This window comes from Mus musculus, chromosome X (genome assembly GCF_000001635.26).
Source record: "Mus musculus strain C57BL/6J chromosome X, GRCm38.p6 C57BL/6J".
Lineage (NCBI taxonomy): Eukaryota > Metazoa > Chordata > Mammalia > Rodentia > Muridae > Mus > Mus musculus.
Genome location: NC_000086.7, coordinates 58,233,031 through 58,809,746, shown reverse-complemented (window position 1 = coordinate 58,809,746; position 576,716 = coordinate 58,233,031). Strand labels below are relative to the sequence as shown.

General features: G+C 39.6%; 1 non-coding gene and 1 pseudogene across 1 annotated transcript; both read left to right on the top strand.

The window, feature by feature from the left end:
* Window positions 176,880-179,810, top strand: Gm16436 (predicted gene 16436; annotated as a pseudogene).
* Window positions 451,689-451,795, top strand: Gm25851. The gene has a single exon (XR_003953136.1). It is a non-coding gene; the product is annotated as a U6 spliceosomal RNA (small nuclear RNA).
* Window positions 451,796-576,716: the final 124,921 nt, after the last annotated feature.

Below are 576,716 nucleotides of genomic sequence, written 5' to 3'. Positions count from 1 at the left end.
CCAATTAAGAAGAAAAACAAACTTTGGTATATGGTTACATTTTTCATTGGATATATATTCACATTGTATATGGTACTGTGTTATTTAATGACATTGTCATGTGAGTGTATGCTGCAAGTTGAGCATATGACTCCCACTCCACCTCCCCTTCTTTTTCTCTTTCTTTCCTTCCCTGCTAATCCTCTTCTTTCAACTAAGCAGTGCCACTTCTACTTTCATGTCTTATATACATACATAATTTCATATGTCTCTATGAAATCTAGAAAACACAAATAAAAGAAAATGAGTGATAGAGTTATAGCTTTATTCATAAGCTTAAATGCATAATTTGGTTGAGGTTTAATTTATTTAATATGGTTATCTTCAGTTGTATCCTTTTTTCTTTTTTTAATTAGGTATTTTCTTCATTTACATTTCCAATGCTATCCCAAAAGTCCCCCATACCCTCTCCCCCCCACTCCCCTACCCATCCACTCCCACTTCTTGGCCCTGGCGTTCCTCTGTACTGAGGCATACAAAGTTTGGAAGACTATTGGGCCTCTCTTGACACTGATGGCCTACTAGGCCATCTTCTGATACATATGCAGCTAGAGATATGAGCTCCGGGAGGTACTGGTTAGTTTATATTGTTGTTCCACCTATAGGGTTGCAGGCCCCTTCAGCTCCTTGAGTACTTTCTCTAGCTCCTCCATTAGGAGCCCTGTGATCCATCCAATAGCTGACTGTGAGCATCCACTTCTGTGTTTGCTAGGCCCCGGCATAGCCTCACAAGAGACAGCTGTATCAGGGTCCTTTCAGCAAAATCTTCCTAGTGCATGCAATGGTGTCAGCATTTGGAGGCTGATTATGGGATGGATCCCCGGGTATGGCAGTCTCTAGATGGTCCATCCTTTCGTCTCAGCTCCAAACTTTGTCTCTGTATCCTTTTTTCTACAAGCAACGTAACTGCATTCTTTTTAGATGATTTTAAACTTGGAAGTTGAGTCTTACCAATTAGGAGAAGCTTAGAACAGTGTGTATTTTTGGTAGTACTTGCTTACCAGCACATAATCCAAAGAAGCCACAAGATAACAGGTGAAAAATTAAAACTAAATAGTTTCCAAATATAACAAAATGTAATGTGATTAAAATGTGGCAGCCAAAAACTAAGTTAGTGAGCATACAGAGAAATAAGAAAATGTGGTAAATAGTCAAAGGTTAAAAAAGTCAATAAAAATTGATTTACTGATGACTCATAGATGGATGCAGCAGATAGAGATTAAATCAACTTGTATAAAAATAGAAGAGGCTACTGAAAAAGTAAAGAAATTGGAAAGTGACGATGAAAATTTCCCCAAAATGATACAAGCTTCAATTTTCTAAAAAAAAAAAAAAAAAAAAAAAAAAAAAAAAGAAAGAAAGAAAGAAAGAAAGAAAGAAAGAAAACTCAAGTATACAACTGAAAATAAGCTAAACCAGGTCACATTTGCATCAAATTATGGGAATGAAAATAAAGATAGAATATTGAAGACAAGCATACTACCAAACAAAATGACACTCATGAACCAAACCTTACGAACAGATACTAGCTTTACAGAAGACTACTGTATTTTAATGAAAAGAAAAGGAAGCTTGCCAGTCCGTATCTATCCAACAAAACTGCTTTTCTTTTCTTTTTTCTTACTAACGCATATTTTTTATTAGGTATTTTCATTATATTTCAAATGTTATCCCTTTTCCTAGTTTCCCCTCCGAAAATCCCCTATCCCATCTCCCCTCCCCCTGGTCACCAACCCACCCACTCCTGCTTCCTGGCCCTGAAATTCTCCTGTACTGGGGCATAGAACCTTCACAGAAACAATGGACTCTCCTCCTATTGAGGACCAACTAGGCCATCCTCTGCTACATATGCAGCTAGAGACACAAGTCCCTCAGTGTGTTTTCTTTGATTAATGGTTTAGTCCCAGTGAGCTGTGGGGGTGCTGGTTAGTTCATATTGTTTTTCCTCCTATGGGGCTGTAAACACCTTCAGCACCTTGGATCCTTTCTCTAGCTCCTTCATTGGGGACCCTGTGCTCAGTCAAATGGAAGACTGTGAGCATCCACTTCTGTATTTGTCAGGCTCTGGCAGGTCCTCTCAGGAGACAGCTTTATCTGGCTCCTGTCAAGCTCTTGTTGGCATCTACAATAGGGTCTGGATTTGATTGTTGTTAATGGGATGGATTCCCAGTTGGGACAGTTACTGGATGGTCATGCCTTCAGTCTCTGCTCCAAACTTTGTCTCTGTAACATGGGTATTTTGTTCCCACTTCTAAGAAGGATCAAAGTATCCACACTTTGGTCCTCCTTCTTGAGTTTGCTGTGTTTTGCAAATTGTATCTTGGGTATTCCGAGCTTCTGATCTAATATCTGCTTATCAGTGAGTGCATATCATGTGTGTTCTTTTGTGATTGGGTTACCTCACTCAGTATGATATCCTCCAGATATATCCATTTGCCTAAAATTTCATAAATTCATTGTTTTTAATTGCTGCATAGGACTCATTGTGTAAATGTACCACATTTTCTGTATCCATTTCTCTGTTGAGGGACATCTGGGTTCTTTCCAGCTTCTGGCTATTATAAATAAGGCTGCTATGAACATAGTGGAACATGTGTCCTTATTACAAGTTGGAACATCTTCTGGATATATGCCCAGGAGAGGTATTGCGGAATCCTTAGGTAGTACTATGTCCAATTTTCTGAGGAACCACCAAACTGATTTCCAGAGTGGTTGTACAAGCTTGCAATCCCACCAGCAATGGAAGACTATTCCTCTTTCTCCACATCCTTGCCAGCATCTGCTATCACCTGAGTTTTTGATCTTAGCCATTCTGACTGGTGTGTGGTGGAATCTCAGGGTTGTTTTGATTTGCATTCCCTGATGACTAAGGATGTTGAACATTTTTTTTTTACGTGCTTTTCAGCCATTGGGTATTCCTCAGTTGAGAATTCTTTGTCTAGCTCTCTCTTCCATTTTTAATAGGGTTATTTGATTTTCTTAAGTTCTTTGTATATATTGTGTATTACCCCTCTATCGGATTTAGGATTGGTAAAGATCTTTCTCCAATCTGTTGGTTGCGTTTTTGTCTTACTAACAGTGTCCTTTGCCTTACCATTTGCTTTGCGATTTTTTGAGGTTCCATTTGTCAATTCTTGATCTTATAGCACAAGCCATTGCTTTTCTGTTCAGGAATTTTTTCCCCATGCCCATATCTTCAAGGCTCTTCCCCACTTTCTCCTTTATAAGTTTCAGTGTATCTGGTTTTATGTGGAGTTCCTTCATCCACTTAGACTTGAGCTTTATACAAGGAGATAAGAATGGATCAATTCGAATTCTTCTACATGATAACTGCCATTGATCCAGCACCACTTGTTGAAAATGCTGTCTTTTTTCCTCTGGATGGTTTTAGCTCCTTTGTCAAAGATCAAGTGACCATAGGTGTGTGGGTTCATTTCTGGGTCTTCAATTCTATTCCACTGATCTACCTGTCTGTCTCTATACCAGTACCATGCAGTTTTTTATCACATTTGCTCTGTAGTACAGCTTGAGACCAGGCATGGTGATTCTACCAGGTTTTTTTTTTTTTTTTTTTTTTTACTGTTGAGAATAGTTTTTGCTATCCTAGGTATTTTGTTATTCCAGATGAATTTGCAAATTGCCCTTCCTAATTTCTCTGTGAAGAGTTGAGTTGGAATTTTGATGGGGATTGCATTGAGTCTGTAGATTGCTTTCAGCAAAATAGTCATTTTTACTGTATTATTCCTGCCAATCCATGAGCATGGGAGGTCTTTCCATATTCAGAGAACTTCTCAATTTCTTTCTTCAGAGACTTAAAGTTCTTATGAAACAGTTCTTTCACTTGCTTAGTTACAGTCACACCAAGGTATTTTATATTATTTGTGGCTCTTGTGAAGGGTGTTGTCTCCCTAATTTCTTTCTCAGCCTGTTTATCTATTTTATAGAGAAATGCCACTGATTTCTTTGAGTTAATTTTATATCCAGCTACTTCAATGAAGTTGTTTATCAGGTTTAGGAGTTTTCTGGTGGAATTTTTGAGGTCACTTATGTATACTATCATATTATCTGCAAATAGTGATATTTTGACTTCTTCCTTTCCAATTTGTATCCCTTTGATCACCTTTTGTTGTCTAATTACTCTGGCTAGAACTTCAAGGACTATATTGAATAGGTTTTGCTGGGTATAGTAGCCTGGGCTAGCATTTGTGTTTTCTTAGGGTCTGTATAACATCTATCTAGAATCTTCTAGTTTTCATAGTCTCTGGTGAGAAGTCTGGTGAATTCTGATAGGCCTGCCTTTATATGTTACTTGACCTTTTCCCTAACTGCTTTTAGTGTTCTATATTTAGTGCATTTGTTGCTCTGATTATTGTGTGTCAGGAGGACTTTCTTTTCTGGTTCAGTCTATTTGCATTTCTGTAGGCTTCTTGTATGTTCATGAGCATCTCTTTCTTTAGGTTAGGGAAGTTTTCTTCTATAATTTTGTTGAAGATATTTACTGGCCCTTTAAGTTGAAAATCTTCATTCTTACCTACTTCTATTATCCATAGGTTTGGTCTTCTTATTGTGTCCTGGATTTCCTGGATGTTTTGAGTTAGGATCTTTTTGCATTTTGCATTTTCTTTGATTGTTGTGTCTATGTTCTCTATGGAATCTTCCACACCTGAGATTCTCTCTTCCATCTCTTATATTCTGTTGGTGATCATGCTTGAATCTATGGCTCGGCTCCTGATTTCTTTCCTAGGGATTCTATCTCCAGCGTTGCCTCCCTTTGTGATTTCTTTATTGTTTCTACTTCCATTTTTAGATCCTGGATTGTTGTGTTCAATTCCTTCACCTTTTTGTTGTGTTTCCCTGTAATTCTTTAAGGTATTTTTGTGTTTCTTCTTTAAGGACTTCTACCTGTTTACCTATGTTCATCTGCAATTCTTTAGGGATTTTTTGTGTTTCTTCTTTTAGGGCTTCTATCTGTTTAGCTGTGTTCTTCTCTATTTCTTTAAGGGAATTATTAATATCCTTCTTAAAGTCTCCTACCAGAATCATGAGATATGATTTTAAATGTGAATCTTACTTTTCTAGTGTGTTGTGGTATCAGGACTCACTGTGGTGGGAATACTGGGTTCTGATAATGCCAAGTAGTCTTGGTTTCTGTTGATAAGATTCTTGCATTTACTTTCACCATCTGGTAATCTCTGATGTTAGATGTTCTTGCTGTCTCTGGCTGGAGTTTCTTCCTCCTGTGAGTCTGTAAGCCTGTGTCAGCAATCCTGGGAGACCAGCTCCTTCCTGGCAAGACCAGTGCACAGAGGGTTGAGGAACAGCCCCACCTCCTGGCTACAGATGTAGGTCCATAGTACCTTGTCCCAGCTGCTCTGCTGTTTCTGCAACCTGTGCTCTCCTTAGTTGAGCAGTCTTAGAGAGACAACAGATAGAAAATGGCCATCTCCCTGAGTCCTGGTGTCAGAGCACTCCCTGGAGACAAGCTCTCCTTTGGCAGGGAAGGTGCACAGAGGATTGAGGATCCGCTCCACCTCCAGTTTGCAGATGTAGGCCAGTAGGACCCTGTCCCAGCTACTTCACTGCTTCTGTGGCCTGTGCTCTCCTGAGTGAACCCACCTTATAGAGTCAACAGAGAGAAAATGGAAATCTCATCTGTGTCTCGGGGTCAGAGCACTCCCTCCAAAACTGCTTTTCAAGATAAATGGCAAAATGTATTTCCAGATAAGTAAAGCTGACAGTTTTCCATTGACAGACTTGAAATAAAATAAATGCTAATGTAATAGAAGGAAATTTTGCTATGTGGGGAACAAGATCTACAAAAAAATTTTTAAAAAGTGGATAACTATAAGATACTATGTTTTAGATTCATGAAATAAAAGATAATTTAATAAAAATAACATTGTAGCAGAGATCTTACAATGTGTATGGAAGATATAAATATTCCAACAATAACATAAATGGGAAGAGGTGAATAGATGGAGTTAAACGTCTACTTATCATAAGAATCCAGCAATGTGAAGCTGAAAGTAAGGTTTATCATGTACTAAATGGGAAATATGAAGCAGCAGTATTAAGTGGCAGAGATGGAGAAATACAATGTTGATTGGAAATGAGCTTTCATAAGTTAAGGATGCAGAAAAGTAAAAATTAACTTGTCTTCAAAAAATAAAAAATATGCTTCTCAAAAAACCCAACTTAAAACAAAAATGAGTACTGTGTCCAAAAGTTTATCCTTTATTAATTGGATTGCTTGAGTCTTCTGGATGAAGTTTATCACCAGATATATACAATTTCATTTTTTCTAATATATATTTGAACACACGCTTTATTGAGGGCAAATAAACTGTTAAAAAATTCTAAGCATTACATGTCGTGTGGAAGAAGCAAATCAAGAATATATGCCTTTGGAATGCCAATACTTACCCAATAAATTGCCCAAGTGGAAAATATTAGCAATGGCACATGTTGTGATGTATCAAACATATACACTGCATGGTAAAATCAGGGGCAGTTTGTTATGATCATATTAATTTAAACAATTTCAATAGTTTATTCATAAGAATTAGGTAAAGAAGTAAAATATACATCCACTTTTGCATGAATGTTCAGAGCAGCTTTATACTTGAAAATTCTGTCCTTATCAATGATTGAGTGAATGAATTGCATACTTTTATGGACAGAACATTATTTGGTGATAATAATCAACATAATCTCAAAATTAAGTGAAATAAGCACATATAGATTAGTTTGTATTGATATTTTGATCTTTAAAACTCAGACACCTAATGTGCATCTGATATAAATTAGTGTGTAGTTACAATATCTTCAATCTCAGCACTCAGGAGGCAGAGGCAGGCAGACCTCTGAGTTAGAGGCCAGACTGGTCTATATAGTGACTTCTAGGCCAGCCAAAGCTACGTAAAGAAAAACTGTCTCAACAAACCAAAGGCAGGGAAGGAAGGAAGGAAGGAAGGAAGGAAGGGAGGGAGGGAGGGAGGGAGGGAGGGAGGGAGGGAGGAGGAAGGGAGGGAGGGGGGAGGGAGGGAGGGGGAGGGAGGGAGGGAGGGAGGGAAGAAGGAAAGAAAGAAGGAAGGAAGGAAGGAAGGAAGGAAGGAAGGAAGGATGGATGGATGGATAAGAAACTGGAAGCTGGGTACATTAAAAGATCTGGGTACTGACAGTAAAGTATATAAGGGAACTTTCTGAATAATGAACATGCTCTCTAACTCAGCTTCTGTGTTCTATGTGGCAGGACAGTTGTCTAGACTTACCAAACCACACATTTATAATTACACATGAATTCTATATCAACGTCTTTAACAGAAGTGTTTCTGATCCAAGTGACAGATGACCGTGGAGGAAAAAATGAAATAGAAAGAAAGGGAAGAAACCTTGGTAAATATTGTTGTGGCAAAAGCAGGAACATTGGAGACATAGAGAATGACAAAAGACTCTCTTCTAAAAATAAATCCTTGAAGGAATTCACCATATAGGTGAGAGGAATAGCAGTCTTTACACACAGATATAATTACTCCAAAAATGGCACACTCACAGGAGGGAATTGTTGGATTATCTCCCATAGCTAAGTACCAATTGAAAGAAAGGAGGAGCAACCAGAGAGGGGGGAGGTGCAAAAGGAGGGGGAGGGGGAGGGAAAGAGCCATTATGACCAGTAAAAAGAAAGGTAGGGTAAGCGGCAGGGAGTGATTGGCATTGGGGAAGATTCTCTTTGTTCTGTTTTACATCCTCATTTTTACTTTAGTTTTGGCTTTGAAATGACAGTGAGGGTCTCTGGCAAAGTGATATCTCAAGCAAGTTCTGGCAGCACAGTTACTGATTGAAGCAAATGCTATCTTTGCTTTTCTTGACCTTTCTGTGTTTCAGGTACTGATTTATTCTCCAACTTGTCACTGGTATAGACCCATCTTTGAGTCTTCAAACAAATCTTTCTACACAGCCTACTGATGGTTCTCTCCTTACTTATTCACATCAGCATTGCTGAATTTCTCTTGCTTGGACTATGACAGTAGCTTTATATTGAGGGCCATTTCTCAATCCCACCAACCTTCTGTCTTAACCTTCCAAGATGTTACTATAAGAACCAACTTCGGCAGATAACCGGCCACCATCCGGACCAGAGGACAGGTGTCCGCCTGGCTTGGGAGGCGACCTCAGCCTCAGCAGCAGCGGTCGCCATCTTGGTTCCGGGACTCAGCAGAACTTAGGAAATTAGTCTGAACAGGTTAGAGGGTGCGCCAGAGAACCGGACAGCTTCTGGGACGGGCAGAAGCACAGAGCCGCTGAGGCAGCAGCCTGGGCGGGCCGCAGATAACCGGCCACCATCCGGACCAGAGGACAGGTGTCCGCCTGGCTCGGGAGACGGCCTTGGCCTCAGGAGCAGCGGTCACCATCTTGGTTCCAGGACTCCCTGGAACTTAGGATTTTAGTCTGCACAGGTGAGAGTCTGCACCACAGAAGCTGACAGCTTCTGGGAACTGCCAAAGCAACACAGGTTCTGAGAGAGGCCCTGTTTTGGGCCTTCTTCTTCGACCAGGAGGAGGTCCAAAAACAAGATATCTGCGCACCTTCCCTGTAAGAGAGCTTGCCAGCAGAGAGTGCTCTGAGCACTGAAACTCAGAGGAGAGAATCTGTCTCCCAGGTCTGCTGAGAGACGGTAACAGAATCACCAGAAGAACAATCTCTAAACAGAGTCAACTATAACTACTAACTCCAGAGATTACCAGATGGCGAAAGGTAAACGTAGGAATCCTACTAACAGGAACCAAGACCACTCACCATCATCAGAACCCAGTACTCCCACTTCGCCCAGTCCAGGGCACCCCAACACACCCGAAAACCTAGACCTAGATTTAAAAGCATATCTCATGATGATGGTAGAGGACATCAAGAAGGACTTTAATAAATCACTTAAAGAAATACAGGAGAACACTGCCAAAGAGTTACAAGTCCTTAAAGAAAAACAGGAAAACACAATCAAACAGGTAGAAGTCCTTACAGAAAAAGAGGAAAAAACATACAAACAGGTGATGGAAATGAACAAAACCATACTAGACCTAAAAAGGGAAGTAGAAACAATAAAGAAAACTCAAAGTGAGGCAACACTGGAGATAGAAACCCTAGGAAAGAAATCTGGAACCATAGATTTGAGCATCAGCAACAGAATACAAGAGATGGAAGAGAGAATCTCAGGTGCAGAAGATTCCATAGAGAACATCGGCACAACAATCAAAGAAAATGGAAAATGCAAAAAGATCCTAACTCAAAATATCCAGGAAATCCAGGACACAATGAGAAGACCAAACCTACGGATAATAGGAGTGGATGAGAATGAAGATTTTCAACTCAAAGGACCAGCAAACATCTTCAACAAAATTATTGAAGAAAACTTCCCAAATATAAAGAAAGAGATACCTATGAACATACAAGAAGCCTACAGAACTCCAAATAGACTGGACCAGAAAAGAAATTCCTCCCGACACATAATAATCAGAACAACAAATGCACTAAATAAAGATAGAATACTAAAAGCGGTAAGGGAAAAAGGTCAAGTAACATACAAAGGCAAGCCTATCAGAATTACACCAGATTTTTCACCAGAGACTATGAAAGCCAGAAGAGCCTGGACAGATGTTATACAGACACTAAAAGAACACAAATTCCAGCCCAGGCTACTATACCCAGCCAAACTCTCAATTACCATAGATGGAGAAACCAAAGTATTCCACGACAAAACCAAATTCTCACATTATCTCTCCACGAATCCAGCCCTTCAAAGGGTAATAACAGAAAAAAACCAATACAAGAACGGGAACAATGCCCTAGAAAAAACAAGAAGGTAAAACCTCAACAAACCTAAAAGAAGACAGCCACAAGAACAGAATGCCAACTTTAACAACAAAAATAACAGGAAGCAACAATTACTTTTCCTTAATATCTCTTAACATCAATGGTCTCAACTCCCCAATAAAAAGACATAGACTAACAAACTGGCTACACAAACAAGACCCAACATTTTGCTGTTTACAGGAGACACATCTCAGAGAAAAATATAGACACTACCTCAGAATAAAAGGCTGGAAAACAATTTTCCAAGCAAATGGACTGAAGAAACAAGCTGGAGTAGCCATCCTAATATCTGATAAGATTGACTTCCAACCCAAAGTCATCAAAAAAGACAAGGAGGGGCACTTTGTTCTCATCAAAGGTAAAATCCTCCAAGAGGAACTCTCAATTCTGAATATCTATGCGCCAAATACAAGGGCAGCCACATTCATTAAAGAAACTTTAATAAAGCTCAAAGCACACATTGCACCTCACACAATAATAGTGGGAGACTTCAACACACCACTTTCACCAATGGACAGATCATGGAAACAGAAACTAAACAGGGACACACTGAAACTAACAGAAGTGATGAAACAAATGGATCTGACAGATATCTACAGAACATTTTATCCTAAAACAAAAGGATATACCTTCTTCTCAGCACCTCATGGTACCTTCTCCAAAATTGACCACATAATAGGTCACAAAACAGGCCTCAACAGATTCAAAAATATTGAAATTGTCCCATGTATCCTATCAGATCACCATGCACTAAGGCTGATCTTCAATAACAAAAAAAATAACAGAAAGCCAACACTCACGTGGAAACTGAACAACACTCTTCTCAATGATACCTTGGTCAAGGAAGGAATAAAGAAAGAAATTAAAGACTTTTTAGAGTTTAATGAAAATGAAGCCACAACGTACCCAAACCTTTGGGACACAATGAAAGCATTTCTAAGAGGGAAACTCATAGCTCTGAGTGCCTCCATGAAGAAACGGGAGAGAGCACATACTAGCAGCTTGACAACACATCTAAAAGCTCTAGAAAAAAAGGAAGCAAATTCACCCAAGAGGAGTAGACGGCAGGAAATAATCAAACTCAGGGGTGAAATCAACCAAGTGGAAACAAGAAGAACTATTCAAAGAATTAACCAAACCAGGAGTTGGTTCTTTGAGAAAATCAACAAGATAGATAAACCCTTAGCTAGACTCACTAGAGGGCACAGAGACAAAATCCTAATTAACAAAATCAGAACTGAAAAGGGAGACATAACAACAGATCCTGAAGAAATCCAAAACACCATCAGATCCTTCTACAAAAGGCTATACTCAACAAAACTGGAAAACCTGGACGAAATGGACAAATTTCTGGACAGATACCAGGTACCAAAGTTGAATCAGGATCAAGTTGACCTTCTAAACAGTCCCATATCCCCTAAAGAAATAGAAGCAGTTATAAATAGTCTCCCAGCCAAAAAAAGCCCAGGACCAGACGGGTTTAGTGCAGAGTTCTATCAGACCTTCAAAGAAGATCTAATTCCAGTTCTGCACAAACTTTTTCACAAGATAGAAGTAGAAAGTACTCTACCCAACTCATTTTATGAAGCCACTATTACTCTGATACCTAAACCACAGAAAGATCCAACAAAGATAGAGAACTTCAGACCAATTTCTCTTATGAATATCGATGCAAAAATCCTCAATAAAATTCTCGCTAACCGAATCCAAGAACACATTAAAGCAATCATCCATCCTGACCAAGTAGGTTTTATTCCAGGAATGCAGGGATGGTTTAATATACGAAAATCCATCAATGTAATCCACTATATAAACAAACTCAAAGACAAAAACCACATGATCATCTCGTTGGATGCAGAAAAAGCATTTGACAAGATCCAACACCCATTCATGATAAAAGTTCTGGAAAGATCAGGAATTCAAGGCCCATACCTAAACATGATAAAAGCAATCTACAGCAAACCAGTAGCCAACATCAAAGTAAATGGAGAGAAGCTGGAAGCAATCCCACTAAAATCAGGGACTAGACAAGGCTGCCCACTTTCTCCCTACCTTTTCAACATAGTACTTGAAGTATTAGCCAGAGCAATTCGACAACAAAAGGAGATCAAGGGGATACAAATTGGAAAGGAGGAAGTCAAAATACCACTTTTTGCAGATGATATGATAGTATATATAAGTGACCCTAAAAATTCCACCAGAGAACTCCTAAACCTGATAAACAGCTTCGGTGAAGTAGCTGGATATAAAATTAACTCAAACAAGTCAATGGCCTTTCTCTACACAAAGAATAAACAGGCTGAGAAAGAAATTAGGGAAACAACACCCTTCTCAATAGTCACAAATAATATAAAATATCTCGGCGTGACTCTAACTAAGGAAGTGAAAGATCTGTATGATAAAAACTTCAAGTCACTGAAGAAAGAAATTAAAGAAGATCTCAGAAGATGGAAAGATCTCCCATGCTCATGGATTGGCAGGATCAATATTGTAAAAATGGCTATCTTGCCAAAAGCAATCTACAGATTCAATGCAATCCCCATCAAAATTCCAACTCAATTCTTCAACGAATTAGAAGGAGCAATTTGCAAATTCATCTGGAATAACAAAAAACCTAGGATAGCAAAAACTCTTCTCAAGGATAAAAGAACCTCTGGTGGAATCACCATGCCGGACCTAAAGCTTTACTACAGAGCAATTGTGGTAAAAACTGCATGGTACTGGTATAGAGACAGACAAGTAGACCAATGGAATAGAATTGAAGACCCAGAAATGAACCCACACACCTATGGTCACTTGATCTTCGACAAGGGAGCTAAAACCATCCAGTGGAAGAAAGACAGCATTTTCAACAAATGGTGCTGGCACAACTGGTTGTTATCATGTAGAAGAATGCGAATCGATCCATACTTATCTCCTTGTACTAAGGTCAAATCTAAATGGATCAAAGAACTTCACATAAAACCAGAGACACTGAAACTTATAGAGGAGAAAGTGGGGAAAAGCCTTGAAGATATGGGCACAGGGGAAAAATTCCTGAACAGAACAGCAATGGCTTGTGCTGTGAGATCGAGAATTGACAAATGGGACCTAATGAAACTCCAAAGTTTCTGCAAGGCAAAAGACACCGTCAATAAGACAAAGAGACCACCAACAGATTGGGAAAGGATCTTTACCTATCCTAAATCAGATAGGGGACTAATATCCAACATATATAAAGAACTCAAGAAGGTGGACTTCAGAAAATCAAATAACCCCATTAAAAAATGGGGCTCAGAACTGAACAAAGAATTCTCACCTGAGGAATACCGAATGGCAGAGAAGCACCGGAAAAAATGTTCAACATCCTTCATCATCAGGGAAATGCAAATCAAAACAACCCTGATATTCCACTTCACACCAGTCAGAATGTCTAAGATCAAAAATTCAGGTGACAGCAGATGCTGGCGAGGATGTGGAGAAAGAGGAACACTCCTCCATTGTTGGTGGGATTGCAGGCTTGTACAACCACTCTGGAAATCCGTCTGGCGGTTCCTCAGAAAATTGGACATAGTACTACCGGAGGATCCAGCAATACCTCTCCTGGGCATATATCCAGAAGATGCCCCAACTGGTAAGAAGGACACATGCTCCACTATGTTCATAGCAGCCTTATTTATAATAGCCAGAAGCTGGAAAGAACCCAGATGCCCCTCATCAGAGGAATGGATACAGAAAATGTGGTACATCTACACAATGGAGTACTACTCAGCTATTAAAAAGAATGAATTTATGAAATTCCTAGCCAAATGGATGGACCTGGAGGGCATCATCCTGAGTGAAGTAACACATTCACAAAGGAACTCACACAATATGTACTCACTGATAAGTGGATATTAGCCCAAAACCTAGGATAGCCAAGATATAAGTTACAATTTCCTAAAGACATGAAACTCAAGAAAAATGAAGACTGAAGTGTGGACACTATGCCCCTCCTTAGAAGTGGGAACAAATCACCCTTGGAAGGAGTTACAGAGACAAAGTTTGGAGCTGAGATTAAAGGGTGGACCATGTAGAGACTGCCTTATCCAGGGATCCACCCCATAATCAGCATCCAAACGCTGACACCATTGCATACACTAGCAAGATTTTATCGAAAGGACCCAGATGTAGCTGTCTCTTGTGAGACTATGCCGGGGCCTAGCAAACACAGAAGTGGATGCCCACAGTCAGCTAATGGATGGATCACAGGGCTCCCAATGGAGGAGCTAGAGAAAGTACCCAAGGAGCTAAAGGGATCTGCAACCCTATAGGTGGATCAACATTATGAACTAACCAGTACCCCGGAGCTCTTGACTCTAGCTGCATATGTATCAAAAGATGGCCTAGTCGGCCATCACTGGAAAGAGAGGCCCATTGGACACACAAACTTTATATGCCCCAGAACAGGGGAACGCCAGGGCCAAAAAGGGGGAGTGGGCAGGTAGGGGAGTGGGGGTGGGTGGGTATGGGGGACTTTTGGTATAGCATTGGAAATGTAAATGAGCTAAATACCTAATAAAAAATGGAAAAAAAAATAAACTTTAAATGTGAGTATAACACCTTAAAGCTACAATATTTGAGTAGAACTTTGAATTATGTTTTAAAATAGAAAATGTATATTTCTAACACACATGTATTTTGTAAATTTTACTAGCAAATAGAAAAAAAAAAAAAAAAAAAAAAAAGAACCAACTTCACAATCATGTGATTGGTACAGTTGCAAAAGATCACAATCTCGGAAAGGCTTGGTATTTCAGTCTTGGGATGTGACTCTAATTTTGACTTTAAAACTGTGACTCTGACAAGCCCCTTCCGTTCCACTCAAGCCCCGGGCTACCTTGCCAGCAGAGTCTCACCCAACACCCGCAAGGGCCCACACAGGATTCCCCACGGGATCCTAAGACCTCTAGTGAGTGGAACAGAGCGCCTGCCCCAATCCAATCGCGTGGAACCTGATACTGCAGTACATAGGGAAGCAAACTACCCGGGCCTGATCTGGGGCACAAGCCCCTTCTGCTCCACTCGAGCCCCGGGCTACCTTGCCAGCAGAGTCTCACCCAACACCCGCAAGGGCCCACACAGGATTCCCCACAGGATCCTAAGACCTCTGGTGAGTGGAACACAGCACCGGCCCCAATCCAATCGCACGGAACCTGAGACTGCAGTACATAGGGAAGCAGGGTACCCGGGCCTGATCTGGGGCACAAGCCCCTCCCGCTCCACTCGAGCCCCGGGCTACCTTGCCAGCAGAGTCTTGCCCAACACCCACAAGGGCCCACACAGGACTCCCCACGGGATCCTAAGACCTCTGGTAAGTGGAACACAGCGCCTGCCCCAATCCAATCGCGCAGAACCTGAGACTGCCGTACATAGGGAAGCAGGCTACCCGGGCCTGATCTGGGGCACAAGCCCCTTCCGCTCCACTCGAGCCCCGGGCTACCTTGCCAGCGAAGTCGCCTGACACCCGCAAGGGCCCACACAGGATTCCACACGGGATCCTAAGACCTCTAGTGAGTGGAACACAACTTCTGCCAGGAGTCTGGTTCGAACACCAGATATCTGGGTACCTTCCCTGCAAGAAGAGAGCTTGCCTGCAGAGAATACTCTGCCCACTGAAACTAAGGAGAGTGCTACCCTCCAGGTCTGCTTATAGAGGCTAACAGAGTCACCTGAAGAACAAGCTCTTAACAGTGACAACTAAAACAGCTAGCTTCAGAGATTACCAGATGGCGAAAGGCAAACGTAAGAATCCTACTAACAGAAATCAAGACCACTCACCATCATCAGAACGTAGCACTCCCACCCCACCTACTCCTGGGCACCCCAACACAACCGAAAATCTAGACACAGATTTAAAAACATTTCTCATGATGATGATAGAGGACATCAAAAAGGACTTTCATAAGTCACTTAAAGAATTACAGGAGAGCACTGCTAAAGAGTTACAGGCCCTTAAAGAAAAGCAGGAAAACACAGCCAAACAGGTAGAAATCATTAAAGAAAAACAGGAAAACACATCCAAACAGGTAATGGAAATGAACAAAACCATACTAGAACTAAAAAAGGAAGTAGACACAATAAAGAAAACCCAAAGCGAGGCAACGCTGGAGAAAGAAACCCTAGGAAAGAGATCTGGAACCATAGATGCGAGCATCAGCAACAGAATACAAGAAATGGAAGAGAGAATCTCAGGTGCAGAAGATTCCATAGAGAACATCAACACAACAGTCAAAGAAAATACAAAATGCAAAAGGATCCTAACTCAAAACATCCAGGAAATCCAGGACACAATGAGAAGACCAAACCTACGGATAATAGGAATTGATGAGAATGAAGATTTTCAACTTAAAGGGCCAGCTAATATCTTCAACAAAATAATAGAAGAAAACTTCCCAAACATAAAGAAAGAGATGCCCATGATCATACAAGAAGCCTACAGAACTCCAAATAGACTGGACCAGAAAAGAAATTCCTCCCGACACATAATAATCAGAACAACAAATGCACTAAATAAAGATAGAATATTAAAAGCAGTAAGGGAGAAAGGTCAAGTAACATATAAAGGAAGGCCTATCAGAATTACACCAGACTTTTCACCAGAGACTATGAAAGCCAGAAGAGCCTGGACAGATGTTATACAGACACTAAGAGAACACAAATGCCAGCCCAGGCTACTATACCTGGCCAAACTCTCAATTACCATAGATGGAGAAACCAAAGTATTCCACGACAAAACCAAATTCACACAATATCTTTCCACGAATCCAGCCCTTCAAAGGATAATAACAGAAAAGAAGCAATACAAGGACGGAAATCACGCCCTAGAACAAGCAAGAAAGTAATCCCTCAACAAACCAAAAAGAAGACAGCCACAAGAACAGAATGCCAACTCTAACAACAAAAATAAAAGGAAGCAACAATTACTTTTCCTTAATATCTCTTAATATCAATGGACTCAATTCCCCAATAAAAAGACATAGACTAACAGACTGGCTACACAAACAGGACCCAACATTCTGCTGCTTACAGGAAACCCATCTCAGGGAAAAAGACAGACACTACCTCAGAGTGAAAGGCTGGAAAACAATTTTCCAAGCAAATAGACTGAAGAAACAAGCTGGAGTAGCCATTTTAATATCGGATAAAATCGACTTCCAACCCAAAGTTATCAAAAAAGACAAGGAGGGACACTTCATACTCATCAAAGGTAAAATCCTCCAAGAGGAATTCTCAATTCTGAACATCTACGCACCAAATGCAAGGGCAGCCACATTCATTAAAGACACTTTAGTAAAGCTCAAAGCACACATTTCACCTCACACAATAATAGTGGGAGACTTCAACACACCACTTTCTTCAATGGACAGATCGTGGAAACAGAAACTAAACAGGGACACAGTGAAACTAACAGAAGTTATGAAACAAATGGACCTGACAGTTATCTACAGAACATTTTATCCTAAAACAAAAGGATATACCTTCTTCTCAGCACCTCACGGGACCTTCTCCAAAATTGACCATATAATTGGTCACAAAACAGGCCTCAACAGATACAAAAATATTGAAATTGTCCCATGTATCCTATCAGACCACCATGGCCTAAGACTGATCTTCAATAACAACATAAATAATGGAAAGCCAACATTCACGTGGAAACTGAATAACACTCTTCTCAATGATACCTTGGTTAAGGAAGGAATAAAGAAAGAAATGAAAGACTTTTTAGAGTTTAATGAAAATGAAGCCACAACGTACCCAAACCTATGGGACACAATGAAAGCATTTCTAAGAGGGAAACTCATAGCTCTGAGTGCCTCCAAGAAGAAACGGGAGAGAGCACATACTAGCAGCTTGACAACACATCTAAAAGCCCTAGAAAAAAAGGAAGCAAATTCACCCAAGAGGAGTAGACGGCAGGAAATAATCAAACTCAGGGGTGAAATCAACCAAGTGGAAACAAGAAGAACTATTCAAAGAATTAACCAAACGAGGAGTTGGTTCTTTGAGAAAATCAACAAGATAGATCAACCCTTAGCTAGACTCACTAAAGGGCACAGGGACAAAATCCTAATTAACAAAATCAGAAATGAAAAGGGAGACATAACAACAGATCCTGAAGAAATCCAAAACACCATCAGATCCTTCTACAAAAGGCTATACTCAACAAAACTGGAAAACCTGGACGAAATGGACAAATTTCTGGACAGATACCAGGTACCAAAGTTGAATCAGGATCAAGTTGACCATCTAAACAGTCCCATATCCCCTAAAGAAATAGAAGCAGTTATTAATAGTCTCCCAGCCAAAAAAGCCCAGGACCAGACGGGTTTAGTGCAGAGTTCTATCAGACCTTCAAAGAAGATCTAATTCCAGTTCTGCACAAACTATTTCACAAAATAGAAGTAGAAGGAACTCTACCCAACTCATTTTATGAAGCCACTATTACTCTGATACCTAGACCACAGAAAAACCCAACAAAGATAGAGAACTTCAGACCAATTTCTCTTATGAATATCGATGCAAAAATCCTCAATAAAATTCTCGCTAACCGAATCCAAGAACACATTAAAGCAATCATCCATCCTGACCAAGTAGGTTTTATTCCAGGGATGCAGGGATGGTTTAATATACGAAAATCCATCAATGTAATCCATTATATAAACAAACTCAAAGACAAAAACCACATGATCATCTCGTTAGATGCAGAAAAAGCATTTGACAAGATCCAACACCCATTCATGATAAAAGTCTTGGAAAGATCAGGAATTCAAGGCCCATACCTAAACATGATAAAAGCAATATACAGCAAACCAGTAGCCAACATCAAAGTAAATGGAGAGAAGCTGGGAGCAATCCCATTAAATTCAGGGACTAGACAAGGCTACCCACTTTCTCCCTACCTTTTCAACATAGTACTTGAAGTATTAGCCAGAGCAATTCGACAACAAAAGGAGATCAAGGGGATACAAATTGGAAAAGAGGAAGTCAAAATATCACTTTTTGCAGATGATATGATAGTATATATAAGTGACCCTAAAAATTCTACCAGAGAACTCCTAAACCTGATAAACAGCTTTGGTGAAGTAGCTGGATATAAAATAAACTCAAACAAGTCAATGGCCTTTCTCTATTCAAAGAATAAACAGGCTGAGAAAGAAATTAGGGAAACAACACCCTTCTCAATAGTCACAAATAATATAAAATATCTTGGCGTGACTCTAACTAAGGAAGTGAAAGATCTGTATGATAAAAACTTCAAATCTCTGAAGAAAGAAATTAAAGAAGATCTCAGAAGATGGAAAGATCTCCCATGCTCATGGATTGGCAGGATCAACATTGTAAAAATGGCTATCTTGCCAAAAGCAATCTACAGATTCAATGCAATCCCCATCAAAATTCCAAGTCAGTTCTTCAACGAATTGGAAGGAGCAATTTGCAAATTCGTCTGGAATAACAAAAAACCTAGGATAGCAAAAAGTCTTCTCAAGGATAAAAGAACTTCTGGTGGAATCACCATGCCAGACCTAAAGCTGTAATACAGAGCAATTGTGATAAAAACTGCATGGTACTGGTATAGAGACAGATAAGTAGACCAATGGAATAGAATTGAAGACCCAGAAATGAACCCACACACCTATGGTCACTTGATCTTCGACAAGGGAGCTAAAACCATCCAGTGGAAGAAAGACAGCATTTTCAACAATTGGTGCTGGCACAACTGGTTGTTATCATGTAGAAGAATTCGAATCGATCCATACTTATCTCCTTGTACTAAGGTCAAATCTAAGTGGATCAAGGAACTTCACATAAAACCAGAGACACTGAAACTTATAGAGGAGAAAGTGGGGAAAAGCCTTGAAGATATGGGCACAGGGGGAAAATTCCTGAACAGAACAGCAATGGCTTGTGCTGTAAGATCAAGAATTGACAAATGGGACCTAATGAAACTCCAAAGTTTCTGCAAGGCAAAAGACACTGTCAATAAGACAAAAAGACCACCAACAGATTGGGAAAGGATCTTTACCTATCCTAAATCAGATAGGGGACTAATATCCAACATATATAAAGAACTCAAGAAGGTGGACTTCAGAAAATCAAATAACCCCATTAAAAAATGGGGCTCAGAACTGAACAAAGAATTCTCACCTGAGGAATACCGAATGGCAGAGAAGCACCGGAAAAAATGTTCAACATCCTTCATCATCAGGGAAATGCAAATCAAAACAACCCTGATATTCCACTTCACACCAGTCAGAATGGCTAAGATCAAAAATTCAGGTGACAGCAGATGCTGGCGTGGATGTGGAGAAAGAGGAACACTCCTCCATTGTTGGTGGGATTGCAGGCTTGTACAACCACTCTGGAAATCAGTCTGGCGGTTCCTCAGAAAATTGGACATAGTACTACCAGAGGATCCAGCAATACCTCTCCTGGGCATATACCCAGAAGATGCCCCAAGTGGTAAGAAGGACACATGTTCCACTATGTTCATAGCAGCCTTATTTATAATAGCCAGAAGCTGGAAAGAACCCAGATGCCCCTCAACAGAGGAATGGATACAGAACATGTGGTACATCTACACAATGGAGTACTACTGAGCTATTAAAAAGAATGAATTTATGAAATTCCTAGGCAAATGGATGGACCTGGAGGGCATCATCTTGAGTGAGGTAACACATTCACAAAGGAACTCACACAATATGTACTCACTGATAAGTGGATATTAGCCCCAAACCTAGGATACCCAAGATACAAGATACAATTTGATAAACACATGAAACTCAAGAAGAATGAAGACTGAAGTGTGGACACTATGCCCCTCCTTAGAAGTGGGAACAAAACACCCATGGAAGGAGTTACAAAGACAAAGTTTGGAGCTAAGATGAAAGGATGGACCATGTAGAGACTACCATATCCAGGGATCCACCCCATAATCAGCATCCAAACGCTGACACCATTGCATATACTAGCAAGATTTTATCGAAAGGACCCAGATGTAGCTGTCTCTTGTGAGACTATGCCGGGGCCTAGCAAACACTGAAGTGGATGCTCACAGTCAGCTAATGGATGGATCACAGGGCTCCCAATGGAGGAGCTAGAGAAAGTACCCAAGGAGCTAAAGGGATCTGCAATCCTATAGGTGGAACAACATTATGAACTATCCAGTACCCCGGATCTCTTGACTCTAGCTGCATATGTATCAAAAGATGGCCTAGTCGGCCATCACTGGAAAGAGAGGCCCATTGGACACGCAAACTTTATATGCCCCAGTACAGGGGAACACAGGGCCAAAAGGGGGGAGTGGGTGGGTAGGAGAGTGGGGGTGGGTGGGTATGGGGGACTTTTGGTATAGCATTGGAAATGTAAATGAGCTAAATACCTAATAAAAAATGGAAAAAAAAACTGTGACTCTTTTAAAGTCAGAGGGACATGTGGCATGCACTGGAGTCTGTTGAGTGTTACCTCCTATGCAGTTTTACATCCTAGGACATTGCCAGGAGAACATTAATTCTCTTATCTACTAACACCCTGCCTTTGCTAGTTTTCTCCCCTAGCATTAATGCTCTGCCCCAGGTAAGAGCCAAGCTAACCATGTGGAGAGCTGAAAGTTGGGAAAATAACATTGACCTCTCAAGGTAGGGCATGGCAGCACTCATTCACACAACAAATTATAATGAATAGTAATCCTGGACCAACATCGTGGTAAGACAAATGCTCTTGTTTACTCAATCTGAGTACCACACACATGTCAGTTTAGGGGATTTTAAATCTTTAGGAGTAACTTGCATGTCTTGGTTGTAAGTTGCTTAGCTGATTGTTTTTTTAGTTGATTTTATATAGTGCCACTTTGCTGAAGGTGTTTATTAGCTGTAGGAGTTCTCTGGTAGAATTTTTAGGATCATTTATGTATACTCTCATATTATCTAAGAATAGTGGTAAGTCTTCCTTTCCAGTTTGTGTTCCCTTGATCTCTTTCTGCTGTCTTTTTGCTCTAGTTGAGAACTTCAAGTACTATATTGAATAGAGAGAGTCGACAGCCTTGTTCTGTCCCTGATTTTACTGGAATTGCTTTAAGTTTCTCTCCATTTAATTTAATTTAACCCATAAAGCACAGGATAAACATGCTACAATTTACAGACTGCCACACACTCTGGTTGAGTCAGCTTGACAGGCTGTGAAGCCTAAAAGCCACTCACCAGGCAGAGAGTTTCAAGGAAGCTCACCTCCTGGAGTTTATCCATATACTCATACTCTATTCCTGCGTTAGTCTGGTGTATGGATCTACGAGCTCTCTTTTAATATTTTATTATAAATGCTTTTTAAGGTTAAATTCTGTTATAGTTAGTCTCCCCAGTGTTCTAAGATCCCAGAAGCCACTGAGCTTAAAATCCTGTGAGAAGGCAGTAAGGAAGTTAACCTATTCAATAACTAATTAAGCATTACAATAGACAGAGCCAGTGGCTCAACTGGTCTGCAGAAAGAGATAGAAATCTTCAGTATAGGCTACATTGCATATTAAAAGCAAGTTGGTATATTCTCCTGACAAATGGAGATTCTCCAGATACTTAAAAGTTACACTCATATAAGAATTTAGCAAGGCCTAGGAAATTAGGGGGGTTGTGATATTGCATTATTCTTGAGGCCTGCCTAGAGCAGAACCCCCTGGTGCTGGCCATCACAAGGTTCAAAGGTATAGCACTAGAGTGTGAAATCCTTGTCTGTCACTAAACTGATCCTAGGCAGGACTGCTTTATCTTTACTGTAAACATTTACCTGGTTACTGTAAATCCTTTTGAAGTCATTCCTTTGTTTTGTACCTGGTAACTTCAATGTACCTTGCCTGCTGTGACTTCTGACCCTTGTATTTTCTGTACTATAAAAAGTTTGATGCTCGACCTGACAAACACATTCAGATTCTACACAACCTCTCCTGTGTGCATCTGTCTGTCATCTCATCCAACACTTTGCCCACTGGCGACTAGAGACCTGTTCCATGCAGACATAGGGACCCAGAGGGTCCGCGGCAACATACCCAAAGATATTAAGTACCAAGGAGGATTCAAGGGAAGAAGCATGACTTTCACTTAGAAGGGTAAATAAAATAGACATCAGAAGTTGATAGAGGGAGGGAACTGTGAGGGAGAGGGGTGAGGAGGGGCTTGGGAATGGCAATCTGATGTGGTGAGGGCGTAGGAGTGTGCTGGGAGAATGCAAATGGGTGGAGGGCATCTCTGGGACTAGCTGAAGACCTGGAATGGGGGAGGCTAGGAGGAGTCTATGGTGGTGATCCCAGCAGATTCCCAGAGATTCCTAGTAGTGGGATATATGCAGACTCAAGTTGCCACCTCCTGTAATCATTCAGGACTCTCTCTTGAAAACTTCATCCTGCAATAGATGGCAACAGGCAGAGACACACAAAGGTACAAGTGTTTTGAAGTTTATTTTCTTCCTGGAATTTTCACCATTTGAATGAACCTCATCACAATGTAGGATGCCAAAGAAATGTGCTCCTGCCAGTCCAGCCACTCAAGTTAACAGCATGTCAAATACCACAGATGGGGATGAAACTCCTTAGGACATTTGACCTTTGTCTAATTGCATAATATATTGTAAAGACAAGAGTGAAGTCAGGAGAGACATGCTACATTGATGTAGATCAAAAATACTTCTCAACCAATCCATATAGTTATTAAATTAATGTTTTCTATTTAGGTTATGAAATCAAGAGGTGGCTAATCACACAGCAAAATCTTTCTGATAATGTAAAGCTAACTAACTGATACAATTGATAAAATAATACCTTAACAGGGAGATGCCTGAGTAAATAGTGACCCATTATGGGAAATTGTGAAAGTTTGAAGAAAAATGAGTCAGATATATTTCTGATCAGCCTTATTTCTCCTCTAGTAAGGTAGGGTTATTTTTAAATTATTTATTTATTCACTTTATATCTTAGTATCAGCAACCCCTCCTCCCACTGTCCCCTCACGCAGATCCTTCCCCCATTCTTCCCTCCCCTTCTCCTCCCCACTCTGGGCATTGTACTCCCACCCTACCCACACACTTATTGGGCTATTAAAGAGCATAAATACGGGCTCTTACCTACCCTTTGTTGATTTCTCTCCCACTGCACAGGGTGTACAAGTATCTGCTTATAAATTTAACTTCTTCTCTAATGAACAACTAAATGTGAAATGAGTAACCTATAATGGGAAGAACTATTTTTTTTTAAATTGGGAGGGTGCCAAATATGTACCATATAAAGAAACTAACTCAGTATATTTGCAAATTAAATCTACAAGAACCTGAATTTTTTTATTTGATCCATTAGAGATATATTCTCTCTCTTCCCCTTTCCTTCCTTACTCCCCCCTCTGTGTGCGCGCGTGTGTGTGTATATGTGTGTGTGTTCATACTGTCAATATAATCACATAGAAACTTAACAGTAAAAAGAACACAAGGACTCCATACTTTGGGAGTTCAGGCTCTGTTTTATAAATTGTGTTGGAAGTCTTAATTTATTCTTGAACTTGTGTCTGAATTAGAGTGTTAGTAGTGAAGATAGGATAATGAGGTATGAGGTAGGCAGGGACTTGGTGTCCTTCACTGATGTATTGATACTAATACTTCATTGTGTTTGAAAGAGATTTTACTCATGTGACACAGTCTTAATTATGCAGGTAGCTATAAATAAACCCCATAAGAAATATACTAAATGAGGAATATATATTGTTTCAATACTGAAAAGTCATGTCATTGTGTTATAGTATTCTTGATTTTCTTTTTGTGACAAACTGAAGAAATTAGCAAGTATGGTACAAATAACCTTAAAAGTATAACAAAATGCTTCATAGATTTAATAATTCCTATTACCTGTTTTTCTTTCTCTCTAAATACTATTTTTACTTTTTAATATTCTTGATTGTTGGTGAATTATTTTACTAGTTTTTCTTCTTTCTATTAAATTTTCCTTTTCTTTTGATTTTGTTATCTTGTTTTTACTATTAACATCAAAATTTTGAGATATATCTATCTATCTATATATATAGATATATAGATATATATACAACTCAGTACCTTATGAATAAGATCAGTTCTAAACATTGCAGAAACAAAACTATGCATTTTCTGAAAAGAATTTAAAGCTCTGTACCTTCAATTGAACATTAATTTCTAGGCTAATTTATTTAAAACTTCCAGCTTAACTCAAAATATGAAAACCTATTTTTTCATGCTAACCAACTGCCACTAAGATCCACTCTGCTTAGACCTCTTACAGCCTTCAGACTAGGTCTTATTATCTTGCTGTTTCTCAGAATTCTATTCTATTGTTTGATCACTGCTAGGTAGAAATGTGGTCCTGGATGTTAGAGGAACACAGAGAGCTATGATTGCCTCAAACAAGAATAAGCATTAACAAGCAGCCCAGAAAATGTCATACATGCCTGTTTCTCAACCTGATGTATGGTATAGGCCAATAGGCAAAAACATAGGACACTATTTTCAAGGAAACTTGAATTTTTTTTTAAGACAGGTATTGTTCTGTAGTCTAGGATGACCAAGAAATAAGTAGCTCAGGCTGGCCTCAAACTCCTGAGTGCTATTCCTGCACCACTCTCCTGTGATTGTATTACAGAGTAACCTACCACACTCATCATTAAGTGTACCTGGCTTTAGTATTCTTTTTCATATGACTAGATGAGTTAACTGTTGGCAGTCACTTGAAAATTCCCAAAATTTGTGAAACAGATATCAAAGAAGTACCTTTTACATACAGCTATTCAAATATAAATCTATAGATGTATGTATATATATATATATATGAACATTTGTACACATGTATGTGTGTGCTAGGGATCAAACAAGGAACTTCCACGCGTGCGGAATGTGCTTCACACTCAGCTACAGCCCAAATGTAGGAATTTTGAGTTTTAAATAAATGGAGTTACTTTCTCTGGAAAATTTCTCTAACACATAATAAACTTTAAGTGCTCATATTTTTCCTCAGTGCATAATATTTTCTTTCAGAGTTCTTAGCTCAATGACTACATACATTATTCATATATTTATTAATTTGCTTAATATTTGTATATCCTTACTAGAATGTTAGATTGATACAGACAGGGGCTACATGTTTAGGCCTGTATGGGGAAGTATATATTAAAATTAATAAACATAAGTTTCAAAACATATGTACAATTACTTACATCTGTGTGTGTGCATACTATGTATTTCAAGTAACAGCATACCTAATTCCAGAATCAATTTCTTTTTTGTTTTGGTTTGGGTTTTTGTTTATTTGTTTGGTTGCTTGGTTGGTTGTTTTTTCTTGTTTTTTTCAAGAAGGGATTTTTCTGTGTTGCTCTGGAAGTCCTGGAACTCATTCTGTAGACCAGGGTGGCCTCAAACTCAGAGATCCATCTGGTTCTCTGTCTGAATGTTGGGATTAAAGGCATGCATCACTCTGCCCAGCTTCAAGAACCAGTTTCAATACAAGTAAGGAATGTTAATATTTTTCTAATTTACCTGACCTAAGTTGACTTTGACACCTCCCCGGGCAGATTCTGGGTCAATTTAAGCACTTTCTCAGAAGGCCTCAGTGTTGGGTTTACTACATTTCACTACTCATACATTATAAAATGTCTTTTAATCATTGGTAGAAGCTTAGTGTCTGGAGATAGTTTCTCCTATGAAGGAAGACTAGCTCTTGAATGAGCCCATTAGTAGTCTATTTGGTGGCCATTTTGTTTTGTGCTGAAGGGCTGTCTTTCTGACAACGTTTCTGTAAGATATGCTACTTAGGGTTTGGGGGGAAAGTCCACATTGCAACATGTTCAACCCACCTTAGCTATATACATCAAGTCAGACAGAATACTCATGTCTTATTTTTACCACATCTTATTAACATACCTAATACAAATGTTAGTGTAGCAAAGGGTGCCAAGTTCAGGATCCGGTTTACATACTTTAAGCTGGTTTAGGTGTGATCAAATACTTATATAAGAACACTGGCCAGAAATTATAACTAATGGCCTAGAACTCTTTATTTTTAGACCTGTGTTTAATTAAATTAATTAAATTTAATTAATGTCTTGGACAGGGCAGGGTCTCAGTATGTAGTTCAATTTTGCCTAGGATGTGCTGTGTATACCATGATATCTTCAAACTTACAAACCCTGTTGGCACCGGGTGGTGGTGGCACACCCCTTTAATCCTAGCACTTGGGAGGCAGAGGCAGGCAGATTTCTGAGTTCAAGGCCGGCCTGGTCTATAAAGTGAGTTCCAGGACAGCCAGGGCTATACAGAGAAATCCTGTCTGGAAAAACAAAAACAAAACCAAAAAACAATACAAAACAAGAAAAAACCCTGTTGGCACAATCTTGAGTGATGGAATTACAGATCTGTGTCACCACAATTATGTTGAAAACATCTTTTTATATTGTTAATAGTACTTGTGGCATTAATCGATGTCTCATTTATATTTGTTTAGTCCTAATAACTCAGTGTCAAATTAGTATCAGTACCTTCTTCATGCTTTGCAAGTCAGCTATCTCATTTCTCTATGAAGAAAATAAATCAATGAAAATGACTCTAAATTTCCCTCCACATCCTTGACATTTCCCTTATGTTCTCTTTGCACCTTATCATTTATCTGAATCAGAGTAGGCTCTGAACACCCTAATTCACCATGTTGTCTATGGCTAATGCTCTAGTTTATAAGACCTTCTAAAAGAAAATGGATGGAGCTGCTGGTATAGCTATTATTCACAGCAAGTCTACACTCACTAACGTGATCTGTTATATAGTATGTACTCAAACTTCTAACATTTTATTTTCTCTATTTCTCACATATAAAATTTCACTTATTCCTATCATGGGAAATGGAATTTGACAAGGAGTTCTGCATAGAAATCTCAGTGTCTTCCTGTAGTCTCACTTTTTTCATGGCCCTTTGCAAGTGACAGGACAGTGACTGAATTATGCGGCAGACAACCATACCACTATTTTTCCACTTATTTTTCAAACTTCTCTGCAAGCACATCTTTGTTTGGTACACACTTTCAGGTCCATTCTTTTTTCTGGCTCTCAGCTATAAAATAAATTCCCAGGCTCAGAATAATGACAAGCAGTGTGGCTTGCCACATAACATCACTTTTGAAAGTATGATCTGTACATGACAATATGGAGATCCTTCCTGGATGCCTGAAAGTTATGTTTTAAAGATTTTCAAGGTGAAAGTAATGTTCTGTAGGAAGTTGGAACTGCAAAGACGGACAAGCACCTGGAAATATTCTCAAATAGGACATGCGTTCAAGTTTTACTTTAATATTTCTAAGCTGGCCCTGGCCACAGTACCACTGCATAGGTAGACTGGATCATGATAACTGCTAAGCAGGTACAATTGACTTTATCCTGTCACCAGTATGTCTTTTTCTTAATTATGGTGTTGTTTCCCTTATTTATTTAATAGAAAAAATTTCCAAATTAATATTAGTTGACATTTGTTAGAATTTGGGCCTTGATATACTTAATATCCTACTACACATCCTCATGGAAATGCTAGATGTTGGTGCTGAATTCACAATGCAAAGATTACAGGTGTGCAACAACACATCCAATTTACTCTGTGTTAGGGACTGAAACCAAGTGGTTTTTTTTTTGTTGTTGTTGTTTTTTTTTTTTTTTTTTTTTAATGTTGAGTGTTGTTTAAATGTGAACTCCCACAAGGTCATGTATCTGAATACTTGTTTTCTAGATAAAGATACTGTTGTAGAACCTACAGGATGTAGAAAGTTGCTGGAAGGAGTATATCACTGGAGATAAGCCTAGGACTTTTACAAGCTTGCCTCATTTCTTGTTACTCTGTTTCCTGGGAATGTATCCCTGCTTCTGTCAACATACTTTTCTTAGTTGTCATGTTGTCCCCAAGATGATATACTCTTGAAAGTATAAGCCTATACAAACCCTTACTTGCTTAAGTCCTTTTGTCATGATATTTCATCACAGCACAGGAAAAATAACTAAGAATCTAATGAACAGTGATCTTGTTCTGATGTCCATCAGATAATATCCATTTATGTCATTCATGTCCTTCAATGGTCTCCCATTTCACTTATATATAATCATATCACATCTGATATGTCATATTCTGCAAGTTTTCATAAGTGCTTTCCTGCTGCTCCTTTTCTAATTGGGATCATTTTGTAATTCCTATTTTAATTTTGATTTTATCTTAGAGTATGTCTTAATCATCAAACCTACAAATTGACTCTTCTGCTCTCTAAATGCATCTACCATGAGAATAGAACTTTTTCTTTTGTGTCAGGTATTATTTGTCCAGGACCTAACAACTAGTAGGCATTTCCTAAATATTTGTCTAAGTAATAAACTGGCAATCATGCCATGTAAATCAAGTCAGATTCAAAAATAGAATTATCACCTATCTTCTTTCTTCTGTGTATCTTAGCTGTTATAGAAAGACATAAAATCAAGTATGCCCACATGACATGAAAGCACAAGCAAAACTGGGAGAACATGGTCAAAGAACAGAATATACCTTTATGTCCTTATTAAACCCAAGACTATGTATATATTTTGTATATATGTAACTATGTAACTAAGTAACTATGTATATGTAACTATGTATATATTCTAGCAAAAAAGAAAACAAGATTACTAATAATATTAACAGTGACAATAACAAGTACTTCAGATGGTCCTACTACATTCAGCTTCCATTGCATCCACTTTGATTTTGAATTTTGTTTAAATGGTTCCTTTTTAGCTTACCATATAAGTATGTACCTTTACACAATATAACATATAGCTTTGTTTTAACTCTAATGATAAATAAAATATTTTGCTGTTTTATAAAAATGTAACTGAATTGTTAATTTAGTAGGTGTTAATATTAGTAGTGTGCCTTATACAAAGAATCATATAAATGAATTAAAATTAAAATACATTTCAAACTCATAAAAGTTGTTATCACTTATAAAAAGCAGACTGCATGCCAAACTGAACTTTGTACCGGCACATCCTCAAAAGTATTTGTAAAGTCTTTTCAAAAGAAATACATGAAGTTTGTGGAGATATTGGGGCAACTTGTGCAACTAGTAACACGTCCAGAGGGAATTTGGCTTTAGTGGATCACATTTCAAAAGTTTTCTCTCCTAAAATCAAGATCTCTTTGTGAACACGTTTCTGTTGCATTGACAATGATGACCTTGAACAACTAATCCTCTTGCTTCCACCTCTCAAATGTTGGGGATTACAGGCATGCTCTGCTACATCTTGTTTATTATGCAGTGCTGGAGGATAAAGCTGTTTCAGATGAACTGTATCTCCAGACTCTGATTTGGTAATTTTTTTATTATTAGATATTTTCTTCATTTACATTTCAATTGCTAATCCTGAAAGTCCCCTCTACTCTCCCCCCCCCCCACCCTGTTCCCCAACCCACCTACTCCCACTTCCTGGCCTTGGCATTCCCCTGTATTGGGGCATATGATCTTCCACGACCAAGGGCCCCTCCTCCCATTAATGGCCGCCTAGGCCATCTTCTGCTACATATGCAACTAGAGACACAGTTCGTGGGGTGGGGGATACTGGTTAGTTCATACTGTTGTTCCTCCTATAGGGTTGCAGACCCCTTTAGCTCCTTGGGTACTTTCTCTAGCTCCTCCATTGGGGGCCCTGTGATCCATCCTATAGCTGACTGTGAGCATCCACTTCTGTGTTTGCCAGGCACTGGCATAGCCCCACAAGAGATAGCTATATTGGGGTCCTATCAGGAAAATCTTTCTGGCATATGTAATAGTGTCTGAGTTTGGTGACTGTTTATGGGATGGATTCCCAGGTGGGGCACTTTTTCAAAGAAGATGCATAAGTAGTTAGATTTCTTTCATGGAAACTTTAAGAGGGAGGCTTATGAACTTGGGAGTTATGGATTTAGGTGTGACTGTTATTAGAGTCTACTATGAATCTGCCCTTAGGTTTAGGTATCATCATAATGCCAGTCATTTATTAAATGACTTAAAATGGCATAAGTTCATTCTAGTTTGAGACCAGATAAAACTCTATTTACATTTTTTACCGTATTTTCCTTATCCACACATCTATTCATGGCATCCACAGTTGTTCCATATTTTGAAAAGGTCAGCTATAAACATGAATAGGTAAGGATGTTTGTTGATGAAGTATGGTATATCTGGATCATATGGCAATTCTAATTCTATTTTCAGCTTGTTTAGGAACTCCATACTGATTTTAATAGTGGCTGAGCTGGTATATATTCTTACCAGCAGTGTTCTATTAGCATATCCTCAAAAGTATTTGTAATCATTTGTTTTAATGGAAGTCATTCTAACCAGGGTAGGATGAAATCTCAAAACACTTAATTTGTATTTCTCTGATGACTAAAGATGTTTAAACATATTTTTGGCCATTTGTATTTCTTTGAAACTTATCTGTTCAATTCTTTTGTTCATTTATTGAATGTGTGTTTTGGTGAACTGAGGCCTAATATTTTAAATTCTTTGCATATTCTAGCTATTAATCCCTCTTAAGGTGACAGTATAACTGGTAATTTTCCAAGTTTTCTGTTTGTCACTCTGCTTATTGTTTCTTTTGTCATGCAGAAATCTTTAATTTCAAGCAAGTCTATTTGTTCATTTTGGGAATTATTTCTTGTGCTTTTAGTCTTTTAAAAAAAAATCCTTGCCTATGCCTACATCTTGGAAAGCTTTTCCTGTTTTCTACTACCAGTTTCAGTGTTTCATGTCTTATATTAAGTTCTTTCATCTACCTTGAATTGAATTTTGTATAGGGTAGGGAGATGTGAATCAAGTTCCCATTTTTCTATTTGTGGATGGGCTTCACAGTACTGTTTTCTGAAGTGGCTGTATTTTCTGATGTAGTTTTTTGATACCTTTGTCAAAGATTAGATATCTGTAGTTGTATGGGTTTACTTCTGTGTCTTTTATTCTCTTTCATTGGTCTATTTGCTAGACTGCAGGTTTATAGGATACCTTTGTAACCTACTTTTCACAAACTGGCTTGAATTGATTTCTCTGATGTCTAAGATTCAATTTTCATATCTCATTATATTCTCCAAGGTAAGCTGGTTATAAGGCTATATAACACACAGATTCAAAATGTTAATACAACCATGCTCCTATAAATAACCTTAATCTCATTGATTCACAAAAAAAAATCAAATTTTAAAATTAAAAGAGTAGTGACTTCAAAAATCAGATTTCTTTCTCAGTTGTATTCTGGGTATTCTGTAGACTTTGAACATTCATTTCACTCTGGCATTGTGCCTTAGACCTTGCAGGTTACACTGACTTAGGGAAAGTAATACAGCAAGCATAGATTGGCTCTAAAGCTTTCACTGAGAAACGGACACATCTGCTCATATTTTTATGAACCAAAACAAGTCTTATGACAACAGCTAACTCTCAATGCCAGGAAAGAACATTTCTTTTTGTATTACACAGAGGCAGAATTTAACCATTTGAGATCAGGTTTAATGACTACCATGGTCAATTACCACAATAGGAACGTAAGGAATATTAAAAGAGGCAATGAATAACAACAGATCTTAATAACTTGGAAAGTAGCATCAGGATGTTTATAGGAACATTTTATACGATATGTCTACAATAAATTATAACATGCCTAGAGTTTATTATAACTAGTAAACTTCAAAAATAATTTTGAGACAGTGATAGAGAAGTAATCAGATACATAATTTTTCTCTGCTCCTGATTTTCTTCTCAAGGGGGGAAAAACTGCCTAAAGGAGAACATGTAAAGATGTTGCTTAGTTTTGGTTTGGTTTGGTTTTTGCTTTGGTTTGGTTTTTGCTTTGTGTTTATTTTTGCTTTTTTGATTTTCATACTAGTGCTGAGTGAAATTTGGGAGAGCAATTTGAGGGTACCAGTGGGCTGTTACTGTCTCAATAAAAGTCTGCTTGATTTCCTTTTTTGGTTGTCCTCACTTCCTATTCTTTGTAATTATAAGACAACAAAATCAGAAGTCATTGGCTTGGGATGACTTTAGATGATATATTGACTTTTAAGAACTGAGTCCTCTTAGTTAATAAGTTCAAGAGTCATGAAAGATTCCTCTGTCACACTGAAAGTCTACTACAACATTACCATTACTATCACATTATTATTTAATATGGCATTATCAAAAAAATGAAGAAAGGCAAAGTCTTAGACTGATGGTATACAGCACTCTCTCTCCTTTAAAGGGAACACAAAAAATTAGAGTTTTGTTGTTGCCATTATTTTTTAACAAAGGGATGTGAAGATGGCATGGTGGATAACGTGCCTGTCATAAGAGCACAGGGACTTGAGCTTTGATCACCAGCACTCAGATAAAAGCTGGGTATGAAGCACACACAATTATTTATTCCATCTTAAGTGTTTGCCCTTCTACCCACAGATAAGTGGAGTCCTCACTCCTCATCAAACTTCTCTTTGTAAAAACACCACAGTGAATAAACACAGTGGTTAAGATAATTGGCTGCTCTTCCAGAGGACAAGAGTTCTATACCCAGGGGAAATATGTAGATTCACAACTATCTATAACTCCAGTTCCAAGTTCTTTATGTATTTTTTTAGATATTAACCTTCTTCCCACTGGATGAGTGATAAAGATTTTTTTCCCCATTTTGTAGGTTGCCTCTTCCCAAGATTAATGTTTTCCTTTTCTCTACAGAAGCTTTTAAAATTCATGTAATCTCATTTGTCACTATTGGCTTATTTCCTGCATGTTAAGAGTCCCTTTTAAAAAGGTTTTTGCCTGTGCCCATTACCTTGAAACTTCTTACTCTGTGTTTCCTAGAGCACTTTCAAAGTTTCAGGTCTTTTATAAAGGTATTTGGTCCACGTTGACTTCATTTTATGCACAGGGTGAGAAATATGGTTCTAACATCATTGTTTTATATGTGGATATCCAATTTACCTAGGACCAATTTTGAAGACAGTATCCTTTTCTCCAATGTGTGTTTTTGACACTGTTTTTTTTTGTTTTGTTTTGTTTTTTGGTTTTTTGTTTTGTTTTGTTTGTTTGTTGTTTTTTTTTTTTTGTACTAAGTTCAGTGACTACAGCCATGACCGTTTATTTCTAGATCTTCTATTCTCACAAGCAGAGGTCTGCTGAACTTCAAAATTCAATGTACAGAGACATTCTCCAACTCACAACATTTCTGCTTCTATCTCTTGAACACTAAGAACATAGGTATCTGTCAAAGTGCAAAGTAGTCACATTCATTTGAATGTTCTATCCCCCCTGGAATCTTAGAAAATTGGAAACAATGTTGAGCATCATGGGAATGCTAATTCTAAGGACTTGGCCTCATTGATGACAAGAGACCTTGCTACTTGTAAACATTACTTTAAATGAAATAATGTAGATGGACTGTTGCTGTGATTTTTCTCAACTGGTTACTTAAGCTTCAGGTCTCTAAAAATTGAGGGATGAGGTAGGGGGTTAGATAGAAGGAGAGCGTACTGGTAGAGACAACTAGATTGGGAGAAGGGCATCTCTGGAATGAGCTAAAACCTGTGACAATGGAAAATTCCAAGAATCTATGAGGGTGACACTAGCTAAGAATTCTAGCAATGGGGAATTTGAAGCCCGAATCAGCCATCTCCTATAACCAGGTAAAAGTTTCAAGAGAGGGATTGGGACACTAATATAGTCATAAAACCTTAATCACACAATATGTCCTGCCTACAAGATGTGCAGGGGTAAACTTGGAGTAGAATTTGAGGGAAAGGCCAATCAATGACTGTCTCAGCTTGAGACCCATGCCATGAGAAGGAGCCCACCCCTGACACTATTAATGATACTCTGCTATACTTGCAGGCAGGAGCCTAGTGTAACTGTCATCAGAGAGGATTCACCCAGGAACTGATGGAAAACTGATGCAGATGCTCACAGCCAAACATAAGGGAACCCTGTGAGAAAGGTGGGGGAGGCTTGAAGCAGCCAGAGAGGTCAAGCAATCCACAAGAAAACCCCCAGAATCAACTAATCTGATTCCACGGGGACTCACAGAGATGAACCAGAGAGCATGCATGGGACTGACCTGGGCCCTCAGCACACATTTAACAGTCTTCATGTGGGACTGATAACAGCAGGAGCAGGAGCTGTCTCTGACTACATTGCCTGCCTTTGGATCCTTTTCCTTGTGGAGCCTCAATAAGAAAAGATGCAAATGTTCTTGGTTTTACTGCAACTTGATATGCCAAAGTTGGTTGATATCCATGAGATGGCTCCCATTTTCTGAGAAGGGGAAAAGGGGTGGCTGTGAGGAGGAGCGGAGGGAGGGGAAGGTGTAATAGGAATGTAAAATAAATAGCTTAATTGAAGACAAAAACAGACAATTAAAAAAAAAACTAATGTGGCATATCAGGTCCAGGGAGATGATGGGTCAGAGGTTAAGAGGACTGGCTGCTCTTGTTAGGAGCAGGTGTGGCGGCAGTCCTAAAGGCGCCAGGGACTGTAGCTAAGTTGTATGACTTGCACCTGACTTCCTCATATAAGCCACAAACATCTTGAGAGCTGCGCAGGTGCACCAGGATACCGGTGAATCCAGTTTGATGGAGATATGCCCCTGCTGCCCTGATTAGCTGAAGCTTCGTGCCTGGTGAGGTGGCGTGGCCTGCGGTGCGTGGATGAGAGAGAGTATAAAAGGAGTGAGAGGCCCAGGGTTCGGTGGAGATATAAACAAGGGAGATATAAACAAGGGAGATATATGGAGAAAGAAGAAACAGGACTGAATAAATGTGTGCAGAAGGATCCTGTAGCAGCGTCGTTCTTCCTGGCCAGTTGGGGGCGCGCTCGAGAGTTGGTGCTGAGACCCGGGACGGTACGAGAAGACCCGGAACGAGAAACCCGGGACAAGAAACATCTTCAGGCATGAGCGAAGACCCCCTGCTACAGGGAGGATTCAGAACTGCATAACGGGGAAGAAGGGGTTAATAAAGGTTCCCGTAAAACAGACTGTTGAGAAGGATCTGGCGTGGATTCAGAACTCTTCAGCTGGGGAACGGTACTGATGAAGAGAAAGAAGAAAGATGAAGACTGAATAAACTGCTGTTAGAAGGACTGGTGGTCGCGTCGTTCTTGCTGGTTGAGAGTGGGCGCGACAATTGGTGGCCCGTACGGGGAACCGACTCCCCCACCGAGTTCAGAACTTTCAGCAGTCAGTGGTTGCTGGCAGGGTAAGTTCACGGTGAGTGAAACTTGCGACCCCAGGAGTTTGGGAAGGACCTCGGATAAAATAGAGGTGAGCATAAAGTTGCCAGGAAGTAGGCACAAATTAACCCAGGAGTTTGGGAAGGACCTCCGATAAAATAGAGGCGAATATAACGTTGCCAGGAAGCAGGTACAAGGTAACTAAAGGTTCACGGCTTTGGGACAAGTTAAGGTTCCCGGTTTGGGGACAAGTTAAGGAACTATGATAACCTCAGTGTAGTGATCAATAGATCCTCGCTGTGTAGTTATGCTTTTTTCTCCTATTGACCCTTTGTGGGTAGGTCTGATAGTTTTGGTCTTGTTTGTTCTGATATATGGACTCTGTTACTGTTTGAATGGAGAGGCAGTCAAGACAGGTCAGAAAATCCTTATAGAGCAACAAGAAAATATGTCGGAAGAGGAGAAGGGCTTAAAAAGAAAAAGGAAAAAGAAAGGAGACACAGTGTTATCAGGTGGACAGAAAGGACAAAATAAAAGAGCTGAGGCGGAGGAGGAAGGCGAATTAGCTTCTGCGTCCTCTCCCTATGCCTCCTCAGCAGCCACCTGTAGGTGGACCTTCTGTCTGGAGATTTGGAGAGGATCGACAGGATCAGGTGTTGATGTGGGCGAGAGGGTCTGTTTGTGTGTTTCCACAGGACCAGATGGAACCTCTTTGGGTGCCGGAGAGATTGATGAGACGCTGCAAGAATGAGGCTCCTGATCCAGTTGCCCCTGTGGATGTGGTGGATGGTCCCACAAACACAAACGATGGAGCAGAGATGGGAGATCCTTTCAGTGTTCCAGAAGCCGATACCAGCTCGACATGACATTCAAATTTTTCCATGCCTTTTTGATCCCTGAATTCCCCTTAAAGAGATAGCCCCTCTGGCTATCTATCCCATGCTTCAGGGAAGATGAGCGGGGATGAGAGCCCTGGGATGTATGCTTGTTATAGTGTGTGTGTGTTTTGTGTTTGGCACATGTGTTAGGTGCAGAGTGTGCGGGCCCGCACTTTCGCCATGGTAGCGTAGGCTTTTGCTGCAGTGGAGGCGGGACAATCTCCTCAGATTCGGTTTGCCGCTCTAAAAGAAATTATGCTGCGTTATGCCGTGGGGTGCGAGGCTAAGCACTGCACAGAGGATAGCTTGCTGTTGGCATCCTGTGGAAGGCACGTCTGATTGCATGAAGGTTCAGTGTCCTAGTTTCCTTCCCCCAGGAAAAACGACACGGGAGCTGGCCAAGACCTCTCTGGGTGATGAGCCTAAGGGATGGTTTTGTGTAGGGCCCCTATGCTTGCACACTGGGGATCAGACCTCTACCTTCACCCATGAGGCTTGCTTGCAGCAATTAAGATCTGGCCATAGATTAATCAACATCCTGGCCTTTTGATGCACCTGCCGCAAGCAAAACACAATCTCCCCAGGAGTGGCTTGGCATGATTGAGAGGTAGTCAGTGATAAGACTCCCTGGGCATGTCACCAACCTAAGACAGGGATCAAACCAATGCTGTTTGTCACCCAAGGACGGGTAAGGGGCATGGCTGCGGGGGGCTATCTACAGACATTCTCTCTGCCAGAAAAGAAAAAAGGGGGAGATGTTAGGAGCAGGTGTGGCGGCAGTCCTAAAGGCGCCAGGGACTGTAGCTAAGTTGTATGACTTGCACCTGACTTCCTCATATAAGCCACAAACATCTTGAGAGCTGCGCAGGTGCACCAGGATACCGGTGAATCCAGTTTGATGGAGATATGCCCCTGCTGCCCTGATTAGCTGAAGCTTCGTGCCTGGTGAGGTGGCGTGGCCTGCGGTGCGTGGATGAGAGAGAGTATAAAAGGAGTGAGAGGCCCAGGGTTCGGTGGAGATATAAACAAGGGAGATATAAACAAGGGAGATATAAACAAGGGAGATATATGGAGAAAGAAGAAACAGGACTGAATAAATGTGTGCAGAAGGATCCTGTAGCAGCGTCGTTCTTCCTGGCCAGTTGAGCGCGCGCAAGATGCTCTTACAGAGGACCGAGGGTCAATTATCAGTACCTACATGACAGCTCAGAACTGTCTGTAAGTCCAGTCCAGGGGATCTAATGCACTCATCTGGCCACAGGTGCACAGGAAAAACACCTGTACACATAAAATAAAATTACCCAATGTTGTATATTAAACAAAGAAAATATTCACTGTGGTTGCAGTAGGCTTGCTCTTATTGCAAACAGGGCAATTACCTATTCATCATCTATTTTCTACTCTCTTCTCACAGAACTCATTATGCATTTGAGTTGGGAATTTGTTAAGCTACACATAATATTAAACCACTTTCCTAAGCTTTCTTGTAGTTAGATGTTGCTATGTGAACTGGTTCTGGGCTACAAAATTTAAGTAAAACCCATAACTATTCATTTCAGATGGATAAAGATTTTCAGCCAACTAACAAGTAGAAACTAGCCAAGAATTTGTTTTTTATGGCTTAATAGATTCCTGAACCTACCATACAGGCCTTTCTTTTCTACCAGATGTTTAGCTGACATATTTTACATTTTGGGTCCTTAGCCTCCAATATGAAAACCAGTCCCATAAACATAGTACAGTGTCATATATCTTTAGTCCCAGTACTCAGGTGGCAGAGGCAGCTGGATCTCTGTGTGTTTGAGGCCAGCCTGGTCTACAGAGTGAGTTCTGGGCCAGTGAAGGCTACATAGTAAAGCCATGTCTAAAAAGAAAAGGTAAATAAATGAAAAGAAAAGCAAAGAAGGAAGAAAGGAAAATAAAGGAAGGAAAGAAGGAAGAAAGGAAGAAGGGAGAGGAGGAGGAATGGAGGTACCAGCTTCTGTTGTGAGTAGTTGGCCTCTTGTTCCTATCACCATTCCATGCCTGCCATGTTTGCTGCACCATGCTTGACTGTATCATTTAGGAACTGCAAGGCAAAATAAGTCCTTTCTTCCTTAAATTGTTTTTGTCAGAGTAGTTTATCACAGCAAATGAAAAGTAACTAAGACACCAACATGTCTCCATTTAATTAATGATCTAGTCCCTGAAGAAATTGAATTAGATGGTGTTTAGCTTAATACCCAGTGATGGGGCGAAATAGCACAAATTTGTTTTAAGGAAAATAATATGGTCACAAAAATGTGACCATGATTTGACAACTCTTTATTTTCTATTATAATAAAAGTGAATTAAAACAGCTTTCAAGGATGAATAACATACAATATAGAAGTTATTTATCTGTGTCTATGTGAAATTTCTCACCCTTTGTTATAAAGCAGTCTGAAAAGATATGAATGGTCTACACATTTTATAGAATATCATATTGTCAAGTCTGATGCTTTAAATCAATGACTTCATGCTCACTGGGCCACATGAGTAACAGAAAGTTAGCATGCCAGACAACCAGGTAAGAGGTGGAAGATAAATTCTAAAAGAGTCACTGTTTTCCAAATAAGCATAATTTTTTTTGTCCAGATATCAAAAGTGTGCTAGGACCATTTCACTGATGAAAAGACAAATTATTATGGTTTCTTCTCTGCACAATGAAGGAGGAACTCTTCTGGAAGGTCCTTTTAGAATCAGCAAGGAGAATATTTTATGTGTTGGAATATTGTTCCTGTCCACATGCAAGGTTCTGTGGGTTTGTTTCTATTGCTGTGATAAATACCTTAACCAAAAGCAACATTAAAGAGGAAATTATTTGTTTGGCTTAAATTTCCTGGTTATAGTCCATCAGTGCTGTGAAATCAGGGAGGAAGGAATTTAAAATAGCTGGCTATCATATCCAAAGTTAGTGACAAAAAGAAATAATGGTACTTCCTTGTTCACATTTCAATTTCTCTGGTCCTATACTGTTTGGGGACCAGGTTATAGAATAATGCTACCCCATTCATGGTGAGTCTACCATCTCACGTCAATTAAAACAATCAAGAAAACACCTCACAGATATGCCAACAGGCCAGCCTACTCTATGGTGTTTCTCAATTGAGACTCTCTTCTCAGTTGATTATAGGCTTCAGGGGGTTGGCTTTTAAAACCATCACACAAACTGAAAATGTATAGCTATGAGGCTGAAGGAGAAATAGAGGTGAAAAGATCTCTGTCACAATTAAAGTGGATGAAGTCTTGATGCTTGAGCCATTTAACTACAGACCCTATGGGTTTGGAACTGTCAGCAAAAGAAGAAATTGGGAACTTGTGAGTGTATATATAAACTTTGAGAATCATTGATCTAGGATTGGCCGCCAAGAAGGGAAAAATGGGGTTGTTAAAGTTGGAAGGAAATAAGGCAACTCTATGTCAGAACAATTAAACTCTGGGGAGGATTCAGTTGAGAGATGATTCGAGCACCAGAGAGCCAGACTTGACAATCAAATCAGGTAATCCTTTATCACGATTGCCAGTTTCCACAGTTCCAATAACTCTTACTGACTCCAGCCTCATTTTCTGACTAGCTTCTCTTGTTAAGTTTTTCATGAAGTATAATAGCTACCACTGAATAAAACACACAGCAGACTTTATCCTCCTTCCCTACTATCTTCAAAGAGCTCTAAGATGACATCTACAATCTGCTTTCATCACCTATGAGTCCTTGCAAAACTTTGTTTATACCACTTTACCCTTATATAGGATACTGTCTCTGCTTGGAGGCTAGGTTAATCAGCCCAAGCTGCCAAAACAAAAATACCATAAGCTGGACAGCTCTACAATGGATACTTATGTTCTAACAGTTTTGGAGAATAGAAGTCCAAGGTCTCAGTACCAGCATGATTGGGCTTCTAGCTTTGTTAGATGGTTATTTTCGCCCTGTGTATTAACTCCAGGTATAGAAACGCTGACCCTTACTCATCCTCTTAAAGAGTTACCAGTTCTGGATGACAGCTCTATGCTTATGAGTTCTTTTCATTTAACCATTTACTCGATAGGCTCTGTGTGTTAATTTAAGTAAACAGTGATTTGGGCTACAACACACGTTGGGAAAAAGATGAAACACAATTCAGCTCAGAGATGTTATTTCTCTACTTGTCAAATTGGCACCTTTCTATTCTCCCTTTCAGAATTCAGATTTCCTATCTCTTCTCATTTGGTACTGTACCTTGACACCATACCCTTGAGAGTAGGAAAGAATTAGACCTCAGCTCTGTGGGAAGTGTTGCTAATGAGAACAATTATTTCCCTAAGGTGTTGATGTGTAAACAAACCTATGGCATGACAAAGTTCATTATCAAGACCTTTCCTGAGTATTAAACAATTAATTATTTTAAAAAGTGTGGACACTTTGCCCCTTTTTAGAATTGGGAACAAAACACCCATGGAAGGAGTTACAGAGACAAAGTGTGGAGCTGAGACAAAAGGATGGACCATCTACAGACTGCCATACCTGGGGATCCATCCCAGAATCAGACTCCAAACGCTGACACCATTGCACACACTAGCAAGATTTTGCTGAAAGGACCCTGATATAGCTGTCTCTTGTGAGGCTATGCCAGGGCCTAGCAAACACAGAAGTGGATGCTCACAGTCAGCTATTGGATGGATCACAGGTTCCCTAATGGAGGAGCTAGAGAAAGTACCCAAGGAGCTAAAGGGGTCTGCAACCCTATAGGTGGAACAACAATACGAACTAACCAGTACCCCCGGAGCTCGTGTCTCTAGCTGCATATGTATCATAAGATGGCCTAGTAGGCCATCTTTGGAAAGAGAGGCCCATTGGTCTTGCAAACTTTATATGCCTCAGTACAGGGGAACGCCAGGGCCAAGAAGTGGGAGTGGGTGTGTAGGGGAGTGGGGAAGTATGGGGGACTTTTGGGATAGCATTGGAAATGTAAATGAAGAAAATACCTAATTAAAATAAAATAAAATAATTTTAAAATAGAAAAAAATAGTATATATCTTTAATTTTAAAATATAATCCTAACAGAGCTTAGAATTTGGCATTGAGCTTTATTCCAGTGTAAATTTAACTTCTTCTAAGAAGTGGACCCAATATTAACTATGGATTTAGGGTGACAATTGTCAGCATGAGCTTACTGATTATAATAAATATACCACTGTGGTGAAGGATATTGTCAGCGGGGGAGTTGTGGGTGTATATCCTGTGAAGACAGCTTGTGTGGGAACCCCAAACACCTCACTTATTCTTTTCCTGGACATAGAATTTCTTTTGTAAAGTAGTTTGTTGAAGATTTGAAAAAAATAGCCCATGCAGGTGTGCTGAAACAAACAAAATTGTTAAGGGGTTATAGGCAATTTGTACCTTTCAAAGAACAGAGGTCTGAGAAGTGATTCAACAGTTGATATTCTACTAAACTACTTTATTTAGAAAGATGAAGGTAGCTTGGGCACACAAACATAGCAGGAAACTCCTTAAGTGGTTGTTGCAATATACTAGATGAGAAATGTGAGGATCCTTTTAGGGCAGAAGGACAATGATAATGCCTAAAATTGAGTCCCATGCAGGGGTTTTGGAGCCCAGCAAGAATTGATTCCTCAGAATACTTGCCATTACTGAATCCCAGAAGAGAACCTCAAGAAAGATTTAAGGGACTGTGCTCTATATATTAAAATGGGTATTTGTGTGTGGCATGGCTTGGCATAATCTGCTCTGAACTATTTTCACATAAAAATGTGTAGGGTACTACAGTCCTGTTGTCCACTTCCATAAGCTATGCTTATTTTGTTTCTATGGTGACAGCACCTCTGCAGGTGCTGCTATTTCAGAGTAATGGATTGAGACACGGAATTTGCAATTGCAAAGTGTCAGAAACCTGTTCTCTACTTGTTTTCTAAGGTGATTGCTGCTCCTTTAGCATTCATTGTGTCTATCCTAGAATAACATTTCCTTAACAAAATTGAAGCAATGTACTTAGTTTCTGAGAAGAAAGTGGTCTGAAGTGCTTCAGGGCTTGTCTGTCAATTGACTGATTATCCTCAAATTGTAGCCTAAATGTAAATATTTAAACTTCATTTTCAGTACCAGTTTCTTGCTGGATTGAGTCCTGCTCAGAATGTTATCTTTTTGTACTGACTTTACTGCTCTCATGGATTACTTTTGAATCAAGCTGATAAAAGGTTCAAAAATGAGACTTTTTATACTATCGGCCACTTTTTACACTGTGTAATGTTCATTAAACAGCAAAAACACAAATAAAAAAGAAGTCCAGGATTATAAGAAGCACTACCTTGACTTTATTATTATACGTGGTCTAGGATAAGAAGTTTGAAAAATCCAATGAATAAAATCATAAATATTGGCGAGAAAACTACACAGAGACTATTACAGTGGGGTATACGTGGCACTAGACGTCAATACATAGTATGAGTGCCTCCTTTGTCCACCATCAGCTCCTTGTATCACTGAGGACAGCATGCTTTACTCCCCAGAGTCTATTCCTCCATTGCTAAACACGAGGATGCAAATATAGTGTTTACCTCAGGAGGAGATCACCATCTCCTGCGTTGCAGAAAGTATTTGCAGTTGAAGAGCATTTTTACAATCCTTACCCCATACACTCATATGTGCCTGGATTTCTAATAGGTTCTGGGGATGCAGAAGGGCTTTCCATCACAAAACTGTGACTCATGCTTAAGAAATCAAACATTTAAAGCATGATGTAGTGAACGCTGTGGATGTCTCAAGTGCAAGATACTATGAAATCTTTACAAAGTCTCAATGAGACAGGCAGACAAGCAGTGACCATCTCAATGTCATAATAAGGAAAATAAAGTTCAACGCACAAAGTGACTTTTCCAAGGTCCCACAGACAGTTGATGATAGCTTGAGAACTTAAAACAAAATTCCCCTGTTGTCTTGGTTTAATATTCTTTCCAATTCAGAATCCCATCTCAAGGGCTCTCCAAGGCAACCAAAATGAATAATATATGGTAGCAATATGTTTCCAATGTCAAGCACAGTCTAAACAGTCAATAATTCTAGAACTGGTAAAATTGGAAGCCCTGGGAGAAAGCTGTGCATATATTGGAATAAATAGCAGAATCCCATAATAAAATAACACATTTGATAGAGATTTGGTTGTCTTGGGATACATGACTGGCTTAAAAAGAATTAAGAATGCTCAGTGATGTTCAAGGATAAACATAACAACCAAGGTGGTTCCTGTTTCAAGGAACTTAGATAAAAGCCTGAGGTTAGTGACCCAGGCAAAGGCACATACTTTTGACATGACATATTTTACATGCAGGTTTATCTAGGAAACAATAAACAAAAGAAAGTAGTAGGGGAAAAGAGAAAGCGCTTGAGGAATGGATACACCATGATTTCTTCCACAATTACAAACTCTTGCTTGCAAAAGCTGGGTGGTGTTTTAAAGTGGAAAAAAAAAAAAAGAGCATTTGGCAAAGAGAGGAAAGTTCTTATGTTCAGATGGAAAGACTGACCCTGAAGTGACTGATGGTTTTGCATGAGAAATCACCAGTAATTGTGTTTGGGAGTATAGTGCCAGGCATAAAAGATAGCATTCTACTTATCTTTAGACCAAGAACAGAGACCCAGTTACAGTCACACCTAACAGGAAAATATACTGCAATTTTTCATTTTTTGAACAGCCAATGCTCATCCACATTTTTCTCATTGTAACCATCATCATCAATGCTGTCATCAATATCAACATCATCAAACCATTATTTGAGGGTCTATGTAATTTACATAGCACCTCACAATGAGTTTTCTTAGATAACACAGTCAATGGATCAGATGGGTATAAACCTCTTCTGTGCTGCAGATAAAATATTTAAGTCCCATAAAGGTCAAGCAATTTCAAAGACATTTAGCAAGTTAGTGTGGGACTCCAGCTCTTATAATGCCCAATCTAATGAACAATTCTGAGATTGCAGCAGGTCCTAAATACATGGCATTTTGATTGACATCTTCTTGGAGAAAGTTTCAGAACTCACTTTTATTTCATTAGCAACACATTTGCAGTCATCTCTTAGGGCTGGCTGCTTCTGAAAAGATTTCCACAGATGGCTAACCCCATCTATTTCATTTTCAATTCGTATCCCAATCAGAATGACACTGCCTGTCCTTGTCCCCTGGCTTTTGAGACTTATCCTGTAAGGAAGCTGGTAGCCTTCTATTCCTAACTAACTTGCCAACAAATATTAGGTAGTGAAATTATTTTAATGATGAGGCCTGGAGAGTGACCCCATTTTACCTTTCTGTCACATGCTGCTTTCCTTTACAATAGAGCCTCCTGGTGCTTTGAAAAGCACACTTTAAGCTCTCTAATCTTTTTCCTGCCCCAGTGACCACAATGCATTTTTTTCAGCTCTTTCTTTTATGGTTTCTCTTCAAATATTCACAAACAAATATCTTGTCCACTTACCAACTGTCTTCTCAGCAGCACAGTTCAAATCAAAGTCCTGGTGGCGTTAGGAGACTGGTTTCCTAGAAGTGGTCAATTAGTTCTCATTATAGAGCCTCTGTTTTGCTCTGCATGAGGTCAGGCCATATAACTTGGATAGATCGTCTTGATATGTTCTGGTTATGTGTTGTCAGCTTATAGGCTATTCTGCCACAGTCTGACCTAAAGGCTTATGCTCAGATTTATTTCTGTCAGCCAGAGCAGGCTGGATGCAGGCAAAGCTGGGCAGCTCCTAGAGCTCTGTGCTTTTAGATTGCTGCTACCCAGAAGTCAAGGGACAGCCAGAACTAATCACTGCATTTCAGTCAGAACTTTAGGTGATGATCAATTCCCATGTGCGAAGCCTTCTCCTTATTGGGATTCTGCCTGATGAGAAATAAAGTTTTCCTCACCTTCCTCACCTTTTATTAACAATAACAAAAACAACAACTTGTGTCACTGCATCAGAAAGCAGGATAACTGTCCAGGAATAAAAAGCAAGAGACTCCATCCCACTTTACTGGAGTGTGCTATGGGAACATGATGCGATGCTTTGTCAAGAAAGCCACAGGATGGCTTCAAGGGAAGGAAGAGAATTCAAGAAGGAAGTTGATTTGGTTGGTCTTCTACAGATGGTCACACATTCAAACTTTTTTCATTCATTTGGAGCTTAGCTATAAACACACACACACACACACACACACACACACACAGAGGGAGAAAAAGTTGCAAGCCACAGGACATAGAGGTTGTATGAAAGGAGACCATGAATTACTTTAACATATCAGATAGAGTAGGGCTATATCAAGTGGTGGCAGCAGACAAGACATGAACTTGCAACCACAAGGAGAGAAAGCTGAGTATGGAATGTGTGTGTTGGGAACCTTTGGAACAAGTGTCATTCTTGAACAGCTGCTGTAGACAAGGTACCACATTAGGGGCATGATGATTATCAAGATTTTATCAAGACCACCTATTTGGTTGCCACATTGATCACCGTTTCATTGCAAAAACTGAAGCTGGGTTGAGGCTAAGCAATTTATTCCTGCAACATGGAGTCCAGCTTAAGTCTGATGAGCTGCACAGCCTCCTATGTTACATGTTCAGAGAACTTGCACACTGCAACAATGATGATGGATTCTTTTTCCCTTCCTGACATCCTAAGACAAACCCATTTGAAGTACACTGTTTTTTCTAATTGTTTAATAATTGGGCATAGACACCTCCACCAAAACGGCTCCAAGCTGCATATGCTTTGCCTTCAGGGCCTTTAATCTTTCTATCCAGAAACTGGCATTGATGGTCCTTACAAAAAAAAACAATGGGTGAGACTTAGAGATATTCTAAAATGTTGGTCTTTTCCTCTCAAAATGGTGCCAAACAGAATGAAAATACACATCAGAAACACTGAGATAAGGAAAAGTCTTCCTTAAAGCATTAAATGACTTGTCCAAACATTCTCACTGGCTGAATAGCCCAACTCTAGTTTCTGCTACTATTCTGATCCTTACCAGGGTACAGCTGCATAGGTTAACATTGCGAATTTCCATCCCAAAGGAGACCCTCCGGACTTTGTGTTCCAGGAAGGTGCATCTGATCCTCTCAGGTGTTCTTGAAATATGATTTCAACCAGCAAGGCCATGCTTCCGGGGACCAAGGCCATGCTCTGGGGATACACCAGCAGAGATGCTTTGGCTCCACTTGTCCACAAAGTCAACAACACTATTCCTTAGTCTTACCATCTCTGCTCATAAATTGGACTGAAACTGCTTTAGCTTATAACCCCAGTGAAAATGGTGAAAACAGTCAACTGGATCCAAGTTCCTATGGCTTCACATAGGCTTGGCTGGGCTTACTAGGTAGGCTCTTCTTTTGCTACTGACATTAATTGTCCATCTCCATCTCTCTGTTCATCTAATTGCTCACCAGGCAATAATCTAGAACCTAGTATGTGTTTGTGTTTGGCACTACATTCAACACTGGGGACATATATGAGACACATATATGAGACACCATTCTTTCTTCAAGAAGCATTTTTTTTCATTTTCACATGAGTGTGCATGTATGTTTGTATGTGTGTGAATGCATGTGTGCTTATGGGTGTCCATACACATGGGTGCACATGCTTGTGAAGGCCCAATGATGATACTAGAAATCACTTTCAGCTCTATTCATTGAGGCAGGGTATCTCAGTGAGACTCAGAGCTAATTGATATGGCTAGTTTTGCTAGGCCTCCCTGTTCTGGGGATCCTCTGTCTCTGCTCTCCAAGACTGTAATTACAGGAAGGACACCATATGCACCTGCCATTTACATGGGGTCTGGGGAACACAAACTCTGGTCCTCACAAGTCTTGCACAGGCAAGCACATTAACCATTGAGCTATCTCCCCAGCCAAAGGACTGACAATTTAATAAAACAAGATGGGCCCATGCCCAAGAATCTAGTAAAATTTCACACATGATATCAAAAAGAAACAGTAGCCAAACTTAAATATCTGCCTATGTTTAACGCTTGAAAATGAAGATGAGAAAACAAATTGAAACAATATTGACATATAATTCACAGTACAAAGTAAGTACCTGTGAGCCTACAATGATAATAAGCAAGTAAGTAAATAAATGGAGAGAAAACACAAATTATGATAATTAGAAGCATGGAATCCATGAGAGGAAATAAAAAAATCATTAAAGTGATAAAGGCTACACATAAGTTTTTAAGGTAGATTTGGATGTAGCTTAAGTATTCACTCAGACATTTATTAGTTTATTAGTTCAACAAACATCTGGAAATTTATGATTATTTTTCATCTAGGAAGTAGAATATTATTCTTTTCTTCAGTGTGTGTTAGATATAATAACTCCTGACAAATAGGATATTGAAAAGAAAAAGAACAATATTTTTATATAAAAGTATAGCATTTTAAGAAATACCTGACCAGTATTTCACAAAAACATCAAAGTTATAAGACTAAGGGAAAACTAGAAACTAATGCAAATTGGAGGAGATAGTACAGCTAAATGGGATGATGGACTGTCCTGGGGTTAGGATCAAGAACAAAAGAGGATTTCCATGGAAAAAGCTTATGTTACAAGATTCAATGTTTTGCTAACATCCTCATCTTCAGGAGCATACCATGATTTTAATATACTATATGATGGACCATAATACCATAATACCATGCTGCAAAATGTATTTTTTACTGCTTTTGCAACTCTTTTGTGAATGAAAATGTACTGTATAATAAAAATATGTTTAGATTTGCAACCCTATAGGTGGAACAACAATATGAACTAACCAATACTCTCATAGCTCGTGTCTCTGGCTGTATATGTAGCAGAAGATGGCCTAGTTGGCCATCATTTTTAAGAGAGGCCCCTTGGTCTTGCAAACTTTCTATGACCTAGTACAGGGGAACACCAGAGCCAAGAAGTGAGAGTGGGTGGGTAGGGGAGTAGGGAAGGGTTATGGGGGAACTTTTGGGATAGCATTGGAAATGTAAATGAAGAAAATACCTAATAAAAAAATGGGAAAAAAAAGTAAAATAAAAACATGTTTAAAGATGTCTAGGACAGAGCTACAGATAGCCAAGTCTGGAAGTACCAGAATTCTCTGTAATTCGCAGAACCCATGGAAAAGCCACGCATGGTGCTACATTTCTGTACTTACAATACTGGGGAGCTGCAGTCAGGGAGACACCTTAGACAGACTCGCCATCCAGTTTTGCCTCCTCCACAACTCCAGTGCCATGTGAGGGTTCCCCTTTCACAAACAATGTGGAAAAATTTCTGAGGAACACCAGAGGCTGACTCCTCGTCTATACATACACACACATGTAGGTAGATGTCCACCTACTTACACATGAACATATGTGCACATTGACAAACACCCAAAAACAAATGAATCAATAAGTATTTTTAAATATTTAATTTTAAATTGCCCAGAATATGGTCCCATCCAGCAGTACTGGCATTTATAAAGGCCTAACCTCATATTCCCAGTGACACAAATGAAAAAGCTTTTTAAAATGTTATAGACTTGTGGGAAATCAAAATAGTCTTTGACTGTTACTAGAGAGCTCTTGAAAAAAAGGTAGACATGCATGCAGTCTTGAAAACAAAGATTGACTAGGTAGTTGGAGAGGGAAGCCACCTTATAGAAGACCCTTCCTATACAGTGAACCCCTTGAGAAAACTGTAGGGGTAGAGAATAGCTAAACAGTGGGAAGCCAACAAACTATGTGTAAGATTTGACACTTCTGTCTGCTGGATGTCTTGTCCTGGACTTTCAATACTGATTGTGCCTTTCAAAGTTCAATTCATCCACAAGGAGGTTATTCAGCATTTCTCATCTAGTTCCTATTTCTCTGAGGGGTATTTTCCTTTCTACCTGTGTTTGCTCATGGATTGTGAGCATTCTGGCAAGCAAAATAGTATACATGTGTGGTGAATTAAAATGGAAAGAGCTAATGAGGAAGCTTGAGTTACAATTTGAATAGTCTTTTGGGTATCGTAGGCAAGTTATTAAGCTTAACTCCTAAAGTCTTCAATTATAACAGTGTGTATGTTAGACTGACAGTTCTGGGGCAACTGTGGGATTAGAGATATGGTGGATACAGATTCCATAGAAAGAATGAATCCTGAAGAAAATACCGTGTCCTAGGATCTCTTGTCCCTTTGGCTTTCACCCTTCAGTTTTCCACCCTTGCCTAGATCTTTCTCTGCCATGGATGCATAATGAGCATGGAATATAAACATCAGGTAAAGAAAACAATCCTATTCTCTAGGAGTTGAGGATAGAACATTTACCTCCAAAGAGTCAAATAGGAAATATAACAGTCTTCTGAGATGGAGAGCTGAGATGGTGCCTTTTCCATTCAACCCTGAAATGGCTTCTAAGCCAGAACACCATTCACCAGTCTGGAGAATTTCATCCTCTCTCTAAAGAATAGCCATTTCCCTCCTCTCTTTAGAAGAGTTGCAAATGAACAGCAACATGATCATCACAGTGAGAGAAGAGACACAATAACTTTAGGCCTTGAGGGGAAAGAATGTAGACCAGATACTGTGTATAGGCTTGAGCCTACCATGTGTGCTAATAATTTCTACCTCTCAGGGCTAAATCAGGGCTCCTTTATTCTGATAAGTGGAAGAGAAAATTTGCACTCAGGAGCATAATTTGAGGCATAATATTTCAACAGGAGAAATGATGGCCAAAAAGGTGTCAATATAGAAGCATTTGAAAAAGCCAATAACATTGAATATGGGTAGGGGATTTTGGCAGGACTAGGCTACATCTGCCTCTGAAGAAAGATGATGTTGTCTTTCATTTACTGTTCAATCCCATACCTATCAATCCACAGTGCATTAGATTTGAAGATACCCTAATACTTTTCTAACCATGGATACAATACAAAATGACACAAAATTGGATAAGTAATAGTGGGTGTATTTTCCCTCACTCTCACCATGCCAAAAAAAAGTCATAATTTCCTTTAAATCTTCCCCTTCCTCTATTTTCCCCAAACTCAATGAATGGAATCTGTACCTATTTTTCCAGCAATGTTTGGGTAGTTTGGTATGCACACATACAGATGATGGAATGTGTGCCAGAAAAGAAAGGCAATTTTAATTTAGTTACCTTCACTAGCCTAAGAGCAGTCAGTGTTCTCTCTGGTTGAATCAACTGTTTTTGACTTGCAACCACTTATGCTCAATATCATGTTTACATAGTGATTAATAAAGAGTAAGAGAGATCTTTCAGTTACAGTGTCTCTACAACCTGTTAGTAGTGAGACTCTATTAGGCAAGCTCCTCACAGAGGCCAAGAGATAAAAAACAGTGATCTCTGTCCTGGAAAGCTGGGAATCCAGAATCTCACCTTCTGTCTATGTCTGGAGACAAGGCAAGGTCCTTATCTTTTCTATTCTCAGCTCTCTTAACTTATGAGGGGGAAAATGGGGACTTTCATTTTCCTTTCTGAATAGGTTTGTGTGAAAATGAGAAAAAAATAAGGAATTAAAGGCCATGAGCATGAAGGCCCTAGGAATTTCTCTTTTCTATCTTTCAAATCTCATTTCAACCCATGGTCGTAGTATGCCACAAGTGATATAGGAAATGTTCAAAAGAGAAACTGTTGCTAACTACTGTGGGTTTTCTTTAAGCAAATTATTTTAATTTTTATACACTTCAGTCTTGCGCGCGCTCAACTGGCCAGGAAGAACGACCTGCAACAGGATCCTTCTGCACACGTTTATTCAGTCCTGTTTCTTCTTGTTTATATCTCCCTTGTTTATATCTCCCTTGTTTATATCTCCCTTGTTTATATCTCCCTTGTTTATATCTCCCTTGTTTATATCTCCCTTGTTTATATCTCTCCCTTGTTTATATCTCTCCCTTGTTTATATCTCCCTCGAACCCTGGGCCTCTCACTCTTTAATACTCTCAGTTCCCATCCACACACAGCAGGCCACACCACCTCACCAGGCACGCAGCTTCAGCTAATCAGGGCAGCAGGGGCATATCTCCATCAAAATGGATTCACCAGTATCCTGGTACACCTGCGCAGCTCTCAAGATGTTTGTGGCTTATATGAGGAAGTCAGGTGCAAATTATACGACTTAACTGCAGTCCCTGGCGCCTTTGAGACTGCCGCCACACCTGCTCCTCACACTTCAGAGTTATGCCCATGAAAATTCAGTAAGATGACAAATTAGTGGCACACTTAGATATTTTTTATATTTTTCTTTCTTTTAATTGAAAATAGATTCTTCTCTCATAAAATACATGCTGATCATAGTTTCTCCTCCATCACCTCCAGCCGGTCCAAGTCCTCTCTTCCCAAGATCCACACCCCTCCATTTCCTTTCAGAAAGGTGCAGTCTTCCAAGAGACAACAACCAAATACAACAAAACAAGATACAGTAAGACAAGGTAAAAGCCATCAATCACATCAAGGCTGAACAAAGCAAACCAATAGGAGGAAAAGAGTCCCAGGAGCAGGCAAAAGAGTCAGAGACACACCCACTCCAACCATTAAGAGTCTCACAAAAACACTGGACTAACATCTATAACCTATACATAGAGAACCAAGTGCAGAGACACAATTCTTCAACACAAGGTATTTTTAAAATCTTTTCTGTATCTTTCTTAAATATTTCTCAATTCATATCTAGTCACTATCTTTTGGACCAGTACCTACCAGCCCAGTAAACTCCTTATATGACTTATGGCCAGTGTTTCTTCGAGGAGGGAAATAACTCTTATTACTACACAGAACAGTTGGACCAAGGAGTGGATTTTAATTTCCATTTGACCTTTCAGGTATGTAATGCTTGACCACTTGCATCCATGATCATTTCTGATTTAAGCCTGTGGAATCAAAAATAGCTCAAATCCACATATTTTCTGCATATTAACTCATCTAACCTTCACTTGTATTCTCCTTCAACCCACCCTCCATTCTTCGGCTATAATACAAATGTAACCATCCTGCTGTCCGATCTAAAATCCTATCCCAGATCCCATAGGCTAACACAAGAGGGCCCCAGTGAGCTCAACCCTATCTTTTTGCTTAATATAAATCTCTGGATTATTCTGCTTCAAACTAAATGCAGTAGATTAAGTATTGTGCTTCATAGGCTTCCTGTTGTAACCTTTTCTCTTGCTGAATCTTCTATGTGACCTCTTCTCTCCTTTATCGTTATCCTCTTCATTCCAATTTTCACTTTGTCATTATTTGCTTTTTGACTCTCATTCCTGATATACATACAATGCATCATGTGATATTTCAATAAGATATGTTATAAATATGATATACATTAGTAAATAAAAATAATTAATGTATATACCCCCCATTAAAATTTGATGAAAATGGAGGCTGCTCTTATTTAACATTGCATTTGCAGTACTAGCAGTGTATCTGACATAGACTATGGAATCAAGACACCATTAATGAATAAATGAATGAGTAGAATAAATAGATGGAAAATCAGAGTAGTGGTGCTAAAATATACTTAATAAAACTATCTTATTAAAATATAAAGAAAATTTGGGCCCAAACAGAATAAATAACCAGTGAAAGTAACATATTAATTAAAAATTAATTCAGGTTTAACAGCATGATTTATTTCTCTCTTTAGATTTACTGTTTCCTTACACTAGTCTTGGACTTATTATCTCTTAAATATCCAATCATACAGACAGGTACTTCTCTTGAGAGAATTTCTCTTTCTAAATTTCTATTCAAATGCCTTTCTTCTCTGCTTTCTGGCAAGTGCCATCTGTCAACTGGTATTTTATGTGAATGGAATAACAGAAGGTTTGTGCTCTTCGGAAAGTGTTAGAAGTTAATACTTCCCGCTGCGATCCATATTTACTTGCTGAAAAAAAAAGAATCTTTTCAGCATGAATAAGGGAGGGGGAATCAAAGTTGGAGCTTAACTAATTTACTTACAAACTATGGGTTAGTTCAAGGTTCAGACATGTAACAAGAGTTTCCAAAATATCTCTAGTCCTCCAAAGATTACATAATAAGAGGCTGAATGAATTTTTAGTTTGGACTCATTTCAAGAATTTAAAGGGGGAAAATAGATGAAGCAAACCCCATAAAAATGAAATCTCTGTCGGCACACAAAAATACACAAAACCTTAACACATGAAAAATAACAACAAATATATCAAAGACTTAATGACAATAAATGTATCAAAGATTTAATACCAATAAATTATAAAATATTTAAATAGAGAAATAAAGAAAATATGATATATATATATATATCATGTTGTGTGTTTGTGTGTGTGTGTGTGTGTGTGTGTGTGTAATGGGATTTTAGTCATCTATGAAGAATAAAACTATATTACATGCAAGAAAATGTATACAACTCCAGATTACCATACTAAATGAATTAAGTCAGATTCAAAAGGACAAACTTTACATGATTCCTCTCATTTGTGGTTCCCATGTTTTACATGTATACATAAAATCATAAATAGATATGTAAGTAAATGATCTAGGTACAAAGGAGACTGACAGAATGCGGAGCAGATAGAAAGGAAAAGGTTAGCCATTAAAGGAGCACTGTCAAGCGCATTGCTTATCTGTGTGAGAGCCATTAGATGTATAACAACTATATGCCAATAAAAAGAAAAGCAATAGAACCCATATTAGTGAGAAAATATTACCATATTCAATAGATATGTAGTAATGAAGACTGACAATTTTTAAAAGGAAATGCTGAAGCTTGGTAGATGGCTCAGTGGCTAGAGCTGCTCGTCTGACAGCATGTGGAGCTAAGTCTGAATTGCCAGTTCCACATGCCTGGAGGTGAAGTGAAGGACAGAAACATGTAGATGCTGAAAGCTTGCTAGTCAGCCAGCCAAGCCAAAATGCTGAGCTCCTGGTTCAGTAAGAGACCCTGTTTCAAGGCAATAAGATGGAAAGTGACTGAGGAGTACACCCAATATTCTAATCTAACCTCAACATAACCATGCATAAAGGCCCACACATGTACCATGCATAAGAACATCACAGACAGACAGACAGACAGACAGAGAAACACATATACATCTATACACACACACACACACACACACACACACGCAGGGGGGGCGGGGGAATACAATTAGTAAATAAGCATATGTAAAATATTTAAAGTAATAAAAGAAATAAAAAGAGAACATAAATGAGATGACTTTTATAGACATTACAGCCAAAATCTTATTAAGGACAATGTTTACAAAGTTGTAGTATATTGGCACATGTCCCTTATTACTCATGGCAGGGGAAACATTTACATTTAGGTATATGGCAATCTTTGACATAGTAATCCTACTTTTAAGAATTCATTCTCTGGAAATATTACAGAAGAATAGGAAAATAGACTATAGTCATTGCAAACACCATTTAAATATTGTGTAGAGTAGAAAACTAAACTACCTAAATATTTAATAAAGGGAAATTAGCTTAGTAAAGTGGCAATGATTTAATGATGGAGTATTATATAGTCATTATAATTTGACTATGGTAGATAAAGTAAATGAGATAGAAAATATTTATAACACAGAGTGAGAATGCATAGACTAAGAATGGCAAGATGCTGTAATTCTGGCCTTGAGAAATAAATTTTTCAGTAGAGTGCATTCCATTTCTCTGTCCTCATTTCCCAGGAGAGAGATCCTGCTTCATTCCCAGGAGGAAGTGGTATCAGAAGGACATTGAAAGGCCTGGCTTTATTTCTCACTCTTCCTCTCCTAGGGAAGAAACATGACTTGCCTGATTTAAGGTGCAGAAGGCTATCGCCGGGTACATGTATATACCTTTTTCTTGCTTTCTCCAGTTTTGAGGACATTTCTCTCTACCCTTGCTTTCCTGCAAGGTTTTGACAGGAGCGTTGGGCCCTATAACCCTCAATCTTAAGGCATTCCATGTGCTTAACTAAGTAACCACCTAGTCTATAGACCCACCTTTCTCCAAATGTAGCTCTCCTGATGTAGACTTAATCCAATCTATCTTTATGAATTATAAACAATACTAACTTAACCTGACTTCTGTGTTCATTTCTCAATTGCTTTTAGAAAATGAATGCAAAGTAGGAATAATGATCATTCCAAATACAGGTGTATGTAATCTTATAATACAGTCTGGCAAAAGGAAGCACATGGGTTTATTCGAAAAAAACACTCCACATGTGGCTACTAATCAGCTATCTTTCTTGTATTTTGTACTGTATTTATCTTGTTTACATATGAACAGTTCCACACCCAGGTAGACAATAACTACATCTCCCGAATGCAGTCCAAGACACACTGTATAGCTGCTAAACACCTAGAAACCACTTCACTAGAACATAGACAAGCTTCACATGGGCATAGGTATTAATATTTAACATTTAAGGGTCATCCATTGCTCTAAATGGGAGAGCCTGATTTAAAGCGAAACAGTAATCCCTTGACCCTAGCATTTGAAAAAAAAAATTCTTGGAGGACAAAATTGACAGATTCCTGGAGACAGACTGCAATGAGAGACTGTGTTCAAAAAGTAGAATAATCCTTTACTTTTGTCATTGTCAGCCACCAGTATACTCCTTTTCATTTAGCAATGTGAACCAATAGATTTTTGTTTTATAATAGCCAGCTGGAGTTGGGAGATACCCAGAGGTCTGGCTACTGCAAGCCACACATTATCTGTGAAACGTTATTCCATCAAGAAATGAGCACAGAGGGCTAGAGAGATGGTTCAATAGTTAACATCACTGGTTGCTAAGTTTAATGCCCAGCACCCACATGGAAGCTCACCACCTCATGAAACTTCAGTTCCAGGGATCAGATGCCTTCTTCTGGCCTCCATGGATGCTAAACACATACATGTTACACATACAAACATGCAACAAAACACCTGTCCACATAAAATAAAAATAAGTATTTTTAAGAGAAATGAGCATAGAAGGTATATTTTAGTCCATGTAGGTTTCTATAACACTAACATAGACTGCATAACTTAAACAACATACATTTATTTATTCTGCCTCTTTTGTCTGGTAAGAGTTTACTTTCCAGCTTAAAGATTCTAGTCTGATTTTGTATCTTTAGATGCTGAGAGGCAGAAAGAGATCTTTGGGGTCTGAGGGCTCCATCCTCATGAACTAATCCTCTTCCAAAGATATCATCTTGAAATCCTCTCATATTGGGAATTAAGGACTCAACTGGTAGTGAGTGTTCTTTGACTATAATGAGACTTCTGTGATTCTCATTTGAAGTTTGAACCAAAGTATACCCTTAAATTTAAATCTCTGTAAAAGGGTAAATCTTCTGAAGACATACCACACAAAGAAGCCACATTTTAAACAATTTTGGTGTCAAGTATTTTTAAGAAGATTAAATCAAAATTGTTCCAAATCACTCACTGTTGCATTTCATCCTTTCTGATAGAATCACAGCAGGTGTGAATGAGTAGAAGATTCACGAATTTTGCATTAGTTAATATGTTTTCCCCAAGCCTGGCTGTTTGCTTTAGTTTTTTTCTTCTGGTGGAGCTATCAGGGAATAGTGATATTAGATAAGTTGTGCATCTTGATGATACACGAAAGAATCATTTACATGTGTGTAATTATATAATATCACAGGGTTGTTATTTCTCTACCCATCAGCTCTTATTATGGCAAACGTTTGGAAAAATTAATACAATCAGCTCTGGGAATAAATATGGCAAAAAACAAAGTTTATATGTCTATGGATTATATTTTCTATGAACAAGTTCTTGCACAGTTAGTATTTAGCTATTTAATGGTACAGTGGGGGGGTTGTGGGTGTGGGTATGGGTGTACATGTATAAACATATGTAAGGCTGCAATATATACTGTAAGTGCTTGCATTTTTTTTTTAACTTAGCAGCTCCATTTTCAGCTCTAAGAAACTAGGGATGGTGATTATAGGAGTTCTTCCTTGAGACAGTCATCTTTCTGTCTTGGCCACACTGAGAATTCTTTACTTTTATCAAGATTGTCAAGTAAACCTTAGATGGCATTTGGCATTGGCTTTCCTTTAAGTCAAAATCTGTTTTGTTTTTGCTATATCATACGTGAATACAGAGAAGAGTGGTAATCGCCAGAAGCTCTACAGCTGGCAAATGCTGGAAGTCAATGTTAACATAAACTCTTCCACCAACATTTATCTTTGAATGAATAGGGTTGAGTCACAAAAATATATATGTCAGACACCCAGGAGTGAGAAAAAATGACAATTGCATATCAATGCCTCAATGCTTGTTTGATAGTTATATTTCAAGGCAACTTTGATTTCCCTCTGCTTCCAGGACTACCCCATTAAACACAAAACAAAAAATCAGTATGTTTTGCCCTCTAATCTACAGCACTTCTTAACTAGGAAGTTTATCTCCAGGTACTTCTCTAAAATGTTGACTCATCCTGTTTATATTCTGGCCAGGTCTTAGTGTTCTATTGAAGACTTGAGGCAAAGTATTATCCCTCTGGGTTTCTATATGTGTCATGAAATGTAGGTTGAGAGAAAATGCAATCTCTTTGATTCTGATTGTTAGTGGGGATAAAATAGTATGGACAATGCCAAAAAACTTGTGGCAAAATCCTTGTGTTTCATATGAGTGTGGTCCCATTTGATTTAAAATTGGTATGGGCTTAAAGCACAACTAAAAAGTACTCAACAAAAATTATTAATGGGCTTTATGTACTGTGAATTATACAGGAAAGCATAAAGTGGATTTACCAGCTTTGGGAAATAGAAAAGCATTAGTTTTTATAACAATCTTAATTGTTTGCATATAAACCTAATAATTTTTAAATTGCTTTCATTAAATTCCTCAGCATTCATATATCCAGTAACCTCAGCATTGATATTACATAATTTCTCATTTCCTGACTATGGTAAAGTCTTAGAGCTGCTTACCTATATTCATAGTCTCTCCTTTCCTGCTTTCTGTTGTCTGCTTAAAGAAGCTTTTTCAACAACCATTCTCCACTCCTTCCTCAGAAATTTCTATGTTTCTACTTCAGTTATCTAATTCTCCAGTTTCGTATAGCTTCTGAGCTCCCAAATTCCAACTTAGAACACTTCTTTAACAAACATAATCATGTTCTGTTGTTTTTCCTTCTATGTCCTCTACACTAATTATTCTTTCTTGTAACACATAAGTCTGTCTAACATTCTAGTCATATGTTATTCAGGTTCAATATTTGTTCATCTCTTTATCTATACTTATCCCTTTAAATTTTGATGTTTTCTATCTCTATAGCTTAAAAATTATCTCTCCACAGAAAATTCCCAAATTTATCTTTTCATAGTTCACCATATTTTATGTAAGTTCTCAGTATATATTTCGAACTGCTGTGTCAACATTTTTACTTAAATCCATAATGTGAACATCAACCTTTCCATGCCTAGAAGAACTCACAATCCTCGCAGTCTGGGATACACACACCTGTAACTATAGAAGTCTAGAGGCAGAAGATAGGGGAACCATAAATTTGAAGCCAACATGGTTGGCTATATTTGTGAGTTCCAGGGTACCTTGGAATATACTGGTAGATCTTGTCTTAAAAATCCTAAACAACTACCCCCCATTTTTCCCTTCCCCTCCTCTCTTCCTCTACTTCTTTGAAAATAGGTGTGTAACAGTGGGGGAGGGGAAACTGAGGGTAGCCACTAGAAAGTCCCAGATGCCAGGGACCCAAGAGGTTTCTGAGACCCAACAGGGAGGACTTTAGCCAAAATACCCAAGAAAGGGGTGATAGAACCTGTAGAGACCATATCCAGTGGATAGGCATGGCCCCCTAGTTGAGGGATGGGGCTACTTACCTACCTCAAAAATATTAATCCAGAATTCCTCCTGTCAAAAGGAAATGTAGGGACAAAGAATGGAGCAGAAACTAAAAGAAAAGCCATCCAGAGACTTCCCCACTTAGGAATCCATTCCATCTGCTGTCACCAAACCCAGACACTATTGCTGATGCCAAGAAGTGCTTGCTGACAGGAGCCAGGTATAGTTGTCCTGAGATGCTCTGCCAGAGCTTGACAAATACAGATGTGGACATACACAGCCAAACATTAGCTTTATCATGAGGACCCCAATGGGAAAGTTAGGGGAAGGACTGAAGGAGCTGAAGGGGTTTGCAACCTCATAGGAAGAACAACAATATCCACCAACCAGATCAGCCAAAGCTCCTAGGGACTAAACCACCAACCAAAGAGTACACAATGGAGGGACCCATGGCTACAGCTGGATATGTAGCAGAGGATGGTCTTATCTGGCATCACTGTGATGGGAGCCCCTTAGTCCTGTGGAAGCTTGATGACTAAGGATAGAGGAATGCTGGAGTCCTAAGGCAAGAGTGGGTGAGGGGGTGGGGGAGAACCCACATAGAGGCAGGGGAGGCAGGAGGGGTTAGGGGGCTTGTGGAGAGGAAACTGGGAAGGGGGATGACATTTGAAATGTAAATAAATAAAATAACCAATAAAAATGAAAAAAATCCTAAACAATAACAAATAATAATAATGGTGATGATGATGATAAGAAAAAAGGAACTTAAGAGTTCATCTAAACTGTGCTCTCATAGTATCCCCTGTCTGACCTAGTGTCACTTCAAGCATTATACTGCCTCAGTTGAAAAAAAAAAAAAAAAACATGATCCCTGACAACCCCCACCAACACACAGTGTACCCAATTCATCCAGGAACCACATAAGCTTTAACTTTGTATACCAAATCAGAGCACTTCTTACTGTCATTCTGATAGCAATCACTGTCTAAGCTAACAGCCTTTCATGCCAGGATCCATGGAAATGCTTCCTAACTGTTGTCTGTCTCTACAAATCCTCACAATACTATTAGTTTTCCATACAACAGTTAGCTGCATTTTAGAAATTTAAGCCTTTTGCCACCTTGCTTAAACTATCAACACTTGTTTTCCAAATTTGATTTTGATTGTTGTGATAAAGACCATAACAAAAGACAACTGGAACAAGGAAAGGATTTCTTTGGCTTATACATCTCAAGCATAGCCCATCATTGAGGTAAGTCAGGCCAGGAACTGAAGCTGAGTCTGTGGAGGAATGATCTTTCCTGGCTTGCACTTCCAGGGTTGCTTGGCATACTATCTTTCTTTTCTGTTTTTTTCCCTAACTTTTTATTGGTTCTTTGTGAATTTACCATCATGCACCCTAAACTGACTCAACTCTCCCTCCCCTCATACCAACCCTCCACTGTTTCAACCTTTTCTTCAAGAGAGAAAAAAAAAAATCTTGCTGTGGAAGCTGTAGTGTGTCACAGTGTGTCCCACAGTATACACTTTTGTTTACACTTCTTTGCTTGCACAAGTTCATTGCAATGACTCTTGGTCTGGTACAAGGCCCCTGGCTTCTGCTACTCTATCAATACTGGAACCTCAATGGGACTCCTCTTGTATATCCTGTTGCTGCCCGGAGTCATGGAGATTTTGTAGTTTTGGATCTGTAGAACCAGCCCCTTCATGCACTCCAACTGTTCATAGATTGGATAGTTGTTGGGGTGGACCAATTCACAACCCTTGATCTGGCCCTGAGAGCTATCTGAGCTGGCCAGCCTGCCTGCTTTCACATGCTCACACCCTCAGGATCAGCTCATTAGTTACTCCTGCAAACATGATCGACTCTATCCTGCTGCCCGGGTGAGGTATAGGGTCTGCTCTGCAGAGTGTTTTAGCTCATGACAGACATGGTCATTTTTCCCACTTTCATGACCCCTGTGCCAGCTCTACAATCTGCCATACACAGTGAGGGACAAAAGAGGGAAAGAGGGCACCTCTCCCTCACCTGTAAAACTGCCTTGTAGACAAAAGGCAGGGTCAGTTCTCTCACACTCACACCCTAGGATCTGGCTCATATGCTATCAGCTCTACTGTCTTTCACAGATTGAGGTTCAGGGCCTCCTTTCTAAGTACTCTAGCAGGTCAGGTTCAGGATTAGGTCTCAGGCTCTCATGATCTCTGGTTGGTCTGCTTTCTTAAACAACCGAGGACCATCTTCCCAGAGAGGTGTCACCGACAATGGCCTGGACACTCTCATGTAAATAATTAATAAGTAAAATATTCCTCAGACTTAGCTACAGGACAATCTGATGGAGACATTATCCAAAATGAAGGTAATTTCCAGATAATCCTGACTAGGTTGTGTCAAGTTGTCACAAAACTAACCAGAACACTTTCACACTGTATTTAAAATAAAACCGAATGTTATCCTGGCTTTCTAAGTCTTTATTGTACCTCTAATTGCCTTGGATTTTCTCCATTTCTCCTCCTCACTCCTCACTCTACCTACAACAGATTAGGCTTGTTTACTTTTGACTGCATTTTCTGTCTCCTCCTGCCTAGAATGTTCTTCCACTGAATCCTTTTCTCTGTGTGTGTCTATTCAGAAATCCTCCTCAAGGATGTCTTTGCAGTACATTTTAACAAAACTCTAAATGTCCATGCCATCTCTATTTTTACATTTGTTCATAAAATATGGACTTCTGAAATTATAGTTATCTGACTAGAAATCTCTGAGATAAAAGCACCAATCTTTTTATATTATTGTATCCACTAGGACTATATAGCATAAGGCAAAGCCTAGCAGACCATCTTGCAATAAATTTCTAATGTATTGCTGATAGATGAGATAATATTTAGCTTTCCAAAGAAAACCTAATGCTGATCTAAAACTTGAACTGATAATGATGGGCTTTCTCCTTAGACGTGCCCTTTTCTGTTTACAGATGGCTTGTTTGTAACTCATCTCTTCAGATTGCTCATTACTTAACAAAGAAGAGAAACGAAGCTGTCATCCTTGGTGCTGCTTTCTACAGATTAAAATGAGGCTCAGACATCCAGGGTAGCACATTAACATGACTTTTTAAAAATAGGGACTGACAAAGTTAATAATTCAAGACATAGAAGTCTTCATCGTTGCACATGGGTCTTTCAGTCTTTGGAGACTAGGTTATAAATCATATCTTTGGTATAAAGTAAAAATGAGTTTGCTTTAATTGTCATCTTTCATAGATGGCTCTGCCTCATAGCACCCAATCTTTCCTTTCCAAGGGGAAGAATGCTCTGTAGTCCTGGGTCTACAGGATAGTCCATGGAATGAAAAATGTTTGCAAAAAATATCTTTATCTCTCTATTTCTATAGATTGCTACTGTTTTTGATTCTTTTATCTTCTATCTTAGTCTTTAATGATTTGTTCCTTTGTGCACAGATACATAAATCAGGATTTTCTGCTCCTAAAACCATTATCACTCTTTAAAGTCTCCCTGAAACCTATTGACATCATTGCATCTGGAGTACTCTAGCACTGTGAATGGTAGCAAGACTCACACAAACATACATGCACACACACACACAAACACACACACACACACACGCACACGCACGTGCACACGCACGCACACTAAGGAACTAGATAGACAAAATCTTTAATTTTCTTGGTAAAAGAAGTTACTTAATAAATTTCTAAATCAGGTTGATGTTTGTCTATTTCTTCCTGGATTAGCCACTATTCATAATACAGATCTAAATTCTTTACTGAATAAAGAAGAAACATTGTGGAGTCTTAATGTTTATTTTTTTAAGGGAAGCATAAACTCCTATTTTACATATTTCGAATACTACAGATTTATATAGCAAGTATGCTTCCACATATCAAGTCATCCTTGGAACTCATTTGCATTTTATCTTTTATTTTAATGCAGAACAAGTAAGAAATTTAGAGTAAAAAAAGACTTTGTATCAGTCAAACAAATTCTATTCTTGTAGTAAAATACCTCAAGTGATCAATTTTCAAAGATGAAAGGTTTACTGTGAAACATCATTTTAGAAGTCTACATCCTTTGGGTCCCAGATCTCTCAGAGACTAGTCTGTGCAGGTGAGAGTGCAGACAACAGAAGTGACACAGCTTCTGGGACAGACTCCATTTCAGTCTCCAGACATCCGGGTATATTCCCTGCCAGAGGAGAGGTGTCTTCCCGGTAGGGCTCTGACCACCAGAGCAGGTGAGAGAACCATCTTGTGTCCTGTGTCCATCAGAGACCAGTCTGTGCAGGTGAGTGTGCAAACTGCAGAGGCAACACATCTTCTGGGTCAGGCCCTGTTCCGGCTCCTTCATCTTCAGCCAGGAGGCAGGTCTGAAAGCCAGATATATGTGTGTCTCGTCCGCTCTCGACCAGCAAGAACGACACGACCACCAGTCCTTCTAACAGCAATTTATTCAGTTCTGTTTCTTCTTGTTTATATCTCCCCCGAACCCTGGGCCTCTCACTCTTTTATACTCTCAGTTCCCATCCACGCACAGCAGGCCATGCCACCCTACCAGGCATGCAGCTTCAGCTAATCAGGGCAGCAGGGGCATATCTCCATCAAAATGGATTCACCGGTATCCTGGTACACCTGTGAAGCTCTCAAGATGTTTGTGGCTTATATGAGGAAGTCAGGTGCAAGTCATACGACTTAGCTGCAGTTCCTGGCGCCTTTGGGACTGCTGCCACACCCGCTCCTCACATATGTGCACCTTCCCTGCAAGAGGAGAGATTGCCTGCAGAGAGTACTATAACCATTGAGACTCAGGAGAGAGCTAGAATCCCAGTTCTGCTGACAGAGGCTAACAGAATCACAGGAGGAACAAGCTCCAACCAGAGACAACTATAACAACTGACTCCAGAGATTACCAGATGGTGAAAGGCAAACATAAGAATCTTACTAACAGAAACCAAGACCACTCACCATCATCAGAACCCAGCACTCCCACCTCAGCCAGTCCTGGATACCCCAACACACCCAAAAAGCAAGACTCAGATTTAAAATCATATCTCATGATGCTGGTAGAGGACATCAAGAAGGGCTTTAAAAACTCACTTAAAAAAATACAGGAGAATACTGCTAAATTCTTAAAGAATTGCAGGAAAACACAACCAAAGAGGTGATGGACTTGAACAAAACCATCTAAGACCTAAAAAGGGAAGTAGAAACAATAAAGAAAACCCAAAGAGAGACAATGCTGTAGATAGAAACCCTAGGAAATAAATCTGGAACAATAGATGAGAGCATCAGCAACAGAATACAATAGATGGAAGAGAGAATCTCAGGTACAGAAGATTCCATAGAGAACACAGGCACAACAATCAAAGAAAATGAAAAATGCAAAAAGATCCTAACTCAAAAAACAATCCAGGAAATCCAGGACACAATGAGAAGACCAAACCTATGGATAATAGGAGTAGATGAGAATGAAGATTTTCAACTTAAATGGCCAGCAAATATCTTCAACAAAATTATAGAAGAAAACTTCCCAAGCCTAAAGAAAGAGATGCCCATGAACATACAAGAAGCCTACAGAACTCCAAATAGACTGGACCAGAAAGGAAATGCCTCCTGACACATAATAATCAGAAGAACAAATGCACTAAATAAAGATATTATATTAAACACAGTAAGGGGAAAAGGTCAAGTAACATATAAAGGCAGGCCTATTAGAATTATACCAGATTTTAACCAGAGACTATGAAAGCCAGAAGATCCTGGACAGATGTTATGCAGACCCTAAGAGAACACAAATGCCAGCCCAGGCTACTATACCCAGCAAAACTCTCAATTACCATAGATGGAGAAACCAAAGTATCCCATGATAAAACCAAATTCACACACTATATTTCCAGGAATCCAGCCCTTCAAAGGATAATAAAGGGAAAACACCAACACAAGGACAGAAACTACACCCTAGAAAAAGCAAGAAAGTAATCCTTCAACAAACTGAAAAGACAGCCGCAAGAACAGAATCTCAACTTTAATAACAAAAATGAAAGGAAGCAACAATTAACTTTCTTTAATATCTCTTAACATCAATGGACTCAATTCCCCAATAAAAAGACATAGACTAATAGATTGGCTACACATATAGGACCTAACATTTTGTTCCTTACAGGATCTGTAATAGATGGATCTTGGGAGGCATTTGACATTCAACCTATAACAGACCTAAATTTAAATCCCAGGTCATGAACTACATGTTGTTAGACAGATATCTCTTAATGTTTTGTGTGAGGTAACTCAACCCCCAAAGGATATGAATTGTATGTAGTAATTTATAAGTGGATATTAGCCATAAAATACAGGATACCCATACTACACTCCACAGACCCAAAGAAGCTAAGCAAGAAAGAAGGCACAAGAGAGGAAACTTGAATCTCATCTAGAAATGGGGAATAAAATAGTTACAAGAGGCAGATGGAGAGAGGGAACTGGGTGGGAGAGGGGCTAAGGAGGGGAATGAGAGATTCAGGATCAGGTATGCGGAAGGATAAGAGAGATGGCTAAATGGCCATGAAAATTAATGGAAATCTCCAACTGATTGGGGTGAGGACATTGGGGGCATTCCCAGGAAGAGAAGTGGCCTGGGACAAGGGAGGTATCCAAGAATCAGTGGGGGTAATCTTAGCTGTTATTCACTACACTGGGGATATGGAACATGAACAGGCCACTTCCTGTAGCCAGGCAGGAACCCCAGTGGAGCTATAGAGATAAAATTTTCAATCCAAAATGTATCCTGTATACAAGAATTGCAGGCATGGGGGATGGAGCAAAGACTAAAGAAATGACCAAGCAATAACCAGCTCAACTAGAGATCCATACCATGGGCAAGCACCAATCCATAACACTGTTAATGATACTCTCTTATGCTTGCAGACATGAGATCATTGTGCTCTGAGAAGCTCTACCCAACAGCTGACTGAGACAGATACAGACACCCACAGTCAAACAGTGTATGGAGCTTGAGGATTCTTAAGGACAAATAGGAGGAAGGATTATGGGTCCCAAAGGGGATAGGAACTCCACAAGAAGATCAAAAGAGGCAACTTACCTAGACCCTTGGGGCTCTCAGAGTCTGAACCACTAACCAAAGAACATACACAGGTAGCACCTAGGCGTCCCTGCAGGTATGTAGCAGATGTGTAGCTTGACCTTCTTGTAGGTACTGAATAACTGGAGCTGCGGTATCCCAAATGCTCTTGGCTATATATGGCATATATTCTACTAGCTGGGCTACCTTCTCTGGTCTCAGTGGGAGAGGAAGTGCCTAGCCTTGCAGAAACTTGAAGTGAAAGGGGAGGGGAGGATACCCAGAGCTCCCCACTCTCTCAAAGAAAAAAAAAAAAGGGAAGGGTGAGGGTGAAGAATTGTGGAAAGGGTGAATGGGAGGGGTCAATGAGCAGGATGTAAAGTGAATAAGTAAAAAACAAAGTCATTAAATTAAAAAAAAATTCTGTTACAATACACATCCCTGACTGCTCTCATGCATTCAAGGTATTGATTTGATACTAAGAGTAGTTATACGGGACATGGGTAATCCAACACATCCAATTTTTAACTGCCTTTTGTTCTACTGTCATATTTTATATCCAAGATTGGTTATAGACAGAAAACTAAAAATTAAAAAAAGGAGATTCGAGTAGCTTAGATAAACTATAATTGGAGTATATCTCAACTCATAGATTATATGCTATAGCTACCAAATGATCAAAAACATTTTGGAAGGTAACCAAAAGACCATGATTTAAAATAATTATGTTTAACAGCATTAAGCAGTTAGTGCATTAATTGATGTGATTAATTGATTGAAACATCTCTGATGTTTTCTAAATTCTGATAATCTAGAAATAAAATTGCTCATTGAAGTTACAAAAGAGAAGAACTTCAACTGCATTAAGCATCTACACAACCAATTGCCTGATTAAGATTTCCATGATTATGAAGAATTGGAATGTTTCAGGTTCCAAGCCAAATTAGCTTGTACTGTCTTCCCTATATAACCATTTTTGCCTACTTCTGTGTATGATCTACATCCTTCCAATTATTAGCGAAACAGTTTTATAATGTGCATGCATGCAATCTCTCTCTCTCTCTCTCTCTCTCTCTCTCTCTCACACACACACACACACACAGAGAGAGAGAGAGAGAGAGAGAAAGAGAGAGAGAGACTCTTAGTTTTCACCAACCCAAAGGCTTAAAGTGTCATCAAATAGCATGTAAATCCTGTTGTTTGTTGATGCTGCACCAAAACATTTGAAAAATATCTTGATTGATGACATTCTTTGTTCTGTTACTACTTAAAAAAATACTCCATGAAACTCTTGCTACATTAGAGCTTAGTATTGGTGTTCCTCTATCTGTGTTCCCTCTAGCTGTGTCACTGAAATTTGGCTTCAGAATAAATTATTTCGTATTCCTTTTGAGGTGAGAGTTGTGGGTTATTTTTGTTTGTTTGTTGTTGGTTCGGCAGGGGGTTGTTTCTTTGTTTTTGTTTTGCATTAACAAATTGTCTTCCTTCAGGACATCTAGTAAATTTAGAACTGATGTTCACATATTTGGAAAGGACGTGAACGATTTGCCAAAAGGTAAGTGGTAAACACCTTAGATGTTGGTAAATTCTGGTACTTGTAATAAACTCAAGAGTAGTAATAAATCCTAACTCTTAGCTTGGAAGGATGATTGTCTTTTACAAGGAAACATCATAATTTAATTAATTGTTTTGGATAGCTATCACTGTTGTAGCAATTTTGAAGAAAGAGAAATATATTCTACATATTTTATTTACAGTTTTCATTTTTATTGTTATGTGATACATGGCATAGTGAATATATAATGGATGTAATACTGCCACCTCTTGGTTATGTAAATTAGAGGCTCTCAGGTCATAAATCTCTGTATTCAAATTAGAAAATGCAAGTGCTTACAAATCTACTAAGCCTTTTCTATTTGGGTTATCAAAAACACTTGTAAATAAATATGCAAGTGCTTTAAAACCCTCTAAAAAGCACGTTATCTATGCATTACAAAATATCTATGCTTATAAAACAGAAGTGACAGTGATAACTTCATGCCCAGGCATCCTAGAAAAACACAGTTTAGACTTTGAATACATTTACAATTGTTTAGAGTGTCCTTTATTCAATCAAGATCAAAGTAATTTGATCTTTGCTGAAGGATAATCTAAAACCTACAAATCCAATCATTTTCCTCTTTCTTTCATTTTAAAGCATTGCTTCTTCATTTTAATCAATTTTAATCATTTTAGCAAAGCATTAGGTAACCAGATTACAAGTTAAAAAATGACTGCTGTTTTTAAAAAGAAAAGTCTAAAATGTAATGAAACCAAATTAAGTGTTCCTGGACTAAAAGGCTAGATAGCTTCTTTTTTTTTTTTTTTCCTTTTAGGCAGGGAAGAGATTATAAATACAGTAAGCTGGGTAATCTTCCTATGGTTACATGAGTGCTATGATCAATTGCCTATTTCAAGAAAAATCGCAACCATCAAACAGTGCTTTATCAGGACTGCTGACTGGATGAATGGTTTGCTATTTGAGCAGCTGCTTGTATTTCTATAGTCCTTTCTATTTTACATAGCCCTCTATACTTATGAGCTCATGAGATCACAGTGTTTGCTTTAGAGTGGGAGCATACAATGCAGCCACAAAGAATACATGTCTGTTTGTTTTTATTTTCTGATTGTTAATGGTGCTCATATTCAAATGGAAAGATAATATGAATCTCCTATCATCTAGACAGAAAGGTGAGCCTTCTAACAATAATACGCTCTGAGTGACTCCTTGGAGCAGAGAAGATTGCCATATAATTCTATTCATCTGTTTCCTCCAGTAACCAAACCCTGGCTTAAGACTGAAGAGTATGTGACTCTACTGAGTTACATTGTTTGTGAAACCCTTATGGAGAACAACAAAATACCCAAACTAGAAGACCTTAGGAGACACTTAGTCAAACTTTCTCTTTTAAAAGAGAGTAAATGATCCTGAGAAAGGATATGATTTGGTTAACTGGATAGTGGGTAAGCCAAGCAAATCTGAAAAGCAGGTTCTCCAATTGCAAGGTCATTTACCCTGCCCCGCTATACTTCACCATCTTGTCTTAGGGATCTAAGTAATAGCTTCAGCCTTCAGATGTCTTCATCTATAGAAGAAAGTGAGATCTGATTTCATGGGGGTTTCTTTCTCCCTAATCATTGTCCTGATCTATGCAATCCTCGTGGGTTTAGGAACAGATTCTTCCCATGTCAAGGGTGACTTTCAGAGCCCGAACATAACATACTGTTATTTTAGAAGTGGGTATACAGTAAATGATTATCCCAGCTACTCCACCAAAGAAAACATTCAAAAGCACTCTATCACTGTACATCTCTAATGAAAATTGAGGCTCAGACAAGAGAGGTGAATTGACTCACATGAGGTTTCACAATAGGATTTTAGGCAAGTAAGAGGTAGTCTAAGAAGGAAGAGTTTTCACAATGTGAAGGAAAAGTCAAGAGTAGAAGATACTAAATAAAAGCTCAACAACTCTGAAAGTATGACCATGGTATAAACTGACAACTGGAAATGGAGAGATGGTACTCATTTTCTTCAACTGAATTTTCATTGAGTAATAGCCCTTACTGCTTTCTCAGCCAATGGCCTGAGACCTGAATCAATTCTACAGAGGATTAGGATATTCAGATAAGTTTGAGCTCTTATTCTCATTTCCTGTACAGAGAATCAGTAGCCAGACTCAAACTATGACGGAAAAAATTCTGTTTGTTAGAACAAGTCACGTTCTACCCAGGCACCAAAAGGAGCTGAAAACCTCAGGCACATGAGTTCAGTTCACTCATGTTGCATGCTGGAATAGTACATTGACCTCTGAGGCAGCAATTATTGTAGTGTCTGTGGTGCAGGAAGGAACTCTTTCTGTGATGTGGCACCCATACAGAGTGGAAAGTGAAGGGCTTTGAACTCCAGGTAATGAATGTCTCAGTCAGTAGGTTAAAGCCGGCCATTTTCATTTGCTTGGCCACTTGCAGGAGAGGGTAATGCAAGGCCATACAGAGCACACTATTTCTATTGGGAGAGATAAGACACACAGAAATGTAGAAAAGGTGGCCTATTTGGGAACAAAATGAACCTGAGATGCTATGCTAAACCTATATGTTGTCAATGACATTATTGTATTTAGTGGTCCTGGAACAAGCATGAGAAAGAGTGTTTGTGTACCTGTGGGGGGTGATGATGGAGGGTGCACTTTGAATGATGTAGAGGCATGTTATGTATAGACCTGCTTGTGCTATGCAGCTGTGGCTATGCTTTGTGGTTTTGGTAAAGTGCCATAAAGAAAGATAGGAGCTGCAGAGGGTGTGAGGTATGTGGTGAGGAACAAGGAGGGGATATTGCATTCAGCAACAATTCAGCCAGATGAAAAGGATTCATTGCTCAGTAGTGGGATGGTTAAGAAACTAGTAATACTTGGGGTTTTCTGTGGCTCCAAGACTGACTACTACTCTAATCACTGACTCTGGACTTTTTCTCACTTATGTACCGTAATATGAATAGTAACGGACTAATTGAGCTTTTCTAGTGTGACATCCCCTTTACTAATTTTGTTGTTGTTGTGTGAGCTCTTTTTTTTTTTTTAACAATGCTCTGAAGTTGGTACTAATACTGGTCCATTTCCATGAATGTGAAAATGTGAAAATATTTTAGTAACTTTTTCAAGGTCAACCAACCAATAAATTTAAGTCCAAATTTCAGGCCAGGATATCTGGTTCTGTAGCTTGTACACTGCTGTGTCCGGTGCTGTGTCTACCTTCCCCTCTGCAAACCTACTTTTGGTGAAAAACTCAACTCTCTCTCTCTCTCTCTCTCTCTCTCTCTCTCTCTCTCTCTCTCTCTCTCTCTCTCTCCCTCTCCAAATGACACAATAGAAACTTGCCTTCTCACCAATTTGTCATTGGTTGATCCTCACATTCAGACATGCCCTGCTCTTAGAGAGCCATCCCCTTAAGAAGCTTCTGTGTCGTGAGCCTGTGCAGACTTCTGGTCTTGTCAGCAGCCGCCTTCATTTCAGCACCTGAAGAACAGCTAGGCAAGAGCAGAGTAGCTAGAAAATAAATGGAATCATTCTGGTTTGTTTCCTCTTTGTCACTAATGCTGTAATGGGGCATATTTGGCTGCATGCTGAGCACATATGTACTTTTTAGAGTGCTTCAATCTATCAGCCTTAGAGCACCTGGACAAATCAGCCTTAGAGCAGTTTGACAAATCTAGTGAAACAGCTCTGAGGACATTAATCCAGGAGGACTATTGCCTTTAAGAAATAGCCAAACTGCTAAGGCTAAGGATCTGTGATAAGACCAGAGGCTAAGCCATAGGGATATGAAGATGCATTTGTGAATGTCTTTTGATGATATGACAAAATGGAATGAAATGTAGGGAACTGCAAATTGACTTCTTTCTGCTTTAAATTTTACACTCCATAAGCATGTGCATGTGACAAAGGAAATACAACCATACATGGCTGTTCACTGTTTCAGAGCATCTTAATGGTCAAACTGCATAGATCTGGTTCAATGCTGGGATCATTCATGTGGGAATTAAGCTAAGCTTCTTACCTCCAAATGGGGCCTCATGGATATGAGATAGCTCTAGCAAGTTTTGGATAAATTTTCTATCCCTAAACTTGTGATACATGGTCCCTCTAGATATTTATTAAAATAGATACATGATATTTCCTATAAGAAGCAATTTCTAGAATTGAAAGAAATAGAGACAAATTCAAGATTGTATGTCAGGAATGCATATTGTGCATTTTGCTCTGGAATTAAGACATGCAAGCATCAAATTGAAGCCATTATATAGATCAATTTTCCTGCACACTGTCAGAACAGCCACAGAAGATAAAAGGAAGCTTATATAAGAATATGACCTATAAAAATGGCTAAGTTCCTCACCCCACACCAGCCAATATAGGAAACTAGCAGTTCTGGTGGGGTGCTGGCTTGTCTGTTCTTTTTTTTTCCAATAAAAGTGTTATCTACCTAGAAAGGGGGAGAAGAGTGGCAGATTGACAGAGACTTTTCACATACAGAAAAAAAAAATGCTAGTTCACGTACTTTTTCCTTAGAAACAAGATTTTTTTAAGCTGCCAACAAATAGGAGAAGAGAGAGATGAGTGCAAGGGATTTAGAACTTAGACATGTATCCATAGATTCCTTTCAAGTACCTCCACCTATTTTTAGACTTTGAGATGATGTACAATAAGGTAACATACTCAGAGCTGTGAATTGAGATCTTATGTGATCTTGATGTTATTTAAAACAGTGAGAAAAGAAATAAAACCTTAAAAGTACTATAGTTATAAATACCTTCTCTACAAGGTTTTGTACTCTTACATTGATTTGTTTTTATATTCACAATTGCTTATTCTATTAATTAGGAAAATGATCTAATATTCAGAGTCCTGGAACCTAAATAATTATACTTACCTCCCTAAATTGAATAGGATTTAAAGGTAGTAGATAGATTAGCTCATTGAATTCTCATAAATACCCTTTTAAATATGTAGGGTATACATTATTATCCCCATTTTATAGAGAGAAAACAGGTTTGAAGATATTAAAAGACTTATGAGTAACTATTAGAGCTAAACATATTTCACCTCTTTTGATTCTACCATTTTATGTCTTTAATGCTTCTAACAGCAGAATCATTTGCAAAATACAAAATAACTCCAGGGCTGCAATACTTGTCATGGGAGAAAAGAGCTCCTTAAAATACTTATCATCCTACTCTCCTTCATTTTCACATACTGTCAGGTTAGGGATCCAAAAGAGGGTAACAGTGATTATTTATGTGAGCACAGCCCCCTATTGCTTTAGTGATGCACAGACCCATCCATGTTCAGCCTTGTAATTTCTGAGGCCACGCGGCCAAGTACAAAATGGAAATATGGGTATTTTGTTCAACAATCATTAAGAATTTAAAGAGAGAAACTGAAGAACATCCAGCAAAACGAAAGACATATCCTAAAGTCAGGCTTTGTGTGTGACAGTTTATCCACCTCCATGTGCTACTCCCAGAGCTGTTATAGCACCAAAGGAAGAAAAACAAAGCACCATGGATTATGCAAATATTTTCCAAATACTAGAAGCCTGGGCTAAATTATCAGAAGGAGAGTAAGTATTTTTTTATTTTATAATTTTCTCCAAATGTTTGGCCACAGTAATTTCCTAGTGGACCTAATTCCCATAGGACTCAGACATTTAGTGTCAACTGTGGACATGTTTATTCCCCAACTGACTACCCCCATCAGGGATTTTGAAGTTCTGATACTGCTGTTAAAACAAAGTTAACATGGGAGTTGGAAGGAACCATAGTAAATTAGTAAGCAGAGTGTCACATTACAGTTCAGTCACAAGAATGAGGCTGATCAAAGTTCCAGACCCTACTCTGAAACTTTATGATCTTTTAAAAATTGATGATGTTTATTTTCTAAGTATGGATGTTTTGCTCTGTGTGTGTGTGTGTGTGTGTGTGTGTGTGTGTGTGTGTGTAGAGTGTGCCTGTCTGGTGCCCACAGAGGCCAAAATAGGGTATGGATCCCCAGGAACTGGGTTACCAGATACTTCCAAGATGACATGTAGTGCTGGGAATGAAACCCAGATCTTCCGGAAAAGCAGACAATGGTGTTAACTGGAGAGCCATCTCTCTGGCCCCAACTTTTTATGATCTTGAGTAATTAAGACAGTAATCTTTTTCAATAATTTTCTTCTTCTATGAAAATGATAAATATCCATATTTAATATGCTACAATGAATTAATGAAATATTTAATGCACGTAAATTGATTAGCATGGTACTTGATATTTAGTAATCATGAAATAAAAGCAAGAGCATTTAGGGTACAGATTTTAAAGCTCATTTTATCACTTATAAGAAGTACAATGATCCTAACAAGGTTAACAGTGTATAGACACAGGATATCAAATCTCAGCTTGTAATACATGAGGACCTAAAGACTTGCATGACTTCTGGTATAGGCTAAAGAAAGTTGGAGAAGTCAGAAAAAACTAGGGCAAATGGCTTCCTTTTCTTTCTTTCTTTCTTTTTTTTCTCATAGTGTAACTTTTTTTTCCCATGGTATAACTTTTTTTTATAATGACATAATAAAATTTTCAGGAAAATGGATGGAACTAGAAAAAACAAACAAGCAAACAAACAAAAGAACCCATCCCGAGCAGAGTAACCCAGACCTGAAATGATATGCATGCAAGGTATGTACTCACTTATAAGTGGATATTAGTCATAAAGTACAGGATAACCAACCATGCTACAATTTACAGACCCAAAGAAGTTAGGTAAGTTAAGCTTATGAGAGAACAAAAAGATCTCTCTGGGAAAGGGAAACAGATTTCATGGGTGGACTATGGGACTGCTGGTGGTGGGAACAGATGTGATCAGGTGGGACAGGGGGAGGGAGAGAGAAAATACTGGGAGAAATGGCTGGCACTGGGGACATTTCAGGAGTGAGGTGGAAACCCAGTGCAGTGGAAACTCCATGGAATCTATGAGAGGAACCCTAGCAAAGACTTCGAATAATGCAGGACACAGAGCCTAAACCTTCCATCTTTTGTAACCAGACAAGGGCTCAAGTGGAGGGATTGGGACACCAACTGAGCCACAAAACCTTTGACCTACGGTATGTCCTGCCTGCAGAGTGTGTTGAGGCTAATGTCTAGCAGAATCCTCAACAAAGAGACAAGAGAAACTTCATCTAGATGCAGAGTCCCATAGTCAAACATCAGGTGAAGCTCGGGAGGTCCTGCAGAGGCAGGGAGGAAGGATGAGAAGAACCAGAGAAGTCAAGAACACCAGAACGATAGAACCCACAGAATCAACTGATGAACTGAAGTGGTCTCTCAGAGATCAGAGAGCCTGCAGGTATCTGTGACCTAGGCCCTATGCATATGTTATGGCTGAGTAGCTTGGTGTTCTTATGGAAATCCTAACATGGGGATAACTCTTTTGCTATCCTCCTACTGGACTGCCTGGCCCAGCCTTGACATGATGGTATGTGTCTGATTGTATTGTAGCTTATTATTCTATGTTTGGTTGATGTCCCTGGAAGGCCTGCTCTTCTCTGTGAGAAGGAAGGGTGGATCTGGGGAAGGAGACTGGGAGAAGGAGAGAGAAGGGAAATTGCAACTGGGATAATATATGAGAGAATAATAAAAAGAAAAAAAAAGAAAAAAAAAGCAAGAGCCAGAGAGAATGGAGGATATCCATGGATCAAGGCCTTCTAAACACAGCAGGGTTGGCACACGTGACCTCACAGAGACTGTGGCAGCAGGCACAGGGCCTGCACTGGCCTGAAGCAGATAGGGTCCTAGAGCTGAAAGGAGAAGTGGACATATGCTACTATCCCTAACCCAGACACTATGTCCAACTGAAAAATCAAAATTAGTTTTCTCCACCATCATCTCACCGGGAAGACAAACTACCCTTAAGGGTACACAGCATGCCCAGCAGGAGATGCCAGTGACAACTAACCCAGCAGCATCTTTGCTGGTTCCTTGTCTCATACTGCTACATCAGAGTTTTGTCTTTTTGTTTTAAATCTTTATTTCTTGTTGTTGTTATTTTTGTTGATTTTTTCTCATTTTACCCTACAGGTTCTTTGTGTATATATAATGGTTTCTGTGTTTTTGTTTTTATTGGATTCCCGAGTGTGTGATCAAGTGGATTTCTGTGTCTTTATCTGATTTTTGTGCCTTTTCTTCAGTTCTTCTCCTTGTTTGCTTGTTTTGTCTTATTTCTATGTATTTGTTTTGTTCTATCTTACTCTATTTTATTTTATTATTATCCCTTAGAAGCATGTTTGTTTTCTAATGAGGGAGAGAAAAGGTATGGATCTGGATAGGAGGGGAGGGAAGAAAATTCTGGGGGAGTGATGGGAGGGTAAACGGCAATCAGGATATATTATGTGGAAAAAATCTATTTTCAATAAAAGGAAGAATAATTAAACAAATTCCACTCCTCTCCCTGTGCACTGGCCTAAGTGGGGATAGCCTGCTGAGCTATTCTGCTGATTCTCAGCCTGTGCTCCACAGCTCAGCCTCACTCTGGAGCCTTGTCTTATGCACTCCCACTTTTCCTATAGGTGACTTTGTTCTCCACGGGCTTCTTTCCCTCCCTAAAGCCCACTGTTTTCTGGTATAATCGCTCACAAGTTATCCATTCTTTCTCCTTTTTACAAACAACTCTCACACTGAACAACAAATGCCACACATAAGGTTTATTGGGAGGGGGAAACTCAGGAGACCCCCCTGGCTGCCTCTGCTTGGGAGAAAAAAAAATCAAAGAACTGTGCAGAGCACAGGGTTTATACAGGGTTTCTTGGGGGTTGAGGAGAAAAGCTTTCCAGAGTGGTCTGGGATTGGAGGGATTATGTGGTCTGACAATTACAGCCCTTAGAGAAATCTGGGGGATGTGTCCAGGTCACTTTCCTGCCTTGGTAATTACAGCTGTTTTAGCCTTTATGGCCTGGATGCTGGAGCTCTTCAGGCAGGGCCTGGCCACTTGCTTACATTGAATGTTTATAAAGCATATAAAGTTTACAACGAGAGTCCCGGTAAGCTTGAGGTGGCATGAACAGCCAACACATACCATGTAGAAAATGGCAGACATCCTAGAATTCTTTGTAACAGACACTCCGATTTTCAGATGGAGTTATCCGAGTAGTAAATCTTTTCATCCATTACAAGGGCAATGCAAACACCTACTGCAACAGTAAGGCATGTCAGTTTATATCACATGGGGATCAATTGCTCCTGAATGTGCTAAGTTTAGTTTTAATTACATGTCTCATCACCCACAACAGAAATGATCCAAGTACTCCTTTAAAACTCATCTATGGTTTTGTGGTTTCTCTGTTTTGGTACCAAGCGTTGTGTTAACTTTTCCTAGAGAGATGAAAAAATGTCTGTTTACCCCAGATAGAGCACCAATGACAGACAGAGAAATGATTCCAATAATGCCTAACTTACTGGACCAGTGAATTTAGTTGGTATTACTTATGGGGGGTATGGGCAACTTATGAGTGGCTATCTCAATTTAAAATATATATATGTCTCTCACTCTCTCCTAGCAACTGTTAACTGCCTACATATTTTCAGGGACAGGGGAGCTCATGAACCCCTCCCTCCAACAACTGTCAACTGTCTAGAACAATGTGATTCTCAACCTTCCTAATGCTGTGACTCTTTAATACAGTTCCTCCTATGGTGACCCCCCAACCATAAAATTATTTTGGTTGCTACTTCATACAATTTTCCCACTACTACAAATCATAATTTAGATGTCTGTGTTTTCCAGTGTCTTTTGGGGATCATGACTCACGGGCTGGGAACTGCAGGAATCTCCAGGAAAGCCTGGCGAGCCCCTCCTCCCAGCACCTGCTAATTGCCTATACATCTCTTGGGGTTGGGGCCTTGTGGACCTAGCCTCGCCTTTCATGATAGAACGCAAATGGGCCCAATCTTGTGCAGGTCCTGTGGTCAATCACATCTGTTGATAATTCAAGAAGGCAATGGTCATGCCATGCCCAGAGGACAGCATCCTCTAACAACTTCATGAACATACCCAAAGATTTACCTTATTACTGTGTTTGATTGTTCTTAATCAAATCAATGTGGCACTAAAAATTATCCATGACATTTTCTTTTCTGGAAGGTCCCTCAGCTTATTCTTCTTTTGATGGTGGCCTTGTCCCACTATCTCTGGAACATGTCTTTCTGGGAGGAGTTTCTGATCTGATACAAGCTGTTCAAGTAAAGCTTATTTTATGTTACTGCCTTCCACAGATCTGTCTCTTCCCTGATCCTCAAAATCTTACCACATAAACCAAATAAAGCAAAGATTTCTACTGTGCAATCTTTAATCTGCTTTATACTTTCAGTTGTGGTGTGTAACCTGAGTCCATGATCCATTCTCACTCTTTTATTTTCAAAGACTTAGTTTTATTTAAATTAAAAAAAATCATGTGCATGCATGAAGTGACTAAATTTGGGGAGCCAATGAACAGGAGAAGACTAAGGCTACAAACACAGACTTACATTAGAAGGTTTGAGAAAGAAATGTGTGCTGCTACTGTCTATCCTCCCAACAAAGAGCCATCTGAAACGGACCAGTTCATCTGCTTCCTCACAATAATTATCTTATTCTCTCCATGTGCTCCCATGTCATAATGTAGCCCTTAAATATACATACATACGTTATTTAACAAATAATGATGATGATGATAATAATATGTGTATGCATGTGTGTGAGTGAGGGTACACATGAGTGTATGTATCTATGAAGCCCGAACAGGGCGTTGAATCACCTGGAGCTAGAGTAATAGACAGCTGTGAGCCACTGTGGGAACTGTAAGAGTAGTATGTGCTCTTAACCTGAAACACTTCTCTAGTGCATTTTTGATATATCAAAAGTATGTATTGACATTTATAGTTTGCATATGGATACCCAGAAGCTAGAGACTCAGCAGATACCAAGTCTAATCTTTCTCTTGCAATATTCCTTTGTATCTTTTTCATAATCAGTTCTTCATATGTATGCTATTACATATGTTACATGTAGGTATATTTCAAGGCTTTACTGTATTGATACATTTCTATTATCTTATTTTCACACTCTCCTGATTACGGTGACTTTATAATATGCTTTGTAATTTCTTCAGCTTTGTCTGACTTTAAAAGTCATGTTCTTTTTGTGAACATTGTCTTCTGCAATTTCCTGTTTGTGTGTGTTTTATACTTCTGAGATTTTGATTAGGACTAAATTTGATTCATGTATGAGGAGAATGTGGGACTTTCCTGACAACTGAATGAGGCACAATTCATTGAGGCACAAGTCTCTTTTAATTTAGATCTTCATAAGTTCATTTTCACAATGTTTTGTAATCTATGATGCCCAGAGTTTCTAAGTATTTCATTAGGTTTTTCCCTGTGTTTGTTCACTGTAGACTTGAGATTAAGAATCATGAGAAAAGGTATTTCAATGCAAAGTTTTGTAGACCAAGTTGGCTTGTTAAAGTGACAATGATTGTCTTGATAAATTTAATTAAGGTGAGAAGAGATGCCCACTATGGGGTGTCATTTCCGGAGCTGGAGATTCTGGATGGTGTAAGAGTGAAGAAATCTAGTAGCGCAGGAGTGTGGCTACATGAATTGACTGCACTCCACTCTTGACTGTAGGTGCAATGTGAATAGCTGCTTCAAGTTTCTGCCACCTTGATTTCCCTACAATGATGGACTGTAACCTAGACCTATGACCCAAAGAAACCTTTTCCCTTTAGGTTGTTTTTATTAAGGTGTTTAATCATAGGAACAGGAAAAAAATTAAATTTTGGCCCTTTTGCTTTCAATTTCAGATTGTTTTATTACTGCTCTATAAAAGTAGAACTACTTATATATATTAATCTTTTGTGACTCTTATGGAGTTCAATTGTTAGCTTGAGATATATTCTTTGTTAGAGTCACATAGTTGTCTGCATGGACTATGGGAAGTTTGACTGCACTTTTTCTTTCCTTGTTTCATCTGCTACCAAGTACACTGTTAGTCAAACACCCCGTCCCAACAGTGTGAACCCAACAGTCTTTCTGTTGTAATTTCCTGCATGTAAACAGACAGCACAACTGGCACACAGATTTCTAGCTTGTCTCTTTTCCCTTGTGACTATAATACTACTCAAGCCTCAATGATGGGCTTACTGAGGTAAGCAAGCCCTTCAAATTGTAGTCTGGACTAGATTTTCCAAACTGTCAACTAAATTCAGCCAAGTCTGACACCTTAAAGGCCACGAATTCAGACTGGAAACAAGGGCAAGGGAACCTCAGTGAGTGAGGGGCAAAGGATTGGTATGAGAAAGTTCCCTACTGCTAAGTACGACGTGACATTATTAAGGTATGTGAGGAAAAAAAGGTTAAGGGAGAAGTAGAACAATTCACATCTCCACAGAGATTTATTTAACTATGGCCATTTCACCATGGATGATGCCCCCCCCCCCTGAGTAAGACTTCAAGGGAATAGTATGTATCACTTGCAATGGCCCACCATGAGAAGCATGGTGAGTGCTAGTTTGGAAGACTCTAAGAGTGCTAAGTAGATGTTCTAGTTCTCCAATAAGACTACACATCTTCCTTACCCACACAGGGTATTCAGGATGATATTCTGTGCCTTTAAGACCTCTCCCTCCTGGGCTTGCTGACCTAACAATGTAAGGGTGTGGTCACTGATTGTCTAGGGAGGGATATATATATGCCAGTTCAGGAAGGCTAAGGTCTGCTATGCGGTGCTAAGATGGGGAAGGGGGCATCTAAGATAACAACACCAAATTTGAAAATCGGACAGTGCAGCATATGTACTCAAGGGAGAATAAATAATAGGTACAAAAGGAAGATCAGCACGAAACCGAATGAGAAATCTAAGGTGAGCTGAGCTACACAAGTCTTCTCTGTTGTTGTCTTTGAATCCTACCATCAAATATTCAAATATTCTCTCTATCCCTCATCTGCTCAGCACACACACACACACACACACACACACACACACACACTGACCTCCTGACCCCTTCATTTCCTATTAAGTTCCTGCTTCTGTCTCTCCTCCATCTTATTCTTATTCTTCAAAACCTAAGTCTTTCTGTTTTCTCTCTGTGGCCTATCTAGGTATCTAGTTAGCCTAAGAAGAAAAAGAGAGGAAAAATGGCAAAATGTACATCAGAGAGGAAGCCTCCACCTAGATCTATAACAAGTGCATCTAAAGACAAGAGGGGAAGGCCACAAAAAATCCTGCCAACAACACTCGAAGAGAAATTAATCTTATACAACCAAGAGACAAAGGAAGATTCCACCGCCTCTGGGGGTGGGCTTTTTGCTAGTTGGGCTAGGTCAGACTCAAAAAAATCTGGTTAACTATGAAGTAAATTATTATACCAACTAATATTCAAATAAGGTAAAAATAAAATCAAGCCCACAAGTAAATGTTTGTGTCTGTGTTCTCTGATGGTGTGTGTTTTGGGGGAGGCACAAGTGTGCGGGAAAGGAGAGAGACATGGATGTGTGCAGCAGAGTGGTCAGAATGATTGTTCCAATTGAATCAGTCTACTCAGTTTGACAAGGGTCAGGTTAAGACATGGAGCTGATCTTGAACACCCCAGGAAAGATGGCCATGAGAATGAATGGAAATCTGCAACTGGCAGGATTGGGGAGTTGGGGGACATCTTGAAGTCATGCCAGAGACATGAGATAGGGAAGGTGCCTGAGAGTCAATGGGGGTGAACTTAGCTAGGACACACAGCATTGGGGATATGGAACCTGAAGAAGCCACTTCACGTAGCAAGGTAGGAACACCAGTTGACAGATAAGGACACCAACCTACTCACAAAACTTTTGACCCAAAATTTGTCATGTCTAATAGAAATGCAGGGATAGGGGATGGAACAGAGACTAAAAGAAAGGGCAACCAATAACTGGCTCAATGCAAAACTAATCCCATGGGCAAGCACCAATCCTTGACACCTCTTTATCTTCTGGCCCTTACATTATTTGTGCTCCATCCTTGCTATGCTTGCAGATAGTAGTCTAGAAAGCCTGTTCTCTAAGAGGCTCCAGACAGCAGCTGACTGAAATAGATACTGACACCCACAACCAAACAGTGGATAGAGCTTGGGGACTCTTATCGAAGAGTTGGGGGAAGGATCACGGGCCCTGAAGGGGATAGGAAGAACAACAGAATCACCTAATCTGGACCCTTGGGGCTGTCAAAGTCTGAACCACCAACTAAAGAGTGAACACAGGCTGGACCTAGACACACCCTCCCCTTGCACATATGTAGCAGATGCACAGCTTGGTCTTTATGTAGGTCTCAAACAACTGGAGCAGGGACTATCCCAAAATCTGTTGCCTGTTAGTGGGATATGTTCTTCTAGTTGTACTGCCTTTTCTGGCTTCAGTGGGAGAAGATGCTCCTAGGCTGGCAGAGACTTCATGTGCTTCGGTGGGGCATACTGAGGGGGCCCACCCTCTCAGAGGAGAAGGGAAGGGGGAATGAGGGAGGATTGTGGAAGGGGGTGACTGGGAAGTCGGATACTGATCAGGATGTTAAGTGAATGATGATGATGCCGATGATACCGATGATGAAGATTACCATGATGACATGAAACTGAAGACAAATGTCACCTGGAACATTGTGTTCCACAGGGGAAAGAGAGGATGCTATTTCTGTGCATTCATGATGGACCATGAAGCTCCCTGGGGTGGGAAGTTGTATATGCAGCAGTAGCCTTCCCCAAAGCAATACACCGGATAATGGCTTCTAAGACACTCATTTTGTATTTGTTGCATCCAGCACTACAATCATAGGCAATGAAAGCCTCTCAGAAGAATCATCATCTTATTATTATCATCACCAATAGCACAAAAATAATATTTGGATGTTCTATATCCAACACTCATTTGGCCACTTTCTTGGTAAGACAAATTGCAAAGGAGAAACTGGCTTCCAAGGATGTGGAAGTAGAAATGGTCAATTTTATCCTTGTTGCAGGCAGTGAGAGGAGTACACTTGCATATTCACATTAAGAAACAATATAAGCAATTACCATAGACAGAGAAACCAAGATATTCCATGATAAAAACAAATTTACACAATATCTTTCCACAAATCCAGCCCTACAAAGAATAATAGTTGGAAAGCACCAACACATGAAGGGAAACTACACCCTAGAAAAAGCAAGAAAGTAATCTTTCAACAAATCTAAAAGAAGATAGCCACACAAACCTAATTCTACCTCTAACAACAAAAATAACAGGAAGTAACATTCTCTTTTCCTTAATATCTCTTAACATCAATGGACAAAATTCCCCCAAATAGACATAGACTAACAGACTGGATACGTAAACAGGACCCAGCATTTTGCTGCATACAGGAAAACCCACCTCGGTGACAAAGACAGACATTACCTCAGAATAAAAGGTTGGAAAACAAATTTCCAAGCAAATGGTCCCACAAAACAAGCTGGAGCAGCCATTGTAATATCAAATAAAATCAACTTTCAATGAAAAGTTATCAAAAAAGATAAGGATGTACACTTCATACTTGTCAAAGTAAAAATCTACCAAGATGAACTCTTGGTTCTGAGCATCTATGCTCCAAATGCAAGGGCACCCACATTCATAAAAGAAACTTTACTATAAAGCTCAAAGCACATATTGCACCCCATGCAATAATAGTGGGAGACCTCAACACCCCACTCTCAGCAATGGACAGATCCTGGAAACAGAAATTAAACAGAGACATGGTAAGACTAACAGAAGTTACGAAACAAAGGTATTTAACAGATATCTTAGAACATTTCATCCAAAAGCAAAAGAATATACTTTCTTCTCAACACCTCATGGTACCTCCTCTAAAACTGACTGTATAATTGGTCACAAAACAGGACTCAACAGATACAAGAAGATTGAAATAATCTCATGCCCTCTATCAAATCATCCTGGACTAAGGCTGGTCTTCATTAAAAACAAAAACAATGAAAAGATCGCATACACACGGAAGCTGAACAATGCTCTACTCAATGGTAGCTTGTCAAGGAAGAAATTAAGAAATTAAAGACTTTTTAGAATTCAATGAAAGTAAAGGCACATGAAACCAAAAATTATGGGACACAAAGAAAGCAGTGCTAAGAGGCAAATCCATAGATCTAAGTGTCTCCAAAAAGAAACTGAAGAGAGCATACTGAAGAGCAACTGAAGAGAGCAGCTGGGCAACACTCTGGAAAGCTCTATAACAGAAATAAGCCAATACACCCAAGAGTAGTAGACAGCAGGAAATAATCAACCAAATAGAAACAAAAAGAACTATACAAAGAATCAACAAAATCAGGAACTGGTTCTTTGAGAAAATCAACAAGATAGATAAACCCTTAGCCAGACTAACTAGAGGGCACAGAGACAGTATCCTAATTAACAAAATCAGAAATGAAAAGGGAGACATAACAATGAAATATATCATAAAATAATTATTCTGTTTGTTGAATATTAACAGTTGAAAATATTAAAACCATGTTCTACAAACAAAAAAGAACCAACATAAGATCATTTATAAAATTTTCTATGCCTCTCACCAATGATAAACTGAAAGATTTGCAAAAATATTTAAAGTATTAGTCATGATACTGTCCTTCACACAAAGTAGAGAACATTTCTATCACCACATGGATTCTTCACACTGTCTTTTTTTAATTTTATTTTATTTTATTAGATATATACTTTATTTACATTTCAAATGCTATCCCGAAAGTTCCCTATACACTCCCCCTGCCCTGCTCCCCTACCCACCCACTCGCACTTCTTGGCCCTGGTGTTCCCCTGTACTGAGGCATATAAAGTTTGCAAGACCAAGGGGCCTCTCTTCCCAGTGATAGACAACTAGGCCATCTTCTGCTACAAATGCAGCTAGAGATACCAGCTCTGGGGGTACTGGTTAGTTCATATTGTTGTTCCACCTAAAGGGTTGCAGACTCCTTCAGATCCCTGGGTGCTTTCTCTAGCTCCTCCATTGGGGACCCTGTGTTCCATGCAATAACTGACTGTGAGCATCCACTTCTGTATTTGCCAGGCACTGGCATAGCCTCCTATGAGACAGCTAAATCAGGGTCCCTTCAGCAAAATCTTGCTGGCATACGCAATGGTGTCTGGGTTTGGTGGCTGATTATGGGATGGATCCCGGGGGGGGGGGCGGGTTGGAAGTCACTGGATGGTCCATCCTTTCGTCTTAGCTCCAAACTTTGTCTCTGTAACTCCGTTCATGGGTATTTTGTTCCCAATTCTCAGGAGGAATGAAGTGTCTGCACGTTGGTCTTCGTTCTTGATTTTCTTGTGTTTTGCAAATTGTATCTTGGGTATTCTTAGTTTCTGGGCTAATATCCACTTATCAGTGAGTGCCTATCTAGTGACTTCTTTTGTGATTGGGTTACCTCACTAAGGATGATGCCCTCCAGGTTCATCCATTTGCCTAAGAATTTCATAAATTCATTCCTTTTAATAGTTGAGTAGTACTCCATTGTGTAAATGTACCACATTTTCTGTATCCATTCCTCTGTTGAGGGACATCTGGGTTCTTTCCAGCTTCTGGTTATTATAAATAAGGCTGCTATGAACATAGTGGAGCATGTGTTCTTATTACCAGTTGGAACATCTTTTGGGTATATGCCCAGGAGAGGTATTGCTGGATCTTCCAGTAGTAATACGTCTAATTTTCTGAGGAACTGGGCATGCCCAGTGCATCTAACTACAGCTGCTGTGAGATTATATTTGTAACAGCTTTGTCATATTTTGAAGATGACATTTCCCATCTCTCCTATTTATCTTCTGGCCCTTACATTATTTGTGCTCCATCTTCTGCAATGTTTCCTGAATTTTGGAAGTGATGGTATGAATGTCCTGCCTAGAGCTGAGCAGTCATTCAACAGTAATATCTTCTAAGCATCTTTAACAGTGAGGTGTCTCTGTTTTCACCTTTGCTTTGAATTCTGGGAGTAATTTATTTTTATCGTAAGTGGTATTTATTAATAACCCACTTAGATTTTTAGACATGGATAAAGTGGTAGTTTGAATAAGAAAGGGTCCCATAGGCTCATATGTTTGAATGCTTTTGTATCAGGAAGTAGGACCGATTAGGAGGTGTGTCTTTGCTGGAGCAAATGTGCCACTGGGGGTGGAGGGTGCTTTGAGGTTTCAAAAGCACAAGTCAGGGCCAGTGGCTCTCTTTCTGCCTGCTGACTACATGTAGATCCTGATGTAGAACTCGCAGTTATTTCTTTCTCTAGCACCATGTCTGTTTGCATCCTGCCATGCTAATAAAGGACCCAACCTCTGAAACTGTAAACCATTCCCAGTAAAGTGTTTTCTTTTATGACATTTGCTGTGATCATGGTGTCTCTTCAGAGCAATAATATTCACTAAGACCACTACTTAAGCACTCTAGCTTTAAGCAACAACCTCAGCGTTTTTATTGGTTTATGGTTATTTATTTCTTTTAGAAAGCCTGCACTGACATATATGCTTGGGGCCAGGACATGACTGCTTCCTTGTAGGTGAGAGAGAAGACGAATGGAATCACAGTTCCAATATTCCCTTTCAAGTGGAATTTTCCTGTGGCCTAACTTCTTTCCATTAGGCCTGACTGTCTAAAGGTTCCTTCACTTCCCAGTACCAGTTCAGGTCACATTTTAGGTGTATGGCTCTTTAGGGGTCCTTGAAGACTCAAACTACAACACTAACCTTCATCAGGAGGGAGATGAACCAGTTAGACACAGCTGCTTTGTTCATCTCAATTAGTCACTCTTGTATCAAACCTCTACCCTCACCCTAAACTGAACTCTTTTTAGAAGAATCTAGCTCAGATCATAGCACACTCATTTACAAACGGTACCTTGGGTCCCCTCATGTTACAGTTTTATTAGAGGTGCCTAATCCTTGCCTTCATCTACTTCCTGCAGAGAGAAAGGAAGGTCACCCTGGGTTAGAAGGTGACCTAGGAGGGATTGGGTAGAAGATGACTAAGAAGAAGGCATAGGCTCTGCTCAGCTAGAAGTATTTTAATTTTTAACTGTATTTTCAACACTGCTATTTCTTAATGTGCCTCAGTTTTCTGTTAAAGCATATTTACTTCACACATAGGTTTAATGACAGTTGAATAAGCATATACAGCAGTGCACAATATGTTCTATACTTTATATGCCCCAGTACAGGGGAACGCCAGGGCCAAGAAGCAGGAGTGGGTGGATAGGGAAGCAGGGTGGAAGGAGGGTATAGGGAACTTTTGGGATAGCATTTGAAATGTATATAAAGAAAATATCTAACAAAAAATAAATTAAAAAAAGTATTCTATCTGGAAGGGAATATGAAAAATAACAAAGTTTTAGATCATTAGGAAGAGCAGTGTGCGCATGTATGCATATATGTATGTATGTATGTTAGTACGTATCCATCCATTTTGTTCTTGTTTACAAGTGAAAGATTTCCATTATATACGTCATGTACCACTTATTTCTTTATTGAAAATAGACTTTTTTGTACAATATATTTTGATTATTGTTTTCCCCCCTCCAACTTCTCCCACCTCCTTCCTTTTTCTCCAACTTATCCCACTTCCACTTCCCATTTGGACCCACAGCCTTTCTGTCTCTCCTTAGAAAACAGATGGACAACTAAGGGATAATAAAAAATTATAAAATAAAGTAAAATAAGATAAAACAAAAACAAAAAATAGGATTAGGACAAAACAACCAGAAGAAACAGAATGAACAAAAGAAAAAAAAGAAACACACTGAGATGCAGAGACACACATGTTTGCACACATAGGAATCTAAAGGCATACACAGGAAAACTAAATCCGTGTTAGAATTGTTAACTTGTAAAATTGTTCAATTGACAGTGAGTACCATTTAGGTTTGTTTATGTTTAAAGAGGGAAGGATAGTCACTGGCATATAGATGCTTTTACTCATGCATAATTAAAAGAAGGAATCAATACTCATCTTGTTCTTGTATTTCCTTTCATATGAGAAACTAGCCAAATACTTCAAATGTCTAAAGACTGATCTATTGATTGTATGTCAATAACACACTCTGGTCTTTGCTTTTAAAATGTAATGCATTGTTTTCCATAAATAACCAATCCACAAAGAAAATATTAACCAATTCTTCTCACCTCCCTAGACACTGGCTTTATCCACACATGCATATGATTATGTCTCTATGATCACAACTCTCAAAAATCCACACATGGAAGCTTGTGAATACTGCTAAAAATAAATACCTCCTATCAAGCTCATCCCTCTCCTTTGCTCTTTAGAAAGTCTCAGTGGCACCCAGGCAGCTGTAGGATGAAATACAAGCTCTTTATGCCATCTCTTGTTTTCTACAGGTAGCTTCCTTTTTCTTCAATGTTATTTCATATAGCCTCCTAGTAAACTGAAAGTCTTTTGCTATCGTTCCTGCAGTCTGACATACTTGCATTCTCTGGTTCTTAGTACAGTTATTTGTCATAGAACATGTTGAAGCTTTTCCTTTAGGCCTAGGAATTGCTTTCACCACTCCTTGTACATGCAAACTCACTTGAGTATTCTTGGTCCATTAATCTCCCACTGCCTGATGCACAGTCTCAATTGGCACCCTTACATGGGTACTTCCTCTTTTACCAGTCAGACAAGAAGGTACTCAACAGTGTCTCCTTCCCAGTAATAATGATGGAAGAACAAGCATAATAAAACAAATATTAGATCTAGCCTGTGAGGTGAGTCAGCCTGTAAAGGTACCTGTCACCAAGCCTGATGACCTGATTTTGATCCCCAAAAGGATAAAACAGAGTATGGCCAAGTTGTTATATACAAGCACACTGTGGCCTCTCCACATGTTCATGCATATAACCACACACACACACACACACACACACACACACACACACACACACACATACACACACAAATAAATAAATAAATCTGAAAATTAAAAGAAAATAAACATGGATAGCATTTAATAGAGGCAGAGGCTGTTAGCGAAATTCCTTAGATAACTCCTACCCTTGCGTTAGTTTCATTAAAAGTGGGACTTCAGTAGTCTTATACAAATACATTTCTTCTTAAAAGTTGTAATGTTTCTCCTTATGGGGTCGAGAGTTACATTTGGTGGAAAAGAGGTTTTCTGGGAGAGAAAGTATTACATTGGGAACAAAGCAGATCACAGCCAGAAATGCATTTGTTTGAGGAGAATTTACCAGAGAAAATAAGATTGAAGGTATTTTAGAAAACCTACATGTTAGTAAAGAAAGCCCTGGCCAAGGAATCAGAAACCATGCACAGGTACAGTGTCCCCTCAAACTCCTAGCCTTGGCTTTTTCATAGGCGAGATGGAAAGCTTGATCCTGCTAAGATCATAGAATATCAGAGCTTTCAGGTACCACATCAGACACTGTAAACACTCTCTCCACCATCCTCATTGATGGCCCATTAACCTCGAGCTTTTGTATCTCTTGTGAAGAGAACCTTGGCACCTGTCAAAGAGCCAATTGTCTTTTTATACAGTTCTACATCTTAAACTAGTTCATTTCCTTTTTTTTTTTTTTTCCATTTTTTATTAGGTATTTAGCTCATTTACATTTCCAATGCTATACCAAAAGTCCCCCATACCCACCCACCCCCTCATTTCCTTTTTTATTCAAGTCCTTTTTTCCCCCCTCAAACCTTTGCAATTGGGTGTCGTAGCCTACCATCCAGCTGTGAATGCAGTAGACAAGAACAAATCAACTTGGAAGATAGCAGCAGGTCATAAAAGTGAAGGAGAGAAACAAAGGCAATGAAGACAAGAACATGCGATACGACACAGAGACATTCAGAAAGGCAAGAGGAATGGAGGGAAGAAGCATGTTATTGAGAATCTGTGATGGTCCATCAGGTCACTCAGAAAATAGTACCCATTTTGATTACATAAGTTGGGTCATAAAGATCTTCAGAGGCAGCAACAACTACTTGTTTCCTGTTGAGCTTTCTCTAATTTACCAAAGTATTTAAATGTGGAAAAAGCTTGAATGGACCTAACAAATTCATCAAAGCCTCTGATCTCTTTAGCTGTACCTCTTCAGTTTGATCAATGGGCTCCGAGACATTAGTAAATTCTTCCTTCAGACTGCCCTTTTCTCTTGTGGTGATTTCCATCACCCCCTTGACATCATCCCTGAGTCACTTGCCATCTGAATGCGCACACCAGCTGTGTGGGAGGAAGTCTCTAGAGGTGCTGAGGGAAGACAGCCTGAAATGAAGTATTTGCTACAGCATTTTGAACCGGACTCCCTGGGAGGGATAGAGCTATGTGGATGCAGGAAAAAGCAAGGAGCTCCTTTGTTGAAAGCCTTTCTGCTGTGTGTCAGGCACAGTGGTAAAGGCCCTTACCTTGTTATTTGCTCTCTACACTTCTGCTTTAAGCAGAGTATGATAAATGTGACCGTGTTACATTCAGTTTTTCACCCATTCAGTTAACACATATCGTTGTATAGCCTCTCTGGTATGCAAGCTGAACCCAAAATATAGAAGGACTTCGTGGGGGAGGGCGCCTAGTGAAGGTAGTGCTCTCTCTGTCTTATTTGTCCTTTTCTCTGCTGAGAGGTGATTATCAAACTATCTCATTGAAGATAAGAAGGGTAAAAGCAGCTTTACTTCTTATCTCCTAAAATTGATAAGAAACCGTAGTAAGGCAAAATAAAACTAATAAATACAGGAAGAGCCTTCTCTTAAAATACTAAATAAAAAATTAAAGTAACTCAGAGTTTGTGGGCTTACCACTGCATTAGGTATTCCATTCCAAGTAGGGAAGACACATGTGTCTTCTAACATAGTATTTGCTTTGTGAAGCTACATGACATATGAAACTATTGTTTTAGCAAGTGTGGCTCTAAAGAATGTCTTCTACTCCCTCCATAAGCCATCTAGGTTGCCTTAAGAGGGGTGGGCTTATAGAAGCTTAATAGACTAGATTGGATTTTTTTTCATGTCTTTTGCTTACTGTAAATTTATGAAGATACAACCAAGGCATTTAGTGAAGTGAAGTGAGTATTTACCATCTCCTAGCTCTATCAAGGGAGAGCTTTTTAGTTGCTTATGCATAAAGAGACGATGAGTTGAAGCATAAAATCTGAGCAACTGCAGCACAAAAGTCGACTTTTGCCTTCAAAAGACTCTGCGAGGTTGTTGTAATCAACCAAGCTTAGAACAGTCGCTTAACCATAATCAACCTCATGAATCTTCGGGGTAAATAGAATAAAAACCAATGTCCTGTGTATTTTGTAGCTAGGTCTTGGCCATAGCCAGTTCTTGTGATGGTTGTCTTGGTTCACAAACTACACTACAGTGCCCCTCCACCACTCCCTAGCTCATCCTGAGCCAAGAGTCTGTGGATATGAGGAAAACTCAAGGCTTAACACAGTTGCCAAGATAGCAAAGGCAGTCCTGCCAATAAAAAGCATTCCAGAGGTTGATGGCATGAAGCATTGATGCTATGGTATGAGGGTGCTCACCAATTAGGAAAACAAGGCTACTCTCTGCTCCTCCAGACACTTGCAGGACTAAAAGAAGAGAGAAGAATGGGAAGAGAGAACCCTGTCAAGAGTTCCCTGATCAAGGACACGGAATAGCTTGTTACAGGACTACCAAGGAGTGAGTCAGTAGAAAGAAAAGATTTGGAATTCTGAAAGACCCTGGAGTGGGAGAGAGATTGCTTCACAGCTATAGAAACACCAACTATAGTTCAACATTTGTAAAGTGACCACTAGATTCTAGCCCAACATTAGAAATGTTTTTTTTTTCTTTTTGGACACATTCTTTAAATTCTTCTGTCAAGATTATGGGTGAACTTTTAGTATTCTTATTAATTTCAATTAGAAAAAAAATGAGTTCAGACATAAAATCACGAGTCGCAATGCTCACAGCTAGGAAATGAACACTACAGATTGTGTGTCTCCCTCCCCAGAATCACAACATTGAGGTGATGGTATTAGCAGAAGGAAGGATTATGACTTGGTTGGTTGTGTCACTAGGAAAGGACCTTGGTGAATGGAGTGGTATCCTTATTACTTTAGAATGTTGGAAGAATTTGGCTGATAACCATCTTCTCACTTTATGGTGGAATAAAAATTTCAAATAACAACACAAAAAGAGGCCAAGAGATGTTGTATTTGATAATGGAGGATCAGAAGTGAGGTTGCAACATCATAAGCACAGCCATTTTCTCATAGTTCCTGCTGCAGGAAGAAAGAGTTGTTCATGTCTCAAGTGCTGGTCTAATGAGAGCATGTACCAAGATGCAACAAAGGGTTCTCACATCAATAGTGTTTACTGGCACACCCCTACTTCATAAGCACTTTTCCAAGGTGGACATAAAATAAATGTGCAATGTAATATTTAAGAGTAACCTTTAGCTATTAAGCTGATTTTCCTACCAAGTGGTTGCCTTCACAGTAAAAGCTCACTAATTTATACTCCAATAAAATCCCAACAGGCAGGTACATTGTGCAACGTGCCCTACAAAGGCTGCCAAGGGATAGGTATTGAAAGTTTGCAGGTTCTTAAGAGAGATACCATAAAGAGCTTGAGTGTCTGACTTCCTCTTGACCTAATAAACAGCAGTTGAAAAGTCGGTAGCCTTTCTGAGTTTTTGCATTGATATTCTTGCCCATTATTCTAGATAAATATATTATATGACCCACTAGGCATTGTCACTGCACCCCTATGAATCTCTCCTAACAAGGGAAAAATCTTTCACATGCTTAATTAGCGTCTTCTAGACTTATGTCCAGAAATTGTCTAAAATCTCTGACATGGCACATTTAAAAAAATCGGTATTATTTTCTTTCTGTAGGCAGAGCTGACAATTTCTAAAAGCATCTTTAGACCTTCAGCTGGCTTAATGAGCAAAGTTCCTCAAAACAGCTTTCTAATTTCCATGCACATCTCCCCACAAAAACAAGCCAAAAAATTAAATGAACAACAGTTAAGAATCATTTTGTTGCCTGTGTTCTTCCACACCAATTATCTGTTGTTCTTCTGAACTTTTGTTAGTTAGCTTTTGAGACTGTAAGATAATTACATCATTTCTCACCTTCCCTTCTTCTCTTTTCTCCCTCCAACCCTTCCCATGTATGTACTTCCTGCTCTCAAATTCATGGCCTCTATTTTTAAATTGTTATCATATATACTTATATATGTGTATATAATATACAATATGATGTATTATAAATTATAAATAAAATAAAATGATTAAAATATATAATATATTATCAAGTGGATAAATTTTACCTGCTCAGTCTGTATAACACTACTTATATGTGTGTTTTCAAGGCTGATCATTTGCTACAGGTTCTTTTTCTAGAGCTGAGGCCTCAAAAGTTTGTTCCTTTCCACATTAACATGTCCACTGGCATTTAGGTTAGTCTTTATGGGTGTACCTTCTCCGGCACTTCTAGAACATGCAATCTGATAGTACATTTCCTGTTGTGCTGACTCTTACCATCTTTTTGCCCCCTTCCACAACAATCCTTCAGCCTCCTAAGTGCAGGAGTTGTGTTATAGATGCATCCTTTTCAGGGAGGAGTCTTTCAGGTAAGTTGCAGATGAGGGACCTCTGGGTCTTGTTTCTTAATTGCATCATGTCTTCAGCAATAGGAACTTACCTTCTACCTCTTGTATAACCAAAGGCATCAGCAATAGGATATATAGTTTTGGGAGTCATTAAAAAACCCTAATGTTGCAGGGTATTTGATCACACTGTGAACATCAAGATTGTGTTCTTTACTGGAAAAACCTGTTTCTAGTTGTGGTGTGGCTCACTCTTAGCACACACCTTCAACCTCTCTGGCTGGAATACAGACACGCCCTTAGTACACACTTTTAATCTCAAACAATGAAGGTAAAGCTAGTTTCTAAAAGGAAGCAGCCATGGTTGAAAGTGATGTCTAATTGAGGAGCAGACAAAGTGATGAATCACAGAAAGTTTTGACAGAATAGGATATGTCCAACTCTCATGGGAAGAGACAGGAAAGGGATGCTACTTAAGCAGCAGTGCAGAGAGAGGTAGGAGGCAGTTTTACTGGGAGAGTCTTAGACTTAGTCTAGTTGTAGAGAGAGAGAGAGAACAAGCTAGACACAATGAAGCAGAATGAGTCAGAGAATCAGAAGAACCCAGAAGATTAGAACATATTGCTAAATTAGTATGGGACTGAGCAGAGCAATTCAGAAGAGGCCAAGAGAAGCCAGATTGTGTCAGTAAGCTTGGAGATGCGTTTGTACCATAACAGCTGAGTTGAATCAGCCAGTCAGAGATCAGAAAGAACAAGAAAGGGTGAATTTATTCAGCAGTAATTCTCAGGCTGAAAACATTCTGGGACTAGATAAGACTGTGTGGAGGCTAGAAGCTTTCAGAACTAAGCCTAGGTTAGCAGACTGAGGCAGTTAGCCTCTGAGAAAACAGTTACTACTGCAAATAAATTTTACTATTACACCCTAACTGTTATGACAGTAATGAGCTTTTGACTTAGGCTCTTATGGGGAGGTTTGGCAACACAGATCTGAAATTATCGCTTAAAATATATATTTTACAAGTATTTTTACTGTTATTTTATCTGCTTCTCTCCTTTAGTATTTATTTTATTTCCTCTTCCCTAATTAACACCTCCCCACTTCCCATTTTTTTCTTCAGATCACTTGTACTCTCCTATTGCCAACCTTTTTGTTCATACCACTCTCTCAATGGAATGGTTCCCTTTTTTTCTTTCATGGTTTTTGCAGTAAATCCAGGTTACATACTCACATCTGAAGATTTGAACCTAGGAATCTTAGATGAGAGAGAACATGTGATACTTGTCATTCTGGTCTGGGTTCTGTCACTAAATATATTTTTCTACTTTCATCCATTTTCCTGCAACATTCATTATTCTATCTTTCTTTACAATTGAGTAGCATTTCATAGTACATATATACTAGATTTTAATTATCCATTTGTCAGTTAGGGACATTTAGGTTGCTTCTATTTTCTGCTTATTGTGAATAGACCATGGTTGAATAAGTGTGTGAAATAGTACATTGAGTGCTTTGGGCAGATGCCAAGGAGTGAGGTTGATGGTTCACATGGTAGATTTATTTTTAGCTTTCTGAGGCTCCTTCACACTGGTTGCCAGTATGGCCATGTCAGTTTGCAATCCCACCAACAGTTCATGAGTATTCCCTTGTCCCCCAAATGCCTTAAGCATTTCTTGTCTCTTGTTTTCTTGATTTTTGCCATTCTGATTGGGGTGAGATGAAATCTCAAAGTTGTTTTGATTTGCCTTCCCTAATTTCAAAAGACAATGAACATTTTCTTGGATATTTCTTTATTTTTGTTTCTTCCTTTGTATACTTTCTTTTCTGGTTCTAAGGCCACTTTGATACCCAAATTTCAAACATTATGGATATATAAATATACACATATATGTATTCATATATAAAAGATAACTTTCACTTGTAGGATACACAAAGGTTTAGGGAATAGGCTAGGGTAGTCTGTGGAATAATAATTATAGAGCATGTAATTTATTGAGCAGTTACTATGAACCAAAGTATTCCCTTACTAGTTTTGAATTTGATCTGCACATGACATTTTCATTACCTCTGTTGGTGAAGGAAATTGAGATTCAAGCTCATAAAATAAGTAGAAGAATTCGGCACACAGCCTACTGACATATTAACTACAATGCTTAGTCAATTATTTCACTTCTCCAAAAGGATAAAGCAAATCAACTTATAACTTGGAAGTATATCCAAGACCTCATTTTGGTGGCACAATGGAAAAATTCTTATAAACACAGGTCTAATGCAGTGATCAGAGAGCACTGTAGTAAAACATCCTTTTAAATGTCATCAAGTACAGATATCAATGTAGTTTATTATTGCACAATTATAATTATTTTCTATGCAAGCTATTGTGTTATATAAATTAGTTGGTCTCCTGCAGGGACATTTCTTAAAGAGAACTGAGCAAATTAATGGGGAAAAGGAATATTGTCTACTAAAGCCCTGTAACAATAACCAAGAACACAGAAGGGAAGAAAGTAATTGTTCAAGCAGATTATGTGTTTTAAATAGTTTCTTCCAGAGCAGGGCAGATTGAATTTGTTCAGGAGCTAGCCAGATGGCAGGGAAAAGGCATTGCTCGACTCATCCGTGTCTCAGGAGAGATGAAGAAACAGGTTTTGAATATATATAAAATAAAATTATTTAGATGCTCTCCTGAGGCTCCCTGGCTGTAGTAGAGAATCTGAAGTCAAACTAATTATTGATGTCTAACAACAATGAGTATGACAATCTATTCATTCACATACCAACACAAGATCTTAATGTAAGAGTGACTTGAACATTTTGCATTAACTTGACTCTTTGTGTGGTACTGACATAGGGGAAAACTTCCAATGGGATGGCTGGTGATGAGCTATTATCCCTTAGCACTGATCAGAACTCCTTGAATATATTGTCTTGGATCCTGTGAAAGTATACATTTTGATTGAGGTAGGCTGGGAAGGGATATGAAGAGACATATTTCTAATGTGTTTCTATGTTATACATGCCAAAAGGGACAGTTAGCATTCATAGACATACCTGGGCTGCTAGTTGAATAAAGGAAATGCCTATGCCAAGTGAATGGTTCTGCATATTAGGATTAAGTTCAAAATACTGCCTTTTTTTAAAGAAAAGTTCATAATGTAGGCTAAGCAAATTAAAATATTCTGTCCACTAATAAATACAAATAATAAAATCAATACCATTCAGAAAATGGTAAATTTCAAAAGGGAAGAGAATATTGGCAGTCATACATTTGACAAAAGACTTATACCTGAAATATGGAGAGTCTACATTTCAATAAATTATAAGTAAATAATCTAATACATATGGACAACAGACTTGATTGGACATTTAACCAAAGAAAATACATGAGTGGCCAAAAAACGCTTGAAAAGATACTCATCATCAATGATTAAAAAAAAAGACAAGCTATAAATACATTAATAATGAAAATATCACATGAATCATTGCAGGACATAGAGAAACCATACTCAAATCTTAGCATAGTCCCTTGGACCCTAAAACCCATGTCCTTTTCAAAGTTCAAAATGCAATCATCCTATTCCCAAATATTAACTAATTCCATCACTAACTCAAATTCCTAAATTGAAAGTCTCATCTGAAACCTGAGGCAAACTCCTTTCAGCTGTGAGCTCGAAACATCAAAATAGGTTTTCTCTTTTTAATATATAATGGTGTCACAAGCGCAGGGTATACACTTCCATTTCAATACAGAGAAATCAGCAAGTAGAAAGACTGAGGCATGTTTGAAGAAGAATAAGGCTTAATGCTTCAGTGGTATCATCCTGAGAATGCTAGCGATGCTGTTAATCCCTGAAGCTTCTCTTCTACAACTTTGTAATGTCCACCACATGCTTCAACTCTCAAGGCTTCAAGTCTCATGACTGTAATTTTCCCAAGCAGGAACTGCATGCTAGCCCTTTGATTTGTTTGAGTTATCTGTGGTGGTTATTTACCCGTGGTTTCAATAAGCCTTACTGTATTGGGCGTGCTCTCTGTTAGCTGCCCCTACCCCTACCCCAGACACATGCTTCTTCAGGACCTCCCAGGTTTCTCAATGGACACCTACAGGCTTCTCTGGGTGTTGCATTGCACATGTCTGCAGAAAGTTAATGTTGTGGATATCATTAAGTATCACTAAGTTTGTGATACATCAGATATAGTGTCCACTTGAAACATAGTCAAGTGGTGAAGATTGCTGTACCATAATACAGAGACTAGAGTCTTGAGGTGGTTCTGAGCAGTGAGTTTTTGGACACTGTCATGGGCATTTCCAAACCTCAAAAGTAATTCTACACTGCTAGAGTTTGGGTCTTCTGGTCAGAAGGATAATTTGACCTCAGGGATTCCTTTGTAGCCTTTTTCCATTTGTAGCCTTTTTCCATTGTCTTGATAATCCTTTCTATTCCAGCATTTTCTTTAGGAAATAACTGCCACCTCACAATGGGACTTAAATTTCAAGAGAAGAGCTCTTATGTAATATATCCAAACCATTTCTAGAACTATGGTAATGTCCTATAAGGACACTTTGTAGGCCTAATCAAATGAAGCTTCATTAACTAGTTTAAACGAGACCTGGTCTACTTTCTAGGCTAAATTAGATCATTGAAGACAAGTAAAAAAGATTGCTTCCATAGATTATTGAAAAAAGTCATAGAAATGGCAGCTTGTACAATGTTTGGAGACTAATATAATAATATATTATAGATTTATATAATAATATAATATATTAATTCATTAGATCCCAAATATACAGAATATCAAGAGCAACCAGCCTGGTGGAGATCTCCCTAATATAAGTCTTCCAGCTCAGCACTGTAAAGACAAATATCTCATTAAGCAGTTGCCATGGACTGAGTCATCTCATATCTCATAGGCATAGAGTATGGTATTTGTCCTGCATTCATTACCTGTACTGAACACAGAATGGATCATTACTATTGCTGGCTCAAATGATGTTAGCAGTAAGGCTGATTACATTCCAGCACAATAATGCCTCTCTGTGCTGTTCTGTACATGAACTGCTGGTCCTCATGCAAGTTCTATGTATCTTCCAGACAAGATGCCCATACTTTGTTTGCAATTTGCTATTTTTGAGACATTACGAGTTAAATCGGGACTTTATTCATGCTAGGTAAGAGTTCAGTCACTGAACTACATTACTAGGCTGGGTCTTTAAAAATTATTCAAATATCACGATTTCTTGAAACCCAATTCTTTCTTGTTAAGAACAGATGTCTAGCTAATTATTTTAAAATGCTAAAGTGATGTAGATGGACAGAGTTCTTAGATTTATTAGGGTGACCTAATATTCTCAAATCTTTAAGGAACAACAGTTTTGAACATTTGTTCCTTTGCTGAGCACTTTCATTAAAAGGCACTCTTTTTCTTCCTTACACTGTTAGGAACATTTGTGTAATGAGTTTCTCTTCTGAACTGAGAAGGAACATAAGGGGCTAGTTTCTGAAGCAGTCTGTCCATCAAGATGAAGAAGCAAACTCTGAATGAAGGGGACAAGGACGGTAGAAGGTACTGTTTTGGGGGTGAGGACAATTTAACTGACCTTAAAACCACATATTAGTGCTCACTTCAGCATCACAAATACTAAAACTGCATAATGAATGAATTATAACAGAATGTAACTTAGTTGCTAGATCTAGAATTTGTTAGTGAACACTTTAATATTCAACAATATCAGATTTTGGTGAAGAGATCAGATGAAATTTTACAGATAAAAATAGGTATGTGCTATGTATATATTTTAATAGCTAATGACAGAAATACATAGTCAATCCATTATAGAAAAAAAATGTTCGATTATATCAGCAACACATGTGAAACTCACTTTATCAGCTTTGTGAATTAATTGTTACATTTTAAAGAATTTTTGAAGCCAGATTTTAGTCACTCCTGTAACTTGAAAATTATTTGTGTATTAAAATAGAATACAGGTGGCCTTGGCACCCATCTTCCAGTAACTTGCCAAAATGACCAACAGAAAGGGAAGAGGGGTACTTCCTATGTGTTCTCTAGGACTTTTAGGAAACATGGAGTTGTTCCTTTGGCCACATACATGGGAATTTACAAGAAGGATGATATTGTAGACATGAAGGGGATGGGCACTATTCAAAAAGGAATGCCCCATAACTGTTACCTCAGAAAAAACAGGAAGAGTCTACAGTGTCACCCAGCATGTCATTGGCATCATTGCAAAAGAGCAACTTAAGGAGAGGATCAATGTGCAGGTTGAGCTCATCCAGCACTCAAAGATCAGAGACAGCTTCTTGAAGCAGGTGAAGGAGAAGAATCAGAAGAAAAAGGAAGCTGAAGAGAAGGGCTCCTGGATTCAGTGGAAGTGCCAGCCTGTGCCACCCAGAGAAGCACACGTTGTGAGGACTGATGGAAAGGAGCCTGAGCTGCTGGAAATCATTCCATATGAACTCATGGCCTACTTACATATACACTGTCAAATGCTACTCAATTGTAAAAAATATGAAATCATGAACTTTGTTGGTAAATGGATGAAACTAGAAAATGATTATAGTTAGTGACTGAACCCAGACTAGAAGGTCAAATATCATGTTTTCTCTCATCTGAAGTTCCTAAGTCCAAAGCGTCAGATATGATTATGTACCTAGAGAACTGTAGAAACCAAGAAAGTAAAAAGGGGCCATAGAGAGAGAATTGGGGGAGCAATAGAGAGGGAGATAGTAGGGTACAAGTGAAAATGAGAAATATGGCTTTAATTAGGGAAGATGATAGAAAACAGATACAGAAGAAAGGTATCAATAATAAGCCAATAATAAGCGTACCTTAAAAGATCCAAAGGAATCATATTACCATCCTTGTATATAAAAATATGTACGATTCATATAAGTCTGTGTATACATACATAATTTGAATGAAAATTTCTCATCTGAGAGGACAATGTTTTCTCCTCAAGAACCAGAATGGGGTTTTCTCTAAGAAAAGCTCCAATAATAACCATGACAAGTCCTCATTTAAGTTGTTGCTTAGGGTGGTCCAAGAGACAGGCCCTTAGATGTCTACCAAGGATAGAAAATAACTCCCAGTTCATGAAGACACCAAGTGTTTCAGATACGTGATCCATTGGACCCAACCTAGAAGTGACCTGAAAACTTTCTCCATGAGGACTCAGTTTCAAGGTACCAGAAGCCACTATGAAAGCTTTCAAATGTCCTATCCATATATGATGCCTATGATGTATTTAAAACACAACAACAACCAACACAGCACAAAAATGTTAAGGGTGCAGTAGTGGCACATATACTTTATCGGTAACCAAGAGCCCTATAGTAGGACTGAAGACCCACACAGTAAAAGTAAAATCATGTCTGGCACTGGAAACCCAGCCAAATACCCGGGGACAGTGAAATTGTGGATCTTGGGTGATATACTAAAGACACTCTTTTACTAAGCTACCAATGACTAACAACCATCTGTAAGCATTTGTCCTTAAACATAGGGACAAGTCTAGTCCTCACTCTGCATCAAGGAAACTTCTCTTTTCAGCACAGACCATTACAGAAAACTACTACCAATCAAAATAGGGAACTGTGGAGCCCAGTTCCAACTGATGCACCTTCAACACAACTCCCACAATCTAAGGCTCAGGGATCTTGGTGGAAGAGGGGACAGAAATTTCATAATAGCAAGAGGGTCAATGAGTCTGTCGCTCATTAAAAATAATGTCAATAAACTATAAGTTTCACCAACATGAATGCCTAAATATGAGCTGAACAAGGACAACACCAATAGAAGCGGGAGGAGCATGAGGGCTCAATCCTAATAGTCTTTTCCTTCCTCAGGGAAGAACACACCAAATTGTTGTCAAATATCAAATACTCATCCCTGAAAACATATACACACAAGTAACATTATACAAACAAAAACTGAGCAGGGTATAGGTAAAAATACATGTATAATATCTGTGTAACAACAAAAAGGGGGCTATAAATTTGAAAAAGTGATGCATGGAGGCTTTGCAGGAAGCAAATGGTAACTGGAAATGAAAGAATGCTATAATTATATGTTTATCTCAAACAACTAAACATATATTTAAAAAGAAATTAATCTTCAAATGCTTGTTTGCTTGTTTGTTTGTTTGTTTGTTTGTTTTTCTGGACTCACATCCACAATTCTGAGACAGTGATCCTTTATTTTTTTCATCTATAGATATTGTCCCACGGGTCATTAAAGTTCTTTTTGGTTATTTTCTTTCTGTATTTTTCTACTACCAGTTCCTCAAATTCAACAATCTTTTCTGGGGAATTGTTTAACACACTCCTAAGATTATCCTGTAAGTATTTCATGACAACTATTGTATTTTTCAGCTTTCGAAGTTTGATTTAGTTTTTATTGATTATATTTCCTCCATGAGACACATTACCCTTTAAACCCCTTGACATATTTACCATATCTGTTATAAAACCTTTGCATGCTAATTTCTTCTGTTATTTCCATGTCTATTTTTTTTATACTAAGTTGTTCCCTAGCTAGAGTTTGCATTTTCCTAATTGCTATTAATTCTTATGGATTGATGGACATCAATCACTACACTACTTTTGAATGTCCATGTTTTATTTTATAATTTTCTTCTTTAAACAAGGATTTCTTTTGCTGATCAAGTACTTGGGCCAGCTTGATCACTATATAGCCTTTTAAATGTTTTTCAATTTGTTACCACTTAATGTTTATTTATTTCTACTTATTCACCTTTAAATTAATAAGAATTCTATGTACTTATGAGATACTGTGTAATGTTGTAGTATCCATGTAATGTGTACTGTCAAATCAGCATAATTTCCTGATAAAGCAACAATTTTACAAAGTTATTTTTGTCTCCTTATGATGTATTTATGACTGAAGGTTTCACTGTTTTTAATTATAAAAACCAGAGACACTGAAACTTATAGAGGAGAAAGTAGGGAAAAGCCTCGAAGATATGGGTACAGGGGAAAAATTCCTGAATAGAACAGCAATGGCTTGTGCTGTAAGATCGAGAATTGACAAATGGGACCTAATGAAACTCCAAAGTTTCTGCAAGGAAAAAGACACCGTCAAGAAGACAAAAAGACCATGAACAGATTGGGAATTATCTTTACCTATCCCAAATCGGATAGGGGACTAATATCCAATATATATAAAGAACTCAAGAAGGTGGACTTCAGAAAATCAAATAACCCCATTTAAAAATGGTGCTCAGAACTGAACAAAGAATTCTCACCTGAGGAATACCGAATGGCAGAGAAGCACCTGAAAAAATGTTCAACATCCTTAATCATCAGGGAAATGGAAATCAAAACAACCCTGAGACTCCACCTCACACAAGTCAGAATGGCTAAGATCAAAAATTCAGGTGACAGCAGATGCTGGCAAGGATGTGGAGAAAGAGGAACACTCCTCCATTGTTGGTGGGATTGCAAGCTTGTACAACCACTCTGGAAATCAGTCTGGCGGTTCCTCAGAAAATTGGACATAGTACTAACGGAGGATCCAGCAACACCTCTCCTGGGCATATATCCAGAAGATGTCCCAACCGGTAAGAAGGACACATGCTCCACTATGTTCATAGCAGCCTTATTTATAATAGCCAGAAGCTGGAAAGAACCCAGATGCCCCTCAACAGAGGAATGGATACAGAACATGTGGTACATTTACACAATGGAGTACTACTCAGCTATTAAAAAGAATGAATTTATGAAATTCCTAGCCAAATGAATGGACCTGGAGGGCATCATCCTGAGTGAGGTAACCCAATCACAAAGGAACTCGCACAATATGTACTCACTGATAAGTGGATATTAGCCCAGAAACTTAGGATACAAGATATAAGATACAATTTTCTAAACGCATGAAACTCAAGAAGAACGAAGACCAAAGTGTGGACACTTTGCCCCTTCCTAGAAATGGGAAGAAAACACCCATGGAAGGAGTTACAGAGACAAAATTTGGGGCTGTGACGAAAGGATGGACCATCTAGTGATTGCCATATCCAGGGATCCATCCCATAATCAGCTTCCAAACTCTGACACCATTGCATACACTAGCAAGATTTTGCTGTAAGGACCCAGATATAGCTCTCTCTTGTGAGACCATGCCGGGGCCTAGCAAACACAGAAGTGGATGCTCACAGTCAGCTATTGGATGGGTCACACGGCCCCCAATGGAGGAGCTAGAGAAAGTACCCAAGGAGCTAAAGGGAACTGCAACCCTATATATGGAACAACAATATGAACTAACCAGTAGCCTGGAGCTCTTGTCTCTAGCTGCATATGTATCAAAAGATGGCCTAGTCAGCCATCACTGGAAAGAGAGGCCCTTTGGACTTGCAAACTTTATATGCCCCAGTACAGGGGAACGCCAGGGCCAAAAAGGGGGAGTGGGTGGGTAGGGGATTGGGGGGGGTGGGTATGGGGGACTTTTGGGATAGCATTGTAAATGTAAACGAGGAAAATACCTAATTAAAAAAAAAAGACTACATCAGTTTTGGTAGTAAGATATGATTTACCAACTAGCGTTGTTGGTTGTGCTTGCCTTTAATCCCAGCTTTCTGGAGGCAAAGGCAGGTGGAGCTCTGAGTTCAATGCCGCCCCAGTCTACAAAGTGAGTCCAGTACAGTAAGAGCTACACAGTGAAACCTGTCTCGGAGGAAGGAAGGAATTATTTACCTTAGAAGTGATGTCACCTTCCTAAAGTCAGACAGCCAAAAAATACAGAGTATTTTAAGTATTGAGTATATTTAAGAGCCTGTGTCCCATCCATTATGATCCTTATAGATAAAGCTGTAAAAAAACTTGATTGATAACATGGATACCAGTAGTTAAACCTGCAGTAGTTAGAGAAGAATTCACTGGCCATGAGGTGAATATCTAGAATTCACAGAGGCAAATAAGAAATCAAAGTAATTTCTATTCAGGAAGATTCTATGTGTAGAGCTGTAGACATGAAGATGTCGAAGGCAGGATTGTTCCAGTCACAGCAAATCATATAGCAGAGCCAGGTTGGGTAAGATTGAAGTAAGGCAAAAAAGTAGCAATGAAGGCAGACCAATTTCTAAAGGCTTCATCCTACATCAATGCATACCTGGATCCACCTAGTGGCTTTACAGGGGTTTACAAGCTTTACCACACAATCCTGAGCAAAGCACACCCATTATATTACCTGTACTGCAATCACATTCAAGAACTAATGGGAAACACAAAATGTACCATTTCTAGTCCAGCTTTTTGTGAAGCAATAAATTGCTTTGAAACTACAGTACTTATGCAAATGTGATATTACTATCAGATATCACATTTGCATACCATCTGTTAGGTTTTCAGAGCTGAGCTCAGAAATCTTTCCACTCAAAGATTTCAGATAACATCGTGCAATAACTATCAGGTAATATATCAACAACAGGTTTGGAATGGCTTGGAATCCCTCCTGTGGACAGTGGATCAAAAACCATATGGATATGAACATCTAATAATAGGTTTAAAATAGATTTGCAATTAATTAATGCAGCCTCTGGTTGAACTTTACACACAAATTCTATTCAGCCCTGTGCTGAATATACACCATCACAATGTAGGAATTCCCTCACAGCCTAACAAGAGGGAAACATAGACTCATTCATTTAACCAGTAATAAAGATGTACTTGCTAAGACTCTATTATTTGCTAGACATAGCTCTAGGAGCAGATAATGGAGTTGTGGGTAAGATCAATTAAATCGCTGTTTCCACAAATTCCAGCATGGGAAATATGAAAACAAACTGATCTAAGATAGAATACCTGGCTGTGACAGAAAAGCAAATAGAAGCATGAAAAAATGAGGCGGATGGGGGCCTTGTTCTAGATATACAAGGCATGGAAAGTCTTTCTGAAGTTAGGACATCTAAGCAGAAACTTGAAGTCAGGGAAAGAGTGACCTTCACATGGGTCAGGGAGATGGTAACCAAGCAACAGGAACATACATGCAACATGTGCAAGGTAGAAATTTGCTAGGCATTAAAAAAGAAAGAGAGCAGAGAAGGAAGTGTGTTTGCAGCATGGTTAGAAAGGTGGTAGGAGATTAAGTCAGTACGACAGACAACTTGCTTAACTGTGTACATCTGTGACACTTTTCTTTTCCTGTGAGAGAGGGAGAACAGTAAGGGGCTTGAAGAGTGAAATAAAATGTCAGTGCTTAGGAGGAAGGTATAATCTACTCTCTGTAACTAGCTCAATTAAATCACTTCCCTTCCTCCCTCCCTCCCCTCCCTATCAAACCTTACACACACACACACACACACACACACACACACACACACACACACACACACACGTTTCAAAGTCTCTTCAAAGTCTCTTCATACATATTCATATATTAGCCAAGTACTACAGGTGATTTCCTTGTTTGTAGCTGGTAAAGCATATGTTAAGAGAGAGCTCTAAGCAGCCCTACAACTGTCTGGAATTGAATAATGATTTTAGGTGGCTCCAAAATTGACCAAGAGCGTGAGTATATGGAATGCTGGAGCATACAAAATGAGCACCATCAAGTGATTTATTAAAGACCATTCTAGTAATAGACTCAAGAATTGTTAACATATAGTATACGACTGTCGTGATTAGAATATGTAGTAGTAAAAGTTCATTGAGATGTATAGACTTTGAATCTGGGCAAGAACTTATTTGAGTGCCTTCGTTAATCTAGCTGATATTTTTTGCGGGTTCTTTACTGTAAACTGATTATTTAAAAGATAGAAAAGTATTTTGCTGCCTGCTACTGATCTGCAGCAATAAAATTATGATTTATGAGTGGTTTCATGAAGCCCTGAGATTATTGCTAATGGCTACAAACACAGAGAAAAATTAATTTTCTGTACAAAAAAAGACAGAAGGATCACTGTGACATCTGCTTTAAAATAATGGTGGCTTTCTCTTCTAATGTTTTCTACTTTCTAGTGCAAACAATTACCTGTACAGGGTAGGCCAATTCATCTGCATGACACAGAGCACTAATGTGCCTCTGTCTTTGGAGGAGCAGGGGTTGCTTTACAGCAGACCCGGCTGCCATTAACAGGGGTGCATTTGGCTAGGCTCAGGAAGCTGGACAGCTTTGGTCTCTTTGTAGTCAAGGAAACTGAGCATATTGGGGAAGCATTTTCCCTTTGCAGCTCTTCTATGAAAATAATCTCTAAGCAAGCACTTGGCAAGCCTAAGTATGTGGTCGAGCCAACTGTAATCACTTTGTCTCGGGTTGTTTTCCATCTCTAGCCTCAAGATTCATTTTCATCAGACCCCAATGGCTCTGGAGACTCCAGAGGACCATTCTCCCTGTATAGGCAGTCTGTTGCAATACAGTTCAGGGTTGCTATCTCCCTCCCTCTCTCTTTCATACCCAAGCCAGTAGTTGATATGGACTTAAATGATACAAATGAATATAAATTCATGCAATATTGGCAGGAGCAAAATGAAGCTACGAAGAGGTAATTTCTAACTACTAGTACATTTATAGGCGCCACAGATGGATAGTAGGTCACTAATGGATATTCTAGAGTTGGATTAGCATACTGTCGGGTAGTATTATAGTCTAATTGAGCCTAGAGAATTATTTTTAAGATGTATAAGACAATGGTGCTCAGTACAGTAACAGTGACAGTACCAACAGTGATTATATTTCTGAGTCATGCCTTGGGAAGATTTTCAGCCCTGATCACATACCTGTATCCTAAGCAAAACACTCTGTTTCTCATGTTTTACAAACTACTGGAGGAAATGAAATTGCACATGTATATGTGCAAACTACATGAAGCATAAGCCAGAGAATGGGGGAGAATGTCAGAGGAGGTCCCAGAAAGAAGTGGAGTGGGAGGATAGGAAGATGAACTTTAGCAAGTTTTATGGAAGATGCAGCCTGAGCTCTGAAGGATGAATAATTGTTTCTGATCCTTTGAGGAAGATGAAGGATTAAAAATTCTAAATAGTGAATGAGATGGCTCTAATTTAGACGATATGCTATGCATTTTATAACGCATAGTATATGCCTAACACATATTAAGTTTTACATGTAGTATTTGTACAGTGAATAAAAACATGTTCTAGGGCTTTATGAGTAGAGGGAAGGGAAAGGTAAGATGTAAAGTGATACTTTGGGTAAGAAGAATGTTTAAAAAAAGACTCCCGTGCCCAAGGAATTCAGGCCTTTGAGGCTCCCCACTTTTCATAGTTCACCAAGTATCCCCTTCTCAGGCCTCATTCATTTCCCATGATGCCCAAGAACGCAGATGTTCAGAGGTAACAGTGGTGTGAGTAATGGTTATCAATGGCTTCCCCCATTACCTTTGTTTCTCAAAGATCCTGCACTTTTCCCCTGCAATGTTTCATAGGGTTCTGTGGTACATTCTGGTGTCAAAGTTATGCCTGTGTATATGAGATTTTCCCATTTAAAATGAAAATATCAAAATCCAAAACAACTGTATCTCTTTCCCTTATCAAATGCCAAAGCATGACATTTGCCTGACTGTTGGTTGATTCTCTTCTTGGAATTACAAGATTTTTAAAATGACCTTGAAATCATCATGCAATCAAACATTTCGTCTTCATTTTTTTAAAAGAAACAACCTGATTTTAGAATCTTGGGAAAAGATAGTTGTCCCAAATCACAGATCCAGTTGATGCACAACTGCCATCAGTACTGACACTCCCACCCCCTTCTCCCTTTCTTCTCATTCTGTTCAATTAATGTCACTAACAGCTGTTTTATTTTTGCATTAATTCATACTATTGCTCTAATGTATTTCTCACCTCTGCTGCTAGAATATCACTAGGAAATCCATCGACTCTAAAATAATTTGATATTATTTATTAGCTCTCCAATGTGAAAATAATAAAACCAAAGTTTGGCTACTACGAAAGTGGCTGATAGTTTGAGACCCTTTACCTGTCAAGAGGGAATGAGAATGTGATTCTTTGGAGATAGTAGATCTAGTGAACAACTTTGCACATACCTCTGTTCAAGTATGAACTCTGAAACTTAATCTGTAACCAATGATAGGCAAGAAAGTTAACCTCAACATGGGTCAGTTCCTTCATCTATAACATGGAGATAATAACAATGTACTTAGAGGATAATCGTGTGAATTAATAATATAACATTTAAAAAGATCAAGGGGTAGAGATTTTTTCTTCATTTATCTTATAAGATTTAGATGGTATGATCTGATGAAAAATTGATTTAGATGAACAGTGTCAATTGTTGCTATTACAAGATGAACCTCTTGGAAATATAGTTAGCTCTAAGGAAGAGCGCAAATAATTGGAAATCACAGGGCATACTGTAGTAGTAAAATCTTAAAATGGCCCCCAAAATTCTTACTTCAAACTATGCAGAGTTCCATGGTTGCAACTTTCACAAGTCATTTGTATGATTTCTACTTGATTTTTTGGTGAAGCAGCTGCTTTTGAGTCATTGCTGCTCCTAAAAGCAAGTCCTCACCCATACTTCTGCTAGAAACCTTAATAAAAGTCATTGACTCACCAATTTGTATGTTGGTGCAATCATTAGTTTGGTCTGTCATGGGCTACCTTCCTGGAGTTAGTAGAATGCACGTGTGTGGTGTCTCTTTAGGAAAAGTCTGTCAGCCAATGTCACTGAAATATTTTTGTAACAATATAAAGTAAAGGATTATTTAGAAAGTATATTATAGTTCCAGAAAAGAAAACTGAAAATAGAAATATGGGTATATTCACACATTTTATAGACAAAAAGACATTCTTTTTAAAATCTTTTCAGTCTTCCTAGTATTTTCATAAATGATCTGTCCCCATCTCTACTAGGGGGACATACACCTGCCCTAGGAACTCCCACTTCAGAGGCAGCACCTTCAACATGTTCTCCATTCATATCATTTCTGTCTCAGTTCAACTACCTATCTGTCTTATATCTCTGCTGTTGGCTTAATTTACTGCACCATAATGGAGCTTTCTTGGTTGAAGGAACCACAAACATCTTTCTCTGAGATACTTAATGACCTTACACCACCAAAGCCAATGTTATGTTTCCTCGCCCCATTCCACTTGATTCCCAGCCTGCGTAATTTCGAACTGTTCAACTGCCAGTGCTTCCTGGGAAAATTTCTTTCCCTGCATCTTGATCTCTTCTATTATCTTAAAAGATAATTCAAAGGATGTCCCCATTGTCAAGGGGGAGTGGTAGAAACAAGTGATTATATGATTCTCTTTATTTTTGTGCCTTTTTTGGCATCAGATTGTTTTTGTTATTTGTTTTTATATCCCAATACCTGCATCCCTCCAGGGCTCCCCCTGACAAATTCCCTCCCTTCATTCCCCCCTCCCCTTCTCCTCTGAGAGGGTGGGGATCCCATGGGTATCTCCACCCCCTGTCCCCTGGCACATCAAATTTCTGCAAGATTAGGCACATCCTCTCCCACTAAGGTCAAGCAGGGCAGCCCATTTAGGGGAATGGGATCCACAGACAGGCAACAGTTTAAGGGACAGCCCCAGATCAAGCTGTTGGAAGACCCAAACAGAGACTGAGCTGTACATCTGCTATATATGTGCAGGGAGGCCTAGGTCCAGCCTATATATGCTTTTTGTTAGTGGTTCGGTCTCCGAGAGTGCCCAGAGAGAGGTCCAGGTCAGTTGACTCTGTTGGTCTTCCTATGGAGTTCCTATCCCCTTCAGGCCCTCAATTTTTCCTCCGATTCTTCCATAAGAGTCCCCAGGCTCCATCCACTGCTTATCTGTGGGTATCTGCATCTGTCTGAGTCAGCTGCTGGGTGAAATCTCTCAGAGGACAGCCATGCTAGGCTCCTGTCTGCAAGCATAACAGAGTATCATTAATAGTGTCAGGGACTGATTCTTGTCAAAGGGCTGGGTCTCAACTTGTCCAGAGCTTGTTTTTGTCTGTTGAGTAGATACACTAAAGGAAAGAGGAATCAACCACCTACTTTCTCACAAACAAAACAGTAAATTCTGGTAATTACCTTCAGAGAAATAAGAAATGGCTACCCTTGCAGAGGCAGGTGGAATTCTGAGTTCGAGGCCAGCCTGGTCTACAAAGTGAGTTCCAGGACAGCCAGGGCTATACAGACAAACCCTGTCTCGGAAAAAAAAAAAGAGAGAGAGAGAGAGAGAGAGAGAAACAGTGAACATGTGGAATGAAAATTTGAAAGAATGATAGGAAAGAGAGCACATACAAACATGAAGTCTCTATTCAGAGAAGAAAAAGTCAAGACCATTTGTTTAGAGGGATTACGCTAGAGAAGAAGCTTTGGTTCACCTCAGTAGGCTAGCCATCTAGAAATCTCGGAAAATGTTAATAAAACATGAAACAACCATGAATATTCAATAAGAGGACTAGCAAAAGGACCACCACTCCTGGATGAGAAACAGTAACACATTATAAAAAATAGACATCGGGAGGATAAGAAAGCACTAGTATAGCTTTCCTGGCTAACGCAAACAGTCTAAAGAGTTTTGTTTATAAGATTATGGAAACAATGGTATGCAAGATATTAGAATTTCTCTATCTTGGAACCCTATGCTGGGAGAAGGAAAAGCCTGGTGCTAGCAAGAAGAGTAACTTTCCTTCAAAGAAGATGGCATGCAGTTCTGACACCTTGTCAGACTACCACCTAAGAGATGGGAGCTGAAACAATAATGTATCAACTGGTGGAACAAAATCCAAAGCAAAAGACACTGGCTTTTTCTCTCACACAGTAAACTAGTTTAGTCACTCCATTAAACTCTATCCTATAAAAAATGTAGACCTGTATCAACTAGAAATAAAAATTTAAAAACTAAAAATGTGCATTATCTGAATTCAAGCGTGAGTGATATTAAAAACTCAGCTATTGTACAAAACTGGGCTAGTAGAAAGATTTGTTCTCTTTTGCCATGTCTGACTTTTTACTTATTTAGGTATCTCAGAACTCTATAATATCACCCATTCATATAACCAATAAAAGGTCTTTGCCTCTTTTCTGCCACATTAAAAATAGGAAAATAGGGGTTGGAAGGATAGCTCAGCAGTTAGGAGCACTGACTATTCTTCCAGAGGCCCTGAGTTCAATTGTTAGCAACCACATTGTGGCTCAGAAACATCTGTATGAAATATTATGTCCTTTTCTGATGTGTCTGAAGACACCTACAATGTACTCAAAATAACAACAACAAACAAACAAAAACAACTAAAATACCATACAACAAAAATACCATAAATGTCTTTGGTATAGTGGGAATTCAAATAAATCTATTTACTTTTAAAAGAGGAAAAAAAATGGGCAGGAAGGACCACAACTTGACCAGGATTGATTAGTTATGTATAGCTCCTCTCTTAAATATGAACCTGACTTTTAAGTCTGGGCATGGAAAATGGATTTGAAGAGGAGACAATCACTGAACCTTTTTACATTTTCTTCTTCCCAGTGTGGTCTCATTGAAAAAATATTCTTTTCACTGTTTTTCACTATTGCCTGTCCCTTTAGTTGACCTCCTGTGGATAGACAAGAGAGGCAGACTGTCTGGGTTTTTAAGACTGCAAGGGCTGACCTACACCACTCTGATAACAGCAGGTCCTGATGTAGAGTAGAGGAAATAACAGTTTAGAATTTGTGTGCAAGGGGCTTCAGTGTAAGGGGGACTGGTTTTTCTTCCAATACACAGAGTAACTCTTAAAACTGCTAAAGGAATAAGCAAAAAGTATGCTTTAATGAAGCAGAAAGGCAAACATAAGAATCTTACTAACAGAAACAAAGACCACTCACCATCATCAGAACCCAGCACTCTCACCTCAGCCAGGGCTGGGCACACCAACACACCCAAAAAGCTAGACCCGATTTAGAAGCATATCTCATGATGATAGTAGAGGACATCAAGAAGGACATTAATAAACCACTTAAAGAAATACAGGAGAACACTGCTAAAGAGTTACAAGTCCTTAAAGAAAAACAGGAAAACACAACCAAACAGGTGATGGAAATGAACAAAACCATACTAGACCTAAAAAGGGAAGTATACACAATAAAGAAAACCCAAAGTCAGGCAACACTGAAGATGAAAACCCTAGGAAAGAAATCTGGAACCATAGATGTGAGCATCAGCAACAAAATACAAGAGATGGAAAAGAGTATCTCAGGTGCAGAAGATTCCATGGAGAACATCGGCACAACAATCAAAGAAAATGCAATATGCAAAAAGATCCTAACTCAAAACATCCAGGATATCCAGGACACAATGAGAAGACACAAAATTACAGATAATAGGAGTAGATGAGAATGAAGATTTTCAACTCAAAGAGCCAGCAAATATCTTCAACAAAATTATAGAAGAAAACTTCCCAAACCTAAAGAAAGAGATGTCCATGAACATACAAGGAGCCTACAGAACTCCAAATAGACTGGACCAGAAAGGAAATTCCTCCCGACACATAATAATCAGAACAACGAATGCACTAAATAAAGATAGAATATTAAAAGCAGTAAGGGAAAAAGGTCAACTAACATATAAAGGCAGGCCTATCAGAATTACACCAGATTTTAATAAGAGACTATGAAAGCCAGAATATCCTGGACAGATGTTATGCAGACCCTAAGAGAACACAAATGCCATCCCAGGCTACTATACCCAGCAAAACTCTCAATTACCATAGATGGAGAAACCAAAGTATTCCAGGACAAAACCAAATTCACACATTATCTTTCCATGAATCCAGCCCTTCAAAGGATAATAACAGAAAAAAAAAATACAAGGACAGAAACCACGCCCTAGAAAAAGCAAGAAAGTAATTCTTCAACAAACCTAAAAGAAGACAGCCACAAGAACAGAATGCCAACTCTAACAACAAAAATAATAGGAAGCAACAATTACTTTTCCTTAATATCTCTTAATATCAATGGAATCAATTCCCCCAATAAAAAGGCATAGACTAACAGACTGGCTACACAAACAGGACCCAACATTTTGCTGCTTACAGGAACCCAATCTCAGGGAAAAAGACAGACACTACCTCAGAATGAAAGACTGGAAAACAATTTTCCAAGCAAATGGTCTGAAGAAACAAGCTGGAGTAGCCATTCTAATATCTAATAAAATCGACTTCCAACCCAAAGTTATCAAAAAAGACAAGGAGGGGCACTTCATACTCATCAAAGGTAAAATCTTCCAAGAGGAAATCTCAATTCTGAATATCTATGCTCCAAATGCAAGGGCAGCCACATTCATTAAAGAAACTTTAGTAAAGCTTAAAGCATACATAGTACCTCACACAATAATAGTGGGAGAGTTCAACACACCACTTTCATCAATGGACAGATTGTGGAAAGAAAAACTAAACAAGGACACAGTGAAACTAACAGAAGTTATGAAATAAATGGATTTAACAGATATCTACAGAAGATTTTATCCTAAAACAAAAGGATATAACTTCTTCTCAACACCTCATGGTACCTTCTCCAAAATTGACCATAGAATTGGTCACAAAACAGGTCTCAACAGATACAAAGATATTGAAATTGTCCCATGAATCCTATCAGACCACCATGGACTAAGGCTGATCTTCAATAACAAAATAAATAATAGAAAGCCAACATTCACATGGAAACTGAACAACAATTTTCTCAATGATACCTTGGTCAAGGAAGGAATAAAGAAAGAAATTAAAGACTTTTTAGAGTTTAATTTAAATGAAGCCACAACATACCCAAACTTATGGGACACATTGAAAGCATTTCTAAGAGGAAAACTCAAAGCTATGAGTGCCTCCAAAAAGAATCTAGAGAGAGCACACACTAGCAGCTTGACAACACACCTGAAAGCTCTAGAACAAAAGAAAGCAAATTCACCCAAGAGGAGTAGACAGCAGGAAATAATGAAACTCAAGGGCAAAATCAACCAAGTGGAAACAAGAACGATTCAAAGAATCAAACAAACGAGGAGCTGGTTCTTTGAGAAAATCAACAAGATAGATAAACCCTTAACCAGACTCACTAGAGGGTACAGGGACAGCATCTTAATTAACAAAATCAGAAATGAAAAGGGAGACATAACAACAGTTCCTGAAGAAATCCAAAACACCATCAGATCCTTCTACAAAAGGCTATTCTCAACAAAACTGGAAAACCTGGATGAAATGGACAAATTTCTAGACAGATACCAGGTACCAAAGATAAATCAGGATCAGGTTAATGATCTAAACAGTCCTATATCCCCTAAAGAAATAGAAGCAGTCATTAATGGTCTCCCAACCAAAAAAAAGCCCAGGACCAGATGGGTTTAGTGCAGAGTTCTATCAGGCCTTCAAAGAAAATCTAATTCCTGTTCTTCACAAAGTATTCCACAAAAGAGAAGCAGAAGGTACTCTTCCCAATTCATTCTATGAAGCCACAATTACTCTGATACCTAAACCACAGAAAGACCCAACAAAGATAGAGAATTTCAGACGAATTTCCCTTATGAATATCGATTCAAAAATACTCAATAAGATTCTCGCTAACCAAATCTAAGAACACATCAAAACTATCATCCATACTGACCAAGTAGGTTTCATTCCAGGGATGCAGGGATGGTTTAATATATGGAAATCCATCAACGTAATCCACTATATAAACAAACCCAAAAACAAAAATCGCATGATCATCTCGTTAGATGCAATGGAGTACTACTCAGCTATTAAAATGAATGAATTTATGAAATTCCTAGGCAAATGGATGGACCTGGAGGGCATCATCCTGAGTGAGGTAACCCAATCACAAAAGAACTCACATGATATGTACTCACTGATAAGTGGATATTAGACCAGAAACTTAGAATACCCAAGATACAAGATACAATTTGCAAGACACATGAAACTCAAGAAGAATGAAGACCAAAGTGTGGACACTTTGCCCCTTCTTTGAATTGGGAACAAAATACCCATGGAGGGAGATACAGAGACAAAGTTTGGAGCTGAGACAAAAGGATGGACCATCTACAGACTGCCATACCCGGGGATCCATCCCATAATCAGCCTCCAAATACTGACACCATTGCACACACTAGCAAGATTTTGCTGAAAGGACCCTGATATAGCTCTCTCTTGTGAGGCTATGCCAGGGTCTAGCAAACACAGAAGTGGATGCTCACAGTCTTCTATTGGATGGATCACAGGGCCCCCAATGGTGGAGCTAGAGAAAGTACCCAAGGAGCTAAAGGGATCTGCAACCTTATAGGTGGAACAACAATATGAACTAACCAGTTCAACTAACCCTGGATCTCCTGTCTCTAGCTGCATATGTATCAGAAGATGGCCTAGTCGGCCATCATTGGAAAGAGAGGCCCATTGGTCTTGCAAACTTTATATGCCTCAGTACAGGGGAATGCCAGGGCCAAGAAGTGGGAGTGGGTGTGTAGGGGAGTTGAGGGGGGGTATGGCTGACATTTGGAATAACATTAGAAATGTAAATGAAGAAAATACTTAATAAAAATATGCTAAAAATATATATAAAGAACTCGGAAATAAACAATAAGTTAACAAATCAAGTAACAAATGACATAGAGAACCAGAGAGGGTTCTCAAAAGAAAAGATAAGAATGGCTAGGAAACATTTAAAAAGAGTTTGTTTGACATTCTTAGTTATCAGTGAAATGCAGATGAAAGTTAACATTAAGATTCCATCAACTCTCTTCTCAATGATTTCCAGATCAGAAAAGAAATAAAGAAATTGCAGACTTTCTAGAGTTCAAGGAAAATAAGGTGGAAAACACACCCAAATTTATGAGACACAATGAAAGCAGTGCTAAAAGGAAAGTTATAGCACTAAGTGCCTCCATAAAGACATTACGAAGTTCTCAAAAATGCAATTAAAAGTACACCTGAAACCTCTTTTTAAAGAAGAGGAAGGAGGGGGGAGGAGGAGGAGGAAGAAGAAGAGGAGGAGGAGAAGCAAATCCACCAAACACAAGAAAGACAGGTAGATGGCAGGAAATAATCAAAATCAGGGCTGTAATCAATCAAATAGAGACAAAGAAAGCAATACAAGGAATCAACTAAAACAAGAGCTGGTTCTTTGAGAAAATCAAAAAAAAAAAAATTGACAAACCCCTATCCATATTAACCAAAAGAAAGAGGTACAGTATCTAAATAAACAAAATTAGGAATGAAAAGAGAGACATAACAATAGACACTGAAGAAATTCAAAGAATCATTACATCTTACTTCAAAAGCCTATACCCCACAAAATTAGAAAATATTAATGAAATGGGTGATTTTCTAGGCATGTACCACTTACCAGAGTTAAATCAAGATCAGGTAAACTATCTAAACATATAAAGAACTGCCTGTATCCCCTAAAGAGATAGAAGCATTAAAAGTCCCCCAACCAAAAAAAAAAATCTCAGGGTCAGAATACTTTTAATGCAAAATTCTACCAGACTTTCTTTTTTTTTTTTTTTAAGGAAAGAAAGATTATATTTACCAACTGACGAAGACCAGTTTCGCGAACACCTTAAAGAGGCAGACGGACTACTGCTCTGTTGGCAAGTAGCAAACCTTTACTGATTTTTTCAGCTTATAAACATGGGGTATGACTTTGCAATTTTTGCTCAAAAAATAAAATTTTTACTTAGTTGCACCTGGCACACAATATTATCATTTTTGGAATAATTTTCTCATAACAAGTATATTCTTCAGAAGAAGGAACTGTTTATCAGCAGACCCAAGGACATCCACCTCTCTGGGTAAATATTAACTCTTGACTAGGAACAAGGAAAAGCTCTGGCCCACATGAAGTCATGTTAGGGCATCCCTCCCTTTCAGGAGGGATGGCCCCTGAACTTTCCCCCAGTTAACTGCTCTGACCCTTTCAGGCCAGAACCAAAGGGAAGCAATTGTTCTCCTCAACGAACTATTTCTCGTTTTTAAGTTCAGTAATTGGAATCTACCAGACTTTCAAAGAAGAGATAACACCAATACTCTTCATACTATTTCATAAAATGCAAACAGAAGGAACACTGTCAAATTCATTCTATAATGCTACAGTCACCCTGATACCTAAACCACACAAAGATTCAACAAAGAAAGAGGACTTTAGACTGATTTATCTTATGAACATTGATGCAAAATACACAATAAAATACTCACAAACCAAATCCAGGAACACATCAAAAATATCCCTCATTATGATCAAGGAAGTTTCATCTCAGTGATGCAGGGATGATTCAATATACAAAAATCCATTAACATAATCCACCATATAAACAAACTTAAAAAATTACATGATCATCACATTAGATGATGAAAAAGCCTTTGACAAAACCCAACACCCATTCATTTTAAAAGTATTAGAGATACCAGGGATACAAGGCACATACCTAAACATAATCAAAGAAATACACAGCAAGTCAATAGGCAAGATCAAGCTAAATGGAGCAAAACTGATATTGGTGGAGAATGATGGAAAGGGAATGTTGGTAACTATCATCTTAGGCAACAAGTGAGGGAATCAAAAGATTTGGGTTTTGTTAATGGATACGTAAGTAAAATAGTTCAATCATTTGTTTCAAGATGCAGGGGATATTAGAAAGGCCTGGCGTCTCGATGCTTCTGTCCTAGTCTTGCTGCAAGTGCCTAGAGGCATATAACTGGGCTCTAAATCCCTGTACTTCAGTCTTAAACATAGCAAAGTAAGGAAGAAGCACACCTAACTGGGGATTATGTGTGCGACCAGCTGAATCCAGAGCCCCAAGAAGTTTTGCCTCAGTTCCTGCCTGCTTCCTAGCCTAATTCTCTAGACTCTCCTCCCACCTCCAAGCCCACTGAGGCTTAGCCAAACCCATTGTTGCTGTTTTAAAACTACTTAGTTTGCTAGGCCCCGGCATAGTCTCACAAGAGACAGCTACATCTGGGTCCTGTTGATAAAATCTTGCTAGTGTATGCAATGGTGTCAGCGTTTGGAAGCTGATTATGGGGTGGATCCCTGGATATGGCAGTCTCTACATGGTCCATCCTTTCATCTCAGCTCCAAACTTTGTCTCTGTAACTCCTTCCATGGGTGTTTTGTTCCCAATTCTAAGGAGGGGCATAGTGTCCACACTTCAGTCTTCATTCTTCTTGAGTTTCATGTGTTTAGCAAATTGTATCTTATATCTTGGGTATCCTAGGTTTTGGGCTAATATCCACTTATCAGTGAGTACATATTGTGTGAGTTCCTTTGTGAATTTGTTACCTCACTCAGGATGATGCCCTCCAGGTCCATCCATTTGCCTAGGAATTTCATAAATTCATTCTTTTTAATAGCTGAGTAGTACTCCATTGTGTAAATGTACCACATGTTCTGTATCCATTCCTCTGTTGAGGGGCATCTGGGTTCTTTCCAGCTTCTGGCTATTATAAATAAGGCTGCTATGAACATAGTGGAGCATGTGTCCTTCTTACCGGTTGGGACATCTTCTGGATATATGCCCAGGAGAGGTATTGCTGGATCCTCCGGTAGTACTATGTCCAATTTTCTGAGGAACTGCCAGACTGATTTCCAGAGTGGTTGTACAAGCCTGCAATCCCACCAACAATGGAGGAGTGTTCCTCTTTCTCCACATCCTCACCAGCATCTGCTGTCACCTGAATTTTTGATCTTAGCCATTCTGACTGGTGTGAGGTGGAATCTCTATTGGATGGATCACAGGGCTCCCAATGGAGGAGATAAAGTACCCAAGGAGCTAAAGGGATCTGCAACCCTATAGGTGGAACAACATTATGAACTAACCAGTACCCCGGAGTTCTTGACTCTAGCTGCATATGTATCAAAAGATGGCCTAGTCGGCCATCACTGGAAAGAGAGGCCCATTGGACACCCAAACTGTATATGCCCCAGTACAGGGGAACGCCAGGGCCAAAAAAAATGGGAATGAGTGGGTAGGGAAGTGGGGGGAGGGTATGGGGGACTTTTGGGATAGCATTGGAAATGTAATTGAGGAAAATATGTAATAAAAAATAAATTAAAAAAAAACAAAAAACTACTTAGAAGTGGTGTGGTGGTTGGTGGGTGTATTCCTGCATATATATGTGTATGTGCACCTGTGTGTGTGTGTTTGTGTGTGTGTACTGTTGGTGGTATGTGGAGGTGGAGTAAAGCCTTCATAAAGTTCAAATCTAGTAGATTCCAGAGCAGGGAAGATTCAAAGTAGGAGAAAACAAAATAGGATTTTTTCAAGTCATATACTAAATCCTCTCCCAGATATGCCAGTTTAATAGATGAACTAAGGGAAGTAGACTAGAGAGATGTAGTGACTAGAAAAGGTTTGGGGCCACTGGCCTAGAGGGTGCTAAGGGCAATACCACTTCTGAGGTGATAGAAGTTTTGAGGAATCACCCATTTATAAATCATTTCCTTTCAGCCTACAAAGAGGCCTAAACTCCCCACAGATTGAGGCTTTGGAGTGCTGCCAGTCACTGACCCAAGCCATTCAGCCAACCCGCCAGAGCACACTGATGACAAGAGGATGCTAATTAGCAGAGATTTGTTTTCATATGGAACCTGAAACTCTCTCATTATCAGAGGATTTGCATCAGTTAAATTATACAGATTCTCAATGATGACAGAATGTGCTCATTTTGATCTGGTTGTACTAATACTGCATGGATGCCTAACCTCCTAATTGGCAGTAAACTGAAGACCCAAACGAGTAGTAAATACCCGAAGGAAGGTCAAGAGGAATTTTGGAATATTTTATTTACATTAAATGGATCAAGTAGAAAGGGAGTCTAGGTACAAACAGGAGTACAATCCCTTAGGAGAATTCCCCCTTCAGATCATCCTTAGTGAGCGTCTGCTATATATCAAATATCTAGTAAATACGAGCCCATTAGAGTCTCACCATCCATTCAATAGTAGAAAAGGATAATCAACCCAAGTATCAAGGCCAGGAAATTCAGGCTCACAAAGGGAAGTGACTTCCTTAGGTCAACAACAATGCAGTGGTAATGTTCAAAGCCCCAAACAGTGCCACTACTGATATACTATTTGTAAACATAGTAGATGATTAATACTACAAGCAAGTAAGAGGAGTTGCCTGGAAGAGGAGTGACAGTGTGGACTTTAGCTCCCCACCCCCCACCCCTGGCTGGTTTTCATCTTAGTCCCTGACTTGCTGACTGAGGACATGCTTTTCATACTCATTTTAATCTAAAATGTTTGACACATATTAGATGCTATGGAGGATAAAAAGCCAAGGAAGGCCCTTTGAAAAAACGTGGCTGTATTTTCTACTTAGTCAGAACCTCTCTGAACACCAGAATTGCATTTCAGGGAAGAGGATGGGAGAAAGCAAGTGCAGACTCTCTCTAAATTGTTCCCAGGTCTTTAAAATTCAGAGAAGATTGTTTGTTCTTGGGTTGGGCTAGGGAAGACGGATGGCTGTCTCTGCACCCTCTGGCTGCCTTACTTCCTGGCTGATGAGATTGCATGTCTGAATATAGTGTCTGTCTGTCTTCTTTTTCCCTCAATTACATGAAGCATTAGGCTTCATATAATGGAAAATACAGCAATCTTCCCAGTAGCAGGGCTATGTCCTTAAGTGAGGGACTAACTCAGAATCCAAAGGACTACCACAGCTCATTGATACAAAGAAAGAAAGATCAAGGAGAACTGAGTCTGGGTCCTTCTTCCTACCCTGGAAATTTTCTTACCGTTTTGTTTTGATTTTTATGTGGATAGGTGCTATGTTTATATTCATTTCTATGTATCCCATGCTTGCAGTGTCCATGGAAGCCAGAAGAGTCAGTCAAATAGCCTAACAGTCAAACAGGAATTACAGATGGTTTGTATCCCTGATGTCAGTGCTGGGAATCAAACCTGGGTCCTGTGCAAAAGCAGGAACTGCTTTTAACTGCTGAGCCATCTCTCTAGTTCCATCCCACCATCATAATTTTTCAGGCAGGTATAGTAAATCTGTAGACAGGGAGCCTTGTGAGGGCTGGGGCATAGAGAACATGGATTCATTCAGTATTCTGTGTCCAACACTTCCTATAAGACTGGTGACTAGTTATATGACTTCCTATAAGACTGGTAACTAGTGTTTCTCCCGTCTGTAAAATAATCCATTGTCAAATTTCTATCCAATCTAGGTTATGAGCTAATCTTGTTTTCATATTTCCCCTGCCTGGCACAGGATATATTCTAAATAAAAGTATGAAACAATTTCTGTCTGAAAATCTGAAACTAACCCAGGTCTAGGTTTAACCTGATGTGTTCCCCCTTTTTGCACTCCAAGATTCTGCTGTGGTGTTTAGTCTCCTGTGATGTCCTTTTAACTTAGCAATATAATCAGTTAAACCTAGAGGACTACCATTTCTTGACCAAGGTTTCATCACCGGAGGAAGTGGAGTTTCCTAGAGTCTTTCTTTCTATGCAGGGCAACCTTTCAGGTTGGAGGGATGCATACAGATAAGAAAAGAGCTTTTGTGTACTGAAGTCTAATCCCAATTTGATGGCTCTATTAGCAATCGGCACCTTGATATATGTGTCTATATTTCTATAGTTTGCCTTCTAAGGGTAAGACTGTGACCAGATGCTGATACAACCTGAAGCAGGAAGCACAGGTAACAATTCTAAACTACCAATAACATTTTGTTCTTTGCAGACTGGAAGTCTAAACAAGTATCTTGACTCGGCCTGAAGAAGGAGAAACACAAAATCTTATTTTGTGATTTTAGCCAAATTACAGAATCATTTTGTTCCTCACTGTATGTCTGTTAAATGTGGACAATATTTCAAATGTTCATAACTTTAAAAATCATTTAGTAAAGTATATAGCTGCATTGCTGTTCTCAGTGTGTGTGTGTGTGTGTGTGTGTGTGTGTGTGCATGTGTGTCTACTACCACACCATAGTGAACATACTGGGTCTTGTCTGATCTCACAGTATTCGTTTAATCTGTGTATCCTTAGGAAATGGGTGCTATTAATCCCATTTTGGAAATAAAGAAACCAAAGTTTATAGAAATTAGTAAAATATGCTCAAGTCATGTGCAATAGTAACTGCTTAAACTGCTTATGCACTTGGGATGGTATTGGATTCCAGAACCCTGCTCAAATTTATTCCATTATTCTGCATCTGTAAAGCAGGTAAGAAAATCCTATATTTTACTTATTTTTATTCAATTTACATCCCGATCACTGCCCTCCTCCCCTCACAAGTACTTCCCCACATTCACCCACCCCTTCTCTACTGAGAGGACAGTACACCCCCACCCACCCCTCTATTCCCTCACCCTGAAGGCCCGTATTTTCCACAGAGCTGGTCTGACTTGGTGCACCTGCTCTCTACTCTCCAGCACTCTGCTCAGCCATAACACTCACCATATGGGGCGCAATTTTCCCACCTATGGCTTCATTCACTTGCATCACTGAGAGTAGAAAAGCTGCTCTGTTCACTAAGGACTCTCAGGAATTCTGGATGAATGGTGGATAAATAAATAGATCCAGGCAAAACAGACGGTATGGCTGGAAGTGTCTGCCCTAAAAGATCCTCACATTTTCCAAGTGCTCCATAGCATTTTGATTTATACTTTACACTTGGAGGTCCAGACTGCACACCAGCCACACAGAGAGCTTAATGAATGCTGGCTCGTTTCTTGCCTGCATGTTATGAGTACTCTGCCATAACAAGCCCCCTTTCCATCCCAAAGCTCCTTTTTATTAGAGCAGAGTGTGTCTGAAGCAAGCCAAAGCCATTTTCCCCTTTATCAGCATGGTCTACCTCTAGCTCCCCTCTTACAATTGTTGTCTGCCCCTTGGAATTCATTTAAACAATTAGTCTCCATGCTCCTTGTTAGCAATTTGGTTTGGTATGCTGTCTTGATCCGGGTTCACTCCAAAATAACATTCCATATTGATTTTAAAATGTGGGGCCTGCATTTGTCACATTTATCAACTCTGTCAGGTACCAAAGTGTTTTCTTCCTGTCAGGGCAGATTAATACCCAGCAAGCTTTCTAACAGGTGTAATATGCCCCCTCCTTATTGACAGCACATTGTCTTCTGGCCTTTGTTTCGATCTTTTTAAAGTGCTCGATAAATTAATTACCAGTAATTAAATCTTCACATCAAACTGTTGGATCCTGGACATTTGCAGGCTTCAACGTTTATTCTCAGCAGAAACTGAGGCCTTCAGCCCCAAACTGCAAACATGACTTTATCATTAATTTCTTCTCTGCCAGATGAAGGCTAGGGAATTTTTATTTTAATTTTTTTAATCTTATAGGCATATTGATACTTTGAGTTTTATTTAGAAGTGCCTGTACTGCACTGGAGAAGAGCATACCATAACTGGGGAGATTAGCATATGCTCAGCAGTTGATTTCGTCCATTTATTCTCTCCAAGGCACTAGAGAGCCTACATTATTGCATTATTTAAAAAGGGTGATTACTGATGGTCTGTCTGCTGGAAGGTCATCTACAATGCCAGCTAATAAATCTCCAAAGCTTCCCTGGAACACACACTTGCATCTTTCCCACAAGAATAAAAGCAATCTGTTTGACACTTTATTTATTCATTTATTTCTAAGGCAAAGAAGCTACCTTCCTCTATCTAGCTACGGTGAATTTCAGTCTGCCTTTGGGGCTTTGAATATTGATAGATGCCTTCACCTTTTGGTTGGTGGGGAGAAAAGTGAAGAACTCTATGAGCTAACCCAGGGGAGCTATCAATTCTCTCTAGGTGTATTGCATACAGTATGTCACCTCTATCCGTTGTAGTAGAATGAAGAGGTGGATGCTGGAGTTGTACTGAGGACAGAGACTATGGAGGCAGAGCTAAGACTGAATAAAGTGGCTCTATCTTTAGCAGGAGTTGGAACATGAGGCCTGAGCTTGCAGCTTTATTATAGGCAGCTACTTGAGAAGGCATGTGCTTGGTAGGCCACTATGATAAGAACAGCCTGACTCCCTTAAATCACCAAAGTCGCCTTGACCTCTGAAAAAGTCACACTGCCACCTCTGAGACACTCTGGCTTCCCTACCACCAAACCCTCAGCAGATCCTGGCCCCTTGTCTGTACACAAGCCTGAGCAATCTGACCTAATGCCCTGCACAGGAGCCTTGAATGCAGTATCAGAAAAGTCCCATAGAGGGGCCCTCTATTATATTAATGCTGATTTAGTTCTGAAATGAAAGTGGAAACCATTTTCTTTATACTATGAAAGTGCTTGGTCAAGTATGGTTCACCCATTCTGGATATCTGAACTATGGTTTCTAATATTTTTCTCCAGAATCATTATAAGTATGTGGAGTCAGCTGTAAGCACCAATCCCAGTGGCCCATTTTCCTAGACTCTGACTTAGAAGATCTGTGACAGAGTTCAGAAACTGAGCCACCCACCCTTCTCAAAAATATTAACCCAGAACTTCTCCTGTCTAAAGGAAATGCAGGGACAAAGAGTGGAGCAGAGACTGAAAGAAAAGCCATCCAGAGACTATCCCACCTAGGGATCCATCCCACACACAGACACCAAACCTAGACACTATTTCAGATGCCAAGAAGTGCTTGCTGACAGGAGCCTGTAATGGCTGTCTCCTGAGAGGCCCTGCCAGAGCCTGACAAATACATATGTTGATGCTTGCACCCAACCATAGGACTGACCACAGGGACCCCAATGGGGAAATTAGGGGAAAGACTGAAGGAACTGAAGGGGTTTGCTACCTCATAGGAAGAACAACAATATCAACCAACCAGATCCCCCAGAGTTCTCAGGGACTAAACCACCAACCAAAGACACACATGAAGAGACCCATGGCTCCAGTTGCACATATAGCAAAGGATTGCCTTCTCTAGTATGAATGTGAGGGGAGGCCCCTGGTCCTGTGTAGCCTCTCTGCCCCAGTGTAGGGGAATAGAAGCACGGTGAGGTGGGGGGTGGGTGAGCACCCTTATAGAAGCAGGGGAGAGGGGGGATGGAATGGGGGGTTGTGAATGGGAAACCAGGAACAGGAATAACATTTTAGTGTAAATAAATAAAATAACCAATTTAAAGGAAGGAAAGAAACTGAAGTTCTTAATGATCTGCTGACCAGATACTCCAATTATCTAAAAGGATTGAACACAAAAATGTTGAATTGTGTTAGTTTCTGACACTCACTGAAGCTCTGCAACTTAACTGCATGTTCACCAACTCAGAAACTGAAGGCAATGACGTGGTTTATAAAACATTGTGCAAGGATGCAATGGCAGAGTTAGGGGCTGATCTAGGGTCTGTTGCCCTCCTTCCTGCCCTACTTCTTTATTGTTAGAAAAGGATGGGGCAAAATAAAGCACCAACCTCACATTTTTCTAAATGAACACAGCCAGGCATGGATCTGCCATGGCCCTTAGTGGATCGGTGTGGTCATTTTCCAAATACAGGACTCTTTAATGCATTGATGTTTTAGTATTAATTCCAGCAGGACCTTAAAGATTTTAACAGGTTAAAAGTTTTCTCACATTTCCAAAACCCCCCTGTATGTGGAGAAATCAGGATGGGATAAGGGACTAACTAGTGTTACCTCCAGTTTAGAACCATCCATAAAGAATCTATGGTTGATTGTTCCAAGGTGGACTGACTTTGAAATTTAATTTTGTCCTCAATATATTGGGGCCTGAAAAACTTCCCAGACCCAAGACCTAATGTGTCTCCATCAGATTTCTTGAGATCCCTTTTTTGGATTTTTCTAGAAAAGAGTATTCAGATCCTGAGACTCGTAGAGAAGCAGTACATAGACCACTCATGCCCTTATACACATTGGTTATAGTCATCACAAGCCATGAATAGCATTGTCAAAAAATAGATCCACTCTGAAAGAGAGCCAAAAATGAGGTGATTCTGGGGCATAAGCCCCACATCTGGAGTCCATCATCAGCCATTTTATATTTTCCCATTCAACTTAGATAGCTTTGCATTTGGCTGTGTTAGTTTGTGGCTCTTGATTGACCATGACAAAGATGCTTAGAGTGCAGAGATGAGGTGAAATCTTGCCACAATCCTAGTGGAGGCAATTACCTTCTACAATACCTAGCCACACTGCAGAGGCATTGCCTATGTCAGCTTCTTCTTTTATGAAACTGGAAAGGCTGTGCTTGCTGTTTGAGAAGTAGCCTCAATACTCAAATGCATTATGGGTACATTTCTCTCTATTTGCAGCAAATGGGAGAGATAATTTGATGTGATAATATGGGCTTCCACAGACCTCACTTAACTCCCTACACAGCAAGGCTCGATTACCTTTATTTTGGTCTACAGCTACTTTCTGGCTTTAGCAGAGTGCAGTAAGCCAGCACTTTTGGGCTAACCTAGGGCCAAATGGTTTTCTCTTAAAACTATCTGCATCTCAAAACTACAACTCTGTGTCTTAGGCCAGTACCTTTGGGGAGAAAAGCACTGGGCTAATTTCTAGGATAGGTACATGCTTGATGAAAAATAATCTGTTCTAATTACCCTTTTGTCTACTAGTTACTGCCTCCTCAAATTACCCCTTTGTCTACTGCCGCAGACCCTCTGGGCCCCTTTGTCTGCGTGGAACGGGTCTCTAGTCGCAGGTAGGCATAGCATTGGATGGAATGACAGACAGATGCACACAGGAGAGGTTGTGTAGAATCTGAATGTAATTTGTCAAGTTGAGCATCAAACTTTTTACACAGAAGAAAATAGGGAAGTTGGGTGACACACCAGCAAGGTACAAAGAGGTTACTGGATTCTTACACAAAACAGAGGAATACAAACACAGAAGGTCTAACAGGAACCACCTGGGATAGAATTCATTGTTAACAACTGGGATCAAAAAGAGCTCCACCACCTGTGACGAAAGGATGGACCATCTAGTGACTGCCATATGCAGGGATCCATCCCATAATCAGCTTCCAAATGCTGACACCATTGCATACACTAGCAAGATTTCGCTGAAAGGACCCAGTTATAGCTCTCTCTTATGAGACTATGCCGGGGCCTAGCAAACACAGAAGTGGATGATCACAGTCAGCTATTAGATGGGTCACACAGCCCCTAATGGAGGAGCTAGAGAAATTACCCAAGGAGCTATAGGGAACTGCAACCCTATAGGTGGAACAACAATATGAACTAACCAGTACCCGGGAGCTCTTGTCTTTAGCTGCATATGTATCAAAAGATGGCCTAGTCGGCCATCACTGCAAAGAGAGGCCCATTGGACTTGCAAACTTTATATGCCCCAGTACAGGGGAACGCCAGGGCCAAAAAGGGGGAGTGGGTGGGTAGGGGATTGGGGGGGTGGGTATGGGGGACCTTTGGGATAGCATTGAAAATGTAAATGAGGAAAATACCTAATAATAAAAAAAAAGAGCTCCACCTAAGATTCACTTAATCTTAGAAGCCAGGGTCAAGGGCTTCGTGCCCTTGCCATAGTTTCTATTTTAGTCTATTGTATAGTCCACTTTCCCCCTAGGCCATTGTAAATAAGTGTGTATGGGTGTAACTCAGCTATCTATAGTTCTAAGTACCTACTCTGGTTCCTCCGTACGTCTCAAACTCCCTTCTTCCTAGATGATGGTAAATTCCTGTGTAGGGCAGTGACTTAGCTTTTATTCAAAGTGATAGTGTAATACCATAGGCAATTCTGAATGTCACTGAATAGGCAACATTCTTACTGAATTCCAAGCCCATGGTCTGCTCAAGGACTTTCTAGGACGTTGGAACACTGGTGAAAGCTTAGCTATGTCAGAATTCAATCTTAAAAGGCACTTATAATAAGATAATACTAAAAGAGAGCACGTGGATACTAACTCGGGAATAGGGTATGAGTATATGAGTTAAAGAGAACGCCAGACTCCAGGAGGTGAGTTTCCGTGAAACTCTCTGCCTTGTGAGTGCCTTCCGGACCTCTCGGCCTGTCAAGCTGACTCGACTGGAGTGCATGGCAGTTTACTAGTTACTACCTCCTCAAAGAGCTCTGCTTCAGCACTGTTGACCAGACATTGTTTATTTCAGTCCATTTCAGAATAATTTGTTGTAGTTACCTGTGAGCAAGTTTTCCCTATGTGTATTTTTCTATAACTGTGGGGCTGAAAGAGATGGAACTAATATTACTTTAGCTCATCACTTTACAGCTAAGGGAATTGCCTACATTAGAGTCATCTGGCTACTAAACAATGAAGAGAAAAGTAAAATAGGTGTCTGCTGAATACCAGTCCAGTACTCCTTCTATATTGATTCCAGAATAATAAAGTCTCAAACTTACAGCCCTAAAGAAAGCATACACTAGCAAGATTTTGCTGAAAGGAACCAGATATGGCTGTCTCTTGTGAGACTATGCCGGAGCCTGGCAAACACAGACGTGGATGCTCACAGTCAGCTATTGGATGGATCACAAGGCTCCCAATGGAGGAGCTAGAGAAAGTACCCAAGGAGCTGAAGGGATCTGCAATCCTATAGGTGGAACAACAATATGAACTAACCAATTACCTCCCCCCCCCCGAGCTCGTGTCTCTAGCTGCATATGAATCAGAAGATGGCCTAGTCGGCCATCAGTGGAAAGAGAGGCTCATTGGTCGTGCAAACTTTATATGCCCCAGTACAGGGGAACGCCAGCGCCAAGAAGTGGGAGTGGGTGGGTGGGGGAGTGGGCGGGGGAGCGTGTGGGGGACTTTTGGGATAGCATTGGAAATGTAAATGAAATAAATACCCAATAAAAAATATGAAAACATAAAAAAAAAAGAAGATGGCCTAGTCGGCCATCATTGGAGAGAGAGGCCCATTGGTCTTGCAAACTTTAGATGCTTCAGTACAGGGGGAACGCCAGGGCCAAGAAGTGGGAGTGGGTGGGTAGGGGAGTGGGGGGGTATGGGGGACTTTTGGGATAGCATTGGAAATGTAAATGAAGAAAATACCTAATAAAAAAATTTAAAAAAAAAAAAGAAAGCATCAAGAAGAGATGCCAGAGAGTAGTACTTGTCACTTTACATCTTGCTGACTGATAAAATGTTTGGAGATGTGGCCTCATTCTGCCTGAACTTAATTGCCGTAATGGTGTTCAAAAAGATTCCTTAAGAGAATGACAATCTTAAAATTCCAAGTAGGCATGGATAAGGCAGAACTTTATAGATAAGGGCCAACATTTGTTGAAATATTCCCTCATCTGTTTTTTGTTTCTTTCATCATTTCAGAACCCTGAGGGTATTAGTCAGGCACTGGACTTCATACGGATGGAAAAACTAGCCTGTAATTAGCACACATAGATCTGACCTAACGCTCAGGATGTCAGACTATAGACCTTTCCCTAAAAAGGAATCAAGCTGTTTCCCCTTGGGATATGCGCGAAACAACCTACCTATTCAAGGGGGGGAAAGTTGAAAACAGAAGGATTAATGCTGCAAACACCTCAACTGGCTATTTCTAGAGATGCATACTGAGTTGTATCTTCCCAGCTCCAGCACCTACTCCATGTTTTTCCTGTTTAGTCAATATTCCTAGGTTGCCCCATTCTGAATGGCATTGCCATTCACTCACCTTCCCAATCAAGGTCTGAATGTCATCCCTTCCTCTTCCTTGTATTCTATCATCCAAGTTAAGATCTAGTGCCCCTCCTTATAACCCATCAACTTCTCATTCATATTTTCTCTTTATCACTTACTGTGAATCAGTGTTAGCCTTTGTCTAGCCTACAACAAAAATGTTTTGTCCTAGGTCACATTCTAAACTGGGTGAAGAGACTAAGACATTATCTTCAAACATGATTTAATTCTGCTCTAACACAGGTTCACAAGATCAGCCCAATTCGGTCTCAAATTTTCTGTTATAACAGGCTGGCTCCAAAATTTATGATCCTCCTGCCTCAGTCTCCACAGTGCTGGGATTGTGTACCACAGCTGACTGAAACATATCTTTAACTAGCCATTTATGCAAGTAGCATATTCACTGAGCTATGAAACTTGAAGAGTGGAGGCCATATTTAAAAATTATCTCTACGTCTACAGAATAGAAAAAAAAGTACCTGCTGCAAATTAGACACATTAGTAAAGAGATGTGCAGCATTCACAACTGTATGGTAGAGCCAGCATAGCTTTGCACCTCTATTGTGAATCAGCGCATTATCTCTAAACCTCATTTTCCCATTCGCTACAATTTATCCTAGCCACCAAGCCATTTGAACACTTCCATGCTATTGCATAAGTTTCCTTTACATCCTGTATTTTCTGGAATCCAGTCTTCTTTGCCTTTCTCAGGAGAAAGCCCTTCCAACTGTCTTTCATTTCTTTCCAGTCAAATTGGCTACAGGAAGTCTATCTTTCTAGACTTAGTCTATAGGCAGAGCCACTTTGGAATCAAGGCCTCTCATGAGGCTTCAAGGTTAGGTGGTCCTGGTTTAAAGACTGCCTCCTATAATCTACAGTCAAAACTATCTTCTACACACATTGTAAAAGTTTATGCTCACTACCATGGCAAAATTTGTTTTTAGGCAAACATTTTCTTAAGATCCAAGTGAAATGTAGACACTCCAAGAAATTGATCAGAAATATCAATTGAAAAAAAAATGGTACTGAAGCCCTTCTGCACTCTCCTAGAGATTAAAGAGAGAAATTGTGTGCATTCTGTGGAATAAAAGAAGTCAATGGCTAGAAACTTTGTGCACATTTTCCTCCCTATTCCTATCTTATTGCAACATCCTAGTGTTTCTTTGGGTTGATGAATGTTGGGCTCCACAGTAGGCCCTACTGGTTTATGAGCCAGGTCCCTAAGTTCCCATTTCATATAAAGAGGATGGAGGAGAATCTTTAGAGCACATCACATTAAATATTACTTTATTTTCTAGAGAAGACAAAATTCAAGAGTAAATAATCACCTTAACTAACATTACACAGCAGCTTATTGGCAGATCCTATACCCAAACCAGCCTTCATGCACAACCTCACTGCACCTACCACTGGACAAAACAGACCTCATACTCCAGGCTCAAAGCCAAACAAGATTTCCCTGTGAGATGTTATGAAGTCTGACCTCTTAGCCTGCACTCTGACTCTGTATGTTTTCATGTGTTTTTTTATTTTCAAAAGCACTGACATTTAGACTTTTCAATCAGAGAATTGTTCCTTTCTGTCACATCTGAGTTTCTCTCAGTAGCTACTTCTATTTGTTTTTAAAATAAAATTAAGCCTTTAAATTTCACAGCAGTTTTAACACAGAGAAATAAAGCCTATTGCAATGATACAATATATAACTATAGATAAATACATCACTTACTTTAGCGTCCAAGAATTTTGTCTGCTTGGTACTGACTTAATAGATCTAGGAGAAAATAAACAAGAGAATTCAATAATGAGCACCTGCTATTTCCAATAAACTTGCCAGGAAACAACTAAAAGAGAATCAATTTAAGTATAAATGACACAACAACCAGGCAGTCTAAAGGGAATGCTCGGAACTGCCCCAGCTTTGTCTGAAGTTCTCTGCCTTCTCTTGCCCTGCCTCTGCAACACTGTGAGGATTCTGTGTTCTGTATTAGTTGTGAGGTGTCTAGCTATGCAGAGAACATCTTTCTCTCTTTCCTGCCCTCCCTGGAAAAAGATTTGTAACAATAATAATGATCCCTTTCCATAAAGCTCAACTTAGCTTTAATTCGACCTTTTGCAAAATGACTTCACGTTTATCATTGTGATCTTTTTTTACTTTACTCTTGCGACGCTCACATAAAGTACGTATGGAAGGATTTCTCACACCAGAGAACTGAGATGACTGTGAGTGGGTGCTGAGCCTGTCAAGGACAGAGACAGGGATAAGTAGCAAGGATGCCAGACACAGTCTAGTCCTGTTCTTTCAACAGCATTTCATCATTGAAGGAGACACCCTGTGACAATCTCTTCTCTGTTCTTCATGATGAAATTTATCAGCTTATATGTTATAAGGGAAGCAATGAAAAGGTCACAGGTTGGCATTAATTTAATCCAGAGCTGGCAGTATGAAGCTCTGAAAAGAGATCATCAGACAGATTTATTCATTTCTCTTTTCTGTTTGATGATGCAGTGAGAAACCATGCAGACCCTAAGATGGAATTTCCCAGGAAATATCTGGACACCAAAGCTTTGAAATTAGGAATATGGTTTTGAAGGCCAGGGAGCCAAATACCAGCCCTTTCATGCTATCTATACAAGAAGTCTACAAATGATAGTCCATCAGATAAACTGGTGAAAATGTAATCAGGATATATTATATGAAAAATCCCATTTTCAATTTAATAAACAACTTTTCATTGAAATCACCATGGATGTCAGTTTGTGGCTAATGTATAGTCACTTTTTCACAACAATAGCACACATGAGTAGTTGTAACAGAAAATACAATATTTACTTCCTGGCCTAATATGGAAAAATGTTGGCCTTACTGTTAGATAATGCAAATACATCCCAATTTATCACACAAGGCTCATTTGTTTGTTATGTAGGAGTTATGTTCAGCATACAAATTGCTGTAACTTAAAAGAAGATTAAACATTGCTGAAAGTCCCCAGGTAAGTCTGTGGGGTTGTGGATAGGACCTGGGGTTTGAATACACATTGTTCTTGCCTTGTTACTTTTTTATGAACTTGTTCTTTAACTTTCATTATCTTTACAAGAAAAAAAACTTATTACCATGATTTGTAGCTATCTACAGTTCCTGGCAGGCTTCTGTCTTCATCACTCATAATATAATGTCACCCTTAGTGCCAAAGTGCTAAAGGATAATGAATTCAGTATCTTTTAGCAGATACTTCCGAGATTAGGAATGTGTCTTTACTGTAAATTTCCCATTTCCATCTTGTTTTTTCAATGAAAATCACCGACAGGTGATGTGGGATCTGGCTTGTGGGTCTTTTCTGAAGTGTGTCTATATACATATAGGATGGCTTGGGACCAGTGGTCTCTGCACAATGATTCAAGTAGTGGGTCTATTTGTCATAGTTAAGATGAAGATATAAGAGTCTACTGTCATCTTCTAGGAATTTGCTGGTGCCTGTATAACTGTTAGATCACTTCTATATTAATAATGAATGCCTAAAGACACATAATCAAAGGCAGACAGATACATGTAATACTACCTAGATCTATGAAGTGATTCATTTATTGAAGGCATTTTTAACATGGTTACTGATGCTGAGATGTCTCACAACCTGCTTTTTACAAAGTTGAGGTCCAAGAATGGTAATATAATTCATTCTGAATCCAATAGTTCAGGAATTTTGAGACAAGGTAAGGAAATATCATGGAATAAGTCCAGTTGTTGGTCTGAAAGACAGAAAGCTAGAATTTCTAATGACTAAATTTATGAGAGGCAAAATGTCAAATCACAAGCAAATTCTCCTTCTTCCACCTTGTTCTTTAAAGGACTCTCAATGGAATAAATAATGTCTCCCAGCATTGGCAATGAGCATCTCTTTCGCTGAGTTCACAGATTCAAATGTTATTCTATTCCAGAAGCACTCACACAGACCCATCCAGAAGTGATATTTTAATACATACCTGGGCATCTTCTGGCTTCTAGCCAAGGTGAGGAAGAATATTAAACATTACAATTGTCTGAAAGCAACAGTGTCTTCATGGGCATTGGATATAGGGAGAGGAAACTAGGATGAGATGTGAATATCACTATCTCCAAGGAGCTTAAATGTTTTGCTGTCCCCTATGGTAGTATTAGTTTCTCTGGTGCTTCAGTAACAAACTACTTCAAACTGGATGATTTAACTTGCAAACTTTATATGCCTCAGTACAGGGGAACACCAGGGCCAAGAAGTGGGAGTGGGTGGGTAGGGGAGTGGTGGGGGAGGGTATGGAGGACTTTTGGGATAGCATTGGAAATGTAAATGAAGAAAATACCTAATAAAATAATAATAATAATGATAATAATAATAACCTAAAAAAAACAACAGAGATGTATTTATTACCCGCTGCCTCTGGATGTTAAATATCAGAGATCAAAGCTGTAGCACTGTTAGGAGATTCTAAGAACCTACAAGGATAAATCTAATCCAGGCTTATCTCCAACATCCTAGCAGTTTAGTTGTTTTTATTGCAATTTTACATACTTCCTTGCATATCAATGCAAATTTATGCTGAAATCGGTCCTTATTTATGCTTCACTTTGGCCAAGCACAACCTTGCCTTCATTAGTCCTATCTGTTAAAAAGAAAAAAAAACTATTTATATAAAGCCAATTTCTAGGGTTAGGCTATGAAGACATGAATTTGAGGGAGGAGCATAATCCAATGTAGATCACCTTCCCATCTTTTATCTCTTCTATATTTTCCTTATCCCCACCTCTTCAAGGATGCACTTCTATACCTTAAATTCTATACATGTCCCAATACCAATACAAGTTGGCTTAAGATATAAGCAAAGCCACAGAACATTACATACAATGATTACTTACACACACACACACACACACACATATATATATATATATATATATATATACATATATGAAATTACAGTCTGTGGTATTTGATGGCTGCTTCAGTAAGACAAAAAGAATACTGTATTCAAAAGTACACAATAACTTTCATATGGTTGTTGCATGTACCACATTACACAACCTGATCTACAGGATGGACAATCAATAATAACCCTTATTATCATTTACTCATCAGAGCTTAAACACTGAGGTACCATTGGTCTTAAAGCAAAGAAGAAAGTTCAAGAGAGCACTGTGGAATTGTTACATTTCTTTGTCAGATGCTTAGCATCTGTAGATTTTATGCAGTCTTTGGGGAATGTTGCAGATTCAGATACTATGACAAAGCATTTACATTATGGAAAATAATTTGAGTTGTAGAGACTGAGCAGAAATAAAATTGGGACTCAAAAGGAAAACGAAGTTCAGTTCAAGTAGCAATAAGAACTTGGGGAGGTGGACATGAGTACAGAAATGAAATGGTTAGAGTAACTGTCTTCTAAGATACAATGCTGCAACTCAACTTCATGCTTTAGGAATATACATCATTATAAATTATCTCAGACACGAATTCTAATTTACCTCTTGCATATCTTGCATGTAGCTCTATGCCTCTTCATGTAAATACTATAGTACTGAATACTCAATTACGTGCTGCTCAGTACTCTGAATTGATATTTCTGTTGATTAAAAAAATGGCTTTGTGAATGCAAGATGATTATCTCATAGTTTTTTTTTAATGTTCTCACTGTTAGCATAATGTTAAAACAGGTAGCAACATCTCTGTAATGTCTGTAGATTTAAAAAGAAAGTGAGTTGCTCAAGCTTTTTTAGGAGATTATCCATCCTTACCCAAGAACTAGTAAATTTATTGTACTGCTGCTGAGTATGAAAGATAATTTCTATATAAATGGAGAAACATGGTATGAGAAGCTATCATGATCTGGATACCATTTCAAAAGGTACAGGATTCTACGTGGTATACTGAAATTTGTTCAATAATAGTACTCCGCATATTCTTTGTATTTACCATGTGCTAAGTGTTATGCTAAATATTTTACATACATAAGTTTATCTCATCTACCACCACCTATATATTAGGTGATACTATTCCCATTTTTATAGGCAAGGATATTGAGGCAAAAGAATTGAAGTAATTTTTCCATAATCTTAATAAGAGGTGACAGTTTGACCTGGAGTTAAAGATAGACTGGGGAATTTGGACCTATATCTAATTTAGTTGATAAGATGAAATGGCTTGGGAGACAGGAAAGTGGAGAATAACTTTATGTAGGAGTCACACTGATACATTTTTTCTATCTTATATCTCCAGCTCAAGTGATACATGACATCACAGAAGTAAATTTCTTTCTCCAACTCCCAGCTTCCTCTAAGATTAATTCTAAGATTAATAATGAAAATGCCAGCCACAAAATGAAATTTATGGAAATCAAATAAATACAGGTAAAGCACACACAACAGTACCTGGCATATAGTAAACAGACACAAATATATTATCATTTTGATGCTAAATGCATGTGCTACACAGACAATTTCCTGTGTGATATAATCGTTGGCTTGTTCAGGAACAATGCATGCTAAATACTAAGAATTAGCATACATCTTATTTGCCTGAGTTTTGTTTTTCTTTTTTCTTTTTCTTTTTTTAAGAGGGTGCTACCATTTAACAGTCAAGGATTCCCCTATTAAAAGCTAACAAATAAGAGGCCCAGCGTAAGGACTAGGCTGCCTCTTCTTGAGTTGTTGTCCAATGGGGTCCTATAAGCTGCCAGATATCACAGTTTTTTTTTCCCCATTGCTCTCCATTGCTCCAGAACTTGACAGTAAGACACTACTGCTGAAGACACAACATGCTTCCATCATAGAACATGATTAAATTAAGCTGGCATGGACTTGAAAGCTTCTACTCTATTAGCTAGCTAAAATGCTGACAGGTGCTCTGCAAGCTACCAGAGGTAATCACCATTCTTCCCGAGATGTGAACCTTGTGAGGTACAATACTGACCTGCTTGCACTGATAGCCACTGGTATAACAGTGGCCTGAACATCATGGGAATAACAACTACTTTCTGATGGGAGTTAAGTTCTACTCCACAAAATGAAACAAATAACTGGCACCATTATCTGGCCCCAAAAGAATCTACAACTCTTATTGTGCTAAATGGACAGAGAATTAAACCAACTACTAAGAAGTAATCATCATTCCCAATATTCAACTCATCTCTCAACCCTCATCGGAGAAGCTTCTTTTTGCAGTAGATGGATGGCTATTAACACAGCTACCTACAACTTATAAAAGTTCAGAGAATAAGAGTTTGGAGCGCTCAGCTTTTCCAGGCTCTGCAATCACTGTGTAACGGGGGGGGGGGGGGGGGGGCAGAAGGACCATAAGAGCCAGAGGAAGTAGATGAAAATGAAACACTGCTTTCCAAACATGAGGGCTGCTACATATATGACTCAGAATTTATGACAGATGCGTATAAGAACTGTGCACATTCAAGACAGAAAAAAATACCTTTATAGTCACAAAGTTTGACCCCTAGGTGAGGAGTTACTCATAATGGATGGTTGTTGGAAGAAGTAGAATGGCATCTTTTTATGTTTTATTTCTGGTATTTTTAATTAAGATAGAATATGTTCCACTGGAGAGCCTCATACCCAAGATCATATAACCAGTTCTAATTGGACTGGATGAATTTATTATTATTATTATTATTATTATTATTATTATTATTACAAATGACATCACAGAGTTGGGTGGTGTGGAATGAAGTATCCTAAGGAGTTATACATGGGGTTGATATGACCAAAATACAACATATAAATTTCTCAAAGAATTAATAAAACATGTATTAAAAATTGAAAAGATGCTGTCCCATTTGTGTTGTTAGGACATAGTAGTTAGTCTCTTATGAGGCTATGCCAGTGCCTAGCAAATACAGAAGTGGATGCTCACAGTCATCTATTGGATGGAACACGGGACCCTTGATGAAGGAGCTAGAGAAAATACCCAAGGAGCTAAAGGGGTCTGCAACCCTATAGGAGGAACAGCAATATGAACTAACCAGTACCACCCCCCCCAGAACTGTGTCTCTAGTTGCATATGTAGCAGAGGATGACCTAGTTGGCCATCAACTGGAGGAGAGGCCCTTGGTCTTGTGAATATGCCCCAATACAGGGGAATGGCAGGGCCAGGAAGCAGGAGTGGGTGGGTTGGAGAGCAGGGCAGGGGGAGGGTATAGGGGACTTTCAGGATAGCATTTGAAATGTAAATGAAGAAAATATCTAATAATAAATAAATAAATAAATAAACAAACAAACAGATATAGTAGTTATGCTAGTGTGAAGCATGACAGCAGCACAGTGATTGAACTGTGAGTTGGATTTGATATTCCTAAACTTTACTTTCATTATGACTTTGAAATATGAATAATTCATAACTTTACCAAAGGGGTAATTAATTTACTGAGACCTTAAAGCAGATGGCCCCTTCACATTTCAATGCTTGATAAGGAAGAGTAGTTCTCAACCTGTGGGTCAGGAATCCTTTAGCAAACCTCTATCTTCAGAAATATTTCATTATAATCCAAAACTGTCAGGAGTCATCTAGGATAAGCTAAGGCTAGCAGGTAGCCCTCCTGGAGGTGGTTTATGCATGGTCTGTGATGGGTGAGCTCTATGAGCCTAGGTCCCCAAGAGGCATCATCTCAGGACTGCTTGCTTACAGCTGCTATACCTTTCCTGTTATTATCAAATATACATAACAATCACTGGGCATTATCCCACCCTTTTGGGCAGATTTCTACAGTTCAACAAAGATGTGGTGTCTTGTAATGATGCTATGTAGACAAAGAGATGTAGAGAGCATATACTGATAAGATTTTCCCCCTTTTACTTTCCCTCAGAAATAAAGATTAGAATGAATTTTTAAAGAGTATCCTTTTTTTCTCTTCCTGCTACAACTCTCCCTAGCTGACAAGGAGGTAAATAAACTCCAGCCTTAGGGCCTGCATTGAGGACCTGTGGAGAAAAGAACAAAGGACCACTTTATTTAATCCCCTGCTGTTAATAGAGAGGTGTTATTTCAACCACAGGCCTGCAGCTTCTGGCTTCAGAGTAACTTAAAATCAAGATATACCTATCTCCTAATGTTCTTATTACATAAAAAAGCAACCCTAATTACTTGCAAGACCAAGTCTTGCCCCTGACAACACTTTTTTCCCTTTTTCTACCTTTAAGAACGAACCAGAGCTCCAGAGCTGGCCTCTGGCATAAAACATTAGCAAAACAGCAGTTATGAAGTAGCAACAAAAATCATTTTGTGGTTGTGGGGTTCACCAAAACATGAGGAACTATATTTAAGGATTACAGCATTGAGAAGATAGGAAACCATTGACCGCTTGTAGTAAAGAAAAGAAACAAGAGCAAATAGTTTCTGTATTCCCATAGGACTTAGCAAAACAGACAATAGAGTGGAAATAAATTTGTTACTATTTCTTACAAGCAGAGAGAGAGAATAGTTTTTAATTTGTAATTAATCCAGTAATTGATACTATAGTGTGCTTTTGTTTATCTCTACTCCTTACTTGTTACAGCAAGAAGGGAAAAGAGCAAAGCTTGTAACGCATAACTGAACCAGCAGAGCATTGTTTTATTATTTTATTTATTTACATTCCAGGTATTACCTCCCTCCTGGTCCTCTCTCCCACAGTTCCTCATCCCATTATTCCTCCCCCTTGCTCTGAGATGGTGCTCTCCCCGAATTGATAAATGGAACTGAAAAGCTTCATGTAAGGCAAAAGACATTGTCAATAAGACAAATAGGCAACCTACAGACTGGGAAATAACCCTTCACTATCCCTACATCTGATAGAGGGCTAATATCCAGCAGAATATTTTTTGATGTTGTTCCTTCCTTGTGTTTTAACCTCCCTGAAAGCAGAGCAAAGCTAGCTTTGGTGACTCAGGCCTATTCTATCACCACTTGAGAGAATGAGGCAGGAGGATCAGTGTTGTCTTGAGGCTCTCATGGGCTATAATACCCTGAGTTTGAGTTCTGGGACAATATGAATCACAAAGTGAGACTGTCTCAAAACAACAGTGATAACAACAATAACAACAACAACAACAACAATGACAATGACAACAAAAATACTACAACATCAAAATCATAGCAGCCTCTGGACTGAGCACTTGGAGCTTCATCCAGTACAGTGATGACTAAAAACATCGTGGCCTCCTCAGGAAACTGCAGCTGTCAGACAGTCAGACACTACATTTTTAAAAAGAGGACATTTATATATTATAGATAGATATAGATACACATACATATATATATATATATATATGTATATATATAATATTATATGTTCATATATGTGTATCATCTCAAATTTGGTCAAATGAAGATTTCAAATACAATCTAAGATTTTCACTGTTCTCTTGAATCATTGAGCATCAATAATCACTTTGATGCCTAAGTGTCCCCAGGACATTTCATTCTAACTAAAGTACTGCTCTATATAATTATGATAAAGCAACAGAATCAAGAAAATCACGCTGATATGTAACTGAATTCTAATATTTAGACACCATGCAAACTAGAGAAATTGTCTTAACAATGCCTTTTATAATAATGGGACCAGTTTAGAACTATGTGCTGTACTTACTTGATAGGTCTATCATTCTGAGCTTCACTTTGGCTTTCAAAATTTCAGCATTTTGAGCACTTCAAGCAAATATAGTCACTTTAGAGAATGCGCTTCAGTTTAGACAATGTTTTATCATTTTAAGATTTAGGTTATACATCTTTGGCAGAAATAGCACCAAAGTTAGGTTGTGTTCTCAGTGCATCCTATCTCTTGGTTTATAGATAAACAAATATTATGCCACATGTCACAACTTATGAATCAATTACATCACTAGTTATGAGAAATCTACCCCTAGCATATGACAAATGTCATATATAACATCTCACAATGGTATTGCTATGAGCAAAGTTATATTGAAAGAAACTTACTTATAGCCTTATTACACTAGAAGCCTGGTCCGGAGTCTGCCTTTACAGCTTTTGGACTAATGACCACTTTACCATACCAATGTGGCATTCCTCTAAATGTTCAAGAGTACTGTCCCACCTCTGAGCCTATCCCACATAACTGGCCTAGTGCCATATACCCATTCCACGCCTGCCCATCTCTCATGTCACAACCTGTCTTGTCTTTTAGTGGGAAATTCAAATGCTACATTCTCCATGAAGTTTTCCCCTAACCAACCATTCCTAACTTAGAAATATCTTTAGCATATACGCTTTGAACTTTAATAATAACATTACGTGTTATGCAAAATCCCAATGATACATTCTGAGGTCTTTGTATCTGCACAACATTATCCATCTCTATTTTCTCCCTACTTTATCCAAACTACTATCCATAGATACCACTTAATGTAATGCCATGTTAACCATAACATTCAATACTATGCACAGACTACATATTAGTCTACATTGTTTAAGTCATTTTAATTTGTATACTTGCAAGGTGAATTGTGTGTTCTTATTATGCTGCCCATTTTTATAGAAAGTAACTCAGATTGTAAATGAATATACTTTATTAATACAAAGAATCACCAAATAAACTCAGAAAATACTTGATAACGGTCCATTCAATCCTGATGCCTTCTAGCCCCAAAACTTGAGAGCAAGCATTGTTTTATATAGGAGGTACTATTTGAGTAGGCAAACCATAAGAAAATCATTAGAAGAAGCAAGTTAGAAACCAAGGAAGTTTGGTTGGAAATAGGAAAAACAAACAAACAAACAAACAAACAAACAAACAGCTGATTGTAGAAACCACAACACAAAGAAATAAATGGAGACAAACACCCAAGACTCAGTCAAATTCAAAGCATCTTAAAACTAGTTCAGGAAAGTGCCCTATGTTAACAAGGAAAATAAAAAAGATCTTTGGGGTCCTGTTCTGATTCATTTATCTTGCTATAATAAATTATCATGAAAAAATCCAACTTTAGGTATAAAGGGCTCTATATTCACATTTACAGCTCATTATTGTCAAGAAGTCAAGGCAGGAACCTCAGATGGCTAGATGCATCCATAGCCAAAAGCAGAAAAGTAGTTAATACTCACTTAATTATACTTAGCTTGATTTCCCTTACACAGTTCAGGATCTCCTGCCTAGAAAATGCTGCCACCTATTTTTAAGCTAGATCTTCCAACATCAACCAAATTAAGACAACCTTCCCACAGGCATGCTCACAGGTAATACAAAGAAGACAATCCCTCATTGAGACTAACTTCCCAGGTGATTCTGGATTGTATTGAGTTAAAAATTAAAGCTACCCATCACAGGTCACCTACAGTTAAGTTGTCTCCAGAGCAGGCTCTCCAAGGACCATAAGAAACACTGAAGTGTAGTGATCAACAGTCCGTATGTCCAACCTTGGATGAGTTGCTCTTTGCAGTATACTCAGGGTGTACAATCCAGAAAACTGGTAGCTGAGGCCTGAACATGCCACATGAAGTATTTTCTGCCAAATACCTAACCTCTGTTAGCTTCGGTTTTCTTATCTACAAAAATGTTACCTGTACTGCCTGTATAAGTACGCAAAATATATCTAGAAAAACATGTGCATGCAGTTGTTAACTGATGCTACATTGAGCTGTTGCCAACACTTACTTTTATCACATACAGAAACATAAATGCATATGATTCATTAAGTATGGTTCATAGCCTGGCAGTAGTGATGCATGCCTTTAATCCCAGCACGTGGAAGGCAGAGGTCAGCAGATCTCCATGAGTACAAGGCCAGTGTGGTCTATAGACCAAGTTACAGGATAGTCAGAGCTACCGAGAGATACTCTGTCTCAAAGAAAACTAAAACCAAACCAAAATAAGAACAACAAAAATCCCAACATGGCTCAAATGTAACAACATCAAGTACCAAGTTTGCTGATGTAAAATGTCATACCACAAACTGCACTAGTTTTAAGTACACAGTCTTTTGAGCTGATGTATGTAAACATCTCTGAAAATATCTTCATAATTCAATGTAGTGAATATATCCACTAATCTTTGTCATAAAATGATATTTGTTGGAATAATAAGAAGATACACAACTACTATACTGCTCTAAAGTATAAAAAACACCAAGGAAAAGGAATTATTATTGAAGCCTAGTGGGAAATCTTTGCTCTTTACCTAATCTTACCCGGCTTGAGAGGGCTAAAAGAAGGAGGCAGAAGTAACCTCATTCATGAGGGGTGGGGGCTGAGATCTCAAAGATAGTAAATGCCCTGCCTTCTTGGAGTCTTATATATGAGTATAGCTCCCCATCAAGCTACCTTGGTGCAGACTCAGAATGCCGTATAGTTTTGTTTCTCTAACTTCTTTGTAAAAGGCCCTTATTGATCAGGAAAGCATCTTAGTGCAGACTGGGAAATTTAAATCCCTTTCATTTATAGGATTTTCTTATTAATGTGTCTTGAGGAATAAACTTTGATAGAGATGGATGGGCAAAAAAGGCTAAAATGGAACTTAGGTATAATTTTTAGTGATTTCACAGTCAAGATGGGAGCTTTACTTATATTAATAACAGTATGCAGCACTGCAAACCTCCACAGGGCAGTAGGGCTACCTAATTAGCTGGGGAACTGGAGACTGTCCAGGCCTCATCTGTGTGAGACAAGACTAATAGCTCATCTCTGCCTCAAGTCCTAATTTCACCCTGAACTTTTGCTTTGCTTTATGCAGCGTAATAGAGTCCAAGGTTGAAACTCACTTGGGCTTTCCAAATGTACATTTTACCCATGCCCTTTCCAGATGAACTTGCTTTATTTTTTTAATTTTTTTTTTTTTTTTTTTTTTTTAGAATTCAAAACACCATGGAGAATGGAAAGCTCAGAATGCCTGTTGTGTATAAGAGCAAAAACAACATGGAGAATCTGAGCTCATATAAGTAACAAGATAATAAGATCTGTTATAAGAGGGCATGATGGAGACCTGCTTTTCATTATTCTCTTCTGATGAGTTTATAATACCTTGGTGACAGAATCTCTATGATTACTAAAAATTATCAAATGTTTACTGGCATTTGAATTTTAAGAAAAAACAAATATATGTAAGACTAATCATATATTTGAATTATAAAGGCCTGGCAAATGTGATTCATATTAGTGGTTCTATTTGTTACTTTTCTGATGCTATGATAAAACACTATGACCAAGGTAACTTACAGAAGAAAGAGTTTAGTTTGGTTAGCAGTTCCAAGGAGTTAGAATTCCAAGGAGTTAGACTCCACGGTGGGGACAGAGGAGCAGCAGGCTGGGAGCTCATGTCTTAATTCACAAACACTAGGCAGAGAGACCTAATTTGGAATTCTGTGAGATTTGAAAACCTCAAAGTTTACCTCCAGCAACACACTTCTTCCGGCAAGGCCTTACATCATAAATCTTCCTAAACAGCATTATCAACTGGGGACCAAGTGTTTAAGCACATGAGCATATTGGGGCAGGGCACTTCTCATTCAAACTACTTCAACAGTTACAATGGTGAATTTATTCACCTTTTTAACATCAATGATGAATTCATTCACCTTCACTTCAATGGTACTCATCGCTCATTGAAACTTCTCATTTATTTGTGTGTGAGGATATACCTTCACAAGAGTGCATGTGTGTGCATGTGGAAGCAGAAGTTAAAGTCTGGTGTCTTCATCAAGTCTTTTTCTCTACCTTACATTTTGAAACAAATGCATTCCACTGAGTCTAGAAAACAAAGAGTTGACTGGACTGCCTAGATAGTAAACCCCGAAGATCATCCTGTTTCTATCACTCCAGTCCTAGCTTTTTATGTGAGTTGATGGAGATCTAAACTTGGGTGCTGAGAATAAGCTCAGTTCCTCATGCTTACACAGAAACATTTACTGACTGAGCCATTTTTTCAGCCATCTACATTGATCATTTCTTTTCACCATTGACTTATTCTGTTGCATAGGGAAAAGTCTAGAGGCTGCAATTTAGAGTAGTTCTAAAGCCCAAATGGAACCGTGTAATAAAATATTTGCCTACTATTGAATACATTGAAAGTTCTTAATAACAGAGCATCTCACCCATTTCTCATACATCTGGACATGCCACATAGCAAATGACAAACTTATATAAAGGATAACTATATTTTGTCTGAAATTCTAAGACCAGAAATGTTTCAAAATTATTTCATTAGATTTTGACATTCTTACCTCTGTTTAATGCGGTCGGTTGCAGCTCAAGTCTAAATGTGGCACATATATATTGAAGGTGATTTTATACAAAATGCTACTGTACCTAGTTTGTGAACTTAACTCAACACATCAGGGCAAGTGCAGAATTTTCTATCATTTACAATACATGGATGTTTTTATGTTGAAGTATGTCAATTTTTGGCATGCCTAGTACTGTTATCTGTAAGACATTCTAAATGTACACATTGCTAAATTCATAGAAAGTAAATAATTGGAATGATATCCAAAACAGATAACACAACAGGGCCACTGCTTATAAAACAACCAAAACTAATCTGCTCCATCTCTACAAAACCATTAATCAGACATGGCATTAACATCAAGTGATTACCAAAATGTCAAGTCTCTTCATATGCCATCTGACTACATTGGCCTTTGAACAAAGCTTTGGATGTGTTTCTAGATCATTGGGATCTGATATAGGAAGTGAAAGGTAATCCCAGGAACCCTAAACTGTCCAATTTTACGTGTTTATTTGCATGTTTTATCACTTTAGCGAAGTATTCAGTGGGGCTGCCCGAGTGTCTCAGTGAGTATAGGTGCATGCCTCCAAAGCTGACAACCTACCTGATCGCAATGCTTAGGACTTACTCAGTGGAAGGAGACAACCAACTCTGCAAGACTGTCTTCTGACCAACACGTGGCTTAAAACATACAAACAAACTTACAGAAACATGGCTGTATAAATCAATCTAAAAAAAAATAAAAGAAGTATATTCAATGTAGCTCAGGAAACTCTCCAACAATCTCTCAGCACCCTAGTCATTCCCCAGTGAGAATAATAAATATATCATCACACTAGTTCAATGGAGCGTTCTCACTGCCTACTTCCACCAAAAAAGAAGTGTTTTTTTTTTTAAATAAAAACAAGATTTTAATTTTCACACTCATGCTGAGATTTGTAGGCAGTGTAAAGAGAGGCTTTGGCTTTCCTCTACAAAGCATCTTTTTGGAAAATTAATGTATTTTACATACCAATAAGGAACTCATTAGGCATGTCAGTATGTTTCTCCAGACCTGCCAATAAGCAATGATGATCTATCCCATCTCTTTCCAGTTAGGTCATGCTCAAGTGTTTTTTTTTCCATGTCAATACAAAATATAGCTTCAATCTGATGGGTGGAAGATGACCTTTTATTATTTATAAAGAAGTATCCATGGAGGCAAGTGAGCTCTAGGTGGAATTCAGGGAACCCGTGCAATTCTACATGCCAAACAATAGTTTTGTTGACAAAAATCAAGCATCAGAATGTGTAGGCTATGGTGCTTGAATAATGAGCTTTAAGTTTCTGGGATATTTTAGATTACAAAGGTAGGTTATGAAATGAATTTGGGGTCTTTTGACTTTGTTGATACCAGATATTAGGTAGATTGTCACAACTGATTGTTTTTTAAAGTTTCATCACATTGTATTTTCTCTTCAAGAACAAAATGATGAAAATAAAAGAATTCAACCATGATATTCATATTCTAAAATTTTGCAAGAATCTTAGAACATTAAAGATATCTTTCCTGACTCAATAGTTTTATACTATTATTTTACTTTATTATTTCTAGGTGCACATTTGTTTTTGTTTTTGTTTTTTTCCACTTTCTCCTGACTTTTTTTTTCATCTTTTTTTTGTTTTGTTTTGTTTTGTTTTGTTTTGTTTTGTTTTTTCTGTTTTTCTGTTTTTCAAGTCAGGGTTTCTCTGTATAGCCCTAGCTGTCCTGGAACTCACTCTGTAGACCAGGCTGGCCTCGAACTCAGAAATTCGCCTGCCTCTGCCTCCTGAGTGCTGGGATTACACCCGGCTTCTCCTGACTTTTTTATTAATCATGTTATTCTTTTACATTTCAAATGATGTCCCCCTTCCCGGTTACCCCTCCACAAACCCTCCATGCCATCCCCTCTCCTCCTTCCCCTTTGCCTCTATGAGGGTGCTTCTCCACTCACTCACTCACTCCTGCCTCACTGCCCTAGAATTCCCCTATGCTGGGGCATCAAGCCTCCACAGGACCAAGGGCCTCTCCTCCCATTGATCACAGATAAAGCCATCCTCTGCTACATATGTATCTGGAGCCATGGATCATGTCATGTATACTCTTTGGTTGGTGGTTTAGTCCCTGGGAGCTCTGGCTGGTCCAGTCATTTGATATTGTTCTTCCTGTGGTGTTGCAACCCCCTTCAGCTCCTTCAGTCCTTCCCCTAGCTCTTCCATTGGGGTGCCCTGGCTCAGTCCCATGATTGGCTGTGAGTATCTGCATCTGTATTGGTTAGGCTCTGGCAGAGCCTCTCAGGAGACAGTTCTATCAGGCTCCTGTCAGCAAGAGCTTCTTGGCATCAGCAACAGTATCTGGGTTTTGTGTCTGCAGATGGGATGGATCCCTAGGTAGAGCTGTCTCCTGATGGCCTCTGCTTCTGTCGTTGCTCCACTCTTTGTCCCTGTATTTCCTTTAGGCAGGAGAAATTCTGGGTTAATATTTTTGAGATGAGTGGGTGGCCCAGTTTCTAAGTCCTATCACAGATCGATCCCTTGGTGGGGCAGTCTCTGGATGGCCTTTCCTTCAGTTTCTGTTCCTTTTTTTTTAAACCTCTTTTCTTTGGAAAGGAATCTGGTAGTTCCTCAGAAAATTGAAAATAGTTCTATCTGAAGACCCAACTCTACCACTCCTGGGCATATATACCCAGAAGATGCTCTAACATCTAATAAGAACACATACTCCACTATGTTCATAGCTTCATTTATAATAGCCAGAAGTTTGAAACAATGCAGATGCCCCTCAACAGAGGAATGGATACAGAAAATGTAGTACATGTACAGAATGGAATACTACTCAGCTATTAAATACAATGACTTCATGAAATTCACAGGCTAATGGATGGAACTAGAAAATATCATCCTGAGTGAGGTAACCCAGGCACAATAGAACACACATGGTATGTATTCACTGATAAGTTGATATTAGCACAATTGACCTTTTAAATTTTATTTTTACTCTGTGTGTGTGTGTCTGTGTGTGTCTGCGTGTTTGTGTGTGTGTGTGTGTGTGTGTGTGTGTGTGTGTGTGTGTGTGCAGACACAGACATACACACAGACACACACAGACACACACACACTCGCACACAGCACCACATCCATCATGAGGAAGTCAGAGGCCAGCTTTCTGGAATTAGTTCTCTCCTTCCACCAAATGGGTCCTAGGACTTGAACTTGCCATCCGGTCTGGGAACAAGCACTTTAACCTGCTGATCTGCCTCCCCAAACCTCATAATTGACTTTCAATTTCTCCTTCCAGCCATACAACTTAAATTTTATACTATATTGTTCTGTAAAACCAATTGACAAGGAATTATTTCTGAAATCTATGAAAGTTCAGAATCAGATGTGACATTTTAATAACTGAACCAAATTGGGTTAAACTGTTGAACAGAAATGTAATTAAGAAATTGTATCAAACCCAAAACAAGAGACCTGAGAGGGTCTTTCAAAGTAAGTAAAAACAGTTTGAACTTTACAGTCCGAAGCTCTAGGGTTTCTTTGGTCCTCTAAGGCTGGAATAAGGTATCTGGAATTCTTTCATTGTGTAAGTCCTTAAATCTCGAAATAAAATGTCACAGAATGTAGAGAGCACCAAGTGTCTTGATTCTGTGCGGAAGTTTTATAAGCTTACTTGCTGCAGCTGATGTCTCACATGCGATGGAAGCTCTGACCAACACATTCCTCTGTAAACATTGAAACGCAAAAGGTGGAATTACAAAACGGCTGATTAGTAGGCTTGACATTACAAATCATGGAGTCTATAGTATAATAGGGTGAAGATGGGGATTTTTCTAAATTAACATGTTTTAAATGTACCAATTCCTTGGGCACAATATCATAACTTTTGATAGCTCTATAGAGTGGTATTTCGGAGGAACTGCTCATCTATATTGTCCAGGCTGCCTCAAATACCCAGACTTAAACAATCTACTTGCCTCACATCATTTTAAGTATCTCAGATTACAGTTATGTGTCACAGCTCCTGACCACAGTGACTTTTTTAGAGAGCAACATTGTGAGATGTGAGAGGTTACTTGACTTGCCCAAAGCCCCCGCTTTATGTATAATCAGTTCCATTTTTAACAATATTTTGTAAATGTACTCTATTTTCTTTTTTTTTAATTTTTTATTAGGTATTTAGCTCATTTACATTTCCAATGCTATACCAAAAGTCCCCCATACCCACCCACCCCGACTCCCCTACCCACACACTACCCCTTTTTGGCCCTGGCGTTCCCCTGTACTGGGGCATATAAAGTTTGCGTGTCCAATGGGCCTCTCTTGCCAGTGGTGGCCGACTAGGCCATCTTTTGATAGATATGCAGCTAGAGTCAAGAGCTCCGGGGTACTGGTTAGTTCATAATGTTGTTCCACCTATAGGGTTGCAGATCCCTTTAGCTCCTTGGCTACTTTCTCTAGCTCCTCCATTGGGAGCCCTGTGATCCATCCATTAGCTGACTGTGAGCATCCACTTCTGTGTTTGCTAGGCCCCGGCATAGTCTCACAAGAGACAGCTACATCTGGGTCCTTTCAATAAAATCTTGCTAGTGTATGAAATGGTGTCGGCGTTTGGATGCTGATTATGGGGTGGATCCCTGGATATGGCAGTCTCTACATGGTCCATCCTTTCATCTCAGCTCCAAACTTTGTCTCTGTAACTCCTTCCAAGGGTGTTTTGTTCCCACTTCTAAGGAGGGGCATAGTGTCCACACTTCAGTCTTCATTTTTCTTGAGTTTCATGTGTTTAGGAAATTGTATCTTATATCTTGGGTATCCTAGGTTTTGGGCTAATATCCACTTATCAGTGAGTACATATTGTGTGAGTTCCTTTGTGAATGTGTTACCTCACTCAGGATGATGCCCTCCAGGTCCATCCATTTGCCTAGGAATTTCATAAATTCATTCTTTTTAATAGCTGAGTAGTACTCCATTGTGTAAATGTACCACATGTTCTGTATCCACTCCTCTGTTGAGGGGCATCTGGGTTCTTTCCAGCTTCTGGCTATTATAAATAAGGCTGCTATGAACATAGTGGAGCATGTGTCCTTCTTACCACTTGGGGCATCTTCTGGATATATGCCCAGGAGAGGTATTGCTGGATCCTCCGGTAGTACTATGTCCAATTTTCTGAGGAACCGCCAGACTGATTTCCAGAGTGGTTGTACAAGCCTGCAATCCCACCAACAACGGAGGAGTGTTCCTCTTTCTCCACATCCACGCCAGCATCTGCTGTCACCTGAATTTTTGATCTTAGCCATTCTGACTGGTGTGAGGTGGAATCTCAGGGTTGTTTTGATTTGCATTTCCCTGATGATTAAGGATGTTGAACATTTTTTCAGGTGCTTCTCTGCCATTCGGTATTCCTCAGGTGAGAATTCTTTGTTCAGTTCTGAGCCCCATTTTTTAATGGGGTTATTTGATTTTCTGAAGTCCACCTTCTTGAGTTCTTTATATATGTTGGATATTTTCTTTATTCATCAGTTGATGAACATCTAGGCTGTTTCTATTTCCTGACTATTGTGAATAGAGCTTCAGTGAACATGAATAAACAGATGTCTCTGTGGTAGGATACAGAGTCTTAGGTATCTGACCAAGAGTCCTATAGCTGGATCATGGTGCAGATCTATTTTCATAAGGATATTTTGAAAAATATCTACACTGACTTCCACAGTGGCTGCAGAAGTTTTCATTCTACCAGTAGCAAATAAATACTGGTCTCTTCCCACATTCATGTCAGCATTTATTGTCCTTTGTTTTTATTGTTGTTTATCTTAGCCATTGTGTTTTTCTGAAAGCTAAGGATGCTGAACATTTAAAAGGCATTACTTAGCCATAGGCAACAATTTTTAATTGGATTGTTGTTTTCTAGGTGGTAAGAATTTGTTGTTGTTGTTGTTGTCTGTATATTCTAGACCATAGGTCTCAGATGAATAGCTAGTAAAGATTTTTCCCATTCAAAAGCTGGCTCTTTGTTCCAATGATGGTGTTCTTTGCTATACAGCATTTTAATTTCATGAATTTGTCAACTGTTTGTCATAATGCCTGTACTGTCAGAGTCCTATTGAGAAAATCATTTCCAGTGTCTGTGAGTTCAAGCATATCCATGCCTTTTTCTTCTATAGGATTTAGGAGATCAGGCTTGATGTTGAAGTGCTTGATCCATTGGACTTGGCTGGCATTTGTTCAGGAAGTGCAACAGGGAATCTATATGAATCTATCCAATTGGACCAGCACCATTTGTTGAAGATTCCATCTTTTGTCCAGCATGTATTAATGGCTTTTTTGTCCAAAATTAGGCACGTGGGCTGACACATGGGTACTCAATTCTACTCCATTGTTCAATGAATCACTTTTTATGGCAGCTTCATGTTGTTTTATTACTATATCTCTCTAGTATAACTTAAAATGGGATAGTGATGACCCTAAAACCACTTTGACTTTTTCTCCATGTAGGGTCATGTAGGCAGTAAGATTGATATATTTTAACTGTATTATGCGAGGTATATACCCCATTTCCCTAGATTTTCCAGGACTTTTATCACGAAGGGATGTTGATAACCTGGACCCAGAAAGATGAACATCACATGTTCTCTTTCATGTGTGGATGGTAGCTTTGAACCTTTATCTGTCTGTTTAAATTACAGTACCCATAGATATCAGGAAACCAGTAAGAGGGTATGGGAGGGTCTTTGAAAGGAGAAGAGACAGAATACAGGAAGGAAGGGTGTGGAATAGAGAAATAAGAAGAGTTACATGGGTTTGGCACAGGAAAGGCAGGGTAGTGGAGAGAATATGGAAACTTGATGATAAGATCCCATTGTGAAAGCATTGCATACTGTGTCCTAGAATGTGGAGCAATCGTGCTATCACAGACAGGAAGTTTCATCCTGACTGGGTAACTTTCATAGTGCTGGCAGATACTATGCATGTACCATGGGAGAAAATTTATGATCAGTCTTAGCTATGAACTCTGTGACCTATAATAACCACCCTCCAGGAAAGCTATACCTGTTGATGCAGGAGTAGCATAAATATTATGGGAGAAATAAACCACTTTCTGATTGGATTTAAGTCCTACCCCACAAGACAGAACTCATACTTGACATCATTAAAAGAATCACAATTCCAAGCTTAGGTAGATCATAGGCCTAGCTGGATATAAAATTAACATAATAAAAACCACTATCCTTCCTGTATACCAACAACAAACCTACTGAAGAAGAAATAAAAGAAACAACCCAATTCATAATAGTTTCAAAAATACAAACTACCTTGAAAAAATTAAAACCAAGGAATGAAAGACATATATAACAAAAACTTGAGAACAGTAAAGAAATTGTTAAGCTAAATTGACATAGTAGTAGACCAACACTTAAAGACTTAAACCCACAGTTTAGTGCTTCTTTCAATCCCCATCAGAAGAACTTCTCTTTCTTGCAGTAGATAGTGATCAGCATAGAGACCCAGAACTAGTCACTGTGGGCAGAGTAAGACTTTGTGCAGTGCTTATTTATAATATGGCAGCTATATTACCTCTCTCTTCCCAAGGTTCTGGGATCACTAAGGAAGAAATGACAGAGAGATTGTAAGATCCATAGGTAGTAGTTGACTATAGCAAACCAGTGTTTTCTAGACACAACAGGACAGTTGCACATATGCACTGACAATATCTATTACTTCATTCATAAGATCTTCATAAGATCAGTATAGACAAAATATCATCTCAGTGATGGGAGAAAAGTCAGGAAATCACACTCTTAGATGAGGAGCTCATAGGCAATTGATGACAGCTGAGAAAAGAAGAGTTATGTTTTGTTTCATGGATGTAGCCCATGAAGAACATCGATACTCATGTGCATGGCACTCCAGTTATGCACATACTAGCAGCCCTAAGTAGACTCCATTGGGGGAGGAGGGAGGGGGGAGGGAGAGGATGAATGAATTAGAAAGGAATAGTTGTAGTAGAGACTTGGAGGGGAAGGGGCAGAGTGTCTGAGCTTTATGAAAACATATGCATTTATGAAATTCTTAGTCAATACAAAAGGAGAACACAAGAGGTGGAGAGATGACTCAGCAGTTAAGAGCACTGACTGTGATTGCTCTTCCAGAGGTTCTGAAGTCAATACCCAGTAATCACATGGTGGCTCACAAACATCTGTAATGGGGTCCGATGCCCTCTTCTGGTGTGTGTGTGTGTGTGTGTGTGTGTGTGTGTGTGAGAGAGAGAGAGAGAGAGAGAGAGAGAGAGAGAGAGAGAGAGAGAAAGTACTCACATTAATTTAAAAGGAGAAAACAGAAGTAGATAATCAAACTGAGGCAGGAAACACTGTCTCTGGTAATTTGGTGTTCTCTCTCTCTCTCTCTCTCTCTCTCTCTCTCTCTCTGTGTGTGTGTGTGTACTTATATATTAATCAATAATGCCTATTTGTCTTGGCACTTACATTAATACAATATTAATATATGTCTTGACTCTCTAAAAATTCAACTTTTTACCTAAGCCTTCACTCTATTAGGGAGAAAACTTACCAAAGTATGTGCCACATGTCTTTAGTCACTATTCTTAAATTCTGTACTCTGATTTTATTTACATTTATTTGTTACTATCAACAATGTTGAATGGATTAATCAGTTTAGTTTAACTGTCAAATGATAATTTCTTTTTTCCCAATTCCAAAATAGGAATAGATCAGAAACTGTCTTTCTGCATGGACAGTCTTAGCAACTCCTAGGCTGAATGTACTATCCCAGGAATATGCATTTTATTGCCATTCCAGAAGAGAAAGTGTTCATCCCTCTAGAGCCCCTCTGCTGTCTAGCTAACATCTCTACTTTCTCCTCCTGTCCTGGGCCAGCATCCATAAGAAACAGATTTTGAGCTGGAACTGGCATACAGGTGTTTTCACGGGTAGTTCTTTAACAACACTGGAAAGGAATGAGGAATATGGGACTTGTCAGAGATAAATTATCCTGACATGCAGTTACTATATGCCTACCATATGTCAGATCTAAAGAGAAAAGTACAGGAACAAAGGTGAACTTCTTGAGATAGCATAAACAAAAAAGAAAGTATCTGTTTCATATACCACATTAGATATGGTTTGTCTCTGAAGGGCACATGTAACCTCATATAAAACAATTCCCTTTCTCTGATATTGATTCTGCAAAAGAACTCAGCTTAGAGCCAACACAATATAGCTGGTAGAATGAACATTGCACTTTCTAGTAATAATCTTAAGGCAAACTAACCACCAACTATACCTTTTTCACACCTTCTTTGTATATCTCCTCTATAAGCAATGTCTTCGCTGCATCCTTCCTATACAAACTAAAGGTGTCTTAAAAGTAGATCTAAAATTTTCTCCCTTCCACCCAAAACATCCTTATACCTGTTAGAACATTGAGGACAGACTGGCTACCTAGAGTCACTGTGAAATATATAGTTAATAGACACAGAAAATGAATAGTTCTTCTGTGTGTTTGAAGTTCCTTTTCATTGTTCAAGGGATATTCTTCTGTTATTCAATTATATAAAGATGAAAAAACAAAAAGGAGTCAACAAAAGAAATGAATCATTTGAATAGCACCATTGCCATTCTGCAGTGATCTGAACAATCCAATATCGCCACTTAAATCAGATTTTCAAATAAAGACGTGACCTTTACCAGTGTCCACCTAAGTAGAAGGCTAGACAAACCAAAAAAAAAAAGTCTCATCTCTTTCTGTTTTCATTTATCCTTTAGTCTCCCTTTGTTTCCATTGATTCTGGATCTAATATTACATTCACTGAGAATGGAATTATGATGCCATGTCTATGTGAAACCCAAAATAAGTATATAAAATTAAGAACTGCATTAATTCAGTTTGCTATAGTGGTGCATACTTTCTTCAGGATTGCAAAGAAAAGGAGTGTTTAGGCAGGCATGTGTTTAGAGTCAGCACCATTTAAGTTAGGCAGAAGTTTTGACAAACCAACTTTTGTCAATGTCTTTAAATGTGTGTTCACTTCTCAAGTTGCAGTTAATAGCTCATTAAACCAGCACAGCAAAGTTCAATTGTAACATGCTTGCTCTGCCTGTCTGTGTTGTAAGTACAGAGTATCACAGATACTTGTCTAAGCAGCGTGATTAGTGACAAGTCAGGAAATATCCTTCCGAATTTCCTGGTCCTCAGTCACCCAAAGGTTATGTTAACCATTTAGAAGAGAATATGTGCACGTTAAAGGATTAATTCATCACAGATTTAAATTATTGAGAGAGACCCCAAAGAAGACAAAGTTCACAGCTGGAATGTCAGGTCCCGAGCCATGATCCTAGCAAGGTAGTTCACTGGCACTTATCCAGTCAGCTCTCAGCAAAGCACTTTGTGAATCTTAAACTTGGGCCACGAGGCTACAGCTCTGTTCAAAGAGACGTGCTTACAATTTTATGCTCACAATATCAGTATTTTGCAAAGCAATCATCTGGAAAGCACCACCAAAAGACTGATGATTCATTGTGACTGAGGTGTGACTAAAAATAGTCATCTTCGGGACCTGTCAATACATTGTTTCCACATTTCAGCTTCCATGTATTTCAGGGAAAGTCTCCATATTTACTTCATTATGTAGTCCCGTTGAAGGATGAAGGAGAAGGAAAGGCAGAGTTGTGCTGTTCCAGGTCATGGTAACATTCTCCTTTGGCATCAGATGACAGCCCCTACTACACTCTGCAACTTCTCTCTCCCAGGATACAGAAACTCAGCCCAGCCTGTTTGTTCAGGAGGATCTTTTTGGCCTCTTTGCAGCATGGCTACCACCCATATGTGGTTTAAGTGCGGGGCAAGGCTTCTGAGCAATGCTGTCACCAAAGGAGAAAAGAGAATGACCCTGGAATTTCCTGGTGCGTTGGGGAAGATGAGTGACACATTCTGTAATGCACATGTGGAAAGGGAGTTCTGCTTCCTGTGACTCACCGGCTTGCTTTCATTTGATGGGTTCTTTTCACTCTGACAACCCCAAGCATCTTCTGAGCTTTCATCCCAAGCTTCTGATGAAGCTTTGCAATCCTCACTCATTTAGCCCATGGGTGCTCTCAAATAATGTGCCTCAGACTTCCCCTTTGCAAACCTGGACTATATCGTCATCTTAAGGACTGATATCTACTTTTAGTGCTCATGCCCTAGGGCATTCATCACTTACTATTTATAGCTCTCATTTTTCAATCATCTTCTTACATTTACAACTGAGACAGGGTAATGGTAGTACTTGCTTTATGGAGCACAGTACTCAGTAGATATTTGCTACAATCATTAAAATCTATACTTCTAGAATGCCCAACACAGAACTCCACATATAGAGAATTTTAGAATTCTGTGTATGCGAATTTTATAATTCTTACACATACATGTAAGTAAGCATATACTTAGTAAGAGGCTAAGGTCCTTCACATCTTCTCTCGACCAGTAATCAGCCTTCACTTACAACTCCCTGTGTTGCATGCCTTGCTCTCTGTGCATGATTTCTTTCATTTCCTTTATCAAGCAAGTTGGGTTTTGATGTCTTATACTCCTCTGAATTTGCTTTCTTCAGCTCACCTCTACCACCTAACAAACATCCAGCCCTCTCTCACTTCTCAATTTCTTTAACTCTTAACTTAGATATTGGTAGCACTAAAAAAGTTGTTTTTATTATCTCTCATATGCCAGTGTGATTCCTTTTCTAGACACTCTCATAGGACCCATCACTGTGCAGTGTCTAGTTGCTTGTATATGCTCTTTTAAATCTCCCACCAGATCACACATTTGCTGAGGCCAGGGACCCTTTCTACCTTATTTAGTATTTAATTTTATGGTCTCTCCCAGCATCTGATATATAGATTGCTTGAAAAGAAATGAATATTTTTCAGAATTGCTATACCACCACAAACATAATACACAGCTTCTTGTGTAAGATATCCTTGAAACTCACTAACCTGATTCAGTCACAGGAAAGTCCAATGTACAAGTATATACCAGTCTATACTTCTTTTGGAAAGGCATTTATTCATCCAAGGGAGATAGAAAAATAAAATGTGAAAGGTCCACATGCCTCTTGCCACACTGATTATTTGTAACTGTTACAAATATCTGCCTCTCAAATTGTTTGAATCAGTTCATGACAGTGCCAGCTCCAAACTATAGGACCATTCTCAGAGATAGAAATCAAAAAGGATTGACAAGTGAAAAATATAAAGGAATGAAGCCAAATCTTTTCATTTGTCAAAAAAATTCTCTGCAGCCAGGGTTGTTCAATAGCTTGGCACTTCACACAGCCTTGTATTCCCTGATACCTTGTTGGAGCATGAGCTAAATAATGACTAAGGGAAAAGTGCCAGGCACTAAATTGCCAAAAGACATACGTATCATAAAACATGGTTCTTTGGAGAAAGCAGATCCAATTCTTCACAATTCTATTATAGTTGTCATCTTGTTCTCTTTTTCCCCCCTACAAGTGTAACTTAATACTTATGTTGTTCTTCCAGTAGCTGAGTTATCTTGCCAAAGAATTGGCATCTACTTTTTTAAGATTTACTTTATTTATATGAATATATTGTAGCTGTCTTCAAACACACCAGAAGAGGGCATCCTATTACAGGTGGTTGTGAGCTACCATGTGGTTGCTGGGAACTGAACTCAGGACCTCTGGAAGAGCAGCCAGTGCTCTTAAATGCTGAGCCATCTCTTCAGCCCCAAGAACTGTCATTTTAAAGATAGAATTCCTGACTATTAAAAAAAAAATCTTTGGAAACTAAATGGGAATGCCAAACATGCCCACCAGCTTACTCCTAGAGTTTGGGATCTTAATAATCTCAGAAAGACTGATGTATTTTGTTGGACTTGGCACCAATAAAAACTTATATAACATATCTACATTGAAATCATATGCATACTAGATGCATAGCAATAAGTTGGCATAGATAAATGCTTGCTTGTATTTAAGTTCTCTTACCCTTTTAATTAGAGCTTAATTAACTTGACCTTTCATTTCTCTAACAGAGTCATCTGGACTGGGACTAGATCAGATTCCAAAGAGAACAAATGTTAAAAGATTATTTTTTCCCTCAGAAATCCTCGTATTCTTTATTTTTGTTTTCTCAGCTTGTTTTATTTGGATTTTGAGACAGGGTCTTTCTATGCTGCTCTAGATGACTTAGACCTTACTAAACAGACTTTTGTCTGCCTGCCTCTGCCTCCCCTTAGTGAAGCGATAAAAAGTATGTGCCACCAAGCCTGGATTTTTCTTTACCAAATACGGAAATATACTAAATTATATATCAATTGTACTCTCAGTGGGAAGGACAGAGGCAGTGAAATGACATTAGGAGTGCAAATGTTTGCTGCAAGTAATGTATAGGAAAGGTATAAAGACATGGGAGCAGAAATGGGTATGACAAACCTTTCAGTCTTGATGCCCGTGAAAGGAAAATGAAGAGTATAATATTGGTTAAGAGGAATATCATACTATGGTTCATATTTCAAGTCTCTCTGAACCCACTAGAGAGATATAGAGCAAATATGCTCCCATGGTAAAGTTTATTGATGATGGGAAATGCCTAGGTCAACTTATCATTGCCTGATATGTGTCCATAAAACAGTATGCTCAAAGTAGAAGCTGAAGGTACTACTAGGTGGGTAGTGTCAGATAATAGTACTCTATATACTGAAGGGTAGGTTCTCCCTTTAGGGAGCCAAGCAGCATGCCACAAAGAAAACAGTGCTATATTATATTATATTCTTCTTTGAAGTTACAACCCACTATTGCCAACAAACTATGCCTAATCTTATTTATATTACTTCCCAGAATGAAGCATCTATGAAATGAATGGGTACCTTAAAAAAATCTCATTGGACAAAAGAAACCAATGCTCATTGGACAAAAGAAACCATTGGCTTGAGGCTTCAGTTGAACAGTAAATTATTTCTTCAAAGAAAAATGAAGGAGTCACGTCTCTGGCTAAAGTTGATTATTAATGCTAGGTAGGTTTGCATAGGAATTTTTATTGAAAAATGTCTTAACTAATGCTCATTATATGTAGTGAACTATGTCTTCATTGTTTTAGATTGTTCTAATAAAAAACACCAAAGTGATCAAATCCTGCTCCTTTGTTAGGGTAATGAAAAACTGGCAGAATCTCACAGGAGTCCCACAACGTGGAGGAGGGGTATTACCCTGATTCTCTTGCCTGCCCATGGATCCTGTTCCCCTAACTGGGCAGCCTTATCTGGCCTCAATGGAAGAACATATGCCTAGTCCTGCAGCAGTAACTTGATGTGCCAGGGTGGGTTGGTACTCGGGGAGGGGGGGATCGTTCCCCTTCTGAGAGGGGAAGGGAATGGGGGAGGAGCTGTGTAAAGGGGTAACTGGGAGGAGAGGAGGGCTGTGGTTGGGTTATAAATTGAATAAGTAAATTAAAGGAAAAAAGATTATGAGATGCAGGTAAAAATAAAGTGCTTTTCAAACCCATGGGGGAAATCCATGTAGAATCAACTATTTGAGAACTCAGCTAACAGGGCTAGAGAGATGATTAAGAATACTGGCTGCTCTTTCAGTAGCCCCATATTCAATTCCCAGCACCCAAAGGGTGGCTCACAACCATCTGCAACTTTAGTTGGAGGGGATACAATGTCTTCTTCAGGTCTTTTCTGGCACTGGACACACTTGGTAATCAGACATACATGTAGGCAGAATATTCATATACATAAATTAAAAGGATAAAACAGAGATAAAGTAACTCAGAAAATACAAGGCTGAAAAGATGTCTCAGTAATTGCGAGCACTGGCTTCTCTGCCGATATCAGAGTTCCATTTCTAGCACCTGCAATAGGCTGCTCACAATTGCCTATAAACTCTAGCTCCAAGAGACCTGATCACCCCCTTTTGACCTCCTCAGCACCTGTGTATACTCAGGCCCCCACACATGCACATCAAAACCAAATACAATTAAAAAATAATAATTTTAAACACTAACCAAAAACTTTGTAGGAATTCCAAGAGCATTTGCTCAAGAAAAATCATTGAACCTCAGTAAGAATAAGGACACTTGTGGTATTTTATTGCTGCATTCCCTGCACCTCAGTATGTTTGTGAGACTAACAGCTGACATTCTTGATGCTATATTGAAAATTATTTGATTTCCAAAGCCTTGGAAAATTCTTGGAAATCAGGAACTTGATGCTTTCAGCTTTGATGTTTGTGTTTTCTGGGTGTATGTGAACTGTCACATTGTTCTATCATTGTTAGAAGTGCCATAGGTATTTATTAGGCACCAGATCTTGTGGTTGGAATACGAAAGTCTCCTAGAGTCTCATATATTTGAATGTATAATTACCACGGAGTGTAAATCCTTGAAAGAATTAGAAGGATTAGGGGGTGAGGCCTTGTTGGAGGAAGTGTGTCACAAACCTGTCTCTGTGTCTGCCTCCCCCTCCCTCTTGGCCTGCAGTTCAGTATGTAACTCTTAGTTACTGTTCCAGTGCTATGAGTGCCACCATACTCCCAACCGTGATGATTACTGACAGAACCTCCAAAACTATAATCAACCCTCAATTACATGCTTTCTTTTTAAGAGTTGTTGCCTCAGCCATAGTGTCTCTTCACAACAATAGAACAGTGACTAATACAGATCTGTAAATCAGTTTGAGCAATATGAACATTTTAATAACATTATCTTCCAATATATGAACATCAAATATGTTTTCAATTGTTTACATCTTCTTTTCTTTCTTTTTTAATGGTTTGTAGGTTTTGATATACAAGTCCTTCAAGATCATTATAATGATTTTGAGCTCTAGAATTGACATATATGTCGTCATTGCCACCACAACAGATCAAGGAATAACATGGAAGAGTGTATATAAAGAATATAAGACAGGACTACACAGAGAAACCCTGTCTCAAAAAACAAAATGAAAGAAAAAGAGAGAGAGAGAGAGAGAGAGAGAGAGAGAGAGAGAGAGGAAGAAAGAAAGAAAGAAAGAAAGAAAGAAAGAAAGAAAGAAAGAAGAAGGAAAGGAAAGGAAAGGAAAGGAAAGGAAAGGAAAGGAAAGGAAAGGAAAGGAAAGGAAAGGAAAGGAAAGGAAAGGAAAGGAAAGGAAAGGAAAGGAAAGGAAAGGAAAGGAAAGGAAAGACTATAAGAGTCCTTCCAGTCTGTGCCTGTTTAACTTGGGCATGAATTCTACAGCCAGTCTCACAGCACCCAGAGAAAGCTCAAATCCCAGATGCTCTAACACACCCAGAATCCCCGGATCCCAGGAGCTTGGTCACACCAGGATCTCAGTGTCTCAGAGGAAGATTGAGTCCCAGGAAGACTGACACACCAGAATCTCAGGATCCCAGGATCCTGGAATCACAGGATCACAGAGACAGCTGAACTCTGAGGAGTTCTGATACAACCAGGATTAAAGGAAGGACAGGCTCCAGTCAGATATAATGAAGGCAGGTAGCACTAGATATAATCAGATGGCAGGAGGCAAGCTTAAGAACATAAGTAACAGAAACCAAGGTTACTTGGCATCATCAGAACCCAATTTTCCTACCACAGCAAGTCCTGGATACAGCATCACACCATAAAAGCAAGACTCAGATCTAAAATCACTTCTCATGATGATGAGAGAGGACTTTGAGAAGGACATACATAGCTCCCTTAAAGAAATACAGGAGAACACAGGTAAACAAGTAGAAGACCTTAAAGAAGGAACACAAATTTCCCTTAAAGAATTATAAGAAAACACAACTAAACAGGTGAAGGAAAAGAACAAAACCATCCAAGATTTAAAAATGGAAAGAAAACAATAAGGGAATCACGACAGGAGAAAACCCTGGAGATAGAAAACCTAGAAAAGATATCAGTAGTCATAGCAAGCATCACCAACAGAATACAAGAGATAGAAGAGAGAATCTCAGGGGCAGGAGATACCATAGAAAACATTAACAAAACAGTTAAAGAAAATGCAAAAGGTTCCTAAACCAATACATCCAGAAAATCCAGGAATCAATGAGAAGACCAAACCTAAGGATAATAGGTATAAAAGAGAGCAAAGATTCACAACTTAAAGGGACATTAAGCCATTCTGGCTTGTCTTAGCCATCTTTAAAACAACCCTGAGATTCCACCTCACATCAGCCAGAATGGCTAAGATAAAAAACTCAGGTGACAGCAGATGCTGGCGAGGATGTGGAGAAAGAGGAACACTCCTCCATTGTTGGTGAAATTGCAAGCTTGTACAACCACTCTGGAAATCAGTCTGGCGGTTCCTCAGAAAATAGGACATAGTACTACAGGAGGATCCCTCAATACCTCTCCTGGGCATATATCCAGAAGATGCCCCAAGTGGTAAGAAGGACACATGCTCCACTATATTCATAGCAGCCTTATTTATAATAGCCAGAAGCTGGAAAGAACCCAGATGCCCCTCAACAGAGGAATGGATACAGAAAATGTGGTACATTTACACAATGGAGTATCACTCAGCTATTAAAAAGAATGAATTTATGAAATTCCTAGGCAAATGGATGGACCTGGAGGGTATCATCCTGAGTGAGGTAACCCAATCACAAAAGAACTCACATGATATGTACTCACTGATAAGTGGATATTAGCCCAGAAACTTAAAATATCCAAGATACAAGATACAATTTGCAAAACACATGAAACTCAAGAAGAATGAAGACCAAAGTGTGGACCCTTTGCTCCTTCTTAGAATTGGGAACAAAACACCCATGGAAGGAGTTACAGAGACAAAGTTTGGAGCTGAGACGAAAGGATGGACCATCTAGAGACTATCATACCCGGGGATCCATCCCATAATCAGCCCTCAAGTGCTGACACCATTGCACACACTAGCAAGATGTTGCTGAAAGGACCCTGATATAGCTGTCTCTTGCGAGGCTATACCGGGGCCTCGCAAAGACATAAGTGGATGCTCACAGTCAGCTATTTGATGGATCACAGGGCCCCCAATGGAGGAGCTAGAGAAAGTACCCAAGGAGCTAAAGGGGTCTGCAACCCTATAGGTGGAACAACAATATGAACTAACCAGTACCCCCCCGGAGCTCATGTTTCTAGCTGCATATGTATCAGAAGATGACCTAATTGGCCATCAGTGGAAAGAGAGGGCCATTGTTCTTGCAAACTTTATAAGCCTCAGTACAGGGGAACGGCAGGGCCAAGAAGTGGGAGTGGGGGAGGAGGGGAGTGGGGGAGAGGGTTTGGGGGACTTATGGGGTAACATTGGGAATGTAAATGAAGGAAATACCTAATTAGTAAAAGGGCAGTAAGTATCTTTAACAAAATTATAGAAGAAAACTTCCCTAACCTAAAGAAAGAGATGTCCATGAACATATAAGAAGCCTACAGAACTCCAAGTAGACTCAACCAGAAAAGAAACTCCTCCTGTCACATAATAATCCAAACACCAAATGCATTAAACAAAGGAAGAATATTAAAAGGAGTAAGGGGGAAAGGTCAAGTAACATATAAAGGCAGGCCTATCAGAATTACACCATACTTCTCATCAGAGACTATGAAAGCTAGAAGATCCTGGACAGATGTCATACAGACCCTAAGAGAACACAAATGCCAGCCCAGGCTACTATAGCCAGCAGAACTCTCACTTACCATAGAACAGAGAATACAAGATATTCCAAGAAAAAGCAAAATTTATACAATGTCTTTCTACAAATCCAACCATAAAAAGGATAATAGATGGAAAACACCAACACAAGGAGGGAAAATACACCCTAGAAAAAGCAAGAAATTAATCTTTCAACAAACCTAAAAGAAGATAGTCACAAAAACATAATTCCACTTCTAACAACAAAAATAACAGGAAGTACCAATTACTTTTCCTTAGCATCTGTTAACATCAACGAACTCAAATTCCCAATAAAAATACATAGACTAACAGACTGGCTACACAAACAGGACCCAACATTTTGCAGCATACAGGAAATGCACCTTGATGTCAAAGACAGACACTCCCTCAGAGTAAAAGGCTGGAAAACAGTTTTCCAAGCAAATGGTCCCAAGAAACAAGCTGGAGTAGCCTCTCTAATATCAAATAAAATCAACTTTCAACCAAAAGTTCTCAAAAAGGATTAGCCATTCTAATATCAAATAAAATCAACTTTCAACCAAAAGTTATCAAAAAGGATAAGGAAGGACACTTCATACTGGTCAAAGGAAAAATCTACCTAGATGAACTCTCTATGAAGAATATCTGAATATTGAATATCTGAATTCTGAATATCTATGCTCCTAATGCAAGGGAACCCACATTCATAAAAGAAACTTTACTGAAGCTCAAAGCACACATTGTACCCCAAACAATAATAGGGGGCACTTCAACACCCCACTCTCAGCAATGGGCAGATAATGGAAACAGAAACTAAACAGAGACACATTGAAACTAACAGAAGTTATGAACCAAATGGATCTAACAGATATTTATAGAAAATTTCATCGTAAAGCAAAAGAATATACCTTCCTCTCAGTACCTCATGGTACCTTCTCCAAAACTGACCATATAATTGGTCACAAAACAGATTTCAACAGATAAAAGAAGACTGAAATAATCTCATGTACCCTATCAGATCACCCTGGACTAAGGCTAGCCTTGAATTCCAACAAAAACAACAGAAAACACACATATATATGGAAGCTGAAAAATGCTCTACTCAATGGCAACTTGGTCAAGGAAGAAATAAAGAAAGAAATTAAAGACTTTTTGGAATTTAATGAAAATGAAGACACATCATTGAATGTAGTGTTAAAAGGAAAAATCGTAGCTCTAAGTGCCTCCAAAAACAAAATGGAGAGAGAGTCTCTGGATGGTTATTTCTTCAGTCTCTGCTCCACACTTTGCCTCTGTAACTCCTTTCAGGGGTATTTTATTCCCTCTTCTAAGAATGATTGAAGTATCCATACTTTGGTCTTCCTTCTTCTTGAGGTTTATGTGTTTTGCAAATTGTATCTTGGATATTCCAGGCTTCTAGGCTAATATTCACTTATCAGTGAGTGCATATCATGTGCGTTCTTTTGTGTTTGGGTTACCTCACTCAGGATAATATCCTCCAGATACATCCATTTGCCTAAGAATTTCATAAATTCATTGTTTTTAATAGCTGAGTAGTACTCCATTGTGTAAATGTACCACATTTTCTATACCCATTCCTCTGTTGAGGAACATCTGAGTTCTTTCTGACTTCTGGCTATTATAAATAAGGCTGCTATGAACATAGTGGAACATTCCTTATTACAAATTGGAACATCTTCTGGGTATAAGCCCAGGAGTGGTATTGCTGAGTCCTCAGGTAGTATTATGTCCAATTTTCTGAGGAACCACCAAACTGATTTCCAGAGTGGTTATACTAGCTTGCAATCCCATCATCAATGGACGAGTGTTCCACTTTCTCCACATCCTCACTACCATCTGCTGTCACCTGAGTTTTTGATTTTAGCAATTCTGACTGGTATGAGGTGGAATCTCAGGGTTGTTTTGATTTGCATTTCCCAGATGACTAAGGATGTTGAACATTTTTTCAGGTGCTTCTTGGCCATTCAGTATTCCTCATTTGAGAATTCTTTGTTTAAATCTGTACCCCATTTTTAATAGGTTTTCTTGTGTCTAACTTCTTGAGTTCTTTGTATATATTGGATATTATCCCTCTATCAGACTTAGGATTGGTAAATATCTTTTCCCAATCTGTTGGCTGCCCAACCTGGGGATCCATCCCATATATAACCACCAAACCCAGACTCTATTGTGGATGTCAACAAGATCTTGCTGACCGGAGCCTGATATAACTGTCTCCTGTGAGGCTCTGCTAGTGCCTGACAAATACAGAAGTGGATGCTCACAGCCATGCATTGGACAGAGCACAGGGTCCCCAATGAAGGAGCTAGAAGAAAGTACCCAAGATGCTGAAGGGGTTTTCAGCCCCCTAGGAGGAACAACAATATGAACTAGCCAGTAACACCAGAGCTCCCTGGGACTAAACCACCAATCAAAGAAAACACAGGGAGGAACTCCTGGCTCTAGCTGCATATGTAGCAGAAGATGGGATAGTCGGTCATCAATGGAGAAGAGGCCCTTGGACCTGTGAAGGTTCTATGCCCCAGTATAGTGAAATGCCAGGGCCAAGAAGCAGGAATGGGTGGATTGGTGATGAGGGGGAGGGGGAAAGGAATAGGGGGTTTTCAGAGGGGAAACCAGGGAAGAGGATAACATTTGAAATATAAATAAAGGATAAAACTAATACTAAAAAAAAAAAAAAAGAAACTGGGGAGAGCTTACCTAAGCAGGTTGACAGCACGCCTGAAAGGAGGAGGAGGAGGAGGAGAAGGAGGAGGAGGAGGAGGAGGAGGAGGAGGAGGAGGAGGAGGAGGAGAAGAAGAAGAAGAAGGAGAAGAAGGAGAAGAAGAAGAAGGAGAAGAAGAAGAAGAAGAAATTTCACCCCAAAGGAGTAGACAGCAGGAAATAATCAAACTTGTCACGTCCGCTCTCGACCAGCAAGAACGACACAACCACCAGTCCTTCTAACAGCTGTTTATTCAGTCCTGATTCTTCTTGTTTATATCTCCCCCGAACCCTGGGCCTCTCACTCCTTTTATACTCTCATCCACGCACAGCAGGCCACGCTGCCTCACCAGGCACGCAGCTTCAGCTAATCAGGGCAGCAGGAGCATATCTCCATCAAACTCGATTCACCGGTATCCTGGTGCACCTGCGCAGCTCTCAAGATGTTTGTGGCTTATATGAGGAAGTCAGGTGCAAGTCATACGACTTAGCTACAGTCCCTGGAGCCTTTGGGACTGCCCACACACCCGCTCCTAACACAAACTCAGGCCTGAAATCAAACAAGTAGAAACAAAAAGAAATATACAAAGGATCAACCAAATCAGGAGCTGGTTCTTTGAGAAACTCAACAAGATAAATAAACCCCTAGCCAGACTAACTAGAGGGCACAGTGATAGTATCCTAAATAACAAAATCAGAAATTAAAAAGGAGACATAACAACATAACCTGAGAAAATCCAAAAAAATCATCAGATCATATTACAAAAGGCTATACTCAAGAAAACTGGAAAACCTGGATGAAATGGATAACTTCCTAGACAGATACCAGGTACCAAAGTTAAATCAGGCTCATATTAATGATCTAAACAGTCCCATTTCACCTTAAGAAATAAAAGCAGTAATTAATAGCCTCCCAACCAAAAAAAAAAAAAAAAAAAAAAAAACAACCAGGACCACATGGGTTTAGTGCAGAATTTTATCAAACCTTCAAATAAGACCTAATTCCAACTATCCTCAAACTATTCCACAAAATAGAAACAGAAGGTATTCTACCCACTTCATTCTATGAAGCCACAATTACTCTGATGCCTAAACCACACAAAGATCCAATAAAGAAAGAGAACTTCAGACCAATTTCCCTTATAAATATCAATGCAAAAATACTCAATAAAATACTTGCAAACCAAATCCAAGAGCACATCAAAAAGATCATCCTTCATGACCAAGTAGGCTTCATCCCAGGGATGCAGGGATGGTTTAATATACAAAAATCCATCAACATAATCCACTATATAGACAAACTGAAAGACAAAACTCACATGATCATCTTGTTAGATGCTGGAAAAATCCAACACCCCTTCATAATAAAAGTCATTGCAAGATCAGGAATTCAAGGCCCATACCTAAACATAATAAAAGCAATATACAACAAACCAGTAGCCAACATGAAACTCAAAGGAGAGAAACTCGAAGGAATCCCACTAAAATCATGGAATAGACAAGGCTGCCCACTTTCCCCATACCCATTCAACATATCCTAGCCAGAGCAATTTGACAACAAAAGAACATCAAGGGGATACAAATTGGAAAGGAAGAAGTCAAAATATCACTATTTGGAGATGATATGATAGTATATATAATTGACCCTAAAAATTCCACCAGAGAACTCCTAAATCTGATAAACAGCTTCAGTGTAGAAGCTGGATATAAAACTAACTCAAACAAATCAGTGGTCCTTTTCTACACAAACGATAAACAGGATGAGAAATAAATTAGAGAAACAACACCCTTCACAATAATCACAAATAATATAAAATACCTTGGTGTGACTCTAACTAAGGAAGTGAAAGATCTGTATGATAAGATCTTCAAGTCTCTGAAGAAAAAAAAAATGAAGATCTCAGAAGATGGAAAGATCTCCCATGCTCATGGATTGGCAGGATTAATATAGTCAAAATGCCTACCCTGCCGAAAGCAATCTACAGATTTAATGCAATCCCCATCAAAATTCCAACTCAGTTCTTCACTGAGTTAGAAAGGGCAATTTGCAAATTCATCTGGAATAGCAAAATACCTAGGAAAGCAAACACTATTCTCAAAAATAAAAGAACCTCTGATGGAATCACCATGCCTGACCTCAAGCTGTACTACAGAGCAATTGTAAAAAAAAAAAAAAAAAACCCTGCATGATACTGGTACAGCAACATATAGGTAGATCAATAAAATAGAATTGAAGATTCAGAAATGAACCCACACACCTGTGGCCACTTGATCTTTGACAAGGGAGCTAAAACCATCCAGTGGAAAAAAGACAGCATTTTCAACAAATGGTGCTGGCACAATTGGCAGTTATCATGTAGAAGAATTCGAATTGATACATTTGTATCTCCTTGTACAAAGCTCAAATCTAAGTGGATCAAAGAACTCCACATAAAACCAGAGACACTTAAATTTATAGAGCAGAAAGTATGGAAAAGTCTTGAAGATATGGGCACAGGGGAAAAATTCCAAATCAGAACAGCAATGGCTTGTGCTGTAAGATCAAGAATCAACAAATGGGACCTCATAAAATTGCAAAGCTTCTGTAAGACAAAAGATACTGTCAATAAGACAAAAAGGCCACCAACAGATTGGGAAAGGGTTTTTACCAATCCTAAATCTAATAGGGGACTAATATCCAATATATACAAAGAGCTCAAGAAGCTGGACTCTAGAAATTCAAATAACCCCATTAAAAAATGGGGTACAGAGCTTACCAAGGAATTCTCAACTGAGGAATACCGAATGGCTAAGAAGCAAGACTAATACAGAGCATCTTACACATGATTTCCAGAGAAGCCTGACACTATCTGTTCCAGGCATATACTGAACCCTAGCTGCTGTTGGGTTGAGAAGGACTGTTTCAGATCCAACTTCCCAGCTTGACACCGGAGCATCCTCCAGCGTTGTGGCCTGCAACATTTTGGCACGTCTCACTGTCACTGCAACCAACCCAAATGGACCTGTATCCATGGGAAGGCCCCCAGAACCTGAGACTGGCCTAAAACCAAACCAAAATAATCAGTCAACCCATTGGGACCAAAACCAGACCTGAAACCAGACAAACCAAAAGCAAAACAGAATCAGAAGGTGGTCTAATGGAGGACACACAAGTGAACAAGACATACAGACACACAGACATACAGAAAGACAGGCAGGGAGGGATTCCACTTTACCTTCAATGTACAGTGTCTGTGCCCCATGATGAAAACCACAAACAAAAACAAGACAGCAACAGAGAAAAAGGACACCAGTATATCTAAGCACACTTGTTCATTCCCTTTCTGGCAGAAAAAGCACCTTATCTTCCTCACTCTGCCAGATCACAGTCAGGCCTTTCTGACTGTCCCTCACCCTGGGTACTTCAACCAGGGTCGCCCTTGGAATGTGTTCCAGGGTTGCAGCCTGCGGGGCCTTAGGACTTCTATCTCCCGCAGCCACTAGGTTCTCAAGGTCCACAGTGGCAGCTGCCAGAATACAGAATACCAGAACTGGAAACCCAGACAGGACTCAAACCCACCATCCCAGAACTGAAAAACCAAGACACAAGGAGGGACTCGAACCCACAATCCCAGAACTGAAAACCCAAGACACAAATTCAATGGTGCTACACTTAGACAACAGACAACATGCAAGACTCACACAAGCAAACGTACCTCTAAGGGGTCTTTTGGGGTTCCTGTGTGTCACACAGATCTTGGTGGGACCTCCAAATGATAGAACCTAGTAGAGAGACCCCCCACTCAATTCCCAATTCGGCGTGCACCTTAAGAATCACGAAAAGACCGCCTTGATGTAATTACACGAGGTAGTTTAATGACAAAGCTCCGGGCCAACATGTATCCCACACTGGATATAGTTTCTAAGAGATGTAATGTTTGGTTTTTAATGTAAAATATAAAATCCCCTGCTTGAGAGCTGCAGAATACACTCAGATTCAAACTGCCTCTGTGTTGGTTTCTGTTTGTTACCGCCGAATCCTTACCCACCTAGCTTAGAGGAACCTCAATCCAGGGACCCACATACCCGACTGGGGTGGTCCATGGCAGACGTTGAAAGATATTAATTGTGGCTGAGAAAGTTCATTGGACATTTCAAGAATAATCCTCTGGTTCTGGACTACATAAATAAAGTGTTTTGAGCACTAGGACTCATACATTTCTCACTGTTTTTTGGTTTTGTTGTTGTTGTTGTTGTTGTTGTTGTTTTTATTAATGGTAGATGTGATGTGATCACGTGCTTAAGATTCCTGCTGCTTTGACTCCCCAGTGTGATGGACTATAACCTTGAACTGTGAGCTTCAAGCTCTTTTTTCCTTCTATTGGATTTGTTAGAATATTTTATCAAAGTAACAGGAAATAAACTAAGAGAGACATGAAACAGAAATCATTTTTCATTTGAAACAGGGTCTTTCTACGTAGCACTGTCTGTCTTGGAACTCATTGATAGAGATGGCTATGAACCCATAGAAAAGTGCCTGCCTCTGCCTCTCTCCTGAGTGCTAGGATTAAACGCACCGGACACCAATGCCAACCTTGTGAAGAAAATATTTAATTAGATGATCCAATCAAGAGAACTACCAATTGAAACCTAAAGAATGATGAAAGGCCAATGAACTTCTAAGATTATATAGGTAGAACCATAGAGCTATTTGTCTGTACATATTGTATTCTTCAATAAAAAAGAAGAATGACTACGAAAAAGATTCAGAGACCATCAGTGTTTTTTTTTTTTTTTCAAAAGGTAGACTCTATTAATTACTGTCAGGAGGCATCTAGGAAAGGCTAAAGGCATCCAAGTAACTTTTCTGGAGATGGCCCATCAGTTTGCATGGCTTCAGTGGGTAAACTCTGAATTGCAGGGCCTTCAGATTTCTAATATCAGGATAGATTCTTAATGCTGATATGCCTTTTCCTATCACCATTACATAGCTTAATGATTTCTGGGCACCAGGCCAACCTAATGAGCAAATTTCCTGCAGATCAACATGAAGATGAACTTTAATAAATTAATGCTATTTAGATGAATCAATGACTTTATAGAAGTCCAGATATGATTAAAATAATGTTATAAAGAAAGTCTTTGGGAGATTGTTTTAGCTGTTTTGCCAGAAAGATATAATAAAGTCAGAATCCTTTGCCCACTCCTTATAGACTAGTAAGTAGAGGCTGCAAAATAGGGAATACAATGAGCTTTCAGAATTGCACTAAAAGAAAAATAGTCCTGGAATAAATTTGTGGTCAAGGAAAAACATTCATTCTAGGTCAGATCCAAGGATGAAGCCACAGGTAACTGATTTTTCAAAACCCACTTTTCATGATAATAGTTCTTAGATACTTTAACCACTCCTTTAGCCCACCATCTCCCAGAGGTAGTGGAAAAGAAAGGTTATTAGGATACAGGGTAAGTGGACCTGTTTAGAAATTGTTCTTTGGAGAAAATCCCATCTGTATTGTCAGGAAATCAGCAGTTCAGTTCACAGGTCAGTAGCAACAGCTCGATCCACTCATAGACAGTTCACAAATATACCAGCAGTCCAGTTCAGTAGTGTTGGGATAGCAAACATGAATCAGCAGTGTTGGCACAACCTAGTAGAGATGGCCAGGTCTCAGCAGATTCAGCATGAGTCAGCGGGAGGAATCAGGATCAACAGAGATACCAGGAAAAGTTCTTTGCCATGCCTTTCTCAAAGAAATGAAGACCAGCGACAATGTGAGACCATGAAGTGTTGCAACGCTAGCTATGTCAGCAAGCCTCTCTCATTGTCCATTTGGTCCTATTTATACTCCCTTCAAACATCATGTGTCCTCCACAGGTTTTGCCTCACCTTGTGTCTTGCCTCAGTATGTGAGTCTGTCTGTCTTGGTGAGACTCCATGTGAGTTGGTATCAGCTGACATCACTCTGTCAGTTGTCCTGAGTCCAGAAAGTAGCAAGAAGCCACCAGCACAGCACCAGACCTTTTTGGGTGCTTTTCTCTCTATGGAGTCACAACAAATGGAGCTCAACTATGCAATGTAAGGTGAACTAATACATGCATGTTGTTAGCAAAGAATCCTTCTCCACATGTCCTTTCATGTGCTTGCTTTAGCAAAACATCCTTTCACCTATGTCTGCTTCAGTGACACATTCCTTCATGAGTCTGCCTTAGTAAAACATCCTTTCACTTGTGTCCACATCAGTGAAATGTTCATTCATGTGTTTGCATCAGCAAAACTCCACCCAAAACAACTGACTTTCCAAAGAACCCTTGAGTTTCCACTTCAGGTGTGCACTACTATAAAGTAATACCATGTGAAACTGTGACTTTGAACTTATAATGAGCTTATAGAACAAACACTGCTTTGGATTTAACTAGCAACAACCCTCTGTGACTTCCCTTTTGTATAATATTTTCTCTATGAGATATTTTTCCAAAGAACTTTTATCTAAGAAGATATTTAAAAGGCCAGCCGGGTGTGGTGGCACACACCTTTAATCCCAGCACTCGGGAGGCAGAGGCAGGCAGATTTCTGAGTTCGAGTCCAGCCTGGTCTACAAAGTGAGTTCCAGGACAGCCAGGGCTATACAGAGAAACCCTGTCTCGAAAAACAAAAAAAAAAAAAAAAAGGGGGGGGGGAGGCCAAAGAAACAAATTAAACTTTAAATTTGGTGGCTTTGGGGCCGTGCCCCATCCACCCAAATGTCTATATGAGTATGTCTGTTTGTCTGTCTGTGTGTGTGTGTGTGTGTGTGTGTGTGTGTGTGTGTGTGTAGATAGGACACAGAGAGAACTTGATACATGAGCCAACCAGGAAGCAGGAATAGCTATAACATTCAAAGCTTGCTTCCCAGTGAGCCACTTTGCCAGGTATACTGTATTTCCTATAAGTGCTATAACTTCTCAAACCCCACTAGAACCTGGGAACCAAGTGTTCAACAAATTAGGACTGTAGGAGGACATTTCACATCTAAATAATAACCAAGGCCATCACCTTATTTTCAACAAGTCAGAAGATCCAGAGCAAAAGGTGTGAGGTGGGGCTTAGGAAATAAATAGTGAGTTGACTCCTTCACAGAAGGACCCTGTGAGTTATTCACCTGACACAGGTATAAAGGAGGGACTGCAATGCTGGTCGATCCTGTAGAGTATATCATAGAGTTATAAATTGAAGTTCTCTGAAGAAGCTTCATCAATATGAATTCTTCAGACTTCTCGAACTTGGTTGAGTAGAACCGTATGATGGTAGAGAGACATAATATTATAGATGAGAAGTCAAATTATTTGGGTTATCTTGAACCACTTATAAGAACCATTTACTATCATTCATATATACCTTGGAATGTAGTGCTAAGCTTAATAAAACTCTAGCTTCCACCAACTCTAAAACCACAATTGATGACTAGTCTTGGTTGTCAATTTGACTACATCTAGAATTAACTAAAATACAAGCAGCTGGAAAAACTTGTGATGGATTTGTTTTTCTTAATTAAGTCATTTGAAGTATGAAAACCCATTTCTAATCTGAATCTTTGGAGCTGGGAAGATCCACATTTAATCTGGATCACACCTTCTGCTAGCAGCCTATATAAAGGACATTTAAGAAGGAAGCTTGCTTTCTTTGCATGCTACATGCACACACACATTAATTTAATTTGCTCTTTGTTCCCCCTACTGTATCTCCCCTGAATTCCCCCACTTCTCACATATTCCCTTCTGCCCTTTCTGTTTTCATCTCATATATGTGTTATTATTTTCTCAAGTTCTATCTTCTCCCATACCTTTAGATCTCTTTCCCCATCTGAAACCTTTTCTTTTTCTAGTTTCATGTTCTACTATCTTAGTTATGGTTTCTATTGCTGTGATAAAACACCATGACCAAAATCAACATGGGGATGAACTGGTTTATTTAATCTTACATGACACAAGAAAGTTAGGGCCAGAACCCAAGGGAAGAACCTGGAAGCAGAAACTGAAGCAGAAGCCATAGAGGAGCACTGCTTAGTAGCTTATTGACCATGCCATGCTCACACTGCTTTCTCATAAAATCTAGGACCATCTGACTCGGGTGGTACCACCCACAATTAGCAAGGCCCTCCCACACCAATCATTAATCAAGAAAATACTACACAGATTTGCTACAGGCCAATCTTCTAGAGGTATATTCTCAAGATTCCCTGTTCCCAGATATATCTAGGCTTTTTATAAAGTTGACAAAAAACACTTAGCATACCAACATACACATAACACACATATAATTTAAGTTTATATTACATAGCTGAAGGAAAACATGCTTATATTTTATCCTTCTAACCATGTATTTCTTTCTTTTAAAAATGGATATTTTCTTTATTTACATTTCAAATGTTGTTCTTTTTCCTGGTTTCCTCCCCACTGCCTGGAAACCCACTATCCCATCCTCCCTCCCCCTGCTTCTATGAGGGTGCTCCCCACCCACTCACTCCCTCCTCCTACCCTCGAATTCCCCTACACTGGGGCATCTATTGAGCTTTCACAGGACCAAGGGCCTCTCCTCCCATTGATGCCCAACAAGGCCATCCTCTGCTTCATGTGCAGCTGTAGTCATGGGTCCCTCCATGTGTACTCTTTGATTGGTGGTTTAGTTCCTGGGAGTTCTGGGTGAGGGGATTGTCTGGTTAGTTGATATTGTTGTTCATCCTATGGGGTGGCAAACCCCTTCAGCTACTTCAGTCCTTTGTCTGACTCCTCCATTGGGGACCCCATTGGGGACCTCGTGCTCAGTCCAATGTTTGAGTGCATGTATCAACCTCTGTATTTGTCAGGCACTGGCAGAGTCTCTTAGGAGACAGCTATATCAGGCTCCTGTCAGCATGCAGTTCTCAACATACACAATAATGTCTGGATTTGGTGACTGTATATGGCATAAATTCTGAGGTGGGGTAGTCTATGGATGGCCTTTCCTTCAGTCTCTGCTCCACACCTTCTCTGTGTGTTTGCTGACATGAGTATTTTGTTCCCCTTTCTAAGAAGGACCGAAGCACCCACATTTTGGTTTTCTTTCTTCTTGAGCTTAATGTGATCTGTGAATTGTATCTTGGGTATTTGAAACTTCTAGGCTAATATCCACTTATCAGTGAGTGCATACCATGTGTGTTCTTTTGTGATTGGGTTACCTCACTCAGGATATTTTCTAGTTCCATTCATTTGCCTAAGAATTTCATGAATTTATTGTTTTTAATAGCTGAGTAGTACTCCACTGTGTAAATGTACCACATTTTCTGTATCCATTTCTCTGTTGAGGGACATCTGCATTGTTTCAACCTTCTGGCTATTATAAATATGGCTGCTATGAACATAGCGGAACATGTGTCCTTGCTATATATTTGAGCATATTTTGGGTATATGCCCAGGAGTGGTATAGCTGGGTCCTAAGGACCCAACATTTTGCTGCTTACAGGAAACTCACTTCAGGGAAAAAGACAGACACTACCTCAGAGTGAAATGCTGGAAAACAATTTTCCAAGCAAATGGTCTGAAGAAACAAGATGGAGTAGCCATTCTAATATCAAATAAAATTGACTTCCAACCCAAAGTTATCAAAAAAGACAAGGAGGGACACTTCATATGCATCAATGATAAAATCTACCAAGATGAACTCTCAATTCGGAATATCTATGCTCCAAATACAAGGGCAGCCACATTCATTAAAGAAACTTTAGGGCACAAAGTCTGAGGGCTGAAAGGTAGCAGACGTTTCCACAACCACCGACCCGCAACTTGAGTGCCCTGCACCCCCTTTCGTGGAAGTCTGAGCCGGCTGTACAGCTTTCCTCCTTGTTCCTGCAGCCATGTCCATGAATGAGAATGCTAATTTACCAGCTGCCTGACTTAACAGGTTTAAGAACAAGGGGAAGGACAGTACAGAAATGTGTCCCCACTGAGCAGAAGTTAATGTGGAACTCAGGAAAGCTAAAAAAGATGAGCAGATGCTGAAAAGGAGAAACATCAGCTCCTTTCCTGATGATGATACTTCTCTGCTACAGGAAAACCGGAACAACCAGGGGACTGTAAATTGGTCTGTTGAGGAAATTGCTAAAGGCATAAACAGTAACAATTTGGAAAGCCAGCTCCAAGCTACTCAAGCTGCTTGGAAATTGCTTTCTAGAGAGAAACAGCCTCCTATAGACAACATCATCCGGGCTGGTTTGATCCCAAAATTTCTGTCCTTCTTGGGCAAAACTGATTGTAGTCCTATTCAGTTTGAGTCTGCTTGGGCATTCACCAACATTGTTTCTGGAACATCTGAACAAACCAAAGCTGTGGTGGATGGAGGTGCTATCCCAGCATTTATTTCTCTCTTGGCATCTCCCTATGCTCACATCAGTGAGCAAGCTGTTTGGGCTCTTAGAAACATTGCAGGTGATGGTTCAGCTTTCTGAGACTTAGTTATCAAACACGGTGCGATTGACCCACTCTTGGCACTTCCTGCAGTTCCTGATCTGTCATCCTTGGCATGTGGTTACTTATGTAATCTTACCTGGACGCTTTCAAATCTTTGTCAAAACAAGAACCCTGCACTTCCCTTAGAGGATGTTGAGCAGATTCTTCCTACTTTAGTTCGACTCCTGCACCACAATGATCCAGAAGTACTAGCAGATTCCTGCTGGGCCATTTCCTACCTGACTGATGGTACAAATGAGTGCATTGAGATGGTTGTGAAGAAAGGAGTTTTTCCCCAACCTGTGAAGCTTCTAGGAGCTACTGAACTGCCCATTGTGACTCCCGCACTAAGAGCCATAGGGAATATTGTCACTGGAACAGATGAGCAGACTCAGAAAGTGATCGATGCAGGAGCACTTGCAGTCTTTCCCAGCCTGCTAACAAATCCCAAAACTAACATTCAGAAGGAGACCACATGGACAATGTCGAACATTACAGCTGGATGCCAGGACCAGATACAGCAAGTTGTGAATCATGGCCTAATCCCCTTTCTTGTTGGTTTCCTCTCTAAGGCAGACTTTAAGACACAGAAGGAGGCCGTGTGGGCTATAACTAACTGTACCAGTGGTGGGACTGTTGAGCAGATTGTGCATCTCGTTCATTGTGGGATAATAGAACCTTTGATGAACCTCCTGAGTGCAAAAGATACCAAGATTATTCAGGTTATTCTTGATGCCATTTCAAATATCGTTCAGGCTGCAGAGAAACTAGGTGGGACAGAAAAGCTCAGTATAATGATTGAAGAGTGTGGAGGCTTGGATAAAATTGAAGCACTACAGCTCTTTCCAGTCTTGCAAGATGGTGGGTGAAAAGGCACAAGATACAAAGGAGAAGAAACCTGTGGTCAAGAAGGCTGGCGGTGATGCTGCTGCCTCCCGTCCCTCGGCCACCAAAGCAGCCGAAAAGGTTTGCACTAAGGTTTAAAAGCCCAAAAAGGAGAAGCCCCATTGCAGCCGAAACCCTGTCCTGGTGAGAGGAATTGGCAGGTACTCCCGATCTGCTATGTACTCCAGGAAGGCCCTGTACAAAAGGAAATACTCAGCTGCCAAGACCAAGGTTGAGAAGAAGAAGAAAAAGGAGAAGGTCCTTGCTACTGTCACCAAAACAGTTGGTGGGGACAAGAACGGTGGCACCCAGGTAGTGAAGCTTCAAAAAAATGCCTAAGTATTATCCCACCGAAGAAGTGTCTCGGAAGCTGCTGAGCCATTGCAAGAAGCCCTTCAGCCAGCACATGAGAAGGCTATGCTCCAGCATCACTACCGGAACTGTCCTGATCATCCTCATTGGGCGCCACACGGGCAAGAGAATGGTTTTCCTGAAGCAGCTGGACAGTGGCTTGCTGCTTGTGACTGGACCTCTTGTCATCAACAGAGCTCCTCTGCGCAGAACACACCGGAAGTTTGTCATTGCTACCTCTACAAAAGTTGATATCAGCGATGTTAAAATTCCCAAACACCTGACTGACTCTTACTTCAAGAAGCAGCTGTGCAAGCCCAGGCATCAGGAGTGCGAGATCTTCAACACGAAGAAGGAGAAATACGAGACTACAGAGCAGCAAAAGGCTGATCAGAAAGCTGTGGACTCGCAGATTTTGCCAAAGATTAAAGCTGTTCCTCAGCTCCAGGGCTACCTGCGATCTCAGTTTTCCTTGACAAACGGGATGTATCCTCCCAAACTGGTCTTCTAAATTGTTAACCTAATTAAACAGATTCATATGTTCAAAAAAAATTGAAGCACTACAGAGCCATGAAAACGAGTCTGTATACAAGGCCTCATTGAACTTAATTGAGAAGTACTTCTCAGTGGAGGAAGAGGAAGATCAAAATGTGTGCCAGAAACTACTTTTGAAGGCTTTACCTTCCAAGTTCAGGATGGAGGTCCCGGGACCTTTAACTTCTAATGTCCAGCCAAGGCACAAAGTTGTTAGCTATGTGCTTTGCTATTCTGTGTTCTTGTAGATTTGTCTTACTGTTTCTCTACTAAGAACTCTTTTTAAATGTGGTTTGTTATTGTAGCACTTTTTACAAAAGAAACTATACTTGAACAGTTATAAACTGTACATACTCTATGAAACTGTCCTCTGAATTTATTTCTATGTGGAATTTCGTACCCTGTCATGTGCTGTAAATAAAGATTAAAGTTCCATTCTTAAAAAAAAAAAAAAAAAGAAAAAGAAAAAGAAAAACCTTCTTCTCAGCACCTCATGGTACCTTCTCCAAAAAAGACCATATAATCGGTCACAAAGCAAGCCTCAACAGATATAAAAATATTGAAATTATCCCATGCATCCTGTCAGATCACCACGGACTAAGGCTGATCTTCAATAACAACATAAATAATGGAAAGCCAACATTCACGTGGAAACTGAACAACACTCTTCTCAATGATACCTTGGTCAAGGAAGGAATAAAGAAAGAAATTAAAGACTTTTTAAAGTTTAATGAAAATGAAGCCACAACATACCCAAACATATGGGACACAATGAAAGCAGTCCTAAGAGGAAAACTCATAGCCCCGAGTGCCTCCAAAAAGAAACTAGAGAGAGCACACACTAGCAGCCTGACAGCACACCTAGAAGCTCTAGAACAAAAGGAAGCAAATTCACCCAAGAGCAGTAAACGGCAGGAAATAATCAAACTTAGGGCAAAAATCAACCAAGTGAAAACAATAAAAACTATGCAAAGAATCAACCAAACCAGGAGCTGGTTCTTTGAGAAAATCAACAAGATAAATAAACTCTTATCCAGACTAACCACAGAGACAGTATACAATTTCATACAATCATGAATAAAAAGGGAAACATAAGAATGGAAACCGTGGAAATCCAAGATCCTACTACAAAACTCTTTACTCAACTAAATTGGAAAATTTGGATGAAATGGACAATTTTCTAAACACAAACCAGGTGTGAAAGTTAAAACAGGATCAGATAAACCACCTAAACACTCCCATATCCCCTAAAGAAATAGAAGCAAGCAGTCATTAATAGTCTCCCAACCAAAAAAAAAAAAAAAAAAAAAGCCTAGGACCAGATGGGTTTAGTGGAGATTCTATCAGACCTTTAAAGAAGACCTAATACCAATACTCTCCATACAATTCCACAAAATAGAAACAGAAGGAACACTCCCCAATTCATTCTATGAAGCCATAATTACGCTTATAGCTAAAACACATAAAGACCAAACAAAGAAAGAGAACTTCAGATCAATATCCTGTATGAACATTGATGCAAGAATACTCAATAAAATTCTTGCCAACAGAATCTAAGAACACATCAAGACAATCATTCACCACAATCAAGTAGACGTCATCCCAGGGGTGCAAGGATGGTTCAATATATGGAAATCCATTAACATAAACCACTACATAAACACACTCAAATAAAAAAAAAAACCACATGATCATTTTATTAGATGTTGAGAAAGCATTTGACAAAATTCAGCATCCCTTCATGTCAAAAGTCTTAGAAAGATCAGGAATTCAAGGCACATACATAAATATAGTAAAAAGCAATATATAGCAAACCAGTAACCAACATCAAACTAAATGGAGAGAAACTTGAAACAGTCCCCCTAAAATCAGGGATTAGACAAGGCTGATCACTCTCTCTATATCTATTCAATATAGTACTTGAAGTTCTAGCTAGAGCAATTAGACAACAAAAGGAGATCAAAGGGATACAAACTGGAAAGGAAGAAGTCAAAATATCACTATTTGCAGATAATAAGATCATATACTTAAGTGAACCCAAATATTCCACCAGAGAAATCCTAAACCAGATAAACAACTTAAGCAAATTGGCTGGATATAAAATTAATTCAAATAAATCAGTAGCCTTCCTATACTCAAAGAATAAACAGGCTGAGAAAGAAATTAGGGAAATGATACCCTTCACAGTAGTCATAAATAATATTACATATCTTGGTGCTTGGTGTGACTCTAACCAAGCAAGTAAAAGATCTGTGTCTCAAGAACTTCAAATCTCTTAAAATAACCCAATCACAAAAGAACTCAAATGATATGTACTCACTGATAAGTGGATATTAGCCCAGAAACTTAGAATACCCAAGATACAAGATACAATTTACGAAACACATGAAACTCAAGAAGAACGAAGACCGAAGTGTGGACACTGTGCCCCTTCTTAGAATTGGGAACAAAACACCCATGGAAGGAGTTACAGAGACAAAGTTTGGAGCTGAGACAAAAGGATGGACCATCTAGAGACTGCCATATCCAGGAATCCATCCCATAACCAGCCTCCAAATGCTGACACCATTGCATACACTAGCAAGATTTTGCTGAAAGGACCCTGATATAGCTGTCTTTTGTGAGACTATGCCAGGGCCTAGCAAACACAGAAGTGGATGCTCACAGTCAGCTATTGGATGGATCACAGGACCCCCAATGGAGGAGCTAGAGAAAGTACCCAAGGAGCTAAAGGGATCTGCAACCCTATAGGTGGAACAACAATATGAACTAACTAGTACCCCAGAGCTCTTGTCTCTAGCTGGTTATGTATCAAAAGATGGCCTAGTAGGCCATCAGTGGAAAGAGAGACCCATTGGTTATGCAAACTTTATACAGGGGAACGCCAGGGCCAAAAAGTGGGAGTGGTTGGGTAAGGGAGTAGGGGGGTATGGGGGACTTTTGGGATAGCATTGGAAATGTAAATGAGGAAAATACCTAATAAAAATATTTTTTAAAAAAAGAAAAAAAAATTAAAGAAGCTCTCAGAAGATGGAAAGATTTCCCATGCTCATGGATTGGCAGGATTAATATAGTAAAAATGGCCATCTTGCCGAAAGAAATCTTCAGATTCAATGCAATCCCCATAAAAATTCCATATCAATTCTTCATAGAGTTAGAAGGAACAATTTGCAAATTCATTTGGAATAACAAAAACCCAGGATATCCAAAACTATGCTCAACAATAAAAGAACTTCTGGGGGAATCACCATCTCTGACCTCTAGCTGTATTACAGAACAATAGTGATAAAACCTACATGGTATTGGTACAGAGACAGGGAACAAGATGAATTTAATAGAACTGAAGACCCAGAAATGAATGCACAAACATAAGGAGCTAAAACCAGCCAGTGATAAAAAGACAGCATTTTAAACAAATGGTGCTCATTCAGCTGGCAATCACCATGTAGAAAAAATGCAAATCAACCCATTCTTATCCCATTGTACAAAGATCAAGTCCAAGTGGATCAAGGACCTCCACATAAAACCAGAGACACTGAATCTAATAGAAGAGAAAGTGGGGAAAAGCCTTGAACACATGGGCACAGGAGAAAAATTCTTGAACTGAACACCAGTGGATTATGCTCTAAGATCAAGAATTGACAAATGGGACCTCATAAAATTGCAAAGCTTCTGTAGGCAAAGGACACTCTTAATAGGAAAAAAAGGTAACCAGCAGATTGAGAAAAGATCTTTACCAATCCTACATCTGATAGAGGGCTAATGTCCAATATATACAAAGAACTCAATAAGTTAGACTCTAGAGAATCAAATAACCCTATCAAAAATGAGGTACAGAGCTAAACAAAGAATTTTCAACTGAGGAATATCAAATTGCAGAGAAGCATCTAAAGAAATGTTCAACATCCTTATTCATCAGGGAAATGCAAATCAAAACAGCCCTGAGATTCCACCTCACACCAGTCAGAATGGCTAAGATCAAAAATTCAGGTGATGTCAGATGCTGGCAAGGATGTGGAGAAAGAGGAATACTCCTCCATTGCTGGTGGGATTTCAAACTGGTACAACCACTCTGGAAATCAGTTCGGCGGTTCCTCAGAAAATTGGACATAGTACTTACTACCTGAGGATCCAGCTATACCATTCCTGGGCATATACCCAGAAGATGTTAAACATGTAATAAGGATACATGCTCCACTATGTTCACAGCAACCTTATTTATAATAGCCAGAAGCTAAAACAAACCCAGATGTCCCTCAACAGAAGAATGGATACAGAAAATGTGGTTCATTTATACAATGGAGTACTTCTCAGCTATTAAAAATGATGAATTCATGGAATTCTTAGGCAAATGGACAGAACTAGAAAATATAATCCTAGGTAAGGTAACCCAATCTCGAAAGAGCACACATGGTATGCACTCACTGATAAGTGGATATTAGCCCAAAAGCTCCAAATACCCAAGATACAATTCACAGACCACATGAACCCCAAGAAGAAAGAAGATCAAAGTTTGGGTTCTTTTGTCCTTCTTAGAAGGGGAACAAAATACTCACAAGAGCAAATATGGAGATAAAGTGTAGAGCAGAGACTGAGGAAAAGCCATCCAGAGACTGCCTCACCTGCGAATTCATCCCATATACAGTTATCAAACCCAGACACTATTATGGATGCCAAGAAGGAGCCTAATAAGGCTGTCTCCTGAGAGACCCTGCCAGAGCCTTATAAATACAGAGGCAGAGGCTTGCAGCCAACCACTGGACTGAGCACTGGGTCCCCAAAAGAGGAGTTAGAGAAAGGACCAAAGGTGTTGAAAGGGTTTGCAACCCCATAGGAAGAACAACAATATCAACCAACAAGATGACACCCCCCCCCCCAGAGCTCCCAGGGACTAAGTCACCAACAAAGAAGTACACATGGCTCCAGCTGCATGTGTAGCAGAGGATGTCTTTGTTATACATCAATGGGAGGAGAGGCCCTTGGTCTTGTAAAGGCTCAAAAGATGCCCCAGTGTAGGGAAATCGAGGGTGGGGAGGTGGGAGTTGGTGGGTGGGTGGAGGAACATCCTCTTAGAAGCAGGGGGAGGGAGGATGGGATAGGGGGTTTCCGGGAGGGAGGGAGGGAAATGGGGAAAGGGGATAATATTTGAAATGTAAATAAAGAAAATATTCCATAAAAAGTAAAAAAAAAAAAAAAGAATATAAGAAAATAAGAAATCCTGTCTTCTGGACATGACATAGAAATTGTACTTATTCATACACAGCAGCTATAGTGACCAGCACAAGATCAAGCCAGTCATGGGACTCTATACTTACTGAAGAGCTATGGGAAGACAATGGCAGCTGGGGAAGAGGGAGAGTCGGTTTATTCAGGGATGTGGTCCTGGTCAGTTGCCTAGGATTCAGCAAGTGGTTCCAGATTTATGCACATACTAAAATGCAAGAGGAAAAAGAGGACATCAAGTTGGACAGAGGACATGTTGGTGGTGCTCTGGCAGGCATTGGAGAAGCCAATGTGGTGATATGATGTGTGTGTGTGTGTGTGTGTGTGTGTGTGTGTGTGTGTGTGTAAAATTCTCAAAGAATGATTTTTTTCCAAAGTAAAACTCCTAAAGAATAATGATAGAATTGGGAGTGTTAAAAATCTGTCACAAATTCTAGACTATATTCTTGTTATAAAGGAACTTACATAGAGATAGCTGTGTGCACTCATTTGTATGCAAATACAACAAAACACAAATTATTTTTGAAAATACAACAATCATTCATTATCAAGAAAATTCAAATCAAAACTGTGAAATCTAAAGCTTCTCTTTAGGGTGCTGCTTCTTGATTTTAGTATGTCGGCAATAATAATAATAATAATAACCACCTCAGGAATGAATAGGGATTGAGGAGGATGTTCAGAAACTTAAACCCTCATACACTGCTAGTGAGAATGTCAAATGGCACAGCTCCTACTGTGGAAAATAGTTTGTCAGTCCTTCAAAAAGTGAAATGTACAGCTCTCATATGATGCAGCAATTCTAGTTCTCCCCATACCTAAAAAAAAATAGGCTTCTGTGTACCCACAAACATGTGCATGTATATGCATAACACTTTTAAATCCGAGACACTTTAAAAATTATTTGTTGTGTTTCCCCTCTTCAGGAACACAGCTTTTGTAAAGATCTCTCTGTCTATTTTCTTCAGTTTATTATTTCCTTTCAACACTAGGCAGCTTGATTCTTTTCAGGCACAGCGGCTCCATTTAATACGGAAGCTAAGGCAAATGTCAATTATCAGAGTCTCACAGTAGCGGTAAAGACACTGAGATTGGAATTCTCAAAAACAACTTCAGCTCTTGACCTTTGCTGTGATCATCTCTTCTGATGCCAGAAAAAAGGCAGGTCTGCCTTAGGGTTTTTTTTTTCCATCTGCACACACACATACTCAATGATGTTCCTTTCCTGCTGGGGATTTCACTGACACCACTTGTCTCCCTTGCCCTCTTCTCATTTATTCAAGAGGACACACTAAATATTCAGGCACTGAGGTTTTGAAATAAGGGCTTGTGCTTATGTCATTTCAGGTAAGACATGCGTAGGAACAGAAAATGGAAAAGCAATCTTAGAAAAACAGACCCAGAATAGAAATAAACAGCACTGAATGTACCATAATCAAAGATACTCCTTTGTCATGGTTCGAAGTTAAAATTGGGCTATCCAAAATAGAGAATTATGTGGTAGACATGAAATACAGCCTCCTAAGTGCTAACATGTGTGTGTGTGTGTGTGTGTGTGTGTGTGTGTGTGTGAGAGAGAGAGAGAGAGAGAGAGAGAGAGAGTTTCATGTATATGATACTCTGCATGATTTCAAACTTGGAACAAGAATGTCGACTTCTGCTTTTGATCAGTAGACAGAAAATAATCCCCACTCTTTCTGAAGTGCCCATTTTCTTGTTCTTTATTGTAAATGAGACAAGTGGATGCTCCTCCTCTTTTCATCCTTCAAATACCAAAGACCTCAAGGCACTTGGTGTTCCGCCTAAATCGTCCTCTCCATCTGACATACTCTATATGCGAGGTAAATTAAATGCTTTCATGGTACCTATATGTGAATGACTCCTGAAGTTATAGGTTTTAATCAGTATAGTATCTATGACTTAATAACGTACAATGTTATTTCTTTGGATTGAACTAGATGTTCCTTATATCTTCGATTTCTCGTTGGATATTTTAATAAGCATCTAATGTTTTTCATGAAAATATATGTGGGATTCCATCCTTACAAATCTTGCCTCTGCCACTATCTCTACTTTCCTGTTTTCCCATATCCCTTGTCTTATCTACCAGTCATTTCTATTGATTCTACCTATCAAACACAGATGGCGCTCTATTATAGTGTCTAGCTCCTGTTCCTTGCCTATTCTAAGCTGCTATCACCTCTCATTAAATCTAGCAATGAATCTTCTTCCTGCTACCTTCCACTCTTTACCCAATACCCTGAGTCAACCTTTTAAGACACCCATTAAATTATGTTTTCCTTTGCTCAGAAACCATCCAAAAATATCCTTTCAGACTTAGACTAAGTTCAAAATGCCTTGCTATACCCTACCACGTGAAGTTGCCACTACTGGTCTCTGTGATATTGCTGTAATGTAAATTTGAAACACTCCCTGCAGGTACTTGATTTGAGATTGTAGTTTTTATTTATTTGTTTGATTGTTTATTATTTTTGGTTATTTATTTATAGAGTACTTTGGTGGAAGGCTGAAGTGATGGAAGTAGTCATCGGAGGTAAACCCATTTTTTGGTGGTACTATCCTAAGTTCTCTTCTTGCTAATCATGGGCAGTAGGTCTGACATGTCTTTGAAACCATAAAGTAAAATAAATCCTTCCTTTCCTTAGTTGTTTCTTGGTCACGATGATGCAAAACTAACTGAAGGTGTTCCTGTTTGCTTATTCATTATTGTCTAGACATACTGGTCTTATTTCCCATAAAGTGCCAAGCCAAACCTTATATCAGGCTTTGAATTTTGCTCTTTGCTTTGCCTGGAGGACACTCCAGGTATGGATCTGTTTCTGTAAATAAGGTTTAATTATTTACAGTCATGGCCTTTTATTTGCTGCTGACTACAGCTACTTTCATTTTAAAATGGCAGAACTCAGTTGCTGAGATAGGTATCATATTACCCACCAGACTTTATGGGAAATGTTTCCCAAACCTGGCTAGATCTCTCCTGTGGTCATCTTCTTTTCCAGGTCTCTGGTCTAACACTTTACTCAGACATACTACCCCACCCTTAATTTCTTCACAACATTTCTCTGATATTACTTCCATGGTTAGTTATTGCCTGTTAGTTCTAGATTACCATATTCCCCAGTGCATTTCTACATGATCTGATACATCATAGTTCTTCAATAAGTATATGCTGGATAACATGATACATAGTCACTGCCTTTATCAAGGCTAAGAAAATCTCTTGGACTGAATAATTACAAATACAAATTTATCTCTCTTAGTTCTAAGGCTGAAAAGCTCAACCTGATTTTGGTGTCTGGTGAGAGCTCATTAGTTGTAGATTCTATGCAAACAAGCTCCTATGGACTGATTATTTTGTTTAATAAACACACTAATCCCCTTCACAGGAGTGGAGTTCTTATGACCTGATCAGATCCTGAAAGCTGAACAACTGAACAACTACTGCATCTGGATTCCATCTCAACACCACAGTCAGAGTATAGCAAACCCTGAGCTGCACAGAAAACAACAGATACTTAGACCCAGGATTTGTTTAAATCAAGCTCAGTGGGGAGAAAAGGACAGAAAAGCTTGTAAAATAAAAGCAAATGAGCTCCCAAATATGGATGAGAAATCATTGTATGATAAAGCCAACGTTAAATTAATTGATGATTGATTAATTAGATCATGTACAAGCAAATATTTAAAGAACATTTTAACATGATGATTATAAAAATCAAACAGAACATTTCCAAAATTGTCTTGCCTTTTCATTCATCTAGAAAAGAATGTTCATATTACCTTGCTGAATTCATTTTAATTAGCACATGGAATGAAGTAGGAGAAATAAATGTGTTGAAGAAAAAAAAATGACCCTTTTAAAAGATTTTCAAACTTGGCTAAATTTAACTCATCTCTGTAGTTTAAGAGTCAAATACTTTTTGATACTGCCTTTCTAGTAGTTTACATTTTTTATTAATCATTTTATTTGTATACATTTCAAATGATATCCCACTTCCCAGTTATCCTCCACAAACCCGGATCCTATTCCCCTCCCCGCTCCCCCTTGCCTCTATGAGTGTGCTCCTCCATCCACTTCTGCCTAACCCTAACCGCTCTAGCATCCCCCTACACTGGGGCATCAAGTCTCCACAGGACCAAGGGTTTCCCCTCACTCTGATGTCAGATAAAGCCATCCTTTGCTACATATGTAGCAGGAGCCACGGCTCCCTTGTGTGTACTTTTTGGTTGGTGATTTCATCCCTGGGAGCACTGTGTGATTTGGTTAGCTGATATTGTTCTTCCAATGGGCTTGCAATCACCTTCAGTCCTTCCTCCAGCTCTTCCATTATGATCCCCCGGCTCAGACAGATGGTTGGCTGTGAGTATCTGCATCTGTCTGCAGACATCAAACCCCAACACTATTGCTTGCCGACAGGAACCTGGTATGGCTGTTCCCTGAGGGGTTCTACCAGTACAGGAACAATATAGATCCAGCAGTTTACATTTTTGTCCAACTCTCTCCCTATCCACAGTCATTCTCCTATAGGGCTCTAACCTGGCATCTTGTCTTTGAGCTCCCTCTGCTGGCAGCAAAACAAGTTGCAGAATTAGTCAATAACAAAGATTGTACATTGGATGGAAATTTTAAAAACTCTTTCAACTTGAAAAATTAAAATGAGTGTTGATTTACATATTTTGGTAAAAATAGTGATTGTAGCTCTTATCATGCTGAATTTTAATGTAAGTCTATCAAAATTACCCTTAGCAAAACTTTTTTATATACTAGTGCCATATGGTCAATTTACTCTTTCTTTTGGAAATATTGTTTCTGCACAAACGTCCATGTAGCAGGTGCAGACACTCTTAATTTCTTGTTAACACATAGGTTTCGGTGTTTAAATGTTATTCCAAAGCAACTAATATGTCACATATGTGGCATATGTGTTATGTCTACTTCTTTCACTTCCTGTTAGACTATTTTTGTAAACATTAGACTTTTGACAACAGCCAAAGGTAGGTATTCTGAGGGAGAAACAGTCTCCACTATTGATTGAAGAGTTAATGAGTAAAGCCATTATATAAGTCATTACTGAGATGCCTCAAAAAATCTAAATACTAAACTTCTAGATGATCTAACTATGCCCCACCTGCATACATACTCAAAGAAATTCAAGTCAGGAGATCCATGTTTGGGGGACACTATGCACAACAGGCAAGTTATGCAATTAGTTTAGGTGTCTATCAGAGGATGGACAAAGAAAATATTCTATCTATACATATAACAGAGTTTGCTCTGCCATAAGGAAGAAGAAATAATGCCATTTTAAGAAATGTGTTATCACATCAAGTTGAATAAGTCAGATGCATAAAGATAAATATTGTTCCACTGTAATATGATATTTTAAAATCCCATTAAACTAGAGGGTGCTATTTTGGAAGATGATAGAAACTAACAAATGGGGAGAGGGATTTTAAAAAAAGCATAACAAGGGTATATGATGAAAAATTATGCAAGTATTATAATAAAAATCATTATTTGGTACAATAAATATACATTAGTTACAAACCTTAAATAAAACAGAAGACTAACTTCAAAAATAAGTCTGAACATGTTAGGAATTACTATGTTCCATACAACTTAGGGCATGTTTATCTCAAATGTTTTTCACTAGAAAATGTTTATCAAATATTGTATTTCCAGATACAGTTTGACAGCACTTATGTGAGGGGCGAGAAATAACCGCAGTTCCTGCACACAAGACCGAATTGCACTAAATATTGTCTCGATGGTCCTGATCTCCCACTGACCACACTGGGTTGCGTTTGCAAGGCAGTTTAATGATTATGGATTGATTTTATTGAGCAAAGAAGTAAGGATTTGTATGAGGTCAGCTCTGATTGGATAATTAGTTGTCAACTGACATTTAAAGCACTATGGTTTCCAGTAAAACTTGTCTAGTGAAAAATCACCAGGATAAAGAAGGGGACAAGAAGTGGGGAGGGTCTGTGGTTGGGGGTGCCTGGAAGAGTGAGAGGAACTGCGAGTGTGTTATGGATAGCCCTGGGGCTAATGATATTTGATGTTAATTCCATTCTCCTGGGAGGGGCTGCGAACAAGGAATGAGTCAGCACTCAGGTGATTTCCTGGAAACCTGCTTCCCACCTTAATTTGTAAAAGAAAGACGAGCTGTTGATTGGGCAGATAAAAGGGAAGGTAGAGCAGAATGTGGGAGAGGATGCAGAGGAGGAGGAAGACAAAGACGAAGAAAAGCAGAGCAGAAGCACATGGCTTAGAGAAACCGCAGTTCTAAGGGGTCTCATAAACTGTGGAAGATGGTAGTGTAGCGGTAGATCTGCCCAATCTAGACACACAGCATGTAATCATATTAACTGTGTTGTGTTATCATTGGGAGGGCATATCTGGGTTGGAGAGATTTACAGCAACAGAAGTGGATCTGATCATTCGCATATCTGAAATTGTCAAGGAATAAACAAAAGATAATCAATATTTTAAGATTTCCAATGAAATATTTGTTTTTTGATTTTGCATTTTATCACTTAGATATTTTCTGTGTTGCCATTAGAAAAAAAGATAGGAACAAGAACCTTTGTGGGTAGCTGTACGTTGTGAGAAATATAAGCCCTAGTCACATACACGTGGTGTGTGAACAGTCCCCACAAGGTTAGAAGTATCCAAAATCATTTGGAACCCTGGTAGGTATGAATGAATGCAGGTATTGAAACAACACAAAGGAACAAGATGAATTGTTATGCTTGATACTTGTGCCTTGAAAGGAACTGATGACTGCAGCCTTCCCTTCACTCCTGATAAGTAACATACTACTTAATCAGACTAAAGGGTCTTCCTAGGGACCAGAAAACCTTAACTACATTTTATAATTTCCAAGACTGGACTCATCTATTAGGTCTTAATTCTTAAATCTTAAAACCCTGATATACTTATCCAAAAAGAGATACTGGATTGGTTTCTGATGTGTTTTAGCTTGTTTCATGCATTTAAGTGAACAAAAAACTAGCAACAATGCCCTGATTCATCTAGCTTTTACTTAAATTAATCACTTTAGATGGCTTGCTGTAAATAGCATAAGCTCCAAGTAGGAATGGGAGATGGGGGCACAAGAAAACCAGTCAGGAGGCTTTGTAGACGTCCAGATGAGAGATGACAAAGGTTTTTCACAGTGTAGCCATATGCAGTTGTTGCACTTGGTCCTATTTTAAATGGTTTTGTTTGTTTGTTTTGTTTTGTAGAGTTTAATCATTTAGCTATTTGATAATACACTTTTATTTTTACAAAGATTGAGAGTCAAACTTGAAATCATTTTACAGAGTATGATGAAGATAACATAAAACAGAAGCATGGTCCAAATTCAGATGAGGAATTAGATGACTGTGTGTGTATATATATATATATATATATATATATATATACACACACACATGTATATAATTTATATATTTTGTTCTAAAGTTAGAATTTTTGAAGACATTTTTGAGTTCCTGGTGTGAAAACCTTTTAAATGTCTTGAAGGAATAACAAGCAGTCTGCTATAACAGAGGATTTGGGGAATGGAAGAAAAAGAGGAGATAAAGATTATTTCATGGTTTAGAATTCACTAATTGCAAAGGTGGAGGGTGATTTAGGAGACAGGGAAGTCTGAGGTAAGAACAAAGTTGGTGGCAGGGAAGTCTGAGGTAAGAACAAAGTTGGTGGCAAAGTAAGAGTTGATATTTGAACAGGGCAGTAGTATCCACTAGGTCACACTTTGGTGTGTTGAAGCCTATGTTTCAAAACACACACACACACACACACACACACACACACACACACACACACCTTTAAGCATCAAGGCCACCTTTGACTTTACACCTCCTCTTCTTTTTTTTGTTTTTTTTTGTTTTTTGGTTTTTTTGTTTGTTTGTTTGTTTTTTCAAGACAGGGTTTCTCTGTGTAGCCTGACTGTCCTGGAACTGGAACTCACTCTATAGACCAGGCTGGCCTTGAACTCAGAAATTCGCCTGCCTCTGCCTCCTGAGTGCTGGGATCAAAGGCATGCACCACCACCACCTGGCTACACCTCCTCTTCTATTGCAAGCCCACATCCTTACCATCTCTGACTGGGTTATCAGTACAATCGAATCTTTGAATCAGCCTCGTCCATGACCCGGAGGTGTTTTGAATTATCTTCTCGTAAGAGACATCAGATCTGCTCACCCTGTCTTGTAGCCCTTCAGTCGGGCCCGGTTACTCAGTTTGGAAGGTTCTGTGTCTAATGTGACTCCAGCTTAGCTGCCTGTGAGGCCTGTGCTAGCTACCTCCTCTATTGCATATTTAGAGTAATTCCCTCAGACTAAAATGAGTCTTGTATTTACCCAGACAAAGCAGGACAATGCAACCCAGGCTGTTTACACTGGCTACTCTTTCTATGGATAATGACCCATCTCTTCAAAATCACGGAGGAAGCCCTAGTCAAACTTTAATCTTCCGTCTTCAGTGCATGTAATATCTGACTGAAAAGTAGCCATGCTACACCTTGGTGTTGTGCTAACAAAGCCTTAACAGGCCCACAAGTTATTTGAAACCTATTATATCACAATTCACAGGACAGAAACATCATCTTTTCTCAGCCAGCATCACTTGAAATAAGTCATTAAAAACTCTAGATTCTGAGAAATGCCATCCATACTGGTTTAGACATAACTACTCAGGGCTATCTATCCATTGTAGAGTTAAAGCTTCCATGACTCTGTCTCTTTCTAACTGTGATTTCACATCAATTATAAAATAGAATTCTTATGCCAGCTATAGCAACACACACTTGCAACCATATCATTTAGAGGGCAGGAAAAAGGTGACTGTAAGTCCTAGGTCAGCTTGAGCTACACAGAGAGGTCCAGACCTATGGACTGCATAGAAATACTTTGTCGTTAAAAAAAAAGTCAAACATTTCACTCATAATTTAGAGAACTTACAAGGAGAACACAGGAAAAGACTTTGAAAAATAACAAGATAAGGTGTCATTATTGTTATTATGACCAGTACTGCCTTCAAATGAAAATGTTTATCAAAGGCAGAGTGTGAAAATTAATGATTGATTTTCTATTTGTTGTCAGGGTCAATTTGCAATAAACAGGATAGGCTGGGTGAGTCATGTCTCTGATTCCTGTGGGCTCGCAGCTTGAAGATCCTGTCTTTAAATGAAGCACTAAATGTGCTACATCTCATTTTCCCTTGGCCAGTACTCACTTGGTCGTGGATTGCTAAATGAGCACCACTCTTCCTTCCGGGAAGCCAATTACTCCGAGAAACAGCACTTAGGTGAAGTGTATCACAGTTAGATTTTTTTTTTTTATTCCTTTATAGTTGGGAAACTTTGGAAAGTTCAAGGCTTATCCTCCTGGGATCAAGAAAAACACCAAGACTATTGCTAGTTTTCGGATAATCCTAAGGATTGTCTATGAGTTTCTTTTGTGGTCTTCTTTAATGCTCAAAGGGTCCAGACTAATGATCTCATCCCAGTAAGGTATATGAGAAGCATCTGTGAGGATTATCATCCACAGCTTCTTATTGCTTCCTTCTCAAAAGAGAATTAAGAGTTGTTAAAGAAGTTGCCTAGCCCTCGCAAAACTCATATTCACATGTGCAGCAAATTATAAACCAACAGTGGTCGTACACAAGTAAAACCAGAACACTATGAAGACAGAGGCAAGAAGACCAGAAGTTCAAAGCCATCATCAACTGTACAGTGCTTTCTAGGACAGTATTGGATACATGAGATCCTGTTTCAAAAACATAAAACTGAAAAATACTTCCAAATAAATCATGCATTTCTCTCATTATATAGAGTAATGGCATTACTCTGTGTTCTTTAGGAAACACAATAAATGAAATTAAACTTCAGGGATGAGACCCAAAGCAGGCCTCAGAGCTCAGGAGATAACAGTCTGCAAAATGTTTTGCTGTGAAAGCATGACATTGGTTTTGTGCTTGGTGACCACATAAAGAGCCAACCATGATAATGTACACCTTTAACTCCAGTGATAGCAAAATGGAGGCAGGAGAATAGGAGGATTTCTGAAGCTTGATTACCAGGCTAGCCTTATCCATGAGTTCCAGGTTCAGACAGAGATTATCTAAAAAAAAAAAAAAAAAAAAAAAAAGGTCATTGATCTTTGGCATCCATTCAAACTAGCATGCACACACATTCCCCCTCCCCCTCACGTATACACTCACATATACCATATATACACAAAGTAGGCACCCGAATAATACTTGTTGCTTTGCTTCAGGAAATATTTGCATACAAGGTCTTCAGTATTTTAATAGGAATATAATGTTTCTATAGTATTCAAAAGGAAATGCAATAAAGCATTTCAGGGCCCACAAATATTTAAGTATTGTGTGTATTTTGCAGATCACAAACAGCAGACATGTGAGGACCCTGATTTTCTACCATGTAGCATAATCAAAATGTTTTCTTTTTTTTCTGTTTGGACAACACACGAACAAGTGAAAGAAACAGAAAGAAATCTGGCTGGTGCAAATGAAGCCTCTGCTAACTATTGGTGAGGATGCTGACTGTTGGTGAGGATGCTAACTGTTGGTGAGGATGTTAATTAGCTAATAAATGAAGACAACCTAAGTGTCCACTGACTAACGAATGGATAAAGAAAAATGCTACGCACACATAAGATACCACCCAATAATTAAAGACAAAATTAAATCCTGCCATGTACAGCAGCGTGAATAGAAGTCTAGGTCACTACATTAGCTTAAACAAACCAGGAAGAGAAAACAATTAGCTCAATGATCTCATGCATAGATAGTGTGCTCTTGTTTCTTTTCTGTTGCTGTGATTAAAACACTATGAACAAAAGCAAGGTGGGGAAGGAACGCATTCCTTTCAGCTTACAGCTACAGAGCATCATTGAGGGAAGTCAATGAGGGCACTCAAGCAGGGATTGAAACTGAAACCATGGAGAAGTAGTACTGCTGCTTGCTGACTCATTCTCCAGCTCTTGCTTTGCAAGCTCTCTTCTACAGCTCAGGACCACCTGCCCAAAGAACTGATGCCACACACAGTGGACTAGGTCCTTGTACTGGCTTGAGGAAATGCCTCCATGAGATCCAGCTCTAAGGCACTTTCTCAATTAGTGATCAAGGGTGGGAGGGCCCATTGTGGGTGGTGCCATTCCTAGGCTGGTAGTCTTGGGTTCTATAAGAAAACAAGCTGAGCAAGCCAGGGGAAGCAAGCCAGTAAGTAACATCCCTCCATGGCCTCTTCTGACCAGTACAAGTCCTGACTTCCTTGGTGATGAACAGCAATGTGGAAGTGTAAGCTGAATAAACCCTTTCCTTCTGAACTTGCTTCATGGTCATGATGTTTGTGCAGGAATAGAAACCCTGACTAAGACTTGACTAAGACAGTCCTCCTACATCGATTAACAATCAAGACTACCTGCTATTCCCCACCCCTCCACAGATATGCCCTCAGGACAATATGATTTGGGCAGTTCCTCAATTGAGACTCCTTCCTCAGGGGACCCTAGGTCTCGTCAAGCTAACAATAAAGATAACTGAGACACTATGCCTTGTCAACTTGACACAAAAGCATATCGCCTAAGCCATAACCATTTATTCTTTTACCCTCAAAGCATTGTTTTACTATCATAATATGAAACACATCCCGCAGGCCTTAAAAATCCCACAGTTTTAAAAGTTTATTGCCTCTTTGTAAGGAGAGAGTCTCTTGACAATGGGCTCTTATCTATAGAAAACAAGTTAAATACTTATTCTCAAAAGAGCCAAGGCACAGGAACAATCCGATCAGAGAACACCAAATGCCAGCAATGAAAATTCAAGTATCCCTCACCTCTAGAATTCACTCATTTTGGAGTCTTCTGCCCCCCAAAGACTTAGGCAGTCTCAGTTCTTCGGCTCTGCCACCTGCAGTCCACATAGCTTCTCTTGTACGCTTGAGCCAGCTCCACTCCACACATATTGCAGATGTCTGGCAAAGTCCAGTATTCTGGGATCTCCACTGCAATTAAGGCTTCTTCAATAGCCTCTCAGAATCTCTGCAAGTACTCCAACCCTGAACCAATGTGCCAAGGCTTAGCTGCTCTCCACAGGCGGACCAGTCATTCTTCCATTTCTCATATTGTAAGACTCCAAGGAGCCATAGCTTACAGGGGACCCCCTGAGTGAACCATGTGGAGTCAATGCAAAAAGCAAGAATTTATTGTTCCAGTCCACTGGGGTCGTACCAGACCCGAAGGAGAGGCAGCGACCCCCAGCACCAGTTCAGCAAGTTTTCATATGGTTTCCAGGGGCAGAACAGAGCATCAGCAACTAGGCAGAATATGATTGGTGGAACAGTGCACCTTTTAAACTGATTGGTCTTTAGGGAATGAGGTGACAAGAACTTCCCTTGTCTGAAGGTGAGCAATGGTCAGTCCTCCCCACCCGCAGATCAGTTCCTGCCTTGTGGGCTGAGAAATGCTAATTAACCTCTCCTTTTTGGAGGGGCGAGTGTTTCATGACTTTCTCAAAGTTCCTGAGCTGACCTTTTCAATATCCCCCAAAACCACAGGGACAACTCTTGGATTTCCAAGGTCAGTTTAAAGCTTGTGATGTAGTCTTGTCCCTCTTAGACTACAGCATTGACCACAAGGAAGTACTTTCTATTGTCCCAATGAAGCACACAAAAAAATCACTTCAGCAATTTCTTACTAGTCACAGCTTTTTAGTCAGCCCCAGTTGATTAGCACACAAAGATCCTTAACCAAAATAACATACAAATGGCTCCTGCCCCAGTTCTGCTGTTCTTTGCTTCTCTCTGAAACCTCACAAGCCAGGCCTCTATTGTCTACATTTCTCTTCAGCAATCTTACCATCCATGTTCCTACCAGGACTGCCCCATCAATCTCTGTTCAACACTTGACAGCTTCTTCTCCAGCCCCAAATTGTCAAGCTTTTCCATGTTCCTCCTCCCACAAAAACAATTCAAGACTTAAAAGACACATGGTCAGGTCCATCAGAGCAATGCCTTATTCTCTGGTACCAACTTCAGTTTTCTTTCTATTGCTGTGATAAAACATGCTGACCAAAAGCAACTTGGGGAGGAAAGTGTTTGTTTAAGGTTGTAGGTTATAATCCATAATTGATGGAAGTCAGGGCAGGAACTCAAGAAGGCTCTTGAGTATAGGTCTGCGTGCTATTCCAGGCAGCATTATCTGTAACCAGGCAATTTACAGTCAAGAATGTACAGAAAGAACATTACCTGTTGCTGTGCTCTATGGCCCATGCTTAACTATCTGACTTATCCAGTCCAGGACTACCTGTCCAGAATGAAACTACACATAGTGGACTAAGCACTCTTATAGTGATTCAGTAACCAAGACACAATCTTCTGCAGACATGCCTACAATCCAAACTGACTTGGGCAGTTTCTCAATTGAGAATCCCTTTTTACATGGTTCTAGGACAGTGGTCTCAACCTGTGGGTCACAGCCCCTTTGGGGGTTGAATATTAGATATCCTGCATAGCATATCAGATATACTGACTCATAAAATTAGCAAAAATACAGTTATGAAATATCAAAAGAATTTTATGGTTGGGGTCATCATAACAAGATGAAATGTATTTCAAATGTCACAGAATTAGGAAGGGTGAGACCCACTGCTCTAAGCAAAGAAAGTTGGCAACTAAAGCTAACTGACACACATGTAACCTAAAAATGCTGATTTCATAAAAGTAGAGAGAATACTGGAGATTACCAGAAGCTGGAGTTAAGCTGGTGGTAGGCAAGGAGAGGGACTTGTTGATCAATGTAAGAAGTTACAGTTATAGGGGAGGCCAATGTTCTATTGAGTAGCAAAACGATAATGATAATATATTATATATTTCAACACAGCTGAGGTTATTTTAAATGTTATCACCATAAATACATGAAAAATATTTGAGGTGATGGGAAAAGGAAATCAGAAGAAAGTAGTCCACATCTGTAGCTGCCAGCTATCTTCAATCAGTGTGCTTGAGGTTTTAAATAAATGGTTGTATTCAGACATTTTGAAAATAGCCAAGCAAGTAATTAACTGAATGCAACTGGTGGTTAGCAAATAAATAACCTTGGTATTTTGACAAAATTCAACTTTTTCTCTGTTCCTTCACATAGAATATTTAACTGAATTCAAGAAAATGTTTCTTCTTACCCTCCCTACTACCAGACTTACATACATACATACATACATACATACATACATACATACAGGGAGAGAGAGAGAGAGAGAGAGAGAGAGAGAGAGAGAGAGAGAGAGAGAGAGAGAGAGAGAGTTACTTGCACTGGGGTCTTAAATATAGCAAATATTTAAAATATAAAGCAGACTGATCAGCTAACCTAGTCTTTAGATAAACATCTATATCTAGTTGTGTTCTATGTTTATTCTATTTCTGATTTCAAAGTTATTCACTATTTTCATTAAGTTAAGATAATTATAATTAAGTTAATTGCTCCCTGCCAATTTTGGTTCCAAATTCTCAACTTCAAGTTGGACCAATGGATTATAAAATTAAAAGGTGTTGTGTATGATAATTGGGTCTTATCAGAAAACTTACTCTGTTGCTCCTACAATAAACATACAAGAAGGTATAATGAAGACTAAGTATTTTTGTGAAGTTAATTCATTAAAGATGGACTAAGAATAGAATTCAATTTCCCCCTCTATTCATGATGTATTAGGCATCAATAACATCCTTTCCATAACAAGAAAAGAGCATTACACTTTGCTTCATTCCTTACTAACACCCTGATGACTAAAAAAGATATTTCAGTATAGGACAAAGGTGTACATTTTTTTGTTAAAAAGACTCCTAGCATTATGCCAAGATGCTGTTACCTACAAAGCTCACAATCACAAACCCATACGTGAGTTACAAAAGACAATTGCAAAACAAATATGATGATAAGGACAAGAGAGATGTTTCCAGGACTAAGAGTGCGTATTCCCTTTGTAGAGTGCAAAAACTCTAAGTGCAGTGTCTCAAACTCACAACGGGCAGCTCACAACCACCTACAACTCCATATCTGGGAGGTTCTGCCTCCTTTTCTGGTTTACACACACAGAGGACAATACAGATAACACAGAGATTTAAGAATGTTCTTTCTCTTTCCTAAGTGTGATGCTAAAGTTGGTCAAAGTGTTTAAGTTCAATGATAGGAGGAATAATCTCAAGAGTTCTATGGACAGCATAGCCATTATTATTAGTAACAATATATATTTTGCTCCTGAAAAATTATGCATGGGCTTCAAATCATTTCACCATGATGTCCAAGTAAGATTGAAAATTAGATGCTGCCTATGTGGCCCAGTGAAAGAGAAGAATTGGGACAAACAATCCAACCAACAAACCAATAAACTCTATTTCTATGAGAGAAAGAGCTAAAGAAAAAAGCCCAGAAGAGATTTCCTCCATAAAGAGCCATTCAGAGCCATTAACCCAGCAATAGCACCCTGCTTGCGTAGAGTTGGAGCAGTGGCTGCTCACTAGAATCGTGCTCCACTCTTGAATAACAGTGCCATAAAAGCCAGTATCTGCAAAGAGACTGACTAAGCTACATACTCCATGGATGGCAAGACCTCTAGAGGAACACAGGCTGTTTAGATGATGGAAGAAAGGTGATTCAGGAGCCTGAAATCAAGTTTCTTCAGCAGCACCATAGAGACTATAGCCACCAAAGAACCATTCCCACCACTGTCCTGGTAGATGAGAACTGGAGACATGAATGTTCTCGGGTAGGAAAAACCACAACCAAACCAACAACAACAGTTTAAAGACCCAATAACTCATCATCCAAGGAGGTAACAAGTCTGGGCAGATTTTCCATAACCTCTTATATCCTCAGTCACAGAAAGCCCTGCTTGGAAAATGTGATCCCAAAACCAAGAGAAAATAAGTTGCAACTGACAGGTGGTAGTAATGGGGTCTCAAACTAAGAATATCTGGCAGAACTTAAGAGTCCCACAGAGGATCATCTCTCAGTTGCCAAAAGATAAGACATAAATTGCTGAAATTCCATAGACTAGCAAAACATCTCCATCTCATCCCCACTCATCTACCATCTGCATAAAAGATGACCAGTCAAGATGGTGGGGAAAGACTCCAGGGAAGCAAAAGTCTCCCAGGAGCCAATGGCAATGACTTAGCTGAAGTACCCATCAAAGGGGAGATAAAACTATAGAGATCACCTCCAGTACATAGGCATGGTCCTCAGTTGAGGTATAGGGCCACCCATCTCAAAATTTTTAACCCAGAATTGATCCTGTCCAAAGGAAAGACCTTGACAAAAAATGAAACAGAGACTGAAGGAAAGGCCATCCAGAGACTGCCCCAGCTAGGGATTCATCCTATCTGCAGACACTATTGCTGATGCCAAGAAGCCCTTGCTGACAGGCGCCTGGTATGGCTCTTTCCTGAGAGGCTCTGCCAGCACCTGACCAATACAGATGCAGATACTCACAGCCAACCATCCAACCCATGGACTGAGCCCAGGGACCCCAATGGAAGAGTTAGGGGAAGGACTGATGGAGCTGAAGAGAACTGCAACCCCATAAGAAGAACAATATCAACTAACTGGACCACCCAGAGCTCCCAGGAACTAAACTACCAACCAAAGTGTATATATACATGGAGGGAGCCAGGACGAAAGATACATATGTAGTAGAGCCTTATCTGACATCGAAGGAAGAAGAGGCCCTTGGTCCAGTGTCAGGGAAGGCTGGGCGGTGGAGGCATGAGTGGGTGGGTTGATGGGGGAGCACCCTCATTGAGGCAGGAGTAGGGGGATGTTATAGGGGGGTTGTGGAAGGGTAACCGGGATGGAGATATCATTTGAAAGATAAACGAATAAAATGATTAATCATTTTTTTTAAAAGGTGGTGGTAAAAGTGTAATTCATCTCAGTAGAAGTAATACTTGATGTTGTTATACTGTTTTCTATTTATTTTTTTTATTATTTACACTTTTGTACTTCACTTGTTGAATTTGAAGTATTATCTCATCTAAATAGGCATTTCTGAGTATCCTTTTCACTCTTGTCTCTCAGATGATCTTTATTTTTTCTCACAACTATAAAATACTTTCTCTCTCATTAATATTTTACTCCTTCTTTCTCCAATTCCCACTTATCTCTGATATTGCTTTTTCCCAGTTGTGCAGCCTAAGTTCACCACTGCTATTCTCAGGAACATAGTGACATACACATTGCCATCACACCATGTGTAGAGAACTCTGGCCATCTTCCCCACACCCCCAAAGAAAAGCAATGGAAATATAATTTGTGTAAAGGTGACTCAGCAGGAAGACTCGCATATAATAAAACATGTAAAAAGAATGGGGAAGAGAGAAACAGTAAAGCACAAAGTACAACAATGACATATAGGAAGATGTGAGACAAGAAGCCACTACACTCCCTCTGCATGCCTATATTTTGTTTACCCCACAAAAGAAAGTAATGCGATAACCCAAATATCAGTAAACAACTTTGGTATCAAGCTTTTTATTTGATTTTTGAGATTATATAACCACATTATTTTTCACTTCCTTTTCCTACCTCCAAACCCTCCCATATATTCTTCCATGATCTCTTTCAAATCTATGATCCCTTTTTCAAACATTTCTGTTAAATGCATACTTTTATGCATGTACATATATATTGCTAAATATGTCCTGCTCAGTCATTGCCCTTCTGTGGAACTATTTCTCCTACTTTCAGCATCCTCTACTAACAGGTAGTTCTTTGTGTAGGGTTGAGTACCAGGGCTTTCCCATGTCTACCCGTGATATCCCTGTTCAGCTAATATTTAGGCAGTCATGTTGGTGAAACTTTATGGGTGTGGCTTCTGGCATTAAGCTTAGAGTATTTTTCAAAGATCAAAGATGACATGAAGGACACAAAAGCAGAAGAGTGGAGTAAGTAAATATTCAGGACCTAGACAAGGCAGTCAGGAAAGTGGACTAAATGGTCAATAATTTGGATACAAATTTTAAAAATGTCAAAAAGAACATTTAGACTGTTTAAAAGGACCAAACAAAACTGCTAGAAATGAAAAGATAAATCAGTCAAACAAAAGGATAATGGCAAGCACTAGCAAAAGACAAGATCGATCAGAAGAAGGGGTTGGGGACAAGGTCAAGTCAGTAATACATTACATTTAGATATGGATACATTAAAAAAGTGATCATGGAAAAACTTCTAAGATTCTGGTATATGTTTGACAAATCAAACCAAGGAAGAAAGCAGTAGAAAATCAACTAGAATATAATCTAAAACTGTACAGTCCAGAAGCATTCAGACATAAGCAGATAGATGTAATCAGAAAATAATTTCTCTAGGATATATCACAGTCAAACTGTCAAAACTACAAAGAAAAAAACCCACTAATAAATTCTGGAAGGTAAAAATATATAAACTCTCTTATAAAGGCAACTACATCAGAAGAACATCAGATTTTTTTTTTAAATCAGTGATTAAAAACAAAAAAACAAGAAACTAAAACCATAAAATTTTATACTTCAAGAGGTGAAAGTAGCTGGGCAGTGGTGGTGCATGCCTTTAATCTCAGCGCTTGGGAGGCAGAGGCAGGCGGATTTCTGAGTTCGAGGCCAGCCTGGTCTACAAAGTGAGTTCCAGGACAACCAGGGCTACACGGAGAAACCCTGTCTCGAAACAAAACAAAACAAAACAAAAAAACAAAACAACAACAACAACAAAAGATGTGAAAGTAAATAATCCCCAACCAATATTGCAATAGACAGCAAATTTAATTTTTCAAGTTAATAAAGAAGTAGTAACACATCTTTTTCCTCTTTGGGCATCTAAAGGCAAGATGGGTCCCAATCCGCTCTACTGGAGTTCAGCCAGAGTTCTTGCTATTTCCACCTCTGTTCTAACCACCATGGTCTGATCCAGAAATACAGAATGAGCATGTGCTATCAGTGTTTCCATCAGTAAACAAAGGACATAGGCTTCATTCAGTTGGACTAAGTAACCTTGAATGGATTATTCAAGACTGTCTACCCAGTGAAACTGGTCATGCTAGTCTTTGTACAGAAAATAGAACATTTAAGCGCCCCCCCCACAAAAATGAATAATAACATTTCAACACAAACATAAAGTAAAGCAATTTTTAACAACCAAGCCAGCACTTTACAAAACATTTAAAAGAAGACTATACACAGAGGAAAAAGGAAGGACCACAAAGTCCCAAAACCACAGAAAAGAATACATGGCATTGGGAAAGATGAACAAATGAAAGCTGGGAATGAATCCATTTTTATTTACCACAGTATATCCGCAACTCTAATCCAATCAACCAGAACAACCATGACATCATTGGAATTGGAAACCTTTTTTAGTCATAACCTTGAATGCAAATAGTCTCGACTAATCATTTAAAAGACACAGATTCACTGGGATTTAAAATACATAGCAGCAATCAACTGTGATGGTACATGAATTCAACCCCAGCACTCAGAGACAGAAGCAGAAGATGTCTTTGAGTTCTAGCCTGGACAGGACTACAAAGTGAGACTCTGTCAAAGAAACAAGAGCAAAAGGATAGAAATCAGCCTACTAGGGAAATGGTAGCTGAAATTGAGCTGCATAGTCGGTATGTTATCTGATAAACTATACCTTAGGCCAAAATTAGCCAGAAAGTTTTTTAAATAGACTGCTACACACTAATAAAAGTAAGGGAGTACTTCACCAAGAAAATATAACATTTTAAAATACATGTGCACCAAATGTTGGTTTTTCCAGTTTTTTAAATATTTTTTATTACGTATTTTCCTCAATTACATTTCCAATGCTATCCCAAAAGTCCCCCATACCCTCCACCCCCACTTCCCTACCCACCCATTCCCATATTTTTGGCCCTGGCATTCCCCTGTACTGGGGCATATAAAGTTTGCGTGTCCAATGGGCCTCTCTTTCCAGTTATGGCCGACTAGGCCATATTTGATACATATGTAGCTAGAGTCAAGAGCTCCTGGGTACTGGTTTGTTCATAATGTTGTTTCACCTATAGGGTTGCAGATCCCTTTACCTCCTTGGGTACATTCTCTAGCTCCTCCATTGGGAGCCCTGGGATCCATCCAATAGCTGACTATGAGCATCCACTTCTGTGTTTGCTAGGCCCCAGCATAGTCTCACAAGAGACAGCTATATCTGGGTCCTTTCAGCAAAATCTTGCTAGTGTATGCAATGGTGTCAGCATTTGGAAGCTGATTCTTGGATGGTTCCCTGGATATGGGAGTCTCTAGATGGTCCATCCTATCGCCACATCTCCACACTTTGTCTCTGTAACTCCTTTCATGGGTGTTTTGTTCCCAGTTCTAAGAAGGGGCACAGTGTCCACACTTTGGTCTTCATTCTTCTTGAATTTCATGCGTTTAGCAAATTGTATCTTATATCTTGGGTATCCTAAGTTTTGGGCTAATATCCACTTATTGGTGAGTACATATTGTGTGTGTGTTCCTTTGTGATTGTGTTACCTCACACAGGATGATGCCTTCCAGGTCCATTCATTTGCCCAGAAATTTCATAAATTCATTCTTTTTAATAGCTAAGTAGTACTCCATTGTGTAAATGTACCACATTTTGTGTATCCATTCCTCTGTTGAGGGGCATCTGGGTTCTTTAGAGCTTCTGGCTATTATATATAAGGCTGCTATGAACATAGTGAAGCATATGTCCTTCTTACCTGTTGGGACATCTTCTGGATATATGCCCAGGAGAGGTATTGCTGGATACTCTGGTAGTACTATGTCCAATTTTCTAAGGAACCACCAGACTGATTTCCAGAGTGGTTGTACAAGCTTGCAATCCCACCAACAATGGAGGAGTGTTCCTCTTTCTCCACATCCTCGCCAGCATCTGCTGTCACCTAAATTTGTGATCTTAGCCATTCTGACTGGTGTGAGGTGGCATCTCAGGGTTGTTTTGATTTGCATTTCCCTGATGATTAAGGATGTTGAACATTTTTTCAGGTGCTTCTCTGCCATTCCGTATTCCTCAGGTGAGAATTCTTTGTTCAGTTCTGAGCCCCAGTTTTAATGGGGTTATTTGATTTTCTGGAGTTCACCTTCTTAAGTTCTTTATATATATATATATTGGATATTAGTCCCCTTTCTGATTTAGGATAGGTAAAGATCCTTTCCCAATCTGTTGGTGGTCTTTTTGTCTTATTGACAGTGTCTTTTGCCTTGCGGAAGCTTTGGAGTTTCATGAGGTCCCATTTGTCAATTCTCAATCTTACAGCACAAGCCATTGCTTTTCTATTCAGGAATTTTTCCCCTGTGCCCATATCCTCAAGGCTTTTCCCCACTTTCTCTTCTATAAGTTTCAGTGTCTCTGGTTTTATGTGAAGTTCCTTGATCCACTTAGATTTGACCTTAGTACAAGGAGATAGGAATGGATCGATTCGCATTCTTCTACATGATAACAACCAGTTGTGCCAGCACCATTTGTTGAAAATGCTATCTTTCTTCCACTGGATGGTTTTAGCTCCCTTGTCGACCATAGGTGTGTGGGTTCATTTCTGGATCTTTAATTCTATTCCATTGGTCTACTTGTCTGTCACTATACCAGTACCATGCAGTTTTTATCACAATGGCTCTGTAGTAAAGCTTTAGGTCAGGCATGGTGATTCCACCAGAGGTTCTTTTATCCTTGAGAAGAGTTTTTGCTATCCTAGGTTTTTTGTTATTCCAGATGAATTTGCAGATTGTCCTTTCTAATTCTTTGTAGAATTGAGTTGGAATTTTGATGGGGATTGCATTGAATCTGTAGATTGCTTTTGGCAAGATAGCCATTTTTACAATGTTGATCCTGCCAAGCCATGAGCATGAGAGATCTTCCATCTTATGAGATCTTCTTTAATTTCTTTCTTCAGAGACTTGAAGTTCTTATCATACAAATCTTTCACTTCCTTAGTTAGAGTCACTCCGAGATATTTTATATTATTTGTGACTATTGAGAAGGATGTTGTTTCCCTAATTTCTTTCTCAGCCTGTTTTTTCTTTGTGTAGAGAAAGGCCATTGACTTGTTCGAGTTAATTTTATATCCAGCTACTTCATTGAAGCTGTTTATCAGGCTTAGAAGTTCTCTGGTGGAATTTTTAGGGTCACTTGTATATACTATCATATCATCTACAAAAAGTGATATTTTGACTTCATATATTTCAATTTGTATCCCCTTGATCTCCTTTTGTTGTCAAATTACTCTGGCTAGGACTTCAAGTACTATGTTGAAAAGGTAGGGAGAAAGTGGGCAGCCTTATCTAGTCCCCGATTTTAGTGGGATTGCTTCAAGCTTCTCACCATTTACTTTGATGTTGGCTACTGGTTTGCTGTAGATTGCTTTTATCATGTTTAGGTATGGGCCCTGAAATCTTTTATCATGAATGGGTTTTGGATCTTGTCGAATGCTTTTTCTGCATCTTAATGAGATGATCATGTGGTTTTTGTCTTTGAGTTTGTTTATATAGTGGATTATGTTGATGGATTTCCGTATATTAAACCATCCCTGCATCCCTAGAATAAAACCTACTTGGTCAGGATGGATGATTACTTTAATGTCTTTTGGATTCGGTTAGCTAGAATGTTATTGAGTATTTTTGCATCAATATTCATAAGGGAAATTGGTCTGAAGTTCTCTATCTTTGTTGGGTCTTTCTGTGGTTTAGGTATCAGAGTAATTGTGGCTTAATAGAATGAGTTGGGTAGATACCTTCTGTTTCTATTTTGTGGAATAGTTTGTGCAGAACTGGAATTAGATCTTCTTTGAAGGTCTGGTAGAAATCTGCACTAAACCCATCTGGTCCTGGGCTTTTTTTGGCTGGGAGACTATTAATGACTGCTTCTATTTCTTTAGGGGATATGGGAGTGTTTAGATGGTTAACTTGATCCTGATTTAACTTTGGTACCTGGTACCTGTCTAGAAATTTGTCCATTTCTTCCAAGTTTTCCAGTTTTGTTGAGTATAGCCTTTTGTAGAAGGATCTGATGGTGTTTTGGATTTCTTCAGGATCTGCTGTTATGTCTTCCTTTTCATTTCTGATTTTGTTAACTAGTATGTTGTCCCTGTGCCCTCTAGTGAGTCTGGCTAAGGGTTTATCTATCTTGTTGATTTTCTCAAAGAACCAACTCCTTGTTTGGTTAATTCTTTGAATAGTTCTTCATGTTTCCACTTGGTTGATTTTACTCCTGAGTTTGATTATTTCCTTCCGTCTACTCCTCTTGGGTGAATTTTCTTCCTTTTTTTTCTAGAGCTTTTAGATGTGTTGTCAAGCTGCTAGTGTGTGCTCTCTCCCGTTTCTTCTTGGAGGCACTCAGAAGTATGAGTTTCCCTCTTAGAAATGCTTTCATTGTGTCTCATAGGTTTGGATATGTTGTGGCTTCATTTTCATTAAACTCTAAAAAGTCTTTAATTTCTTTCTTTTTCCTTCCTTGACCAAGGTATCATTGAGAAGAGTGTTGCTCAGTTTCCACGTGAATGTTGGCTTTCCATTATTTATGTTGTTATTGATGATCAGCCTTAGTCCATGGTGGTCTGATAGGATGCATGGGATGATTTCAATATTTTTGTATCTGTTGAGGCCTGTTTTGTGAGCAATTATATGGTCAATTTTGGAGAAGGTCCTGTGAGGTGCTGAGAAGAAGGCATATCCTTTTGTTTTAGGATAAAATGTTCTGTAGATATCTGTTAAGTCCATTTGTTTCATCACTCTGTTAGTTTCACTGTGTCCCTGTTTAGTTTCTGTTTCCACGATCTGTCCATTGATGAAAGTGGTGTGTTGAAGTCTCCCACTATCATTGTGTGAGGTGCAATGTGTGCTTTGAGCTTTACTAAAGTGTCTTTAATGAATGTGGCTGCCCTTGCATTTGGAGCGTAGATATTCAGAATTGAGAGTTCCTCTTGGAGGATTTTACCTTTGATGAGTATGAAGTGTCCCTCCTTGTCTTTTTTGATAACTTTCGGTTGGAAGTAGATTTTATTCGATATCAGAATGTCTACTCCAGCTTGTTTCTTCAGACCATTTGCTTGGAAAATTGTTTTCCAGCCTTTCACTCTGAGGTAGTGTCTGTCTTTTTTTCCCTGAGATGGGTTTCCTGTAAGAAGCGGAATGTTGGGTCCTGTTTGTGTAGCCAGTCTGTTAGTCTATGTCTTTTTATTGGGGAATTGAGTCCATTGATATTAAGAGATATTAAGAGATATTAAGGAAAAGTAATAGTTGCTTCCTATTATTTTTGTTGTTAGAGTTGGCCTTCTGTTCTTGTGTCTGTCTTCTTTTTGGTTTGTTGAGGGATTACTTTCTTGCTTTTTCTAGGTCATGACTTCAGTCCTTGTATTGTTTTTTTTTCTTTCTGTTATTATCTTTTGAAGGACTGGATTTGTGGAAAGATAATGTGTGAATTTGATATTGTCATGGAATACTTTGGTTTCTCCATCTATGGTAATTGAGAGTTTGGCCGGGTATAGTAGCCTGGGCATTTGTGTTCTTTTAGGGTCTGTATATCATCTGTCCAGGCTCTTCTGGCTTTCATAGTCTCTGGTGAAAAGTCTCGCCTAATTCTGATAGGCCTGCCTTTATATGTTACTTGACCTTTCTCCCTTACTGCTTTTAATATCCTCTTTTTATTTAGTGCATTTGTTCTGATTATTATGTGTCGGGAGAAATTTCTTTTCTGGTCCAGTCTATTTGGAGTTCTGTAGGCTTCTTGTATGTTCATGACCATCTCTTTCCTTAGGTTTGGGAAGTTCTCTTCTATAATTTTGTTGAAGATATTTGCTGGCCCTTTAAGTTGAAAATCTTTATTCTCATCAACTCCTATTATCCGTAGGTTTGGTCTTCTCATTGTGTCCTGGATTTCCTGGATGTTTTGAGTTAGGATCCTTTTGCGTTTTGTATTTTCTTTGATTGTTGTGCCGATGTTCTCTATGGAATCTTTTGCACCTGAGATTCTCTCTTCCATCTCTTGTAATCTGTTGCTGATGCTCGCATCTATGGTTCCAGATTTCTTTCCTAGGGTTTCTATCTCCAGCGTTGCCTCACTTTGGATTTTCTTTATTGTGTCTACTTCCCTTTTTAGGTCTAGTATGGTTTTGTTCATTTCCATCACCTGTTTGGATGTGTTTTCCTGTTTTTCTTTAAGGACTTCTACCTGTTTGGTTGTGTTTTCCTGTTTTTCTTTAAGGACTTGTAACTCTTTAGCAGTGTTCTCCTGTATTTCTTTAAGTGGGTTATTAAAGTCCTTCTTGATGTCCTCTACTATCATCATGAGATATGCTTTTAAATCCGGGTCTAGCTTTTCGATTGTGTTGGGGTGTCCAGGACTAGGTGGAGTGGGAATGCTGCGTTCTGATGATGGTGAGTGGTCTTGATTTCTGTTAGTAGGATTTTTACGTTTGCCTTTCACCATCTGGTAATCTCTGGAGCTAGTTGTTATAGTTTCTCTGGTTAGAGCTTGTTCCTCAGGTGATTATGTTAGTCTCTATCATCAGACCTGGGAGACTAGATCTCTCCTTAGTTTCAGTGGTCAGAGTACTCTCTGCAGGCATATCTCCTCTTGAAGGGAAGGTGCCCAGATATCTGGTGTTCGAACCTGCCTCCTGGCAGAAGTTGTGTTCCACTCACCAGAGGTCTTAAGATCCTGTGGAGGGTCCTGGGAGGACCTTGGCGGTGTCTGGGAACTCTGCACACAAGGAACCCTGATGCTGGAGTAGACCAGAAGGGACTTGTGCCCCTGATCAGGCCGGGTTATCTGCTTCCTTAATTAATGCAATCTCACGTCCCGTGCTATTGGATTGGAGCAGATGCTGTGTTCCACTCACCAGAGGTCTTAGGATCCTGTGGGGGATCCTGTGTGGGTCCTTGCGGGTGTCCAGAGACTCCCCAGGCCAGGAACTCCGGTGCTGCAGTGGACTGGAAGGGACTTGTGCCCCTGATCAGGCTGGGTTATCTGCTTCCCTGGTTAATGCAGTCTCAGGTCCCGCAAGATTGGATTGTTGCAGACGCTGTGTTCCACTCACCAGAGGTCTTAGGATCCCGTTGGGGATCCTGTGTGGGTCCTTGCGGGTGTCCAGAGACTCCCCGGGCCAGGAACTCTGGTGCTGCAGTCGGTTTTCCAGTCTTATTTAAAAAAAAAATCTAGAAAATATCAAAGGTCAGGTAAAGGCACTAATACTCCATTATCAAATTTATAAGTAACTCAACAAGGAAAATTCAGAGTTCAATTATACCATGGACAAATGAGATTTAACAGATATCTACAGAAAAGTCTATCTAACAAATATGGAATACATATTCTACACAACATCTCCTGGAACCCTGTCTAAACTGATCACATTATAGGCCACAAAGCAGGCCTTAACATGTACTCTTTCAAACAACTGGTTCTTTGAAAGTTCAAACAAACCTAAAAGTCCCCAGCCAAACTTACCAGAAAGAAGAGGAAATGCCAATGATATTAGATCTGATGGTAGAAATGTTAACAACATTCTAGTGAAATCCAGAGAAAATGGTTCAGGGATAGTCAAAAATTTATGTTTCAAAAAACAATGACATAATTCATAAAGTCTTAGACCTACAAAATGAAATTAATAACATATTAAGATATTAAATAAACTCAATAATGATACTGAAGATAAATCATGTGTCCTTACAAAGCAAATTTACTGCTGAAGAAAGAGATTGAAGAAGAACTAGAAGATGCAGAGATTTCCTATGTACATGGATTGGAAGAATTAAAATCATGAAAACGGATGTCTTACAAAATGAAATATATTGATTCAATGCAATCTCAATTAAAATTCCAATACCACTCTTCACCAAAAAAATACATCTTAGATTTAAAGTAAATTAAAGCACAAAAGACCCTTGTTAGCTAATGCTACCCTGGGCATAAATAATCATGTTTTAGATATTACAGTATCCAATTTCAGGTTACACTATAGAGTCATAGTAACAAAACCTGCATGTCACTAGCACACACATATCGGAAAAAAAACATATATAGACCTTTGTGATAAAATATAGGATCAAGGGGCTGGAGAGATGGCTCAGCAGCTAAGAGCACTGACTGGTCTTCCAGAGGTCCTGAGTTCAAATCCCAGCAACCACATGGTGGCTCACAACCGCCCGTAATGAAATCGGAGGCCCTCTTCTCGTGTGTCTGAAGTCAGCTACAGTGTACTTAAGATATAATAAATAAATATTTTAAAAAAATATATAGGATCAAGAAAAAACCATACAGCCTTAGTCATTTAATCTGACTAAGGTGGCAAGATCACTCATGGGTGAAATGACAGCATCTTCAACAAATGGAGCTGGACAAACTTGATCTCCACATACAGAAGAATGATACAGTCCTCATATCTGTCACTCTGATGAAAATCAGGTAAAAAAATAATAAAGTTCCTAATATAAAATTAAACTTAGAAAGTGCTATCAGAAAACACTACAAGATATATACTGTAGGCAAATCTTTTCTGGAAAAGACTCCCGTATTCTAGGAAATTGCCTCAAAAACTAACAAATTGATACATTAAATTATAAAATTATTTTGTGCAAAAGGAAGCAGTCACTAAAGTGAAGAAACAACTGAAAAAACAGGATAAGATAATTGCAACCTATGCTTCAGACAGTTAGTTGATATCCAGAACAAATAAATGAGGACAATCTCAAACACAAAATTTTGGTGCATAAAATAATGTAGTCACATTAAGGATTCTGGGCACATTTTTATAGAATTCCTTGGCCATTTGGTTTCCTTCTTTTTAGAACTGGCCATTCAGTCCATTAGCCTATGGATTAATTGGAAGAATTTTGTATATAGCTCCTGGATATATACCTGTGATGTTAGGATTGATTGTCAACTTGACAGTTTGCAAAGAAGCCTCCTGCACATCTATGAGAAAATATTTAAATCTTGTTGGCATCTGGACATACCTTCAAAGGACTATCTTCATGTTGATAGAGGTGGAGAAAGATATCCTTAATGTGGACTACTTTATTCTATGCACTCCTATTCTAGATTGCATATAAAAAGAAAAAGCTACCTGGGCACTAACATTCATTATTCCATTTTCCTGACTGCAGATGCAATGTACCTAGCTGCTTCACACTCCTGATGTCATGTCTTCTCTGCAGTTATTGCCAGTACTTTTTAACTGTGAGCCAAAATGAACCCTTTCCATAAATTGCTTTTGTCAACTTGTTTTATCATAGAAACATGAAATGTAGGGAACACAGTACTCAAAAGACTCTAACTCCCTCACAGAGATACCTGCACATCCATTTTTATGAATTTTTATTATTAATTCATAATAGGTAGAAAATGGAATCTTCCTACATGTACTTCAACAGATGAGTAGATAAAGAAAGCAGCAAATGTATTTACTGTACTTTTATTCAGCTATTAAAAAATGAGATCAAGATATCTGCAGGAAAATAAGTGGAATTGGAAACTATTATAAGTAAAATAAGGTAAATTTAGATACACAAGTACTAAATTTTCTTTTATATGTGAAAATTTGGCTTTGTGCACATATTGTGTGTGTGTGTGTGTGTCTGTGTGTCTGTGTGTGTCTGTGTGTCTGTAAGTATGTATGTATGTATGTATGTATGTATGTTTTCATAGACCATGACCATAAACCTGAGGAAGAAAGAGTAAAAATTGTCAAAAAGAGAGAGTGTGTGTCTCTGTTACTTTTGCTGTTCCTGTGTTAAAATACCTAAGGAACAAAGGATTCATTTTGGTTCACAATTGGAAGGTATAGTTCATCATGGTGGAAAATCACTGACAGCAAGAAATCAAGGCAGAGTCTGGAAGCAAAGATGATTCACTGTACACTTTATGTGCATGCCAGGATCCTAGTCTTTCCACCACAACTAATGTAATCAAGATAATCCCCCAAAGACATGTTCAGAGGCCCATATACCAAGTGATTTTGTATCCTATGTGGTTGACAATTGAGATTAGTTATCACCTAATGGAAAGCAAAAGAGGGACTAGTGTGAACAAGGAAAGGTGCTAGAAAGAAAATGACAAAAATCATATAAGAAACAAGGGAGGGAAATGAGTAAGTATTAAAATGCCAGAATGTGACACATGATTAACAAATAATGTAATAAACAATAAAAGTAGTTCTCACAACAAAAGCTAAAACTAAGCTCATATATGTTAATTATCATGTTCTCTAGTGTGTGCATATATATTTCAAAACATATTTTATGTAATCAATCTGTATAATTGTATTTGTTGAATTAAAGATAGAAGAATGAATAAAAATGAGAAATAGATAAAAATACAATGAGTCAGGATACAATGGACGGCTAGACTCATACTTTATTCAATCAATCCCCTTTCCACTCAGCTATATTTCATTAATTTCAATCAAGTACCGTTTGTGTTGATAAATTCTATGGCAGTTTTTTGACTGGGGACTAAATAACAAGTGGTATTTGTCCTCTCTACACAAATAGTTTCCCTAAGTCAGTTGATAATGACTGCAAAAGCACTAATCCTAGGTTTATGTTCAAGCTTCAGGGAAACTGGCTTCCTTGGCAACAGATAATGTTCTGAAATCCTGTGAACCAGAGAGACTACTTGCCATGAGCTAGAATCCTCGCTCACTAGCTTTTTACACTCCATTGGGAATCATATTGAAATGCAAATATGAAAAGAATTTTAAAGATAAACATCAGCTCTTTTTGGAAAACGTCCATGATTCTCTCAAAAGAATTATATGTGAGATTTTATTTCTTTCTATTCTAACTAAAGCAAACCTTTACCCACACTGACATGCTCGCTCTAGGAAAATGTCCATCCCATCAGTGACGCTACCTGTCCTTTTTTGTGAGAACTCCTGAGAAGTTACATTACAATGTGCAAAACAGGTGTATTCTTTAGATAAATGTATTCCATTCCTGCATCATTCTTTTTGAAATTTAATTTTATTTGTAATTCATTTTTTACACTCCATATTCCATTTCCTGCCCTTCTCCATCCACCATCCAACTGTTCTATACCCCACAACTCCTCCCAGCCCCACCCCATCTCCACGTGGATGCCCCCAATCCCCACCCCTTCTGGGCCCTGGGGCCTCCAGTCTCTTGAGGGTTAGGTGCTTCATCTCTGAACACAGACCTGACAGTCCTCTACTGTATGTGTGTTGGGGGCCTCATATCAGCTGGTGTATGCTGCCTGTTTGGTGATCCAGTGTTTGAGAGATCTCGGGGGTCCAGATTAATTGAGACTGATTTTGGGGGTCCAGATTAATTGAGACTGCTGGTCTTCCTACAGGATTGCCCTCCTCCTCAGCTTCTTTCAGCCTTCCCTAATTCAGCAACAGGAGTCAATTGCTTCTGTCCACTGGTTGGGTACAAATAACTGCATCTGACTATTTCAGTTGTATGTTGGGTCTTTTGGAGGGCAGTCATGATAGACCCTTTTTGTGAGTACTCCATAGCCTCAGTAATAGTGTCAGGCCTTGGGACCTTCCCTTGAGCTGGGTCCCATTTTGGTCCTGTCGCTGGGCCTTCTTTTTCTCAGGTTCCTCTCCATTTCCATCCCTGTAATTCTTTCAGACAGAAACAATTATGGGTCAGAGTTGTGACAGTGGGATGGTAACCCCATCCCTCACTTGATGTACTGTCTTCCTGCTGGAGGTGGGATTTATAAGTTCCCTCTCCTTACTGTCAGGCATTTCATCTAAGATCACTCCCTTTGAGTTCTGAGAGCCTCTCACCTTCCAGGTCTCTAGTGCATTCTTGGGGGGGGGTCCCCCAACCTCCTATTTCCAGAGGTTGCCAGTTTCCATTCTTTCTGCTGGCCCTCATGTCTTCAGTCCTTTTCTCTCACCCAATACCATATCAGGTCTCCCTCTACCCCCCACTACCCCCTACCACATCCACATTCCTGCATCATTCTTGCTTCAGATATTCAGAAGGTAGCATCACAAGGAAAATGAGGAACGTTTCATTTTGGATGGCATTCAGCAGTTGGCTTGGTATTTTATATTGAAATAAAAATCTGAGAAATATATTCTCAAAACAAATAGCAAAGATGACAACAGAGGTGTCCCCTATGATGGATTTCATGTCTGTGCAGTTTTTGGGAAATGACTGGTTGTGAGAAGGTCTTTAAAATTGGGGCAAATAAAGTTATATTTAACACATATCTAAATTAACCAACTAATCTGAGTCAAAACGGGTATGCTAAATATGTTTTCTCCTTACTCTTACCCAGGTCAACATGGTTACATGGAAAAGGAAATAAGGACCAAACAATGATGTCCTTTTCCAGATCTTGGCTGTGTACAAGCAAGCAACTTAACTTCTTATTCTCTGCTATGCTAAAACCATTGAACTCTTGTGACAAGCAAATTAAATACTGAATCCAAAGCATAAGGGCTTTGTAAACTGTGGAGAGCTACATACACAGAGTAACAACTAAGAGTCTTATAAACTGTAAAATGGTGTGTACACAATAATTTCATATTTTGTACATTTCTCATCATGTTATCTTCTGAATAACTGATGTAAGAAAGATGCAGAAATCAAAATCATTTATCTAAAGAATGTACCTGTTTTTTATATTTTTATGTAACTTCTCAAGAGTCTTTATTAAACAAAAAATAAAAGGCACCTTTACCAGTGGGATGGATGTTTTCCTAGAGTGATCGAGAAATCACATTCTGGTATTCCTTAATATCACTGATCAATTCCTTAATGGAAAGTAAAGGAACAGTTCTTTATTTCTGTTTCCATTTTGAAACTACTTATATTAAATAAGAAGCATATTTATAAACCTTATAACACATAACATTCATGAATATATTATCCATGGTATTTTTCTCAAAGTCTGTGTTTAAGGCTATTTTTGAGTTTCAGACATTTGCCCAATGACTATTGTCATCCTATATAGAAATAGGCATTGCCTCTCAGCTATTTTGTAGATGTCCTTTTCCACTGCCTTTATACTAATTGCCTTCTTGTCTCAGGGTTTAGAATAAAAGACATGAAAATCAGATTAAAAACTTTGTTGAGGAAGCCCAGTTGAGAAGATGAAAGAAAATGATGTGCATAATTTTGATTCAATTTCAGAATAGTGTCAAATTTGAAGAAACAAAGGTTAGCAACTGAACCACATCTGTATACTTCAAAATGTGGTGACGTCATACCTCATTTAGTTACTTCTTCCCTGTGCCGAACTCACTGTGCTTCCGGTTCTAGGGATGTGAGATAAAATGTAAGGTATAGAGCAAAGCAGCCACTTCTGATAGTACATGTATATCATGTTTAATACTTTGGACAAATGAAAACAGAAATATTATTTGTCGTTAACCTGAAATTCTAATCTAACTGAGCACCTGTGCTTTAATTTGCTAATCTGCCAAATGTAATATCTGTACCCCAGACTAACTGCCAGCACTGTATTCTTACCTTCTGGTTTATCTCTGCTGACAGGTGCACAAACCAGGAAACATAAAGGCTCCATGTTACCTGGTTTGCTTTTATCTCAGAAGAAGTAAACATATAAATCCCTTCTGCCTCTGCCTTGCTCTCTTTCCCCTTCTCCTTTAAAACCTATTTTTAGAGCAATTCATATTTGCAAGCCAACTTTAGTGGGAAATGAGCCTGCATTGCTACATCATTAACACCTAAAACTCACAATTTATATGACCTTTCCTTCTTATTACTTTATTACAAAATCTATGGGCCTGGACTTCCTAATGTACCACCATCATATTCTTATATACAGTTATCCTACTTCCTAAAACATTTAGTGCCCCACTCTCACTGTTGACTATAGAGGGGATAAATTTTGTTTAGCTTGGTAATTTTTTTGTAGCACAGATTCCACACATAAAAGTTCTGGTGAATGAAATTCTGTACCTCAATTGACATCATTGGAGCTGAAATCATACAAGGTAGAAAAAAACCTCTAAAGCTATATGCAAGGGAACAGAAGTTGAAAAAACTCCACAACAAAGAAACATCTCTGCAATAAACTGAGACTATAACAGAAAAACACAACTGATTAAATTGCAGAGAACAAGGTACCCTGTGGTATCCATCCCCAAATGGGGCATTTATAACCTAATTCCTTCACCACAGGTATGGAAAACAAACCAGAAGAGGTGGTAGAAAGATTGTAAGAGCCAGAGGAACAGGATGCATCTTGTAAGCATGTACCTGGTAGAAATGTCAGGGAAGATACACCCATGAAGTGTCAATAACATGGTGGCCTAAACAAGACCCAGACAAGGGTGAATTCAACCGATGTGCTACTATTGCAGGGTGAAATCTGAAGAGACCTCAACACTAAAGAACTACAGGCACCTAAGGAACACTGAGAACAGGAGAAATAATTTCCCCCAAGAAATTGTCCCCAAATTCATCATTCAAAAGCAAATGATCAGCCCTGAAATTATATACATAAAGATTATATGGACTGACCAGGTTCTATTTATATACCTGTATTACAGTGCTTAAAGTAATGGAAGCCAGCAACCATGGATTTTAGAGAGAGCAAGGTGAGAGGGCATACATGGAAGGAGTAGGAGTGAGGAAAGAAATGGAGGAAACTATATAACTTTATTATATCTTACATTTCAAAAATGATAACAGTTAGGAATCTAATTCAGCCAAACATGAATATCACAAAGTTACTTAGTCACACAAAAATTTTCATTACTCTTTTAAGTATGTTGATGGCACTTTGATTATGCTCTATGAAAGGTACTCTTATTTTTAAGAGCACAAAGATCTAGCTATAGATAAAATAGTTTAGGGTTCGGGGTTTTAATTAAAATATGTTCGTTAGAATATGATGCTATAAACAGTCAAATTTCACTCTAATGCAAAGGAGAGATGGGGCCAGCTGCAGGAAAGCCAGAGAAGAGAGACGTCTCTACATCTCATCAGCACTTCAATCCACATCTCCATTTCGCAATTCCTGTTGAAGAGGCATCTCTAATTTATTTGACATATAAATCTTCAGATTGACTTTGCAATAGCCAACCTGAGGCTTGTAGAAAGAAACCTCTTTGCAATGCTTGCCTGTAGAAGCAAGATTAGATGAAATGTTTAGTGGGTAGAACTTGCTAGAGCCAGAGCCCTGGGCCCCACTCTATTTCTCCCAAAGTGTCTGGATAGTGCTGGGTAGAAACAGTTTCTCATCAAAAGTGCGATTGCGCTGGAATTCTAAATCACATTGCTGCCACCTTGGGCCTCTATTTTTAGGAAGGAAAATCTTTTCTCCGTGTTGAGCATCCAGCAGAAAAGCCAAGTCCTGACAGCCTCAGAGACAGCTGTTGTCCTGAATTAAATGTACCCTTTGTGAGCTGCATATGGAAAACTTTCCTTTTTTTTTTTTTTTTTTTTTTTGGTTTTTTGAGACAGGGTTTCTCTCTATAGCCCTGGGTGTCCTGGAACTCACTTTGTAGACCAGGCTGGCCTCGAACTCAGAAAACAGCCTGCCTCTGCCTCCTGAGTGCTGGGATTAAAGGCGTGCGCCACCACGCTCGGCCTGAAAATTTTATTTAACAGCCTTAAATGGTGTGTCATGCAAAAACTGCCTTTTTTTATGGCTGTACACTGTTAAAATTGCTGGATGAAATATAAAATGCTGACATATTTGATTCTTGGGTTCACCAAGCAGATACTCCATCTGTAAGGCCGGCACTGTGGAAATCATAAAGCAGTCATTGTGATTCAACATATCTGCATTCCCTTCCTCCCAACTCACTAGATGTTTGGCCTCACACAAAGTCACTTAACCTCGAATGGATACTAGTCCCCACAAGGACAATCTTGCCAGTATTGTGAGATTGTTGAGGGAATCAAGTTCATTTACAAATGCCTTCCTAACTGCTGCTTCTTTTTTAGAATATCTTTGAAACCCTAGCAAACAACCATATACTTCTTTTTCATTTTAAGACTAAATACTTTTACTTCAAAAGTCAAAATTTCTCTGAGATTCCAGTCTGTCAATATGAGAATTCTCACCTCTCTCCTTCAGGGTCATTTCTACTGGAATAGTCCTGATTTTCATTGCTGGAGGTTCCTAACCATCGTCTTAATTTGAAACTTTGTGTGTCTTCTTGACAATGGAGAACATTGCCACTACACCAGAAGTTCCTTGCTTTGAGACAGACAAAGTTAGCTAACCAGAATGCCATAGGCCTCTGAAACTACAAAGTTGCTCACAGGAACATACCTCCAATCCTTCCCAAACAGATCCACCAACTAATGACCAAGTAGTTAAATATGTGAGCCTTTGGGGACATTCTTATTCAAAGCACCACATGAAGTAACAACAGAAATTGATTCCAGTTTCCTACTGTATTGTTCAGTTAACAGTTTCTTCTGTTAGATGAGAATCAGACTCAAATGCCAAAACTGGATCACATCTATATTCTACATCCTACAACGATATCTTTTTCATTAAATAATACTTAATTTTTAAGGGTCCACTGAGGGACCATCTTATGTCAACTATCTGTAGACAGCTCAGTAAAATGGTATCTCAAAATGTGGAAACCCAGCATAGATAAGGAAGTGCTTCACAATGCCCTACACCCTGATATGAGGGGCTATTGACAACTGATGGCTGTATAGACAAGGATAGTCAGTTGTTTATTTTTAGGGATGCATTCCCCTAATATACTTCTCATTCTTGCTCCAGTAGATCACTCTCTACTCATGTACTAACTGGACTCAGGTTTAAAAATAGATTAAAAAAATTCGTGAAGTCAGGAGGGGATTGTAGTCTTGGAGGTATGGGAGACACTGGGGAAAGTAGGGATAAATTTGATAAAAACAATATATGCACACATGAAATTCTCAGACAATGAATTTAATGGCCTCCATCTGTTGGTTTTGTGTGTGTGTGTGTGTGTGTGTGTGTGTGTGTGTGTGTTTGTGTGTGTGGTAAAACATATATAGCAGAAATTACTATTGCAACTAATTTCAACAATTTACCGGTCATAAACACACTCATATGGTCATATAATCATCGCTATTTTCCATTTCCAAACTATTCTTCTACCTCAAGATGGAACTATAGACCCCAAAAATGACAGCCCATCTCAGCTTCTACCTTCTCTCACAGTGTATTTTGTTAATATAAGTACTTCATATAAACAAAATTATATAGCTGTCCTTATATGTCTAGCTTATCTAGCAAATATTGTTATAGCCCCAAGGCTCATCCAAATGATTTCATGTGTTAGAATTTCATTACTTTTTAAGGATGAATAATATTCCATTTCATGTATATGGTATTTTATTTACTTATCTGTCCATCAAGGAGTGTCTGGGCTATCTCCAACCTTTCCTTTTCCATTTTATCTCTTGACTTCATTAGACACAGTTCATTCATATTCTTCTATAGAATCCTGGGAAGTCACTATCTTGTTACATAGCAGATTATATTGAAGATTTTCTTACTATCTTTCTCTACTTCATTACTAGCTCTGCTAAGATGCAGTTTTTGCCTGCCTAGTATTATATCTTTCTTAGTTGTGAATACATCACTTAATATCTGGGAGGTATTTAGGAACTGATGGGCTGCTTTATATAGCCCTAGACATCCATTGAGCTTGAAGGATCTGGTTGCTTTGTCCAAATATTGCCTGAAAATATTCTCTGGAAGAGACTTTTAAAATATCAATATCTCTCTGCCCTCACATTCTTCTGAGAATGTCAAGAAACATTTTGGGCACAATCTGTCCCAATTAGTGAAGGCTATGCCTAGACATGTCTAAAATTTGATCAATTTGTGACTTAATCAAATAACAAACTTAGGCACATGAATACAATATATTTTGAGCTCCTAATTACAAAGACCACAATATACCCAATTTTAATGAGACACCAAGTTCTTCTCATCTGTCTCCAAAACTGTTAAAACTTTTAGGTACAAGGTTAGGCTCATTTTTTTTTATTTCTTGAAAATAAAATTGACAGCTCTATCCATATTAATCATATTAAAGAAAAAATGGAAGGAGCACTAACTATGCACCTCATTGCTAATATCTCACTGGTAGAATGGTCACAAAGGGGCCTTGCCTGTTTGCCCCATGTTCCCCTGTCTAATTAAGGAGCCAGCAATCAGAAGAAAATGGTTGTTCAGTATCATTTCTAAGTTACAATGTAAAATTCTAAGTGAGCTATTTTTTAATTAGGCAAGTTTCTTGGGAAATAGTATGTTTTTTGCCTCACTCAGCTCACTTCAACAAAGAGTTCTTCCTTAAAACACTTCAAAGAGAAATGCAAACTCATTTGAACCAGGCAGCCCCCTAAAGCCCCCAGATGTTAGAGTCAGAAGACTTAACTCCGGATAGAAATGATGAACAGCAGGACAGATTGTATAACAAAAAAAGTATCACAGAACTCCAAATTGCCTAACCAGTATCCTCTGGGAGCTTTGAAAACTTCCCATATGTTACTTCAGATCTTATATTAGAAGTACAGGCACATTCCAGTCAATATTATTCATATTTGTCTTAAAATTTTAGAGACATTGACTTTCTAAATCTTCAATGAAAACTAATGCTAATGATTATGAAAGTGATAATTTGAGACTAATGACTAATTTTTGGTATTTTCCATACTGCAGTCAAGTCTAGCATTTTTATTGGTTTAACCTATTATTATAGTGATTTTCTGTGTAGACCCTAAAGAACTACATAGACAAGTTGAGCAATATGCCTGAGGCCATAAAGCTAGGATACTCTGATGAAGTGGAGGGGGATGGTAATTGTTCAGTGGTTTCAAGTATCTGCAGAAGGATGTATTCAAGTTTGAGATAAACCGTGTGGTGGACATAAAAATGCCCTATCAGCAGGCTGAGTATCTGACATGAACCCTTCTTTGAGACCTTTATGAGCATTAATTTCTGCTTCTGCAAATGGCAGCTGGAGAACAGATGTTTTGAAGGCTCTTCTAAAACTCTTTTCCTATCATTCCAAAGCTTTGAAATTATTTATTAATGATAGAAACTATATGATTTCACCATTGTATATTTCAATTTTCCATGAAGAAAGATGGTGGCTTTTATTGCTCTTAAAATAATAATTAAGATCTCTTCTCAAATATGCCTATAGATCAGAGGTCAGCAAACATTATCTATAAAAGGATAGATTGTAAATATTTTAGATTTTGTAACTCTGCCACAACTTTACTCTGCCAGTTAAGCATAAACACAGCCATACATAATATGTAGGGAGAAGGGTGTGTCTATATACCATTGTATTTACCCAATGCATTCCAGTAAGCCATGTACTTGGCCATATTAGGAGAATCAAGACATTGTGCTACTTCTTACAATGTCTAGCATAGCGTTAAACAGAATGCTTATAGTGGTGAGTTATTTTAAATCATTTTAGTATTTTTATAAAACAAAAACTAATGCATTGCAATAGGACAAAAGACTGAAATAGCAGGCACAGGGCCTGCAAAGGTCTGTATCAGTTGGAATCCTACAACTGAAAGAAATGGACATATGCCCCATCCCTAATCCAGAAGTAATTCCCAATTGATAACCATTTGCAAATGAAAATTTAAGCTTCTCTGATAGAGTCTCACTGGGTAAACAAACTACTTGTAAGTGTAGGCTTTATGCCCAACAATAGATGGCCAGCAGAAATGAACTCACAGCATCTTTGGAGGTTCCTCACCTCACAGTGTCATGTCAGGGTTTCTTTTTATCATATTTTTTATTAGTTATTTTATTTATTTATATTTCACATGTTATCTCCCATCCCAGTTTCCCCTCTAAAAATCCTCTATCCCCTCTCCCTGCCTCCTGCTTCTATGAGGATGCTCACCCATCCATTCCCACCTCACCACTCAAATATTCCCCTTCCCTGGGGCATCAAGCCTTCATAGGATCAAGAGCCTCCCCTCTCACTGATGCCAGATAAGGCCATCCTTTGCTACATATGCAGTTGGAGCCATGGGTCCCTCCATGTGTACTCTTTGGTTGGTGGTTTAGTCCCTAGGAGTTTTGAGATCTGGTTGGTTGATATTGTTATTCCTCCTAGGGGGTTGCAAACTCCTTCAGCTCCTACAGTCTTTACCTAACTTCCACATTGGGGTCCCCTTGCTCAGTCCAAGAGTTGGCTGCAAGAATTCACATCTGTATTGGTCAGGCTCTGGCAGAGCCTCTCAGAAGACAGCCATTACAGGCTCCTGTCAGCAAGCACTTCTTAGCATCAGCAATAGTGTCTGGGTTTGGTGACTGTATACGGAATGGATCCCTAAGCGGGTTAGTCTCTGGATGGCCTTTCCTTCAGTTTCTGCTCTACTCTTTGTCCCTGCATTTCCTTTTGACAGGAGCAATTCTGGATTAATATTTTTGAGATGAGAGAGTGGCCACATTCCTCAAATGGGGGCCATGCCTATCCACTAAATATGTTCTCTACAGGTTTTCTCTCCCCTTCGTTGGGTATTTTGGCTAATGTCATCCCTGTTGGGTCCTGAGAACATATTGGTTCCATGGCATCTGAGACTTTCTAGTGGCTACAACTGGTTCCCCATTCCCCACTGCTACACACCTCCATTTAATTCCTGACCCTCTCCTCCCATACCTAATCCTGCCCCCCTTTTCCCTTTCTGTCCTCTCTCCCTCCTAGACCTCACCCTCCCTCTACCTCCCATAATTATTTTCTTCCCTTTTCTGAGTAGGACTGAAGCAGCCCTCACTTTGGTCTTTCTTCTTCTTGAGCTTCATGTGGTCTGTGAGTTGTATGGTGGGTATTCCACACTTTTTGCCTAATAGCCACTTTTCAGTGAATAAATAGAGTGTGTGTTCTTTTGTGACTGGGTTACCTCACTCAGGATGATATTTTCTAGTTCCATTCATTTGCCTAAGAATTCCATGAAGTTATTGTATTTAATAGCTGAGTAGTACTCCATTGTGTAAATGTACCACATTTTCTGTATCCGTTCCTCTGTTGAGGGACATCTGGGTTCTTTCCAGCTTCTGGCTATTATAAATATGACTGCTATGAACGTAGTGAGACATGTGTCTTTATTACATGTTGGCACATCTTTTGGGTATATGTCCAGGAGTGGTATAGCTGGGTCCTCAGATAGAAAAACTATTTCCAATTATCTGAGTAACTACCAGACTGATTTACAGAGTGATTGTACCAGCTTGCAATCCTACCAGCAATGGAGGAAGGTTCCTCTTTTTCCACATCCTTGCCAGCATCTGATATCACCCGAGTTTCTGATCTTAGCCATTTTTACTGGTATGAGGTAGAATCTCTCAGGGTTGTTTTGATTTGCATTTCCATGATGACTAAGGATGTTGAAGATTTCTTTTTTTTTTTTTACATTTTTTAATTAGGTATTTTCTTCATTTACATTTCAAATGCTATCCCAAAAGTCCCCCATACCCTCTCCCCCAACCACCCTCTACCCACCACTTCTTGGCCCTAGCGTTCCCCTGTACTGAGGCATATAAAGTTTGCAAGGCCAAGGGGTCTCTCTTCCCAATGATGGCCGACTAGGCCATCTTCTGCTACATATGCAGCCATCTTGGTTCCCGGATCCCTCAGAGACTAGTCTGCGCAGGTAAGGGAATATTTCTTTAAGTACTTCTAAGCACTTTATTTATATATATTTTTTTTATTTTTTTCTTCCTAACCCTATAGGTCCTGTATATGTGTGTGTCTGTATCTCTGTTTGTATATATATATATATATATATATATATATATATATATATATATATGTATGTGTATATATATATGCATATATATATATATATATTTCTTTTTTCTCTCCCACATGTATTATATACTAAGTCATAGTATGTGTGGGGGGTATGGGTGGGTGTGGATGTGCATGTGCACGTGTGTGCGCACTATGGCTTTAGTGGTTTTTTGGGGGGATTCCTGAGTATGTGAATGAGTGGGTCTCTATCTGTTTCTTGTGCCTTTCTTGAGTAAATTTTCCTAAATATGTTGTCTAAGAGTTAATCGACAGAAATGGTATTGGAAAGATGTCATTGGAAAGTGTTATGCAAAATATGATAAAACAGCAAGTTTACATAAGTCTTGATATATATTAAATGGACATGGTATCAAAGCAAATATACTTTGATTAAAGATGCCAATATAAGCTGAGATCCAGATTCATTTGGTCCAGTCTTTTGTGAAAATCAGAGTTTGAACATAATCTAACTAGAAGTTGGCTGTTAGAATGACATTACACTGGCCTTGAGCAAACTCGAACATGAGGAAATTAATAGTGTTTGAAGTTTTACTTCAAGGACAGAATTTTTATCAGTAATTTGAACACAGAATTTTAACATATATTGTTATTACTTTGATTTTGCCTAATGGCACTATATATTTCCTACCCATTCATTCACAGATAACCACTTGCAGGGCTTCTGCATTATGAGTATTATTGTAACAAACATGGAGATGGAAGCGTTTTTAACATCATAGTTCTAGATTTGAAAGTCCACAGTGAATCTATAAGAAGAAATGACTTTGGATTTGTCGTGGAATACATTGGTTTCTCCATCTATGGGCATATATCCAGAAGATGCCCCAACTGGTAAGAAGGACACATGCTCCACTATCTTCATAGCAGCCTTATTTATAATAGCCAGAAGCTGGAAAGAACCCAGATGCCCCTCAACAGAGGAATGGATACAGAAAATGTGGTACATCTACACAATGGAGTACTACTCAGCTATTAAAAAGAATGAATTTATGAAATTCCTAGCCAAATGGATGGACCTGGAGGGCATCATCCTGAGTGAGGTAACACATTCACAAAGGAACTCACACAATATGTACTCACTGATAAGTGGATATTAGCCCCAAACCTAGGATTCCCAAGATATAAGATACAATTTGCTAAACACATGAAACTCAAGAAGAATGAAGACTGAAGTGTGGACACTATGCCCCTCCTTAGAATTGGGAACAAAACACCCATGGAAGGAGTTACAGAGACAAAGTTTGGAGCTGAGATGAAAGGATGGACCATGTAGAGACTGCCATATCCAGGGATCCACCCCATAATCAGCATCCAAACGCTGACACCATTGCATACACTAGCAAGATTTTATTGAAAGGACCCAGATGTAGCTGTCTCTTGTGAGACTATGCCGGGGCCTAGCAAACACAGAAGTGGATGCTCACAGTCAGCTAATGGATGGATCACAGGGCTCCCAATGGAGGAGCTAGAGAAAGAACCCAAGGAGCTAAAGGGATCTGCAACCCTATAGGTGGAACAACATTATGAACTAACCAGTACCCCAGAGCTCTTGACTCTAGCTGCATATGTATCAAAAGATGGCCTAGTCGGCCATCACTGGAAAGAGAGGCCCATTGGACACGCAAACTTTATATGCCCCAGTACTGGGGAACGCCAGGGCCAAAAAGGGGGAGTGGGTGGGTAGGGGAGTGGGGGTGGGTGGGTATGGGGGACTTTTGGTATAGCATTGGAAATGTAAATGAGCTAAATACCTAATAAAAAATGGAAAAAAAAGAAGAAATGACAATGCATCTGGGATATCTTCCAAAGCTCAGCTGTGCCTCTGCAAGGCACTGATTGCTATCTAGTTACCTCCTAAGATGACTGTTTTAACATCTTGTAAGGACAATAGAGGAGGTGATATGACTAATGTTATACTTGGGAGAGAAAAGAGAACAAACAATGCTTCCTCGCCTGGTATTTCCCATCTATGACGTCCTGTTTCCTTTCCCAAATTTACTGTTAACATCACATCTAAGGATCCAACTACTTGGCTCCTAAAGTTAACTTCCCTCTTGCTTGACCAATCTTGCTAACACTGGATTGCAGTAACCCTTCTGTGTTCACTCTCTTCCTCCCATCACTATCCAAAGTATTCTTAGGATCTTTCTTTCTAAAATAGACACAAAATTTCCTACTAGCTACTAGCTATTTCTTCCAACTGTCACTTTCTGAAATGCAATTACAGTTATAATCTTAGAAACCTCCCAGCAGTACTATGGAATTGCTGGCAATTGAAAACTAACTGTAAGCTAGATTCTACGATACAGTTATCTGGCACTCGAACCTGCTATCTGAATCCTACTAAGTACTGTGTCTGTACCCTGGGAAGACCACAAAATAGTGGGTCAGAAGCCATGTTGTTGATAAAAGTAAGTGGGAGCTCTATTTCTTCAGGGAACATGATGAAGATACTGGGTACTAAGTGATGGATATATATGCCACTAGGTTTCATAGGTAACACAAAACTGTGTAGGATGAAAAGAAGCCAAGAAGATAAATTCAAGTTTTCAAACATGTATGATTCTTCTCATAAACAAAATAGCTATTCATTTCTGCTATATTCTCTAAGTCAAAAAAAAAGTAAAAAAAAAAAAGCCTCAAAAAAAAAAAAAAAAGGTGAAACCAAGTATAGTATTAGCTATGAAAAAAGTTGAAGCAGTAGTTGCGAAGACATTCTGAGAGCCTGGTGAATTTTATACATGTTTTTTTCAATGTCATTTAACATATATATATATCCCAAGAGACATGCTAGCTGACTGAACAAATATATAAGTCCATGTTCAGGATCCATTCAATGTGATGCTTATATAATGCTTTCATTTCAATTTCCTTTGAAATGTATTCTAATGAACTTCTCGCATATATTCCTATCACCTTGGAGTCTTGATTGTGTAAAATGTAAGGGACAGATATTTTTCCTTGCCCCATTGTGTTTATGCAATTTGGTTACTGAAAAATCATCTAATTGCATATGTCCTCTTTTTGTTGTTTTCTGAGCCATTGTCTTCATCTGTATCCCAGACTGTCTTGAAACCCACTATGTAGCTCACATTGGCCTCAAACTGATAGCAATCCTCTACTTCAATCCCCTAGGTGCTAGCACTAGAAGCCTGAGCTACCTACCACATTCAGATAATTGTGCATATTTATGATTCTCTTTCAAAATACATTTAAAGTACTATTGATTATTTCTTTACTTTGTTTGATAACAAATCACACCATTATTATTTGACTGTTTTGTCTGGTAATGAAATTTACAATTCTAAATATTTTCTTATGTAAACAAATCAACTTCCTCCTTCTCAATTATTTCATATATTTAGCTACTACAGTATCGGGTTGTTTCATTGCTGAAACAGCCCTTATTTAAACCAGATCTTCAGTTGAATAGAGAGAACTAAGCAGTGCAGTGGTCTTATCAGTGCTGATAGAGATTCAATGACCATGCAGTTATGAGCTAGAATCATGACTGTGTTGTTGACCTATAAACTTTAGGAGAAGTAATTGATTTAGAAATTAGTATACTACCATGCCTAAATAATCCATTTGTGTGATATGAGATACCTTATTTTAATGATGCAGCTGTTTCTAATATGTTGTACACCATGTTTCTCCACAACATCAACATTAAAGAACTTTTGTGAAATAATATTCTTCCCTAAAGCAAATACTACAGTAGTTTAGGGAAGATGTAGCTGAAGACATCAGCTGGCATATTATTTATAAATATGTATGGCATATTATTTATAAAATGTATATGTATGGCATATTATTTATAAAATGTCTGAGCAAAAATATCTTTAGCTATAATAAGTAGCCATGTAGTGGGCAATTGGAAAAGAAAACTGTTCCTTGCATAGGTTTAGGAACCATTTAATGTGAGCATATTTTTATACATGTTTGGGAATTGGCTGTGATGAGGGGCTTTGTAATTATTGTTTAAGTCTTTCCTTGTGTTCCATATGTGAAGCAAATGCTGATGCACCTTGACTTATCTGATAGAGAACTTCTTTGTAAAAGTAAGTGAAAATACAATTTCTCGTATTTTATATATGTTAGGAACTTTGTGAATTTAAAGGAACTCTTCGAAAATGCTCTCAGTGCAGCACATTTGTCAATGGTGATAATGTCTTGCTTGGATATTCATCAAGTACCAATAACTTAATTATTCTTTGAAAGCAACCTTAGCCCTGCCTATGTGGGGTCCCACCTTCTCACCTAACTATTTTTACATTATTTAAAAGATTTTTCTTTACCCAAAACACAAATTCCTTCTCAATTCAGCAGCTCTGTCCATTTCCCTATACTTCCTTCAATCACTTCTGATGTGGAAGCAAGCATATCTTTATCCAATAGAGAAAGTGGTACAGAAGAAGCAGAGGAAGAGGAGGAGGAAAAGACATGTATGGGCCAGTGTGTTATTGATAATCAGATCTGTCTATATACATCCTGCAGTGTACTGAAGACCAGGGCAATCACAGAATACCCAGTGTAGAAGATGCCCGAACTCAGTTCTTAAGTGCTTGTTTTACTGATTTTTCATGTCTACTTTAATTACTGGTTACAATACTGTACACAATAAAACTATGAATTGCTATACTCCTCCTTCTTTGATTTCATCGCATTCTATTGGCTATATGCATATAAGTTTCCTCCTTATTCACTCTGAAGTCAGACATTCTTGTTTCTTATTCATTCTGATCCCACAAAAGAAATCTTTCCTTGCATATTCTACTTTTTTCTAAATGATTCCTTCCCCTTTTGTATATTTCTCATCAGTGCCGTCCCTTCATTGTTCCTCTATATTTTCACATGATTCCTTTCAATAAAGGACAACTGTACTACTTTTATTATAAATAAAAGCTTTGTGTTTTTTTCCTAGATGAGCAATCCTTCAGAAACAAGCTAAGAGCTGAAACATGACAAACATGTTTATAACATGGACCCCACTAAATTTTTTAATAATGCTATACCACTGCATCCAATGGAACATTTTTACTCATCATGCCAGGACTTTGACACAATCAAGAACTTCTTGAGGAGCTGGAGAGATGGCTCAGCAATTAAAAGCACTGGCTACTCTTCAAGAGGACCCAGGTTCAATTCCCAATCCACACAGCAGCTCAAAACTGTTTGTAACTTCTGTTTCAGGAGATCCAACACCTTCACACAGACATATGTGCAGACAATACTCCAATGTATATAATAAATAAATAAATACATTTAAAAGATCTTCTGGAAATATTACTCCTGCTATAACTGAGACTTTTTCCCTTACTTCATTATTTCTGTGCACTCGCTCTTGGTTTTCCTCAGTTCCTTGCTTTCTTCTACCTTTTATATATTTGTATCAAGGATGAAAGGTTATACCTACAGCTAATTCATTCATTCATTCATTCATTCATTCATTTGTTCGTTCGTTCGTTCGTTTGTTCGTTCATTCATTCATTCAAGGTCTTTTTATGGAGCACAGACCTACCTGAAAGTCACTACACTTCCTAGACTGGCCTTAAACTTGTAGTGATTCCCTTTCTTCACCCTTCCAAGTGTTTAGATAGTAGACACGTACTACTATACCAGGTTGACCTCCTTAATTTCATTACAGGATTTATATTATGTACTCTGATAATTTGAATTCCCACTAACATGTCTATTATCCAAAAATAAACAAAAACAAAAACAAAACCCTAATCCGAGGAACCTCTGGAGGTGTAGACCAATGCCTCCCAGGAGAGCCAGGGGAATCCCTTAATTCTCGTGATCATCATCTCTCTATCACGCGAACCTCAAATGGTGTTTATGTGTCATTCATTGCCAATTCTATCCCTCAAGAATTCTTTTCCATCGCCACAGCACTATCTCAACCCTGTAATGTTTCTTGGATAGATAATAATATTGCTTGCATTCCCGGACATTTCACTCTCCTGTTGACACTCTGAGGTGATACATCAGTGCTCACAAAATGAAGTACATTATCTCCAACATGGCACTCAGATCCCTCACTATGCAACATGACTCTCTTCTCTTTTAGTCTCCTAATGCTCCACTTGTTTCTCAAGCATGTTATACTCTTCCATTCTTAGGGTTTCCCTCTCGTTAGAGTATTTTTTTTCCTTTCTGTCACCTGCACAGCTTTGCTAAGTTTTCAATAGTTCTTTCAGGAATTAATTCCTACATTTGCCTTTGAAAAGATACTCCCAGTCTTCAGGCCTACAATATCTGTACATAATTCTAACATATTCATTAGTTTAACATATTTTTAAGTATCACCTATGAATTATAGGTAACAATTTTGTCAGGGCACCATATACTAAACTTATCACATGGCTGCTTTTCCTGCCTTGAGATTATTCTTGAGGTCAGACCTTGGCTAATGTAACTCCATATAACTTAGTGCTGAATACAGAATCCAATTATAGGAGGATTCATGTCTATACTTTATGGTGGTTTGGTATGGCTCAAAGCTAGGCTCAACTGCAGGAGAATTTTATGTGAAACACAGAAGGCAGAGATGAAGTAAGCACCATTCTTATGTTACATACTTTTGCAATTCAGTCACATTTTCACAGAGATGGCTTACTATGTTGGTGTAGGGAAACAATAAGGACTGCAGCTCTAGCAAGCTTTTTTCTCCATCTCCATCAGACTGTGAGCCTCATGCACCTTTCCATGTTCATGCACTTCTGGTAAAAGGCATCAGTTTATAGCTATAGGGATGACTCAGCAGTCTTGTTTGTTTGAATAAGAATGGTATTCATAGGCTCATGTATTTGAATACTTGGTCCCCAGTTGGTAAAACAAATTGTTTAGGAAGAATTAGAAGAAGGTGTAGCCTTCTTGAAGGAGCTGTGTCAGTGGAAAGGCTTTGAAGTTTCAGAAGCCTACACCATTCTCAGTGTCTCTTCCTATCTCCTGCTTGTGTCTCAAGATGTGAGCTCTCAGATCCTGCTCTAGTGCCATGCCTTCCTGCCTGCCTCCATGGTCCCTGTCATGATGGCCCTGAACTTAGCCTCTCAAACTGAAATCCCCTAATAAATCATTTCTTCTATAACTTACCTTGGCCATGGTGTATTAGAACAGCAATAAAAACGTTTTTTAAAGTGTAAGACAGAGATAAAGAACACGTGCTGCTCTTTCAGAGAATCTGAGTTCAGTTGCCAGCACTTACATCAAGTGGCTTACAACCACCTATAACTCAAGTTCCAGGGAGAACTGATACCAATATTCTGGCCGACACAGGCACCTGATTACATAACTATACATACAAACAAACAAGCAAGCATATAAACATACATACAAATTGAAGAAAAAAATGTTTCCTGCAGTTCTCTTTTACTACCAGAATTTGGTTATAATTGATTGAAATATAATATGGATTTGAATTTCTGTTCACAGTCTCTGATTTAGTTGTGGATTCCCCCATATCATATACATTTTTTTTTTTTTTTTGCTTATTGCTGGCTCTGCTGACTTCAGACCCTTACCAGATTTCCTAAGCAATTGACTTACATAAATGTTATTGAAGAAAACAGAATAATCAGACTTTGGGGTCTGGACAATACGTGTGGGAATAATTAGAAAAACAAAAGGCCACTCTGCTCCAACAGCTCTGGATTATATAGTTTAGATGACAAATAAATATTCAACTTGGGTCTAAATCTCCACCTTAGTTTCCTCATCTAGAGATGATAACTAATCTCATTAACAACAAAGGGATTGGAAACCATTAAATTGTTTCATACTACTTCCAGAACAACCATTTAGCAGCACTAGATGGGAACTGGATAATAGCAGATTATCATAAACTTAACCATGTCATAATTGTATTGCAGCTGCTTCCAGATGTGATCTTACTAATGATCCAAACTGATACAGTCTTTGATGGTGGTAACAAAACACATTGGAAGTCTTTGGATTCTGGAAGTGTTTAGGTCTTTATTTTGGTCCTAATTTTAGCCTAATCCATCTACCGAGTGAGCCAAACCATTGACAAATTTGACGTCTCAGATTAAACCAAGGATATTCATGAAGTCTTGACTGCTATGTAAGCTTCCCAGCCACTTATGCTGCATGATTCATCCATCATATCTGACAAAGAAAGATGATATATTAACGACTTTTCAGACTACTGTTGGTGCATCACACCATGCACAGTTTTAACTGTTCTATAGAAACCATATAGTTAGCCTGCTTCACCAGTTACCCCTGCCTGCACCCAATGTATTCATAAATCATGTAGCTACCCTGGCAGAACTGGATGTCATACTTGAGTTACACAGCATGGACTTCAGCCCAGGAAGGCTTCTCTCCAACATTACACACTCAGCCACTACTGAGGGTACAATATACCAAAGACAGAAGTGAACAGTGAATTCCTACTATGGCATCATTTCCCAAAGGCATCTTTAAGCTTCCAGGTGATCTACTTATCTCATTAAATTACCTGTACTAATGGCAAAGGCAGCATGAGTTAACCCTGAAATAGACATTCCATTTGGGTATGGGTTTATTTATTCTGTCTGTAAGAATTCTACCATACCCACTAACTGTGTCCTCTTACCTCTCATGATATTTCACATGGCATTCCTCTGATGATGGATCTTATTTGACAGATAATGCAGTGTAATAGGATAATATAGCTAAATTCTTGGAATTACCCTCCTCATTCAGTGGTGATGGGTCCTGTTCATCATGTAATTTCATTTGTTCTTGTAGTTTCCAGTTGTGCTCTTGGCAGTACTGCATTATTTTCCTACATTATAGCTGATTATCATGGGTTTTAGTTTGTACCTCTTTCTCTCATTCATATCCATCTTTCCTCCCTGATGGCCAACCCTGGTGATTTCACATCAAATAATATATGCAGAAACAACATCTGTACAATGAAAGAGGATCACACAAAAACATAGCATCAAATCCCCAAAACAAATCATTTCTTTTGTGTCACACACAGTGGCTCTGCTTTTCATGCTAAATCCTGACCAATACACAGCCTGTAATTTGTCTGTGAATTTCTCAGTGTTGCTGATAAAGTGGATAATCTGAACAAAAGCTTGTCTTTTCACTGTGTGTTCTGACCTTTAGAAGGAAAAATCAGCTACCTCTGCTTGTGGCAACATCCTTTATCTGCGTCCCTGTAATGTGCCACCTCTGAGTATAACTTAGTACTAATTAAAATGGCAATGCACCTGAATTGAAAGTAAAACTTAACACATAGGATGTCCTTCTGACTTAAGCCTTTATATGTGCCAGGTAATTTTATGATTCTGTCTTCACATAATTTGCTGCCTCTCTTTGTCTATGTGAGTTTAGCATGTCTTTTTTTTTTTATTACAAAGACTACTAAGATGATTACCAAAATGAGCACACTGGACACTTTAAATTCAATTATATGTAATTATGGGTTGCAAAATATGTAATTTATTGAGTGTGAAATTTATTTAGCTAGACACTTCCTATGTGGGTGTTCTCTTCCTCCTAGGCTCAGCCTAGCTATCCCTCAGAGGTTATAATCAGCCAGCGTAGCTATAGAAATTGCACATATCATTTGGTCAGATGCTTTCAACATTTAAAGAGGAGAAAAATAAAAGCTGTCTTTCTCAAGGGATATTAAAGACATTATCCTCTCTGCTCTGCCAGGATGTAAAAGAATATCAGGCTATCCCTGGGATCTCTACTCTGAACGTATAGGACTATGGGATTGCCCGATCTTCATGCATCCATCAACCTTTATGTTCCATGCAAGCACAGAGATTGCTAGGATCAGTATTCTATCAAGCAATTTGTTTTATCTAGTACTTAAGGGACACCTTGGGGTCAAGAGCAAAGTATGTTAAGTAGCTCTCTGAAACATGAAGAGCCTTCAAAAAATAAAACCCAAAAGACTCATTCAATTGTTTCTCGGTGATCACACTTCATCTTCGTATCCAGGTGTTAATTAGCATGGCAATGCACCTGAAATTGAACGTAAAATTTAACATGAAGGGTGTCCTTTTGGTGTAGTAGATCAAATAATAGACTTTCTTCTCCAAAGTATGACTGCATCTTAACCCCCAGTACTTGTCAATAGTTGGGTTATATGACAAATGGGAATGAAGCTTGTAGAATGAATTCAGTTTGGTACTAAATAGGTGAGATTATTCCAGATCATCCAAATGAACCCAAGGACATATGCATGTCCTTAAAGGTGGAGGAAGGCAGAGAGAATAGAGAGACTGGTGACATGGCATCCCAAAAAGACTTGACTGACTATTGCTGGCTTTGAAAGTGACAGCAAAGGCCACAAGCCAAGAAATTACAAGAAAATAGATTCTTCCCTAGAGCTTGAAAGGACAACATAGCCCAGCCAAAAGAAACACATTTGGACATCTGACATCCCACTCTGTAGAAATAATAAATGTCTGATATTTTAAGGAGCTGCTTTGTGGTATTTTGTTATAACAGCAGTGGGAAGCAAATCCACATGACAACAACACTTGTTTTAGCATCCAACCATTTATATCTTGATCATCTAAATGGCTGGGGAGGGGGGCATATGTTTTCTGACCTTTTCTCTTGTTTTCTCTATTTGGTTTAAATTCTGATTTTCAGAAGGCCTTTAATTTTATTTAACCCATTTTAGATATATGTTTGTAAGTCTGCCTACAAATTGTTTCCTTGTTCTCTCAGGCCCCCTTGATCTCCCTTCATCCCATCCATTCGGTTCTTGTACACCAACCCACACCCACTGCGATTTGTCCATGTCTAGTTTCTATGCCAACATGCAATTCAAAACTCCAGTTAAGTTTTGCTATTTCTTCAGTGCAACTTGCTGAATTAATATTAGAAAGCAAACTCATAAATCTGTTTTCTTGAGTCCCTTTCTATCAACCAACGAGGAGTGGTTCTCATAGAGGAAGAAAGAAGTGAGATATGTGTTTATGGCACTCAAGCATGACATTAGAATATAAGCATTACTTCATTTGTGGACCAATTAGCAGAAACAGGTCCTTTGTCTGCTTTCAGGATTATCACTTGACCTTGTTTCTGTTTTCAATCCCCATGAAGCCAGAAATTTCCTCTGATTGCAGAAACTTCAAAACTTCACTTTCGTACCCCTTAGAGTTATTTCTCCTATCTTTATATGATACACAAACAAAATCATCACCTCCATAGACTTGAATATTAATTCACTAAGTAACACTGAGTGAGCACTTGCTCTATGTCAGGAATTCTTGTGGTTATGGGAATCAAAACAATCTATTAGCCTTGAATCTTCTAAATGAGCATTCCCTTCCCTCTCCACTGGGAGATAGGAGAGAAGTAGTGAGAAAAGGTATTCTAAGTAGAGGTAATCACACTGTGAAAGCTGCAGTGTCTTCAAATACATTTGTAGGACTGAAGAAATTAGGCACACTTTTAATGTGGATGATGAACAAACACTCAAGGTGAAAGTAGGGCAATAAAGAAAAGATGGAATGGTAAGGAGGAGGCAGCACTGAAAGCCAAGCTAAGATGTATGTTCCTCATTCTGTGTGAAAGGAGAAAACTAGAAAATAGCACTAAGGAAAAGAGAAATATGATTAAAGTTGTAAAAATAGTTAATCAGGCAACATGGCAAATAAATTGGGGAGAGTTCTATTGTCAATTTATTAGCATTATATAGGCAAAATTATGAAGGTCAGAAATGTGAGGCTATCAGTAACAGAAGGTCCACTCCTCTTTATTTCCTTCCAGAAAAGGGAAAGCCTCCTGGGGATATCAACCAAACATGGCATATCAAGTTGCAATAAGACTAGGCACCTCCCCTCATATTACAGCTGAATAAGGCAACCCAATAGGAGGGAAAAGGTCCCAAGAAGACCAAGATAACACAACTGTAACAGAGAGGATCTAGGTCAGTCCCATGAAGACTCCCTGATTGCCTTACAGTCTCTGTAAGCCCCTGTGGGCCCAGGTTAACTGATTTTTGTGGGGTTTCTTGTGGTGTCCTTGACCTCTCTGGTTCCTAAAAATCCTTCCTTTTTCTCTTCCACAGGATTCCCAAGCTTCATCTAATGTTTGGCTGTGGGTCTGTGCATTTTTCCCCATCAGTTGCTGGATGGAGACACTCTGATTATTATGCTAGGCTCCTGGCTGCAAGTATAGCAAAATATAATTAGCATTGTCATGGCTGGGCTCCCTCTTCTGGCAGGAGTCTCAAGTTGGACCAGTTATTGGTTGGCCACTCCCACATTTCTGTGCCTGCTTTGCGCCAGCACATTTTTATTAGATATTTTCTTCATTTACATTTCAAATGTTACTCCATTTCCTAGTTTCCCCTCTGAAAATCCCCTATCCTCTCCCCCCACCCCTGCTCCCCAACCCACCCACTCCCACTTCCTGGCCATGGCATTGCCCTATACTGGGACAAAGAACCTTCACAGGACCAAGGGCCTCTTCTCCCATTGATGACCATCCTCTGCTACATAGGCAGCTAGAAACACGAGTCCCTTCGTGTGTTTTCTTTGATTGGTGGCTTAGTCCCAGGGAGCTCTGGGGGTACTGGTTAGTTCATATTGTTGTTCCTCCTAGGGGGCTGCAAACACCTTCAGCTCCTTGAGCACTTTCTCTAGCTCCTTCATTGGGAACCCTATGCTCTGTCTAATGAATGACTGTGTGCCTCCATTTCTGTATTAATCAGGCACTGGCAGAACCTCTCAAGGGGACAGTGCCCCAGCACATCTTGCAGCCTGGGTTGGTGTTCCAATTTCTCCACTGGGAATCTTGTGTGGTTACCGTGTTTACTGGAGATGGCTGGTTTGAGCTCCTTATCCCCCACTACTAGAAGTCTTATCTAGGGTCACCCTCATAGATTCCTAGGAGATTCCATTGCAGTAAGTTTCTACCTCATCCCTGAAATGCCCCCCAGTTCCAGCTGTTTCTCCCTGTCCTCTCACCCTTAGTGATCCTCTACTCTCAATCCACCTGCAATATCTATTCTATTTCTGCTTCCTAGAGAGATTCATGTTTACCCCCTTGAGCCCTCCTTGTTACTTAGCCTCTCTGGATCAGCTGATTATAGCACAATTATCCTTTATTTTATAGCTGATATCCACTTATGAGTACATACCATGTTAGTCATTCTGGTTCCAGGTTACCTCACTCAAAATGATTTTATCTAATTCTATTTTCCTGCAAATTTTGTGATATTATTTTTAACAACTGAGTAATATTTCATTTTATAAATGAACATTTTCTTCATGTATTTTTGGATGAAGGACCTCTAGGTTGTTTCCAGTTTCTACCTATTATGAATAAAGCTGCTATGAAAATAGTTGAGCAAATATCCTTGTGGTAAGATGGAGTGACCTTTGGGTATATATGCCTAGTAGTGGTATAGCTGGGTCTTGAAGTAAATCATTTCCAAATTTTCTGAGAAACTGATTTCCAAAGTGGCTATAGAAACTGGCCCTCCCACCAGCAATGGAGGAGTGTTCCCCTTGCTCCACATCCTTGCCAGCATGAACTGTCACTTGTGGTTTTGCTCTTAGCCATTCTGTCAGGTATAAAAAGGGAATCTCATTGTCATTTTGATTTGCATTTCCCTGATGGCTAAGGATTTTGAACATTTCTTCAAGTACTTCCCAGACATTTGAGATTCCTCTGTTGATAACTCTCTATTTAGATATACACCCCAATTTAATTGGATTATTTGTTTTATTGATATCTAGTTTCTTGAGTGCATTATATGTTTTAGAAATTAACCCTCTGTCAGATGATGGGTTGGTGAACAAATTTTCCTAATCTGTAGGTGGCACTTTTATCCTATTGAAGGTGTGCTTTGCCTTACAAAAGCTTTCCAGTTTCATGAGGTCCCATTCATTCATTTTGTATCTTAATGCCTGAACTATTGGTATCAGGATGCTGTCTCCTGTGCCAGTGCATTCAAGGTTATTCCCCTTGCCCCACTTTCTCTTCTATCAGTTTCAGTGTATCTGGTTTTATGTTGAGGTCTTTGATCTACTTGGATTTGAGTTTTGCATAGGGTGATAAATCTGAATCTACTTGCATTCTTCTGCATGCAGATATCCAGTTAGATCAGGACCATTTGTTGAAGATGTTTTCTTTTTCACAGTGTAAAATTTTGGCTTCTTCATTGAAAATCAAGTGTATGGATTTACTTCTGTGTCTCCAATTCTATTTCATTGATTAGACATTGGTGATGGAGGGAGAGAGGGAGCTGTGGAGGGAGGGTTAGGGATGGGAACAAGAGGCATGAGGTAGGGGAGGAAGGAGAGGGATAGTACTGGGAGAGTCAACTGAATTCGAGCAGGGCATCTCTGGGATGATCTAAAATCCCAGGACACTCTAACAGGAGGTTGACTGTGGCTAAGACTCCTAGCAAAAGGGGGATCTGGAGCCTGATCTAATCATCTCCTATAACCAAGTAAAACTTCTAACAGACATTATCACAGCAACAAAACTTTAGACTCACAAATAGTTCTGCCTAAAAATGTGCAGGGGTAAAAGTTGTGCAGGAATTGAAGGAAAGGCCAACCAATAACTGGCCCAGCTAGAGACCCATGCAATGAGAGGGGGCCCTCTCTCATTAATCATATTCTGCTATACTTTCAGAAAGGCACCTTGAATAACTGTCATCAAAGAAGCTTCACCCAGATTCTGGGGGAAATTGATGCAGAGACCCACAGCCAAACATTAAGTGGAACTTGGGAGGAATCCTGTGGAATGGGAGAGGAAGTACTGAAGGATCCAGAGATGTCAAAAACACCATAAGAAAACCCACAGAATCACCTAACCTGGAACCATAGGAGCTCGCAAAGATTGAACCGTCAACCAGAAGACCATGCATGGGGCTGACCTAGGCTCTCTGCACATATGTAACAGTTGTGCAGCTGAGTCTTCATATGGGACTCCTAAAGCGGGAGAGGGGTCTGTATCTGACTACACTGCCTGCCTTTGGGTACCTTTCCCCTACCTGGTCTGTCTTGTCTAGCCTCAATAGAAGAAATGTATCTAGTCTTACTGCAACTTGATGTGCCGAGGCTGATTTATATCCATGTGAGGCCTCCCTTTATCTAAGGAGAAGTGGAGAAAGGATGAATACGGAGAAGGGAGAGGAGAAAGAAAGAAAGAGGAGTAAGGAAATACTGCAATGGTGATGTAAAGTAAATCAATAACCTAATGAGTTTAAAAATTAGGTGAGTACAGTGGTACTCACATTTAACACCAATTCTCAGGAAGCTGAAGCAGGAAGGTCCTTGTGAGTTTAAGGCCAGTCTAGTCTACAGAACAAGTTTCAAACTAGCCATGGCTAGAAAAAAGTGAGACTTTGTCTCAAAATAAAGTACTCACCCCTGAAATCATATACATACATATTTAACGGAAGAGGAACCATATATATGGTACTTATATATTTATGCATATATATTAAAAAAAACAATTTAAAAGGGGCCAGAAGCCAAGAATTTGAGAGAGAACAAGGAGGAAAAGACTTGATAGGGAAATTGGAAAGGGGAGGAAAAGAGGAAATTATACAATTATATTTTAATTTCAAAATCTTATTAATGAAATTTTAAATAATACAAATATTAAAAGTATTTGTAAAAGAAGACTTATTAAAAATAATAGGTGAAGATAACTTGAATATTATGAGGAGATATTCATTCAAGGAACCAGTTTGCTCTTTTTCAAGGGAAATATTTGAGTATTTACATATATGTACATAAGCAAGGAGAAATATGAGGCAAGAGAAGATGACAGGTAGACATGATAGACTGTGGAATCAGAATGAAGAGACTGAAGAGTAATTATTTGATTCCAGAAAAGTAACCGATTTTAGGAGGGACCAAGAATCAGAGTAAAGATACATTCTTTTTAAGGTTTTTCTTTTTTCTTTTTTACTTTGTGATTATATGGATGTGTGTCTGTCTGTGTGGGATACATATACAAGGTGACAGTGCCCATGGAGGCCAGAGGTATCAAATCCTCCTGCAGCTGATGACCATGGGTCCTGGGAAACCAACTTCAGTCCTCTGCAAGAACAGTATATGCTTGAACCACTAAATGGCCATCACCCCTATATAAGAACTCTTCTTGATTAGAAGGATCTAGCTTCCACAGAAAATGGAAACAAAAAAAAAATGACTGAGGACAGAAAATGTGATGCTGGTGAAAAGGCTAGAGAAACTCATAGCTGATGGCTCAGTCCACTAAAGAATACTGGTAGATCTGCTCAGAACTAGGATGTTAGGGAAGACAACATTTTTTGGTGGAATTAGTGAAATAAATGACAAAGTGTTTTCCAATGAATAATGTTTAAAAATCCACTAGAGATGAACATATCTCCTAAGGAAATTCCAGACAAGAAGTTGAGGAATTAATTGCCGAAGGTCTTTGGTCTGAAGAGTCAATGATGCATAGTAGGTGCCACTTACTGAGATAAATGATATACTCTCACAACTTTTTCAATGCCCATAGAGACACTCTGAGAAAGAGAGAAAAAAAAAAAAAAAACAGACTAAAGCACCAGATAAAGTTTCTAGTCCTGAGACCTTGGATAAATAGTTTCCCTTCTGTGGGTCTTAGTTTCTCCACTCAACCATGAAAATATATAGACAATTCCTAAAGCCCTTCTGATCTGACACATTATGACCTTGGATATAGGATGATGTCCAGAAACAAGATCTAGGAATAGCATGCAGGTTGCAGGAACGGTCCTAATGTACATCCATTTATTCAACAGCAAAGGCCATATTTTCCTTCCTCATCTGAATGCAGACTATTTGTGCTGCTCCTGGGCCTCCTAATCCTGTGGCTTCAGAGGCACTAAATTCATCCCAAAAGTTAACTTCATGAGGATAATTCTGTCAACATTTAAGTTATGAAAACAGAATTTTTTTTCAGGCTTTTTGGTCTCCATGGAATTTATCAAGGCATTTCTAATTTAACTTGACTTGAAATTCTAAGCCAAGTAGATAAATATTAAATCTGAGGTCATTCATATATCTCTTAAATCCCATAAGCCCTCAGACAGATTTGAAATATGAAATACATCTTCCCCAAATGGTTGAAAGACTAAACATTTTCTTTCAACTCTGAAGTGCTAAGGAAAATTTCTGGAAGCACATGTATAATTAAAGCAAATTTCATGACCTTGACTGGTCTTTATTCTTACGTTGTAGGGGTTCCTGTTAGGATTTGTTCTGCATTCTTCCACATAGGTTAAGCTTCTCTATACCTCAGTCAATACTCACATCTGCACCAGCGTACATCTCTGTCCGGTCTACACATTTATTAACTTACTTAATCACACAACATGAAGAATGACAGCCTACCTAATATGTGTTAGATATTGGGATAAATGCTGAACCTACTTCAGTGAACAAGATACTGTCTTCAGGCAGAATATTGAGTAGTAGTAAGTGCAGGCACAGACCTTTATATTAGAGAGGATATTAATCTGTATCAACAATAATGGCATATGACTAAGAATCAGACCAAGAAGTTGGAGATTTAGCTAGCAAGCACAGTGTCCTGGATTCAGTCCTACATCTAGGGAAAAATAGGAATCAAAGCAATCTAGGATTGATTCCCACATCAGCAATTTTTAGCCATGTGATCTTATGTAAGTTATTTTTCCTCATTTAGCCAGAAAGTCCTCCATGAACTAAAAATTTAATATTGATTTAATATTTAATGTTTTAAAAACTTTTAATGAGAATCAGAGGTCAGCATATAACAGCACTAATAAGTGGGAGCTACTGCAATTGTTAATAATAATAATAATAATAATGTCGACAATAATTTTAAAGTCTTGAATTCTTCTTTGAGACATGGCTTAGGGAAGATTTTTTAATTTGAGTAGTGACCTGAGGAATATGTAAGGTTTTCCACAGAGATATGCAAAGTAAAGTATTGACATAGGGCAGTTTGTACAAAGAAGCAGAGATGTGCAGAAAAGTTTAGTATGTGTAGGAAAGAGTTAACAATTACCTTGTGGAAGAATTAAAGAGGAACGTGAAAGCCTGAATCTGAAAGGTTGCTTTCAAATGTGAGTCCATCTGAAACAGCATTTATGTATTTAACAATAATAAATGAAAAAAATGGCCTTGAAATTGAAAGAGAGCAAGGGGGATCTCTACGGAGGAAAGGAAAGGGGGAATAATGTAATTATATTATAATTTTGAAAGTATTTAAAGTAATAGGAACAAATAATAGATGCTGATGAGAATTGTAGAAAGGCCACAACCATATTCTGTGGTGGGAATATAAGTTAATGTAGCTACCATGAAGAACAGTAGAGTTTTTTCGAATAACTAAAAATAGAACTGCCAAAGGACTCATTTCTATACCAACCCTGTATGTTTACCCAAAGCAAATGAAGAATATATATCAGACACCTGTGTCTGTGATTATTGCAACACTATTCATGATAGTTAAAATATGGATCAAGCCTAAATGCCCAATGATAGATGAATAAATAATGAAAATGTAGAATATATATATGTGTAAAATTGTGTTTAATCAGTCATAAAAGAATAAATTTATGCCATGAGAAGAGAAATAGCAGGAAGTGGAGTGTGTTGCATTAAGCAAAATAATTGAAACACACAAAAATGATACATCACATTATCTTCAATGTGCACAAACTAAAAACGTCAACCTAAAATTAGAATAGTAATAACTAGTGATAAGGAAGAACACAGGAAGGGAGGAAAAGGGGTGGTTGGTTGTAAGTGAATAATGCATGAAGCATGTATGCGCTGAAATAACATGTGAATCCCATTAGTGTACAACAAATACATTTCAATAAAAATAGCGAATAAGGCTATTATAGGCCCATATTTAGCTATAGCCCACATATCCAAAAAGTATAAACATAGGGCAATTTAAAAGAGACTCACTCATATACAGTCTCTGGGGATAAAACAATGGCAATAGCTGAGACAAAAGTATATTGGGTGAGATTAACAGAAAAACTAGTAAAGTCAAAGGCATGGCAAATGAAGCATACAAGATTTCAAAAAAAATTGGATATCAGTGAGTATGTGTATTTCAGGAAGTCTGATATGCAGACTGTATGACTCTCAGAAGAGGATGAGAGAAGAAAATAATAATAACCAATGAAAACGATGCAAAAGAATGAGGTTGAGCCTTTTACAACAAATGCGAAAATCAGTTTCTGATGAATTAAAGAATGAATCTGTTAATTTGACTACATGAAACTTCTAAAAAAAATTTAGAGGGAAAATTGTTAGCACTTGTTTTCACAAACTACAAAAGCAAAAATAAATAAATAAATAAATAAAATTAGATCAAGCTGCAAATACTCTGCACTAAGAGGACTTAATCAACGAAGCAAGAAAACGATCAATGGAAGTAGCAATTCCAAACAATTGGTCTAGTGACATGCTAACGCACAAGATTTCTAAGAAACTCAATACCCCCAAATCAAAGAATTCTGTGAAGAAATGAGCAAATATTACCTAAACAGATATTGCTTTAAAGAAGACATACAAAAGCTAGCAGGTATATGATAAAAGCACTGAATATCACTAATGTGCTAGCTAGTTTTTCTGTCAACTTGACACACACTAAGGTCATCTGGGAAAGAGGAATCTTACTTGAGAAAATGCCTCCATGAGATTGGCCTAAGGACAAGTGTGTGAGATGTTTTCTTGATTGATGATTGGTGTAAGGAGGCCCAGCCCAATGCAGGTGGAGCCACCTCTAGTCTGATAGCCTTGGGTGCTCCAAGAAGGCAAGGAGAGCAACCCATGATAAACAGGCCAGTAAGTACCACTCCTCCATGGTCTCTATATCAGTTCCTGACTCTAGAGTCCTTTGCGTTCCTGACCTGACTTCCCTGGATGACGGACCTCTATTGAAATGATGAAACAATTTTTTTCCTTTCCCAGTTGTTTATGGACTTGATATTTTATCATAACAACAAAAACCCTTACCATGACTTAAATAAGTACCAACAATGGAGTACTACTGTGGAAAACCTGACCATGTGTTTTGAGGAGGATTTTAGTGTCATTTGAACTTTGAGCTGGAAAGCCATTGAATTCTCAGAGCTCAGTAGGGTTTTTATGCCAGAGCCTGAAAGTTAAATATGTTGAAAGCAGTGTAAATTATGAGGTTGGCTTGTGAAATTTCAGAGGTAAATCTTGAAAGTCCCTTAAAGACTTTTTTGTGCCATTGATACTTTGAATTAAACTGAAAAGTAAAAACTGAGTTACTGAGACAATCAATATTAGTTATCTAGAGCCAAAGAATCATCTGTGATTAAAAAGAATCCAGCATGATTGAGGCAAAATGTTCTGGGAAATTTCTTTCTCAGGGTCGGTATACGGAAGCTTTAGTCTATACAGTGTCAAGACTGCACTGTGTCCTTGCAGCTAAACTTGGTAATATATAAGAGTGTAAATTGTTATGGCCACTGTGGATAATGGCATGGAGGACCCTCAAAACCTTAAAATACAGCTAACAATCCAGCAATCATGCATCTAGATATTGTCCCAAAATGATTTAATTCAGGATTTCACAACAATACTATAATCTTCTACTCCCTGCAGCACTGTTCACAGTAACCAAGCAGTGAAAACAACAAAATGCTCATCAATAGACAGGAAGATAGCCTGAATGGTAAGTTGTCTATGCACTTGGGAATGGTCATGCTTTCATGAGTATATAATTATTGTCAAATGCCCACATTATATAAATATATGTGTTTAATGATTCTTATGGGAAAATCTATATGGAGAAACCAAAACATGTAATAAAATGTGGAGCAAACTAAGAAATGGTTTCATCCATACTCAGGCTTTTTAAACATGTTTAAAAAAAGTTTGTTTATATTTATTGGAAGATGGTATACAAAACGAAAATAGATGTGTGAAAATGGGAGGATAAGTAACATTTTCCCTTGCTCAAGATGTTTAGTGTTGATTATATCACTCTGTTTTATAAGGAAGATTAAATACTTCTTAAGACAGATTAACAAAAGCATTAAAAGAGATTTGATGGCTTGAGGGAATTCCATGGAAATCTTTCTGTTTATGCTATTTTGATGAACAATAATCTATTTCTAAAGCATCGGGACCTGCTTTATAGTCAGAGAGAGAAGAACCATGTCTGTGCCTCTGTGCATGTACACATGGGTTACGCATGTACACATTTGTGTACATTTCTGTGGTGTGTGTGAGTGAGAGAGAGACAGAGAGACAGACAGAAAGAGAGTACAGATTTGAGGTTGACAACTGGTATTGTATTTAGTCACTTCTCTACCTTACTTTTTGGGACAAGGTCTTTCACTGAGCCTGGACCTCACCAATGTAAGACTGGCCAAGAAATTCCAAGAACTCTCCCATGTCTGTTTGAACAACATTGTATGCTTCCCAGTCCGACTTTTATACGGGTGCTGGGGATTTGTCTCAGGGCTTTATATTTGCACAAGCACTCTATCAACTGAGGCAACTTTGCAGCATTATAACCATTTTTTTAATTGAAAACTTCTTTTTATTTTTTGCTCCTTGGTCTTTTATTATTATTATTATTATTATTATTATTATTATTAATCATTCAATTCATTTATATCTCAAATGATATCCCAGTTCCTGGTTACCCCTCCACAAGACCCTTCCCCATCCCATAAACTCCCTTTCTTCCCTCCCCTTTGCCTCTATGAGGATGCTCCCCCACCCACACTCTCCTGCCCCACTCCTCCAGCATCCGCCCGCCTACACTGGGGCATCAAAACTCCACAGGACCAAGGGCCTCCCCTCCTATTGATGTCAGACAGGGGCATCCTCTTCTAACTATGTATCTAGAGCCATGGATCCCTCCCTGTACACTACTTGGTTGGTGATCTAGTCCCTGGGAGCACTGGGTGGTCCAACCAGCTGATGTTGTTCTTCCTATGGGGTTGCAATCCCTCTTAGCTCCTCAAGTCCTTCAGCCAGCTCCCCCACTAGGGTCCCTGAGCTCAGTCTGATGGTTGGATCTAAGCAGCCACATCTGCATTGTTCATTTGCTGGCCGGACCTCCCAAGGAGCACCCAGACCAGGTTCTTGTCAGCAAGTGCCTCTTGGCAGCAGCAACAGTGTTGGGTTTGATGTCTGCTAGACATGATGGATCCCCAGGTGGGGCAGTCTGTGGATGGCCCTTCTTTCAGTCTCTGCTCCATTTTTTGTCCCTGTCCATATCACATCTCTTTAGCTCTGGGAAAGATGGCATCAACAATTGAAGTGTTCAAACTGGAGCAGGAGCTATGCCAAAACTGTTGCCTTTCTGTGAAATACGTTATTCTACCTGGGCTGCCTTATCTGGCCTCAGTGGGAGAGAAGGCACCTAGCCTCACAGAGACTTGAAGTGCCAGGGTAGAGCCCAGGGGAGGTATTCAGGGGGGGGATACCTGCTCAGAGAAGAAGGAGACTGAGGAAGAAAAGTGATTTTTGGAGGGGGTGATTGGGAGTAGGGCAGTGAGCAGGATGTAAAGTGAATAAAAAAATTAATTAATTAATTAATTAATTAATTAGAAAGTGTTTAAAGAGGAATCTTTTCTCTTAGAATAATTTTGTACTTAGTCTTTATGAAGAAATATCAGCATTTCTCAGTGGGTTTTAAAACTAGCTGAGGAGCTGCTTATGTCTAGAGGAATGGTAGGCTGATTGGAACACTCTGAATATAGGGTTGCTTGGCAAATATGGAGCAAACATACTCCAAGTCTATATTTTATTTTTGTAGTTAAATTTGAATGGTAATAATTAATACCAACTGACCTCTTCTACAGCAAAATAGGAAGTGTATGATGGCTATTTTAAGTTGTCAACTTGACTACATCTGGAATTAACTAAAACCCAAGAGGCTGGGTACACCTATGAGGGATTTCCAAATTAAATCATCTGAAGTGGGAAGGTCCACCTTTATCCAGGATCTTTTAAGGTAGAAAGATCCACCTTCAATCTGGGACACACATACTGGAGGCCTATATAAAAACATGGAAGAAGGAAACTCTTAGACTTTGTCTACTTGCCTTCGCTCTCTGGAACGTTCACTCCTTCATTGTCATTAGAGCCTATTCTTCCAGATTCTGGCATATATTAAAGACTAGCTAAGACATCCAGCCTTATTCTGAACATTTACTGGATTCTTACCATAGCCTGTGAGATGGCTCAGTGGGTAAGAGTACCCGACTGCTCTTCCGAAGGTCCGAAGTTCAAATCCCAGCAACCACATGGTGGCTCACAACCATCTGTAATGAGATCTGACTTCCTCTTCTGGAGTTTCTGAAGACAACTACAGTGTACTTACATACTAAAAAAAAGAATAAATCATATATGTTTATTTGCATTCTATTCTATATTCTATTCTTCTATAACAGTGGTTCTCTACCTTTCTAATTCTGTGACCTTTTAATACAGTTCCTCATCTTGTGGTAACCCTAACCATAACATTATTTTATTTCTACTTCATAATTATAATTTTCTACTGTTATGAATAGTAATGTAAATACTGATATCTGGGATATCTAATATGTGATCAGAAAGGGGTCACAACCCACAGGTTAACTACTGCTTTAGAGAACCCTGACTAACACAAAAGGCTACCTGAGATTCATACAGTGATGAATGGTCAAGAAAGCCCTATGTTGGTAGTCACCTGGTGAATTCATACCTTGTGGTCCATATCCCCTCTCTAAATTTAGCAATAGTGGAGTTTATTTTGTATCTCTAAGACAGTTTTAATTTCTTCAAAACCATTTGATGTTTCATTCGAACAGGATATTGCTTTCTTTTTCCTCTCTCTTAGGAAAGAAATAACCAAATACTGTTTGAGGAAGTATTTTGATAAACTACACAGTGTCAAGGCAAGCATACTTACATTGTGTCTTCAGAAGAAAAGTGACAACAAATAGAGTTGAGAATGAAAGAATCTTAGCTTTTTAATATATTTTTCAGACCCTGGCTAGGCAATCAAATTTCTGAAACTAAGAGACTCACACATAGGATGTAGACTTAGGATGGAATTTATATCTCAGTTAATAAAGATATCTGTAATAAAAATAATTATTCTTCAAGTGCAATGTTTTCTATCTAAACTATTTATTCAACCTACTGCCCACTGCCAAACAGGAACAAGAGCAGGCTTTGGTGGGAGTTGGAGTTGGAGGCTCAGACCACTGTCTTTACAGGCATTTATCCAGTAAACCTTATCTACTCATCAAAAGTCTAAATAAAGCACTGTATGTGTGTGTTCATGCAGGGAAACTGAGTCCCAGAGAGAAGAGGAACCATAGTGTCTATCAGCTAGTCTGTGGGTGACAGAGCTGTTAATTGAAACCAGGTATTTTTCTCCCAGAGCACTCCTGCTATGCTATAATGTTAGGAAGTAAACAGTTTCTTAGGAAGTAGTCTTTACATTATAACCCTTTACATTTATGTTATTCAAGGATGGTTTCCAGGTTAGTGTCTTCATTCATAGTAGATTATCATCTTACTTCCCTTGCTCATCTCTAACTGAGCTTCCTAAGTTGTCTGGGTAGGACTCAGGAATTGGAACATCCAAATGATTTTAGGGAACTATATATCCTAGCTTTCTTGTGCAGTGAAAATTTATCACTGTTAGTCTTATACTTAATTTGATGAAAAAAGTCTACTAGGATAGTGTCTGGCACATAGTGGATGCTAAATAAATGTTAGTGCCCTTTCTTTCTCCTCATCCCTTGACAAATGATCAATGGGAAGCCATTTTCCCAGGTGTCACCATAAGCAAAGCAAAGCAATCAGATTCGGATTGTGTAGATGAACGCCTTCACTAAATCCCTCAGGGACCCAGAAGGTCTGGAACACTCTGCTTAAAGAAATACAAGCAAAAGGTCTAAAAATTGTTTCACTTTCCATCTGGCATCTAAGCTGCTTCTCTTGCAGCAAACATTTTGTCTGTCAGGAGTACTTCAGATCTCAAAATGATAGAATCAGAGAGTTACTGTTTCTTAAGTGCATCGCTGTGCTAATGAAATTAATCAAATGCAATGAAAGTTTCAGAACAGCAGGGAAGGTTACAAAATGGTAGCAGTTAAGAAGTGGTTGCCGAAGAGAGAAGCCAAATGCAATCAAGGGTGAAATACAGCAAAACAAGATTGGGTTTAAAATAAAAAACAAAAAACAAAAACCTCACACAGAAATTGTCAACAGGCCCTTGAAATAAAGTATTATTTGATGTTTAATGAAGAAAGATATTTCAGATGTTGTGGTTCTTTTCTTGCTTTCTGTTTTTCTTACAGAATAGCTTTAGTTTCTATAAATCTAACAAACAGGAAAGGTCATCATTTAATTGCACAATTATATAGCCACATAGACAGGATTGAGTTTAGTAAGTTCACATATAGGAGAAAGGAGACTAGAGTACAAGGCCCAGGGTTTGGTTCTGCCATTTGTATGTTTCCCATTGAGAAAGCCCTTCCCTTGCCTAGGCATCAGTTTCCCCATCTAAGCAGTGACAGGAAGTAGACTTGATAATCTTTCTTTTACTTCTTTTGGATTTATCATATTCTTTTCCATCCCCCAACTCCTCACAGACCTTATCCAACTTCATGTGTCTCTTCTCTCTTAATAAGAAATAAAAACATAGTGGAACACATAGCCTTGCTATATGTTGGGGTATCTTTTGGGTATATGCCCAGGAGTGGTATAGCTGAGTCTTCAGGTAGAGCTATTTTCTAAGGAACCGCCAGATTGATTTCCAAAGTGGTTGTACCAGCTTGCAATCCCACCAGGAATGAAGGAGTGTTCCTCTTTCTCTACATCCTTGCCAGCATCAGCTGTCCCCTATGTGCTCCATCATGTTCACAGCAGCCTTATGTATACTATCCAGAAGCTGGAAATAATCCAGATCTCCCTCAACAGAAGAATGGATACAGAAAATGTGGTACATTTATACAGTGGAGTACTACTCAGCTATTAAAAACAATGACTTCATGGAGTTGTTAGGTAAATAGATGGAACTAGACAATATCATCCTGAGTGAGGTAACCCAGACCCAAAAGGACATACATGGTTTGTACTCACTGATAAGTGGATATTAGCCAGAAAGTTCAGAATACCCATGATACAGCTCAAAGACCATATGAAGGTTAATAAGAAGAAAGGCTATAATGTGGATGCTTCAAAACCACTTAGAAGGGGGAGCAAAATAATCACAGGAGGCAGAGGGAGGGAGGAACCTGCATGGGAGAGGGAAGGGGGGAGGAAAAAAAGGGGGAACAGGACCAGGTATGGGAAGAGATAGGAGAGAAGTCCAAAGGGCCAAGAGAAGGAGTAAATAAGTAGCAGTAGAGAATGGGAACTTGGGAAACCACAAGAGAGTCCCAGACACCAGGAATGGGATAGGCTCCCAGGGCACAAATTGGATGACATTCACTGAAATTCCCAACAGCAGAGCGATAAAACCTGAAAAGGCCACGTCCAGTAGATAGAACATGGCTCCCAGTCTCCACCCACACATCTCAAAAATTTTAGCACAGAATTGTTCCTGTCTAAAGGAAATGCAGGGACAAAAACGGAGCAGAGGCTGAAGGAAAGGCCATCCAGAGACCACCCCACTGTGTGATCAACTCCATTCGCAGACACCAAACCCCTACACTATTGCTGATGCCAAGATGTGATTGCAGATAGGAGCCTGATATAGCGGTTCCCGGAGAGGTTCTACCAGCACCTAAGACAGAAGCAGATACTCACAACCAACCACTGGATTGAGCCTGGGGACCCCAATGGAAGAGTTAGGGGAAGAGCTGAGGGAGTTGAGGGGTTTGCAACCCTATAGAAAGAATGACAGTATCAATTAACCAGATCCCATCAGAGCTCCCAAGGACTAAACCACCAGCCAGAGTATACATGGAGGGACCCATGGCTCCAGCTACATATGTAGCAGAGGATGGCCTTATCTGATATCAATGGGAGAGGATGCACTTGATCCTGTAGAGGCTTGATGTCTCAGAGAAGAGGGATGCCAGAGGAGTGAGGGGGATGTGAGTGAGTGGGTGTGGGAGCACCCTCTTAGAGGCAAAGGGGAGGGGGATGGTGTGGGGGAAGTACATGGAAGGGACCTGGGCAGGGGGAGGGCATTTGAAATGTAAACAAATAAAATTATTAAAAATAAATAAATAAATAAATAAATAAATAAAATGCTCAAAACTCTGGAGAAAGATTTGTGATAGGAATTTATGAGTTTAGGAGTTAACTGCTCCTTAACATGTGTCCTGCTCTGGAGCATAGTGATAAGTCCATGTCACTTTATTGAAGAAAAATTATTTGCCTTCTAGCAGATAGTATTTGCAAATAGCTCCTTGGTTAGCACTTCCCCTTCTCTCTGCTGGGATTTTCTGTGGCTTGAGCTTGGATGGGTTTTATGCACGCCGATGTATGCTGCCACAGTCGCTGTGAATTTGTATGTACAGATGTGTATCTGCCCTGTTATTTCTAGAAGATATTATTTCTTTGAAGTGACGAACCCTCTGGTGCTTACAATCTTTCTGTCCCCTCTCCTGCATAGATCCAAGAATCTTTTTTTTTTGGGGGGGGGTAACAATTACCATGTTTATTATTACACCTTTCTTTTTTTTAATTAGGTATTTTCCTCGTTTACATTTCAATGCTATCCCAAAAGTCCCCCATATCCTCCCCCCCACTCCCCTACTCACCCACTCCCACTTTTTGGCCCTGGTGTTCCACTGTACTGGGGCATATAAAGTTTGCAAGTCCAATGGGCCTCTCTTTCCAGTGATGGCTGACTAGGCCATCTTTGATACATATGCAGCTAGAGTCAAGAGCTCCGGGGTACTGGTTAGTTCAGAATGTTGTTCTACCTATAAGGGTTGCAGATCCCTTTAGCTCCTTGGGTACTTTCTCTAGCTCCTCCATTGGGGGCCCTGTGATCCATCCAATAGCTGACTGTAAGCATCCACTTATGTGTTTGCTAGGCCCTGGCATAGTCTCACAAGAGACAGCTATATCAGCAAAGAAGTGTGATAAAACCTATTCAAGGCTGAGTACTCCAAAGTTTCTCACTCTCTGTACCATTATTGACCAATTTTGGGTCTCTGTGGTAATTATCATCTACTGCAAGAAATTTCTCTACTGAAGGTTAAGGAATGCATTGATATAAGAATATCACAGTAAGTCATTAGGAGTCATTTCATTGCTATTTTCATTTAGCAGAATAATAGTACAGGTTTCCCTTGGGGCCTGTGACCTATCTAGTCTCAGGTCCTTAGTCTCATAATCAATATCACATATGAGTTACATTTCATGGAATGGGCCTTAAATTCAGTTAAACGTGGCTGGCTCTTCCCCTATTGCCACTCCTGGGCATATCTTTACAGGCAAGTTGTTATTCTAGCATTCAGGATTTGCAGCCTACTGACACTACTTTTCTCCTCTCCTTCTATCATGATAATGAAAGTAGAGGTGAAGCTTCCAGTTGAGTATCAGCTTGATTTCTCCATGCTCTATGCCCTAAGTATGCAGTGAGACTTGATACTCTTAGACAGCTCTTTCTGGTGTAATATTTCCAGATCCTGGGTAATCATCAGAGAAAGTTTATTATACAATTGATTTTTGGTGGGTCATATGTACTCTAGGTAAGGTGGGTCACTTGAGTTCTTAGCTCTATGCTCAATTTTCTTGATGATGTTATGGAATATTCATCCATTTGACAACAAAATACCTCATGCAGCAAATGGGTTAATGGCTCTCTAAATGGGTTTGTTGCGAGCCTTACTGACATCTTGTTTTTCATCCTCAGACCTCAGCCACTAGCTCAAGAGAAAGTGCTTCCAACATTTTCCAATTCCAGAGCTAATAGACCTCACTGCCAGGAAGCTTTGTGTGAGGCTTATCGTAAATTTTCTCTTTTGCAATTTCATCCATTTTCCCCTTCCCACAGCACCAACCCCTCCCTTCCTAACACCAAGAAAACAATGGATTGTTTTTCTTTTTGAAAACTTCCATTTAGTGGACCAGGGATGTATAGGAGGAAATGTTGGCAATGAATGAAATATGATATTTTGCAAGACGAGACAGGTAGCAAAGGGTCAGAAGAAGTCATAAAGCATTCTCCAAGGTCCTCTTACCCTGAAAGGGGTACTGTTTGGGTTATATCCACCAGGAATGTGAATAAAGGAATGGGGTTGCAAGATCAGGACAGAAGAGAATGCTTGTGGATTATTTTATCTGTGTGGAGGCACACTTAAGCAAACATTTCTAGGGTATATTACCAAAAGCAGTCTATAGATTCAACAGAATTCCCATAGAAATTCCAACACAATTCTCTACAGACCTTGAAGGAACAATACTCAACTTCATATGGAAAAACAAAAAACCCAGGGTAGCTAAAACAATCCTGTACAATAAAAGAAATTCTGAAAGTATCACTATCCCTGATTTCAAGCTGTACTAGAGAGCAATAGTAATAAAAAGGCATGGTATTGGCATAAAAATGGGTAGTTTGACCAATGAAACAGAATCAAAGATCCAGAAGTAAGCCCACACACCTATGGACACTTGATTATTGACAAAGAAGCTAAAACTATACAATGGAAAACAGAAATCATCTTCAACAAATGGTGCTGGCCAAACTAGATATCCACATGTAGAAGAATGCAAGTGGTTCCATCTCTAACATCCTGCACAAAATCCAAGTCCAAGCAGATCAAAGACCTCAACATAAAACTGGATACACCAAATCTCATAGAAGCAAAGTGAAGAATAACCTTGAACATGTTGCCATAGGAGACAACTTTCTGAGCAGAACACAAACAGTTCAGGCACTAAGATCCACAATAAATGGAGTTCTGTGGGACTAAAAAGCTTCTGTAAGGCAAAGGACACCATCAAAAGGACAAAACAGGCCGCCAGCACCGAGGTAGCTAGGGCGTGGAGTCGGCTGACACCAGCAAGCTACCCACAAGACCTGCCATGGGACCTTAAGACTTGTGGTGAGTGGAACATAGCGTCTGCTCCAATCCAATCCCGCAGGACCTGAGACTACATTAATTAGGGAAGCAGAAAACTCGGCCTGATCAGGGGCACAAGTCCCTTCTGGTCCTGCCAGCACCAAGGGCAAGGAGTTGGCTGACACCCCCAAGCTACCCACAAGACCCGCTACGGGATCTTAAGACCTCTGGTGAGTGGAACACAGCTGCTGCTCCAATCCAATCACGCGGGACCTGAGACTGCATTAATTAGGGAAGCAGAAAACCAGCCTGATCAGGGGCACAAGTCCCTTCCGGTCCAAGCCAGCACAGGGGTACCTTGGACGTGGAGTCTGCAGACACCCATAAGGTATACACAGGACCCTCCATGGGATTTTAAGACCTCTGTGAGTGGATCAAAACTTCTACCAGGAGGCAGGTTCGAACACCAGATATCTGGGCACCTTACCTGTAAGAGGAGAGCCTACCTGCAGAGAGTACTCTGAACACTGAAACTCAGGAGAGAGCTAATCTCCCAGGTCTGCTGATAGAGGCTAACATAAACACCTGAGGAACAAGATCTAACCAGAGGCAATTACAGCAACTAACTCCAGAGATTACCAGATGGCGAAAGGCAAACGTAAGAATCTTACTAACAGAAACCAAGACCACTCACCATCATCAGAACGCAGCACACCCACCCCACCCAGTCCTGGGCACCCCAACACACCCGAAAAACTAGACCCGGATTTAAAAGCATATCTCATGATGATGGTAGAGGACATCAAGAAGGACTTTAATAACTCACTTAAAGAAATACAGGAGAACACTGCTAAACAGGTAGAAGACCTTAAAGAGGAAGCACAAAAATCCCTTAAAGTATTGCAAGAAAACACGACCAAACAGGTGATGGAATTGAATAAACCATCCAAGACCTAAAGAGGGAAGTAGACACAATAAAGAAAACCCAAAGTGAGACAATGCTGGATATAGAAAACCTAGGAAAGAAATCTGGAACCATAGATGCAAGCATCAGCAACAGAATACAAGAGATAGAATGTGAGGAGCGGGTGTGGCGGCAGTCCCAAAGGCGCCAGGGACTGCAGCTATGTCGTATAACTTGCATTTGACTTCCTCATATAAGCCACAAACATCTTGAGAGCTGCGCAGGTGTACCAGGATACTGGTGAATCCATTTTGATGGAGATATGCCCCTGCTGCCCTGATTAGCTGAAGCTGTGTACCTGGTGAGGTGGCGTGGCCTGCTGTGCGTGGATGAGAACTGAGAGTATTTAAGAGTGAGAGGCCCAGGGTTCGGGGGAGATATAAACAAGGGAGATATAAACAAGGGGAGATATAAACAAGGGAGATATAAACAAGGGAGATATAAACAAGGGAGATATAAACAAGGGAGATATATAAAGAAGAAACAGGACTGAATAAACGTGTGCAGAAGGATCCTGTTGCAGCGTCATTCTTCCTGGCCAGTTGAGCGTGTGCAAGAATGGAAGGGAGAATCTCAGGTGCAGAAGATTCCATAGAGAAATCGGCACAACAATCAAAGAAAATACAAAATGCAAAAAGATCCTAACTCAAAACATCCAGGAAATCCAGGACACAATGAGAAGACCAAACCTACGGATAATAGGAGTAGATGAGAATGAAGATTTTTCAACTTAAATGGCCAGCAAATATCTTCAACAAAATTATAGAAGAAAACTTCCCAAACCTAAAGAAAGAGATGCCCATGAACATACAAGAAGCCTAGAGAACTCCAAATAGACTGTGTGGGAAGCCACATGTGCCATTGCAGGGTGGCGCTGGCTACTGCTGGCCACCAAACATAAGTTTGGGCAAACAACCAATGTGTACACATGCAGTAAAGTTTTTTGCCAAGATACTGCCTGGCCCAGGCATGATAATGAGGTTCTGTGAGGTACTGAGAGAATAACCAATCAGATGTGAGACATGCAAATGAGGTATGTTAATGAGGTTCTGTGAGGTAATGAGAGAGAATAACCAATCAGATGAGGAACATGCAAATGAGGTAGAATGCATAACCAATCCGGGTGTGAGACACGCCTCTCCTAGGCCTATATAAGCAGCACCAGTTCTGGGCTCAGGGTCTCTTCGCCTCTGCACTCAAGCTCTCCCAATAAACGTGTGCAGAAGGATCCTGTTGCAGAGTCATTCTTGCTGGCAAGTCAGGGCGTGCGCAAGAAGTGGTGCCGAAACCTGGGAAAAGAAACATCTTCAGGCACGAGTGAAGACCCCCTGCTACAGGGAGGATTCAGAACTGCATCACAGGGAAGGAGCAGTTAATAAAGTGTTCCCGTAAAACAGACTGCTGAGAAGGATCCAGCATGGATTCAGAACTCTTCAGCTGGGGAACGGTGGTAATGAAGTGTTCCTGCAAAACAGAATGCTGAGAAGGATCCGACTGTGTGGATTCAGAACTCTTCAGCTGAGGAACCATGGTACCGGATCAGCGACAACAGCTGTGGGTCCCAGAACGGCTGACCAGAGCAATTCAAAACAAGCAGAGCTATGAGGACATGGATGTTCCTGTGGCTGGGGGTGCTCCCGCTAGTGAGAACTGAAGAGCTCTGTGTTCCTGAAACCATGTCGTTGACACATTCGGGTGTTTCCTCAATTCTTTACATCTAATGCCAGATTTTAAGCCTTAATGGAACTCGAATAGAACCCATCATTGTTGGCAATTTTACCTCTTGGCTTACTTCTGCTTTTTCTTACTTTAAGGAATGGGTGGGAGTGATTTTGTTTGGTGCTGCCATTTGCTGTGGACTGGTGTTCATGCTCTGGTTGGTATGCAAATTCAAAACCCAACAAAAACGTGACAAGGTGATTATAACTCAGGCACTTTTAGCTATTGAAAACGGCGCCTCCCCTGAAGTTTGGTTATCTATGCTCAAGAATTAGTCGGCATCTGAGTTCTCTGCTCTTATACCCAAAGGATTTATGGATCCATTGCATTGGGATGAAAGAGACTCAACGATCATTGATCAGACCTTGCACATCGCTGAGGTTTCCTCATTGCACGTGATACGGTAATCATGATTTCCCCACTAATTCATTTTTTTGGCTGCCCTCTTTTGTAGAGTTCGCCCTAGGTCATTTAGCAGTTACTGTCACACAGCACTGCGGTATCCAGAGACGGGCAACTTTTCTCATGCACAGACCAACCTAAGACACAGGGCCCGGTGGCGATAGGGTTACCCTATGAGAGGTAAGGCTGTGTGACATTAGAGGAATAACCTAAAACAGGAGCCACGGCAGATGGACGTAATTGTACAGGCCTAGTCCAGCCTCATTTTATTAAACAAAAAGTGGGAGATGTGGGAAGCCACATGTGCCATTGCAGGGTGGCGCTGGCTACTGCTGGTCACCACACATAAGTTTGGGCAAACAACCAAAGTGTACATATGAAATAAAGTTTTTTGCCAAGATTCTGCCTGGCCCTGGCATGATAATGAGGTTCTGTGAGGTACTGAGAGAATAACCAATCAGACGTGAGGGATGCAAATGAGGTATGTTAATGAGGTTCTGTGAGGTACTGAGAGAATAACCAATCAGATGTGAGATATGCAAATGAGGTATGTTAATGAGGTTCTGTGAGGTACTGAGAGAGAATAACCAATCAGATGAGGAACATGTAAATGAGGTAGAATGCATAACCAATCCAGGTGTGAGACATGGCTCTCATAGGCCTATATAAGCAGCACCAATTCTGGGCTCGGGGTCTCTTCGCATCTGCAATCAAGATCTCCCAATAAACGTGTGCAGAAGGATCCTATTGCAGCATCATTCTTGCTGGCAAGTCAGGGCACACGCAAGAAGACTGGACCAGAAAAGAAATTCCTCCCAACACATAATAATCAGGACAACAAATGCACTAAATAAAGATAGAATATTAAAAGCAGTAAGGGAAAAAGGTCAAGTAACATATAAAGGCAGGCCTATCAGAATTACACCAGACTTTTCACCAGAGACTATGAAAGACAGAAGATCCTAGACAGATAGATGTTATACAGACCCTAAGAGAACACAAATGCCAGCACAGGCTACTATACCCAGCCAAACTCTCAATTACCATAGATGAAGAAACCAAAGTTTTTCACAACAAAACCAAATTAACACATTATCTTTCCATGAATCCAGCCTTTAGAAGGATAATACCAGAAAAAAACAAAAGCAAGGACGGAAACCACCTCCTAGAAAAAGCAAGAAAGTAATCACTCAACAAACCAAAAAGAAGACAGCCACAAAAACAGAATGCCACCTCTAAAAATAGGAAGCAACAATTACTTTTCCTTAATATCTCTTAATATCAATGTACTCAATTCCCCCAATAAAAAGGCATACACTAACATCTGGCTATATTAACAGGACACAACATTCTGCTGCTTACAGGAAACCCATCTCAGGGAAAAAGACAGACACTACCTCAGAGTGAAAGGCTGGAAAACAATTTTCCAAGCAAATGGTCTGAAGAAACAAGCTGGAGTAGCCATTCTACTATCTAATAAAATCGACTTCCAACCCAAAGTTATCAAAAAAGACAAAGAGGGACACTTCATACTCATCAAAGGTAAAATCCTCCAAGAGGAACTCTCAATTCTGAATATCTATGCTCCAAATGCAAGGGCAGCCACATTCATTAAGGACACTTTAGTAAAGCTCAAAGCACACATTGAACATCACACAATAATAGTGGGAGACTTCAACACACCACTTTCACCAATGGACAGATCATGGAAACAGAAACTAAACAGGGACACAGTGAAACTAACAGAAGTGATGAAACAAATGGACTTAACAGATATCTACAGAACATTTTATCCTAAAACAAAAGGATATAACTTCTTCTCAGCACCTCATGGTACCTTCTCCGAAATTGACCATATAATTAGTCACAAAACAGGCCTCAACAGAAACAAAAATATTGAAATCGTCCCATGCATTCTATCAGACCACCATGTACTAAGGCTGATCGTCAATAACAACATAAATAATGGAAAGCTAACATTCATGTGGAAACTGAACAACACTCTTCTCAATGAAACCTTAGTCAAAGAAGGAATAAAGAAAGAAATTAAAGACTTTTTAGAGTTTAATGAAAATGAAGCCACAACATACCCAAACTTATGGGACACATTGAAAGCATTTCTAAGAGGAAAACTCATAGCTATGAGCGCCTCCAAAAAGAATCTAGAGAGAGCACACACTAGCAGCTTGACAACACACCTTAAAGCTCTAGAACAAAAGGAAGCAAATTCACCCAAGAGGAGTAGACAGCAGGAAATAATCAAACTCGAGGGCAAAATTAACCAAGTGGAAACAAGAAGAACTATTCAAAGAATCAACCAAACGAGGAGCTGGTTCTTTGAGAAAATTCAACAAGATAGATAAACCCTTAGCCAGACTCACTAGAGGTCACAGGGACAGCATCCTAATTAACAAAATCAGAAATGAAAAGGGAGACATAACAACAAACTCTGAAGAAATCCAAAACACCATCAGATCCTTCTACAAAAGGGTATACTCAACAAAACTGGAAAACCTGGACGAAATGGACAAATTTCTAGACAGATACCAGGTAACAAAGTTAAACCAGGATTGAGTTAACGATCTAAACAGTCCCATATCCCCTAAAGAAATAGAACCACTCCTTAATGGTCTCCCAACCAAAAAAGCCCAGGACCAGATGGGTTTAGTGCAGAGTTCTATCAGACTTACAAAGAAGATCTAATTCCAGTTCTGCACAAAATATTCCACAAAATAGAAGTAGAAAGTACTCTACCCAACCCATTCTATGAAGCCACAATTACTCTGATACCTAAACCACAGAAAGATCTAACAAAGATAGAGAACTTCAGACTAATTTCCCTTATGAATATTAATGCAAAAATACTCAATAAAATTCTCGCTAACCGAATCCAAGAACACATTAAAACAATCATCCATCCTGACCAAGTAGGTTTTATTCCAGGAGTGCAGAGATGGTTTAATATATGGAAATCCATCAACGTAATCCAGTATATAAACAAACTCAAAGACAATAACCACATGATCATCTCGTTAGATACACGGAGAAAACATTTGACAAAATCCAACACCCATTCATGATAAAAAGCTTTGGAAAGATCAGGAATTCAAGGCCCATACCTGAAAATGATAAAAGCAATCTACAGCAAACCAATAGCCAACATCAAAGTAAATAGTGAGAAGCTGGAAGCAATCCCACTAAAACCAGGGACTAGACATCTCTCACTTTCTCCCGACCTATTAAACATTGTACTTGAAGTCCTAGCCAGAGCAATTTGACAACAAAAGGAGATCAAGGGGATACAAATTGGAAAAGAGGAAGTCAAAATATCACTTTTTGCAGATGATATGATAGTATATATAAGTGACCCTAAAAATTCTACTAGAGAACTCCTAAACCTGATAAACAGCTTCGGTGAAGTAGCTGGATAAAAAATTAACTCAAACAAGTCAATGGCCTTTCTCTATTCAAAGAATAAACAGGCTGAGAAAGAAATTAGGGAAACAACACTGTTCTCAATAGTCACAAATAATATAAAATACCTTGGCATGACTCTAACTAAGGAAGTGAAAGATCTGTATGATAAGAACTTCAAGTCTTTGAAGAAAGAAATTAAAGAAGATCTCAGAAGATGGAAAGATCTCCCATGGTCATGGATTGGCAGGATCAACATTGTAAAAATGGCTATCTTGCCAAAAGCAATCTATAGATTCAATGCAATCCCCATCAAAATTCCAACTCAATTCTTCAACGAATTAGAAAGAACAATCTTCAAATTCACATGAAATAACAAAAAACCTTGGATAGCAAAAACTCTTCTCAAGGATAAAAGAACCTCTGGTGGAATCATCATGCCTGACCTAAAGCTTTACTACAGAGCAAGTGTGATAAAAACGGCATGGTACTGATATAAGGACAGAAAAGTAGACCAATGGAATAGAATTGAAGACCCAGAAATGAACCCACACACCTATGGTCACTTGATCTTCGACAAGGGAGCTAAAACCATCCAGTGGAAAAAAGACAGCATTTTCAACAAATAATGCTGGCACAACTGGTGGTTATCATGTAGCAGAATGTGAATTGATCCATTCCTATCTCCTTGTACTAAGGTCAAATCTAAGTGGATCAAGGAGTTCCACATAAAACCAAAGACACTGAAACTTATAGAGGAGAAAGTAGGGAAAAGCCTCGAAGATATTGGCACAGGGGGAAAATTCCTGCATAGAACAGCAATGGCTTGTGCTGTAAGATCAAGAATTGGCAAATGGGACCTCATGAAACTGCAAAGCTTCTGTAAGGCAAAAGACACCATCAATAAGACAAAAAGGCCACCAACAGATTGGGAAAGGACCTTTACCTATCCTAAATCAGATAGAGGACTAATATCCAATATATATAAAGAACTCAAGAAGGTGGACTCCAGAAAATCAAATAACCCCATTAAAAATGGGGCTCAGAGCTAAATAAAGAATTCTCACCTGAGGAATACCAAATGGCTGAGAAACACCAGAAAAAGTGTTCAGCATCCTTAATCATCAGGGAAATGCAAATCAAAACAACCCTGAGATCCCATCTCACACGAGTCAGAATGGCTAAGATCAAAAATTCAGGTGACAGCAGATGCTGGCGAGGATGTGGAGAAAGAGGAACACTCCTCCATTGTTGGTGGGATTGCAAGTTTGTACAACCACTCTGGAAATCAGTCTGGCGGGTTCTCAGAAAATTGGACATAATACTACCAGATGATCCCGCAATACCTCTCCTGGGCATATATCCAGAAGATGTTCCAACTAGTAAGAAAGAAACATGAACCACTATGTTCATAGCAGCCTTATTTATAATGGCCAAAAACTGGAGAAAAACCAGATGCCCCTCAACAGAGGAATGGATACAAAAAATATAGTACATTTACACAATGGAGTACTACTCAGCTATTAAAAAGAATGAATTTATGAAATTCCTAGGCAAATGGTTGGACCTGGAGGGCATCATCCTGAGTGAGGTAACCTAATCACAAAAGAACTCAAATGATATGTACTCACTGATAAGTGGATATTATCCCAGAAACTTAGAATACCCAAGATATAAGTTACAATTTGCCAAACACATGAAACTCAAGAAGAATGAAGACCAAAGTATGGACACTTTGCCCTTTCTTAGAATTGGGAACAAAACACCCATGGAAGGAGTTACAGAGACAAAGTTTGGAGCTGAGACGAAAAGATGGACCAACTAGAGACTGCCATACCAGGGGATCCATCCCATAATCAGCCTCCAAATGCTGACACCATTGCATACACTAGCAAGAATTTATCGAAAGGACCCAGATGTAGCTGTCTCTTGTGAGACTATGCAGGGACCTAGCAAACACAGAAGTGGATGCTCACAGTCAATTATTGGATGGATCACAGGGTTCCCAATGGAGGAGCTAGATAAAGTACCCAAGGAGCTAAAGGGATCTGCAAGCCTATAGGTGGAACAACATTATGAACTAACCAGTACCCTGGAGCTCTTGACTCTATTGCATATGTATCAGAAGATGGCCTAGTTGGCCATCACTGGAAAGAGAGGCCCATTGGACACACAAACTGTATATGCCCCAGTACAGGGGAACGCCAGGGCCAAAAATTGGGAGTGGTTGGGTAGGGAAGTGGGGGGGAGGGTATGGGGGACTTTTGGGATAGCATTGGAAATGTAATTGAGGAAAATATGTAATAAAAATATTTTTAAAAAAGGAAAAAAATATTTAAAATTCAAAAATAAAAAAATAAGTTACAATTTACAAAACACTTGAAACTCAAGAAGAACAAAGACCAAAGTGTAGACACTTTGCCCCTTCTTTGAATTGGGAACAAAGCACCCATGGAAGGAGTTACAGAAACAAAGTTTGGAGCTGAGACAAAAGGATGGACTATCTAGAGACCACGATATCCAGGGATCCATCCCATAATCAGCCTCCAAATGCTGACACCATTGCATACACTAGCAAGATTTTGCTGATGGGACCCTGATATAGCTGTTTCTAGTGAGACTACGCTGGGGCCTAGCAAATACATAAGTGGATGCTCACAGTTAGTTATTGGATGGATCACAGGGCCCCCAATGGAGGAGCTAGAGAAAATACCCGAGGAACTAAAGGGATCTGCAACCCTATATGTGGAACCACATTATGAACTAACCAGTACCCCGGAGCTCTTTACTCTAGCTGCATATGTATCAAAAGATGGCCTAGTCGGCCATCATGGAAAGAGAGGCCCATTGGACATGCAAACTTTATATGCCCCAGTACAGGGGAACACCAGGGCCAAAAAGTGGGAGTGGGTGGTTAGGGGAGTGGGGGGGATGGTATGGGAGACTTTTGGGATAGCATTGGAAATGTAAATGAGAAAAATACCTAATGTTTTTTTAAATGACAAACCAGCAGCCTACATAATGGGAAAAAAAATTCACAAACCCTCCATCTGACAGAGAGCTAATTTCCAAAATATATAAAGATCTCAAGAAACTAGACATCAGTAAACCAAATAACCAAATTAAAAATGAGGTACAGATCCAAACAGAAAATTCTCAACAAAGAACTCTATAATGGCTGAGAAGCACTTAAAGATATTCAACCTCTTAGTATTAGGTAAACTATAAATCAAAATGACCATGAGAACCCATTGTACACCTATCAGAATAGCCCAGATCAAAACCTCAGGTGACAGCTCATGTTGCTGAGGAGGTGGAAAAGAGGAACACTCCTCCATTGCTGATAGAATTGCGACCTTGTATAACCACTTTGGAAATAAATTTGGAAGTTTCTCAGAAAATTGGGAATAGTTCCACCTCAACCCACAACTACACCACTCCTTGGCATATACACAAAAGATGTTCCTTCATATCATAAGAACACTTGCTCAACTATGATCATAGCAGCTTTTATTTGTGATAGTCTGAAACTGGAAACAACCTAGATTTCCTTCAACTAAAAAATGGGTAAAGAAAATGTGATACATCTACACAATGGAATACTATTCAGCTATTAAAAACAAGGACATCATGGAATTTGCAGTCAAATGAATGGAACTAGAAAATATAATCCTGAGTGAGGTAACTCATACACAGAAACACAAACATGGTTGTACTCACTTATAACTGCAGAGTAGCCATAAAGTACAGGATAACCATGCTACATGAAGGAAGCTAATAACAAGGAGGGCCCAAAGAGAGATGCTTGAATCTCACTGAGAAGGAGAAATAGAATAGATATCAGAGATTGATGGAATGAGGGAGCTGAGGGGAGGAGGGATTGGGGAGGGCAACAGGATAGATCAAGTGGGGTAAGGATGAAGGGAGAGAGTTTCAGGAGAGCAAATTGAAGTCAGTGTGTGTGGGGGGGTTGTCTCTGGGATATCCTAGAAACCTAGGACATTTGAAATGCTCAGAAATCTATGAGGATGATCCCTAACTAAGACTTGTAGCAGTGGGAGGTATGTAGTCTGAAGTGAACATCTCCTATAACCAGAAAAAGACGTCCAGTGAAGGAACTGGGACACTAATCCAGCCAGAATACCTTAGACCTACAATTTCTCCTGCCAACAAAATGTGAAGGGGTAAAGATGGAGCAGAAATTGAAGAAATGTCCAATGACTAGCCCAGCTTGAAACTCATGTCATGAGAGAGGCCCCATCCAGACACTATTAAATTCTGCTATACTTCCAGAAAGCTGCCTAGCATAATTGCCATCTCAGAGGCATCACCCAGCAACTGAATGAAACAGATGCAGAGATCCACAGCCAAACATTAGGCAGAGCTAGGGGAATTCTATGGAAGAGGAGGACAGGGACATTAGTGAGCCCAAAAATTCTACCAGACAACTCCCATAGCTAATAAATACCTTCGGCAAAGTGGAAGATGGCAAAGAAGGATTCATAGAGGCAGAGAAGTCAAGGACACCACAAGATTCTCTAGGTATAGATTCAACTAACTTTGGCCCATAGAGGCTCATAAAGACTGAACCACCAACCACAAAGCATAAATGGGACAGACCTAGGCCCTCTGTACAGATGTAACAGTTGTGTAGTTAAGTCTTCATGTGGGACTCATAAGAGCAAGAGCGTAAGCTCTACCTGACTCTGTTCCCTGCCTTTGGATCCCTATCCCCTAACTGCACTGCCTTGTCTAATAAGAGAAGATGCACCTAGTTGTACTGCAACTTGATATGTCAATGGGAGATTGGATTATCAATGGGAGATTTGATATCTATGGGTGACCTCCTTTTTGGGGGAGAAAAGAAAGAAAAGAGGATAGCAGGAAGGCGAAATGAAATAGGGGGACTGGGAGGAGGGGGGAAGATACTATCAAGATGTAAAGTAAATAAATTAATAAAAAATAAAGTCAAGTTATACTATAAAAAAATAAAAGGATCTTCCTCAGTTTGTCAAAGGTGTATTATGAGGCCTTAACTTTCCTAACTTCTTTCTGCCACCCCTGTTTCTAGTGTATTGTTTGCTCTAGTCCCATACGAAATATCACACAACTCTTCTAAAAACAATGAGTTCTCATGATAAGTTTGAAAGTCTGATTTCCGAGCATTGCCACTGTATTCACATACTTTGCCATGTAACATGGTCCTCTCCTTCATCCCAGCTCAAAACAATCACCCAGTCTAGGAAGATCAAACGGGATAAGTTTGAAATTATGTGACCATCTCACTTATACACTGTGTATTCCAAAATAAGGACTGAATAGAAAGCTTACATTTCTAATTACTTGTGCAATGTCTGTTTTCTACTGTTAAATAATAATCATAGCTTTCACAGAGAGACATTTTCTTGATTTCCTCTGGATTGTTGTAGTTCTAATACTTAAAAGAGAAATGAGGAAGACATGTGACAATTTCAAGGGGGAGGGGGCAATTTTGAGGACACAGCCAATGCATAAAAAAGACAGCACATGGCAGGTGACTGAAGGAGTGCTGAGGGTAGCTAGTTATCCAGCTTTCTGGGTTAGGCATACAGGGGACATATCATCATTGACAGGGTACTCAGAAATAGATGCTAAGAGTGAGGATGGAAATGAGAGTGAAGAATTTTGTTTTATTCATCACTATTATTTATTACCCATCAAATACTATTTAAGTGCTTCACTAATATTAACTCATTTACTTCTCTTAACATCTGCAAAATTCTCTTTAAAAAGTATAGTTGATATATTTAGAAATACCCCCCTAGTTTATCTGGATATTATGTTACATAGGTAAGTTTCAAATTCTGAGATCATTTCTATAGTCTATGCTCTTAACCTCTATGCTTGATACTGTGTTTAGTTTTAGATAAAATACGTTCTACAAGAGTTACATCTTGAACACACTGTGTCTGAGATGTCCATGGATAACTTCAATGCCTATCATATATTCAAATATTTGATCATGATAGATCTACAAAGGAATACATATGTGGCTTGATATCAGCAAGAAGTGGGATTTAAACAATCATTATTTACTAACAAAATCTAACTCATTCACTTTTCTTAAAAGACTTCAGAGGATGTCCCAAAATGCTATCTATAGCAATCCCATTAAAAACTCTTTCTTCTCAAATAAATTATCCATAGACGTGAAGACCCCAAAGAGTCTAATCTTTTTCAAATTCCGAGGTAGCAAAACTTTCTTCCAGCCTTTTCAGTGGTCCACATTACGTATTGTCTCTAGTTCAAATTTTTACTGTGTAGATAAATAAAGGCTCTTCCCACCAAAAAAAAAATTTGTTTGTTTGGGGATATGCTGAAGAGAGCTTTTCCTCTTTGGAAAGCTGGTAAATTGAAAAAGTCTGATAACTATCACATTTATATGATTACCACTTATGGATCAGAAGCTGAGGAAAGTAAGTTTTCACTGTGTGTTCTGGGGAATGTTTATACACAGGTACACAGAGACACTGTACAATTGCACTTATCCTCTCCCCCTCCCTCTCTCTCTCTCTCTCTCTCTCTCTGCCTTTCTCTGTCTTTACTACCCCCTCAACTCCCCTCCCAATGCCCTAAATAAACTCTACTCTATACTATACCTTCACGTGGCTGATATCTCAGAGGGGGAAGAGATGCCTTACCATGGACCTGCGGAGGCACCCCTTTATCCCACACCATACCAAGTCTCCCTCAAACGTACCCATTCTTTCTTATAAAAACATAACTCCTAGTTTCAATAAACTAGTTTTTTTAAAAAAGGACCTATAGAAAACAATATAGAACTTAGAGCCTGATAAAAAGCCCCATACACTGTACAGGTTTCCATACATTGACCTGTTTATAGCACAAAGATAAGGATCCTGAGTGTCATGTCACTTCATAGAGGAGAAACGGATTAAAGTTTAAGAATGTACAAATGACTAAAACTCTCAAACTAAACTAAATTTTACAAACTCATTAATTTTTAGCATTTTAACTTGGAAAAGCACTTAGCTTGAAACAGAAACATGTTATACAGCTGTACAAAACCACATTTTCTTCTATAATTTTTTTCTCTGTTTGCTCATTTGAAATTAAGACCCGTATTCACACATTGATGTGTTCCTACACATCAGCAGGAAAATGAATATCACCAGGTTCCTCCTCCACATCAACTTAAACCCCTAGGTATCCCCCACCATGACACACCAAGTTTGTGAGTCCTCTGTCACTGAGTCCAGACAAAGTAGTCCAGCTAGAAAAACATATCCCATGTAAAGGCAAAACCTTTTCGTGTTTTTATGCTTCTGTACCTAAAGTGAATTTTCTCAGCTTCCACCCTGATCCCAAACAACAGAAACATCAATCTACAGCAGTAGGCTAAAATATTGCAAGAGTAGAGGACATTCCAGAGCCATCTAATAACGTCTAAAACAAATATCAGGAGTTTCACTTCTGAATGAGGGGTGGAGGGTGAGGGGGTTGCCTTGTCTGGCCTCAGTGGGAGAGGAAGTAATCCTCCAGATCCTTGATGCACCAGGATTGGGGGATGGAGGGATGGAGGTCTCCAGAGGAGAAGGGCTCTTGAGGGGGAGGGACTCTGTGAGGGGGCATTGGGAAAGGGGACAGTGTTTGGCATGTTAATTGTTTTAAAAGACAAGATGAAAACCCTTTCAAGAAAGATACAAAACTTAGACTAGAAATCCATGTGAGTTAGTCTACCAAGAAAATATTACCCATATTCTGAAGAAAAATGAATCAATAACAGTAAACTTAGAGGTGTGTGTTATGTGATAAGACTTTTCCTGGGAAAATGCAACAAGGGGGCCCATGACAGATCAAAGCACAGATACTACCAAAGCCCCACTTGGTGAACCAATGGGGTTTTTATGGGTTACTCACAGAAGCAGAAATGACTCAGAGGCAGCTGCATCACCAAAGTCCACCTCAGTATGGGTGAGAGCTCACAAAGCCAGGGACCTGGAGCACACTGCCCAGCCTGCATTCAGATCAACAGGTTGGACAGAGTCCTTTCCACGTGCCTCAGTGGGCCTAAACCGCTTCCATGAAGCTTATTTTTGTTTCTTCCAGGAAGCTTGCCTTGTCTGAAAGTCTGAATGGCCTTCCTTGTTTACTCTGGGAGGGGGCAGGCCTAGTGAATCTAGTCAGTTTCAGTCATTTCTTGAACCTATTCTGAGTAGTTTACCTTCTAGCTTAAGGAACTTTCCTGCAAGATGGAATGTTTCAATCTTGGAAGAAACTACAACACAACACCGAGAAGAATTAGGTACCATGGGATCAAAATGGATATTATAACTATAACACATGTGTTTTAAAGAAGTCAGGATCAGGTAAGGAGAAAAGTGGTTAATATTTCAATGAAAAAATACAAGTTCCATTCTCAAATTGCCATGATGAAGAAGACATGTAGGCCAAGAGGTACTGAGTTCTCTGGGAATTCAACTGATGTGAGTTACAAGTTCATTCTCCTCCCATGCTGCCAATACCCTGCTGCTTTTCACCCAGATAGCTTGTGATTAGTTTTCAAAATCTCAGAGTTAGAGAAGGAAAAAAAAAAGAAGAAGAAAAGGGCAGCTTACAGTGCCTCAAAGCTCACTGCTCTTACTGCATTGGGCAGCTCTATGACTATTTTTCTGTATTGAAGCAAACCTTTGATTAATTTTCAGGGCTGTTTAAAGAAATTAATGATTCTGACAATATTTACCATTGTCTTTGGTGTATTTTTTTATTCAGGGGAAGATTTTAGATGGTCCATATTCTGAGAAGTCAGAAAGGGTCACTAGATAGTAAAATTGCAAACTCTACACCCTACAGTATCTTTATGTCTTTGATGCCTTTATAATGTCCAGTGAGGGTTTTATCTGATTAAGACAATAAGCTATTTAACAACCTAGAGAAGGCATTAAGAAATAAAAGCCAAAAACATGATTTAAAAGCTTTGGTAACTGTTTTCTAAAGGTCCATAGAAATGGTGTGGATTCAGATCAGATGGGAGGGGAGATGGAAGGATCAAAGGGGGTTGGAGGAAGGGAATCTACTTATGAAAAAAAAAAACTATTGTCAATAAAAGGAAACATTTTTTTAAAGATTTATTTATTTATTTATTTATTTATTTATTTTTAATTATATGTAAGTACACTGTAGCTGTCTTCAGACACTCCAGAAGAGGGAGTCAGATCTCATTACAGATGGTTGTGAGCCACCATGTGGTTGCTGGGATTTGAACTCCGGACCTTCAGAAGAGCAGTCGGGTGCTCTTACCCACTGAGCCATCTCACCAGCCCAAAAGAAAACATTTTTAAATATTGAAAATAATTCTTGGCAAAAATATTAATTTTTCAATGATGAAAGTTCTGAAATTTATATGTCTTGAATTTTAAGAAGGTTAATAATTCTAGAACATATCTTCTAGGCACAAAAAGAATATTTTTAGATATTTCAGCAATGTATGGTGTTGTCTCCAGTTGGTATAAATGAAAGTAATGCCACCAATTTTCATAAGCTTATTGCTTATTCATAGGAGAACCATGCTAGTACTTCATGCTATGATTTCACCAAGATTTTGAATATGTGTATTTTCTAACGGATCATCATGGCATCAATAGGAATTAAATATCTCACTAGACATTAAGCCTATGCCCACTCCAAATTTCTCAGATTAATCATGTAAATTGCATTCACTTAATATCGAACAGAAAACAGCAAATGGTGAGTTACTAGCTATAATTACCATCACGAAAATGGTTCAGCCCTGTCACATGGAAACTTCTGGCTATATTCAAATAGAACGTATGTGATATTTCAAGTGTCTTTCATATCATTAACTACTTTTTTCTTTGAAAATGTCCTATTTTTATGTTTTCCGGCCCTTGACATCGTGATACCACAGTCATTTCATTCTATTGAGTCTCTCAAAACTGCAAAAATAAACCCTCACAATAGTTTCAATACATTCCTAATTTTGTGTTGCTCCACATTCACAGCACTCCTTGGCCACCTTTGTCCTGTGAATCATTTTAACACACACATAGGGTACTTAAAACTCTGGTATAAGCCAATCAGGAAACACCTGGAATGACTACATGAGTCAGTAGGTTAGGCTAAATGTGGCAGCTAAACTCTAAGTAAAACAGAAGGACTTAGGCATGGCAATGCTTCAAATCTCAACAGACAAATATGTGATTTATGAACTTGTAATTCAGTAGATCTGTAGCAAACAGTACAGACATATGATATGGTCAGTAAAAATGCATTTCTAAGACTCCTCAAATCTGATGTGCTACTATGTTTCCATTACACCATCCATTTACTTGATGGCACAGTACTATACTTTAACACAATTACTGGGTGTAGGTCATGCAGCAGTGGACCTTTGAGGTGGCATTATACCTCAGCCAAAGTGAGAGAGAAATTACCCAAGAGAGTCAGTCTTTGAAGGGAAAAAAAGAGGCTTGAATCTTTTCATACTGCAGACACACAAAAATACCCATGTTATTCAGAAGCCAGCCAAGCATGGCCACCACAGACTGCTTACCGGACCGTTTAGTTTTAAGTACATTTTTATCTCAAGGAATGACATAAAATCTTTAAACTAATTTGGGAAGCTAATGGGCTAAGGTCACTAAAAACCCTAGAAAATACATGCCATTAAAAGTCATTGTCTGCCTCATTTGCCTTGTCTGCTGCTGGTGGTCTCTGTGATACCAGCAACCTCAGGCTGTGCTGTCCCCTCAGGAAATGCTATGGAAATGAAGAGTTGTTCAGAAGGTTCACTCAGAAATCATTTGAGCTCCTCAGGAAGAACAAATGGTAATAGTAGTAGTAGTAGTAGTAGTTGTTGTTGTTGTTGTTGTTGTGGTTGTTACAAAGCAAAAACAGAGAAATGCTTATTTACAAGGTTCCAGATAATAATTGCTTCATTTACTTCTATAATCTCTAACCTGGAGGACATGAGAGTTTCTCCATACACACAGAGCAATATGCCCTAGAATGACCAGGGAGGGATTCACTCACTCACAGATACTTCCTGTGGAAAAGCAGTATGCAAAGTAGGTCCACAAGGCTTAAAGGCTTAGCACAACAGAACTCCCCCATCCATCTGCATACTAAGCAAGAGGCTTTCAGTGTGCAGCAGCTTCCTAGGACCAGAATGAAAGTATAACTGCAAAGGGAAATTGGTGAACATTCCCAGGATTCCCTTTGGGGGTTTAGAAAAGAGAGGTCCTCTTATTTTTCCCTGTAATTATCTGTGTGCATACATGTGTGTTCATGTGAATGTAGAGGCCATGAGTTGATGTTGGCTGTCTTTATCAAATGTTCTCCATCTTGTTTTTACAAAACAGTGCCTTTCAGAGGCCCAGAACTTGTGTATTTGGCTATGACTGCAGTTCCGTTATCCCCAGGGATCCACTTGTCTCTGTACCCTATCCCCCACCCCCTGGCTGGGATTACAAGTGTGTCATCTCCTCCTTCTCCTCCTCCTCCTCATTATTATTGTTATTATTATTATTACATTTATGTATTAATTCACTTTACAACCACATATCAGCCCTTCCTCTCCTTCCTTCACAAGTCCTCTCCAAATTGCACCTTCCCCTTCTCTTTTGGGAAGAGGAAACTCCCCTCTTGGGTCAGCCATCTCCACCCCACACACATCAAGTGGTTGAGAGACTTGGTATGTCCTCTCCATTTTGGTGCAGGAATCCACAGGCAGATAGGCAACAGAACAGGCTTCTGGACAGCCCCTGCTCCAGTTCTTAAGGGACCAGCCTGAAGACCAAGCTGCTCATCTTTTGTAGGTACTGGAGAGTCAAATTCATGTCCTCATGCTTGAATGGCAAGCACTTTAGCCACTGGCCCACCTCCCCAGCTGTGTGTGATCTCTTCCAAAGCATGACTGCCTCTCCCCTGCACCAACCTTTCTCTGCCTCCAAAATGTATATTCCCACCACCCAGAGCCATTGGCTGAACAGGAGAAAACCAACTCAGTAAAGGAACAGTATGTGGGGCTGTCTGCATCAAATACTGACTTTTTCAATGAATCCTCAAAACAGTAGTTCCAAGCCCAGAAATGAGAATGATTATCATAGCTAGTTTACAGATGAGAACAAAGGCTCCAAGACATGCATTGATTTGCCTAAAATCAGAGCAAGCTAAGGCAAAGATTAACTTAAGTATTCTGACTGTAGTGGCTGTGCTCTTTCTGTCAGATCAAGCTGCCTCCCAAATAAGGAATTTCATTTGGCAAAAGCTACTTGGGAACAGAGTCGAGGCTCTCAAGTTCACCCAGGTGAAAGAAAGCAAAAGCATGGCTTTACACAGGGCAGGCACATCCAAATCCCCAACCACAGTTCTTCTGGAATAAGAACCACAGAGCTCCTTCTGGAACTACCAACCAGGAATGTGGAATTCTGGCTGTGTTGGCATAGCTCTAGGAAGCAAATGACCACTGGTGGGAACTGCAGAGGCCACAGGGCTTGGTCATCACACAACAGCAACACTTTTTTTTTCCCCACCAAGCTTTCTTTTTTTGTTGTGAGTTTTCAGTTACATTTCAGAGTTCCACAAAACCCTAAATTTTACAGATTTGGATTTTGAGATTTATACGTTCATTAGATGCTTACAGGGAGATACAGTGCCTGTAGTTTCTTCCTTTTGACGTTGCTAGTGATAACACCTTAAAAGGTGTATTTTACGCCTTTTAAGAGTTCACTGACCTCTTTCTTCTTATCGAACAAAGATAACCTAGATTTTTGCCAGCCAAAGTGAGTCCCAGCTATAAATTCTCCCTTTCTTTCATTGGATAAAAACTTACTTTAGTACATTTCATGCCCTCCCTACCAAAGTAGATAGGAGATTCTATTTAAATATCTTAGTTTGCTTCTTGTTGTCTTTCAGTTTGGAAATCTTCCATTGCTTTTCTTTAAGTGTATTGATTCATTGCCTGTTACAGCTAGTTAGAGTTAGTGCCACGCAGTGAAGTTTCTCTTTCAAAAATTGTATTTTCTTCTCTTTTCCCCTATTTTCTTTCCTGTTATGTTTCTCTTTTGGTGGGGTCTTATTTTGTGAACCTGCCTAGCCTGAATTATGCTTTGTGAATAAGGCTGGTCCCAAAATTTTGGCAATTTTTTTCCTGCATCTGTCTCCCTAGTTGCTAAGGTTACAGGCATATACCACCACAGCTCTCCAGATATTAAAGTTTCTAAATACTATAAAAGGGAGATATGAAAGAATGTAGGAGACAGAAGACTGGGAAGAGAGATAGGAAATGGTAAGTTTGGGTCTTGGCACAGCCATTACAAACATGATCTCACAGCAAATGGTTACCTACACTGGCCCTGTGCAAGCTGCTATTATCAATAGCTAATCAGGTATCAAGAAGGAGCTTGTGGAGTGCTACTAATCCTGGTTGAATTTTAGTCAACAGGAGTATTCTGAGAAAGGATAGTTATTCTTTTCTGCCGTGTACAATAAGGTGAGCCTAGTAGGCTCCAATGGATAGTTCCATACTTATTGGCACACAAACTATCCTAGTTAAAAATCAAAGGGACACAAAATAAAACAAAATAATTGTGCAGAAGGGAGCTATATAGAGGATAGATGGGTTAAAATTGTTAAAAATAAAAGAAAACAGGAGTCGAGAGTACAGAACATACTATATACACATATGAAGTCATCAAAGAACAAATTTAACCAATAGAAAAATGCATTTTACTTGGTTATTACAGTTTTGTTTCTCTACCTAGATTATTTGTATGTGTATTTATTTATCTGTGCTGTGGAGACATTGTCCCTTTAGGTTCTTGAATGAAGTTAGAATAGTTGCTCTCAAAGCTTTGCCTCCTAATAGCAACATCTAGGTAGATCCAGGTTGCTCTGTATAACTTGGATTCTACTATGAGTATCAATAAAGTATTCTTAATTCTTCATATCTTTAATTTTCTGAGACATAATTAGTGTTTGATGATATATTATAGATGTTATAAATTCCATGATGTTCTATTAAGAAATATTATCTTATTTTCACAGACAATGTATTTGGCCTGAAATAGAAGATTCCTGGCATTTTGCCATGGTATATAGTTAAATATCTGACTACTCTAAGCTTATTGGGATTGTCTGGAGTCTTTTCTTCACATCTGTATGTCCATGACTCACTCACAGGATTGACTACTCTTCTCTGTCTCATTTCTGCCATTCCTGTCTTGCATTTCAGTTATTCTAGACAGCTTAAGCTCTGTTGTCTAATTCAGAAACTACCAGGTTAAAGGCAGTGAACCAAATCTAATCCATAGCATGTTTCTATATTAATATGAAATCATGAGATGATAATGTTTTAAACAACAGCTCTAAGAAATGTACACACACACATACACACGCAAACACACACACAGCTATACAATAGAGATAATATGTGGCCTAAAAAGACTAAAGTATTTATTCTCTACTTTTCTATAGAATGAATGAAGTTTTCTGAACATTGTTTTCATTCTTTAACATAAAAAACTATGGGTTTAGATCACTTTGCCTGAGCATCGGCTGCAGACATCTTGGTTCCAGGACACCGCCGAGGGTATTCTGCACAGGTGAGACTGTGGAATACGGAAGCTGACAACTTCTAGGACAGGCGTGAGCCACAGAGCTTCTAAGGCAGCCCCCTTTTCAGGCCCCAGACATCCGGCCACTTTCCCAGCCAGAGGATAGGTGTCCGCCCAACCCAAGGTCATCAAAAAAGACAAGGAGGGACACTTCATACTCATCAAAGGTAAAATCTTCAAAGAGGAACTCTCAATTCTGAATATCTATGCTCCAAATACAAGGGCAGCCACATTAATTAAAGAAACTTTAGTAAAGCTCAAAGCACACGTTGCACCTCACACAATAATAGTGGGGGACTTCAACACACCACTTTCACCAATGGACAGATCATGGAAACAGAAACTAAACAGGGACACAGTGAAACTAACAGAAGTGATGAAACAAATGGACTTAACAGATATCTACAGAACATTTTATCCTAAAACAAAAGGATATACCTTCTTCTCAGCACCTCACGGGACCTTCTCCAAAACTGACCACATAATTGGACACAAAAAAAGCCTCAACAGATGCAAAAATTTTGAAATTGTCCCATGCATCCTATCAGATCACCATGAACTAAGGCTGATCTTCAATAACAAAATAAATAATAGAAAGTCAACATTCATGTGGAAACTGAAGAACACTCTTCTCAATGATACCTTGGTCAAGGAGGAATAAAGAAAGAAATTAAGGACCTTTTGGAGTTTAATGAAAAGGAAACCACAACATACCCAAACTTATGGGACACAATGAAAGCATTTCTAAGAGGAAAACTCATAGCTCTGAGTGCCTGCAAAAAGAATCTAGAGAGAGCACACATTAGCAGCTTGACAACACACCTAAAAGCTCTAGAACAAAAGGAAGCAAATTCACCCAAGAGGAGTAGACAGCAGGAAATAATCAAACTCAGGGGTGAAATTAACCAAGTGGAAACAAGAAGAACTATTCAAAGAATCAACCAAAGGAGGAACTGGTTCTTTGAGAAATTCAACAAGATAGACAAACCCTTAGCCAGACTCACTAGAGGGCACAGGGAAAGCATTCTAATTAACAAAATCAGAAATGAAAATGGAGACATAACAACAGATCCTGAAGAAATCCAAAATACCATCAGATCCTTCTACAAAAGGCTATACTCAACAAAACTGGAGAACCTGGATGAAATGGACAAGTTTCTAGACAGATACCAAGTACCAAAGTTAAATCAAGATCAGGTTAAGGATCTGAACAGTCCTATATCCCCTAAAGAAATAGAAGAAATCATTAATAGTCTCCCAACCAAAAAAAGCCCAGGACCAGATGGGTTTAGTGCAGAGTTCTATCAGACCTTCAAAGAAGATCTAATCCCAGTTCTTCACAAACTATTCCACAAAATAGAAACAGAAGGTACTCTACCCAACTCATTCTATGAAGCCACAATTACTCTGATACCTAAACCACAGAAAGACCCAACAAAGATAAAGAACTTCAGACCAATTTCCCTTATGAATATCGTTGCAAAAATACTCAATAAAATTCTCACTAACCGAATCCAAGAACACATCAAAACAATCATTCGTCCTGACTAAGGAGGTTTCATCCCAGGGATACAGGGATGGTTCAATATATAGAAATCCATCAATGTAATCCAGTATAGAAACAAATTCAAAGACAAAAACCACATGATCATCTCGTTAGATGCCTGGAGAAAGCATTTGACAAAATCCAACACCTATTCATGATAAAAGTCTTGGAAAGATCAGGAATTCAAGGCCCATACCTAAACATGATAAAAGCAATCTACAGCAAACCAGTAGCCAACATCAAAGTAAATGGTGAGAAGCTGGAAGTAATCCCACTAACATCAGGGACTAGACAAGGCTGCCCACTTTCTCCCTACCTATTCAACATTGTACTTGAAATCCTAGCCAGAGCAATTTAACAACAAAAGGAGATCAAGGGGATACAAATTGGAAAGGAAGAAGTCAAAATATCACTTTTTGCAGATATGATAGTATATATAGGTGACGATAGTATATATAGGTGACCCTAAAACTTCCACCAGAGAACTCCTAAGCCTGATAAACAGCTTCAATGGAGTAGCTGGATATAAAATTAAATCAAACAAGTCAATGGCCTTCCTATACACAAAGGATAAACAGGCTGAGGAAGAAATTAGGGAAACAACAACCTTCTCCATAGTCACAAACAATATAAAATACCTTGGCGTGACTCTAACTAAGGAAGTGAAGGATCTGTATAAGAACTTCAAGTCTCTGAAGAAAGAAATTAAAGAAGATCTCAGAAGATAGAAAGATCTCTAATGCTCATGGATTGGCAGAATCAATATAGTAAAAATGGCTATCTTGCCAAAAGCAATCTACAGATTCAATGCAATCCCCATCAAAATTCCAAATCAATTCTTCAACGAATTAGAAAGGGCAATCAGCAAATTCATCTGGAATAACAAAAAACCTAAGATAGCAAAAACTTTTCTCAAGGATAAAAGAACCTCTGGTGGAATCACCATGCCTGACCTAAAGCTGTACCCCAGATCAATTGTGATAAAAAAACTTCATGGTACTGGTATAGGGACAGACAAGTAGACCAATGGAATAGAATTGAAGACCCAGAAATGAACCCACACACCTATGGTCACTTGATCTTTGACAAGGGAGCAAAAACCATCCAGTGGAAAAAAGACAGCATCTTCAACAAATGGTGCTGGCACAACTGGCAGATATCATGTAGAAAAATTCGAATTGATCCATTCCTATCTTCTTATACTAAGGTCAAATCTAAGTGGATTAAGGAACTCCACATAAAACCAGAGACACTGAAAGTTATAGAGGAGAAAGTACGGAAAACCTTCGAAAATATGGGTACAGGGGAAAAATTCCTGAATAGAATAGCAATGGCTTGTGCTGTAAGATCGAGAATCAACAAATGGGACCTAATAAAATTGCAAAGTTTCTGCAAGGCAAAAGGCACCATCAATAAGACCAAAAGGCCACCAACAGATTGGGAAAGGATCTTTACCTATCCTAAATCAGATAGGGGACTAATATCCAACGTATATAAAGAACTCAAGAAGGTAGACTCCAGAAAATCTACTAAACCCATTAAAAAATGGGGCTCAGAGATAAACAAAGAATTCTCACCTGAGGAATACCGAATGGCTGAGAAGCACCTGAAAAAAATGTTCAACATCCTTAATCATCAGGGAAATGGAAATCAAAACAACCCTGAGATGCCACCTCATACCAGTCAGAATGGCTAAGATAAAAAATTCAGGTGACAGCAGATGCTGGCAAGGATGTGGAGAAAGAGAAACACTCCTCCATTGTTGGTGGGATTGCAAGCTTGTACAACCACTCTGGAAATCAGTCTGGTGGTTCCTCAGAAAACTGGACATAGTACTACCGGAGGATCCCGCAATACCTCTCCTGGGCATACATCTAGAAGATGTTCCAACCGGTAATAAAGACACATGCTCCACTCTGTTCATATCAGCCTTATTTATGATAGCCAGAAGCTGGAAAGAACCCAGATGCCCCTCAACAGAGGAATGGATACAGAAAATGTGGTACATTTACACAATGGAGTACTACTCAGCTATTAAAAAGAATGAATTTATGAAATTCCTAGGCAAATGAACGGACCTGGAGGGCATCATCCTGAGTGAGGTAACCCAATCACAAAAGAACTTGCACAATATGTACTCACTGATAAGTGGATATTAGCCCAGAAATTTAGAATATGCAAGATATAAGATACAATTTGCTAAACGCATGAATCTCAAGAAGAACAAAGCCAAATGTGGACACTTTGCCCCTTCTTACAATTGGGAACAAAACACCCATGAAAGGAGTTACAGAGACAAAGTTTGTAGCTGATGCGAAAAGATGGACCATCTAGAAACTGCCATATCCGGGGATCCATCCCATAATCAGCTTCCAAACTCTGACACCATTGCATACACTAGTAAGCTTTTGCTAAAAGGACCCAGATGTAGCTGTCTTGTGTGAGACTATGCCGGGGCCTGGTAATCACAGAAGTGGATGCTCCCAATCAGCTATTGGATGGATCACGGGGCCCCCAATGGAGGAGCTAGGGAAAGTACTCAAGGAGCTGAAGGGATCTGCAATCCTATATGTGGAACAACATTATGAACTAACAGGTACCTCCCCCACCCCCCCGGAGCTCGTGTCTCTAGCTGCATATGAATCAGAAGATGGCCTAGTCGGCCATTAGTTGAAAGAGAGGCCCATTGGTCATGCAAACTTTATATGCCTCAGTACATGGGAACACCAGGGCCAAGAAGTGGGAGTGGGTGGGTAGGGGAGTTGGTGGGGGAGCATGTGGGGGACTTTTGGGATAGCATTGGAAATGTAATTGAAATAAATACCCAATAAAAAATATGAAAAACAATTAGCCCAGAAACTTAGGATACACAAGATATAAGATACAATTTGCTAAACACGTGAAACTCAAGAAGAACGAAGACCAAAGTGTGGACACTTTGCCCCTTCCTAGAAATGGAAACAAAACTCCCATGGAAGGAGTTACAGAGACAAAATTTGGAGCTGTGATGAAAGGATGGACCATCTAGTGGTTGCCATATCCAGGGATCCATCCCATAATCAGCTTCCAAACGCTGACACCATTGCATACACTAGCAAGATTTTGCTGTAAGGACCCAGATATGGCTGTCTCTTGTGAGACTATGCTAGGGCCTAGCAAACACAGAAGTGGATGCTTACAGTCAGCTATTGTATGGGTCGCATGGCCCCCAATGGAGGAGCTAGAGAAAGTACCCAAGGAGCTAAAGGGATCTGCAACCCTATAGGTGGAACAACAATATGAACTAACCAGTACCCCGGAGCTCTTGTCTCTAGCTGCATATGTATCAAAAGATGGCCTAGTCGGCCATCACTGCAAAGAGAGGCCCTTTGGACTTGCAAACTTTATATGCCCCAGTACAGTACAGGGGAACGCCAGGGCCAAAAAGGGGGAGTGGGTGGGTAGGGGATTGGGGGGGTGGGTATGGGGGACTTTTGGGATAGCATTGGAAATGTAAACGAGGAAAATACCTAATAAAAAATATGAAAAAAAACTATGGGTTTAATCTCCATGACACTTAGGTTCCTTATAAATCTGACAAGTCATGCTATGTCATGTCATGATGTTCCTCTGAGAGTATCTCTTCTTCACAATGACTGCTTTGTTTAGTCACATTTCCATACTTTCACATAGCAGATTTTAATAGTTTTCTCAGACTCTGTAAATGCTATTCTGTCATTATTTATTTCTATGACTTTAGAATGTTCTAAATTCTCACACACTAAACAAACAAGGTTCCTCACAATCAAGAAGTAAAAAGTAAGGCACATTTGTAAATTTCATATATTAGTGTTAAAAAGTATGCTCTAACACATAATTAAAGCTTCTCAACAAAACCAGATCATTTCCAGATTAAGGATATCACTGAAGAACTTTTAGATAACCAGTACATTAAACACACATCAGAACAGACTAAGCTAAACATATGAGTAGAGAGCTTAGGGATTCAGACCAGAAAATTCACTTAACAACAACCTCAAACTGTAGGGTGATGGGAAAACTAGATGTTGAGAGTTGTCACACCCTGTTATTTTCCATCAGATATAGAAGTACATCCCACATAAGGATCAAAGCAGTGAATGGGAGTTGACTCTTAGAATTCAAGGTATTCATCTTGCCAGCCAGTTCTATTCGCTCTCTTAAGTCAATTCAACAAGTAGCTAAAACCCTAAAAGAAAGTATGAAAATGATGCCTCTCCAAATGTGCCCAATCAAGGAAGACAAAGAAAGTTCTGTAAAGGTACTTATAGAGAAATTGGGGAGCAGTTAAAGTACAGTAACAGAAATGCAAAGTTCCCTAAAGAGGCTCAATGGATTTGAAAAGACATAAGAAAGCAAGAGTGAAATTGAACATAGCTCAATGAAATAATCTAATCTGAGAAAAAAATGTTTTGTTATACAAACTTTTTATTTTGAAAACAATTTTTAATATGTAATTTATAAATTACAGACATCTAATTTAATTATTTTATTTAATTATTTAATTTTAAATTATAACCATAATTTATTAAAGGGGAGAGTGAATCAGACACCTCTTTAAACCTAAACATATTAGAATGTCCATAATGGAGGTACCAATAGGAGATGAAAGAAAGAACAAGGAGAAATAACACACACAGAAATAATTTTCAAAATAGTCCCATGTTTGATTTTACATAATAAGAACCAAACACAAAGAAATCTATAACTAAAACCATCATAATCCAACTGTTAATACCCAAAGGCAAGGTAAAAATCTTTGAAAACAGTAAGAGAAGTAACTCACCACTCCCGGGATTCTGAGTGATGTTAACAGTTCATTGTTCATCATAAGCCAAAGACCCCAGGAGACATGGACACAGCACATTTCAAATGCTGGGAAAGAAGACCTAATGCCCTTGGACTGAGCTCGGTGGTAGAGAATTTCCTCAGTAGATAGAAGGCACTATGTCCCATCTCCAAAGGAAAAGGAAAATCATCTATCAACAATAACAACAGCAACAAAAACCTGTGTTTAAGAAAAGTTGCCTTCAAGGATTAAGGGTAAATTAAAACTTTCCTAGGTAAACAAAAACTGATTTCACTGTTGCCAAACTTGCCCTATGAGAAGCATTAAATTCTAATGCTTTTTAGGCTGAAAAAAAGAACACTATGCAGCAATTTCAATTCCTATGAAGGGATGGGATGGCTAGATTGTAGCTCAGTGACAGAGTATTGCTAAGGCCTTACGTTTCATTCCTAGTACTAAAATAATGACATAAACAGAGAAAATAAAAAATAATGTGCTGGGGCTGGGCAGTGGTGGTACAAGCCTTTAATCCCAGCACTTAGGCGGCAGAGGCAGGCAAATTTCTGAGTTTGAAGCCAACCTGATCTACAGAGTGAGTTCCAGAACAGCCAGAGCTATACAGAGAAACCCTATCTGGAAAAAACCAAAATAATAATAATAATAATATGAACCAAGTAATTCTATGATTAGCATATATGACAGTATCCGTGTATATTTTGTTATGCCAGATATTATATTATCCTTTTCTTTTATATGAGTTAGAGAATAATTATATTAGCAATAAGTAAAAAAAAAAAAAGTACTTCCATGACACACATGTATAAAGATGTGATCTGTATATCCGTAACAGCCCAAAAGATGGTAATAAGATAAAGTTATACAAAACAAAGATTTTGAATAGTACCAAAATTCTGTGGATGATTATCCAAATAAGATTTTCATAAATTAGCCTGTTAACTAGAATCTCAAAGACAATCATTAGGTTAATAACATAGAAATATTTATAACTGAAATCAGTCTTAAATATTTCTACATAATAGTCAAAAGCTTAAATCGATACAAGTTATGGATAAATTGCTAAACATAAATGTGCTCAATAGAATATTATTCAGGCTTTTTTTTAAAAGTGAAAGACTTATACATGCCCAAAAGACAGCTGGACCTTGAAGATCTATTCTAAGTGAAATACAGCAAACAGAAAACAAATATTGTTCGGCTTTACTTGCATGAATTACATCAGGCAATAAATTCACAGAATCCCACAATGGTGATTGCCAGGGTCCAGAGAGTGGTTGTTAAACAAGGAGTAATTTCTAATAAATCTGGACAGTAAATCGCAGTATCTTACACTATAAAAAACGATGGTACTAATCTCTTTTTAAGGGAACTTCATCTTATGAGTCTTGATTTAAAAAGAAAAAACAAAAAACAAAAACATAGCCATCTCTTATTTTCTATGCCAGCTTCCCTTAAAGGTTGGCTGTGAGGTTATTTGTACATCACATATTAAACATTTCTGCCTCCAGGTTATGAAGCAAAAAGGAATATTATCCCTGGAGACAGACATAAGAAGCTCAACTTCCAAAAAGAGGAGTGGAAATGTCCACCTGAGTTAATGGTCATGGGAACAATATTCTTACTTGGTCCTTTTTAAAAAATTTTTATTAGGTATTTTCCTCATTTACATTTCCAATGCTATCCCAAAAGTCCCCTATACCCACCCACCCCCACTCCCCTACCCACCCATTCCCACTTTTTGACCCTGGTGTTCCCCTGTACTGGGGCATATAAAGTTTGCAAGTTCAATGGGCCTCTCTTTCCAGTGATGGCCGACTAGGCCATCTTTTGATACATATGCAGCTAGAGTCAAGAGCTCCGGGGTACTGGTTAGTTCATAATGTTGTTCCACCTATAGGGTTGCAGATCCCTTTAGCTCCTTGGGTGCTTTCTCTAGCTCCTCCATTGGGGGCCCTGTGATCCTTTTTAACAGCTATATTTTAGCCAATATTCCTGGATATATAAGTCAAACTTAATTCTATAATATCCTCTGACAATTGTGCTTAGCCCCATAATTTGTGAGTTACTTTCTGAGTATCACAATCAAGTTTCTTTGCTTGTGACTGAGAACCCTGTCTGAGACAATAGAAAGAAGCAAAGAGTTAGGACAAAGGGAAAAGAAGGACCTGGGCAGAGAAAAATAAATTCATCCATGGCATAGTCTTTATTAGGAACTGAAATGAATTGTAACACATATCAAATTTATTTAATTCCCCAGATATGCTGTGAGGTAGATGTCATTATTCCTCATTTATACATGATAACAGAGAAACTTCATGGAAATTATTTAAATTTCTCAATAACATATACTTTATAGGCTAGGATTTGAATGCAGTGTTTCTGACTCTCAAAACTTATGCTTTCTTTTGCCAGCATATTTAAAATGTGTTTCAGGTAGACCTGGGATGTAGGGTAGTGACATAGCACTTGCCTAGCATGTGCCAGATCCTGGGTTTGATCCTCAGTGTCATATATTTTAAAATTAATAAAATACATTCTAGGGGGTTATCTCAGGGGCTAGGGAAATGACAGGCAGGATGAACACCTCATGTCAGCTTCATCTGGAACAACTGTGACTTGCTTATTTTGTGAGTATCTCCATCTTATCTGTGGTTTCATTATGACAGTCTTTGTTATCTGTGGTCAACTTCATCTGAAAATATTACATGGAAAATTTTCAGAAATAAACAACTCATAAGCTTTAAATTGCACACCACTCTGTGGCACCTGATAAAGATCGGATGGCATCCTGCGTAGGATGATAATCATCCCTTTGTCTGGCGTATGTCTGCTCATTGTGCTGCCTGCAAATGAGTTGCTCCCTTACTCCCTGTCTATCTGGATTATGAGGTTGACTGCTGTGGTATTACAGTGCTTGTGTACAAGGAAACCTTCTGTTACCTGATAGTGGCTCCATGACTCAAAAGTGTTGATCCTGCAAAGTATATCACATTGAATTGTTATAATTTTACTCCATTCCTAATTATTGTTTATTTCTTACTACCTTAACGTGTGTTGTCATAGGCATATATGTAGAGGGAAAAAAAACACATAATTTGGTAATATTTGTTGTTTCAGGTACCCACTCACAGTGTTGATCTACATCTCTGAGGACAAGATAGTACTATTACAGTAAAATTTAAATTAATTCTCCTATTTAAAAAATAAAAGATGTATGATTTTTATACATTTTATTGGTGTGTTTGCATAGTCCCATTGATCAAATCTGTGGGCCTCCACATACTAGGCTAGAACCTTACCTCAGATCTACATCTACTTAAATGCATGTTTTTTAATGAGATCCCTCCCTAGTCATTTTCACATAATATTCTCTCCCACCCTCCCTCCTCCCTTCCTTCCCTCCCTCCTCCTCAATACTTCTTTGTACTCCTTTCTTTAGCAGACACTATCTTAGATCTCTGTTGCCTCATCAGTTCTTTAGAGACACCCCACCTTGGTCAGATTCCTCCATGTGTAGTCACTCTAGGTAATAGTTTGGATGACAAATGTCCCTGTGGTCTCAGGCATTTGAATACTTGATCCCCGGTGGATGGTGCTGTTTAGGGGGCTTTAGAAGCAATGGCCTTACTGAAGGAGATTTGTCACTGAGAGGAGGCTTCAAAAGTCAAAAGCCTCCGACTACTTCCAGTTCTCTTTCTGTTTCTTCCTTGCAGTGCTAAGATTTGACCTCTTAGCTTCCCACTCTTATTGCTAGGACAACTGCTTGCTTCCATCCTTCCTGCCATAATGGACTCCTAATTCCCTGGGAACATAAGCCAAAAATAAGCGCTCTCTATTCTGTTAGTCACTTATGATCATGGAGTTTTATCACGACAGGGAAGTGACCAATATAGCCCTGCTGCTGCTCCTTGACTAGTAATTGCTTTTTACAACTATTTGGTAAATAGTTTCTACTTTCCCTACACGACTGATAATCACCAAAAAATAGTAATTATGATTGTGTTGATCCCCATTCTGGCCCTAGGGCACTTCGTGGAACTGTATTATATGGAGTCTGGCAGTCTCAACATAGTCAATGGCAAAGCTAATTGCGAGTTTGATATGCTGCTTTCTTCCAGCATCTCCTATGGGACTATCTGTGAAGAAGGAAAAGAGAAGAGATGGACTAATCTAAAAGCTGCTGGCCATGGTGGTTTCTATGTGGGATGCTCATGTTTGCAGTCTCTACTCTGAGTATCTTCCCTTTAATTAGGCAGAAGAATGGAACACATACATCAGGGGTTAGACCTGGATTATATTTCCAACTTTGCTATTTTCAAGGATACATAACAACATTTTGAGTTTTAATTTTCTCACATCCTAGGCCTGAATTTTACATGGCGCAAAATAACATGATGCTTGTTCTGACGGATGCAACTTTTTAAGACAGTGGAGTCCTTAGCAGAAACAAACACAGAACTCATAGCCTCTGCCCTGAAAGCAGTTGTGCAAACAGGTGCCACCCCTGAAATTGATACCTCTGCCATTCATTGCTACTGTCCTACCAATTCCTGTGTACTCAGTGGCAATCATTTTTAGTAGTGCACGCAAAGGGAAAAAATCCTGAAAGAAAAACATGGATTAGGACTTTAATATTTTCTAGGATCCATTTCACATTTCATGTGGGACGCATTTCCTCTTGTTTGAAGGCCTCTAGTGATGTAGAGTTTCCTGCCAATTCTTGAAATGCTTATAGTTATTACATAGTCCTTGTGAAGAAAAAAGCCTAAACATCAGGTAATCTACCTTCTGATTATCTCTTCTAAATAGTCTTTGTCTAGATGGACTCACATAGACTGATAATGAGACCAAAACCTTGAAACTAGAATAGTTAGAAAAAGTTCAGAAAATCTGTTTAATACAAACTTGGAGAAACCCAAGAAAAGGGAGGGGGAGAAGAAAGGATGGAGGGAGGGAAAGAAAGGGGGTATTTTTGAAGAAAAAGCCTATTACAGTGACTAAATCATTAAATGGCAGGATAACGGTGAGGATGGTAGCTTTAACTAAATAAGAAAAATAGGAACAGAAGAAAAGTGTATGCATATGTGTGCATATTATTAGCCAATATCAGGTATGGAAAAGAAACAACAGAAGTTGTCAGTGGGTAGTTAGACTCTAACATGTAGGCTAACTGTTGTGTCATTCCTGGAAGATCTACTTGCCCACCAAAAACTGACTATGGCTAAAGGTATTGACTTCTGATCATGAAGTTCACTAGATTCTGCCTTACTCCTGCAGCGAGAATATGGCACTTAGAACACTTAAATGAATTGGGCTGGAAAAAGAAGCTCAGGTGTCTATACTCTTGGAGAGAAGTTTAAAAACTTATCTAAACCGGGGATGGAGCTCAGCTGGCAGAGTTCTTGCCTAGCATACACAAAGACCAGCACCGTAGAAACTGAATGTAGTAAGTACCGGTAATCCCAGAACTACAGAGGTAGTAGTCAAAGTGGCAAAGTCATCCTTGACTACATAGCAAGTTCAAGGCTAGCCTGGGCTATCTGTATAAGACCATGTCTGTAAAAAAGAGAAGGAGCTAGAGAAAGTACCCAAAGAGCTAAAGGGGTCTGCAGTTCCTATAGGAGGAACAACAATATGAACTAACCTGTACCCCCAGAGTTGTGTCTCTAGCTGCATATGTAGCAGAGGATGGTCTAGTCAGCCATCAACGGGAGGAGAGGCCCTTGGTCTTACGAAGATAACATGTCCCAGTACAGGGGAATGCCAGGGCCAGGAAGCGGGAGTGGGTGGGTTGGGGAACAGGGTGGGGGAAGGTATAGGAGACTTTCAGAGAGGAAACTAGGAAAGGAGATAACATTTGAAATATAAATGAAGAAAATATTTAATAAAGAGAGAGAGAGAGAAAGGTCACATCTGACTTCCTAGCTTAGTAGCTCCCATTTTTATTACTAGCACTCAGAGATTGAGATGGGAAGACTGTCATGAGTTCAAACCTAGTCTGGGGTACATAGTGAGGTCTAGATCAACCTGTGTGAAACCCTAGCACTCATGAATAATTTAATTACTTAATTAAAAACAAACCTCAAATCTGACCTAGACGTGATACAAGTATCCAAGGTTCTATCAGTCTCTATATATAGTTCCTTGATTCTTCCAAAGAGCAACGAGCTGTGTCGGGTGTTAGATGTGCACGAAGGGATGGGTGTTCGCTGACGCAGCCACTGCCCTTCTCCGTCTGCCTGAGTGTTTCAGGAGCTATGTAGCCACTATTGCTGGTGCTGTCCTTTCCTGGTGACAGCCATGCTAGTGTTGAAATTTGCTTTTCTGCACACTTTTTTGCTGTATCGCAGCCGTTCTCAAAGAGTTGTATGCTGGAGCAGCCTGGGCTGCTTTGTGGAGACATTCCATGTGACCACATGTGGTTCAAAAGTGCTTATGATAGCATTTTCTCATTTAGAAAATCAATAAAGATACATTAAATATTGATGTCAGCCTCGTTCCTGCTACTCTGTGTACCCAGAGTGCCTGGAAAGCTTTTGTGCTATCTGTTCTTGTTGCTGAAATCTAGGTAACAAACAAACATGAGATCAAAAGCTCATTCAGTCACCAACACGGAACTACGTTTCAAATACTGGCAACCGGACTCCTTCAGCCAAGTGCTATGATCTGAACGGGCATTACTCATTTGCTGTGGATATTGTTTTCTCAGATTCAGTCTTGAAATTTACTTTACCAAGACTCCATTCTCAGCCGAGCCTTTGGGGTCTCTTTTTATATTGACTGATAGGACAGAACACTGATTGGCTTGCCATTTTGAGACAAATCCACTTTCCCCCTAGTATCATGGGTCAGGACTATAATTGCAACACTCAGGAGGCTGAGGCAGCAGGAGTTTAAGGCCAGTGTGGGTTCCAAAGTGAACCCATAAACAAACAAACAAGCAAACCAACCCACATTGTGGTCTTTGTCTTCACAGAAATTACTATTCAGATCACTTGCAATTTCTCTGACCTGTGCTTTGAAAAAGAAAAAAAATAGTTATTCTAACCATAAGAACTTTAGTCTCTGTTCCATACTTACTTGCTGTGTGGAAGTAAGCAAGCCATTTACCCTTCCAATGACAGCCTCAGCTTTCCTTCATGGGAGATGCAGAGAACATTCCATATATGTCACAGCAAATCAAATGAGGAAATGGTATAAAATATGTAAAGAACCCAAAACACAGAAAATTCCCAGTCAGTTTCATGCAGCTTTCACAAATGTGTTTTATTCAATAAATCATGTCACATTAGAATACAGCTTGATGGGGTTCTTTATGGCTCATTGTGGCTTATATATGATTTGTTTTCTTTTTCTGAAATATTTATTTTTAGTTAAACAATATTCACTGGGACACCGGCATTCCTTTGTTGAAGGCTTACTTGTTTTCTATCGATCTATATTTGATGCACTTTATTTTTGGAACTTATTCTTAGACCTCATAATATATCATTCTATTTTGCTTCATTTTGTCCTAGCCTTTCAGACAAAGAAGTATTGTTTATATTTTTCAAGGGGTTAGGTTTTCAATATGTTCCTGACAATAGCTAAAAGTTCTATATTTTCTTCATTATTTAGCTTTTACTACTTACTTTTAAATGTTAAAAGCTTAGCATCAAAAAATAGCAAGATAAAATGAGGAAGAAATATTGTTCAGAGAAAGTTTTAATGATGTCGAAACCAAACAATCTTGCTGACCTCAAGACGATAGGGTATAAGCTACATCTGTTCTGTACTATGCATTCAAAGAGGAGAAGCGCACCAGAGCCAAGATGATCACAGCAGTGGTGTGTATGTAAGCTCGGGGCTGAAGGAGAAAGAACTAAACTTCTCAGTCAGCTGAGGAGAAATTCAGTGTGGCTGAAGAGTATAGAATTTACTAGGTTACTAAATTTCAAATTTATTAGGTTAATACATTTCAAATACTTGATATTTTGAAATCAGAATAACACATAATGGTGTTTGTTAAGACGGCAGTTGTTAAGATAATCCAATCTCAAAATTCTCTGGTTGGTGTGACCAACCCAGTCCCCAACCATATCTGGGGACATTTAGATACAAAATGTCCAAAGTGGCTTTTAACCCATGTTCTATATACAAATGTGTCCACGAGCCTCAGGACAGGAATCAGAAGACGTGAGATCTGTGTTTCATTATTCCAGTCATTGTTAGAGTTGGATGTCAGGAGAATATATTGTCCTATCTGTAAAATGAGAAGTATAAATGAGAAAATGTGTTAGGGGGGCTTCCAAATCCAACACCATTCTGTGTTACTTTGATTTCAGAACATAAAAATACAGAGATGTGACAGTAGACACTTTATTGCTATTTGCTTCCCTCCACTCCTCTCAGAAGAAATATCATATTCTTTCCATATAAAAACCTTGGGCAAACACACCTCATAAAGAATTTAGTAACCTAATAAATTTCAGTATTTCTCAGGTCACTTCGGTGTCTGTATACCCTTTGGCCTTGGTATGCTCTTACAGTCCTGAATAGCTTTGGGTTCCTCCATTCTAAACAAATCAAGGATAAACAGTTGACCTTAGAAGTATCTTTAGAAAGATTGTCCCTGAACAAATAGAGGTCTCCTAACTGTATTTTGTCCCAAAAGGATTGTCATGGGCATCATTTGTACAGCACCACTGTAGTGCAAGGGCTTGCCCATGATTGCAATCACAGAGGTGCTAAGGACTCTCCCACTGATTTCAGCACTTCTCTGAAGAGCTGAGCAAATGTCCAAGTGTGAAAGTTCCCATCGAATCCTGACCTTTTTAGCCCATTTGTGTTTTCAAAGCAAGCTCAAGACCATAGGGGTTACCTGGCTTAGTGTGAACAATCAAATTCCAAATATATTGTTTCATCCCCATCTCTTCACCACCCCCTCTGGATTTTGCTATCTGTTAGGGGAGCATTCATCCATTAGGGTTTGAAGGACCCCCTTCTGGGTCCGAACCTTTTGTTTTAGTTAGAATGTGCTTGAGAGATGCTAGAGTTTGCATTAGATTCACTGTTTGTCATTGCCAAGGTATTCTTTGAAGTTGCTAACTTGCTCTCTGGTGAGTATACTGAATATAGACAGAAAGAAAAAGACTATTATTACTCTCTGTTCCTCAACCAGGCCAACCTAAATCTCCTTACTTACTTCCTGGAGTTGCCAGAAGACAGCAAAGCAGCTGCAGCAGCATTTACATAATGAAGCTACTTCCAAGTCACGAGCCCTGCGATCCAGCTTTTACACGCTAGTATTACAGCTAGTATTACACGCTAGTATTGGAACTTTGAAGTTCTGCCATTTAGAGAGGGGAGACCACACATCCTGGGATTTCCAGGTAAGTTCTCATTTTGAGTGGTCTGTGAATTTCTACTTGTTAAACCATCCACACAGCAGATCCTGGGCTCTCCACCATATTAGCAGAGAAGTTGATGGGATATAGTGGAAGAGTAGCAAATGAAGATTCAGAGACACTTGGATGCATATCTTAGCCATCTTTACCTAGTGTGTGATCTTGGATAGTTGTTAACATCCTGACCTAATTATTCCCGTCTTTAATATGCAAAGGACATCAAAGGAATATAAACAAGGTTTAATAGAAGAACAATTGCAAGGAGACCTAAAATGTAGTCTTTAGTCACACATACTCACTGTTTTTAATAGAAGTTTGATGGCTAGATAAGAGTAAAAGGATTCATAGCATTTGGACACAAGTGACAGGTTTACAGATATGTCCCGTTTTCATGAAGGTACTTAGCAGAACACTTTCACTCCATGAACTGCAATCTCCTAAACTACAAAATAAATAATACCGTCAATAGAAAAATAGTGGGATGCTGATCAAGAAATGCAGATATTAAATATTCAATTTATCATGGTGCTTAATATCATATGGGGGTTAACAACTGCATAGATGAAGAGAAAAAAAAAAAGAGGACCAAATTCCAAGTGTGATCTCCCTTGTTCCTTTACTGATATGTTGTCACTTTGTAGATGATACCAATGCAACTATAGAACTAAGACCAGAACCTTTCTCTTGGAGCCTAATCTTAGTTGTCCTAAGCCAGAGACTTGAAAGAATCATTACACTCTGCATGACTCTGCTTCACTCAGAGATGACCAGCATTTTCTAGGTTTGTTGATTTGTCTTGAATATCTGCTTGGCAATCCAGGACTTCTCACAGAAAGTCACAGGAATGGTGGTCACAACAATGCTTAGCCTATGGTCTCATCAGTCACGCTAATGTTGACATGAATCGTCTCCTGAAGATTTACATCAGAGAATCAACTTCCACTTCTAGGCGCTATGCTGAGCCTATAAACACCACTAGAGCCCCTACTGTGTGTAAGCTTTGCTGCCTGACTCAGAGTAGGCACACAAATATTTGCTGATGGATTGATTGATTAGAGGGGTGAAAGAGTTAGCAAAACATTCTCCCTTCAAGGTATTGACATCCAAGGAGAACATGGATTCCTACAATGCTAGTTGACCCCCAGAGTGAACCGCAATACAGACTATGTAAAAAGCAAAAAGAATTCCCTGCTTGACATCGACATCGAAAGTAGATGCTCTTAGAGAATATGAAAATAGAGTAGTGATGATCAGAGGCTGAGGAGAATAGGAAGAAAACAGCTGTGGGGACGGGTTGATCCACTGCCACGGGTTATAATTATAAGTAAGCAGTTTTAGCTAATGTTCTGCGACCCAGGAGAGCCTCTATAGCTAAGAAAAATTCCCTGTGAGCTTTAAAAAGCCCAAAAAACTTAGAATGTTTTTGCCATAAAAACGTTAAGTATTTGAGCTAAATAGCATGCAATACATACATATGTTGAACTATCAAATGATAAACATATATGTATACTTTTTTTTTTTTTGGTTTTTCGAGACAGGGTTTTTCTGTATAGCCCTGGCTGTCCTGGAACTCACTTTGTAGACCAGGCTGGCCTCGAACTCAGAAATCCACCTGCCTCTGCCTCCCAAGTGCTGGGATTAAAGGCGTGTGCCACCACGCCCAGCTTATTTATGTATACAATTTTATGACAGTCTAATTTAAAAAATAAAAAAAAATGCAGCTAGGAATAACTCTGATTAGAAGTATCTTTTTGCTTCATATGTACCTCGGGCTGATTTACGTTTTGACAAGGATGGAAAAGGGCATTTAAGTCACAGAGACAATAAAGAGCACGCCTCTTCGCTAGTAAATAGTAAATAGAGATCATGCCGTGGAGCATCACGGGAGCCATGCACAGAGTTTGACTCTTTGCCTCTGAGGCGATGGGAATCAGGGGCTGTGGGGAGGGGGCTAGAGGAAGATGATGATGAACTTAACTAGACCTGGGGAGTTTCATTACTAAGGACACTTCAAAATCCCTGAGGCATAACTTTGCTGTCATCAGTAAAGCCCCTGGGGTCAAGAGAACAAACAGAAAGCCATGAGAGTTTGTTCAGATGAATAAACATCTGATAAGACAAACTTTAAGAAGAAAGGAATGACAACATCTGGAGCCGGGCTCCCAGGCTGGCAGCCTCCGGTTACCTTTGGTGTATTTCCCATCATCCTCGCTTTCCTCCCAAACTGTACTTGATGCCAGCTGTTTCCATCAGTCTGAATATTTACTGCAGCAGCATATTATCTGGCAGTGAGCCACCAAACCTTAAGGAGTCTAGTTTTGTCTTTACTGCATTTGCAAGAAAGTGGTGCTCTCTAGAGTCCACCAGAGGGATTGCATGACAAGCTGTAAGGATAACACTGGTCAGAATCTCCCAAAACCTGCCTTCTACCTCCGTTACTCCACATTTGGTAAACAATTCGAGAGTTTAACCATTTGAGACATGATCAAGTAACAGGGGCTGAACTAGTATCTCTCCTGGACAAGCTCTCAGAGCCTTTTCCCAGACAAATGTTGTCTGTGGCTCTCCATGAAAGGCAAGAACATACAGAGTTTTCATGCTTATTTGACTGTAGACCTTTTGCTTTAGTTTTTTTTTTTTTTTTACTCTGGAACTTTTAAATGACAGATTAAACATGTATACATTTTTTTAATATGGTGTGATGATGATACATGTGTACTTAGTAAAATTATTACATCAAACTATCATAATTAGCAACTCCCAGACAATACTTGATGTTTTCACGAGAATTTACAGTCTACACCTTTAGAAATATTGAAGTATCCTGACATAGCTCTCTCTCTCTCTCTCTCTCTCTCTCTCTCTCTCTCTCTCTCTCTCTTGTGAAGCTATGCCAGTGCCTGGCAAATACAGAATTGAATGCTCACAGTCATCTACTGGATGGAACACAGGACCCCTAATTAAGGAGCTAGAGAAAGTACACAAGGAGCTGAAGGGGTCTCCAACCCTATAGGAGGAACAACAATATGAATCAATCAGTACCCCCAGAGCTCGTGTCTCTAGTTATATATGTAGCATAAGATGGCCTAGTTGGCCATCATTGGGAAGAGAGGCCCCTGGTCTTGTGAAGATTCAATGCCCCAGTATAGGGGAATGCCAGGGCCAGGAAGCAGGAGTGGGTGGGTTGGGGAGCAGGGAGCGGGGAGGGAATGGGGGACTTTGGGAATAGCATTTGAAATGTAAATGAAGAAAATATCTAATTAAAAAAAGAAGAAAAAAGAAATGTTGAAGTAGGCACTGGAGAGATGGCTCTGTGGATAAGATTGCTGAGCTTTCGGGGACCTGGGATGGGTTCCCAACACTCATACTAAGGGCCTCATAATTGTCTATACCTTCAACTACAGAAAGATCCACCACTTCGGGCCTCTGTGAACACTGTATTTACATGCACACCAACCCCCACACACACAAACACACACAATTAAAACTAATAAAAAAGATCTTTAAAGTTAAGAAAGAAATATCTAAGTATAGATACATTACTATTACCTATTGCTACCATGATGTACAGTAGATCTCAGTTTATTCCTTTTATGGAACTGAAACTTGGTATCCTTTCACCAACACTGCACCATTTCTCCAAACTGCAGAGCCTATAACTGCTAACTATTCTGCTCCATCTTTGTGTGAGTTCTGCCTTTTTAGACTCATCTGTGGGAGATCACTATCTACCTTTCTTTTCTGGCTTATTTCAATGAGCACAAAATCCCTTAGGTTAATCCATGTTGTTCCAAATGACAAAACTTCCATTTTGAAGCTTGAATAGTCGTCAGCTATGTTATGTATGTGTTGTATAGTATTCAATAGCATGTGTGAGCATATACATACAAACACTTAAACACACAAACACATATATGCACTTCTTTATCCACTTATTAATTGATAAGCACTTGGATTGATTCAGGTCTTGGGCATTGTGAATAATGTTGCAAATATGCTGTACAGATCTCCCCTTCACATACTTATTTTGGATATAAGACTAGGAGAGGAATATCTGGGTCACAGCAAAAGATTCTTTGGTCTTGGATGCATGCATGGCAAAAAATTTCCTATTGGAAAATGCTGCTGGAAAAGAATAAGTTTAAAACAGTGTTTTCAACTTGGGTCCCACAGACCACTGATGATGGCATTTTGATATAATTTTTATCTAGCTGTTCTCTGCTTCATAATGCCTATCAATCATAACAACTTCTTTGGGGTTTTACATATGTTTTACAGGTTAACCTCATCTATTTTTGTTCTGTTTACTTAAATTTTCATGCAATATCTTTTTAAACAAATGTTTCCTTCCCACAACTCCTCCAAGATTCTAATCACCCAATTTCATGCTCATTCTCTCTCTGTTTCTCAGTCTCTGTCTCTCTCTCACACATACAAAAACACAAAGAAAAAACAAGCAAATACATATATTTATATATTTATGTATATATTTGCATATATATATATATATATATATATATATATATATATCCTTAATACATATACACTGTCCTTAGTGCTTTACTTCCAGATTGCTTAGAGATTGCCTTGGAATGCTAGCAGGTCCTCATCCTCTGTGATTCCTAAGGCATAATCAGTCAAACACGTTATTACCCTGCTCCAGAGTCATAGTAGTTTGCTTTAAAATGTACTTACTTAAAGGAATTTTCTCTGTAGCATCCAAAGCCCATTTAAGTCTGGCTGTGATTCATGGTGCTAATTTTCTCTAGAGTCCTTCCTTCTTGACATTTGCACATTTGTTTTGCCGGAATCCAACTAGTCTATTTGTACTATATCTATACCTATTTGAACTTTAACTAATCTATAGTTATCATACTTTTCCATCTCTCTGAATATTAACTGCAGCAAAATATTATCTAGCCGGGAGCCACCAATCCTTAGGAATCTAGTTTGTTAGAATCTTTTGACTTCATTGCCTCTATAGTTAGGCTAAATCTCTTCTTTGCCCAGGAAGATCCAATTGAAATGCTTCTTTAGCCAACCCTTCACTGGACATCACTAATGAGAGGGATCTCTGGTGTTTGGTTAGAAGGTACATGGTATAAATATTAAAGTTTCTTATGCTAGTACATCTGGGATGAACAATCTTCATTGTTTACTCAACTTGATGAAGGAATATCTGGGAGACTATTTCAAGCATACTTCTGGGTATGTGGGTGAGGGAGATTCCAAAGACAATTAAATCATGAGTGTTTGCCATGTTGCTGAATTTAATATTTTAATAGGACATTGGGAGATGATGAAAGCCTAAGGAGTGACAGAGGGAAGCCACTGAGTTGTGTCTTTGAATGACATTGCCCTGACTCCTTTCTGACTTTGCTTTGCTTCCTCACTGCTATGAGTTGAACAGCTCTGCTCTGCCACATCTTTCTACAATAATAAGAACCTCTGATATCATAAAGGAAATAAATCTTTCTTCTCATAATAGGTTTTGTTAGGTATTCTGTCACTGACAAATGTTACCTAATATATCACGGTGTTCTTATGTATCTGCATGTTCACATCCTGGCCTCGCCACTTACTATATGCATTTGCATAAGCTATTTAATCTCTCTCCCTCTCAGTTGTTTCATTTAAAAGTGCAACAATCCCTTCCGGTCCAATCGAGCACCGGGGTACCTTGCCAGCGTAGTCACACGACACCCGCAAGGGCCCACACAGGATTCCCCACGGGATCCTAAGACCTCTGGTGAGTGGAACATAGCACCAGCCCCAATCCAATCGCAGGAAATAATCAAACTCAGAGGTGAAATCAACCAAGTGGAAACAAGAAGAACTATTCAAAGAATTAACCAACGAGGAGGTGGTTCTTTGAGAAAATCAACAAGATAGATAAACCCTTAGCTAGACTCACTAGAGGGCACAGGGACAAAATCCTAATTAACAAAATCAGAAATGAAAGGGGAGACATAACAACAGATCCTGAAGAAATCCAAAACACCATCAGATCGTTCTACAAAAGGCTATACTCAACAAAACAGGAAAACCTGGACGAAATGGACAAATTTCTGGACAGATACCAGGTACCAAAGTTGAATCAGGATCAAGTTGACCATCTAAACAGTCCCATATCACCTAAAGAAATAGAAGCAGTTATTAATAGTCTCCCAGCCAAAAAAAAGCCCAGGACCAGATGGCTTTAGTGCAGAGTTCTATCAGACCTTCAAAGAAGATCTAATTCAAGTTCTGCACAAACTATTTCACAAAATAGAAGTAGAAGGTACTCTACCCAACTCATTTTATGAAGCCACTATTACTCTGATACCTAAACCACAGAAAGATCCAACAAAGATAGAGAACTTCAGACCAATTTCTCTTATGAATATCGATGCAAAAATCCTCAATAAAATTCTCGCTAACCGAATCCAAGAACACATTAAAGCAATCATCCATCCTGACCAAGTCGGTTTTATTCCAGGGATGCAGGGATGGTTTAATATACGAAAATCCATCAATGTAATCCATTATATAAACAAACTCAAAGACAAAAACCACATGATCATCTCATTAGATGCAGAAAAAGCATTTGACAAGATCCAACACCCATTCGTGATAAAAGTTTTGGAAAGATCAGGAATTCAAGGTCCATACCTGAAAATGATAAAAGCAATCTACAGCAAACCAGTAGCCAACATCAAAGTAAATGGAGAGAAGCTGGAAGCAATCCCACTAAAATCAGGGACTAGACAAGGCTGCCCACTTTCTCCCTACCTTTTCAACATAGTACTTGAAGTATTAGCCAGAGCAATTCGACAACAAAAGGAGATCAAGGGGATACAAATTGGAAAAGAGGAAGTCAAAATATCACTTTTTGCAGATGATATGATAGTATATATACGTGACCCTAAAAATTCCACCAGAGAACTCCTAAACCTGATAAACAGCTTCGGTGAAGTAGCTGGATATAAAATAAACTCAAACAAGTCAATGGCCTTTCTCTACACAAAGAATAAACAGGCTGAGAAAGAAATTAGGGAAACAATACCCTTCTCAATAGTCACAAATAATATAAAATATCTCGGCATAACTCTAACTAAGGAAGTGAAAGATCTGTATGATAAAAACTTCAAGTCTCTGAAGAAAGAAATTAAAGAAGATCTCAGAAGATGGAAAGATCTCCCATGGTCATGGATTGGCAGGATCAACATTGTAAAAATGGCTATCTTGCCAAAAGCAATCTACAGATTCAATGCAATCCCCATCAAAATTCCAACTCAATTCTTCAACGAATTAGAAGGAGCAATTTGCAAATTAATCTGGAATAACAAAAAATCTAGGATAGCAAAAACTCTTCTCAAGGATAAAAGAACCTCTGGTGGAATCACCATGCCTGACCTAAAGCTCTACTACAGAGCAATTGTCATAAAAAACTGCATGGTACTGGTATAGAGACAGACAAGTAGACTAATGGAATAGAATTGAAGACCCAGAAATGAACCCACACACCTATGGTCACTTGATCTTCGACAAGGGAGCTAAAACCATCCAGTGGAAGAAAGACAGCATTTTCAACAATTAGTGCTGGCACAACTGGTTGTTATCATGTAGAAGAATGCGAATCGATCCATACTTATCTCCTTGTTCTAAGGTCAAATCTAAGTGGATCAAGGAACTTCACTTAAAACCAGAGACACTGAAACTTATAGAGGAGAAAGTGGGGAAAACCCTTGAAGATATGGGCACATGGGAAAAATTCCTGAACAGAACAGAAATGGCTTGTGCTGTAAGATCGAGAATTGACAAATGGGACCTAACGAAACTCCAAAGTTTCTGCAAGGCAAAAGACACCGTCAATAAGACAAAAAGACCACCAACAGATTGGGAAAAGATCTTTACCTATCCTAAATCAGATAGGGGACTAATATCCAACATATATAAAGAACTCAAGAAGGTGGACTTCAGAAAATCAAATAACCCCATTAAAAAATGGGGCTCAGAACTGAACAAAGAATTCTCACCTGAGGAATACCGAATGGCAGAGAAGCACCTGAAAAATTGTTCAACATCCTTAATCATCAGGGAAATGCTAATCAAAACAAGCCTGAGATTCCACCTCACACCAGTCAGAATGGCTAAGATCAAAAATTCAGGTGACAGCAGATGCTGGCGTGGATGTGGAGAAAGAGGAACACTCCTCCATTGTTGGTGGGATTGCAGGCTTGTACAACCACTCTGGAAATCAGTCTGGCGGTTCCTCAGAAAACTGGATATAGTACTACCGGAGGATCCAGCAATACCTCTCCTGGGCATATATCCAGAAGATGCCCCAACTGGTAAGAAGGACACATGCTCCACTATGTTCATAGCAGCCTTATTTATAATAGCCAGAAACTGGAAAGAACCCAGATGCCCCTCAACAGAGGAATGGATACAGAAAATGTGGTACATCTACACAATGGAGTACTACTCAGCTATTAAAAAGAATGAATTTATGAAATTCCTAGCCAAATGGATGGACCTGGAGGGCATCATCATGAGTGAGGTAACACATTCACAAAGGAACTCACACAATATGTGCTCACTGATAAGTGGATATTAGCCCAAAACCTAGGATACCCGAGATATAAGATACAATTTCCTAAACACATGAAACTCAAGAAAAATGAAGACTGAAGTGTGGACACTATGCCCCTCCTTAGAAGTGGGAACAAAACACCCATGGAAGGAGTTACAGAGACAAAGTTTGGAGCTGAGATGAAAGGATGGACCATGTAAAGACTGCCATATCCAGGGATCCACCCCATAATCAGCATCCAAACGCTGACACCATTGCATACACTAGCAAGATTTTATTGAAAGGACCCAGATGTAGCTGTCTCTTGTGAGACTATGCCGGGGCCTAGCAAACACAGAAGTGGATGCTCACAGTCAGCTAATGGATGGATCACAGGGCTCCCAATGGAGGAGCTAGAGAAAGTAGCCAAGGAGCTAAAGGGATCTGCAACCCTATAGGTGGAACAACATTATGAACTAACCAGTACCCCGGAGCTCTTGACTCTAGCTGCATATGTATCAAAAGATGGCCTAGTCGGCCATCACTGGAAAGAGGCCCATTGGACTTGCAAACTTTATATGCCCCAGTACAGGGGAACGCCAGGGCCAAAAGGGGGGAGTGGGTGGGTAGGGGAGTGGGGGTGGGTGGGTATGGGGGACTTTTGGTATAGCATTGGAAATGTAAATGAGCTAAATACCTAATAAAAAATGGAAAAAAAAAGAAATCATTACATCGAAGTTGAACAAAGCAAACCAACAGAAGAAAATGAGCCCTAAAAGAAGACACAACAAGAAGAAACTCATTAAAAAAAAAAAAAGTGCGACAATCATAGCATCCTACAAATAGGAAAAATTTGTTGGAAAGACTAAGTAAAATAATACACATTAAACATCTGTGGAGATCACTTAGTAAAGTGATGCCCTGGCAATCACAAGAACCTGAGTTTGAGTCCCAGAGTCCAAGCAACTAAAGCCAGGGGTGATAGTGTACACGTGGAATCCCCATACTGGGAAGACTGAGACATGTAAATCCCTGGATACCTGGTGGCCAAATAGCCTAGCCTACTCGCCATGGCTAGTGAGAAACTCTCAATAAAAGAAGGTGTGTGTTGCCTGGTTGACTTATAGTCTCCATACTTGCATCTGTGTACATACACAGACACACACACACACACACACACACACACACACACACACACACACACACAGCAAGCTGCTGGCTTGTTTTACTCATGACACTTCCCTGTAAACCCCTTGAGGAAAGTAATTGAGACTGATTTTCCTGTGCATTCCCGGCCTCTAGTTCAATGCCTACTTCTGGCTAACAGTTCCATGTATTGGATGAATCAGGAATGGCCAGGCTCGGGTTCCTCTCTCATCCTACTCTAATGTGAGGCTAAGTATGCAAATATACTTACAACACCTTATAGCCTACTCATGACTAGCCTTCAGGTTTAAGTATGACTATGTGGAATTGCAATACTAAAGTTATTTTAACTTTTAGAAATAGTTCATTAAAATTTAAAAAAAAAAAAAACTAACTCCTTAAGACACATACAATGCATCATTATAGAATCATGGATTAATCATGGATTATATTTTAAAAATTAACCTAAATATTTTTTATATTCTGCTCTCATATTTCTTCACTGTTGCTAGTTTATTTTCCAAAAGATAAAAGGTTAGTTTCTTTGATAAATTGATCAAGACTGCCACCTATTTGCTAATGGGCTGAAATGCCACACATGTGGCAGCCTTCCTGATACAACCTGAAATCTAGCAAGCAAGTTCCTTCTGAAACCCTGTCATACATCCCAGTGAATTCAGTGATGTTTTTTCTGGAAATGAAGATGAAAGGGCATTTGTTCCACTACACAGAAAAATATAATTCCACTCTTGGTGGGTTATATATAAAGGTATCCATATTAGTAACTGTACAGTGACCAAATATAAAAACATACCTATTTTCACTACTGTCTATTTGAGCTACCAGGTTAAAATACGAGATTCTGAATGAGACTCGAACAACAGGTAAAGAATGAATAGTTTGTGTGTCATTATATACCAGATATTGTGGGGAATATGTTTATGCTAAACAGTTTTTATTGGCATCTAAAATTCCAACTTCACTGCATACCCTGTATTTTTATTTTAAATCTAGACAACCCACACCAGGTTTCCTTTCCCTACACAGCTCCATTTTTGAGGTGCAGAGTTATGTCTTGGATATTGCTCATATTTGCTATCCATTGTCATCTGGTTTTGGTTTACATCTACTTGGTGGAAAGTAATAGAACAAGATATAAAGTTGCAAGGGGAGACAATTGTTTATCCCATCTATTCATGGTTCTGGCAATGACAGTATTCATTACTACCTACAAATCCAATTTGTTGACCTCTATTTATTGCCTCCAAACCCTCTTCAGATTCTTGAAATTCCATCTCTTCTACTTCTCCCTTTAGACTTCAGGGTGCTAATGGCTTCTCACAAATAAAGACTCCTGGTGTTTTCTACATCCTATGCAGATTCTTTCACACTTACTATGATCCCAAAACAAGTCTTTACTCAATAATTCTCAGCTAAACTCCTGCAGTTTGTCATTTGTGTCCAAGTTTATTTAATCTTCAAATGACACAGGCTACAAATCTAGAGTATGAAAGTATTCCTATCACTCTGGGTTCATCCACTGAGGAACCTATAGATTCCAGCTATATATTATTTCTGGGCTTAGTAAATGTTAAGTAAAATTTCATCTTGACTATAGGAAACAATGACAACAACAAAAGCCAGCCATCAAGGAAAAAAAAAATGCGATGATGACAAGAGCTACATGATCCTAGTTTTTACTACATCTCAAGATGGGTAGAGTTTGGTGTGTTTATGGCAGCCAATGCCTTGATAGCTACTGGCAGCTGCACAAGTCATTTTGATGGTGATCCAAGCCTGTCCAAATCCAGCAAATCTCAGAGGCCTGACAATCTCTCAGACACTGTTGCTCTATCAGGAAGCTGTCTCATTCATGTGAGACTATGCCGGGGCCTAGCAAACACAGAAGTGGATGCTCACAGTCAGCTATTGGATGAAACACAGGGCCCCCAACAGAGAAGCTAGAGAAAGTACTCAAGGAGCTAAAGGGGTCTGCAACCCTATATGTGGAACAACAATATGAACTAAACAGTACCCCCGGAGCTCCTGTCTCTAGCTACATATGTAGCAGAAGATGGCCTAGTCGGCCATCAGTGGAAAGAGAGGCCCCTTGGTCTTGCAAACTTTATATGCCTAAGTACAGGGGAACGCCAGGGCCAAGAAGTGGGAGTGGGGGGAGGAAAGTGGGGGGGGGAAGGCATGGGGGACTTTTGGGATAGCATTGGAAATGTAAGTGAAGAAAATACCTAATAAAAAATATCAATAACTCAAAAAAAAAGAAGGCTGAGGGCCTTCCCCTCCTGATCTTCTTAAAGGAAAACTCTTTGTGAAGGAGAGAAACATCATTTTCATGGATGATTGAGTCCATCGAGATTTCTAGTCAGTAGTTATCCTTACTAATATTTCAGAGTTGTATCTGTGGTATATTCTACCCAGTTCACTGCATGCATTCATTCCTTCACTTGTGTGTTTATTCATGAATTTGTATAATAAGAATGCATTATGTTGAGCGTGGTGGCCTTATGTGTTGAATGTAAATAATGGCTTTGTCCTTGAGTGGATAATGTTAATGGAGAGGCAGATTTGTATATAAAACAAATAAAATCATATCTCAGGTATGGTGACAGCTATCAACATAGGCAACAATACAAAAAGGTAGTTAATGTGTTAAAGAAAATGTCTCTTAAGGTTTTAGAAGTTGAAGAGAAGTTCAACTGACACTTTCTAGACAGAAATAGCAGAGTGAACATGGCCATACAGCAGCCAGGGTCCTCTGGGATCTGTAAACATCACAGCACATGTAGGGAAACTGTAATTTAAATGGAGAGTGCCAGCTGGAGAGGCAGGTAAGAGAACCACATGCTGAAGCTCCCTAATGCCATAGTCTACATTTTGAAGTTGAAAAATAGTAATATTGGTAGCAAAGCCTCCTTTGGTTTTCTACATAAGCCATACACTGTTGTTAAGTGCATTACATACATACAGTCTAAATGCTCATACAAAATAGATAATATTTTAACCTCATTTTACACACAAGACATTAGAAACAGAGATTAAAGGGTCCCTGTAAGTTCACACAGCTCTGAACTGGAACAAGTTGGACTTTGAAACTTGCCTATCTTCCCCCATGATTAATATTCTTTTTTTTTTAGAATTAATTTTTATTAGGTATTTTCCTCATTTACATTTCAAATGCTATCCAAAAAGTCCCCAATACACTGCCCCCCACTCCCCTACCCACCCACTCCCACATTTTGGCCCCGGCGTTCCCCTGTACTGGGGCATATAAAGTTTGCAAGTCCAATGGGCCTCTCTTTCCAGTGATGGCTGACTAGGCCATCTTTTGATACATATGCAACTAGAGTCAAGAGCTCTGGGGTACTGGTTAGTTCATAATGTTCCACCTATAGGGTTGCAGATCCCTTTAGCTCCTTGGGTACTTTCTCTAGCTCCTCCATTGGGGGCCCTGTGATCCATCCAATAGCTGACTGTGAGCATCCACTTCTGTGTTTGCTAGGCCCCGGCTCTTAATATGTGCCGGGCATGAACTAGACCGGAGTAAAGAAAATAAGATCTTTGTCCTTAAGGATCGTGAGGTTTGCAAGATGTAGACTCGGAAACGTGTACATAAGATGATTGGAAATCCTTTGTCTTGAGAACTTCATCAACTTTAAGCCTGGCTTTGTCCCTGTTCACTGTTCATTGTGGACAATCCTTCTGACATCTCTTTCATCTGCTGCCAATTTAACACCTGCTACTTTAAACAGAAGTCTTTGCCTCTGCTATCTGGTGTGCTTGTCTGACAGAGACTCTCATAGGCTTTGCCCCAAGGATGTTACAGCACAGAGTCACCCTGCTCCAGGCCTGAGCCAGACCCTCAGGTACTGAACCACTGGCTGGCCAATGGCCTTTTCCCCTGTGAGAAAGATTTAGACAGTTTCCATGAACAACAAATTCCACAGGAACTCTTGTCACCATAGCAACAAGGAGAAGCTGGCAGCTGTCTTTTAATCCCTGGCCTGGTGAGCACAGCAATGAGCTAGAACAGCAGACTTCTAGAGCAGCTGTCACCCTCTTTCTCTCAGTTTTGTGGGGCGGGGCAGAACTGCCTTTTCTGTGCTGCTGAGGGTTGAAGGAGAAAAAACATAAGAGCAGTAGAGCTAACCTGTCCTTGCTATTTTAAGCAACCTACGGACACACAGGAGGTGTGGTTTTGTGCTGAAGGAGAAAGTGGGAAAGAAGTAATTTACAAATAACAGGTCAGAAAGGTAACATTACTCATAACAATTGTTGATATTTGTTGCTCATGTACCAGAAACCATACTGTATGATCTTTTTTTTAATTTTAAACTTTTATTTGCAAGCTTTATTTTTTTATTACGTATTTTCCTCAATTACATTTCCAATGCTATCCCAAAAGTCCCCCATACCCTCTCCCCACTTCCCTACCCACTCATTCCCATTTTTTTTGGCCCTGGCATCCCCCTGTACTGGGGCATATAAAGTTTGTGTGTCCAATGGGCCTCTCTTTCCAGTGATGGCCGACTAGGCCATGTATGATCATTTTTTATTAAATCTTTAGAAAAAATTTCTGCAAGGTACATATAATTAACATGATTTTACATTTTCAAAGTGATTATCAGGGAGAGTAGATAATGAATCCAAAGAAATATAACTAACAATGTGTAGAGGAAAAATCTCATCTTCTGAATTACCTGAGACTAAACATCATTCTTTACATGTCTTCTGTACTATAGAACCTTGTAATCCCTTTTAGAAATATTCACAAGGGGTTTGGTCTATTTGTGCTGGGAGCCTGCCATGACATTCAGGTACTGTTAGGACACAGCTGCAGACAAAGGCCAAAGGCTGATGACCTCTGGCCTCGTAGCTCTCTTACTGTTCTAGGGGCCAGAAGCTGATGGCTTCTGGCAATTTAACTCTCACTGTTCTAGGACCAAAAGCTGATGACTTTTGGCAATTTCACAGAGAAAGAGAAATTTTAAAAAGTCAGGCATACACACACACACACACACACACGCACGCACGCACGCACTGTACTAGTTGGGTCTGATCACCTGTTTCATCAATTTCCAAGTGCACATATACACATATATGTACATATATACCTACATATGATATATGCACATCCATATATACAGACAGACATATATAAGTATAGACATATTGTACATACTGTACATACATATAGACAGACATACACACACACAAATACACACACACATGGTGGATTGAGCAGAGCCCCAAAATCCATATTTATTTCTTCTCTCTGGTATTTTATACCTTCTTAGACAAAAGTTCTTTATAAAATTATCTCATAATAAAATGATACACAAAAGAAGAATTACAGAAGGATGTCAATATCAAGTTCAAAGCAGTGTTTCATTCTATAAGCTCATTATGAGTTCAAAGGAACAGTTGCACATGGCCTTGTTCTACCATAGTGCACACCTGTGGCTTCATCCTTGGACCTGACATAGAATGAATGTTTTTTCTTAATTACAAGTTTGTCCCAAGCCTATTTCTCTTCTTAGTGTAATTTATGAAAGCTCATTATATTCCATATTATGCAGCCTTTACTTATTACTCTAAGGAGAGTGGGCACATTCTATTCTTGATTCTAACTTTATTACATCTTTCTGGCAAAACAACTAAAACTATTCCCTTAAACCTTATTCCTAAAATTATTGAAATTCTATAAATTCTATTAATTCATCTAAACAGCATTAATTCACAAAAGTTCATCTTCATGTTGATCTATGGGAAATTTGCCCAATAGGGTGGCCTCATGCCCACGAATTAATTATTAAACTATGTAATAGTGGCAGGAAAGGCATATCGACACAGGAAGCAATTTTGGACAATGCCCTCGGGGCTGTTCCACTCCAGAGTGCACCCATCTCAGCCATGCAAAACAGCAGGTCATGTTCACGAAATTCACTTGCTTGCCATTGCCTTTCCTAGATGGCTTCTGTCAGACTTGGGAGTTATGTAATGATACTACCAAAGAAAACTGTTTTTAAGATGGTAAGGTCATTCCATATGTCACATATATGAAGTGATGGGTGCTATATAATACCATGTAGAACTTGCCACCTGGGGCATACAATCTAGCTACAATCACCCAGCTCCAAAAGAACAGAGTTCTTTAGTCCTTAATATAAGCAAGTTCTACTTCGCATATGCTAATCCACATGCTAGTTACAGAAAGAATGGATAACACCGCTGTAGTATTTGGGAACTTCTCAGATTCCTGGCCCAATTTAGGCCAAGCTTGTTTCCCATAGGGAAACAGAATGGATAAACACCATTCTTGGAAAGATATCAATCACCAGCCTGAGCGATCCTAAAGAGTAAATTGTACCACCACTCACATTCACTTGACCTTATATGGCCATTATCATCCATGAGCATATATGTCTGGTGAGTTCTAATTTCCTACTTTACTCTGTACAATCTCTGACTTACATGGGTTTGATTTAATGATTTATTTCATAATGCGATGTTACTATAAGGGTCTGCAAATCGCTGAAGGAAGACCCAAGACTCAGATAGTATACAAAGACAAAGAACATTTATTCTGTAGAAACAATCAGCCTGCAGAGGTCAACCATTCCCCAAAATGGTGACCTCAGACAAAAGCGCACAGGCCTTCTTATAGGAAGCTGGGGAAAACTCTCTAGAAGGATTAGGTAATCTGAAATTTCATTGGTGGGTCAGTGGTGTGCATTCCTATGGCATGATCATTTAACCATAGGATGAGATAGGGCTGCCCAGCACAGATGGCCCCTTCTGAGAGAAGATGTTTCCCCTTCTGTGGTTATTCCCAGGCTGGTTTTTGGGAGGGGCTTTTATGACCTGTGTCTGGATTTTATGGTCTGTTCCTGGAACTGGTGCCTTATGGCCTTCTTTTCAAAGTCAGGCCTACTTCACAAACGGAGACAAATGGGGTTTATGTCATCCTTTCAGTACAGTGATTTTTAAATATTTTAATGTTTATATTTGTTTGAGACAAAGTGTCACTTTGCAATCCAGTCTAGGCTGGATATTACTATGTAGCCTAGGCTGCCATTGAACTAATGACTTTCCTTCTGGCTCAGCCTCACAAATGCTAGAATTGCAACTATATACAACTAGCCATTATACCCAGTCCTATACATGGAATTTTGATGGTCAGTCCTTCTCAAGTCTCATGAAATACAGCAAAATAATTTTTCACAGCACTGAGCATAGTTGCTGGGCTCAGTCAGTTATCCCATTTGACAAGCAAACAGTAAACCTTCCACTGTATACTGTGATTACAACATATTTAATATAGATATTCAAGAATCATGTGAAATATCCAATGCTTTATTATGACATAGGCTGTATGTTTCTTAATGCTATAAGGTTTTTGAGCACACTAAGTAGGCTATGATGTGGTGCCCAATAGATTAGATCTATTAAATTCACCTTTACTTATGACATTTTCAATCTAACAGGATTTTGATCAAAATGCTATGCCACCATTAATGAAGGAGCATATCTATATAGTCAAGCAAGGGGCATCATCAGAGTACTTACAACTTTTCATTCAATTTCTATGTTTGGGGAATCTCACATTTAAAAAAAACTTGGTGAGAGTCAGGTTTTATATTTCATAAAATAATATGAAAAGAAATATGCTTTGTACCTGGAAGCTAAATTATGAACTTGCGACCTTCACTAAACAAATCAAGTTTTAAATCCCTTAATCAAATGATACAAAGCAGTCGAGGTTATTTTGGAGTCTCCTGGAGTATAACCTTATGTAGCTGGGCAAATAAAAAAATGACTGATTAATCACCACAAACAATCCTTGTCATCTGTGGCCTTGCCTGGCCATAAACAGAGTTCTGTACTCTTCTGTGCTTTGGACAGCATGAGCTATGGACTGCCAAGGATCTACACTTCAGTTCTACACTGGATGCAATTCTGACCAGTAAGCTTGACATGGCTCTTATCCCAGCCTGGTTTACCAGCATTGCATTGATTCTTAACCTCTTTCCCATAAACCATTCCCCCCTTAAACCAGTAACTGTTAGTTTCTGTCATTTATAATCAATAGTACTCATTAGATGCTACAAAGAGCTACATTTATCTCTGATGCGTCCATATAACTCTCTTTTCCAAACTGCATTCTACTCACATAATAGAGCAAATACTCTACTCTGAAAACAAGCTGAATCTCTTGAACTGACTACTTTTTCCACATGCAGTCTTTAATTAACTTGAGCCATAGAGGCATTTCTGTTCACCCTTCTTTCTGTTCTTTTTGTTCTTATCCCTGCCCCACACTGTTTATACCTACCTACCTATAATCATACTTCCATCTTAAATCTCCCTTCCCTCTAAAAAGTCTTCTCTGAGTACAACTTTGGAGATCTGCTCTCTGGCTGCTCATTTTCTGACTTTTTATGATTATAATATAATTACATCATCTCCCCCTTGCCTTTCCTCTTTCCAAGTCCTTCTATGCATCCTTCCTTGCTCTCTTTCATGTGGCTTCTTTTATCATTAAAGGTTGTTCCATATATATATATATTGGATTTGAAGCATTGGTTCTCTGTAGTCAGAACTACAGTAGATAGCATAACCTCTTTATAACTCATGCTACTTACGCTTGCATGGCTCTGAAATCCACATACCCAGCTTCTCAAACATAAAGTGGAGCTGCTCCAAGACACGGGTAGCGAGTTCCAAGGGTTTCTCTATATCTCTAGTTATATCTCTTCATCTATTTTCTGCCTTCACAGTCTCTATTCTTCACCAGGCCAGCACTCTCTAAGTAAAGGGAAATCTTCTTCCCTACTAGCTCCCTCAGCAAACTCTCCTTAAGCCTTGTGATGCACTCATCCCTGAAGCATTTACTGTGTCTAAAGTACTCTATCTACACCTAGGTCACAGTGACAGCTCATAGCTTGGGTTAGCTGGTAGGGGCTGAGACTGTGGCCAACATCTTTGTACCAACCACAAGGAATGGAGGAAGTCATGGAAAGCGGCGCATGTGTTGTTAACAAAATGGTGAGGGACACTGCTCAGACAAAACACAAGCTCTTGGTGTTTTTATAATATTTCAGAGAATTTTGCAGCAATCCAGATGACTGGAATAATCAGGTTCACACATGTATCAGCACAAGCAGTGAAACAATCTGTTTAGCTTAAGCATGTAGAAAACAGCAAGATAATATTAAAGTGCTACTTGGTGACTAGAGGAGTCTTTGTCATTATAGGCAAAGGAGATTTGAGAAGCTCCACAGTTAAGGCAATATACAGCAAGCCAATAGCCAACATCGATTTAAATGGAGAGAAACTTAAAGCAATCAATAATCCACTAAAATCAGGGACAAGACAAGGCTGTCCACTCTCTCTGTATCTATTCAATATAGTACTTGAGGCTTTAGTTAAAGGAATAAGACAACTAAACAAGATCAAGGGGATACAAATTGGAAAGGAAGAAGTCAAAGTACCTCTATTTACAGGTAGTTGTTGATGGATAGTTGAGAATCATTATTTTTCTTTCATTTCAACTAGCCGGTGTACCTCTTTCATGGTCCTGTTCTCATTAGTAACTTCTCCAACTGTGAAATCCTAATCTCAGGCAACTCCCTTACTAATCACAACATCAGAATACAAGGAGCTTCCCTTGCTAATTCCTGTTGAAAACCACCCAATAGAATTAAGTGACAACCTTTCAAAACCCCCATGTCTTTATTCCTCACAGATCTGTTGAAGGTTGCAGGGAATTGTAAAAAGCAACCCAGGACATTGTGGAGCATATCACGGGGCTTCACATCACTTTGGACTTACAGAGGAACTCTGAGAGTGAGAATATGCTCTGAAGTCTTATTAGTTAGCTTCCCTAGAAAACAGATTCTTCTTACGGCATCCTCAACCCCTCTCCCATCAAGTTCCCTCCCTCTATCCACCTCAGATGTCTATTTTATTTCCCCCTCTGAGTGAAATTCATGCATCTTCTCTTTGTGACCTCCTTATTATTTAGTTTCTTTGTGTCTATGCATTGTAGCATGGTTACCCTGTATTTTACGAATAATGTCCACTTGTGAGTACATACCATGTGTGTCTGAAGAGAAGAGGAGTAACAAGGGGAGATACTTGTGAAGGTGGAACTGAGGAAAGAGGAGGAAGGGGGCTGTGATCAGGATGATAAATAAATAAGAAAGAAAGAGAGAGAGAGAGAGAGAGAGAGAGAGAGAGGAGAGGAGAGGAGAGGAGAGGAGAGGAGAGGAGAGGAGAGGAGAGGAGAGGAGAGGAGAGGAGAGAAGAGAAGAGAAGAGAAGAGAAGAGAAGAGAAGAGAAGAGAAGAGAAGAGAAGAGAAGAGAAGAGAAGAGAAGAGAAGAGAAGAGATTCTTAGCCAAGTAGGAATCTTACGAGACATTTTCATGAGAACAAACCTGCACAAGCATAAAGATAGGGATGAAGAACAGATGAGAAACAGGTTTACCAGGGCTCAGGTTTAGGGAAAAACTTAGCATGTGAAATCTGAGAGATTGTTCTGTACAGTGGCCAGAACTTGGCAAATAGTACTAAGCCTTTTCAGATAGTCAAGATTGTATTTCTGACTTTGAGTGAGACACATTTTGTCAGATGAGGACAATTTCTAGACAGAGTTGGCAGGTAAAAAAAAAAATTCTCTGCCACTGTGGATACTTTCCCTTATTTTTCGAGTTTGGGCTTGGTAGCATAATCTAACTTTCAGAACAGTTTTATTACTCCCAGGTATATTTCTTTGTATAAGTTCTAGGAACAACCCCTCTAGGATTCTGCTAGGATTTTGTTCTTGAAAGAGCATAAAAGGATAGTGTGATAAACTATAGCCAATGCCCCTGCATAGTGCTCTCTCTCTCTCTCTCTCTCTCTCTCTCTCTCTCTCTCTCTGAATCCATTATGGATTTCTCTTCTCTACTAAGAGCAACTCTGCCAGTCTAGATGGTTTATCAGTGTTTTGATCCAGACTCCATCTTTGAATGACACACTAGCCTTCTCCAGGCATTAGCTAGTTCATGTTTCCATCAGTCTTCAGTGTTGGTGTTTTCTCTTAGGTTTGTTGTCATTGTGATAAGCACTATGACTAAAACCAATTGGGGGAGGTGAAAGATTCATTTCAGGATCTACAGTACAGTTCATCATAAAGGGAAGTCAGGGCATAAACTCAAGGAAGGTGACTGAAGTCAGGAACCAAAGCAGAGACCGTGACTCTTTCAGTTGATTTTTCTCATACACTTAAACAACACTTGTACAGGGATGCTACTGACCACAGTGGGCTAGGCCTTCTCCACACCAATCATTATTCAAGAAAATCCCCTATAGTCTTGCCCATAGTTTAGTGTTATGGCAGCATTTTCTTAATTGAGGTTCCCTCTTTTCATATGACCCCAATTTGTGTCACACTGACAAAAAACGAACCAACACAACAACATAGCACAATTCTAAGAGATGAACAGGTGGATCATCTGGGTCTCACATGTATTCTTCCACATCTACATTTTGTAACAATATCCTACCTCCTCTCCTGCTGACCCCTGTCCAAAGAATGAATCTCCCCCCACCCCCCACTGTTGATTCCTGGTACAGAACTCCAATGTGCACAGGTATCAGTTGTAGTTTTAGTACAATGTGACTCTTGTACTACAAATAAAATACAATTAAAATAAAAATTTCAATGTTTTCCCCTCAGGGATAGAAAAACTACCCCAAACTCATACAGAAATAGAAAAGTCCAAAAATCTAAAGGAATCTTGAACCAAAATTATAAAGCAGGAGACCTCACACTGCCCAATTTCAAAGTATACTACAAAGTTATAATTATAGACACAGCATGGTGGTGCAGGAATAAAAACAGACACAAAGTCCAATGGAACAGAGAGAAGAACATGCACACATTTTTTGTCAATTTATTTTCAACTAAAATGTCAAAAACACATAATGGGGAAAGGAGACTATTTTTGATAAAGATACTGTGTAGACACATTCAGAAGAATAAAACTTGATCCTTATCTCTCAGTATATAGAAATGTCTATTAAAAATGGGTAACTTCAGAGACAAAGTTTGGAGTGGAGATGAAAGGATGGACCATCCAGAAACTGCCCCACCCGGGGATCCATCCCATAATCAGCCACCAAACACAGACATTATTGCATATGCCAGCAAGATTTTTCTGCAAGTACCCTGATATAGCTGTCTCTTGTGAGGCTATGCCAGTGCCTGGCAAATACAGAAGTGGATGCTCATAGTCATCTTTGGATGGAACACAGGGCCCCCAATGGAGGAGCTAGAGAAAGTACCCAAAGAGCAGCAGGGGTCTGCAACCCTATAGGTGGAACAACAATATGAACTTACCAGTACCCCCCTCCCCCGAGCTCATGTCTTTAGCTGCATATGTTGCAGAAGATGGCCTAGTTGGCCATCACTGGGAAGAGAGGCCCGTTGGTCTTGCAAACCTTTATATGCCCCAGTACAGGGGAATGCCAGGGCCAAGAAGTGGGAGTGGGTGGGTAGGGGAGCAGGGCAGGGGGAGAGTATAGGGAACTTTTGGGATAGCATTTGAAATGTAAATGAAAAAAATATTTAATAAAAATTTAAAAAAAGAAAATAAATATCTAAAAAAAATGGGTAACTCCTAACTGGAAGATCTGAAATAATTACACTGCTCAAAGAAAGGAGATATATCCATGTCATTTGATGGAGCAGCAATTTTTACAAATACTCAAAAAAAAAAAAACACCAGACAATAAAAACAAATATAGACATTTGAGATTACATCAAACTAAAAACCTTTTACAACAAAAAGAAAAGAATCAAAAGTATGAACAGACATATAGATAGGAAAGAAATATATGGAAGACTGTTACTAATAACCAGAAAGTATAAATTAGTACTATAATGTCATATCACCTCACTCCAGTAAAAATGACTGTTATCAAAAATACAAAAGGTAGGGGCCAAAGAGATGGCTTAGTAGTTAAAGGTCCTGAGTTCAGTTCCCGGCAACCGCATGGTAGCTCACAACCATCTGCAATGGGATCCGAAATCCCCTTCTTAGGTGTCTGAAGACAGCTACAGTGTGCTCATATACATAAAATAAGCAATTCTTTGAAAAAAGGCAAAAGGTGTGCTGACCCATGCTAGTAATCCTAGAACCTGGAAGGACAGGCAGATCTCTATGAATTCAAAGCCAGCCTGTCTACATAGTGAGTTTGATACCAGCTAAGGCTGCAGAGTGAAACCCTGTTTCAAAAATAAAATGAAGAAATACAAATAACAATAGGTATTAGTCAAGATGTGAGGAAAACGGAATTGTTTTACATTCTTTGTGGATTAGTACAGCCATATAGAAAATACTATGAGAAGTTTCTGTTCTTGTTTACTTGAAATGCAAAAATATATTCCATGTTTGGATACAGGTTGAAAAGAAATGAATTGGTATTATTTAAGAGATAATTGCTCTCACATGTTCACTCCATTGCTATTTATGATAATCAAGTTACAAAATCAAATTATGGATAAAGAGAGAAAATGTATTATGTATACATAGTAAAATAGTAGTCAGACACATGAGCAGAGATATTCTATGGTTGTGACAGCAAGGATGAACATGGAGGACATTAATTGAAATAATCTTGGTCCAGAAAGACAAATACATATAAGTTCTCTGATTGACACCTGCATGTTGTTTTAGTTAGGGTGTCATTGCTGTGAAGGGACACCATGACCAAGGCAACTTTTATAAATGACATTTAATAGAGGCTGGCTTACAGTTTCAGAGGTTTAGTCTATTATCATCATGGTAGGAAGCATGGAATCTTCCAGGCAGTCATGGCGCTAGAGAAGGAGGTGAGAGTTCTACATCTTTATTTGAAGGCAACAAGGAGAAACTATTTTCCAGACAGCTAGAAGGAGGGTCTCAAAGCTCACCCCCACAGCAACATGTTTCCTGTAATAAGGCCACACTTACTCCAAAAAGGCCACACCTACAAATAGTGCCATTCGCTGGACCAAGCATATTCAAACACCACATATGCCATGGCATGACCTTGCCGTGTGTGTGTGTGTGTGTGTGTGTGTGTGTGTGTGTGTGTGTTATGCTAGGCTCCTGTCTAAAAGCATTATAGACTATCATTAATAGTGTCAGGAATTGGTTCTTGCCCATGGAATGGGTCTCAACTTGGGCCAGTTATTTATTGGTCAGCCACTCCCTCTGTCTCTGCACTTGTATTTATATTTTTACAAATATATAAATATATAATAGTAATAATAATCATCATCAAAGAAAAAGAGACTATGAATGCAAAGAGAGCCCAAGGAAGGGAGCTATGGAAGGACTTGAAAGCAAGAGTGGAAGGAAGGAAAATTATATAGTTATACTTTAATTAAAACATATATTCAGGGGCTGGAAGATGGCCCCTGAATAAATCATATTTATTAACACACACACACATACACACACATATATGTTAATTTAAAAACATTTTTTATTTCGTGAACATTTTGCCTGTGTGTACTGTGAGTCCCTGGTGCCCACTGAGGCCAAAAGAAGTGATTGTAAGCTACAATGTGTATGTTGGGAATTGAACTCAGGTCACCTCATGAGCAGCTAATGCTTTCAACCACTGAGCCATCTTCCAGCCCCTGAATATATGTTTTAATTAAAGCACACTATCATCACTTGACCAAATTATTCTTTGTATTTGTATTTGATCATTCAATGTTGCTTTTAAAGTTTATATTTTCTGCTGATTTGTAATATGTGACAGAAGATACTATTTACGTTTCATATTTGTTCTGAAGATCCCGCCCATTTGACCCTGGTCTTAATCTTGTGAACTTGACCTTGTCTAATTTTCTCCTTCAGGCTTTTGACTTGCCCTTGTTGCAACATCCATATACATTTTAGCCTTTAGCTGTTTTGTTCTAAATATGGAATGGATGACTAGGTTCATGTATATGATCTGTTTATAAGAATATCTTCAAATGATGTTGTCCCTCAATATTTTTGAGTTTCTCTTACAAATCTTAATCATGACCTCTTCATCCTTCATCAGATATTCGTAAAATCCACCCCCTAATGTGATTATAAGAGGATGAAGAAAACAAGTTAGTGTATTTATAGTGAAATAATATGGAGAACAATTTCTTGAAATCCTCGTGGTTGATAGTATATATTGAGCAATGCATTTTTATGCCTATATCTTACATAAGTGACACTAGTCCCATAGCTCAGACTCTGAGGGTGAGAAATCCTGACTACTCCTCTCACATTGATGCTTATAATGACTGTATCTACCTGCCTTCTGGTTTTCGTGTTGTGGAGAAGCCTCTGCATTATCTCTTAAGTAATGGGCATTCCTGCAGAAGCATAAAGTTTAGATGAGGCCAGGATTCTAGATTTTTGGAGCAGGCTGGGGAAATGTTTTAGTGGGTAAAGGTACTAGCCATACAAACCTAGCAAACTAGGTTTGATCCTGGGAATCTAAGAAAAAAGCCTGCTGCTGTGGTGCTCATCTTTAATCCCAGCATTGCTAGGACATTATGGGAGGAAGAAACAGGTAAAATAGTGGGGATACTGAAATCCCAAGTCAACTAGCCTGGAGTGTGTAGCATAGCAACATTAATAAAAGAGAACATTCCCAAAAAGTGAAGGAAAAGAATCAACTTCAGATAGTTGTCATCTGATATTTATACATGAGTCATAGCATGCATATATGTGTGCATACACACACACACACACACACACACACACACACGCACATGCACCTACGCACACATACATGCAGGGACATGCACTCACAAACACATGCACATACACTCATTCATACATACACGCACACACATGCACACATACTGTTTTGTTTTGTTTTCGTTTTTTGACACAGGGTTTCTCTGTGTAGCCCTGGCTGTCCTGGAACTCACTCTGTAGACCAGGCTGGCCTCAAACTCAGAAATCTGCCTGCCTCTGCCTCCCAAGTGCTGGAATTAAAGGCGTGCATCACCACTGCCCAGTGATAATTAATTCTTAAAGCTTGTAAATAGTGTATCAACCCAGACTTCCCATCCTGAGAATATGGTGTGGATCTTGATGAAGTCTGTGACTGAAGGAAAATTTTCTAGAACTGTCAGCCATGACCTGTGAGGAACAGTCCAGTGTCTGCAGAATGTGACAGAAGAGGATCGTTGACTTCTATACCTCCACTAACCCCTCACAATCATCCTGAAGCATGCTAATGTTTGAAAATAACAGCCCTGGAGATCAACTCTGTATTTGCCTCCATTCTCATTAAAGTCCGTCTGTCTATGGGAATTCCAAGGAAGGAATGATGATCAAATGAAATTTTTAGAATGGAGATACCTTTGGCTTTAAATAACATTCAAGTAATGAAAATCAAGTTTTAAGAGAGTAAAAATTACTTGAATTATACATGGAATTAGAATTTTGTTCACTAAGCAAGTATTGAAAGGACATTTTGTGATAAACCCTTATTCTCTAACATATTACAAAAGCTGAACAGGATGTGCACTATCTGAAGGTGTTATTTTAACAGCATATACAGTATCCTGTAGCAGAAATCACCCACATTTCCAGTGTTTGGATTTTGTCATCCTGCTGTTATACTTTTTTTGTCCACTAGTGGACACTGTTGCGCTTTTAAAGCTAGTTTTGATAATGATAAGGAGGCAAAAGACGGCATGAATGGAAAAGTAAAATCAAAATTAACATATTCACAGTCTTTCTACAATATGCTTATTTATTCAGCATATAACAAGCTAATAATTGTTTATGTCAATCATACTTAGAATAACAAAGTTAGAAACAGCTAAACTTACATTACTCCTGAAGATTATCTTTACAGCAGGGGAGCACTGCTTGATGGCTAATCACAAACCTAAACAACAAAACAGTGTTCTGTTCCTAAGAGAAATAACATGATTTCTCTTCATGAAAAGTTATTTCCCACTTTCCGTTCCTATTTTTTCAAATGTCTTTGTTCACTTTGAGAATACTGTCAACATTTCTTCAAGGTTTAACCAAATATGAAAAACAGAGAATGATAAGCTATCATTAAAAGGTGTACCTGGGATAATATTTGGGCGACAAAATACAGTGATTGGATTTTAACTAAAATATAATTTACTATAGGGAATTAAATTCTGAACTTAGAGATTTAAGAACTTCTGTCAGGATCATTTATTCTCGGATCTATTATGATATGAAGTCAGTAATTATTTTGAAATATTTCAGGAAGGATTTTTAATAAAAAAGACTATGTTTTATACAATAAAACCCAGGAATTAATGCCATTCTTAACTTTTTTGGTGCTGCCTGACTTTGGGCAAGTTGCTGGCCTTCTCTGGTCTGCCCCTGCCTTATCTAAAAGAGTGCAAATAGATAACACCTTCTGAGTATGTTTATTATGAGGAAGTGCTAAGTAGTGTAAAGAAAGGGTCTGGAAAAGTTTCTGGTTCAAAGAAGACTGTCAGCAAATATTCTTTTTATCTCTATCCCCTAAAGAATCTAAAGGCTGAAATGAAAAGGGTTGACATGTCACAAGAGTCATAGCTTTCAGATAAGTGTGGGAAACAACACTCAGATAGTTTGTTAGTTCTTCTTTCTCTATCTAGTACCTGAGTTCTTTGAAGGAGATTCTTAGTGTGTTTTTTTATCACTGTTAGATTCCTAGTTCCTGACAAACACATGGTCTATATAATAAACAATAACAGAAGAATGACTTTCAAAGTTCATAGTTAGAATAGTACTGTACACAAGATTAGTACATGCCACACATGCACAGGCAACAAGGAAATGAGTAATTCTCAAGGAAATGGGTTTGAATTCTAGCTCTATATAAGATCCTCAAGGAAATCATGAAATTTTAGGGACATTTTAAGATCAAGGAAACAAACTTTGAATCCTTATTGGTAGAAACTTAAGGGGCATCAACTAAATGGTAGATGAAGTCTAGTTAGTAAAGTTTTTAAATGAAGATTCTTCGGTACCTACTGCCAGGCTGATAAGAGTCCAAAGTCATGCTTGGCACCCAGTTTGTCTTTCACCTTTTTGTCCTGGTAGAATAGGGAGCTGAATGACTTTTTCTTTGCAACTGTCTATCCTGCTTTTAGACAAACAGGGAAAGTCTAGAATACATTTTTCGCATGTTTCTTGCATACAACTCAGCAATCATTCATATTTGAAGGTGAATGGTGGGCCATCACCTATAGGGAACAATTCATATTTGATGAATGAATATGCCACTTGATCTTAAAAACACAGTTTAATTCATGTAGCATGTTATGAAGATGGAGAAATATTTCCAGATGTCTTAAACCTGACAACTATATATAGGGACTTGCTTGGCCGTACTCAACAAGGCTCTCTGTCAGTTCTAGATCACCAGTCCACTAGGTATCCATATGAAAGTCAAAGGCCAAGAAAGCTTAGAGTGAGATAGGATTTCCTGCCAATCTGCAGACTCAATCATGTTTGAACACAACCTACAAACATCCTGTAGAGGCTGGCAATATCACATTAATCATGCCACGTTTTAGAAATGTAAGCTTGGCCAATATCTTAATATCATGTTCTTAGATTCTGTCATTCCCTACCCTCATGTCTCCCATATATTAGCCAAATGTGCCTTACTGCTATTGGTCTTGAGTATCATGCTAGTATATGGTGATCACAAGAACTATTATGCTCCTGTGTGCATGAGAGAGGGAGGATAAACTGATTCTCCATGACTCACTTATAAAAGGTTTCATCTCTACTTTTTGCAAAGTTTAATTAAACTCTTTCCATGTTTTCCCCCGTGACAAATGCTTGATTCTCTACCAAACAGAAAGCCATATCTCAAAAAGACAATTTACTTTAATTGAACAGTATTTTGTGGTCCAAAAGAATTTAGACTAAAAGTTAAATGAATCTGGCTTATATTCTATGCTCCTCTACTGTCTGTCTAGATCTACAACTATGAGCATCAGTTATTTTGTTTACAAAATAAGACTGACAATACCTGCCATATCTATACGACTTATGGCAGGCTGTAGAAAAGGAATTTGAGTGTCTACTTTACCTAGAAACCTCAGCAAAGGTCCCTTCCCAATCCCAGAAGTACTTTGCTGACTTCTTTTCCATTGTAACTACACCAAAGTGGGTCATCACATCATCTCTGTGTTCTTTTTGTAAGTGTTATGCTTTAGTGTCCTGTGCTACAAAATCCCTTGGTGGACACACTAAACTTCGTAAGGGCCATCACCTCCTTTGTTAGGACATCTGAGAGCTTAGTACTCACTGCAAAGTAAAGATGAAATATGAATCCTAGACCAAAGAGCCATCTAAGAAGATTCTAGGATCCTGTTATTCAAAGTATAATGCATTCAGTGGATACCTATCCAAACGTGACAGTTATGGCACTATGTCCATAGACGACATACTGATGCAAGAGCTTGTGAACTCTGAAGGACTTCACCCTTATCCAGAGCCCATGATCTTGTCCAGAATGATCCTAGACCACATGATTCCAATTCTAGAATGTCTTGGCTTTCTATATTTCCACCTATAATATCTTCAATTTATACCAGGTTCAGTAGGGCATAACCTCATCAGAACTAGAGGGAAAACTACATTTCAGTCAGGAATCACACTCTGTTTATTAGGTGTTTGGAACTCTTCTGGGTGCTTTTCCTGAGTTCATTCACTGAATGCTCATTCCAACCCTCTGAGTAGGTACTATTATTCTTAAAGAAATCACATAGTTATTAGGTAATTGAGACAAGATTCCAACCTAATGCATTTTTTTTCTTGCAGTCTTCATTACTACATTATGTTCCACTATATCTCACTATTAAGTTGACCTCCAAGCTCAGCTTTACCATGAATGTGGAATGTAACTTTCTTTCATGTGTATGTATCCCTTGGCACTTGATCCCATATAATTTTCTTAATGGATACTACTAGTATTACTTACTGAACCACACAAGACCTTAACTTCCACTTCCACCATCCTGATATTAGCCACCACTAGTCTCATGGTGATAACATTAACAATGATTACATCAATTATTTTGTTTTGAAAAGTATTTTAAAGATGAAATTCTTTTCTAGTGGTTTTCTGAGACAGGGTTTCTTTACATAGCCTTGTCTGTCTTGGAACTAGCTTTGTAGACCAGACTGGCCTTGAACTCACAGAGATCCACCTGCCTCTGCCTCCTGGGTGCTAGGCTTAAAAATGTTTACCACTACAGCCCAGCTAAAAATATAATTCTTGAGTGAACTGCTAGTTCTTGCTGCCAGGGTCAGAGTAACACTACTACAGTCTTAGGGTTGCGGCACCATGCTGGTTGCTGTGGTTCATAGGTGTCATGTCTGGGTAGAACTATTGGTTACGTCCCTCCTTCTGGTCCAATGAAAACTAGTCCTCATGGAGGAGGTTTTCAGGTCAGTCTCAGGTTTGGGAGTTTTCTGGTTTGGGAATCTGTGTCTAAAATGCATGGTGTATTCATCAATAGGGATCTACTTCCCACCTCTTGTGGCCAACCATGGGTAATAGCAATGGGTGGTTAAGTTTTGGGAGTCTCTTAAACAGCTTTGGTCAACAACTCAAAAGAAGGCTTCTCATACCTGGTATTGAACTTTTGTTATATGGTCTTTGGCTCTTAGAGAGAGCACTGTCAGCCCAAATGGGACAATTTCATTTAAACTATGCACAGGTGTTTATATATAGAATATCATGTGTTTATAGGGCTATTTTAGCTAGATAGTTAATAATATGGTGTATTATAATTTTCAGACATCCTTATTATTATAAGAATGTCTACCTTCTTTTGTACTTATATCCTGCCCTTCCCTGGCTAATTAGAGCCCCCATTTTTCCATCTCTCCATCAGATCACTTGTACTATTCCCCTCTCCATTGCTAGCTACCAAAATTCATACCCTTATCAATTTCCCATCTTACTCTCCTGGTTTATGCAGTTACTCCAAGATATGCACTGAAAGTGTGCCTGTAAAGGAAAGTGATGTCATGGAACTTGGAGGAGAGCCAGCTACTGCCACTTTACTGACTCATCAGAATCTTTAAATACACTATAAATAATTGTCCTTATTCTGAAAACAAGTGTCATTCCCACCCCTCATTGAGGAAGATTCTTTTTGCAACAAAGACTATTACAGAAACCCATAACAAATCAAAATGTAGTCCTGTCCCAACTGATACATCTACAACACAATTCCCACACCTAAGGTTCAGGGATCATGTGGAAGAAGGATCAGAAAGATTATGAGAGCCACAGGACCAGAGAATTTGCTCTTAGTGATGTCATAAGCCACATCTTAAAATTTCTCATCAACATGTCTACCTAAGCATGAGCTGGACAACTAGAACAAGAATAAACATGCTAATGTGGACAGGCAAAAAACATCTCAGGGGGCCTCAGTCCTAGACAAAGAGCAGGCTGTATGTATGTGTTTTAAGAATATATATTGAGGGTTGGAGAGATGGCTCCGGGGTAAAGAGCACTTGACTGCTCTTCCAGAGGTCCTGAGTTGAATTCCCAGAAGCTACATGGTGACTCACAACCATCTGTAATGAAATCTGATACCCTCCTCTAGTGAGTCTGAAGACAGCTACAGTATATATATAATAAATAAATCTTTTAAAAAAAAATATATATATATATATATATATATATATATATTGAAACCGGACAGTGGTGGTGCATGCCTTTAATCGCAGCACTTGGGAGGCACAGGCAGGTAGGCACAGGCAGGTAGTTTTCTGAGTTCGAGGCCAGCCTGGTATACAGAGTGAGTTCCAGGACAGCCAGGGCTACACAGAGAGACCCTGTCTCAAAAAAAAAAAAAAAAGAATATCTATTGAAAGAAGAGGTCATTTAAAAGAGGCCAAGAAAAGGTGCGTGGGAGGTTTTGAAGGGAGGAAGGGAAGAGGAAAATGATGTAGTTATATTGTATTTAAAATAAAATAATAAATGAATAAATACAATTTTGTGTATCTATATGAATACATAAGACTCAGGCAAGTAAACAGAAAATTCAAAAGGAGTATTTGAAAAAAAAAATAAACCCACCAATTGGTGCAGTGATCAAGCAGGGAAGAAAAAAAACAGCCAGAGATGAGGAGAATTAGAAACAAAGAAAAAGGCCCAGGGCAGCTGACAACGGCTGTCATTTTGGATAGGAGAACACTGTTATTGATAAACTGCTCTCCAGTTTTTTAGGGAGCAGAGGAACAAATAGTTTAAGCTCTTACTTCCCTCCTATGCTCAATGTACTGATAGCATCCATTTGGGCCAAACCTAAATAAAAACTACTGGGCAGTAAAGAACCTACTGCTGTAGTCCAAACTAGTCAGATCTCCAGAACACAAAAGAGGACAGGGAAAGGCTTGCAGCATGTCTAGCATGAAGATGGGGCCTGCCAAACACAACCTGATGTGTACTGAATGTCTTTCATGTGGATTGGATTCATACACTAAATCTCCCCTAAAACCTAGGGAGGAAGGAATTGTTTCCCATTTTACAGATAAGGGAGCCAAGGCTTAACCGTATTAAGGATTAATTTACTTTACAAAGGTCACAACTCTGATAAATAGCAGAATCAAGATGAAATCTTTTATCTTTTAATTCAAGGACATACTCTTGACTGAAATTTGATAATGTCTTCCTATCTAATATTACTAATCAGTGCAATGGTTTTGGAAAATAAGACAAGATAAAAAATATACAATCTTATTGTTTCTTTCTTATTCACATTTACTAATAAATTAGCCTCTACCAAAAAGGCCTGAATTTTTTCTTGGATTGAAGTCCCATTCCTACCCATATTACCCATATTTCCCTACATGTTTTAAGATATCAAAATTTAATGAAAAGTATAAATCAGTGACACACACCACAGACACATGCACACTCACACAGCACAAACACACATATACACAACCTACACAGACACATACATAGCATTCACACACACATACACACACACACACACAAATACTGCAGACACATACACATGTACAACCACAAAATAAACACAACCAAGAATAAAAACATGTTCATAAAACAAACAAAAATAAATAAATAAATAAATAAATAAATACTGCCTAAATCAAGTTTGGGGATACTCTTCAGTACAACCCAAAGTGTGGCAATCAAGCGACCACTGAATCAATTAAAACAGCAAGTTCACAGGAGTTGGGCACTTTCTGGCACTTGTACTACTCCCTATCCCACACAGATTATCAGCCTTAATATGGCACCTGCCCAGGCTGGAACCCTAATCCTTGGCTCCAGAAGGAGCCTCAAGTACTAACATCAAGCTTTGGACTTGCTTTCACCAAACTAACTTATACAGGGTTGCAAAGCTATGGACATTTCTTGAAAGCATTCTAAAATAAAGTCACTACTTACTGATGCCTAGAGTAATATATAGTATAGTCCCAACAACTGAGAGAAACAGATGGGAGAATTTCTTTGAAACATTATGGTACCAAATGTGCCAGTGCACACTGGGGAATTTAGAAAGCCATAAGCATCCAAAGGGAAGGCTGTATCCTCAGACAAGACCTCAAGATACCCATGTTATTCTCTATTTGTGTCTGTGACAAACTGACGGAGAATATCAGTGTAAGAAAGCAAGATTTCTGACTCACAGCTTTAGTTCATGGCTACTCGACTCCATGCTTGTGAACTTGAAGTAAGGCAAATTATTGAGAAAGAAAGGCTTAGAAGAGGAAAGATGCTCACTTCGTAAAAGCCAAGATGAAAGGAAGAAAGAGAAGGGTCAGGACTAAGATATACCCAGTTTATCAGAGGCATATCTCTAATGTCTGACTTTCTCTAGCTAGGTCCCACCTCCTAAGTTGTTGTTTCAACTAAGAACTCATCAATGGATTGATCAATTTATAGTCAGCATCCTCATAACCAAGTCATCTCTCAATAACACCGTATTCATATTCAATCATCTTTGGGAAATTGCTAGATATAGTGAAAAGTAAACTAATCCAAACTTGCCCAGAATCTTCCTTTTTTTCTCCCACTCTTCTTCCACCATTTCTTCCTCTTTTCCTGATTCATTTCATCCTATTCATCTATTTCTCTTCTTCCTTTTCATTATTTTTTCCTCTTCCTCCTCCTCCCCATTCCCACATAGTAGTCAAAGTTAGATACTTCAAAGAACAAAATCAATAAATATAAAAGGCAATCTAAAGGATGAAATACAATATTTGGAACTGTGTCTTCAGGACTCCATGCACACTGTCATATATATTACATACATGGAGAAGTGCATGCACACATGAACACACATGTACACATACACACAAATAATAAAAATATTAAATCAGAAATTAGTACATTTTGCTTCAAGTTTCCATTGATTTATAAGTCACAATAACACAAGCCATTAGAAGTCTGATATTTTGAATGAATTTGTGTTTTATGACTATAATAGGAACACTGTATCTCTGACAAAGCTCATTGTTTTTTCATTGGAGTCAAAAACCACTCATAGTGACTCCATGGCTTCCCAATGGACTTGTCAGCTGCTCGATAAGTACTTGTCTAATACATTAATACATATACATAATAGTGTGCTAGATCAGGAGGGGACCTCAAAAGAAATGTTAATGTTCACCAGAGAGACAGACAGAGAGAAAAAAAACAAGAATTATATTCTCCAGGGTATATGTGAATAAATCAGTTCAGTATTTAAAACAGTAGGCCTTGAAAGTCATGTTGCCTGCATTTCAATCACATTTATGCTATTTGCTAGTTATGATGGATTATTTAACTTTCCTGTCTTCCAGTTTCCTCTTCTGTAAAATGGTTAGATTCCTGTCATTCCATAACGTTGCTGTGAAATAAAATACCTTGGGAATGATAAAAACATTCAGAAAAGTGCCAGAAACATACCATATGCTTCTGTTTGTATTCATTTGCCTATCTTTAAAAATTTGCAGCTGTGGGCATCTTTCTTCATCTCTCCAGTCCTTCCCCTGTGTTGAGTACCCTTAAGAAACCATCTTATACCTACAGCTCCAGCTGCCACTTACGATTTTGTCATTTTTGAGAGTGGCAGCAGCACTGAATCTCTGAATTCTCAATACTAATATCTTCCACATATTGTCTTGGTCTACTTGCCATGCTTTCTCAAAAAATTTACCTGAAAATTCTAAACTCTAAATTTTACCATAAAAATTCTACTTCAAATAGTGGTCCAACTTCAGTGAGCTGGACTGAATTACACATGATTGTTCTCCTTGGGTCTTCTACATCCAAGAGTGTACTGAACTATTTGAACATCCACCTCCAGGAATATATATACATGAAATCACAGCTCATATACATTTTATAAACTTCCCTGACACTGAAAGAGATATAAATAAGCCTTTATTAATATAGTGCCTTTGTTTGGGTCTGTTTTTTATGGCATCTATAACTGAGTAAACCAGTGTAGAAATAAAGGCATAAATTGATAAAATGATAAATTTTATCTGTAACACTTAGATGTGAGTTGGATGGATCCATCTACTAAGTTTTATTTCCCTTTTGGGCTCAGATTCTATGTTTAGCAAGGATGACACCAAAGTGGTCAGGGGAAAGCTCAGAAGCCTCTAGCCTACACCAAACATTCTGGGCAACTAAGGAATGCTGAGCCTGGGAGAAACTGTCTTCCCCGTGGAAGAATACTTTAATTAAATATCCAATACTTAACAGTCAGCTCTGAAAACATACAGATTGAGTGGGTTATGAGAGAGAAAGAGAGAGAGGAGGGATTAGTAAAAAGAGGGCATGAATTTGAAAGAGAATCAAGACTGGTGAAATGGGAGGAGAGAAATGTTTTAATGATATCAGTATCTCAAAGTATTTTTAAAATTAAAGATAAGTGGTGGGGGAGCTGGTGGAAGGACTGTAGAGTGTAGAGGAATTACAACCTCATTTGAAGAACAACATAGGCTGACCTGACCACCCAGTTCTCCAGAAACTAGACCACCAACCAAGGAGTGTACTTGGAGGGACCCATGACTCCAGATACATATGTAGCAGAGGATGGCCTTGCCAGACAGCAATGGGAGGGAGGCCCTTGGTCCACATGCAATTCTTGGTATTTAATAGATGCTTACTTGTCATACTGAGATGACATGAGGAAATGTATAAACTGATATAAAGACTTGCCATGCCACTTCCTACTTCTTCTCCAGGCTGATCTTATTCTGTGTTTAGTATCAGAAGTAGCTTGATTCATTTTGGTTTCTGGCTTGTGGTCCTTTCTTGTTCCTGCCCCTTTAGATTTGGCATCTCATCCCTGTCATTTCTGGCTTGACCTGCTATAGCTACTTAAGGACTTTGGCTCAACTTGCAAAAGCCTCAATTAGGGCCTTATCACAACACCAAGCTTTCATGAAACAAATGCTAAGCTGGTCCGATTTGGCTGGAAGCCCATCTAAGTCTATCTCTGGTCCCCTTAAGGAGGACTTGAGAAAGGCTCACAAGTGTTGTCTCTGCTACTGTAAGATTGCCCTGTATTGAGGATGACCTTGCCTTGAAGATAGCCTTATGTTTAGGCTAGCTACATAACTGATTGAAATAGGGCAGCTCTGTTGTGACCACTGAGAAAGAATTTACTGGGGAAAACACTATTTTGTAAGATTATTTTCATTTCATTTTTTATTAGATATTTTCTTCATTTACATTTCAAATGCTACCCCGAAAGTCCCTATACACCCCCCCGCCCTGCTCCCCAACCCACCCACTCCCACTTCCTGGTCTCTGTACTAGATCCACATGTGTGGCCTCCTTTACATTTGGAAGACGTCTGCCTATACCCTGTACTGGGGTATATGATCTTTGCAAGACCAAGGGCCTCTCCTCCCATAGATGGCCTTCTAGTCCATGCTCTATTACATATGCAACTAGAAACACAGTTCTGGGGGGTACTGGTTAGTTCATATTCTTGATCCTCCTATAGGGTTGTCAACCCCACAAGATGTTTTTGGGGTTTAAGAATGGAGATACCTTTAGAAAGTCAATGGAAAACATTTTTATTTCATTTTTTTAAGTAATAGAACCAGAAATATTAAAGAAAATCTTTAAAAAGACATACTTCTAATATTTCTTGATGGACCTATATGATAAGCCTGCTCATTTTCTATTGTGTATATTCACTGTTCTTTTTGTTGCCTTTTCACAAATGAAGGAAAAAGTTGATACTGTTTTTAAATTTTTGAAAGTATAACTTTTAGCTTTTTAAAAAATGTTAAGAATTGTATGTTTCCGGATCGTAGATGATTGTGTGGAGTCATATGGCACATTTCCCTTCTCTTCTTTCTCGCTCCAATCCAGAGTTGGTCTGCTTCACAGAATTGGGACACAGGAAATGGGCTCTGAATATCAACATGGAATTAAAACCGATCCACATAAGGGCATCTGATTTAAGATTCTCTCTCCTTATTTTATTTTTCCCCAGTAAGTGAACACATCTCAAAGTCTGTGTAACCCAGGTTGACAGGATGCAGGAGGAGAACATCCCTAGCTGGACATACAGGAATGCTAGTCTTTGACCTTGAAGGAAACTGTCATCCATGCTTTACAGGATTTTGGGAGAACACACTGTCTATGCAATTCTATGCATTTATAGAATGAGAATAAATAGTAGTAGATGGGATTCAAACATACAGTACAGGTAACATGAACAAATAATATGTTCCACTAACCAAGTGTGTCAGAGATAGTCTAAGTCTGATGACTTTATGCATGATATACACAGTTACAAAGGCTACAGACAAATGCTCAATGCTATTTTAATTCATCTATTAATAGTTATACATGGTTACAGAGTATAATCGATGTCTTGATATATATTTACATTGCGAACTGATTAAATTAATCTAGTTAACATTGACCTCACCACTTGCTATAGTGTGACCCTTGAAATCAATTCTTTCAACAATTGTAAAATTTGTGGTATATTTACTGTAGTTCCCATATGTGCAGTTGATCTTCAGAATTTCATTCTTTTTAGATTTTTAAAAAATTTTTAAATTTATTTACTTAGCATCCTGCTCATTGCCCCTCCTCCTGACCACCTCCTCCCACAATTCTCCCCACCCTATCCCATTATTCTCTGAGAAGGTGGAGGCCCCCCTGGGTATACCCCATACTGGCACAACAAATCTCTCCCAGACTAGACAAATCCTCTCTCACTGAGACCAGACAAGGCAGCCCAGCTCACATACAGGAAAAGGCTTTTGGGATTGCCCCTGTTCCAGTTTTTCAGGACACACATGAAGACCAAGCTGCACATCTACTATATATATATATGCAGAAAGCCTAGGCTAGCCCATGTATGATTTCTGGCTGACGTTTCAGTCTCTGACAGCCACAAGGGTCCAGGTTAGATGACTCTGTTGGTCTTCCTGTGGAGTTCCTATTTCCTTAGGGACCACAATCCTTCTATTCTTCCTTAAGACTCCCCAAGCCCATTCACTGTTTGGCTGTGGGTGTCTGTGTCTGTCTGAGTCAGCTGCTGGGTGGAGTCTCTCAGAGGACAGCCATGCTAGACTTCTGTCTGCAAGCATAACAGCGTATCATGAATAGTGTCAGGGATTGGTGCTTGCCCATGAGATGGGTCTCAAGTTGGGCTGGTTATTGGTTGGCCATTTCTTCAGTCTCTGCACCATCTCCTGTCCCTACATTTCTTGTAGACAGGATAAATTTTGGGTCCAAAGTTTATTGGATGGTTTGGTGTCCCTTTTGCTCCACTGGGGCTCCTACCTGGCTACAGGAGGTAACCTCTTCAAGTTCCACATCGCCAATGCTATGAGTCACAGATAAGGTCACTCCCCCATTGATTCTGTGGGGCACCCTACCTTAGGCCTCTGGCACTTCCATGAGATGGGCCCTCACTTCCCCATCCCCATCAGTTGGAGATTTCCATCCATTCTCATGGCCTTCTGGCCAACCTTCCTGTCTCTCCTTGCACCTGATCCTTAACCCCACATTCCCCTTTCCATCCCCCCTCCCACCCAGTTATCTCCCTGCATCTGCCTCCTATGACTATTTTAGTACCACTTCTACGTAAGACAGAATTTAGTTCTTTTAACTAAGGCTTCTTACTCCTTGACTATCTCCTTTCTTGCCTTCTTTTAGTCTCTCTACTTCTTTTTTTTTTTCCATTTTTTATTAGGTATTTAACTCATTTACATTTCCAATGCTATACCAAAAGTCCCCCATATCCACCCACCCCCACTCCCCTGCCCATCCACTCCCCCTTTTTGGCCCTGGAATTCCCCTGTACTGGGGCATATAAAGTTTGCAAGTCCAATGGGCCTCTCTTTCCAGTGATGGCCGACTAGGCCATCTTTTGATATATATGCAGCTAGAGTCAAGAGCTCCGGGGTACTGGTTAGCTCATAATGTTGTTCCCCCTATAGGGTTGCAGATCCCTTTAGCTCCTTGGCTACTTTCTCTAGCTCCTCCATTGGGAGCCCTATGATCCATCCATTAGCTGACTGTGAGCATCCACTTCTGTGTTTGCTGGGCCCCGGCATAGTCTCACAAGAGACAGCTACATCTGCGTCCTTTCAATAAAATCTTGCTAGTGTATGCAATGGTGTCAGCGTTTGGATGCTGATTATGGGGTGGATCCCTGGCTATGGCAGTCTCTACATGGTCCATCCTTTCATCTCAGCTCCAAACTCCGTCTCTGTAACTCCTTCCATGGGTGTTTTGTTCCCAAATCTAAGGAGGGGCATAGTGTCCACACTTCAGTCTTCATTCTCCTTGAGTTTCATGTGTTTAGCAAATTATATCTTATATCTTGGGTATCCTAGGTTTGGGGCTAATATCCACTTATCAGTGAATACATATTGTGTGAGTTTCTTTGTGAATGTGTTACCTCACTCAGGATGATGCCCTCCAGGTCCATCCATTTGGCTAGGAATTTCATAAATTCATTCTTTTTAATAGCTGAGTAGTACTCCATTGTGTAGATGTACCACATTTTCTGTATCCATTCCTCTGTTGAGGGGCATCTAGGTTCTTTCCAGCTTCTGGCTATTATAAATAAGGCTGCTATGAACATAGTGGAGCATGTGTCCTTCTTACCTGTTGGGGCATCTTCTGGATATATGCCCAGGAGAGGTATTGCTGGATCCTCCGGTAGTACTATGTCCAGTTTTCTGAGGAACCGCCAGACTGATTTCCAGAGTGGTTGTACAAGCCTGCACTCCCACCAACAATGGAGGAGTGTTCCTCTTTCTCCACATCCTCGCCAGCATCTGCTGTCACCTGAATTTTTGATCTTAGCCATTCTGACTGGTGTGAGGTGGAATCTCAGGGTTGTTTTGATTTGCATTTCCCTGATGATTAAGGATGTTGAACATTTTTTCAAGTGCTTCTCTGCCATTCGGTATTCCTCAGGTGAGAATTCTTTGTTCAGTTCTGAGCCCCATTTTTTAATGGGGTTATTTGATTTTCTGAAGTCCACCTTCTTGAGTTCTTTATATATGTTGGATATTAGTCCCCTATCTGATTTAGGATAGGTAAAGATCCTTTCCCAATCTGTTGGTGGTCTTTTTGTCTTATTGACAGTGTCTTTTGCCTTGCAGAAACTTTGGAGTTTCATTAGGTCCCATTTGTCAATTCTCGATCTTACAGCACAAGCCATTGCTGTTCTGTTCAGGAATTTTTCCCCTGTGCCCATATCTTCAAGGCTTTTCCCCACTTTCTCCTCTATAAGTTTCAGTGTCTCTGGTTTTATGTGAAGTTCCTTGATCCACTTAGATTTGACCTTAGTACAAGGAGATAAGTATGGATCGATTCGCATTCTTCTACACGATAACAACCAGTTGTGCCAGCACCAATTGTTGAAAATGCTGTCTTTCTTCCACTGGATGGTTTTAGCTCCCTTGTCGAAGATCAAGTGACCATAGGTGTGTGGGTTCATTTCTGGATCTTCAATTCTATTCCATTGGTCTACTTGTCTGTCTCTATACCAGTACCATGCAGTTTTTATGACAATTGCTCTGTAGTAAAGCTTTAGGTCTGGCATGGTGATTCCGCCAGAAGTTCTTTTATCCTTGAGAAGACTTTTTGCTATCCTAGGTTTTTTGTTATTCCAGACAAATTTGCAAATTGCTCCTTCCAATTCGTTGAAGAATTGAGTTGGAATTTTGATGGGGATTGCATTGAATCTGTAGATTGCTTTTGGCAAGATAGCCATTTTTACAATGTTGATCCTGCCAATCCATGAGCATGGGAGATCTTTCCATCTTCTGAGATCTTCTTTAATTTCTTTCTTCAGAGATTTGAAGTTTTTATCATACAGATCTTTCACCTCCTTAGTTAGAGTCACGCCAAGATATTTTATATTATTTGTGACTATTGAGAAGGGTGTTGTTTCCCTAATTTCTTTCTCAGCCTGTTTATTCTTTGTATAGAGAAAGGCCATTGACTTGTTTGAGTTTATTTTATATCCAGCTACTTCACCGAAGCTGTTTATCAGGTTTAGGAGTTCTCTGGTAGAATTTTTAGGGTCACTTATATATACTATCATATCATCTGCAAAAAGTGATATTTTGACTTCCTCTTTTCCAATTTGTATCCCCTTGATCTCCTTTTGTTGTCGAATTGCTCTGGCTAATACTTCAAGTACTATGTTGAAAAGGTAGGGAGAAAGTGGGCAGCCTTGTCTAGTCCCTGATTTTAGTGGGATTGCTTCCAGCTTCTCTCCATTTACTTTGATGTTGGCTCCTGGTTTGCTGTAGATTGCTTTTATCATGTTTAGGTATGGGCCTTGAATTCCTGATCTTTCCAAAACTTTTATCATGAATGGGTGTTGGATCTTGTCAAATGCTTTTTCTGCATCTAACGAGATGATCATGTGGTTTTTGTCTTTGAGTTTGTTTATATAATGGATTACATTGATGGATTTTCGTATATTAAACCATCCCTGCATCCCTGGAATAAAACCTACTTGGTCAGGATGGATGATTGCTTTAATGTGTTCTTGGATTCGGTTAGCGAGAATTTTATTGAGGATTTTTGCATCGATATTCATAAGAGAAATTGGTCTGAAGTTCTCTATCTTTGTTGGATCTTTCTGTGGTTTAGGTATCAGAGTAATAGTGGCTTCATAAAATGAGTTGGGTAGAGTACCTTCTACTTCTATTTTGTGAAATAGTTTGTGCAGAATTGGAATTAGATCTTCTTTGAAGGTCTGATAGAACTCTGCACTAAACCCATCTGGTCCTGGGCTTTTTTTGGTTGGGAGACTATTAATAACTGCTTCTATTTCTTTAGGTGATATGGGACTGTTTAGATGGTCAACTTGATCCTGATTCAACTTTGGTACCTGGTATCTGTCCAGAAATTTGTCCATTTCGTCCAGGTTTTCCAGTTTTGTTGAGTATAGCCTTTTGTAGAAGGATCTGATGGTGTTTTGGATTTCTTCAGGATCTGTTGTTATGTCTCCCTTTTCATTTCTGATTTTGTTAATTAGGATTTTGTCCCTGTGCCCTTTAGTGAGTCTAGCTAAGGGTTTATCTATCTTGTTGATTTTCTCAAAGAACCAACTCCTCGTTTGGTTAATTCTTTGAATAGTTCTTCTTGTTTCCACTTGGTTGATTTCACCCCTGAGTTTGATTATTTCCTGCCGTCTACTCCTCTTGGGTGAATTTGCTTCCTTTTTTTCTAGGGCTTTTAGATGTGTTGTCTCTCTACTTCTATGAGATCTTTTTTGTTTGTCTGTTTTTCTTCCATAAATACAGTAGATCATACAGTGCTTTTCTTCATGATCCTGGCTTACTTAAAATAATGTTCTCTGAGTTCATCAATGTTGTTATAAGTAACAGTATTTTCCTTTGTATGAAGGTTAATAGCCTACTTATATTTATGATTTATTTATATATTCATTCATTCATTTAACTTCCATACTGAAGGATCAATTTCTGCCATTCCCATAGTCCCATCTGCTTATAAGCTACTTTGTCTTACAACTTTTTCAAACAACATAACCCCAATCAGCCATGTTAGCATGATTTCTTTTTGCCACAGGTACATAATTTCATCTTTTTTTTCTTTCCACACTCAGATACCAGAGTTTACTGAACAGAAGGTAGATACTTGGCATGAAATCAATCTTTCATTAAGCTAGCCACTAGCCCATGACAGCTGTATCCAGCAAGAACATTACTGACAAATTGGGATCACATTATATAGAATGATCTCTACAGAGTTAGTGGATTCCTAACATGCAGACCAAAGGAAACACCAAGAACCGGAATTTTAAGTGTTAAAAGACCCAACAGGTAAAAGACAGCATGATTTGTCTTTTTATTTCAGATAACAATGGGCCTACATGTTAGAACATACTACCTTGGCCACGCATTTCTCTGCAGCTGCTAATGTATAGTTAGACTTCTACTGACTGAGAGAAGACACCCTTTCCCTCACAAAGCTTCAGTTATAACTTCTGTAGTACAGAAGTTTCATTAAGAGTACTGTTGGGAAGTGTGACCTATCTTGACCTCTAACCATGTCCTTGTTGTCACCTCTTCTTAGATGTCAGACTCTAATCTAGCTTGCCTAGAACTCTGCTTCATATAAACCTCACTACCTTGTTCCACTTTTCTGTTCACTTGTCCTGTTCTGAACAGCAGGAGTACCTGGAACTCATGCTTCCTTGTTGTACTGTATCTCACTAGACAGTAACACAGGTCAGGATAGAGCCAAAACGTACGTTTGGCCTCTCTCCATGATGACTTACATTGTACTCAGCCATGCCATGGATAGAACAGTCTTTTAGTAAAGGTAGAAATTAATGTTCTGAACAGCTCTGCTCTAGACGAGGATATCAACCAGCAAGGAAGGTTAACAGATTAACATAAAAAGCTATGACAAGCTTAAAGGAAATGAATTTGATTTTATCCCAAGTTCACTAAGCTGAGACACCTAATGTCATAAAGCATCTGTAGTTTGTCTGAAAGAAATAGGAATAAAGGCTAGCCTTTATTAAGCACTGATTCTAAGCTAAACTATGTGCTACTTTCATGCTTTACTTAATCCTCACACTATCCCTTAAGAATGACCACCACTCATCTTAAAGACAAAATGTTCATTGGGGGCTTTATCTTGGTTTTGGATTGGTTTCTTGCCTTCTTGCTGTTGAAACACAGTGGGCATCTGTGGCGCTCTCATGGTTTTATGGCCAGCGAGTGGCCGTGCAGGCATTCCAGTCCTGTGTTTTCCTGCTTAAAACCCCACAGTCGTCACTCAGTAGTACCTCACATGCTTGGTTTATGGCACACATCCGGCTGGAGTTGAAATGTTTTCTGATTATCTATGAGGTCTTCTTGTGACAGAGCAAAGAGAAAGGTAAAAGCCTTTACTTAACAGAAGCTGGGGATTTGAGACGGCTGTCTCATCCTCTCTCCTCAGACTCTGCCCTGCACAGAAAGGGAGCCAAGCAGGCTGTGGAAACATCTGCTCATACTGCTGTTTGGACACAATCTTAAGGTCAGTTAGGACAATGATGTCACTGAGGCTTCAGTGTCATCATTCTCTTTATAATATTCTCTTTATGATATTCAAATCATCCAGCTACCTAACACTGCCGTTTTAGACCCTTTATGTTTGAATACCACTAGGTATGAGACACTGCACATGTTCCAGCACTGATTAGCTATCAGTAGCAGGAAGCTCAACTTCACCAATATTAGGGAGAGCACAATAACAGGCGGCAGTGGTATGGCAGGGCACAAAACTAGAGCTACTAATCAGGCCATATATGCATGAACCAATGTAGCAGCCACTCATCACATGTAGTTACTGAAAACTTGGAATATATCTAATTCTCACTGAGATGAACTAGAAGCATGGAAATGACACACCATATTTCAAATACTAACAAGAGAAAATAATACAACACATATACTCTGTGTGTCCTTAGCACTTTAAAGTATTGATATATTAAAATGATAATAATTTGATAGGTGAACAAACTACAATTGACTTTTATGACATAGCAGGAAATAGTGACGTCATGAGAATTTGCACCCACCTGGATATCCTGTCTTTAGAGGCTGTGTTTTTTACCTTTTTAAAAATGTATATGGGTCCTTTGCCTGCATGTACATGCAGTACCTATAGAGGCCAGAAGAGGGTTCAGATCCCCTGGAATTCGAGTAACAGATGGTTGTGTGCCACCATGTAGTACTGAGAATTGAACTCAAGTCCTTCAGAAGAGCTTCCAGTGCTCTTAACTGCTGAGCAATCTCTCTACTCAGCTACTGCTGCGGGGCAGTGGGGCGGGCCGAGTAGCCCTTGCCATCCCAGGAGCTAATGCTCTGCTTCTGTGAAGACACATTTTGCTCCAGATTCTTCTCCAATCCAATCCAACCCAGACCTGTCTTTGTCTCTTACTCTAAGCACAGTCATGTCATTTGTCTAATGCTCAGCACCTCCTGTTGCCCTCCAGTCCAGATGACTGCTCAGAAATTGCTGCAAGGACAGATTAAAAGCAAGGAGTTGCACTAGCCTATGTGATGGGGCTTTTGAACGAAGTTGACACAACAGCATAGTGACTTCTAAACCTTTCTTTTCTTAGTAGAAACACTAGCACAACCTAGTTCAAAATCTTTCAGTAAAAGTGTTGCCTTGTCCCCGTCACTTTTCGTAGTCCTGTTATAACCAGACAACCCTCTGGTGTTGAAAGAAGTTAGTTCTTTAACGAGGGCAGTTGCTTAATAACCTCCTTCCAGGAATGCTGAGGACTGGTCTGCATTCAGGGGGCTCTGGCAGGCTCTTTGTCATCTAATCGCTCTGGTTAGGACATCATCTTTGCTTAGTCTTTCCAGAGACCCTGAAAGCTCAATGTTTTGAGTAAGTTTTGCAGAACAGAGAAGGGATTGCTAATTATTTCTTGGGCCTTCTCTTCCCCAGGACAATAGAACAGGCTGGATGTTTATTGAGTGATGGAGAAGAAAGGGGAAGTGAGTTGCAGTGGTTTCAGGATGGCCTGTGGGTCACAAGGTCAGGTTTCGAAAAGTTATTGTACAGACCGCTGTTGGTAGCTCTGCTTATTAGAGAGAATTAGATCCTTTGTGTTATTTGTAAAAGCGAGAAAGTCCAAGCCAGACTCTGGCTTAAGTAAAACTTTTATTGCTGTCAGTCACATGACCCCTCTAGCCTGAGCCCTCTGTGGGAGTCCTTCTTGAAAGGCCAACTACCTTTCCTCATTCCTTTAGCTGTCTGGGTAGACCCAAAACACTTCAGAGAGCAGAGAAATCCCTGCTATGGCTATACAGGTGGTTTCCATGAGATGACATGTTTAGACAGTTCTGAAAAACGGTGGGCTGCAAGAACTGCTAACTCTCATCACCCATCATTATAAGGCCTTCCTTGATGCTTGGTTTCCCTTTATATATACACTATGAGAACAAGGTCCACATTTCTTTTGTTCCCTGCCCTGCCCCCACAGAGCTTAGCACATAGTAGAAAACAAACATTTGCTTGGTAAAAGCAAATATTTGTACACCATCTAACACATGTGCTTGCCAAATACCCTGAGACTGTTGACATCTATGAATTGCCAGTGTTTCACAGAGAATTTGTGAGATCTGCATCTCTTGATCTACTTATCATATGATGTGTTTTACATAGCTGAGAAAACCTTTGTAGGCTAGTTATAACTAATCTAGTTTATGATAAAGACACTGACACGCACAGCTTTTAAGCAATAGTATCCTGAAGAAGGCAGAACTACTTAGGATCTGAGTCTGGCATTCTGGTGACATCTTATTAAGAATGAGAATGGAGGGGCCCTCCTCTGTAGAAAACAGAAAGGGGCTAAAATTGTGGTTCCACGGTAGAGCACATACTTAGTAGGCAATTGTAAGCACGGCGGGAAGAACACAGAAAGATTAGTTGGAGACTTTTCAAAATCCAATGTATTTTAAAGAAGAGAAACAGGTGCCTTCATTCTATTGAGTCGACTAATAAAAGGAGTAGCAAACTAAGCGGTGGAGTATGTACCGTGAGAGTGGGGACAGAGCAGAAGGAGCCTTTGGAGATCGCAGGTCCAAAGAGAGGGGAGCTTAAAGAGAGGACGTGGAGGTGGCCCTTGCAACTGGAAGCCACAGCCCCTTCAGCTATTCTAGAAAGAGATCGGTGTCTTGAATAACTAGTTACATAGAGAAGGCATCAGAGCCTTCAGAATTCCTCAGGTTCCCCCAATTGGAAAGGCAGAGGCAAGCAATCCCCAGGCAGCTCTCTAACAGTTCCAGCAGGAGACAAGTGGACTTTGGGGAAGCTTCAGCATCAGTTCTATCTCCCCAGACGCCTTAATGACTACAGTGCTCATCTCCTTAATAGCAACTTCACTGAATTCCATTCTGTTGTAGAGGAAAAGGAGAAAACAAACAAAGAAAATAAGAGAAGGCTGGCATTCTAAGGAGCTGCAGAGAGCTAATAAAATTGCTCATATTACTTAGGTGAGTCTACATATTACACTTACAGTGCTCATTTAGTTCCCAAGTGTCCCATAGGGTATACACTCAAAACTGTTTTAAAATATTCATTTGCTTTAAATCCAGTTACCTATATTTCCACCTTGATGCGCCATATATTCACAAATGCATTTAAATATTCTATTAAAATGGATTCATTGTCAAATAACATAGATTCCGCCAAAGTAATAGCTAACATTTCAGCACTAAGCCTTCATCACAGCTACGTCAAACCCTTGATACCCCCTTCATTTCTTTCCAATTCCGGCACTTGTAACCATAGCAACGTACACGGAAACCTTTCAAGCAGAACAGAACTGACAATCACCATAACAGCACAAATACCTGAGCTGAGAAAAGAGAGGGGCAGCCCAAGTAGGTAGCTGTTGAAATTAAAAGCTAATGACAAGAAAACAGCTGGAAACAAGCACCAGTACACACTGCTGCCTTCTTCAAGCATGTGAATGCTATGTAGAGAGCCCAATCTGATTTATGTTTTATTAGTGACGAGGCGTCATCAATGAATACTTCATTAGGCATCATCTCAACAAACAAGTGGGGTGGAAACTCAAGGAAAAGAAAAGATGTAGAGGAAGATGCAAGGGCTACACCAGTTTTCCAAGTGTCTGAGCCATGTTTTCTGCACACCCATGTAGTGAAAGACAGAAAAGTGAACCACACTCACCAAATCCTTTCAAAACATAAACACATGTCCGTAAACTGTGCGGAACTGTCTGCTATTGAAAAAAGACTCCCATTAGCCAATTAGAGTAATTACATGGATTAAGATTTCTTGGTTTTAGTGATTTCTTTCTTTTTTCTTTTTTTTTCTTTTTAAATCCCTAATCCTTTCTTACCCAGCAAGGGAAGGGATAAACAGCTGACATCGCCAGGGAATTAAACGAGGGCAAAGTAGGGCATTCTCAGTTTCAGATCCCAATATGTAATTGAAATTTTATGCTTACCTCAACATAACAACATGTGATAATTTCTGCTCAAGGGAAGGCATAAAGGGTCACATTTCCCCCAAGACTTCAATTACAGTAGCTTATATCTTCCCTAAAACAGCATTTGGGCTCAGAAAATTGCTGTAATGGTGCAGGTGTTTGTTGAGAGTATCCATCATATTTAGTCGTGAGTAATCCATATTAATTCAGCACCTTCATTAGCAGCAGCCTTTTTTTTCCAGATGACAATGGAAAAGCAAATAGAATTTCAGACAGATGTGCTGCGTCTCTGTGCATCAGAAAGATGAAAAGGAAGCTGACATTGGCTGGACATGGGGGGAGATAAGACTCTGGCCCTTAAATAGACAGCACATGGGATTTTGGAATATATTCTGAACTGGATCCACATGTGTGGCCTCCTTTGCATTTGGAAGAAGTCTGCCTACACCCGTGCAGCTGCTTCTGAGCCTGACTGATGCCTACCAGACTCTTTTCTCAAACCTATGTAAATGATAGGCATTATTACTATTTAGAAAAGTGATCTGCAGTGGTCCTGAAAGGAGATTAGCCAAATGCAGCTCACCCAATTTCAACATGTAATATTCCTTTGCCCTTCAAGAGATCACGGTGATAAATAAATGAATGTCTCTGTAGGTGCCTTTATGCACAGGCACATATAACTCTACATTTAGAGGTCATATCACTGGAAGCTACACCCACAATATGGCCTAGAAATAGACTGGAAATTAAGGCATACTTTTTAACAATTATTTGAAGTAAAAATTCTAGCAAGCAGTGTCCAACTCAACTCAACACATAACTGTACTGGAATCCTGGCCTATTCTTGTTCTCAGCCTCTGTTTCCAAAGCAAGGAAAGCTTTGGCCATTTACTGAGGTCAATACCTTGGTGATGCAGAAGTTGATTGTCAGCTTCTAAATGTCCCCTAAGAGAACAGGTTATCTTTTTAAAATTACTATATTCTGCAAAAGACTCCATTTAGGTGACAATAATAATAGAGTTGGGTAGCCATTAGTTCTGGCACTTGTAGAGTAGAAATGATGATTTTCCCAACAGTTTATTTCCTATAATAAAAAATAATACTGAAAATCACCTAGTCTACTTCTTGATTACTATTTGACTAGCCACTAGAACAAAGGTCAAACTCCTTGACAGAGATTAGAAGAACCTACCAGAGGTTTATTAATGTTTCCAGTTTTTTCTCCTTGCTACCATCATTAACCCTCACCTTCTATGTTCTAAGCACTCTGTACCATGTGGCTATCAGTCTTGCCTCCGTGGCATATGGAAACATTCTAATATCCAGTCTGTCCCTCTAACATGGAGATTTTGGTTTAATTGACTTTTGAGAACCCAGATTTGTGAATTTTCTATGAACTCTCTTGTGTGATTTTTTAAAGATGTTGTAAAGAATAAAAACCACTGAGTTAGGAAATCTCAGCCTTCCTTTCTAGAACTGACTTACTCTTTACTGGTGACCATTGAGAGGATTTATTGCCTGTGTGGATACATGCGTGGGAAAGGTGGTTAGAATATCAAAAGATACAAGTGAACACCAATAGATAGAGGAGTTCAGAACTGGTGGTACAATGGTGTAAGCTTCAGGATACAGATACATTTCCTTATGTGGAATGATTTAGATAGAAAATTATATGGTTCAGAGATTTGAATTTGTTTTCCTTTTACTTACATTTCATTAAACTAATAATACACATTTTTCTAATGTTTATCAGCACAAATATACCAAACTATTTTCTTTCCGAGCTGAGAACCGAACCCAGGGCCTTAGGCTTGCTAGGCAAGTACTCTACCACTGAGCTAAATCCCCAACTTGAGTGCACATATTTATTCCTGAGACTTGGAGATAGGTTCTATGTATCTTCATTCTAGAAAGGCCCAAAGCAACAAAACCAATAACTAATATGCTTTAATCTTCATACAGCTACAAACATCTTTACAAACATCAAGTGGCAAGTTCAAGGTATTGAAGTAGAGACTCTGTTAATGTTCATATCCACTGCTTCTGTAAGGACATGGGATTTAGTGGCTAATTTCTGAGTTTCATGGAAAAATAGATGGAATGTATACTACATACAAGACCATTTATGGCCATTACAGTAACCCTGCTGAAGCCCTGAAATACACAATGAATGAAAATTTCAGTAAGGTGTGTAATAGCACACACCTGTAATTTCAGCACTTGGGAGACTAAGATAAAAGAATCACCAATTTGAGGCTAGCCTGTACTGAAAGTGAGACCCTGTCTGAAACAAACAAATAAACAAACAAAAATTAAAATATTTTACTGTACAATCTTGGTGATATATTTAGTAAACAAAGGCCCCCAAAGACCAAATTTTTTACATATATTGTTTTGCATAATATTTAGATACATAGATAATTATCTAACAAAAATTGTGATATTTGATGAACCTAAGTGTAAATTTTCAGAATAAAAACGTTAAAGCCGGTTAGCCAACTAAAATATTCATTTCACCAGCAAACTTGATGTCATACTGTACTAAACATCGATGGCACAGCAGCAAATTGCAGAGACCACATTCTTAGTTCCACAGTGTTTGCATGTCAAGTAGAAAAGACAACGAAAAGGATTTCATTACAGCAGTCTAACAGCTGGTTGAAGAAAGGACTGGGTATGTTGTTAGCACAGACCAAAGTCTGTTAAGCTGCATTATTGGAGAGAAAAGCCTACTGAAGTGACACTTGAGTATTATTTACGCTGTGTGAAACTATTTTATAAATAAAGGTGTGCCCACTTAAGATATGAAGGATGCATGTAGGCTATATGACTAGAGAGGGTTCGTAGCACAGGTCAACTCGGGAGGCTTAGAGAAGAACTTAGTCACTGAACTAGTTTTCTTTCTATTGCTGTAATAAACACAACAAGGAAAAGCAACTTGGGCAGGAAAGGATTTATTTCACCTTACACATTAAGGTCACAATTCATCATTGAAGGAACTCAGAGCAGGAACTCAAGGCAGAAACTATAAAGGAGGAACTAAGCATAGCCCATAGGAGAATGCTGCTTAGTGGATGCTCCCTAGTTCATGCTCAGCTAGATTTTTATACAGCCCATGCCTACCTGCCTAGGTATGGTACTGCTCACCATGGGAGGGACTCTGCAACATCAACCAGAAATCAAGAGTATGCCTCAAAAGACATGCCCACAGGCTGATCTGATCTAGGCAATTCCTCAGTCAAGGTTACTTATTCCTTTGTGAGAAACTTCTTTCCTAGTTTGAGAAACTTCAATAAAAAAAAAAACTAATTAGCACAATCTAACATTTGTCATCTTGATGCACAAAGACATCACTGTTAAAACATAATACTTTGTCTCCAAGATACTATGTTAATAGTATTACATATAGCAGTCTACAACTTTGAAAGTCCTAAAAAAAAAAAAAAAAAAAAAAGATCTATCCTTGGTAGACACCCCATGGTAATGGTATCTCCATCATTCTGAAGCATCCACACCATCTGAGGGTTGCAACTGTACAAATGGTCTCTCTTGACCCCAACACAGTCACACAATGCCAAATCTGAGCTTCTTTCCATTACTCCTTTGATTAAGGAGTCTATACTGCAACTGAGGCTTCACCTTCACCAAAGAACACTCAGTGCCTCTCTGTAGGGACTCAAACCCTGCCACATGGTACCAAACTTCGTCTGCTTTCCATGCCCCTCTCAAGCCTTCCGATCCAGTAGTATGTGGGAGAATCGCATACATAATTCACCAAAATCAGTGACAACATGAGACTTAGCCATGGCCCTATTTGGATCACAGCATGTGCTGATCCTAAGAAATATTCCCCAGAACATTTTGCTTCCATGATTCTGGTCTCCTATTACTCATAAGTGATTTCTAGTCACAAATGCATTGTCCCAGTCAAACAGTAGATTTCACTTCTATATATTATTAAGCCACAATATCATAAAATGCTTCCAAACAAGTCTTTTCTTCTTTCTGAAATATCACAAGCAATGTATCTATTTATTTAGTATCCTCCGTTGTCTGCATTTATTTAAGCATGCATTTCTTTTCAAAATCCCACAGAATAAACCATTAAGCTCTGGGAAAAACAATCCCTGTTCTAGTCCATGATCAGGTCTATCACAGCAACCCTCTACCTGTGGCACCAAATTCTCTTCTAGCTTGCTTTCTGTTGCTATGATAAAATAATCTAAGCAAGAACAATTTAGAGGAGTAAAGGCTTTATTTAGTCTTGTAGACTACATTCCATTATCAAGGGAAGCCTTGGCAGGAACTTACGCCAGGAGAATGAAGCAGAAAGTGTGAAGGAATGTTGCTTGTTGGCTTGCTTCCTTGCTTGCTCCCTGGCTTATGCTCAGCTAGATCTTTCATAACTACCTGACTAGGAATGATACTTTCCCTAGTAGGCTGAGTTCTGCTCCACCCACCAACAATTCAGACAACACCCCACAGATATACCCACAGGCCAATCTGATCTAAGTAATTCCTTGCTTGAGGTTTTTTCTTTCCAACTAACTCTATTTTTCTTTCAAGATGGTAATAAAAAAAACAAAAAACAAAAAAAAAAAACTGGCCACTACTGTCACAGCTTCATAGCACAGTTGTTGGTTAGAAGAAAAACAAATCCAACTTGAATTCAGTCAGACTGAACATATACTTGGGACACAGACTGGTAATAAACTATTGTAAACTACAATGATCCATGTGCACCGCTACTGTCACTTTCTATGGTGTCAATTACTTGCAGTCAATGGGTGTTCCAAAACACATTGCCAGGAAAACTCTGAGTGGGGGTGGGGGGCAGATATGCCAGGAGTAAGGCCAGGTAAAACACCTTTAAATTTCACTGCTCAACAATCTACTCCTTTAACTAGTCCTTACCTCCTACAATTACTACAGCTTTCCAAAATACCACTACTAAGAGAAGACCAAATGGTCAAACACAAACCTGTGGGGGAACATTTTATACTCAACCCATAACGGTAGTGTGATGAGATCTCTCTCTTGTGCTCCAGTTCATCTAGGATGGATCTTGACTCAACATATTCACAGTATGCACACTAGACACCTATCACTTAGTAGCTTTTTTTTCAGTTATCTGATCAATTGTCACAGTCTGGCAAGACCTATGTGCAAGTGACCTTCATGTGGTAGCCTAATGTAATATCACAATGCCCTTACCATTCACCTTCCTTCATTTTAACATTCACGGATGGCGTCATATGATATCATGTCAAGAAGAAGAGAAGAAAAGAAAAAGAAGGAGGAGGAGGAGGAGAAGAAGGAGATGGATATGGATATGGATATGGATATGGAGAAGGAAGGAGAAAGAGAAGCAGAAGGAGAAGGAGAAGGAGAAGGAAGAGGAGGAGAAGGAAAAGAGTAGGTAAGAGTTCAGTGAACTAGTTTGAGAAAAAGTGACCATATCCATGAAACTTTTATTAGCACACATTTTTTAATAGTTGTAGTTTATTAGTAGTTATCTTTCACCATGATTAATTTATAAAACAAACTTTATTATAGGTATGAATGTTACTATAGTTTAAATCTAAAATGCCCCTGAAAAGCACGCGTGTTTCTAAAACTAGCCTTTATCACATGGTTCTGTGGAAAGGTTACAGAACCTTTAAGGAGATGGGGCCTATCTGGTGGAGGTAGTCCACTAGAAGTGAACCATTGATAAGGGACCCAGCCCCAATTTTGGTCTTGTTCTCTACTACTTCTTTTTCTGCTGCCATGAAGTGGCCAGCCACCTAACAGTCCTAGTGATAAAGAATGGGGTACCCAAAGCCAGGCAGTGGTGGTGCACACCTTTAATCCCAGCACTTCGAAGGCAGAGGCAGGCAGATTTCTGAGTTTGAGGCCAACCTGGTCTATAGAGTGAGTTCCAGGACAGCCAGGGATACATAGAGAAACCCTGTCTCAAAACAAACAAACAAACAAACAAACAAAAAAGATATCTTGCTTAAATCATGAGCCAATACAATTCTTATTTTCTTCCATCGTTCCGTCATGTATTCTGTCACAATAGTGACAGAAATAACAAATGCCTATGTATAGGGAGGGGAGCAGTTTATAGAGGGCTTGATATTACCCAGGATTTTAGGCATCTGCTGAAGATCTTGGAGCTGGTAAAGGGAGACTACAGCAGCATTTTAGACAAGTCTTTTAGAATAACCAGTCAGTTGGTTTTTCACACCATGCACCTGCCAGGATAGTACTGTATAGAGGCGATCTTTGTGGGTTGAATTTTGAAAGTATGATTTAAAAAAAAATCCCATAGGGGTTCACAAATCTTATCCTGCTCTTGATTATTGCATGTTTCAGGAAAAGCCAAAGAATATCAGCTCACTTTTACCCTGAAAAATACAAAGACCCAGCCAGGGGAATTTGGTGTAATAGATCCCGAATGCATGAGACCCTTCCCCTCAGACATTATGAAAATGCAAACAGCATTAAAGAGCACTGAGAACAGAGGAGTGGTAGGGATGCGAGCCTCTGTGGCTAGTAGAATGCACTGGTTAATTTGACTCATGTCTGACATGATGCTTCTTTGCAGAAAAATAACTGAAATTGTGTGTGATTTTATGATGCCTTTAAGGAGTTTTGAAGTGCTTATGTTCAAGGTAGTTTTGTAATGAGCACTTCAAATGCTTCTGAGAATACCACAGGGTTAACAAGTTCACAGAAATTTTGAGCAGTAATGGCAAGATGCTTGATCTTTTCTTTTTTATTTCAGCGTCTTTGCGAGGAAAAAAAGAAGCATAACTGAATAAACCCTAGAATTAAGATCTCTTTTGACTGACAATCTCTTTAGTTCTACATAGTTAAGAGAACCCCTATGGGGTTAATAGAAGACTTTGCCTCCTCAGCAGTTACATATTCCATTTAAAACTCTGGGTAACAAATCATTACCAGACCTTCTGGGACATCATTTTTACAGTCTTTGGAACCCCTTTTTGGAAGCACAGCATTATCTTGATACTGCACAGGAAGTAGGGTGCGTCTAGACCCTGCGGGACATCCATAGTGACTGTCATGCCCAAGAGCTCACAAAGTCATTCCAAGCAGCTAAGTCAACCATAGACTGCTAGAGGAGAAAGGAATATTGAAAGTCTCATAGGTAATTGCCATTACTGTTCAGGTGGAAATGTAGGCTTTAGCAGCTTACACAAAATTACAGGGCTAGTTTCATAGAACCTGAGTATTTTCATTTGCATGTTTTCTTAAGCAGAGAGCGAATATGATAAAAAGGAATCTCTGAAATTTGATGATTATTTATATTAGACTCTCCATTTGTATTAGTCAGTTTAAATTCCAAGATATTCTTGGGAATTAGGTTGTTTTCTTTTCTGTTTTTCAGATTTTAAAAATAATAGAGCAAGTAATGTCTTCATGGCTAAACACTAGCAAGAATCTGACTCAGAATTTTAACACAGACAGGTTTGACTAGAAAACCCATTGCTTCTAGAATGAAGTGAAGTAGAAAGCCCAAAGCCAAGAAAGTATCCTACCAGGATGGTGTTTCAAAGTTAACTAACAGAGAGGGCCTTGCTGAATTTGGAGTTTTTTGCAATCAAATACACTCTCCAACTCTGATAACTCAAATTTTTCGGTGGCAAGTACTGCATGATTAAGCAAAAAAAAAAAAAAATGTTGACATTAAATACATAAGCACTTTATTATGCAGCGATGTCTGTTGCAAAGACACATGTTGTCCATGCAAAGTGGTCTGACCTATGCAATGTTAGAAGAACTGTGATATGTCTCACCATCCATCAAAGGGTTCCCAAACTAAGTCCCTAGAACAAATTTAGTTTAACAAGGGAAAATGGATGATGCATTGATTGAATCAAGGTTCTACATGATATAGACATTTTTAGAAATGAAGAAATAGTAAGATAGCTAAGTTGGTAAAGTGTTTACCATCCAAGCCTGTGGCCCTGAGTTTGGATTCCCAGTATCTATGTAAAAATTCAGATATGGTAGTAAATGCCTGTGGCCCCACCCAGTAGGAAGGTGATAACTGGTAGATCCCAGGAGTCTGCTGTCCATCTAATATAGCTGAATTAGTGAGCTCTGGGTACACTGAGAGAACTTGTCTAAAAAAGAAGGTGGGTAGTGATTAAGGAAGACACCCAGTGATAATTCTCTGGACTCTGTGAACATACATATACACTTGCAAGGCATACCTTCACATACTTCCACATACATACACACAATGAGCATGCCCACACACAAACGCCTAAGCAGATGAAAACATAAAAATCCTGTTGCGTGGTAATTGTATTTTTAACTTATATTTAGTGAAGGATACAAAGTTATGTAGACTTGAAATTTGAGTTTTAAAAAGAATTTGGCTTTATGCTAATGAGCTGAAGAAGGAAAACTAGCCAGGCTTATTTGTTTGGCCTTTTTTGCCTTTCTATATATAATTCAAGGCCTACATTTTAAAGGTCCTAAAATCTGCTATCTTATAAAGTAGATAAGACAACTGTTTTATGGCCAGCTCCTAGACAGAAAAGAAAGGAAAAGCTAAGGACTACTGCTCTCTGTGATGCACCCTGGAAAATGGCAACTATTCTTCCTAAGAATGGCGCAGTTGTGATGCTACCTCTGAAGCCTCAGTCTCCTCTGTTTAAAACCTTTAATATGGCAATGTGCTACACTTTGGGCATAATTTTGTGAGCCCTGACATATGCAATTATGTACAATTCATATAGACAAAGGCAACAGAAAATTATTTTAGTCAAGCCATCCCAGAATTCTTAGTCATTCCCCTTAGCACTTTTTTTTCATTTCCTATTTGAAAAACTAATACAATTTGCATATTTTCTGCTTGTATATTCTCCTTTATGCACTAGTTGCCAAATACAGTGTCTGACATGCAACACTTGTTCATAACAAGGGTCAGGAAACTAAATTTCTACTTGCTAGATTGATACATTTGTAGAGTTTCCTAGGCCATGGATTTGGTAGAATCTGAAAGCCATGAATGATTCTATTTCTGATTCTACTGCACTATTAGAAATGGCTCTTGGACATGACCTAAGAGACTGAATCTTACTACTGGAGCCCATTTGGGACACTATTCAGAATCTGTGGAATGGAAAGTGCTCTGTGATTGCATGTCCATAGCATGTACTAGATTAGACTGAATCTAGGACTATACAGCAGATTGGGGTGAGGAGGGGTAGACATGGGTTTTCCCCCTAAAATCTTATATAATAGAAATATATAATGATCATCAAGATGTAGTAATTCAAAGCAATGAAAATTACCCTGTGTAATATGATAGTATATGAAACCACCTTATCAGATAGCCAAGGAACACAGTGTAACTAGCACTTTGCTTTGTCTCACATTTGCCCTAGATTTCAAGGACGGTGGTATCAAATGAAACAGATGCTGTAGTGCAAAAGTCCAGGTGCATTGCTCTACCCACCAGCTCCACACTCATCTCTAGCTCCAAAGCACCCTTGCAAAATAGAAAGCTGTCTCTGATTTTCCCAGGCGACTGCAAAGTATGGGTTAAGAGAGGGAGGACAAAGGTGATCAGGCAGTAAAGAATGCCCTCTCTCTGGGCCCTTTTCACCTCTTGGCACAGTCATGTGGAGTTTATTTGCGGGAGAGGATAGGCAACATCAGGGTTATGAGCACATAATATCCCAGCATAAAGCGTCTTAGCCTGAAATGTCTTTACTGACATGATGAGAGTCGTATGCTATTCTTAAGTAGCTAAGTCTATGATTTAGAAAGGAGTTCAAATAAATGGCTAGGTTTCCCATTGGAAGACTTTTCAACTATGTCCAGATGGGCAAAAAAGGAAAGAAAATTAGCCTGAATGATGGAGCTCGGTCCATCTTGGGTGCTAACGCTTTATTGACAAGTTATAATGAGGGCTCTCTGTCCCAGAGTGAGGCGTAGGCTCATTAAAACTCAAGGAACAGGAAAGCAAGCTTTCAACTCCCTTGTTTTTTAAACTTCACTGGTTTTTTAGAAATACTAAATGAATTGCCTGACAAAACGATGTTATTGATTTCAAAGTGTGTCTGGATTCTTGTGTTTGCATTTGCATTTGAATCTGAGCTACTTAGGGTGTCAGTTGTGGGATAGAAGAATGGAAATGAGAGTTCTGTGGTGGGCTCAAAAAGACTGATGTGTTGACTCTTCCACTTAGTCACTGTGGAAATAAGCCTCGTGCTAACCTTGGCTTCTTCTTGATCAAAACACATCAATTAATGGGGCTTGAACATTGCTTTCTTCTGGGTAAGAAGAAAGGAGTATCCTAAATTTTATGCTATTAAATAAGATGGCTGCTCCACAATGTAACCTCTATTAGGATGCCAGGCAAGAACTCCAAAAAGGGCTGTTAATGTATACTCTCAGCAATCTGAGGCTGAGCATGTATTGTGCTCAATCAATAAATAATCCAAAAATCACTCAGATTTGGTTCTGAGAACGCACTATGTGATTTATGTGTATATGTGGCAGGTGTGCACTCCTAATTACTTTTTCTTATGCTAATATTAGTGTGGATTTCTGTGCCTCAAGCACATAATTGGTGGCAGAAAGGAGAAGTCAAAGGCAACCCCAAAGCACAGTCATGGTCAGGAAAGGGAAATGGCTTTAAGGGAGGATCATGCTTCAACTGTGTTCATTTGAGTTGAGACAGGAGAAACAACTCCATGAAAACCATCCATTCATTATTTTCCGTGGATGACCCAGACAGAAGTCTTTGGGCCCAGGCACAGCTCAGGGTGTCTGGAAACAGGATAAAGGAAAGAAACTGCTGGAGGTTGGAGCATTGAACTAGGAGAGTCAGGCTTTGGCAGAGTCTGAGATTTGCAAAGAAGGAAAGGGTGTGAAGGGGAAAGTTTCAAGGATTGTAGGAAGCTACTAAGACATTATAAGAAAGAGAGGTCTACTGGAAGAGATCTAAAGAAATGTACAGTGTGGAGTAAAACAAAAAAAATTAGCATTATACTTTTCAAGACTCAGGAGACATAGTCTTTGTTTCTGAGGTTGTTGTCCGAGGCAAGATTACATAGAGCTGACAATGGAGGTTACTTAACTAGGTTTTTAAAGCGATGTAACACACTCAAAGCAGGAGCACCCAGAAGATGCAGTCTCAAGGACAAGTAGCATATCCCTCTCTTGGAAGAGTTGTGAAGCTGGGGACAGGGGGGCAGGTTTGTATAGAGATATGTGCTGATGAGGGACGAGAGGAAGCTTATCACACAAGCAAAAGTGAGGGTTCAACCACAGATGCAAAGAGAGCAACAGTTAGGAATGTTGTCTGTCTGGAGTGTCCTAGGAAATGCAAATTAATAAATGGAGGCTGCTGGGTCACAGAAAGAAAAGCAGCAAGTCTGTCCATCCACAGCAAGCAATATCTTTAGGTCAAGAATGCAATCAAGTTCAAGATGAGGAAGAAGCATTCCAAGAAAGCAGGCTCATTATGCTGTGCATTATCTGTCGAAAAGGATGAAGCATAGAAAAATCCCAAAGTGCCTTTCTCTTTACAATCCACAAGACGCTGCTGCTGCTTTGTCGCTGTGGGATACTGGTCTCAGAGAACACTCTATTCATTTCTTACATGCGTGTAGAAGTACAGCTGCCAGATGAACTTTGCTTTGAACACAAGTAGGGAATCTAAACCAAAACACAAAAATGTGAAGAAGAAATCACTGTAACAGAAAAGAAAGGGTGTACTTGCTGTTATTTATAAGATTATAAGGAACATTGATTTTTTGCCATGATTCTCTTGCCTTTGAAAACCAGTCATATTTCCTGAAGAAGAAAGACAACTTCTATAGTACATGTTCTCAGATCCTCCAATCTTCAATCCGTAATTAAATGGAGTGCTATGTCTTACAGGTGCTAGGCAAGGACTTCAGAAATCCAATTTATGTGTTCAAAATCAAAATCTTGAGGCTTGAAATATTACTTTTAGGGCAGTCTTAATGTCTTAATGTCTAAAAGTGGCCTCAGTGTGTTTCTATGTTTCATAGGCCTGTGGTGTTTCACACTGGCATGCAGTTTTTTTTCCCCACTTAATCTGGAAATACTATAGGAGAATTTGGATAAAGTTAGCCATCACTATTACTAACTTCTTTTGCTCACCATTTTCATAGTAGATTTCTGAAGCAACTCTTAACTTTTTTCTGGTTTTGGTTTTGTTTGTTTTGTCTTTCATTTTTCTGGTTGTTTTTCTCCTTTCTTTCCTTAGATTGTAAACTCTTGGGATCTTTGAAGGTAAAAACTGTATCTCTATGTCGCTACAATCAGCCTAATTCTGATTTTCAATGGGTGTACTAAAAAGCCATCTTACACCTGGTGACATCAAACAAACCTTTTCTTACGTTCCTACATTTTCAGCACATGTCTTCTTCTGAACAGCTGGAGCCTTTCAGATCAATATCACAGCTGACTAGTGCAGTGACAAGAACAGGCTGGCTTAAATACCTGTGCTGGCAAGATTTGCTGCTAAGATGGCTTTATCAGTTATATGGTTTTTGCCTGAGAGGGACAGCAGAAGGGGCTTCAGCTGAGACTTTCCATAGGAATGGCTATCTGGATCCTCACCACTATACAGATATCTGGGTAATTTGCCTTCTTATACAACGTCTCAGAGCTTCAAGGTCTAATGGTCCAGACAAGAAGATGACTGAGTCTTAATACTTACAGTGTCTTTTCTCTCATACTTTATTGTTCAAAGAAGCCACAAGCCTACTAAGAATGAATGGTGCAGAGGTAGCAATGGGATGTCTCAATTATAGCCATCTTGGGTTGGACTAGAAAGATGGCTTAGTGGTTAAGAGCACTAGCTGCTCTTCTGGAGGTCCCGAGTTCAACTCCCAGCAACCACGTGGTGGGTCACAGTCATCTGTAATGGGATCTGATGCCCTCTTCTGTCATGCAGGCATCCATGCAAACAGAGTACTCATGTACATAAAATACATAAATAAATGAACCATTCTTTAAAATATAGCTACCTTGTTAAAGTAGCTTTGCTACTTTCTCCAGCACCAGGTCATCAGCTGTAGTTAAGGCACTTGGCTTTTTCCACCTGGAGCAGTGAAATCCTTTCTTCAATAGTTGGCTCTGCTTCCACTCCTTACCAATTATGTGCTTGCCATAGAGAAATCAGTGTGAATTTGGAAAAAAATATAAATGGCCTCCCTTAAAGCTTGTCAATCCTTCTCCATTGTCCTCAGCCTTGCACGCATGTCCTGGGCACTCTAGCCTGTCTTTGATTGTCTTCCCTCACTGTCCTCAACAGCAGCAAATGGAGCTCAAGTGCCTTCCCAACAGCAATAGATGAGAACCAACATGTCTCTCCACATCCACAATTCTAACACACTACCTAGTCTTCGGGCCTCTAAGCTTGCCTTTGCACAATTCCTTTTCAATCTTGCCCCTATTATGGGGCTTTTTCTAAAATTTGTATTTATGTCACATCAGCACATCACATTCAAAAGTTTCAACACTGAACTGCTGATTAACCAAAAACTTGCTCCTTGTCATATTTTCTCTATTAGTAAGTACATCTCAGTTCTCTTGTCCAAAAGATAGTCTTTGATTTTGACCAGTGCTCTTTCCTCCACAACTCACAATGTAGCACCAAGTCTTTTAAATCAAATCATAAAAAGGATCATAGAAAAAAAGTACTGAATTCCAAAGCCAGATACGTTATTTACAGATATGTAATTTAGACCAAGTAATTTTTCTGAATGGTGATGTGTGAGTGTGTGTGTGTGTGTGTGTGTGTGTGTGTGTGTGTGTGTGAGTGTGTGTGTGTGTGTGTGTGTGTGTGTGTGTGTGTGTGTGTTATTAAGTAAAGTGGGTAATAATACAGACTTGTTCAGGTCAGTAAGCATTTTCAAGGAAATAATTATTGGAGTTTACTTGTGATATGATTCCAACATAAAGGACCAATAAGAACTCTATAAAGGTTATTCTTATTACACTAAATCCTTAACCATGTTTGAATAAACAAGCTTAAAAAGCATTAGTGAAAATAAGAAAATTGAAAAATGATTCCACTTAATGTTATTGAGTTTATATTAATTTGTTAGCTTCAAAAGGCATACAAGCTATTAAGGTTTTAATCAGAGAGATGTGTCTACAGTTTAAATATCTGTAGTTCATATAATTCAGGAAAAAAAATAAGCAGGTCATACAAAGAAAAAATACTAACAAATCCTATATTTAGATGATTGTATTCACTATATGCTACTGTTTACCCTATGGTTGAAAATGTTAGTGAATGACAAATGAAGATGGGCAATCTATCATGCTCAGAATTCTCTACTTCGTAGGAATATCCAGTCATTGCCATAGCCCATAGGTTAGCACATTCCTTCTGTAAAGGCCAGACAGTGAGCAGTTTATTTTCTGCAACAACTTCTCTACTCTAGTAATGTACACAAAACCAATCCCTAGCAATTCTTAAAGACTGAACATGATCCTGTTTTAACCAAACATTATCAACAAAACAACTTGCAACCTAGATTTAGCCATTAGCTGACTCCTCTAATTAAAGCGGTTAGCATCTGTCTATGTCTCTCTGTAATGTGGAATACTCTAATAGTCCTCTAAACCACCTTTTTCCTCTCAGGCCTTGCCCCATTGCAAGCATCCTCTATAGAGCTGCAGTAGACGAGAGTTTTCCCTCCCTGTTTAGAAGCCTGAAGTAGGTTCCCCATCAATCACCCTATCACCCTTAGTGCCTCTCCAATTTTGACGCTCAGCAGCAGCCCCCTACACACACACACACACACACACACAAGTGCACATGTGCACACAGAGAAAGAGAGGGAAAGAGAGAGGGAGGAGCTTGTAGCTACTTGTGGATGAATCGAAATTAACAATTTGTTGCTCTGGAATTCACACACCATCTTAACTTATGCCACTTCTTCTCAATGATGGATCAAGAATGATATTGATATCAGAACATTGGAAGTTTTCAGTTTATGCATATAAGCTCTTAAACACAGCTCCTACTATCAGAATTCTGAGATAATTTCCTGAAAGAAATAGGCTATGTCCTCAAAGTATAGAATGGATCCAGATGTGGGTATGTATGGTTTGCAATGTTCTCTCCATGATTTTGACGACCTACCCAACATCCCAACTCTATCCCTGTAGACTCTCAGCTGCTTGAGAGTCACTTTACCGTTGGCTTAAGCAGAGGTGTTCTTGTGAGCCATAGTCCAGTCCGTATACCTGGAGCTATATACAACCAGTCTGCACTCTTCTTTCTGGAAGATGTTCTTCCTGTATGACAAATGTCCAGTCCAGGCCTAATTCATGAATGTAAATACACGTAGTTATTGAGGCTCAGAACCTGGCCCAGATTCTAATATGAATTATTTAAGCAAGAACCTTCTCAGTATAAGCATGTTGAGTTATTTTTACCCTACTACACTATCATAGTATGTAATTAGAAATGTAAGCGAGCCGGGCGTGGTGGCACACGCCTTTAATCTCAGCACTCGGGAAGCAGAGGCAGGCAGATTTCTGAGTTCGAGGCCAGCCTGGTCTACAGAGTGAGTTCTAGGACAGCCAGGGCTACACAGAGAAACCCTGTCTCAAAAAAAAAAAAAAAAAAAGAAATGTAAGCGAGTCTATTTATAAAAATAGACACAATCTATATATTTTTAACACATTATCCTTAGACCCTTTGATGATTTCATCCAACCAACATTTGTTATATAGTAAGGTCCTGTTCTTGGAACTCAAGGGGAAATAATTATTTTGGTACTAACTATTTTATTTAATATTTAGCACCATCCCCCCAGGTAGCTTTAAGACTGACAACATGCAAGTCAAGTAGGGAAATGATTAAAAGTTCTGAGGTTTTTCATCTCAGGAGAAAACATTCTCTGCTCCAAGTCTAGAGTTTATTTTTCCTATTGATGTCAAAAATTGAGAGCTTCTTTAAAGTGGTTGGTAAGAGAAGACTCTCTTTCTTATCAATGAGTCTCATTATGTAGTATGATCTCATGGGTTATATTACTTCCCTATCCCAAGATTCACACATCATCCTCTTGGCCTTCAGCACCTTGGAGTATGACAGTATTTGGAGAAAGAGTCTAACTTTCTGATTTTACTAATGAATTTGACTAAAATGTGTGTTAGTAATATTGTGGATAGTTTTTTTTTCTGTGAAACCATTTAGCCTCTTTCTTGTAGTAACTTCTTAATGGCTCTCTCTGTATGGAAGGCTTAGACTTTCAAGAGGTCCTCTCAGCTTGCAGTGCCTATCACAATTCATTGAGACTGTTTCCTGTGTAAGTTTTCATACGTTGCCTTCCAGGCAGACTGCGTCTCAAAGCACGCATACATCTTTCTTTAAACATGATCTTTTCTTTCATTCCTGGTGCGTGAACTCCTGTAACCCTATCAAATAGGCTTCCCACAAATTCTGTACCCCAGTAGGTATTTTTCTGAAGGATGTACTCTCAAGATCATACCTGCTTTCCATTTCTACCTGCAAATAGCAAAACAATATCAGCTGGCAGAGATAATTACCCACTTGTGAAAGAGAGTGTTATTTCCTTCTGTTGCAGTGCAGTGCAATGGAAATGTCGCTCTGCGTCAGGTTATATTAAGTAGCTGGGTGTCACATGACACAGTGTGAAGTGACACATGCTGTGCTTCTGGATTGATCTGGGGTCACAAATTGAAAGAAACACTTTTATACAGAAGCAAGTGCTCATGACAGTGAGCACCAAACCTGCTATTCACATCGTGTTCCTTTTATGCTCATTGTTTTTGCTGTATTAGGGCAATATGCATGTTAAAGTGAATTGTGTAAGGTAAGCCACAGCTTAAACGCTACCTTTTAGCTGTGCCAGGTGCTTATGCCTGCTCCATCTCTTTGCAGCATACAGAGGAAGGCCCCTAGATTCCCACAGAGAGAAATTCGTATCTGGGAGTATTATACTTTCTTTGCCACTGACTAGTGTACAACCCGAGTTGAATTTCTTTCACATTCTGGGCCTCAATTTCCCTATGTATAAAACTGAACTTTTAAACTAGGTATCTCTAAGGGTCTAAATGTTATTATATTCTCAAACCCAAAACTGGAGGACTCTGCAAGTACACAGAGGAGGTCAGGGTTGTGCTTTCAAAGCTTCTCCCCAAGGGTCTCTGCGATGAAGACTCCGTCCTAGGCTGATAGTACTGGGACTGTGATTGCACGACAAGGTCTGTTATTTCACTCACTGATATCCATTGATGAACTTGTAACTGAGTGAACTATAGGGGGTGGGGCCTAGTCAGAGGAAGTAGGACACTAATAGACCTTTGAAGGGAATATTCTGTCTTTGGTCTTTTTCTGACTGATCTCTAAGTCCTGTCTGCCATGACATGAGCTGGTTTGCTCTGATACATGTTTCCTGCCATGGCATCCTGACTCATCATGCATGGACTCTGAAGCAACAAGGTCAAGTGGCCATGCGCTGATGTCTCTGAAACCATAAAGCCAAAGTTCCTTAAGTTACTTGCTTAGATGTTTTGACACAGTGGCAAAAAGTGACTCATATTCTCAGCTATTCTCATTTTTATTTGAAGTCTCCACCCCTCATATATTCATTTTGCTTCAGCTCCACATGGGGCTTTATTGAAAGCATCAGCATTAGCATGTTAAATATCTGACACTGGTCCAATGATTACATAATTAAACAAACCATCACCAGAAAAATGACAAGGTAAATAATGTTCACATTTTATACAGGTCTCCAGCAAGGTGCTGCTGTGACGTCCAAAGGCAAATGACAAACAACTGATTGAGGTTTGCAGTTGTGTAATGAACAATCCAGTTTTCAATTATATGCAAGATGTAATTACATTCCTTTTTACCGGTAGGCACAAGTTACTCTTCCAGACGATGTGGGTAAATTCGAGGACTTGAAAACATTCATCTGTAATAAGAGAAATTTCCAGGCAGAAAAGAGAGCAAAGGGGGTAAAAGCTTGAGAGGCTGATGGATGGGATAGAAGCATGGACATTCTTTTCTCTGCCCTATTCCTCTCATACCACTATCTTGAGAGGATTGGGTAGATAGAGCTTGGAAAACTGTTTCCAGTACAATGAGGAGCCCTTTAAAGTCTGTACTTAGAAGAGAGAATACATGAAAGAATTAAACTCATCCAGACACTCAAACAGAGGGAGAGGTAAAGTTCATGGAATGTCTCCAGACTGTGCACATGGCCCAGGATATGGGATTTAGGAGAGTAACTAGTATGGCTAAGGGGAAGGCAAAATAGTAAAATAGATTCGTGACTATCCGCTAAGTCATTAGAAGGGCTACCCTTTTTCTTTCTAGTAGTAACTGATGAAGGCATGGCCTGAGAAACCATATTTTTTCACCATAATATTTTATTGATTATTTGGGAATTTTACATGATGCACCCTTCTCACACTAACTTCCTAGTCCTCTCTGGTCCACCTTCACCCTTGTGACCTCCCAGCAAGAAAAGGAGGAGGAGGAGGAAGAGGAAAGGGAAGAGGAGGAGGAGAAGGAGGAGAGGAGGAGGAGAAGGAGGAGAGGAAGAGGAGGAGGAGGAGGAGAAGAGGGAGGAGAAGGAAGAAGAGGGGGAGGAGGAAGAAGAAGAAGGAGTAGGAGAAGAAGGAGGAAGAGAGGGAGGAGGAGGAGGAGAAGTCTAAGTTGTGTTGCCCATATACTCACTGGACATGGTCAAACCCTCAATGGTCACATTCTAAGTGAGAACTGAGTCCTTCTCCACCCCATCCTACCTAACCTACAATAAATTGTACTGCAATATTTTAAAGAGCTAAAGTATAAATGCATTCATCTACATGATAGTTGATGCTAAGAACTGTCTGTCACCTTGCCCTGAACTACAGTTCATTTTGTCAGTGACTGGAGAGGTGTGATGCATACAACCACTACTGAGGTGTGGAATTTAACACAAAAGCTAAAAAAAAGCCTCCAGATCTGGGGTGGGGGGTGGGGGGGTGGAAAGCCTTTGAATTTACTGATTGCCAGCCTGAAGACCATGGACTTTGAAACAAAAACTAATTTCACACATCTCATAGATTAGACACTACTATTTTCTGCTTTACATTCCGTTAATGAATGTTCATCCTTTTGCAAGCCATATAACAGAAAATGCAACTAAACTCATTTATAACATGTTCTTTTGTTTTATTTTGAATGCTCAGAGTATGTGTAGCCACACAACCCCACTCGGACAGTGAGTGTTTGCAAAGTGTCTTTATTTACATTTGGGGGAGCAGCAAGGAAACAGTTTGGCAGAAAAGGGTCCTGCAAGTGATTCACTTAGTGTCCTGGCGACAAGGTGCTTGGAAGACTCAGAGAAGTTTGGGAAATGTACTACTAATTTCTTGAAGAGCTTGATAATTTTCTTCTAGACTGACCAATATGATGACCTTAAAAGACGCTGCTGTTTCCAAAGTTAGGCAGAGAAGAAAAGTTGACACATGCCATCTTTCTAAATGATAGACATAGCAAACCACGAACTCGAGAAATTCAAGTGCCCCCCAAACAGGAAATCTATCCCTACTGTGGGCAGTGAGGTACAAAATGTTAAGAGAGAGCCTAGTTATTTGGTGTTTATTCAGGCAATTGTGCCACAGAATCTTCGCCTTTGTCTCCCTTTTACATTTTACACAGTATCCATGCTTTATGAAGGAATGTCCTAATACATATGTTTATATATTCATATATACGTAATACCTGAAGTCTCAGGCTGGGGCAATGGCTCAGCTAGTAAAATATTTGCCCATGCAAATATAAGGACTACAGTTTGGTTCCCTAGAACTTATGTTGTAAGCATCTCTAATCCCAGGGCTCCTATTGCAAGAACAAATGCAGAGACTGGGGAATACTTAGGAGCACTCAAGCCAACTTACTTGGCATATACAGCACAAACACATAGTCCTGCCTCAAACAAGGCAGACAGCAACAAGACAAGCATCTATGACTAGTCTATGTCTCTGTCTCTTTCTCTCTGTCTCTCTCTCTGTGTCTCTCTCTCTCTCTTTCTCCCTCTCTCCCCCTCTCTGTCTCCCTCTCCCCCTCTCTCTCATATCTATGTATATATACAATCACGTGCATGTGTGATTGTACACACAAACACACACACACACACACACACACACACACACACACATCAAGGTAAGAAAATTAAAGATACTTGAGACCCCTGACATGGACAAGGAGTGCCCTGAATTGCATTCCAAAAAGAATCACTTGCCCCCTCCCATTCTATTCATCCTATTGCTGTTTAGATAAAGGGCATGCTCATGCAAGTTCCTAACGGGCAGGAGGTGGTATACCAAATGAGCACTGTTATTACTTGTCAAAGTAGTCACTGAAATGTGGCTCTGAGTAAGATGGGAACACAGACACTATGCAAATAGTGGCTAATAATAAAGATGCTGTCCAACTGCTTCCTAAAAATAAATCACGGTACTTTCTTCCTAACTCTCACTAAACTACTGATGTTATCAAAGTAATACAAAGGGATGCTGATTTTATTTTTGCAATGATTTATTTCTAATAAAATTTCATCAAGGGAGAAAAAAATTTGATAATTGCAAAATGTCTGAGTGGGTCCATGACATAAATTGAAGATTATGTTTATTTGAAAGAATTTTTTAAAAAAGGAAAAAGAAAACACCCATGCCTCCAAACCATGACTCACTCCATACAGATCAGGAATGATTGAAAACATAAGAAGAAAAAAGTGGGGGGGGGGGCGAGTTTTAAGAAATTCTTTTTTTGATACCCAAGCCCCCTGCAAGGCTAGCTAATGCTGCAGCTGCCTCATGCCCAGTTTCCATTAGAAGTCATTATTTTAAGATGTGTAACTTGGCTACAGAAAATTGCTCTATAAAGACACCTGAACAGCAAGTTCTCACATGAACAAGAGAATTTTAAGATGTTGAAATGTTAAAGGGGGGATGGGGATAATAAATAGTCTTTAATAGCTTAGACTACCTTGCTGAGCTCTTCAAAGTAAAAATTGAGTTGTTGAAATTTCACGAAAGGTTTCTTTTTCTTTTTATCTTTCTGTATTGCCTTCCCTTTTTCTTTTTGCCATTTAAAAATAAAAGACAATCTACTAGGTTTCCGTCCTGATCGGACTTCTTTCTAACTTTTTGTCTGCTATTATAAATCAGGCTATAAAAAGGTGAGAATCTGCTCCAGATTTCTCCAATTTTTTTTCTTTCCGAGAGCCATGAATCTGGCCAATCCCGTTGATTCAACAGGGGCAAACCTGAAGTGCTGCTTGTAGTCATTAAATTAGCCATTGTTCGGGACATTCTCATTAAGGTTCAGTTCTGAGAAGCCGAGCCCTGAGGCACCGTGGAGTGAAAAGAGCCAGAGCTTTGAGTTAAACAGCACAATATTCAAATCCTGCCTCTGCCAAAGTGTGTAACTTGGGCTAAGTCAAAGAAAGCGCCAGGCTGAGCCTGGATTTTCTCAGGCCTATAGGAGACTGGGGACATTATGAAGATTAAATGAGATGAAGTCTACAGAGTTACTGAAACACAGAGTCAGGTGCAAAAAAAACCAAAAAACAAAAACAAACAAACAAAAAAAACAAAAAACAAAAAACAACAACAAAAAACAAACAAAACAAAAAACCAAAAAACAAAAATCCCCCAAAAACAAAAGACCAATGGGATGGCAGCTGTGGTTTCTTGCCTTGGGGATGTAAAGGAAGAAAAACAACTTTCTCCTTACTCTCTTTAGGTCTGCATTGGATTTCTTCTTTTAAAAAAAGAGCAGATTACCAAGAGAAGAATATCCAAAATGCATTTAGTACAAGTTTAACATGACACAGAGCGTCCTAAAGAAAAGAAGAGCCCGAGGAAAGAGTTAAGCATAAGTGTCATGTGTGCTTTGGGAAAGGGCAGAAAAACAAGATAACATTTAGGTCAAAGAAAAGGATATGTTAACTAGACAGAGTTGAATGGGAGAAAGTAAGCAATGCTTGTTTCCCAAATTCCATTAGGTGCTCTTCCAGCTTGAGAGATGCAGGTGTTTTCTTCTTACAGGTAGACACTCCTCCATTATGACTCGCTGCAGGGGAAGTCCTTATTACACTTTCCACTTCCTTCAGTTTCTTCCATCTACAATGCTCAGGGTTGCGAGCTGCGGTGTTTATAGAGGTAGCCCACCCTAAGCCTCATCAGGAACAAAACAATGGGACCTGATCTGAACCAAAACCAAAGGCGGAACCTTGAAGTCCATGGGGAACAGGGCTTTGTTACGGCTTGTCCATTCAGTTCAGTTACTGGTGTAGAAATCTATACACAGTTAACCTTCCATCTAGCTAAGAGCCAGGGAATACACAATGAATATAAAGGATGTACAAATAGTACAAGGAAGAACTTGGACTCAATAGGAAAACCAGTTGATTAATTTCCCCAGTTTCCTATCAAATAAACTTACAAAGTGCTTACATGAAAGCCCCAAATCAGTATTGGGAAAGTTTTGGTAGTCTTAATATATTGAGACTAGTATCTCAAAGGAAGATAAAGCAATTGAGACCTTCTTGTCTTTTAAATGGCATTCAAATCCCTATAATCAAAGAATAAGAGGAACTTCTAACTTGTTTGACTCAGGCTTAAGCAATAGATGAAGAGATTATGCATAACATTATTGTGCTGAAAGACTTTGGCACAGAAAGTAAGCTAATGGCATGTTCCTGGCTTAATCCAACCACTGTCTTGGAGTTAAGTTATATTCTTGTCATCTTGTGGCTGTATGTTGATACAATTCACTGTGTATTGCATGTACATATTTAACACACTCCATCCCATTTAGCCAGCAACACTAAAATAATGTATTCTTGACAGTGACTCCAGTTGGTGTGTTGCATTTGCAAGCAAAACACACTCTACTTCCTCAATATTGGCTGCTTTAGTGGAGGCCCTTACAGCTGACAACACAACAGAGAACTTCATAAAGAAAGTCTCATGATAGCTGTTATTTATTATGCAAATGCCGCCTGCCATGGCAACATTGCATCCAGGAGTTTGCTTTATTTGCACCAGGACATGGCCTGCATATTCAAATGAAGGCAGCCGTACATTATGCCTACACATTACAAAGATTTTGTTTTCCTTGACACTTAGAGGAGAACAAACTGCAATTAATATAGCCTGTTTAAGCAGACAGCACCCAATTAGTTATCATCCATTTTCAGATTGGGATGCTAGACAAAAAACATGGAGCTGGGCTCCTTATTCAAAAGGAAAATACATCCAAACTACAGGTTTTCAAAGACACGTTTAACTCACAATGGCAAGGATACTCACTTAGCCTTTAATGTGAAATGGAGTGTTAATTTTTCTCTGTCACCTCTTAATTGCTTCCTTATTATACTGTTCAAGCAGTTAATTGCTAGACTGAGTGAAAGAGTGTTTTCAGGGGAAAGGAAATGCCACAGCATGAAAGAAAAAAAAATAGAAGCAGTTCACTAGCGTAATGGGGTCTGATATAACATTAGCAATGGTATTCCTTTTAATGGTATCTACAAAATCAATAGGCAAAGCCAAATTGTGATTGGGAAAGTAGAGAAAGATGAAGTCAATCAATCTGTGTGCCTGCGTGCAACTTGCATCACTGCTGTTTATGAAGCTAACAAGAAGACTGTTCCATGCAGTCCGAAGTTGATCCAGATGAGAACAGGGGCTGAACTACCCAGAGTGGAGCAAACAGGACATCTTCATAAGCCCCATCTTCCTCCCGCAGAATCTGTTTCCAAAGAATCCTGCAAGAGCTTGCATGCTGCTTTGCCTGGGTTCAAAATTCCTAACACAGCTGAAGAGGAAGGAAGCTCCAAGAGTCCTTGTGCCTGCCCTTTCATTTTGGTAACGTCAAAAATGGGAATTGGAACTGTCAGAACTTGATTGTGCCTCTTTGCCAAAGAAATGGATAATATAGAAAAAAAAACAGGAGTCATAGACATTTATCTAAACAAAACATTGATCACTGTCATTAACGAGGATATTTGGATGTCAGTGGTACAGAATTCATAGTAGTATTTTCAACATCACCCATTTTTATTCGTGTATATGTCAGTTGTTAATAAAGGCATGAAGAAAAATTTAAATAGTGAAGTAAGAAAAGATATTTTTATTTGCATTGTATTTAATGGTGATCCAAAGAAAAATGTATCTTAAATTTAACTTCCCAACGAAAAGTAAAAAGTGTAACCCGCATACCAAATTGTGAATAACTAACCTATGTAATATCATCTGCCCTTCTTGATTGTCTAGTAGTCCCTGGAGTCCTTTCATGTTTCTGGTTTTCTTTATGAAAAATATACTTACTAATGCTCTCAAATATTTTTGTGAGTCTAGAGTCTAAGCCAAGTCCCCTGTAAGGTTGCTGTTGTTATGTGGGCCTGGGTTCTGTTGTAACCATCATGCTTGGCTTGGGGGAAGTTTTCAGCTTTACTGTATTTTGGGGGAATATTTATATCCTCATCATCATGGGATTCCTGGACACATGGTTCATCAAAATCAACAAGGGCAATGAGACTATACCATGAGCCTGCTTGCAAAGGAATCTTTATATAAGGACATAATCCCATCCGCCACTATATATGGTTCATGGGCTAATCAAATGTCCTGCCCACACTTAAGGGGAAAAGATTATACAAAAGATTATAACAGAAGAAGAGAGACTTTGAGGTCACTGTGGCTGTCATATGATTTTTAAATGGACTTTTTGGGTCATAGGCTACTAGTCTGGTAAACAGAGATGTAGCATATGTGTGATTTGTAGCTGACTTAAAAATAAAGTAAAACAAAAATTAATGGTTTAAAATAACAAATTGGATGGGTGAGATGACTCAGTGGCAGAAGGCATTCACCATTAAGATTGACAATAATCCCAGGAGTCCACATGGTATAAGAAAAGAACTGAGTTTTGTGAGTTGTCCTCTGACTTCCACATGTATGTAGACATACACATGTGTGCGCGCACACACACACACACATAAGTTAATATAAAATATTTCAATCACTATTTTAATAAAAGGAAAGATATTTCAAAAACAGCAATAATAATCATGTAGTCATTCTTATAATTTCTATGGCTCAGGAATTCACTCAGAGCATGTGAAGAACAGCTTCTATTCAGCCTTCCCTGTCTGGAGACTCAGTTGGAAGGCTCAATGGCTGGGAGCAGAGATCATCTGAAGGTTTATTCATTTGCCTGTTTGTTGATTCATGCTGACTATCAACAAGGGGTCTTGATTCTGCTCCACATGTCTTACCCCATGTAGTGTCTTTATGAGAAAAATTTTGTTTCCTCACAGCTTGGTGGCTTGCTTCCAATGGTTCCACAATAGGTAACAAGAGAGAGAGGGAAAATGGAGATGGGGAAAGGAGGGAAAGAAGAAAGGATTAAGAGAGAGAACTAGACAAAGGCCATACCACTTTTTCTAATCTATCCAACATTCTCATAGCATCCGGTCTATTGTATTTTCTTGGTGGCAGCAGTTACGAATACTGTTTGAAGATAAAATTTAAAAATTGTGACTCCACTTCTTTATAGCTAAAATGATGGGACAAATAGATGTGTGAGACAATCCTAAGAAATACACTATGACATAACAAGGAATATTAGCCTTCAGTAAATACTTGCATGGCTCTACTGGACCTGCTGGACCTCGGTACTTTGCAGACATCAGTAATGAACTAGAGCACTATAGCTCAAAAGTCTAGGCCAACTAAGTTGTTCCTTGCAACTTACCAAGCAAATCTGCCTTCATGATTTTCCTTAGAGACTGCAAGTGTTATTCTCAAGTGAAGGCATCTTGCCATCTCAGAGATAAACACATGTCCACTTAAGTTTCCCCTGCCACTCTTGAGCCTCAAGGCATTCTGGGAAAATCCCATCACTTTAATGAAAATGTTCAACTTTTAACTAAGTCCTCTGTATCTGACAAATACTTAGCTATTTTCGGGGCTTTTCGTTTCTAACTACCACTGACTCTCCAATGTAATAAGTGAATTCTTATACTATTTTCATTTCTTATTTACCCAGCATGTGTTTCTTGAATATCTACTATATGACATGGACTGTTCTAAGCACTTGGATTATAATTATAATTATGAACAAGGTAGACATTGTTCCAGCCCTCTCTGAGGTCTCAGACAAGTATAAGAAACTAAAAATGAAATAAGCAATTAGTCTTCCCTGTGCATGTGTTATGATAAGAAGAAAAGAGCAGGCTGTGTGCTTGAATCAGGAAATACTGCCCATTGAAAATTGACTTACACGTGTAAACTCCAGAATCTGGGAGGGCAAATCCTCCTTATAGTATGAGATAGGTGCTTAACTGGTACTTTAAGAAGTGATGGGTACTAGGCTGAATCTTATTACTCCTCCCTTCTGAAACCTTAAGTGGTACACAACTCTCTTTGGACATTCAAAGTCTTTTATGAGTCTAAATTGTGCTCTTTGCCCCCCCCCTTTAGCCACATTCACCATTACATCTTCTAACCATCTTGAATTTTTACCATTTCTGAAGCTCACCAAACATTTTTACCCTGCTACAAACACTGGTCTTTGATTATATCATAGTCTGCAATATGTGTCTTATCTTATTCATTTTAAAAAGATTAATTCAAATACTATGTTCTTTTCTCCAAAACCTTTCTATTTTTTAATTTATTTATTTATTTGTTTGTTTGTTTACATCCAAAATGCTGCTCCCCTTCCTGCCCCCCTCTCTAATGTATATGAGTACATTATAGTGTACACCATAGCTATCATCAGACACACCCAGGGAGGGCATTGTATTCCATTATAGATGGTTGTGAGGCACCATGTGGTTGCAAAAATTGAACTCAGGACCTCTGGAAGAGCAGTCATTGCTCATAACTGCTGAGCCATCTCTCTAGCCCCTCAACCCCAGTCCCTCTCTTAACTAACCTTATCCTAAGTGGAATTCATTGCATCCTTCCTTTCTGCCCATGGCAGTTAGCTTCTATCACTCATTTCACTTACACATTACAATTATTCCTCTGTGTAGTTATTCTTATTATCCTTTTGCTTGCCAACAAACACTATATAAATATGCTATATGTTCTTTGTGTTACGCTAGGTGCTGTAGATGGAATGCCAACAATTAAACACGACTATAGAGAATCTATCTCAGTGCTCTCTGTATGATAATTCATTCATTACATTTGCCCAGTAGATGTTGAGTGACTGAAGGAATAAATGAATTGATACAGGGAGGAATGGCTTGAATTTTTATTGTACCCATGTCTTAGTGCATTTTCTCTTCCTGTCACAAAATGTTGAGACCAGTCATTTTATAGGAAATATTTCCTAACTAATATTTCTGGAGACTGGACTAAGAGTATGATGCCTGTATTTTTTTCTGCATCTACTGAGGGTCATTTTCCTGCATCATAACATGATAGAAAGCACCACATGAAAAAAAAAAACAGAACAAACATGATTTATTAAGTGTCTCTTTATCTATCTTATAAAGCCATTAATACTTTTATGATGTCTCCTACTTCTATGAATTCAGCTAAACCTCATTAACTCGCAAAGTCTCTACCATCAAATATCTATATCAGAAAGCCCATGATTTGGAACTATGTATTTTAGCCTATATGTTTCTAAGGTAGAACAATTGCACAAAATTTTAAAAGGCACAAGATGAGCTAATTCACAATCGGCATACTGCCCCACATGGTCCAAAAGTTCATACTACTCAAATAAATAGCTCCGCTGACAATGGTGATTGACAACATATGTAGCATAACTGGACTGTAGCATTTCCAGGTTAGCACCACAGTTTATAGATATCTTGAAAACGTATGAATGCAGGATGAGAGTCTGTGAAGTTTCCCCTTTACACTCACCATCTGAAAGAAGCCCATTGATGAACCCATTGGGTTTTTATACATTGCACTAACTCCACTTTTCAACATTATCCTCGAGCTCCTGTTGTGTGGCATACCCTTTGTTAGGTTCAGCTTTAAATAAACTCTTCCCTAAGATAGATTTGGAAAATCAAGACAAGTCATTTCTGGGGCAGTAGAGCTGCCTAAATGGCTAGGAGTCCACAGTGCTTTTTCAGAGGACATGTGTTAGCATTCCAGCACCTATGCTGAGCATCTCCTAAACCATGTGCCATTCCAGTGCCAAAGATTCAGTGCTTTTTTTTTTCTAGACTCTGTGGGCATTTACACTCACATTGGTCTAGTTCTATAAAAACACCCATATGAATGTAACTTTAAAATAACAAAAATGTTTTAAAAGGACACTTTAAAAAGCTACTTACATCAAACTTTGATGAATGAGAATATAAGCAGACATTTCTTTTCCCACTCTCTCCTGTAGATAACTGCAGAACTCATCCTTGATAAATAGTAAAAGCCTTTCCTTGTCATCTCTCTTTCTATTTAAGATTGGCTCAGTACTGTAGGGTTTCAGTGAAATAGGTTAAACTGGATAGGAAAGTTAACAAACAGGTATACTCAGGGACAGCTTCCTTCAATAAGCCTCATTGGGATGCTCTACCAATCCATACAAACACCCCTGAATTTAATACCCAGAAAAGACTGACCATGTTCTCATTCACAAATAGTATCCTTCTAATTTTCAGATATTGTAGTCGCTATGCACTTCTGACACAAAAAGAAGTATGACAATGGCGGCTAATGGATATCTCATTGTTCTAAGCAAGTACATTGCCCCAAAGCACACTGTCATTACCTATCCCTTCCAAGTCTCTTCCTGACCTCTAATCAGGGTTTTTTTTTAATTAACAATCCTTTTAACTATGTTTCTGATTATCATTTCTAAGCCAACCAGCTATTAGGACCTGGCACTTCAGTCGTTATGAGAGGTGTTCTAGGAATGTCGGTGCAAAGCTTTGAGAGTTCTGGGAGTCACACAGTCTATCATCTATGCTTTCAGTTAGTTGACTGAGCCTTAATGCTCATTTTTAAAAAGATACTTTTCAGTGGTATTTATATTGTCATTAGCTGACAGATGAGATTCTTACAGAGCATCCTGTAAGTCCCCAAAGCTTAGAGGTGTATTTAGATTTGAGAACAATGTGTTTGCTTTTAAGGTTTTATAGGCTTGGTGAGCTAATGTGTACCATTTCAACCTCTATTTTATTACTGGCTACTGAATGGATACCAACACTAATAGAATACAAAACCACAAGAAAAAAATCTGTGATCACTGAAGTTGTATTTGGCAAGGAATGATATAAAAAGAAAGCACTGTTGTATACATGAACTTGTGGCAGCTGTAGCTTCTTGCATAAGACCTGCATAAGACCAAGCCACTTAATATTCCAGCATGGAGAAGTGAGGATCTCTCTAGACCTCACCACTAGCTAAGAAGCTCTGGGAAGCTGATAGCTGCTGAAGAAGAAAGAGTTCATTTTCTTTGAAGATGTTACCAAAATCTGGTGGAATGCCCATGCCCCAGTGGAGGGCCCCACATCCATGTGGTTATGGAGAACAGTAACTATACAGTAGCTATGCAGAAACAGGAGAACATGAAGTTAGGAAGGAGATATGTTTGCTTAAATTCCAATCAAAGTTGGAAAGGGTGATGGTGGTAGATATTATCAAAATACCTTGTATTCATGTATGGGAATTTCTAAGAATTGATTTAAAAAAATCTTTGGCTATTAAGCAGGCACTTGGAATGGAAAATATCAGCTCAGAGCTTCTGGTACATTTCCATTGTTTCAGAGATGTACTCAATTATACTTCACACCCAACCAATCAGCAACTGTGTTTATTTTGTCAAAGGGATTGGTTTAGAAGTATCTCTGCTAAGCAACTCAGTGTATACCCAGCTAATACCCACACGGGGAAGTATTAGAATAATGATATGATCAATCTTTATTCAATTCTTTCACCTGTTTGGATGTGTTCTTCTGTATTTCTTTAAAGGAGTTATTTATGTCCTTCTTATAGTCCTCCATCATCTTCATGAGAAGTGACTTTAGATCCATATCTTGCTTTTCTGGTGTGATGGTGTATTCAGGACTTGCTATGGTGGGAGAGTTTGGTTCTGATGATGCCAAGCAACCTTGGTTTCTGTTGCTTCTGTTCTTATGCTTGCCTCCTGCCATCTGATTATCTCCTGTTCCCTGCCTTCAATATATCTGAATGGAGCCTGTTATTCCTGTGTTCCCAGGTTAGTCAGAACTTCTTAGAATCCAGCTTCCTTTGTGATCCTGTGATTCTGGGATCCTGTGATGCTGAGATTCTGGGTATGTCAGAGTTCTTGGAAGTCAAGCTTCTTCTGAGACCCTGAGATCCTGGTGTGACCAAGCTCCTGGGATCCTGGGATCCTAAGATTCTGGGTGTGTTAGAGCACCTGGAAGTGGTACCTCCTCTGGGGACCATGGGGCTGTCTGCTGAGTTCTAAACCAAGGTAGACCAGCACTGACTGGAAGGAACCTGAACCACTGCTCTGGTGGGGTTCCTGTGTTTGTGCTCCAACTGTCCCCAGGCACCCTCAGCTCTATTGAAACAGATGTTGTGTTCCACTCACCAGTGATTCTAAGATCTTGGACGTGCTAGGGTGCCTGTGGGGTGAAGAGTCCTCTGGTGACCGTGATGATAAATCTTTAAAGAAGACCGTATAGCCTATATTCCATTTAAGTTGTGAGATAACTGGAGTCCTACAAATGTTTATACTTATCACTTGCCTTACCTATCTCTCCACTCTTCCAACTTAGTTCATTCTATCCTAATAATATGAAGTGTGTCTTCCTCCACATATATTATAAATGCCTTTGAAGGTCATCCAGGTTCCTGTGTTGTGACTTTCATATAATGGCTTTTCAGTGTGAGCATTACTTATGCTGGTGCTACAGATTCATCTCTGGCGTGAAATCAGACAACGTTTGCTTGTGCAAAGCATCGGTTCTTAGACATATGCATTTTCTTACCATGAACTCTCTACTTTTGGTGGCTTCAAGTCAGGTACATAATCTGCCATCAGGAGAAATGCCTTATCACTGGTCTTTAATTGATTATGTAACTTCTATTCTGAAATGCTTCAAGCCTAGAGCCCATTTTGAGTTCTAATTTATAAAGGGTATGAATGAGTAAACTATCACTTTCCAGAAAAATGATGATGAAAGTAGGGATATATGTTTAAACATTAGCATCCATAGTTTAGGGGACGATGGTATCTACTGTCTTTTCTTATCATCACTTTTGAAAAGAAGACACTCTTCCTTTGAATCAATGCTGTCACCTATATTTTCTCTCTTCAAATGAGAGCTCTGACAAGTTTATAAATGATCCTCTCTGCCAGCATCAACTTAATGATTTTAACTGATGGACACTGAATTTACTCTTAATGTAATATGCAAGCTGTGGATTCTGTCCTGTATGCTATCCTGTGGTAGTATCCCTCGTGCTGTTTCACACTGGGAAGAAAGAATAGCATTTTATATAGCTGATGCAATTTGGGAGCCAAGAGCTACCAAGAATGGTAGACAATTAAATTGAGCAATCTGATATGTGAATTCTACATAAATCCATTTTTATTAACTTATACATCTATTCTCAGATCTCCATATTGAGTTCTTTACCTAAATGTCTCCTCTTTTTTGTTAAGTTCCAATTCTTCTTTGTCTCAATGTACAATGTCCTATATAGCCTTGAAATCAATTTAGCAGACAGTCCTTTTGTATAATTTTATAATCTATAATATTTGCATTTCTAAACTTCCTTTTAATTAAAAAAACAGCACATCTCCTCCAGAAAAGATTGAAAAAATGAAGCTGAAGAAATATTAAAATCTTCCATAACTTGGAAAATGATTTAAATCATCCATTTGTAAAAAAAAAAAATAGAAATGATCCTTTTTGTTGCTAGCTTCTAAAGGCTTCATTTTAAAAATATGTAGAAGGTCCTCATTATACTACAAAAGAGTCAAGGGAGACAATTTTCCTTGCCAGCCCATGAATTTATGCACTTTCCCATAGTGTTCGAAATTGCTGTTAACATAATCTTTCTCTGAGCTTCTGTCTCAGTATACTTTATTTGATGTGTGCTGTCACCAATTCAAATCTAAGTTGTTGTAGAAATCAACCTTAAGAACAAACACAGACAGGTCATCTGAAAGTGGGGCTCTTTGATTATTTCCCATATTTGTATCCCATTTGTTTTCTACATTAAAAAAATAGAGCACGTGCAACAATAATCATTTCAGAAAGTTACTTTTAATATTATTTCTTTAATAATCTTTAACAAAACATTAGAGGAAAGGGTATTTGCAATACAAATTACCAGTAATGTAAGAAATATAGATCAGGTCAAACAAAGAGCAGTGGAGAAGAGGAATAAACAAGATGACTGATAATATTAATCTTTTAAAATTATTTTTTGATATTATAATTACAATAATTCCCCCTTTACTTTCCTCTCTCCATCTCTACCTTCATACTCTTTCTTGCTATTTTTAAAATTCTTAGCCTTCATTTTTTTATTAATTGTTGTTACATACATATATGCTACTGCTTTCTAAACAAGTATAATACTTAGTCACATCCTAAATATTTGTTTATACCAAAAATAGATGGAGTCCTCATCCCAGATCAAGAAACTTTCTCTTTGCAACAGATGGAAACTATTACAGAAGACCATGACCCATCTAAATGCAAAGATGAATCTTTTATTACATCATTCCTATAGTCAAGCCCAGTGTGTGCTATATACCTTTTATAGACGTGTATCATGCCAGGCTTTGACCTCAAGGAAGTCAAGTAGAGTAGACCCACAGCACAAACCCAGTACAACCAGTATCACCAAGAAGTTCTGTGAGCAGGTACACACAAGTTAAAACTACCTTTAGAGTCTACCTTACCCCATGCAAAATGGCGATCATCAAGAAAATCTAAAACAACAAATGTTGGTAAAGAAGTAGGGAAATAGGAACCCTATACACTGCTGGCAGAAATATAAACTTGCTCAGCCACTATGGAAAATTAGTATAAAGAGTCCTTAAAAAATAAAAATAGAACTACCATTTGATCCAACAGCACACTTCAAAAGATACCTGCTTACCCGTGTCTTTTGTAGCACCATTCACTATAAACAACTTACAGAATCAATTACAACCTATAAAGTAGACATTTGGAGTGGCAACAACAAACAAGGAGTTATTATCCATGCCCTCATGTAGCTTACAGTCAAAAGATTAAATACCTGTTCAAATTCATAGATACTGCAACCTAGAAATCTGACCGGGGATAGTGAGGGAATAAAGAAATGACGAACACTTAAGAAGTGTTTAAGCAAAAGATACGGAGAAGCTGGTGTCAAATATGATGTGTGTACTCTGATATAGAGGCACCTACTACTGTATAACCTAGAACTTTGGGGTATTGTGTTTATTATGTAATGCACAGAGGTAGGACTTGGATAGTCTTGGTGGGAAGTATCTGTAGGTGAGCAGTCTAGGGCTGTGAACATCGGGGAGGAGGAAGCTGCAGTTACTAGTTTTTGCATACAATGGTTAATCCTTTGTAAACACTCATATTTGGATCAGAGGAAGGCTTTGCCTTTCTGAGCCTGACCCATGGGAAAGGTTTTGTCAATTTCTCATGAGTCCAGGGCCTTAATCCTTGTCATGGCTTAATCCTTGCCATCTCAAACAATACACATTTGCTTAAAATGTCATCCATTCCTATTGCTTTCATTCACTCAGGGATTTCTCAGCTCCCACACATAAAGGTAGAATACAGAAGAACTAAGGCCAGAAATGAAATGAGTAAGTCACACCCACTGTATTACACTCCTTCTAAAAGAATTTGCCTAGAGACTTCCAGTGGAGGGATAGGGATACCAACCCACCCACAAGACCTTTGACCCATGATTTGCCCTGCATATAAGATGTTCAAGGATGAAGATGGAACAGAGGTTGAAGGGGTAGCCAGCCCATGACTAGACTAGCTTGGGACCCATGCCCAGGGGATGTTATGGAAGAGGGGGAGGAAGGATTGAAGGAGCTAGAGAGTTCAAGGACACCACCAGAAAACTTATAGAACCAAATAAACTGGGCTCATAGGGCCTCTCAGAGACTGAACCATCAACCAAAAAGCATGCATGGGATGGATCTGGACCCTCTTCACAAGTGTGGCAAATGGACAGCTTGGTCTTCATGCAGGACCCCTAGCGACTGGATCAGGACCTATCTCTGACTCTGTTACCTGCCTCTGAACCCCCTTTCTCTGGCTGTGCTGCTCTGTCTAGAATCAGAGGAAGTGGAGGTACCTGGTCCTACTGTAGCTTGATGCGCCAGGAGCAGGTTGATATCCATGGGAGGCCTCTCATTCTCTGATGGGAAGTGGAGAGGGGAGTGGGGAAGGGGAAGTGGGATGAGTGGAGGGAGGGAAGGATAACATTGGGATGTAGAGTGGGTGAATAGATTAATAAAAAAAAGTAAATAAAAATGTATAAAATAATTTCCCTAGCAATTATGGGACTCCATTTGAAACCTTGAGCTCAGGGAAAGACACCAGCCAATAAATATGCTCTTCTACTTTGGAAACTGAACTCCTGCCTGTTGGTTAGATCACAATGTATCATGCTACTACATTTCTATAGATATAAGGCATACATGAAAGAGCACAGAGCTATTAAAATGACTTAAGGGTCAACTCACTACATGGCATTAAGTGGCTGAAAGGAATCTGATTAACTTGATAACAAGATATATGAAAAACTTTTACTGCTTCCTTCTTAGAGTTCCTAGTTAGGCCTGATACTTTGACAGATTCCCGTGAGTAAAACATAAAAATGTGTTTGATGTATGCTTTGAGTAACATGAGAGCCTTCATTTGGAAAAGGAGTTCTGAAAAAAACAGTTCAACACAAATGTTTTAATTGTAGATTGGGTATAGAGTAGAAAATTATGATAATAGGTTAAAGGTATGAGCTAGTGGTGGTCAGCTGCAGTGGGGTGGTAGGCCTTAGCAAGACCTGTTAGTTCCAATTACCTTGTGTCCTTTCAATGTCATAGGTGTCTTTTTTTTTCTTTTTTCTTTTTCTTTCTTTTTTTTTTTTTTGTCATAATGAGGGCATGCCTCACTTATGGGTGACATGCTGCAAAAGAGAAGGGAAAGAAGTTTTTTGGTGTTGTTTTGTTTTTGTTTTTGTTTTTGTTTTTGTTTTTGTTTTTGGTATCTGTGACTTCTCAGATTTCTTCAAGCCAATTCTCCAGTGTGCCAAGTTGCTGTAGTAGACCTTGACTTTCATCTGTGGCATCAGGAACTGACCAGGTAACATGGTCCTATATGTGTTCTTTAAAGGGTAAGAAGCAGAGCAGTAAGGAGAGCACATTACATCCTAAAGAAGAAAGCACTGAGTTTAGAATTCAGCAGATATGAGATTTTATAAGATGGCTAGCAATATTCTGGAATTTTATCTTAATAAAGTGGTATGGGTTAAAAATAAAGAGAGTTGTATGACTTGCAAATTAAGAGAAATGCTTTGGTAAAAAAAATTTGCCTTCATATGGAAGGAAAGTAGTAGTAATTGTGGACATTTTGTAACTTTAGAAAATGACAGGTGACAACTTAGGCCTTGCAACTAACTCTTATATCATTCTCTTTTAATTAATTTATTTTTAAGTGAAAAAAATGGATTTTTTTGCATAGAATATATTCTGATTATCATTTCCTCCCCTAAAACCTACCAGATTCTTCCCACTTCCCCACTGATCCAAATGCGTAACCTTTCTTTCTCTCATTAAAACATTAACAGGCATCTAAAAATAATAAAATCAAGATAAAATAAGAACAAGAATAGAAAAAAAACAGTTTTAAGCAAAAAAAAAAAAAACATAAGAAACACATTCAGGTATTGGGACTCACACACTGCACACACAGAAAACCCATAAAAACAAAATTTGAAATCATAATATAAAATCAAAATACCTGTAAAGTAATTTTAAAATACCCAGACAAAACAAGACAAAAGGAAAAAGTCAAAAAAATACCACTGAGTTTGTTTTGTGTTTGGCTGCAGAGCCTCCCATTAACAATGCTTTGTACACTAGTGAGAGTCTGCTGGAGAAAACTTACTTTTCCTTAGCAAGTGGTTGTCAACTGGAGGTGGCTTCTAGCTTGGCAATGGGGGCTTCTTTTCACTTCCCCCATCCATTCTAGAACTCAGACTATGTAAGTCCTGTGTATGCTGCCACCATCTCTGTGAGTTATTGTGTATGTTAAGTATGTTGTGTTTAGAAGGACCTTGTTGTTCTCCATCCCATCTGCCTCTTACTATCTTTCTACCTCCTTTTCTGCCAGGTACCCTGTACCCTGAGGGGAAGGATTTGATGGAGACAGTCCATTTTAGGACTGTTTGAAGATCTCTCATTCTCTGTAGATTGTCCTGTTATGAGTCTGTGTATCATACATCACTTTATAAACCCAAATCTTAAGTCAATCCAGAGGATACATCCATAGAACTTTGGGACTTGCGATTTATGAGGGATCCTGTACTATACATTAATTTCACACATGTGAACATTAAAGCCTGGGAAGAGGTGGCTCGAACAAGTTAATCTTACTTATCTAGGTGACTATAAGATTTTCTGGGACTAAGAACTGTCATGGGAAATCGTGTGGGAGAACCCAAGGGTATGGCTGTTGTAATAATAACGCAGTAGCCTCCTGTTGGGAGGATCTTCTTAACGCTGTACACTGGGGTGTGTTTTTAATGAATTGTCACTAACATCATCTTCATTCTGCTCAGAAATCTGTAGAGCTAGCAATCAATTATAAATATCTGAGAACATGTGACAAGCAAAAGTTTTGCTTCTTACCTCAGAACAGAGGCCTACCACAAGACAAGCTCTCCCTTATTTCTGAGAGAGAGAGAGAGAGAGAGAGAGAGAGAGAGAGAGGAATTTATTGGTAGATCAAGTTGCCAGCACTGATCAAGGAATCCAGCCTACTAGGTCTAGATGTGATAACAGGAAAAAAAAAAAGTCTTATTGCACTGACTGACTATTTAAACATCATACATCCTTCCCATCATATATACACAATTAAGGGATGTTTCCCCAAACATATCAACAAAGCTATAGGACTCTGTTGCAGTAAATATCCAACCCAAATATGCCCTGGCAATGAGAACACGACTCAGTTAATATGAATACATGCTGTGCACCTAGATTGGGCAGATCTACCGCTACACTGCCATCTTCCCCAAATAAGAGACCCCTTAGAACTTGTGGTTTCTCCAGGCCTTGTGCTTCTGCTCTGCTTTTCTTCTTCTTCTTCTTCCTCCTCTGAATCCTCTCCCTATTTCATTTTCTCCTTCTTTTCTCTCAACCTTCTGATCTACTTTCCCTTTATCTGCCTAATCATCAGCTCTCCTTTATTTTGCAAATCAAGGTGGGAAGCAGGTTTACAGGAAATCACATGAGTGCTGACTCATTCCTTGCTCTCAACTCCTCACAGGAGAATAAAATTGATATCAAATATAATGAGCCTCAGGGATATCTGCAACAGGACTTAAGTTTTTATATCACTAAACATTCCAGCTTTTTGTTTCACTAAGGATACCACTTACTAATTGATACTATTACAATTCATTACAAATTTTATCTTGAATGACTATAATTATCACAGGCCCATAGATAGCTCCCTATGAGAAGAAAGTAGAAAGTTTAACCATTTAGTTTAATAAAGACAAAGTATGTCAGACTTCTACTGTCTTCTAATTTTATTACTGGACTTTTATGCTTTTAATTTTATGCTTGGACTTTTGTCTAAAACCAACTATAATGTCTTCTAATATTAGAATTATAAAGAACATACTGACTGTTACTGCTTAAGAATTGATGAAGTGGTACACTCAAGTTGACACATAGAATACTAGATTTTCAACTGAAAAAATTCTCAAGGGAAAAACCAAGTAGTCATTGAACTATGCTTTGGAGGGTACTTAAGTAAAAGTCTTACAGTGTATTTCATGAAAATTCAAAGCACAGCATGGAGTGTCGATGCTGAGTCAGAGAAATCAGTGTCAGTATAATTGCCAAAGTTGAGAAACACTATCAAATTCACCAAACACTCACTAACGTGTATCTGGGACCTATCATGTATCAGGTGCCATGCTCCATGAGTTAGATACATTCCGACAAATTAATTAAGTAGAGTTGTTAACCATGCAAATAATCATTTGAAGTCATATTAGCATATTATCAATTATACTACAAAGTAGTGCTGCCCTGGATTTATGTCTTCCAATTTTTTCATTCCAAGTGCCATTCAATAATATGCTTCCAATGCAAATTATAGCTTATAATTAATTTTATTCTTCCTCCCAACATTCCTATACTAACTTGAGCTTAACAGAGAGTATCCCAGATTTAAAAGATCAGTAAGGTGAATTGCTCTTCCTATTATAAACATCTTAAGTACTTTTCTATTGCTGTGATAAGACACTAAGACCAAGGAAACTTTTAAAAAGAAAGTGTTATCTGATGCTTACATTTCAGAGTGTTAGGGTCCATGAGCATTTTTACATGGAGCATGGCAGCAGGCAGGAAGGCACAACACTAGAGCAGTAGCTGAGTAGCACTCAAGATGAGTGCTCACATCTTGAGACACAACCTTGAGGTAGATAGAATGCTATTTCAGAATGGATTTTGAAGTTTCACTGCTAGTGACACACTCCACCAATAAGACCACAGTTCAAAATCCTTTCCAAATAGTTCCACCAACTGGGGACCAAGCATTCAAATATATGAGTCTATAAGGGCCATTCTCATTCAAATTATCATGCCATCTAATATCATATTATCATTAGGTGTCTACTCTTTGGTAGCCCATAGATTAACAGTGGCTAGGATAGTGTCATGACAAGGTTTGTCATCCAGAATCAAATGTTTTCTCCTAATTTGGGTTGTCAGCACACACATGGTTAAACATAAGAAACAGGTTAAGCCAGTTTTAGAGTGTTGTGATGAGCCAGTCTGGACTGACATGTCTTTATGTGGAATTTCTAAGCAATGTAGGAAAAGGCTATTTGGTAAGGTATGAAAAGCTCCATCAAGAGAAAAGCAAGTAAGAAGCCAACACAGAGTCCGCCAACAATTTTAGTCATTTCCTTTTTCCTCATATATGCACTATAAAGACTGCTTCCCATTCCACTTACCTTGAGAGTTGTTCCACTTTTTCTTTTTTACCTCCATGTCTCATAGAAAGGCTAATATGCTAAATGCACAAATGTATCTAATAAAGTCACTATAGGTGTGGAATACAAGATAGAAGAATGATATCCTAGTTTTTTAACATTATAGATTTGTTCACAAAACCCAGACCCATGGTAGTCCTTTAAACCATGGTCCTGTCATGTTTCCATTTATTCAATGTGTGGATCACAGTGATGGCTTCTCCAGCTATGCCTCAGCAGGTATTCATGTGTTTTGGATTTCGGGAGCACATGGATTGTCCAGCACGGTCCCTGTTGAACATCAAATGTCAGCTTCTCTTTGACAGACCATTTTTCTAATTGGTCAAGGTCACCTTGGATTCTACTCTTGCTTCACAAGGAATTTTCAGCTTTTGTTTCCATCTACTCTGATTCTAGCTTCATTTCCCATGCTGCATCTTCTCCAAACATATAGAATGTTTCTTATTTATTTCATTCCAGACCTTGCAGAATAAAATTAGAAGTTCTAAGATAAATGTCTGTGGTCTCTGTGATATGTTGCCCCAGGTTCTTCTCAAAGCACTGCTTAATGTTCTTACTGCAAGACTCATATAATAGTACAATCCAGACCTGGTACCCCCAGCTCCTTAATGGAAATTCCTTGCAGATCCTCATAGCTTTAGTGAAGTCCAGATGTGCCTTACATTGATTGTTCTTTCTTTATGCGAGAGTTGAAAATCTTCTCAGAAGGAAATTACATCGGCTCAATGTAAGTTGCTCATCACAAAGGCATTGCCTTGGAAGTTTTTGTGAACAAATTACTTTCTTGATTTTAATCCTATGATCTTCACGTGCACTAGTGTAAAAATAGTTCAGTATAGAAATACCATTTTAATTGCTGAAGTGATCCAGAGATGGAGCAGGTTGCCTTGAAGAAGAGGTGCTAAAGATGCCATCCCTACAAGTATTTACACAGAACACTCAGGGGAAACCTGCACTGGCTAGAATTTGACCTGTATGACTGGACTCCCAGATTTCTTTTCAATATTAAGTTGCTTCAATCCTACATTCTTTTATGATCTAGTAATGTGTTTTCTTTCATTTTAAATTGCTTTTCAATTGCTTGGTTTTAGAGGCATTTTCCAATTTCTATAGGAAAAAATGATTTTTTTCTACATCCCATCCTTCAGCTCATATACGATGGGATTGTAAATGAGCAGAGGTTACTGACTGACTAAAACCATGGTCATTTATCTTTAGCTTTGAAGCAAAGCAGAGAAAAGAAGTAACATTTTCTCTTCCATTATTGAATTCTTCCAGATTGGATAAATTGAAGTGGCCTGAGGTGACCTATAAATGCAGAATTCTGGGGGTGGTCACAAAGGCTTCATAAGTGGCCAGTGTTATCTTAGACTTTCCTCATAACCCTTTCTGGGAGTTCATAAGATACCAGCTCACTGAAAGGATTTACCACCTTTGAAAACTGCTGACTTTAATTAGTAAGACCTACCAAAAAATTACTAAATTACACGAAGATGATAATTGGAAGCCCAGAAAAGTCAAGCACAAGCAAAATTTTGTCAATGTATATTCTTAAAACTATGTACTCAGTGATAAAATATATTTGTATTTTTTTTCTTCCTTGCAATGGCCTTGGGAGAAATACAGTACTCTATGGGACACTCATGTGGCTAAACCCTCTGATTCCACTATTACAGAATGGGCTTCTAAGACTCCCAACTAGCTAAAGCTGCAGAGTGAGAGACTCTGCTCCCATCATGTGTTCTGAGATGAGCCCAGTATGTATGCTCAGACCACAATATAGTTCCTTATTAATGTCTACATTAAAAATCCCTGCTTTTTTTCTTGCTTCTACAGGAGACCTTCAGGCCAACCACTGCTTTGCTGCCTCCATGTCTCAGGTAATCCCTGAGAAGTTCTAGCACATTTTGCATGTACCCAACATCAACATCAATGGGTGGTAGAAAATAGTCTTTGCTATCACTACAATTAACGGTGTGGGGTAGAGCTATGCTCATGTGATGTTGAGAAAAGCAGACACTGACCTCACCAAGGGGAGCAGAGAATTCATGGAGGACAAGGTGGAACATGTGATCACCATCATGCAGATTCTATGACAGTACAAGATCTCAAACTGGCTCTTGAACAGACAGAGGATGTGAAGGACAGAAATTACAACCAGGTTAGGGTCAATGGTCTAGACAACAAGTTGTGTGAGGACCTGGAGTAGCTGAAGAAATTAGAGCCCAGAGGAGGCTGTACCAGTTTTGAGGGCCTTTGTGTATGAGGTCAGCATACCAAGACCACTGACCTCCTGTGTGTAAGTCCAGCATTCTTATTCTCATTTTACTGGTGGTTGACTGAGACACATACAAGTTCATCAACCAGCTCAAGGAAAAGCGGAAACTTGAGGTTGCACATTCTATATCTAGAACATATAATCTGCTGGAAACACTTTGATTTTCAGCTTCCAGATTTATATTGATTCGTTTCCAAACATAAACTTTACCATCTACAAAAACAAGACCTAGGGTTCAAGTTCACATCTAAAGTGATTGGCTAGCATTTTTGATGTCCTGTTTAGTCTTCAGCAAAACCAAGTTCAATAGCTTTCTAAAGGGCTGGACTTCATTTGAAAATATTGCTTTGTTCTATTTCATAGAAGTTTGTCTTTTTAATTATAAAAATTATAACTAATAAGTAGAACTGGTTAGTAGATCCATCTTAAAAAGGGGTAAGCATTATTATGTCACTTTCATTAATATGTCTCCAATATATTTATATGGGGTTTATGATGAGAAAATTTCTCAGATGGCTCATTGTATGGCAAGAGGAAAGTTATCATGATGTGTCAACCTCTGAGTTTTTGTTTTTGTTTTTCTTTCTCTTTTTCATGTATTTCAGTCTAAATGTCTCCAAATCAGCTGGGTATGAACTGGTCAGTTCTCTGACCATTTGCAATATGGAATACAGTGATAGGTTGAAATATGAACTCTATTCTTGTCTCTATCCCTTCTAATTTAAAGGACTTTGGAAACAAACAGGAATGGGTTCAAATCCTCCCCTCACTACTTCCTGGACCTCAGTCTATTTCTTTATCTTTGCCATGAGGATAATAAGACCAGTTTCGTGGGGCTGCTGTGAGGATTAAGTGACCCATTGTGTATAAAGTATTCAAGGCAGAGCCTGGCATGCTCCCAGAAAGTAGAGATGTTGAATGGCTGTCAGTTTGTAACTCTGAAATCAGGCAGTCTAGGATGCATCTGTGGATCTGCCACTTGCATGCTGTGTTTGGCAACTTACTTAACCACACAGAATCTCAGTCTTCTTGCCTGAAAAGTAAATTTGATCCTATTTCATGTAATGTGAAAGAAATCAGGTAAACTGATTAAAATAATTGGCATGGAGGAGCCAATTTTAATGGTGTTTGTCTATTTTAATTCTGTCTTTTTCTATCCCCTCAGCCTAACAATGTCTAGATGTCTAATTTCATGCTGCACACTCAAAATTAAATAAAAGAAATACAGACTTCTGGGCATTAAAAGGAGTGATTTAGAAATATTTTTGTAGAACTAATTTCTTGTACCCATGGACATGTTTCCCAAGTCTACCAACACTAAGCAATTTGTATAATGTTAAAAACAAAGATTGAGGGTCCACATTGCCTGGCTTTGCTAAGTGCGGCTATATAACAAATTATAAATCAATCTCTCTCTCTCTCTCTCTCTCTCTCTCTCTCTCTCTCTCTCTCTCTCTCTCTCTCTCTCCTCTCTTTCCTTCTCTCCTCCCCCTCTGCTCCTCTCCCCCATTCCTCTGCCCCTCTTTCTCTCCTCCCTCCTTTCCTCCCTCCCTCCTTCCCACTTGTTCCTTTAACTCTAAAATGAAACTTCAAAACAATACGTACCTCATAAGAGTGTTGTGAGATAGGCCACCTTGAGTCAACAGCTAGGAAGTGCTTACTACAATACTGTATGTATCATGTCAGCAATTGTCACTACTTCAGAAATGGCTAGGGCCCTTGTCTCTTTGAGAATAAAGATTTTCATTGTGGCTGGCCAATTCCCTGCCTGGAATCTTTTATGAGTGACCTATGGATACCACCCTTTTAGCAGTAGTCTGTGACTGCAGCAGACAGAAATTAGGTCCTGCAGAATATAGATAGAAGATAGAAAGTGGGTAAAATAGTGCATGAAAAGAGATGTGAACTTTTCACCACAAGATCCAAATATGGGCCACTGACATGAGTCAGCAGGTAAAGATACTGGCTGCTACACCTGATCCCTTGAGTGTGATCCTTGAAACACACATTATGGAAGCAGAGATTCAACTCCCATAAGTTGTCATCTGCAATCCACACATATACCATGGCACATGAGGGCACACACATGCACACACAAAAGCACATACACACATGCCATATGTATGTATGTACATGTATATGTATACATATACTTATTTGTATCTGTGTCTGTGTCTGTGTGTCTGTATATGTATATGTATATGTATATGTATATGTATATGTATATGTATATCCACATTTGAATGCTGGTTTCAAATGCTAGCAGAGGTGTTATTTTAGTGTTTGGAGGCTTTGTTCTTTTTTTTTTGTTTTCCCTTTAGCAGCTTCTCTTCCCTTTATCTCAGCAGGATAATATCCTATATTCAATCATTTAATAAAGTGGGCTGTCTTGTGAAATTTACGTATCAACACTGATATTAATCAAAACTTCCGAAAATTGATTGGGACAAACTCTTTTGTGAAGAACAGAATAGGAGTATCAAAAAGAAAAAAGTGTGACAAATCACTATGTACCAACAAATAAAGTGTTCCTTTGTCATCATAGATGCTAGTATCTTTCTAACAGATCTATGCCCCCCATCCAGTTAAGATGCAAAATGAGCTTTCACCTTGGGGATTTCTAGGACCATCTGCTTAAGATTCAAACCTGGTCAGAACTGATAGAAATTTCCAGGCCCTTAATTGAACTTGGTGCCAGGGTCTGAACAATCACACTTACACTTAAACTTGGGTGGCTGTTAAAATAGGTGGGGTTACTAATCAACCAGGTGGCTACCCGCTACCCAGAACATGGATAATTAAGTACAAGGGCCATTTTTATCCAGAGGGTTTGCTATTTCATAGCCAATTACCAGGGCAGCTTCACCCCACTTTGAACTTTGTGGGAAGTAAGAGCAGCATATGCATCTGCAGCCTCAATAGCTTCCCTGTAGTTCCTGCCATCAACTCTATTCATCTGTTTCTAAAGGAGTGTCAGCATCCACCTGCCTTTCAGTATTTAACTCCTTCATTTAGAAAGAAGCAGCAGGAAATTTGAACCAAGAGCTATTTTTATCTTTATAATGGCAAAAGCAATTTTAACACTATATCCCCTCCGTAATCTGCATTTTTTTTTGCAACCTGCTATATTTTAAAATATCAAACTCAGGAATGAATGTACCCCGCTCAGACACTACCATGGCTTCCTAATGCATTTCTATCCTAATTAGAATGGTGTTCAGTTCAAAGCAAGACAGTTAATGTTCTTGGTTCCTAAACCAAATACAGAGTCTACCAAAGAGAAGTTGTGTCTCAGTTTTCCTAAAGGAAATGCAACTTTATTATGGTATTAGTTTGCTTGAAAAGGGTGATTACTAAAATATATCAGTACCAACTGTACTGATAGAATTAAAGAACATGCAAGGTACAAGTATAAGCTTGTCCTTACACACTCCGTGACATATAGAGCGGGCTGTTCCAGTTCTACCATCTGAGAGAGTTATCATGGCCGGGCAGTGGGGAGAAAAGTGCTGTTACATCATTCTCTTATCTGTTCCTATTGGCAGACTCAGAACTTTCAGATTTCACTCAAACAGGCATGTGCATGCTCCCATTCTCTCCTCTGTTCACTCTCCTGTCACTCTTCAGCTACTTCTATCACTTCCCTGAATCCTTCCCTATACCTCAAGCCAGGAGAACAACTCTATCTTCAGAACAGCTTTGCCAGGCCTTTAGAAGGCCAGAAATTCCTTTCATAAAAGAAAAACCAACCTGTAGGTGATAGGGAGAATCATATCGTCCTGCCTTTAGGATCCAGGTTCAGGCATTTCCTCCCTTATACTTCTGTTTAGTGCTCTGTACAAGAGCTTATGTATCTTGATCATATGTGTAAGTTACTTCAAGAACCAATTGAAATTCAAGAAATTACGCACTAGACCTGAGATGTAGGTCTAAAATCCTGTTTGTTATGGGTCCCCCAGTTGATGAGATTGCTGCAGATCTATGAACCATAATTTTTAAGACCACATGTATATACAACATTATGGCTGATTCTGACCTTCTGTCTTTCCAAATAAGCTGTCAGTTATGTGAAGCCAGAGATACTATCTCTTAATTCTTATACATAGCTTCAACATGTTGAGCTCAGAATAGGAATATCTTAAATGCTTCTGGACTAACTGATGTAGTCTTATAAAACGGTCTTCAGCTCCTCCATTGGGGGCCCTGTGTTCCATCCTATAGATGACTGTGAGCAGAGCTCATGTCTCCAGCTGCATATGTATGTAGCAGAAGATGGCCTAGTCGGCCATCACTGGGAAGAGAGAGGCTCCTAGGTCTTGAAAACTTTATATGCCCCAATACAGGGGAACTCCAGGGCCAAGAAGTGGGAGTGGGTGGGTAGGGGAGCACGGTGGGGGGAGGGTATAGGGAACTTTCGGGATAGCATTTGAAATGTAAATAAAGAAAATAGCTAATAAAATAAAAATTTTAAAAAGGGTCTTCAAAATCAGAGAAGGGAGCATGATATCTAGGTGGTGCCCCTTATAAACTGAAACACAGAAAACATTATCCATCCTCTCTGAACCTCTGTTTCCTCATCTGGAATACAACAAGGTAATTCTGATAGATGTATGAACTAATTCTGGAGAGCACCTGGCACTGCATTTGATCCAAAGTAGAGTCCCCTAGCTGACACTCCTATTAGCAAGGAATATAGAGACTGAAGTGGCCACCTCCTGTAGTGAGGCAGGACTTCCAGTGGAAGGAGGGAAGCATCAACCTACCCACAAAACCTTCAATCCCAATTTTTTTCCTGCATAAAAGATGGACAGGGCTAAAGATGGAGCAGAGAACTGAGAGAACAGCCAAGCAATTACTGCCCCAACTTGAGACCCATCCCATGGAAAAGCCAACACCAGGCACTATTAAGGTCAAATCTAAGTGGATCAAGGAACTCCACATAAATCCAGAGACAGTGAAAGTTATAGAGGAGAAAGTGGGGAAAAGCCTCGAAGATATGGGCACAGGGGAAAAATTCCTGAATAGAACAGTAATGGCTTGTGCTGTAAGATCGAGAATCAACAAATGGGACCTCATAAAATTGCAAAGCTTCTGTAAGGCAAAAGACACCATCAATAAGACAAAAAGGCCACCAAGAGATTAGGAAAGGATCTTTACCCATCCTAAATCAGATAGGGAACTAATATCCAATATATATAAAGAACTCAAGAAGGTGTACTCCAGAAAATCAAATAACCCCATTAAAAAATGGAGCTCAGAGCTAAACAAAAAATTCTCACCTGAGGAATACTGAATGGCTGAGAAGCACCCGAAAAAAAATGTTCAGCATCCTTAATCATCAGGGAAATGCAAATCAAAACAACCCTGAGATTCCACCTCACACCAGTCAGAATGGCTAAGATCAAAATTTCAGGTGACAGCAGATGCTGGTGAGGATGTGGAGAAAGAGGAACACTCCTCCATTGATAGCAGATTGCAAGCTTGTACAACCACTCTGGAAATCAGTCAGGTGGTTCCTCAGAAAAATGGACATAGTACTACCAGAGGATCCTGCAATACCTCTCCTGGGCATATATCCAGAAGATGATCCAACTGGTAAGAAGGGCACATGCTCCACTATGTTCATAGCAGCCTTATTTATAATAGCCAGAAGCTGGAAAGAACCCAGATGTCCCTCAGCAGAGGAATGGATACAGAAAATGTGGTACATTTATACAATGAAGTACTACTCAACTATTAAAAAGAATGAATTTATGAAATTCCTAGGCAAATGGATGGACCTGGAGGGCATCATCCTGACTGAGGTAACTCAATCACAAAAGAACTCACATGATATGTACTCACTGATAAGTGGATATTAGCCCAGAAACTTCGAATACCCAAGATACAAGCTACAATTTGCAAAACACATGAAAATCAAGAAGAATGAAGACCAAAGTGTGGATACTTTGCCCCTTCTTAGAAATGGGAACAAAACACCCATGGAAGGAGTAACAGAGACAAAGTTTGGAGTTGATACGAAAGGATGGACCATCTAGAGACTGCCATAGCGGGGGATCCATCCCATAATCAGCCTCCAACCACTGACACCATTGCATACACTATTAAGATTTTGCTGAAAGGATTCAGATATAGCTGTCTCTTGTGAGACTATGCCAGGGCCTAGCAAACACAGAAGTGGATGCTCACAGTCAGCTATTGGATGGATCACAGGGCCCCCAATGGAGGAGCTAGAGAAAGTAACCAAGGAGCTAAAGGGGTCTGTAACCCTATAGGTGGAACAACAATATGAACTAACCAGTACCCCCCCCCCCCAGAGCTCGTGTCTCTAGCTCCATATGTATCGGAAGATGGCCTAATCAGCCATCATTGGAAAGGGAGGCCCATTGGTATTGCAAACTTTATATGCCTCAGTACAGGGGAAGGCCAGGGCTAAGAACTGGGAGTGGGTGGGTAGGGGAGTGGGCGGGAGGTATGGGGGACTTTTGGGATAGCATTGTAAATGTAAATGAAGAAAATACCTAATAAAAAATTAAAAAATAATACTCTGTTATGCTTGAAGACAGGGCCTAGCATAACTGTCTCCTGAGCAGTTTCATCCAGCAAGTGATAGAAACACATGCCGAGACCCACAGCCAAACATCAGGTGGAGCCTGCGGAGTCTTGTGGAAAAGTAGAAGATAAGATTGAGGGAGCCAAGCCAGGAGGTGATGGGGCATGCTTTAATTTCAGCACTCAGGAGGCAGAGGCAGGTGGATTTCTGAGTTCGAGGCCAGCCTGGTCTACAAAGTGAGTTCCAGGACAGCCAGGGCTACACAGAGAAACCCTGTCTCAGAAAAACCAATTAAAAAAAAAAAAGATTGAGGGAGCCAGACAGGTCAAGGATACCACATGAAGACCTAAAGGGTCAACTAACCTGGGCCCACGAGGGCTCATGGAGACTGAACCAGCAACCTAAGAGTGTGTAAGGGCTAGATTTACACACACACACACACACACACACACACACACACACACACACACACATTTGTAACAAATGTGCAGCTTGGTATTCATGTGAATCCCATAACAATTGGAGCAGGGTCTTTCTCTGATTCTGTTGCCTGCCATTAGATTCCCTTTCCCACCTGGATTTCCTGGTTTGGCCTCAGTGGAAAAGGAGGTTATTAGTTCTGCTGAGACTTGATGTCCTATTGATGGGTTGGTACCCAAGGAGGACTTCCCCTTTTCTGAGAAGAGACAAAGGAGCGAGGGTAATGGTGTCAGGAATTTTAAGAGTTGGACTGGGAGGAGGGGGGCTGTGATTGAGATGGGTGTGAGGAAGGACAGGGAGATGGCTAGATCACCACGAAAATGAAAGGACATCTGTAAATGATGGGGAGAATGCGGGGGTTTGGAGAGCATCTCCAGGATGAGTCAGAGAGCTGGGATAAGGGAGGCACCCAGGAATCAATGGGGGTGATCTTAGCTGTGACTTACTACATTGGAGATATGGAACCTGAAGAGGCCACCTCCTGTAGCCAGGCAGGAACCCCAGTGGAGAAATAGAGACAACAACTGACCCACAAAACTTTCAACCCAAAATTTATCCTGTCTACAAGAAATGCAGGCACAGGGGATGGAGTAGAGATGGAGGAAATGGCCAACCAATAATCAGCCCAACTCAAGACCCTCCCATTGTCAAGCACCAATCTATGACACTATTAGTGATATTCTGTTAGGCTTGCAGACAGGAGCAAGATGTCCTATGAGAGGCTCCACCCAGCATCTGAATCAGGCAGATACAGACACCCACTGGCAAACAGTGGATAGAGCCTGGGACTCTTATGGAAGATCAGGAAGAAGGATTGCATGTCCTGAAGCAGATAGTAACTCCACAGGAAGACATATAGAGTCAATGAACCTGGACCCTTGGGGCTCTCAGAGTCTGAACCACCAACCAAAAAGCATACACAGGCTGGACCTAGGCATCTCTGCACATATGTAGTACATGTGCAGCTTGGTCCTCATGCAGGTTCCATGCAAATGGAAGGGAGGGCTATACCAAGGTGTTGCCTCTGTGGGATATGTTCATTTAGCTGGGCTGTCTTGTCTGGCCTCAGTGGGAAAGGAGCACCTACTTTCACAGAGACTAGAAGTATCAGGGTGGGGGAATGACCAGGAGGCGCCAATCCACTGAGAAGCTGGGGAAAGGATTGTAGGAGGAAATGACCTGGAGGGGACAGTGACTGGGATGTAAGGTGAATAAGTAAATTAAATTAAATTAATAAATAAATAATGCCTCGAACATATGGGCACAGGGGGAAAATTCATGAACAGAACACCAATGGCTTGTACTGTAGGATCAAGAATTAACAAATGGGACCTCATAAAATTGCAAAGCTTCTGTAAGGCAAAGGACACTGTCAATAGGACAAAAAGGCAACCAACAGATTGGGAAAAGATCTTTACTACTCCTAAATCCAATAGAGGGTTAATATCCAATATATACAAAGAACTCAAGAACTTAGACTCCAGAAAACCAAATAACCCTATTAAAACTGGGGTACATAGCTAAACAAAGAATTCTCAACTAAGGAATACCAAATGGCTGAGAAGCACCTAAAGAAATGTTCAACATCCTTAATCATCAGGGAACTGCAAATCAAAACAACCCTGAGATTCCTTCTCAAAAATGTCAGAATGGCTAAGATCGAAAACTCAGGTGACAGCAGGTGCTGGTGAGGATGTGGAGGAAGAGGAATACTCCTCCATTGCTGGTGGGATTACAAGCTGGTACAACCATTCTGGAAATCAGTTTGGTGGTTCCTTAGAAAATTGGACATAGTACTACTGGAAGATCCAGCAATACCACTCCTGGGCATATACTCAGAAGGTGTTCCAACTTGTAATAAGGACACATGTCCCACTATGTTCACAGCAGCCTTATTTATAATAGCTAGAAGCTAGAAAGAACCCATATGTCCCTCAACAGAGGAATGGATACAGAAAAGGTGGTACATTTACACAATGGAGTACTACTCAGCCATTAAAAACAATGAATTTATCTAAATTCTTAGGCAGATGGATGGATCTGGAGGATATCATCCTAAGTGAGGTAACCCAATCACAAAATAACACACATGATATACACTCACTGATAAGTGGATAAAAGCCCAGAAACTTAAAATACCCCAGAAACAATTTACAAAACACATGAAACTCAAGAAGAAGGAAGACCAAAGTGTGGATACTTCGTTCCTCCTTAGAATGGGGAACAAAATACCCATGGAAGGAGACAAAAATCGGAGCTGAGACAGAAGAACCATGGAGAGACTGCCCCACCCAGGGATCCATCCCATAAACAACCACCAAACCCAGACACTATTGCATATGCCAGCAAGATTTTGCTGACAGGACTCTGATACAGCTATCTCTTGTGAGGCTATGCAAGTGCCTGGCAAATACAGAAGTGGATGCTCACCGTCATCTATTGGATGGAACACAGTGCCCCCAATGGAGGAGCTAGAGAAAGTACCCAAGGAGCTAAAGGTGTCTGCAATGCTATAGGAGGAACAACAATATGAACTAATCAGTACCCCCCAGAGCTCATGTCTCTAGTTGCATATGTAGCAGAGGATGGTCCAGTTAGCCATCAATGGGAGGAGAGGCCCTTGGTCTTGTGAAGATTATATGCCCCAGTACAGGGGAATGCCAGGGCCAGGAAGCAGGAGACGGTGGATTGGGGAGCAGGGCATGGGGAGGGTATAGGGGACTTTCAGGATAGCATTTGAAATGTAAATGAAGAAAATATCTAATAAATTTTTAAAATAAAGGTAACAAAACTTAAACACACACACACACACACACACACACACACACACACACACACATGATATGCACTCACTCATAAGTGGATATTAGCCCAGAAGCTCAGAATACCCAAGATACAATTTGCAAAACACATGAAACTCCAGAAGAAGGAAGACCAAAGTGTGGATACTTTGATCCTTCTTAGAAGGGGTAACAAAATATCCATGGAAGGAGTTACAGAGACAATGTTTGGAGCAGAGACTAAAGGAATGATCATTCAGAGACTGTCCCACCTGGGGATCCATCCCATAAACAACCACCAAACCCAGACACTATTGAATATGCCAACAAGAGCTTGCTGACAGGAGCCTGATATAGCTGTCTCCTGAGAGGCTCTGCCAGTGCATGACGAATACAGAAGTGGATGCTCACAGCCATCCACTGGACAGAGCACAGGGTCCCAAATGAAGGAGCTAGAGAAAGGACCCAAGGAGCTGAAGTGGTTTGCAGTCCCCTAGGAAGAACAACAATATGAACTAACCAGTATCCCCAGAGCTCCCTGGAACTAAACCACCAACCAAAGAAAACACATGGTGGAACTCGTGGCTCTAGCTGCATATGTAGCAGAGGATGGCCTAGTTGGTTATCAATGGGAGGAGAGGCCCTTGGTCCTATGAAGGTTCTATGCCCCAGTATAGGGGAATGCCTGGGCCAGGAAGTGGGAGTGGGTGGGTTGGGGAGCAGGGTGGGGGGAGAGGACGGGGGATTTTTAGAGGGGAAACTAGAAAAGGGGATAACATTTGAAATGTAAATAAAGAAAATATCTAATAAATAAAAAAGAAAGAAAGAATGGAGAAAAACTAAATAAGTAAACCAATTCTAGATAAAATCCAGCAAATAAGCAAATAAGCAAAACAAAGTAGAGTTGCCAGAATACTTCTGTCTTGCCTTTGAGATCCCAGGGAATCTGTGAAGTCAGCTAAAACATCTAAAGGGGAAAAAGACATTTCAAAAATGAATCTGGAACTTTATTCCATTTTATGTTTTTTTTAGGAGTAGATTATTCTTTTGTTCTTAATGTCCCTCCATAAAAACCATTTGACTTGATGAGCAGACAAATTTATCAAGTAGATTTATACTTTTAAAATGCATTGATATCACAGTAGGAGAAAGGGCTCAATGATTGAATTTTTCCTTCAAAAAAAATGAATGTTTCTGGAAATGGCTGCTTGAATGTTTCTTTTCTTTCCTGTAACTTTCTGGAAACGTATGAAAGTCACATATATATGTTTCCTTCTTACATGAAATAAAACAAATTTGGCATATTGAAAAATCCCTAGAACTTGTAATCAGACAGCCTAGGCCCTCAGCTCTGTTATTATTCCTAAAGCTTTCTTTCCCTCTGCTATTACCTATATTATAAAGATATAAAATAAAACAAAGAACATATATATATATATATATATATATATATATATATATATATATATATATATATATATACATACATACATACACATATTTCTCCACCAAATTTCAGGTAGCCTTGTAAAGAAAACCTTTATGTTTTGTTTCTACTATTAGAAAATAGAAGCAAGTCGATTTTTTAAAAAATTGTACATTTTTAAATACTATCTGAAAACAGGTGTCAGAAAGTTCTAGCCTTACATGTGAAAACCAGAAAGCCTTTCTTTGGGGAAGCCCAAATTCACTATAGCCACTCTCTGGCTAAAATTTATCCCTGTGAGTTGCCCATCAATTTTTAGTGTCCCGTTCTATATAATCACATGTTATTTTCACAGAAAGTAGATGCCTTGGACTTGTGACTGCCCCTGGCAGCACTTCAACCAGAAGTGTCCACTAAAATTGACATTGCGCAGAACCCAGCCTAGATGTTGATGTTTCTTCCTTCCTTCCTTCCTTCCTTCCTTCCTTCCTTCCTTCCTTCCTTCCTTCCTTCCTTCCTTCCTCCCTCCCTCCCTCCCTCCCTCCCTCCCTCCTTCCTTCCTTCCTTTCTTTCTTTCTTACTTTCTTTTTGGTGTTTTGAAGGGAAATAAATCACCTCAAATGATCACATAAGAGAGTACAGGCTAATTTTACCATTTTCTCAGTGGCTGTACTTTTATTCAGAAGTTGAAATAGCATTGTATATTTGTGCAGATGGTAATATTTTTAGTCCTTTTAAATCTGTGGTAGGCAAGTGTTCTCTGATCCTAGGTTGAAAAGTTTTAAATGCTAGTGCAGGTTGAAGCACATGTCTCCTTTTTTATTTTTGCTTTTTCATTTTCAAAGTCTCAAATTATAGAAGAATGTTTGACAAGAGTGAACATCTTTATAACTTACTCCTGCTCTAGACTTTGAGAGGAATTCATAACTTCCCTTATTAAGACAGATCTGTGGGGTACAAGATCTGATTCTGTCTTCAGTGGCAAGGAAGAGAGTGACAACATTGTTCTGGTTTCAGACAACCCTGTTTCAGGTACTGTAGCTTTTGTCTAGAACCATTCTTCATAGCTGATGAGACCATCCCCTCATATTCTAGTTGGCCTCCAACACACTTCATGTTGCTGTGCTGGTGCTTTCTCCCTGCATCTTATCATGATTCAGGTTCCCTGGGAAATAGACTCTGGGTCTAATATTACCCTCTAGTAGGTTTATTGGGGGCATGCTCTCAAGAGCACTGTAACTGAGGGACTTGTAATGAGCTCATAAAAGGGAAATGGGTTTCTTTACACTTTGGATGAGATCTAGAAAGTAAGGAGTTCATAGTTTCTCTTCATATTACATTTATTTTTTAGAAAAGATTAAACAAAACCAAAACTATGCATATGTAAACTTGGCTGAAAGACAGATGACAGGAACAGTGAGAGTCTGTTTGGATGGGGTTGAGTTCCTCCTGGGGTGGGGGGGGGGGTGATGAGTTTCTCCTGGCACTGCCAGAAGCTTCAGTATCTTCTCTTTCTCAACATAGGATCTCCTGAGGAAACCCTGCTGTCCCAGACCCACTAATGTAGGCCCACCTGTTAGCAGGGGAATAGAACTGGGAAGAACAAAACGTGTATGAAATTTCAGCAGAGATTTCAGGCCATTGAAAAGTAGCTAAGCTTCTTCAGGGTTGTTGTGAACAAGTCAATGGGTAGGATCTGGGTTTTTTAGAACTATATTAACCAGTTATAATATGGTCTGGCCTAGAAAGGAACCAAAGCAGCCAAATTTAAGCATCTTTGGATACAACGGAAATCCCTAGAGATGAAATCATCTTTAATTTTTCACATCTGGGTAAATGAATGCCTGAAGTGAAAGCTTCTGGTTGTGTCATGTGATGTAGACTCATGTGGTGTTTTGGTGAGGCAAGACCCATGGGAGCACACATGATGTTTGGAGAGAGTGTAAGTGGACAGAGATAGGGCACTTACACAGCTAGCTGTGCAATGCTTCGTTGGGCTCTGGTCTTCACTAATCTTCACTTTATTAAGCAAAGCTTAGCAGAGAACCTTCTGGCTGCTCCTGGTGCTTCCTGCTGATTCATACCGATTTGGTAGAGGCCTGGCTATTTCCGCTGGATCCTGCAGCTGTTAACATTTTTGAACTGGACTGTTGGTACCCTGACACTACTGAGCTGGACTGCTGCTACCTAACAACAGAGATTTGAATCTCCCCAAAGAACTACTTCTAAACAGGTCCTCATCCCCTTGTCCTGTTTACCATCTTTTCTCCCCTACCTTTGAACAGTGGGCTGGAAGGGGAGTTGAAGCATTTGAGAACCCTTATTAAGGTAGTTCTTTAAAAAAAAATCTAATTCTACAAATGGCTTCTTTGTTATATTTGGCACAAAATAGTAGACTTAAAAAAATGAGTCAATCATGGTAATTATCTACTGCTACATAGTAAATTAATCTAAAACTTGGTGTCTTAAAACAATGATCATTTGTTTTCCATCAGAAATTTTATATATTAAGACTTAGAACATAATGGAGCCTGAGGCCAAAACTCAGATTCAAAGGCTGTTCTTTAAAATCTTCAGAAACTTCACTCATTTCTTTGTCTGGACGTTTTGCTACCTCATACTGTTGGCCAATGACGTAGACTACTTATTTGACCAAACCCTAGTTAATCTCCTGTGACATCTCTTCCCAACAAAGCCTCATTTCCTGGGCTTCTATGTTCATCTCTACATCACCCAATTATAGTAAGCATCCTACCAAGTCAAGTTAGTAAAAACTGTTCATGTTTGCTAGGTCATCAAGGTCTTCCTTTCCAATATTTAGCTGATCACCCTTGCTGGTCTTGAACAAAAGTCCCGTTAAGTCAGTTTTGCAAAGATTGCTGTATCTCTTAGCAATTTTATGCCTCCACTTTGCTCTTTAACTCTAAATCTCTGCTTTTTCTTGCACTTGGAGTTGAGTCTTACTCTCTTTAAGATGCATCAAGAACATCTCTTTAACCCCCCGACAGCTACATGTGGCTCCATTAAGTAGTTTGATCAGAGTGTGGTACTTGTGTTCCATTGTCAGTGAGAAAGAGGGGAGGTAAGGGGGCAGACATATTAAAAAGAAGAGGATGGAGAAAATAATACATGAAAGGAGAGGAGAAGGAGGAGGAAAGAAAGAAAGAAAGAAAAGAGGAGTAATAGAAAAACCCTTTGCTTTTTAAAACCTAACCTCCAAAGTCACTTGTGCTGAATCCAATACATTACATTTGCTGTGGAAGTTACAAAGGGATGACACAGAGACTCCTCCAAGTTTTCAATGCTGAATAAGAGAGTATGTAAAATACTTATTGCTATGACCATACGTAGGATATATAACCTCCGTGTCATAAAAGAGGCACCTGGGTTGAATACCTCAGCATCTCTCCAGTCTATCATTTGTGGCCATTCAAATTCACTACTTTCACATGTTGGTAATAGCTTTCCTAGGTGTGACAGCTAATTTTGGTTTTCAACTTGATTATATCCGGAATCAACTAAAGACTCATTTCAAGATCAAAGCTTATACTCATCACTGCTTTCCTCGAGTCTGCTTCTTATTTGTTATTTTATTCATCCTTAACTAGTACATCTAGTGATTGAAATAATTGAGTTAGTGGGATAACCCAGCCTCCCAAGTTTTATCTATCCCCTACTAAACATGCATTCACCAAACTACACTGATGCTTTATCCATTTATTATCCATAACTGGGAAACAATGGTTTCTAGATTCTATTCCTTAATCTATCATCATTCAGTCATGTGGTGATTTACCTTGTCACCTGATTGAACTTAGAATCACTGAGAAGATATGCCTGAAATGGTGATTCCAAAGAGGATTAATTCAAGAGGGAAGACACCCTGATAGGACTAACAGCATTCCAAATATTGGTATGTCAGACTGAGAAATGGGGAGAGAGTACTGGCTAAGCACTAACATTCCTCTATGTCTGCTTTCTCATACACTGAAATCAATGTAAGGAAGCAGCCTTCTACTGCCACTATGCTTTCTATATCACCTAGGATTGTGCTCCCTCAACTATGAGCAAAAGGGAATACTTTTTCTGAGATAGTTCTTCTTGTGATATATTTGGTCAGACAAATGAAAAAAGGGTTGACTAATACAAAGTATATTCTATTTTTTGAACAAGAAACAACTTATTTTTATTGTATTTATTTTACATCTGAAACACAATTTCCATTCCCTTTTCTCCTCCTAGTCCTCACCACCACCACCCCTCTCCCCCACCATCCATTCCTCCTCCGTTCTCTTCAGAAAAGGACTGGCTTCAATGGATATCAGCCAGCCATGGCATACCAAGGGAAGCATATTCTTTTGTCCAATGGTACTTTCCTGTGTATTCTTTAGCTAATAAGGATTTAGTCCAGGGCTTTGAGCTTTCATTTCTAAAGCTTAAAATGGTATTAAATGAATTCTACTATGCTTCTCTTATTAATGTATCTTTTGTTATAGGACTCCATGGCCCTTAGGATGAGTGAAGAAAGATTTCATACCTTTCCCCTTCTACTGTGCCCATTCTTAAAAGTTTATCCAGTTGACTCTTTCCCTAAAATTTCCTATATTCTAATTATTTTCTTAACAGTAACTGACTTAGTCATTAGCCCATGAAACTGCATCTCCATGTGATACACACACACACACACACACACACACACACACACACACACACAAGCATGCACACACACGTATACATGCACACACACATATACATGTAGGTTTAGTCTAATTTTCTGTTTTACCAACACCTCTATGGTATTTTAAAGCAATAGCATTTTATACTCACTTTGTATTCATATAATAAGCCAAACCCCCTCTGCCTTCCCCTCCATTTGCTTCTCATGCAGAACTGTCTCCCACTATTCTAGAGGCTATAGGTATGAGCCGAGGAAAAGGCACCAATATAACAGCAGCAAGTGTGCCATGTGGTTCAGAGCCATAGCTTCTTACAGCTCACTGTTTATGATCAATCTCAGATGCACTGTGTCTAAATGAAGATAGAGTATTGAAACCTAGCCCTTAACAACACACAGAAGAGGGCATTTTAGTTTTTCATTGCTAGTGTATTGCTGTTCCTATTGGACATGCTGTAAATTTTACACTGCTTTTCCTTCCATTTTCCTTTTTTCCCTTCTGGGCTAGAGTTGAACCCATGGCATTGTAAATGCTAGATAAGTGCTCAATGACTGAAAGAAACCCTCAACCCAATTTTTTGGTGATGTATTATCATGTTTCTCTTTGGTTTATTTGTTTTTAGCCTTAGTCTCCCTATGTAACTCAGGCTGGATTTGACCTTACTACGGAGTCCAAGCTGGCCTCCAACTTATGATTCTCCAACTTGGCTTCCTGAGTACTGGAATGACAGCTGTATAAAACCACATCTAATTCCATCTTGGAAAGATAGCTAGTATTAATAAATCTGTAGAGTTAAATGCTTAATGAACCAGAGCTGTATTCCCACCCGTGGCATATGCTGCCTGCAGAGCTCAAAAAGACCCACAAAGCACTTTTCTTCCTTCATTGTGGTAGAGCATGCAAGATGGAGCAATTTGTTGTCAGCTTGGAAGGGAATATCTCAGTACTGAATGCCAGATTGCCAAAAAGGAAAGTATAGGTGAAACAGGCCTCTGAGATTTCATATCCTACCTTGTACCTTCTATAGTGTTAGCATCTTCACAATGTGTTCAATAGCCTTGTTGTACTTCCTGCTTTCTGATCAAGAGTTTCAATGTGGAATTCTGCAGGCCATCCAAATGGTCTTGATTTCCTCAGATCACATAAGGACCGGGTAAGAGGGTTTACATAGCCTAAAGTAGGAGTCTAAATTTGTATTGTCACTTGTCCCACATGAATGCAAACTTCTTTTTTGAACCTCTTTCTTGATAAGAATGAATAAGAACTTCTCATAGAGTTGACCACACAACTGGTACCTAAACTGTTGCTAACATGCTTTAGTATGATTGTGGGTACTGCTAGACTGAGTTTACCAGAGTCCACTATAATCCTTCAGCATGCATTTATTTCTTTTAGGGGGCAAACTGTTAAATTAGTAAGTATATGATGAGAACTTGCAACTCTTGTATCCTTCAGAGGCTTTTAAGGTGGCATTACTCTGTCATTTCTCAGAGATGCAATTTCATTTGGATTTGCTGCATTAACTGAGCTTACAAGGGAAGGAGAAATTATTTAGTAGATTGCATTTAACCCTCCCTCTGTGATAGTATTTCTACCTATTCTAATTAGAATATTTGGAGTTGTGGTCAGGACTACACGGGAGACTTTGTAAACATAGTGGGTCCACTCTGATTTCAATCTAGGCCAGGGCTCCATTTATTTGCTTACCTAGCAGAAATGTCATGACAACAGTTCTGTTATACAGATATCATAATCAACTGATCATAACAAAGTTCATAGTACTTGGATAGCATTATGGATATTTGTAGAAACCAAAGGGTAGTTTCCTAAATAGATGATTGCAAGCTCCTTTAGAGGAACTGAAGGAATCTTCAAGGGTCCTGCTTTGCTTTTGGGTATATGATAGGCTCAGAGACAAAACTAGACTAGGGACCATCATTTTTAATAAGGAGGCTACCCTTTCTCAGCATTGCCTGTGAATAATTTGGGCTATGCCAGTAAAAAAAAAAATTCCTGTTTGATTCTTATTTATCTTATTCACAGAATAGCTTGTCCGACTAATAATCTCCAAAGCTCTTTGCAGATCAGCAGTCCTTACTGTTTGCTACATCAGTCACACATACGTTTCCCTAATAAGAAATCACTAGCATCCAATCTTTTTTACTACCAGATTTTCTTATTACTTTTACCATCAAGTAGTCAAGTTCTGCACTAGCATTTTCTACTGCCAGTCTTAGTATAGGATAGCCAGGAAACTTCCCCATAATGGTACTGTCTTTCTGACTACCTCATTCTTTTGGTATAGTAAACTGATTTCTGAGTCTTCCTGTGGAAACCATTTGCCTGGTGGGTTTTTCAGGATATCACTATATGCTCTTTCACTGACTTCACCACTTCTGGACACTTACGATCCTTTTTTCTACTCTCCTCCTTGAAACTTCTGATAGTCTTGCTTCATGGTATGCTGATGACTACATTTCTCAACTTTCAAAGAGTCATCCTGACAGCAGGTTAGCACTTTACCTTCCATAGACCTTGGCAAGTTAAACTGTGTATCATAAGCCTGTGATGTTATCCTGCATTACTAAACTCCCACTTTCCCAAGTTTTGCTTTATGTTTTGTTCTTCATAATCTAGCATATCCAGGATCCAGTCCAATATATACACCCCTGACTCCCATTAATAAATATTGACTAGAGACTTCAGTTCTTTTGGTAGACATTCTATTCCTCTTTGAAAATGAGTAGTGCTTCCATCAGGAAATTGTTTCTTGACAAGAAAGAAAGAAAGAAAGAAAGAGAGAGAAAGAGAGAAAGAAAGAGAAATCAAACCAAAAACCAAAAATCTATGTAAGTATAGAGTCTTGCAGCACAGAAATATCTACAATGTCTCCTAGCTAAACAATAGCACTAGACTTTAACAAGGAAGATTAAACCAGTTTTGCATGTCAAGAAAGTTCAGGGGGATTGAAGAAATCAAAATATTCAACTCCATCCACTCCAGTGTTCTCACCCCTGCACTGCATTCAGCCTTCCTTCTCAATCACAACCCTTACCATGGCACAGCTGAGTCACTAGGAGTTGGAACTTCAACCTTCTCTTGGGCTGTGAGGTCCTTTTAACTGTTGTATTCACCTTGGCTTCTGGTAAGAAGACACAAAAGTCTTTTTATATGCTACCAAAGATACATGGCATTGACATTCCATCTTTATTCAGAAATAGTATCTCCTTGGGTTTTCACTGTCTTTGTGAAAGGCATTAGTAACCTAGCCAAAGGGTTGATCTAAGTTGAAGAGTACTTCTTGTATAGCAGTAGTCTACTCATTTATCTAAAAGTATCAAAGGCATATGGATTGCATGTCAAGAACTAGGTTCTATAGGGAATTTAGATAAAGTTTAGTAATAGGTGGCTTAATTGGAAGGAGTCTTTTATCAATAAACAATTCTCTACTATTGTCATGTGTCCTGTCTCTTAAAAAGTTGGTAAAAGTAGAGGGGCGAATATAGCCTCCCCCACCCTGAAGCAGGCTGGTACAGACCTTGTCACCACTGAGGTGGGGCCACCTGTGGTGCAGCTTTCTGACTTAGCTGGCTTCTTTTGATGTGTCAACTGCCCTGCTCTTCTCTGAGATCCTGCTGCCTGCTGAGATACCTTTGAGACAATCCATGTTGCATCAAGAATGGATTGTCGGGGGATGGACCTTCCCCCTTTATAAGCACAGTCTCTTAGTAAACTCGAGGTCCTTGATCAGAGAAAATTTGTCTTGGCTTTATTCTTTTCTTGCCATCTAGTCTGTTTTTCAGCCCCAGCCTGCCTTTCAGGAGTACCCAGTTCATGTAGGCCACGGGCGGCTTATGGCGAATTCAATCTGAGAAGAGTAAGCAAAGAAAAATATTAGGGTAGAGTTGCAATATTGACGTCAGTGAGCTTACCATAACTTAAGAGACTTTAAATTCATCAAAGGGACAATATTAACAGCCTCTGGCATGCTGTAGAAGGAAACTTAATATTTTTTGTCAATAATGAAGCTCAAATACCATTTGTCATTTAGCATACTTCTCTAATATAGAGAAAATTCTTACTTTGAAACAAAAATATATTTACATTCATGCTATGGTTCAGATGTGCTTGTTTCCCCAAAGGTTCCTACAATGGAAACTAAATAAGAAATGTGCTGTGAAGAGGTATTCAGGCAGCTTACTGAAAAGCAGTAGGTTGCCCTATTCTCATGAGTAGATTTTGGTTCTTAGGAGTGAGTTAGGCATCATATGGCTGCATTGAGTCCCATAAAAGCAAGTTTTTACAGTGCAAGTGTCTACCCCATGTGCTTGGATATGCCATCCATGTGTCTAGCTCCCTTTTAATTGTTAGCATATTACATTAGCCAGAGAATCTCTGCGAAGATACCAATGCTATACTTCTTATAGCCTCCAGCCATCAGAATAATGAGACAATGCAACTTCATATTTATATATTATCCAATATCCAGTATTTTGTTATAGTAATACAAAAAGGTCTATGACAATACCTGATTCAGGTTGTATAATATTATAATTTCTATTTTCCTTTAATTCTATATTTAACAGCATTTGTGTAGCAATAATGTATTCAATTTATTTAACAGTATCAATGGTATATCAATTATATGTCAGGAATGTGGTAGCATGGATACAGCATTTCAAAAGTAGAAACAGTCTTAAGAAAAATATATTGTAGAAAATGCATGGAGTTCTCAAAATAAACATGTTATTTAAAATAATAATAAAAATTAATGGTTCAAACAAGAAACTCACAATCTAAGAGAGAGTTGGGGAGATAACATATACGGAATGGAACACACTAACAAACACTAGCAAGTACTTGACTAGATGAAGAATGGAGGGGAACATTGGTGGAGATAAGGCTATCAGGGTAGGCTTTTCAGAGGAAGTTGTTCTTGAGACCTGAACAAGAGATATGGACACGTAAAGATTTTAGAAGAAGAAGATCACTGGAGCTGAGATCAGAGTCCAATGAGGAAATGAGCCATTAAGAGAGGGGTACTGGACTTTAAACCAATAGCCTGAAACAGGTACCATGAGGATCCTGACCTAGGTATGAGATTGGCATGACCATGTATCATGAAGTTGGGTGGGACAGGATCCTTCCAATCTCCATCTGTGCCCCTGAGCTAAGGCTGTCCCACAGCCCTCCACACCCAAATCCCACCCAGGAGAGAGCTGGTCTCCCTAGGAGTGCTGACACACCTAAGATCACAAGCTCACAGGCCCACTGGAGGGACAAGCTCCAGTCAGAGACAGTAAAACAAACTAACACCAGAGTTAATCAGGTACCAAGAGGCAAGTGCAAGAATCTTGGCATCATCAGAACCCAGTTCTCCGACCACAGCAAGACCTGGATACGCCAACACACTGAAAAAGCCAGAATCTGATTTAAATCACATCTCATGATGATAACAGAGGACTTTAAGAAGGCTATAAATAACTCCCTTAAAGAAATACAGGAGAACACAGGTAAATAGGTAGAAAACCTTATGAGGAAACAAAAATCCCTTAAAGAGTTACAGGAAAACACAACCAAACAGGTGAGGAAATTGAACAAAACCATTAAGGATCTAAAAATGGAAATAGAAACAATAACAAAATCACAAAAGAGACAACCCTGGAGATAGAAAACCTAGGAAAGAGATCAGGAGTCATAGATGCAAACATCACCAACAGAATACAAGAGATCAAAGAGAGAATTTCATTTCTCTGATCACTAAGGACTTTAAACATTTCTTTAGGTTATTCTCAGACATTCGAGATTCCTCAGTTGTGAAATTTCGGTTAAGTTCTATACCCCATTTTTTGATTGGGATGGTTGTTCTTTGTTTGCTTTGTTTTGTTTTTGGTGATTAACTGCTTGAGTTCTTTACATATATAAGCCCTCTGTCAGATGTGGGATTAGTGAAGATTTTTTTCCCAATCTGTAGGTTGCCGATCTGTCATATTAATTATGCCCTTTGCCTTATTGAAGCTTTCCAGTTTCATTAAGTCCCATTTATCAATTCTTGATCTTAGAGCATGAGCCATTGGAGTTCTGTTTAGGAAATTTCCCCCTGTGCCAATGAGTTTGAGGCTCTTTTCCACTTTCTCTTCTATTAGACTCAATGCATCTGGTTTTATGCTCAGGTCCTTGATCCACATGGACTTGGCCTTTGTGCAAGGTTTCAAATATGGGTCTATTTGCATTTTTCTACATACAGCCAGTTAGACCAGCACCATTTATTGAAGATGATCAAAACGTCCCTGAGATTCCACCTTACACCAATCAAAATGGCTAAGATCAAAACCATGGGTGACAACACATGTTGGAGAGGATATGGAGAAAGAGGAACACTCCTCCATTGCTGGTGGGATTGCAAACTGGTACAATCACTCTGGAAATCAATCTGGACGTTCCTCATAAAAATTGGAAATATATCTACCTGAATACCCAGCTATACCACTCTTGAGAATATACCTAAAAGATTCCCCATTATGTCACAGGGGCACATGTTCCACAATGTTCATAGTGGCATCGTTTGTGATAGCCAGAAGTTGGAAACAACCCAGATGTCCCATGACAGAAGAATAGATACAGAAAATGTGGTTTATCTACATGATGGAATATACTCAGCTATTAAGAACAAGGACATCCTGAGTCTTGCAGGCAAATGGATGGAACTAGAAAATATCATCCTGAGTGAGGTAACTCAAACCCAAAAGGACATACATGGTATGTATTCACTAATAAGTGTATGTTAGCCAAAAAGAAAAAGAAAAAAAGAAAAAAACAACTACAGAATACCCAAGATAGAATCCACTGAACTTAAAAAGGTCAACAAGCTGAAGTGCCCGAGTAAGGACACCTCAGTCCCACTTGGGAGCCAAAAGAAAACAATCACAAGTGGGGAGAGATGGAGGGACCTGGGATGGAAGCAGACAGGGGGGAAGGAGTTGGGGGGGTGGGGGGAGAAGGGAATCTGATCTGGTATTGGGTGAGAGAAAAAGACTAAAGCCCTGGGGGCCAGCAGAAAGAATGGAAACAGGCAACCTCAGGAGATAGGAGGTTGGGCGGACCGTCCAGAATGCACTAAAGACCTAAGATTTGACTCTCAAGACTCAAAGGCAGGGACTTTAGATAAAATGGCCCACAATAGGAAGAGGGAACTTATAGAGCTCACCTCCAGCAGGAAGACAGAGCATCAAATGAGGCAGAGGGAGGCCACCCCACAGTCACAACTCTGACCCATAATTGTTCCTGTCTGAAAGAATTACAGTGATGGAAATGGAGCCTGAGGAATAGAAGGTCCAGCTATAGGCCCAAGGAGGGATCCAACTCAAGGGGAAGTCTCAAGGCCCATTACTGTCATTGAGGCTATGGAGCACTCACAAAAAAGTGACCTAGCATGACTGCATTCTGGAAGACCCAACAAGCAGCTGAAAGAGTCAGAAGCAGATATTTGTATCCAATCAAAGGACAGAAGCAGCTGACCCCTGTTGTTGAATTAATGAAAGCTGAAAGAAGCTGAGGAGAAGGGTGATTCTGTAGGAGGACCAGCAATCTCAATTAATCTGCATCTTAGAGATTTCTCAAACACTGAAACACAAACTAGGCAGCATACAGCAGCTGATATGAGGCCCCCAACACACATACAGTAGAGGATTGCCAGGTCTGTGTTCATTTAGAGATGAAGCACCTAACCATTAAGAGACTGGAGGCCCCAGTGAGTTTAGAGGTCTGGTGGGATGGTGGTTGGGGACATCCACATGAAGACAGGGGGCAGGAGAAGAGGTATGAGATGTGGAACAGTCAGAGGGTGGACAGGGATGGGAGGAATCAAATATGGAGTATAAATAATTAAGTGATTTTTAAAAAGAGAGAATTTCTATGGTAATAGAAAACATTGACACAACAGTCAAAGTAAATGCAAATGCAAAAAGCTCTGAACCTAAAACATCCAGGAAATCCAGAACACATTGAGAAGACCAAACCTAAGGATAATAGGTATAGAAGAGAGTGAAAATTCCCAACTTAAAGGGCCAGTAAATATCTTCAAGAAAATTATAGAAGAAAACTTCCCTAACCTAAAGAAAGAGATGCCCATAAATATACAAGAAGCCTACAAATAGGCAGAACCGGAAACTCCAAATAGACAGAACCGGAAAAGAAATTCCTCCCATCACATAATAGTCAAATCCCCAAATGCACAAAACAAAGAAAGAATATTAAAAGCAGTAAGGGAAAAAGGTCAAGTAACATATAAAGGCAGACCTATTAGAATTATACCAGACTTCTCACCAGAGACTATGAAAGCCAGAAAATCCTGGGAAGATGTCATACAGACCCTAAGAGAACACAAATGCCAGGCCAGGATACTATACCCAGCAAAACTCTCAAATTACCATAGATAGAAAAACTAAGATATTCCATGACAGAAACAAATTGACACAATATCTTTCCATAAATCCGGTCCTACAAAGGATAATAGATGGAAATCTCCAACACAAGGAGGGAAGCTATACCCTATAAAAAGCAAGAAAGTAACTTTTCAACAAACCCAAAAGAAGATCGCCACACACACATAACTCCATCTCTAACAACAAAAATAACAGGGAGTAGTAATCCCTTTTCCTTAATATCTTGTTGTCGCGTCCACTCTCGACCAGCAAGAACGACACGACCACCAGTCCTTCTAACAGCAATTTATTCAGTCCTGATTCTTCTTGTTTATATCTCCCCCGAACCCTGGGCCTCTCACTCCTTTTATACTCTCATCCACGCACAGCAGGCCACACCGCCTCACCAGGCACGCAGCTTCAGCTAATCAGGGCAGCAGGGGCATATCTCCATCAAACTGGATTCACCGGTATCCTGGTGCACCTGCGCAGCTCTCAAGATGTTTGTGGCTTATATGAGGAAGTCAGGTGCAAGTCATACGACTTAGCTACAGTCCCTGGCGCCTTTGGGACTGCCGCCATACCCGCTCCTAACATCTCCCCCTTTTTTCTTTTCTGGCAGAGAGAATGTCTGTAGATAGCCCCCCTTACCCGTCCTTGGGTGACAAACAGCATTGGTTTGATCCCTGTCTTAGGTTGGTGACATGCCCAGGGAGTCTTATCACTGACTACCTCTCTATCATGCCAAGCCACACCTGGGGAGATTGTGTTTTGCTTGTGGCAGGTGCATCAAAAGGCCAGGATGTTGATAATCTATGGCCAGATCTTAATTGCTGCAAGCAAGCCTCATGGGTGAAGGTAGAGGTCTGATCCCCAGTGTGCAAGCATAGGGGCCCTACACAAAACCATCTCTTAGGCTCATCACCCAGAGAGGTCTTGGCCAGCTCCCGTGTCGTTTTTCCTGGGGGAAGGGAACTAGGACACTGAACCTTCATGCAATCAGACGTGCCTTCCACAGGATGCCAACAGCAAGCTATCCTCTGTGCAGTGCTTAGCCTCGCACCCCACGGCATAACGCAGCATAATTTCTTTTAGAGCAGCAAACCAAATCTGAGGAGATTGTCCCGCCTCCACTGCAGCAAAAGCCTATGCTACCATGGCGAAAGTGCGGGCCCGCATACTCTGCACCTAACACATGTGCCAAACACACAACACACACACACTATTACAAGCATACATCCCAGGGCTCTCATCCCCGTTCATCTTCCCTGAAGCAAGGGATAGATAGCCAGAGGGCCTATCTCTTTAAGGGGGATTCAGGGATCAAAAAGCGTGGAAAAATTTGAATGTCATGTCTAGCTGGTATCGGCTTCTGGAATATCGAAAGGATCTCTCATCTCAGCTCCATCCTTTGTGCTTGTGGGATCATCCACCACATCCACAGGGGCAACTGGATCAGGAGCCTCATTCTTGCAGCGTCTCACCAAAGAGGTTCCGTCTGGTCCTGTGGAAACACACAAACAGACCCTCTCACCCACGTCAACACCGGATCTGGTCCTTTCCATGTGCCTGTAAGCACATCTTTCCACCTGGCATATCCTTGTAGGCCAGGTACTCTTTGAACATGTCTATCTGCTGCTGCATGGCTATCTTTATTCAAATTTACAAAATTTAAAGTATAAAGAACTAAAGAAAGTCTCATCTTAGGGGTGCGGCTATAGCCTATTCCCCCCTTTTGTTTGTATAACATCTCTTTGATGGTTCTATGGGTTCTTTCAATAATCCCCTGCCCTTGAGGATTATAGGGCAAGCCATGCTTCACTTGCACTTCCATTTGTTGACAAAAGGACATAAAGGTCTTTGCAGTATAAGCAGGTCCATTATCTGTTTTAAGCTGTTGAGGTTTATCCCAGGCAGCCCAGGCATCGAGACAATGCTTGATAGCATAAATTGCTTTTTCCCCTGACATAGGTGTGGCATGTACGATACCTGAGCAGGTATCCACTGAGACATGAACATATTTAAGCTTTCCAAACTCAGGAACATGAGTAACGTCCATTTGCCACACCTGAAGGGGCAATAGGCCCCAAGGATTCACTCCAAAAGGAGGAGGATGTTGGAACACAGCACAATGCCCACAGGAGACAACTATGTCTCGTGCTTCAGCCCTAGAGATATGAAACCTTTTCTGCAAGGTACTAGAATTAACATGAAACTTATCATGAAAGGCTTTGGTCAATTCTAAGGTGGTGGATAGAAACACAAATTGCATTCGCGTGCAGGCATCCACAACATCATTCCCTCTGCTCAAAGGTCCTGGGAGCCCTGTATGGGCGCGAATATGATTAATATACACTGGAGTGGAGCGCTGCCAAATGAGCTGCTGCAATGTAGCGGCCAATTCAAATATAGGACTATGCGATCAAATTTGTCCTGCAACTTCTAATCCCTTAACCATATTAACCACATACTGAGAATCAGAAATTAAATTGAAGGAAAAAGGACAATTTTTAAATACTTCTAATACAATTTGTAACTCCACCAATTGGGGTGCTTCGGGTTGATATTGCCTAAGAACCAGTTGTTGAGATTCAATAAGATAGGCTCCACATCCAGTTTTGGACCCATCTGTAAACACATTCACCGCTCCTGAAATGGGCCTTTCCTGCACTATCTTAGGAAACACAACAGCATGAGCTTTATAAAAGGTAACCAATGGATGTTTTGGATAATGATTATCTATTATGTCATTAAAGCTGCAACACAGAATGGCCCATTCATCCACTGTGGCTACCAAAACCTTTTGCTGATGACTATCATAGGGAGTAACCAGTATACTCGGTTGACATCCAAAATGCTGCAAACATTGTTGAACTCCTACCAACGCCAAATTTGCTACTGCAGTTGGATAATGTTCCACGGTCTTACCCATGGATATTCTTGGATGAATCCAGAGCAAAGGTCCTTCCTGCCAAACTAAACCAGTGGGCTGCATTTCTGTTTGCAGTATCAAAAGGTTGATGGGCATTCCCTCCTTACATCTCATTAATTGCGCGTTACTCAGCTCCTTTTCTACAATGGATAAGGCTTGTCTAGCCTCAGGGGTCAGACTCCTCACTGAATTTAAATCTGGATCTCCTTCCAATATCTTAACCAAGGGCTTTAATACAACATTAGGTATCTTTAAATATGGCCTAATCCAATTAATATCTCCCAATAGTCTCTGAAAATCATTAAGAGTATGTAAAGAATCTAATCTTAACTGAACCTTTTGTGGCTGCACCTCAGTAAGAGAAATCCTGGCACCTAAGTAGGAAACTACTTGATCTTGTTGAACCTTTTCAGGTGCTATATACAGCTTCCACCTTTGTAACTCTTTCACCAAGGCAATATAGGCTGAATGGAGATATTTTTCTGTCTTTGCTGTCAAGAGGACATCATCCATATAATGTGCACAACGCAATTTGGGAAAGGCTTTTCTAATTGGCTCTATGACTTGACTAACATATAACTGGCACATGGTGGGACTATTAGCCATGCCTTGGGGCAACAAAATCCACTCATATCTTCCATCGGGCTCCTCGTGGTTACATGATGGAAGAGTAAAGGCAAAACGTTCACTATCCTGGGCACAAAGTGGAATAGAAAAGAAACAATCTTTAATATCTATTACTATAAGGGGCCAATCCTGGGGCAAAGCAGACAACAATGGCAAGCCTCTTTGTATGGGCCCCATAACCTGCATCTGTGCATTGATGGCTCGAAGATCATGCAACAATCTCCATTTGCCTGACTTCTTTTTTTATCACAAAGATAGGTGAGTTCCATGGTGAAACAGAGGGACGAATATGGCCTAATTGAAGTTCCTCCTCAACCAAACTTTTAGCTGCCTGTAATTTTTCCTTAGACAAGGGCCACTGAGGTATCCACACTGGATCCCTCTTATTCCAGGTTATAGGAATGCCCTCCTCAGTGGCCCTTAGGAAAAACCCAGGTCTTCAGTATTCATTTTCCTCCTCTGTATCATGGGGGACTTTTTTCCTTGCAAATATTTCCCTAACTCATAGGAAGGATGCCACCCCATATCCTGCATCAGATGCCGAGAAGTAGGTGAAGATTCATTGGTAAGTCTCAAGCCTAAATCTTTTAATAGATCTCTTCCCCATAAAGAAATGGGGAGCTCCAGCACATAAGGCTGAATTTCCCCTGAATGGCCCTCATCATCTTTCCATTTCAGACTCCGTGCACTCATATCCAGAGCTTTTGCATACCCTAGACCTCGCAGCATCTGATTAGAATTTTGCACTGGCCATCCCTGGGGCCAATCCTTCTGTGCTATGATGCTGCGATCAGCTCCAGTATCTAGGAGCCCTAGGATGGCTTTGTCATCCACCCTCAACTCCAGAACTGGACGCTGGTCCATCTGGAGAGAGAGACATGTCAGGTCTACACCCGAGGCACCAAACCCTCCTTTTCCTCTTTGTTTACCAGTGGAGGGGAAGAGCCCATGAAGGCTAGGTAAAAGTACAATTTGAGCTACTCGATCCCCAGGGGAGATGGACACAATACCTCGTGGTGATGAGACCATAATCTTAACTACCCCTTGATAATCAGGGTCAATAACTCCTGGATGGACAATGAGCCCGCGTAAAGCAGACGAGGAGCGGCCAAATAACAATCCTACCATATCTTTTTGTAGAGGACCTTTAAAATCTGTCTCAATCACCTGTGTGCCCATCTGGGGAGTTAATACGAGTCTGGTGGTGGAATGGAGGTCCAATCCTGCTGAACCTTCAGTGGCTCTCCGCGGTTGTGGGGATGTCTCAATGTTGGCCAGGTCTCTTCTTCCCCCTGGAAACTGTCCACTGCCCCATATATTTGCGGGCCCTGGAAGCGAGGGCCCCGCTGCCCGTTTTTTGACCACACACGTTCATTTCCAGGAGTAAGAGGCTGGCCATGGATGTTTCTGACTGATCTGCATTCACTAGCCCAGTGGTTCCCTTTCCTACACTTTGGACACAAAGGGACTCCAGGGGGGCGAGTCCCGCTTCCCCTGGAGCCACTTCCTTTTTCAGGACAATTCTTCCTCAAGTGTCCCTGCTTGCCACACCTAAAGCAAGCTCCGAGAGGCGCATCCCTCTTTCTCTTTTGCAACTGCATGACAGCTGCAGCAAGACCAGCATTGGTCAATGGCCCACCAAGCTCTCGGCAAACCTTCATCCATGCTTGCTTTTTTTTGCTTGCTTCATCGATACCCTTGCTTTTAAAGGGCGTAATGGCAGTCTTACATTCTTGGGTACATTGTTCATAAACCAACTGCCTTATCAGGGGCATAGCAGTATCAGGGTCACCAAAGATTCTTCCTGCTGCCTCAACCATCCTTGCTACAAAGTCTGAGAACGGCTCAGTGGGACCTTGTATGATCTTGGTTAAGTTTCCACTAACTTCCCCTCTGTTGGGCAATGATTTCCATGCCCTGATGGCAATCTGATTCACCTGCTCAAACACCTGCAGTGGATATCCTGTTTGTTGTTGTGCAAACCAACCTTGACCAAGCAGCATATCCCTATCCCACGCTGGATTTCCTGCAACAGCGTTAGCAGCTGCCTGTTCGCTTGCAAATTCGATAAGGAAGGCTTTCCAATCTAAATACTGCCCAGGTGAAAGGCATGCCTTCACCAAGCCTGCCCAATCGGACCGCGTCATGCAGTGTCTATTCAAGGCCTCCACCTGAGCCACAGTATAGGAAGCACTCAGGCCGTATGTCCGCACAGACTCAGCCAAATTCTTAATTACCTTGAAATCCAGAGGCTCATGATATCTCTGCCCTGTTTGGTCAGTGAAAACAGGACATCCTAGCAAGGAGAACCTAACTTCTTTCCAGACCTCCGGACAGAAGGTCCTCCCATAACCGGCTGACAAGGAGGCATAGGGAGGGGGCGCAGAAGCTAATTCACCTTCCTCCTCTGCCTCAACTCTGTTGTCCTTTCTGTTCACCTGATTTTACTGTGTCTTCTTTCTCATTTTTTCTTTTTAAGCCCTTCTCCTTTTCCGACATACTTTCTTGTTGTTCTATAAGGATTTTCTGACCTGTCTTGACTGCCTCTCGATTCAAACAGTAACAGAGTCCATATATCAGAACAAACAAGACCAAAACTATCAGACCTACCCACAAAGGGTCAATGGAAGAAAAAAGCATAACTACACAGCGAGGATCTATTGATCACTACACTGAGGTTATCATAGTTCCTTAACTTGTTCCCAAACCGGGAACCTTAACTTGTCCCAAAGCCGGGAAACTTTCGGTATCCTGGTGCACCTGCGCAGCTCTCAAGATGTTTGTGGCTTATATGAGGAAGTCAGGTGCAAGTCATACGACTTAGCTACAGTCCCTGGCGCCTTTGGGACTGCTGCCACACCCGCTCCTAACATCTTGTAACATCAATGGACTCAATTCCCCAATAAAAAGGCATAGACTAACAGACTGAATAGGTAAACAGGACCCAGCATTTTACTACATACAGGAAACACACTTCAGTGACCAAGACAGACACTTCCTCAGAGTAAAAGGCTGGGAAAAAATTTCCCCAAGAAACAAGCTGGAGTAGCCATTCTAGTATTAAATAAAATCTACTCTCAACCAAAAGTTATAAAATAAAAAAAAAAAGATAAGGAAGGACAATTCATACTCATCAAAGGAAAAATCTACCAAGATGAACTCTCAATTGTGAACATCAATTCTCCAAATGCAAGGGTACCCACATTCATAAAAGAAACCTTACTAAAGTTCAAAGCCCACATTGCACCTCACACAATAACAGTGTGAGATGTCAACACACCTCTCTCATCAATAGACAGATCATGGAAACAGAAACTAGACAGAGAAACAATGAAACTAACAGAATGTTTTAACCAAATGGATTTAACAGATATCTATGGAACACTTCATCCTAAAACAAAGGAATATACCTTCTTCTCAGCCCCTCATGGTACCTTCTCCAAAATTGACCATATAATCAGTCACAAAACAGGCCTCAACAGATAGAAGGAGATTGAAATAATATCACATGCATCCTATCAGATCACCACAGAGTAAGGCTGGTCTTCAATAACAACAAAAACAAAGGAAAACACACATATACATGGAAGCTGAACAACCCTTTACTCAATGATAACTTGGTCAGAAAATAAATAAAGAAATTAAAGACTTTTTCAAATTTAATGAAAATGAAAGCATAACATACCAAAACTTACAGGAAACAATGAAAGCAGTGCTAAGAGGAAAACTCAGAGCTCTGAGTGCCCCCAAAAAGAAAATGGAGAGAGCTTACACTAGCATCTTGGCAGCACACCTGACATCTCTAGAACAAAAAGAGGCAAATACACCCAAGAGGAGTAGAAGCCAGGAAATAATCTCACGGCTGAAGTCAACCAAGTAGAAACACAAAGAACTATACAAAGAATCAACAAAACCATAAGGTAGTTCTTTGAGAAAATCAACAAGATAGATAAATCTTTAGCCAGACTAAGCAGAGGGAGCAGAGATAGTATCCAAATTAACAAAATCAAAAATGAAAAGGGAGATATAGCAAGAGAAACTTAGGAAATTCAAAAAATCATGAGATTATACTACAAATGTCTATATTCAAAAAGTCTGAAAAATCTGAATGAAATGGACAATTTTCTAGACAGATACCAAACACCAAAGTTACTTCAGGATCAAAGAAACCATCTAAATAGTTCCATAACCCCTAAATAAATAGAAATAGTCATTAATAGTCTCACAACCACAAAAAAAGCCAAGGACCAGATGAGTTTAGTGCAGAGTTCTATCAGACCTTCAAAGAAGACCTAATACCAATACTCTTCAAACCATTCCATAAAATAGAAACAGAAGGAACACTACCCAATTCATTCTATGAAGCCACAATTACGCTCATACCAAAACCACACAAAGACCCAACAAAGGAAGAGAACTTCAGACCAATTTCCCTTATAAATGTCAAGGCAAAAATATTCAATAAAATTCTCACAAATGGAATTCAAAAACACATCAAAAAAAAAAAAAAAAACCATCCATCATCAAGTAGGCTTCATCCCAGGGATGCAGGGATGGTTTAATATACAGAAATCCACCAATGTGATACACTATATAAACAAACTCAAGGAATAAAAAAAAAAACAAAACATGATCATCTCATTAGATGCTAAGAAAGCATTTGACAAAGTTCAATGCCCCTTCATGGTAAAAGTCTTGGAAAGATCAAGAATTCAAGGCCCATACCTAAACATGATAAAAGCAATATACAGCAAACCAGTAGCCAGCATCAAACTAAATGGAGAGAACCTGGAAGCAATCCCACTAAAATCAGGGACTAGACAAGGCTGCCCACTCTCTCCCTACCTATTCAATATAGTACTTGGAGGCCTACCCAGAGCAATTAGACAACAAAAGGAGTTCAAAGGGATACAAATCGGAAAGGAAGAAATCAAAGTATCACTATTTGCAGATGATATGATAGTATACTTAAGTGACCCCAAAATTCCACCAGAGAACTTCTAAACCTGATAAACAACTTCAGCAAAGTGGCTGGATATAAAATTAACTCAAACAAATCAGTAGTCTTCCTCTACTTAAAGGATAAACAGGCTGAGGAAGAAATTAGGGAAATGACACCCCTCACAATAGTCACAAATAATATAAAATACCTTGGTGTGACTCTAAGCATACAAATGAAAGATCTGTATGACAAGAGCTTCAAGTCTCTGAAGATAGAAATCCATGAAAACTCGGAAGATGGAAAGATCTTCCATGCTCATGGATTGGCAGGATTAATGAGTAAAAATGGCCACCTTGGCCAAAGCAATCTACTCATTCAATGCAATCCCCATCAAAATTCCAACTCAATTCTTCTTAGGGTTAGAAAAAGCAATTTGCAAATTCATTTAGAATAACAAAAACCCAGTATAGTGAAAACTATTCTCAACAATGAAAGAACTTCTGGGGGGAATCACCATCCCTGACATCAAGCTGTATTACAGAGCAATAGTGATAAAATCGGTATGGTATTGGTACAGAGACAGGCAGGTAGAACAAAGGAACAGAATTGAAGATCCAGAAATGAACCCTCACACCTATGGTCTCTTTATCTTTAACAAGGTGCTAAAACCATCCATTGGAAAAAAGACAGCATTTTCAACAAATGGTGCTGGTTCAAGTGGAGGTCAGCATGTAGAAGAATGCACATCGAACCATTCTTTTGCCCTGGTACAAAGCTCAAGTCCATGTGTATAAAGGACCTCCACATAAAACCAGATACACTGAAACTAATAGAAGAGAAAGTGGGGAAGAGCCTTCACCACATGGGCACAGGGAAAAAAAAATCCTGAAAAGAACACCAGTGACTTATGCACTAATGCCTAACAATAGACAAATGGGACCTCATAAAATTGCAAAGCTTCTGTAAGGCAAAGGAGAAAATGGCAAGTAACAAATTGGGAAAAGATCTTTACCAACCCTAAATCCAATAAAGTGCTAATATTCCATATATATAAAGAACTCAAGAAGTTGGACTCCATTGTACCAAATAACCCTATTAAACAATGGGGTACAAGAGCTAAACAAAGAATTCTCAACTGAGGAATATTGAATGGCTGAGAAGCACCTAAAGAAATGTTCAACATCTTTAGTCATCAGAGAAATGCAAATCAAAACAACCCTGAGATCCATCGCACGACAGTCAGAATGGTTAAGATCAAAATCTCAGGTGACAGCAGATGCTGGTGAGGATGTGGAGAAAGAGGAACACTCCTCCATTGCTAGTGGGTTTGCAAGCTGGTACAACCACTCTGGAAATCAGTCTGGCAGTTCCACAGAAAATTGGACATAGTACTACCTAAGGACCCAGCTATACCACTCCTGGGCATATACTCAGAAGATGCTCCAACTTGTAATAAGGACACATGCTCCACTATGTTCATAGCAGCCTTATTTATAATAACCAGAAGCTGGAAAGAACCCAAATGTCCCTCAACAGAGGAATGGATACAGAAAATGTATCCATTTACACAATGGAGTACTACTCAGCTATTAAAAAACAATGAATTCATGAAATTCTTAGGCAAATGGATGGAACTTGAAAATACCATCTTGAGTGAGGTAACCCAATCACAAAACAACACACGTGGTATGCACTCACTGATAAGTGGATATTAGCCCAAAAGCTCAGAATACCCAAGATACAATTTACAGAACACATGAAGCTCAAGAAGAAGGAAGACCAAAGTGTGTATGCTTCAGTACTACTTAGAAAGGGGAACAAAATATTCAAGGGAGAAAATGCAGAGACAAAGTGTGGAGCATAGCACCCTTTGAGCAGAGTAATGGTAAACCCAATGGTTTAAAAGAACCATTTTAAAGAGCTATGGATAGCCTTTATAAAATAGAATACACAGAGTCAAGATATAAATAGGGGTGGCAGTCAGAAAAGTATACTAGTAGCTCAGGAAGAGTGACAGTGGCTATAAAGATCACAGCATGGAGATCCTAGCAGTTTATTAGACTCATATTTTGAAAGTGAAGTGAAAAGGTTTCACTAATAGGCCTGATGGAAGGTGTGAGAGGACTTGGATTAGCAACATTTTAATGAAAATGCATGTATCAAATCATAATGTAAGCAATGTGTAGATTGCAGAAAGAGGTTACTGAAAGCCAAATCACCAATATTGCATTGTGTGCTTGTGTGTGTGTGTGTGTGTGTGTGTGTGTGTGTGTGTGTGTGGTGGGTCAGAGAGGGGGAGGGAGGGAGAGAAACATACATACAGAGAGAGAAACAGAGAGAGACAGACAGACAGACAGAGAGAGAAAAGAAGAAGAAGAAGAAGAAGAAGAAGAAGAAGAAGAAGAAGAAGAAGAAGAAGAAGAAGAAGAAGAAGAAGAAGAAGAAGAAGAAGAAGAAGAAGAAGGGATAACATAAAGAAATATAAAGATACAAGGAGTAATTTCTCTCACTGAAGATAATCTGATTCTATGATTGGCCAAAGGCAACATGTGCTATTTTAATTGACTGTATAAGAAGTCTTCACTTTGTTAAAATTGCGCCTGGAACATACACTTTGGCACACACCCGGTCTTCCTTTGTCAAACCCACTTGGTAGCTTCTGAAGTAATAATGAATGTTACAGTGCTTCAACATAAAGCTGTTCCTGAGGCTGTTGAACTACTTGCACTAACTAACTGCACAGGTGCAAGAGACAAGCAAGCATTACCACAGCTGCCATTGTGGCTGGACACCCTGCCCTGTATTGGGCCTTTTGCACTTCACAGGTGGGAGGCCATTCTGAAAGCAAAGCCATCCCACCGGCACTGGGCTGGAGCACAATTGATTTCCTTTGTGGAACTAGCCACAGAGAAATCCTTCATGTATGCTCCCAGACTCAGTTTCAAGTGGTTGTAAAATGCTGACACGTAGCATGGAAGTGATACTGTTGGAACATTCTGGAATTTCAAAGCACCATCTGATGGGACAGATGCAGAGAAAGAAGAGGTTAAATAAAGGAGCAGATTTGTTTCAGAGTGGAAAAGATTAGACATTTTTATCTTTACTTTATCTTTTTAATCTTTAATGTATTCTCTGATATTTTTATACATATATAATATGTTTTGATCATATATGTGTCCAATTTTCCTCATCCACCTCCCCTGAACTCCCTTCCAACAGCATGCAGCTCTCTTTAGACCTCCCACCTAGTCAAATTAGTCCTGCTCATATGAGGATGGCCGGAGACCATGGCCTCACCCCTAAAGAAAAATGACTTTCCTTCCCTTAGCAACTACAAATAGTTTCTTATATAGGAGTGGGGATCCTTGGACTTTTCTGCCATATTTATGCTCAATGTTTGTCTGGTTTAAATTTGTGCAGGTCTTGTGATGGCAACCCCAGCTACAGTGACTTCCTGAGTACCACAGCCACATCATGCCTGTAAGACAAGATTTTCCAGCACTCTTTCTCACCCTCTGTGTCTGACATTCTTTCTGCTCCTTCTGCTTCTAATCCCTCTTTCTGGATTTTTCCAGAGTCATGTGTGTGCCAGTGTATATATGCAAGCATGTGGGTGTTATATGTGTCCTATTTAGGGCAGGACACTCACAGTCACACATTCTCATCTGTTTGACCAGTTGTAAGTCTGTGTACTAACCATTTTCCATTGCAAAGAGCATCTTCGCAGATCAAGGTTGAATAGCATGAATTCTTAGGTATAGACATAAATATTTATAGCATGAATTCTTAGGTATAGACATAAATATTTATAGCATGAATTCTTAGGTATAGACATAAATATTTAGAGGGCAATGTGACAAAATGACCTTTTAGGAAAATAACAATAGTAAGTTCCTCCCATACACATGCCCAAGGCTTTTGACCAGTTTTACAGTAACAGGCCTGAACTTCCACGTATAAAACATGCCTCCAGTTCCACCAGAAAGCCATTGGCAACATCTGTAACAGCCATGGCAGACTGATAAGTCAGTGATGTACAATACTGGAGACGACCACAGATACCTTCATTCCTCAGTTATGTGCATAGTAGATCCTAGCCCTGAATATCTTATTATTATTTCACTTTAGAACACATGTAGAAGTGAGGAAACTTGAAAAGGGCCAGGATGGATTGTGATGGCAATTTTTGGTGTCAACTTGACTACACATGGAATTACCTAAAAACCTAACATACTGGGTATAGTTTTGAGAGGTTTTTCCTAATTAAATCATTTGAAATATAAGAACCACCTTTAATCTGTATCTTTTGAATGGAAAGCTGTTCCTTTAATCTGGGGTACCTTGTGGTAGCGTCTCGTATAAAGGACATCGAAGACGGATTGCTTGCCCTCCCTCTGACTGAAAAGTCCATCCTTTCACTGGCATTACAGTCTGCTTCTTCAGGATTTTGGCATATATTAAAGATCAGATGAGATGTCCAGCCTTATAGATTGAATAACTACTAAAATATTAGACTTTTCATAAGAAGACATCCACTTGTTGGACTAGCTGTAAGCTACTCTAATAAATCATATATATATGTGTGTATATATATATATATATATATATATATTCTATAAGTTCTGTTTCTCTACAGAACCGTGGGAGACAGATGCATTAAAGAATGGTGCATAGTAAAAAATGCATAAAACTAGAGAGGGTATCAATAGGCGAAAAGTGGTTTAAGAAAGAGAATGAGCAAATGAGAAAACAAAGGGTTAAAATGGGGTAAAGTGAATAAATCAAAGTGAAGTGTGTATTAAAAGACATACAGGCCCTTCCGCTCGACTCGAGACTCGAGCCCCGGGCTACCTTGCCAGCAGAGTCTTGCCCAACACCCGCAAGGGTCCACACGGGACTCCCCACGGGACCCTAAGACCTCTGGTGAGTGGATCACAGTGCCTGCCCCAATCCAATCGCGCGGAACTTGAGACTGCGGTACATAGGGAAGCAGGCTACCCGGGCCTGATCTGGGGCACAAGTCCCTTCCGCTCGACTCGAGACTCGAGCCCCGGGCTACCTTGACAGCAGAGTCTTGCCCAACACCCGCAAGGGCCCACACGGGACTCCCCACGGGACACTAAGACCTCTGGTGAGTGGAACACAGCGCCTACCCCAATCCAATCGCGTGGAACTTGAGACTGCGGTACATAGGGAAGCAGGCTACCGGGCTTGATCTGGGGCACAAACCCCTTCCACTCCACTCGAGCCCCGGCTACCTTGCCAGCTGAGTCGCCTGACACCCGCAAGGGCCCACACAGGATTCCACACGTGATCCTAAGACCTCTAGTGAGTGGAACACAACTTCTGCCAGGAGTCTGGTTCGAACACCAGATATCTGGGTACCTGCCTTGCAAGAAGAGAGCTTGCCTGCAGAGAATACTCTGCCCACTGAAACTAAGGAGAGTGCTACCCTCCAGGTCTGCTCATAGAGGCTAACAGAGTCACCTGAAGAACAAGCTCTTAACAGTGACAACTAAAACAGCTAGCTTCAGAGATTACCAGATGGCGAAAGGCAAACGTAAGAATCCTACTAACAGAAATCAAGACCACTCACCATCATCAGAACGCAGCACTCCCACCCCACCTAGTCCTGGGCACCCCAACACAACCGAAAATCTAGACCCAGATTTAAAAACATTTCTCATGATGATGATAGAGGACATCAAGAAGGACTTTCATAAGTCACTTAAAGATTTACAGGAGAGCACTGCTAAAGAGTTACAGGCTCTTAAAGAAAAGCAGGAAAACACAGCCAAACAGGTGATGGAAATGAACAAAACCATACTAGAACTAAAAGGGGAAGTAGACACAATAAAGAAAACCCAAAGCGAGGCAACGCTGGAGATAGAAACCCTAGGAAAGAGATCTGGAACCATAGATGCGAGCATCAGCAACAGAATACAAGAAATGGAAGAGAGAATCTCAGGTGCAGAAGATTCCATAGAGAACATCGACACAACAGTCAAAGAAAATACAAAATGCAAAAGGATCCTAACTCAAAACATCCAGGTAATCCAGGACACAATGAGAAGACCAAACCTACGGATAATAGGAATTGATGAGAATGAAGATTTTCAACTTAAAGGGCCAGCTAATATCTTCAACAAAATAATAGAAGAAAACTTCCCAAACATAAAAAAAGAGATGCCCATGATCATACAAGAAGCATACAGAACTCCAAATAGACTGGACCAGAAAAGAAATTCCTCCCGACACATAATAATCAGAATAACAAATGCACTAAATAAAGATAGAATATTAAAAGCAGTAAGGGAGAAAGGTCAAGTAACATATAAAGGAAGGCCTATCAGAATTACACCAGACTTTTCACCAGAGACTATGAAAGCCAGAAGAGCCTGGACAGATGTTATACAGACACTAAGAGAACACAAATGCCAGCCCAGGCTACTATACCCGGCCAAACTCTCAATTACCATAGATGGAGAAACCAAAGTATTCCACGACAAAACCAAGTTCACACAATATCTTTCCACGAATCCAGCCCTTCAAAGGATAATAACAGAAAAGAAGCAATACAAGGACAGAAATCACGCCCTAGAACAACCAAGAAAGTAATCATTCAACAAACCAAAAAGAAGACAGCCACAAGAACAGAATGCCAACTCTAACAACAAAAATAAAAGGGAGCAACAATTACTTTTCCTTAATATCTCTTAATATCAATGGACTCAATTCCCCAATAAAAAGACATAGACTAACAGACTGGCTACACAAACAGGACCCAACATTCTGCTGCTTACAGGAAACCCATCTCAGGGAAAAAGACAGACACTACCTCAGAGTGAAAGGCTGGAAAACAATTTTCCAAGCAAATGGACTGAAGAAACAAGCTGGAGTAGCCATTTTAATATCGGATAAAATCGACTTCCAACCCAAAGTTATCAAAAAAGACAAGGAGGGACACTTCATACTCATCAAAGGTAAAATCCTCCAAGAGGAACTCTCAATTCTGAATATCTACGCTCCAAATGCAAGGGCAGCCACATTCATTAGAGACACTTTAGTAAAGCTCAAAGCATACATTGCACCTCACACAATAATAGTGGGAGACTTCAACACACCACTTTCTTCAAAGGACAGATCGTGGAAACAGAAACTAAACAGGGACACAGTGAAACTAACAGAAGTTATGAAACAAATGGACCTGACAGATATCTACAGAACATTTTATCCTAAAACAAAAGGATATACCTTCTTCTCAGCACCTCACGGGACCTTCTCCAAAATTGACCATATAATTGGTCACAAAACAGGCCTCAATAGATACAAAAATATTGAAATTGTCCCATGTATCCTATCAGACCACCATGGCCTAAGACTGATCTTCAATAACAACATAAATAATGGAAAGCCAACATTCATGTGGAAACTGAATAACACTCTTCTCAATGATACCTTGGTCAAGGAAGGAATAAAGAAAGAAATTAAAGACTTTTTAGAGTTTAATGAAAATGAAGCCACAACGTACCCAAACCTATGGGACACAATGAAAGCATTTCTAAGAGGGAAACTCATAGCGCTGAGTGCCTCCAAGAAGAAACGGGAGACAGCACATACTAGCAGCTTGACAACACATCTAAAAGCCCTAGAAAAAAAGGAAGCAAATTCACCCAAGAGGAGTAGACGGCAGGAAATAATCAAACTCAGGGGTGAACTCAACCAAGTGGAAACAAGAAGAACTATTCAAAGAATTAACCAAAAGAGGAGTTGGTTCTTTGAGAAAATCAACAAGATAGATAAACCCTTAGCTAGACTCACTAAAGGGCACAGGGACAAAATCCTAATTAACAAAATCAGAAATGAAAAGGGAGACATAACAACAGATCCTGAAGAAATCCAAAACACCATCAGATCCTTCTACAAAAGGCTATACTCAACAAAACTGGAAAACCTGGACGAAATGGACAAATTTCTGGACAGATACCAGGTACCAAAGTTGAATCAGGATCAAGTTGACCATCTAAACAGTCCCATATCACCTAAAGAAATAGAAGCAGTTATTAATAGTCTCCCAACCAAAAAAAGCCCAGGACCAGATGGGTTTAGTGCAGAGTTCTATCAGACCTTCAAAGAAGATCTAATTCCAATTCTGCACAAACTATTTCACAAAATAGAAGTAGAAGGTACTCTACCCAACTCATTTTATGAAGCCACTATTACTCTGATACCTAAACCACAGAAAGATCCAACAAAGATAGAGAACTTCAGACCAATTTCTCTTATGAATATCGATGCAAAAATCCTCAATAAAATTCTCGCTAACCGAATCCAAGAACACATTAAAGCAATCATCCATCCTGACCAAGTAGGTTTTATTCCAGGGATGCAGGGATGGTTTAATATACGAAAATCCATCAATGTAATCCATTATATAAACAAACTCAAAGACAAAAACCACATGATCATCTCGTTAGATGCAGAAAAAGCATTTGACAAGATCCAACACCCATTCATGATAAAAGTTTTGGAAAGATCAGGAATTCAAGGCCCATACCTAAACATGATAAAAGCAATCTACAGCAAACCAGGAGCCAACATCAAAGTAAATGGAGAGAAGCTGGAAGCAATCCCACTAAAATCAGGGACTAGACAAGGCTGCCCACTTTCTCCCTACCTTTTCAACATAGTACTTGAAGTATTAGCCAGAGCAATTCGACAACAAAAGGAGATCAAGGGGATACAAATTGGAAAAGAGGAAGTCAAAATATCACTTTTTGCAGATGATATGATAGTATATATAAGTGACCCTAAAAATTCTACCAGAGAACTCCTAAACCTGATAAACAGCTTCGGTGAAGTAGCTGGATATAAAATAAACTCAAACAAGTCAATGGCCTTTCTCTATACAAAGAATAAACAGGCTGAGAAAGAAATTAGGGAAACAACACCCTTCTCAATAGTCACAAATAATATAAAATATCTTGGCGTGACTCTAACTAAGGAGGTGAAAGATCTGTATGATAAAAACTTCAAATCTCTGAAGAAAGAAATTAAAGAAGATCTCAGAAGATGGAAAGATCTCCCATGCTCATGGATTGGCAGGATCAACATTGTAAAAATGGCTATCTTGCCAAAAGCAATCTACAGATTCAATGCAATCCCCATCAAAATTCCAACTCAATTCTTCAACGAATTGGAAGGAGCAATTTGCAAATTTGTCTGGAATAACAAAAAACCTAGGATAGCAAAAAGTCTTCTCAAGGATAAAAGAACTTCTGGCGGAATCACCATGCCAGACCTAAAGCTTTACTACAGAGCAATTGTGATAAAAACTGCATGGTACTGGTATAGAGACAGACAAGTAGACCAATGGAATAGAATTGAAGATCCAGAAATGAACCCACACACCTATGGTCACTTGATCTTCGACAAGGGAGCTAAAACCATCCAGTGGAAGAAAGACAGCATTTTCAACAATTGGTGCTGGCACAACTGGTTGTTATCGTGTAGAAGAATGCGAATCGATCCATACTTATCTCCTTGTACTAAGGTCAAATCTAAGTGGATCAAGGAACTTCACATAAAACCAGAGACACTGAAACTTATAGAGGAGAAAGTGGGGAAAAGCCTTGAAGATATGGGCACAGGGGAAAAATTCCTGAACAGAACAGCAATGGCTTGTGCTGTAAGATCGAGAATCGACAAATGGGACCTAATGAAACTCCAAAGTTTCTGCAAGGCAAAAGACACCGTCAATAAGACAAAAAGACCACCAACAGATTGGGAAAGGATCTTTACCTATCCTAAATCAGATAGGGGACTAATATCCAACATATATAAAGAACTCAAGAAGGTGGACTTCAGAAAATCAAATAACCCCATTAAAAAATGGGGCTCAGAACTGAACAAAGAATTCTCACCTGAGGAATACCGAATGGCAGAGAAGCACTTGAAAAAATGTTCAACATCCTTAATCATCAGGGAAATGCAAATCAAAACAACCCTGAGATTCCACCTCACACCAGTCAGAATGGCTAAGATCAAAAATTCAGGTGACAGCAGATGCTGGCGAGGATGTGGAGAAAGAGGAACACTCCTCCATTGTTGGTGGGAGTGCAGGCTTGTACAACCACTCTGGAAATCAGTCTGGCGGTTCCTCAGAAAACTGGACATAGTACTACCGGAGGATCCAGCAATACCTCTCCTGGGCATATATCCAGAAGATGCCCCAACAGGTAAGAAGGACACATGCTCCACTATGTTCATAGCAGCCTTATTTATAATAGCCAGAAGCTGGAAAGAACCTAGATGCCCCTCAACAGAGGAATGGATACAGAAAATGTGGTACATCTACACAATGGAGTACTACTCAGCTATTAAAAAGAATGAATTTATGAAATTCCTAGCCAAATGGATGGACCTGGAGGGCATCATCCTGAGTGAGGTAACACATTCACAAAGAAACTCACACAATATGTATTCACTGATAAGTGGATATTAGCCCCAAACCTAGGATACCCAAGATATAAGATATAATTTGCTAAACACATGAAACTCAAGGAGAATGAAGACTGAAGTGTGGACACTATGCCCCTCCTTAGATTTGGGAACAAAACACCCATGGAAGGAGTTACAGAGACGGAGTTTGGAGCTGAGATGAAAGGATGGACCATGTAGAGACTGCCATAGCCAGGGATCCACCCCATAATCAGCATCCAAACGCTGACACCATTGCATACACTAGCAAGATTTTATTGAAAGGACGCAGATGTAGCTGTCTCTTGTGAGACTATGCCGGGGCCCAGCAAACACAGAAGTGGATGCTCACAGTCAGCTAATGGATGGATCATAGGGCTCCCAATGGAGGAGCTAGAGAAAGTAGCCAAGGAGCTAAAGGGATCTGCAACCCTATAGGTGGAACAACATTATGAGCTAACCAGTACCCCGGAGCTCTTGACTCTAGCTGCATATATATCAAAAGATGGCCTAGTCGGCCATCACTGGAAAGAGAGGCCCATTGGACTTGCAAACTTTATATGCCCCAGTACAGGGGAATACCAGGGCCAAAAAGGGGGAGTGGGTGGGCAGGGGAGTGGGGGTGGGTGGATATGGGGGACTTTTGGTATAGCATTGGAAATGTAAATGAGTTAAATACCTAATAAAAAATGGAAAAAAAAAAGACATACAGAAACCTACTCTCTTGCATCCAAAGTAAAATACCTGATTGGATTGGTATGACAGAATTGAGGGAACGCACAGTGTTAAAGGTTTGAGTGGGGGTGCAGTTGGGTAGATGAGGGGTGAGAAGGGGGTTGAGAAGTAGGTTGCCAAACTTAAGAATATATAATAGGCTATGAAATCCCACTACTGTGTAAATTAATTACACACTATAATTTTTAAAGAGAATTTGCATGGCTCAGTGGGTAGAGGTGTTTGTCATCAAGCCTTATAACCTGAACTCTGTACTCAGGAACAATGGGGTTGAAAGAGGGAACTGACTCTCACAAGATGTCTTCTGACCTCCACACATAAACCATTCAATGTGTGTGAACACACACAATAAGTAAACAAGTTATTAAATAAAATGTAAATATATAGAGATAAATGAAAAGATTGGAAGAAGGTGTTTGAATGGAGGCACCCTGCATGGGCACCAGTGCTGCATAAGAAGGCATGGGGTATTCACTGACAATCTCAATGCCACACATGTGATAACTCCCTAGGAGTTATTGGTCATGGCGGCCACAGAGGTCTCCAAATCAACACAGGCTATTGCCATTGCTCTTGCTAATTCACTATAACTAGATAGTAAGATCCTATTGGTGAAGGCACCACACATATCAGTTGCAAAATGTAGAGAAATCAATTTCAAACTGCAGGGCAAATCTTGTGCCTGGCTAGATTACACAGTGCTATAGTTGCTCATTTTGTATCATTCTCTATTGAAACTTTCTTTTTCAATGTCTCTGTATCCCAGACCTGTATTACTCATTATCAGTAGAGTTACTGCTACCTGGATGGTTTCAGGACAGTATTGTGGAATCAGGAATGAGCAAAAGCTAAGTCAAACCCAGAGTCCAGCAGCTAATCCACATTGTCAATATTTGTATCAGTAATACAGCATTGCCATTTCAAGTCCTGTTTTTGTATTTGATGACTGGTTCCCTCACAGTTAGACTACAGGTTTACACTGTGAGTGAGGCATGTGGCTAAGGAAAAATGAGCAGTAACTAGGAGGAAGCTTGCCCACTGCTTCAAATAGTTGCTTTGATTGCTATGTTGTACTCAGTTGCATAATCTCGTGTGTTTGTGTGTGTGTGTGTGTGTGTGTGTGTGTGCACGTGTGCACTCACACATGCATGCATGCATAGGATGCATGCACATGTGTACATCTATGTGTGAAAGTCAAAGGTCAATATTGAGTGTCTTCCTCTATCACTCTCTCTATTGTTTTTGTGACAGGGTTTCTCTCTGAGTGTAAAACTCAATGATTCCTGTAGACTGTTTTGCCATTGAGCTCTGGGTGTCTGCCTGTCCCCACCCCACCATCTCTATGGTTACAGACAATTACCCTAGCTCCTCAGCTTTTTCCCCATTTATTTATTTATTTATTTATTCACTTTACATCCTGATTGCAGCCTCCTTCTCCATCTCCCCCTCATACAGCTCTTCCACCACCCTTCTCCTCTGAAATGGGTGAGCCACCCCCCCCCAGGTACCAACCCATGCTGTCACATCAAGTCACTGTAGAACTAAACAACCCTCCTCCACTGCACATATATAGCAGATGTGCCCCTTGCTCTTCATGCAAGTCTCCCAACAACTGGAGTGGGAGCTGTCTCTGACTCTGTTGCCTGCCCATGGATCCTATTCCCCTAACTGGACTGCCTTGGCTGGCTCTTCACCTTTTCTATATGAAGGATTCTAGTTCAGGTGTTCATGCTTGCACAGCAAGCATTTTTACCAAGTGAGTAATCCCCAGCCCCAGCCCCAATCAGTTGCATAGCTTTATCTTTATGTATTGCCAGCAGAAATAAATAGAAAAGCATACTAATGCCCAAGACACATTTATGTCTCTCCTGAGCTGTGACCATCAGCCTGAAACCTGAGAGACTAGAGTGATGGTCAAACTTATCTCTCCTTACTCTCCATTTAATCACCTCCAGAATAAGGGTAAAAAGCCTGAACAGTTGTTTGATATCATGAATTCAAAACACCCAAGTGATTGACTCAATTTTTTCACTACTTATATAATCAGCACTCAGGTTTAATCAGCATCTGTTCTTTCCATAAGGTATCAGGCTCTTTGTCACCTCTCAAATGCTCCCTTTTTAAGAGATTATAAACATTCAACACCTTCAATCAACCCTCTTTGGAGATTGTCTCACATAAACCTCTCCAGTGATGCTCTGGCCCTCCCCTTCCCATGGCAGCTGTGTGCCCACAAAGATTTTCCCTCTAATCAAGGCTGAAATCCATTTTGAATTTTCACATAAGCAAACATGGGGCCGTGTGGATGAGCAAATACTATTTTTTTCCAGTCAATCCTGATTGGATGAGTCATTGAAGGTTTCTACAGACTTCCCAAAGTACCATTAAGCCAAACAATGACACTAAATAAGACCTCACATCAGACAAAGGCATATCAGGAGACGGCACAAGGTTGGTTCAACTAGCGAGGTGATTTAGAAAAGGTTGACTCTCCGGGCTTTACAAACCAGGGACAGCACAAAAGAAAATAAGAAAAAACACAGAGGGGACTTGAGCTAATATCTACAGAAAAAGAAATGTCCTTTGCTGATAGATTCATTATTTTTTCTAAACATCCGTGTATGGAAAGCCGTCAATGTGGCACTCTTTGGTCTGGCATATAATCTTCAGTATACAAACGTGTAGTTTTAAATTTTCTTTTAACAAATCAATGAAATGCATAATAGTTCCATGTCTAATAGCATAATGCAATGAGTTAAAAGTATAATAGCTGTGTTCCTGGGTAGCATAACCATAAGTGAGCTACTCAGTCATTTCCAAAGAGTGAAAGAAACGAGTGGTTTTATACCAACCACTTCTACTTCCTATTATAATACAATTTTTCCCGTCACCAGCAGCCTGAAATTATAAAGAGCAAAACATTTAATGAACGTGCTCTCATTAACCGATGCATATCCAGTAACGCTGGGGGAGAGAAAGCCAAGACTCACAGTTTGAATGGTCCTAGAACAACCTTAACAGCAGCTTGTTAACAATCAGACTGAGGGGTATTACACTGTTTCAGCAATTTGGAAGCAATTTATTTTATTTATTCTCACCACCGCACTTTTTGGACCTATAATATATTCCATCCATCAGAAAGCTTTATCTCAGCTGGAAAACATGAATTCTTATTTTGGCTTCTAAAACTCCAATTCTTTCCTTGAGTCTAAGTGCCTTTAGAAATTGAAATGCTCACGGTTGACATTTATTCTTATAGGTAAAATACATACTCACATTCATATTTCAGGAGAGTGTGCATTTAAATTCATACCCAGAAAAAATAAATAAATGTTAAAAATAAATAAAATGAAATTCACACCTTGTCAAGAGTATAATTGAAAATGAAAACTTTCCTCCATTCCTTTGCTTTCAGCTTGCATATTAAGTTTCTTATTTACTGCCTATCATAAATATACTATAGATCCACATCTGTAAAGACCAAATGGCACTGCTACAGGATGCTTTATCTAACATTGGGATTATTCTATCAGAGTAATCCGATTTGTAGTTCTCATTTCTGGCTAAAAGGAATAAAGATGCTTGAGCTTGAATGTATAAGGATGGGGACAAAAACATGGAATAAGTGTCATCGAATGATCTACGTTTGACTAAGTGGATGCATAGCTGATTCCTTTCATTTTTTGATAGTAAAACTGTGACAATACACAGCATAACTGAACACTTAAGTGTTTACTTAGCAAGTAGATGTAACATGGTGTTATAAACTAGACCAAATTGCAGCATATACTTCCACACATCTATCTAATGATTACAGAAATACAAGTTTGGGGTATCTATTCATATCCAATCCAGTGACAGAGGAAGAAATATTAAAGAGTTCCATTCTGTTTGATTACTTTGTAATTATTTTTGCAGAAAATTTTCATAGATACCCCTACATAAAAATGTATCCTGAAAATCACGGCTGGGAGATGAAGAAACATCCCCAAAGATGAGCCCCCTGTTTGTCCCAAAACCAAGTGGTCAGCCCTAAAAACATACTAAAATATATACATATAAGCAATGCTAGATGGGCTCAGCAAGTTATGTGTGTGTTTAACGAGAAAGAGGCAATGAATTTGAGAGGGAACAAGAGGGGAGACCGGAGGACCTTGAGGGAGGAGAGGGAGAAGAGAAACCATTTAAATACAATACTCATATATGAAATTTAAAAGAACTACAGAAGAAAAAATGTGGCCCAAAAAACAAACACAAAAAAAAAACCATTCTGAGTTTTGATAGAAACTGTTCAAGTTATACATGAATAAATATTCATTGTTTTTATTTCAATACATAACCTCTGTCTATATTAGTATCACTAAGATAACTTCCTATAAAACATATATACATGCACTTGAAACCCAGAAGCCAAATTTGGTGTTTTATGGGTGGTAGCCAAAGTTTCAGAATGGCAAGTTACAAAGTAATGTTTATTGAACTACAACAATAATTACGTTGTTGGTCGAAAGATAAATGTATAAATATATTCGTAGAAAGAATAATAGACTAATGACAGATAAATGCATATTTACATATACATATATAGAAAAATGAGAGACAGACGGACACAGAGACAAATTATAAAATACAGTACTGGGGACAAGACATACTAACTGGATTAGATTCAGATTTTCAAAAAGTATCTGTCAAGCAGCAGTGCCTGAGTCTGTGTCTACAAGCTGACCAAACTGTTTTGCCTAAATTCACAAGTGAGTTTAATGAATGAGACACTTGACTCCCTGCCACCTTTGTTTGACCAAAACCACCTGTTAAGGCACTTATGCAAAGCCTTGCTTTCCTGATCTTCCCAAACCCTTTCCCTTTCTACAGCTCTGCTCAGTTGGCTCCTCCAAGCAGCCTTTACTGGTTCAATTGTTTTCTCAATTGTGATCGGAGTTAAGGAATAACCATTTGTTCCCCAGGACACACATTTTCCTGGGATTGAGTGAGTTACAGTAATCGACTGAGCTGATGGATGCCCTGGGCAGAACCACTGGAAAGCCCCTGAGGAGCAGATTAAACTCCTGAGCATCCCAAGAAATCTGCCACAATCTAAAACTCCATGAGCTGCTAGTTTGGCATTCATTCCACCATCTCGTAGCCAACACTCCGCTTCTGAGCTAAAGAACTGAAATTCTCACTCAGCCATAATTTCTCTTGAGACTAGCCAATAAACTGACGTGGATCAAGCCAACCCACAATTCTTTAAGAAGCGGCCGCTCGATGGCAATGTACTGTTCATCTTACTCTGAGCTAAATACCTTTGATATGTGTGACGACAAGGGACATGCAATTGTGCAATTTTTAATTGAGATGCGCTCATTTCCATTTTAATCGTTAATACACTTCTCTATAGGAAACAACACATCCATGGGAAAGAGGAGGGAAAAGCCCAAGAGTACATGCCTAGAAGACTCACTTGCTTTCTTTAAGCATGAGATACCCACCACCTTCCACAAGATGGCAGGCACTTTTCATTTTACTCTTGGTGATCAAGAGGAAATTGTTCCACTTGCAAATGACAACAACCCCAGGTAGCTAGGGTGACATTTGCTTTACATTATGATACACACTAATTAATCATTAGTGATCCCAGAAGTAAGTCTGCTAAAAATCCTTTGCAATGGCTTTTCCCAGCAGGGGCTTTCAATATTGATACTATTACATGCACATATGTTCAGCCAGTATATATTCTAGCCATGGTTTTAAGCTTTTAAGGTATTTTAATTAATATTGCCTCGATTAATATTTACATCTCATTCATAAGGGAAAATAGCAAGGCTAGTAAAAATCAAAACAGGAAGGGAAAACAATAAACAGGGCTTTGCAGAGAGCTGAAGGCAGCTGCCAAACTTTCAGCATGAGGCACCTCTGTCTTCAGGCATCTGACATCTTCAACTTTGTCTCTGGCCTACCTTTCAGTTACTAAGACAAGCATCTGCTTTAAAACAATCAAAAAAGAAAAAGAAAACCCAAGAACAAAATAAAAAATAAAAAACCTGGGCTGGCACTGCCACTGAACAGCATGTATCCTATGACTTAAAAGCACAAAAGGTAAAACAAAAACAAACAAATACACACATACACAAAACCCAGGTATTCATGTATCCCAAATTGGCCTCTATTTTATAGCTGAGGCTAACTTTGCACTCCTTCTTCTGCCTCTACCCTTGCCCAGACAGTGTTTGGATGGCACACATACACTATCATGCCCAGTTGTATGCAATGCTGAAGAAGGAACTCAGAACTTCTTATGTGAGACGTAACTACTCACTCAACAAACTGAACTACCATTCTTTGTCCCCTCAACTGACAAGAAATGCTCATATTGCCCTCGAACATCGACACGATTCCTCTGCGAAAGCTTCGCTGTGCTATGCAAGTGTGATGAGCATCAGCTGTGATCCACCAAGCTGTAGAACATAAGCACTGTCTTATCTCCAACAGGAGCCTTCTGACTCTACACTCCCTCACTCCACTGGACTCACTCCTTGTGGCCTACATTTCTAGCAGTCTATAGACTGAGACTGCTGAATGCCTTTTCCTCTGTAACCAATAACAATCTGTTTCCCTTTATTTCATCTTTTTCTGATACTACTGTGCTAAGTGCAATAAAAATGCCCCATACCTATTATTCCACTCATTCCCGCCTATAAAGATTGTAGTGAACACTCAGACAACTCATCCTACAGAGTGACCCCCACTGTGTAGCCTTACGTTCCAATTTGCAACACTGCTGCAAGACCCTAACTTGCTTTCTGACTTCTCCCTTGAATTTTCAAACTGCCAGTGTATAAAATATAGATGTCTTTAGTTCTGTCCCTTTCACCTCAGTCTTTTGGTTATCTTTGCTCAATCTCCTTTTCTTTTTTATTGTTTTGTCTTAGTTTTATCTTCCAAAGTCTGTCTTAACTAATTGTAGCATCCCAATACAGTTCCTCTTACCTTTTTCTGTATAGTCTTTTTCTTTAAGTCTTTGAGTCTACCCTGATGTGTTTCAAGGTTTTCAGCTATGATGCTTTACTTATGCATTGGGTTTTACTGCCACCCAGTACACATTCTCACATCGTCCTTACTCACCATGATCTAATGTAACCAACAGTGGTCTAAAGAATCTTACTTCTTGCTCATTCGTGAAATAGCCTACATTATATTACTAAACATTCTTCACGCTGCTGGGACTGAAACCTGGGACTTCATACATGTGAAGGCAAGCTCTCTAACACTACCACTGGCCGACATCCACAGTCTTAGAAACTTTCAAAACGGATGCCCTCTTTTTTTTTTTTTCCCCAAATCATCCATTCTCTTTTAAATTCCCTGTAAATGTATGCCATCCCATAAATCAATGTCAAACTTACAGTGTGGTCTTTACCTTTACCATTTTGGCAATGACCTTTAATTTCCACCACTTTGTGGTAAAAACATTTCTGTTCATCACCCTGCCTCTCTACTCTATTTATTTTTATCTTCTACCATGATTAATCACTTCATCAAACTTTGAATGTCAATGTCCCAAAGGCTATGCCCTTAAGTGCCTGTTTCATACTCTGCATTTTCTATTTTATCCTTTTTTTCCTCCTGGGCTATCACAAACAGTCTTATAAATGTAAAACAAATGACTGTTTTTTTTTTTTTGTTTTGCTTTGTTTTTTTAAGGCAGGGTCTCACTATGTATCATTGGCTCTCCAGGAACTCACTATGTAGATCAAGCTGGCCTCAAACTCAGAGAGATTCATTTGCCTCCTAAAAGCCAAGATTACAAGGGTGCGCCACTGTATCCATTCTAAAATAATACTTTCATGTAAAAATAATTATCTCGATTTCAATATTTTTCATATAATATATGTACTATTCATATAATATATTTCATGTAATATATGTAGTAGCTTTTCATATAGCATTTTTATTTTGTACTCTCATTGGTACCTAGCCCTCTTCACTAACACTCCTAACACTGCTGGACTGTCAGGTTTTGAAAACTGATTACTATGTCTCTTATGGATGTTCACAAAGCACTTGGAACACAGGAAATGCTCAATGCATTTTAAAATAAGTTAACAGTCAAATATAAAGCAAGAAACATCATATTCAGAAGTCTCAGCCAATGTTTTTTCCTCTTCAATACTTGCCTATCCGTGGTTATAGAACCAACACATCGAGCTTAGCATGGCTCGAGCCAAAATCATTAGCATCCCCAGCACCATACTGCTCTTCCTGCAGTGGTTCCAATATCAGATCATAGCAGTGCAAGCCTGCAAAGCTTGAAGTCATCTGCTTCCCTCATCCTTTTCTTACCCTGCAGAGCCAATCAACCATTAACTCCCATGGATTCCAACATCTGCAATAGCTCGCAGGGCCATGATCTCTCTAGTTTCCTCCTCCCAAATACAGACACAAGCCAGTTCCCGCTCTTACAGTCCTAAAAATACCTGATAAAATTATTGTCCTGCTGTTACCACTTGCTCGTACCATCTCTCCTATACAATTGTGTCTGACTCATCTTCATGAAAAAGAAATCTGATAACATTAGCTCTCTCTTGGTGACTCGACAAGGACTGCTCAGTTTCTATAAGTTGAAGTTTGAATTCTTCAGCCTGACCTGAAAACTCTTCTACCATCTGCCTTCCAAATTCCCTTTCTGCTTCACTATCATTACATTTATCCCTGTCTCTATCTTGAGATACTTCTAGTCCAAATGTTCACCTGCCTGATAATAGAGGAAGAAATTTTAAGAGGACACAGATGAGAAAAAATATTGAGTTGCTTAAAATACACTAAGATTCGCTAGACGAAATTTAAAAGTAGCCTCTGCTGAAGTTTCCCCAGCAGCTGATGGAAACAGATGTGGAGACCCACAGCCAAACATTAGATGGAGCTTGGGGAATCCTGTTGAAGAGGACAAAGGAAGGATTGTAGGAGCCAGAGGAGTCAAGGACACCACAATAAAACATACAGAAACAACTAACCTGAGCTCATAGGGAGTCACAGAGACTGAACCACTGAGCAGGGAGCCTGCATGGGCCTGACCTAGGCCTTCTGCATATATGCTATGGTGTGTAGCTTGATCTTGTGGGACTCTAACAGTGGGAGCAGGAGCTGTCTCTGACTCTGTTGCCTGCCTTTGGGACCCTTTCCTCCTATTGAGTCACCTAGCCATAAGTGGAGAAGTCTCCTAATCTTAGAGTAACTTGATATGCCACGGGTGCTAGCTGTCCATGGGAGGCCTGTCCTTTTCTGACAGAAGAGAAAAGGAGGAAGGGTGGGTGGGGGTGGAGAGAGAGGAGGGGATGAAAGAAACTTAGAGAAAAAGGGGGATGGTAAACTGCAGTCAAGATGTTAAGCAAGTACAAATTTAAAAATCAGTTGAAAAAAATAAAGTAGTCTCTGCTGAGAAGTTGAAATCTGACACAAAAAAGGACTTTAGACTAAATTTGGATAAAATCAGTCAATTTCTCTCTGGATCTAGGGCCTAGAATAGATTCGTGAGGTAAGATCTTCTGGAAGTGGACTGTGGTATCATCATTTGCAACAAATTTCCCAAGACATTTCACATATACTCAGTCCTGGAAACAGTTACCTCTGGAAGCTGTACTTGCCTTCATTATTTGAAGGGAGTGAGAGGCAATGTGTGTGCCCTAGTGCATACAGGGAGCTGAAAGGACATTGGATTAAGAATCAGAAGAGCCTCAGTGTAGGGGAATCGAGGGCGAGGAGACAGGAGTTGGGTGGGTGAAGGAACACCCTCATAGAAGCAGGGGGAGAGAGGATGGAATAGGGGGTTTCTGGGAGGGTGGGAAACTGAGAAAGGGGATAACATTTGAAATGTAAATTTTAAAAAATCTAATTAAAAATAAAGAATCAGAAGGGCCAGGCAGTGGTGGTGACACACACCTTTAATCCCAGCATCCAGGAAGCAGAGGCAAGAGGATCTCTGTGGATCTGAGGTCAGCCAGGTCTACACAGTGAATTAGTTCCAGGACAGTCAGGGCTACACAAAAGAAACCCTGTCTCGACACTTCCCTCACCACCCAAAAGAATCAGAAGAGCTGGATTCTTTGTTTAGATTTGGTTTTCATTTTGCTATGTGCATGGATAAGCCACTTACCACAAAATGCATTTGCCACCATAGGAGTTATTGTTTCCTAGAAGCCATAGCCCACCATCATACATCCTGAAGCTTCATGCTACCTTACTAAGTATTATGCTATCACCCTGACCAATGAGTTAGGAAATGACTGAGAAAGTGACTCAAATGTTACAATGCCAGTCAATCTTATAGAAAAGGGAAAGCTTTGTCCTCTTGTTGTTGGCCTGCCCAATATATACATATATATGAGTGTATTATGATATATGTGTTTATATATATATGTGTGTGTGTGTGTGTGTGTGTGTGTGTATGTGTGTGTAATTTAATACTGGCTTACACTATGTATTCATTTAGTTTACTTGTTTCATATGTATTATACCACTGAACTATTAGCTAAATGATAGTAAATATTCTGACTGATGTGTTTGTTCAGTGCTGTATCATGTGGACCTGGAACAACATCAGGCATATGACAAAATGTAGTTACATGAGTGTTCTCCTTACTTTACACCTTCTTACGTGCACTCTTCCAACCCCACTCTCCAATCTCACTCTCATTCACCTGCAGGCATGCTTTACACCCCACCTCTTAGGGCTGTGTCTTAATAGATGGCATAACACTCACTGATAAGTGGATATTAGCCCAAAAAGTTCAGAATACCCAAGATACAATTCACAGACCACATGAAGCTCAAGAAGAAGGAAGACCAAAGTATGGATACTTTTGTCCTTTGTAGAAGGGGGATCAAAATACCCATGGGAGGAGATACAGAGACAAAGCATGGAGCAGAGACTGCCCCACCTGGGGATCCCTCCCATATACAGTTACCAAACCCAGACACTGTTGTGGATGCCAACAAGTGCTTGCTGACAGGAGCCTGATATAGTTGTCTCCTGAGAGGCTCTGACAGTGCCTGACAAATATAGAGGTGGATGCTCACAGCCATCCATTGGATGGAGCACAGGGTCCCCAATGGAAGAGCTAGAGAAAGGACACAGGAGCTAAAGGGTTTTTCAGCCCATAGGAGGAACAACAGTATGAACCAATCCTAGATCTCCCAAGGACTAAACCACCAACCAAAGGGTAGACATGGAGAGACCCATGTCTCCAGATACATATGTAGCAGAGGATGGTCTTGTGGGACATCAATGAGGGGAGAGGCCCTTGGTCTTGTGAAGGCTTGATGCCCCAGTGTAGGGGAATGCCAGGACAGGGAAGCGGGAGTGGGTGGGTTAGTGAGCAGGGGAAAGGGGGATGGGATAGGGTTTTTTTTTTCCAGAGGGGAAATGAGGAAAGGGGATATAATTTGCAATGTTAATAAAGAAAACATCTAATAAAAATGGCTTAAATTAGGATGGTTGGTAATAGAAAATGACTGGTGTCCATTTTCTGTTGCTTAATCTATTTGAATGACTCTTCAAGAAAGGAAAATCCTCTTTCCAAACAGTTATCTATTTAAACATGGTAAAATATATGTTTCTCAACTAAGACCTTCTACAAAGTAAAAGACACCCTCTCCTTTGCTATTGGGCTTACTAGCTATACTAACATAGGAAATTTTGTATCTCTACCTAAAGAAATAAATGTTGAAGGTAGATCTATTTTTATGTCCTAATGTAGTCATGGAAGCAGCTGCCATTTCAAACATGAGTAAACAAATTGGAACCATCTACAAAACTGATCTAATTTAGTGTGGAAAGGCCACAGTGCCCTTTAACCAGAAGGAGAGTTTGGGAGGATTAATTAAACCCATGCGACTGATAGAAGAGTCCCTAGACATACCAGGTTGCTTAGTAAATAAATATGTGTTGAATGGATATACACATCTAATTCTTATAGAAGGCCAAACATTGTAACACAAATACTAGATGGCGTAAAGAGTACCTTAACTCTTAAGGATTTCATTTCAACCTGTTGAACCACCAAAGGAAAGGGAAAAAAAAACCTCCAAAGGATAGATTTATACTTTCATTTAAAATAAATTAAGCACTCTCCTTTCCTCCCTGTTGGATCCCAAGAAAGTGTCAGATCTTTCGAGATCTAGCCAAGGCTGTATTTCAAGGTTATTGGAATCAATGATCACTTTGGCCTCTCAGCCTCCCAGGAGATATTCCTTTTTAGTGCCTAGCAGCAAGCAATTGACCCCAAGAAAAATATTGTGGTCAGTTTTCCAGCCGTTAATTGAGGATTTAGCTTGTGATCTGTTGAGTAACCTCCTTTGAGAAGTAGGTTGTGGACTCAGACACTAAATGGTGACAAAGGGAAATTCCTTATACTCTGTTTTCAAAGATTGATGGGGAAAAGTTGGGTGGTAGGACTCTTGGCTTTTCTGGTCCTCATCTGACAGATGAAGACACTGGGACTCAGAGACACAAAGACTTATTTCTTCCCCCTAAAGAACTGTTATATCAATTTTAGCAGAAATTTATTATGGATTATAGTCTGCCTTGTTGAGTGACTTCCAGCAATGTTTTTCTTTTTTTATAAACTTCCTAAATGGTAATGAAGAAGGCATAAAAAGTGGATATATGGTGTCTCTGTGGAACCAAAACCCCATAACAGTCCACTGATTCAGAAAGAGGTAGGTTTACAGACTACTGGGATAGCTAGGCTCTTCAGCCTGTTCGCCACATGAGGTGACTCTAAGTAGTACCATTGAACTCTTCTGTAAACATTGTACAAGGAGAAAATATGAAGCACCCCTCCATTCAGGATTTTATGTGCTCAATACCAGTCAACTAGTAGTACTAAGTACTAAAACACTTCTCTCTCTCTTTCACACATATACATGTAAATACATATGTGTGTGCATGGGTATATGTTTCTATCTAGTCCCTTTTGCTCCAACTTTGCAACTTTCCCCCAGCCTAACATGCTATTTGTAAAAATATGATACTCACATTGAACGATAACTAATTGTAGCTTTTTTGAGCTGTTATCCCCAATTTTAGTCAGAATCAATCCATCTATTCTTCTACAGAAATTTATAGCTCTTTTCAGCCCAATTGTTCTCAGAAGGTTGTTGAATACATATGACTTCCTCTGTGAGATTGTGAGCACCTGAAAGTCAGGGGCTTTATATTGTTTGTGTCAGTATACCACCGGATCCAATACAGTGTGTGTAGTGACCAAGAGTTCATCAAACCCCATTGGGCTGATTAATCAAAAACTAAATTCCATTCTTCCTAGACCACAACTCCTTTTCAAACCCCAACCTGGACACTCTTATAGTTGGAGAGGCTAAATAATAGTGTGGGGGAAAAAAAAACCTTTGTGTTGTCCAAAGTTCTTAGCAATAGGAGTTCCTATCCAGAACTGTAACTTGCTGATGGGTAAACCCAAATCAATCATTCTCCCAAGTGAGTGTCAGTTTTGCTTGTCTATAAAATTTGTGTGTGATATCTAGTTTTAATTGTCAACTTGGGACAATCTAGAATCATCTGGGGAAAAAGTCTCAATGAGGGATTGTCTTGATTTGGTTGGTCTTTGGCCATGACTGTTGGGGACAGTTTTGATTGGTGGGAACACCAACCCACTGTGAGTGGTATGATTCCCTGAGCAGGGCATCCTGGTTTATATAAAATATGGAAAATGTAAACTGAGTAATAGTGTGCATTCTTCAATGCTCTTGACTGTGGATATGATCTACCCAGTTGTTTAAAGTTCCAGCCACCTTGACTTCTGCCAAATGAACTATATGCCAGAATTATGAACTGAACAAACCTTTCCTCTCTTAAGGTACTTTTGCCAGAGTATATTATTACAGCAACAGGAAAGGAAGTGAAGACAGGATGTAACTACTATCATGAATTTTTTTGAAAGGAATAATTTAGATAAGCATGTGTACATACATATACACATGTGTGTACCATGCATCAAAGTTTAGATTCTTGTCCCTTTTGATGATAAGACAAAGGCCCAGTGTACAAGTAGCAAGCATTAACTCATGCTACATAAGTAGCCAGCCTACAAGTAAGCAAATAGTTTCTTTTTAGTTAGCTTCTCATTGTTAAGAGATCTGTGCCAAGTTGTACAGGGGAAATGAAGGATGAGAAGCTGCAATTTCTGTCTTCTAATATAGAAGAATCTGCTAGTAGGGGTAAGGAAAACATCAGAGGCCAGGTATGGTAGCCCACGTGTTTAATTCCAGCACCTGGGAGGCAGATGCAGGCAAATCTCTGTGAGTTTGAAGCCAGCCCTGTCTATAAATTCCAGGATAGTCAAAACTACATAACAGAGTGACCTTGTCTCAAAAAAGGAAAGAAAAGCTTCAGGAGCATTTGTAACGAATCTCAGAGGCCGTTATGCTAGTGGTCCAAGAGATTCATAAAAAGAGCATGTTTACATGGGCTAGCAGATTTTGGTAGAGCTTAAGAGTCATCTGAAAAATCATTTGGGACATAGCAAAAGCCAGAAGAGCAAGTAGATATTGCAGTCAGAAGCAATGACATGTGGAAAAACCTAGATTCCTCTGAGGTCAGGTAAGAGGGCAGAGGATTGAGGGAAAGTATATGTTGGATCTTGGAAGGCCCAGGGTGCTAGATTTAAAGTAACATTCTTAGTGGCCCATGGACTCTCCCAACTGGAGAACTAATTTCTAATTTAGGGAGTGTTTTTAATGAGGTCATGCTTTAAATATGTATAAAATACCCACTACCCAGTAGTGGCCAGGACCACTGAGCTGGAGGACTGAAATAAAGAAGCTTATTATTTTTGTCCAACCTCCAAATTTAGGGGCCCCTTAGACCTTTTCATGTATGACAGCTGTCCTCCCTCCATGCCAAAGGCCTCAGTGCAAAATGGAGCCTGAATCCCCTACATGGACAACAGAGCTACACAAGACCTCACAAAGGTAGGCATAGCTCCTCTTTCCTCCCTTACCCAAAGCCAGGCTCCTTGCCTCACCTGGGACGCACAAGACTAGAACAGAGTGTGATCATCCCAGAATGTGCATGCTGCACTTGACTCCCAGGGAAGGCTGCCTGTGCCTTCGCTTGCCTGGTGTGGGGGAGGAAATCATACTGATTGCCCTCCAGCTGGCTTTGTTGTGCTCTCATAATAAAAATGCTAGGGCTCTAAACCAATGAGGTCATGGACTGACCGAGGAGGAGAGGCACAATCCCTGGGTCCCACACTGGTTTCCCCACCCCCACCACCTGCTGACTGGGAAACTTTTCTTTGGCAGGAAAGAGGATGGTGAATGGGGAAAGGCCAGGTGGTGGGGTAGTTTGCTCTTGGAGAGTGGCTGGGAAGAAGGCAGCATTGTAAGCCTCTGGCTCTGTGTGGGCCAGAGACAAACATGAAGCCCCCTTATCAGGTGAGCTGAAGTGCCAATCAGCTCACTCCATCATCTGCTTTCTTTCCTCCCCTAAACATTTACTCATGCACAGGTCTCTGGGCTGTTTATTTTCTGTTAGAAAGGGAGGATCTGTCAGCTCATTTGCATTCTTTGCTTCCAAACAAAACCATATTAAAGTGTTTTGAAGAGTCCAGCTAACTAGGAAGCCTATTTGCAATGGAAGGGAAAAAGTCCTTATACTGAAAGGGAATCAATGTAGTAATTCTATTTCCATGCCAAGTACAATGCTTGCATTATGGAGGAAAAAACAAAACAAACAAAACAATTCTTTCCCATTCATTCTGATCAGCAAGCCTGAATGGGATGGTTAGGAACTTAGGATCTTTTTCAGAGGCCTTTAGATATACTGGCGTTTTTCTTCATTTTTACCAATTTGTTTTGAGACTTGTGAATGCATGGAGATGAAAGAAAAGGAAGCAGGGATCGGCAGCTTCAGCAGTGACCCCGTGTCTGTCCCTCCAGAAGTGTAGATTCAGTCCCTTGTCTTACTTGGGAAACAGATGGTGTTTTATGCTTAACATAATCAGCACCGCCTCTCTATCTGTGCCCCTAACCTTCTCCACCTGTGTGAAACCTAATCAGTGCCTAATGAACATGCTTGGAGCTGGCTGGATGAAATTAGTCCCAGTAGGAGCTGGCCTTCAGGTACCCAGCAGTCTCTTAGCCATGTAGCTGAAAAAGACAAGAAATCTTTACATCAGGGATAATTAAATAAAGGTCTGCCTCTGCTAAATACATGTCTACCCTTAGAGATGGACAACATTCAAGATATTATTTTGTTTCGTAAATGCAAACCCCTCTCCTCCCTACAACAATATGCAAACATTTGCGCTTTAGGTTTCATCTAAAGACAGGAGACATTAAGGGCCTGCTCATTCGTTCCCATGTCAGATGTGAGCTGCCTTCGCAGGTCGCAGGCTCCTTTGTGCCAATGGACACATGCTGATGAGCACAGCATTTAGACTAACAGTCATGCCAAAAAGCTGCTCACGGCTCTACCCTTTCACAAAGCTATGGTTTGGGTCCAAGGGAATGAAGAGTTGTATTTGTTTATGGTGCTGACCTACACTTAGGTACACATCACACCATAACACACACACACACACACACACACACACACACACACACAAACATAATTATCACTCTTACACTTAAACCTATACGAAAAACTGCAACAATCTAGAGGCTTCTGGGCAATGTGTCAATCACTATGAAGGAACTCTAGGAAGGAACTCACCTTTTTCTGGTCAAAAGCTGTTCTTTTGATGACATAACCAGGTCAATGGGTCATGGTAGTTCCACTACCTCACCTTGAGTTGAACTCTCCTAATGGCATACAAAAATATAAATCATCGTGGATTAACTAGAATGCCTCTCTCCTCACCCTACCACATGCCATGTCTTTAAGGTATATAAGCAATGGGAACCCACAGATTTTGTTCCTAGACTCTTCATCTCCCTGTAAATGTCACGAAGGGGTCACATTAGTGCCTTTCACTTCTTCCTTATAGAATCCACAGGATCCTTATTTGTGATCCAGTTGTATGGAGTTACACACAATATGAAACCCAGATTTGCTTAGCTAGAGATCATCTCCTTATCCTAGCCCAGACATCAACCTCCAAAATAATTTTAATAAGCTATATCCCATGCCACAAAACTTGCCAGCCATTTGTTCGGGTGAATAAAGTTTTATTAGACTATATCCTTGTCGGTCTCTTTGGCCCAAAGCTGATTGCTTACTGCAAAAGTGGAGCTGAATTGTTGTGACAGAAAGAATGATATACAAAGCTTAGAAGTAATTAGATGTAGAATCCCTTACAGGAAATCTTTGCTAATCTCTACGGTGCAGAGTACTAGCTGTGCCACGTGTTTCTTTCCTTCCAGCTAGAGTCATGTCTCTAGTATGTGAAGGAAAGATGTTGTGATACTTGTCAAGGACTCATCGTAAGGGTCACAGCCAACTCTGATAAATAAAAGGCAGGTAGACAAGAGGAAAACAAGACATTCATCTGATCAAGATTTCTTGTGAAACAGGAGCCTTCAGAAAAGAGGCTCACAGGAAACTTTATTTCTAGTGCCTAAGCAACAGACCTAAGTTTGATGACATACTGGCAGCTACACAGGTATATGACAAGACAAAGAGTAACATCTAATGGCAATGGACTGATATGGGAACCCAGCATCGCCTGTCTCTTCAGAGTCAACTAGTCCTCACTGGTTAGCTTATCTTCCTCCAAGATATTATTAGACAAGACCCTTCTGAAGCAAGGATCTAAGACTGGAGACCAGACAAGATATGCTAAAGAATTTATGTTTTAGGTGGGAATTTGTTATTAGACGCGTTCTCACGACCGGCCAGGAAGAACACCACAGACCAGAATCTTCTGCGGCAAAGCTTTATTGCTTACATCTTCAGGAGCCAGAGTGCAAGAAGCAAGAGAGCAAGAAGCAAGAGAGCAAGAAGCAAGAGAGCAAGAAGCAAGAGCGAGAGAAGCAAGAGAGAGAGAGAACGAAACCCCGTCCCTCTTAAGGAGCATTCTCCTTCGCCTCGGACGTGTCACTCCCTGATTGGCTGCAGCCCATCGGCCGAGTTGACGTCACGGGGAAGGCAGAGCACAAGTAGTCATAAGATACCCTTGGCACATGCGCAGATTATTTGTTTACCACTTAGAACACAGCTGTCAGCGCCATCTTGTAACGGCGAATGTGGGCGCGGCTCCCAACATCTCCCCCTATCCTTTTAATAAGAGCAAATAGGCCACCCATATTAATGAGAGTGGAGATAGAGGTCAAATCCCCAGTGTGTAGGTAAAGGAGCCATGTACAGGATTAGCTCTTAGGCTCACAGGCTTTTACTCAGAGCAACCCTGACCTGCTCCCGTGTCGTTTTGCCTGGGGGAAGGGAACTAGGACACTGAACCTTCATGAAAGATGACATGTCTCCCTAGAATAGGCTCATATATGCCGCAGAGCCTTTCCATTGCAGTGCTTAGCCGTGCAACTCTCTCGGGCTGCTGAAGCACACTCACTCTATCCCGTGCAATGAGTCTAGCCTCATGGGATATAAGAGCTGAGTGGCCAGCGACCTATTGCCTAAGCATAGATATATCATATATCAGGGGGAGCTCCATGTTCTAGTCCTGCAAGCGCCTGGGCAATAACCACCTTGTCTCTCCTAGTTTGGGCCTTAAGCTTACAGACCAATCAAAGAAGCAACACTAATCCACAGCAAAGTGTATCTCCAAATAATATTAATCCCACCCATTTTTTAAAGAAAGAAAATGCTGAGGAGATCCAATTGGGTAATCCTTTGGTCAGCGACAGGTCCAAGCGCGTGGAGTTGACCTGAAGTCTCAATTCCCGAAGGATCTGTTCAAATTCAGCCATCCAATTCTGTAACATATACTGAAAAAGACTTTTTGACAATTTAGCTGCCCTAGTAAATTTAACATACTGAATGGAAATAACACACAATCCCGGAAACTTTTGTTCACATCCCAGCTGAGTTATTTGTCATAATACATCTAGTTGTATCTGGACAAGATCTATGAGTTGATTAACCAGCATGAGACCTCCCTGTATCTTGACATTAGCTGAGGCCTGTTCATCTATGACTGTAGTCACTGAGGCTGACAAAGTGTTAATGGTGTCAGTCATCTGGACCTGTCCAGACAGAGCCAAGGCTGTCTGAATTAAGGCCAAACCCAGTTCCTAGTTAGTGGTAAAAAAGCAGGAGAATACTTGAGCATTATACATCACCGTCATTGGGAGTGGAAATGTCGACATTATCCCCCAACGCTGCTCTCTCTTTATTATTGACGCCCTGGACATCACCAAGACGAGGGACATTAGTATTCCCTTGGTCAGTCTGGATTTTTCGGGTGAGTCTTTCTGGTACCCAAAATGGGTTGTCTTCATTCTGTGGGAAAACACAGATAGCTCCCCTGGATCTTATCAAAATAGGATCCGGGCCATACCATTTATTATCAAGGACATTTTTCCATTTAACCATCTCATTGGGCCTATCTGGCTCTGAACAATGACGTTCAGCCGCAGTATGGCCATGAACATCAATATTTAAAAAATTGAGTGTAAAGAGTGCCATAGACACAGACACTCTTGGTGCTCGGGGTACAGTCTCCTCAAAAGTTCCCCTCTTCTGTTTTATAAGATAGGCTTTGAGGGTGCGATGCGCACGCTCAACAATACCCTGTCCTTGAGGGTTGTATGGAAGTCCAGTCAGGTGGGTTACGTCCATCTGACGGCAGAACTGTTGGAATTTTTGAGACGTATAAGCTGGTCCATTATCAGTCTTAAGGAGTCTGGGTTTCCCCCAAGCACTCCATGCCTCAAGACAATGTTGAATCACATGTGAGGCTTTTTCTCCGGTTAACGGAGAGGCAAACATGATGCCAGAACATGTGTCAATGGACACATGGAGATATTGAAGTTTTCCAAAGGAAGAAACATGTGTAACATCCATTTGCCAGACCTGTAGAGGTCGAATACCGCGTGGGTTAATTCCCACATGAGGAACTGGCAAGAACTCACAGCAGCTTTGACATTGAGTAACAATGTCACGGGCTTCTTTTCTTGTCAAGGAGAAACGACTGCGTAATGTTTCAGCCGTCACATGAAAATTGTTATGAAAGTTTCTTGCAGCCTCTACCGGGGATGATAGGGCAGCAGCCACCACTTTAGTGGCCTTATCTGCCAAATCATTTCCCAGAGCCATGGGGCCAGGTAGGCCTGAATGGGCTCTAACATGAGTAATATAAACAGGAGATCTTTTAGATAACAAAACTAATTGTATCTGCTGAAAAATATTGGCAACTCTACTGGAAGGCTTAATCACTCCAGCCACTTCTAAAAGATTTACTGCATTAACCACATAACAGGAATCTGACACAATATTAAGGGGTTCTAAAAAGGTTTTTAAAACTTCTAAGACCACTAAACATTCTACCACTTGAGGTGAATTTTCATTATATTGTTTGGATACCACTTTACCATTAGCCACATAGGCACCTATGCCAGTTTTTGATCCATCAGTATATACCACAATCCCATTTTTAAGTGGGTTTCTTACTGTTATTTGTGGAAACACAACAGATTGATTTTGGGCAAACTGTAAGATTGGATGTTTTGGATAATGGTTATCTATTTTTCCTGAAAAGGAGGTAACTAAAACTGCCCAATCATTAGATGCGGCTGCCAAGGTTTGAACCTGTGCAGCGGTATAAGGTACAATTAAAAGATATGGACTTTGCCCAAAGTGGGTGATTGCTGCTTTTAGACCTTTAAGGGCAAGCTGTGCAATTGCATCAGGATACCAATCTATTATTTTAGCTGGGGATACGTTTGGATGGATCCACAACAATGGCCCATTCTGCCACAAAACTGCAGTTGGCAATTGTGCTGTCTTAAAGACACACAAACTGAAAGGCTGCGAATCCTCAATACGTTGTAATTGTGCATTCTGTAAGGCCTTTTCCACTTTTTGTAAGGCCTGGTTAGCAGCTAGAGTAAGAGTCCTAGGGGAGGAGATATGAGGATCTCCTTCTAAAATACTAAACAAAGGCCTTAACTCAGCGGAAGGAATCTTTAAAAAAGGTCTAAGCCAATTAATATCTCCTAACAGCTTTTGAAAATCATTTAAGGTATGGAGGTGATCTCTTCTTATCTCTACCTTTTGGGGCACAATCTTATCTGGGGACACCACAGAGCCCAAGAATTGTCCTGTATCAGAAATTTGGACCTTTTCTGTGGCTATCTGTAAACCCCACTGACTTAAAGTTTTAAGTAGAAAAGGATATGCCTTTTGTAGCATGGTAAGGTCTTTATGGCACAGGAGGATGTCATCCATGTAAAGGAGCAAAATTAAAGAGGGGAATTGTTCCCTCACTGGCAAAAGAGCTTCTTGCACATAAAGTTGGCACATTGTAGGACTATTGGACATTCCCTGTGGTAAGACCTTCCATTGATACCTCTTATCAGGTTCCATGTGATTAATAGAGGGGATGGTAAAGGCAAATCTGGGCCTATCCCTTGGACACAAAGGTATAGAAAAGAAACAATCTTTAATATCTATAATAATTAAATTCCAGCCACGTGGTAAGGCGGAAAGTACAGGGAGACCCCTCTGTACTGGGCCAAATAAGTTTATTTGCTCATTAATGGCTCTGAGGTCATGGAGCAGTCTCCACTTTCCTGACTTTTTCTTAATTACAAAAATTGGAGTATTCCAAGGTGAGGTAGAGGGTTCAATATGGCCTAGTTTTAATTGTTCCTCTACCAGTTGAATCACAGCTTCTAGTTTTTCAGAGGATAGGTGCCATTGAGGAACCCACACTGGGTCCCCTGTTTTCCATGGTATGGGTCGTGCTGCCCCAATGGCCGCTAAGGAAAACCCAGACCCTGTCTGTCTTGGTTTCCATTAGGTGAGATGGGCTCTATCCTTCCCTGTTCTTGATGTCCTAACCCTTTTCCTTCTTTATAACCCATCTTTGCCATGATATTTTTTGCTTTAGCTGAATACCCTCCCGATGGGGCGTTTTCATTGGACAAAATAAGGCCCAAATGCTGCATAATATCCCTTCCCCAGAGGTTAACCGGGAGTGGGAGCACATAAGGTATGAATTTCCCTTGCTGTCCTTCAGAGGATTCCCACGTCAAGGCAACGGAGCTTATAGTGGGACATGATTGATATCCTAGGCCCTGTAATGAATGAGATGACTCTGTGGTGGGCCATGCTTTGGGCCACCAATGTGTAGAGATTATACTTTTATCTGCTCCGGTATCAAGGATGCCTTCAAACTCTTTTCCATTAATCTTAAGGCAGAGCTTAGGTCTATCATTTAAAGATACAACCAAATAGGCAGAATCATTTCCTGAGGAGCCCATTTTCTTTATCTCAGGTCCTGCAAATTTCTCCCTGGTATTATCAGGGAGGAGCAGCAGCTGAGCTATCCTATCTCCTTTACTAATAGAAAAAACGCCTTTAGGGCTTGAGCACAGGACCTGTATTTCAGGGGAATGTTGACAATCCATAACTCCAGGGTGGACTACTAAGCCCTGCAAGGTGAGTGAACCCCGGCCGAGAATAAGGCCCATGGTTCCCGGGGGCAAGGATGGTATAGGCTCCACCGGCACCGGCTGAATACTCATTTGAGGCATTAATAGGAAGTCGGAGGCGGCACGCAGGTCCACCCTTGTGGGTCTTCCTGGGTCGCCTCTCTGACTGCTTCCTGGGTCCTGACAAACCGGTTCCCATATCTTTGAGGGCCCTGGGACCGAGGGCCCGATGACCCGTTTTTTGGCACATCAGTTGATTGACTATCAGGTGGGGGAAGAATTCTGCCCTTTATATCCCTCACAGAGCGACACTGGTCAGCTCTATGATAACCCTTGCCACACTTAGAGCAAAGAGTGAGAGTCCCCCCCTGTTTATCTGGAGCTCTGCAATCTTTCTTAAAATGCCCAGGCTTTCCGCAGTTAAAACATGTCCTCTGATTATTTCTGCCCATGGAGCGGTTTTGGGATTGAAGGATGGCAGCCGCTAAACCTGCATTGCTGAGAGGTCCCCCAAGCTCTCGACAGACCCTGAGCCAGTCTTGTAAGCCTTTGTTCTTTCTTGGGGCTATGGCCGCTCGGCACTCCTTTGTGGCTTGCTCATAGATTAGCTGTTCTATTAGAGGCGCAGCTTGCTCTGACTCTCCAAAAATACGCTCTGCTGCCTCTGTCATTCTGGCCACAAAATCTGAGAAGGATTCCTGAGGTCCCTGGATTATCTTTGTTAACTGCCCAGTGGTTTCACCTGCTCGAGAGAGCGCCTTCTAGGCCCTAATAGCCGTGGAAGAAATCTGGGCATAAGCTCCCCAATGGTAGTTTGTTTGATCAGCAGAATAAGCTCCCTGACCCGTTAACAAGTCAAAAGTCCAATCTCTCTGCTCTGGAGTCAAAGCAGCTGCGTTTGCTCGGGCCTGCGCTTGTGCAGCTTCGTGCCAAAGCGCTCTCCATTCCATATATTTGCCCATACTAGGGAGAGCGGCTTTTACAACCGTTTGCCAGTCAGCAGGAGTTAGTGCCATGCCGGCGAGCCTGTCTAACTGCACCAAGGTAAAATTAGCATTGGTTCCGTATTTACGAACCGACTCGGCAATTTCTTTAATTTGTAAGTATTCTACCGGAGCGTGGACACGCCCACCCTCGGCTCCTTCAAAGACCGGAAATGCCTGTTGTATTTTCCTTTGTTCCTCTCTGGGAATGAATGAGTCTGCGCACTGCCTCTCTGCGCACTGCCTCTCTGCGCATTGCTGACGCACTACGCAGGGCGGGGACTCCGCATAGGGCGGACCTTGAAGCCGACTGCCCTGAGGCCAATCAGCAAACTGGCCTTCGCCAGCCGCTTTTGGCTTTTTTCTTGACCAATTAGCTGGCTGGTAATGGGCTGCTTCTTCCTCCCAGTCTGTTTCCTCAGAGGAGGATTCTTCACCTGCTTCAGAGCTACTAAGAGCTGGCTTCCTGAGCTCATCTAGTGACGAGTATCTCCTAGAGACCTCCGCTAATTGATCTTTCTTCTTTTCCCTTTTTCCTCTTTTTCTTTTAATCTCTCTCCAGGTATTCCTACCTAACCTTAACTTTTCCTCGGGTTCAAGACCCTTGGAAAGGCCTGTATACTTATTTTGTGTACCATATTTCCTCTTTGCTCCTACTCTCTCTCCCCGCTTTACTTCTGATAGCTTGTCCTGAATTTCCTCTAGAATTTTCAGCCCTATCTTAATCACTTGATAACATGTGAAAAGGAACAAAAGGGCTCCTAACACCAGAAAAAATTCAAGGCCAAATATACCTTGCAAAGCCATTTTCCACTTTACTTCTGATAGACTGTCTTGAATTTCCTTAGAAAGTTCAAGATCAGACTTACCTCGTAAAGCTGTACTCACTGGTACTCTCGTTCCCCAGCTGAAAAGTTCTGAATTCATACAGTTGAATCCTTCTTAACAGTCTGCTTTACGGGAACCTTTATTACCGCGACCCGCAGTTCTGGTTCTGGAATGAGGGATCTTCCTTGCGCCAGTCCCGAGTTTTTTCTCGTCCCGGGTTTCGGCACCAATTGTTATTAGACGCGTTCTCACGACCGGCCAGGAAGAACACCACAGACCAGAATCTTCTGCGGCAAAGCTTTATTGCTTACATCTTCAGGAGCCAGAGTGCAAGAAGCAAGAGAGCAAGAAGCAAGAGAGCAAGAAGCAAGAGAGCAAGAAGCAAGAGCGAGAGAAGCAAGAGAGAGAGAGAACGAAACCCCGTCCCTCTTAAGGAGCATTCTCCTTCGCCTCGGACGTGTCACTCCCTGATTGGCTGCAGCCCATCGGCCGAGTTGACGTCACGGGGAAGGCAGAGCACAAGTAGTCATAAGATACCCTTGGCACATGCGCAGATTATTTGTTTACCACTTAGAACACAGCTGTCAGCGCCATCTTGTAACGGCGAATGTGGGCGCGGCTCCCAACAGGAATTCATGAATATACTATAACCCATATTGGCCACTATGGCCTTGAACATCCAGCTATCCTGCCACCTCAGAATCCAAGTGATGGAACTACCATTGTGAGCCACCAAACCTACCCTAGACAATTTCTTTATGGCTGGCTCCTGCCTTAAAAGGGTAAATAAAAATTAAATGTCTAGATTTCATGGCTATTTGGAGCAGGCAGAAATGTTACTATTTCTATGGTTTGCTTTAAGGGAGAGAAATGCTAATATCTATTAATAACTTCAAGAAAGAAATAAAGAGAATATAGAGGAGAACATGAGATCAGTGCGATCTTCTGAGGATCTACAAATATCTTTCAGTTTAAAGGATTCAGAATATCAGATTACTATACTTTAGGGGATCATTTTTCTGAGCTCCAACATCTGCCTTTAACTGTCTCCTCCCCCCCCCCCCCCCCAGCACCTGTTAGTTACTGGAATTGTAAGGACATAGTTTGGGTTTTAGCAACCGTAGCAAGCTCAATGCAGCTGCCTATATTCAATAAGCCAATTAAAGAATAAATAATAGTGCTTGCTTCGGCAGCACATATACTAAAATTGGAACTATAGAGAGAAAATCGACATGGCCCTTGTGCAAGGATGACACCCAAATTTATGAACTGCTCCATATTTTTTATCTGAAATCAACCAGACAGAAACAAAGAGAATGATACAAAGAATCAACAAAATCAAGAGCTGGTTCTTTGAGAAAATCAACAAGATAGATAAACTTGAGAAAATCAACATGATAGGTAAACTTTTAGCCAAACTAACTAAAGGGCATAGAGACAGTATCCAAATAAACAAAATCAAAAATGACAAGGAGAAATAACAGAAACTGAGGAAATTTAAAAAAAATCATCAGAACCTACTAAAAAAGCTTATACTCTACAAAACCGGAAAATCTAGATGAAATGGAGGATTTTTTAGACATATACCATATACCAAAGTTAAATCAAGATCAGGAAAACTATCTAAACTGCCCCATAACCCCTAAGGAAATAGAAATAGTCATCAAAACCCTCTCAAATCAAAAACAAAAAACAAAACAAACAAACAAACAAAAAAACCCAGGGCCAGATGGTTTTAGTGCAGAATTCTGCCAGACCTTCAAAGAAGAGCTAATACCAATACTCATCAAACCATTCCATGAAATAGAAATAGAAGGAACACTACCTAATTCATATTAGGAAGCCACAGCTACTCTGAGGCCTAAACTACACTAAGACCCAACAAAGAAAGAGAACTTCAGACCAATCTCACTTATGAATACTGATGCCAAAATATTCAATAAAATGCTTGCAAACCGAATCCATGAACACATCAAAACCATCATCCACCAAGAGCAAGTAGGCTTCATCCCAGTGATGCAGGGATGGTTCAATATATATTTAAAAAAATCCATCAATGTGATACACTATAAAAACAAACTCAAGGAAAAAAAGCCACATGGTCATCTCATTAGATGCTGAAAAAGCCTTTGACAAAATACAACACCCCTTCATGGTAAAAGTATTGGAGAGATCAGAAATTTGTTGGACATACCTAATTAATAATAAAAGCAATATATAGCAAACCAACAGCCAACATTAAATTAAATGAAGACAAACTAGAAACAATCCCACTAAAATCAGAGACAAAACAACAATGCCCACTCCTCCCATATCTATTTGATGTAGTACTTGAAGTCCTAACCAGAACAACTAGACAACAAAATTGGAAAGGAAGAAGTCAAAGTATCACGGTTTGCAAATGATATGATAGTATACAGAAACAACCCCCCCCCAAAAAAAAAAACTCCTATAGCTGATAAACACCTTCAGCAAAGTGGCTGGATATAAAATTAACTCAACAAATCAGTAGCCTTCCTTTACACAAATAATAAAGATGCTGAAAAGGAAATTAGGTAAACAACACCCATCAAAATAGCCACAAATAGTATAAAATATCTTGAGAAAGAAAGTGGGAAAGGGCCTCTAATTCATTGGCACAGGGGGAAATTTCCTGAACAGAACAAATGGCTCAGGCTCTAAGATCAACAATCAATAATGGGACCTCATGAAGCTGAAAAGGCAAAATACACCATCAATAGAACAAACAGGAAACCTACAGATTGAGAAAAAAAACTTCATTGACCCTTCATCTGATAGCGGGCTAATATCCAAAATATATAACTCAAGAAGTTAATCTCCAAAAAACCAAATAACCCAATTTAAAAATGAGGTACAGAACTAAACAGAGAATTCACAACACAGGAATCTCAAATGGCCAAGAAGCACTTAAAGAAATGTTCGAAATCCTTAGTCATCAGAGAAATGCAAATCAAAATGACCCTGAGATTCCACCTCACACCAATTAGAATGGCTAAGATCAAAAACTCAAGTGACAGCACATTCTGGCAAGGGTGTGGAGAAAGAGGAACACTCCTTCATTGCTGGTGGGATTGGAAACTGGTGCAACCACTCTGGAAATCAATGTGGCAGTTCCTCAGATATTTGGAAATAGATCTACCTGAAGACCCAGCTATACCACTCTTGAGCATATGCTCAAAAGATGTTTCACCATACCACAAAGGTGTGTGCTCCACTATGTCCATAGCAGCCTTATTTGTAATAGCCAGAAGCTGTAAAGAACCCAGATATCACTCAACCAAAGAATGGATACCGAAAATATGGTTGTTCATTTATACAATGGAATACTATTTAGCTATTAAAAATGAGGACATCCAATAGATGACTGTGAGCATCCACTTCTGTATTTGCCAGGCATTGGCATAGCCTCACAAGAGAGAGATATGTCAGGGTCCTGTCAGCAAAATATTGGAACACAAGGCCCCTAATGAAGGAGCTAGAGAAAGTACCCAAGGAGCTAAAGGGGTCTGCAACCCTATAGGAGGAACAACAATACGAACTAACTAGTACCCCCCACCCCCGCCAGAGCTGTGTCTCTAGTTGCATATGTAGCAGAGGATGGCCTAGTCGTCCATCAATGGGAGGAGAGGCCCTTGGTATTGTGAAGTACAGGGGTATGCCCCAGTACAGGGGAATGCCAGGGCCAGGAAGCAGGAGTGGGTGGGTTAGGGAGCAGGGTTGGGGGAGGGACTAGGGGGCTTTGGGGATAGCATTTGAAATGTAAATGAAGAAAATATCTAATAAAAATGCTTTTTAAAAAAGAAAAATTAGGACATCATAAATTTTGCAGGCAAATGGTAAAAAATATCATCCTGAGTAAGGTAACTCAAACCCAAAATGACCTACATTGTATGTACTCACTGATAAGCAGATATTGGCCAAAAATTACAGAATACCTAGGACACAACCCACAGACTGTAAGAAGTTTTACCAAGTAGAAAGACCCAAGTGAGGATGCTTCAATTCCACTTAGAAGGGGGAAGGAAATAATCACAGGAGGCAGAGGGAGGGAGGGAGCTGGGAGGGAGAGAAGAGGGGGAGGGGAAAAGGGAACAGGATCAGGTATGGACGGGGGGGGGGGGGACAGAAGAGAAGTCCAGAGGGCCAAGAGAATGAATGGAGATGGGAAGTATTGGGGGGTGGAGGCTCTAGAATGTACCAGAGACTCGGGAAGTGAGCTGACTGAGACAGAAGCAGATACTTACACCCAACCACTGGGTTGAAGTTGGGGACCCCTGTGGTTGAATTAGGAGAAGGATTGAAGAAGCTAAAGGGAGGGTGACTCCATAGGAAGACCAGCAGTCTCAACTAACACCAGACCCTGGAAGCTCCCAGAGACTGAGCCACCAACCAGGCAGCATACATGGACTAATCCAAGGCCCTGGCACACAAATATAGCAGAAGACTTCCTGGTCTGGCCTCAGTGAGAGAAGATGTGCCTAATCCTTGAGAGACTTGCAGCCCCAGGGAAAGGGGAGGTCTGATAGGGGGAAGCACCCTCTCAGAGGCCAGGGGGAGGAGGAATGGGATGAGGAACTGAGGGAGGGGGACTGAGGGGGACAACAACGGCAATGTAAATAAATAAGTTAATAAAAAAATTTTTAAAAAAAAGAATAATAGTGAAGATCAGAAAAAGATTCATTCAATGTGAGCACACTGAGAAGAAGAACAAAGAAAGACATCTGGTGACCCCACAAATCCACCACCGGGGTGCTGACATGAGGTTTAGGCTTTAAAAGAAGAAATATCTGGGCATGGTGGCACACACTTTTTTTCTACTGCTTGGGAGGCATATGTAGGTTGATCTCTATGAATTCTGGGCCAGCTGGAGCTACAGGGTGAGACCTTGTCTAATAAGTAGAAGACGAGAGGTATGTTAACTCACCCATCCTAGTTCAAGTGTAGTCTTATACTCAACTAACCCATAAGTATCGATTCCATTCTTTTCCGCAAAGTATCAGAGTCATGTGAAGTCTCCTTCTGAAAGGTCAGGTCCTGCCTGTAGACTTTTTTCTTCTACTACCACAAGATTCCAGGGTAAACTGCTACTTCTTGAGTCTCTTGTCTAATCCAAAGGGTGGGGTGCAAGAGTTCTCCCTTAAAGTATCTTCCCTCCTGCCAAGATAGTTATAAGTCTAAAACCAATTCATAAAAGGTAGTCATTTCAGAGTGAAACCGGGAGCTGTTAGATCTCTGTATTCAAAAATTCTGGAGGGGACTGAATCCTGGGAATTGTGCCCTTTATCACTTTATCCTTGTTTGAGGAAAATTGAAATAGAAGAGTCAAACCTCTCACATATATCTAAGAGACAAGATAAATAAACAAATTTTAAAAATCCCAAATCACTTCGGCATACACAAGAGTGCTCATGTGCTCGTGCACACACACACACACACACACACACACACACACACACACAGAGAGAGAGAGAGAGAGAGAGAGATTGAGAGCAGCAGTCTACTAAGAGAACCTGATTCTCAAACACAGAGCTTTGTCTTGGGCCTTGAAACATCTTAAGCCACCTTACTACTACTTTCTAGCCATGGGCTTGGCTGTGGCTTGAAGAGGATTCCTTAAAATTCTCTCCATCATTTTTGTGTCTGTTTCTCACCTATGGAAAAATCTAGGTCCCTAAAATAGAGAGAAGGTAAACAAATCTAGCTGAATTCCAGCTCTGTGGACTTTCTACAAAGTAACCTAAGCAGAGGCAGAATGTAGAGGTAGCCTGAAGGAAGAAGCGTAGCAGATGGGCACTCAGCACTGGAAGAGTTAGTTCCCTCTTAAGGCAGCAGTCCCTGCTATCATGTTGGTCCTCTAGTCCAAAGTGGATTTATCCTCAAAGCGTGCAAACCATTTAAGCAAGAGAGCAGGAGGCAGAGAGGGAAACAGTTCAAAAGCAGGCTGCTTTACTGTCTAGGAGAGATGCAATGAGCACCTTTTGGGCAAGGGGATGAAAAGATGGAGAAAATGGCCCACAATCAACATATCATAAATCATAACAGGCCGTTGTGAAAGGGCTACAGTAAAGGTAGGAAAACTGCTATGACAGGCCAACTTTGAAGTAAATAATGGTTCAAATCACATAGTTTATTGCACACACAGCAGTACTGAGCACCAGAAAAACTGGGCAAATCAGTCATCCTCCACTCAGAGTAACACACCCACAGAGGTGCTGCCAGCTGGGACACACCGGTTCTCGGCAGCCCTTGAGTCATTTTCATTCCATTAAAGCTCAACATCCTAGACCAACAAGCTTTTACACAAAGAATTCTACTCCATCCTAGCTGTTTTATTTTATACATGATCATTTCATCTGTTTTCCCCCCCACAGGCAGCATGACCCTGAGGTTGTTGCACTAAACATGTATATTAATCTGTGACCCTAGTATAGGGCATGTTCTTTGGGAATATATAGTCAGTTATTCAAGAATGGATGAAGTGTGTATGCATATCTCTTTATTATCCTTGAAAGGCATAAAATACTCATGACCTTAACTAATTCTCAATCTAAAAATATTAGTCTTTTCAGGATCAACAATCATGCGGTGTAAAGTAGAGACAAGGACTGAGTAGATGGCTCAGTCAGTAAAGTACTTGCCATGCAAACACGAGGTCCTGAATTTGGATCCCCACCCCCAGCATTTAAAAAGCCAGGTATAACTGTCTGTAAACCCAGCACTAGAGAAGGTTGAAACAGTCAGGTCCCTGACACTTACGGGTCAGTCAGGATGGCTAAATGGATGCACTCCAAGATCGATGAATAAGGTGAAGAGCCATCAAAGAAGACACCCAATATCGATCTAGCCCTATAGATGTGTGCACACATCTATACAAACAAGTACATAGACTACATAAAAACGTAAAATAAAATAAAATAAAATAAAATAAAATAAAATAAAATAAAAAATGCAAAGTTCACAAGCACAAAGCAGCACAAGCCAATCCTCAATAAACTGGAGGGGGACTTCCCACCAGTGGTTTTTCTTGTATTTCTCACTATTCAGATTCACAACAGAAAGGTTTTGACCAAGCCAGCAATCCTGTGGAAAGTAGAGAGTAAAGACTCCCCTGGATTTGGTTAGTGCACCAGAAATAATTGAATAGTTTAAACCATGCCTGCCTTGTGCCTTGGCCAGACTTTATATTAAAACAATGGAAATGCACAAATGTGTCTAGGGAGTCATTTATGCACTGGAGTGCCATATAAGAAACCCAATTGCATATAATGAAGTGTATAATGCACATAAACTTTTAATGAAGAGTAAAAGTATTGCCAGGCCTCTTCGGGAGCAGCTCTTGGCCCCTCCTTTCCCTTGAGAGTACCCCACTAAAGGAAAGGGTTAAGCCAGATGTTCCACAGCTGTAGATGGAATACTGGTAGGAATTAAGAGAACGGAGGCATGGGGCTGGACTGTAGTGGATGGTTCAGGCTTGTCTTGAGGTGCCTGATTAGCCTCGGCAAAAAAGCAGGTCACCGATCTATCGCAAAGTTCTGCTAACTTTGAGTGAGCTTAGTGTGTCTCACTAGAGTACCTGTGCTGTAGTGAACAGTTTAGGTAACTGAGTCAGACAGATCAAGAATTGGATCCTAGCCCTCCTGCTTATTGCCTATGTAAGCTTGGACAAGTTACTCCACTTCCCTTAATTACAGTCTGGACAGGGAAACAAAAAGAGCTCTTACTTTTCCTGGTGGTGTAGAATTCAGGGAAATAATGCAAATGAAGGTGCCCTGGCCTTACCAAGAGCTCAAGAAATGATAGCTGATGTCATTTTCATTATTAAAATCCACCCCCTCCTAGGGGACAGACTAATTCACATACCACTGCTGCTGCTGCTTCACAGTTAAGATATGTTGGTTGCCAAGGAAACTGTTCAACACAGAAAATTCTCCAATAAAATGCCCATCCACTATTATTAGCTGAGGGTTAAACCCCAAATCCTATGAGCTGGGCTTTAGGACATGGAAGCCTGAGAAGCACAGAGACAAGGACAGACAACCTAAAAACTCTTTCTAGTGTTTACTATATTAGAATTAGAATTTAACAAGCTACCCCCAAATGTTATCTTTGAAAACAGCTATTTAGTTCACAGTTCTGTGGGTCAGTGATATGGGTGCTGCTGCATGGCTCTTTTGCTGGTCTTGGCTGAACTGGTTCATGTATCTGTAGTTAACTAGAATCACTGGTCTCACATGTCTAGGACTTGACTGGGAGTCAATGAGTATAACAGAGGGGACTGGTTCATGTGTCTTTAATCATCTACCCTCTTAATCTGAGCTTCCAAGAACAACAAGAAAGTAAGTCCCAGTGCACACATCTGTTTAGAACTATTGGTTGCACTGTGTTTGTTAATGCCCTGTTGGACAAAGCAAGTCATAGTGCCAAGCCAGATTTAAAGAGTGAAGAGATCAATTTCCATTTTGCTAGTGGTGATCTGGTCTGGCCTACATTTACCATTGCATGGATTGTAGGTGACTGCAGAGGCTAAGAGAAATCGTTTATGGTCATCGTTAGAGTTGACTTCACTGTCCCTCCATACTTTTTGTCTCCTTACCCTTATCACCTTCATTCATTCTGCTGCACACTGGTGGCATGTGTATTCTCACTTGCGGCTTTGTGCACAAGTGTCCTCTCTGCTTGGAACACTCTAACCTCAGAAATTGACATGCTACCAAGGACAAACCCAAGGTAAGATCGGATTGAGAGACTGTGCACAGCCAGCCAGTTACAAACTATGGTGGAATCCTTGACTATGTGTGCTCCAAAAGATGATTCCCAGTTCAGCCATTTCTGCCCTCCAGCAGTGTACATGGGTGCCAGTTTATCTACAGGCTTACCAGTGCTAAGTTCTGTCTTCATTTAAATTCAATGCGATGTTTTATTGTGATTTTAAATGACAGTCCTAAGCATCTTTCCTGGAGAATTGTCTACTTAGTGAGTTTACCTGAGCTTAATATGAGTAGTTACTTAATTATTGTGCTATGAATTAACTTTCTACATCCTAAGAACACATCATTTAAAAAAAAGATTAACTGTACTTTTGTTTTATGTGCATGAGTGCTTCAGTTGTTTGTATGTAAGTAAACCACATGTTTGCAGCACCCTTAGAGGCCAGAAGAATTGGATTCCCTAAAACTGGAGATACAGGTGGCTTTGGACTTCCATGTGGTGGTGGCTATAAAGAGATCCCAAGTCCTCTGCAATACTGGCAAATATCCTTATCAGTTGAGTCATCTCTCCAGCTGCTATGTACACATTCTTTATTACATATATCATATGCAAATGTTATCCAACATTTTTAAGTGCCATTTAAGGCATGAAAGTCTTAACCTTTGATGAAGTCAGATTATCTGTTTTCTTTTAGTGCTCCTGCTTCTGCTGGCAGAGCTGAGAATCAGTTGCCAAATCCAACATCATCAAGAAGCATCACTGTTTTCTCCTAACAGTAATAAATTATAACGTTCACTCTTACATTATAGCCAATGAGCTCCCCTTCCCTTTTTAAAATTTGAGATGATGTTTCACCAAATTGTCCAGATGGAACTGAATCCTAGATTCAAGTGATTCTCTTCCCTGAGGTATCTGGGACTACATAGATATATCAATATACCCCATTTTCAGTTTGACTTTGTATACAATATGAGACAAGGGTCCAGTTGCATCCTGTTGCATGGGTGTATCCAGATTTTGCAGCACCATTCCCTAAATATACCTTCATTTTTCTCTGAAATAGTCTTGCTACCTGTGGTGGTTTGAATAAGAATGGCCCTCATAAGCTCATATATTTGAATGCTTGGGCCCTAATTAGTGGGGTCTTGTTGGAGAAGGTGTGTCACCCTTTTGAGGTATCAAAAGCCCATGACATTCCCAGTTCAGTCCCTCTGCCTCGTGGCTGTTGTCTCAATTGTAAGCTCTCAACTACTGCTCTAGCACCATGTTGTCATGTTCCCTACAATGATGACCATGAACTCAGCCTCTGAAACTGTAAGCCCAATAAACTCAGTCTCTATAAGTTCCTTTGCTCCAGGTGTCTTATCACAATAATAATAAGTAGCTAAGTCAGCATCCTTGTTAAAATCAATGAGACAGGTATGGGTTTATTCCTGGACACTTGATGCCATTCCACTGGGCTAGATATGGCCATCCTTCCTGTTGGTGCTTCATGACTTCATGCATCAGTCCTAGGTCTCTGAGTTTCCCCTCCTGTTGGGTCACTTTACCTTCTCTTTTAGGTTGTCCCCTGGACCTTTTGTAAGATTTCTCTAAGCTGAGGATAACCATATATTTCTCAGTTGGTACAGCATGTGTTTGCCTATAACACACATAAAACCCAGGTTTCAAGCACAGAATAAAGTGAGAATATTAGTATACCAATATTCTCAGAGTTCTGTGTTCCTAGAACTCTGTATGCTGAGGGAGGAGGGCCAAGGTCCCTCTTGGCTACATAGTGAGTTGGAAGCCACCTCAGACCATGTGAAACCCTGTTTCAAAGTGAAAAAAACAGCTCTGAACTGACTTTACCCTGAAGATCCACACTGAGCCCTCCTGCAAAGGGAAATCATCAAGCAACAGAACAGGAACTCCCCCTTTCTCTCCATGCAGCTGTGATCCTGGTTATCACATATTCCCCCAGCCTCTTAACCTCTTAAGACCATAGGCATGGACTTGAGATGTCTCAGGCATCTATCATGTTCTTACTTTCAATGTCTCCAAAACTCCAAGAAGTAGGTCAAGCTGTCAAAATGTCTTTTCTAGGTCCACTCATTTGACATAAGGGATGAAGAAACCTTTGTATCTTTGCGGCAATCATACTCCAATAACTACGCACGGGAACGCACTCCCTCTCGCTCACCATATCCGTCTCCCTTCTGTGTGTCTGTGTATGTGAAATAAAAAGACTTGTGTTTTTAATATCCTAAAGATATTAAACCTAGGATAGCAGATTCTCATTTTAGCAACCCTCCATGAATTAATGAATGTGTGGACTTATGTTATCTTCCCTCCCTCCCCTCATTGTCACCTTTTAATTCAATTAGTTGGCCACCTTCATGTAGACAAAGTTAATTAATGTTGATCAGCAATCTGCCGTGACAAGCTGAAGAGTCAAATACCATAATGAAAATATTAAAAATTAAAATTAAAATATTAAAAATTCATTAGTATAGCCTCTTGATCTAAGTAAATGATTTAAAATATTTGACTAGACTTCTGATTTCATGATGATAAAAATATTTCTGTCTCATACACACACACACACACATGGCTCAGGGAACATTGCAGAAGGGGCTGGAGATCAGATTCTGTTTTGAAAATGCTTGATTTGATCAAAACACATTATATAGCCAGTAAAATGGCTCAGATGATAAAGGTGACTGCTGCCAAGCCTGATAATTCCAATGACTCTGGCTTTGGCATCCATGTGGTGGGTAGGCCGAGGCAGGCAGCCACTGGGGTCAACGCTTGGAGCCCTGACTTGGGTGGATCTACATACCTATAGGGGCTGCAGCCAAAGGTAGCCAGTAATTAGAGGAGCTACTCAGCAGACTTTTCTCTGAAGGAACAAAGCTTAATTTACTGGAGCCAGCATTCTTTGTGGTCAGTAGAAAAACTCATGGACTCCTTTAACTCCTTGGGGCCTGCAAGAAAGAGAAGGAAAGAGAGAAAGTTTACATGTACATTCACACACACTAGATAAAACAAAAGACAGAGTCCAATGAGTTCATACATGCAAATATATATATGTGTGTGTGTGTGTGTGTGTGTGTGTATGTGTGTGTATATATATATGTATATATATATATATGTACATATATGCATACATACACACATATATACATGTATACAGACCTACAGACAGACATATACATATTCACACATAGAATGTTTAGAGCAAAGCTCCAACACGCAGGCTTTATCTATTCCACACATACATGCATAAATACACACAAGCAGTGGATGGAAGGAACAGTGTTCCAACCCCCATTCACACAAACTTTACACATGCACACATAGTTGATGGATGGGAGAGACAATGCTCCAGACACACCATCTTTTATTCTTTCTTCCATTGCTTATTTATCCCAGCAAAATCTTTCAAGCAGTATATGATTACAATGTGATTACGTGTTAGTTTTCTTCCAGTAAATGATTATGATTATGAAAAAATATTGTGTTTTCCAATAACTTTATAAGAAATAACATTACATAGCACAGGTAAAGAAACAAATTATTCTTTAAAAAAAAAACAATACATTTATAACCAAGCAGCTGGTTATAGATTAACAAAGTGTAAGCAAGCAAAATAGTTTTCTCAGCCAGTTTATCTTACTGGCAGACAGTAATTTGCAGTTACAAAGAAAGAAATTATTTTATTATTTGTCTTTAAAAGTAATCTTGCAAGAATCTAAGCTTTTATACAAAGATCAGTCATATCTACCTTAAATCCTCAAAGTGCATATCTACTCATCAGCAATTCTTATTAAATCATATCAGGAAGCTGAGGGCAAAAATGGGCATAAGAAATCCATCATCACCAGTCCAGCCTCAGTGAGAGTCATGTCAGCCAGTGCTGCCATTCATTGTTCTTGTTGCCTGACAATAAACAGCCCCTAGCCTAACTGATAAGAGCGTGCCTTTCTGAGCTTCGCATTGCTCCCTAAGATTTTTTTACATCAGAGACAGCAGCAAAAACATCTTAACCTAGCTTCACTAACAACTTTTAATTTTACAAATGCTTTCGAAGTCTGGCAGTCATTGCTGACAATCTGTGTCTCTGAGTTCTTCCCTAGGGTGGTTGGTGATTGAGTCATTAATCTGTTCAAGCAGTGGTGCCTGAAAGAGATCAGGCATTATTATTGTGAATGCTAGAGATACTGCCCAGTGAGGGGCTAGAAGCCCCCTTAGAGTTTTCATATAACTCTTAGATTAAGAGGGAAGTGAGGGCAGCAAGCAGAGCAGAACTCCATAAGAGCATGAATTCCTCAGGACAAATAGTCCTCAGGGCTGTGCCCATACCGAGGCCCACCCATGTGGCTGTGGTAACCAGTGGGCTGCATTCCATGAGTTCTAAAGCCATTTGTCATTCCTCCTGCGTGGCCCTCGGCATGGTAAGCTGAGTTCAATCCACAGGACCAAAATGATAGGAGGGTAGAACTAACTCTTATGTGTTGACTTCACCACCACATGCACCATAATAAGTATATGGACAAATGCATAAATAAATAAAATATAATACAAATTATAATCTCAAAAATAAAAGAAACAAATTTGTAAAATCTCGTTCGTTAACACACATACACATGTACAATCATAAAGACATTTGGAGACAATTTGGGTAGTTTGAATATTGCCTGGGCTTAACTATACTGAAAATGCTGTTGTTAGCTTAAAATTATAAAGTATTATATTCACATATGAAATCATTAAATAATGAATTGGAAATATACGTGTTTCCTCTCTTAAACAGGTAATGCAAATCCAACAAGGAAAGCAAAAGTCACAGAACTCCATGACATCTAGCCTCTAAAGGTGATGCTAATGTTCCCTTGAAGTGTCTACACTGATGCTCATATCAGCTGTTATTTCCTTTCCTCTTGGACCTGGATTAGGTATCTATTTGCCTGTGAGCAATATAGTACAGTCAACATGAGATTCTTAGTTGACAGCACAAGCTTTAAGAGCGCTGACACATCTTGGTTCCGGGACTCAGCAGAACTTAGGAAATTAGTCTGAACAGGTTAGAGGGTGCGCCAGAGAACCGGACAGCTTCTGGGACGGGCAGAAGCACAGAGCCGCTGAGGTAGCACCCTTGGCGGGCCGCAGACAGCCGGCCACCGACCGGACCAGAGGACAGGTGTCCGCCTGGCTTGGGAGGCGGCCTCAGCCTCAGGAGCAGCGGTCGCCATCTTGGTTCCAGGACTCCCTGGAACTTAGGAATTTAGTCTGCACAGGTGAGAGTCTGCACCACAGAAGCTGACAGCTTCTGGGAACTGCCAAAGCAACACAGCTTCTGAGAGAGGCCCTGTTTTGGGCCTTCTTCTTCGACCAGGAGGAGGTCCAAAAACAAGGTATCTGCGCACCTTCCCTGTAAGAGAGCTTGCCAGCAGAGAGTGCTCTGAGCACTGAAACTCAGAGGAGAGAATCTGTCTCCCAGGTCTGCTGAGAGACGGTAACAGAATCACCAGAAGAACAATCTCTAAACAGAGTCAACTATAACTACTAACTCCAGAGATTACCAGATGGCGAAAGGTAAACGTAGGAATCCTACTAACAGGAACCAAGACCACTCACCATCATCAGAACCCAGCACTCCCTCTTCGCCCAGTCCAGGGCACCCCAACACACCCGAAAACCTAGACCTAGATTTAAAAGCATATCTCATGATGATGGTAGAGGACATCAAGAAGGACTTTAAGAAATCACTTAAAGAAATACAGGAGAACACTGCTAAAGAGTTACAAGTCCTTAGAGAAAAACAGGAAAACACAATCAAACAGGTAGAAGTCCTTACAGAAAAAGAGGAAAAAACATACAAACAGGTGATGGAAATGAACAAAACCATACTAGACCTAAAAAGGGAAGTAGAAACAATAAAGAAAACTCAAAGTGAGGCAACACTGGAGATAGAAACCCTAGGAAAGAAATCTGGAACCATAGATTTGAGCATCAGCAACAGAATACAAGAGATGGAAGAGAGAATCTCAGGTGCAGAAGATTCCATAGAGAACATCGGCACAACAATCAAAGAAAATGGAAAATGCAAAAAGATCCTAACTCAAAATATCCAGGAAATCCAGGACACAATGAGAAGACCAAACCTACGGATAATAGGAGTGGATGAGAATGAAGATTTTCAACTCAAAGGGCCTGCAAACATCTTCAACAAAATTATTGAAGAAAACTTCCCAAATATAAAGAAAGAGATACCTATGAACATACAAGAAGCCTACAGAACTCCAAATAGACTGGACCAGAAAAGAAATTCCTCCCGACACATAATAATCAGAACAACAAATGCACTAAATAAAGATAGAATACTAAAAGCAGTAAGGGAAAAAGGTCAAGTAACATACAAAGGCAAGCCTATCAGAATTACACCAGATTTTTCACCAGAGACTATGAAAGCCAGAAGAGCCTGGACAGATGTTATACAGACACTAAAAGAACACAAATTCCAGCCCAGGCTACTATACCCAGCCAAACTCTCAATTACCATAGATGGAGAAACCAAAGTATTCCACGACAAAACCAAATTCACACATTATCTCTCCACGAATCCAGCCCTTCAAAGGGTAATAACAGAAAAAGACCAATACAAGAACGGGAACAATGCCCTAGAAAAAACAAGAAGGTAATCCCTCAACGAACCTAAAAGAAGACAGCCACAAGAACAGAATGCCAACTTTAACAACAAAAATAACAGGAAGCAACAATTACTTTTCCTTAATATCTCTTAACATCAATGGTCTCAACTCCCCAATAAAAAGACATAGACTAACAAACTGGCTACACAAACAAGACCCAACATTTTGCTGTTTACAGGAGACACATCTCAGAGAAAAAGATAGACACTACCTCAGAATAAAAGGCTGGAAAACAATTTTCCAAGCAAATGGTATGAAGAAACAAGCTGGAGTAGCCATCCTAATATCTGATAAGATTGACTTCCAACCCAAAGTCATCAAAAAAGACAAGGAGGGGCACTTCGTTTTCATCAAAGGTAAAATCCTCCAAGAGGAACTCTCAATTCTGAATATCTATGCTCCAAATACAAGGGCAGCCACATTCATTAAAGAAACTTTAGTAAAGCTCAAAGCACACATTGCACCTCACACAATAATAGTGGGAGACTTCAACACACCACTTTCACCAATGGACAGATCATGGAAACAGAAACTAAACAGGGACACACTGAAACTAACAGAAGTGATGAAACAAATGGATCTGACAGATATCTACAGAACATTTTATCCTAAAACAAAAGGATATACCTTCTTCTCAGCACCTCATGGTACCTTCTCCAAAATTGACCACATAATAGGTCACAAAACAGGCCTCAACAGAGTCAAAAATATTGAAATTGTCCCATGTATCCTATCAGATCACCATGCACTAAGGCTGATCTTCAATAACAAAAAAAATAACAGAAAGCCAACACTCACGTGGAAACTGAACAACACTCTTCTCAATGATACCTTGGTCAAGGAAGGAATAAAGAAAGAAATTAAAGACTTTTTAGAGTTTAATGAAAATGAAGCCACAACGTACCCAAACCTTTGGGACACAATGAAAGCATTTCTAAGAGGGAAACTCATAGCTCTGAGTGCCTCCATGAAGAAACTGGAGAGAGCACATACTAGCAGCTTGACAACACATCTAAAAGCTCTAGAAAAAAAGGAAGCAAATTCACCCAAGAGGAGTAGATGGCAGGAAATAATCAAACTCAGGGGTGAAATCAACCAAGTGGAAACAAGAACTATTCAAAGAATTAACCAAACGAGGAGTTGGTTCTTTGAGAAAATCAACAAGATAGATAAACCCTTAGCTAGACTCACTAGAGGGCACAGAGACAAAATCCTAATTAACAAAATCAGAACTGAAAAGGGAGACATAACAACAGATCCTGAAGAAATCCAAAACACCATCAGATCCTTCTACAAAAGGCTATACTCAACAAAACTGGAAAACCTGGACGAAATGGACAAATTTCTGGACAGATACCAGGTACCAAAGTTGAATCAGGATCAAGTTGACCTTCTAAACAGTCCCATATCACCTAAAGAAATAGAAGCAGTTATAAATAGTCTCCCAGCCAAAAAAAGCCCAGGACCAGATGGGTTTAGTGCAGAGTTCTATCAGACCTTCAAAGAAGATCTAATTCCAGTTCTGCACAAACTATTTCACCAAATAGAAATAGAAGGTACTCTACCCAACTCATTCTATGAAGCCACAATTACTCTGATACCTAAACCACAGAAAGATCCAACAAAGATAGAGAACTTCAGACCAATTTTCCTTATGAATATCAATGCAAAAATCCTCAATAAAATTCTCGCTATCCGAATCCAAGAACACATTAAAACAATCATCCATCCTGACCAAGTAGGTTTTATTCCAGGGATGCAGTGATGGGTTAATATACGGAAATCCATCAATGTAATCCATTATATAAACAAACTCAAAGACAAAAACCACATGATCATCTCGTTAGATGCTGAGAAAGCATTTGACAAAATCTAACAACTATTCATGATAAAAGTCTTGTAAACATCAGGAATTCAAGGCCCATACCTAAACATGATAAAAGCAATCTACAGCAAACCAGGAGCCAACATCAAAGTAAATGGAGAGAAGCTGGAAGCAATCCCACTAAAATCAGGGACTAGACAAGGCTGCCCACTTTCTCCCTACCTTTTCAACATAGTACTTGAAGTATTAGCCAGAGCAATTCGACAACAAAAGGAGATCAAGGGGATACAAATTGGAAAGGAGGAACTCAAAATATCACTTTTTTGCAGATGATATGATAGTGTATATATAAGTGACCCTAAAAATTCCACCAGAGAACTCCTAAACCTGATAAACAGCTTCGGTGAAGTAGCTGGATATAAAATTAACTCAAACAAGTCAATGGCCTTTCTCTACACAAAGAATAAACAGGCTGAGAAAGAAATTAGGGAAACAACACCCTTCTCAATAGTCACAAATAATATAAAATATCTCGGAGTGACTCTAACTAAGGAAGTGAAAGATCTGTATGATAAAAACTTCAAGTCTCTGAAGAAAGAAATTAAAGAAGATCTCAGAAGATGGAAAGATCTCCCATGCTCATGGATTGGCAGGATCAACATTGTAAAAATGGCTATCTTGCCAAAAGCAATCTACAGATTCAATGCAATCCCCATCAAAATTCCAACTCAATTCTTCAACGAATTAGAAGGAGCAATTTGCAAATTCATCTGGAATAACAAAAAACCTAGGATAGCAAAAACTCTTCTTAGGATAAAAGAACCTCTGGTGGAATCACCATGCCTGACCTAAAGCTTTACTACAGAGCAATTGTGGTAAAAACTGCATGGTACTGGTATAGAGACAGACAAGTAGACCAATGGAATAGAATTGAAGATCCAGAAATGAACCCACACACCTATGGTCACTTGATCTTCGACAAGGGAGCTAAAACCATCCAGTGGAAGAAAGACAGCATTTTCAACAATTGGTGCTGGCACAACTGGTTGTTATTATGTAGAAGAATGCGAATCGATCCATACTTATCTCCTTGTACTAAGGTCAAATCTAAATGGATCAAAGAACTTCACATAAAACCAGAGACACTGAAACTTATAGAGGAGAAAATGGGGAAAAGCCTTGAAGATATGGGCACAGGGGAAAAATTCCTGAACAGAACAGCAACAGCTTGTGCTGTAAGATAGAGAATTGACAAATGGAACCTAATGAAACTCCAAAGTTTCTGCAAGGCAAAAGACACTGTCAATAAGACAAAGAGACCACCAACAGATTGGGAAAGGATCTTTACCTATCCTAAATCAGATAGGGGACTAATATCCAACATATATAAAGAACTCAAGAAGGTGGACTTCAGAAAATCAAATAACCCCATTAAAAAATGGGGCTCAGAACTGAATAAAGAATTCTCACCTGAGGAATACCGAATGGCAGAGAAGCACTTGAAAAAATGTTCAACATCCTTAATCATCAGGGAAATGCAAATCAAAACAACCCTGAGATTCCACCTCACACCAGTCAGAATGGCTAAGATCAAAAATTCAGGTGACAGCAGACGCTGGCGAGGATGTGGAGAAAGAGGAACACTCCTCCATTGTTGGTGGGAGTGCAGGCTTGTACAACCACTCTGGAAATCAGTCTGGCGGTTCCTCAGAAAACTGGACATAGTACTACCGGAGGATCCAGCAATACCTCTCCTGGGCATATATCCAGAAGATGCCCCAACAGGTAAGAAGGACACATGCTCCACTATGTTCATAGCAGCCTTATTTATAATAGCCAGAAGCTGGAAAGAACCTAGATGCCCCTCAACAGAGGAATGGATACAGAAAATGTGGTACATCTACACAATGGAGTACTACTCAGCTATTAAAAAGAATGAATTTATGAAATTCCTAGCCAAATGGATGGACCTGGAGGGCATCATCCTGAGTGAGGTAACACATTCACAAAGAAACTCACACAATATGTATTCACTGATAAGTGGATATTAGCCCCAAACCTAGGATACCCAAGATATAAGATATAATTTGCTAAACACATGAAACTCAAGGAGAATGAAGACTGAAGTGTGGACACTATGCCCCTCCTTAGATTTGGGAACAAAACACCCATGGAAGGAGTTACAGAGACGGAGTTTGGAGCTGAGATGAAAGGATGGACCATGTAGAGACTGCCATAGCCAGGGATCCACCCCATAATCAGCATCCAAACGCTGACACCATTGCATACACTAGCAAGATTTTATTGAAAGGACGCAGATGTAGCTGTCTCTTGTGAGACTATGCCGGGGCCCAGCAAACACAGAAGTGGATGCTCACAGTCAGCTAATGGATGGATCATAGGGCTCCCAATGGAGGAGCTAGAGAAAGTAGCCAAGGAGCTAAAGGGATCTGCAACCCTATAGGTGGAACAACATTATGAGCTAACCAGTACCCCGGAGCTCTTGACTCTAGCTGCATATATATCAAAAGATGGCCTAGTCGGCCATCACTGGAAAGAGAGGCCCATTGGACTTGCAAACTTTATATGCCCCAGTACAGGGGAATACCAGGGCCAAAAAGGGGGAGTGGGTGGGCAGGGGAGTGGGGGTGGGTGGATATGGGGGACTTTTGGTATAGCATTGGAAATGTAAATGAGTTAAATACCTAATAAAAAATGGAAAAAATAAAAAAAAAAAAAGATGGCCTAGTCGGCCATCACTGGAAAGAGAGGCCCATTGGACTTGCAAACTTTATATGCCCCAGTACAGGGGAATACCAGGGCCAAAAAGGGGGAGTGGGTGGGCAGGGGAGTGGGGGTGGGTGGATATGGGGGACTTTTGGTATAGCATTGGAAATGTAAATGAGTTAAATACCTAATAAAAAAAAAAAAAGAAAAAAGTAACTAAAAGGAAAAAAAAAAAAAAAAGAAGGTGGACTTCAGAAAATCAAATAACCCCATTAAAAAATGGGGCTCAGAACTGAACAAAGAATTCTCACCTGAGGAATACCGAATGGCAGAGAAGCACCTGAAAAAATGTTCAACATCCTTAATCATCAGGGAAATGCAAATCAAAACAACCCTGAGATTCCACCTCACACCAGTCAGAATGTCTAAGATCAAAAATTCAGGTGACAGCAGATGCTGGCGAGGATGTGGAGAAAGAGGAACACTCCTCCATTGTTGGTGGGATTGCAGGCTTGTACAACCACTCTGGAAATCTGTCTGGCGGTTCCTCAGAAAATTGGACATAGTACTACCGGAGGATCCAGCAATACCTCTCCTGGGCATTTATCCAGAAGATGCCCCAACTGGTAAGAAGGACACATGCTCCACTATGTTCATAGCAGCCTTATTTATAATAGCCAGAAGCTGGAAAGAACCCAGATGCCCCTCAACAGAGGAATGGATACAGAAAATGTGGTACATCTACACAATGGAGTACTACTCAGCTATCAAAAAGAATGAATTTATGAAATTCCTAGCCAAATGGATGGACCTGGAGGGCATCATCCTGAGTGAGGTAACACATTCACAAAGGAACTCACACAATATGTACTCACTGATAAGTGGATATTAGCCCAAAACCTAGGATACCCAAGATATAAGATACAATTTCCTAAACACATGAAACTCAAGAAAAATGAAGACTGAAGTGTGGACACTATGCCCCTCCTTAGAAGCGGGAACAAAACACCCTTGGAAGGAGTTACAGAGACAAAGTTTGGAGCTGAGATGAAAGGATGGTCCATGTAGAGACTTACATATCCAGGGATCCACCCCATAATCAGCATCCAAGACTATGCCGGGGCCTAGCAAACACAGAAGTGGATGGTCACATTCAGCTATTGGATGGGTCACAGGGCCCCCAATGGAGGAGCTAGAGAAAGTACCCAAGAAGCTAAAGGGATCTGCAACCCTATAGGTGGAAAAACATTATGAACTAACCAGTACCCCGGAGCTCTTGACTCTAGCTGCATATGTATCAAAGGATGGCCTAGTCGGCCATCACTGTAAAGAGAGGCCCATTGGACACACAAACTTTATATGCCCCAGAACAGGGGAACGCCAGGGCCAAAAAGGGGGAGTGGGCGGGTAGGGGAGTGGGGGTGGGTGGGTATGGGGGACTTTTGGTATATCATTGGAAATGTAAATGAGCTAAATACCTAATAAAAAATGGAAAGAAAAAAAAAGAGCACTGACACTTCCTTCTTTTTGGAACCTGGGCAGCATCTGGTAAGATCCCAAGTGGAGTAGTATTAGATTAGAGAAAAAGCAAATGTCCTCTGGTTGAAGTTTCAAGTGAACTTACAGTTCCCTGTTCTGCACTGGCTTTCTGCCACGTATATATGTGAGCCATTCTACTTCTTTTACACATCTAATGATTGTATTCTCAAATGAAACCTTGTGGAGTAGAAATCACATAATTCACAGAGCCTTGGGGAATGGGTGTGATTGTTGACTAAAGTGGCCATGTTTTGTAATAGTTACTATGTTATATAGTTAAATGATCAAAACACTAGCATAAAACTGGAGCACTAAACCACAGTATTTATATATACAAATTCACCTACAGGGCTAGTGAACAGTGATTTATTCTGGAAGATAAAAGGCAAAAGAACAGTGCAAATTTCAGAATGGAAATTATTCACAAAATAGAACTTTTTTACACTTCAGCAAGTGTGTGGCAAAGGCTATTTCAGATGTACAATGGTTCTACCTTTCCACTTCAAACAGCTTTACAATGAAGATACAAAGCCAGTAAAAACAGAAGACATAGAAACCAGGAGGAAGAAAAATCTCAACAGAATTGTAGGCAAAGCAGAGTCCCATGATATCAGACTAGAGGGAGTGGCTAGGGGGATTCAGAGAGGTTAGTAAATGAATCTTTGAAAATCTGAAAAGTTGAAGTAAAATTTCCAAAGAAACAGATTGATCACAAACAAGACAGCTTTATCCAAGGGAATTTGATAGAGCAGAGTGAGGGTAAGAAACTAATGATTTTCATTAAACATCTTTCAGAAGTTTTAGACTTTTTGAAAACATATTAAGGTAAATTTTGATTTAGAAGCCACATATTTAAGAATAACTGCATAAATGTACTTACCTGGAACATCTTCCTAGAGCTTTCAGGAGATATTTTCAGGAGAGTCGTGAGCAATTGCCATCATGAGCCTCCGCTGTGCCTAACTGGTAAACAAGTAATGTGTGCAGGTGCAAGAGTAAATTTGTGCCAAGTCACTGCCCATCCCGGGGCATGGTGATGAGGCTCTGGGAGAGCAGCCAATCAGGTGTGGACACGCCACACTAAGGTGTATATAAGCAGCTCCTTTTTGGTGCTTGGGGTCTTCCTCTTCATGTTGAAACTGGTGTAATAAAGTTGCTGCAGAAGGATCCGGTTTCTCACATGTGTGTTCGTGCTGGCGAGACAATAGTGCGTCTGAGACAATGATTAGTATTAGCCAGTTGTAAAATTTCTCTAAGTTCAAAATGTTCTTTCAATGTTACATGAATTTTCTGTGATCTGCTCTACTAGGTAACACTTCATTTTAAGCTAAGTCAAGAACTTTATGTAGACACCAGAACTTATCAATGCATACTACATTTCTTTTCTTTTCTTTTTCTTATTAATTAGGTATTTTCTTCATTTACATTTCCAATGCTACCCCATAAGTCCCTCAAACCCTCCCCTCTACGTCCCTCCCCCCACTCCCACTTCTTGGCCCTGGCGTTCCCCTGTACTGAGGCATATAAAGTTTGCACGACCAATGGGCCTCTCTTTCCACTGAAGGCTGACTAGGTCATCTTCTGATACATATGCAGCTAGAGACACGAGCTCTGGGGGTACTGGTTAGTTCATATTGTTGTTCCACCTATAGGGTTATAGACCCCTTTAGCTCCTTGGATACTTTCTCTAGCTCCCTCCATTAGGGGCCCTTTGATCCATCCAATAGCTGACTGTGAGCCTCCATTATGTGTTTGCGAGGCGCCTGCATAGCCTCACAAGAGACAGCTATATCAGGGTCCTTTCCGCAACATCTTGCTAGTGTGTGCAATGGTGTCAGCGTTTGGAAGCTGATTGTGGGATGGATCCCCGGGTATGGCAGTCTCTAGATGGTCCATCCTTTCGTCTCAGCTCCAATCTTTGTCTCTGTAACTTCTTCCATAGGTGTTTTGTTCCCAATTCTAAGAAGGAGCAAATTGTCCACACTTTGGTCTTTGTTCTTCTTGAGTTTCATGTGTTTTGCAAATTGTATCTTGTATCTTGGGTATTTTAAGTTTCTGGGCTAATATCCACTTATCAGTGAGTACATATCATGTGAGTTCTTTTGTGATTGGGTTACGTCACTCAGGATGATGCCCTCCAGGTCCATCCATTTGCCTAGGAATTTCATAAATTCATTCTTTTTAATAGCAGAGTAGTACTCCATTGTGTAAATGTACCACAGTTTCTGTATCCATTCCTCTGCTGAGGGACATCTGGGTTCTTTCCAGCTTCTAGTTATTATAAATAAGGCTGCTATGAACATAGTAGAGCATGTGTCCTTCTTACCAGTTGGAACATCTTCTGGATATAATATGCCCAGGAGAGGTATTGCGGGATCCTCCGGTAGTACTATGTCCAATATTCTGAGGAACCGCCAGACTGATTTCCAGAGTGGTTGTACAAGCTTGCAATCCCACCAACAATGGAGGAGTTTTCCTCTTTCTCCACAACCTCGCCAGCATCTGCTGTCACCTGAGATTTTGATCTTAACCATTCTGACTGGCATGAGATAGAATCTCAGGGTTGTTTTGATTTGCATTTCCCTGATGATTAAGGATGTTGAACATTTTTTTCAGGTGCTTCTCAGCCATTCAGTATTCCTCAGCTGAGAATTCTTTGTTTAGCTCTGAGCCCCATTTTTAATGGGGTTATTTAGTTTTCTGGAGTTCACCTTCTTAAGTTCTTTATATATATTGGATATTAGTCCCCTATCTGATTTAGGATAGGTAAAGATCCTTTCCCAATCTGTTGGTGGCCTTTTTGTCATATTGACAGTGTCTTTTGCCTTACAAAAGCTGTGCAATGTTATGAGGTCCCATTTGTCTATTCTCGATCTTACAGCAAAAGCCATTGCTGTTCTATTCAGGAATTTGTCCCCTGTGCCCATATTTCGAGGCTTTTCCCCACTTTCTCCTCTATAAGTTTCAGTGTCTCTGGTTTTATGTGGAGCTCCTTGATCCACTTAGATTTGACCTTAGTACAAGGAGATAGGAATGGATCAATTCGCATTCTTCTACATGATAACCACCAGTTGTGCCAGCACCATGTGTTGAAAATGCTGTCTCTTTTCCACTGGATGATTTTAGCTACCTTGTCAAAGATCAAGTGACCATAGGTGTGTGGGTTCATTTCTGGGTCCTCAATTCTATTCCATTGGTCTACTTGTCAAGCAGTTTTTATCACAATTGCTCTGTAGTAAAGCTTTAGGTCAGGCATGGTGATTCCACCAGAGGTTCTTTTTTCCTTGAGGAGAGTTTTTGCTATCCTAGGTTTTTTGTTATTCCAGATGAATTTGCAGATTGCCCTTTCTAATTCGTTGAAGAATTGAGTTGGAATTTTGATAGGGATTGCATTGAATCTGTAGATTGCTTTTGGCAAGATAGCCATTTTTACAATGTTGATCCTGCCAATCCATGAGCATGGGAGATCTTTCCATCTTCTGAGATCTTCTTTAATTTCTTTCTTCAGAGACTTGAAGTTGTTATCATACAGATCTTTCACTTCCTTAGAGTCACGCCAAGGTATTTTATATTATTTGTGACTATTGAGAAGGGTGTTGTTTCCCTAATTTCTTTCTCAGCCTGTTTATTCTTTGTGTAGAGAAAGGCCATTGACTTGTTTGAGTTAATTTTATATCCAGCTACTTCACCAAAGCTGTTTATCAGGTTTAGGAGTTCTCTGGTGGAATTTTTAGGGTCACTTATATATACTATCATATCATCTGCAAAAAGTGATATTTTGACTTCCTCCTTTCCAATTTGTATCCCCTTGATCTCCTTTTGCTATCGAATTACTCTGGCTAGGACTTCAAGTACAATGTTGAATAGGTAGGGGGAAAGTGGGCAGCCTTGTCTAGTCCCTGATTTTAATGGGATTGCTTCCATTTTCACCATTTACTTTGATGTTGGCAACTGGTTTGCTGTAGAATGCTTTTATCATGTTTAGGTATGGGCCTTGACTTCCTGATCTTTCCAAGACTTTTGTCATGAATGGGTGTTGGATTTTGTCAAATGCTTTCTCCGCATCTAAGGAGGTGATCATGTGGTTTTTGTCTTTGAGTTTGTTTATATAATGGATTACGTTGATGGATTTCTGTATATCAAACAATCCCTGCATCCCTGGAATGAAACCTACTTGGTCAGAATGAATGATTGTTTTGATGTGTTCTTGAATTCGGTTATTGAGAATTTTATTGAGTATTTTTGCATCGATATTCATCAGGGAAATTGGTCTGAAGTTCTCTTTGTTGGGTCTTTCTGTGGTTTAGGTATCAGAGGTACCTAAGGTACCTCCTTAGGTAATTGTGGCTTCATAGAATGAATTGTGTAGGGTACCTTCTGCTTCTATTTTTTGGAATAGTTTGTGCAGAACTGGAATTAGATCTTCTTTGAAGGTCTGATAGAACTCTGCATTAAACCCATTTGGTCCTGGGCTGTTTTTCATTGGGAGACTATTAATGACAGCTTCTATTTCTTTAGGGGATATAGGACTGTTTAGATCATAACCTGATCCTGATTTCTGAACCTGGTACCTGGTATCTGTCTAGACATTTGTCCATTTGGTCCAGGTGTTCCAGTTATGTTGAGCATAGCCTTTTGTAGAAGGATCTAATGGTGTTTTGGATTTCTTCAGGAACTGTTGTTATGTCTCCCTTTTCATTCCTGATTTAGTTAATTAGGCTGCTGTCCCTGTGTCCTCTAGTGAGTCTGGCTAAGGGTTTATCTATCTTGTTGATTTTCTCAAAGAACCATCTCCTCCATTGGTTGATTCTTTGACTAGTTCTTCTTGTTTCCACTTGGTTGATTTCACCCCTGAGTTTGATTATTTCCTGCCATCTACTTCTCTTGGGTGAATTTGCTTCCTTTTGTTCTAGAGCTTGTAGGTGTGATGTCAAGCTGCTAGTGTGTGCTCTCTCTAGTTTCTTTTTGGAGGCACTCAGAGCTATGAGTTTTCCTCTTAGAAATGCTTTCATTCCAGCTTCTGGCTATTATAAATAAGGCTGCTATGAACATAGTGGAGCATGTGTCCTTCTTACCAGCTGGGGCATCTTCTGGATATATGCCCAGGAGAGGTATTGCTGGATCCTCCGGTGATGCCCCTCAACAGAGGAATGGATACAGAAAATGTGGTACATCTACACAATGGAGTACTACTCAGCTATTAAAAAGAATGAATTTATGAAATTCCTAGCCAAATGGATGGACCTGGAGGGCATCATCCTGAGTGAGGTAACACATTCACAAAGGAACTCACACAATATGTACTCACTGATAAGTGGATATTAGCCCAAGACCTAGGATACCCAAGATATAAGATACAATTTCCTAAACACATGAAACTCAAGAAAAATGAAGACTGAAGTGTGGACACTATGCCCCTCCTTAGAAGTGGAAACAAAACACCCTTGGAAGGAGTTTCAGAGACAAAGTTTGGAACTGAGATGAAAGGATGGACCATGTAGAGACTGCCATATCCAGGGATCCACCCCATAATCAGCATCCAAATGCTGACACCATTGCATACACTAGCAAGATTTTATCGAAAGGACCCAGATGTAGCTGTCTCTTGTGAGACTATGCCGGGGCCTAGCAAACACAGAAGTGGATGCTCACAGTCAGCTAATGGATGGATCACAGGGCTCCCAATGGAGGAGCTAGAGAAAGAACCCAAGGAGCTAAAGGGATCTGCAACCCTACAGGTGGAACAACATTATGAACTAACCAGTACCCCGGAGCTCTTGACTCTAGCTGCATATGTATCAAAGATGGCCTAGTCGGCCATCACTGGAAAGAGAGGCCCATTGGGCACACAAACTTTATATGCCCCAGTACAGGGGAACGTCAGGGCCAAAATGGGGGAGTGGGTGGGTAGGGGAGTGGGGGTGGGTGGGTATGGGGGACTTTTGGTATAGCATTGGAAATGTAAATGAGCTAAATACCTAATAAAAAATGGAAAAGGAAAAAAAAAAAGAAAGAAATGCTTTCATTGTGTCCCATAAGTTTGGGTATGTTGTGGCTTCATTTTCATTAAACTCTAAAAAGTGTTAATTTCTTTCTTTACTCCTTCCTTGACCAAGGTATCATTAAGAAGAGTGTTGTTCAGTTTCCACGTGAATGTTGTCTTTCCATTATTTATGTTATTATTGAAGATCAGCCTTAGTCCATGGTGATCTGATAGGATGCATGGGACAATTTCAGTATTTTTGTATCTGTTGAGGCCTGTTTGGAGAAGGTACCATGAGGTGCTGAGAAGAAGGTATATTCTTTTGTTTTAGGATAAAATGTTCTGTAGATATCTGATAAATCCATTTGTTTCATAACTTCTGTTAGTTTCACTGTGTCCCTCTTTAGTTTCTGTTTCCACGATCTGTCCATTGATGAGAGTGGTGTGTTGAAGTCTCCCACTATTATTGTGTGAGGTGCAATGTGTGGTTTGAACTTTACTAAGTTCTCATTAATGAATGTGGCTCCCCTTGCATTTGGAGCATAGATATTCAGAATTGAGAGTTCCTCTTGGAAGATTTTACCTTTTATGAGTATGAAGTGCTCCTCCTTGTCTTTTTTGATGCATACTACATTTCTTCTATAGTTTTATAAAATTACTACACATCAAAACAGCCTTGTAAATACAACCTAATTAAGGAAAATATGATTTACTATTCTATGACAAGGAATCTGTACTTTTTCTTCTTTTTATATATAGAACATAAATTGACCAATTACCCGCTAAAATATGTAGACAATTGCAGACAGATTAGCCACTGAAGATTTGACTTAAAATCAGAAGTATAATTATAAAGTTAATAATATTTTAGCTTTTTAAGAACAGTATTACACTCACAAAATAGAAAACAATTTATAACCTCTTGGATTTTCACCTAAAGTTTATAATAGACTATGTGAGGAAACAGATAATCTGCTGCTTGGTGAAGACTGAGAAGTCACAGGAATATTTAAAGTGTAGCCTAGACTCAGACCCCTAAAAATCTAGGTAAATGTAGTCCACTCTTAATTATCCTATTTCAAAATGATTAAGTTTGCTAGTAAACAGGAAAATTATTTGCCTCCCTCACTAAAGATAGCTCAACAGTCAATGTGATCTAGTCTTAACAAGCCTGTATGTCTATAATGCTAACAAATAGAGGAGCTTGCAAGCCTCATGCCTGCCAGAAACCTCAGAGTTCGGCTTACCTACTAACCCCTTTCCTCCTGAACAACAACTACGACTAAAGTTACCCAAATGAGAAAATGACCATGGTTCCAGTGGTCTCTGAATACTTTATATTTGTCTTCAAATTTCACATATACATATGTGTGCATGTTTACACACCCCATGTGTAGAGAAGCCTATCATTAAAAATGTAACCGCTGTGGGACTGTTACTCACTTTTATGAACTCGAGACCACCCTCATAACTTTTATGACTTCCCAACTATAATTCTCTTGTAAAGATTACTTTAATATTTTTTTCTTTATTGGCACATATTCATTGCATACAGTGATAGTTTTCATATAGATATTTTCAAGAAATATATCATGTTCTTTAAGCATATTCACCCTCCCCCTCCTCTTCTGTGTCACACACACGTCTCCATGATGGATTGTGGATCTATAGAACCTACAAATGAGATATCCCTTATTGAGCAAAGGCTCTAATTAAAATGGGAATCTAGACTCGGTGTATGTGTGTAGGAGAGATGAGGCATTTGTGTTTTCCTGAATCATGCCATGGCTTCTCTTTTTTCTTTTTTGCAAGTAATATACATTATTTAATTATAAATTTTAAAAACAAAAACAAAAAAATGCAACATCCTTTAAAAAATTCTTTTTACTCGTAATACAATTTCCTGTGAAGTTTTTTTTGATACCATAAGAAATTAAAGAAACCATTAAATATTTATTTAGAAATGTTCAACATCAAAAGCTTTAAATCTAACTGTATGTTATAGCCCCTGCAAAAGCTACAAACTCTTTTTCAAAAGTATTTTCTCTATAAAGAATTTCATCACTTGTATAAAACTCTGTACAGTTTTTATACTGAAGCTGTGCCATGGCTTTTCTATTCATCAAATCTTTAATGGTCTCTATGCCTCGGGAAGGGTAAGATGTAGGAAAGCTGAGACCCAGAGAGGAAGAAAAAGGTACCCAAACATACAGTGGCTGAACGGTACTAAACCTCACTTTTTTCAACTCCTTTCCATCGCACCTTTAAACCCAACCCTAAATCCATAGGCTTCCTTTATGCCTAATGGCATGGCACATAGCCAACAAGTTGTTCAGTTCTTTGCTGACGAGGATGACGGGCATACGACTTTAATATAACTCAACAGTAGGGACTCAGTGGCGCGTGACTTACTTACACAAAGGCAATTGCTTTTCTGCAATTGGCAAACGTCTCCCTCAGCCAGTCCTAGGAACAGTTCCCTTTATGATGAGATGTGAAGCATTCTTGAATGCTGATGTGCACTTCTATGTCAAACCTTTTGAAACAAGAATAGAAACATGGGGTTCTCATCCTTTTTCAAATTTTCTCCTATGCTGGTTGGAATCCTGGCTGCATAATTACATCTCAACTTTGCATGATCTCTGCTGGTTCAATATGAACTTCTTGGCAGGAGCCTCTATGAAAGATCTTTATTTCTGAATCTGCAGGTCGTTGGATCATTACCATACCACTTGGGCGCAGAGTAGTAAATGTTACAATCCAAACATTTCTCCAGAGGCCAACATGTACATTTGAGGTGAACATAATTTTTGGCCTTTGCTAGTCAGAGCTGATTTAGGCCAAGTAAGCTAAATATGATAGGCTCCATATCTATTCCAAGTACTGCCATGTCGTCTCCCTGACTGCTAACACTGACTTTAAAAGGTATAGCTTGAGCATATCCAAAAGCACATGTCAGTGTCAAAATTGTATACTTCAATCCCAAACGAAATGCTCCCCTCATCCCCCAAAAAGAGACTTGCAAATTCTTTTGGGCTTCCATAAAGTAACGAGTGTCTTTTACAGTATTTATTGCTGTGGGCTTAGTTTTGTATTTTTAACTCTCTTTGTTTTACGACACGCTGTAATTACATGTTCAAACCATAGTCTAATTTTATCGTATTGTAGTTTTCTGGTAAAAATACTATGTACTACATACAACATTTATATTTATAAAATCTACAATGGAGGCAGAAAGAGGTGTGTTTAGAACTTTCAATTGGGGTGTAACAATGAAAAAAAAAGAGAAAGAAATGAATTTCAGAAGAATTCTATGTCAAAACACATGTTAATTGCTCTCATGGATGCCAGTTGATGAAATTATAGAATCATAATGCATTCACATTCTTTGTGTGTGTATGACATGGAATCAAGGAACCCTAGTTTTCTCGATAGCCTCGCCATTAACTAGATGACTTGCTGCTTAAATTCCAGTTTGTGACAGCCTTCTTAGATCACTTTCTGGAAAATACAAGATGATTTAAAAAAAAGTGTTATGATGAATTCTGAATCTCATAGGATAAACACATAAGCTGGTATATTTATTTACTCATTTATTTCACAATCAAGATACTTTTCAACCTAAAGCAAGCAATAAAGAGATTACCCAGAGAAATACTTACATTTTTTTTCTTTGAGAGGCAAGGTCTCTCTACCATAATTTGGACTGTCCTGGAACTCACTGTGTAAATCAGACTAGCCTCAAACTCACAGAAATTTACCTGCTTCTACCTCCTGAGTGCTGGGGTTAAAGGTATGCAGCACAATGTTGGCTTAAAATGTGCAAAATGACAATAATTTTTGATAAAATAGCATAATGCCAGAATTGGAATACCATTGAGTTTCAATGGGAGACACAGAAATAGCAGCTAATTTATATATAAATTTAACATACAACAAAGAAGATATGACAGTTATATAAAAGGGAAGTGATAAGGCTGTTATTAGCCATTTAAGAAGAAACTGAGTCCAAATTAATTCCAGATTAATAAAATAGGTTAATGTAAATGCTGGAGCCAATGGCTAGGGGATAGATCATTTGTGGGATACTTGCCTAGCAATGGAAGAAGTTCAATACCCAACACTGCCCCCAAAACTAGAAGAAAATTCCATTATGGAGTTAACAAGGCATTTGAGGTTTAGTACCAAACAGAACTATGAAGATAAAAATTACAACTTGACTATATAATTTTTAAATAGTCTACATGAAAAATAACATCATACACAAAAAATAAGCAAATGACATACTCAGGATTACATCAGATATAAAAATAGAGCAACATGTCAAATACATAGAAAGTGCTTAGAACCAATAATGAAGGAAAAATAAGGAAATAATGACCGCTCATAAAAGAAAAACACTAATATCTAATGAACATTAAGAAGATATGCTCTTATTAGAGAAAAAAATAATCATTTAACAAATGCCATATACAAATTTAAGATACAAATAATAAACTCATAGAAGGTGTTTGTGCAAAAGTATGCCATGTTTTTAAAACAAAAATACCCAGTGTCGGGGGGGGGGATTGGTCATTAATTGAGCAAATACTTATTAAGCAACCATTGCCTTTTAGGAGGTGCATAAATTCTGGGAAACCGGGCCTGGTTCTTGTTGAAGGATTTGTATAGAGAGAAAGGTGTGTTTGGGGAACTCTTTGTATACAAAGTCTGTCTGTTCTTTGCAAGACACCAATAACAAACCAAAGCCCAATTGCAATAAGATCCAATTTGAGGAACCAATCAGTTTCCTTGGCTTTACTTACAGGGCATGTATGAAGGTTTACTTAGAAGAGCACATGCAAGGGTCTGAGTTTCATCCTCAGAGACAGTGAGGAGGTTAGGATACTGCTGACCAATTCCTGTCAAACTAGTAGGAGGGAAAATGACTGTGCCCCTTCTGCTGAACCATTTTGGCAGCACACACCAGGCATGTTAAAAATAAGTCTTTCCAGTGGCTCCATCATTCTACTTCCAAGATTTTATCATAAGCACGTGATCAGAGTTAACAATAATGCTAAATGTACTCGAGCACAAACTAGAAACTTGATGTGATAGGGCAAGTTGGTACCTGGGGTGGGGAGTGCTCCCCCTTATCAGAGAGTAAAGAGAGGGGGATGGAGAGAGGGGCTGTGTGAGTAGGGGACTGGGAGGAGAGGGGGCTGCAATCGATTGTAAAGTGAAAAAAATAAGTAAATTAATAAAAAAATGTGTACTAGATATCAAGTCCTATTCTAAGAATATCAAATGCATTCATTCCAATTGCCTTAGCTTTGTGAGACTGGTATTACAATATTTCGTTTTTATTTTGTGTAGCAATATATGAAGGCACATGGTTTCCAAGTCATTAGCTGAAGTTTACAAAGCTTGTGAGTCCGAACCTAATGATCTTAACCCCTAAGCCATAAAGTCTGCCAGGAGGTCTTTGCCACAGCTCAGTTTAGGTATTTGAGCTAATGTAAACTGTCTAAATAAATACCAAGAGAGCCAACTTCAATACATCCAGTAGGTACTATACTATCCCCAACAATTGTAGTGGTAATGGTTATTGCTTTAAAACTCAAGGACAACTTTATTAGAGGTTAAAAGAAAAAACCCAAGTTAGGGGTTGGGGGTTGGAACCATAAAACCGCAGCAGCTGCCTAGAGGAGAAGGGAGAAGAGGGTGTTGTTTTTTTTGGTTTTGTTTTTGTTTTTTAAGATCTTGCTGTTTAACCTGGCCTGGAGGCCAAACAGTCACATCCTGGGGAGGGAGCCTTCATGGCAATAGTAAGGAAGCCCACAAACTGGGGAGGAAAGCCCAAAGCGTTAAGGAGAGCACAGTTGGAAAAGAGACAGACAGGGACAGTTACACTTTTCTGAATAGATATGCAGACTTAACCCCAACATGGCTGTCGCCTATTTGCTACTACCTTAAAGTTGGTTTCATTGCCAGAGACAATGACCATAAGGTATTATTATGCAGAAGAAATCAGTTTCCAAATGTTCATGTGGACTTGGTTGAGGAATTGGTTCAGTGTTCGAGCGTATGCTTACCATGCATGAGACACTGCGTTTTTACACTTACATACACACATGCACACACACACACAAACATACAAACTCACTCACACACACAAATACACACATGCACATATACCTATATACAATATAGATATAATGGTAAAAGTTTTGAAGGTTAATATCTCCTTTTCCCCTTGGAATTTGTCTGTGATTCCAATTTTCCATACAAAGGATTTGCATTATCTTAATACTAATAAATTTATTAGAGCTGTAACTAGTGTTAGGGGTAAAACCTGAAATCAGACTTAATGAGCCAAATTCACCCACTTGCCCTCAATGTTTCAGCTAAGCGAGCAAGAAATAGTGGACGTTATAAAAGGGAGATTTATTCAATGTGTCTATATGAAAAGGAAAAAGATCTACTGAATACCCCTTCAAGTCCATCTTTGGGATTCTGACACGAGACTTAGACTTACATAAAAGAAAAAAATATGCACCGTTTAAGTTAAGCAATCCTGGTCAAAATGTACTACATCACTACTCACCATTGTCTTGTCTTCAGTCTCCCATGCACGGTTATCTACCAAAACCTGTCAGAACTGTATGAGTTCTCTAGAAGACAAGTTTCTTCTCTGGCTTCCCCTAGGGTAGAGCACACCCAGCTTTATCCCCAGGTTGTCATGATTGTGCATATTTCTTTTGCCATGTGTTCTCTATATCTGGTACCTTTCAATGCTACAGATGACTATAAGCCTTGCACAGAGTCTGGCTCATAGAACGTTTGTAAAATAAATGATTTTTAAACATCTCTTGGTGACTTGATCCGCACTTGCTCACTTGCTCTTCCTGTGCTTCCCTTCCCCCTCTCTCTCCACATGCTCATGGCTGGCCTCTCCCTCCCTCCATCCCTTTTCCTCTCCCTCTCCCTTTTCCTCTCTCCTCCCCCTCTCCCTCCCCTCTCTGCCTCTGCTACCCTCTTAATTCCCCTCCCTATGCCCTTAATAAACACCATTCTATACTATAAAAACTCTTCATGAAGAAAATAAAGAGAAACTCATTTTCTAAGTGTGAAAAGTACTATATTTATAGGTTTGTTTGGGAGTTGGTTGTAGGTTTGGTGTGGTAGTTTGAAAATGCTTGGCCTATGGGAAGTGGCATTTTTAGGTGTGGCCTTGTTGGAATAGGTGTGACCTTGTTGGAGGAAGTGTGTCACTGTGTAGGTGGGCTTTGACAAATCCTATTGCTCAAACTCCCCCCAGGGCAGAAGAGACTCTCCTGCTGGCTGCCTTTCTATCAGGATGTAGAACTCTCTGCTACTCCAGCACCAAGACAGCCAGCTTGCAGCCATGCTTTCTGCCATGATGATAATGGACTGAACCTCTGGAAATATAAGCCAGCCCCAATGAAATATTTTCTTTATATGAGTTGCCTTGGTCATGATGTCTCTTCAGAGCAACAGAAACTCTAAGACACTTGGGTTTGAAGTATAACACAAAAAGAGTCATTCCTATAAGTCACCCTGTGTTAGTCTCTTGGATAACCTGTAATCAATACCTAAGGACAAACTCCTTTGATGATAGTGTCTCTTTTCCCTATTCCATCCTAGATTTTCTCATATTGTACTCTTCCACAAGTCTGTGAAATTCTTTTTCTGGCCTCATGCAATAAAAACTGCCATTGAATTCACTATGCAGCCAAGAATCACCTTGAACTTCTGATTCTGCTGCTTCTATTTCCTAAGTGCTGGGATTACTAGTGTGGGCCACAATACTTGGTTTTGTGCGGAGCTGTGTGTTTAAGTCAGGGCTTCATGCATGGTATGCAGGTACCCTACCAACTCACAACATCTTTAGCTGACCAACCGTGAGTGTCCTGAAAGACATCTACATCCTTTCCGCTCTCTGTCCCGTGTCTAACTCAATACCAGAGTTCTTTGACTACTCACAAACCTTTCTTTAACAGATGGATACAGCAGATACAGTAAAAGAGCTGAAGTTGGTTAAAATGAACTTTTGGTTTCTTGAACAGCCCCAAAATAGTCTGAGTTTCTCCCCCAGTCATGTGTATCTGTGAAAACACACATGCTGAAACGTCAAATTCTAATACAAAGCTCCCACTGCTAGGACTGGCACTACACACAACTTGCTGGATGGAGGTTGTGGGAAGGTAGAAATGTGGGTATGGAGAACTGTCTCGAGATTCATATACATGCCAGGCCACAGAAAAGAGTTGAAAGACTGTTTTTTGCCTCCCAGTTTGAAATGTGAGTTATATAATTCCCAGAAGAGTAAAATAAAATTCCAACACTTAAGGGATTCCCATGCTCTGTGTTCATGTATCTTTCTTTCTCTCAACACTGGGATTCCTCATAAAAGCATTCTGAAACACTTTAGTCAGTTGTCCACCCTTCAGCAGTCAGTATATCCAATGGACAGTTTGCACCCCCACTGAACAGGGGCTCTGCTGTAAACAGATCTCTGCTTGCTTTTTCCAGGTGCATGTTTCTCCCCTGTGAATCATGCACCTGAAAAGGCCAATTGCTTCTAGTTGAAAGTCTCCTGACCTCAGGCAGTCTGGCTTCCTTATGGCCTTGGCCAAGGATCTGTGCTAATTTGCATCCCACTACACTTCTCTTCCAAGCCCTTCTGATGATGGCCAAGACCCAATACAGCATGTTCCTAGTACCACAAGAGTGTAGTTGTATCAGTGCCCCATGTGACTCACAGGGAACTGGAAACCTCATCAGAGAAGTAGCTTGCAAGATTTCCACCCTCATTTTCAATCATCATTCTCTAGGTTCATAAACACTTCATATACCCATGTGGACAACATTCCAAAAGAAACTGTGGATAAGAATCTGCAAGTGGCAGTATATTTTATCTATGGACATTTTTGAAAGCTCACATGTGGAGAACTAAAATATATCTGGGAGACTGGCCAGACATAATATGATATAAACACCCCCAAATCTAAAGAAAGCCTTTTACAATATGATTGGTGTTTCCATTAGGTCAGAATTCAATAGAATGTACTTCAATACAGAACACTCATAGAGGACCAGTAAAATCTTAGAGAGGTTAACAAGACTAGATCTAGTAAAAAAAAAAAAATACTAGATCTAATTTAACACAGTACAACTTCAAAAAACATAGACTAAATTATTTGAACTTCAGTTTCCTAACCTGAAAAACAGGCCTAAAAATAGTTTCCCTCAATAAGGTGATATATAAGGATTAAATGAAATAATATAGATAGCACATAACCGGACTAGAACAAGTGTTCCAACATGTTCATTGCAAGTGTTCTTAATGCCTATGAAAAAAAGATTCCTCATCAATATCCAGGTATTCTTTTAGCTGGGTACCCAGCTAAAGTGCATTTTTCATCTTGTAGCTAGTAGTGGTCTTGTCTAAATAATAGTAGTCTTGTGTCTTTAATTCAGGGTATCCAAGCTTGTCTTATTGTCAACATCCAGCAAATGAAAGAGGAAAAAGAACACTGACAATTTTGGCTAGAAGGACCAGGGCTGGAAATGATGATTATAACTGGTGTTCAGTTTTCTTTAGACATAAGTCACAGAAATGCACATCTGAAAATGTCCATAAAGAGCATCTATAACATAAGAGGAGCTATTGAGGCTTAGGGTTATTATCCAAGGATCTTTCATTTCCAGAATTCCAAGACTAAACCTTGCCATTTTATATGACATGCTAATTAAAGGCTACAGAATTAAAATGTATCTGCTGGTATAGTCAAAGCCAGGTACACTGTCAAGGAGATTTTGGCAGAGAGAGATGTAAATACAGAGCTATCTATACAGAGCAGCACAGCAGAGGTGAACAAAAATGAAGAAAGCACTTTCTTATAGTTCTGTAATTATAGAAAAAGAACTAAAGCTTTGTATCTTCTTCCAGGACCCATGAGTCTATCCTAACATTATATTTTGAAGAAGCTTTAAAAACTAGCAATGTAAAAGTATTACTAGAAATAATTTTGCCTTTTTACCACATATGAGTTTAGAGCACTTTTAGGTTTATGGCATAATCAAGGGGACATTACAAGGCTCTCCCATACAATCCTCGTTGACATGAATAGATTTCTCTACTGTCAACACCACACACCAAAGTATTGTATTTGTTGTAACTGATAAACCTACCATATTATTTCCTCATGAAAACCTGAAGCCCAGTGGAAAGAAGGAACAAAGCTAGAACACATGTGAACCACAACAATGAGCAGCATGACACAATTACCTAATAGTACAATAATAACATGCACACTTGGTCAATAACAATCAGCTCACTAATTGAAGTAAGACCCACCCAACAAGGGGGAAATCATGGCTGGTACTCAAAAACTAGGTGACTACGCTGGATGTCATGGATCTTGGAGGTGAAGCTAAACCAGCATAGTCCCTAACTACATTCTAAATATTTATCTTTCCACCTCCTATACCTATAGATAAAGATAGTTCTCATCCCTCATCAAGGAGATTTCTGTAACAGATGGAGACCATTACAGAAAACCACAACCAACCAAAATGTTCCTACTAGGGTAGCCCATCAAACTCCACTTACATTTTCCGGCTGCTTTTAGTCTAAAATAACAATGTCTTCTACATTCTTCAACAAAAGAGCATGGTCAAGTCTTTAATGGCAATAATCCACTCCCTGGTACCAGTTTCTGCCTTAGTTATTTTTCTATTGGTGTGAAAAGACACCATAACAAAGAAAACTTAGAGTTTATTGGAGCTCAGATTTCCAGAGGGTTAGAGTCTGTGATCATCATGGCCTGGAGGATGGCAGCAACCAGGCAGGCATGGTGCTGGAGCAGAAACTGAAACCTTGCCTCTTGATTCATGGGCACAAGGCAGAGAGAATGCTAACTGGGTCTGAGGGACGCTTTTGAAACCTGAAAGTCTACACCCAGTGACACACCTCCAACAAGTCTACACCTCATAATACTTCCCAAACATTTTTTGCCATCTAGGTATCAAGCATTCAAATATATGAGTCTATTGGGGCCATTCTCATTCAAACCATCTTAGAGAGAGATACAACGTGAGAGGGAAGTTAGAGAAGATAAGTGAGCAGTCAATATGATCAACATATGTCACATATGTATATTTAATTCTCAAAAAAAAATGAACAAAACTCATCTTCCCATGTTCTCACCCCTGTCCAGGCTAACTCCTACCAAACACTGGTCCTTTCAAATTCTCCATTGTTGTGCCTTTTCACATAGTTATAACCATACAACAGATTTAAACAGTGAATTATCACAATGAACTAACAAAACCAATGCATAGGAATCCAGAAAGGGAGACACTGACAAACGATAGAGCCAGAAGAGGAAGAAATGAGACTTAGGCTTGGCTCCAAAGAATCAAGGGTTTGCTAGGCAGAGAGAACACACATAACAGATGTATGTGGATGATTCAGATATAGATGCTTAAGTTGTCAAGATAACTGTGGTACTTGTTCTTCTATTCTACTACTCTTCCTACATTCATTTAGTGATGATGACAGCTAAATGATGAAGGTTCACTATATTTTAAGCTCATATGCATCAACTAATTCACTTTCCCTATGAGTGGCCTAATCATCACCATCAGAAACAGTCTTTAAGAGGCTTAGGTAATTCCCCAGGATACACCTAAGAAGTAATAGAAGCAGAATTCAAGTTTGGCCCTAAGCTATTAATTGCTAACCTACTCAACCAACTCATTTAGAAAGAGAGTTATAACATCTCTAAGACAGACAAAAAATCTAGAGAATGTGAGAGGAATAAGTGCCATCTTATTACTGAAATATAGCACGTCAATGTATTGAACATTTCAAGAAGAAAGAAATAGATAAATTGCAAGTATAGTATAAAATCTCTCCCTTTCTCCTGTAACAACTCATAAGATTTTTTTGAGACAAGTAGACTTCCTACTGCCAAGGAAAGCTGCACCCATAACTTACAAAGGGACACAAGTAGGAAGGAATATGAATGAATCAGCCCTGCTAGATTTCTCACAATTTGGTAGTCGTAGTGAAAACCCAGTTTATATTATTACATTTCCCCTACAATATCTCACTTCTCACAATTTTAACCACTTATTGGGATTTTCATCTCCTTGCTCACATATGACACAGAAGACTTAAGTTTAATAATTTTGTATGCTTTTCTCATGTAGGCTCGGTGCCCCAACTGAGAACTTACAGTGATAAAAAGAAAAGGCTGGGTTTTTTTTCCCTATCACATTCTAATAATTGGTAATGTTCATGGCATCCTTAGTAGTTGCTCCTTATTTTACCCTTAGAACATCACTATGAAACAGATTGTAGATTATTTTTAATCTAGTACTGTTTGTTACATTTATTTTAATTGTTTTGTGACTGGCCAGTATCCCATCTGGGAAATTCTGTCATACTATTCATCAAATGGAGGACGGAGTCCTACCTCCCACTAAAGCTAAATGGTGAAATTATCTCTTCCTCGAACAAATTTCTTCAACTTGATTAAATGGATGATGTTATGAGGCACAAGGCTTCTGAAATGTGTACTGCCTTTAGGCAGCAGGAACATCAAATGCTCAGTAGTTGTGGTACCAAAAGCGACTTCCAGATTCAAGCCACTAACCTAGGCCTGCAAATTTTCTTCATTTCTCTCATTCTCTGAAATTGTTTTGCCTATTTTTCAACCATGCACTCAGGAAATCTGTCTTGATTGTGCTGCATGCAATCAGTTGCTTTTTGTTTGCAACTCAGAAAACTGGCTTATCAGAATGAGAATTATTATTGGTGATATAAATGAGGAAACTAGGAAATAGGTAGGTAATCATAGTGCTGGAGTTTAACCTCTGATCATATAAAATCAGATATTATGATGAGAAAAAGGGAAGCCATAGGGATCTTTAACCTGGGATAGTACTGTAACCAACAGACAGTATACATACATGAAGACCAAGCTCTAGATAGATTAATGAGTTAACATTTGTGAGAGATTCAAAAAATGTCTAAGACAACGTCACTGTTTGTTATCTATATATAGTTGAAAGGTTTCAGAATATAAATCAAACCTTTATACCCCTAGCCAATAAACATGATCTGTATTTCTAAAGAAATTATCAGAATTCATTCAAATAAAGATCATTTATTACCTCAGTATGAAAATCCATCAATCAAAGAAAAGCTTTGAATTCTGGAAATTGTACAAGGGCACATGTAACTTTCTGAAACATGATTATGTTAATTCTTTTACATAAATTGTTTTGGTTATTTTTCCCCCAGTGGAAAATGATAGAGAAATGTGAATTGTTGCTAAGTAGCACAGAGCTCTGCATCCACATTTAGAGAAAAGAATGAGAATGCTACAGAGGACACCTAGAACACTTCACTTATCTAACTTAGATCAACTCAGCGAGATCTGGAAACATAGAAACCATAGAATTTAGCCCAGTTGCCCTAGAGGGCAATAAGGTATATTTAAGAAGAGGGATTATTATTAAGAGATCCTCCATGTGCTGAATTCTTTATATAACATTACCCCATTAAAGCAGCCTCACAAAATTTTTGTCTGGTTTATATTTTACAGAAAAGAAGAAACATGAAATCTCACAGGTCAGAGACAAGACTAGGAAATGACAAAGGTGTGAATTTGATTTCCAGACAGCCTCACTTCAAACTGCATTCTAAAATTCCCACATAAAAATCTCAGATCTTGTCAAAGAGGTTTCTTTGTGCAATAGAGAGTGATTAATGTGCAAACTTATAACTAGTCAAAGTGCAGAGAATAAATCTGGGACATGCCCAGCCACATGTAGGACATCTGAACCACTCCCTCTCTCCCAAAGCTCAGGTCCAATCATAGAAGAGGGGCCAGAAAGACTGTAAGATCCAAGGGTTGGGGAGGATGGGCATGAAAAAGCATCTCCTGTCCATGACAAGACTTGTTCACTCAGAAATTCACAACTGTGATTACCTGTATGAGACCTACACAAAATCAAGCCATTGACCATCCCAGTGTGGAGGGGGAGCGGCTTACAAACTTCTAGTTCTGGCTGAAAAGCTAGTCACAATTGATGGTTACTGGGGAGAATGAGACAGTTTTCTTGGAAACTATGACCCCTGGTAAGACAATGATGCTCCAATGGGTAGCCTCATGGCCATGTGCATATGTGCAGCACAAATCAGACCACTTTCACAAAGAGAGAGGATGTGGGAAAGCAACATTTTCCAGATATCCCTGGGCCATTGTATCCATGCATTTAGAGGCTTGCTGCCTGCACAAGGCTACATAAGATCAAGCTAGTCAAAATGCCAACATGGGTGAAGGATGCTCATGGAATCCAAGAAGACCAAAGTGTGGACACTTTGTCCCTTCTTAGAATTGGGAACAAAGCACCCATGGAAGGAGTTACAGAGACAAAGTTTGAAGTTGAGTCGAAAGGATGGACCATCTAGAGACTACCATATCCGGGGATCCATCCCATAATCAGCTTCCAAATGCTGACACCATTGCGTACACTAACAAGATTTTGTTGAAAGGGTCCAGATATAGCTGTCTCTTGTGAGACTATGCCGAGGCCTAGCAAACACAGAAGTGGATGCTCACAGTCAGCTATTGGATGGATCACAGGGCCTCCAATGGAGGAGCTAGAGAAAGTAACCAAGGAGCTAAAGGGATGTGCAACCCTATAATTGGAACAACAATATGAACTAACCAGTAACCCCCGGAGCTCATGTCTCTAGCTGCATAAGTATCAGAAGATGGTCTAGTCAGCCATCAGTGGAAAGAGAGGCCCATTGGTCATGCAAACTTTATATGCCTCAGTACAGGGGAACGCCAGGGCCAAGAAGTGGAAGTGGGTGGGTGGGGAAGTGGGTGACTTTTGGAATAACATTGGAAATGTAAATGAAATAAATACCTAAAAAAAAAAGAAGAAGAAGAAGTGATTGGCAATTGAGGCGTGCTGAGGAATGGGATGGAGGGTCAGTTTTCTTCAGGGATGTGTCCCCTGAGAGGGTCCTCATGCTGTTAGATTGTTCTACACTCATCATGCACATATACACAGCCCTAAGTGGACTCAGTTCTTTAAAAAACAAAAACAAAAAAAAAACAGAGCATAGAAATGTGTTAGATGAAAGTGGTAGAAGGCATAGCAGGAGGAACTGAAGAAAAGGGAATGAGGGGGTGACTTGATCAAAGCAGTGCATATGCACATATGAAATTCTTAAACAAAAATTATTATTCTAAAATTCACATGAGCAAATAAGTTATCTGAGCAAGCTTGAAGAACACAGGTCCAGAGAGAGAGAGAATAAATCTACACACGGTCAAACATAACAGAAATATAACACCAGGGACTTTTCAAAGCAATATTCTTGTATATTATCCCATAGTAGTAATCTGACGTTCAGTGATAAAATGCTTCAAGCAACTGTTTCCTGGCATTTAATTAACTCTAAAGGGATTCTTGAAATAGTTGAGAATAAAAATCTTAAAACTACTCTGCCAAGCTGTTCGATAGACACATGCAATCATGCTAAGCCATGAAAGAAACATGATGACCCTTCCAGGAAGACAGATTTTCCTGTTCAGATTGGCACAAGAAAGTTACATAGTTTTCTCATCATATAAACTAGTTTTAAAATAAAAGAACAAACATAAGTATATTATTAAAACATATGCAAATGTGTGTAGTATTTTTATATTAAAAAATGCATCAAAGAAATGTGAAGGTTATGCAGACGCCATCAGGGTCCCTGAGAAGTTCCCATTCTTCTATCCTTAGGGATGCAGACAGAACTTCTGTACAACTAGATGTGAAGTGGAGCGAGTACATCTTTCCTGAAGTAGATACATTACATTTCAGTCTGTCTTGATTTTAAGCAAAAACTATGCAAATTAATTTATAAGGATAGAGTGACCTCATTGTACTAATTCATAAATACTGCACATATTGGGCTGGAGAAATGACTCAGTGTGTAAGAGTACCTGTTGATTTTGCAGAAGATCTCGGTTCTGTTCCCAGAACTTACATGGTGGCTCACATCTGTAACTTTAGCTCTAGAAGATCCAATACCTTCTTCTGGCCTCTACTGTTGCGCGCGCCCAACTGGCCAGGAAGAACGACGCTACAACAGGATCCTTCTGCACACGTTTATTCAGTCCTGTTTCTTCTTGTTTATATCTCCCTTGATTATATCTCCCTTGTTTATATCTCCCTTGTTTATATCTCCCTTGTTTATATCTCCCTTGTTTATATATCTCCCCCGAACCCTGGGCCTCTCACTCTTTTATACTCTCAGTTCCCATCCACGCACAGCAGGCCACGCCACCTCACCAGGCACGCAGCTTCAGCTAATCAGGGCAGCAGGGGCATATCTCCATCAAAATGGATTCACCGGTATCCTGGTACACCTGCGCAGCTCTCAAGATGTTTGTGGCTTATATGAGGAAGTCAGGTGCAAGTCATACGACTTAGCTGCAGTCCCTGGCGCCTTTGGGACTGCCGCCACACCCGCTCCTCACACTCTACAGGCACCAGGTACACACATGGTACATATATGCGTGGAGGCACACAGTCATACAGATAAAAATAAATAAACATTTTAAAAACTAATCTTAAGGGAAAAGGGCACTTAGACTACATTAGTTTCAGTAATGCCTACATGTGGTATTCCTGGCATTATTGATAATCATAGCACAGTAACTATCATCTCTATCCTTACTAGCACTGTCCTCAGCTTCAGACAGGTACAAAAATCTCTAGGTTCACATTGAGTGCAGTTGTGTGTACTTTTAATACCATCATTCAAGAAACTTAGGCCAAAGAATCATGACCGGAAGCCAGACTGACCTACACAGTAAGAATCTGTCTAAAAGTCAAGAGAAAATGAGGAATTGCATGATGTTAAACCTTACATACAACGATATAGAAGAAATTGATTTAATGACATAGACTTAGGAAGAAAACCCATAAACTCAGATTCTACTTATTTTTCTCATATTGCCAATTCTGTTAAATTAATGCTAGAAAATTGTTTTTTCTGTCTAAAGAAAACTACCACTGGTTTAGACAACCGAAACCATTAAAGAGAGCATGGACTTGAGCTGAAACACACAACTGTTTTGAACTTAGACATTTCCATATATATATATATATATATATATATATATATATATACATATATGTGTGTGTGTGTATGTGTGTGTGTGTGTGTATGTATACGTATATATATACATATACATATATATATATATATATATGTTTCTTTCTGTATATGAATTTTGTTTTGAAAATTCTGTCACTTTGATAAACATTTGGTGGCAGTTTTTCTCCTCAGCATGCATTAGTACTTGTTGCTGTTTATAAGGCATGTGAGCCGGATCACACAGCTTTATCCTGACTATTGAGAGCTCAACAGAAAGGAAGAGCTTTCCCAGAAACTATCCACTTCAGAGACCCTTGGAAATCAACCTTGCTTCCTTTGATTGGAATGATACTAAGCCCACAGTGGGCTTTTCAACTAGCCAGTGTTGAGCTCCTTTCTCTGGGTAGCCTAGATCTCAAAATAATAGGACAACCGTCACCTTTTCTGTTTCTCTTGCTCTCCGTGAAATATCAAGCATAAGCAATGAAGCACATAATGTAGTCATGTAAGTCAGTCATTCTAGATTTTAAAATGCTGGGCTTTCTTGCCCTGTAAAGCTCAGCACATGAGTTTCAGGTTCTACTCTGTCTCTGTTGTGTTTGCTCATAAGAATATACTGGATCAAGAAAACACATGGTGGTACTTGTGTCCCTAGCTGCATATGTATCAGAGCATGGCCTTGTGGGACATCAATGGGAGGAGAAGCCCTTCGTTCTGTGAAGGTTACATGCCCCAGTATAGGGGAGTGCCAGGACCAGGAAGCGGGAGTGGGTGGGTTGGGGAGCAGGGAGAGGGGGAGGGGATAAGGGATTTTTGGAGAGGAAACTAGGAAAGGGATAGCATTTGAAATGTAAATAAAGAAAACATCTAATAAAATGAATGAAAGAAAAAAGAATGTACTAGATAGCCTCCCTTGGAAACCTATCACTAGACTCTTAAACTGAAAAACCAGATTAGGAAATTGCTCCTACACTGTGAGTTTAATTATGTAAAATACTATGCATGCCCTTTGAGAGTCAGAGGGAATGAGGAAAACATGAACACCTGAAAACATGAAAATTTGAAGGAAGCAGGGGAACTACAGCGAGGACCTGTTTTCTCCTTTCCTTTGGAGTTTCACTAACATTCAAAGGTCCAGTGAGATGCAGAACTTTTTGCAGATAAAGTGTCAACTGTGCTCCTCTCAGCATTGACTGTGTGTGGACAGTGCTCTCTCCTCCACATCACCTGAAAGAACAGATTCCTCGGTGATTTCAAGAGGAGTCTGTGCCAAGAAAATCAATAAAGACATATTTTTACAGAGCCTAAAGTGGGCTGGCTTTATCCAGGAATGTGTTGAGTTAATTGAAAAGGTTTTGGTTCAAGTTAGCCTGTCGGAGATCACAGAATGGTAGACAACACATACTGTGAGTATGAACTTCGTACAACCTTTCAAATACCTTTGGGAAGGCAGGAAATTGAAATATTGTGCTATATTGGCAACTAAATGGTCATTTATCATCCATGCTAAGTTTGCAGCTGAGAAGAGGCATCTGAAAAGTCTCGCAGGGCCTTTAGTAACAATTTCAAAGTTAGGTTGGTATATGTAGATTTTCCACAGAATATTTAGGGAAGACTAAAAGATAACATCTGCATATACGATTAGCACGGCCTTGCTAATAACAACTTCGGACTGTATTCACACCCACAAAAGCTGCATTAAAATCCATTAAGCTTGAGACACCAACTGACAAAAGCAAGGAAATTCACAGTTAAAGGGGAAACGCACCATATGTTCTTCAATACCTAAGAGCGACGGGGTGCAGTTGGAAAGTCATTAAAGCGGCACCCAGTTGTGCCTAGGTATTGGAGAACATATGGAATCTTTTCCTAGGCGAGTGTAATTTTCCCTGCTCTCACTGAATGCATGTATCATTCTTCACTTTTTGGTCATATAGGTTTGTGTTTGTTTAATTACAATAGCATGTAAAATAAATCCTTTCTTATTTTCCAAACTTAGTATAATCACACTGTGGAGACTAGTCCTCAGCCACTGCGGCCTGATGGTGTCCAGTTATCCTTCTTTCCCAGGTCCCTGCATGATCTTTACAGTTTCAGAGGTTCTCAATGCTATTAAAGGTACCACCTTTCCTTTCTCCTTCCTGAGGATGCAGGGCCATGCCAGGTAGTGAATGGTCATTCCTTTCACTAGTACCTCAGTGGGTTAAAAGTTCCAGCAGACTAAATAAATAAAGAGCATACACATTTGCTTTAAAGTTCTCCTCCTCTTCCTCCTTTACCCCCTCTCACTCTCTTTTTCTTTCTCTTCTTTTTATATTTTGCAAACTAGATCCCATTATATATCTCAGACTGGACTCCAATGTACCAATACTCCTTTATCCAAAATGCTGTGATAACAAGGTGGCTGTATGTGCCACCATGCCTAACTATATTCTTCCTTTATTATTGTAACTTTTGAGATTATAATGTAACTACATTATTTCTCACCTTTACTTTTCATATCCCCAGCCCTTCCCATGTACTGTCTAACCAGCTCTCTTTCAAACTCATGGATTCTTTTCCTTTAATTACCATGACATACATGAGTGTGTGTTTGTGTGTTTATTTGTTTGTGTGTGTGTGCTCCCAAATATATAAATTAAACCTATTCAGTCCATATAATGTTAATTGTATATATTTTTCAGGGTTGACCATTTGCATTGGATAGCTGATATGTGTGTGTGTGTGTGTGTGTATAGATATATACGTGTATATATATGTGTGTGTGTGTGTGTGTGTATATATATATATACATATATATATATATAAAATCTTAAATGAAATTTTCCCATTTTTGGCAGACAGTGTTTCTTCCAAGAGCCACACAGATTATCTTTAAAAAAAAATACCAACAACAACCGGCATGAGAGGCTCTTCTTTGAGTTATTGGTCTGAGAGACTCCTAAAACATTATAGGCTATTGCTGCTGTCTTTGGCTGCTTCCCAGATGTGAAAGGTAAGGCCCCAGTGCTGAACACACCATGAACACAGGATCCAGAGGACCAGAGCTGGATCTGAAATAAAAAGGCTCCTTCCCAAATGTAAGATTTCATGGTACAGGAAAGCACCATGCAAGTTTGCCAAGGAAAGAAGCAACTGATCATCTTACTCAGCTATCACAACTATGGACCACAACAATGACCACCATGGCATGATAACTCTAAGGGTATAATTGTGACATACATATCTTGATAGCAACCAATGGTTCTGTAATTGGACTCAAGACCCACTCAACAAGAGGGAAATCTTAGTCAACTACCTAGAGCTGTTAATTCCGAGATTTACCAGAGAAAAACCAATTTGGGGGCCAAGTTTAAGGTAAGCTTTATTAAATAATAAATACTGTCAAAGAGATGGGTTTTGGTCATTTTCTGGAATTTCCCAATTGATAACGGCTTTCAGTTATGTGTTTCAGGGGTTTATAAGGACAAACCTATAGGCCACCATACTTTCCCATGAGGCTTTGTTATTTTCTAAGAACTACAGTTCCCAGCATTCTAGAAAGTTACCTGGTCCCTGAGCAGGTGGGGTTTACAGGTTAATTTCAGTCATTACCTTAGATACTGCTCACCACCTATAGTGATAAACAGAAGAGTAAGTGCCATTCCACGTGACATGTGCTCTTCTCCATATCATCAGCAGAGGGGGTTAATGAAGCACTGAGAATGGACACCTACCCCATAGTAGGGATTCTAGACTAAAAACAGGATGGAAAGTAGCTGCCATAACCTATCATTATTACAGACCCAAGCTTATAATTAAATCAATTCAATATGGTCATAAACTTTTATTGAGCAACTATAGCATGCCAGGCACTAACCTAGGCAATGAGGATACAGGCACAGTTCCTCTAACTTTTAAGTAGTGAAGTTTGATCCAATAATTGGGCTATAAGACAGAATGGGGGAGGGGCACAACATGCTTCATAACTCAAGTAGAGAAACCACAGTCAGCTTATTTCCCAAAGTGCGGTTTGATCAAATCAGTGTTTTACAAGGATCATTTGGATAAAGACAAGAGTGAGGGAAAACAGCTTGAAGCTGGGGAAAGATACTGAGGCTCTTGAGGAGAAGGGACACATGGGATGGAAGTTTATGGGGAAAATCTAAACAATAGAAGACATTAGTACCTGGTAATTGATCAGATCTGGGGACAAGAAAGACATAGATATGACTGTGTGGTGTGGAAATCATACAGACTCACTAATGATTTGCGAAGATGATCCAGGCATGTGCTTTTTATTTCACCACTAAGATACTGCAGCTGGGGCCAGTGAGATAACCAGTCAAGTAATGGCACTTGTTAGTAAGGCTAGCCAGTCTTCGCAGGGATGATAAGGAACCTGAATTTGGTCCCTGGGACCCAAATGGTATAAGGAGAGAACTGGCTCCAAGAGCTGTCCTCTGGCCTCCACAGGCACACGGTGCTGAACATACATCCACAGACAAATACGTGCATACACAGATAGATGAATAAATGTAATACAACTTTTCTACAAATTAATGAGGCTAATTGGTATGAAGTTCACCATTCAACTGATTTTTGTGGTGTTACAGAATTTAGGATTACGATGTCTTAGTGTTCAAATGAAAAGCAGTTTTGCAATAAATTTAATTTAAAATCCAGATAACTGCAGTATAAAGTACCCAATGCTAAAAACTGACCCCCAAAGCCCCTTAACTTCTCACTTTTTCCTTTCTATTGCTATCACAATGGATCTGCACTCTTTTCTCTCTACTTCATCTTTTAGACTCTGAAAACTCATGAATGACAAAGTGCTGCAATATGATAACATCGTGATACCTTGACTATGAAATTCAAATGTGTTATGTAGTTACTTTGTGATTAAAATTTGAGCGGACTTTGGCACAGAAATACAGAATACATAGCAATGACTTGAAAATCAGTTGTTTTCTTTCCTAGGGTTCAGTTTCTAACCTATAAAAGGGAGGAGACAATATGGAGTTACATTTTGATGAGGTAAATAACATTTTGATGCAATCAACTTGGAAGAGAGCAAATTTTAACATGTCTGTGGATTGCCCATCACTTTGGTAAGAATAATGTTGTCCTGTTGCTCTCCTGCATTCAAACCCCAGTTGGCTTGGCTTCTAGACCATAAATGGGGGATGTACTCAGAAAGAAAAAGTAAGCTTGAGTTACAAATTAACAATAATTTGGATCTGCATGTCTCTGTCCAGTGACAGTTTTGACACTGCTTCTTGAAACATGCCCTAAGGGGTTTCTTTACAAGCTCTTTTGATACCTTCACAAACACAAGAAAAGACATCAAATATGCCAGTGCTTTGAGATAGCACAGACCCTCACTCACCAGAGGGTTATTAATTCCTGAATCGTTCTCTTCAGCTTGAAAACCCTTATTTGAGGAGCTACAGAGAGGGCTTAGTAACAAAAGTACTCCTGGGCAAGTGTGACGCGCTGAGTTTGTGTCCTCAGCACCCACATAAAATTCCAGGCAACTCTGGAGACAGGAGAATCTCTGCTTCTCACTGTCCAGTCAGGCTAGCTGAGTTCATGAGCTCTATCCCAGGATAGAGCTCCCGACTCAACGAAGAAGGTGCAAAGGGAATGGAAAATACACTCAATGTCAAATTTGACCCCCCTATACACTCCCCCCACATACTGCTTTATTTGGTAAATCATAACTTTTTCTGTATTAATCAGGGTTCTCTAGAGTAATGTTACTTATTAGAATGAATTTCTTTATAAAGAGAGAACATTTGATAGAGCATTTGCCTAGTATGCAAAAAGGAAATGTAGCCTGGATTTTCAGTCACAACACCAGGGTCAGTAAGAATGATGTTTTGTAAAGAAAAGTTTTATATCAATGAAGCAGAAGAATCTTTCTAGGGTGAAATGAAGAGTTGATGAAGGGGTATATTTCAAGTGAGTGAGACCAAGGTTGAAATGCTTTATCCCCGAGAAGGTCACATAAGAACCCTAGACTTCTGCCATATTGCTCTTATTCAGAGAATACAGAACATCTTGGATGGTGTGGTACTTTCAAGTCTCTATTCTCATATAGGAACCATCAAGTGAGCAGCATCAACAAAAGAGATATCTGTGCAAACAATTCAGGAGATATTATTTCCAAGTGTCCCAAGTGACAGAGGAAAAGTGATATTGAGACCCTTGATAGGCTGGGAGATGTCTGGTGCCATATGAGACAAGCAGCAGTCTCACAGACAAATGATGTAGGATGGTTGAAAAAGTTACTGGGAAAAACAGTCACAATAGCAGACATTTTCACTTCAGTGATGTTCAAAAGGACAGGGGATGTTCCAGAAACCAAGAAGCTGATTTTGTTCTGCTAATTGTATTGCCATATATAAATGTTCATCTACCTAATGAAACACTCACTGATGAAAGAGAAGGGAAAAGGCCCTTGCTCTTAGCTTAAGAAAGACTATGACCATCAAACAGAATGACTACTTGTGGACAGTTGAAATTATAATGAAGTGAATTGTTTTTAATGATGAGATTAAGCTTCACACCATCAAGGAAACCAGCAATGCCAAAACAAAATCAGGTAATGTACTGGTTATTTTTCTCATTTTTGTGAAAAAAATATTGACAAAAACAACTTGAGGCTTACAATTTGAGCAGATACTGTCTAGCATAGCAGGAGGATACAGCTATGGGAAGGCAAGGATAAGGTCACATTGCATTTGCATTGAGGAAACAGAGAGAGAGATGAGCATTGGTTCTTGGCTCACTCTCTTCTTGTATTTCATCCAGGACCCTTGTTCATGGATGGACTAGTAGTATCCACATTTAGGGCAGGTCTTCCATCCTTAGATAAAACTCTGAAAACACACTCAAAGACACCATGAAGTGTGTCTCCTAGGTGATTGCAAAGTCAGTCACCTTGACAATGAAGATTAACCATCACAGTTAACTTTTCAGTTTTGTCAAGTACAATATATGAAGCCTGTTCATCTTTTTCAAAGACCTTGAAATATTACAGCATTGTCTTGCTGAAGTAGTGTTTCAATGACAAATACCACAGCCTCCACAAGAGAAGATTCCTCAACATTCTTGCAAATCATCTTCCTTGTGAAGCAAGACTGATGGAGAAATAAGATATAAGGAGTGACCCACTTTTGTTTACACTTTGAGGTCTATACACAGTCTTGACCAAATCCACTTAATATTTGCTTCCTTCTTAGTAAAAATAGAATGGATAAACAGACATTTTAAAGAGCCAAACCAATGTGCTCTTTGACTGGTAGATACCTAGCAATGGACTTCTCACTAACTGCTGGGGTGTTTGACCCCTGAAACAATAGGAAATGCCAGGCAAGTCTCCTCTAATCTAACTCAAAACTCTAGAAATGCTGTCATGATGCCATGGCTAACTTTGGTCCCCTATGAAATATTAAAATCTTAGTCACTTTTAGCTGAATCTGTCATCATTGTGTATGGGAGGAGTTTAGTGCTGACTCTCCAGAATTATTTTATTACTCTTTCACTATAATAATATAATAACTTAGAGACTCAATAGTTAAACTAAACAATGGTACATTGTTGCATTAGCATTACTTTTTTGAAAAGACATTCTTTCTGTCATTCTTTCTGAGGGCTAAAAAACATTATTTGGAATATTTGCATAATAATATGTTTTATTGCAATGTGGCTAGAATTTCAATAGTAACAAATCTTGTGGAAAGAACAGCATAGTTCCACTATAAATGGTGATATTTGGAATTTGAACAGAACGTCTTCCATCATTTTTAAGCTGCCAACCACATCCATGTTGCGAAAAATCTCTCTCTCTCTGTCTCTCTCTCTCTCTTTCTCACCCCCCCTCCCGTGTACATGTATAGAATCCTGTGGAGTAATGTGTGTATGCACATGTATAGAGGCCTGTGGACTGATGAGAGCATCCTACAAAGATATGGATTTATACATTGCCAACATGAAAGTAAGCATTTTAAATGGCACTGTTAGCCAGAGTGCAGGGATAGGAGGCAAGGGTCATATATTCCAGTACGAGTCTATGTAATGTTTCACCTTGTGTACATTTTTCAATCTTAAACAGATTTACTTGGGATTTAAGACTTTATTAAGGTCAAAAGGATTACATTAAGTTCATAGACACGTTTGTTATATTAATTGAGTCATAAATTCTAGCCGTCTGCAAACACATTTGAAAACAGGCATCAGCTGGTTTCTATTGCCACAATAGATCAGAAAATCTGCCAGTAAGTCTGTTTGCAGCTCTTAAAAGTTGTGAAACAAAAATGTGTTTTGCGCTATCGACAATTACCTGAGAAAACAACTGGATTTTGTAAATGGATTTGTTTATATTCTCAAAACTCTCCTTCACCCTGCTTCTGCTCTTATCACCAACTTCTCTTAGCACTAGTCTTCCCAATCATGGCTTCTCAGATCACCATTGCTTGAAAATCCCTTCTGGCTTCTTGCTTACCAAAATGGAATAAGCAGAGTATTAGCTTTTCGTCAACATGACTTGATATTAATAAAGAAGGCAAAGCAGTGGATGTAAAGTAGGATAGATCTGGATTTTCATTAAATTATATACAAGGAAATATGTCATATGTACAAATATCTTTACATTCTCTGGTATTAAGTAAGCTCTATGTTTACCTTGGAAGTATCATGAGTTCCTACACAATACTCTGTCTTCCCCTCTGCTGAGAGGTAGTAATTATCTTACATTTTGTGCTTATCACCTGTGGTGGTTTTAAATAGGTTTGGCCCCATAGATTTATGTGTTTGAATGCTTGGCTATACAGACTGGCACTACTAGGTAGTATGGCCTTTTTGGAGGAAGTATGCCACTGTGGAGGTGGGCTTTGAGTTCTCCTAAGCCTAAGCTCTGCCCAGTGTAGAATTAGAGTGCCCTCCTGGATGCCTGCTGAGGGCTGAAGTGAAATTTGGGGGGAGGGGGTTCTTTAGAGAAAGAAACATAAAGAAACTTCTGCAATCAGTTTGTTCACGTGATGTTTTCCTGAAAACTATCTTGCGAGAGGATATTTATGCTGAGAACAGACAAATTGGGATTTTCTAAAAGCAGCCTAAAAAAATGAGCATGTGATGTTTTGCTAGAGGGGACACTTGAGAGAACATGTGTTGTTTGGAAAGAATATAAATATAACCCAGCAGGCAGTGGACAATGCTGTGTAGTGTTGATACTTTTTGCCACTCTTTGCTGCTCATTGTTTGTTGTGACCTTGTAGAGGGAAACACACCAAAAACCTTCTGGTGGTATTCTAGCAACTTCTTGCCGCTTCTGCAGACTTGGGTAGATTGGCAGATCCTTGTGGTTTTCTTCTAGATCAAATGGCAATTGCTGATTTGTAAATGTGTTTGAGAGTGGATCGAGCTACTACTATTGATTCTTGTGAACTAAACTGCTGATAACCTGACAACGCAGATAGGATTTGCTCCCCCCAAAATATGTCTAAATGGGTCTACATCCTCCTTTGCCCTGTTAACCTTTCCTTCCCACTACCTCTGGTGCATGGTGAGCTAAAAGGGATGTCAAAACATTTACATACCCTTATTAAAAGTACATTTAAAAAAGTATAAGCCTACAGAAGACAGTTCCCTTCTGCTGTCTGCAGATCAAAGTGCAACACCATGTCTGCCTGGATGCTGCTTTGATTCCTGCCATGATGGTAATGGACTAAACCTCTGAACCTGTAAGCCATCCCCAGCTAAATGTCTTCCTTCATGAGAGTTGCCTTTGTCATGTTGTCCACTCACAGCAATGGAAACCCTAAGATGTCACCCATCTGGGTTTTTTTTAGCACTGTTACACATGCATTAGTATAATTTAACAGTGTGCTATTGAGTTTTCCACATTTTCAACTCTTTTAAAAGTACCCATGATATAATCTATAACTTTTCCTTTTTATATCATGCTTCCAAAATTTATCTACATTGTAGCATGTAACTAGAGTTATTTCTGTAGAAGTTCAGTATTCTACTCATATATCTACATGTCATATACACATTCACATATACATGTACATAAGTATATTTGTGTGAGAGTGTATATATATATATATATATATATATATATATATGAGTGTTTTATATATTAAATATCTGTGGGTTGTTATTATTGCTTATACTATTATGTTGTCTTTGGCATTGGCAACTTAACCTGAGCTTTGGGAGTTCTAAGCATACACTGTACCTCTGACCTATGCCCCTAGCCTAATACTTTTTATGTTACTAGTATAATGGTGTTCATTATGTATGTTGTTGTAGATGATAGAAGTATGCCCAAATTTAGGAAAAATTCAGAAAAGAAAATAGATGTTTTCTACCTCATTAAAATAGCATCAAATTGCACTTGGCACATATGCATACAGAATGTTTGGTGGCTGTGAAATAGCTACCTCATTGTCATGTCTCTTTCTTTTAATATTTCCCATTCACATTTACTGTCCTGTTATAAAAAATTACAACTGACTTTGTATAGTACCTTTATATCCAAATACTTTTGATCACACACTCTTATTGTTATTCTAGTAATTTAGCTTCACATTTTGATTTTGTACATTTTGTACAATTTTATAATCCATAAGTAACAAAACTCTGATTTTTCTTTTTTTATTGGATATTTTCTTTACTTACATTTCAAATATTATCTCCTTTCCCAGTTTCCCTTGCTCCTGGAAGCCTCCTATCCCAAACTCCCTCCCCCTGCTTCTATGAGGATGTTCCTCCACATACCCACCCACTCCCACCTCCCCACCCTCAATTCCCCTACACTGGGGCATCTATCAATCCTTCCTAGGGCCAAGGACCTCTCCTCCCATTGATGCCTGACAAGGCCATCCTCTGCTACATATGCAACTGGAGCCATGTATACTCCTTTGTTAATGACTTAGTCCTTGGGAGTTCTGGGGGTTCTGGTTGGTTGATATTGTTGTTCTTCCTATGGGGTTGCGAACCCCTTCAACTACTTCAGTCCTTTCTATAACTCTTCTATTGGGGACCCTGAGCTCAGTCCAATGGTTGGCTGCGAGCATCTGCATCTGTATTTGTCAGGCTCTGGAAGGGCCTCTCAGGAGACAGCTGTATCAGGCTCCTGTCAGCAAGCACTTGTTGGCATCCACAATAGTGCCTGGGTTTGGTGACTGTATATGGGATGGATCCCCAGGTGTGACGGTCTCTGGGTGGCCTTTCCTTCAGTCTCTGCTCAACACTTTATTTGCTCATGTGAGTATTTTGTTCTTAATTTTCAATCATAAAATTGTTTTTATTTTCTTAGCTCATTGGCTATGATTGCCAGTACAATGCAGGGTAGAAGTTATGATAACCGGTATCCTTCTTGTCAACTACAAATCAGAATACTTCTGCATAAACATAACAATAATAATAATAATAATAATAATAATAATAATGATGATGATAATAATAATGATGATGTGCCTCTCAGGATACAGTTACATCAGGCTCCTGTTAGCCAGCACTTCTTGGCATCAGCAATAGTGTCTGGGTTTGGTGGCTGCATATGGGATGAATCCCCAGGTGGGACAGTCTCTGGATGGCTTTTCCTTCAGTCTCTGCTCCACTCTTTATCCCTGTATTTCCATTAGACTGGAGCAATTCTGGGTTAAAATTTTGAGAAGGGTGGGTGGCCCCATCCCTCAACCAGGGGCATGCCTCACCTCTAGATATGGTCTCTACAGGTTCTCCCTCCCCTTTGTTGGATATTGCAGCTAATGCCATCCCCATTGGGTCCTGGGAGCCTCTTGCTTTCTTGGTGTCTGAGACTTTCTGGTGGCTAACCCCAGTTCCCCATCCCCCATTGCTACACACCTCTGTTCAATTTCCTGACCCTCCTTAGATCTCCCCCTGTCTCCTCCCACATCTGATCCTGCCCCCTTTTTTCCCTTACCCCTCCTCTCTTCCTCCAAAGTTCCTTCCACCCTCTACCTCCTGTGATTAGTTTGTTCCCCCTTCTAAGAAGGACTGAAGCATCCATGCTTTGGTCTTCCTTCTTGAGCTTCATATGGTCTGTGAGCTGAATTGTCGGTATTCCGAGCTTTTTTTCCTAATATCCACTTATCAGTGAGTACATACCATGTGTGTCCTTTTGTGACTGGTTACCTCACTCAGGTTGGTATTTTCTAGTTCCAGCCATTTGCCTGTGAATTTCATGAAGTCATTGTTTTTAATAGCTGAGTAGTTGCTGTCTCCTGAGAGGCTTTGTCAGATCTTGACCAATACAGATACAGATGCTTGCAGCCAACCATCAGACTGAGCACGGGGACCCCAATGGAGGAGTTAGGGGAGCTGAAAGGGTTTGCAACCCCATAGGAAGAACAACAAAATCAACCATCCAGGCCCCCCAAAACTCCCAGAGACCAAACCCCCAACCAAAGAGTACACATGGAGGGACCCATGGCTCTAGCTGCAGATGTTGTAGGGGATGGCTTATCTGGCATCAGTGGGTGGGGAGGCCCTTGGTTCTGTGAAGGCTTGATGTCACAGTGTAAAGGAATGCTAGGGTGGTGAGGTGGGAGTGGGGGGGGCACTCTCATAGAGGCATCGGGGAGGAGTGGGATAGGGGCTTGTAGAGGGGAAACTGGGAAGGAAGATAACACTTGAAATGTAAATAAAATAACCAACAAAAATTAAAATAATAATAATGTGCTTTTTTGCTATTTAAACAAATTTACTATAGCCTATTCTCTTCCTTATTTGCTAACACTTTTTTACTTAAATGACTGTTGCATTTTATCATCATCATCATCATCTTGAAATAACCATATTCTGACAATGTGGGAAATAACAAAAGTTAAATTCCTAAGGTAAACCAATTATGGGCTGTGCAAATATATAAACTTGGTTATGAAGCATTATCCATTCATGCTTTGATTGATTTATGTATCAAATACTATGGTTAGCATATCTGAATAGATATTCATGAATCAAACTCCCCTGTAATTTTCCTTTCAAGACAGCATTATAAGTGCTCCTTCTTTTTCTTTTTTTAATTTTTTCCCTTCTTTTCCTTAAATCTGTAATAATCCATGTAAAATCAGAAATGTTAGTCCAACCAATATTTATTATAGCTAACTAAATATTACTTTATATTCATTAATTTAGACATTTGAATAAGCATATGTTTATTGCTTTCTTAGCTTCAGAAGAATTTTTGACTATTCTTATTTCCTCCTTTTTATCTTTTTCTTAGATTTCTTATTTTATCTTCATGAGTGGTTTGCGTATATGTTTGTATGTGCACATACATGACTGCCTAGGAGGTCAGCAGATGGAGTTGTATTCTCCAGTATGTGGACTTTGTGAAGCACCATGTGTGTGCAGGGGAATAAACCAGAGTCCTCTACAAGAGCCAGTACTCTTAACCACTGAGCTATCTCTCCAGCCCTTTAGCCATTTGTCTGTTTGTTTAGATTTGGTTTTGGAGAATCTTGCTATGTAGCCCTGGCTGGCCTAGTAACTCACACTTGAATCCCTAAAATCATTAAGGATTTTTCTAATTTTTAAATTTATTATTATGTGTATGGGTGTTTTTTCTGCATGTCTATGTACTACATGCAGTGCCTATTCAGGTCAAAAGAAGGTGTTTGATTCCCCTCAGAGTCCAGTTACAGATGATTGTGAACTGCCATGTGGGAGCTGGGAATTGAATGGGGGTCCTCTCTAGAAGAGTGTCCAGTGTTCTTAACTGCTTAGCCACCTGTCCAGCCCTTATTATGCTGTATTTTTGAAAAATTATATGCCAACATTGAACTAAGAGGGTATAAAAATGCCTAAATTCATTGACAACAGGAAATGAGATTATACCATTAGTAAAAAGTCTCCCAAGAAAGAAAAGCTCTGCAGTAGATATATGGTCTTAAAAACAAGTCCATAAAATAAACAGGGAAGTAATATTTCTAAGTCGCTTACACAAAGTTAATATGACTCTAACACTAACAAACACCTAGTAAGCGCAACCCCCAAAAAGAGAATGAGCGAGCAACATCTCTGATGAATATATATGCAAAACTTCTTAATGAATAACTGGCAAATGCAATTCAACAACATATAAAAAGATCACACATGGTCATAGAGTTTGTTTCATACCAAGGATACAAGGATGGCTGAACATACATAAATCAATAAACTTAATACAGAACATAAATGGAATCAAAGATAAAAATCATATGAGCCTCTCAATAGGATGAGAAAAAAGCCTTTGATAAAATTCAACAACTCTTTATGATAAAAGCCCAGAATAAACCGGTTTAGAAGGGCCATTCTTCCAGATATTAAATGTGATATATAACAAAGTCCACAACCAACATAATGAATGAGAAAAACTTAAAGCATTTCCTCTAAAACCAAGAACTAGACAAGGCTGTCGATTCTCATCACTCGAATACTTGAAATTTTAGTTCGAACAGTCAAAAAATGAAATAAAGGAGCTACAAATAAGAAGTCCAATTATCTTGGCAAACTACATAATTTCATACATTAAAAAAACCAAAGGCTCTAAAAACTGACCAATTCAGTCAAGTGGGATCAAACATTTATAGACATCAGAGATTTCCTGTACACCAACATTTCCTGATTGTGTGTGTGTTGTTGTTGTTGTTTGGGTTTTGTTTGTCCTTAAGTTGTTTGTTTTTCTTTTGTTTGTTTGTTGTTGTTGTTATTGTTTGTCTATTTTTTGAAAGAGGATCTTGCTATGTCACCCCAGCTGGCTTGGAACTCACTGTGTAACCCAAGCTGACCTCGCACTCTTGATCCAGCTGCCTCAGCCTCCGAGTGTAGAGCGCGCAGGTGGGAGCCACCACAGCTGCTTCTTCCTGATTAAAAAATCATCCTTTGATCCTTATTTGCCATGAAAATAACATTATTGTTTTGACATATGCGTTTATATAGTTCATTCAGAACAATATTTTCTCACTTTGAAAAAAAGAGAGAAATGTTAGGATAGTGGAAAAATACTGTCTGGGGAATTCTTTTCAAACAAAAACAGGCTATCCTGAGAATCGATAAAAGCTTGATTGTGATAAAAATAAATACACAGCATGAAACTTGCTATCTTAACTCTTTTTAAATTCACAGTCTATTAGTGTGAAATCTATTCACATTATCCTAAAACAATTCTGCAGAATTTATCTTCCTGCAAATTGAAAACTCTATGGCCAGTCCCTTTCAGTAATCTCCCTAGTTTCCGGCAACTACCATCTATTTCCTGTTTTGATAAATGTTATTGTTTTAGATACCTCATAAATGATGACCATATAGTAATTTTCTTTTTCTGGTTGGTTTGTATGTCTTAGTATAAGACATATAAACCAATGTTATCATAACATTTATCCTTATTTTAGCATAAAATAGAGTTTCCTTCATTTTTAAAATTGGATAATGTTACATTGTATGCATAAACACATTTTTTCACTAATTAACCCATGAACATCTGGATTAATTCCATCCCTTGGTCATTTTGGATAGTAACTACTAAAAATGTAGGGCAGAAAATTCTGTTTTTATTTGTTCATTTTTCTCAACTGGGTCTCACTCTGTACCCTAGGCTGGTCTCAAACTCCTAGTCTTCTGGCTTCTACTTTCTAAATGCCAGAATTAGAAATTCCCACCTGACCCTACCTTTACTTTTCCATCTTCTAACTATACAACCAAAAGTGGGTCACTGGATCGCATGGCAGTTCTAGTGTGAGTTCTTGAAGGAAAGTCTACACTGTTTTTACATAGTAGTGGTGGCATGCTATACCATGCAAATGATGTCAACTGACAAAATAGTTTAATAGTCACATGTGCCATTTTAGGCCTGCTTATTTAAGCAAGTTCATGTGCAATGAGTTAAACTTGCTTTGCACTCACATTAAATCAACACTTTCGCAGTTTATAAGAAGCCAACCATTTGCCTGTACAATTTGTCAGCGTGACGGTATACAGGCCCTTCTGTCTGAGAATATTAAATATATACATAATTACTTTAGAAACACAACAACATATTACTTGGCTAAGGCATTCCCGTACTGGCCCTTCATCTCTGGCACCTATGCTTTTTCATGGCAATGTCTACTCTAAAGGTAGTTTAAGTTTAGTGGTAGTTTTCTAGCATCTCTTAGCACTGACTATGTGCTAAAAGATTTAATTATATATTCATGCTCTTCATTATAGCAAGCATCATTACTAGTCTCATTCTCTCAGATAAAACACTAAGAAATCTTAAGGACTGTATTTAAAAGATCCTAAGACACATCGTGCAACTCCAAAATCACCATGTATCTTGTAATCAACAGCATCTTACAATTACTATTGTCGACATAGCCTGGTAGAGTAACTATCACCTTTGTGTGTGCACATTCGATCATAGTTGTTGGTGTTTTGACATTTCTTTGGAGTTTATATATAATGTCGGTACTAATGTGGTGAGTTTTATTAACAATTTAAAGGATTTTCCAAAATAGCCAGTCTGACTTATCTTTAAAAGAAAATGTATTGTACCTGCTAACGGACATAAAATGAGGATGTAAAAAAAATGTGCTTTGGTTAAAAAAAAAATCACTGGTGGAATATACACAGTTTGTTATTTTCTTACAACATGATGAATGATTGACAAGACCTAAGAAAAAGATGTCTACAAAAAGAAAGTTGTATTGTATTTTAATATGGCTGAATACAAAAGAATTGACAATGAATGTAACTGAAAACATAAATGCAAGAAGTATTAAGGCAGACAATGAGAGGTCTACATGGTAAGCCCATATAGTGCCAGCATTACTAAGATGGAAAACGTGTCTTTGAATAGTTTTTTTTTCTTAGCAGTATGTAAAATATCAATCTATCAAATTAGATGGCACCAAGTGTGTTTTCCAAAGTGCATTTTCTAAGGTACTCAGGCTAGTATGTAAAAAATAAAATAAAATATATGGTAAGTTGTATGCTAGGTTTATGTTCCTGACCAACAGTCTTTCCTGGACTTTGATTATGTAACTTCTCTTTATCAAGCCTACAAGTATTGCTTTTAGTTTTTTAAAAAGAAAATCATTTCATACCCCAATTGCTGCCCTGACTCTAGGACACTCCCTCCCACAACCTTCCCCTACCCCATTTCTCGTCTGAAAAGAAAACACGCACACACCCTGGGTATCCCCCTACTCTGGCACATCTAGTCTCTGCAGAGCTAGGTACATCTTTTCCCACTGAGGCCAGACAAGGCAGCCCAGCTAGAAGAACATATCGTACAGATAGGCAACAGCTTTAGGGATAGCTCCTGCTCCAGTTGTGCAGGACCCATATAGAGACCAAGCTGTACATCTGCTACATATGTGCAGGGTGTGAGGCTAGATATAGCTCTTGTAAGCTCTTAGGTTGGTGTTTCTGAGAGCCCCAAGGGTCCAGGTTAGTTGACTCTATTGATCTTCCTATGGAGTTCCTCTCTGCTTTGGGGCCCACAGTACTTCCTATTCTTCCATAAGAGTTCCCAAGCTCCATCCACTGTTTAGCTGTGGGTGCCTGCATCTGTCTGAGCCAGCTGCTGAGTGGAGCCTCTCAGAGGACAACATGCTCCTGTCTGCAAGCATAACAGAATATCATTAATAGTGTCAGGGATTGGTGCTTGCCCATAGATGGGTCTCAAGTTGGGCTGTTTATTGGTTGGCCATTCCCTCAGTCTCTGCTCCAACCCCCATGCCTACACTTGTTGTAGACAGGATAAATTTTGGATCAAAAGCTTTGTGTGTGGGTTGGTATCCTTATAATTCCACTGGGGTTCCTGCCTGGCTATAGGAGGTAGCCTCTTCAGGTTCCCATATCTTTAATGCTGTGAGTCCCAGATAAGGTCACTCCCATTGATTCTTGAATTCTTCTCCTATCCCAGGTCTCTGGCATGTCCTCAAGATGCCCGATACCTCTCAACCCCTGCCAGCTGAAGATTTCCACTCATTTTTGTGGCAATTTGGCCATCTTTCCTGTCCTTCCCCATACCTGATCCTGCATCTCCATGTTCCCCTCCCCATGCCCTCTCCCATGCAGTTGTCTCCCTCCATCTCTATTCTATGGGTACTTTAATTCCCTTTCTAAATGAGAGTCAACCATCCTTGCTTGGATCTTTCTTCATAATCAGCTTTTTTTGGACCAGTGCAGTGTGTATCATAGGTATCCTGTATTTATGGCTAATAACCTTAATAGAAAAAAGTGGAGAATAGCTCTAAATTCATTTGTACAGGAGACAACTTCCTGAAGAGAACACCAAAGGCTCTGGCTCTAAGATGAACAATTGAAACTGCAAAGCTTCTGTAAGGCAAAGGACACTGTCAATAAGACAAAATAAAATAAGAAAAGATCTTCTCGAATCCTACATCTGACAGAGGACTAATATTCAAAATTTATAAAGGACTCAAGAAGTTAGATACCAACAACCCAAATAACCAAATTTAAAAATGAAGTACAGAGCTAAACAGAATTCTCAACAGAGGACTCTCAAATGGCAAAAAAAAAAAAAAAAAAAAAAAAAACCAAAAAAACACAATAACAACAACAACAAACAACAACAACACTTAAAGAAATGTTCCACGTCCTTAGTCAAAAGGGAAGTGAAAATGGAAACAACCCTGATATTCAACCTCACACCAGTCAAAATGGCTCAGATCAAAAACTCAGGTGACAGCAGATGCTGGTGAAGATGTGAAGCAAGGGGAACACTCTTCCATTGCTGGTGGAAGTGCAAATTTGTACAACCATTTTGGAAATCAATTTGGTGGTTTTCAGAAAACTGAAAATAGTGCTACCTCAAGACCCAGCTATACTACGCCTGGGCATATACCCAAAAGATGCTCCAACATCCCACAAAGACACTTGCTCAACTCTGTTCATAGCAGCTTTATTCGTAATAGCCAGAAACTGGAAACAACCTAGATGTCCCTCATCTAGAAAGTGGATTAAGAAACCGTGTGCATAATGGAATCATACTACTCAGCTATTAAAAACAAAGACAGCATGAATTTTGCAGGCAAATGGATGGAACTTGAGAATATCACCAAGTGAGATAACCCAGTCCCAAAAGGACATGCATGGTATATACTCACAAGTGGATATCTGCTTTTACTTCTTATGTAGAAATTTAAATGAAAATTCATTTATTTGTGTGTGTGTATCTGTGTCTGTGTCTAAGTGAACTTATATGAACCATGTGTACTCAAATGATTAAAAGGCTGAAAGAGGGTGATGACTCTCCTGAGCTGTAGTTCCAGGCAGTTATGAGTTGATATGGCTGTTGGGAATCAAGCTACAGTCCTGTAGAAGAGCAGAAAGTACTCTTATCTATTTTAAATGAAACGTTGCCCAGTGTTTTTAAAGATAATTTAAAAAATTTTTAACATTAATTTATTTCTATGCATGTGTGTTCATGCACACACATATGTGGAGATCAGATGACAACCTATGGATGTCTTGTTCCACAATGTGGGTGGCAAGAATTGAACTCAGGCTCGAAGGCAAGTGCTCTACTCACTAAGAAATCATCTGCTCCTTATATTTTTGACAATTTTGTGATATGTAGTAGCTGGCTTTACTCATTGTGTATTCCAATATGTCTGACAAAGCAATCAGAAGGCAGAGAGATGTATTTTAGTTCATGACTACATGGGATTTAGTCCAGGGTTCCTTGACCTTCTGTAGCAGAATTTTCCCCCAGTTAATTTAAATATTAATACAACAAGGTGTCTGTGATTGGGAGTGGAAAAGGAAGGTAGGTGGAGATTTTTAAAGCTGGATACAGGACAGAGGAGGAAGAGAAAGACATCCAGATTCTTTTTTTTTTTTTTTTTTTTTTTGGCATTATGAATATTTTTTTTTCCATTTTTTATTAGGTATTTAGCTCATTTACATTTCCAATGCTATACCAAAAGTCCCCCATACCCACCCACCCCCACTCCCCTACCTGCCCACTCCCCCTTTTTGGCCCTGGCGTTCCCCTGTTCTGGGGCATATAAAGTTTGTGTGTCCAATGGGCCTCTCTTTCCAGTGATGGCCGACTAGGCCATCTTTTGATACATATGCAGCTAGAGTCAAGAGCTCCGGGGTACTGGTTAGTTCATAATGTTGATCCACCTATAGGGTTGCAGATCCCTTTAGCTCCTTGGGTACTTTCTCTAGCTCCTCCATTGGGAGCCCTGTGATCCATCCATTAGCTGACTGTGGGCATCCACTTCTGTGTTTGCTAGGCCCCGGCATAGTCTCACAAGAGACAGCTACATCTGGGTCCTTTCGATAAAATCTTGCTAGTGTATGCAATGGTGTCAGCGTTTGGATGCTGATTATGGGGTGGATCCCTGGATAAGGCAGTCTCTACATGGTCCACCCTTTAATCTCAGCTCCAAACTTTGTCTCTGTAACTCCTTCCAAGGGTGATTTGTTCCCACTTCTAAGGAGGGGCATAGTGTCCACACTTCAGTCTTCATTTTTCTTGAGTTTCATGTCTTTAGGAAATTGTAACTTATATCTTGGGTATCCTAGGTTTTGGGCTAATATCCACTTATCAGTGAGTACATATTGTGTGAGTTCCTTTGTGAATGTGTTACCTCACTCAGGATGATGCCCTCCAGGTCCATCCATTTGGCTAGGAATTTCATAAATTCATTCTTTTTAATAGCTGAGTAGTACTCCATTGTGTAGATGTACCACATTTTCTGTATCCATTCCTCTGTTGAGGGGCATCTGGGTTCTTTCCAGCTTCTGGCTATTATAAATAAGGCTGCTATGAACATAGTGGAGCATGTGTCCTTCTTACCAGTTGGGGCATCTTCTGGATATATGCCCAGGAGAGGTATTGCTGGATCCTCCGGTAGTACTATGTCCAATTTTCTGAGGAACCGCCAGACGGATTTCCAGAGTGGTTGTACAAGCCTGCAATCCCACCAACAATGGAGGAGTGTTCCTCTTTCTCCACATCCTCGCCAGCATCTGCTGTCACCTGAATTTTTGATCTTAGCCATTCTCACTGGTGTGAGGTGGAATCTTAGGGTTGTTTTGATTTGCATTTCCCTGATGATTAAGGATGTTGAACATTTTTTCAGGTGCTTCTCTGCCATTCGGTATTCCTCAGGTGAGAATTCTTTGTTCAGTTCTGAGCCCCATTTTTTAATGGGGTTGTTTGATTTTCTGAAGTCCACCTTCTTGAGTTCTTTATATATGTTGGATATTAGTCCCCTATCTGATTTAGGATAGGTAAAGATCCTTTCCCAATCTGTTGGTGGTCTCTTTGTCTTATTGACGGTGTCTTTTGCCTTGCAGAAACTTTGGAGTTTCATTAGGTCCCATTTGTCAATTCTCGATCTTACAGCACAAGCCATTGCTGTTCTGTTCAGGAATTTTTCCCCTGTGCCCATATCTTCAAGGCTTTTCCCCACTTTCTCCTCTATAAGTTTCAGTGTCTCTGGTTTTATGTGAAGTTCTTTGATCCATTTAGATTTGACCTTAGTACAAGGAGATAAGTATGGATCGATTCGCATTCTTCTACATGATAACAACCAGTTGTGCCAGCACCATTTGTTGAAAATGCTGTCTTTCTTCCACTGGATGGTTTTAGCTCCCTTGTCGAAGATCAAGTGACCATAGGTGTGTGGGTTCATTTCTGGGTCTTCAATTCTATTCCATTGGTCTACTTGTCTGTCTCTATACCAGTACCATGCAGTTTTTACCACAATTGCTCTGTAGTAAAGCTTTAGGTCCGGCATGGTGATTCCACCAGAGGTTCTTTTATCCTTGAGAAGAGTTTTTGCTATCCTAGGTTTTTTGTTATTCCAGATGAATTTGCAAATTGCTCCTTCTAATTCGTTGAAGAATTGAGTTGGAATTTTGATGGGGATTGCATTGAATCTGTAGATTGCTTTTGGCAAGATAGCCATTTTTACAATATTGATCCTGCCAATCCATGAGCATGGGAGATCTTTCCATCTTCTGAGATCTTCTTTAATTTCTTTCTTCAGGGACTTGAAGTTTTTATCATACAGATCTTTCACTTCCTTAGTTAGAGTCACGCCGAGATATTTTATATTATTTGTGACTATTGAGAAGGGTGTTGTTTCCCTAATTTCTTTCTCAGCCTGTTTATTCTTTGTGTAGAGAAAGGCCATTGACTTGTTTGAGTTAATTTTATATCCAGCTACTTCACCGAAGCTGTTTATCAGGTTTAGGAGTTCTCTGGTGGAATTTTTAGGGTCACTTATATATACTATCATATCATCTGCAAAAAGTGATATTTTGACTTCCTCCTTTCCAATTTGTATCCCCTTGATCTCCTTTTGTTGTCGAATTGCTCTGGCTAATACTTCAAGTACTATGTTGAAAAGGTAGGGAGAAAGTGGGCAGCCTTGTCTAGTCCCTGATTTTAGTGGGATTGCTTCCAGCTTCTCTCCATTTACTTTGATGTTGGCTACTGGTTTGCTGTAGATTGCTTTTATCATGTTTAGGTATTGGCCTTGAATTCCTGATCTTTCCAGAACTTTTATCATGAATGGGTGTTGGATCTTGTCAAATGCTTTTTCTGCATCCAACGAGATGATCATGTGGTTTTTGTCTTTGAGTTTGTTTATATAGTGGATTACATTGATGGATTTTCGTATATTAAACCATCCCTGCATTCCTGGAATAAAACCTACTTGGTCAGGATGGATGATTGCTTTAATGTGTTCTTGGATTCGGTTAGCGAGAATTTTATTGAGGATTTTTGCATCGATATTCATAAGAGAAATTGGTCTGAAGTTCTCTATCTTTGTTGGATCTTTCTGTGGTTTAGGTATCAGAGTAATAGTGGCTTCATAAAATGAGTTGGGTAGAGTACTTTCTACTTCTATCTTGTGAAAAAGTTTGTGCAGAACTGGAATTAGATCTTCTTTGAAGGTCTGATAGAACTCTGCACTAAACCCGTCTGGTCCTGGGCTTTTTTTGGCTGGGAGACTATTTATAACTGCTTCTATTTCTTTAGGGGATATGGGACTGTTTAGAAGGTCAACTTGATCCTGATTCAACTTTGGTACCTGGTATCTGTCCAGAAATTTGTCCATTTCGTCCAGGTTTTCCAGTTTTGTTGAGTATAGCCTTTTGTAGAAGGATCTGATGGTGTTTTGGATTTCTTCAGGATCTGTTGTTATGTCTCCCTTTTCAGTTCTGATTTTGTTAATTAGGATTTTGTCTCTGTGCCCTCTAGTGAGTCTAGCTAAGGGTTTATCTATCTTGTTGATTTTCTCAAAGAACCAACTCCTCGTTTGGTTAATTCTTTGAATAGTTCTTCTTGTTTCCACTTGGTTGATTTCACCCCTGAGTTTGATTATTTCCTGCCGTCTACTCCTCTTGGGTGAATTTGCTTCCTTTTTTTCTAGAGCTTTTAGATGTGTTGTCAAGCTGCTAGTATGTGCTCTCTCCCGTTTCTTCATGGAGGCACTCAGAGCTATGAGTTTCCCTCTTAGAAATGCTTTCATTGTGTCCCAAAGGTTTGGGTACGTTGTGGCTTCATTTTCATTAAACTCTAAAAAGTCTTTAATTTCTTTCTTTATTCCTTCCTTGACCAAGGTATCATTGAGAAGAGTGTTGTTCAGTTTCCACGTGAGTGTTGGCTTTCTGTTATTTTTTTTGTTATTGAAGATCAGCCTTAGTGCATGGTGATCTGATAGGATACATGGGACAATTTCAATATTTTTGAATCTGTTGAGGCCTGTTTTGTGACCTATTATGTGGTCAATTTTGGAGAAGGTACCATGAGGTGCTGAGAAGAAGGTATATCCTTTTGTTTTAGGATAAAATGTTCTGTAGATATCTGTCAGATCCATTTGTTTCATCACTTCTGTTAGTTTCAGTGTGTCCCTGTTTAGTTTCTGTTTCCATGATCTGTCCATTGGTGAAAGTGGTGTGTTGAAGTCTCCCACTATTATTGTGTGAGGTGCAATGTGTGCTTTGAGCTTTATTAAAGTTTCTTTAATGAATGTGGCTGCCCTTGTATTTGGCGCATAGATATTCAGAATTGAGAGTTCCTCTTGGAGGATTTTACCTTTGATGAGAACAAAGTGCCCCTCCTTGTCTTTTTTGATGACTTTGGGTTGGAAGTCAATCTTATCAGATATTAGGATGGCTACTCCAGCTTGTTTCTTCAGTCCATTTGCTTGGAAAATTGTTTTCCAGCCTTTTATTCTGAGGTAGTGTCTATCTTTTTCTCTGAGATGTGTCTCCTGTAAACAGCAAAATGTTGGGTCTTGTTTGTGTAGCCAGTTTGTTAGTCTATGTCTTTTTATTGGGGAGTTGAGACCATTGATGTTAAGAGATATTAAGGAAAAGTAATTGTTGCTTCCTGTTATTTTTGTTGTTAAAGTTGGCATTCTGTTCTTGTGGCTGTCTTCTTTTAGGTTTGTTGAGGTTTTACCTTCTTGTTTTTTCTAGGGCATTGTTCCCGTTCTTGTATTGGTTTTTTTCTGTTATTACCCTTTGAAGGGCTGGATTCGTGGAGAGATAATGTGAGAATTTGGTTTTGTCGTGGAATACTTTGGTTTCTCCATCTATGGTAATTGAGAGTTTGGCTGGGTATAGTAGCCTGGGCTGGAATTTGTGTTCTTTTAGTGTCTGTATAACATCTGTCCAGGCTCTTCTGGCTTTCATAGTCTCTGGTGAAAAATCTGGTGTAATTCTGATAGGCTTGCCTTTGTATGTTACTTGACCTTTTTCCCTTACCGCTTTTAGTATTCTATCTTTATTTAGTGCATTTGTTGTTCTGATTATTATGTGTCGGGAGGAATTTCTTTTCTGGTCCAGTCTATTTGGAGTTCTGTAGGCTTCTTGTATGTTCATAGGTATCTCTTTCTTTATATTTGGGAAGTTTTCTTCAATAATTTTGTTGAAGATGTTTGCTGGTCCTTTGAGTTGAAAATCTTCATTCTCATCCACTCCTATTATCCGTAGGTTTGGTCTTCTCATTGTGTCCTGGATTTCCTGGATATTTTGAGTTAGGATCTTTTTGCATTTTCCATTTTCTTTGATTGTTGTGCCGATGTTCTCTATGGAATCTTCTGCACCTGAGATTCTCTCTTCCATCTCTTGTATTCTGTTGCTGATGCTCAAATCTATGGTTCCAGATTTCTTTCCTAGGGTTTCTATCTCCAGTGTTGCCTCACTTTGAGTTTTCTTTATTGTTTCTACTTCCCTTTTTAGGTCTAGTATGGTTTTGTTCATTTCCATCACCTGTTTGTATGTTTTTTCCTCTTTTTCTGTAAGGACTTCTACCTGTTTGATTGTGTTTTCCTGTTTTTCTTTAAGGACTTGTAACTCTTTGGCAATGTTCTCCTGTATTTCTTTAAGTGATTTATTAAAGTCCTTCTTGATGTCCTCTACCATCATCATGAGATATGCTTTTAAATCTAGGTCTAGGTTTTCGGGTGTGTTGGGGTGCCCTGGACTGGGCGAAGTGGGAGTACTGGGTTCTGATGATGGTGAGTGGTCTTGGTTCCTGTTAGTAGGATTCCTACGTTTACCTTTCGCCATCTGGTAATCTCTGGAGTTAGTAGTTATAGTTGACTCTGTTTAGAGATTGTTCTTCTGGTGATTCTGTTACCGTCTCTCAGCAGACCTGGGAGACAGATTCTCTCCTCTGAGTTTCAGTGCTCAGAGCACTCTCTGCTGGCAAGCTCTCTTACAGGGAAGGTGCGCAGATATCTTGTTTTTGGACCTCCTCCTGGTCGAAGAAGAAGGCCCAAAACAGGGCCTCTCTCAGAAGCTGTGTTGCTTTGGCAGTTCCCAGAAGCTGTCAGCTTCTGTGGTGCAGACTCTCACCTGTGCAGACTAAAATCCTAAGTTCCAGGGAGTCCTGGAACCAAGATGGTGACCGCTGCTCCTGAGGCCAAGGCCGTCTCCCGAGCCAGGCGGACACCTGTCCTCTGGTCCGGATGGTGGCCGGTTATCTGCGGCCCGCCCAGGCTGCTGCCTCAGCGGCTCTGTGCTTCTGCCCGTCCCAGAAGCTGTCCGGTTCTCTGGCGCACCCTCTCACCTGTTTAGACTAATTTCCTAAGTTCTGCTGAGTCCCGGAACCAAGATGGCGACCGCCGACATCCAGATTCTGTGTGGCTTTAAATAGCCACAGGTAGCTGTGAATATCTTATAAGGGACGGATAATTACAGGACAATTGGTCTTATCTAGGTGGTTAATTTATATCAATATCAATTGGCTCTGAGTTCATTGTGTGGGCATTTTGTGGGGTGAGAATTTACTGATATAAATCTGACTTATAAATTCCAAGCCCCTAGAGCTTTGATTTTACTGGGTTCCTGGGATTTGGTCCACTGACCACAGAGGGTAGATGGCTGGGAAGGTACAAGCGGCTCTGAGGCAGGTGAACCGGAGCTGGGAAGACAGCCACCTGGGGCTAGCCATGGAGATGGTGAGAGCGAGGTCACTGGGACCAGAGAGTAGCTGGCTATAGTGCAGGATGGTGCTATTTTTTAAACATATCCCTCAGCAACCTTCAATGTGCTTAAGGATAAAATTGTGCAGTTTATGAGATACAGAGCAGAAGCATAGACAGGGCAAAGGGCTATGTGCACTTATAACCTTCCTAGGGTTCTGGTTCCTCCCAACGTTTCTACAACTGCCCACATAGCACCACCAGCTGGGTACTAAGCTTTCTACACCTAAGCTTCTGGGAGAAATTTCAGAACCAAACCATGAAAATGACCACTTAGGAAATAATTACAACTCCTTAAAAGCAGCATCCAAAATAATGAATCGCCCAAATTGAAGTCTTGTGAAAGAGTTGGGGGAAGGAATGTGGAGCCTGGAGGGAATAGAGACTCTACAAGAAGACTGACATAATCAACTTACCTGGACCCTTGAAACGCTCAGAAACTGAACCACCTACCAAAGAGCATACAGACAAGAGCTGGATCTAGCCCCACCCCCGGACATATTTTGCAGATGTGCAGCTTGGTTTTTCATGCATATCCCCCAACAACTGGAGTGGGGGCTTAAACTGACTCTGTTGCCTGCCTGTTGCCTGCCTATCTCCTTAACTGGGCTGTCTTGTTTGACTTCAGTGGGAGAGGGTGTACCTAGTCCTGCAATGACTTGAGGTGCCATGGTCGGTTGGGACCGAGGGACCTCCTCTTACTCAGAGATGAATGAGAGGCAGGGTGGAAGACGCCATATGAGGGGGACAGGGAGGAGGAATTTTCCAACCAGGATGTAAAGTGGATACATACATACATACATACACACACATAAATACATACATAAATAAATGGGAAAAAAGAATCACTGTAATTAAAGAAAATCATAAAATTGGAAAAATAGCTAATGGTGGCCATCAGTCATAGCAGAAAAGCAGGTTCTCCTTGCATCATTTTTCCCCCTCCAAACAACAGTAAACATATCATGCACCGGATTACATGGTTGTGTAAAATGGAAGCACACTAAAGTTTTTGTATTCATTGTTGTATTCAGTTATATCTCATGACCCATGCTTACCTGATTTATTCTACGCTTTTCTAATCTACTGTTGTAAAAGCTAAAAAAAAAAAAAAAAAAAAAAAAAAAAAAAAAAAAAAAAAAAAAAAGAAAGAAAGAAAGAAAAGAAAAGAAAAGAAAATCTGTGTTTAGCAATCATGATTTGATTATTAGTAAACTGTGTACTGTCTGATCATTTGTTAAACCTTCACAACTTTATTCCACTTGGTCCTCATAGACACACCTTACGGTGGAGAATCTTGAACCATCATAGGAGTTCAAGTCTTGATTCAACCATGGGTTCAGTTTGTAGCTGGGTGACTTTGGCAAATCACTTCATTTGCATTAGCCTTGTTTTTCCGGTTAGTAAAATCAGAATGTAATAAGCCATTAGTGAGGGTGGTTATGAGATTCAAATAAGATACTGTATGAAATGCAATTCAAAATACAACTTGCTCTTCAACGCTTGATAAATGTCAGCTACCATTGTTAGTAACAAAACAAACCTGGGCATAAATAAACATTATTTTTCAAGTATGAAAGTAAGGCTCAGAAAGATTAAATCAATTCCCAAAATTATTCAGCTATTAAATATCAGAGCTGGTAGTGTGTGTGTGTGTGTGTGTGTGTGTGTGTGTGTGTGTGTAGAAATGGACTTACCTTTGATACAAACAAAATACAGACTCAGGAATTTTTCAGGGTCTGTGCCAAGTTAGAAATTCCTGTTCTTTTATGATCCCTATATAACTTAACAAATTAGTACAAGAGCCATAAAAACTTGAGAGTGCTTTTTCTGCTTCTCTCATAAAGGCTACTGAGAGAACAGATAAAAATAAAAATAAAAATTGGGTTGACCTTTTTGATTGGTCATAGAACATACTTATCAAAATGCCAAAAGCACTTTGTTAAAAGGGAGAAAAAAAAAAACAGAAGAAATCCTAGCCTAATCACAAAGTCAAGAAATATTTGCTAGTATTTTTGAATAACAAAACATATAGACAGGGTGTTGGAAGCTTAATGTAAAGAATCGGACCTGTACTGAAGCCCACTTGAATTTCCTATTATTCTAGCCCATGGTGATTATTTGAATTTGCGTGCAAGCTCTTCATCTGCATAATTAGTTCCAGTACCTCCCAGAAACAGATTGAGACCTAATCAAGGAGGCCAAGAGTTGGACAAGAGTGAGCTCCAGAGGGGAGAGGGGCCTGCATTAACCTCTGCTCTTAGATGCACCTCTGTGTTCCGAAGCCACGGAACTGGAAACAAAGGGGTGGCTCGGAAACAGAGAGGACAGAGTGGGAAAAGGCTTAATGCAGGTATCCATGTATTTCCAACGCTGTATGCAGGAATACAGAAGGTATGGAAGCAGGGAATAAATCTCAGGTCAACTTAGGAGAGCTGCTCAGCAAGGCTTGAGGGCCCCCAAGAGTCCAACAGTTAGCTGAAGACCTAAGGCAAAATCCCTCGAAAGAGTCCCAGAAAAACAAACAAACACATAAAACAAACAAGCTACAATGCTGACCCAACAAGAAGGAAGGAAAGTGTGTAGCATGCACAGATGACAGCAGCAGCAGCAAAGCACTGAGCACAGCCTTCTGGAACAACCCCAGCAGGAAGGGCTGTGTGGCCCACATAGGGAGGGTGGGTAGTCCTCCCTTTCTAAGGAGTGAGTCTACAGCTAGTCATGTGCAAAATCAGAAAAAGAAATGAAAGAGAAGAAGCAAAGCAAAGCAAAGCAGGATAAGCATCGGGCCATGTACTTCTGTCTTCACTAACAGAGAGATGCTATTCTGGTATGGCGAGCATGGTCCTCTCCAGCTGGGAACCCGGGTCCAGGGAGCACTGAGAAGGTCACATGAATGGAGAGCTGTAGTAATGGATCGAGCAGTCCAGTGGGTTGTGAGTGATGGAGGGAACCTGGGAGCTGTCCCGGAGCTGTAGAAATCCTAAAGGATTGTATTGAGAGAAAGATAGCAAGACAGCAAGAAGCACATTTCTTGCAGGGCTCAGAATGTTTAGGAAGATTTCTCAAAGAGCTTTGTGTTAGAGTGCATCCAAGGCCAGTGGTGACAACTGTAGCAGGCTACCACAAACAAGGTAAGTGACAACAGAGGAAGGCTCACTACAATGTGCCAAGTAAGCTACTTGACTCTTTTTTTTTTTTCCTAGCAAAGTGACTTATGCATGGTAAAAGACAGTTAACGGGGATTTGGAATAAGCATCACATGGTTATATTCTCTGATTGTTCGATCCTTCGTCTTTGCAAAAGCTTTTCTTCAGAAGATGAAAAAAGACTGTGTACACATCTTATTGCCTCTTCCTCTTTATGTTACAAATATAACAAATACATAAGAGGAATTCACTAGATGCTAACTTTCGGGAAATTAAAACTCTAATTGATTCATTGATACTGACAGGTTGGTATCACTGCTACAGACAGAAAGGGTGCCCAGGACATGGCCCTGTGTATATTTATGCACAAATGCACAGGTGTATATAAAATTTTTCACCTTCTCGCATAAGTTTGTGCAGCGAAGCCCATCCACATGTCAGCTACCCAAGAGCTCATGTATATGCACACATATTGATTGGCATTATACAAATGCTCACACTGTTGTGCACACACATGCACATTCATGAAACCTATAGTCACACCTACATGCATACTCAAACAAGTTGAAACATATGCACACTTCTTCTAGGCACTCAGTAATAGACATAAAAACACATGTAAGAAGGACTATGCAAAATGAAGCACTTTTGTTAAGACACAGAATGGCACTGAGCTAAGGGCTGCCGACTCCATTGTAGAGATGAAAACCCTGAAAGTAGGCTAGAAAAGGTCTTATTCAAGCTACATTGTTAATAAATGGAAGGATGTGTCTGATTCAGACGTGTGCCCAGCTGCTGTTAAACCCAGAAACAAAACAATTCGCTAATGATACCATCATTTTCACTAGCCAAGCTCAACACGTTTCTTTGAAATATTTCTTCATGTCGCTTTTGAACTATGCAGATTTTGTGGAAAATTTAATCCACATGCTTATAATTCATTTACACCAAAATGCTGCGAATGTTGTTTCTTAAGAGGTATTTGATGTCAAAAAAAAGGCTTTTGAATTTTCCAGTGACATTCTTTAAGCTTTGTATTTTATTAAAAACAGGCAAAACAGTTGTTCCACACATAGGGAAATTTATGTTTCAGGGTTTTTTTTTTCTCTTTTGACATTTTGAAAATTGTTATTCATATTCAGTAATTTGAATCAAAATTAACTTGGTTCTTATAAGTCTCTACTGTTTGGAGTGCTGCTATTTTATCCATTGTCATAATTACTCTTAAAAATTTAATTAAGCCGGGCGTAGTGGCACACGCCTTTAATCCCAGCACTTGGGAAGCAGAGGCAGGCAGATTTCTGAGTTCAAGGCCAGCTTGGTCTACAAAATGAGTTCCAGGACAGCCAGGGCTATACCAGAGAAACCCTGTCTCGAAAAACAAAAAAACAAAACAAAACAAAAAACAAAAAGAAAAAGAAAAATAATTAATTATATGGTGATTTGTTATTTAGCAAGATAACTATACTGACAATATAAATTTAAGCATTTAGACTTTCCTAGAAAGAAACCCCTACTATCTTAGTGATAAATTCTATGGAAATATAAGCAGATTTTACACAAGACAGACTCTTCAGGTTATAGGTATGCGAGGTCGCGTGGATTCAACTAAGATGTACATATTTTCTTTCAAATTCAAAGCTTCCAGAAGAACTACAAATGAGCTCTAAATGAAGCATTTCTGACCTTCTGAGGATTAATAAGCCCTAAATAGTCATCTGCAGTAAGTTGTAACAGATTTACTTCCTCTGTATTATCTTTGGTGAAAACATTAAAAATACAAAATAAACAACTACCACCAGTCTGAAGCATAGGTCACCCTCGGAAAAGTGCTGAGTCAGCTGCTCTGAGGCTGGACAGGTTACTTTTTCTGCGTGAGTGTGGAGATAAAGCTTTTGCACATAGGTAAGTCTTTGGTGGGTATATCTGTGACATGGAATACTAAATTTTATATTTGCACTGTAACATTTCTCAAGCATGGATGGTTTTGTACAGAATGGGTCTATTGTAAGGAAACAGTTCTTGCAGCCTGAAAATCCCATGACAAGGACCCTATGATCAAATTGTTTAATACTGTCACTGTTTCTATCCTTATGATTAGTATTAGTATCCCTGTTCTGATAGATGAAAGGTTTAAAGTTGACTAAGGCGACTACAAGGTAGTAGAGTCGAAAGTATTAAGAGGCATGACAAAAATATATATATCCAAGGAGAATCAGTCAGACTCTGGCTGAATGGAAAGCGGGGCAAAAGCAGGGTGTTTCTAAAGAGAGAGAGAAATGAAAGGAAATAAAATAAAGCCCAAGCGCCTGGCCAAGCAAGGCAAACCTTCCTATCAAATCTTAACAGTGCCTCCTCCATCTGATTCTGAGATTTGGGCTGATTTAGGAAAGACTTCTAGTGTGTTCTCACTTTCAATATTGTTCACCTCCCCATCCCCACCCCATCTCAGATGCTCTTCTATCCTCTGTCTCGCTCCCTTCCTCTTTCTATGCCTTTCAGCATGGCATGACCCCTCGTCCTTTACGATCAAGTCTAGGGCACCAAGCAGAGTAGAAACTCAGTATTGTTAGTGGATGCTGAAGGGTACAAGTTCAGATGTCTCCAAGAACATCTATATCACAGCTTCTAGTGAGCAGCAACTGCTCTCTAGCACCCAGAACTAAGTTTGGAGTGTGCTTAACAAACTTAGCAGAATTTCCTGAAAAGCCACAGGACTTTTAGGAAGAGCTATCTGCCCAACTCAGCCACTTCACCCATCCATGAGCTTCAACTTTCACAAGTCCTGAATGTACAATGTGTCTCTTTTCTTTCACTCATCTCCTTCAGCAGAAATCTTACCCCTTGAGGCTCCACACAAATACCTCTTCTTCCATGAAGCCTTCTTTGATCTCCCCATCTGGAAATGATCGAACTGTCCTTTGAACACCATTGCCCTTTGTACTTCTCTGTTGGTGCTTCTCCCATTCCACCTTCTATTAGAACTGTAATCCTGCCTCAGCTCCCCTGCTAGTCTGTGAACTCTTTGAGGGCACAGAGCGGACTTTATACACTATTAGATGCCCAAACTATGTCTAGTTCTGCTCAATTTATTGGTACTCTGTGTACACTTGAGCAAATGAATCCAAGCTAAATGACATACTATGTGACTTGAAACACTAGAAAAACCAAATGAAAGTATGGATGGACATGAATGTCTGAAAGGATGAAGCTGAGGATTAAAAGGAAACATGGTCCATGACATTATTTCTTTGCCAGAAGTGTATTTATCAATCTGAGGCTTGTCTAAGGCAGAATATAAACTAAATATGGTATAATTAGTATATATAATTAGTATAATTATATATACATATATATATACTTTTGTTAAACATAAAATAACATTCATTCATAAAACTAATTAAATCCTGATGGCTTTTCAAATAACTATATCAACAGTTCAGTGGATGGCATTTAAGAGACTCAAAATGCTCAATCAGCCTTGACAGAATCCATCCATCACCTCAGCCGTGTTTGTCTCTAGAAAGGCTCAACGTCAGCTGGTTTGACCATTTCCATCCTCTTTGACCTAAGCTCCCATGACTGCTACCTGGTGGGTTTGTAGTCAAAGTTCACGGACAATTATGGCAATAAAAATGTTCTCTCTAAACAGAGATTAAGACCATGCAAATATAGTCCTGGCGTCAGGTTGTATGCTTCTGTGTTAAACTTAAAGAGGCCTGCACTGCTAGACCATTAGCACGTAAAGGGTCTTCCTAGACTACTTCAGAACCACTCATTTGATCCTGATTTTTTTCCTGCTGTGCAAAGGGATGTTTCAAAAGAATTAATTTGACCTCCGTATGACCTCGTCAGATCAAGTCTTCCTGGACACAGTGTATCCTGGGATCAGTATAAACCCTCAGTAAGGAGGCAAAGTCAACAGAATTTCTAGATGCCTGGCTACTTCCACATCAAAGGGTGACCCCCCCCTTTTTTTTTAAATCTTGAAGCTTTGCTCTCTGTCACCTTCCTAAATCCTTCACACTCTCTTGACCTTCCAGCTAGCACTGACCTGGTAAATGGTCTGTCTTCCTTTTCTCTAGTGCTCTATTCAACTACATTTTCATTTGCTCATTGGGACAGAGTGTGACCCAAGCATGAATACAGAGGTGAGAAGACAACGTTGGAGAGTCAGTTCTCACCTTGCATCCTGCGGGTTTGGAGAATGAAATTGAGCTCATCAGGCTTGGCAGCAGACACCTTTACCTGCTGTCATGTCTCTGTCCCAAATGCCTACTTCATTTTATAGATGAGAAAACTGAGACCCAGCCCAAGAATAAGTAATTTACTCAGTGTGAACTGTTTTGAGTATTTTAGCACAGTTAATAACAAAAATTTCATATAAACACTATAAAAGGCCCAAGGCTACAATTCCTTAAAACCTTCCCTTAAGTTCCCCTTCATGTTCAGACATTTACTTTTGTTTCTAAATGTCTTACTACCTTGCTACCACATGTCTTCCAGGCCATAGTCCCACATATACTGCTACATATTCATCTTTAAGGATCTCATACATTTTGTATCTTTCCTGGTTTCTCCGTCTATCACACTCTTCTCCAGATGGTTCTATGGTAGGATGTAACACTACCTTCCATCACTCAAATATCATCTCCAAGACAATACTAGTCTGATTAAAATCCTGCCATTCCAAACCAGTCCCAGGATCTTCTCACCCTCCCAAGTTGCCTGGTATTATATTTTACCAATAGTCCTTTTTGGCATATTGGAATGTATACTGTTTTATGGTTCTATATCAACTCCATGAGGGCTGAACCTTTGTTATTAACTACCATATTTCCAGCACCAAGAGAAATGGCAGGCACATAGCAAGTACTTAATAAGTATTTGTTGAATGAATACACTGTATACAAGAGCTCTGCTTACAACCAGGACCTCAGAGAACAAGATCACATGACTGTATTGAATGAAATACATTAGACCACAGAGAAAGACAGACAAATGTTAATACATTGTTTGCTACCTTTTATTGGATTTTTTTCAAGTTTATATGGTAATATCCAACAAGGGTTTACTCCAGTGATTTAAAAATTAGCCTGATTTAGGGTAATCATAATATTTGCATGTTATGAATCCTAACATGACTCTTCATTCTCACTGGTAGAAAGCAATTGTGGCATTCAGAATGATTTCACAGACCACAGCATCATATCCACGTTGTTCTTCCCAGGGAATGCTACAGAGAATCTTTTCCAAGTCGGAGCTGTTGACAGCTTAGACCTTCTCTTGAACTGTAATGGGCATGCTGAGGACTTCTACAAATACCTGACAGGTGAGATCTTCCCCTGAAAAATCCAGAGTACACAGAGCTGGCTTGGAACAAATACACTGAGGCTCTGTGTTCTCCCTAGAAATTGTTACCAGTAGGAGAGTCTGTATCAAACTTAACCTGGCTAGAATGTCACAGATTCCTGAAGAATCCAAAAATATGTCAATAGAAGTCCTAAGTTCTTTAGTACTGAGGACAGCCCATGCCCTGCATATAAAGTTGTCACTTCACACCAAGACAATACTTAATCTGCACAAGGGTTATCATTGTTGTTTATTTTTCAAGATAGAAAACATTATTTGTCCAGTTTTATAGGTGAAGAGAACCCACACACACTAAGTTACCCATGATCATAGTGACAGCCTGGGTATTCCTGGAAGATTTCATGGGAATGTAAACGTTCTTATTTGAGTAGGGTTCTTAAAAGGCTTTGTTCTCTTATGCTTCATAATGTGGAGTTTAAAGTGTATCTCCATAGATAAAGAGTGTTGTTGAAGGCTTTCAGCTTCTTTCAGAGAATCAGATTAAGTTTCACAAAAACAGATGATGTCATGTGCATGTTTGTACTCCAAGTGCCCAGCACAACACCTAGCACAGAGTAAGTGCTCAGCAAATATTGTCTAAGTAACAGAATTCATCACTATGTCAAACAAAGTTCCTAGAAACACACACATGCACTATGCATTTGTCCTGACATAGGCCATACCATAAATACAAAGGATCTTGCCCATATGCACTGGAGGGAAGAGATCTGCTATAACAATTGGAATTCTTAGGAAAATGACTTGGGCACACTGCAAATCAGGATAATTGTTCATTTAGAGCACTAAAGTATGAGTTCTGATAACTGCACTCAGCTTCTATCCTGTGCCTCTTCCCTCTTATTATTTAAGGCTTTTAGTGACATGATCAGCCAGCCTGTGTTTTTAGCAAGATCTCTTGTGATAGATGTGGAGGGTTGATTACAGTGGTCGAGAAAATGGGAGGCCAGGGGCCAGTGAAGTGGGTGCTCACTGCTGTGGAGGGATTGCTGAACAAGGGGTGATCATGAGAACAGACTGGAGGGAAGAGATTAGAGAATAAGAAGGATAACAGAGATTGGATTTAGTCACAGATATCAAGAAAGATCGGATCACATTTTAAAAATGTTAACTAGAACGACCAGCTATGCCTCTGATGGTTTAAATGCAGGATGGAAACAGCAACAGAAACATCAGGAACCAATAAACTCTGTTAGCAGAAGGTAGATGATGTGTTTATGAAATGATAAAGAGAGGAGAGATAAGTTCTATGGAGGTGTGGTGAGGTATAGGGGAAAGGGGTGCCTCAGCAGGCCTATGCCAAGCCATCCCTTCCCCCTGAGGGACCCGGCAGTATAGTATAGAATACAGTTTATTCAGGGCATGGGGAGAGGAAGTAAGAGGGTAGTAGAGACAGAGGAAGGCAGAGAGAGAGAGAGAGAGAGAGAGAGAGAGAGAGAGAGAGAGAGAGAGAGAGAAAGAGAAGAATGAGGAGGAGGAGGAGGAGAAGGAGAAAGAAGGAGAAGGAGAAGGAGAAGGAGAAGGAGAAGGAGAAGGAGAAGGAGAAGGAGAAGGAGAAGGAGAAGGAGAAGGAGAAGGAGAAGGAGAAGGAGAAGGAGAAGGAGAAGGAGAAGGAGAAGGAGAAGGAGAAAGAGAAGAGAAGAGAAGAGAAGAGAAGAGAAGAGAAGAGAAGAGAAGAGAAGAGAAGAGAAGAAGTGGAAGTGGAAGAGTAGAGGCCGGCCAAGAGCATGTGTGTGGGGGGGTATGGGAATAAGGTGAGAGGGGGAAAGGGAAGCAGAGAAAGAGCAAGAGAGAAACAAGAGAGCAAGGAGGGGGCACACAGCCCCTTTTAGAGTAGGTCAGGCCTACCTGGCTGTTTCCAGGTAACTGTGGGGCAGAGCTTAGACAGAATGCTAACAGTGGGCGTACATGTAATGATTTTGGTTTGGAGTAACTTCGATTCATTAAGCCACTGTCTACCCAACATGTACAGATTAGAAACCATTAACACGTTGCCTTTCTTTTCAATACCTCTTCCCCTTTTTTTCCTGCTTGCAAGGATGCAATACCATGGTATGGATTGCGACACCTTTTGCTCTATGGAGTAGAATTTTTAAGCTGAGTCAGAGGCATGTGTGAAGAGAGTATTGTGGGGTAGAGTTGGACAGAGAGTGAACTGCTTTGTCCATTTAGGAAACACTGCGTCCTTGGCCCTCTCCTCAACACTGAGGCAGACTATTGAGTAGTGATTTCTTAGAATGATAGGGTACTTCAATACTCAAGGACTTGGTAAGTAAGATTCTATATGAGCAATCAGTTGAAGAAGCAAATAAGATTCTGAGGAGAGCATTAATCATCCCTGTATGTAATAGGACTTCCCCAAGGCCACATATACACGAGTGTAGAATTTTAAATAGGATTTCTTTTTGTACACTTTTTAAAAAAGGACAGGAATATGTCTTGTTAAAAATAATGATTTCTTAGTAGTTCTTTCTACATGAAAATGAATATGGGAAGCAAAGGCTCTTGCCCTGCATGCTGAAAGAGTTTTCTTTACTTCAGCCACATCGGACTCGTGCATCTGGGGAGTTCGGTTTGGCTCAGCGGCTTTTGAAAGGCAACCAAAAATGCTCTTGCACTTCGGATGCTTCTTCCTAGAAAGACTCCAACCTTTTGCTTGCCAAAGTCAACTAGGCCCAGCATTTCACATATTCTAATTGAATAAATTATACAACCTGCTTTCTTGCTTTCGCATTGGTGGCTATTTCTTTGCTCTAAGGACTGAGGACGTATTGGCAGATGTTAAGAGTTAGCTCTGTTTCATCTGCTGAATTGTAGCTTTACTTCAAACACTCAAGAGCCTGTAATGCGCTTGTGCCTCTCTGAGGAAAAATCCACCGGGGAGACCATTTCCTCCTTTCTCCTCAGTGACAGAAACGTAGGGAACTATTAATAAAAGTTGGCAGCACTGAAATCTTGAAAATGACTTGAAAGGAGAATTTGCATGGGACACCGCCACCCAAACTCACTCCAGGTGTGGCCATCCCTTCTGCTCCTGGACTGTGAGGGGAGGGTCATGAGGCTCTGCTGCAATTCTTAAGAGACATCTGGAAAAGAGGGCACCACTGTCCTTTTAGAACACATCTTTTAGCCTGGAGGGGGATATTGCTATCTGTTCCCCAATTCCTTACCGGTGAAAGTTAAGCAAAATCAAGCATTCAAAGCAGATTCCTGGGATGTACCCTGTATGGAAAAGGGAGCAAGGCTCTTAGTCACACAGACTTTCACCCCCATCACCATTAATATGGCTAGTAAAGGTAGGAATATGCTCCTTTACAGAGGAGCATATTTCAGAGATATTGTGTATTCTGAGACACTGATGTAGCCCCAAAGGGAAACCCACTGTAGGTGAATTCATCTGAAAGGTTGGCATTCAAGTATCTGAGGAAAATTTCTTTAGGCTGTATCCCAAATCACTTTCAAATGCCTGAGGACATTGAAATGGCACTCAATAAATAGTCATTTTTTCCATGGCCACTATAACCTTTGGAATACTATAAACAATTACCTACTGGTTTCAAATTTATGCCAGATCTGGTTCCAAATGAATAATCCATCCTACTTGAGAACAAATGATGATGATGATGGTGGTAATGATGATTATGCTAATAATCACCATCATCATCATAATAATAGCTGCTATTACTAAGCAATTACTATGTGCAAGGCACTATATTAAGCTCTTTGCATGCATTTTTCTTATTTATGCTTATAACAATACTGAGAAGTAGGTATATAATTATCCTTCCTGTAGAGATGAGAAAGGGAGACTCGAAAAGGTTTAAATAATGTGTCCAAGGTTCCATAACTGGTTAGTGGCTGAGTTAGCATTCAAAATTAGGCCAATTGGAGCTAGAAATGTCCCTCAGTGGTAGAGTATGAGCCTAGCATTCATGAGGCTCTGGATTCTGTCCCTAGCACTATCCCTACCCTGAACCGACTACAAAAAAAGCAAGCCAAAAGCTGGTGAATCAAATTTCCAAGACCTGTGCAATTAATGGGTAAAGTATATCACCTATATATTACACACCATAGTACAAATGGAAGAGTTTACTCAGGTAGCTTCTATGTGCCAAAAATCTGAGTAGTTTATAAGAAAACAGCATGATATAAGCCCCGTTTCCTATCTCAATTGATTTAACTCCTCCAAAAGATATATTTGTCCTTATATAAATGAAATACTCCAGAAGTTTGAAAATACTGCACTTATGCCAAAAAATAATCGACAACCACAGAATCCTGGAAAAACTAGTAAGATTATGCTGAAGAGTGTTTCTTGAATTCAAAGCATAACGAAATTCCCTGGAAGCTTGCAATAAGCAGAATAAGGGTAGGTATTCAACTCTAGAGAACATATGCAGTAACTTTGGGTACACCTAAGAATTACAATTCCTTTACGTCATCTGTAGGAGGATGGATAGAGCTGAGGTTACCACGTAAAGCAAAGCAAACCAGACATTTTTTCTCTCATACATGGAAATTAGATTTTTTTAAAAGAGAGAGAGAGAGAGAAAGAGAGAGAGAGAGAGAGAGAGAGAAAACCTGACAGTTCTAGAAAAACTATGGAAAGAATGGTGTTTAAGAGAAGGCAGTTGGGATGATAGCTATGATCAGAGGGTGATGTATTCATGTTTGAAAATGTTACTGTAAACTCTGCCCATATGTAAAAGTAACAGGCAATAGTAGCTATAATGAAAAGTAAAGAAAAGAGTTGCTGTCATAGAAATTGGTAGTGAAAGGTTGGTGTTTGGAGTCTGGGAAGGGGAAGGTGGAAGGTGGGATAGGGAGGAGTGATGAATGGACACTAAGTATCAGCTAACCGGGAGCAAGCAGCTCTGGGTGAACAGAGAGCAATTCTATGTGAGTATTTCAATGTTTTCACCATAAAGGAATGATAGGCGTTTGAGGAGATAAGTTTAATGTGATCTAACCATTTACTTGGTGCACACATGTACAGAAAAAACACAGGATATTTCAACAATATTTACAGATCTTATTTATCAACTTAAAAGTAATTGTAATTAATAAATAGAATGGTTAACAAGCTCGAAGCTTATGCTGTGGTTGCTAGGCAAGAAGCAACAACTTGAGATCTCCTGATCTAGCATTAAGGGAGCCAGTGGAGAAAATATTATCTGTCAGGGGCAACTAGTCAAAGGCATTGCTCTAGGTTCTAGTCCAGACCCCTTTGCTAACTAGTAACATGATACTGGGGGTGGCACTCACCTCTTCAGAAGTCTGGTTGTTACTTCTTCTGTAACATAAGGGAGATAGCCTTGATGATTCCTTCATTTTTATTTTTACCTTTTCAATTTCAGTATCTTATGAGTAAGCAGACCAGATAAATGTAGCTCATTTAAAATTCCAACATATCTTCAGGGCTTAGGGACTTAATTCTAGTCACAAGGACAGCAAATAGCATATTCATGCACATTGCATAAGTAGATGAATCCAAAATGTTTTATCTTCAGTCTTTCAATATATCCACTGAAGTGTGTTATTAACAATATATTGTTGAGTATAGCTACCTTCAAATATACTTATCAAATACGCACTAGATAGTAGGTGCTGTACCAGGTACTGGGATCCAGTAGGAAACATAATGTCAAGACTTTTATTCTCACAAAGGTTGTAGCCATACTGTTGAAATGCAACCACTTTATTTTTATTTCTTTTTATTCTTAAATGTATAGTCATTACTTGTGTATGTAGATGAGGTAAATGGTATGCATAAGTAGAAGTCAGAGGACACGTTTTGGAGTCAGTTTCCTCCTTTCACATTTTTATGGGTTTGGGGGATTAAATGCAGATCACCAGATGTGTGTTGCAAGTGCCTTTACCTGTTGAGCCAAGTCAATGGTGCATGGGACTGCAAACATTTTAGATAAATACTAATCATTACTAAATGTCCTATTTCCTACTAAAATGTAGGATGTTTACTTCCTGGTTAAACAACTAGCTACAGAAATCTTAAATAGATGTCTGCATACAATGATTACATCCAAAATTTGTGTAAGAACAAATTTATACCAAGAGAATACATTGCAAACAGCTATCTGACATTATGCTTGTCTACACTTGACAGGCAGTAAGCTCCAGATTCATCCTATCATCCTTTATGTTTACATAAAAGGTTCCAGAGGTAGGTGTGGCAGCTGTGCCTGCGACCACAGCAGCCTGGAGTCTGTATCGGGAGAATCATCGGAAGTTTGAGGACAGTTTGAACTGCATAGTAAGTACAAATCCAGCCTGAACTATTAAGTGAGATCTTGTCTCAAAAAAAAAAAAAAAATCCTGTCTCAAAACAAAAGAATACAAATTCATTTACCTTTCTTTTCCCATATTACAGCTTTTCCATAAACTGATTTTGTATGCAATTAGGTTTCATAACATATATTTTCAAACTCAGTCGCAAACACTGTTACGCATTTTACAGATCATTGTTTACATATCTGAAACTGCAGTTTGCCTAAGGTATATCACAGTGCCATCCACTCTTCTAGACTGGTTTATTAAGCCATTTTACTCACAACACATATGATGACATTAGTATATTTCTACTTCCTCTCTGAAATGCAAACATTTATTAAATTTGGGACATTATTTTGAGTGTTAACATCTTATGCTATGAGGTACCATTATTTTTTTAATGTATTGTTATTATGCTACTGGCTTAGAGAGTAAGCTGGATATATGGAACATTTTCTTTTCGAATATAATTTTGCAAAGAGATGCGCAAACACAGTGGGCCTAACAGGCCCTCTGGCAGAAACAGCCATGGAATGGTTTAGCTAATGCCTGGCCAGAAGGTTTCTTTGCACATGTGTGCCTACTGGCCAACTGGCCATAATAAGGAAAGGACCACGGTGGCGATTCTTCCTGCACTGGACTTTGCAGTTTCTGTGATTAGTATCTATGGTTTTATTCCAACTGTGTTGGTGTTAAAAACTTCAAAGCAAATCCAAAGCCTAGTATTTAGGGGAATATATTTTAAAGGAATACTCACTACCAATTAGCCTAAACGGTAATGAAAATCATCATATATTTTCAATGATGAAAGATCCCAGTAGGGGGGCTCCTAATGGATGACAGGTGCCGGAGTGAGAGGCGTCCGGTGGGAGGAGGGCAAAGCCTGTTTCTTAGCTGGAGAAAGCACAGCTCACCCTGAAAAACTGGACTTTGAACACAGACAGAGACAGCCCACAGTCTCCTCTGTTTCATTCAGAATGCTGCTGTTTAGAATTAAGTCCTCTGAACCCTTCTGGGAAGAGTGAACAGACAACCACAAGTTCACTGTCCCTTTTGCTCTCTTGGCATAGCTACTGAAGGCATTAACATAAACCACTAATAGATGGGCAATGAGGTTGGGGGATTCTTTTGAACAGCTACTACACTGACTCCTGGAATATGCCTTCCCCTAGAACGTGCCTGCCATTTGAAAGGGGATAGAGGTTCCTTTCCTGATGTGTTCCAAGCATTTCAGATGGTGTCTGTCACACAGTGGTTGTTCAGAAAAACTGAATGAATGTGCAAATGGATCTTATATATAAGAGGAGTCCTATAACCCTTTGCTGGACCTCATCTTTTTCATCTGTTACAGTTATTTCAAGAAGTGCTCCATTTTTGTCTGCCATATTAACACACTCCCTTACTTGACGTTTTTGTTGGTATTGTAGTTTATTGAATTTATTAGAGCTGTAGAGAAAAGTGAAAAAATCACTATCGACATCATAAAATTTGTTTTTTTTTGTTTTGTTTTGGTTTGGTTTGTTTTTTTTTTTTTTTTTTTTTTTTTTTGAAACAGAGTCTCACTATGTAGCACTGGCTGTCCTAGAACTCACTATGAAGACAAGATTGGCCTTGAACCTCACAGAGATCTACCTACCTATGTCTCTCCCAGGGCTGGGATTAAAGGTGTATGCTACAATACCTGGCAAGCGTAACAGTTCAATTCCTATGTATACAGGCAGTAAGCTTGTAAATAAGAAAAAGAACCTGGCTTATGCCTACAAGCCCCCATCGGTTACCACTTCATCATAATGCAAACAGCTACCTGACTTTGAATAGACTAGTCTCTCTTATAGGTCAATGAATACTGTGTTATATCCTCTTTATTATGGTTTCAGTTGCTCAGTACTTACTTTATATTGAGAGACATGGCTGGGCTTCATTCATCCACATTGCCATAGAGTGCTTTCATATATTTTCATTTATCTGGCCAATATGCTGTTAATAGGCAGTTGTGTTATTTCCATACAGAAACATTATGAACAATGTTGTTGTGGGTAAACTTGTGCTTGATTTTTAATAATACTTAGGTTTGCCCCTTTATAATAGTGAGAATGTAACTTATTCTTTGCAAATTTTCTACTAGTGTTCCTTCCATGTTAGGAAGGATTAGTCTGGCCAGTTACCATAAATGCAGATCTTCTGGCAAGAGTTCATTCTGCAATTAGACCAGACTGAAAATGCCTAGCTGGTTTTTGCTATGTGCTCACCACTCCTCCAACAATCACTCCTGTTTTTAAGCAATGAAATATTCATGCAACCAGAATATCAGGGGCTGAGTATGTCAATGTTTGGTACCACACACATTTTATTGGCTAAAGCATTGGGTTATCTTGGTGACAACACATGGGTGGATCTGAGGTAAGCTACTACTACCCACTAAAATCTAGCTCAAAGAGAGGATGATGAAGTGGTTTAAATGGTAAAGGCAACTGCCCTGATACCAAGCCTGACAATCTGAGTTTGATCCCTGAGCCCCACATGGTGAGAAGAAATAATTCATTTCCATAGGTTGTTCTCTGAGCTCTACATGTGATCATGATGCGTGCACAGCATGCATGCACTCATTCACACACACACACACATACACACTATAGATAGACAGACAGATAGACAGACATATAGATAGATAGATAGATAGATAGATAGATAGATACATACATACATACATACATACATACATACATACATACATGCATAGATACATACATAGATACATAGATATTTAAATCTTTCTTTAAGTGTACAGTTTGGAAGCATTAAATATATTCACAGTTACACAATCATCACATCATGCATTCTCCCAAACTGAAACTACAAGCCTCAAATGCTATACCCACCCATTGCAAACACTCCAGCCTCTGGTAACCACCATTCAATATTTTTGCCTCTGAATTTGACTACTCTGTGAACTTCATAAAAATTATCCTGTGTCATCACTTTGAATCTGGATTAGTTCACTTAGCAAAACACCATCAAGGCTCATCCATATTGTTCCATTTGGCTAGTTTCCCTTCCTTTATAAGGATGAATAATAATATCACACTGCATACTTTATGTCATTATTGTATCCATTTGCCTAAGTTCTATGCCTTACTGATTATAAATGTTGCTGCTGTCAACATTATTATATAGTGGTTTTCATGTTCAAAGGGCTTCTCTGGTTATTGTGTGAAATTAGACAGTAAATAAGAGTGGAAGCTGGAGGGTTGGCGAGATAGCTCAGTGGGTAAGAGCACTGACTGCTCTTCTGAAGGTCCTGAGTTCAAATTCCAGCAACCACCCATAATGAGATCTGAAGCCCTATTCTGGTGCGTCTGAAGACAGCTACAGTGTACCTATGTATAATAATAAATAAATAATAAATATAATAAATAATAAATAATTAAATAAATAAAAAGAGTGGAAGCTGGAGGCCAGTCAGCTATTGGATGGATCACAGGGTTCCCAATGGAGGAGCTAGAGACAGTAACCAAGGAGCTAAAGGGATCTGCAACCCTATAGGTGGAACAACAATATGAACTAACCAGTACCCCCCCGGAGCTCGTGTCTCTAGCTGCATATGTATCAGAAGATGGCCTAGTTGGCCATCAGTGGAAAGAGAGGCCCATTGGCTGTGCAAACTTTATATGCCTCAGTACAGGGGAACGCCAGGGTCAAGAAGTGGGAGTGGGTGGGTGGGGGAGTGTGTGGGGACTTTTGGGATAGCATTAGAAATGTAAATGAAATAAATACCTAATAAAAATAAAATTAAAATTTTTAAAAATTAATGTAAACAAACAAAAAACAAAAACGACAACAACAAAAAACACAGCCATGATAACTTTATGAACAACAGCATATATATATGTGTGTGTGTGTGTGTGTGTGTATGTATATGTATAAACATCTTTTAAAAAAGGGAGACTACATAAAAAATAATGATTATGTGGTGGGAAGTGACAATTCAACAAGAAAAGGCTAGATATCCGGGCTAAAGGAGTCAACCACTTCCTGTGCTTTATTTCTTACCAGATTAGCATCTGGCATTGTGCAATTCATGTCTCTCAACTTCTCATGGAATTTGAGTGGTGTGTTCTCAGTGTGTCCTCCAAAATCCATATATTGAGAAGTTAATCTCCAATGGAACCATGATAAGAGATAGGGCCTAGTCAACACATGCCCTTATCAATGGATTGATGTTGCCACAGGACAACTTCATGGTAAGAGGTTTGCTTTTTTTTTTTTTTTTTTTTTTTTTTTTTTGCATATTCCTCTCTGCTGTGATACTTTCCCAGGAGAGGCTATTTCTACTCAACTTAGATGGAAAGCAATAACAGAACAACAGCAAAACTATTCCATTCAGGTCCAGTTTGGTGAACTAATAAGTTTTATTGGAGTTACTTAAAGAAACATGGATAACTCTGGCAGTTACAACACCATAAAGCCTACCCAAGCATGGGTGGCAAGTCCCAGAATGCTGAATCTCGGCAGTTCCCTGCAAATTCAGCTCTTTCATAAAGAGCCTCTTCTGCCCTCTGCGATTGCTTGCTGCTTATATAACCTCCTGAGAAAGGCCTCATGAGTCTTATGAGTTTCATGTGTTTCCTGAGGCTTTTAAGCATCCAGTGAGTTTCAAGTTCATGACCCTCATGAACTTCCATGTTCTGTCTAGAAGAAAATGTTCAATCAAAATGAACCAGCTACACATATACCACTCTGCTTAAGAAAATAATTCAATGTATCATATTGGAAGCAGAGAGTGTGGCCTGTAATTTACCACACTTTTTTTGAGATAGGGTTCTCTGTGTAACCCTGCATGTCCTGGAACTCACTCTGTAGACCAGGCTGGCCTTAAACTCAGAGATCTGCCTGTCTCTGCCTATGGTGTGCTGGGATTAAAGGCATGAGCCACCACCACCCAGCTGCCCTTTCTTATTCCCCAAACCTGAGAATAAATTTCTATCCTTTGTAAATTACTCAGTCTCAGGTATTATGTTATAATAACACAAAACAAAAAGATACAGAAGATGTTCTTTCTGCAAATGCAATTTTAATCTCACCAGAGGTAACCTGTGAACAATATCTTTAAGGCTACCAAGTGAGTTATGAAGGCTATATATGGAATTAACTAAATCTTAAATGGCTGGACAAACCTGTGAGGTTTTTTCTTAATTAAATCCTTTGAAGTGAGATGACCCACTTCTAATCTGTATCTTCGAGGTAAGAAGATCCACCTTTAATCTGGGCCACACCTTCTGCTGAGAGCATATATAAAGGAAGAAGGAAGCCTGCTCTTGCTTTGTCTGCTTGCTCTTGCTTTTTGCTAGCAAGTCCATTCTTTCGTGGCATTAAAGCCCACTTCTTTGTGATCCCAGAATATACTGAAGACCAGTTGAGACATCCAGCCTCATAGACTGAACAACTAGCAGATTCTTGAACCTTCCACTGGTAGACAGCCATTGTTGGACTAGCTGGACCACAGCTTCTAATCCATTCTAATAAATTCCCTAGATAGATAGATAGATAGATAGATAGATAGATAGATAGATAGATAGATAGATAGATAGATCCTTTTGTGTGAATTCTGTCCCTAGAGAGATGTGACTAATACACAAATCTGCATTGAGTAGACATAGCATTTCATGCTTTTGAAATTCGCAGATATTCTTACTGGAGTATGCTGTCTGTCTTCTAACTACTATGACTATGGGTATTCTTTTCCTTCCCACAAGCTCATTATAGCACTGTGCCTTTCTAATAATCACTTGGGAAATGTTTGTACGTTGAGGGTGGCTAAGAAACTTAATATCTTAGATAATAGAAAGGAAGACTTATACAGTGAGGACTGTATATGTGCGTAGCTTTATGTTTTGTTTCTCTTCTCTTGTAGGCCTCTGGCGCTCTTCTTAGTTTTCACAATTTTAAGGGAAACTAGGTTGCCACATGATTAAACACAGTTGAGGTTATTAGGATAGACCATTTACTACTAGTAAGAAATACCTGATTGGGCCTTGCATGCTGATCCTACAACAGAGAAGCCACAAAATGAGAAATCTCTTCCTTTCTCATCCGTTCTGGTTACAGCCATACTGTAAAAAGATGTGCAATATTTTGAAAGCCTCAACTGCTTGGCATCTGTTTTAAGAAAGTTCACAAGCACATTCACAATGACAAAAGTTGTGTGTTATTTTCTTTATTTTCTTGCCAAAACAACACATTATAAAATATAGACTATTTGGCTGGGGTCACATTTAGACTACAAGTACATGTAGAAACTACAAAATCTAAGCTCTAGAAGAAGGAACCCAGAGAAAAGGAGAACAGGAAGACTAACAGATGTGGAGATGAGGCTAGAGAGTTACTTATTAAAGAGTTACCACTGCAAATCTCACAGGAGTATATATGCAGAGAATTTTGTACAATGGTATTTACCTGTCAGTCTCTATGTCATATAAGGATGATAATACAAGAAATTTGGGCTTGGGACAACTCTGCTGATAAAGTGAATTCTGAGAGATAACTCTGAGTCATCTCTCAGCCTGAATATAACTTATTCACTCTTCATCTACTGGTAAATTGTACTTGTTAGTTATTAAGTCTTTTACTATGTTAATATTTTATATGTAATAAATATAATCATTGAGCAACCCTATGGCATAGATATTGTTGTTGTCACTACTTTAGAGATAAGGAAAACTGAAGCTTAAGACCTAATAGAGTTAATATTTAAGCCATATTTTGTCTAAGGCCAAAAGTAGTGCCCTTAACTACTATATAATACTGCATTGGAAAGCAATAGCCAAAATGTGGAGTCTTAACTAAGGGCTCAGAAAACTAGAACTGAATGTGACCAACACAGAAGCACTATGAATAATTCAAAGGGACTTGGTTCCTAAAGAACACAGATCCTTAGAAAAGCCAACTGACAGCTCAACACAAGAGTGACACTAGTGAAGTCCTAGATATCCCAAGATGATGAAAAGCTGAAGAACCAGGAGCAAGGTGGAAGTGTTAATAGATTGAAGCCGCTGGTGATGTGCTCACCGAGCCCCTGTAATTTCTCTATTATACCAGACAGCCAGAATGTGAAGAGACTACAAATTAGATACCAATTCAAGGAATATTGCTACCAAGAGAAAGGAGTTTTCTATCTAACTCCCTACCATTACAATGTATTCACAATTCTGGTATATTGTAGGTGCTCAATACATGCCTGTTGTATTCAGGTTTGTGGAATGAATAAATGCTGAGCAACATGCTAGATATTCTTCAGTTTTCAAAGTACAGAATCCGACCTTGTGTTCTCCTCTATGGCAGCGTTGTTCACCTAGTATTTCTAGTTCACTTCTTTCTAGGGAGGCTATGACCAAGAAGCCAGGCAAAAGATCTAGACACAAGTTGTGGGAGAGATGGCTCATCCAGATGACCCAGGTTCAAATTCCAGCACTCACGTGGTGACATATGACCATCTATAATTCTAGTCCCAGAGGATCTGATATTGACCTCTGTGGCCATCAAATATGTATGTATGGCATGGGCAAGTATTCAGGGAAAACACTAATACACATAAAATATGAAAAAAATAAAATTGAAAAAACAAAGGGACATGCACAAGGCAGGATTTGGGTTTCTGTAGTTATATGGAAGTTCAGCATAGCACTGTGACTTAGCTTAGCTGGAGGAATATGATCAAAGGTCATGGCATGTCAGAATGATCACAGTGTGATGACAGAGGCTCTCTAAGTGTGGCACTCTGAATGAGGACTAAATGGAGAAGGGCCAGCCAGCCGACAGAAGACATCGAGTAGACGATGAATAGAATCGAGAAAGAAAAGTTTGTTTCAAAAGTTTTAATTTGAAATTATTTTATTTTATATTTGTGCCTATAGCTGATTTGTCTGAATGTATGTATGCATATATATCAATTGCATGCTTGGTCCAATGGAGTCCAGAAGAGGCTGTTGGATACCCTGGGAGTTGCAGATAAATTTGAGCTCTCATAAGGACACTTGGAATTGAACCTGGGTTCTCTAGAGGTGTTGCTAGGTTTCTTGATTGCAGAGCCTCAGCCCCAAAATGTTGAAAATGTAAGATTATTACCACAGCCTATCACATCCTGCTCTGATAATAGCCTACTTTTCAGAAAAGGTAATCCTTAGAATAGTATGCCTTTGGCAAGAGTCATTGGGAGTCATTAATGAATGCCTGCAATCCATAAATCTATTCTCATTCACACCACTCACCTGTAAATTTATACCACTGTTCCAGTTTCTCCGTTGGCCAAATATTTCCTCTGTGTAATTAATTTTCCCCCAATTTTATCCAAATGATATTATAGCAACTGAAAACAGACTTCAAACTATCCTTAGTGTTTATCCAGATTTTACTGAAGATTTGTTGATGACAAATAGAAATAGTCCTTTTTTTAAAGCCAGGGCCCCATGTGTTCCAAGCTGGCTGTGGATTCACTATGTAGCTAAGGATGACCTCAAACTTCTAATCTGTCTCCTATATTCTGTAATTACAGGCATGTACCTACCCACATCTAGTTTATAGGATGCTAGAGATGGAACCCATGACTTCATGAATAGTACATATTCATTCTAAAAACTAAGCTACATTCTCAGTGTCCAGAGTAGGACTTGAAGCATTAAATAAACATTGCCTTAAGTTTTCTTAATATAGCATCTCTCAAAGGATTTTAATGCTTAAGGTAAATCTCTGGGAAGAATCTATACTCTTCAGTATCACTGTGAACATACTTAAGAAATACCTTCCTATAAGTGACATTTGTCAGTATCTAACTCATAATGTCCAGAAAACACAGTAAATTCATTATAAGAAAGGAGGTCATGTTTGATTATAATGTAGATAGTAGGTATATCTAATCATATTATGAGACCTACAGTCAAATGGGACTAGAAGAGGTTACAAAGTACTTCTTCCAATCAGATGGCTGACAAACTGGGAGTAGCAGAAATCATCCAGGTGACCTTTGTAGTTTTGGGGAGACAGAAGTAGAAAAGGTAAGAAGGCTATTGTGGTGGTTTGAATGAGAATGGCCCCATAGACTCATTTACTTGAAAACTTGGTCCCCAGTTAGTGAAATTGCTTGGGAAGGATTAGAAGGTATGATGACATTGTTGGAGGAACTTTGTCACTGGGGGCCGACTTTGAGGGTTCAATAGCTCATAGCACTCTCAGCTCTCTTTGCCTCTTGGTTGTGTCTGAAGATATGGGCTCTCAGCTACTGCTCCAGGGACATGCTTGACTGCCTGCAGCCATGCTTCCCCAAACCCTAACTCTCTGAAACTCTAAGCCATGAGTAAGCAATTTCTAGGGTAAATTGCCTTAGTTGTGGTGTCTTAGCACAACAAGAGAAAAGGAAGACCAGTATCAATCAGACAAAAATATTTTCATCACTTTAAGGGGACAGCAAGGACAATTTTCTGAAAAACTGACCATTTCTGGAACACCTAGTCTGTGAGAGTCAAGTCACGAGTATATTTGAGACAATATTTCTAACAGTCTTACAAGGGAGGTCTGAAGATTCTTTTGAGTTTGAAATATTGACATTAAAGTTCAAAAGAGTTTGGTCCGGGACCCGCCGAACTTAGGAAATTAGTCTGAACAGGTGAGAGGGTGCGCCAGAGAACCTGACAGCTTCTGGAACAGGCGGAAGCACAGAGGCGCTGAGGCAGCACCCTGCGTGGGCCAGGGACAGCCGGCCACCTTCCGGACCAGAGGACAGGTGCCCACCCGGCTGGGGAGGCGGCCTAAGCCACAGCAGCAGCGGTCGCCATCTTGGTCCGGGACCCGCCGAACTTAGGAAATTAGTCTGAACAGGTGAGAGGGTGCGCCAGAGAACCTGACAGCTTCTGGAACAGGCAGAAGCACAGAGGCGCTGAGGCAGCACCCTGTGTGGGCCGGGGACAGCCAGCCACCTTCCGGACCAGAGGACAGGTGCCCGCCCGGCTGGGGAGGCGACCTAAGCCACAGCAGCAGCGGTCGCCATCTTGGTCCCGGGACTCCAAGGAACTTAGGAATTTAGTCTGCTTAGGTGAGAGTCTGTACCACCTGGGAACTGCCAAAGCAACACAGTGTCTGAGAAAGGTCCTGTTTTGGGCCTTCTTCTTCGGCCAGGAGGAGGTCCAAATACAAGATATCTGCGCACCTTCCCTGTAAGAGAGCTTGCCAGCAGAGAGTGCTCTGAGCACTGAAACTCAGAGGAGAGAATCTGTCTCCCAGGTCTGCTGATAGACGGTAACAGAATCACCAGAAGAACAATCTCTAAACAGAGTCAACTATAACTACTAACTCCAGAGATTACCAGATGGCGAAAGGTAAACGGAGGAATCTTACTAACAGGAACCAAGACCACTCACCATCACCAGAACCCAGCACACCCACTTCGCCCAGTCCAGGGAACCCCATCACACCTGAGAACCTAGACCTAGATTTAAAAGCATATCTCATGATGATGGTAGAGGACATCAAGAAGGACTTTAATAAATCACTTAAAGAAATACAGGAGAACACTGCTAAAGAGTTACAAGTCCTTAAAGAAAAACAGGAAAACACAATCAAACAGGTAGAAGTCCTTACAGAAAAAGAGGAAAAAACATACAAACAGGTGATGGAAATGAACAAAACCATACTAGACCTAAAAAGGGAAGTAGACACAATAAAGAAAACTCAAAGCGAGGCAACACTAGAGATAGAAACCCTAGGAAAGAAATCTGGAAGCATAGATTTGAGCATCAGCAACAGAATACAAGAGATGGAAGAGAGAATCTCAGGTGCAGAAGATTCCATAGAGAACATCGGCACAACAATCAAAGAAAATGGAAAATGCAAAAAGATCCTAACTCAAAATATCCAGGAAATCCAGGACACAATAAGAAGACCAAACGTACGGATAATAGGAGTGGATGAGAATGAAGATTTTCAACTCAAAGGTCCAGCAAACATCTTCAACAAAATTATTGAAGAAAACTTCCCAAATCTAAAGAATGAGATGCATATGAACATACAAGAAGCCTACAGAACTCCAAATAGACTGGACCAGAAAAGAAATTCCTCCCGACACATAATAATCAGAACATCAAATGCACTAAATAAAGATAGAATACTAAAAGCAGTAAGGGAAAAAGGTCAAGTAACATATAAAGGCAAGCCTATCAGAATTACACCAGATTTTTCACCAGAGACTATGAAAGCCAGAAGAGCCTGGACAGATGTTATACAGACACTAAGAGAACACAAACTGCAGCCCAGGCTACTATACCCAGCCAAACTCTCAATTATCATAGAGGGAGAAACCAAAGTATTCCACGACAAAACCAAATTCACGCATTATCTCTCCACGAATCCAGCCCTTCAAAGGATAATAACAGAAAAAAACCAATACAAGAACGGGAACAACGCCCTAGAAAAAACAAGAAGGTAATCCCTCAACAAACCTAAAAGAAGACAGCCACAAGAACAGAATGCCACCTTTAACAACTAAAATAACAGGAAGCAACAATTACTTTTCCTTAATATCTCTTAACATCAATGGTCTCAACTCGCCAATAAAAAGACATAGACTAACAAACTGGCTACACAAACAAGACCCAACATTTTGCTGCTTACAGGAAACTCATCTCAGAGAAAAAGATAGACACTACCTCAGAATGAAAGGCTGGAAAACAATTTTCCAAGCAAATGGTATGAAGAAACAAGCAGGAGTAGCCATCCTAATATCTGATAAGATTGACTTCCAACCCAAAGTCATCAAAAAAGACAAGGAGGGACACTTCATTCTCATCAAAGGTAAAATCCTCCAAGAGGAACTCTCAATTCTGAATATCTATGCTCCAAATACAAGAGCAGCCACATTCACTAAAGAAACTTTAGTAAAGCTCAAAGCACACATTGCGCCTCACACAATAATAGTGGGAGACTTCAACACACCACTTTCACCAATGGACAGATCATGGAAACAGAAACTAAACAGGGACACACTGAAACTAACAGAAGTGATGAAACAAATGGATCTGACAGATATCTACAGAACATTTTTCCCTAAAACAAAAGGATATACCTTCTTCTCAGCACCTCATGGTACCTTCTCCAAAATTGACCACATAATAGGTCACAAATCAGGCCTCAACGGATTCAAAAATATTGAAATTGTCCCATGTATCCTATCAGATCACCATGCACTAAGGCTGATCTTCAATAACAAAATAAATAACAGAAAGCCAACATTCACATGGAAACTGAACAACACTCTTCTCAATGATACCTTGGTCAAGGAAGGAATAAAGAAAGAAATTAAAGACTTTTTAGAGTTTAATGAAAATGAAGCCACAACGTACCCAAACCTTTGGGACACAATGAAAGCATTTCTAAGAGGGAAACTCATAGCTATGAGTGCCTTCAAGAAAAAACGGGAGAGAGCACATACTAGCAGCTTGACAACACATCTAAAAGCTCTAGAAAAAAAGGAAGCAAATTCACCCAAGAGGAGTAGACGGCAGGAAATAATCAAACTCAGGGGTGAAATCAACCAAGTGGAAACAAGAAGAACTATTCAAAGAATTAACCAAACGAGGAGTTGGTTCTTTGAGAAAATCAACAAGATAGATAAACCCTTAGCTAGACTCACTAAAGGGCACAGGGACAAAATCCTAATTAACAAAATCAGAAATGAAAAGGGAGACATAACAACAGATCCTGAAGAAATCCAAAACACCATCAGATCCTTCTACAAAAGGCTATACTCAACAAAACTGGAAAACCTGAACGAAATGGACAAATTTCTGGACAGATACCAGGTACCAAAGTTGAATCAGGATCAAGTTGACCTTCTAAACAGTCCCATATCCCCTAAAGAAATAGAAGCAGTTATTAATAGTCTCCCAGCCAAAAAAAGCCCAGGACCAGACGGGTTTAGTGCAGAGTTCTATCAGACCTTCAAAGACGATCTAACTCCAGTTCTGCACAAACTTTTTCACAAGATAGAAGTAGAAGGTATTCTACCCAACTCATTTTATGAAGCCACTATTACTCTGATACCTAAACCACAGAAAGATCCAACAAAGATAGAGAACTTCAGACCAATTTCTCTTATGAACATCGATGCAAAAATCCTTAATAAAATTCTCGCTAACCGAATCCAAGAACACATTAAAGCAATCATCCATCCTGACCAAGTAGGTTTTATTCCAGGAATGCAGGGATGGTTTAATATACGAAAATCCATCAATGTAATCCATTATATAAACAAACTCAAAGACAAAAACCACATGATCATCTCGTTAGATGCAGAAAAAGCATTTGACAAGATCCAACACCCATTCATGATAAAAGTTCTGGAAAGATCAGGAATTCAAGGCCAATACCTAAACATGATAAAAGCAATCTACAGCAAACCAGTAGCCAACATCAAAGTAAATGGAGAGAAGCTGGAAGCAATCCCACTAAAATCAGGGACTAGACAAGGCTGCCCACTTTCTCCCTACCTTTTCAACATAGTACTTGAAGTATTAGCCAGAGCAATTCGACAACAAAAGGAGATCAAGGGGATACAAATTGGAAAAGAGGAAGTCAAAATATCACTTTTTGCAGATGATATGATAGTATATATAAGTGACCCTAAAAATTCCAACAGAGAACTCCTAAACCTGATAAACAGCTTCGGTGAAGTAGCTGGATATAAAATTAACTCAAACAAGTCAATGGCCTTTCTCTACACAAAGAATAAACAGGCTGAGAAAGAAATTAGGGAAACAACACCCTTCTCAATAGCCACAAATAATATAAAATATCTCGGCGTGACTCTAACGAAGGAAGTGAAAGATCTGTATGATAAAAACTTCAAGTCCCTGAAGAAAGAAATTAAAGAAGATCTCAGAAGATGGAAAGATCTCCCATGCTCATGGATTGGCAGGACCAACATTGTAAAAATGGCTATCTTGCCAAAAGCAATCTACAGATTCAATGCAATCCCCATTAAAATTCCAACTCAATTCTTCAACGAATTAGAAGGAGCAATTTGCAAATTCATCTGGAATAACAAAAAACCGAGGATAGCAAAAACTCTTCTCAAGGATAAAAGAACCTCTGGTGGAATCACCATGCCTGACCTAAAGCTTTACTACAGAGCAATTGTGATAAAAACTGCATGGTACTGGTATAGAGACAGACAAGTGGACCAATGGAATAGAATTGAAGACCCAGAAATGAACCCACACACCTATGGTCACTTGATCTTCGACAAGGGAGCCAAAACCATCCAGTGGAAGAAAGACAGCATTTTCAACAATTGGTGCTGGCACAACTGGTTGTTATCATGTAGAAGAATGCGAATCGATCCATACTTATCTCCTTGTACTAAGGTCAAATCTAAGTGGATCAAGGAACTTCACATAAAACCAGAGACACTGAAACTTATAGAGGAGAAAGTGGGGAAAAGCCTTGAAGATATGGGCACAGGGGAAAAATTCCTGAACAGAACAGCAATGGCTTGTGCTGTAAGATCGAGAATTGACAAATGGGACCTAATGAAACTCCAAAGTTTCTGCAAGGCAAAAGACACTGTCTATAAGACAGAAAGACCACCAACAGACTGGGAAAGGATCTTTACCTATCCTAAATCAGATAGGGGACTAATATCCAACATATATAAAGAACTCAAGAAGGTGGACCTCAGAAAATCAAATAACCCCCTTAAAAAATGGGGCTCAGAACTGAACAAAGAATTCTCACCTGAGGAATACCGAATGGCAGAGAAGCACCTGAAAAAATGTTCAACATCCTTAATCATCAGGGAAATGCAAATCAAAACAACCCTGAGATTCCACCTCACACCAGTGAGAATGGCTAAGATCAAAAATTCAGGTGACAGCAGATGCTGGCGAGGATGTGGAGAAAGAGGAACACTCCTCCATTGTTGGTGGGATTGCAGGCTTGTACAACCACTCTGGAAATCAGTCTGGCGGTTCCTCAGAAAATTGGACATAGTACTACCGGAGGATCCAGCAATACCTCTCCTGGGCATATATCCAGAAGAAGCCCCAACTGGTAAGAAGGACACATGCTCCACTATGTTCATAGCAGCCTTATTTATAATAGCCAGAAACTGGAAAGAACCCAGATGCCCCTCAACAGAGGAATGGATACAGAAAATGTGGTACATCTACACAATGGAGTACTACTCAGCTATTAAAAAGAATGAATTTATGAAATTCCTAGCCAAATGGATGGACCTGGAGAGCATCATCCTGAGTGAGGTAACACAATCACAAAGGAACTCACACAATATGTACTCACTGATAAGTGGATACTAGCCCAAAACCTAGGATACCCACGATATAAGATACAATTTCCTAAACACATGAAACTCAAGAAAAATGAAGACTGAAGTGTGGACACTATGCCCCTCCTTAGAAGTGGGAACAAAACACCCATGGAAGGAGTTACAGAAACAAAGTTTGGAGCTGAGATGAAAGGATGGACCATGTAGAGACTGCCATATCCAGGGATCCACCCCATAATCAGCATCCAAACGCTGACACCATTGCATATACTAGCAAGATTTTATCGAAAGGACCCAGATGTAGTTGTCTCTTGTGAGACTATGCCGGGGCCTAGCAAACACAGAAGTGGATGCTCACAGTCAGCTAATGGATGGATCACAGGGCTCCCAATGGAGGAGCTAGAGAAAGTACCCAAGGAGCTAAAGGGATCTTCAACCCTATAGGTGGAACAACATTATGAACTAACCAGTACCCCTGAGCTCTTGACTCTAGCTGCATATGTATCAAAAGATGGCCTAGTCGGCCATCAATGGAAAGAGAGGCCCATTGGACACGCAGACTTTGTGTGCCCCGGTACAGGGGAACGCCAGGGCCAAAGGGGGGGAGTGGGTGGGTAGGGGAGTGGGGGTGGGTGGGTAAGGGGGACTTTTGGTATAGCATTGGAAATGTAAATGAGCTAAATACCTAATAAAAAATGGAAAAAAAAATAAAGTTCAAAAGATTTGTTTAATTCGCATGGGTTCATTTAGCTTATTTGTTTGATACTCATGCCTAAGTCTATGTTAGCAATCCATGATCTTTGCTCCCTCCACGGGCCACGTCAAAGAGCCCAGTATTTATGGGTCTCTGCCTTAGGAACACCCACTTAAACAGTAAAGAAGAAGTGTGTTAACCGCAACAGCTAGCACAAAAGTTGTTGCCTAAGGTACAGTATGAAAGAATGGAAAGAGGTTCTCTGTCAGCTGAGAATGTGGGAGATGTGCTAAGGAAGAAACTCAGGGGCAGACCCCTGAACTTTGTCCTCTCACGCATCATTAAAGGTGCAGAGAAGGTACCGGGTTACTGGTGGCTTGAATACATCCTCAACAAAGGAAGCAGTGCCATGTGGGAATTTTCAGAAGACGTTTCAGATGAAAAACAAACACCTCTTCAAAAAAAATGTCTATATTACATTTGCTGATAGTTCTGTTTCAGAAGTTCAGAGACCTGACCTCCAAAGAAAGGACAACAGACCCAAACAGAAAACCAAAGGCATTGTTAATCGGCCATCTGCACTGATGAGGTAGGAAAATAAACGAAAGCAAAGCAAAACAAAACACAACAAAACGTCCTTTAAAAAAAAAAAAGTCTTCTTTTGAGACAGGAGGAAAACTCTGGCTTCCCAAAGCCCTGTCTGTGCTTTCCTTATTTATGCTATGATGTGACTGGGGCCTCGTGCTCCGATAGGGGGTCGGGGGTGTCCCTTTTCATGCTATGTGATTTAATCTGTCTCCATCACTTCCCAGAGTCTGACAGGAATCAGCTTAAAATGCCAGAGCTTGACTTCAGCCAAGTGACGCCCACCTCCCAAGCCACAACATCATGGTGTAGCCTCCTCACAGGCAAGGAAACAGTCAATAAGGAAATACCATAGTTAGGTTCTTTGCAACTTGCTGGAAGTGTGGCTGGCGCTTCATTTCCTGATCGCTCAGGTGGAAATTGTAAAAACAATTAAGAGCTATGACTAATCACCAAATCAAAGCAGCTTGCCGGACTCATTTGCAATGGCGCACGAGTTCTGTGTGCCAACAAAGACTTGGGGAGTTTATTATTTAAACCAATTAAAAGCTCCAGGCAAAGTGAGGAGTCAATTTGTGGCCACGTGGTGGGAGAACAGAAGTTGGAAGAGCCCGAGGAATTTTGGGAGCAGAGCCATATGGCTAAAATCGAAATGAAGCACCCAGAATCACTAGGAATGTCTGCACAGAAAGCAATTTCAGACTTAAAAAAGTGTCTCCTCACCTAGCAAGAACAGACTAGTGCTCTTCACATGCGTCCACCCTACCCCTCCTGTGCTCCAGCCGGTCTACAAGGCCAGTAGTCCTATGCAACAGTAAAAAAAACTCAAACTGACTAAAATCTGAACTCTGTTCAGCAAAAGACATGGCTAAATTTCCTGTCCAGCATTTGGGCTTTTATGTATTTTAGGGCTACCTAGAGAGTTTTTAAAGGCTCGGATGATGAAAATCGGCTGCCCTGCCCTTCTTCCCAAACGAAGTGCATAGTCCATCTGGAGAGGGCACTCACACACACTTGAAGGAAGCTGTGGGCTGTAAAATGGAAAGTAAAGAATTAAAAACTGAAGTCGTTTGCTAGCATAAATATATTATACACACACACACATATATGTGTGTATCTGTATATGTATATCAAGGTAGCACAATGGGGACAGTGACTTCAGCAAATTACTGTTATAGAATGGGGGCTATAGAGTAAGACTTAAAGTTGTTTTTTTTTTTTTTTGAAGGGGAGAGCAAGAGACAGACAGACAGAGACTAGAGTATTCCAGGCTGACCTCAAACTTGCTATGGAAGTGATGATGACCTTGAACTTTTAACCCTTTGTCTCCACCTCCTAAGTGCTCCAATTACAGGTGTGTGCCCCCATGCCCTGTTTATAAGGTTGAGGCTGGAACCCAGGGCTTTGTGCACACTAGGTGAGCACTCTATCTGCTGATCCTCTAAGCCAGCTTCTCCATCAGGTAGTTCTCTCACTCTCCCTTTTCTTCTGGCCTTCAGGCCCCTCTGCTTGTACCTACTGTCTTGCAAGAATCTCTCTCTACCATGCCTGCCTTTTCTAGAAGTCTGTTCTTGTCCTTGCACGGGCTGCCACTTCTAGGATCTGGTTCCATCTGCCTTCTGGTTCCCACCAGTGCAATTGTTTTTCAACACTCCTTGTAGAAGAAGGAAGAACAACAACATAGCAGCATCCAGTCAACAAGCATAGAAGCTATCACATGGCTGCAGCTGTCCATTCCCAGACTGTACACTACCCCTAATGCCCTAAGACTAAATCATTTTACATAGCAACACACAGAATGGCTCATATGCCAACAAATAAATTAAACCAATTTAAGAACAAAGAAAAAACACATATAAACACATCCCTTAAAAAAATCTGGGTCTATCCATAAGGCACATGAGTTTGATTGTTAGACAGGTGATCATTATGTGGCTCTAGTATGCTACTACCTTAAGTCTATGGGGAAGAGGAGGTAGAGGGACTAGATTCCCTACCAGTTGTTCTTAAATTGCCATTTTCCCCCACGGTAGACATCTAGTCTTGATCTCACTTCGTTCCCACAAGTTGGCAACAGCAGCACAAACTAACGTTTCAAATGGAGGACATCCTTGACTTTTGAGGTTAAAAAAAAAAGGAAAGCAAAAGACTATAATGAGGCTCGGCAGGATGGCTCAGCAGGCTATGGTGCTTGCTGCCAACTCTGACGTTCAATCTCCACACCACACATGGTGGAAGGAGAGAAAGGACTCCTGAAAGTTGCCCTCTGAACTCCATGTGCACACACACAGTGGAATGCACACGTATGTATGGGCACACAGACATACACAATTAATTAATTATAGTTAATAAAACTATAACAACCTAAAAAAGCACAACATTGCAAGATCTATGAGTTCAAAGTTTTTTCTCTTGGTCGGTGGGGCTAAGAAGCTCTTTTAAATCAGACAGCTTCAGGGAGCTCCTTGGCTCTTCAAATGTACTTATTTTGTACTATCAGATATGCTAGAGATTGAAATCATATAATAATCTGGGCACTGGCCACAAATGTCCCTTTAGTAAACCGATGTAACTGGGAAATGCACTAATTGAACCATTTTGAGTAGATTCCAAAAGATGATAAAGAAATGTGGTCCTGTCTAAAGACACTAGTGAAGTACAAGCAGATGTAGGTTTTGGAACAGTCCCGCACCTGCTTAAGAGCATAGGGAACTTGGCCTTAGTTTCAAAGACAGAGTACCAACGGGCCATGTAGGGCTGGCAAGTATGATAGGCATTACAACTGCCAAATAAGATATAGTTCTTCTCTAAAAGAAATGGGTATACCTGAGGAATACAGAGCGTGATCCCTTTGAAATTAGACACTACCATGTCACTTGATTTGGCCAATGATGGGAAAGTGAAACACTATATTTCCTTCTAACCAGAAGTATTTCTTTGTAACGGACTTCCCAGAGTCCCCTTGCACTGAACCCCCTTTTATTTCATCTTTTTTTCTTACAGTTATGTTGATTATGTTCCCCCAACCCCAATTCCTAGCTCCTCCCTACCCAGTCAACTTTATTCCCTCCCTGTCTTCCTCTCTTCTCCTCCCTGTAACTCTCCCTCTATCTCAAATACAAAAAAATAAACCACAAAAATGAAAATAAAAACAAGAAAGTGACCAATAAGTCAAATCATGTCAAAAATAAAGTGAAATGAACCAAACCAAATGCAGAATCTATTTTGTGGGTATGAGACCTGTTCTGGAGTATGACCGAACACCCAGTGACACTCCATTGGAGAAAAAACTTGTTTTTTTTTTCCCCCTTTGCAAGAAGGATCAGTTTTAGATAGCTTCCTAGTTAGGAAGGGGTACCCTGAGCCCACTGCACTCTCTCAGTGCTGGGACCCCACTGACTTGAACCTGTGAAGATCTTGTATATGCTGTCACATAAACTCACTCTTCATGTACACATCATCAGACCTATTATCCCAAGTAGACCATATTTCCTTAGAGTCAACTTCCAAGCTTTCCAGAAGCTTTCTCTTCTACATAGATCCCTGAGCCTTGAGGGGAAGGGATTAATGAAGCCATTCCTTTTCATACTGGGTACTCTAAAGTTTCTCACTATCTGCACATTGTCAAGCTGTGGTAATCCCCACCTACTACCAGAAAAAGCATCTCTGATGACGGTTGATCAAGGATCTGATCTGTGGCTAGCAGTATGCCATTCGGAGTCATTTTTTTGCTAGGTTTCTTTAGTACAATAGTAATATTAGATTTTTTCCCCAGACCCATGCCATATCTAGTCTAAGACTCTTGTCTACTTTGATATTGTCAGATGTGGGTTCCATCACATGGAGTAGATCTTAAATCCAACTGGTGTGGTCTGTTGGTCCCATGACATTTCTGAAGCTATTGCACCAATATATCCTGCAAGCAGGTGACTATTGTAGGTGCCAGGGTTTGTAGCTGAGTGATACTATTACGTTTCTCCTCCGGTAACATTCAGAGTACCTGCTAGTAGCATGAATGCTAGTCAGGAGGGTGAAGCTCCTAGTTAGGCATTAGCTAGACATCTATGTTCGGGGACATCTATGTTGGTAACAAAAGATGGCTAGTTGGGGGCATTTATTACCCTATTTGGTGACTCCTTTAGGTTCATTGGACATATGTTTATATTTTAGGAAGCTCCTATATCTGTAGCTATCCATATGATTTTTCAAACTTGGCTTGGCTTTCTAAATGCTTAGCACAGTGTTGAGATGTTCTTAGGAGATGCTACTGAGGACTGGCATGGGGTAAACTCGCTTACTGAATCATGTTAAAGACGAACCATAACTGACCAAAGTGTTTTCATTTTATTAAGGTACTGGCATTTTGGTGGGGGTTGTTACCGCAGCGTATATAGTAGCTGCTCTGTTAACAAGCAGAACAGAGGTTGTAGTCATTCTCTGTTTCTTAGCAATGATTGTTATTTAAGTGGCTTGTAATATTTAATGCTGAACGCCTCAGAGAAGTACTTTACTAAGTTTTTACTCAATACACAAAATAATGCACTGTATTTTATTATGACATGTTCATATATGTGTGTGAAACACCTATGTATATGTCATATATGTGAACATGGGTATGTGTGGAGGCACTATAAACAGGGGTGGAGTGAGTGGGCACCCTACATTTTACAAGAAGAGCTTTTAGTTTCCCTCATTTAGTGCAAGCTTTGCTACAAGTCTGTCATATTTTCATTATGACCTTCATTTTCCCCTATTCCTAGTTGCTTCAGGGCTTCCATCATGAGGTAATGTTGGACTTTGTCAAAGGCCCTTTTTTTCTTTTTTGCATCTTTTGAGGCAATCATGCGATTCCTGTTCTATTTACCTGCTGTGTTACATTTATTAATTGTCATATGTCGAAGCACCATTGTATCCATAGGATGAAACAAACTTGGCACTAGAGTATGGCGATTTTAATCTGTTTGTGAAATCAATTTGCAAGAACTTTATATGAGAATGTTTGTGTCTATGTTCAGCAGAAGTTTTCCTTCTTCTCAAGCCCTTATCTGCTTTTTTTATTAGTATAATACTGGCTTGGTTTGAAGTTTGGGGTTGTTCCTTCCCCTTCTGTTTTATGAGACAGTTTTAGGAGCGTTGCTGTTAGCACTTCCTTAAAAGTCTGTTAGAATTCAGAAGTCAATCTGTCTGCTTCTGATCTTTACTTCCTTGAGAGAATTTTACTGCTGCTTCCATCTTCTTGTTTACTACAGATCTTTTAAAGTTTATCATTTTATTAAATTTTGTAGATCATATGAAGCTAGATATTTATTCATTTCTTCTAGACTTTCCAAGCTTTCTTGGCTATAAGCTTTGAATATATTCCCTAATCAGTCTTTGGATTTCATTGGCATGTGTTATAAGGTCCCCGTCTTCATCCTTGCTCTCCGTAATCTGAATCTTCTTTTTTTGGTTGTTTGGCCAGGAGGTTGCTAACGATTTTTGAAGATCTAGCTCTTCATTTTGTTGATTCTATGTGTTCTTTTAATCCCTACTACATTAATATCTGCCCTGATCTATACTATTTCCTCAACTTAGGGCTTTGAGGTTCAACTTGTTCTTATTTTCTAAGACCTTGAGGTTACAAATATAAAATTGTCATTCATTGAAGTATTTAATGTTTACCACATTGTGGAATACATGATGTAGATGACCAATATTGAACAATTGAAAGCACAAATTGACCATTTATAACCTCCATTTATACCATCCAAGACTGCCCAGGCATGGTGATGCAGACTAGTAACCCCAACATGAACAAAGCCATAGAGGGAGCAAAACCTTAGCCCAAAACCAAACCCCAGATGATTCTTATACTCTCTAAGAACTAGTCTTTTAAAAACTTAATAAACAGAAAAACGTATCTTGTGGCTAGTTTAGCTGAGATCAGTGTTCAGATGGATCCCATAATCCTCATTTTTCAAACCTGATCTGAAAAATACTCTAGCAAGCAATGGGATCGCTGCACGTGCTTCCCTTTCTGTTTTCCGAAGTCAAAGTCTGCCAAAATTTTCAGTCTGAGGCAGAAATTTTCACTACTGTTTACCTGAAATTCTTTTTTTTTTCCTTTTTAAATTTATTCTTCTCTCATACAATGCAGTCTAACCACAGTCTCTCCTCCTTCCCAGTCACTCCCACTTCCCATCTCTCCTAGATCCACTCCTCCTCCGTTTCCCTTCTGAAAAGAGTGAGTCTTCCAGGAATATCAACTGAACACAGCATAACAAAACACAGTAAAACTAAACACTTTTTTTTTTCTTTTTCAATAACCGGAATAATTTTATTTAATGCAATTCCAGGTATCAAATCAAAGATTTTGCATATGCCAGGAAATCCTCTACTATTTTCTGCACCACCACCACCCTGGCCTAAAACCATATTTCAGTATTTGGTTACAAGGAAGCTCAGGAGTAAATTGAACATAAGTTAGGCCACTTCTAGAGAGAGTCACTTGTGAAGCTAAGCCACATCCACAGTGTGAATCTCCCTGTAAGAACCAGTTGTAAGAGCTTTCAGGTTTTCTCCCATCTCTCTGCTAACTTCAGAAGAAAGAAAGCTAGCTGCCATGCTACTGCACAGTGTTTGATAGTCTTTAGACATATAAGCATCTTGTTTATCAGGCTCAAGTTATAGAGAGTTAGACTACACATTCGAAAGCAATCCAGTCATGTCTATAACATCACACTACGACAGGGAAAGGCACTAAGGCATAGAAGGTAACACAATGTGAAGGAAACTTTACCTTGATAAAAATCTATATTCACAGATGAACTTGACTGACATTTTTAGAAGACCACAAATGGAAGGACTAGAGGTAAAATGTCCATATAGTGAACACATAAGTTAAATGGCTTTCTAAACCTCACATGTTTCTAAACCTCAGAGTTTCTCAAGTTATGAAATGGTATCTCCCACAACATATCGAAATTCAGAGGACAAGTACCAGCCCCAATTGATACACGGCTCCTGCACCTAAGGCTCAGGTATCAAAGCCTAAAACTGTAAGAGCTAGAGGAATAGGAAGTTTGCTGCCCCGTTGTGTGTCCTAGAAATGTCAGAGAGCTACATCCATGAATTCTCACAAACATGGCTGTCTAAACAAGACTTGAACAAGGATGCTACCGATAGACAGGTTAATGTAGAAGCGGGAAATATCATAGAGCGCCAGCCATAGATAAAGAATTACAGATAACTTAGGAATGTTGAAACTGGGAAAATAGTCTTCCCTAGAGAAGAGCCCCTACTTCTTGATTGTTATCCATTACCAAATGGTCAGCCTTGTAATCATATACATACAAATAACATAAACAGACTGAGCAGGTTCTGGAATGTGTGTGTGGAGGTGTTTGTGTTGTATGTGGAGTGTATCTTAATTAGGGTTTCACTGCTGTGAACAGACGCAATGACCAAGGCAACTCTTATAAGGACTACCTTTTAATTGGGGCTGACATACAGGTTCAGAGGTTCAGTCCTTTATCATCCCTGCAGGAACATGGCAGCATCCAGACAGGCATGGTGCAGGAGGAGCTAAGAATTCTACATCTTCATCTGAAGGCTTTTAGGAGGAGATTAGCTTTCAGGCAGTTAGGATGAGGGCCTTAAAGCCCGCACACAGAGTGACACAGCTATTCCAACAAGGCCACACCTCCAAAGGCCACTCCCTGGATCAAGTGTATGCAAACCATCACAGGGTGTGTATGAAGAAATTCCATACACACACACACACACACACAAACACACACACACAGAAATGGAGGCCATGAATTTGAGAGAGAAAGGGGATACATTAAAAGGGTTAGATGGAGGTAAAGGAAGAAGGAAAATGGTGTAATAATAGTTCAATTTTAAAAATGAAAATAAAAAAAATGGTACCTCAATCTTAGTGCTATTAATATTTTTGAGCAGATAATTCCTTCTGGAGAGTGGGGGACTTCTGTATACATAACATACACTGTAAAACATTTTGCAGTGATGGCTGCATACCCTTAGAGTTGTGAAAAAAATGTCCCTAGAATCTGGCCACTATTGTATTTCTTTTTTTTTTAATTAGGTATTTTCCTCGTTTACATTTTCAATGCTATCCCAAAGGTCCCCCATACCCACCCCCCCAATCCCCTACCCACCCACTGCCCCTTTTTGGCCCTGGCGTTCCCCTGTACTGGGGCATATAAAGTTTGCAAGTCCAATGGGCCTCTCTTTGCAGTGATGGCCGACTAGGCCATCTTTTGATACATATGCAGCTAAAGACAAGAGCTCCCGGGTACTGGTTAGTTCATATTGTTGTTCCACCTATAGGGTTGCAGTTCCCTTTAGCTCCTTGGGTAATTTCTCTAGCTCCTCCATTAGGGGCCTGTATTTCTTATTATTTGCTAATTTGATACATGCATACAATATATTTAGACAATATCCACCCTCCCCTGTTTTCCAATTGCTCACAGGTGCACATCCTCTTCCCAACTTTATATCATCTTTTTTATTGTTTTAAGTTTACAAAGTCAAAACTGCCATTCATTGGAAAGCACTGAATTGAGATAATCTTCCCTCCATAATCATCATCTCAGGATTTACCAACAAGATGGTTTAGTGGGTAAAGGTGCCTGTTGCTAAGCCTGAGGACCTGAGTTTGACCCCAAGGAATCCCCATAGTGGAAGAAGATGACTGACTCCTGCAAATTGTCCTCTGACCACTATACTTGTGTCAGGGTGTGTGTGTGTGTGTGTGTGTGTGTGAGAGAGAGAGAGAGAGAGAGAGAGAGAGAGAGAGGGAGGGAGACAGAGACACAGAGAGACAGAGAGAGACCAGAGAGAATAAATGTAAATAAATAAGTTAACTGTAACTATTTTTAAAGGATAGTAATTGGAATAGTTCTCATTACTGCATACCTACTATGTGTTAGCTGCTACTCATTCACAGTCCCATTTCATCCTCCTCACTGCCTTGCCAGGGATTATTTTCTTTCAATATGGAGATGAAAAGTCTGAAGAAGCCACAAATACTACAGTAGAAAAAAATAACAAAAACAAAAATAACAAATTTGGAATAACAAAAAAACTAGGATAGCAAAAACTCTCCTCAAGGATAAAGGCACCTCTGGTGGAATCACCATGCCTGACCTAAAGCTTTACTACAGAGCAATTGTGATAAAAACTGCATGGTACTGGTATAGTGACAGACAAGTAGACCAATGGAACAGAATTGAAGACCCAGAAATGAACCCACACACCTATGGTCACTTGGCCTTTGACAAGGGAGCAAAAACCATACAGTAGAAAAAAGACAGCATTTTCAACAAATAGTGCTGGCACAACTGGCAGTTATCATGTAGAAGAATGTGAATTGATCCATTCCTATCTCCTTGTACTAAGGTCAAATCTAAGTGGATTAAGGATCTCCACATAAAACCAGAGACACTGAAACTTATAGAGGAGAAATTAGGGAAAAGCCTCGAAGATATGGGTACAGGAGAAAAAAATCCAGAATAGAACAGCAATGGCTTGTGGTGTAAGATCGAGAATCGATAAATGGGACTTCATAAAATTGCAAAGTTTCTGTAAGGCAAAAGACACCGTCAATAAGACAAAAAGGCCACCAACAGATTGGAAAAGGATCTTTACCTATCCTAAATCAGATAGGTGACTACTATCCAATATATATAAAGAACTCAAGAAGATAGACTCCAGAAAATCAAATAACCCCATTAAAAAATGGGGCTCAGAGCTAAACAAAGAATTCTCACCTGAGGAATACCAAATGGCAGAGAAGCACCTGAAAAAAATGTTCAACATCCTTAATCATCAGGGAAATGCAAATCACAACAACCCTGAGATTCCACCTCACACCAGTCAGAATGTCTAAGATCAAAAATTCAGGTGAAAGCAGATGCTGGCGAGGATGTGGAGAAAGAGGAACGCTCCTCCATTGTTGATGGGATTGCAAGCTTGTACAACCACTCTGGAAATCAGTCTGGCGGTTCCTCAGAAAATTGGACATAGTACTACCGGAGGATCCCGCAATACCTCTCCTAGGCATATATCCAGAAAATGTTCCAACCGGTAAGAAGGACACATGCTCCACTATGTTCATAGCAGCCTTATTTATAATAGCCAGAAGCTGGAAAGAATCCAGATGTCCCTCAACAGAGGAATGGATACAGAAAATTTGGTACATTTACACAATGGAGTACTACTCAACTATTAAAAAGAATGAATTTATTTAATTCCTAGGCAAATGGATGGACCTAGAGGTAACCCAATCACAAAAGAACTCACACAATATGTATACTCACTGATAAGTGGATATTAGCCCAGAAATTTAGAATACGCAAGATATAAGATATAATTTGCTAAATGCATGAAACTCAAGAAGAACGAAGACCAAAGTGTGGACACTTTGCCCCTTCTTAGAATTGGGTTCAAAACACCCATGGAAGGAGTTACAGAGACACAGTTTGGAGCTGAGACGAAAGGATGGACCATCTAGAGACTGCCATATCCGGGGATCCATGCCATAATTAGCTTCCAGACACTGACACCATTGCATACACTAGCAAGATTTTGCTGAAAGGACCCTGATATAGCTGTCTCTTGTGAGACTATGCCGGGGCCTAGCAAACACAGAAGTGGATGCTCACAGTCAGCTATTGGATGGATCACAGGGCCCCCAATGGAGGAGCTAGAGAAAGTACCCAAGGAGCTAAAGGGGTCTGCAACCCTATAGGTGGAACAACAATATGAACTAACCAGTACCCCCCAGAGCTTGTGTCTCTAGCTGCATATGTATCAGAAGATGGCCTTGTCGGCCATCAGTGGAAAGAGAGGCCCATTGGTTGTGCAAACTTTGCCTCAGTACAGGGGAATGCCAGGGCCAAGAAGTGGGAGTGGGGGGGGGGAGTGGGGGAGCATGGGGGGGGGACTTTTGGGATAGCATTGGAAATGTAAATGAAATAAATACCTAATTAAAAAAATAAGAGCTAAAAGAATCTAATAGCACCAAAAAAAAAAAAAAAAAAAAAAAACCTAAGACAAACCAGAGAGTTGTCATTACTCAAGCAGGATCAGCAGCCACATGGCACCATGTATGCTGGCTTTACCAATCAAGCAAGTCATGGTCAAGACCTGATATCAATTCTGAAGCACCAGAGGCACATCTATGTTGTTCTCTGTATGGATCTTTTCAGTGGCTGCTAGACTATTTATACCTTCTCCCAATTGGGTGCCAACAGAGGCACGAGGGTGAGACATCTGGAGCCAATGAAATGCAGAGATTGTACCAAAGGGAAATACCAAAGCAGTGGCAATCAACGAAAGGAAAAAAAAAAGTGTCAGTTCTGGGCAGGCCACACAGCTCCCACAGCAAGCAATGGAAGAACCAGCCTGGCGACTGCTACAACCACTTAGGGAATTGTTTCAGGGTTTCTCTGGTAATCCTTGACCCCTGTCTGCTTCACTGAGCTCCAAACACAAAATATTTTGTGACCAGTTTGAGTTTTCTCAAAGCTCTTTGGCATTTTCTGACTTTATGCCTGCTAGGGTCTAAGCAAACCAGTTTTTGTTTTTGCCATCGCCATTGCTGTTGTTGTTGTTGCTGCTGTTGTTGTTATTATTGTTGTTTGGTTTGTTTTTCCCGCCAGTGATGGCCATGAAAAGTAAACATCGCACGAACTCCTCACGTGCCCAAACTTGGATTTAACACGAAGAAATTGATGTGTGAACCAGTGTTGCTATTTAATGTGGTTTCTATCAAAGTGTTCATAAAACCTGGCGCTGCAGCTGGCCCCCATTAGGTAGTTTCTTGGTGAAAGTTTTCCAAGGAAAACTTTTTTTTTTAACAACTTCATAAAGCCAGGCACAGAAGGGCAGTGCAGCAACTGGCTGGGAGACATGGGACTTTTTATCTTTTGGCTGAAATGTTAGGCAGAGAGTTGGGGGCTTATTCTGTCTATTTCTGGCAGAAAAATTGGAAGGCAGTTAAAAACTCCATTTTGAGCCTTGCATGAGTTCAGTGATTTCTGCATGAATTCAACCTACTATAGACTAGGCACTGGGCCAAATGCTGGGAGGAGGGAAAGTATGAGGAGCACGGGCCAAAACAAAAACAACTACTTCAAGGCATCTGGGGCCAGTGTTTCAATAATGGCATTTGGAAGACTATCTAGAAACACGCTGGTTGCCAAGTGGTGTGCGTGGTTTTCTCCTCCATGTTAAAGGAATTATGAATGATTCGAGGATACGGTCATCAGCTTCTCATAACTCTCTCAGATGACCTGAGATCGACAACTTTATAATACAAAGGTTCCTCTTGGCGCACAGATGTAAAGGTTTTGGTCCTTTTGGTTTGCTCGATTACTTTGTACCTGGTGGGACACACTGCAGAGAAAACATATGGCAGAAGCAAACTGCTCACGTGTCACTGTTGGGAGGTGACAGAAAGGAGAGGGAACAAATGGAGAAACTGTCATTCCATTCAGCACCATGCTGCCGCTGCCGAGGAACAAAAAAACCTCCCACTTCGGAAGGATTTCACCTGATCCCAACAGCACCAAGCTGAGGACCAATCTCCTAACATAGACTTTTAATGAATACTAAAGATCCAGACTATAGCAGAGGATAATCACACATTTAGTCTCCAACACAACCAACAAGCTCCCATTAAAGGGACTATTTGGGGCCCAATTTAAGAGCATGTACGTTTGAAAGGTAGGTTGTCAGATAAGCAACCAAATGAATATGTTAGTTTTATAAATCACAACACTGGCCCTAGACTCGTGCTGCTTCTGTATGCCCTCTGCTCTCAGAAGTCTCCAGTGGAGGGAATCTTACAATATACAGTGTGAAAGAGGCATTCCCATGCAGCAGACTCTCTTTCCTTGGGTTACTTACAGATCTGTATCAGGGTTAGACAGCCAACCAAACACCACTTCCATTTCAGCTAGCACAAGTAATGACAGTGCCCGTAAAGCATCAGGGGCAAACGGAAGGATGATCCTATTGAACTCCAACATAAGGAACCAGTGCAGTTCTTAGGTTTACGTAGCATTGCTGACTAGTTACTTACAGGACTGAGGGTGATTGCAAAGCAGCTACACAAACAGAAAGTCTCACCCCAGACTTCCCCATAGCTAAAATCATGGAGTCTTTCCCTTTGGTTAATCTTACACCTACTCTACGCTCTAGTGCTTCTGCCCTAATTGCACCCAAGAACAAGAGACTAGGTGAAATTAAGGCAGAATCACCTTCAGATGGCAGGAGGAGTGGTTGAAATTGTAGGAGAGGCTCCAACTGTCCTCCCAGTCTTCCCTCAGTGAAGGTCTTTTGCCAAGTGTTCTGATGAAGAGAATGGCTCAGAAAGACTTCTAAAAGAAGCACAGTGGAAGAAGTGGGAACTGCTTCTTGTTTGATGGACAAGGGATGAACCTGGTTGGCAGAAACACTGTTCAGAGGATTTGTGGAAGATTAAAATGACATTACAAAACAGGTGGAGGTGGCACATACCTTTAATCCCAGCACTCAGGAGGCAGAGGTAGGTGGATCTCTGAGTTTGAGGCCAGCCTGCTCTACAGAAAAAGTTCCAGGACAGCCAGAGAAACACTATTTTTGAAAAGAAAAGAAATCACACAGACACATTAAAGGTGGAGAAGAACATCGAAGTCCAGTTTAAGGTACTGTATAAGGTCAATAGACCCTAAGTCTCATAATCATTATAGTTAGAAAACTATGGAGAAAGGATTGAGTCCCCATCTTCTCAAGTACCATGCTTTCTCTGCATTATAAACCTCATTATGCCTCCAAGCTCTATCTGGCCTACCGATTCTTTTAACATTATAAAGCTCATTTTTGGGGGATCTGTAAAAGAGAAGAAAGATCTTGAGAATCAATGGTAGCCTCTACCTGAAGACTGTTCTTGAGAGAATGAATTAGTACTTGGAGACTCTGTGCAAAATCTCTGTCCACTTTTAATGTGTATTTATTTTTTATTGATACACAAAAATATAAGCATAAGTGTTCATGTAAATACTGATGCATACTTTGATTCACATATATATTAATGACCAAATCAGGGTAATTAGCATATCCAACACTTTACATTTGTATCATTTCTGGTGGGGATACCCTCTAAATCATCTCCTAGGTATTTTGAAATCTATAAGCATGGTTGCTAGCTATAGCCACTCTACTTTTTCATAGAACACCAAAACTTAATATTCTTATATATTCTAGAACATAAATCTTTTAACCAGGATCTCTGTACCCCTCTTTCCCCTGCTCTACACAGTATCTGGAAACTACCTACACAGTTACTCAAATACCAAGTAATACTAACTAGTCTGTGGATCCACATCAATGGTACAAACAGGAACTGTTCATAGTTCAAGCTAAGATGGCATGAGCAGCCATATTCACCCTGCTATTAGGTGGGATCTTCTGCCTACCTTAGCATCAGACTCCTAAACCCACAGCAAATAGTTCTAGTGGCTGTTAACTTTCACAACACACATCCAAGTTGGAAACTGTTGGATTCTCTGAGTTCCATCACCTTCATCTTCACAAAAGGAAGAAACTGAAGTTCAGAAACACTATGCAAGCACCTCAGGGTCCCATACATCATTAGGTTGTAAGGGAGTGACTCCAAGTCCAATCTTTTGACTTGGGTGTTCAATATGCTAATTTTAAAGTGCCAGTAAGGTATTTAAGGATGATGAAACTAGCATAATAGCACCCTCCTTTTAGCAACAGTTCAACCACTATGACTTCTCCTTGCTAAATCTCCAGTTATGAAACTTTCTCATGCTGGCCTCATCTTGAGCTCTATGCTGAATGAACTGACCAGCTTGTCTGGCACCATGTACACATAGTCTATTTGTCATAGGTAGAAGGAACCCTTTCCTAAACTTGTAAATGCAATAAACATGACTTTAAACTTAAGGAAATCCAAAACACATGGTGCCCATAAAAATGGCATTGGAGAAATTAACAACAGGTTATCAGAGAGCCAAGCATCTACAATAGCATTATATGGATGAATCTCAACTAGCCTCTATTGAAAACCCCTGCAGGATATTGTAATGATATAGTCTACAGGGGGAGAGGTAAAAGATGCATACTTACCTGGTGAGTGAGCATTGACTCAAAAGCTCTTTAAAAAGCCTGATCATTAAACCATTCATATGTTTTTCAGACTACTATGTTTCACATGTTTTTAGCAATATGTGTACTAAAATGCATTAACCAGCTAATTGCCTTAGGGATGAGAAAATTAGTAGATGACACTCTGGAAAGGGTTTTATTTATTTAACTGGTGATATTCAACTGTTGGATTCTGTATCTCTGGCTTCAGCCAAACACACAGATAAGATTCAGCAAAAGAAGGAGGAGGAGGAGGAGAAGGAGGAGGAGCAGGAGGAGGAGAAAGGAAGGAAGGAAGGAAGGAAGGAAGGAAGGAAGGAAGGAAGGAAGGAAGGAAGGAGCAAACTAAACATGGCTTTGAACCTCATAATTTAAATTCAATCCTGAGACTGACACGATAGAGAGAAAGAAGCAACTCCTTCAAGTTGGCATCTGACCTCCACTCATGCCTGCATATACACATACTCATTGAATAAAAAGATGTTAAAAATTGCTCATGAACATGTATAAACTTTTTTCTTATTGTCATCATTCTCGAAACAATGTGTTCTGCCTTCTTTATTTGACATGGTATTTGCCAGGTTGTGTATCTCACAGCTGGGGTGCATGGAGCACCAGCATGCTGCTGAGGGGAGGCAGGTACGCAGTTCCAGCTTACTGCTGGGAGTTGGGAATAAGGTTAATGGTCCAGACGCACTTTCTCTCAAGGCATCTATTTGCCAAGCAGGAAATGGAAGGCTGAGCCTGGGAGGGAGGGTTCCAAGTGAGTGCCAAGAATATGGAGGGTATAGAAGAGCGAAGGCCTTCTCCAGGAGATCTAGAGAAGGCTCTTTACAATGAAGGCCTCCCCCTGTGGTGATCTTTGGTGAAGAGATGTCCTCACTTGTCCAAACTACTTTGTTTGATGGTGGATGTGAATGCATACACCTTACTCATGGTGAACCAAGGATTAAATACCTTTTGCAGGAAGGAATGCCCAAGAAGGGAAGCTCATTGGCTGAACACTGAGGGCCTATCTAGATACCTCCTTAGCATGGAGAACTCCAGGCTTTTATGATATGTATCTGATTGTCATGGTTCTTTTAGTGGCATGCCATGGTTAAGTGTTCCAGAGCAGGCAGAGTTTGGCAGGGAGCTGGCCCCACACCTACCATACTCAATTCTGAGTTTCACGGCGGGGAGGGGGGGATTCACTCAACCTCACCAGTTCTTTTGTCCAGTGGCACAGTGCACTTGCCCTACAGGAACTGGAAACTAGAAGTACTGTAGAGACCGAGCTACAGCCGTAGCTTAGCAGGAATGTGCCTACCTAGCCTGTGCTATGCCCTGGGTTCTAGCCCCAACACTGCAATCAGTCAGTCAGTCAGTCAATCAATCAATCAATCAATCAATCAAATAGGTGAAATATAAACACATAAAGTATGCTGGAAGATAACAGTAAATAATGTCATTTTATATAGTGGACTGGAGCATCAGCAGATTTGAGTTTCTGTTCAGTGAGTGAAGGAGACAAAGAAATCAATAAATTTCTCATGTGCCAGGGGCCAACAGTATAACATATCTCAATCAGAATTCCCCAAAATGGTAGTTCAACCCAAAATTCTGGAAAACAAATGAGGTTCAGCCATCCAAACAACCACCTAAGAGTTCATTTCAGAAGCTCGCCCAGTAAGTTCTTCCTACTCTATTGCATGCTCTGTTCACTCCCGTTCTCCAGCTTCTTCTCATAGGCACAGAAACTAATATTCCTCTGTCCCAACCAAGAAGGCTTGCTTCCACACGGGTCCCCTCAACTCAATCTGCTTACTGCTGAGTCCACTCTTGATTTATTCTGCTCCTCTCAAGAGCAATCCCCTCACCTTTCCTTTTCCCATCAATATCCACAGCCTTCTGGCTCTGGCTCCATTTCCTCTAACTGGCCTTTCAAGACTGTTCTAGCTGCATTAATCTTCTCTTGTAAAGGCCAGCAGCATTTCTCATTTGCATCCCTACACTTAGCAACCAGGAAGGTGAGCAGTTTGGTTTGGTTTTTAATTGGATATTTTGTTTGTTTACATTTCAAATGTTATCCCCTTTTCCTGTTTCACTTCTGCAAACCCCCTTACTGTGCTTCTAGGAGGGTACTCCCCCACCCACCCACCCACTACCACCTCACTGCCTTAGCATTCCTCTACACTGGGGCATAAAGCCTTCACAGAACCAAGGGCTTCCCCTCCCATTGATGCCACATAAGGCCCCTTCAGATCCTTCAGTCCTTCCCCTAACTCCTCCATTGGGGTCACTGTGCTCAGTCCTATGGTTGGGTGCGAGCATCTGCATCTGTATTTGTCAGGCACTGGCAGAGTCTCTCAGGAGACAGCTGTATCAGGCTCTTGTCAGCAAGCATTTCTTGGCATCTGCAATAGTGTCTGAGTTTGGTATCTGTATGTAGGATGGATCCCCAGGTGGGGCAGTCTCTGGATGGCCTTTCCTTCAGTCTCTGCTCCACTCTTTGTCCATGTATTTCCTTTAGGGAGGAACAATTCTGTGTTAAAATTTTGCAGATGGGTGGGTAGCCCCATCCCTCAACCGGGGGCCATGCTTAACCTCTGGAAATGGTCTCTACAGGTTCTCCCTTCCCTTTGTTGAGTATTTCAGCTAATATCATCTGTGCGGGGTCCTGGGAGGCTCTTGCTTTCCTAGCATCTGGAACTTTCTGGTTACTACCCAAAATACCCCATCTCCATTGCTACACACCTCTGTCCAATTTCCTGACACTCTGTACATCTCCTCCATATCCCATACCAGGTTCTGCCCCTCTTTTCCCCTCCCCATCTTCTCTTCCTCCAAAGTCCCTCCCACCCTCTACTTCCTTTGATTATATTGTTCCCCCTTGTAAGTAGGGCTGAAGCATCCACACTTTGGTGTTCCTTCCTCTTGAGCTTCATGTGGTCTGTGAGTTGTATCGTGGATATTCCACTCTCTTTGCCTAATATCCACTTATCAGTGAGTACATACCATGTGTGTTCTTTTGTGACTGAGTTACCTAACTCAGGATGAAATTTTCTAAATCCGTCCATTTGCCTGCAAATTTTGTGAAGTCATTGTCCATTGTGTAAATGTACCACATTTTCTTTATCCATTCTTCTGTTGAGGGACATCTGGGTTGTTTCCAGCTTCTGACTGTTATAAATATGGTTGCTATGAACATAGTGAAACGTGTCTTTGTTATATGTTGGAGCATCTTTTTGTGGGGTATAGGCCCAGGAGTGGTATAGCTGGGTCCTCAGGTGCAATTTTCTGAGGAACTGCCAGACTGATTTCCAGAGTGGTTGTACCAGCTTGCAATCCCACCAACAATGGAGGAGTGTTCCTCTTTCTTCCCCTCCTCACAAGCATTTGCTGTCACCATCTGCTGTCACATGAATTTTTGATCTTAGCCATTCTGACTGGTGTGAGTTGGAATGTCAGGGTCGCTTTGATTTGAATTTCTGTGATGACTAAGAATGTTGAACATTTCTTTGGGTGCTTCTTGGCAATTCAAGTTTTCTCAGTTGAGAATTCTCTGTTTAGCTCTGTTCCCCATAATTTGAGAGGGTAATTTAGTTCTCTGGAGTCTAACTTCTTGAGTTCTTCGTATATATTGGATGTAGGATTGGAATGCAGCAAAATGCTGGGTCCTGTTTACGTATCCAGTCTGTTAGTGTATGTCTTTTTATTGGGGAATTGAGTCCATTGGTGTTAAGAGATGTTAAGGAATAGTGATTGTTGCTTCCTTTTATTTTTTTTTCAATTACATTTTTATTAGGTATTTTCTTCATTTACATTTCCAATGCTATCCCAAAAGTCCCCCCCCCATTCCTCCCCACTCCTCTACCCACCCACTCCCACTTCTTGACCCTGGTGTTCCCCTGTTCTGAGGTATATAAAGTTTGCAAGACCAAGGGACCTCTCTTTCCACTGATAGCTGACTAGGGCATCTGCTTCCTTTTATTTTTGTTTTTAGAGGTGGAATTATGTCTGTGTGACTGTCTTTTTGGGGGGGTTGTTGACAGATTACTTTCTTGCTTTTTCTAGGGTGTAGTTTTCCTCCTTGTGTTGGAGTTTTCCATCTATTATCCTTAGTAGAGCTGGATTTGTGGAGTGATGTTGTGTAAATTTGGTTTTGTCATGGAATATCTTGGTTTCTCCATCTATGGTAATTGAGAGTTTTGCTGGGTATAGTAGCCTGAACTGCCATTTGTGTTCTCTTAGGGTCTGCATGACATTTACCCAGGATCTTCTGGCTTTTATAGTCTCTGGTGAGAAGTCAGGTGTAATTCTGATAGATCTGCCTTTATATGTTACTTGATATTTTTCCCCTACTGCTTTTAATATTCTTTCTTTGTTTTGTGCATTTGGTGTTTTGATTATTGTGTGACAAGAAGAATTTCTTTTCTGGTACAATCTAGCTAGAGCTGTGTAGGCTTCTTGTATGTTCATGGGCATCTCTTTCTTTAGGTTTGGGAAGTTTTCTTCTATAATTTTGTTGAAGATATTTACTGGCCCTTTAAGTTGGAAATCGTCACTCTCTTCTATACCTATTATTCTTAGGTTTGATCTTCTCATTGTGTCCTGGATTTCCTGGATGTTTTGGTTTAGGAGCTTTTTGCATTTTGCATTTTCTTTGACTGTTGTGTCAATGTTTTCTATGGTATTTTCTGTACTTGAGATTCTCTCTTCAATCTCTTGTATTCTGTTCGTGATGCTTGCATCTGTGCATCAATGACTCCTGATCTCTTTCCTAGGTTTTCTATCTCCAGGGTTGTTTCCCTTTGTGACTTTGTTATTGTTTCTATTTCCATTTTTATATCCTGGATGGTTTTGTCCAATTCCTTCACCTGTTTGGTTGTGTTTTCCTATAATTCTTTAAGGGATTTTTACGTTTCTCTTTAAGGACACCTGTTTATCTGTGTTCTCCTATATTTCTTTAAAGCAGTTATTTATGTCCTTCTTAGAGTCCTCTATCATGAGAAGTGAGTTTAAATCAGAATCTTGCTTTTCTGGTGTGATGGGGTATCTAGGACTTGCTAGGGTGGGAGAACTAGGTTCTGATGATGCCAAGTAACCTTGGTTTCTGTGGTTTATGTTCTTGCACTTGCCTCTCACCATCTGGTTGGTTATCTGTGCTATTAGCTGGTCTTGCTGTCTCTGACTGTGGCTTGTCCCTCCTACAAACTTGTGTGTCAGCACACCTGAGAGACCAGATCTCTCTGGGCAGAATTTGGGTATGGAGAGCTGTGGTACAGGGTCAGCTCTGGGCCAGACAGAAACTGGAAGAATCCTGTCCCTGACTGGTCCTTGGTTCCTGTGTCCTGATGGTTCTGGGCTGGTTTCTCTTGGGCCAGGAATTTGAGCAGAAGTGGTGGTCTTACTTGTGCTCTCAGGTGTGTCAACACTCCTGGAAGACCAACTCTTCCCAGCAGGATTTGGGTACCGAGAGTTATGGCACAGGGTCATCTCCAGGCACAGATGGAAACTGGAAAGTAGGGTGAGCAGTTTTACAGATGGCTCCTTTTGGTAAATAAACTCAGTTTCCTGAAGGACCATTTCCTAAGCAATGCTCTCTTCTGGCACCTATGGTGGCAGTGATAAATAATATGTTACTTAATAAGGACATTCCTTTCATAATATAACTATAACTACATGTATTCTGTACATTTTTTCTGTACATTTTTAAAGGTGATGAGTTATGATAGAATTATACATGTCATATTTGGGCTAACTCAGTTTGTTTGCTCTTTGTGTTTTTGTTTATGCGTTTTCCATCTCTTTCATGTTCTGAGGATTCCTGGGGACAGTAACACTTGTAAAATTAGGTTGAAAACAGACGTGACAACATGCATACAATCTATGCACTTGCTGATCACTGCTGGATATTTCCCAATCTGCTCACACATGGAGCACAGACCTAATTTACCCAACTCCACTTAACCCTCTGGTAACACAGACACATCATAGGTGTCTTTGACCTAGATCAGCACTGAGTACTGATCTAGACATATGCTAATTAAGATTTCATTAATGACAAAAATATCCTGCCTTTGAGGGATGCCTTGGTGAAACAGGAGGGAGATTAGAAAGACAATTACATTTCTTAAATCACCTCTCTTGCTCTCTATGAAGCATTTTTAAGGCTGATTTGGTTCAATTCCACCTTTCAAAAACTCTCACTTGGGGGAAAATGGGAATATGAAAACAATCATTTCTCAAAGCAACTTTAAGCTGTTCTAACAGAGACTCTGCACGTGGAAAGCAGCTAATGTCTTCAGCCATGCTGTCTGGCTTCTCCCCTCCACAGCACCTAAATCATTTAAATTGATGAAAGGAAAATAGACTCAAATTGTACGTACAACACAAAAGCTCATCAGAAATTTAGAAAACCATGTCTTCCACTTATGAGCAGATTAATAACCTGGATTTAATCTCAGTCAAACATCTGGTATTTTACTATCAATTGTGGTCTCCAATTCCATGCCATATAACCACATATAGTTTCTAGAATGTGGTGGGAGAGCGGAATCACCCAGCAGCTGGACATCATTCCAATCATGGCAATGGTTTTTTAAGCTCAATAACATTAGTTGCCATTGGCAATGGATATTTATTTACTTACTTATATTAATTTTGATTTCCTTCACCAAAAAAAGTCTACAACTCCAAATAGTTAGCTAGACAAGCAACTGCTCAAATAAGTACAGAATAACAGACTTGTTGGTGTCTATGGCAGGCCATACATAATCACCACAGAATATGAAATTGCACCTGCCAGCCCCATATTGTATAATTGATTCCACCACTAACAATGTCAGTGGCAGGCTACACTTTGAGGTCTCAGTGTGAGAAAATACTCATACATGGCTAAACATCTTGGTGACTTAATTGCCTGTCATACTGCCAAGCCTCCCGTGTTGTATCAATTTCCACAGCAACAGACTGGAAGAGATAAAGCCCATTTAATAACCAAAAGTGAATTGATAACCTTGTTTTCCTTTCATAGACATTTTGAGAAAATTGTAGCATCATACTTAGACATAAACTGCTCACATAGCCCAGATTTGAAAGAGAATCCTAAAAGATGGTTCTTCACATTCAAAACAATATGGATGCTCTGAACTTTTAACAAGCTTCTAATTGTGATTATGAACAAAGAGGAACTGTTCATGCTTGAACATATACAAAAATGAGCTGGAATCACAACGCACTGTAAATTTCTAGAGAATGGTCTGGAAGGAAGAACAGTAGAAATGTGGAGCTACAACACTAAAGGCTAGTGCCATAAATGAGCATAATAAAGAAGAGAGTAAGCGCTAGTGTTGTAGCAAAATGCAATAGTTTATTTTTGAGATTTTATAAATTGTGTCTTATTCTTAGTAATTAATAAGATGGTAAAATTATGTAACTATATTATGGTCTCAAAAATATGAGATAAAATTCTAAAATAGTAATAATACAGTATCTAGTTGACAAGAAGCCCATGGATTCCCCATAGTTTTCTCCAGATTAAATAAGTTTGCAGTCTTTCATAGACAAAAAAACTCCCACATTTGTTCTTCTATTTCTGTTTAATAACTTAGATTGTTTGGAGAGCCAGCCATCCTCAGGCCTTCACTTTTCAGAGTTCTCAAAGCCCATTCATTTACTAATGTACGTCTCTATTCCCTTATTAAAATATGTGTGAGTACTTTCTATGGACAGTCACTATACTAGGTAAGTGGCCTGACACAGTGGAAGATGATGAACATCATGCATATGACACTGACTCAGACTCCAATGACCATCTGAGTCTTGCCAGATGACTGGAGTGTTATCTGCCTTTGCAAGGAGCGTAATACCTGTCACAGATCAGGTGAGGTCTAATAGCAGATTTTGCTTGAGAAGCAAGAAGAAAACAGAACCCAGAGGGTTTTGGTGCAATACTGAAGATTAAGTACTTATCTACAGAACAATGAAGAAGCGGTTTGGAAGTGGGTTAGGAGACAGTTTTTAAAGTGCTTCAGGAACACAAGATAGGAAGTTTATTTACCTGCAGTGTTTAGAGATTATAGTGTCATAAGCCAGACTCACAAAGACAAATACCAAGTGGTTTTGTTCATGTATAAAAATCTAGACTAAAAAAAAAAGAAGTAGAGGCTAGACACGTACATGATGACACTACATTTCAACACTTGGATGCAGAGGCAGTGGGAGGCAGAAGCACGTGGATCTCTATGAGTTCAAGTCCAGCGTGATCTACGTAGCGAGTACTAAGACAGTCAGAGGTACAGAAAGAGCAATCCTGTTTCAAAAAGAGAGAAAAAATAAAGATAAAGAAAGAAAGATAACAAGGAAAGATGGAAGGAAATCCAGCCACCAAAGGAAAGAAGGAGGGGAGGAAGGAAGGAAGGAAGGAAGGAAGGAAGGGAGGGAGGGAGGGAGGGAGGAAGGAAGGAAGAGAATGGGCTTTATTTAGCAAGCAAAGGTTG